Consider the following 576716-nt stretch of genomic DNA (forward strand, 5'->3'; position numbering starts at 1 on the left):
ACACCTGGGGAAGATTTTTTTTTTTCCAACAGTCGCTGCAACTGCTTATAGGATTTGATAATGTAATATCTGCCCTTTTTCAGAGCATGAAAAAAGGTGTACTAACTGAAGGAAAGGGGCCTTCTTCAATAGGCAGGTGGATATGATGCTTTCGACATGTAAGTGGAGCTCTTGTAAGCCTTTGTTTTATATAAAGACAATATAAAGACAAGCTGGAGGGAATAGCTTTATAGCTGGTCAAGCATTTGTGCTCTGTAGTATGTTAACAGATTTCTATTTCATTGGTTTCATTTGTCCTTAAAAACGTCCCATCTTAACATGAGCCTTTGGGGAAAAAATCCAGCAACAAAATTCTGGCATCTTCTTGGCAGCCAGCCGCTCCACTACAGTGTCACATTCACAAATGAAGTGATGGAAAATAGGGAGTTTTATTATGATTTTTGGTTTGAGGAAGCCACAGATTTGGCCACTAAACATGATATTCAAATGAAAGTTTCTGGGAAGTTCCGCAGGGCTTGCCAAAGTAACCTAGAATCTCAATTAACCTTTGAGGTTTTTATAAACAGTGTTCCTGCAGTGGAGGACTTTATTCAGTAACCTGGAGAAAGATTCCCAGATCAGCACCTCAAAGCCCTCATATTGAGACATGGATCATCTCTAGCTCAACATGTCAGAGGAGCGCTGGGCCGACACGTACAGAGGGACTAACCCATCCTGACACTCTGTGGAGATTCACTGTCAGCAAGTGGAAACAGAAGGAAAGATAAAGTGCTTCTGTCCACAATTTATGATGCCCTACAGCCGCCTGTTTACGTATTTTTCCTAATGTTTCTGTATTGCTTAAGGTTCTGCAGATTCTTCCCAGGATGAAGATGGAGAGGGAGCACAAAAGCATGCATCACAAAACACACCCCCAAACCCTGACCCAACAGAGGTCAAGTCATGGGGCTTTGTGAACATAACTCAATACAAGACATGATCTGGATTTCATGAGACACACATAGCAAACTCTACACAATGTGTCTCAGCTTCCTAAAGTAATTCAGAAATCATAGAAAATATCTAAGAGAATTTTTAAAGATGCCTTTTATTGGTTTATTAGGAGGCAAAGCTGTAAGGTGCATGCAGGCCACACAGTCGTTGAAGATAAATTTGCCAACAGGACTCTCACCAAATCCATCAGCCACTGACCACTCACCTGTTGAACAGCCACAATCCGAAGCTGCAGACTTTGAAGACCTCTGTGTTCTCCAAGAGGATGGTATTGAGAGTGCTGCTCTGTGACTCCTCCTGATGGCGTGATGGCGGGTGGAAGTCATTTGGGGCATGATGTTTATTATCATTGATCTAATGACCAGGATTTGAGTTATCAGTTCTTTGAAGAAATAAATGTTGAGGAAGTAGGGAATGAAAAGGGAGGAAAACACATTTATAAAGTGCAATGAAGCTTCTGATTTAAGTACATTATGTTTGAAGTACATTGCTAAAAATCTGTAATGGCTGGTTATGGAAATTACCAGAAAGTGCTAGAAACCATGTGCTCACCTGAAGAGGATTTCAGTGTAAGCTCTGTCTTCATCAAGGGAATGTAAGTCCACTCTAACTGGACATAAGCTTTTTAGCAGATGTGTTGGGAACACTGTTTCACAGGTGAGACAGAACCTGAGTTTGCAGATGCTGATGACAGATTTGTCTGGTTCTGCCTGTTTTTCCTTTGGGTGTTTCTCCATGGCAGTATCTGCTCCCTCATCTTGATTTATATGCATAACCAGGAAAACTGGTCATCTTGCAAAAATAGGAGTTTTGTGGTTTATCTAAGAAGAATACAGAAAATACTGCCTTCTTGTTGGTGAAAACGAACAATTTTGTGGCTAATTTTACTCTAATAAAATGTGGATTTTGTTTGAAAAACAAAACAAAAAAGCAGCACTGTAGAGTAACTGTCTAGAGTACTCAGGTGGGATGAGGTGAGGTAGGTGGGATGCACATGCCAACCAAGAACGTTCACTTTTGGTCATGTAAGTGACTATGTAAATACGAGTACATTATGTTTAAGTTGGTGTTTAACATACCACATGTGTTGTTTTCTAAGTATGCAGATACCAGCTTCACTTCCCTTTCATCCTCAAGGCAAACTGAACTAAAGAATCCTCAAATTTGAACATTCTTTTTGATTTAAATGAATCTGTATTCCAAAAATGACAGAAGGCAATTTACAAAAATGCCCCAAATAAGATAAACATCAAGGAAATGGAGAAAGTAGAAACAAAGTAAAAATTAGTGTAGGTAACATAAGACTATACCAGAGAGAAAGTGAGGACATGAAACTCATGCCTTGGTGTTTGGTTAGGAAGGTCATGTGATTCACAGGAGACAGGAGAATTTATCCTGTGGGGACTCCAAGATGACATCCTATAAGCTAGAAAACATATCCTCAACAATAATCTTTACAGCAATAAGCACTGAGTATCATAGGGCTTTTTCTCATAAGGCCAATTAGAAAAGTTATCTCATACTTGGAAAGTGATAAAAGGTGATTACTTGATTTTTTGGCTATGCCTTCTCTATTACTAGAAAATAATATGGCTGCTTGAGTAAAAGCAGGACCTTGTCAAATGGAACCCTCACTTGATATTCTAGGGGAAGGCAAATTTGTTGGCACAGCTTTTTTTTTTTTTAATTAATAACACAACTGATAAAAAACAGTGATAGCTTATAGCCTGGGAAATGAGAGGTTACCTTGCAGAAACTGATAAAGTATTAGGATTTGATAGCCTAGTAAAAAAGTTACCCCAAAGGTGTTATGGTTTAATCAGCCTGAAGAAAGTTAAACAGGCATATGGTATGGAGGGGGTTCAGAAAAGGCCACCCCAGAAAGTACCACTTTCACGTGCGGATTATTTTGAACTGAAGGCAATCAAGACCCAGCAGACCCAGGAAATGCTTTTTATCTCCTTCTTAACTGCCTAAAAGAAATGAGAAAGGGGGCCTGTACCAGGAAGACAGCTATTACCCGATATCGCTTTTTCTTCTGAAAGACTTACCTGCACGTTCAGCAAACATCTGTTTACCAAACATCTGCTCTTCTCCTCTTCCCATGAATGGCCCTCCTCCATCTGAAGGCCCAGACACCTGTCCCTCTCCTCAGTTGAGAGTGTATATAAGCCTCAGTTGCCTGGCTGCCTTTTGAGTCTCCTATATTTGTGGATCTCCCTTACATAGTAATTAAAATGGTTTGTTTTTCTTTTGTTAATCCATCTTTTGCTAAAAGGGGGTCTCAGCCAAGAACCTAGAAGAGTAGAGGGGAAACTGTTTTTCCTCCCCTACAGTATAAGCTGTTTTACTTAGACAGTCCTCTCCTTTCTGAATGTTAAGATCCCCATTCCTCAAATACACTCTGCACTAGGGCACGTTGCCATCACCGGAGGTTCCCCAGTTCTGAGTTAAAGGAGGGGGAGTTGATTGAGTTGTACAGGAAAACAGACATTCTCATTTGTTTACATATTGTCCATGGCTGCTTTTGTGATATGACAGAGACCCAATGGCCCGCCAAGCATAAAATATTTCCTATTTGAGCGTTTGCAGAAAAAGTTTGTCAACCCCTGAATTAAAATGATACTTTGACCCCTGTTCCTAAACTGGTATGAAAATTTTGCTTTTCAATATCAGCTAATGTTGGTAGATGATGTGATACCAAAAAGAACCTGTGGAAGCAACTCTACAGAGGGCCAAAATACTGCTGCTAAATACTAGTGACTCAGCATTTCCAGGGGTGGGGCCCAGGCATCCAGGTTTTAACATGGTCTCTGCATGACTCTCATGCACACACAAGTTTGAGACTCTCTGGGCCCTCTGGTCTAACCTGGTGGTTCTGTATAGACTCTGCCTCAGTAGGTTTGAAGTGGGGCCAAAGAGTTTGCATTTCCAACAAGCTCCTACGTGATGCTGATGTTGCTGGTCCAAAAGCCTTAGTTCCCTCACCTGTAAAATGGAGATGATGAAAATCTATGAGAAGAAGTCAAAAATTATCCGCACTCTGGTTACATTAAAACTTCTGTTAGCCACACTGTCTTATCAGCGCTTTCCGTTCAAGGCTACTGTGTCCCCAGTCACTGCTCTGCAGGTGTGAACGTGTTCCATCAGTTCATTTGTAACTTCAGTGTGAGCAAAAATGGATGCCCCACTTGTGATTTGCATGAAAGAAGAGCAGCGTGCATTGATTCGTTTTTTGTGGTTTGAGGGTGACCTGGTGCTGTTATTTATCAAAGACTTTGTGCATAGTAATGGAGAAAGCGTTTTATTGAGAAGCAGCGTGTATGAATGGATAGAGAAGTTCATGGAAGGTTGCACAAGTGTTAGCCATCGAAAAGGAGCCGGGTTCACTTCTGATGAAGAAATGAAGACAGCAGTGCATTCGTGGCTCACAGCTCAGCCTAAAACATTTTTTAATGAGGGAATATGAAAGCTTGTTGACAGATGGACAAAGCATATTGAAAAGCAAGGAGATTATGTGAAAATGAGGTATTTGTCTTTTCTAAAAGTTAATTAAAATAAATTCTACAGCCAGAGTGCGGATAATTTTTGACTCACCCTCGTGTATCATAGGGTTGCTGTGAGTATTAAATGAAGAGATGAAGATTTATATCCTTCTCCCAGCCCTCTCAAGCTGTGTTTGCTTGATCAAGGTACTCAATGTCTTGGGTCCTATAAGTAGGGATAATAATAAAAATACCCACTTCATAAGGTTGCTGGAAGGAGTAAACGAGATAATATATGTAAACTAGCCAGAACAGAGCCTGGAACATGGTAAATGCTGAGTAATGTAAGATACCCTTATTATTACTATTATCAGTTACATAAGCTGACGGATGCAAGCAGCTATTCCATCTGCATTAGTTTCCTCTCTATTTCCTCTCTTACCTGTTCTCTCATCCCTACCCCGCCTTCCAGTCCCTTCTGTTGATTTCTAACATGTCTAATTAGAGAACCTCTTCAGGCTGCTGATTCAGAAATGCCCAAACCCAGTCCAGAGGGTGCCACACAATGGGGACCCTGAACCCATTTGGACTGTGGCACCAGACCCCCTGCCTGCCCACTCCCAGGCTGCCTGTGGCAGAGTGCCCCAGGACAGCATGGGAAGCGGGCTTGCCTGTCCTTCCCACCTCGTGGGGCACAGATATTCTTAGGGTGCCTGGACAGTCTTACTTTGCAACACATTAATCTATATGGCATTAAGTTTACTTTTCTGAGGACACCATTAGGGACAATATTGGAAAACATGAGAAGTCATTTTTCCTTGGCAGCACTGCCTTCCATCACAAAGCGAATGTCCCATGAAGGGCATCCAGAGTTTGTTTTGGCTTCTTTTGGCTTCTTTGGGGTTTAAGAGCTGCCTGGAACTGCCTTCCAAGAACTGTTTAGGAAACTTTAATTTCTGGATTCAGGGTGGTGTTTATGGTTACATCTTTGCCTGAAATGATGCAAATTAGGGCCAATCCTTAGTGCACCAGACACCAAGAGTCCTACCAGTCCGTGGCCACCTTATCTCCAGGCATGCAGAAGACATGGTCACCGGTCATGGTGTGCCTTCCACATATGAAAGCAAGACCAAGTGTGAGGTACATTTTTTTCTACAAGCCACATATTCAGTCTCTGCTAAACATCACCAGCATCAACAAACCCAGTCTAGATACTATGTATGGATGGTGAGCTCCATGGGACCTCAGCCTGTTTTGTTGTGAGAGGATTCTGTCTGAATAAACACACTGCTAGGACCAACATCTCCAACCAACAGGACCTAGAATAAAAGGAAAAGATCCAAGTTATCTATAGAAAATAAGCAAATGAAATAAAAAACGGGGAGGGATACTAATTAATGATGCTGAGTACCTATTCTCTGCAGGAGCTGTGCTACTTGGGATCATTTGTAATAAACATATATATCCCTCCCTCCCTGCCTCCATTCCCTCCATCTGTCCCTCCTTCCTTCTCCCCATGACTCTCTGAATAATTCAGTCAAAAAGCCATTTGACAGGACTTCCTGGGTGGTCCAGTGGTTAAGACTCTGCACTACCACTGCAAGGGGCACAGGTTCAGGTTCAATCCCTGGTCAAGGAAGTTCCACATGCCACACAGTGTGGCCCCCCCAAAAAAACAAACAAAAAAAAAACCAGCCATTTGACAGCCTCCCCTCCTTTTCCCTTCCCTTGGAGGCAAAAGAGGCTGTGGAGGCAGCAGCACAGGGGCTGGAAAACCAAGGAGGCAGCCACTGTGCTAGGCAGATTGGTCACATATGGGGAATTGAGGGGGCAAAAAAAGAAAAAAACTATATTGAGAATAATGGGAGCCAGATTTTCTGCTGTTTGGAGAAGAGACTGACAAATATGGCAGGGGAGAAGGCTAGAAAAAACCCTGGTGTGCTAGACTGGAATTGAAGGTATCAGTGTGAACTCTTTTAGATCAATTGAGAGAGATACAGTTATATGAGTATGTGTACATGTGCGAATAATTTTTACACATATACGTATATAGATATGTATGTTTTCCAGATCTAGCCTCTCAGAGGGCCTAGTGGTAATAACATAACAATGAGCACACATACTGCCTAGATCTTAGTTTTTAAATACTAAGGGTGGGGGTGGGATTGGAAACAAGATGGTGGAGTAGAAGGACCTTGAACTCACCTCCTCTCATGACAACACCAAGAACACAATGAACTGCTGAACAACCATCAGTAAAAGAGACTGGAACCTACTAAAAAAGATATTCTACATCCAAAGACATAAAGAAGAAACCCAATGCAAACCTAATGAAACAGTAGGAGGGGCACACATGTGATACAATCAAATCCTTTATGCCCCAGATAAGCAACATACGAACTGAAGAATATATCACAGAAGTCCTCCCATAGGAGGAAGAGTTCTGAGCCCCACGTCAGGCTCCCCAGCCTTAGGGTCTGGCATTGGGAGGACGAGCCCCCAGAGCATTTGGCTTTGAAGGCCAACGGGGCTTGATCACTCCACAGCACTGGGGGAAACAGAGACTCCACTCTTGAAGGGTGCAGACAAGGTCTTGTGCACACTGGGATGCAAGGCAAAAGCAGTGACTTCATAGGAGTCTGGGTCAGACCTACATGCTGGTTTTGCAGGGTCTCCTGGGGAGGTGAGAGGGAGGGTGGCTGTGGCTCTCTCTGGAGTCATAAAACGTGGTGGTAGAAATACTGGGGAGTGTTCATCTACTTGAACTCTTGTTGGAGGGAAATATTTTGCTTGGATAATTAGCACCAAGACCTGGCCCCATCCAGAGCTTGTAGGCTACAGTTCCTCAGGCCAAACAACCAATAAGGTGGGAACATACCCCATCCATCAGCAGACAGGCTGCCTAAAGTCTTCCTGAGCCTATAGCCACATCTAGACATGCTTCTTGTCATGGCCCTGACCATCAGAGGGCCAAGACCCAACTCCACCCACCAGTGGACAGGCACTGGCCTCTCCCACCAGGAAGCCTGCACAAGCATCTAGATCAGGGGGCACACAGCAGAAGCAAGGAAACTATGATCCAGTAGCCTGTGGAACTGAGTCCACAAATGCAAGTCAGAACCAGCTGGTCCCTGGCCCTTAGATGACAAGAGGGGAGTGCACTGCTGAGACATACAGGACAGCCCCTACAGAGGGCCAGTTCTCCAAAGTCAAGAAACATAACTTTCCACAAACATAAAAATACAAACATAAATTGAGACAAAATGAGATGGCAGAGGAATATGTTTCAGATGAAGGAACAAGACAAAACCCCAGAGGAACAACTAAGTGACATGCACATAGGCAATCTACCTGAGAAAGAGTTCAGAGTAATGATCATAAAGATGATCCAAGAACTTGGGTAAAGAATGGATGCACAGAGAGAGAAGTTACAAGAAGTTCTGAACAAAGAGTTAGAAAATATAAAGAGCAAATAAACAGAGTTGAAGAATACAATAACTGAAATGAAAAATACACTAGAAGGAATCAATAGCAGAATAAATGAGGCAGAAGAATGGATAAGTCATCTGGAAGACAGAGTGGTGGAAATCACTGCTGTGGAACAGAATAAAGAAAAAAGAATGAAAAGAAATGAGGATAATCTAAGAGACCTCTGCGACAAGGTCATATGCACCAACATTCGCATTATAGGGCCTCAGAATCAGAAGAGAGAGAGAGGACCTAAGAAAATATTGAAAGAGATAATAGCTGAAAACTTCCCTAACATGGGAAAGGAAACAGCCACCCAAGTCCAGGAAGTGCAGAGTCCCAGGCAGGATAAACTCAAGGAGGAATACTCTGACACACACAATAATCAAATTGACAAAAATTAAAGACAAAGAGAAAATATTAAAGGCAATAAGGGAAAAGCAATGAATAACATACAAGGGAAACCCATAAGGTTACCAGCTGATTTTTCAGCAGGAAGTCTGCAGGCCAGAAAGGAATAGCATGATATATTTAAAGTGATGAAAGGGAAAAACCTACAGCCAGGAATACTCTACCCAGTAAGGCTCTCATTCAGATTTCATGGAGAAATCAAAAGCTTTACAGATAAGCTAAAGCTAAAAGAATCCAGCACCACCAAACCAGTTTTACAGCAAATGCTAAAAGAACTTCTCTAGGTGGAAAAGAAAATGCCACAACAGTAAAGGTAGGAAATCATCCACACACAAATATGATATCTAAACCAGTAATCCTGAGAGGAGAGTACAAATGGATATTTAAAATGCATTTGAAATTAAGAGATCAGCAACTTAAAACAATCACGTATATATTTAGCCTGCTATATCAAAACCTCATGGCAACCACAAACCAAAGAACTGTAATAGATATACATGCAAAAAAGAAAATGGAATCCAAACACAACACTAAAGATAGTCATCAAATCACAAGAGACAAGAAAAAAGGAAGAAAAAAGACCTACAAAAACAAATCCAAAACAATTAACAGAATGGCAATAAGAACATACATATCAATAATTACCTTAAATGTAAACAGATTAAATCCCACCAAAAGACATAGACTGGCTGAATGGATACAAAAACAAGATCCAGATATATGCCCTCTACATGACATCCACTTCAGATCTAGAGACACATACAGACTGAGAGTGAGGGGATGGAAAAGGTATTCTATGCAAGCGGAAATCAAAAGAAAGCTGGAGTAGCAATACTTGTATCAGACAAAACAGGCTTTAAATTAAAGACTGTTACAAGAGACAAAGAAGGACACTATATAATGATCAAGAAATCAATCCAAGAAGAAGATACAACAATTGTAAATGTATATGCACCCAACATAGGAGCATCTCAATATATAAGGCAAATGTTAACAAACATAAAAGGAGAAATTGACAGTAAGACAATAATAGTGGGGGACTTTAACACCCCACTTACATCAACGGACAGATTATCCAGGCAGAAAATCAATAAAGAAACACAGGCCTTAAGTGATACATTAGACCAGATGGACTAAATTGATATTTATAGAGTATTCCATTCAAAAGCAGCAGAGTGTACCTTCTTTTCAAGTGCACATGGAACATTCTCCAGGATAGATTACATGCTGGACTACAAAGCAAGCCTTAGTAAATTTAAGAAAACTGAAATCATATCAAGCATCTTTTCTGACCACAACACTATGAGATTAGAAATCAACTACAAGAAAAAAAATGCAAAAAACACTAACACCTGGAGGCTAAACAATATACTACTAAACAACCAATGGATTGCTGAAGAAATCAAAGAGGAAATAGAAAAATACCTAAAAACAAATGAAAATGAAAACACAACAATCCAAAACCTATGGGATGCAGCAAAAGCAGTTCTATGAGGCAAGTTTATAGCAATACACACTTACCTCAGGAAATAAGAAAAATCTCAAATAAACAACCTAACCTTGTACCTAAAACAACTAGAGAAAGAAGAACAAACAAAACCCAAAGTTAACAGAAGGAAGGAAATCAAACCTTTAGCCAGACTCATCAAGAAAAAAAAGGGAGAGGGCCCAAATCAATAAAATTAGAAATGAAAAAGGAAAAGTTATAAGCAACACCACAAAAATACAAAGGACCATAAGAGACTACCACAGGTAACTATATGCTAGTAAAATGGAAAACCTAGAGAAATGGACAAATTCTTAGAAAGGTACAATCTCCCAAGCCTGAACCAGGAAGAGATAGGAAATATGAACAAACCAATTACAAGTACTAAAATTGAACCTGTGATTTAAAAACTCTCAACAAACAAAAGTCCAGGACCAGAAGGTTTCATAGGTGAATTCTATCAAACATTTAGAGAACAGTTAACACCTATCCTTCTGAAACTATTCCAAAAAACCGCAGAGGAAGGAATACTTCTAAACTCATTCTACAAGGCCATCATCATCCTTATAGCAAAACCAGACAAAGATACCACAAAAAAAGAAAATTATAGGTCAATATCATTGATGAACACAGACACAAAAAACTTAACAAAATACTAGCAAACCAAATCCAATGATACATTAAAAGGATCATACACCATGATCAAGTGGGATTTATCCCAGGGATGAGAGGATTTTTCAATATCTGCAAATCAAGCAGTGGGATACACCACATCAACAAATTGAAGAATAAAAATCATATAATCATCTCAATAGATGTAGAAAAAGCTTCTGATAAAATTCAATATCCATTCATGATAAAGACTCTCCAGAAAGTGAGCGTAGAGGGAACCCATATCAACAAAATAAAGGTCATATATGACAAACTCACAGCTAACACCATACTCAACAGTGAAAAGCTGAAAGCATTCCCTCTAAGATCAGGAACAAGACAAGGATGTCCACTCTCACCACTGCTATTCAACATACTTTTGGAAGTCCTAGCCACAGCAATCAGAGAAGAAAAAGAAATAAGAGGAATCCAAATTGGAAAAGAAGTAAAACTGTCACTGTTTGCAGATGACCTGATACTATACATAGAAAACTCTAAACAAGCTACAAGAAAACTACTTTAGCTCATCAATTAATTTGATAAAATTGCAGGATACAAAATTAATACACAAACCTGTCACATTTCAATACACTAACAATGAAAGATTAGAAAGAGAAATTAAGAAAACAATCACATCTACCATTGTATCAAAAAGAATAAAATACCTAGGAATAAACCTACCTAAGGAGACAAAAGACCTGTACTCCGAAAACTATAAGATGTTGATGAAAGAAATCAAAGATGACACAAAGAGATGGAAAAATATATCATGTTCTTGGATTGGAAGAATCAATATTGTCAAAATCACTATACTACCCAAGGCAATCTACAGATTCAATGCAATCACTATCAAATTACCAATGGCATTTTTCACAGAACTAGAACAAAAACATTTTTTAATTTGTATGGAAACACAAAAGACCCTGAATAGCCAAAGCAATCTTGAGAAAGAAAAATGGATCCAGAGGAATCAGGCTCCTGACTTCACACTACAAAGCTACAGTAATCAAAACAGTGCGGTGCTGGCACACAGCATCTTCTGCAGCATTCCCACCTGAGTCTGGTTGTGAGGAAACCTCAGAATGATCCTGGTTGGCAGAAATCTTACAGAATGAAAAGCCTGTACCCTTTAAAGCTGTTAACATTGTGAAACAGAGGGAAAAAGACTGAGGAAAATGTTCCAGGTTGAAGGAAACGAACGAGATGCAAAACTCAGTGATTCTGGATGGGATGCTGAACCAGAAAGGAAAATGACAGGTTGAAACACTTTGAAATTTGAAAGGGCTTGTGGGTTGAACAGTAGTGTCCAATCGATATTGATTTCTTGTTTTGGATGGTTGAATTAGCATGTATTAGAGTCCTTATTACGGGTGGGGGTGAGAATTGAGTACAGTGTCTGTAATCTGCTCTCACATGATTCAGAAAAAAAATGAGGGGGAGTGGTGTGCAAAGGTAAGAGAGAGAAAGAATAATAAAAGGTAGTGTAAATGTGGTAAAATGTTGAAAACTGCAAATTTGGAGAGAAGAAGATATTGGAGCTCTTCGTACTGACAAGAGGTGAAGTAACAGGCAAAGGATCCATGATTAGTAGGTAATTTACTAATATGTACAAATTCTGAGAAAAATATAAGTTAGCAAAAACTGACCAAGAAGAAATAGAGTCTGAGTAGTCTTTAACCAATAAAGAAGTGGAATTAGTAGTGAAAGATTTTTCCATTTTAGAAAACACTACGCTTAAATGGCTTTTCCAAGAGAATTTTAATAAACATTCAAGGAACAAATAATTCCAATCTTACACAACCTCTTCCTGAGAAAAGAAAAATAGGAAGCACCACCCAATTCATTTATGAGGCTGCCCTAATCAAGACATCAAAACCAAACAAAGAGACCACGGCAAATTACTGAGCTCACTCATGAAAAGAGCTTTGAAAATCTTCAACAGGATATTAGCAATTTAATCCAGTAGTGACTAAAAAAATAACATATAATGACCAAGATGGGTCTACCAAAGAAACACAAGGCTGGTTTAACACTAAGCAACCTTTTAGTATAATTCACCACATTAATTGATGAAGGGACAAAAACTATAGGATGATCTTATTAGATGCAGAGAATGCATTTGATAAAACTCAACATCCATTCATGATAATAATTCTGAGCAAGCCAGTAAAGAAAGGACCTTTCTGAAGCTGATTAGAGGCATCCACCATGAGCATTTAATAAAGTTCAACATCTGGTTAAAAGAAAAAAAAACAGAAATAGAAATGAATTTGCATAATATGAAAAAGGACAGCTATCAAAAGCATACAGCAAAACCATACTTTAAAGTTTAACATTAATTTCCTCTAAAATCAGGAACAAGAAAAGATGCCTGTTGCCTTTACCTCTACTCAATGTTTCGCTAGTGATTTTAGAGTGCAGTAAGACAAGAAAATGATATAAAAGGTTTGAGGATTAGAAAGATACAAATAAAATTTTCATTATTTATAGATAATATAGGTTCAGTCTAGAAAACAAAAGAAACTAAAAATAAGTAGTATTAGAATAAAAAATTTAGCAAGATTTCTCAATATAAGATTAATATATAAAAATTCCTTGCATTTCTATATATTAGCCACAAGTACTTACAAATATAACTTTTAAAAAGATGTTATTTATAATAGCAACAAAAATAAGATTTAATCATAAAATATTTGCAGAATCTTTGTGGAGAAAAATTTTAAAGCCTTTTGAAAAACTTTTGAAAAACCCAATATACAAGTTCACACAGGTACACCATATTCAGGGATAGGAAGCCTCTATATCTCAAACTGATCTGTAAATTCAATGCACTTCCAATCAACTTACCAGAGCAACTTTTTGAGGAATGTGATACTGTGATTCTAAAACTAACATGGAGGGACTTCCCTGGTGGCACAGTGGTTAAAAATCTGTCTGCCAATGCAGGGGACACGGGTTCAATCCCTGTTCCAGGAAGATCCCACATGCCTCGGAGCAACTAAGCCCATGCACCACAACTACTGAGCCTGCTCTCTAGAGCCTGCAAGCCACAACTAGCGAAGATTGTGCACGTAGAACCCATGCACCGCAACAAGAGAAGCCACTGCAATGAGAAGCCCACACACCACAATGAAGAGTAGCCCCTGCTCACCACAACTAGAGAAAGCCCATGTGCAGCAAAAAGATCCAACACAGCCAATAAATAAATAAATAGGTCTTCCTTTAGAAAAACAAAACACAAAACAAAACAAAAATTAAAAATAAAACATGGAGGATTAAAGGGTCAAGAATAACCAAGATATTCCTGAGGAAAATAAGGTGTTTTTGGGGGGCGGGGTGGGGGGATGGGAGGGGCAGCAGAGGTGTAAAAAACCAATGATATACAATATAGAGCCCAGAAACAGACTCACTTGTATATGGACATTTGATACATGACAGAGGTGACACTGCAGATCAAAGATGAAATAGTGCTGGGATAATTGATTATCCAAGTGGAAAAAAGGTGGATCCCTACCTCATATCATAACACAAAAATAAATTCTAGATGAATGAGGATATAAATATGAAAAGAAAAATTTATGGCTTTTAGAGGAAATATAAAAGTTTTTAAAAACTGAGGTATAATTGACATAGGAAAATAAAAGAAATCTTTATAACCTTGGGTAGATGCTTTTTAAAAATATGCAAAGATACAAAATCCATTTAAGAAAATTATCTGTATGTTTAGCACATTAAAATAAAGAATTGTGCAGTGAAAAACATCATTAAGTAAGTGAAAAAGCAAGCAACAAATGGGGAGAAGATATTTACCATACACATAGCACCATCTGAGAATGAATATCCAGGATGTATAAAGAATACTTACAAATGAATAAGAGGACACATATATGGCCAACCAACCTAAGTAGCAATCAGGGGAAATCATAACCACAGATGTCATTTTATGCCAACCGGATTGGTAAACACTAAAAAAAGTCTGACAACACCAAGAATTAGCGGGGATATAGAGCTATGCAAATTGGTCCAATCTCTCTGGAAAACTTTTCAGCATTATGTGGGAAACTTGAAACTTGACAACTCAAGAATTATACTCCTAAGTGTAGTCCCTAAAGGAACTCTTCCATATGAACATAAGGAGACATATACAAAAATGTTTAAAGCAGCATTGCTTGCAACAGCAAAAAGCTGGAGATAGTGCAAATGTCTTTTGACTCAGATATGGATAAATAAATTGTAGTATATAGCTACAAAAATACAAAACCATTCAGCATATAGTATATGCTGAAATACTATACAGCAGTTACAATTAGTGAACCACAGTCATACCCATCAACGCTGAACATTATCTCTTCAGTCCTTTACAAAATAATGTACTTTCACAGTGTTGGCTTTTGCTTTCATAGCCTCGGAGCAGTTTCTGTGTCTCACTGTTTTTAAGTACTTCAGATTGTGCTAACAGCGAAAGTTGTTGACAGAAAACAAGTTCTGAGTCACTGGAGCAGGGAGGAGCTTCATTTTGAGTCATGCCTAGTGTTGCAATGCAAATAGAAGTGATTTTTCTTTTTCCTCTTGAGAGCAAGGAAAACAAAGAGAATGTCAAACAGGCTAGAGGAGAAAGATAAACTGGCCTGAAAGAGTTAATCATTCCTTGTTTTACTTTAGCCGTCACTAATCTGTAGTTACTAGATTTTTACTTCACAAAGCTAACTCCCTGATACTTAACTCTGTGTGAGTTACTTCCTGCCTCTCACTTGCTAACCTTATTTACAACTTGGAAGCTGCATTCCACACGACCATTGTAACAAAATCATTCCTATAGTTTGTTTTGCATTTCAGACAGCAGGTCCCCAGCCAACAAACCATAGACAAACAGACAATCAACAAACTGCTGGACCCCAGTCACCAGGTAGCCTGACGCCAGCTATGACTGTTTTGAAATAATGCAAGGGAAAAAAGAATAATGCAAAGGAAAAAGAATGCAAGACCTCCACCTACTTGATCCTTATCACATACCCCAGACTGTGAGCCCCCATGTATAAAATCTTCCCGGACTCCCAAGGACGGACACAGTTCTTGAGGCGCTAGCCTGCTATGTCTTCCCTTTGCCTGGCAAAGAAAAATAAAGCCATTTCTCTCTTCCTCCAAAATCTCTGTCTCCGTATTCTATTAGACCGCGGTATACAGAGGAGCCGTTATTACAGCACCACTAGGACACATAAAATAATAAAAATAAACTGCCAGAAAGAGAAAAACAAATACCGAATGCTAACTCATATGTATGGTATCTAACAAAAAAATGGTACTGATGAACCCAGTGACAGGGCAGGAAAAAAGATGCAGATGTAGAGAACGGACTTGAGGTCATGGGGTTGGGGAGGGAGGGGAAGTTGGGACGAAGTGAGAGAGCAGCATTGACATATATACACTACCAACTGTAAAACAGATAGCTAGTGGGAAGTTGCTGCATAACACAGAGATCAACGGGATGATGGGTGATGACTTAGGAGGCCAGGACAAGGGAGGGTGGGAGGGAATCCCGGGAGGGGATATGGGGATATATGTGTAAATACAGCTGATTCACTTTGGTGTATCTCAAAAACTGGTACAAGAGTGTAAAGCAATCATATTCCAATAAAGAGCTTTAAAAAAATAAGAGAAATTGCACTGTGCACAAATCCACAATGTCAGGCACTTCTCAGATTTTGCAGGGGCTACTTTCTCCTATCCTCAATTTCACCACAACTACAGTTCTACCTCTCAATGTCTTCATGTGTTTAATAAGCAGAACGTCCCTGTAGTTGCTGGCACTAAGTTCCCCAAGACTGGCCATTCTTAGAGGGTAACAACAATCAGGACCGCCCAGCTCCCATCCCGTTGGCCTCTCAGATTCTCCAAGACCGTGATCACTACACATGGGTGGGGCAGGTTTCCATTTCACTTCTCCTTCCCTCTCTGACCAAACTTTTCTTGTAGGCGAAGCCCTGATCACCCTCTCAGAGTCTGCCCCACTTGGGACTTCGAGCCAACACATCCTCAAGCGACCAGACTTCGGTAAGACCTACGAACACTGTCAAATACAAGGGTCAATTGCACAGTGTTCCCCACTCCCACGGTCGCCAGCGCCACCGCGTCTAGCCTCTCCGTGACGTCACACGGGGCGCCCGGAAATGGCCGCCGGGCTCCTACGTCATTTGGCAGCGCCGAGTTGGCCGTTGCTATACAGTTGCTGGGAGGAGGCGAGAGGTGGGGTTGCTGGGGCAAAGATCATGCAGGACAGCGAGAGGTTTCCTGGGCATCAGAGGCCGCTAGGCTGGGGATGAAAGAAGCAGGGCAGATGCAAAATCTGGAGAGCGCGGGGGCCGGACGGTCAGTCAGCACCCAGACTGGCAGCATGACCGGTGAGTGTCCAGAATCCTGCTCCCGCCAGCCGCCTATCGCTCTCCTCAGTGCGTCTCCCGCCGTTTCCCTCCGAGTTCCCTGCCTCCCTTCTTCGCCTGCGTTTCTGCTCCCGGGTGTCCCATCCCCGCCCTGAGCGCGTCCCCACCCCGGTCACCGGGATCTCTCGGCCGAGCTGCACTGGCTTTTGAAGTTGCGCTCAGTGCTCCCCTTTCCCTCCCAGGACCCTGGAGCTGGGATCTCCGGGTATCGACGAGCCTGCAAATTCGCCAAACTATGTTTTTTATGTGATTTCAAAATTAACCGCACGGGACACTTCCCTGTATTTCAACTGCTTTACCTTCTAAGGTCATCGTATTTTTAGTTCTGTGTTCTAACCACTTGCCCTTGTTACAACGCCTCATCACAGTCCAAAGTAAAGCTTGCTCCACGGTGATCTGAGATGCAAGGACTTTGCTTAACTTTTTTTTTTTTGGATTGTTCCCATAGCTCCGTGCATCAGTTGTACTGTTTTTTTCCTGCTAGGTGAAAGAGGGCCCAACTTTGGAAAGTGCTGGAAGAGGTTGCCCGCAAGGAGGTTGAAACCAGTCTCCTAATAAGAAAGTGCTTTGATTCTCTCGCACATGAATCCTTTTTCTCTGCCTCCTGCTAAAACAGCTGAATGAGCTAAGGCTGCAGCACCCAAATGGCATTGAGCTTAGTTCTCGTTTTCATCATCAGTAAAATTTTAAAGTGTTTGCCCTCTCTTTTGTAGGTGAAATACCAAGGCTTTCTAAAGTCAACCTTTTCACTCTGCTCAGTCTCTGGATGGAGCTCTTCCCAGCAGTCAAAACCCAAAGACAAAAATCTCAGGTATAATTTGTTGCCTTAGGTAGTTTTTCCGCTTAGACAAGCAACGGTCTAAAGTTCGATTTTATTGCTCTAGTTTTGGTCACACTTAAACAAACTCAACAAGCCTTCAAATTTGCAAAATACCTTCATGGTTTAGTATGATACTTGTAATACGTAGCCGTGATAGTTTCACTTTCAAGTCTAAAAATAGAATATGTGGTTACCATCTCATACTGCCATCTGTGTTTCCTTTGGTCAGGTGTCTGTTAAGGTCTTTGGCTCTTTTTTTTTTTAATTTTTTACAATTAAAAATTTTTTTTATATATATAAATTTATTTATTTATTTATTTAATTTATTTATTGGCTGTGTTGGGTCTTCGTTGCTGCACACGGGCTTTCTCTAGTTGCTGAGACGGGGGGCTACTCTTCATTGTGGTGCGCGGGCTCCTCTTTGCCGTGGCTTCTCTTGTTGCGGAACACAGGCTCTAGGTGCGTGGGCTTCAGTAGTTACGGCACATGGGCTCAATAGTTGTGGCTCACAGGCTCTAGAGCTCAGGCTCAAGAGTTGTGGCACACAGGCTTAGTTGCTCCCTGGTATGTGGAATCTTCCCAGAGCGGGGCTGGAACCCGTGTCCCCTGCATTGGCAGGCGGATTCTTAACCACTGCGCCACCTAGGAAGTCCTAATAGTTTTTTTTTTAATTTATTTTTTTAAGTTTTTAGCTGCATTGAGTCTTTGTTGCTGCTTGGGCTTTCTCTAGTTGTGGCAAGCGGGGGCAACTCTTTGTGGTGCACAGGCTTCTCAGTGCGGTGGCTTCTCTTGTTGCGGAGCCCGGGCTGTAGGTGTGCGCATCAGTAGTTGTGACTGCTGGGCCCTAGAGCGCAGGCTCAGTAGTTGTGGTGCACCGGCTTTAGTTGCTCCTCTGCATGTGGGATCTTCCCGGCCCAGGGATTGAACCGGTGTCCCCTACATTGGCAGGCCAGGCGGATTCTTAACCACTGAGCCACCAGGGAAGTCCCTGGCTCATTTTTTTAATCAAGTCATTTGTTTTCTTACTGTTGAGTTTTAAGAGTTCTTTGTATATTTTGGAGAACAGTCTTTTATCAGATGTGTCTTTTATAAATATTTTCTCCTGGTCTGTGACTTGTCATTCTCTTGACATTGTCTTTTGCAGAGCAGTTTTTAATTTTAATGAAGTCCAGCTTATCATTGATTTCTTTCATGCATCATGCCTTTGGTGTTGTACTTAAAAAGTCATCGCCATACTCAAGATCATCTAGGTTTTCTCCTATGGTTATCTCCTAGAAGTGTTATAGTTTTGTATTTTACATTTAGGTGTATGACTCATTTTGAGTTAATTTTTGTGAAGGGTGTAAGGTCTGTGTGTAGATAGGGAATACACTTTTCATGGTAAAATGATATCTCTTGGAGTAGTTTTCTCCCAATACCTATGTGAAATATTTTCTAAATAATAAAGCATTATTTAAAATGTTATGCATTTTTTCCCAATTTTTCAACCACTACCCTAACCCTACCCTTGCTTCACATATTATTAATGGCTTTGAGAAAGTTCTTCATTTTCTTCATGAATTTTGAAGTCCTTTATTCTTTCTAGTTGTTAATAACTTAGTATTATTTTATGAAAGTAGAAGATTTTTAAGCTGTTGGGTTTTTTGGGTTTTTTTTTTTGGTTTGTTTTGATTTTTTGCTGATGAAATTTGTCTTGAAGAGACAGATTAGAAACAAATGTTTAGAGATTTAAGCCTTTTAAAAGTGCATTTAAAAAGCTGGGCTTTACAATGGAGTATTATTCAACCATGAGAAGGAAGGACTTCCTGCCCATTGGAGCACTGTAAATGGACCTTGAGTACATTATGCTAACTTAGATAAGTCAGACAGAGAAAGACAAGTACTGTATGATTTCACTTATATGTAAAATCTAGAAAAGCCAAACTAAGAGTAAAATGGTGGTTACCATGGTCTGGGGTATGGGGGGACAGGACAGATATTGTTTAAGGGTACAAACTTATGAGTAGTAAATAGGCCCTGGAGATCTTATGCACAGTGTAGTGAACGTAGAAAACAATATTGTATTATAATCATCAGACTTGCTAAGAGACTAGGATGTAATTATTCCAGCTATTAAAAAGAAGTGAATAGTTATGTAACATGATAGAGGTGCTAATTATTGCTACAATGGGAATCACATTACAATATATGAATGTATCAAATTAACATGTTATACGCCTTAATTTTGTGCAGTGTTACATGTCAAATATATTTCAATTAAAAATAAATTAATTAAATAAAAGCTGGCCTTTTTACAAATTGAGTAATAATTTTGAAGAACCTTTTCTTAATATCAAGATTTGGTCTCATTTTAATTCATTCACACACACACAAATGCCAAGAATATATCCTGTTCTTTGTCAGCAGACAGGTACATTAAATTAAATAAGTCCACTGTTAAATGCACATGATGTTCATAAGATTAAGATCTTTTTCCTATTAAGAGAGGAAAAACGTTCTTTAGGCTAAAGTGATAAATTTATTTCACTTAAATTCTTTATCCTGCTTTTGCTATACAAAGTAAGTCATGGAAACTCTTAAGATGCAATTTCACATGTACTTGTATTGGAGACATTGCTTTTGACACTTCACAAACCTTTGTCTTTTTAAAAATAAAACATTTTTATATGTTATGAAAGTAATACCTGTTTATTATTTATAAAATGGACAGAAGAAAAAAAATCTCTCATAATTCCACCACCTAGAGACTACTAATATTTTTGTGTTGTTTCTCAATCTTTTTTCTCTATTTCCATTACTCATTTGATATCATTTAATTCTGGATCCTGCCCTTTTCACTTAACATGGGAAAATGTTCATGCTGTAGTACTATTATAATTCTGGAGTGGCAACTTAGTCTAATGCTTTGGGAGTAGCCAGTGGTTTTGCAGTTAGCTTGCCTGGGTCCAAATCCTGGCTCCACCTCTTACTAGTTGTGTAACCTTGGGTGAGTTACTTTATCCCTTTCTGTGTCAACTTCCTAATCTGTGAAATGGAATGTTACTGATAATACTACGTGGAACTTTTGTTGAAAAATGAATGACTTAATATTTGTAGGTCTTAGATAGTGCCTGTCATATACTATGTATTTTATGTGTTTGCTATTTTTATTTAGTTTTATTTTTTCATTCATTTTTTTAAACTAAATTTTTTTTAAAAGTTCACCAATTTCTCCCATTCCCACCCTTGTCTTTGTTAACCACCATTCTGTTCTCTGTGTCTACGAACTCGGGGATTTTTATTTGCTTGCTTTTAAATCTCACATATAAGAGAGATCATATGGAATTTGTCTTTCTCTGTCTGACTTACTTCACTTAGCATAATGCCCTTGAGATCCCTTTGTGTTGTTGCAGATGGCAAGATTTTGTTCTGTTTTATGGGTAAATAATATTCTATTGTGTGTGTATGTATATATATGCCACAATTTCTTTATCTGTTCATCTGTTGATGGACACTTAGATTATTTTCGTATTTTGGCTATTGTAAGTAAATGATGCTACAGTGAACATTGGGAGTGCATATTACTCTTCAAGTTAGTGTTTTCATCTTCTTTGGATAAATACCCAGAAGTGAAATTGCTGGATCATCTTGTAGTTCTGTTAATTTTTAGAGGAACTTCCATACTGTTTTCCATAGTCCCTGAACCAATTTATACCCTCACCCACAGTGCATGAGGCTTCCCTTTTCACCACATCCTCCCCAACACTTGTTACATCTAGGTTTTTTTTCTTAATTAATTAATTAATTTATTGGCTGTGTTGGGTCTTCGTTGCTGCACTCGGGCTTTCTCTAGTTGTGGCAAGCAGGGGCTACCCTTTGTTGTGGCGCGCGGGCTTCTCATTGCAGTGGCTTCTCTTGTTGCAGAGCACGGGCTCTCAGTGCACCAGCTTCAGTAGTTGTGGCATGTGGGCTCAGTAGTTGTGGTACACGTTGCTTAGTTGAGGCATGTGGGATCCTCCCGGACCAGGGATTGAACATGTGTCCCCTGCCTTGGCAGGCAGATTCTCAACCATGCGCCACCAGGGAAGTCCCACTTCTAGTTTTTTTTGATAATAGCCATTCTAACAGGTATGAGATGATATCTCGTGATTTTGATTTGCATTTCCCTGATGTTTAATGATGTAGAGCATCTTTTCGTGTACCTGTTGGCCATCTGTATATCTTCTTTGGAAAAATGTCTATTCAGATCTTCTGTCCATTTTTTTTTTTAATAAATTTATTTATTTTATTGGCTGTGTTGGGTCTTTTTTGCTGTGCGTGGGCTTTCTTTTTTTAGTTGCTGTGAGTGGGGGCTACTCTTCATTGTGGTGCATGGGCTCCTCATTGCTGTGGCTTCTCTTGTTGCAGAGCACAGGCTCTAGGCACGTGGGCTTCAGTAGTTGCAGCACATGGGCTCTAAAGCGCAGACTCAGTAGTTGTGGCGCACGGGCTTAGTTGCTCCGCAGCATGTGGGATCTTCCTGGAGCAGGGATTGAACCCGTGTCCCCTGCGTTGGCAGGCAGATTCTCAACCACTGCGCCACCTAGGAAGCCCTCTTCTGTCCATTTTTTAATTGGATTTGTTGGGTTTTTTGCTATTGAGTTGTATGAATTCTTTATGGGTATTTTGGATATTAGCCTTCTGTCAGACATGTGATTTGCAGATATCTTCTCCCATTCAGTAGGTTGCCTTTTCGTTTTCTTGATGGTTTCTTTTGCTGTGCAGAAGGTTTTTAGTTTATTGTATTCCCAGTTGTTTATTTTTGCTTTCGTTGCTTTTGCTCTTGGTGTCAGATTCAAAAAATTGCCAAAGTCTATGTCAAGCAGCTTACCACCTGTTTTCTTCTAGGAGTTTTATGGGTTTTATTATCATTTTATTGTCCTCTTAATGATTGTGTAAGAGTCCATTGTAGAAATGTAATATGTTTATTCCCTTATTATTGGACATTTAAATGGTCATTTTTACCAGCCTTAGGAAATTATTAACTACAACAACTCTGGAATATAACTGCTATCTGAGTTTTCTATGTTGTCAAATATTTACACTGTACGAGTGTGCCTTGAGGATTGTTCAGCAAGTGATATACATTGAGTATAAAGAGTAAGAATTTTTAATAATCCAGTCTAAAACTAGACAAATGAGTAGGAGAGAAACTAATTATTTATGAGACTTCTGAGGAAAAAACCATAAGTAATTAAAAGTTTTAAAATAGAAATCGAGTACTGTTGAACATGGCTGTCATCTAAAAATAGTTATCTTTCCTACTGGTTCATAGTTTTAAATATCAGTTAAGTAAGACTTATCTAAATTGTCTGAATATTACTTTAGTAAGAATTAGAATAACTGCAATGTTCTCTCCTATTTCTCTACACATCACATATTGTCTTCCTCTCCCAGCTCTTCCCGTTGTGTCCTCTGGTACCTTAGCTTTATGCTAAAAGACCTCATGTACTTTTCCAGAACAGAAGTAATATAGCATAACGGTGAAGACAGTGGATTTGGGGCTCAGATCCTTGCTTACCCATTTATTAGCTATGTAACCATGGTTGAGATATTGAATCTCTATCCACAACTTCTTCATCTGGAAAATGGGAATACTCATAGCTACTTTTGTAAAGTTATGAAGATTACCTGAGGTAATTTAGGGCCGGGTACATGGTATCAGGACCTGATATCATGTCCCAGTAAATGTTAGGTATTATTACAGTTATTATCATACATATAATCAGCATCAGCACTACTACTGTCCACACCCCCATAATTTCACTGCCGTCATTACTTCCTCCACTTCATGTTCTGCTTGGACAGAAACCTCATTCCCAGGACATGGCTTTCCTTGTAAACTTTTTAGAGGTTGCTCCTTTTCTAGCATTCAGTACTTGTTTCAGAAAACTAAGAGGTCAACATACACCAAGTTTGCCATTCCCACTTTCAAACTTTCTTCGATGTATTGCATATCCCACCTACTTTGGGGCTCACAGAATTCTGCTATTTCACCCTGTTATCCACTTACCTCATAGTCACTTTCCTGTGTTCATAAATCATAAACTCTATAAGAGCTGCATCCTGAGCAACTGGGTTTATGGCTGGCACATAGAAAGGGTTCAATAAATATTTGTTGAATTAATAAATGAAAAATAAATCTGCTATGAAAATTTGTGTCCAGAAGCTGGTTGGATAGATGGATAGATGGGTGGATGGATGGATGAGTGAATGAATTTATCCCCTGGTTCAAAACTTTCTACTTCAAATTTTACTTTTAGAGGAGACTTATGGACATTCCTGTATTAGTGTCAGCAAAGCTCATGGCTTAAAATAACACAAATGTATATTCGAAATGGGTCTCACTAGACTAAAATCAGAATGTTGTCAGGGCTGCATTCCTTCTATAGACCTTCAAAGAGACTGTTTCCTTGCCTTTTCCAGCTTCTAGAGACTGCCCACATTCCTTAGCTTGTGAACCTCTTCTTCCATCTTCAATGCCAGCAGTGGTGGGATGAGTGTTTCTCGTGTTGCATCCCTCTAGCACTGACTCTCCTGCCTCCCTCTTTCACTTATAAGGACCCTTGTGATTACTTTGGGCCCACCCAGTTAATCCAGGACAACTCCCCATCTCAAAATGATTAGCAACCTTAATTCCATATGCAACCTTTCCATGTAACATAACATAGCCACAGGCTCCAGGGATTGGGACAGGGAGGTCTTTGGGGGACCATTATTCCGCCTACCACAATCCATAGTTCATAGCTTTGCTGCATAGTTCCTTACCTTCCCAGTGCCAGGTAATTTACCTCTATTCCCCTTTAGTCCTTCTTAGCCATGGCCACTTTAGGACTTTTCCATTACTCAAAACTGCCCCAAATCTGAAACCTTAAACAACAGAATTTTATTTTTAATTCTTCTGTATTTTGGAAAAGTACTCAGGGGCCAGATTATAAAAGCCTTATTTACTAGCTTGAGTAGTCTGAACTTGAACCTGAATGAAGCAGGAAGTCAATATGGAGTTTCATCGGGGACAAAATAAGTGGCCACAGCCAAAGAAACCATCCTTTAAATAGGAACTATTGAATTAATCACATCTTATGTATTAATCTTTTTTTTTTCCTTAATCTGCTTTTAATTAGGAAAGGGAGGAAGGAAAGCATGGACCCTTAGGAGATAATGAAGAGATGGCCAGAGTATCAACTGACAAAAAACAGGTGAATTTTTATGATTAAGAAAAAAGACATATACTCATAATAACAAAGCAAAAGGAATGGTATAAAGTAGAATAAAATCCTTTTTATACTCAAGTTCCCCATTCCCACTTCCAAGAGAGTTTTTGTATACTTTTCGAAAAATCATACAGTTACAAGACTATACACGTCTCTACAAAGGTTGGGGTGGGGGGGAGCAGAGAACAGATGGGATTCTGTATTCTATAATATGTTCCTACATCTTGCTCTTTTTTAGTTTTTCAAATTTAACTCTTGTCACCTTCCCATATTATATAGATGTGTTGAGAAACACTCTTCCATATTCTCTCAAACTCCAACCCATCCTGTTGGTCTCACCAAGAATGCAAGGCCCTCACTGTTCTTTACCGAGGCCATCGCTCAAGAGTTGAGTTTGCAGCAAGCAACCTTGATAATGTCTCCCTCTGGGACATAGAACAGGTTTGCTCACTATTTGTGATAAAATACAACAGAATTCCCAAGCTCAGCATTCCTCTCCTGTAACACAACCGACTTCAAGCCCAGGAATCCATATGGGCCCATCCGCATAACCCTCTTGTGGAACTTGTGGGCAAGGGAACCATCACAGACGTGATGCTCTCACTGCTTGCTGTGCTGTGAACCATAAAGTTCTTTGTTCTGACCCAGGAGTTTCATGTCTCGTGCTAGCATCCATGAAGCAGTACCGGGCTAACTCACTAGCTTGTAAGTAGGGTAAAAATCAAAGCCCAAACCTGACAAGATGAACCTTGTTCTTTTTAATATTGCATAGTATTTCCTTGCTATTTTAATCTTTTGAGTTTTCCAGAGAGATTCTGATTCATTGGGTGTGGAGTGGAGACATGTATATTTTGAAAAAGTTACCTTGATGATTCTGATGTACATTCCTGGAGATTTCCTGATTATTTCTGAGAGTGAGTCTCTAAAATGCCCAACAAGAATATAGAAATAATTTATTTTAGAATATTTAAATGTTTTTAATTATGAGAAAGGCAAAAGGGAAAAAAGTAGTGAATCGCCATTTAAGTAAATTTATTAGTTCTTATACAAATCAGACTGTCCTCTTTTGCCTATGTTTTAACGTAAAACTCTGTGACTAGGATTACATAGACGACTTGCCAAGATGTTAGTGAAGTGAAGCAAAATCAGGATCCAGAACAGTGATTCACTGCAAAGATTCAGTCTTCTGGGAGTTGGAGTAAGTGGAAGTACCGAAATGGAATGCAACTTAGGCTTTTATTGGTTTTGTTTTGTTTTAAGTTTGGGATGGAAAAATCTTAGTCTCAAACTTGATATTTTGGCCTTAGCGAGAAACGAAATGGAAAAAAAAAGGTATTTTCTGAAGTGAAAAGGACTCTAGACAAAAAAGTGATAAATAAACTTGGCCTTAAAGATTGTTCCAATAAAAAAATAAATTGTTGAGTATGCTTCCCATTTTTTTAGGAACAATTTTTTTAGTCTTTTGTGGTAAGGGTTTCTGGCTTTATTTCTGTCTGCTTAACTACTTAGAAAATCGAAAGTTAAAATCATTTAATTGCAGCCATTTCCATTGGTCATAATTGGTTCATTTTAATAAAATGAGCTCTAGTCTACTGAGATCTTTTGATAAGGTCTCATCAGTGATAATTTTTTAAAAACTTGCTGGAGGTATTTAGAAGTAGATATTAATATATACTTTGTGTTTGAAGAACATAAAACTCTAAGAAATTTTGGGATAGAGAGGGGAAAGGATTCAAGGTAAATCTAAGGCTAATTTTAATAGCCAATGTAGACAGGCCTTTCATATTTTAGCTATATTTTTGGATATATATTTTGTAAGGGAAAGATTTTTAAGTATCCAGAATGTTTAGGAGATGGTTGATTACCTCTGAAAGGGAATTCTATAAAATCTCTATTCCTTCTTTTTAGACATTTTGCAAAGTATCATTCTCCATAGTTTCAAAAATTTGTACTCATAATTGAAACTGAAACTTGACTATTGTAGTTAATATGGCTTTGGTCTGATCTTTAATGTGATTTCAAATGTGTCCTGTTGGGAATAACTGTAGAGTAAAATACCTTTGAAAGGGAGTAGGGAGTAATGGACACTCTGTTCTCAGCCCAAGTCCCCTTCATATTGTAAAATCCCTTATGAACCCAAGGATTAGGTTTACATTCCTTACTTCAGGATCTTTTGCTGCGAAAACGACATAGACTATTTTGTGGCTTATGTAGAACTGATTTTTAACCTTAGTCTCTTTTATCTTATATTAATATTGTTACAGCAGCTTTTTTGATTAGTATCTGTATAAGTTAGGACACTTTAGGTTTAAAGTAACCACTCTTTAGAACTCAACCAGTGCTCAGCCTCTGGGGCTTAAAGCAAAGTCAGCCCAGTCCCTTACTGTGGGTGGGAGACTCCTGAGATAGCTGCAGTTTACTGCTCTGGCTTTCAGTTCTCTCTTCCTAACACCTGAGGGTATGTCATCCTTTCTTTTGAGCTTGACTATACATTTAAAAACATTTTAAAAATTATAAGTAATATATATATATTTGTAGGAGGTGGGTCCTACCCACGTTAGTGTAGACTGCTATAGTCCTAAAAATTAGTAGAGTCATTTTTTAGAAAGAAGTTGAGATTTATCTTTATTTTAGGCAGTGTTTAAAATATTTTAAAATTTAGTAGATGTAAGCTTTTATATAGAGGATGGATAAACAACAAGGTCCTACTATAGAGCACAGAGAACTATATTCAACATCCTATGATAGACCATAATGGGAAAGAATATTTAAAAAAAAAGAATGTATATATATGTATAATTGAATCACTTTGCTGTACAGCAATAAGACAACATTGTAAATCAACTATACTTCAATAAAAATCTTTTTTTGAAAATTTAAGATGACCTCTGATTTAGTTCTGCCTTTTACCATCTATGGGTCTTTCATAGAGTCATATAAACTCTCTGGGCTTTGCTTACCCATGTGTAAAACCACAGGGTTTTCCAAGTTTTTCCTTATTACTATCTAGAAGCTTAATACTAAGTAGTCTTAGATTAGGTGCTGTAAGAAACAAGTCAAATTGACTTCATTATTGCCCTTTACTAGGTTAAAATGTATTCATTTTTTACTAGGATAAGTTTATGATAATGAAATGGTTAATTGTTTGGTTAATAAAGCCTAGATTTAGAAAATTTCTGGTATAAAGTCAACATTAAACTTTCAGAAAAATTTTTGGACCTAGTGAGAAATGTGCTTTTGTTCAAACTGTGTTCAGATGAAAAACTAAATAAAACTTTCATTTTATTAATAAGTCAAGTATAATCCATGATATGATCATTAGACATTATAACTAATCACATAAATTATAAAACAAATTATTTTGTATCTTAATGTAGGTGAAGAGAACTGGTCTTGTGGTGGTGAAAAACATGAAAATTGTTGGTCTCCACTGTTCAAGTGAAGATTTACATGCTGGGAAGATCGCTCTGATAAAACATGGGTCGAGACTGAAAAACTGTGACCTTTATTTTTCCAGAAAACCATGTTCTGCTTGTTTGAAAATGATTGTAAATGGTGAGTGCAGATAAGGCTTTGCTGGGGATTAATAGCGTTTATCTGAGAACAAATCAAGTGGGGACAAATTGCCTAAATACCAAAGAGATAATTTAGAAATAGAAATATGTATCTGAAGACAGTGTGATATACTGTAAGAAGGAGTTGGAAAATATGGATTCTGGTCTCAGCTCTGTCACTAACTAATTGGATGACCCACTGTGTATTGGTAGACATTACTAGCTGCTATAACAAATAAACACCAAGATTTCAATGGCTTAATATACTAGACACTTAGTCACCTATGTGATAGTCCAACGCAAGTGTTGCTGAACAGCAGACAGCTGTTCTCCACGTGGTTGATCCATGGGCCTAGGCATCTTTTTTCTGTCTTATTGCTACTGTCATTCCTTCCGGCCTCCTCTGCATCTAGAGACAGAGAGTACAGAATGCACACCTGCTTCTTGAAAACCCTGGCCTGGGAGTCACAGACATCATTTCTGTTCACATCCATTGTGGGAACTGTAGTTCTTGGCTGGGCGGCTGCCTGCCGATGACTACTTTACCCTTTGGAAGGAGGAGCACAAAGTATTACTGTAGAGCTGTCTTTCTCTGCTGCACTGGGCTAGTCACTAATCCTCTTTGTGCTTGTGATTCTGTTTTGCACCCAGGTGAGTATTCAGACCACTTTCCTATTTAAAAAATAGTACGAGGGTGAGTCAAAAATTATCCACACTCTGAATTGCTACAGCCAGAGTGCAGATAATTTTTGACTCACCCTCATATGTTTTTTACATAGGCACTGTGATATTGTGATTTATAGTATGAATTATATACTTAGTCTTCATTCCATTCTGGACACAGAGCAACTAAAATCTTTTGAATTTCCCGAGTGATAAGAGTGAGAAAGCTTTTTTTTTTTGTTATTCATAACAAGTCCCTTTCCACCACTACTGAGTTTATGTGAATGAGGTAACTTTTGGGACTCCCCTATGGATGGGGCCTGGTTGCCAGGGGAAACAACCAGGTGGCTAGAGGGTTGGAACATTCAGCCTCACACCCCCCTCCGCCCCCCCAGACCTCTGGGAGGAGAGAAGGGCTGGAGTTTGAGTTCAAACACCAATAGCTAGTGACCTAATCAATCATGCCTATGTAATAAAGCTTCCTTAGAACCCAAAAGGACAGGGTTCAGATTGCTTCTGGGGAAAAAAAAGGCTAATATAGTTCCTAATTCTTTCCTTCAAGCTGTTATTTGGGGGCAAAAACCGATTTAATGTAACACATCATATAGTACCGAATGAGTAATACAAGCTGTGATATATGAGCTCAGAGGAGACACAGTAATCCCTGCAGGTTGGCATGTTATAAATAGCTGGGGCTTAAGCTGGACCTTCATGGGTAAGATGTAGAGGAGGAGGAACACATTCCTGGTCAGGAGGACAATGCATGCGGGGTCATCAAGTTGTGAGAAGTAGGGTTCCCGGTGGGGGGGGGGGGGTCTGTGTTTGAAGCGGAAAATTATTCTTGAAGAGAATAGTGGCAGATGGATTATAATGATAGGTCGGGGCCTTAATGGAGAACTCTGAAAAACTGTCTGGCCTTTGGGCTTTATCTCATAGAATAGAGTTCCTAAACTTGTTTTGAGGAAGAGCCTTTTTTGTTTATATCAGAGTCTTAAGAGTAAGGATCAGATTGGGGTGAGGGCAGTTCCCTTGAGCTACAAGTGGAAGTACTTCCAGAATAATGGTCCTGTGACTAGAACCTACTGGCCTACAACAAGTATTTCAAGTAGGTATGTAGGTATCTATGAGGAATTAGTAGATTGTGTAGCCTTTCCCCTGCAGTTACGAATAGAGAAGGTAAGTGTGATAGCGGTGGTGCATTTTTTTCCCTCCTTTTCCCAATTAACTGGGCAGATTGGATATTCTTTTCATCACTTATGATAATTGACCTATAATTCCTATTATAGATAATGTGGAGCCATTGAAGATTTTTGAGCAGGTTGTAACATGATTAAGATTATTACTTTCTGTTATTGATTTGGAATATGGAGAGATAAGAGGTTGAGAGCTTGATTAGTAGCCATAGGTAAGGTGTAAAATAGGGTTCAGGTGGTGGCATTGATCTAGAAAGGAAAGAATGTGAAAGAACCAAACATTTGTTGACTGATCTCTTCTAGAGTCAAGAGAGGAGAGTAAATAAAAGTTGTGTTTTGCACTGAGTTGACTTGAGCACTCTTAATAGCCTCAGAGCCAAGAGTTAGAAAAATAGAGTGCAGTCATTCACCACTGCTTGATGTCTTTGAGTTCAGACACTTAAACCTGGCAAGAGATAATGAAATGTGGAAAATCAGGAAGGACATGCAGTGGAAATGCTTTTATATTGGTATTAGAGCTGTATGTAAATAAAATTGCTATGTTTGATTAGGCTTATATATTATTTAGTTATCTTGGGAAAGGGGCATTTTTTAAACCCATGCTATAGCTAACTTACTTCAGTTATAATTACCTTGTTACCTCAGTTACAAAGCAAACATTTCTAAAGCATAGTGGTTTTCAAAGTGTCGTCTGTGACCTCCTCATGGTCCACAAGGTCAAAACTTATTTTCATAATAATACTACATTTATGCTAATACTACTAAAAAAATGTTGAGTAAAACTACTGTTGCCATTGTATGAATCAAGGCGGTAGTAGTCATAGTCATTGTACTTTTCCATAGCCACCTACTTGGAGTTTTAAAAAAAAAAAGGTGGGAGGTGTAGCGTTTCATGTAAGAATGTCATTAATGAAACAGTAAAAAAAAATAATAAAAATTTTATTAAACTCCAGCCCTTGAGTATACACATCTTTTTAAGATTCTGTATGAGAAAATAGGAGGTGGACATAAAACGCTTTTGCTATAAACCTAGGTATGAAGTTTGCCTTAAGGAAAACCGCTTATGCAGTTGTTTGAGTTACGATTTGAATTATCCAGTTTTTTTCATGGAACACCATGAACTGACAAACTATAGTTATTTAGACTCGGCTATTTGGCAGACATTTTCTCAGAAATGAATGAAGTGAATCTGTGACTTTGAGGAAAACAACTGACAGTATTTATTGCCAATGATAAAATTTGAGCCTTCAAGTGAAAATTAGAATTTTGAAAAACTCCTATCTCCATCATGAGCTTACAGCATCCCAATGCTTAAAAACTCTTCTGATGAGATTGGTGGTTATAGTTATGAATGATTTGGTTTTTTTTTAAGTATTGTGAAATCAGTAAACTCCTGTTTTCCAGATGACCAATGCACGATGCTAGAAAATCATGCATGAGTAAAAGAGCCGTTCTAAGTGTAAGACCAGTGAACGTCAACGTAACAGTACAAAAAGTTTGTTGCGTGATTTCAGATTCCACACTGTAACTCACCTCTAAGAAACTATCCCTTCTCAAAGTTTTATGTAGTGTGAAAGAATATTCATAATTTCTGAAATGGCCGTTAAAATACTCCTTTTTTAACTGCATATCATGTGAGGCCAGACACTTTTTGTATACTTCGATGGAAAACTAAGGCAACAGATTAAAAGCAGAAGCAGATTTGAGAACCCAGCTATCTTCTAGAGAGATTTGTATAAACTTTAATGCCATTCTTCTCAACTAGTTTTTGTTGTTGTTTTGGAAAATATAGTTATTTTTTATTGAACTTTGTTATTTATATTAATTTATAATAGGTTCTTTATTGCTATTTAATGAATTAATTAATATTTTAAAATTTTGTTTTAATTTTCTAATGCAGTAAATATCAGTAGATATAGTCCACATAAACAAAAACTCTTGGGTCCTCACTGATTTTTGAGTGTGACAGTCTGAGACCAAAAAAAGTTGAGAACTTTTGTTATAGCTTTTGCTACTAGTACAAGAAAATTCGTTCAAACATTAGTCATCCCCTCTTCTCCTTGAATCAAGGTTACTAGAAGCAACCAGAATGCTGAGATGAAAGATTGACCATTACTGCTGGTTAGGAAATGAATTATGAGAACTCCAACTAAGGGAAAGAAAAACAGCAAAAGGAAACATTCTGATAATAGCTTTGAGGCCTTCAAAATTACTTTACAGCCCAAGCCTCAGTAAGAGTCAGTAGTAGCAGGGAGTAGATAGAAATGTGCATTTGTTCAACTCTAATTTTTTAGTTTATTTCTTCAAAAATAGAAAACCTATGGGCCATCTGTCTGTTCACTGCTGGGCACAATCATAGACAACGTAAACGCCTCTCCTAGCAGAAATTACATGGGACACTAGCAAAGAGGTTTCTTTGTGTAAAATACTAACTGATTAATGAACCTTTATGTGCTTAGTTCTGTATAAGGCATCTCATTGTTCAAACACAAATTTAAAACCTTTTTTCATGTTTGTTATCCAGATTTGTTTTCTCTTTTGTAAATTGTTCATATATTTTGTCTCTCTTGAGGCTTTATTGTTCTTGTCAATTTGTGCTCTTAATGAATTAAAATTTCTATGTATCAAAGATTACTTTCCTCTGTTACATGGATTGAAAAATGTTCCTTCTAGTTTGTTGTTTTGTCTTCAATTTTGTGGACTTAAAAACAATATTGCTTCCTCTTCCCCTGCTTCCCTCACATTATAAATTCTTTGTGGACATTTTGGATAACTGTATATTTTATCATGAGGAAGACTGTAAAGAGTTAAACCATTCCCCTATTTTGGCCATTTAGGTTTTTTCTATGTTTTTAGTGTTTTAAACAATGCTGCACTAAACATATGCATGCATGAATTTTCTTTTGTCTTTATTTCAAATATTTTCTTAGAAGAGTTTCCCAGAGGAAGAGTTTCCCAGAGTATAGGTACATTTTTCATAAGTGGACGAATTGTTTATTTCAGGTACAAAACTCTAGCCAATATCAATTATGCTATGAGATTTCTAAAAGCAGCCATTTAATTACTTGGAAGACTCTGATATATAGTCCCAGCTCTGGGCTTTGGGACCACACTTAGCAAAGGTAAGTATTCCACGAATACATTCCATGGGCTTTGTTGTCGACAAACTTTTCCTATAAAGGGCCAGACAGTAAGTATTTTAGGCTTTGCAAGTGGTATCGTATCCATACAGCTATTCAAGTCTCAACTCAGCTACTCCATTGTAGTACAGAAACAGCCAGAGATGATGTCAATGGTTAGGTTTGTCTGTGTTCCCACAAATCTTTATGGGCACTGAAATTTGGATTTTATATAATTTACATGTCACAAAGTATTTTTCTTTTGTATTTCCCAACTATTTAAAACTGTGAAATCCATTGTTGACCTGCAAGCTGTATAAAAATAGGCAACAGGACAGATTTGGTCTGTGGCCATGGTTTGCCAACACTTGGGCTATATTATTGGTGACTTGGTAACAGACTTTTATTATATTGGGACCTCTGGATCTACTGCAATGATATGGTGGATTTATCAAGAAAATCCTTAATTTCAACATGCATCTGATAACTGCCTTTCATATTTTGTGTTTCAGCTGGAGTTAACCGAATTTCATATTGGCCTGCGGATCCAGAAATAAGTTTGCTTACTGAGGCTTCTAGTTCTGAAGATGCAAAGTTAGATGCCAAAGCAGTGGAAAGATTGAAGTCAAACAGTCGGGCCCATGTGTGTGTCTTACTTCAGCCTTTGGTGTGTTATATGGTGCAGTTTGTAGAGGAGACTTCTTACAAGTGTGACTTTATTCAAAAAATTTCAAAAACATTGCCGGACACTAACATTGACTTTTATTCTGAATGTAAACAAGAAAGAATAAAAGAATATGAAACGATATTTTTGGTTTCCAATGAAGAAATGCATAAGCAAATACTGATGACTATAGGTTTGGAGAACCTGTGTGAAAATCCATACTTTAGCAATCTAAGGCAAAACATGAAAGACCTTATCCTACTTTTGGCCACAGTGGCTTCCAGTGTGCCCAACTTTAAACACTACGGATTTTATTGTAGCAATACTGAACAGATTAATGAAATTCACAATCAGAGTTTGCCACAAGAAATTGCAAGGCACTGCATGATTCAGGCCAGGTTATTGGCATATCGAACTGGTGAGTTATATGCTTAGTTCATAAATTGGGGTTGATTGGGTCATATTTGTCTCAGAAGTAAAGTGTTCATTTCATCTATGGTCGCGTTTATTGACTCTTAGATACTATTGTTTTGCTGGTCATACAAATACAGAAAAGTTAATGAGACCTTTGAGTAGACAGCTCTTTCTTAGAGGAGTTTTAGGATTTCTTGTGGCCCATATTTGGTGCTACATTTATAAATCAGGATCTGATTAGGCCCTTTCTGCTTCTTGCTTTTATCATTTCACAGTTGAATAAGCCCCTCCACTAGAGACAGAACAAAAAGAGAGGGGTGAGAGAACCAGAATTATTCATTATTTTTTAACTCTTCAATATTCTGTATGTGTTCAGTATTCAATAACAACTTTAAAATCTTTAAACTAAAAATATGAATTCAAAATAACCAGTAGAATCAAGGTAAAGGAATTTTGGCAGATTCTTCCAATTTCTGGTATGTGTTCAGTCAGCAAATGGAGAAATCAAACATTTTTACTTTATTAAGTTGTACGTGAGTATGTATGTGAAAAGGGAAAATATTTCTTGAGAATTTTCTCTATCATGATAAAAGATGGTATCTGTATCTCCAGTTATAGAACAGTGTTTTTACATCTTACCAGACATAACATTTTCCAGAGTAGAATCATGATCACTTTTTAAAATGCAACTTTGAAATAAGGAAAAGAAAATGCAGGCAGGAGGAACAGTAGAGTAAGATTTGGTGAGTGGGCTATAGTAGGAATTTTCAAACTTATCCTAAAAAAGAAGAGAGAATCTTCGGAAAGAGTCCATACAAATACCACTGGTCTGCAGCAGATGCTCAACAAAGACCACAGGTTGATGTAATTTCAGTAAAATAGAGATTTTCAAATGGCAGCATGTTGGAATCACCATAGAAACTTTTATTAAAAATCTGAATGCTCAAAGTCTAACCCAGACCTACTAAACTTGTTCCCTAAAGGTGTGTCCTAGGCCTATGAATTTTTAAGTTCTGCAAGGGATTCAGCAGGGTTAATAATCACTTGATTCTTATTAAAAGAATTTGATTCTACTACAGGCACAAACTATATGATGCCAAACAACTGTATTGTGTGTAAAGGTCTTATTTAATATAATTATCTTGTATTATGGGCTATATGTTAGTCTCTGCCAACACCATTCTTTATAAAGAATTTTTCTCCATCCATTCAGTAAGGACAGAACCATAAATGGGAACAGCTGTTTTAGCTATACATTACTAATTCCCATTTACTAACTAGAATTCAGCAGATTCCAGAGTGAGCATAAGATGGGAGGTGTGAGTCCGCTGTTCTTTCACTTGATCTCAGGAGCTCCTCTCATAATGCCTCTTAATACCATGTATGACTCCAGTGTTTAAAGATGCAGTAATGTACAGAAATAAATTTTCTTATTACTCTACTAGTATAGTTATAGTATTGTAAATTTATCTCTATTCTTTATTACTTTACTAGTAATAGTGTATATTCTTTATTACTCTACTAGTATAGTTACAGTATTGTAAATTTATCTGCTGTTACTATGCAGAGTTTTGTACTTATGCACTTGATGGACGACTTAAAAGATTTTTCAAGGTTAATTTTTCATCTGTGTATGACTTTTTTGCCTGGAACCCAAATCCTGAATAGAATGCAACTCTTTGTCATGTACTCCTTTCACTGTGAGCTCTTCCAGGGGAGAGACCATGTCCTCATGCTGCACTAAGAACAGTATATTTAATATACTGCACTAAGCACAGTATATTAAATGGATAAAAGAAATCTTTTTATATCCAAAGATAAATGACCCACAACCCTTTACCCAAAGCCCTTGCAGCCAGATGAAAAGGAATTCAGAATTTTTCAGATGTTAGAAAAATAATCTGTATGTACTATATGTAGGTGTGGCAGGCTGTTTAAAACTCTATATAAGGGGTTGCACATAAGGAATTCTGGACCAGTACTCCTTGTTGATGATAATAACTAACCATTTACTGAGCACCTACTCTGTGTCAGGCACAGAGCTAGTGATCTATATAACTCACGTAACACTGAGGACAATCCAGTAAGGTAGATATCCCCTTGACTTAGTGTGTTTCTAACAACTCACACTTTAAATTTCACACTGTTCAGCTCACTTAACAATGTTATTTCACTCTAATAGGTGAAGAAATCATTCCATTAAACCATTTCGTTTAAAAATATACGTATGATTAAAATGAATGCCCAAACTTCTAACAACAGTTCTAAAACTAATTGAAAGTAGGTAATTAATAATTGATTTTTGAATGATGAGTAAATAGGATCCACAGAGGTGTCATTAAAAGTAAGTTTCTAAGATACTTTGAGGTGGCAAAAAAGTAGCAAAATTTGTTTAGACTCTAGGGGAAGAAACAAATAGGAGGGCATCACATCTTACCTATCTGGTTTAAGTGTGAGTTTTGATTTCATTTTATGTCCTGTTTCCCATTAGACGAGGCATTTTCCAAAGGTGACGGTTATGCCTTCCTCCCGAACCACAATGTTGGTGATGAAAGTAGGCTGGAGTAAGCAAGAAAGTTAACTGTTTCAAACCGTAACTCAGCGGTTCTCAACTTTTAATTGCCTGCAAATCAGAGGAGATGCTCATGAGAAGTACAGGTTCCTGAGTCTGCCACCTCCTTTGGAGAGGCTGATTCAGGGAATTTCCATGGGAGCCAGGAGTCTGCCTTTTTAACAAGCATCCAGTAATTCTGATGCAATTGGTTTGTGGACCACACTTGGACAAACCCTGACATGACCACAGTATTGGAAGCTAAAATAACCACACCTGTGTTCCACAACCATAGGATAAAGAGTCCTCTGACTTTCAATGATCAAAGAGTCTCAGGAATTTGGCTCAGTGACCATAAGTTGATCTTCCCTTCAAGGTATACAGAGAAAATCCTGTAAATGACCAGATCCTGGGGAGCAATTTACAGACATGAAAGTTTTTTGAGAAAGTTTACTTAAATATTACATATATGAAAAGTTTTTTGAGAAATGACCTGTCAGCCAGCCTTGGGAGGCTAGGTGAAGTCTACACCATTGCATATGGATGGAATTTTTTTCTGATTTCAAAAGACTTGTAGTAAAGAATATTCTCTTGGTAAAACCAGCCTTAGCTAAGCAATCAAGTTTAGTTTAAAAATCACATGTTTTTCCTCCTGACAAGACTTAGTCTGTTCCTAGAGTGAAACAGAAAAAGTGGCTCCTGGACTAACAACATAATAGTATGAAAAATACTTAGTGTTAATGGAAGGAAAAGTAAACTCTGTGTGAAGAATTTCTATTTTGAGTTCTTCATTTTTTGTTTCAGATTTATGCATGTATTAAGTACAATTTTACTTAGAGTTCTGTTTATAATATAAATGAAATATAATCTTAGGTTCTTAACTTCTGCTACTTGCCTTAGACATGAGCATAAAGCCATGATTATACTCTTTTCCCCTCATGTTGTATTCTGAAGATCTTGAAAGGAACAAAACTTTGTTTACCCCCCAGGAACAAAACCTTATTTACCCCTAAATCCCTTTCCTGATAGTCTCCACTCTGTAAAATACATGCCTCCCCTACCCTGTTCCTTAGCATCCAGCGCCTTCCTTCATAGCCCAACACAGCACCTGGGTCCTTAGATGTTTCCTTGTTACCGTTTTCCTCCCCCACTGACCATAAGCTTCAGGAATATAATCTTTGTTATGAAATTCTTCATATTGGAGGAGAGCAAGCAGGTTGGGTGGGGAGGGCTAAATTCTCATCACTTAATTTCTTTGTCTGTTTTCTCACTAGAGAAGGAAAATCTGTCTGCTTTACCTTTAGGATAAAAGTGAGATAATGGGTAACAAGTGCTTAAAATAAATTATAAAAACGCTTTGTGGTATAATTTTGAAAACCAAGGCTTGCTTGACCTGAAGATGGGGGATTTCGTTATAGTATCATAACTTTTTTAAGAAATTAACTTTATCAGGCATCCTAGTTTTTCATGCATAGGTGGAATAATGTTTCTTTGTACTTTTACTAGAAATGTAAGTATTTAAACGTTATTAATGGAAGGATTAATTTTTAGGAAATTGTAGGGTGAAGCCACAGTTTCATTTAGCCCTAATCATTATGAAAATGCCTGAGGGCAAGTTCACAGATAATTGTCACTTTCTCTGTGTAAATGTACCTAGTTAACTATATTGGTCTCTTATTAAGATTTTGATAAATACTGTAGTTTTTATAATTTGTATATAATACTTAATATGTAGAATTTCTATTTTGGTTTTGTATTTTCTGTTTAAGGTTAATAGTTTTAAGAGATATAGCCTTACTTGTTGCAAAGTAAATAAGTTGGTTCTGCAGGGAAATTTTAATCATATTATATTTATAACTCATGCCACTTGGTTTAGAAATGAGCATCATGTCACTAACTTGGTATTCTTTTCCCCTCAAGGTAAATGGTGATGGTCAGGGAAAGGACATCATTCTGTTTAAATCAAAATTCCTTTCATGTACCTTCTAGGGAAAAAAAAAATCCATATATATATATTTCATATATATATATATATGAAAGCCCTTAAAGACTTATGCTTGTGTTATGAGTTTGAACTTTTTTCATAGCAAGAACACTTCCATGAAATGTATTTGCCATGATTAGTGTGCAGAAAATGCTAGAAGACAGATTTGATTATTGTGAATGGTTATTACACTAAATCCATTAGTTCAGAAACTTCTTTCTTAATTGATTTTGTCCTCTAATCGAAACAGTCATTTAAAAAGTGACTTGTTGGTAGAAATTCAATAAAGTTACACCCAGTTCTGGTTACAGCTTTGAGGTCACCTGAGTGTGGGCACTGCCATTGTAATGATCTCTGCACATAGATCATGTGAGGCTGGGATGGTAGTGACACTGTCTGTAGTTAGTTCGTACCTAGCTCCCATAGTCTATGCTGGACAGTATTTATTTTCATACTTTTTTCCGTAATTAGTGAGGTTGTCAAGGATTGCTGCTACATTTTATGAAGCATATTTCAATAAATACATTTATTATTTTTGGAAAAATGTATTTCTGAAACTAACAAATCATTGATTTTTACTGAGTTACATGCCATGTATCTTTCAGAGGATCATAAAACAGGAGTTGGAGCAGTCATCTGGGCAGAAGGAAAATCTGTAAGTATGAAAATAATTCTTTATAAACATTTAACCTTAATTTTGTTTAAACGTATTTCGATCTTAAGTGTATGACATTTTGTGGACCCATGGGCATTAATATTTCTTGTTGGTGTATTTATTAAGTTCTATAAATATTAACACATTCTCTCAGCAGTGTTCTAGATAGATTCATTCATTTAGCAGACATTTATTAAACCCCCTTCCACAGGGTGGGCTCTGTGCCACAGTGAACAATGGGAAGTTAAAGACCACATATTCCACCCTTCATGGCCTTATATAGTGTAGTGATGGAGACAGAGGTGAAAAAGAGACTGGTATATAACTAAAATTATAACATGATACTGTGAGCGCATAGGGGAGGCACCTTTACTCTGCTTGGAGAAATGAGTAAAATACTCTTGGAGGAGGTCAGGTGCTATTTCTCTTGAATAATGAGTAGGAGTTCATCAGACAGAGCAAGTTAGTGGGACTAGGAGGGTAACATGCAGAGGCAGGGGGTGAGAATGTGTGGAAATGCAGGTGATCTGGCACGTTGGAGTCCAGAGTCCTATGTCTAGTAGAGGAGCAAAAAATTGGGCTGCACCATGAAAAACTTTATATACCACGTAGAGAGTTGAGACTTTATCCTTTAGACAGTGGGATACCCTAGCACAGCGTTAGCCAACAGAAACAAAAGGCAAGCCACATACGTGATTTAAAAATTTTTAGGAGTCCATTAAAAAAATAAAAAGAAATAGGTGAATTAATTTTAAGAATATATTTTACTTGGGAATTGCCTAGCGGTCCTGTGGTTAAGACTCCACGCTTCCACTGAAGGGGGCGTGGGTTCAATTCCTGGTCGGGAAACTAAGATCCCACGTGCCGAGTGGCACAGCCAAAAAAAAAAAAAAAAAAAAAAGAATATATTTTACTTAATCCTCTGTCCAAAAATATGATCATTTCAACATGTAATATTTTTAATAAAATATTTTGCATTTGGGGGGAGTATTGCATGTTCACAGTCCTGTGTGTATTTTATATTTACAGCACCTCTCAATTTGCACTGACCACATGTGACTAGCGGCTATTGTATTAGTGCAATCCAAGAATAGTTTAAGTGGGAAAATGATTTGATCAGATTTGCATTTAAAAAATGAAGTGGGGCTGGACAGGAAATAGGGAGATTAATAAATAGAGATGATGAGGACTTGGAATTAGGGGAATGGGTTGGGAGGACATGGAACCAAGAGATACTTAGTAACTATGAGGCTGATGAGGAGGGGAGCCTAAGTGTCCTTCAACAGACTTTACAGAAAGTAATGTGACTGTCTGGCTGGATGTGTCATGAGGCCTTCAGGTTCAACCTCGCCAGTACATTCAGTATCTCCCATTAACCTATTCCTTCACGGGTCACCATCCCATTCCCCATTATTCCACTCATACAGTCAATCTCCAAATGCTGTGAATTCTACCTTCAGCTATCTCTTGACTGTATTTATTTCTTCCCAAACTGTTAGCACCTATTAGAATAGGTTCTTGTGCCAGAAACTCCCATGGCATTCTGTACAACTCAGTGGTGACACTTAGCACAGTTAAATTTACGTGTTCGGTTTCTTATCGTCTCCAGATTAGAAGGTTCGTGAAGGCTGAGATTCTCTGTCTCATTTGCCACTGTATTCCCAACACTTAGCACAAGGCCTGGCCTATGGTTAGAACTCTCCCTTGGTTTTATGTAATTGTCCTGCAGCCTTTTGGCTTAACATCTGATTCTCAACTGCTTTGTGGAGAATTTAGGTTTCCAGTTACATTATCTAGAGTGTAGGCAGCATGGTAAAGTGGAAAGACATGGGTTTGGAGTCAAGCAACCCGGGCTTGAATTCTGGCTATGTTGCTTACCAGCTGTGTGACCTTGGATGAGTTATTTAATCTCTCTTGGCCTCAGTTTCCTTATCTGTAAAATGGGAATAGTAACAGTACTACTGCCTAGGCTGTTGTGAGGATTAATTTAAAAAATAAATGAAATAACATATAAAACTCAGCATGTTGTTTAATCTTTACTGAATACTCAAGGATAATTTATTATTAATGAGATTTTATTTGTAAACTTTTCTTGGCTCATCATAACAATGGTTTTTATCAAGCTGCTATAGTAATGAGTTTGTCGATACTATCACATGAGTAATTACAATATATTGAAATTTAGTGAGGATTATAGCATATTCCAAACTACTATTAACAGTTCTGATTTATTACATATTTAACTCTTATAGTTGATAAAGCGTTCATATTACTACCTAATATGTCACTGACCAGGAGAAATAAGAAAGCCACTTATGTAGGAAGTTCTATAATGTATATGTATACACAGTAGAGGCTCAATAAACATGAAGTTAAAGGAAAGTTCATTATTTTCCAGCTGTATTTTATAGCACATTTTAATTGTTCAAAATATTTTTAGAATTTCTGGCTTGCTAACCAGTAGCACAGCACAGAGCATATAATAAATTAACAATAATTTATTGAGTACCTGCTGTAGATGGAACACTGTAATAGGTGTACTTTAAGGGGTAGAAAGGAGGTATAAAACATGGTTTCTATTCTCTAGAATCTTATAACTTATTGAGGGAGAGGTGTCTGAATCAAGCAAAACACTGTGAATTAAACAAGCTAGTATTTAATTAACCGCCAAAGCGAAGGACTGCCTTGAGATTATATACTAGAGATGAAATTTAGCTTTGACAAGAACCACTCTGCCGAAGGAAAAATCTAATATTATATTTTTTTGATATACAGCTCAGTTTATCATGGAAAAGTGAATTCGTTATACAAAGTATGATACTAGGCTTTAAAGATACCTTTTCAGAATGTTGAAAACAGCTTTGTTGGTTTGCTCACTTTTCATAGAGAAGTTGTGATGGAACAGGCGCAATGTACTTCATAGGATGCGGTTATAATGCTTTTCCTGTTGGATCCGAGTATGCTGACTTCCCGCACATGGATGACAAACAGAAAGACAGAGAAATAAGGAAATTCAGATACATTGTACACGCGGAGCAGAATGCCTTGACATTTAGGTATGAAATTTGTTTGTACATATTTTCTAGAAAATGTAGCAAGGGTTAGTTGAAATTAGTTTTCTTTTAGCTGTAATTTATTGCCTTTTTTAAAATTCCAAGAAATATTCTTTTTGGAAGTATAACTTTGGTTGTACTTGGTCTTTGCTACCTGACCTGAGGCCATTGCCAGGGATCCTCCAGGCCTTCAAATTTACTGAGCAAGTCTTCATTTCCTTTCTTCCTTCTCTCTCCAGTATAAAACTGCTTGAAGTTTGTAGGGTCTTGCATATTTCTGCATTATAAGATCACCTTTGTTTTCTAAATGTAGAGTACATATATTTATACTTATGAATATATAGATTTTATTATGAACCAAATTGCTTTAATATAGTTTTTGTTAGAGATTATAACTGGCATTACCTCTTTCTAATGTTAATTTAGATTGTTTCCACAAACACTTCTCAGCATTTACCGTTAAGTGGGTGATCTTAGGGCATTCAAATCTGTGTAAGTCATGGTTTCTGTCCTTGAGGAGTTTATAATGCAGTATGGGATCTAAGACTGTATTCAACCTAACATGGTCAGTGTGTGGAAAAGGCCAACACGAAGTGGATGAAAATTCAGGGGCTGCTATGGATGGAGGGGAGGTGTGAGCTTTGTGGAGAAACTGGCATTTGAGCTGTGCTTTAAAGGTTTGGTAGGATGGTGGCAATTGGAGATACTTACCTGAAGGGAAACCATTCTTGCTTCAGACATAGCAGTGGGCTAGAAGTAGGAAAATGCTTTGGTGTTTAGGAATGTAGATGTTCCAGTTAGGCTGGACCATGGGGCACGTGGGATAGGTTGGGACTGACAAGGGAGGACTTAGAGTTTAGACTTCATTTGGTAGGTGGTGGAGAAATGGAATGGCATTGACAGAGCCACACTAATGACTACTTAGGTTGCAGATACATTGTTTGAACAGACTACATGCATACAATTCTGCTGCCCTAGTACAGGGGAACAGAATGAGAGTCTGAACTAAGAACATGGATGCGGAAAGCTGGTGCTGGAGAATATAAGACTGAGAGCAATGTAAACCACAGAACCCAGAAGTACAACTCCTGTATCCTCAGATGAAGCATTCCTTAGTCCTAAACTGTCCCTGGCATGCAAAATTTCACCAGACTCCTCTGGTGTTTTTCCCTTGTGCTCTCCATTACAGATTTACTTGCTTTGTTTTGTCAAGTCCAAATGTTTGTTAAATAAAATTATCCTGTGTTAGGGAAGCGGGTAAGGGAACTATAACTCAAAGTAGAACTTTAGTATTAATTTATCAATTTAGTAAGCATGTATTAAATATCTGTTAGGTACCAGAGAAGAGGCAGACCTTTTGGCTAGCATGATGACTGCGCGTCTAATCACACACGGTACAGTCTTAGGGAGGCTGTTAGTTCTGGCCCCAAATTCTTGATCATTATTGTGTATAATGTTGTAAATCTGTTTCTAAAGCAGGTCAATTTTAATGTTTAAAGATTTTTCTAAAATATAACTTACCCTTTTAGAAACTACCTTCTTAATATTTTATATGTTTTTTTGTAGGTGTCAAGAAATAAAACCAGAAGAAAGAAGTATGATTTTTGTGACCAAGTGCCCATGTGATGAATGTGTACCTTTAATTAAAGGTGCAGGAATAAAACAAATCTATGCAGGGGATGTAGATGTTGGAAAGAAGAAGGCAGATATCTCTTACATGAGATTTGGGGAACTTGAAGGTGTTAACAAGTTTACAGTAAGTAGATATACCATTTTTCAATGTACAGAAAGTATATGTATGTATGTTGTTAGGTACTCTGTTGCATATTATAAATTAGTGATTCTTACTCTTTTAAAGCGTTTCAACAAAATTATCACTGAGTTTAGTTTTATGTGCAAGCACTTGCCTAATTACAAATGTTCAGTTTAGGATTTGCCTTCGGAATATATATCTCTAGAGAGTTGTCCATTGACCTTACAGATCTTGAATTAGTTGGTCCTTTGGTGCCATCTGGTGGCTAACAAAAGAAAATCCCTGACCCACTTCTTCCCTCACCCCTCTTTCTGGATGGAAATGGTAGATAGAGGGGGAAGTAGTTTAAGATTACCCAAAAGAAGGGGACACACAAACACACACACACACGCACACACACACACGCGCGCACACACACACACATGCATTTATCATGAGAAAAATCAGAGAAAAACTAGAAGAATTTAATATTTGATATTTCCAAAAAAGTGCTGAGGAGGTGTGTGGAAAACTCAGAACTACCTTTTTTACTACTTTGGTTTTATGCTTTTTTACTACTTCAGTTTCTAAAAAAACTTTTGCTTTTTAGAAGTAGTCTCAAGCATACAGAAGAGTTACAAAAATACTACAAAGAATTTTTTTTTTCAGAAACATCTGAGAGTTAAGTTGTTGCCATGATGCCCTATCACTCTCAGATGCTTTCATGTCTATTTCCTCAAACAGTATATTATCCTACCTAACCACAGTACAACCACAAAACTCAGGAAATTATCACTGCTATGTTGCTTCCATTTAATCCACAGAGTCAGATCAGGTTTTACCAGTTGTCCCAATAGAGTTCTATGTAGCAAAAGGATCCTGTCCATAATCACATGTTGCTTTTTAATGATAATTCTGGCATTTAATGTAACATTTATATACTATAGTTTGCAGTGGCACAAAAGGCATATAATAGAACTGCTTATAAATTTCAACTTTACCTTCCTGTTTGAGTCCAGTGTGCCTGGAACATATAAGGCACCTAAAAAATACTTACTAAAACCATATATATATTTAAACATTTAAAAATATAACAACATACTATCTAGTTTCCTAGTTTCTGTGTGTGTATGAAGGATCATAAATTTTTATCCTTTTTATTTTTGTCATATATTTTTGTTTTTTATTTCCAGTTGTCTTATTTAAAAGACATGATTTTTAAAAGAACAAGGGGGCACTGAAAGAAGGGAGAGATGGGACAGGTGCCTCTTTTGTAAAACGAAACAAAAGCTTGTCTCGAACTAGTCAAAAGGGAAATCGCCAGTTCTGTATTTTTGTTTTCTATTTCTTCATTCCTCCTGAAGAGTGGGAAGAAATAGGTTTTTCTTCCCTGACAACCCCACCCCCACCCCCACCTTCATCTTGTGGCATGCAGGATCCTAGTTCCTTTGGAAGCACAGAGTCTTAACTACTGCACCACCAGGGAAGTCCCAGAAATAGGTTATTCTAATTCTCTTCATAAAGTGTAAGTGACCTGGCTCTTCAGGACTGTGACTGCTGGGTTAAGTGAATTATGAAATATCTTGCTTACCAGTGGGTTTCAGTAGCTTTTCCATCTAAGGAGAATGAAGAGAGCAGAAGAATATAAGATAGGGCAAGATAAGCAGGAGGAGACAGGAAGACAAAGGGAGTGAAGGCCCCTCTGGCAGAGATGGGATTCAGAAATACCTGATGGGCCAAGACCCACCCAGGAGCGCCCTCATTCAGGTACACCGAGTTTCTCTCTGTACTCCTTCCAGTGCAGATTAGCTCTCCACCCTCTCATCCTTTCCCTCATCTGGCCTGGCTTGCACTATTATGTAAATAATTTAAAGTACTTGGTTAGCTAAATACCTAGTTTTGTAAATACCAGTAACTAACATGAACTAGTATTCTAAATTTGAATTTTTATAATGATTATATTAATTTCAGACTGTCAAAAGTAGTATAAGTATCAATAAATTTGATTTTTTTTAACATTAAACCAATTGAAATTAATTTTGTTTGAAAACTTTTTTGCTTTTCTCTTTGAGGTGTTACCATATGCTTTGAGATAAGAGGTTCTGTTCTATGCGGTTGTTGCAAACTGGGCTAGGGCTGGGCAACAGTATTTCCAAGAATATATTTCGCCTGTGTAAACCCATGTCCATTTACTGAGAAACTATTTTTTCCTGTTTACTACATGTAGATTTTTCTTTATTAGGTTATATTCCTTTTTTTTAAGCTCTTTATTGGAATATAATTGCTTTACACTGTTGTGCCAGTTTTTGCTATACAACAAAGTGAATCAGCTGTATCCATACATATATCCCCATATCCCCTCCCTCCTGTGACTCCCTCCCACCCTCCCTATCCCAGCCCTCTAAGTCATCACCCATCATCGAGTTGATCTCCCTGTGTTATGCAGCAGCTTCCACTAGCTATCTCTTTTACGTTTGGTAGTGTATATATGTCAATGCTACTCTCTCACTTCATCCCAGCTTCCCCTTCGCAACCCCCCCCTTCTTTCGGAAATAGAAAAAAGAACAGATATATAGAGGAAAGTAAAAATGAACAGATATTATCCCACAGCTCATAGATTCCACTGTTAACATGTTGCTGTATTTTCTGTCATTGAAAATTCTTCAGAAATAATTTTTAATGATTACACAGTATTGCAACCTGTAGACATAACTTAACCATTCCCCTCTCGTTGGACACCTAGCTTCCTTCTAAGTTTTCACAGTTAGACGTAATCTTTTATGATTATCCTGAAATGTAAATTCAAGGTTATTAGTTTTTACTTTGCCCAAATTAATAGATTTTAGTGGTTTGACATGTTTTGAACATGCCTTTTTTTTTTTTTTTTAATTTCACATATATCTTCCCGTTGCTTCTAAGTCCTCATTTTTCATGGTGCTAACCTTAACCATCCCATTTCTGTAGGTGACCAACCAGTTCTAGATGCCTTCCCTTTCCAAGGACTTTTTATACATGGTAAAATGTTTGTCTTATATCTCATTCTCCCTCAAGGCTCATGATATTAATTAGTTCATTTGATGAACTAATTAATGCTTCTGGAAGAGGCTCCCAGGAACTATACACTTAATTGTGTCCTTCTGGAGAGAGTGCCCTAGTGGGGCTTTTTTGGTTAAGTCACTAGTGATTCTGATGATGGGGATTTCTAGGCAAATAAGAAAGGAAGGGTGTGCTTTGAGATATTGATTACACTCAGTTTTTCTTACCTGCGGCTCCAGTCTATGCTGTAATATCTGAGAATCTTCAGGCTTCCCTGTTTCTTTCTGAATGATTGAGATGGAAAACTGTAATCAGAGGAGATGTGATGTGGTATGATACAATACAATAAATGGTAATCTATGGTAGAAATAATAGTATATACTATATAATGATATTAAAAGGCAAGATAATCTTTGTCATATTTTCATTCTTTCTATCTAGGCCTTCTCTAGCTATTATAAGATTCTGTAGGACCTGGAGCTAGAATATGAAGTGGTGGAAATTCTGTACCATTGGGCATGAGCAGACCTAGGTTCTAGTGCTGTTGCTGTCTTTAGTCAGTATGTAACCTTGGGCAAGTCACTACACTTCTGTGGTCTTCTACTTCCTCACCTGAAAAACAAAGGTAAAGGAGGATTTTTACACTTCCTTCCTTCTCTAAGAATATTGATTCTCATTACAGAAGTCGTATCATTCAGGGTCTTTCAGGGTCGTTTATTAGGGCTTGGTTGGTATGACACTAACCCTTTTTTCTTACATTGTTTTAAGCTCTTTTGATATTTGAAAACACAGTGCTGAAATGCTATTTATTAAATCCTTCTTAAACATATAAATAAAATGTTTGTGTCCTTTTACAGTGGCAACTGAATCCATCAAGAACTTGTGTTCTTGAGCAAAATGAGCTTGAAAGCAGAGAGAGTAAGTATTTACAAGTCCTTTGTTGAGGTTGACTTTGTTGCTAAGGAGAAAAAAAACACAATGAATTCTAATGATCCGGTGTTGAAAATTGCTGCGGAGCATATTCTTTTCACAGGTTAGATTTCTGCCATTCCGTTTGTTCACAAACATTTGTGTATCTGCTACGTGCTAGGTGTCATGGAAAGTGCTGATTAATGACTAGTCCTGTGGACTCTGCAGTTTAATACAAATAATCATGTACAAATTGAATTTATAAATTAAATTTATATGAGACAGTAGACAGCCTCTATACCAAAACAAAAGCCTCTTGGGCAGTTAGGAAGGAAAAATACATATAATTAATACAGATGGATCTAGGGCCAAATTATGAGGATATGCACATTCTTATTAGAGTAAAGCCACATTAGCTCAGATTAGTCAGAGAGCGGAAATATTCTTGTTATTTGAATAATCTAATTAGAGTCATCACAGTTACCATAAGTGAGTTAGTAGTCTTCAGAGCTTTATTGTTTGCATATTAACACAGATATCTTTAATGTAATATAATCTTTGGGAGCTCTTGCAACTCCTCAGGCACATAATTTTGAACATTAGTTATTGCTGTACAATATTATTTTGAAATATTAGCTATGTTATCCTTCTGTTTGGATTCAAGGTAAGTGGAAGTTTAGTATAAGTAAAATTTTCTTTATAATAATGATTTGACTACTCTGAAAAATCGGGAAATATAAAAGTCTTTATGGAAATACTTCCTATGTGAATATCTTGATTTTCTGTGTTCTGAGTTAGCTTTATTTTATTCAATTAATAAATTTTTTATTTTTAATCTAGAAAAAAAGTACAGAGCCACCCCATCTTTCTTTTTTCAGATTTATCAGGAAAAAAAATGTTTAAAAAAAAGGAAAGGAAAAAATATGGATCTGATTAAAGAATGTGTATTCAGTAACAGTGTTTGAGGGGATAAGTTAATAATTCCCTGCTGTTAGGGAAAGGACACCAAAAGCACTAACCATAAAAAAATTAATTAATTTATCTATGTTAAAATTAAGAACATCTGTTTGTCAAAAGATACCATTAAAGAGTACAAAGGCAAGCCATGGAAGAGGAGATATTTGCCACGTATAATCAAGATGGGTCTTGTAGCCAGGATTTATCATCCCTAGATCACTAAGGAAGGAGAGGACATGCTGTGGGTGGAAGTCCTGAGATGGGAAGGAGGGATTGAGATGGGGATGGGATGAGAGAAATGCTTTTGCTTTGTTGGCAGTGCTTTATTTCTTGACCTGGGTGATGGTGAAATGTGTGTTTGCTTTATGACTGTTCATCAAACTGCAGATTTATGTTTTATATTTATTTTTTAACAAGTGTTTTATATTAATAAGTAATATCCCTACCTTTTTTTCAATTCTATAAGAGCTTTATTGAGGTATAATTCATATATCATAAATTTGCTCTCTTAAAGTATAGAATTGTGTGGGGTTTTGTAGATTCACAGAGTTGTGCATCCATCACCACAGCCTAATTTCAGAACATTTCCATCATCTCAAAAAGAATCCTCTTCTTTTTTTTTTTAACAAATGAAGCAGTTTTTTTAATAAACCAAAATTGGAAATGTCTCAGATATCTAGAATGGATAAATAAACTGTGGTATATCCATACAATGGAATGCAGATCAGCAATAAAAGAATATACACTACAACATGGATGAATCTTCAAATAAGTATGCTGGATGAAAAGACCCTGAGTAAAACATATGTGTATATACTGCATGGTTCCATTTATACAATTTTATAAAGAAAAGCAAACTCATTTACAGTGGCAAAACATTGATCACTGGTTATCTGTGGATGGGGGTATCTTGGGGAGAACCAGTAAGAAGGACATAAAGAAGCTTCTCAGGGTGATAGGTATGTCATTTTTTTTTTTTCCAAAAAGAATCCTCTTACCCATTTGTAGTCACCCCTATTTCCCCTACCTCCAGCCCCAAGCTACCACCATGTACTTTGGTTTTTTGGATTCGTATATTCTGGCCATTTCAAATAAATGGAGTCATACAGACTTGATTCCTTTCCAATTTTGGATTCAGCTGTGAAACAGCACAGGAATCAAACAGATGAAAATTAAAATACCAGCTTTATTGCTAGACTGGGGCTTGACCTTTGGCCAAGTTAGGCTTTACAGTATTTGTCCTTCCTTACCTCTCCTACCTACCCACCCCTACTCCCAACTAAGTCTAGACCTTGAAAAGAATACGTAAGGGGACAAAATACACAACAACCAATTCCATGTGAATTAAAGACTTAGGTGGAAAAGGTAAAATTTTTGGCATTTTTAATAGTAAGACAGTTTTTCTTAGAGCAGTTTTCAGTTTACAGAAAAATTGAGGGGAAGGTACAGAGAGGTCTCATAAACCCCCTGCCCCCACCCATGCAGAGCCTCCCCCCATTATCAGCATTCCTCACGAGAGTGCTACATCTGTTGTAATTAATGAACCTGCATTCACACATCATGGTCACCCAGAGTTCACAGTTTACCTTATGGTTTGCACTGTTACTGTAGCTTTATGGTAAGTCTTGAAAGTTGAGCAGTGTCAGTTCTTCAAGTTTGTTCTTCTCCTTCAATATTGTACTGGCGATTCTGGGTCTTTGCTTCTCCATATAAACTTTAGAATCAGTCTGTCAATATCTATAAAAATCTTGCTGGGATTTTGATCGGGATTGCATTGAATCGATGGATTCAATGTTGGGAAAACTGATGTCTTGACATTATTGAGACTTCCTAGCCACAGACATAGAATATCTCTCCATTTATTTCTTCTTTGATTTTGTTCATCAGAGTTTTGGAGTTTTCCTTTTATAGATCTTGAACATATTTTGTTAGATTTCTATCGAAGTATTTCATCTTTGGATTCTAATGTAAAATGGTATTATGTTTTTAGTTTCAAATTCCACTGGGTCACAGCTGGTAAATAGGAAAGAGATTGACTTTGCAAATTACCCTTGAATCCTACAGCCTTGATACAGTCACTTATTAGCTCTAGGAGGTTTTTTTTTTGGTTGATTCTTTTTGCTTTTCTACATAGACAATTATGTCATCTGAGAATAAAAACAGTTTTATTTCTTCCTTCTAAACCTGTATACCTTTTATTTCATTTTCTCTTATTACATTAGCTAGAACTAGCAGTGTGATGTTGAGAAGGAGTGATAAGAGGACATCCTTATACCTGATCTTAGTGGAAAAGCTTTGAATGCCTCACTATTAATCATGATGTTAATTGTAGGGTTTTTGTAGATAGTCTTTATCAAGCTGAGGAAGATGCCCTTTACTCCTAGTTGTTTGAGAGTTTTTATCATGCGTGGATGTTGGATTTTGTCAAATGCTTTTTCAGCATCTACTGATACTATCATGTGGTTTTTCTTTTTTAGTCTGTTGGTGTAATAGATTACATTGATTTTTTTAATGCTGCATAGCTGGGATAAATCCGACTTGGTCATGTTGTATAATTCCTTTTATACATTGTTGGATTCAATTTGCTAATATTTTTTGAGGATTTTTGCACCTATGATCATGAGAAATATTGGTCTGTAGTTTTCTTGTAATGTCTGTCTGGTTTTGGTATTAGGGTAATGCTGGCCTCACAGAACAAGTTAGGAAGTATTCCCTCTACTTCTATCTTCTGAAAGAGATTGTGAAGAAATGATATAATTTCTTCCTTAAATGTTTCATAGAATTTATCAGTTAACCCACCTGGGCCTAGTGTTTTATTAATCATTGATTCAATTTCTTTCGTAGATGTAGACCTATTCTGATTGTCTCTTGTGTGAGTTTTAGCAAATTGTGTCTTTCAAGGCATTGGTTCATTTCATCTAGGTTATCAAATTTTTAGGGATAGAATTGTTCACAGTATTATTTTATTATCCTTTTTAATGTCCATGGAATCTGTATTGATATCCCCTTTTTCATTTCTGATATTAATAATTTGTGTCCTCTCTTTTTTTAATTAGGCTGGTTAGTGGCTTATTAATTTTATTGATCTTTACAAAGAAGTAGCTTTTGGTTTCATTGACTTTATTGATTTTCTGTTTTCAATTTCATTGATTTCTGTTCTAATTCTTATCATTTCTTTTATTCTCCTTACCTTGAATTTGTTCTTTTTCTAGTTTCTTAGGGTTGAAACTTAGATTGCTGATTTTAGATCTTTCTTTTCTCATATATGCATTCAATGCTGTAAATTTCTCTCTAGCGTTTCTTTTGCTGCATGTTACAAATTTTGACAAGTTTTTTTTCATATTCATTTAGTTCAAAATATTTTAAAATTTATCTTGAGATTTCTTTTTTGACTTGTATTATTTAGCAGTGTGTTATTTAACCTCCATATGTTTCGCAATTTTCCAGTTATCTCTCTGTTATTGATTTCTAGTTTAATTCTTTCTGGTCTGAGAGCAGACACTGTATGATTTCTATTCTTTTAAATTTACTAAGGTGTGTTTTATGGCCCAGAATTGTGGTCTGTCTTGCTGAACATTCCGTGTGAGGTTAAGAACAATGCGTATTCTGCTGTCGTTGGATGAAGTAGTCTATAAATGTCAATTATATATAGTTGATTGATGGTTGAGTTCAACTGTGCTCCTACTAGTTGAGCCTGTGGATTTTCTGCCTGGGGACCTATCCATTTTTGATAGAATGTTGTTGAAGTCTTTAGCTGTGATAGTAGCTCCATCTGTTTTTCTTTGCAATTCTAGTTTTTTCCTCAGTTTGATGCTGTTGTTATGTTAGGTAGATATGTGTTAAGAATTATTATGTCTTCTTGGAAAATTGATCCTTTTACCTGAAATTAATATAGGTACTCCTGATTTCTTTTGATTAATGTTTACATAGTATATTTTTCTCCTTCCATTTGCTTTTAATCTATGTATGTCTTTATTTTTTTATTTTTTTAAGAACTTTTATTGAGATACAGTTAACAGACAATAAACAGCATATATTTATTTATTTATTTATTTATTTATTTATTATTATTTTTTTTTAACAGCATATATTTAAAGTGTACAATTTGGTATCCCAATCTCCCAATTCATTCCCCCCAACCCTCCCCGCTTTCCCCACTTGGTGTCCATATGCTTGTTCTCTACATCTGAGTCTCTATTTCTGCCTTGCATTTCCTCTTTCGTAGTTGTTAGCATTTGCCTTATGTATTGAGGTGCTCCTATATTGGGTGCATATATATTTATAATTGTTATCTCCTCTTCTTGGATTGATCCCTTGGTATTTATGTAATGTCCTTTCTTATCTCTTATAACATTTCTTATTTTAAAGTCTATTTTATCTGATATGAGTATCAGTACTCCAGCTTTCGTTTGATTTTCATTTGCATGGAATATCTTTTTCCATCCCCTCACTTGCAGTCTGTATGTGTCCCTAGGTCTGAAGTGGGTCTCTTGTAGACAGCACATATATGGGTCTTGTTTTTGTATCCATTCAGCCAGTCTGTGTCTTTTGGTTGGAGCGTTTAGTCCATTTACATTCAAGGTAATTATTGATATGTATGTTCCTATTACCATTTTCTTAATTGTTTTGGTTTTGTTTTTGTAGGTCCTTTTCTTCTCTTATGTTTCCTGCTTAGAGAAGTTCCTTTAGCATTTGTTGTAGGGCTGGTTTGGTGGTGCTGAATTTTCTTAGCTATTGCTTGTCTGTAAAGTTTTTGATTTGTCTGTTGAATCCGAATGAGATCCTTGCTGGGTAGAGTATTCTTGGTTGTAGATTCTTCCCTTTCATCACTTGAAATATATCATGCCACTCCCTTCTGGCTTGCAGAGTTTCTGCTGAGAAATCAGCTGTTAACCTGATGGGAGTTCCCTTGTATGTTATTTGTCGTTTTTCCCTTGTTGCTTTTAATAACTTCTCTCTGTCTTTCATTTTTGTCAGTTTGACTACTATATGTCTTGGCTTGTTTCTCCTTGGGTTTATCCTGCCTGGGACTCTCTGTGCTTCCTGGACTTGGGTCGCTATTTCCTTTCCCACGTTAGGGAATTTTTCAACTAGAATCTCTTCCAGTATTTTCTTGGGTCCTTTCTCTCTTCTCCTTCTGGGACCCCTATAATGTGAATGTTGGTGCGTTTAACATTGTCCCAGAGGTCTCTTAGGCTGTCTTCCGTTCTTTTCATTCTTTTTTCTTTATTCTTTTCCACATCAGTGATTATCACCATTCTGTCTTCCAGGTCACTTATTCGCCCTTCTGCCTCAGTTAATCTGCTATTGGTTCCTTCTCGTGTATTTTTCATTTCAGTTATTGTGTTGCATATCTCTATTTGTTTGCTCTTTACTTCTTCTAAGTCTTTGGTAACCTTTTCAATCTTTGCATCCAGTCTTTTTTCAAAGTCCTGGATCATCTTCACCATGATTATTCTGATTTCTTTTTCTGGAAGGGTGCCTTTCTCCTCTTCATTTAGTTGTTTTTCTGGAGTTTTATCCTGTCCCTTCATCTGCTACAAAGTCCTCTGCTTTTTCATTTTCTCTTTCTGTGGCTGTGGTTTTCAGTTCCACAAGACAAAATACTGCTGATACTGCTTGATACTGCTGTCTGACCTCTTGTGGAGGAAGCTGTCTAGGAGGCTCATGGGTGCTTCCTGATGGGAGGGACTGATGGTGGGTAGGGCTGGGTGGGCAGAGCTCAGTAAGACTTTAATCCGATTTGGTGGGCGGAGCTCAGTAAAACTTTAATCTGCTTGTCTGCTAATGGGTGGGGCTGTGTTCCCACCTTGTTGGTTGTTTGGCCTGAGGCTACTTAGCACTGGAGCTTACAGGCTCTTTGGTGGGGCTAATGGCAGACTCTGGGAGGCCTCACACCAATGAGCACTTCCCAGAACCCCTGCCGCCAGTGCCCCTGTCTCCTGGGTGAGCCACAGCTGCACCCCACCTCTGCAGGCAACCCTCCAACACCAGCAGGTAGGTCTGGTTCAGTCTCCTATGGGGTCACTACTCCTTCCCCCTGGGTCCTGGTGAGCACACTTTTTTGTGTGCCCTCCAAGAGCGGAGTCTTTTTTTCCCTCAGTCCTGCAGAGGTCCTGCAATCAAATCCCACTGGCTTTCAGAGTCTGATTCTCTGAGGTTTCCTCCTCCCGTTGCTGGAATCCCAGGTTGGGAAGCCTGACGTGGGGCTCAGAACCCTGACTTTGGTGGGTGGACTTATGCAGTATAACTGTTCTCCAGTTTGTGAGTCACCCACCCAGCATATATGGGATTTGATTTTAACGCGATTGCGCCCCTCCTACCATCTCATTGTGGCTTCTCCTTTGTCTCTGAATGTGGGGTGTCTTTTTTGGTGAGTTCCAGTGTCTTTCTGTCAATGATTGTTCAGCAGTTAGTTGTAATTTCGGTGCTCTTACAAGAGGGAGTGAGCGCACGTCCTCCTACTCTGCCATCTTGATCCTGTCTCCTAAGTCTTTATATTTAAAGTGGCTTTCTTGTAGACAACATATAGTTGAGGGCCATTTTTTTGATCTGCTCTGTCAATCTGTCTTGTGATTAGTGCATTTTCTATTTGTTGCCCTTGTTCTTTTTTCCTATTTGTATTTTCTACTTTTTTCTACCTTTTATGGTTTTAATTGAACATTTTATATGACTGTTTCCTCTTCTTTCTTAGCATATTGTTTACTTATTTTTAAAATTTTTCTTAGATTTAAAAAAAAGTTTGCATTATACACTTACAGCTAATTCAAGTCAACTTTAAAATAGCACTATCTCACTTCAAGGGTAGTGAGTACCTTATAATAACGAAATAATCCTAATTCCTTTCCCCCATCGCTTGTATCATTGTTTTCATTCATTTCACTTATATCTAGGCATAAGCAAACACATAAACATATACATAAAATATATATACACATAGGCATACATAATCTTACATTGTTGGTATAATTTTGAACAAACTCTTATCTATTAGACTGATTAAGAATAAGACAAATAGAAGTTTTTATTTTACCTTCACTTATTCCTTCTTCAGGATGCTCTTCCTTACTTTATATAGATCCAAGTTTCTGACCTATATAATTTTCTTTAAATAACTTCTTTAGACATTTCTTGCAAAGTGGGTCTATTGGCAATAAATTCCTTCAGTTTTTCTTTGTCTGAGAAAGTCTTTATTTCTCCTTCACTTTTGAAGGAAATTTTGCAGGGTGCATAATTCTAGGTGGTGGGGTTTTTTCTCAACACTTTGTTTCACTCCATTCTCCTCTTGTTTGCGTGGTTTCTGAGACGTCAGATGTAATTCTTATCTTTGTAACCTTTATAAGTAAGGTATTTTTTCCTCCAGCTTCTTTCAGGTTTTTTTCTTCTTCTTTGATTTTCTATAGTTTGAAAATGACATGCCTAGGTATCCGTTTTTTGGACATTTATTCCTACTTGCTGTTCTCTGAGCTTCCTGGATCTGTGGTTCAGTGTCTGACATTAATTTGGGGAAATCCTCAGTCATTATGGTTTCAAATACTTAGTTATGTTCTTTCTCTCTCCCTTCTCCTTCTGGTACCCTTATCATGTGTACACTACACCTTCTGTAGCTGTCCCACAGTCCTCAGATTTGTTCTGTTTTCTTTAGTCTTCGTTTTCCTTGCTTTTCAGTTCTGGAGGATTCTATTGATATATCCTCAAGCTTAGAGATTTTTTCCTCAGCCATGTCCAATCTACCAATAAGCCCATCAAAGGCATTCTTCATTTCTGTTACAGTGCTTTTTACCTCTACCATTTCTCTTTGGTTCTTTCCTAGGACTTGCATCCCTGCTTGTTTGCCCATCTGTTCTTGCATGCTGTCTACTTTAACATATTAATCACGGTTGTTTTAAATTCCCAGTCTGATCATTACGGCATCTGGAATGCCATGTCTGGTTCTGATGCTTGTTCTGTCTCTTCAGATTGTGGTTGTTGTTTTTTTTTTGCCTTCTGGTAGGCTTTGTAATTAGAAGGAACTGCTGTAAATAGGCCTTAGTAGTGTGAGTGAGGTGAGGTGTGGGCAGAGGATGTGTTCTATAGTCCTCTGATCAGGGCTCAGGGTTTTAGTGAGTCTGTGCCTCTGGACTGTGAACTTCACAAGCATTTCTCAGTTTTTCTCTCCCCTCTCAAGTGGGACAAGATGGCTAGAATGGATTGAAGTTGGGTACTTTTCTCCTCCCCAACCAGTTAGGCTCTGATAACACCCCAGCAGAATAGGTTCAGGTTAACCAGTTTTCCCAGAGGATAGGCCTTAGTAAAAAGAACAGAGTGCTGTAGTATATTTCAGAATGGTTCCTTTTCCCCTCCCCCTGCTGGAAGCAAGAGGGGATTTTTCTCCAGTGTTTATGTGAAAACCTGGTCAAGCTCCTGGAGGTAAATCTAGCAATATTGTGTTCCCTCCCCTGCCCGCATGACTGGATCCACACGGAACCTTCAGCAATTGGCCATTTATAGGTCACATTTCCCTACCCCGTCTCTGGACACCTGGGCAGATTCCACTCATGAGTCTCTGCTCCTGTAAGTTGAACTCCCTGTATTTGCTGTCTGTTTCTCCAGTCTTGGGGGCAGGAGTTTGCCGTGTCCTTCCCTTTCTTGTAGATCCAAGAAGAGCTGTTGATTTTCAGTCTGTTCAGCTTTTAACTTGTTGTTAGGACTGTGTGGCAACTTCTAAGCTCCAATATGTGGAACAGAAACCAAAAGTTCAGTGTATTGGATTTTTTTATTTTTTTTATGTTTTAGAAGAAAATATCAGTATTTTCATGATCTGGAGTAGAACGGGCACCTGACACAGGGGACCAGAGGAAACTTTCAGAGGTGATGGATATATTTGTCACCTTGATTGTGGTGGTGGTTTCTCAGATGTATACTTATGTTAAAACCCATTAAATTGCACACTTTAAACACACACAGTTTATGTACCAGGAAAGCCATGAAAATCAAACAATGGGAGGAGGCTGAAGCCAGGCCCTTCTCCCACCTGACCAAGGAGATGAGTCAGTTTTCCCTCCCGTGGGAATGGAGGGGTGTTCCCTCATGCCCTCCCTGCCCCACAGACGGCTCCCTTCTCTCCCTAGAGGATAAGCAGGTACATTTTGTTTCCTCCAGCCTAATAATAATAACTCTCCCCCCCAAAAAAGTGTTATGAATTGTTGGCTATACACTGTCGAATGAACCCAGTTTTTAAAAGGTCAGATATTGCATCACCTGAGTGAGTTATTTATCATCTCTTCTTCAACAGCTGAGAATTATTTTAAGACAAAATCAGTATTCCTTTTTAAGTTAAGCATTATTTTGATCTTACAACCTCTCAGACTTTAACACATAGTCATTTACTTGAAGTGATGTTTTCCTGACATTAAGTTATTCTTGCACGCTAGATGGTGTGTCGGGACCCCTGCCCCAGGATGAACAGCAGCACCAAAACAAGAAGCTGCGTCTTGCAAACCACTAAAAAGTCCTGTCTAACCTGGAGCGAAGGCCTCAAGAATTTTTATTGCACTTATAAAATCCAGCCTTGTTAACTCAGAAAATAAGAATGGATTTTGTGAATAATTGAAAAAAATGTTTTAAAGGAAGCTAATTTATTACTAGCATATGAATGATATTAATGAGAATGTTTTTATTTTAGATTTATTTGTGTGTTTTCCAGAGTATAGTGGTGTGTTCTTTTATTACACTGAGCGAGGTATCAATAATTTAATGAGACCAGTTCACTTGGCCATAGGGATTGACTTCTCCTTGTCTTAGCTTTACATTAGCCAGTTTGAAAGGGGCTGGTTTACTGGAGGTCATATCTCTGCAGAAGATTACATACCTTTTCAGAAACCTTAATTCCTTTGGATTATGAAGGCAGTAATCAGTAAACTACTCCGGAGAAATAAATGGCAGCCTGGCCATTTTGAAGTCAGTGTGTGGCTCACCAAAAGTTCCCATTTATACCCAAAACTTTCTAATAATCAGAATTTACTTAATTAGGATTGAGTCATAAAAATGAAGTTGGTGGACCTGGTCTCCATTACAAAAGTATGTTCCTGTAACAAGGTTATTCATTTTTCTTCAGTCTCGATATGTAGAAATCACGATCGTTTGTTGAGCTAGGGTGTTATATCACTGATTTGGGGGAGCAATAGAAAATACTCTGAGACAGTATTACTATTTGACATCACTGACTCTTGAAACCATGAACAATGAACCTCAAATTTGGTTATGATGTTAACAGAGAAGAAATATTTTAGTCTGGAAAATTGAAACGAGCCATTTTCGAGTTCCATTCATAAACACTGCCCATTATTCCCTCCATATAATTAGCACAGAGTGTCCCATGGCTTTGAACTGAAGGCCTCATAGAAACATTTGCAAATCTTAAGAATACTGAAAATTTTGAAAGTAAACATTATGGTCAGTTCAGTTATTTTCCAAATTGCTCTTCATGAGTCCTCTCATTTCTGTTTGCTGAGAAACTTTCAGGAAATTAGCCCAAAGATGAAGGTACATGTTTTGTACTTTCCTAGAGTTAGAGAGGGAGCTGCATGGCCTGTGGCCAGCAGGCCCGGGGTGTGATGTGCTGAGGAATGACTGCCCTGGTTATGTGCAGGGCATCTGGTTCACCTCTGCTGTTGCCCCCTTTCTTTCCAAGGAATCACATATCCTCACAAAGCCTCCTACCAGTTTCTCAGGATTGTACACGGGACAGTCCACATGCTGACCAATGCCCATGCTTGGAGAGCAGCCTGCTTAGGTCCTCCGGGAGTTTAGTTATCATACCCGGCAGTTGAGAACTGCTATAAACGTTTCACCACAGATGTGGGGCATGGAATAGAGAGGGAGGGGAGGAAAGATGCCTTTAGAGAGAACGAAGGCTAATTTGAAAACCAGTGGTTAAGCTCTTCTTTAACATTGATTGATATTAAAATGTTGAGATTTGCTTCCATTATGCTTAAGTTCATCTTATATGATGTGTTGTTTTCAACAGATAGGTCAACTACATCAACTGTTTTGTAAATCAATCAGCAGGTGTTTTGCCAGCTTTGTGGATTTATGTGTTGGACGTTGTGGGGAATATCAGAAGGAAGAAACATACAAATGAGAAGAGCTATGATTAGGAAATGGAAAACTGGTATTTCTGTAGTGCTATTAAAATGGTCATGGTGATGCCATATTTTCTTCTGTACAGCTGGCCAGATTTCAACATTTATTGAGAATTTACTATGTAGTACCAGAAGAAGAGCTCTTTGAGTGCAGGGGTGTGTGTGTGTGTTTTAAATTGCTAAATCCAGTGCCTACAACAGTGTCTGGCACATAACAGGCATTCAATAAATATTTGTTGATTGACCGAATGACTGCTGGACGCTGGCTAGACCCCGGAGATGGGATGTGTAAGAAATGCCCCGTGACTTCAGGAAGCTCACAGCCTAGCGGAAGATGCAAGCGTGGAATCAAGTAACAGAGTGATTCTCAGAGTGGGGGCCCTGGACCAGCAGCATTCGCCTCACCTGGGGGTTTGTTAGAAGTGCAGGTTCCTAGGCCCACCCAGACCTATTGAATCAGAAACTCTGGGGGTGGGGCCCAGCGTTCCCTCAAGGTGATTCTGACAAACTTCAAGGTTGAGAACCGCCCTGTGGATGTAACTGTAGGAACAGTGGTGGCACAAAAGAGGACAAGCATACACTCTGGTGAGTCGTGGAGAAAGGGTCTTAGAAGTGGAGGTCCTGAAGGGGCTACAGGGTGTTGCCAGGCAAACAGTGGGGGTGAGATGAATTTCTGAGAGAAAGTAAGGGAGATAGATGGTCACACTGGGAAGTAGGAAAGGGAAGTGACTGGGGACTCGCACAAAGATTGCTGAGCCTGTACCAAGAGCTCCCTGGGGTAGCCCCCTGCCTAAAATCTAGTAATTCACAGTCAAGAGGGCTCATCCCTTAGCCTGAGAAATCAAAATTTGCAATTAAAAATACATCGTCCTTAATTTCAAAGATTGGGAGGATAACAGTAAACTCATAATTTGGAAAAAAAAAAAAAAAAGAGCTCTGCGTTTGTTTACTGCCGAGTGACAATAGAATATGCCGACTGGAAGTAGGGTGAGTGAGGGCCTGGCTGGCCCTCCAGCTGTCAGGTAAAGTGCATGCAGGTTTACATGTATTGTTTTGTTGTATCACTGCCAAAGCTGTTTCTTTTATTTGGCTTTTCGATGGGCTTCTCCTCATCAGTTTACTTAAGAGTTTGAAAATATACCTTCTCTCATAAATCTTTCTCATTTTATACATGAACAGTTCAGCTTTAAGATCTGCCACGACAATCTGCTTTTTTTTTTTTTTTTTTTTTTTTGAAGTTCTGGTATTGCCAATAGTGGCCACTTGGCATTTAGCTAGAACTGTTACTGTTGCTTTTTAGGATCAAGCAACAGTTTAGAACCTTCATTTCATGTGTAATATTCTTAAACTGTTTTTGTTTTTTTTTTTCTTTTTTGCTGTCAGTTAAAATTGTAACATATTTTTGACATATAAGACAAGTTAAAAGCCCCATTACTCAGTACCAGTTGAAAATGAGGCCCACTTAAAACAGAATACCCTTTAGAAGCTTGTCCATAAGAGTGTATTTATTCAATGAACTGCATTTAAATAGACTCAGATTTCAAAGGAACTTGGATCTCATCTATTTAGAATACTCCTTTGCAGACCTGGAAACAGGAGCGTCCAGAAGGTGAATAATTCCTTAAAATCTAGTTCAGAATGTCAGAAGGGCCTAAGTCAGTATCAGGGTTTTTTTTGTTGTTTTTTCCATTTTCAGTTTCATTTTTAATGTCAGTGCATATTTGTCCCATACATGTTGATGTGTTGGCTGATTTTAACATGTATGTGACAGTAATAAAAGACTTCCATTATTGTAAATTGAACCATTTTTTTAAGTAAAATTACACCTACACATTTTAAAAGAGCAAAGAGGTCTATAAACTTTACTTTCAAACAGTAAGTCCCACCCTGTTCTCTGTATCACCCCCTCCCCAGAGGCCACCAGGCTCAAGTATTTTAGCCAATTGTTTTGTATTTATCTCCAAATCTCCAAATCACATGTTCCTTACTAGAGTTTCAGTTTTAGGTATTTTCCTCTGAATTTCCATTATGAAAGAGCTTTCTTTCACCTCACTCTTCTCTCCACACACTTCCATCTTTCCATCCTCCCCATAGTCTTTTATGTTGGTTGTATCAATAGTCATTGTTGGTATTATGACTGTGTAAACGCTACAGCTTTGCCATGTTGTGTACTGTGGTTACTTTCCCTTTCCTTATAAAATTTATTTTCCTGAATTTAGTTTGTCTTTTTTTGGAGGTGGGGGGGAGCTTGGTTTTCTATATTTTCTTGCTAACCTGTAGCCAAACTGTTCTCCCAGTCGTGTAACCTTCTCTCAGTATGTTTTAAGCACACTGGGTGTCCTAAAAAGCTCTTCTTATTGAAGAAATCCCTCCCAGAGCCTCTGACCACCTCCAGCCTGGACTGATCCGTCACTAGACCTTCTGCACTGCTGTCTTCCTGGGCTCTCCCTCCACAGCTCTCTTGGAGGGGGTTGGGGGGCATCCTTTACCTTCTCCTTGAATTGGATCCTTTGTTTCCTGGAGTCCAGTCTTTTTCCAGCTTGTGGACATATCTTTCAGAAGGTCCCTGAGAAAGAGTACATGGTGGTGGGATGACTATCCTACAAGACTATTGTTGGGGAACAATTTCAATACTAGGAGTATCTGCAAATGTCTTTATTCTGCCCTCAATTTAACTGATAGTTTGTGGGGTGTAGAATTCTAGATTGGGAAAAACGTCCCCTCAGAATTCTGAAGGCATTGTTTCATGGTCCTAGTACACTACTCGAATGAGTTTCAAGGTGTGGGTTGTCCATCAGACTCAGAAGAGTCAACAAGGGTTACTCAGCAACAGATATTTCAGAACAACATAGAACGCAGCACAGCCTCGTGCACTGCAGCAGCCTCTCGAGACCTCATATTCACAGGCACGGCTTCCAAAATGTCACCATTGAGTCCTCTGTTCCCTTTGTCCTATAAGTTTATGCTTAAAACAAAACTCCTTTACTTTCATTTTATGATCTTGGGGGAGGAAACAGAAGTAAATTAATATGTTCGTTCACTCCATTTCTGTATTTTCTGTAATGTTTTGGCTTTAAGCATGAAATTCCTTTCCCACAGTCATTTTAAACATGTTTATTTTAATATATTTAGTATAAATAGTCACCCCCTAATATCACTATGTATCTTTTCCTTGTGGAAAAGCCCCAAAGGTACTGTGAGAGGAGTATGTGTTCTTCTACTAAGGGCTATTTTTAAGACTTGATGGGGATGAGGAATACCTGAAAAATACAGATTTTCTAAAATGTAACCTTTGAGGCTAAAGACTTAAATCTTGTTGGACATCATGATAGCGTTCGGGTGTCTTTCTATTTGTTATTTCTGGTTGCATATTTTAAAAGGCTTGAAAATATAAACACCTTACCAGGCTAACCATGTATTTTGGTTCGTGTTTTAACTCATCTCTGTTGGAACTGGTCTACTAGGTGGCTTCAGGCTCAAGTTTATTTGCAAACTATATATCTGACAAAGAGTGAATACCCAAAATATACAAAGAACTCATAAAAGTCAACATTAATAGGACAAAGCACCCAATTAAAAAAAGGTGGGCAGAGGATCTGAATAGACAATTTTCCAAAGAAAACATACAGATGATCAACAAGCACATGAAAAGATGCTCAGCATCACTAATCATCAGGAAAACAGAAATCAAAATCATAAGGAGATATCATCTCATAGCTGTCAGAATATTCTATCATCAAAAGACAATAACAAATGTTGACAACGATGTGGAGAAAAGATAACCATTGTGCAGTGTTGGTAGGAAGTAAATTGATGCAGTCACTCTGGAAAAAAATATGGCTATTTCTGAAAAAACAAAAAACAAAAAACAGATCTACCATATGTTCCAGCAATGCCAATTCTGGGTATTTATCTGAAGAAAGCAAAAACACTAATTAGAAAATATATATGCACCCCTACATTCACTGCAGCATTGTTTACAATAGCCAACCCAAGTGCCCATCAATTAATGGATAAAGAAGTTATGTATATGTATGTGTACACAGACACACACACACACACACACAGTGGAATATTAGCCATAGAAAAGAATGAGACCTTGCTATTTGAGACAACATGAATTGACGTAGAGGGTACTATGCTAAGTGAAAATAAGCCAGACTGAGAAAAACAATTAATGTATGATTTCAATTATTTGTATAACCTAAAAACAAAGCAAATAAACATAAAACAGAAACAGATTTGTAAATACAGAGGAAAAAACGGGTAGTTGCCAGAGGAGAGGGAAGTGGGAGGAGGAAAGAAATAGGTGAAGGAGATCAAGAGGTACAAACTTCCAGACCAGATGCAAAGAAAACCAGTCTCAGCTATGAGATTTGGGAAAGACAGCAATAACTATGTAATCTTCATCTGGTGACATAAACAGACTTACGTGATCATTTTGAAATGTATGGAAGTATCAAATCACTGTGTTGGGCAGCAGGTCAATTATAGTTCAAAAAGAAACAAACTCACAGTAAAAGAGATTTATGGTTACCAGAGGCAGGGTATGGGTGGAGGAGGAATTGGATGAAGGCAGCCAGAAGTTACAAACTTCCAGTTATAAGATAAATAAGTAGCAGGGATTTAATGTACAACATGATAAATATAATTATCACTGCTTTATGTTTTATGTGAAAGTTGTTAAGAGAGTGCATCCTAAGAGTTATCACAGAATTTTTTGCTATTTCTTTAATTTTGTGTATATATGAGATGATGAATGTTCATAAACTGATTGGGATAATCATTTCATGATGTATGTAGGCCAAATCGTTATGCTGTACACCTGAAACTTACACAGTGCTATATGGCAACTGTATCTCAAAACTTAAAGACCTATATGAATAATACCTTAATAAACCTAACTTAGGAAAAAACTTTATAGCAAGATTAAGTGAATCCTACACCAGGACTCCAATGTTTTGGTTGTTAGGAAATATATTAATATAACTAATCGGCTTACAAATTTTAGAAAAGGCATGTGATCAACTTGATAGATGCAAACAAAGTAGCATGGTTGAATACTACAGGTAAAAATTATAGAAATAAAGAAGATATTGCCAGGAGGGTTGGGGGGGAATGAATTGGGAGATTGGGATACCAAATTGTACACTCTAAATATATGCAGTTTATTGTATGTTAACTGTATCTCAATATAAGTGCTTTAAAAAATTTAAAGAAAAGAAATAAAGAAGATATTAATGCATATGTACTCAAAGAAATGTCACATACCCACAACATTAGTTCACCTATAGAAAAATAATAGATTAATTTCCTCTAATTGTCAGAAAGATAATTAGGAGACATGAACACCTAACTTAACACTTGGAGGTATTAGTAAAAAAAAATTACCATTGAAAAAGAAGGATTAAAATTATCTCCATTTGCAGAGCATGTGGATATATATCTAGTACACCCAAAGAACGATGGACATTTGTTACAGAAAATAAGACAATAAAATATTTTAAAGACTATAACATAAGCATGTAGCACACAGTTCATATAGACACATTACAAGCAGTTACAAGGTATATTAAAACGGAGCCTGCAATTTTAAAAGTATAAAATAAAAATAAATCTAACAACATGTGAAAAGCCCATATGAATAAAATCATCATGAACTACTTGTATAGATAACACAGATTTGAAGAAAAGGAAAAAATTATTTCCTTAAATATAATAAGAAAATTTATATATAGAGAAAAATATACAATATGCATGTGTATGTATATATTTGTATTTGTATTTGTGTATATATATGTGTATAATTGTGTATACACACATGTGTTTTTCTGGGAATAATTTATTGTTTACATAGAATATTGGGAACATATATATAAAATGTACATAAAATAATGAGTAATTTTATGAAACTAAAGATTAGTTATTAACTTAAATATAATTTTACATACATTTTATATACATCTCATGGAAACTACAAAGAAAAAAATCTATTGTATTACACAAAAGATAAAGAATTAATTCATACCACATCAAAAAAAAAAAAAAAAAACCAAAGGAACTACAACAACAATAAACAGAAAACAATGAAAGTCCTTATCAACAATTAAACATTAACAGATGAAATTCTCCAATTAAATGACACAAAGTAGTTGAATTAATTTAAAAAAAGAAAGTTGTTGTATAACAAAGGGAGTTCAACTCAAGGATGGAAGATGCCTTAGAGGACTGGGACAGGGAGGGTGGGGGGGACTCGAGGGAGGGTGGGGGGGGAGTCGAGGGAGGGAGGGAATACAGGGATACGTGTGTAAAAACAGATGATTGAACTTGGTGTACCCGCCCAAAAAATAATAAATTAATTAATTAAAAAAAAAAAAAAAAAAAAGAATCTACAGGGAGTTTCCTGGCAGTCTAGTGGTTAGGAGCCGGTGCTTTCACTGCTGGGGACCTGGGTTCAATCCCTGGTGGGGGAACAAGGATCCTGCAGGCCATGAGGCATGACCAAAATAAAAACTAAAATAATAATTTAAAAAGGAATCTACAATATGCTGTCCACAAGGGACTCAATCTAACTTTAAGGACATATATAGGTTAAAGTGAGAGGATGTAAAAATATATTCCATGTAAATGGCAAACCAAAAGAGAGCAGGAGTAACTATACTTAGATAATACATATTTTCAGTCAAAATCAGTCACAAGAGACAAAGAACATAACTATACAGTGATAAAGCCATCAAATTTCAAGAGACTATTACAAGTATAAATAAATATGCACCCAACACTGGAACATGTAGATATTTAAAGCTAATATTAACAAAACTACATACAGAAAAAGCAATAAAGTAATAGTAGAGTACTTCAGTACTCCACTCGTAAATGTGGATAGATCATCCAGGCAGAACATTAATGAGAAAACACACTTTAGAAAAGTAAATCTAACAGATATATACAGAACATTCCACACAAGTACACCAGAAAACAGTCTTCTCAAGGGCACAAAAAATATTTCCTAAGATATGTCATTCCTGGGGCTTTTAAGACTAAAACCTTATCTCAAAGCTTTCCAACCACAATGATATGGAATTAGAAATCAGTAGGAAAATCTGGAAAATTTACAAATACATGGAAATTAAATAACACAGTCCTGGGACTTCCCTGGTGGTGCAGTGGTTAAGAATCTGCCTGCCAATGCAGGGGACTCAGGTTCGATCCCTGGTCCAGGAAGATCCCACATGATGAGAGGCAACTAAGCCTGTGTGCCACAACTACTGAGCCTGCACTCTAGAGCCCACATGCCACAACTACTGAAGCCCATGTGCCTAGAGCCTGTGCTCAGCAACATGAGACGCCACAGCAATGAGAATCCCGCACAGCGAAACAAAGAGTAGCCCCTGCTTACCACAACTAGAGAAAGCCCACACGCAGCAACAAAGACCCAACAAAGCCAACAAATAAATGTTTAAAGCAAACAAAAACCCCAACATAGTCCTGAATAACCAATGGGTCAAAGTAGAAATACAAAACAACACAATTTAGGGAATACATCAAAAGTAGTTATTATGTGCCTACATTTAAAATAATGAAAGGTTTCAAAAACAACCTAACTTTACACATCAAGAAAGTAGGAAAATAAAGAATTAAGCACAAAATTAGAAGAAAGCGCAAAGATTAGAGGATAAACAATGGATAAAGAGACTAAGGGAAAAATAAAGAAAAAATCAAGCTAAGAGTTGGTGTTTTAAAAAAATAAAGCAAATTGACAAACTTTAAGCTAGACTGACCAAGGAAAAAAGAGAAATCAAAACTGATAAATGAAAGAGAAGACATCAAAGAAATACACAGGACCATAGGAGTATATTATTAACAATTACACACCAACAAATTAGATAAATTATAATAAATACATTCCCAAAACATGAACCTACCAAGACTGAATCATGAAGAGAAAGTCTGAACAGACCAATAATAAATGTGGACAACAAACACAAACCTCCCGACAAAGAAAAGCCCAACACCAGTTGGTTTCATTGGTGATTTCTACTGAACATTAAAAAATAATTAGGGACTTCCCTGGTAGTCTAGTGGTAAAGAATCTGCCTTCCAACATAGGGGAGGCGGGTTCAATCCCTGGTCAGGGAACTAAGATCCCACATGCTGCAGGACAACTAAGCCCACATGCCACAACTACTGAGCCCGCACACCACAACTACAGAGCCCATGTGCCCTGGAGCCTGCATGCCACACTAGAAGAGAGAAAACCTGCATGCCACAGCTGGAGAGAAGCCTGCATGCTGCAACAAAGATTCTGTGTGCTGCAACTAAGAACCGACACAGGCCCCCCATAGTAAATAATAATAATAATAATATAAAAAATAAAAATGTAATTACATTATTAAATATATAGTAATTAACACCAATCATTTTCAAACTCTTCCAAAACAACTGAGGAGGAGGGAACACTCCCAAACTCGTTTTATAAGGACAGTATTACTCTGACACCAAAGCCAGAATAGGAACAGTACAGGAAAATAAATCTATAGGCTGATACGCCTGATAAATATAAATATAAAATTCTCAGCAAGTCCAAATAAATCAATAAGGTGATACACCATGTTAAAAGAATGAAGAATAAATATATGCTCTTTTCAATAGATGCGGAAAAAGCAATTGACAAAATTCAATACACTTTTATGATAAAAGCTCTCAAAAAATTGGGAACAGGAGAAGCATGCCTCAAAATAAGACCATGTAATACACACCTACAACTAACCCTGTATTGTGTAGCTTGTAACCTTGAATGGTGAAAAATTCAAAGCTTTTCCTGTTAAATCAGGAATAAAATAAGGGCATCCACACTCACTACTCTTATTAAAGACAGTGAAGTCCCAAGCAGAGCAATCTGACCCAAAAATAAATACAAAGGCATCCAAAATGGAGAGGAAAAAGGAAAGCTTCCTCTGTTTTCAGAAAACATGATCTTACATATGACTCCCCGCCTCCCCACAGGGTAGAACTAACAAATTCAATAAAGTTGCAGGATACAGAATCAACATACAAAAGTCAGCTGCATGATATGCAATAGCAACAAAATATTTGAAAGAAAAAAAAATTCCATTTACAATTAACTCTCGTCCTCGACCACCCTAAGAGTCCCCAGGCGTCTGTGATAGCACGGGTCGGACCTCTTCCGTCGCCTGAGGCCAGCGCCTCGGGGGTCCCTCCACTCCCATCCCCCGTTCCCTACCCCCTGGTACTTTAATAGAGGAAGAAGCGCAGATGCACTTGGTTAAATCAAGGGACCTGAGGGCCTGTGGATGAGTTTTAAGCCCGAAAGCGCAAGAGGCAATTAAATATTACTGGAACCTACCCTAAGTGGGGGGAGGGGGGAAGTTAGGAGGCTGGGTAGCCGAGTCCCGCCGCAGCGGGTCCAGCCCGGCGCCCCAGCACAGACCCCGCCCCCCAGCACAGACCCCGCCCCCCCGCCGTCGGGAGGCGGGGCCCTGCGACTCCAGCGGGGACTCTGCGCCTCCTTCCCCCCTGCTCCCCTCAGGACGCGCGGGTCGGCCCCCTCCCCCCCACCCCCCGCGGGGCCCAAGCAAGCCAGGTGGGGGCAGGGGCGAGATGCGGGACCTTAATTCCTCTGGATTAAGGCGCTGCGGGCAGCTCTTCCTGAAGAGCAGCCGCAGCTCCAGAGAACCCCTGCGCCTCACGTTGGCCCCGCCCCGCCCCAGGCGCTAGACGTCGGGCGCCCTGGATTTAGGGCAGGAGGCCGGTTTTAGCCACGTGACCTGGCTCCCCTCCCCCTCAAGCGAGCAACTTCAAAAGGTAGGAACTGCTCCTCGATCCCAGCACCTAACAGAACTTTTGATGTAAAGGCTGGGATCAGCGAGGGTGCGAAAGCTGGATGGGTGAGACCCTTCTGCCGAGGGGAGGGAGGTGGGGACAGAGGGAAGCGGCTCAGAGGGAAGGGAAAGAAGGAAGTTCGGGGAGAACTTTGGAGAGAAGGGGCACAGGGAGGAGCACAGCCCACCCACCCAAATACCACCGCGTTTACAGGCTCCACGTTGAGGACGGCCAGCCCCGTTTTCCAGATGGCAGCACCCACGCTCTCCTACAGCTTGCAAACTGCAAGTCAAGCCAGGTATCTCCGGGTCCAGAGGCCTGCCTCTGGAGATACAAAGGGCGGTCATACCGCAGACAGCCTGTCAGGCTGTCCAGCCACTGGGCCACCCGACCAGGCTGGAGGTGCCCAATCGGATGCTGAAGGTCCGACCTCTGTCCCTTCTGTGAGGCGAGGCAGTTTGGGCCAGAGAGTCAGAGGCGCCTGGGTAACGAACCCCTTCTCTCTGGGCACGTCCTTGGGGTTCCTCCAACCCCATCTCCCAGCCTGGAGGTCTGGCCGGGAGCCGCCGGTGCTCCCGGCGCCCTCTTGGTTGGCTCTAAGGCCCACTCTCAGCCCTTCCTACTGCCTCCCTCCCGAGCCCTGGCGGCTGCATTTGCCTCGCGCACCTGCCTGCCTGACTGTGTTCCTCCGCTCCCTTTAAGCACAAAGAAGCGCCCTAGGATCTCCTGGAGGAGGAAGTTCTTTTTGTCAATATGCCTTGACCCTGAGAAGGTGGTTTTGAGAATGAACCTGAAATACTGTATTTTCTCTGTGTATTTCCAAGGAGAAAGAGCTCTAGTTTTATAAGTCATAAGAAATACGAAGTTATAAGTATGATGTTCTGAGCCAGAGATGGAAAATCAACACTTAGAAAGCTTATTCTTTTTGAACGGACCTTTCATTGAAGACAGAATAAAGGATTCCCCTGTAGATTCCTTGAGCTGTAAACACGTAAAATCCCTCTGTGGACTTGATCGATTCAGTTGTGACATCTAAAAGAAAGCTAAAACTGTGCGTGAGCAATTCTTCTTGACAAAACCGTTCCATCAATCAGCTCCCTTAAATCATGCGACCCTTTTTGATTAAAACAGCCCCCTAAGATCCTGTGACTACTGTTAGATCTATCAGTCCCCTTAAACCCCATGACCTTCTTTGATTCAATCAGCACCCTTAAATCCCGTGACTCCTGTTACGTCAATCAGCAAGATAACGGTTCTGGTTTCACAGGGAAATACCAGGAAGTGTTACCAATGGCACAGTCCTATTTTGGAAAGTTCATGAAAAAAAAAAGCTTTTGAGTTCTGTGTACATATCCTACTATTTAAGACTTGCAGATCATTTATCGCTTTTTCCTCAATTTTAGAATTTCCATTCAGCTCAATACACATTTGAATCTTTTACTCTGGTTGCTTTACACATAATGAGGCTTAAAATATGGCTTCGGCGTCTTTAGCAAAGTTCTTCTGACTGATAAACGATTTGTGATTTTCTTTTGTCCTTGGTTGGAACCGCCTCAGGAACTGCCCTCATTTTCAAGAACTTGAAAGTGAGACTTTCTAATTGGAAGAATTCCAGAAGAGGCTGCATCCTTATAAGGTTAAAACAAACAAACAGTGTCATTTAGTAGTGTACAGACGTGTGAGGGCCAAGATAAAGAATGAAGTTCCAGCTTTATTTATTTTTTCCAGCTTCTGAAAAGTGTGGAGGGAGGAGTCAGCTGTAGGTGATGAAGACATGGGTTAGAATGTTTCATGAGGGTCACTCATCACCACCTGGTCCCCCTCTCTGTCCTGGGGCCACAAGTCAGTTAAAGAAGCCAGTCTCTTTCAAATCCTACACCTGTGTCCCTGAGAGGACCCAGGTGAAAGTACGTGGCTGGATCAGAGTAAAGTGCACATCTAAAAGGATCTAAGTTAATGAGACTGAGGGGCTGGGGCTACTGCCTTCATATACAAAGGACAGTCCTTTATATTTTATGTTTCCAGTTTGTGAAATACCCGTTTTCAAGACTGTACAAAGGTATAGGGGTAGATGTGATGCTTTGTACTTTTAAAACTAATATGTAGAATTTGTAATGCATTCACGTGGTGCAAAAATCAAAAAAATATAAAAAGGAACCCGGTGGGAAGTCTCACAATGACCCCCAGGTAACTGCAGCAGTATCTTCTCATGCAGTCTTGCCGTTGCTTTACGAGTGTGAAAGCAAGTGTGAATATGCTCTGGTTATTTCCCCTTGTGTTACACAGAGGTGGTTACTACTCTCAGGGTGTGTCTTGGAATTATTTCTATATCTGTAAAAAGTTTCTTCCTTTTTTTTTTTTTTTTTTTTACAACTGTGTATTTGGATTTATGGACCTACCATCATTTATTTAATCAGTCTCTATTGATGGAAATGTGATCATTTCCAATCTTGTACTTTTGCAGTCTGCACAAATATCTTGTGCATCAAAATTATTTCACAAGGATATCTGTGGAATAATATCTAGAAGTAAAAATTCTGAGGAAATTTGAAAATTATCAAATACCTTCGAAGAGGTTATACCAATTTTTACTCCCATCAGCAATGCACAAGAGTGTCTTTCTCCCGAGCCTTGACAGCAGTGTGTAGACAATTTTGGGGATATTTGCCAATCTGGAAGTGAAAAATGGTATCACTAGACGCATTCCCTCCAGTATCAGAACCGAGGCAAGGAAACCCAGTGTCATCACGGTTAATAGAACATTGTGCTGCAGTATGTTTCTCTTATGATGAGTGAGCTTTGAATAACTTTATCTAGTTAAATGCCACTTGTATTTCCTGTTCAGTTCATATCTCTTGACTATTTTTCTTTTGGATTACTGGTTTTCTTTTTTGTATAACGTTTTAGGAGCTTTCTCTTTCTGTTTTAACTTTTTTTTTGTTTTCTGGAATATAAATGTCCCTGTTTTGTTTGCCTGTTGACTTCTTTATGATGCTTTTGCCACATGGTTGTAAGTGTGCTGATATATCCATCTATGGTCTGTATATTTGTAGTCATATTTAGAAAAGCCTTCCCCACTCCTGGGTTATAAAGGAAGCCTGCAGTGCTTTCTTCTAATTCTACTATATACTGGATCCATTTACAGTTTATACTAGTGTTAGATGTAAGGTATGCATCCTTATGTTTTTTCTAGAAAATTACTTAATTTCTCTCTCATAATTTATTGACTAGTTCATCTTTTCCCCACTAATTTGAATTGGTATATATTAAAATTCTCATATGTATAAAGTCTATTTCTAGAATTTTTATTATGTAATTATTCTTTCATTTTGTTAGCCAAAACCACACTGTTGTAATTATTAAGAATTATATATGCTCTAATATCTAAAGGGCTGGATGTCCCTCATTCTCTACTTTTTTGAGTTTTCATGGCTCTGTTTTCATTTAACTTTTTATGTGTGTGTGTGTGTATCACATTTTCTTTATCCAGTCATCTTTCGATGGACCATTACATTGTTTCTATGTTACTGAATGTAAGTTCCACAGTGAGGCCAGACTGAAATATGGGAGTTTGGAGTTTGGAGTAAGGAGGACAGGTGGCTTACACCCCCCCAGACCCAGAACTCCCCAAAGGGTTTCAGCAAAGCCTTTTAAAAGGCCAGGTGAGGGAGGGGCGTCCCAGGGTATGTGATCAGCTCGTGCACAATTCTCTGACTGGTTGATGGCCATGTCATAAGGTGGTGTCATAGGGGTTAACATTATCAATCCTTAGGCTCCAGGAAGCCTGGGGACTATGTGCTCAAGCTCATCAAGTGGTTAACATCTTCCATTTGGTGGTGGTTTTTAGTACCTGAAAAACTCAGGACATATGCCTGAGAAAATATTGTCTGGGTACTTCAGAGAGGAGTTACAGCAGAGGATATGGGGAAGGGGTCTGTCCCAGGAAGGCCCATTAGGGTCCTGCTCGGTTACATCCATATCTTGGTTATTGTAAATAATGCTGCCGTGAACATGGGGGTGCAGATGTCTCTTCAACACACTGATTTGATTTCTGTTGGGAGTGGAATTGTTGGATCACGTGGTAGTTCTATTCTTAATTTTTTGAGGAAACTCCACACTGTTTTCCATTGTGACTACGCTGATTTACATTCCCACTAACAGTGCAGAAGTTTCCCTTTTCTCCACATCCTCACCAACATTGTTATCTCTTGTCTATTTGACGATAGCCATCCTCACAGGTGTGACATATCTCATTGTGGTTTTGATTTGCATTCCCCTGATGATAAGGGATGTTGAGCACTTTTCATGTACATGTTGGCCATCTGTATGTCTTTTTTGGAAAAATGTCTATTCAGTTCCTTGGCCTGGTTTTAAATTGGATGCTTGGTTTTTCCCTCTCCAGTTGTAGGAGTTCTTTATATGTTTGAGGTGTTAATCCCTTATCAGATATATGATGTGAAAGTACTTTCTCCCCTTCTGTTTGTTGCCTTGACCTCTGCTTTCTGGGTGACAGGGGTCCAGGCACTCGGGATCCTCCACTTCTCATACTTGTAGTTACATAGCGGTGGGACTGTGTTGTGATGAAACTGCACCGTGGCCGCGGATCACTTAACGGGTCTTCTGGGAGGCAGGCTATGAGGAGTGCGGGGGTGGATGGGCACAATTCCCGCGAAGTCGCAGTCAGATGGTCCCTTGCTTTGGAGGTCACGTCTCCTAGCCCAAAAGTGATGGGGCAATTTGTAAAGGGAGGACCTTGCAGCTGAAATACTGAGCTCTCGTTCCTTGTTGAAAAGGTCTGGAAACCAAGTGGTGTGGAACAGGGAATTTCCTGAAGTCACAGAAGCTCCGTTCAGACTTCCTGGGATGCTGAGACCTGCTCCGAGTCACTGTCACTGAGGAGGGAGCGACCTCAGGCAGGGACGGGAGGCGCTGCTGGATTGCACTTGCGCTGCTTGTCAAGGATGAGCTCTGTGGGGTGTGGCACGTGTGCTTGGCTTTGGGCATGTAAGAGGAGTGCTTTTCTGGGGTGGACTGGCTTTTTCCTCTGGTTGAGGGCCTCCTTGTGCCAAGCACAGCAGTTCTCTGTCATGGTTGGAAGGCCAGGCACAGAGAAGTCCGAGAATGTTTCCAGGTCACACAGCTGGTAGGGGCAGCGCTGTGGTCTGATGCAGACCAGATGCCCAGCCCTCACGCTCTCCATTTTCCCAGGAGCCATCGTGATCCCATATGTCAGCATCCCTCAGAGAGGCCCAGGCATCGGTGCTGGGAGCCTTCCTTGCCTAATAAGCCAGGACGCCGTAAGAAAGGGGACAGTACGTTTCCTGAGCCCACGATGCCCAGAGGCTGCTCTCAGCGAAGGGCCAAGAGCACACACTCTGGGTTGTTTCTCCTTGGAACATCAGGAGAAAAATACAGTATTTCAGGTTCATTCTAGAAACAGTCTTCTCAGGGTTAAAGTGTATTCTCCGAGAGATCCTAAACCTCTCTAGGGCACTTCACTGCACTTAGAGGGGGCGCGGAAAGGAATCAGGCTGGCGGGTGCCGAAGGCCAGTGCAGCCGCGGGAGTGGGAAGGGAGGCAGGAGGAAGGGCTGCGAATTGGACTTAGAGAGAACGGCCGCTAGAGGGCGCCAGGGCACCGGGGCGTTGGCAGAGGCCACCTGGGGCACTTCCGACAGACCACCAGGCCCAGAGATGGGGCTGGAGGAACCCCAAGAAGGTGCCCGGAGAGGTGAGGTTGGTTACCAGGCACTTCTGACTTTCCGGCCCAAATTGCCTCGCTTTGCTATTTAGAAAGAGCTGCGCAGGGTCTTAGTCTGGGGAACTTTTGTCCCTCATCTCACCCCTGCCTTCCTTGGGCCCGCGGGGGTGGGGAGGGAACCCCCACCTGCCCGTCCTGGGGGTATTGGGGAGGGGGAGGCTCAGAGTCCCAGCTGGAATCGCAGCGCCCCTCCTCCTCATGGCGAGGAAGCGACGGGGGAGAGAGGGTCTGTGCGGGGTCCTGGGGCTGGAGCCGCTGTGGTGGGACTCAGCCTTTCAACCTCCTAACCACGGCCTCCCTTACAGTAGGTTCCAGTAATACTTAACACAGATCCATGGGCCCAGAGTTTTTGATTTGGTGGGTCTAGTGTTAAAGGCAAATAATTTGTCTCTGACAATTTCTCAGGTGATGCTGATGTTGCTAGTTTAGGAACCACACTTTGAGAACCAATGCTTTAGCTCTTCACTTTATTTAGACAAAATGCATTTGTCTCCTGTGGGGTGCAACTGAGGACAGCATTGGTGGTGAGGAAAGACATCTGACATTTACTGAGCACCTATGACATTTGCCATGTGCCAGGTACCTCAGCAGCACTTTACACATATTATCCTATTTAATCCTCACACCAGCCCTGCCAGTCAATTCATAATTATTATTGAGACCCTGTCGTGTGTCATGCAATGTGCTGTACTAGGCTCTGGGGATGTGGAACCAACCCCACAGGGAAACATCTTGAGCAGATGATTATAAGAGCAACTAGTCTGATCCATAGAAAGTGGAAGACCAGAGAGGTTAAATAACTTGGCTAAAGTTACACAGCTAGTGGGAGACAGAGGAGACAAAACAAACTTAGAAACCATTTTACTCCAAAATGTGCGGTCCTTCCACTAAACCAGAGGTTCTCAGATTTTTGGTATCAGGGCCTCTTTAAAATCACTCTCAAAAATTATTAAAGACCCAAAAGATTTATTTGAGTTAAATCTATCAACATTTACTATATTAGAAATTAAAACAAAATGGTTCACGCTTTGAGAACCACTGCCCTAAACCAGGCTGCAAATAGTAACTATCTTTCTTAGGTTCTGTACCGTGACTTGTTTTAATGACGTCTGTAGCCATCAAAGATGAGGAACTTCTCCTATTTTTCAAAATATGAGGATCTCTTTTAAGCCTTAGCCTATATTTCTAGTGATGATGGCTTCCTAAAGACAAGGCTGACCTGCTTTGGAATCACCTTTTTAAGTGTGTGTGTGTGTGTTTATGATAAGGAAAAGCAACAGTTAAGCAGTCACAGAACAATCTAAGATGTGGTGGCTGTATTTATACACCGAAGGGTTTCTATTCCAGTCAAAGGCATTTTAAAAGATACAGTTCATAAAAGTTCCTGATGTGCATTGCCTTCAAGGTTCTTCGAGGCAAACACAGTCCCCAGGGAAGCCCAAGGAAGGGCCGAGGGATCCCTCCTGCTCTCATTACAGTAAGAGAAATAGATGGATGATTGGACTCAAGAGCTGGTGACTTTTATATAATGTTGGCAGCCAAATCGTGTTTAATTGTGGGCTAACGACTGAAATACTGCCCTTCCCCATTATTTGTATTATCTAATGGGCATGACAAGGCCTAGTAGATACTTTCCTTTGGTGTGTAATGGTCGGCGGTTGTTCAGATACCGATGCTCTTGCTGACTGAACACTTCATGGCCTCGTTAAGTTTTACTGAGTAAAGTTACCAAATCAGAGCTGACATAACTCCATGTGGTTCTCAGCAGATGATCAGTGAGCTCAGATCTCCTTTTATTTGTATACAAACGAGTGAACTAGGCAGTGCTGTAGCAAGGTCAGTACAGTTATTTAGATATAGCAGACCCTTGGATGAGAAGTGGGAAAGAGAATCTGTCAGTCATCCGACTCTATGGTCTTCTTCTTGACACCAAACATCTGGGTCACTGATTCATGGGGAAACTTTAAAAATGTTTATCCAGATGTTTCGTGTCACACAGGTGCATCACATAGCCAAAACAAAGCAACCAAACGATGTGTGATGCGAGATTATCATTTGTCATCTCCCTAAAAGCTGAGATTTGACACCAAGCATCTCCGTTGGTTGACCTGAGGCATCATGGAATCCTTCACATGGCATCTCTGTGCACAAGGCACATTTTGCCAGGTGACTAACTTTTTAGAAGAAATATTTTTCTGGAAAGAAGCACTTGTAGGAAGGTCTTAGGCATAAGGAATTATACTGGCAAGTTAAATATCTTCTTCACCATCACAGCAAACAGGAGTCTATGATACGTCCCCTGAGGGACCTTCTCCTGGGAATCCTTTTAGCCAAGTTTCTTGTGCTCTTCCTTGCCCTGATCTTTTAAAAGCATTGTGGGGACTTCCCTGGTGGCGCAGTGGTTAAGAATCCGCCAGCCAATGCAGGGGACACAGGTTCGATCCCTGCTCCAGGAAGATCCCACATGCCATGAAGCACCTAAGCCCTTGCGCCACAACTACTGAGCCTGTGCTCTAGAACCTGCGAGCTACAACTACTGAGCCCATGTGCTGCAACTACTGAACCCCATGCACCTAAAGCCCATGCTCTGCAACAAGAGAAGCCACCACACCGAGAAGCCTGCACACCGCAACGAAGAGTAGCCCCCTCTTGCCACAACTAGAGAAAGCCTGCATAAAGCAATGAAGACCCAACACAGCCAAAAATAAATAAAATAATAATAATAATAATAAAAGCAATGTGTCCCCGCTATTGTAAACAGTGCTGCAGTGAACATTGGGGTGCATGTATTGTGGAACTAAGCCCAGTTAATGTTAAGTCCTAAGTATCTCACAGGTTCCAAAGCTCCTGCCTCTGAGCCCAGGGTTTGAATCTTGCCTCGCCATGTGCTCAGTGGACAATCTCGGGCCAGTGACCCTCTCTGCACCTCGGTTTCCGCATTTGTAAAGTCGGGATAATAAGAGCATGTGCATCACAGGTGGTTCTAAGGTTTGAGTTTAGTATTTGAAAAGCACCTAGAACAGGGTCTACTCAGAGCAGGCACTAGATCGGCTATACTGTTCTTAGAGGGTCCTCACTGTCTTGCACCCCCTCACTTAGCACTCCCCATGCCAGGCCACTCTCTCCAGACTGACTTTGCTCTGACAGGCAGGATGCATGTCACTTCCTGCTGAAAGGCCAGTTGCCTCCATGATGGCCTGAGACCCTTTGGGTGGCACTGAAGACTCCCCTCCTGGCTCCCTCCACGTGTCCACACACCCAACACTCAGGGCACACACCAGTCAGTCTCTGGCCACGTGTGCTTCAGCCCCTTCCGCCCGGATTCCACTCTGGAGTGGAATTCCCTCCCCTACTGGCTGCAAGCCCCTCGGAGTAGCTGAGGGAGTCAACATGGGAGCATCTGGGCCCCCACATCACAGACTTTATCTCGTTGATTCCTTGTGAGGCAGCTCTTCTTTTTGCCTCACTTTACAGGTAGGAGACTGAAGATCAGTGATTCTCAAGATCATACACTCGTAGTGGAGCTGGGATTAAGTCCAGGTGTGGCTGTCTCCAATGTCTGCGTGGTTGCAAAGACTCCACACAAACCTCTCATGTCGTTGAAGAGGGAAAAACAGCCAGAGGTCTTCAAGGGGAGAAAGACATTAGGAGGATGTGGAAACACCTCCCCCAGTGCAGCACGTAAGTGGTGGGTTTGGAATGTGTCCATTTAGCTGGAACGCATTTCCAGAGTCTCCCCTCCTGCGTGGAGCCGAATTAGGGTTGGGCTCAAGAGAAAGTCGGCAGCTTTGCAAGTGGAAGTGAGGTGCAGCCACACTTTCCGTGGGAAGGTCAGAGCCATCCCAGCTTAGGATGTTGCTGCGGGCCTGCTGGCTCACTCTGCTGTCGGGGACCCAGCCCCCCTGCATCTCCTCTGTCAGCTGCTCCAAATCTGGACTCAGCTCAGGGAGCTCTGCAGTGAATTGTGCCGTCCCACAGTCAGCCACAGCATCGGAGGTGGAGGCTGGGAGGCCGGGAAGGTGATGTGAGCTCCAGATCATGTCCGTGGATTCCAGCTTTCCTCGTGGGCCCCCACGTCAGTCTGTCTTCCCTTCCCTGCTGACTCAGGCGCAGTGCCAGACGCAGGGGACACGCTTACGAAGGCCCAGACATGCAGCCTAGTTTCCAAAGACATGGACTTTGGGGTCAGATTGGCTCTCAATCCTGGCTCTGCTGACAGCTGTTTGACCTGGAGAAGTTACTCACCCTTTCTGTGATTCAGTGCTCTCCTCCGTAAAGTGGAGAGTGATACAGTGGAGTGTCTGAAGAGGCTCAGTGCTAGCCGCCTGATCATTTTGTTGTATTCTGCTTTAATTACGGTAGTCACATATGCACTTTCTGTATGTCAAAAACAAAAATCACATCCTTGTTCACAACCATCTTCTGTCTTTTCAGTCTTCTTAGGAAGACTAAGTCTAGCTTTTCCAGGTCTCTCCTTGTTTCCAGCCTTTATCTAACGATGGGCCCTCATTTTTTTTTTAAGAACTTTTATTGAGATATAATTGACATACAATAAACTGCATACATTTAAAGTGTAAAATTTGATATTTGTTTCTTATTAGTGATGTATTTATGGCAATCCCAATCTCCCAGTTCATCCCACCCCCCCCAGCCCCCACTTTCCCCAATGGGCCCTCATTAAAATAGCCAAAACCTTCATGAAAGAACATGCAGGAAAAGATGTACATGCCATATGTACAACATTCTTTTGGATAAAACAGAAAGAAGAAGTAAACGGTATAAATCTTATAAATTTCCTCTAATATAGTAGACTAGAAAGATCTGTAAATCTATTTTGAAACAACTATCTTTTCATATTTAAGAAAATCCTAGTGATTTTTGAATTTCATTTTCCTTCACTTTATTACAATCACTTTCAGGTCCTGCGTAGTTTCCAGACGGCACCAAGGCTCAGAGCAGCTGCATCTCACACAGACCAACCAGCGTGGCTGGCGACAGAGGCTTTGGAAAGCCTGCTGCCCCTCCCTAGCATATACTGCTCCCCTGGGCCCTCCACGGACGAGAACCCACAGAGGCTGGCAGGCAGAACAGTTGCTCAAGGGCCGTGTGCCTCTAGGCCTTTTCTCCCAGGGTCCTAATCCCAACATTTGGGCAGATGCCTGGCTTAGCCACAGCCTCGTCCAAGAACATTATGATCTCAATCCATCCTGGCTTTGTTCTAGGACCTTCATCCCCAGAAGCCTCCCAGGCAGCAGTGGGGGAGGACACAACATAATTCCCGACCCCCAGGACCTCCCGTTGTTCACAGCCATGAGGATGAAAAAAAGAGTAAGAGCAGGAGTTTGGCCTTTGGCCACCATGGGTTTGTACCCCAAATCCAGTTCACATTGTCTGGGATAAAATGCTCAGAGCCTCAGTTTCCTCAGATATAAAATGGGTATGACCCTGGCCGTGGTGAAGCATCAATAACGTGACGTGTCTCTCTGCTGCCTGACAGGCGGCCCTCGATCAACGGCAGTGAGCCTCACTGGGGGGATGGGACAGCTGAGGGCAAGGGAAGAGGGCGTGGGGTCTCCAGGCCGCCTGGGGTGCCCTCCGTCTGGGGCTTTCTCTGTTTGGAGCAGTGACAAGAACATAGAGGCGGGACATGCAGAGAGGAATGAAACTGACCAAGGAGTACGTGGCACCTTTTCATTTAGTCAGTCTTTATTTAAGTGTGTGCTTTTGAAATAGCTTATTAAATATGACCTTTTCAAAACTCAATTCTCACAATATTTACAGTGACTTTTATGCAAACATATTTTAACTGTGAGCTTCTTGATCCCTCTTTCACGTTAATAATTTACAAATTTGTAGCACAGCAAAATCTCAGTTACTTCATTTACTGCCTTTTAGACTAGTTTTGTTTGTCAGGTACTAAACTAGGATAAGAGATTGCTAGGAAAGAGCTAATTCAAGCTCAGAGGAAATAAAACATGTTTTATTTATCAGAAAAGAATTCTAACAAGGCCTTGCTTTCCAACTGAAAACGTGCCCATGACGTGTGGAACAGTATTTAAGCAAAGAAATAAATTTTCAATGGTCATTATTGCACCTTCTATTTTTAAAAAAATATTTACACTCATTTCTTTTAAACAAATAAAACCAGAAAAGTCAAATTTGAAGAGACTCTGGACTGTCAGGGAATGTTATAAAAACAATCTGACCTCAGTGACTGAAGAATGAAGGTCATCAGATGGTCTGGCACCGGCCAGAGCTGCTGCAAGAAGGTCCCACAGGCCCCGCAGTATCTGCCTCAGGATTCTATGCTGGGCACAGAAAAACATAGCCAAGAGGGTGAAACTGTGCCAGGTGGCTCTTCAGATGCTAAATCTACAAGGGCACTGATCCTGGAGAGGGATCTTTCCCTCTCTGGGTGGAGAAACATCTGGTTGAAGAACACGGTACCCAATGTTGTAAAAAGTGAAGATTCCTATGGAAGGCAATAACTCATGATTTGGAAACAGAATTATGAAAAAAATACAGATTAACAATTGTATCTTTAATGTCTTGTAAATATAGCTTTAACATTCCATTTTATACACTCGATGTCTGAAAACAAGCCATGGCCTTTTTAAAAAAAAAAAAAACACTAATTCTTTAACCATCCTAGTACACAAGAAAGTATGTGAGACCAATATTTTTATAGTTTTTCTACCTTTTCACTGAAGAATTTGATGTGAAATTAGAAGGACAGCTTATTAGAAAATAAAGTAAAAAAATTGTCAGTCCTTTGAGGATTTTTTTCATGCATTTAATCATTTGCGCTTCCAACGGCAATGTTCCCTTATTTATAAAAGTTGTCTAAAGACCTGTGCAACCCTGTGGACCCATGGTTTTGCACATGCTGGGCATCTCAGTGCAATGATTCCTACTCTAAAATACACTTTCACCACAAAACTTTTTTCCCATAAGAAGTGTGAATGAAATATTCCAAACATTCACTAACCATACAGAAGTCTGTATGAAACAGCAGTGACTGTTGCTAGAGATGAGGTTCTTAACCATCTGCTTCAAGTTCTCAAGTGAGCAGCTCCTACCCCGTGGGTCCTCTATGCCGGTGACCCTTGTTAGTTCATCCTGTTTGATCCTGTTTGTACTTAGTTAGTTCCATGCTAACCTGGTTGGAGCGGGTGTGTGTGTGTGTGCGCGCGCGCGTGCGCGCCATGAGTCAGGCATGCTGAGGAGATCCGTTGGGGTGGAATGTGGGGCAGTGAGCAGAAAGGTGGGTGGGCATCAATTCCCTAGGAAGTTAGGAATGAATGATTACAGTTAGAAGATACGGGCATGGGACAGAATACGTAATGACTGAAAACAATGGACCTTATTTTCTCAGTGCCTTAAGAAATTTGTTTGGCCAAGTGCAGACGGGCAAAACAGTTTTGTGCATCTTGCCCCCATGCCCAGTTCTCCTCTGAGAATTTAATCCTCTTTGAGGACTCACTGACACCCATCCTTTGAGCTCCTACTACTTGGTGGCTCATGGTGACTGAGGGCTCAGGTCTGCAAGCCCATAGCCTTGCTGCCTTTCGTCAAGAAAGGGTTAAAATTGCTTTTATCAGTGTCTAATACAATGGTTCTGATTTCACTTAAATAATCACAGACTCAATTAAGATGAATATATTATTCTAAATTAATTCTTTACATTCAAACGTTTATGTTCCATCCACCCTGAACAATGAATTGAGAAAAAACAGGCACCTCCAAAGCCTTCCCAAAAATGACTACTTTTTTTTTTGAAAGGACACTTTTTGTACAAACTGAACAAATGAGACAGCGACTGTGGCAGGAAACTGGGTGACACTTCAGGGCGCTGTTTTCTTCAAGTCTCGGATCTGTTTCATCAGGTAGTTCTTCTCATCCGTGAACTGCTCGTCATCCGCCCTTTCTTTTTGGAAGCTGCCCAGGAACTCTATGAGTTTGGGTTGGTTTTTGAGTAGAATCTCCACAATAGGCTGTGTTTTGTGAGGACTGGCCACAAACACCTGAAACATGAGAAACAAACACCTAGGACAAGGAATGCACATCAGGGAAAACACAGATCCCACCTGTGTCTCATTTGTTGCGTGTGTTAGTAAAATACAGAAAGCCCCAGATTATACTTCCTTATTGAAGAAAATCAGTAATTCCCCATTCATACTCATTTTCTATATAGAATATACAAATATATTTAATATATTTAAATTATATATTGATCATATATTTTAAATTATCATTATAATTATATATTATGTATTTATATATACCTATATATAAATATATAACCATATATAGAGAATATAAAATATATATATAATATATTGAATATACTTAATATACTCATCTGGCTCAAAATTCAAAAGAGACAAATGTGAAAAGTCCCCCCCCACCTCCTCTCCCTGGAGGTCACCAATGTTATTATTTTCTTATGTATGTGGAGCTTTAACATTTATAACTGCGTAGGCCCCACCTTCCAGAGACTCCAATGCAGCAGATTTAGGGTGGAGGTCTGGCTCTTTATATTTTTATAAAGTTCCACAAAGATTCTTATGTGCATTCCTAGTTGAAACCATGATCCTGGGCTAATCAGTCAGCTGCACGATAAAAGACAGTAACAACTATAACAGGACACAGTAGCTCAAAACTATAATGTTGTGACTTCCCTGGAGGTCCAGTGGTTAAGACACTGTGCTTTCATTGCAGGCAGCACAGGTTCCATTCCTGGTCGGGGAACTAAGATCCTGCATGCCATGAGGCATGGCAAACAAAACAAAACAAACCCCCAAGCATATTAAAAAACTATAATGCTGACTGGTACAATATTTTGCAAAGGACACACTTCCTAGTTAGATGCTATATATATGATGACATGATCAGAATATCCATAAAAGTATTAACTGCTATACAGCTCTCTGGTTTCATGTTCTGCACTCCTCACTCCTCAGAAGGGCTGAGTGCTTCACCACCAGCCCCTCTGCCCACCGCCTCCCCATCCCGGACCTCCAATAGAGTGCACAGCTCTACTCTGAACACACTATGGCCATTGATTGGTTATGGGGAGAGGGGGAGCTACAAGGTTGAACCCTCAAGGTTCCTCCAACCCAGCAAGTATGAGGAAGGAGAAGCTACACCAGGATGGTAAGGACCTATGAGAGGGAAATGAAAAGCTGTGGAGGTTCAAAGGAGGTGGGGATAGCATTAGATTTCTGAGTTTGGAACAGGAAGGGCTCATGGTGTAGGTGACATAGAAGTTAGTCCATGAATCAGATTTTCTCTCTTTTTTAAAAAATTGATCAAAGACCTAAATATAGGAGCTAATAAAACTTTTAGAGGAAAATATAGGGGTACATCTTCATGACCTTGGATTTGGCAATGATTTCTTAGCTATGACATCAAAAGCATGGGCAACAACAAAAGAAGAAATGGATAAACAGAACTTAATCAAAATTTAAAACTTTTGTGTATCAAAGGACACTATCAAGAGAGTGAAAAGACATACAGAATGTAAGAAAATATTTGCAAATCATATATATAATCAGTGTCTAGTATTGAGAATAAAGAACTCTTACAGTGCAAAAACAAAAAGATAAACAACCCTTTTAAAAGAGGGGCAAAGGGGAACTTCCCTGGTGGTCCAGTTGGTAAGACTCCATGCTCCCAATGCAGGGGGCCTGGGTTTGATCCCTGGTTGGGGAACTAGATCCCACATGCATGCTGCAACTAAGAGTTTGCATGTTGCAACTAAAGATCCTGAGTGCCACAACTAACACTGGGAGCAGCCAAAATAAATGAATATTTTTTTTAAAAATTAAAAGGGGCAAAGGACTTAAATGGATATTTCTCCAAAGAAGATACATAAATGGCCAATAAGCATGTGAAAAAATGCTCAACATCATTAGGTCGTTAGGGAAACATAAATCAAAACTACAATGAGACTAGGCCAACTACAATTAAAAAAAAAAACAACCTAACAATAACAAGTGAGGAATGGAGAAACTGGAACCCTGTACATTGCTGGTGGGAATGTAAAATGGAGCAGGCTCTATGGAAAACAGTTTGGCAGTACCTCAGTAAGTTGCACATTGAATTACCATAAGACCAAGCAATTCTGTTCCTAGGGATATACCAAAAGAATTGAAAACATTTGTTCAAACAAAAACTTGTACATGAATATTCACAGCAGCACTATTCACAATGGCCAGAAGTCCTTCAACTGATGAATGAATAACAAATTATGATATATCCTTACAATGGAATATTATTCAGCCATAAAAAGGAATGAAGTCCTATTGATCATGCTACAACATGGATGAACCTTAAAAACATTATGCTAATAGAAGAAACTGGACACAAAAGGCCACACATTGTATCATTCCATTTATATGAAATATCCAGAATAGGCAAGTCCATAAGACTGAAACACTTTAAAATAGTTAACATGGTGAATTTTATGTTATATGAACTTTACTACCATAAATTAAAATTGTTACTTATTAAAAAAAAAAAAAGTACCCCAGGCTCATTTACATTGTTACACAAAATGCCTGATGTTTACAGAACACCTAGTATGTTAGGAAATCACGTACTGCAGCCAAACATGTGGCTCCTCTGATCATCATCTGTTTACAAGTGAGCTGCTGGCAAGTTTTAGCTAGAAACTGTCTGGCATTTGTGGTAATTACAACAATAACCCACAACAGTCTTTATTCCTAAAAAATTTTTTCTAGAAGATTAAATATATAGAACTAAGCTTCTCTGAATCAAAAATAAATGTGAAATGTAGTGGAATTTGCAGACAAGGCATCACTGGATCAACTCCACTGAATCCATACACTGTACAACAGACCTAAAAAAATGGTAAATTTATTTTCAAGTTTATAATTTTCCTTATTTTTTATGGCTTCTTAACTCTGCTGCCTCTAAAGGTAGTTGCTGGTTAGAGGTGACTAATGCCCTAATGCACAATTCCTTTGGGTCACCTGGGACACTGAAATCAAGGCTTGAGATGAACCATTCAATGAGGAATGCACTTCTAAACCAAATCTTTTGAATATCATGTCCAGTATAGAGTTTCTTGGTTTTCTCTCTGCTGTACCCTTTTTAAAAAATACTATTTCAAACCACCCCCAACAAGTTAAACAAATGAAACTACCTGTGACTTCTCTTTTCAGAATGTGGTCTTATTGTCTGTCTCCCTCAATTTATACAACATGTCTTAGAAATGTGATTTATGGAGAAAGGCAAGTATCACCACCACAACTCAAATATTTTTAGCTCAGAAAACCAGGAATATTTTGTTCTCTATTTTAAACCTGAATGCTTTTTATGAAAGATTAAAAAATGCATATCCTACACACATATTCATTCATTTCAGTCAAATTCTATTTTGCCAAGGGAGATTTGTGCTAGACAAACTATTGGAAGACTAGTCTGCTGTTTGCTAACCTAACTGTCTGGGAGGCATGCTGTAAGCCTGGAATGCTTTGTATTTGGCTTTGAAACTGGGGCTTCTGTTACAGTTACATGGAAGTTACTTAAAGCAAAATTCCATTCCGGGGAAGTATAGAATGAGACCTTTTAATTCTAAAGGTTCACTACCTCAAATGAATACAAATCTGAGCAATACAGTATTTAGGATATTTTGACACAAACCATATTGGCACTGATCAGAGACAAGTAATTTGTTTCCTTTAAGGAAGAAGAACCTGATCCCTGCCTCTGTGAGCTGACATCCATGAGCAGCAGTGAGCCCACAGCAGGACTAGACCAGGCCCCACGGCACTGCAGGGAGGAATAAAACCCTGGGCAGGAAGTGAGAGAGGAGGAGAGCAGGCCAGAAGCTCAGAAGGCTCTCAAAATCTCTAGAATCTCCTGAAACCCTCCTCAGCTCACTGTCACCATCTTTATCATCATTTTGATTACAAAAGTGACACATGGGGAAAATTAGGGAAATAGAGAAAAGAAGGCACAAAGAAGAAAGTTAAAGAAAATCACATAATTCCTCCACCCAAAGACAACCATTGTAAATACTTTGTGTATATCCTTCCTGCATTTTTTTCTGTGCATATAACTAAATATAAATATAATTAGACAAAACTGGGCTTGCATTCTACACATAGTGGTTTGTAACCTGCTTTTTCACTTAATAATATGTTTTCAACATTTACAGCTTCTTACATTTAAGATACAGTTGGGACTACAATAACAGACATTGTTGTTATTACAACTGCTTTGGTATTTTGGAATCCAAGTCTTTGCGATCTACAAACTGCACAAAGTTGTGGAAATTATGTAGAAAATTATATATTTATTCCAAAATTACATAGAAAAGTAACTTAAAAATTTTTCTTTCATAGCCAACTCCTAACTTCACTTGGTCAACTGCTTTCTTCATCAGTAGACTCAGATTTCGTACATCATGACTGGAATAGTTGTCCTGCTAAAAAATGGGTGCTTGAGGAAGTGGGTGATTCATGGTTAGGCTTTCACCAAATTAATCTGTAATTCTGCATTCTTTTCAAAAGCATGGAAATTATTCTCAACTAGGATGGTTCTTGTTCTGTATACTTTTTTAGGTGAATTATCAAACTGGCCTTTGGATTTTTGGAATAAGCTAGTGTGGAGCTTCTTGTTTTCATTGAAATGGCTATTGTGGCCAACTGCTAGGATCTGAGTGACAGAGTAGTACACTCAGGATCATTTTCGGCAGTGGCCATCCTCAAGTTCCAGCAGTTCTGAGAAGTGAGCCAAAAGGCACTGACCATCCCCACCCTCTACATGGTTTGGTAGAAAGTGGCAACATGGTCCTTTGCTATTAAGGAGGTTAACAGGGAAAGGAAAGAGAGATTAGCTCATAGCTGGTATCTAAATTCACACTGGGCATATCTCTGGAAGAGGCGGGATCACAGAGACAAAGATCTCCTGAACCTAGTATCTTAAAATTAGAATTTTAATTTTAATTTAACTTTTTTAATTTAACATTTTGCAAGTAAGGAAACAGATCCAGATGGATTTGCCCAAAGTCACTGGTGGCAACCAAGCCACAACAAAGACCGAGGTCTCTTGACCTCCATCCAGTCCTTTCCCATCATACCATCATGTTTGTCAATAGCAGAGAAAACATGAAATGGCATCTCATTCAAGTCCTTGAACTTTTTAAGCAAGCTAATGAAAACTGGCCACTAATAATCTGGCAAAGACATTTTTAGTTATGTGTTCCACATTTTCTGTACCTTATGGAAGGTGCTTGGGGAAAAAGACTATTAGTAAAGAACTGTGAAAAAACTCTAGGACTCTAGAAAAAGCTGTTACTTTTTCTAAATAACAAAATATTATTTTTGGCATGTAAACAATTCACTTTGCACTTCAGTGCAAGGAACATAGTTAGGGTCCAGGGTAAGTCCAGTTTATACACATACAAGTAAACAAGTGGTCAACTATTTTTAAATGCACCTACTCTGTCCAATGATGAGATGATTCAAATTCTGATCTCAGAGGATGGAAGTAGGTTATTTCTATTTTGCCACTCACTGAATACTTCTATAATACTGCATTTTGGAACAAAGTTATATGAAGCATGTTCTCATCTAGGATGATATACTAAAATTCTGTGGAAGCTGGAATGACAAGACACACAGCCTTCTATAATCTCCTCAGTCAAAAGGGAAGGGTCTTAAGAGGATCTATCATTTTATACTCTGCGGGCATTTTCCTGTCCTACAAGAGTCTATTTTTGTTTCATCCAATTTGTTTATTCTTTATGAAATAATTCTAACACAGAGAAGAGCACAGCAATAACATATCACATTTCAAGTTCCCACCATCAGCTCTATCATTTTTGCCAAACTTGCCTTCAGAATTTTAATAAAATAAAACATGACAGATATAATTAAAGGCTATTAGACACTTCTTCATGATATCATTCTCTTTCCTACCCCTCCCCTGAGGTGACTGCTATCCTGAATTTGGTATTTATCATTCCCATACAGGTTTTTAGACTATAACTGCATATATCTGAATCCATACATAGTATCATTTTGCATGTTTTTAAGCTTTAAATAACATCCTCCTAACATCTGCTTATCCCACTCAGTGTTTCTGCTACTTATCTACACTGACCCATATGACGCTATTAATTTTAACCCATTTCTATATGCTATTGTGTGACTGTATCACAACTTATTTTCCCAGTCTCCTGTAGATACTCATTTTTTTTTCCATCTTATAACATGCTAAACAATGTTGCAATAAACATTTTGGTACACAACTCCTTATGCATGTGAGCAAGACTCTCCCTAGGAAATTGCCAGAAAATGAGATTTCAGGACTGAAGAGTATGGACATTTTCAGTACTTTATTTTGCTAAATTGCTCTCCCAAGTGCTTGTACCAATTTACCATGTATGACCTGCTGCTCTCCAATCTTACCAAAAATTTGATATTGTCAGACAAACATTTTTGTCAATGTGAAAAATGTAAAGTGATATCTCATTGATATTTTAATGGCCATTTCCACAGTTACTACTAAGATAAGCATCTTTACCTATTTGCTGGCCAATCAGGTTTCCTCATCTGTAAATCAATTTGTATCCTTTGCCTATTTTTCTATTGAACTGTTTGTCTTTTCTAAATGATCTGTCAGTTATATGTGTCACATTCTGTCCTATTTTTCAGTTTGCTTATGATGTCTTTTCAAAAAGAAGTGTTAAATTTTAATGTAGTCAAACATTTTCTTTTTTCTTTTTTTTTAATTGTATATATATATATATTTTATTTTTAAATTTTTTTATTTTTTTGGGGGTACACCAAGTTCAATCATCTGTTTTTATACACATATCCCCGTATTCCCTCCCTTCCTAGTCAAACATTTTCTATTATGTTTTGTGACTTTAAATTCTTTTTAAAAATTCTTTCTTCTCTAATATCATAAAAAGTCTCCTATTTTCTCTTTTGAAAATTAAAAAATTTTGCTTTTCAAGTGTAGATCTTTACGTAGAATTTATTTCTGAATATAGTGGATAGTAGGGTTTTCTATATGAATAACCCATTACTATAGAACCATTTACAAACAGTAACCCTTTCTTCATTGATTTATAATCCCTCCACTACCAAATATCAAATTTCATATTTGCACAGGCTTACTTCTGGGCCTTTTACTCTGTTTTGCTGTTCCATTTATCTATCTCTATGCCAATACAATATTGTCTCCATTTACTATAAATCCACAATACGTCTTAATATACGGTAGGGTGGGGCTTCCTAGGTGGCACGGTGGGTGGTTAAGAATCTGCCTGCCAATGCAGGGGACACAGGTTTGATCCCTGCTCCAGGAAGATCCCACATGCTGTGGAGCAACTAAGCCCGTGCGCCGCAACTATTGAGCCTGCGCTTTAGACCCCGTGAGCCACAACTATTGAACCCATGTGCTGCAACTACTGAAGCCCACGTGCCTAGAGCCCGTGCTCCACAACAAGAGAAGCCACGGCAATGAGGAGCCGTGCACCACAACGAAGAGTAGCCCCCACTAACTGCAACTAAACAAAGCTCTCGCACAGCAAAAAAGACCTAACACAGCCAATAAAATAGGTAAATAAATAAATAAATTTATTAAAAAAAAATATATATATATGGTAGGGTGGATTTCCCTACCTTGTTTTCCTTGAAAATTGCCACAGATAATCCCAAGCCATCCCAAGTTCCACCTTACAGATTTTAGAGTCAGCTTGTCAAGTTCCAAGAAAAGTCCTGCTGGGATTTTGAATGTAATTAAATGAAATTTATAAATTAATTTGGGATTTGAATTGCTCTAGTGATTTTTTGGACAAGAAAGCTCTGGTGGATGAAAGATGAACTAAAATATTTTTTTACCTTTCAAAGCAACAATTATATACCTCATAAACTGCCGTGTCTCCCATTTATAGACATAAATTCAATCACTGAATATACATTATAAAGGAAAAAAAAAAAAAGCCAGAACTCTCTGAGTCCTTAATTCTACTCTAGAGATCTATCCTAAGCAAATAATCCTAAATATGGAAAAAATTAGCTGGATACATAAAATGCTCATTGTAGCTACAAATTGAAAATAACCAAAACATAAATGACAGAGGAATATTTAAGTAAACTAGAGTAAATATACCCAACGAAAAACTGTGATGCCAATAAAACTACTGGCTTTTTTAAAAAACCATTTATAACAACAGTGAATTAGTGTTCACTTATGGTATAGCATTAAGTGATAAAATTAGTGTATCAATTTTGTGTACAATGTGAATACAACTGCACAAAAAACCTTCAAATATGTGCACAGGAAAATAAAATTTACTAATATTGTTACAATAGTTAAGTTGGCAGTATTGGATTATAGATTAGATTTCTCCCACCTACCTTAACCTTTAAATAAATTCACTGTTTAAAGTTTCTAGGAGATGTTTTTACTATTCTTACATTAAAGAAAAGATATTAGAAAGAAAAAGTAGGTGTTATACAGACTACTTTTCTTCCGAAAAGCATTAAAATATTTTTAAGCAAGTAATAAAAGTGAGTAGTACTCAGTGTTTCTTTAGGTTTCATTTAAAGTTCAAAGAAACACTTAAGGGACTTCCCTGGTGGCGCAGTGGTTAAGAATCCGCCTGCCAATGCAGGGGACACTGGTTAGATCCCTGTTCCGGGAAGATCCCACATGCTGTGGAGCCACAACTACTGCCCGTGGGCCACAACTACTGAAGCCTGTGAACCAACAGCCCGTACTTTGCAACACGAGAAGTCACCCCAATGAGAAGCCCGTGCACCATAAGCAATGAAGAGTAACCCCCTTGCCACAACTAGAGGAAGCCCACATGCAGCAACAACGACCCAGCACAGACAACAAATTAAAAAATTAATTAATGAATTAATTTTTAAAAAAGAAAGAAACAAAAGGAAAAAGCAAATCATTCAAATTCTAATATTCTAGGCTTGGACTTTAACTCAATCACTGATTATTTTAGTAATTTTTGGAAAACAGTTATCTACCTATTTTCTCAGTGAAAAAAAATGAAAATATTTCAAAATATGGATTAGGTAGCAAATCTTTTAGAAACAAATGGGCATTCATTAAAATAACTCTAAAATTTCATCTAAGTCATGCAAAACAGAAAGCCTATTTAATTTTCTCTCGAGTATTAAAGGAGGGTACAAAGTAGGGAGTTTGCCATTTGAGACTGGAAAACAAATGCCCACATTATTTCTGCAGCTTGCACTTTACCTTAAAGACATGAAAGGCTTCAAACTGGATGTTGGGACTTTTATCCCGGAGGAGGTTCATCATCAGTTTGAGGTTCTCTGGCTTGCTGATGTACTTTGTCATGATGGCAAAGTTGTGCCGGTCCAGAATCAGTTCACCTAGCAGCTACAAAAGACACAAAATCAAAGTAGAATCTGTTTGAGAGTCATCTTATTCAAAATCTATCCCACTTCTTCTCAACGGAAAACAAAATATAAATGTGAGTTATAAATGTTGACATGAAAAAAAATTCAGAGTCCTTAAGTGCATCTTAAAGCACAGGCATGGAAGCTGTAGTTATTATTATTCTTAAACTTTTCATACAGTTTTGCTAAAGTCAGTGCTTAATGCATTTCTGATTTTTTTTTAAGCCAGTCATTGCTACAGCTTAAAAAAGCTCTCTCTGCAGCTCTCGTTAAGAGCTAGCCAGAAATGAATTTATTATTTTCACCCCTTACTTTAATGTGCTTCCCAGTAATGTATTGCTCCTTAGGCATTGAGGTAGGATAAGAATAACAAAATTGACTCTACAATTATACCTCCCTTAGCTGAATAAATATACTCTAGTAGCTTACTGGAAAAACAGGTTATATTGTGACTCAACCTTTTCCCTAAATTTTATTACAAAACCTGATATAGAGCCAGAAAAAAAATCACTGATCCTGAATTCATATGAAATTTAATATATGCAGCAAGTTTTTATAAAAAAGTAAAGCAAAACATTTCCTGGTGACAAATTAATAATTCCTAAAATGCAGCACTACTCCATGTTATGAACTGAATGTTTATGTCCCTCTAAATCTGTATGTTGAAATCCTAATCCCCAATGTAATGGTACTAGGAGGTGGGGCCTTTGGAAGGTGAACGGGACATGAGGGTGGAGCCATAATGAATGGGTTTGGTGCTCTTATAAAAGAGACTCCGGAAAGCTCCCTTGCTGCTGGCACCTTGATTTCAGACTTGCCAGTATCCAGAAATGTGAGAAACAAATGTTTGTTGTTTAAGCTACCTAGTCTATGATATTTTTGTTATAGCAGCCCAAACAGACTAAGACACTGCAAAACAAAATAAAAATACCAAAAGTGAGAACAGTTGAAGACCCTCTAGCAGCATATAGCTGAACTTTTATTCTCACTGTAGTGGTAGCAATCCCTAAAGATTCAGCAACCAGGTGGCTGAAATGTACCCTTTACATAATTTTACATATGAAATACTTACCGATGGCCAGTGTTGGATGTTCGTTGGTCACCAGTCTCATACATATGGAATAGTAATTATGTATCTTCATCTTTCTTAATCTCTCCTCAGCATCTAAAGCTAACTGGATACTCTCCTGGAAACTTCCTTTGTTCTTGGTTTCAAGGCCACTGCATTCTTCTCTTTTCTTACCACTTGAAGTGAGTTCCTTTGCTGCCTGTTACTGACTCCCTTTCCCCTTCGGCACTATAAATGCAGGGATTTTCCAGGAAGTATTTTATCTCTTTATCTTCCAACAATCTCATCGATGCCCATGGCTTCAACTATAACATCCAGAAAGATGTATCCCAAATCTGTTTTACATTTCCATTTTACTTTCCTTCCTAAACTCTATACCCACATTTTTAACTCCACCCCACCCTCCACGTAAACCTCGTTGAACACTTAACTGGCCTATCACACTTAACATCTCTACAACCAATTCCCTTTCCTCTCCTTGTTAATGGCATCATGATCTGCTAGTCCTCTAGGGTAGAGAGCTGAAACCTTCAGCTCCTTTCCTTTCCTTGCTCCTCACATCAAATCTACAACTAAGATTTGCCAATTTCCTGTTTTTAAATGTCTCAAACATCCTTCATTCCATGTTTACTCATTCAGACCTTTCTACCTTCCATCTGGACTACTGCAACAGCACATGCAATGGTTTCTTCTTCAGTCTTCACCCAATCCAACCCATTCTGCACACTATGCCAAATGAATCTTCCTGATGATCAGCCCTATTCACGTTACTAATGCCACTTATAACATGAATGAATAACCAAACAAATCTCTAGATTCCTTTGGATTTGGTATAAAAATTAAACTCCTTACTCTGGCATTAAAAGCCCACTGTGACTGCAATGACTACTGCATCCTTTCCACCTCTCCCTCACTTATTTTTGCTCCAAATTTTCCCCAGCTTTACTGAGGTAAATACTTGACAAAATTGTGTACATTTAAAGTGTATATCATGAAGATTTGATATGTGTATACACTGTGAAATATTTACCACAATCAATTTAATTAACACATCTATCACCTCATGTAGTTACCATTTTCTTTTTTGTGGTGAGAATGCTTAAGAACTACTCTCAGCAACTTTCAAGTATACAATACAGTGTTATTAACTATAGTCACCATGCTGTACGTTAGATCTTTAGAATTTATTCATCATATAACTGAAAGCTTGTACCCTTTGCCCAACATCTCCCATCCCTCTGCCCCTTGCCACATAACAACCATTCTACCTTCTGTTTCTATAGTTCAACTTTTCTCCTCAGCTGAATCTCCTCTCCTGCCTCTGTGTTCTTTGTTTTTTCCTAATTGTACTCACTTTGCCTTGCAGTACAGAGTTACTTGTGAGCTTATTTAGAATATAAGCTCCATAAGGGCACATGTCAAATCCTGCTAGTGTTTGTATCTCTTACAACCTAACTGTGTGAGGTGTATGGATATTGTTGGGGAAATAAAGTCCAAGCAATACAGAATCCTCTCCACAAAGTGTAGAAAACAAAGTAGTTTTATCATTGAATAAGCATATCCAGAGCACAATACTGTAGGTAACCTACAAAAAAGGTATCACAAAGGCATAAAATTCTACCTTATTTATACAGCCAAGCAGCTACAATCCAGTACATACATAAACTCTCAAGATGAAAGATAACCGGTTCCCTATAAGAGGACCCGACAGCGCCCTTTGCTGTGCACCCTTTCATAGCTCACCCTGAACTCACCTGGCCACTGAAGTAGCCATTTGTTTTACCTAATTGCCTTTATCCAACTAATGAAGAGAATAATAAAACTCCTCTTATCTCTCTGACAAGCAAATGGTTACAGCTTGGAGAGAAGCACCAAGGTTAAATTCTCCTGTGATGGAGAGGCAGGAGTGCTATCTTCCTAGATGTTTACATTCCAGAAGAATGGCTCCTGGACTCTCAAAAACAAATATTCTGGGTTGTAAAGCTGACAAGAAGCTTCTAAAGATATATATGCAGATTTAGATATAGATATAGATACACATATACACACATGTATATATACAGCTTCTATGTAAATATAGATTATATGTAGATATATATTTATTTAAAATATAACATATATAATATATACATATATATCATACACACATCAAAAGGTCTTTCAGCAACAGAGAAATTTCATTTAAAAAATTTAAAATTTGTACATACATACACATTCAATAAATATTTGTTGAAGTGACATTTATGAGTTAAATTCAGATTGTCACTTCAATTCTTATTACATGGGGATGCCTATATATAAACTCTATCCAATCTATCCTCTGCTTATACAATTTCACTACTTTTTCGAAATAATCAGTTGTGTTAGATCATTTGGCCAACAACATTGACACTTCTAGCCATTAAATATTAATCTATTAATTAATACTGACAGTGAAAAGATGCTGCATTTCATAATAATACAAAGCATTATAAAGCAATACTGTACTAAGCAAATGGAAAAAAATTCGTATTTTTACTTCTTTAAATTTCATGTTATAGGCTTCACAGTACACAGTGAAACCATGTACAATAAGTAGAAATAATGAGTTTTTAAAAAACTTTGTGTTTTAATGGTATTGACCAGAGCCCTCCCCAAAATGAAAATTCCACCAAGCTTCTTTTGAATTATAATTTCTTGCTAGTAATTAAATACCAGGCCTCCGAAGAAGATAAGAAATAAATTCCTAAGCTGTGTCACATGAGTGAAAGGAATTTCTCTGTTAATTATTTTTTGCTGACACCAGGAACCTAAGCACTTCAAGATAGCTCAGAAAAATTTAGAATATGATTAACAAAAGGCAGCAGGTAGCAACTACTTTGGAATCAGAAAATAGCCTAGTTTTCAGACAGTCTCTTACAGAGTACTGTAAGTAAATACACTGTTACAATTATCTAACCTATCTTTTCCAAAATTGTTAAACGTCTATGTGCAAAATATCACAGAATCCAGACCAAACAGAACATACTGCTATCACAGATCTAATTCCACAAAGGAAAACCCAACAGCACACAGCAGAGCTCTCCAGAACAATGTTCTTCTGTTGAAGAAAAGAGCAAACAATGTTTAAGGAGCTCTTTTCTTGAAGAGAGTGATACAAGACCATCTTAGCAACATCTCTGCCTATAATCTAGCATTCAAAAACGGCCAACTCTTCAGTAACGATTTTAGCAATTTTTGCATTCTTAATATGCTTTATTTACCTTTTATTAGAGCCTTTCACTGTCTAAGCAGTGCTAGGTTTTACCACACTGTAAATCAAATATTTGTGAGACAGTCAACTGTAAAGAATTTTAGGCAGGAATAGCAGCTCATGTGGTATGTGTGGGTGGATTAATAAAAAACAAAGAGGCCTTATGAGTGGGCTGGGGCATCTGTAAATAAGTGGGAAACAATCAGTTTGAAAAGGGAGAGTTTAAAGGAGACTTTCTATGCCAAATACTGTACAAAGTCAGATGCTCTTTGCTAGTGTCACTGGGAATAGCACTGAGGTCTCCAGCTGGAGAACTACGTGAAAAGAGGAAGAGAGGCTGGATGGTGGAGAGCTGGGTGGTGGTGGACAGTGGAGAGAAATGAGTCTTTCTCGCTCCCCTTTGCTATCCACCAAATGTGTATTACGTGTTGTACTAATCATATATCTACTGGGTTAACAGGCTTCGATTTTTAAATGCAAATGCATCCTGGCAAGAAAAAGTCTAAGTTATACCCTAGTCCAATTATTTGTTTAGACTAGATCAGTGCCTTCCAGAGACTGAACTCTGGAAGGCTGACGAAGAATATTTATTAATGAAATTTATTTCAATTTTCCTTAGCAAATATATCCAGGTCTCACCATGTGGTAGGCTCTGCTCTAACCATTTTACAAATGTAAACAAGGGAACAGGACCAGGTGGGATTGAAGACATCCTGAGAAGAGAATGAGGGCAATGGGCACATGGGTAGGAGGTGATGACAGGACAGCAGGAAAGAAAAGCAGGAAGAAGGCCAAGGAGGAAGATGTCTGGGTAAAAAACCGTCAGCTTTATAAGTCTGCCTAAAGCCCTAGAGACAGTCAATCACAGGAAAATATCTGTCACAAGTTCTCATCACTGAGGAAAATGGCACAAGGATAAATTCTAAAGTCCGTGATCCTCAGCTTTCTTGATCTCAATTTGGTTCAATCACCTTAGTTCACATCAACCTATCTACTTTGGTCCAGTATCTGACAAATTCCCACTGAAAAGAGAAAGGACATGGAAAATTTATGAGCAATTAGCTATACGTTGGTCCTTCAGAGGACCTCTGTTTACTGTTCCAATTTCCACTCCCTGCCAGGGTGGCTACCTCTGTAACACAGATAAGTTTTCCTGATTTGACTGTCCTTGTGTCTATTCTTCTATAATGTTCTATAATGTCATCATCCTAACATGTAAAAATCAACATATAAAATATTAATATAATAATATAAAATAATATTTAGTAAGCTTAAGCATCATACAAATTGCTTGACAAAAAATAGTGAATTATTATCTGCCAAAAACATTCTTTTGAATATCTGAGTAGCATCTGAAGGGCAGAGATGCAGCTCTAGCCAATGTCCCACTCCCTCAGGAACTGTACCACCTCCTCTTGGCCAAATGGCTACTTCCAGGCACCTTTTCACTGAGGGAGGGAAGGCCACTCACAGCAGATGTGGCCCAACTCTGCCGGGTCTCTATCTGATGAGGGAGAGAGGCGTTTCCACAGTCATTTCATAGAAAATAGAATCTCAAATCACAAATGCCGTTTAGTTACATACACATAAACACATACCCCTCATCCTGTACTTATCCTGTACTTATTACTTATATTGTTATTTCCAAGTTACAAAAAAAAGAGAGTAATTTTTCTGTATTTACTTATCCACACTATTTCTTTCTTTCTTTTTTTTTTTTTTTGGGCTCTGCTGCATGGCTTGTGGAATCCGCGTTTCCCGACCAGGGATGGAACCCGTGCCCCCTGCAGTGGAAGCACAGAGTCCTAACCACTGGACCACCAGGGAAGTCCCTACTTGTCCACCATAAAACCAGTCATTTACTAACAAGAATATCAACTTCTGGAGACTCTAACTTAAAGAAATTTGATAGTACCTTTAAAGATTGTCTCTTAGTCACATAATTCTCGGACTGAAGCAATTTCTCATAGTCTTCAAAAATCTAATGAAAACAAAAGAAATATTAGAGTGTAAACCCAGCAGTGATTTCTCTGCATTAAGTCTGCTTGCTCTCTTTCTTCAGAAGTAAATCCCCAACCTTTTAGTCCAGCCCAGCTCAGCTGCTGTGCTTTGTATCCCTGGACTGATCACCACTGTCCATGGGGAGGTTTCCCCACGTCACCATCCTCATTTACACGGAGAGACACTGGAGGACAAGGAGTCAAGTGGTACCAGAGACATGCTTCTCTTTGTTTTATTTTAGTTCTGCAAATTAGAAACTGAGTAGAAAATGGAGTAATTGAGCCCTCCCAATAAATCACCTTGAATAAAACATCTATTAACTCATCTCATGAGCTGCAGGATTACTCATTTTATGCCACTTTAAAGAAATCTGTTTTATGCAGTCTTGCTGGCAGCTATTAGTCTATGAATAATTTGAGAAAAGATTAAATACACTGAGCAACTCATAAAGAATCAAACTGTCAAATTCACAGCATGAACAGGTAGAGGAATAGGGCTACTTCGGCCACAGGATGGCCATGTTAACCTCAACTAGCCTCTCTGGAGTACTTCCACTCTCCCTAGAAGCTGGGGGACTGGGGCCTGTTTCCTAATGTGATTGGTTGTCAATCGCTGCCCAGGCCCTTGGGTTGAACACAGAGTGCCAACAGCTAGGGAAGCTCCGTGTCAATCTCCCACCACACAAGACACACTCATAGACCACTTAGGTGGGAGGAGCAAGCCTGGCAGAGAACGGAAGGCAAAAGAGTTCAGGGGCTGAGGAGGGCGGAAAGGGTCCTGGTCCTCAGAGTGCCAACTGGCAGGTGCGTGTGCATGTGTGTGGCAAGAGCGAGCTGTGCACACTGATGACAATTCCTGATAGAGAATTAGGAAAGTGAAAAGTAAAAACAAAAGCCTGTATCTCACATTAAAGTTGCAGTAATTATAATTTTACACAAAGGACTTATTATCTATTCTAACTGTCATGGAACACAAGCAGGGCTTTTTACTAAATCTATCAGAAAAACGTTGTGATAAATTTTAATTGTAACTATAAAATGCAAATATGTGCATATAAGGTATTATTGACTCCCCGAGCTACTAGTTTCATTATTTTAGGTCATATATCATGTTCTCCAGCTTCAGGTTTACTGCTAAAGAAATAGGTAACTCAGGAAGTGTGAAATGTTTAGGGAGCGTGAGTTCTCAAAGCTAATGTTCACGTCACGGCAGCAGGCTTGGTGTCTGTGAAACTACTAAGTTACACAAGAAGTGACTATAGATACAGAGACAAATTTAGGTAAATATGGGTCAAAGAGAATGAGTTTATGGTCTCTTAAGTGTTGCTTATTATCCCTGAATGCAAACTGCAGAACATGTTTATCTATAGAAAAGATTAGCAGTCAATACCACAGGTTTTGTTATAAGCTATCTTTGCCCTCTTTATTTTCACTTGTTATAAACTTAACATCTAATGAGTCTTTAACATTCCATCCAGCATCTACAGTTACCGAACAACCAAACTATAATAACAATTCATTTCCTAACTTCAAAAATGTGTGATTTTCCTTTAGTCTTGAAGCTTTTGGATGCCTCTGGCAATAATCTTTTTCTCCCTCCATGTTTTACACTTTGATCAAAGTTCTCCAGTGGATCCCATCAGTATTCTCTTGATAATTTCAGGATATGAAAATCACTTTCGAGTTCACGATTATATTGATAATTCTTAATCTCAAATCAAAGGAAGACCAACAAACAATTTATGAATAAAAAAGCCATAGTTTAATTTCTGTGATTTGGATGTGCTGAAGACAGGATACTGACAGGGTGTTTCATATCTTCCCAGAGTCATCTGTTTCCTTTTATCTTTTTGTGTGGCTAACTAGAAAATTTTAAATTACATAGTGGCTTGCATTATATTTCAACTGGACAGTACTGGTCTAGAGCAGTTAAACTAATACTGGAACAAAACATAAGGTTTTGCTTCTAGGTTCATGCTATGTTCCACTTTAATTATGCTATTTCTATTGCTGATACACTTAGCAAAAGTATAGCAGCTCTTGGGTGGGTCTATTCATTCAATACTCATTTAACACCACCAAATGTATGGCACTGAGTTAGGTATTAGGAATGTAAGTAATAATGATAAAAATTAATTCATGATACTATCCTAAAAACTTCAAATCTTGTCAAATTCCTACAACAACCTTATGAATTGGTATTATTAATATCTTCATTTTTGGTAGGTGCAGCAACTTGTCCAGGATCATATAATTAGTAAGAGGTAGAGCAGGATCCTGAGGCAAAGCAAATGGACACTAAAGTCTATACTGTATTCTGAACCCCTGTGTTCCACAGATAAGGTTCCTGCCTCCAGGGGAGCTTAAGAACCAGCTTAAGATATAAAGATACATAATAATAATACAATGTGGAAAACGTGTGAGAGACAGGGAGCAAGGGAAAAAGGGAGGGAGGAGGCGGAGGGGGGAGAGAGGGAGAGGGGCTGGGTTGGCGGGGAGAAAGGGAAAGCTTCCTAGAAGAGTCAAATTATGAAACCAAGCAGGGCCCTGAGGGGCCTTCCCAGGGACATACCCTCCTGAGTCCTTCACTTCTTGTTTGTAGAAGAGTTTTAGCCTCCTAGGCCCTGCCCGAGCTCCAAGACCAAATTTAATCACAGAAGTGTGAAAATGCAGAAACAAAGAAAAACAGTCAGCAAGACAAAATAATAATAGTTTAGCCATAAAACAAAGTTAAGGATCTTTAGTTCCTCCTCAAGGTCTACAGATAATGTCCTGAGCCATATCCTTGAGTTGTTTTGCAGATACTGAAGCCCCCACCAGACAGAAGAAGTTAACCACATAGTGACCACAAGCACGTAGACCCCACACTGGTTGGAACCGAAAGGTTGCTGATGTTAACCCCTGAAACATCACCCTGTCACCTCACCACCAACCAGTCAGAAGACTGTCCAGGAGCTGACGAGGCACCCTGCAACCCTGACCCCCAGCGTTGCCTTTAAAATTCCTTCCCTGAAAACCCTTAGGGATTTGGATCTTTTGAGCATTAGCTGCCCCACACTTCTTGCTTGGCCTTGCAATAAATGCTGAACTTTCCTTCACCACAACCCTGTATCAGTAGACTGGCTTTGCTGCATGCTGGGTGAGTTTGGTCAGTAACAATTATATCTGATTATGAAAAAGATGAGACAGATTCACCCTTAGAGAAGGGAGCTGGAAGACAGATATGTATTTTGGTAAGTAAGTAAAATTAGTTATCAACCAAGTAAAATGATTTATTTTAGTATGAGTGGGGTGCTCTTCCTTTTGGGGTTACCTACTGCCTCTTAAGGGCAACATGGATGCTCTTAAGTCAAGATCAAAGTGAGCAGGTACTAGTTGTTTCCTGGAGCTCCAGAGCACAACAGAAAGAGATGTGAAAAATGAGAAAGCCCTGATCTCCTGCCAGCCTCTATTTTCCATAGTTTCTTGATGACCTGGCTTCTAGGTAATAAACCAGTCAAGTATATGGTTGGTTTCAACTGTGTATCACAAATAGTAGTAAGTGCTAATAGATCTAAGAAGGAGAGAGAGAGAGAGGAAGAGAGAATGAGGTAAAGACTTAAAAATGACTTCTACTTACAGTGTCATAATTTTGTTCTAAGAATTCTGCTACCAACACTTTATGTCTGGTTAGTAAATCCTAGAAAAAGAACAATCAGGTGAAACAAAATTATTATAGATAATAAATTTCACAAAACTATCATTTCCTTCTAAGATATTCTAAGTCTATCATTAATCTGAAACATAAAAGTTTCAGAATATTTTCACTTACTTCACAAAATTATTTCCACTCTGAGGTGTGAAACACACTGTTTCATGTTAAAAACAACAGAGTGCTTTAAATTCACATCACTGTTAGATTATAGAAATAATTTAACTAGTGAAACAAATGTCACCTAAGAGACAAGTTTACAGTATATTTATTCAAACCACAACTCTGCACTGTGAATATGACATAATAAATATTCAAATAAAGTTTATGATGATCTTTTCAAAACATCATTAATAACCTTTCTTTTTTTAAAAAAAGAACTCTGAATGGACTAAAACCATATCTTACAAGTTAACAGATTTTCAATGATTAACCTTTAGTTTCTTTTCTCAACCACTTTTGAAATGAAGGTGGCTACTTTTCTGAGAAGCACAAGAATGATATTTAACAGAGCCATCTCAGCATGGACCTGCTCTTGGGTTAATGGGCTGTGAAGTGTTGTGCAGTTACTAAGTAGCACAATGCACCCTTTCAAAGTTGAAGACAAGTAGTCTGATCTAATTACAGATATAACTCTCAGAAAACTGAACAAAAGCATAAAGGAACGTTTGACTGTCAATTCACACTTAAATCATAACCTTAATTCACCTTAACTTTGAAAGAAAACAAGCCTCAGCTAATCCCTTTAATATGCTTAAAGGCTAAATATCCTGTCTAGGTACTATGCAGAATTTAATTAAAAACCTAATAAGAATTTTCAAGTTTTCCAAAATAAATTCTTACACTTTAATACATATTTAATTAAAAGTTATTAAAAGCAAATACAAGATACACAACATAACCTCACAGAAAAAAAGAAGGCAGCAGGAGTGGTAAAACTCATTTATTTCTATTCCAATAAAAAGTTAAATATTTAAATCACTTTGCACTACAATTTTCAAGTTCAAAAATAATGAGACTGGCTATTAATTTCATTTCATATTACTTATTGTCACAACTTGATTGACCATTGGGCTTATCAGTGGAGACATGTACTTTTACCACAGGAGAACATGCAGTACAGTTCTAGAATTGGAATTTTAAAACAGGAAAATCCTCTGAGGAATTCATTCCTGGCCCATCCCAGGTCAAAATTCAAACTAGCTCCTATATCAGGGGACCCCTGAGAGAGTAAGGTAGTTCTACAGCATCCTTAGGGGCCCCTAATCTTTCTCTAAGTGGATATTCGGGATGCTCAGTTTTCAGATACTCTCTTCCCCAACCTCTTGAGCAGTATCAGTGATTTTCTGAGCTGCCCCAGGTTAGAAAGTTCTCTCCAGGGGGTGCAGCGGACACTGTGGATGGCTGCACCCCTGGGGTTCTGCATCTATTACGGCAGTCATCAGCCTTGAGTGTGAGGACCGTGACCTCCCGTGGCCTCAGACCTCGCACATGCAGTGATGCCGGCAACAGAAAGAGTACTTTGCAGATGAGCGCTGCCTAGAAAGGTTTCCCATCCACTATACATTAGTGTTACACCAAAGAAAGAGGAATAAGGAGGGAGTTCTATTGGTAGTGGCTCCTTCAAATTCTAAGGGAAAAAATAACTTTAAAATCCAATAATAGAAAATATAATATGGTAGGGTAGAATTTCTCCAGCACAGGTGTATGATGGATACAGCCGATAAGTGATTCAGGCACATACACTCTTATACGTGAGTGTGTACATATTATATATATATATATATATATACCCTCAAATTTATATACATAATAAATGTATGCACAAAACCAGAGGGATTATACCATCTCTCTCTCTATATATATATACACACACACACACAGGCATATTTATACATAATACATAAATAAATATGGTTTTGCATTATTATAGACCAAATAACTGAGTGGGGAAAAAAACTAGCTAGGATTCCACCCAAAAAGGAAAAAGCAGATAATTGCCAAGAAAAATAAAGTTCAAATTTTAAAGAATTTAGAATTTTAAAAAAGTATTTGAAATAGCGTACTCTTTCATTCTACCTCCTAGTAATTCTATTTTGACAGGACTAGGTTCTGCATAGTCTAAGTATTACACTAAAAAATGTTGATATTGATATTTTAGTGAATTCTGCATGGTTTGGGAGAACTCGGGGTGCAATGATAGAGACAGACCCTCAATGGCAGGGACATGATACTACACCAGCCAGCAGCAGCTACATTTATTGAGGGTTTACTGTGTGCTGGAGAGTGTGCCGAGCACCTTACATATGTTATTTCTAATCTTCACAACTCTGTAAAAATGGGGATCATTTTCCTTATCTCACAGATGAAGAAAATGAGACTCAAAGGTTAACTAACTTGCTCAAGGACATACAGCAAGTCAGGTGCAGAGAGAGACAGAATTCAAACCACTTCTTATTGTGTCGATTCTTAGAGGGAGGGGTGAAAAAGATTGTGGTTGTAAGGAATCTTTTTTGGGAAAGGACAATTTACAATATCATGACAAAAACATAAACCAACAATGTTAAAACATTACTGATTAAACTGGGCAACAGTTATCCTGCAGCTCAAAACAAAAAGAGTTAAGCCTAAGAAGTTAAAAACAAAAGCCCAAACCAACCAACCAACCAAGCAAACAAATCCCCTTGAAACCAGCTACTTAAAAAAAAAGTGACTTATGGTCATTATATTATATTAACCACAGCATTTTGGTAAAATATAGAAAATTAGCATTTTCAATATTGGTAGCATACTAGGAAACCTTTTATGGTTATTTAGATTCTCAAGGACTCGACTTAAGTTCAATGGAAAATATGCTCAAATACAAATCATCAAAATTTATTTTTGTGATTCAATATTATGCTGAAAATTAAGTTGAGCTCAACATATGATGCAAGACACTATTATCAAGTATAGTATAGTTCATTCCATTAAATGTTGAAAAATCTTTGGAGAAATTTTCAAAAATAAATGCTCACTTGAATTTGCTTTTCCCTCTCCATTAGAGTTGTTCTATCTTTACAGTTATTTGTGAAGTCTTACATGGTTTTTTAAAAAAGGAACTAACTTGTTTCCATGACAGCAAAGAGTCATCAGATAGAAAAGGGGGAAAAATGGGTCAACAGTATCTGCTAATAGAGAACACGTCCTTAGTTGTTTAGGCACAGATATTTGCTGAAAAGAAATGGAATCATCCTTTGTGTTAAATATCCTTCTTCATATTTGAGGCACCAAGGCCTCTCCTACCATGTGTTCTAGATATACTCTTGGGGGCTTCATCTGTAGCCACTGTACAACTGTTGTTTTGCCAGGTGAGACTTGTTGCTGTGAAACAGAGCAGACTCCTGGGACTTCACAGCACCCCGAGCACATGTCCATGTTTGTCGCCCTCGCTGCTCCTCTTCCCTCCACCCACCACCAACTCTCCTTAGAATCTCTCCCCTGCCCTTTCCTCCTCTTTTCCTTCCTTCCCTCACTCTTTGCTCTTCTCACTAGTTTTCTTCTTCCTTACTCTCTGTCTTTGTCTTCTTCATAAGCCCATATGAGCTTATGACAAGCATTTTGAGTTGCTTTTTTCTCCAATGTAACAGATGGGTCTAAATCCTCTTATGATCCACATCATACACAGTTGGCTATGCTCAGACCTAAGGAATACAATTTTCTGCTTTTTACCTTATTTTTTAAAAAATATTTTATTTATTTATTTGGTTGCACTGGGTCTTGTTGTGCCTGGTGGGCTCCTTAGTTGCAGCAGGCAGCCTCCTTAGTTGTGGGAGGCAGACTCCTCAGTTGCAGCTCACCAGCTCCTTAGTTGTGGCATGTGAACTCAGTTGTGGCATGCATGTGGGATCTAGTTCCCCGACCAGGGATCGAACCCAGACCCCCTGCATTGGGAGCTTGGAATCGTAATCACTGCACAACCAGGGAAGTCCCCAATTTTTTGCTTTTTAAAGTTAAATTGCTTCTTAGAGGCCAAAAGACTAAATGCTGAAACTAAATAACCCAGCTGATTCAGAAAAAAAATTTACCTTAAAAGTAGCAAAGGCGTCCGAAGCAATATCAAATGTTGACAGCTCCACATACTTAAAGAAATCTCTGAATTGATTAGAAAAGAGGATGATTTTGGCAAGCGGTTCATGTCGAATACATTCTCTCAACATAATCCCACAACGTAAGGCGATCTGTGGAGCTTCATATCTAAAGCATAAACAAGAGAGAAACAGAGAACTACGTTGTCCTATTAACAAAATAATATTAATGGTATCAAAAGAACCATTTCAATACTGCTGTTAATGGAAGCATAGATACCATTTGTCACAGTTCATTCAAACACCATTCTTTCAATACCCACTAAATATCTACAATGTGCCTGGCACTATTCCAGATGCTGGGGATATAACAGTAAGCAAAGTCTGCCTTCCTAGCATTCAATTTTAGTAAGAATGTGTCTGGTGGGGGAGGAGGCAGACTATAAACAATGAAAAGATAATTTCATATTCTTCAGTGCTATGAAACTGAAGACAATAAAACAGGTACACTATAGAGTGTGACTACTTAATTTGCTTTACTTTAGATGGAGAGGTCAGGGAAGGGGCAAAGTATTTCAGGCAAAGGGAACTAACAGTGCAAAGGCTCCAAGGAAAGAACCAACAGCTTTGTAAGCCAAGGTAAGGAGTTTGGTTTTTAAGTGTGGTAGGAAGCCTTTGCAGAGTTTAAAGCAAGCAATTAACACAGCCTGGCATATATTTTTAAAAAGATCACTCTGGCTACCTGTGGAGTATCTTGTAAAACAGGGAAGAATGGGCTTGGGAGCTAGAGTGGAAGCAGGGAGACTAGCTAGTAGGAGGAACAGAAGCCCAGCTACAGATGATAGGGGCTTGGGTTGGGGTGACAGTAACAGAAGACTGTGGGAAGGTCATGCATATTGTTCAGAGGAAGAGTCAACAGAACTTGTAGATGTTGTAGTTGGGGTAGGGTGAGGAATAAATTTGGGGTGAGGGAAATCTTGAATTGAGGATTCAAGAATAACAAAATAACATTTATATGAAATTCAGATTCAAGAATAAAATCTCTTTCCCACAATTTACGAAACAGCTTACTTTGCAACATCAAATTTATAAATACAGTAGTGAAAATAACAAAGAAAGGTATTTGAGAGAATTCATTAAACCAGGGTGGTATTTATTCATTTTTGTCCCATTTTCATGTGGCATAATATTCACAAATATCATTTGAATGTTCCCTGAAAAACTCGTATTAACATTAGATGCTAATATATTCAGATAGGCACGATTCTTTGCAGAATACTAAAAAATGCCAACTTATAGCGTTAGCAATTTCTCTTATCGGAAGAATTTGAAAATCAGCCTATTGGCATGCACAGAAGAGTTATAAGGTGGGTTTTACTAAAGATATTATAAAGAGGAGTACGTTTTCTGAAATTTGAAGGAGAAAAACATTGTCATTTATTAACTGAGTACTTAAGAGAGCATAAAATGAAGACTGTTGACCTCAAGAAAGAACATAAGGGTCAGACAATTAAAATCCAGACTATTAGTAAGATATTTATGGACTTTCATAATTTTCTTTAAACTTAATTTTTCAATTTCATCTCCCATTACATCACTTAATTCCTTGCGGTAAGCCATTCTCTCAACCTAGAATGCCCTTCACCTTAAGTTTCTACCTTTAAGATTCTCTCTTATTTTTCAAGACTTAGTTCAAATGCTACCTCCTCCTTGAAGTGTTTCCAATCAGTTACCGTTCAGAATCACTCTCCCCCTCCTTCATACTCCTACAGCAGCTTATCTGTAATTCCACTTTGGCACTTTTCTCATTCTGTACTATGGTACATTGCAATAAATTTGTTATAAATCTGTTTTCTTTACCTCATTACAAACAACTTAATTACTAAGGATATGTTTTACTTATCCTGTTACCTTCTCCTTTCCTCTCCACGAATTTTCTCCATATGGTGTCTATGTTTTATTTACTGTTACTCTCCCCCATCCCTACCCCAGTCTCTGAAGAGTGCCTAGCATAATGCTTTTCACAGACATAAAATAAATTTGATAAACTTTGAACTCTGATTAAAGTTCTTAATACTAGAGGACTCTAATGAGACACAAACTTCATCTTATAAAAAAAGCTGTATGATCTGTAGCAAATGTTTACTCATCTCTTAATTCAATTGTCAAACTGAAACTATAAAAAAGTTTCTACTCCAACTTTTGTGTATAATTAGGTCTCTTTTTTCTTTCATTTGGTGAAGTTTATTGGAACCATGTGTAATGCACTGATTATTTTTGAAAACCAAGAATATTTTTAAAAATGCTACCCTGGGTCAGCACACTTGTCATTCCATCCTAGCAGTTTGTGCCCAACAGTGGAAATGTCATTTACCCGAGATAACAACTTCTTAAAGTTAGGAATATATTGGATATATAAGGAAATTCCTAATTTTCCTCAGTACCCTTTAAGGAATTTATAATTCATATATATCATTTCAACCTGACCGTCCTCTAGGATACTGACTTTTGATAGTTTATTGCCTACTATATAAAGAAGTGCTCCATAAGTTAAGTCTACCTTAAGTTTCAAATCCCAAGAACACCAATACCCTTAGGTTTGGTAAAGAATCAATATTTATCTCATCTATTTTATTCTACTTGTGGATAAGGGTCTCAAGGACAAGGACCATGACAAATCACTATGTTCTCCACAACAACTAATTTAATGGCAGGTCGCTGATAAAGGTTAATCCAATGAATGTTGAATCACTATATTATAGAATTGAATCATATCTTCCTTCTAATTTGTAGTTTGGATCATATAGTCTGGACTATATAATTAACTGTGTCAGTGTGGAGAAGGCACACTACTTTATATGCATGCTTATTCAAATAATAACAGCATGTAAGATGTTTCAAATTTAATAAAAGCCAAAGTATAAGAGCAATCATCTCATCTAGCAGTGAGCTACAATAAACATTACACAGAAAATGGTCAGAAGATCTTGTGCAAGAATATCTCAATTTAAGAACACAGATTATTATGTAAGCAGAAAAATGACTTTTGTTGTTACTGATGGAAAAAACAAGGTCAGCCAGCACTAGGAAAAGTTTTGTAAAATGCCATTCAGCAAACACTTGGCCTCTTCAATATAATCAAAAAGTTTTGCTTCTAATCTAGAAACATTTGCTTACTTTAAAAATGTGCTAAAGCTGTCCACTGAAAAGGCCTAGAAGCAATAACAAACCAATGTCAATGAGTACCCCTAGCATCCAGATTATAGTCTCTAAGAACCATTTCTAACTAAAAGGAGCAAGAGTCCTTGGTTGAAATAGCTAATTCCAGGTTTGTGTTAGGAAATGTACAAAATGTGCCAGAAAGCAAGGAAACTCTCACAAACCAATGGGAGTGATATCAAAAGGACATGGGTCAACTTGAAAAGGCCACAACATCAAAAAGCATCAAAAAGAATGTTTTAAAGTACAATTATAGGGACTTCCCTGGTGGTCCAGTGGGTAAGATTCTGCACTTCCAATTCAGGGGGCCCAGGTTTGATCCCTGGTTAGGGAACTAGATCCCACATGCCACAACTAAGACCCAGAGCAGCCAAAATAAATAAATAAATAAATAAATATTTTAAAAAATAAAGTGCAACTATACAAGATGTATGAAAAAACACTAAGTCCACTAGTTCATAACAACACTACAGGGATACAGGGGTAAGGAGGAGGAGAGAAGAAGAGAGGAAGAAGGGCGAGAGGGAAAAAGACAGGAGAAAAGAGAGAGAAACAAAACTCACTGGACAACAATAGAAGTTTCTAGGTTAACAACTTATTACTTTCTAAACTGATAATCGAAGGAAAAGAATTAGGCATTTATTCTTCTTCCTCTCTGGTATGGACTGTACTTCAGACTAATTAAATTGTGGTGGAAGAGGGAAAGTTATTCTCTTAGAAACTACTCCAGTCAATAAATACAGAAGGAATAATAAAGTTAGAAAATCACCTTTTTGTAACCCCTAATGAAATAACTGAATCAGGCAATGTTCATCAATGGATGATAAAACAATTAAGTGTAGTTGATGGGGAACTTGTTAAGGGATTAGGCTGCCATCATCTGAAGCATTACTAAATGTAGGTCTCCTGATGTTATGAAACACAAAGTATATAGCACCAGTTACAAAATATGACTGCCAAAATAAAATTGAATCTGAATGTAATCAAGCCTTCAAGCATAACCTCCAGTCTAGAAATACAGGGTGGGTAATGGCACAAGGTAAATGATATCATTTGAAAGCAATCTGACAAGTCAAGAATAAAGGAAATTCTGTAGGATAACTGATTCAGTTCAACAAGTCAATGGCATAAACATGGGAAAAGGTACTGTTATAAATGAAAAGGGACTGAAAAAAGACTTAAGTGGCATTACAAGCAACTACAACAAGTGGACCTTATAGGATTCTTATTTGAACAAACCAACTATGAAATTGCGGGGGCGGCAGGGGGGCAAGCAAGGAAATTTGACTACAGACTGCTTATTAGTTATTAATGAATTACTGTTAATTTTTAAGTGGAAAAATTACATTGTAGTTATATAAAAATTATCTTATTTTTGAGATGCATATTGATGTGTTTAGGGTTGTTATGATGATATTACATGAGGTTTAAGATTTGCTTTAAAATACTGCAGTCAAAAAAAAAAAGAAAATAAAGAACAAGGGAGGGGGTGTTGGGAAGGTAGATGAAATAAACACAGCAAAATATTGATGGTTGTTAAGGCTGGGTGATGGGTACATGGGATTTCTTTGTACTGTCTTTCTTTTGTATATGGTTGAAAAGTTTTGCAACAACACATTTTTAAATACGGTTATTGGGGGAAATGTATTATTTTAGTATCGGACTTCTGGAACATCTTCCACTGGCAGTGGTTCTTTATGGATCACTGAGAGCAGTGTAGTGACCTCATGCTCAAGCTCTCTCAGTACCCTGGAATGCCATTTGCATGCGCCAGGAGAAAAGTTCGTTTGAAATGAAAAGGTCCTCTTTAATAATCTTTTTTTTTAATTAAAAAAATTTTTTTAAGCTCTTTATTGGAATATAATTGCTTTACACTCTTATAGCAGCTTATGAGGTACACCAAGGTGAATCAGCTGTATTTATACACATATCCTCATATCCCCTCCCTCCCGTGGCTCCCCCTTCCCGCCATCCTGGCCCTCCACGGCATCACCCATCATCGAGTTGATCTCCCTTTTTTATACCGCAACTTCCCACTAGCTATCTATTTTACAGTTGGCAGTATATGTATATCTATGCTACTCTCTCACTTCGTCCCAGCTCCCCCCTCGCCCCCCCGCTCCCCCAACCTCATGTCCTCCAGTCCATTCTCTGCATCTGTATCCTTATTCTACTCCTGTCACTGGGTTCATCAGTGACATATTGTTTTTTTTTTTTTTTTTTAGATTCCATATATATGAGTTAGCATACAATATTTGTTTTTCTCCTTCTGGCTTACTTCACTCTGTATGACAGACTCTAGGTCAATCCACCTCATTACATACAGCTCCATTTCATTCCTTTTTATAGCTGAGTAATAATTCATTGTATATATATATATATATGCGCCACATCTTCTTTACCCATTCATTTGTTGATGGGCATTTAGGTTGCTTCCATGTCCTGGCTATTGTAAATAGTGCTGCAATGAACATTACGGTACATGTTTCTTTTTGGATTATGGTTTTCTCTGGGTATATGCCCAGTAGTGGGATTACTGGATCATATGGTAGTTCTATTTGTAGTTTTTTAAGAAACCTCCAAACTGTTTTCCATAGTGGCTGTATCAACTTACATTCCCACGAACAGTTCAGGAGAGTTCCCTTTTCTCCACACCCTCTCAAACATTTATTGTTTCCAGATTTTTTGATGATAGCCATGCTGACCGGTGTGAGGTGATACCTCATTGTGGCTTTGACTTGCATTTCTTTAATGATTAGTGATGTTGAGCATCTTTTCATGTGTTTGTTGGCCATCTGTGTGTCTTCTTTGGAGAACTGTCTGTTTAGGTCCTCCGCCCATTTGTGGATTGGGTTATTTGCTGCTTTGGTATTAAGCTGCATGAGCTGCTTGTATATTTTGGAGATTAATCCTTTGTCAGTTGCTTCGCTGGCAAGTATTTTCTCCCATTCTGAGGGTTGTCTTCTTGTCTCGTCTATGGTTTCTTTCACCGTGCAAAAGCTTTTAAGTTTCATGAGGTCCCATTTGTTTATTCTTGATTTTATTTCCATGGTTCTAGGAGGTGGGTCAAAAAGGATCTTGCTTTGATGGATGTCATAGAGTGTTCTGCCTATGTTTTCCTCTAGGAGTTTTATCATGTGTGGCCTTACATTTAGGTCTTTAATCCTTTTTGAGTTTATTTTTGTGTATGGTGTTAGGAAGTGTTCTAATTTCATTCTTTTACATGTAGCTGTCCAATTTTCCCAGCAGCACTTATTGAAGAGGCTATCTTTTTTCCATTGGATATTCGTGCCTCCTTTGTCAAAGATAAGGTGCCCATATGTGTGTGGGTTTACCTCTGAGTTCTCTATTCTGTTCCATTGATCTTCCTTTCTGTTTTTGTGCCAGTACCATACTGTCTTGATCACTGTAGCCTTGTAGTATAGTTTGAAGTCAGGAAGCCTAATTCCACCAACTCCGTCTTTCTGTCTCAGGATTGCTTGGCTATTCAGGGTCTTTTGCATTTCCATACAAATCGTAAGATTTCCTGTTCTAGTTCTGTGAAAAATGCTGTTGGTAATTTGATAGGGGTTGCACTGAATCTGTAAATTGCTTTGGGTAGGATAGTCATTTTAACAGTGTTGATTCTTCCAATCCAAGAATATGGTATGTCTCTCCATCTGTTTGTATAATCTTTGATTTCTTTCATACAGGTCTTTTGCCTCCTTAGGCAGGTTTATTCCTAGGTATTTTATTATTTTTGTTGCAGTGGTAAATGGGAGACTTTCCTTAATTTCTCTTTCTGCTTTTTCGTTGTTAGTGTATGGGAATGCAAGAGATTTCTGCGCATTAATTTTGTATCATGCTACTTTGCTAAATTCATCAATTAGTGCTAGCAGTTTTCTGGTAGAGTCTTTAGGGTTTCCTATGTATACTATCATGCCATATGCAAAGAGTGACAATTTTACTTCTTTTCCAATTTGGATTCCTTTTATTTCATTTTCTTCTCTGATTGCTGTGGCTAAAACTTCCAAAACTGTTGAATAATAATGGTGAGAGTGGGCACCCTTGTCTTGTTCATGTTCTTGTTTCAGTTTTTCCCCATTGAGAACGATGTTGGCTGTTGGTTTCTCATATATGGCTTTTATTATGTTGAGATAATTTCCTTCTATGCCCATTTTCTGGAGAGTTTTTATCATAAATTGATGTTGAATTTTGTCAAAAGCTTTTTCCACATCTATTGAGATTATCATATGGTTTTTATCCTTCAATTTGTTGGTATGATGTATCACATTGATTGATTTGCGTATATTGAAGAATCCTTGCATTCCAGGCATAAACCCCACTTGATCATGGTGTATGATTTTTTTAATGTGCTGTTGGATTCTGTTAGCTAGTATTTTGTTGAGGATTTCTGCATCCATATTCATCAGTGATATTGGTCTGTAATTTTCTTTTTGTGTGACATCTTTGCCTGGTTTTGGTATCAGGATGATGGTAGCCTTGTAGAATGAGTTTGGGAGTGTTCCTCCTTCTGCTATACTTTGGAAGAGTTTGAGAAGGATAGCTGTTAGCTCTCCTCTAAATGTTTGATAGAATTCGCCTGTGAATCCATCTGGTCCTGGGCTTTTGTTTGTTGGGAGATTTTTAATCACAGTCTCAATTTCTGTACTTGTGATTAGTCTGTTCATATTTTCTATTTCTTCCTGGTTCAGTCTTGGAAGATTGTATTTTTCTAAGAATGTATCCATTTCTTCCAGGTTATCCAATTTATTGGCATATAGTTGCTTGTAGTCGTCTCTCATGATCTTTTGTATTTCTGTGGTGTCAGTTGTTACTTCTCCTTTTTCATTTCCAATTCTGTTGATTTGAGTCTTCTCCCTTTTTTTCCCTGATGAGTCTGGCTAATGGTTTATCAATTTTATCTTCTCAAAGAACCAGCTTTTAGTTTCATTGATCTTTGCTATTGTTTCCTTCCTTTTTCATTTATTTCTGATCTGATCTTTATGATTTCTTCTGCTCACTTTGGGGTTCCTTTGTTCTTTCTCTAATTGTTTTAGGTGTAAGGTTAGGTTGTTTATTCGATATTTTTCTTGTTTCTTAAGGTAGGACTGTATTGCTATAAACTTCCCTCTTAGAACTGCTTTTGCTGCATCCCTTAGGTTTTGGGTTGTTGTGTTTTCATTGTCATTTGTTTCTAGATATTTTTTGACTTCCTCTTTGATTTCTTTAGTGATTTCTTGGTTGTTTAATATTGTATTGTTTAGCCTCCATGTGTTTGTATTTTTTACACTTTTTTTCCTGTAATTGATATTTAGTCTCATGGCGTTGTGGTCAGAGAAGATGCCTGATATGATTTCAACTTTCTTGAATTTACCAAGGCTTGATTTGTGACCCAAGATGTGATCTATCCTGGAAAATATTCTGTGTGCACTTGAGAAGAATGTGTAGTCTGTCGTTTTTGGATGGAATGTCCTATAAATATCAGTTAAGTCACCATGGTCTCATGTGTCATTTAAAGCTTGTGTGTCCTTATTTATTTTCTGTTTGGATGATCTGTCCATTGATGTAAGTGGGGTGTTAAGGCTCCTGCTATTATTGTATTACTGTCGATTTCCCCTTTTATGGCTGTTAGCATCTGCCTTATGTATTGAGGTGCTCCTATGTTGGGGGCATAGATATTTACAATTGTTATATCTTCTTGGATTGATCCCTTGATCATTATGTAGTGTCCTTCCTTGTCTCTTGTAATAGTCTTTACTTGAAGTCTAATTTGTCTGATATGCGTATTGCTATTCCAGCTTTCTTTTGACTTCCATTTGCATGGAATATCTTTTTCCATCCCCTTACTTTCAGTTTATATGTATCCCTTGGTCTGAAGTGGGTTTCTTGTAGGCAGCATATAGAAGGGTCTTGTTTTTGTATCCATTCAGCCAGTCTGTGTCTTTTGGTTGGAGCATTTAATCCATTTATATTTAAGGTGATTATTGACATGTGTGTTCCTATTACCATTTTCTTATTTGTTTTGGGTTTGTTTTTGTAGGTCTTTTCCTTCTCTTGTGTTTCCTGCTTAGAAAAGTTCCTTTAGCAATTGTTGTAAGGCTGCTTTGGTGGTGCTGAATTCTCTTAACTTTTGCTTGTCTGTGAAGCTTTTGATTTCTCCCTCAAATCTGAATGAGATTCTTGCTGGGTGGAGTATTCTTGGCTGTAGGTTTTTCTCTTTCAGGACTTTCAGTATATCCTGCCACTCCCTTCTGGCCTGCAGAGTTTCTGCAGAAAAATCAGCTGTTATCCTTATGGGTTTTCCCTTATATGTTATTTGTTGCTTTTCTCTTGCTGCTTTTAATATTTTTTCTTTGTGTTTAATTTTCGTTAGTTTGATTAATATGTGCTTCAGTGCATTTCTCCTTGGGTTTATTCTGTATGGGACTCTCTGTGCTTCTTGGACTTGATTAGTTATTTCCTTTCCCATGTTGGGGAAGTTTTCCACTATAACCTCTTCAAATATTTTCTCAGATCCTTTCTTTTCTTCTTCTTCTGGGATGCCCATGATTTGAATGTTGGTGTGCTTAATGTTGTCACCAAGGTCTCTGAGACTGTCTTCCATTCTTTTTCTTCTTTTTTCTTTTTCTTGCTCTGTGGCAGTTATTTCCCCCATTCTATCTTCCAACTCACTTATTTGTTCTTCTGCCTCAGTTATTCTGCTGTTTATACCATCTAGAGTATTTTTAATTTAATTTAATTTTATTTTATTTTATTTTGTTGTCCATTACTGTTTGTTTGCTCTTTAGTTCTTCCGAATCATTAACTGTTTCTTGTTTTTTCTGTATTCTGTTTTTGAGATTTTGGATCATCTTTACTCTCATTACTGTGAATTCTTTTTCAGGCAATTTTCCTATTTCCTCTTCATTTATTTGGTGTTGTGGGTTTTTTCCCTGCTCTTTTGTCTGCATGGTGTTTCTTTGTTTTCTCATTTTGTCTAATTTATAGGATTTGCTGTCTCCTTTCCCTATGCTGCCTAGTAGTAATTCCTCTTGTTTCTGCCCTCTGCCCCCTATGGTGGGGTTTGTCCAGTGTCTTGAGTAGGCTTCCTGGTGGGGGGGGGGGGGTTGGTGTCTGCTTTCCGGTGTGTGGCTCTGTGTCTTTTCTCTCTGATGAGCAGGGCTGTGTCAGGAGGTGTGTTTTAGGGTATCTGGGAAGTTAATATGGCTTTAGGTAGTCTGTATGCTGATGGGAGGGTTTGTGTTCCTGTCTTGTTTGTAGTTTGGTGTGATGTGTCCAGCACTGGCAGTTGCAGACAGTCGGATGAAGCCTAGGCTTAGACTCTGATACGAGGCTCTGTGAGAGTTCTCTGCAGTTAATCTTCCCTGTGTCTGAGGACTCCCTAGTAGTCTAGCATCCTGGATTCAGTGCTCCCTCCCCAGAGCCTCCTCCTTGACTTCTGATGGAGTAGTCCAAACTTCAGAGGTTGCTTGTCCCAGCAATAGGGGTTTAAAGAAGATTGTCCAAGCCCCACACTAATGTGAAAGTGTTGAGTCAAACAAATACTAAGTCAAGGAAACACATACATGTATAAGACACACAAATACTGAATCCAATAGAACATAAGGCACTAGAAAGACCCGATAGAAGAACCCCAGTATGCTAACAGACAATCAAAGAGAAAACCAACAGAAATTCAAAACCAAAGCAGAACAAAACAAAAACAAAAACAAAAACAAAATCCCCCAAAAAACAAACAACAACAACAAAAAAACACCACACACACACAAACACAAATCCAGGGAGATTTTGAAAGCTAGGATCAGCTATAATAAAGAGCAAGAGTACCACCAGACAGGACAGACTGAAGAGTCTCAGAATGAAATCAGACAATTATACTTAGAACTAAGATAAAGACAAAACTTAATAATAAACACCAAAGCAGTGTATCATCTAGAGAATAAAGCAAGGAAACAGAGCAGACTGATAATATTGCCTGTAAGTATCTTAAGATAAAATAAACTAAAAAAGGATAGAAGACAGGGCAACAGAAGAGCGTAGTGTGACTGGAAATATGCAAAGAAAAGAAAGAAATAGAAATGTATAAAAGATAGAGATGAAAAGAAGATAGGAGAGATACAGTCAGCACTACAAAAAACTTAGCTAGAAATAGAAATATATAAAAAGGCTAAAAATAAAAACAGAATAAAAAATAGAATAAAAAATATGTTATAAAATGTGTAGATCCCTTAGGACTAAGATCATAATTTAAAAACAAAAAACAAACACCAAAAAACTAGAACTGACCGAAGAATGGACCAGTTCCATAGAATTAATACTAATATTTCTGTTTCCTTGGGGTCTCAGCTGTAAGTGTCCTTCTACCCGCCTTGGGCTTTTTGTATTATTCTGTGACCAGCAGAGCTTCTTTTATTGTTCGTCTGTAAGCACTGGTGTGTGGGGAGAGAGAGGGTACAATAGTGGCTCCTTCCCCTGGGAGTGAGTGAACAGTGACACCCTGCCTGGGTTGTGGCGGCTTGGGCGGCTCACGCCAAGAGAGCGACTCCAACTCCATTGGGGCACCCTGCCTGGGTCACAGCGGCTCAGTCGGCTGTGGCAGTGCCTGTTGCAGAGGGACACTGGTGGCTCAGGTGTAAACCGAATGTCTCCAGAGCTGGGCCACTCTGCGGACTTTTGGCTCTTGGTTGCAGACACTCTAGGCCAGCCCCGCCCGGGGGCCTTTGTTATCCCTGAGTGCGTTAGCTAGGCCCACAGGGGCCCTTCCTTTGTCCATCGCAGGCGCCGAGAGAGAGGCTACACCTGCGGCTCCTCCCCCCTGCTTGTGAGTAAGCAGTATCAAGCCGCCACTATGCCTGCACAGCTTTCCGCGGTAGGCACTCTCCGCTGTGGATTTCTTCCTTCCTGTCCTCTTGGTCTGTCTCCCCACTGCCAACAATGTTTCTCACCCTGAACCAGTTCTCTTGTTCCCATGTTACAGCTCCCAGACCCCCTCTTCAGCTGTGAATCGACGTCTCAGTCCGGACACACTGAGCCATGGTGCAGACCCTCCGTGTGTTTCTCACTCTTTCCCGTCTGCCACAGCTCAGCCGCTTCACCGTCTTTGAACAGTCCGAAATGTCTCCCTTCTGACCCAGGGAAATTCCCTGTTGGAGAAGGGGTTTCCCCATCAAATAACGGATGTTTCCCCAAATTTGGCAATCTCCCCTCTGTTTCAGATCCCCCTGCCCTAGGGCGTGGGACCCATTCCTTTCCTTTCTTCTCCTCCTCTTTCTGCTTTTTTTTCCCCCTCTGTCCTACCCAGTTATGTCGGGATCTTTGCAGTCCTTTCTGGTGTCCGAGGTCGTTTGCTGGTGTTCAGCTGGTTCTCTGTGGGAATTATTGCATCTTTTGGTGTATTCCTGATGCATCTGTGGAGAGGGATGCATTCCACGTCCTTCTACTTCACCGCCATCTTTCTTCTCCTGGCTTGGTAATTTAAAAAATCTGCTTCCATGCGGTTTCCTTCTCATTTGTCCAATGCGAAGGGGTCGCTCTGCCAGTTTTAAAGTTTTTTTCCAGAGGAAATCATTCCAAACATCGAATATGGCACGGCTGTGGCAAGTTCAGGTCCTCCAGCTTCGCCATCTTAAACCCAACCCCTATTTAATAATCTTTTCATAAAATTTGGGCTCCAAATCCTTTTACCATGTTCTGTATCCTATATCCAAATGATTCTCCTTGATGGCCCAGAATCAATTTCTTTCTGCCTTACATTCTTTATGGTTAGACTTAGGTCCAGTATAGCATGTTACTATCATATCCCTAAATAACATCATTGTTGTTGTTTTTTTTTTAAACATCATTGTTTGATGTATGAATGCACCACTCAAGTTATGTTGTAAGTTTTCAAGCACCTTTACAACAGATAATTCAGTAAAAATGCTGACCTTTAACAAAGGGCTAAACATCTGGCATTTCAAGATAATCTAGAAAATGGCAATGGGTAAAGTTGATTCAGGTGCAATGGTTCCATTTAGGGCTTCTTGTTGTCTTCTCTGTCCTCAGGGTCTTCTATAATTCCCTCTTCCTTCCTATGTGGAGGGCTTCAAATCTTATCAAGGATGTATTTATGGTGAAGAAGATGGGGTTCAGAATCAGATTTGGATTGAAAAATTGGCTCTGTCACTTATTAGCTGTATAACCTTGAACAACAGCCTTACTCTAAGTTTCAATTTCCTCATGTGTAAAATGGTAAGGATAATACCTAGTCCTCATAGTATTGTTAGAAGGATTAAATAAAATAACATAAGTAAAGACATTGAATGTAATAACTGACACATAGCAAACACTCAATAAATGGTATCTACAAAACAGGATGTGAGGAATGAGTTTAAAATTCAGGTTAAAAAATAAAAGAAGAATCATTTCAATACAGAATAAAAACCACAGGAGTTATCACCAAATTGTTGATAATGGTTTCTTTGGGAGGGATTAGATTTCCAACATTGGATTTCTAAAATGTTTGAATTTTTTAAATTGATTTTTTATTGAAGTATAGTTAAATCACAATGTTGTATTAAAATGTCTGCATTTTAAAATAACAAACATGTATTACTTTGAATGAGGAAAAAATAAAATGTTTTAAAAATATCTACTCCTTTTCAACCCCAATATCACCACTAAAGTTTTGGCCCTAATTATCTCTTGCTTGGACTCGTTCAAGCTAGAATCTCAGACCCTGAGTTCTCCAGTTCATTTTCTATACTGCCACCAGGACTCATCATGTCTAGTCCCTGAAAGGTTCCATGTTGCCTAACATTGAGACTCCTTGGTAGGACATGAATGACTCTTCATAATCTGGTCACAGCCTTTCCAGCTTTTTCCCCATCCCTACTTTCCATTCACATCAAGCTCCAATTGCATCAGAATTCTTGTCATTCTCCAAACACATCGTACATTTTGATGCCTCTGTGCCTTTGCATGGGAGGTACTCAATCCTTCTACTCTCTGTGCCTATTTGGCAATTTTCTACTTTAAGACCTACTTCATTTCTGACATCCCAAGCAGAGATCATGGATTCTTCATCTGTGCTCCCATAGAATATGCTGGTAAAGAAACAACAATGAGTTGTAATGAGTTATCTCTTCTCACTGTAGACTGTAACTGCTTGAAGATTGGAAAGATGGATATTGTTCTGAGAGCACAGATTCTGGAACCAGACTACTAGAGTTTAAAGCATACTAGCTATGTGACTTTGGATAAGTTATTTAACCTCTCTGGGCTGCAGTATCCTCTTCTATAAAATGAGTATAAATATAACAACAACACAACCATAATAATAACTACCCAAAGAACTATTATATAAATACAAAGCAGGGCCTGACATGTAGTAAGTACTATGTTAACTATTACCATTACTTACTATTATTAGTGCTATTATTACTATTATTATTGTAGACCCCTAATAAATGAACTAATAAGCAGTTTTAGCCTTACAAACTAGACTATTAACTTTTCAGAAGAAATGGAAAGACATTTTATAAAACTTTCCTGATGAATCGGATTTAAGAAAGTTATGCTTAAATAAACAATTTCTATTTTTCTATTGTGTGCTATAGTTACATGAAAATGGAGTCTTAAAAATCTGTATATTAAGAAAGTGGCTTTTAAATTAAACGAGTCAATATCATTTTTTTCCACAAATTAGAAAATAAATGAAAGCTAAGTTTTTTCTTAAATTCAGAAAAAAGGACATAATTGTTATAAATTATGTATTAAAATGGGATTACTGGTAAATATAGGTGATTAATGAATAGAAGAGTTCATATTAAAAATATAAGGAAAATTTCTACTTACATCAGTTTAATAGTTTGTTCAGAAACTGAAAGATCTTTTGCATCAAATAATTTGTAAAAGAATAGTAGTCATTTGAATTCATCATAAAATTCACCACCAAATAGGACAGAGACACATTTTCAAATAATTAAAGATATAATAAAGATATATAAAGATATACTGCTTATTCACACTCAGTAAACTTTATATGTAATCATAATTTTTAAAATGCCAAGGCCCCACACGTTTTACAGAATCACATACAAATAAACATAACTTAGCAATAAAAAGTTATTAAGAGATTCCAATCTTCATCCTGTGTCTCTCAAAAATTATCAATTTATAATGTATAGCATCACTTCTCAAACTTCCTTCCCCTCCTCTAATTCACTCTGCAGCTACTTTGGAGCTTCCTACTAGTAAACCTCCAAAGCAATCTCCTGATATTAGTGGGTTTTCTCCCTCTGATTTCTTCCTCCTCATCTTTAAGTCTTGTTTGTGCAAGTGGACATAACCTTCTAGCTTAGTCTAGTTCCCCTGCCCGGCTTCCAATCACTAGGTTTTTTTTTCAACTCTCTCTATTGAAAGAGGGGGAGGGGTGGGAGAAACATAGGGGACAATTACACATTAAGGAATCCTGTGCACATCACAAATAAGGCTCGCTACAGATTTGTAATATGTTCCTGCAGATAATAATTAATGAATAAAAATTAGAATTAGTTGTTTATCTTCTGTCTCATTTCTAGAAAGGGAAAATAAAGTTTTCTTCAATATAAGTTGTAATTCTTCGCCAACTTAATTTTAAAAATTATGCTAAATTTCCACATCTTCCACAAAGCCTATATAGTGTACCAATGTATAAAATGTATATACATTCTACCATATACAAAATGAATGAAAAAAATTATCCTACAACCATACTTTATAATTTACTGAATTGCTTTTCCTCTTCATTAATCTGAATTCTTAAAGCTTAACATTAAGAATTTTCACGTGTTTATAATTTTCCTTGGTGAGAAGACACTAAATCCATGTCTTTAGCAGAGCCACTTGTATCTGGTTGCAGCTCTTTGACAAAATAAATTCAAGGCAGTTGCCATCACTTGACTGCTATTCAGAGACAGCAGCTACAGGAAGAAGATCCTCCAAACAATTCCCACTCTAGGAATGAAGTTCATGGAGTTGCGTGTATCCCTTCACATAATGACAGTGGAAGTTACTGTTTTAGACCATCCACACCACCTCTCTTCCATATCAGCTGACATGATCTCCAATATATTTTTAGGACAACACATTTCAGCATTCTCAAGGGATCATTTATTTTACAAGCTAACTTAAAATGACTATTAATTTATCTTCACTTCCTAAAATACATTTCTGATATTCTTCTCCCTAAACTCTCCAGTGGCTCCCCATTTCCTATAGGATAATGTCACATGCTTTAGTTTAACATTTTAGAATCTCCAGAAGAGGGTACAAATTGATCATTCTGGCCTAAACCACCAATGACCAGCAGTGCAGATCATATCCCATTAAATCTTGTAGATCTATCTGAGCCAGAAACAAACACTTCCTTTATAATGTTATTCTGACACTTATGTATGGTCTTAATTATATTTGTTTAAAATTGTACATATATATGGGACTTCCCTGGTGGTCCAGTGGTTAAGACTCTGCACTCCCAATGCAGTGGGCCCGGGTTTGGTACATGGTCAGAGAATTAGATCCCGCATGCCGCAACTAAAGATGCTGTGTGCCCAACTAAGATCCAGAACAGCCAAATAAATAAATAAATATATATATATAAAATAAAATTGTACATATATATAAGTGTGAACTGCAGCTCTTAAGAGGGATAAGGATAATAATTTTTTCAACTAGTAGCTACTGAGTCCCATGTGCTTGGTGCTATGCTCTACAAGAACTATCTCACTGAGTCAGAAAGAGAAAAACAAATATCGTATATTAATACATATATGCGGAATATAGAAAAATGGTACAAATCAACTGGTTTGCAAGGCAGAAATAGGGACACAGATGTAGAGAACAAACATATGGACACCAAGTGGGGAAAGTGGGGGTGGTTGGGGGGGGGAATGAATTGGGAGATTGGAATTGCCATATATACATTACTAATAAGAAAAAAAATACCAATTGTACACTCTAAATATATGCAGTTTATTGTATGTCAACTGTATCTCAATAAAAGTTCTTAAAAAAAAAAGAACTATCTCACTAAAGACTCATAATGACCTACTGAAGAGGTATTATTATGTCTTCATATTGCAAAGAGGAAATCAAGACTTAAGGAAGTTAGGTACCTTGCCCAAGGTCTTAGCAAGTAAACAGCAGAAACCTGACTGAACACACAGGTCTGTCTGACAACACATAGTCAAAGGCATATAATGCAAATTTTACTCTTATTTTACAGATAAGGAATCTGAGGCTTGGAAAGGTGCAGTGACTTGCCCAAGATCTCAAAGTCAAGAAGTGCAAGAGACTAGAAAAAGAAATAATCAGAGAACAAAAAAGAGTTCTTATAAATTAAAAATAGGGTAACTGAAAGGAAAATTCAGTAGAGCTTATCCTCAATGGAAGATACAATGAAGAACAACTTCTGACAAGTAAAACAAAAAGACAAAAAAACAGAAAACAGAAGAGACACAAAATCAATCGCAGAGATTGATTTTTTTAACTTTGACTAACAGGAGATCTAGAAAGTGAGAAGAGAGAATGTATTAGAAGGGAATAAATTTTCAAAGAAACAATATATGGCAGAGAATGTTAGCTGTCCACAGAAATCCTTTCTCCTCTTCTTCCTGAGCACTGACTACATTTCTCAGGTTCCCTTAAAAATTAAGAGGCCAAGTGACTAAGTGCTCTCAAATGGAATGTGGGTAGGAGTAACTCGAGCCATTTCCAGGCCTGGCTCATAAATTTTCCCATGTACTTATACCTTCCTTTGGGCTGAAATGACAATCAACAAAGTGATCTTAGGAACCACATGTTGAAGGAACCCCTGCTGACCTAGAACATCTGTTCTTCTCTACTATGTGAGAAATAAATTCATCCTGTAGTGGGGCCACTCCATTTGGGGTCTATTTGTTATAAAGCTTAAGGTCTGTTATAAGTTTAGCCTATCCTAACTAATACAAGTTTATTTCCCTTTCCAGAACTGGACTTAATTCTCCAGTAAAAACAAAATTTTGTACTAAAAAAAGCAAAGTAATCATGGTACACTACTTTATTCAACAATAATAATTACATAGCTATAATAATATAAATGTGACTTTTTAATAGAATAAAAAATTGTGATCAAGTATACTGGGAAGGTTAGGGGAAGGAAAATAGAGTAAAAGTGGTGGTGGAAATACTAAATTGTCATCTAGTCTATGAGAAAGTTAAAAGATATTTTTTAAAATTGGTAAATCAGAAGTTAATAAAATCCCATTATTCATAATATAGAGGTAAACACCAGATGAACAAATAAAAAAGATGAAAGTGGTTGTCTTTGGGCAATGGGACTGAGCAATGTTGAAGGAAGAGGCAAAGAGCTGCTGTTTGTTGATATATCTGGTTTTTAAACTATGTGGTATGTATTGTTTTGATGTAATTAAATGTTTTAAAATGTACAAGAAAGGATTTGGGAATTGAACATAGATGAGATGGACTAGGTATGGAACAGCATGCTAGGTTTAAGATGGTAAAGTAGAAAGATAGAAAAGGGGAGACAAAAGTTAGTCTGCTATCCCCAAGCCTTGCTACATCCATATTTCTGGTCTTAGCAGTTAGAGTAGCCTGAAAATGCCCAAGAAACATTTGCAAATGAGTATACATGAAAAGTAATAATCAGGGATTCTATTACCTGACTAGACTTTAGTTTTTCAGCTGCCCTGTGGTCCCACATACATACAGTGATATTTATTCTGTCCCCAAGTGGAAGCCTGTCACCTTAGTAGATGCTAGCCATTGAAAGGATATTGTGTTTGTGTGCATGTGCGTGTATGTGTGTGTGTGATGAGGGGATTAAGTCTTATACTGATTGGGCAGATAAAAAAGGGCAGACTGGGGAGCAAAAGCAATAATGTAATAGGAAGAGATAACAGGAAAGTGAAGGAAAGAAAGGCAGTAAATGGAAGGAACTTTATTTGGAAAGGATTCTGTCGTAGCCTGAGGAATCACAAAGACATAGACTTGGAGGGATGACTTCGAGCATGGCAAATATGAATCCAAAAGGGAACTGATCATATGTCAAATGAGGCTAATGCTATATATTTTTAACAACTTTTCTAAACTCAAACCTACTTTAAAGGAAAGCATACACCTACCCTTTGAGGAGCATAAATAGGATATGAGGATGAGCGCTAATGTACTCCACAGTAGGACTCCGAGTGCCTATCTGTCTTCTCAGAATGTTGTTAAATATCTGGGTCACATCTTTTTTTCCCTGTTAAAGAAACAAACAACCATTAAGTTGTATACTTTAAATGGGTGAAATGGGTGAACTGCATGGCATGTGAATTATTTCAAAAGCTGTTTACAAACACACACACACACACACATTCCATTTAATATGATATAGTATTTTCCCATCTGAGATTGTGAATTCTTTGACTTAATTTGTCTAATGATAGGTACAAAAACAACCAAACAGAATCAAGATAAAATAAAATCAATGCCCTACACACACTGTAAGCATTTCAAATTGTTAAATGCATGAAGCACAGTCAAAGCTTGTGTCTGAAGGCTTTATGATTTCTCATTTTTATAGTAATAAGACCAAAGGTTAAGGACCACTTTTTAATCAGGGCCAGGGAACAGAAAAGGATCTCTAGGAGATGGAAATTTTCAAAAACTTAGGACCATAAAATGACTTATTGAGAACCTGGTCCTGGAGTGCTTATTTTGCTTATTTTTTAAAAAATGTAGCAAGAAATAATCATTAGAGATTAAATTATCACAGTAGGAAGTTTTCTGCTTCTTTGAGCTGCTTTCTAATTCAACCTGAACAGTTGACTTTGCATCCATCTTATTTTCTCAAGGCATACCTGCCTTTAAAATGAATGCATCAACTCTTACATGCAATACATTTTCATCCTTTGATCTCATCACATTGTGTTTCAAAACATCAGAGTCTAAAGCTGTGTCTTGAATAGCAGCCAAACCTCAAAAAAACACAGCTCTGAGTTTGATCCTGAGCCCACGAATCAGAAACCTTGCAATCTCAGCCATAACTCTTTTTTTTTAACCTCATAAGAATATGCTGAAGTATTTTTTGCCTGTCAGCAATTTTAAGGCTTACAGGATTAGACAAAAATTTATGGCTATAAAGTAATGAGATTTTTTTTTTTAAACAACTTTAACCCAAAGGTCTGTCTTCTAACTAGCCCTTATTCACATAACAGCAGGATCCTCCATTACTTTCCTCACGCCACTGGACCACTTTCCTCCTGATTCCTGAAGAAAAAAATGGCTTTGCCACACAGATTCCTGAATCAGTCTCTGCTACCCAATCTAAGCCAACGCCTTGGGCCACGATCACTGTTGTCAGCTCTGGATTTCAAATCCCTGCTCCTAGCTGCTCCCAACCCTGCTCATCGTCTTACCTTCTACAACTAGCTATTTTCTCAACTAGTTATTTTAAATACTGTTTACTCAAGTGTAGAAAACCACCTCTTCTCCTTCATTTGACATATGCCATTAGTACGTAGTTCTTTTATCAAGGGTTTAAGGGTAGCAAAGGGTAATTATAGCACAGTGCAGAAACAACTTCAAATTGAATCCTGCACATCACTATTATTAAAGATTCCTCAGCATTCCTGATCACCTTTTGCCTTAAGCCCCTTCTTCTGTCATGGTTCTGGAGCCTCCTCTCTCCCTACTCCAAACCCTTCTCCTATCTCTCTTCTATTTCCTACTCCTATCGAATTCAGCCAAAGATACAGCATTTCTCAAATTTCTGTTATTTTACTCTGTAAAGGGAATCTAAGCTCTTTTCTTTCAGTCTTTTACATCCAAGAAATTGCCTAGAGACCTCACCTTTCACAACTAACAAAAAAGCCCATGTAGGTGTCTTTTAAACAGAAGTTCTTTTTTTCTCTGTAAGGAATACTCCATCCTTTTAGGTAACCTGGCAAAAGCTGCAGCCCAGCCCTAAAGTAATAATTTTCCTTTCCTGTTATAAAAAGATACCAAAGATTTTACAGTCAAATGACTGTTATACTCTTCAAAGAAGCCCCAGGAGAGGCTATCCACTTACTGAAATATTATCATTATTCTTGAATTATCCTCTACATACTTACTAATTCTTTAAGAAAAGTGGCTTACTGCTGTGCTTCAGGACATCTTCTTTTGGTCCAATTCCCTTACCTCTATTTCTATTTCTCATTCTTATTCCTACATTGATTCATTCATCCAACCAATGGATATGGCGCTAGGTGTGGGAAGTGTACTCCTAGTACTCAAGATACTCTCAATCCAGAAGTAGCTGTACCAAGGCTACCTATGAACCAAAAGATGAAGAGGGTGGGGTTCTGCGTGATTAGACTGAGTTTTGAAATTACAGGGAGTTTTATCAAGTGGTCACTAGTTCATATGCATACTTTAAGCTTGAGAAGGAAAGTTGCTGGCTGTGGGGCTGGTCATTCATGCTTCCAGTCCACAGAAATACATAGCACATTTCTGCAAGTAGGCTAATAATGCTAGTAATGGTGCATCTTTCCTGAAAATACTATGAGTATATAGTTGGTGGAATGCTTAAAACTGAACTGTTTGGGGGCTTCCCTGGTGGCACAGTGGTTGAGAGTCCACCTGCCAATGCAGGAGACATGAGTTCAATCCCTGGTCCAGGAGGATCCCACATGCCGTGGAGTAGCTGAGCCCGTGCGCCACAAATACTAAGCCTGTGCTCTAGAGCCCGTGAGCCACAACTATTGAGCCCACGTGCTGCAACTATTGAGCCCATGTGCTGCAACTACTAAGGTCTGCGTGCCTAGAGCCTGTGCTCCGAAATGGGAGAGGCCACTGCAATGAGAAGCCCGCACGTCATGACGAAGACACAGTGCAGCCAACAAATAAATAAATAAATAAATAAATTTAAAAACTTTTAATAAAACAAAAACCTGAACTGCTTTCAATTTTAACTGTTTTTCATTCATTCATTCAACTAAGAAGTATTCATAAGTATTTATTATCCATGAGCTTGATTGAGGAGGACAGCTTCACCTAGTCAATATCACGTTCATTTATAACTATGTTCCAGGCATCAGTTGAATGAACAAAGTCAAGAACTGCCTGGTCAATTACACCTCAGTAAAGCAAAAAGAACTGTCTGATCACCATGATAACAGGCGTTGAGTCATCAGTAAAAAGTTATTACATCTTGTATACGATTTTGGAGGAGAGGCAAGTATACAACGCATTTTATAAAGAAAACATAAAGTAATCCACGAAAGCAATCTACTTAACTCTCTTCATTTGAAGAGTTAATCTTCAAATGGAAAATTCAAATATTAAGAAAGATATTTTTCCCCCAAAGATTCCAGAGAATAAAAGTTTACTCTACTTGATAATGTATAAGTCAATTTTAGGCAACTGAATGTCTTAACCCCCAGATAATTTTTAAGTAAACTTCTATTTTCCGTATACCATGTAAAATAAGGGAAATTTGCATCACTGTTTCTTACTGTTCCTCTTCTGTTATCTAAGCCAAAGCTGCACAAAGTTGTGAGGCACCCAAAGTTTTTCTTTGCTCTGCTCCCATCTCCCCAGTTCCTAGAGAGCACTTTGAATCTATGCTATTCTGTGGCTGCTCAAGGCTTTGATGGGAATATGATAAGCTTAAGCAGAAAAAACACCCAGTTAGAAAAATTTATTGGCCCAGTTGTATACATTTCATATGTCTTGGAATTTATGACCCTTTCTCCTAATTAAATAAACAGAACCAGAGTAATGGCTAACAGGTGCAGGGAGGCATTCACTGGACTGTTAAGCTCTTTGGTGATTATCTGGATGTTTGTGAACTTGCAAGGAGAAATTCTGAATCTTGTGAGCTAATTAACTCCTAGAAGAAAGCTATATAATCATGTGACTTATAGCCTGTTTTCCGGTTTCTCTTTACCCCCTCTGGTGCCTGTGCCAGAAGCTGTTTGTACTCTCTTCTTAATAAACTGTTATTCTGTTACTTATACCTGAGCCACGGCTTGTTATTGATCCCAAGGAGAAATTCTTTTCCTTCAGAGATCAGGGATCCACTCCCTAGGCTGAGTGATGACAACAGCTTCTCCAGGTCACTGGACCTGACAATTCTTATCCCTGACTCATTCTTCAAAACATAACTGGCCTTGGTCATGTTCCTTCCAGCATCCCATTGCAAATTAAGCTAATCTCATAAACTAACTCAGGCTAACATATTAATTAATGATGATAATAGCGTCATACATTGCTGCTTTCAGGGAAATGTGCAAAACAATGGGAGATTTACAGAAATATAATACTGCATTCCAAGATCAGGGAGTTTCCCAGTTACTGTCACTCACCAACTAAATTTAAAACTAAAATAATAAACAAAGAGACAAACATCAAAGGTTATAACAAAAATAAACCAGTTTACATTTAACTTAAGTTTGAGAAACAGAGAAGATGAGAATATACTATCTGACATTGTGTATATTTGTACATGTGTTTAGTATTCTTCCGTAACATATATATGTATGTATATTTTACTTAGCTTAATATGTAAAAACTATGGTGAAAGTTCATATTATTCCTTTCTTATAGATAAGAAAGTTTAGTCTCAAAGAGGTTATGTTACTAACTATCAAATGGCAGAACAGGAACTCTATAAACAATTCTAAATCCAAGTCAAGTGTTTTTCCACTATGCACAGCTCCTATAAATGTCCATAATGCTTCATTTTAAACTAAATTTTAAAAACATAAAAGTATATAAACACAATGATAAAGCTACACTTTAATTCCATGTATGCCTGGTTTAAGAAGGAAATGGGGAGTAAGATGGGGAGGGACAGTGATAAGCCAGGGAAGAGGCAAAAGTAGGAAAGGAGATTACTGAGCAGAAAATGTCAAACAGAAACAAATAAGAGAGGGAAGAAAAGAAAAAAAAACAGGTGTTTCTGAAAGGAAGCCTGAGTTGAAGCCTGGGCCCTGCAGGGCCCTCAGTCAGTGTTGTTTCTAGTCAACACATCTGACTTCACATCTCCAGAGCAGTCTTGCCCTGCTTTCCTCCTCCTCAGCTCCAGCTGGTCAAAATCTTCCCCATCTAAGCTGTCCAGAGAGCTGTGGACTAGTATTTCCACAGATCCCCAGAGCCCTGACTTATCTTGGTCTAATCATTGTAATGAGTTTCCTTTTACTTCCTTGGTGACAAAACTAAAAGCAATTTACTTCAGAGATCTCCATTCTCTTCTATCTCTGAGAATTAATGGAGATCCAAGCACTTACCTGATAGCATCAAAAGCCTGATAGCAGTAACAAAACAACAAACAAATCAAAACCAAGACTTCCATCATTGAAATGTGCCTTTCGTACATATATTTCATTGAAAAACTACTGTTCTAAGTTAGATAAACCATAGATAATAAAATGCTTACACATATTCACCACTTATAATGTTTCTAGGTTGTTGTTTTACTTATTATTTAGGTAATTAGGTATAATTGCTTTCAAAATGAGATAAGTATCGTATGTCAGCAGCATTTAACAAACTTCTTAAATCATTGGTATAAATATTTTAATTAAAGAAACAGGAGACAATAAGTTTGAATCTCAGCTTAGGCTCTTAGTAACTGAGTGACTTTGGGGAAATTACTTAATACCTTTGAACTTTAGGGTCTTCATCTATAAAACAAGGCTAATAATATAGTACTGATCATATATAGGTTGCTTTAAGAATTTAATGAGTGCTTGAAAACTGTACTATATGCAATAAGCACTCAACAGATGTTATCTATTTTATTATTTTTACAGACCACTAAATTTGCTACTTTGCTGCATAAAACTTAACTACGGTATACCTTTTGCTTTTTAAAAAAAGATTAAGGAGATTTTAGAACTTTTAGGGGGAAATGGGATTTTAAATGGTATATAAACAGTAATAATAAAAAATTACAGTCAAATATTGGTAGTCACATATATAAAAATTGAAAAGCAGAATTGTCAACCTTTTTGCAGATAGTTTACCTCAAAGTCTATCAGCTGTAGGTCAGCTATCAGCGTCACCAGCAGCCCACTACTGTAGAGTTCTTGTGCTAGCTGAGCCACAGCTTCTGTTGGAGGTTCCTTGTCACCTGTCCCACACAGAATTTCTTTCATTGCTTGCAGTGATTTCGACACTTCTTCTGAAGCCTAGTGACCAAAAAGTATGCTAATAGTTGAGTAATAAAAAATTTCAGGTTATAAACAAACAAAAACCACTTCTTGAGCCCTGCTGATTTAAGATTAAAGAACTCTGAAAAAAAAAAAAAAAAAAGAACTCTGTACAGTTACAAACAAAAACCATTTAGAAGGCACTGTTTTTTATTTCGGAAAATGTTACTAAAATTAATTTATAAAAGAGATTTTCAGTATTTCTACTTAGTTAACGTAATTGAAATCATCTTCCTTTATTTATTTTTTAATCTTTTCAACTTTTTTTACTTTTTGGCTGCACTGCACAGCATGTGGGATCTTAGTTCCCAGACCAGGGACTGAACCTGCGCCCCCTGCAGCAGAAGTGCGGAATCTTAACCAATGGACCGCCAGGGAAGTCCTCATGAACTTCCTTAAATCATACTCATAGTGAACTTTGCCTGTAATTAATTATAAATTCAACCCCATTATATTAAATTCAGTCATTCTGAAGATTTATCAGTAGCTAGTAGCCTTTATTTAAAGCATTTGTTAATATTTTTCAACAAATCCCTATTATTCTGATTTTTTTAAATGGAGTAGGTACAAATCATATATTGTCAAAAACCATAACCCTTGTCAATCCACTGATCCCTTACACATAACCATTATCTTTTTGTTATCTATAAAACTTAAAAGAAAAAAACCAAAAAAAAATCTCACTACATTTTGAAGAATAATAGAAGAACACACAGAGGTAGAAAGTACATTAGTAAGTATTAGGGCCTGGGGTCGGGGGAGAATGAGGTGCTGAAAATGTTCTGAAATTAGATAGTGGTAATGGTTACACAACCTTGTGAATAAACTAATAACCCCTGAATTGTACAGTTTAAAATGGTGGATTATATGGTCTCAATTATATTCAATAGAAAATTTTCAAAAAAACAGGTGAGAAAAACAAAATCAGGCCAATTAGTTACCAATTTGCTGAATTTTTTTTGCTGAATATTTCTAAAGAAATATATTTTTATTACTTTCAAGTATTAGACTCTAATCATTATAATTGAGGAAGGAAATGAGGTGAATAAGGCAAGATAACAAAAATAACTCATAGTAGCATGATATTACTTAAAAAATTAATTTCCAGATACATTTTATGACTGAAGCAATCCTTAATTTATTAAAGGTTGGAAGTTTCTTAAATTGTGATATATACCCACAGAAGATTACTTTAAATATATACAGAGTTAAGAATAATTATAAAGCAAATACCTGTGTGACCATAAGAGAGGTCAAGAAATAGAACATTTTTAGCATCCCAGAAGTCACTTGAATGCCCCTTTTTCAACCAGGAAGTAAATCTTTTTGTCTTTGATGACAATCACTTATTTACTTTTCTTTATAGTTTTCTTACCTATGTTTGTATCCCAAAACAACATAGTTTAGTTCTGCTGATTTGGAATAGTACTTGTACCCTCTTATGATTTGCTTCTTTCACTCAACACTGTATTTGTGAGTTTCATCCTTGCTGCTGCGTGTAGCAGCAGTTCTTTAACATTCATTGCTCTACAGTATTCCATTGATGGCTGGACCACAACTTGTCACTTCTGCTGTCTATGGACATCAGGGTTGTTTCCACTGAAAGGTTACTATATTTTGCTATTTTTTTTATTGGAATATAATTGCTTTACACTGTTGTGCCAGTTTTTGCTGTACAACAAAGTGAATCAGCTGTATTTATACATATATACCCTGGGGGGTTACTATGGAACACAATGCTATGAACATTCTTGTACACACCTCCTAGTGCACATGTGCAAGAACATCTCTAGAGTTTATACTAGGAGGGAACTGCAGGGTCTTAGAACATGTATGCCTCCATATTTAACATATAACAAATAAACTCGTTTCCAAACACCAATTTATACCTTATCATTCATACTGAATGAAAGTTCTTATTGCTCTCCACACTTGTCAACATTTAATACCATCAGACATTTTTCACAAGATAGTAGGTATGTAATATGAATTTACTGTGGTTCTAACTGTCCTTTTCCTGATTACTAACGAATATTAGTATCTTTTTATGTTTTTCTCTTTTTTCTCTCTTTTGTCATTTAGATTTACTCTTATATAAAGGTCATTTCTTCATTCTATTGGCCCAATATTTGGCTCTATATTATTATACAAAGTACAGTAGAATTAAAAATATATTTCTACATTCATTACAAGATGTAGGATAAAAAATAAATTTTACATCCTTACAAGAATATAATATGTATCATTCACTGGGACAGAAAGATACTATTAACTCAAGGGTATTTATTTTATAGATATCTTGAATCTTGCCATAAACTAGTCACTTTAGAGACAAATTGAATATGTAGGATTCAATGTCCCTTTGAAGGAATAATTAAAATACTAAAAATCCCTTCCTCTGAGGAAGCCCTCTTGGTAGGGACTTTAAAACAATGTTAAAACATTGAGCCTGCACTGTAGTAAAAACTAACAGTTGATCTTTAAATATAAATTTTTAACCCTTCATGTCAGTATAACATTATACACCAATATAACCCCTTAGATATTTTTTCATTCTGAGTTTTTTTCTTCTAGTTTTGTTGAAATAAAATTGACATACAGCACTATATGTTTCACGTGTACAGCATAATGATATAACTTACGTACATCATGAAACGATTATCATAAGTTAAGTGAACATCCATCATTTCATATAGATACAAAATTAAAGAAACAGAGAAGGAAAAAACAAATACTTTTCCTTGTGATAAGAACTCTTAGGATTTACTCTCTTAACAACTTCCATATATAACATACAGCAGTGTTAATTACATTTATCACGTTGTGCCTTACATCCTTAGTACTTACTTATAACTGGAAGTTTGTACCTCTTGACTGCCTATATCCAATCCCCTCTCCCCAGTACCCCCAACTCTGGTAACCACAAATCTGAGCTCTTTTTCTGAGTTTGTTTTTGAAGAGTAATTGATCTACAACACTATTCTAGTTTCTGTTATACAAAGAGTGATTCAACATTTCTATACATTTCAAAGTGATCACCACAATAAGTCTAGTTACGATGTCATCATAATGATATTACAAAGTTATTAACTATATTCTCCACACTGTACCTTTCATACCCGTGCAACTGGAAGTTTGTACCTCTTAATCTCCCTCACCAATTTCTTCCCCCCACCCCAACCCATCTCCCTTCTGGCAACCACCTGTTTGTTTTCTGTATCTATAACTCTGTTTCTGTTTTATATTTATTCATTTGTTTTGTTTTGTTTTATAGATTCCACATACAAGTGAAATCATACAGTATTTGTATTTCTCTGACTTATTTCACTTAGCATAATGGACTTCTAGGTCCATCCACGTTGTTGCAAATGGCAAGATTTCATCCTTTTTTTTATGACTAATATTCCATTACCCCTTAGTTTAAGTCTAGAGAGAATCAAGATTAGTCAGAGGCTCCAGAAAATCAACTAAGAGTTCAAGACAATAGACTAAACAACTATCACTTGCATAAAACCTGGAATCAATTTGAATGTATTTACAGCATGTGCATCACAGACCATATTTAGGATTCTTCATTAAACTTTTAATGTTGGCTTTTGGTCTAATTTGTGTATTTTAATAATAATGTCCTTGTTCTAGCTCATACCTTATCTGTCTTTTTGTCTTGCTTTTCCAAAATGGCCATGTTGTCTTTCAGAATTTTCACAATTTCTGCTGGATTTTTGTGTGATTTACTAAACAAAGGCATTTTTTTCATCTATAGAAATCTCTTCTTCCAAAATGGAATGCTAAAAATAAACAAATAAATAAAAATTATGATTTTAATTCTTAACATAATTAAATTGTTATACCAAAATGTCTTATAAGTTTTCAATAACCAATTCAGTAATATGAAATATCAGAATTGACCCAACTAAAACAAGTTTCATCAAGTTTTATGCCAAATTTAAATTAATATAAAATATTTTAAGAAAGATATTATTTAAACTTTACTTAAAAGTTTTTACTCAAAGTTTAAAATCCTTCCTACATTAGAAATTCAAGAAGACATATGCAAGAATGGGAAAAGGAGTACTGTTAGAGAATAAGCTGATATTTAAAACTAGGTATTTTGATTAAAGAGAGTGATGATGATGGTGATGGTGATAATAGATAAAATAAAACAAAAGTGGGATTAGAATCCATAAACTTTGGTAAAGCGATATTTTAAAACATGCTACTTCATAGCAATCACAAAATTACAATGTAAAATTATTTAGAATCTGTTTTATATTTACTCTTCAAATATTTAGCTAGCCACACTCACTGATGAGATGAGGACTATGATGATGGGGGGGTGAAGTGGGAGGGGAAAAGGGAAATCAGTTCTTCTTTTTGAGAACATCTATTTACACAGAGCAGAAGAAGCCAAATATAGCTATCATCTCCCTATTTATACTAAAAATGTAAGTATCAGGGAAAAAATCTAAAATTAAAGGCTCCAGTTAGTAGAGGCGTATTCAAACATTACAGAAATATGATGTAGGAAACAAAGGCTCCCATTAACAACCATCCAGAGATAACAACTATTCTCAGTTTTGACACATATTCCTCACGAAATTTTTCTAAATATATGAAAATATATTTTAAAGCCAAAACAGAATGATACTAAGTTGGTATTTTTCAACGTTTCCCCAATTTTTATGTCTTGAATATCATTCTATGAGTGTATGTTTAGATGTACTACAATATTTTTATAGCAGTGTCCATTATACAGACATATTATGTAATTACTACTATTTGGAAATTTCTTATTAAATTAATATATAATTTATTTTACCAATACCTCATTGATAGACTTTTGGCTAAATTCCATTTTCCGTCATATTTTTCTTATTAACAGTGATGCAATTAATCAATGAAGACTATCACACACAAATGTACACAGCAGTTGACTGCAGTACTCTAACCAGCTTTTCCTCTAGCATAACCTCGGCTATGGTTCTAAATCCCTCATCCCCCAGAGTCCTACTTTCCAAATCCGGCTCCCTAGGATTTCTGTCAAATCTCTGAGCTACCTTATATCCTTCCAAAAATTTTCTTCAGTATTTGTCATTTGTGATCAAGAATTATAATACTAACTGGCACTCAACATACCTGATAAACGAACACGAGGTACTTAAACCCCCATCTAGTTCTGAGTTGGTAACTGATCCACTATGATTCAGAAGTTATCACCCTTGTCTGCGTGTCATTTGCTCTATCTGTAAAATGAGGTTTTTTTCCCCTAACTGTGAATTCATCTAGTCATATCATTTAACTCATATTTTTTTTTCCACCTCATTCACAAAGGTATAAAGAAAAATTTTACCAAATGCTCTGGGAAAGCCCAGATACATCACATTTATTTAGTAGGACCAGTTTAGTTACCTTACTTCATTTTTCAATATATCCCCATGACTTATTTTATAACTGGCAGTTTGTACCTTTTAACTCCCTTCATCCATTTCATCCACACCCCCCCCCCCACCTCTGGCAGCCACCAATTTCTTCTGTGTATCTACAAGCTTGGTTTTTGTTTTTTGGTTTTTTAGATTCTACATATAAGTGAGATCATACTGTATTTGTCTTTTTCTGATTTACTTCACTTAGCATAATGCCCTCAAAGGCCCATCCATGTTGTCACAAATGGCAAGATTTCATTTTTTTATGGTTGCATAATTTTCCATTATATATCTGTGTATATACACACACACACACATACACAGAACATTTTTTTTTTATCTATTCATCCATCAATGGGCATTTAGGTTGTTTCCATATCTTGGCTATTGTAAATAACGCTACAGGTAAACATAGGGAGTGCATATTTCTTTATGAATTAGTGTTTTCAAGTTCTTCAGATAAGTACCCAGAAGTGGAATTGCTACATCATATGGTGGTTTTATTTTTAATTTTTTTGAGGACTCTTTATACTGTAACGGGGATTCTTAAAGAAAAATAGAGCATCATATTTTGAAATTAGGCCAAATACAGTGAACTCTAGCATATTCATCACTGGTCCATACCCATTCTGAGTCTAACTCCTAATATCCATCACAGCCAAAGATAAAGTGCGTAAGGTGGAGTCCTAAAAATGCTGCCTCCTTGGGATAAAGCAGTAGTAGTAATTTTTCCATAAATTCTACCTCAGAGTTTTTAGAACACACATTTTATTTCAACAACACAAGAACCAGGAACAGAAGAAGATGCCATGTTAAGTCCAACAGACTGACACTGGGTGAATGCCTCCTGGGCACTGAAAACTGTGTTGAGGTCACACACGTCAACCTGCCTTCCAGCCTTAGTGCTGACAGTGCAGCATACAAATATCAGAGGACTGACACAGGCCCTACTGTACTTTTCCACTTTCCAAAGTAAGTAAACAGAATAAACAACAAATAACATAAGTTCTACTTAAAAGAAAAAAAGCACAAGAAAAGGGGAGAAATGCCCTGTGGACTTTGACAGAAAAGGTTACTTCCAAAAGTAATTCTCTGTAGGAGATAGAAGAGATATAATTGAAGGAAGGAAGGAAGGAAGAAAGAAAGAGAGAGAAAGAAAGAAAAGGACGTAGACAAAAAGAGAGCTGGTCAAAATAAAAGATCAAAAACACAATATACACACATATACAGAAACACCCCCAAATGCAGCATGGCAATCCAAATCTGCATAGAGCAGAAATGACCCCACAGAAAAATGACTGAGGACAACCGAAAGGTACACAATTAGTCAGTCTGTATTTATTTATTCAAAAGATATTTACTAAGAACCTGTAAGGTGTGAGGTGTTGCACTAGTAAATGCAAAATGAATAAGCCTCAGTGGGTTCACAATGTAGTGGAAGGCACGGCCTCACAGTTTTGCCAGAATGCCAGAAAAGGTCAAACAAACTAAAATAATGGAGAAAAGATACTCTGTGTGTGCCCATGTTCGTGTGTGTAGTATATATTACAGAAATATGGAGAAGATAGAGTGTTATATCCTATAAAAACAGGTGTTACAACAAGGAAGTCAAGTGCAAAAGGAACTAAAAAATGGAGTAGAAGCAACAAAGATATAACAAGTTTAACAGAAACAAAAAATCTAAAAGTGGTCATTTAAAGGATTTTTCTAGTTGAGATTAATGATGAGACCCTAAATTCAGTATCTTGTGGCTTTTAGAAGAAAGCAATATTCTTCTCTCAAAGCTCATTCCTACAAAATGACTGTAGCAACAAAAAGGATAAAAATTGTCTTTGGACTTCCATAAAACTAAATATCATAAAACCATGGAGAGAATCTACAGAGTTCTGAAAGGGAAAGTCTATAACCTCATAATTAAGTCTGTAGCCAACAGATTTATGTGTGACTAGACTGTGTACACTGATTAAAATTTTTACAAAAAGATGAGATGGAGTCAAACCCACAAGCGTTCAACAAAATAAATGCTAAAAACAAGAAATAGTTCTTGCGAGGGAGCCTTGATATTGCTGGCAGAACATGTGGGAGGGTGCGAATTCATTCATGTGGGAATAAAATTCATTCATGTGGGAATAAAAATAAATAAGGATTCAACTAAATAAGTTAAAAAGGAAACTGTCTCAAAAATCTCAAAGAATAGAAGGATGGAAATAACAATAGAATTAGACATAATTGAATCAGAAAAGTAAAAGAAGAAAATCTCTGGAACTTTTTGGTGCCTGTTTTTTCTGGTGCTAGACCTGTCTGCTCTCCTTCCCACCCCACCCTACCAAAAGGGTAGGAACAGGACCAGGGCGGGGCCAAAGTATTCCTTCCACTGCCCTGGCTACAGCAACTGGCTCACAAATGGATTGTGACACCATCAAGCTAATCAAAATGCTTCAACAGGACTTTTTCCCCTAGGTATTTTAATTTAGTTTAAATAAACTATCTGGTGCATCTAAAAGAAGAAACAGAGAACAATGTAACAAATTCCTATATATTTACCACCTAGCTTAAAAAATAAAACTGAAGCAACACCCTTGGTACAATTCTTTGATCCCATTTCCCTCTGGCTCATACTGTACCTATTTATCATGTTTTCATACTTTTACTAATATTACAGACAATATGTGATATTGTTGTGTATGCTTTAAAACATTATAGAAATGTTATTACATGGCCAGTTTCTTTTTTTCTCCCTCAACCCTATGTTTATGAGATTTATTTGTGTTAATACACAAATCCCACGTTTATCCTACATGCTATATAGCATCCCACTGTGTGACTATACCACAATTTATTTATCACTTCTCTGAGTTCTAATTGTCTTCAACTGTTTATTATTACACACATAATCATAACACAGATTCTTTTGCATTTGTATTTGTATTTGTACAGATTCTCATACATTTCTATGAGAATTTGTCTAGAGCAGTGGTTTCAACTTTTGAAATAGTGACTTGTAGTAAGAAATGCATTTATATTGTGATCCAGAGCAAAGGAACATATAAATGATTGTATAATTGTTTCATGAAACAATACCTGATCTCTGGATAGATTCCATTCTATTCTATCTGTTCTACATCATTTTTTTAAAGTGCCAATCATTATCCATTAAATCAATTGACTACCTCTTAATTAGTATGCAAGATGACATTATATAGGGGGAAACTAGATGAAGGGTACACAGGACGTCTCTGTACTTTTCTTACAAGTGCATGTGAATCTATAGTTATCTCAAAATAAAAATTTAAAAATGAATCTATCGCTATGGAAAACTGACAGTGATAATCCAACATAAGAATAATTACTGTTCCTGAAGTAGAAAACTAACAAATGAAAGATGTATTTAAAGATGATACAAGATATGTCTATTCACCTACTCAATCCTTCAGCAAGCCAGCCTTTTAACTGTATACAGCCACAGAACCATTTCCGGAATGTGGCTCAGCTAATGTTAATGTTATTATCTGAATGAGATTTGTGATACACCGAAAATTTTTTCATTTTGATGTTTTTCTGTATTATCTATAATGAGCACATTTCTTCTTTCCTGAAATAATAAATAGGTTTGTGGGGGAAAAACCCATATAACAAAGAAAAGAATCAAATAGAAAAACCTACCTTGTTTTTTAATAGAAAAATTGAGTATTATTAAAATGTCAATTATTCCTAAAGTCCATAATTTGATACAATTCCAGTCACAAGTCCAAAAAAGTTTTTAGTAACTAAATTAAGTCAAGAATACCAAAAACACAAGGATAACGAGTTTTAAAAAGGAAGATTTCTTATGAGGGAATGAAATTAAAAGTGTTATAAAGTGCTATAAGTAAAACAGTGACATAAGAAAAACAGACCAATGGAACAAAAGAGGCCAGATACAGATGTTATTATAGGTGACTTTCAAACTTCTGGATGTAAAATAACTTCTCTAATTTTAGAAGTGATGAAGTAAATCTCAAAAAAAAAAAAAAAAGACTGACAAATCAGTGAATATAAATATGCTACAAATCTAATAAATTTTTTGAATTTTTATGGATAAAATAATAACATTGTAGGCAAACAACAAATAAGAGAATTCTGTGACGTGAATACGAAAGACAGAGGAGCTATTATCATTATCAAAGGAGATCTAAGACAAATAAGAAAATCATTAAGAAATAATGTATAGATATTACCACAAAGGATGAAAAATAGTTAAACACATAGTAAATGTTTATTCTCTATAATGGAAAAATGCAAACTTAAAGCAAAAGACTCTTTTGCCCAAACTTAAAGCAAAAGACTCTTTTAACAAAGTTTTCTGTTGTTGTTTCGAGAAAATTCAATTATATTGATGGTAAGAAGCAACAGGCCCCTCTCTTTTCTTACTGGTGAGTATAAATTGGACAGTAATTTGGCAATCTGGATCTACAGCCTTTAAATATTCACAACCTCTGACTTAGTAATTCCACTTCTATCAATCTGTCCTAAGAAAATAAACTAATAAAGGTTATCTTTATAACTTTATTTTTCACATTTTAACATCTCTAAAATGTGCATGTGTCTTACAATTGATGGGACCTTATACTACCCAGCAGTTTTTTTTTTTTTTCCCTTCTTTCTTAGTGGTACATAAAGTATATGCTTTAATGGCTTCTTAGATTTGATGAAATATAGTATATGGCTATGAAAATGTTTACCAAAAATGTGAAATAAAATGTGCATGTTGTTAAAAACACATCCCATAATATAGAGCATAACTACAACTATGTAAAATCAAATAAAACCACAAATACACAAAACTTATGCATAGACAAAATAATTTTAAAAAGTTAACAGTGACTGACTCTGGGTAGTTGGCTTATAAGTACTTAATTTTCTTCTTCCTTCAAATTTTCTATTTTTTCCCCAAACTTTGTTGAATAGATCATGCAAATACTTTTACAATGGAAACACCTTCTCATAAATGATACTTTTAATGACTAAATAACCGTTTTTTAAAGTTCAAACTGTGGAATATCTGATCATCATGTCTCTTCAAAGCATTAGTCAAACAAATATGATTTCTGTTACTTTGGCTATGAAATTTCATAAAGAGTAGTACTTGGCTCAGATTCTGGAGAGAAAGCCAAAAAAAATTATTCAGCTCTCCTCCCAAGGAACTCAGGCCCTGCAGATTTTTAGTAGATTTTGGCAGCATTCCCTTTCCTAGACACAGTAAAATATTTCATATTCCTAACTTATGTGTGAGTGCCTCTAAAGATGGTCCAAAGTCAATCACTCAAATGACTCATCTGAACATGTTCAATGACGTAAGTGGAGAGGAGTGTGTTTGAAGGCGGACGGGGAAGGGGAAGCTAGGAGAAGAAGTCATTTGCGGCATTAATATGCCCTCACTGTTATCCCTTAAAGTATGTTAAAAGGAAATAAATGTCTATCTGTAGGTGGCTAATGAGTATTTCTAGGCCTTTATGGCTAATCTCCAACTATGCTATTCAATAATAGTTCTAACTTCAAAGATTTCCCACAAAAGCATAAGGGAGTGGGAAATTCATCTCTGAAGACAAGAAAACTCTCAAGATTTCCATAGATAAAACCATAAAAAGTATAACCAAACTGCTAACTCACTGTAAGAAAGTCAACTCAAAAATGAGCCTTCTTGGGACTTCTTTGGTGGTCCAGTGGTTAAGACTTCACGCTCCCAATGCAGGGGGCCTGGGTTCAATCCCTGGTCAAGGAACTAGATCCTGAATGCTGCAAAGAAGATCCTGTGTGCTGCAGCTAAGACCCGGTGCAGCCAAATAAATAAATAAACATCAAAAAAAAAAAAAAAAAAAAAGCAGTTCTGTGCTCAGAACTGCTAATAAAAATTGAGCCTTCTTTTCCTTCACATAGGTTTATTTTACAGTAAACAATAAGTAAGAGAGAACATTTTTAAAAATCTTTCATAGAACTTGCTAATTTAAACTTAAGTCACAGGTACCCTCTTTCAAAAAAAATTAAACCACCACATTAAATTTCAGGAAAGTTCAGGAATTACCATTCTTTAATCTTTTATTCTAAATAGGACTCAGAGGTAGAAATTTGCAGTCAAACAGTACATTTATGGCAAATAATTGGGCCAATAAGATTCATTCTTAAAAATCAATGGGATGGAGATTATGTGAGTTCTGCCATGTATTTGTCATGTATTTGTCAATATTCAGTGAGCTATTTTCTTAAAATAGGTACACTTGACTGAATATAAATTTTAAAATAAAAAGCACACCTAAAAGTTTTACTGTATTTGCTGTACCCCAAACAGGCCTCTTCCCACTGCAAAATCATAATTTAGAATTGCCTTCAAAGATATAATAAATTACAAAGCATATCATTGTTATATAGGTTATGATATCAAATCCATTATAAAGCATATTATATATGTCAAAGTACCTACCAATCAATGCCCACTATCCCTCAACCATTCCATTTTAAAATATACTGCCTAGATGTAATTTGAAGACACCACAATGGAATTTTGTATTTAAAAACCTCAAATGAGTGAAAATCAGTAGACAAAGTATAAATAAGAACATTCACTGATTATCCTTTTTCTCAGTTCAAAATAACTAAGAATGAACCTGTTTTTATAAGTTTTATTAACAGAGTTTGAGGGAGCGCCATTTTCTAAAAATAGACAACTTACATAGAACTGAAAAACCTGTAAGAAGTTTTTTATGCACCTTTACTCATTTGGAAGCCTTGGTCAGACTTAATCAGAATAAAAACTCTTTTATAAGAAGAAGAAAACCCATGTCCTTGAGAATTACTCCTTAATTCTAATGTATCGTAACCACTGTAATAATTTAAAAATAGAATTAGTATATGAAGTTAGGAAGACATACAACTACCAATTTATTTATTATTATAAATATTAACCTACTAGACTACTGTCCTAGAAAAAAACAACCAGAAACTTCATTTACAGTAATGTTTCTGTTGATAGCTCCAGCCATTTGTTGGAATTAAAATTTTCTATGTCTATTAGCTAATATTGTCAATTGATAATATTATATTTGAATTTCATAATCTCAATTTATAGCATTGATCTGAAGCTAGGTCAGTATTCTCAAAAGCTAGTAAATATAATCAAAGCATCAGAGTTCACTGAAATTCACAAATGGCTATTTTTCACAACAGAATTATCCAAGGGAAATTTGTAACTTTTTTTTCTTATAAGCACATACATATACAAAATAATCATCAAATTTTGGTTAGATACTGTTACTGGTATTAGGCAAAATTTATAGCTATAGTGTGAAATACAACCATTTCATAGCTTCAGTAAGCCCTGTGCCTATCTATGAACTCTTAACGTATAAAACATTAACATGGGAGAGTAAAGATGAATGTGATTTAGCTGAAGTTATCTCTCATCCTATAGACTTCCAGGATTGTACAATTCTTCTGGATGGGTAGGTTAATATGACCTCTCATCTCCCACAGCTGGAAGAGACTAGATGAGTTTCTGCTAAAAATTTAAGACATATAAGTCACAAAACTAAAATATCAGTTCATTTACAAGCAGTAAATATTTCATCTTAAACCAACTATTTTAATTACCAGTGGAACATTAAGTATGTCCATAATGAAAAAGCATGCTAATATATTTATAGAGTTTTTTCCTCGTTGAAAGAATCTCAGCTAAATACTATCTCTAAGCTGCATTATAAATACATATGTACATCCATATCTCAGAAATGGAAAACTGTCCAAACTATTCCACATTATTCCACTCAATCATTCAACAAATATTTATTAAGCACTTATTACATGCCACTTAGGACTACTCAAAATCATTACTTTTTTTAAAAAATAAATTTATTTATTTATTTACTTATTTATTGGCTGTGTTGGGTCTTTGTTGCTGCACACGGGCTTTCTCTAGTTGAGGCAAGAGGGGGCTACTCTTCATTGCGGTGCATGGGCTTCTCATTGCAGTGGCTTCTCTTGTTGTGGAGCACAGGCTCTAGCTGCATGGGCTTCAGTAGTTGCAGCACACAGGCTCAATAGTTATGGCACACGGGCTGAGTTGCTCTGTGGCATGTGGGATCTTCCTGGAGCAGGAATCAAACCCGTGTCCCCTGCATTGGGAGGTGGATTCTTAACCACTGTGCCACCGAGGGAGTCCCCATTACTTTTAAAATATGATTTGAAACAACACAGAAAGTATTTATTGATCAAGTGGAAAGGTTTTTCTGCAACTAAAAATCATCTAAGGGTAATGTGCATTCATTGTATTGTTAATTTCATTATTATTTCATTACATATGTTTATTGTAGTACTCACTTTAACACTTTATATCTTGGTCTTTTAGAGAAACTTAAAAAAAAAATTGAAGTAGGGGACTTCCCTGGTGGCACAGTGGTTAAGAATCACCTGCCAATGCAGGGGACACGGGTTTCAGCTCTGTCCGGGAAGATTCCCAAATGCCATGGAGCAACTAAGCCCACGTGCCACAACTACTGAAGCCTGGACACCTAGAGCCCATGCTCTGCAACAAGAGAAGCCACCACAATGAGAAGGAAGAGTAGGCCCCCTGCTCACTGCAACTAAAGAAACCCTGTGCCCAACAACAAAGACCCAACACAACCATAAATAAATAAATAAATAAATTTTAAAAATTGAAGTATAGTTGATTTACAACATTATGTTGGTTTCAGGTATACAACAAAGTGATTCAGTTATACCAATATTTTTTTCCAGATTATTTTCCATTACTGTAGAGAAACTTTTAGGGCCAGTGTAACTAAACTTAATTTGGACAGACCTAATTTGAGTTTTCCAAATAGGCCACATTTCTTCATATGGGTCCTAATACACATATGCAAATACATAATTCTTCTAAGTTAAAGTTGACAACTTACTTCAGAATGTTCCGCATACTCAAGATAACAAGTTTGTAAATTGCCTCCTCTCATCACCATCCCTACTCATTCAGAACCAAGTTACACCATGGTCTTTTCTTCTTCTCTTAACAGTTAGGCCTATTCTGTACTACCATTGCTTTGTTCGCTTCTTAAAATTCAATTCTTGACAGGCCATCTCTTTTTCATAATGAAAACTGTGTGCCCCTAAAACCCCTTTCCTTGTTGGGGTACCCTGGAAAAACTACTCAGTTCCATTTTTTAAACCAAAGAAAGAGTTTCAGTCCCCATCTGGTAACTATTTATTAGATACCTACTTATGTGACAGACACTGGGCTAGATCTCATAAATGGCTGATAAGCATAAAAGCAATGGCTAGAATTATTCCTGTAGCAAGGAAAAGAAAATTCACTGCTTTTAATGTAAGATTAGATCTCATAAACAGTGCAATCAATCTTGGAAGCTCTTAACAGTACCTAGAAATGCTGTTTATAAACATACTGCTTTCCTTCAAGTATTCATATTTAGGAAAAATAAAAATAATGTCATTGTTTTTATATTTAGTTCCATCACTGTAATTGGTTTTCTAATATTTCTCAGGGTGGCGATGGCTTTTCTATAGCATAAGTAAAATATAATCTTAGGTTATAATAAACACCAAGCAATCATTTGTTAAATTGTTTCCCAGAGAAGATGGTTCCCAAATTCCTAACAACCCTCTTACAAATAAACTTCTAAGATACAAAACACTTGGAAATTGGGGATGACATTCTTTATTTCTATGTTTACAATCTTCTGGGCTTAAGAAATGGTGGCACTACTAAGATAATATCAATGAGTTACTAGTTTAAAATAAAAATTTGTTCTGAAGATTGTGCAGCTATGTGCAAATCTTCCATCAGTCTAAGCACCGAGTGTGGGAAATTCTGTAAAGAAGTAAAAGTTGATTTGTGACATAATCTCTATTGTATTTACTTTTGACTTTAAGCTCAAGATATTGGTCCAGAAAAGGTTTCCACAGACCAGCTGAGTTTTTTCTTATACACAGGTCAATAGGTTAAAAAAAAAAAATCCCACAAAACAAAACCTGTTCTACAGGCTTCTGCACACATACAGGAAATATTAGAGAAAGTACAGTCACTTGGTATTATATCTAGAGTACAAACTCTTTTAATATGTTCATTGACACTCTGCTTACGTCTTCATTTCTGCTAAGTTGTTCTGCCTTAAAGGACTCAACTGAATCAATAACTAAGGACGTCTTTTTTGGAAGGCAGCTATGCTCACCACTATACCACCAACGCTGCACTAAGGACGTCTTTTTTGAGGCTGACAGAGTAGATTAGAAACTTTGCTTAAAGTGATGCATCTTTTGAACCCAGTGACAGGGCAAGAATAAGGATGCAGATGCAGAGAATGGACTGGAGGACAACAGGGTTTGGCGGGGGGCGGGGCGGGGATGGTGAAGGGGAAGCTGGGACGAAGTGAGAGAGTAGTATGGACATATTTACACTACCAACTGTAAAACAGATAGCTAGTGGGAAGTTGCTGTATAACAAAGGGAGATCAACTCGATGATGGGTGATGCCTTAGAGGGCCAGGACAGGTAGGGTAGGAGGGAGCTGCGGGAGGGAGGGGATATGGGGATATATGTATAAATATAGCTGATTCACTTTGGTGTACCTCAAAAGCTGGTACAAGAGTGTAAGGCAATTATATTCCAATAAAGATCTTAAAAAAAATGATGCATCTTTAAGCAATGACTCACTTTAGTAGCTAACAATATATACTTCCTTCTTCCCACAGAAGAACGATTACATGCCTTCCATCGATGCCTTTAAAAAGACATATATAAAATTAGTATACAATCTCCCATGTTAAGATTGTACAAATGAAGTTTTTATTGGAATGTGAATACATATTTTAAGAGTTTATTCTTTTTCCTCTGCGCTATTGCTTACATACATATATGCATCTGGTTAAAATAGTTCTTCAGCAGAACAATATTATATGAGAGTTTGGTACCAGCTATAAGAACAAAATAACTGCCTTATTTCTTAATTTGAAATGTGCATTCATTTTGTATCAAATGGTAAATTTGATATGTAAATTGTCTAATTTTTATTTCCACTACAGATTTTTCAAAAAATCATGTGTCACTTATTGGCTCTAACAGAAGCATTCAACATTCAAATTACATATCCCCTTAATTAATGGCATCATTAACATTTCTAACTGAATTATGAGGGAATGTTGTAATTTATAATAATTGATAATATCAAACATCATAATGATCATTTTAAATTTACTGACAATAGAGATAACTTTTGAGTTTTTATTTAGTTAAAAGAGAAACATGAAAAATGGTATCCTGCCACAATTTTATTTTTGGAAACTCTTTGTAAATAAAAACCCATTTCCAAAATAAGATATTCCATGGACACAAAATAGTTGGTAATGATTCAAGTGCCTTAGGCAACAGAGAAGTATTGTTTTGTAGTTGTTTTTTTAAACCTCTCCTAGTAACAGCAGTTCACCACGTACAAAGAAACAAGGTAACAGCCCAGTTTAAAATGAATATATAAGCAATAACCATCAAGCCTCAACTAAACTAAAGGTTATCATATTAGTTCCATTTCTGTGAATCAGTATAAGAAACCTGGTTGATACTCACCAAATGTTATAGAAAAGCCCAGGCTTGTCTAAGCAATGAAAAGTAGACACATGGTGAGGTGCTGAAGACAGCTCTCTCTGGGGCTCAAAGCACTTCAGATGAAGTAGCCTTTATCTTCCATTTAACAGAGGGTGCCTCCTATTTCCAAAGCATGGCAGAGAAGAGTTTCCACAATCTTGACTTTCTGTCTCTCTCTCTGAAGAGTAACAGTTACGACAGGAAAAGGTTAGCAGAAAATGATCACTGAACACACTCACACAGGGCAGCTGTAAATTTCCACTCTCTTTGCTTGCTCTCAGATTCCAAGCCTTGCTTGTCTCTTAATCTGTCACAGGCAGTTCTGTTTCTGGTCAAACTAGCTTGCTTATGCGTTCTCCTCTCCCTCTCTAGCGCACTCTTTTAGATACATACCACACAGTCACAGCTCCCTCTTTTTTCTTCCTGCCTCCCAGTCATGCAATGTCACAAGAATGTGTGTAAAGCAATTAAGCTGAGGCAAATTTAATCCTTGGCCAAAAAAAAGAAAAAAAAAGAATCTAGGGATAAACAAAATTTTTTTCTCATCACATTTGTTTCCCTTTAAGTCCTATACTTGTTCACGCGTGGAGTTTGGTCAACAGATTAAACTGGCCTGACCATCTTGTTTAAAAATGTAAATAAAGATTTCTAACAAAGGCTTGTCGATAGTGATAATAACAAATTCATCTGCTAATATGTTAGTCCTCAGGAAAGATGCTATTCCCAATCATAATAAGCTAGAGTAGCAAGTAAATACACAAATATTTTTAATTTAATCTTGAGATTTAAAAAGCAAGGGAGGTGGAGGGCCAGTGGCGCAATGGATAACACATCTAACTACAGATCAGAAGATTCTAAAAAGCAAGGGAGGTGTCAGAATGAGTATTCATAATTTAATTTCAGTGTAATTTTGTGAAAGTTTATTTTTTCTAAAATATGGTATATTTTGAAACTGAGAATCAATATTAGTTATAAAAAGGAAATTATAAAGAATATAGAGAACTATTAACAGCAAAACTATTAAATGGAGCAGCTTATAGCACTATGGGCAAACCAAATGTAATTATTTGGTTTAGAGTGTCTCCCCCTCCCTCCCCACCCACCCCATCACACATAAGCATTATCGGTCAGGATACCTAATACCTCTTCAATGAGAAATTTAAAAGCGAAGGGTTACAAAACATTTTTTCATTATTATACATCTATAATTATAAATTATCTTAAAATTATGAATCTCTGCAAGGTTTAGGGATGAGGAATTAGGTAGAAAGCTGAGTGTGATGGTTGGTGACAAGCTTAGATGGTCTTTGTTGGATTCTTTGGAGTTAACAGGTAAGGTACTCAGTGTGGAATACATGCTAGCTCTGTGAGGATGCTAGTCAGAGCCTGCTTTGGGGTTTTCTGTTCCAGTGCTTTAGCCCCAAACACTTTTAGGTTTTCTGTCTCCCACTATGTTTCCAATCAAAATTCTTGTGCTTTTCTAACAGATCTCCCAATTACAGAGCTGACACATAGTTATCAGAACTATTATCACATTAATCTTACTCTCTGAAGAACTAAACTATCTTTAAGAATAGTTAAAGCTTAATAATAGTTGAGCTTAAAAAAACTGAAAGGTAATTATTTGTACTTAGCTTTTTATCCTTAAGAAAAATAAGTTAAGTGAATAAATCTTGGGTTTATTTCTTAATCTATATTTCATATAGATTAAATATTTCTTAACCTATATTTATTTATTTTAAATTTTTATATTTCTTTATCTGGCTCATTTAAAGTACACTGTAAAAATTTAAATATATTATAAGGAAATTTTAACACCTAAAAACTAGGTATCAAGAAGACTAGAGATTAGTCTGCTGATTATTATTTCAAATTAGTAGTTCTGTAAATCTGGAATCTTACTTTCTATTTTTATAGAAATGTTAAATGGAAATTATCCCAAAACCCTAAAGGGTATTAAGAGCCTATTATCTTTTTAAGATTATACTCAAAGAGTTCTGGTATAACTGAAGAAGTTCAGAATTTGTAATGGCAGCACTTAGAATAACTATAAGGCTGATTTTTTAAAAGTCACTTTAAAATTAGGAGACTTTATCTACTGTATCCAATCTACAATGGAGTCTAAGGCACAAAATAAAGACAAGGCATTTAATATATAATTAATCAGATTGTCTACGTATGAATGTGTATGTTTATATTTGAGTCTTACTAATTATCCTTTTTAAAGATACATACGAAGGAATCACAAAAAGTGACCTTATATTAGGCCACAAAGACATCCATAAATTTTCAAAGGAGAAATAGTGCAAACTTCATTCACTGAATAAAACATCATAAAACTAGAAATTATTTTTAAATTTTTCAGAAGATAAGCAAATGTTCTTTAAAAAAAATGATTAATACCTGAAAATTTAAAAAGAACATTCTTTCAAAAATTACTTGGACAGAGAATTAAAAATATAATTATAGGGACTTCTGTTTCAGGCCATGATGGAGTAACAGGGACTAGATTTACCCTTCTATCTTACATAATTAAAAAACTGGATGAAATAAATAAAACAATGGTTTTCAGACACTAGACACCAGGCAGCTCAGCCCAGTAATCACTGAGAGAAAAGAAACAAACAAAGGTAAGCTTTACATTTGCCCCAGGCTGCAGAGCAGGAAGGGGAACCCAAAGAGAGCATGGCAGTCTCCCTAAGTTGAAAAGACAGAGTTGACAATTCAAGAAGGCCAACGTGGCTAAAATTCACAGGGCAAAATACCAGAGAGGGAGAGCTACAAAGTGAGCCCCAAAGATCTGCAAAAAGTCCCCCTCAAATCTTCACTGAGAACTGATCAATGCACATCCATGAGAAAATTCTCCAAGGCCAAGGAAAGAAACACTGGAAAGAAGCAGGCTGAAGAATCCCTACTACACACACAGGGCTAAGAATAAATATTTCATGTTCCCAACAGCCAGAGTAAAGAAATCTCATAATAAATGGAAGACTGGGTTGAGTACTCAGAAAAATGTTGTGGCAGTAGTAGGACCAACTTAGCCCTAGATGAAAGGTTGTTCTGGTCCCCTCTAATAGAGCTTACGAGTAAGCTTGAAAGGATCAAATAATTTCCAAATAACTTAAGTATATCCTAGAGTGGAATTTAAAATCTTTACAGAAGTTTTTAGAAATCTAGCACACAACATAGAATCCACAACGTTTAGCATCCAGTCGAAAATTACCAGGCATGCAAAAAGCAGGAAAATGCAATGCATAATAAGGAGAAAAATTTAATCAGTAAAAAATAATTCAGAAATGATACAAGAAATAGAATTAGTACACAAAGACATTAAAACAACAATCACAGATATACTCCATAGGTTTGAGAAAGTATAAAAAAGCATAAATATGTTAAGGAGAAACATGGAATATATTAGAAAAACCTAAATCAAATTTCTAAAGACTAAAACTATAATTTCTGAGATAAAAATTACACCAAATAGGATGAACAGATTCGACACTGCAGAAAAAATAATTAGTAAACTTGAAGACATAACTGAAGTTATCAAAATGAAACACTGAGGGGAGAAAAGGACCAAAAAAAAGAAAAAAGAAAGAAAGAAATTAACAGAGCATCCCTAAGTATGGGAAAACTTCAAACAGCCTAAAACATGTATTGTTTAAGTTCCAAAAGAAGAGGTGGAAAAGGGGAAACAGAAAACAATGTTTGAAGAAAAAATGACTAAAAGCTTTCCAAATTTGATGAAAATTATAAACCCAGAGATCTAAGACAAGCAACAAACCCCAAACACAAGAAACATAAAGAAAACTACACCAAAGCACAATATAAACAAACTGCTTAAAAATTAGTGGTAAAGAATATCTTAAAAGGAGTTTGAGAAAAAAGACATATATATACAGAAAAAAAGAAAGAAATGAGAGCAGATTTCTCATAAAAAAAACTAGGCAAGGCAGAAGTGGAACAACATCTTCAAAATACTGAGAGAAAATAATTGTCAGTATCTTTCAGAAATGAAGACACAGAAAAGCTGAACTAATCACCAGCATATCAGGACTATACAAAATGTTAACAGAGGTCCTTTATTCAAGCAGAAAAAATATACTAAATGGAAATATTCACAAAGGCATGACTAACATCAGAAATCATAAATATGTAGGTAAATATAAAAGATTTTTTTCTTTTTTAAAAAATTCCTTTAAAAGAGAATATACTTTTAAATCAAAAACAGTAACAATAGGGACTTCCCTGGTGGCGCAATGGTTAAGAATCTGCCTTCTGGCTTCCTAGGTGGCGCATTGGTTAAGAATCTGCCTGCCAATGCAGGGGACACAGGTTCGATCCCTGCTCCAGGAAGGTCCCACATGCCACGGAGTAACTAAGCCCATGCACCACAACTATTGAGCCTGCGCTTTAGAGCCTGTGAGCTACAGCTATTGAGCCCATGTGCTGCAACTACTGAAGCCCACGCACCTAGAGCCCATGCTTCGCAACAAGAGAAGCCACGGCAATGAGGAGCTGGCGCACCACAACAAAGAGCAGCCCCCACTGACTGCAACTAAAGAAAGCCCGCACACAGCAAAAAAGACCCAACACAGCCAATAAAATAAATAAATTAATTAAAAAAAAAAAAAAAGAATGCGCCTGCCAATGCAGGGGACATGGGTTCAGTCCCTGATCTGGGAAGATCCCACATGCCATGGAGCAACTAAGCCCATGAGCCACAACTATTAAGCCTGTGCTCTAGAGCCCATGAGCCACAACTACTGAGCCTACGTGCCACAACTACTGAAGCTTGTGTGCCTAGAGTCTGTGCTCTGCAACAAGAGAAACCACTGCAATGAGAAGCCCATGCACTGCAATGAGGAGTAGCCCCCACTCGCCACAACTAGAGAAAGCCTGCGCATAGCAAGGAAGACCCAATGTAGCCAATAAATAAAATGGTAACAATATATTCTAGGATTTGTGATATATGCAGAAATGAAATGTATTATATCAACAGCACAAAGGCCAGAAAAAGAAAAATGAAAATATATGCTTGAAGGTAGACTATCACACATTAAACAAACATAAAATAAAATCAAAAGCAGACTAAACAAATAAATAAAAAGACCCAAAGGGCATATTAATATGCCAATAAATAAGATGAAATAATAAAAAATAATTAATACAAAAGAAGGCAGAAAAAGGAGGAAAAAGGACACAAAGTGCAGAAGGGAAAAATAAAAAACAAATAGTAAGATGGTAATTTATCCAAACTTATCAATAACCACACGAAATGTAAAGGGTCAAAATATTCCATTTAAAAATCAGATTTGTCAGCTTGGACAAAAAAGGCAAGACCCAAGCACATGTTGCTTACAGGAAACCAACTTTAAATATGAAGACACAAATAGGTTAAAAGTGAAATAAAAAAATGTACCATGCTCACACTACTCAAACAAAAACTGAGGTGACTAAAAATACTTTCAAAGTAGATTTCAGAGCAAAGAATATTATTAGAGAGAAAGAGGGTCATATCAAAATATTTTATAAAGAGGTCAATTCATCAAGAGGCCATAATAATTTTAAGCATTTATGCATCTAATAACAAAGCTGAAAAATACGTGAAGAAAAAACTGAGAGAAATGAAAGAAGAAAAATACAATCTACTACTATAGTCCAAGATATAAATACTATTCTTTCAATAATTCATAGAAAAAGTAGATAGAAAATCAGTAAGTATATGAAAGATTTGAATAGCACCAAAACCAATTTGATCTGATATATATCAAATCTACAAACATACAAAATATATCCTCTGATCATATTAACTTAGAAATCAATAATGAAAGATATCAGAAATTCCCAAATATTTGGAAACTAAAAGCACACTACTAAATAATCTATTGGTCAAAGAAGAAATAAATTAGAAATTATTTTGAACTGAATGAAAAGGAAAACAGAACATCAGATTCTGTGGGATGCAGGTAAAGAAGTATTTAGAGAGATGTGTTTCACATTAAGCAACTTACATTAGAAAAGAAAGGATGCATCAAGCTAATGACCTCAGCTTCCACCTGAAGAAACTAGAGGACTAAGTTAAACCCAAAACAAGCAGAACCAAGAAAATAATGAGCAGAAATCAATAAAGAAACAGAAAAACAATGAAAAAATCAATGAAACAAAACCTGATTATTTGAAAAGATCAATAAAATTGCTCAACATCTTACAAGACTGACAAAGAAAAAAAGACAAAAACATCAATATAAGGAATGAAACATTAAACCACACAAAAGCTATGAGAAAATACAGGTAAGTATTTATTTGATCTCTGAGTAAGATAGTTTTTTCAGACCAGATATATTTAAAAAATAATGCTTTATGATTCTGGTGTTTTTAAAAAACCAAGACAATTCTGTTACAGAAACTTTTGAGAATGTGTTTTGTGGTGCCATGTAACTTGTTCTTCTAGCCCCTGTATTTCCTATACACAGGAAATGAGCTCTAAAAGCATAATAAAACATAAAAATTTTTGACAAGATAATTTCATAAGTTCATTATATATCACACCAAGAGGCAACAGTCTCATTGTCCTGCTATTAGTGATCTATGTTTGATGACTCAGTTAGCGTAATAGTAGCAAATTTTTTTATTGAAAAGACATATTCTTTTTTGACTAGCTAGTAGGACATAGACTGATATTTTTTCAACATGCAAACAGGCAATTCTCTATCAATGCTTCCTCCAATGATTTTAGTATTCATTGGTGATCCTTGCCGAAATCAGTTATTTCACCAGGGTTGCAAACTGGTGATTTTAAAAATTCTATTCTTTCTACATATATCGGGTGGCACTGTTTTGGAGAGAAGAGCTTCTCCTCAACTATACCTCTAATTGCTTAATTCTATTTATTTAATTACCAACTTTCATTCCTTTCCCCCCGCCCTTGGCCGCACCATGTGGCATGCGGAACTTCCCCAACCAGGGATCAAACCCATGCCCCCTGCAGTGGAAGCACAGAGTGTTAACCACTGGACCACAAGGGAAATCCTAATTACCAATTTTGAGAGTAGGAAGCTAGTAATATTCACTTCCAGAGGTGGCAAAGGAGAGACTGGTTTTTTGTTTGCTTGTTTGTTTGTTTTTGGTGGGGGAAGTCTTTCTCTTCTTTTGAACATTATTACAGATTCACAAATTTTTATATATTCAATATGTTTCAATCAATTACAGGCATTATTCTTTTTGGTGCTGTCCTCCTAGCCTAGGTTCCCCCAAAAGCAGGGTCTGAAGCAAAAGGCTCATGCAATATTATTTTAATTAAAAAATCTAACCACAATGAGCAGGAATGAAGGAATAGGGGAATAAAGCAAAGAAGGAGGGAGAGCCAATATGACAATGCATCATCAAGGTGGTCACCTATTAAATCTATCAGACTGAACTTCTTAGAAGCCATATAAACTGCATTTCAGAATCATCCCTGGGGTTCGGCAGTGGGAGGGGAGGAAAGGAAGAAAAAGAATTTACTGGTTCTCATCTTATATTGATCAAAGGCTTTCCCAAAAGGGCACTAACTCCCCTACACTTGAGTTTAATTCCTCTGTTCTCTCAGGCTACACATGTGTGGGTCTGGGCACTGAGTGGACCCCATAGCAGTGGCCACAGGGAAGCCCTGTTGCAAGTAGCAAAGCGCTTGCAGAATGACAGGAGATGAAGCTATTAGGTTACGCCTGCATGAGGGTTTGCTTAGAGCTGAAATGAGACAAGTGGGTCCTAGAGGATCTGCAATGGTATGTAAGAAGTATCTAGGACTTCCTAGGTGGCGCAGTGGTAAGGAATCCACCTGCCAACGCAGGGGACATGGGTTCGAGCCCTGCTCTGGGAAGATTCCACATGCCACGGAGCAACTAAGCCTATGCGCCGCAACTATTGAGCCTGTGCTCTAGAGCCCGTGAGCCACAACTATTGAGCCCATGTGCCACAACTACTGAAGCCCACACACCTAGGGCCCATGCTCCACAACAAGAAAAGCCACTACAATGAGGAGCCCATGCACCCACAATGAAGAGTAGCCCCTGCTCGCAGCAACTAGAGAAAGCCCGTGTGCAGCAACAGAGACCCAACACAGCCAATAAATAAATTAAATAAATAAATTTATTAAAAAAAAAAAGAAGTATCTAAAACAACTGCTCATTGTTATATGAGAGTCCAACTCGATGATGGAAGATGCCTTAGAGGACTGGGGCAGGGAGGGTGGGGGGGTCTCGAGGGGGGGGCGTCAAGGAAGGGAGGGAATACAGGGATATGTGCATAAAAACAGTTGATTGAACCTGGTGTACCCCCAAAAAAATAAAAAAATAAAAAAATAAATAAAAATAATAATAAAATAAAACAACTGCTCAAACTTCCGCAAATTTGGCCATCAGGAATCCCTTCAAGATAGCTCCTTCATCCTTTTGATACAATTTCAATAATCTTTGAACTTTCATTGCTTTCTTGTTCAACACGATGTTGCAAGCTCACCTTGTATTTACTTTGTGCCAGATCTGGGCCATTTCTCCAGGGAGTTTTCCAAATGTGAGGAACAGTGCACTTACCCTTGCTCAAAAGTGTTTACCTACTGCATCCAGCGCTAAGATCTCTCTGTTGGTTTCATGCTTTTTAATCAAATTTGAAGTAGCTCCTTATGGTCTAGCATTATAAATGTACCAATTATAAATGTACCAGCCCCTTTAAAACATCTAATACACAAGCAAAAGGAAAACAGGGCACCAGGAATAAATACTCCCACGTGAAAAAGGGGAAGTGAAGAAACATCAGTCTATAATACATATGATGTTTCGCTAGACAGAAAGAGCTAGCTTCCCTGCCTGGGAATGAGTTCCTTAGCTACCAAACTGATTCCCCCTGATTCTAATCTCTTTAATCCCTGGGGGAATCCTCCCTATCAACTGTCCTCCAAAGTCACATCTGAGAGGGTATTGTGAATGACTCATGACAGAGCTTTCCTGCTGAAGCCAGTCTACCTGTTTGGGGGTCAGATCTAGGGGTCTGGGAGTTGCCAAGGGATGACAGAACTTTATTTCTCAGGCTTGAATTTCTTTGACAATACAACTGCCTTAGATTATCACTTGGCTTTTAATCACTTTGCCTTTTGTCTTCTACTCATCAAAGCCAGAAACTGTTGAATCTGTTGTGATTTTTATCACTAAACAGCTTCCTTGTCCTGCCAATTACTCAAGGGGCCCTGGGAATGAGTTCCTTAGCTTCCTTCTTGGCCTCTTCAAAAAAAAAAAAAAAAAATTAGGCAAACCTCCCCTTACACCCAGGCTGCACATCCCATTGGATTGCTCTGTATTCCAGGTTTGACTGCCCCACAAGGCAGAAGTAGAAAAAAGATGCTTGGGTTTTCAGGTTTCTCCTAGATTCTAATCATAACTTTCTCACACTTCGTGCCTCCCTACTTTTGCTAAAAGTAATTTAGCTCATGGCTCTAGTCACAGCGGAGAGACAAACAGGCAGGCACAATGCTTAGTAGTTCTTAAGGTCTCAGATTCTACATATGCCTTTTTAGTTATCCTTTCCCATATGAGCTCATTATCTTTTACTCAAAATCCTTTGGCTCAAATTCTACCCAGGTGGAGCTTTGCAAAATCATATATTGCTCTACTTAATGATTATGATTCATTTCATTAACCTGTGACTTTGCTTATTTACAATATCATTATCATGAGGAGAGTGGCTTAAAATCCGGCAATTCGAAGTGATATCTGGAAGGTCTTAAATAAAACTTTCTCCCCCCCGTCCCCTTTTTTTTCTACTTTACTCATATCATTGGGTCATTCAGCATTTTTTATTGCAAGAAGGCAGAAATTTTACAGCCTCCTTTCACCCTTACCTTGCATGCATTTTCTAAGAGATCTCCTAGCCTAGTACATTCATTTATTACTTAAATTCCTATTTATCAGTTCTATCCATCACCCCACTCCCATGGTCCATATCCTTCTGTAGTTAACTCCCTATAGAAAGGTGTCAGCCTCTATTTTCCCCACATTCTTCTCTCCTGATCAATAACACTGTAGTTACCTAATGAGATAATAAAGTTCATTTTTGTGTTTGTTTTAATTATACTTCTAAAGTTGGTGAGAGTAAAATAAACCAAGAACTCTAGTACTTTAACATAGAGTGTAAGTTAACATAACTTTTTCCTGTAGAGATATTAACAATAAGTTGCAAAAGGCTTAAAATATTCATATTCCTTTTTATTTAGTAATTCAATGTCTATAAATTCATTCTAAGAATAGTAAGTATGCAAGAAAGCATATACAGGGATGTTTATTACACTACTACTTATACCAAAAAACCCTGAAACTAAAGACTAAAACTATGTGATTGTTTATATTCAATCATTGGGTTGCATGTGGCATGGGCATTACCAATCAAAGCAGATGTCCAAACAACCAGCAAAGTCACAGGCCATTCAGCATATCTGCTGAATACTGAGTGGAGTTCATTCATCCATACAGAACATCATGGTCAAGCTGTTTAAGAATATTTAAAGAAATGGGGATATATTTATTGTATAATATCAAGTTTAAAAAATCCAAGCTGCTACACTTAGTAAAGAATATGAGCCCCCAATTTCTGTCCTACTTTTTATATAAACATTTCCATCTATATGGACATGGAACAAATACCAAATGTTAACACTAGTTAGAACACTGGCGATTATATTCATGTATTCTTGTGTTTTCCAAAAGTTCTGCAATTAACATGTACAATCAGTTTTGCTACAAAACGAGGCACGTATTCCTAAAAATCACCATGCTACAACAATATCATGCAGTAAGAACCACAAGAATTAGGGGGGAAATAGGGTTGGAGCTCAATACTTAAAAATTTCATCAGAGACATATTTTTTTCTTAAAATAGGAACCTAATAAAAATAGTAGCACTCTTTTACATGTTAAGTAGTTTAAAAAATACATAAATACCAGATAAATATGGCACTTTTCTTTGAAAAAGACCTGACATTTGCTTGTGGAGGTGGATGTTAGAAGATTTATAGCTTGTGAACTATTTCAAAATTGTGGAAATAGGATTATGTTGTCTACAGCCATATCACCCTGAGCATGGCCAATCTTGTCTGATCTTAGAAGCTAAGCAAGGTCGGGTCTGGTTAGTACTTGAATGGGAGGATTATCTGAAATCAGCTGGAAAGTTGTAACACCAAATGTGGATGAATGTGACTCAGATAACATGTGGTACACAGAGATAGCTGGTACATGTTTGAGGTGTGTGCATGTCTGTGTTTTGTGTATTTCTCCATGGCTTGGTTCAGCGGGGTGGTTTTCTGCATTCCTGAAACTGTATAAGCAAACAAGAAATCTGCATTATGCTCAAATGTTTCCTAATATATCAATCTTATTGGAAGAAATTTGTGTTTTCAAAACAAGTGTTAAAGGAGAAATGACTATTACTTGCACCACCATAATATATACATATATGTATATGCTGACTATGCTAACAAGTATTGTGAACATATTATTGTAATTTGGCCAATTTGGGTACAGATCTTTTTTTTAAGTGGTATTTACCTCTCTCTTACTCCCACTTTTTTCCCCCTCACTTGTCATTTATGCTTTTGTTTCTCTATTTTTCTCTCTTCTTAAAGACTACAGTGTAGATACAAAATAGCACAGCTACACCTTCAGGTAACCCAGAAATAACATTTTACTTATTCTTCAATAGCCTTACACCAAAAAGGGAGCCCCAAAGCAAATAATTTATTTACTATCTTAGGAGTTTTTCATGTTATCCACATACCATAGATATCTCTAGTGCTTCTCACAATCTCCCTTTCAGACAGAATTAGCATAGTGGCCCTGGAACTTGCTTAAAGATATTCCAATTGTTTTCATAAAAGCAGAATATAGAAGAAATGCCAGAGGAGAAATGATTTAGAGGTGTCCAAGTTGCACTGAAATGGTGGTTAATTGTCATAGAATAAAACACTTCCAATTGTCCACTAATTGTTAATCTTTGGTCAAATTTGGAAATCTTTAAAAGTTCTTAACTTCAGCAAGATAACAAAGCTTCATTAGTCTGTTTTCTCTCTAATACTAACTCTGCTTCCATCTCTTCCTTCTGCTTTTTTTTTTAGGAAGGAGGAAGCTTGAATTACAAAATTTAGGTGACATCCCTGACCACTGGCTATATTTCCAAAATGTCAGAACAACCTCTCAAGGCTGAGACCACCAATTCTTTTCTCACTTTCTAGCACTACTCTGGCCCCTGCTGGTACTGTGCTGCAGTGGCAGCTGCAATATTTAGCCCTCAGCAACAAGATCTACTATGCCAGTCCAAGGAATGACTGCTCTGTTTCCCTAACGCCAAGATAAAATATATCTCTATACATATTTATTTATATATATAAATAAATATAGATATTTAGCCTCTGAAAGCCTTTATGTCAGGGGTCCCTAACCCCCAGGGTTCCTGTTAGGAACCAGGCCGCACAGCAGCAGGCAAGCAGCAGGCGCTTCATCTGCCGTTCCCCATCGCCACCCCCACCCTGGTCCATGGAAAAATTGCCTTCCATGAAACCAGTTCCTGGTGCCAAAAAAGGTTGGGGACCGCTGCTGTGTGATAAACTATTCTGAACATTCTTCTCATATCAAGTGGCTAGTTCATAGACCATAGAATCTTTGGAATTAGGCAAACCCAGATTTGAATGAAAACAGATTGTACATAAGTAACATATCTTTAAATTGGAGATAACAGTATACACTCCAGGACTAGTTATGAGCATCAAGTGAAATAATATACATACATGCCTGGCACTTAGTTAACCGTTAAATGTTAGACACTGCTCCACTCATAAAACAAAACAAAACAAAACACCCAAAAAACTCTAGCATATGTTAAAAGTACATTATCCAACTTGCAGTTGCTCTGTCACTACTCTAGAATGGGGCAGATCCACTGGAGGAGTCACAAGCAGTTTGTAGTCATCCTCATTTATGAAATACTTAGTAGATACACAGTGCTATATAGTAGACGCTCCAGAGATACATATAACCCACACACCAGCACATCACCAACTACGTGTTTAAGGACTTTTAAATTTGTGTTATATACTAACCAGACCAAAATAATTCCATTAAAAGGATTCTAGATGAAGCTTTTTTTTTTTTTGGACACATCACACGGCCTGTGGGATCTTAACTCCCTGATTAGGGACTGAACCTAGGCCCCTGGCAGTGAAATCACAGAGTCCTAACCACTGGACTGCCAAGGAATTCCCTGGACACAGCATTTTCAAAAACCATAGGATAGGAGTACAGAAACCCTGGAGTTTAGTCTAATTTATTCTAACCAAAAGATAGAGTTGAAGTGGGGGCAAGGGAAATGGGACTCAGCCATCTGATCTAAGTAAAAAATTACAAGAAATCTCAAAGGTTCTAGAAGTGGCACAGGGGTTCCAGAATATTTGTGAATTTGAGATTAATGGCAAATTATCAAGGAGATGGTCTATAAAATGCTTTCTTTTACACTCGATTAATCCATATCTTTCATTCCAACAAACAATTTTGGGGTATTTTCTATGTGACACAAAGTAATTTTCATAATGAACTGTTGATACTTTCAGGGTTGCTACTAGCTTATATGGTACTTTGGTAAAAGCCGGAAAAAGGGACAGGCGCAGTCAAGCAGATGCATAGATAGATACCAGCAGATAGCACCTTCATGAAAAGAACAAGTACCCTTTTCTTCAGGCAGATGCAGCCCTGCACCAGCCTGGCACATAGTTTGATGTGACGGAAGTGCGGGATATGAGCTGCATCTCTCGCCCACTCACTTCCCTGGCCTGAAGCCTTTGGACAGTGGACAAACCATACAACTAAATGTAATGGACCTGAACACTTGACAGTGGCAAGGCTCTGTTACATCTTTCTTATTACTTCAATGTATAGGATTCATTCATCCAACCATCTGAGGGAAATCTGCTCTTCGGGGGTTCAGAGTAAAATAAGGAATTCATATTTTATTAGAGGATATAATACATGGACACAAATAACTATACTATAAGGCAAAAAGTTATGAACCACAAATGAAAAGACTAATGAAATACCAAAAAATTCAGAAGAGCCAAAAAAACCCTTATATCTTGAGGAATCACAGAAGGCTTCATAGAAAAGGTGCACTGAACTCAGTTTTGAATGATGGGTATGATTCGGTCACATGGAGACTGGAACAGAGAAATAGGAGGTGTAAGATGTAAATAACAATAATTTAGTTTATCAGAAGCAAGTGCTATGTGAATGACAGCAAAAAAAAAAAAAGCAGCTTGGGATCAGATTATGAAGAACTTTTAATACTAGGCTAATGAGTTTAACTTTGTGGGCAAAAGGGAGACATGATATGATCAGACTTTCATGAATGAATTTGGCAGGGTATGAGAAGAATCAAAAAGTCAGAGAAACAGGAGGAGATGACATGAAAGGCAACTGCACTAGTCTAGGATGACAATGAAAGTAGGCAGTGGGAACGAGAGGACTATGTGAGTATCAGAGACAACAGGTTTGGCAACTGAATAAATGTAGATGGTAATTGAGAGAAGAGATACAATGACAAGTTTCCATGCCTATGTGAAAGAGTACATGGGTAATATCTTCAAAATAAATAAGGGCCAAAGAAGGAAAAACAAATTTTTACAATATAACCAGTTGCTTGATATGTAACATGTTTGAGGTGCCGGCAAGACTTCTGGATATAGAAGCCTACAGAGGCAGTTGAACACACAGAACTAGAACTTGGAGAGAAAACAGAGCCAGAGATATATATCTGGGAGTCACCCATTCTGCCAATGCAATATGAGAGACCAAAAAGAAAGCCAAGAACAAACCCTTAAGGAATGCCAACAAGTGATGGTAGAAAAAACAGCGACAAAAGAAACAGTAGTTAGAGAAGGACAAGAGAACCAGAAAAGTATACTACTACTATGAGCAAAAAAGAGAGCATCAAGAATATGAAATGTGCAACAATACTAAATACTGTTGAGCAGTGTTGAACATCCTGCCTAAACCCGTAATCTAATTTCTAAGGCCCTCTTTCAATTCTTATAAAGCAAAGGTATTAGGGGAAATAGGGATATTCAGAGAACTACTTAGGACAAGGAAAGGGACCTTTAAGAATTCATATTCCCCTAAAATCCTAAAGACATAGGCTGATAGAGAAGCCGAAGCCAAATCCAGGCTGGGATCACCAGAGCAAACCACACTATATCAAAGCATAAAGCAAGCAGGAAACTCCAAGCTAGTCCTTCTGGGAAACTGGTAGCATTAGTTCTGATCCAGGTAGCATGGCTCAACTGCCTTGCCTAGAACACTGGATGAGAGGTTGGAGTCTTAGCAGTATCTGTTAAGACTGTAAGAGGTTAAGGATGAGGTAATGGAGGAACAAGCAGATATTACTGTTTCCAAGTGTGGATAAGGAATGGAAGGAGAGCTTGAAGGACAAATGAAAGGGGCTTTTGTTGCCTTTTTTTTTTTTTTAATACTTTGAACTCCCAGTAGATTGAGTGGCTGGAACAGATATCAGAAAGATGCAAGATAAGAAGAGGATAATTAATGAGGCAAAAGTCAAGCCCACAACAGAAGATGGGATCAAGAACATAAATGGAAAGCTTAACCCACAGGAAAAGTGATACATATTTTTGTAAAATGAAAAAGGAAGAGAAAGTGAGTAAAAAAACTGTCCAGGTAAAGAGGAATGAAGTTAGCAAGCACATGATTGCTTCCCATTTCTTAGAAAAGAAGGACTCAAGGTCACCTGAACAGAATGAGAGTAGAGTAACAGAATGTGCATTTGAGCAAAGTGAAAATTGATGTTAGAGAAAATCATACAAATGGAGTAAGAAGAAAAGCTAACGGCTATAACTTATATAATCAAATTCTAAGTTCAACAGTTACGATTCCACTTACAATTGCACCACAAACAATAACCAGGTGAAATACATGCTATGGTATTCCTCCAACTTCCCAATACAATGAATAACAAAGAATAAGGTAAAGAAAGAAGTGATGGAATCCTGAGATACAACATATTGGGTTGGCCAAAAAGTTCGTTCAGGCTTTTCCATAACGAACTTTTTGGCCAACCCTGTACAATAGCATGATAACCAACAAAAATGGGCTTTGTGCTATAACCATAGTCAGACGGTGATGATTCTCATATTTCCCTGCCCTTCTTCGCTGGATCTATTTTCTGCTTTTTCCACAGTTGATACTTATATGGAAAAGTTCTTGCTTGAATCCATTAAGAATATAACATAGCTTTTAATGAAAGAACAACTCTCTTCCTGTTGAGAACTGATGTATGTTTGTTCTCTTTTTATAAAGTATGTCACCTTCCAATTTTCTAAGTTTCTTCCAAATTTACACTCTGCTACAAATTACTGAAATCAGAGCTACACAAAAAATTTTGTTGGAAAATCATATTATTTCTGTTATAAACCTTTAAAAGTACAATTTGTAAGCTGGTGCTCTAGAGACAAGAAGAAAAACAGGATCTAAAAAGAACACAGAAAGGACAAAGAAAGAATTACACTGAGGAAAGGGAAAGAAAACCTTGAGTTATAAATTACTCAGTTTAAAATGTCAAGGGAAGTGTAAAGCAATTATATTCCAATAAAGAACTAAAAAAAAAAATGTCAAGGGAAACTAGTCTCAAAGTATCTCTTTCTACGTTTTGAAGATCGTTAATAATGGAAAGTACTTTTGGACCAGGTGTTTAATTTTTAGATTCAAACAAAGCCACTGACAGCAAACACAGAATTTATAATAAAACATATTCACTGAATGGAAAAATCTCTATGGAATTAGTTCAGTAACTATAGTTGGATTCCATTATCTTCATAAAACACATTTTACCATAACTCTGAAGACTTACAAAACATGATCTATAATAGGAGAAATGATTACAATCTATTAATAACTGCTGACCACAGAAAAATACCTTTAATGAATGCAAACAGAATGGTATCTTGTTTTACAAATAAAATAACGAAAGTGTACTTTTCTTGCTATATTCTTTTTTTAATTTTCTTTTATTTCTTTAAAAATATATCTTTTAGCCTTTTGATTTCAAAATACTCACTGTAAAAAAAAACTTTTTATTTTATATGCTTCTCTATTGCTTGAAAATCCCCCCCCCTTCCTCTTCTCTAATTACACTCCCCAAAGTTAACTACTATTAATAGTTTAGTTTTATTCTTCCTGGCATTTTTTTCCAGGCAAACACAGACATATGTGTTGTAAGGGATCACACCACACATAATGCTTTATAAGTTATTTGTGTTTCTTAATAGGAGATCTTGGAATTCTTTACACGCCAGATTTGATAGATCGACTTCATTCTTTACAAAGAGCCACACAGTGTTCCTTAATATTGCTGTACCAATTTTGTTAACCACTTCTCTACATACATATATTAAAGTAGCTGCTGCTCCCCCTGTGCTTTTCACTTTTTCCTTCCCATTATTTCTATTTCAGCTTCTACTTTCAAATCTGTGTACATAACCGATCCGGAACCTTAGCAAAACGGGCCCTTCTAACCGACATGACACATCTCTTTAAAAGGCAATTTAACAATCATCTTCTGATACTTAAATAAGCCCCTGTAGACGCAATATTCATCACAAATGAATTATCAAGGCATTTCTTCCAAACAATTTAGCATTTTCTACAAAAACAAAAGTTCTTGTGACAACTACTAAAAGATTGACAATTTCTCAGTTTCAATACAGAATCAAAAATATAGACGAAAGTTTTCACCTTAGTAAAAGAAGCATAACTGTTATAAGAAACAGAACCAATCCCTCCTAAGACACAGAAGAAAGATTTTTTAAAACATAAACTACCACTGGCAAGAATGTGGTGAGACAAAATCTCACATGGTGCTGTGTAAAATAAAACCACTAAGAATATGTCTAGAAAACAATTTACCAGAATATTCATGGTCTTTAACATACTATTTCTACTAACAGAAAGCTATCCTGAGAAAATAATCAGAGACATGGCCATATAGTCAATGATGTTACTGTAATGTTATTTATAATAGGAAAGCCTGGAATATCTACAAAAAAGAAATGGTTGAATAAATAATGCTATGCTACCATCTTAGAATTAAATAGAGGTGTCAAAATAATATTTTAATAGGTCATATATTCATATAAGAAAAATGTTAAATAAAAATAAAAAAATAGAATATGAGTACTTCAAATTCATTTTTAAATTATACATATACACACAATTTGTGTGTTCATATACAAACACAATTTTATGCAGATAAAATTAGAAGGAAATACAATGACATTTTAAAAGTAGTTTCCTTTGAGTGTTAGGATTGATTACTTTTTCTTTATTCTGTTCTGTAATAATCAGAAGCGAGATAAAGAAGGGAATGTCGTCAGCTGGAAAGCATGGCAGTAAGACACACATGTCGTGCTGCTGTTGTGGCTCTAAGGCCTACCACTGATATAAGTCAAGCTGTGATAAATGTGGCTACGTTCCCAAGTGCAAGAGAAAGTATAAGTGGAGTGCCAAGGCTAAAAGAACTGCCACCATCACTGATTGAATAAGGTACCTAAAAATTGTATACAGCAGATTCAGGCATGAATTCCCTGAAGAACATCACCTAATCCCAAAAGAGTAGCTGTTGTAGCATCCAGTTCACCTTTAAGGGTTTCAGTAATTAGTCACTCTCATATACACACTACCAAATGTAAAATAGCTAGCTAGTGGGAAGCTACTACAGAGCACAGGGAGATCAGCTTGATGCTTTGTGAAGACCTAAAGGGGTAGGATAGGGACGTTGTGAGGGAGGCTCTAGAGGGAGGGGATATGGGGATATATGTATACATATGGCTGATTCACTTTGCTGTACAGCAGAAACTGACACAATACTGTAAAGCAATTATACTCCAATAAAGAAAAAAAAACAAACAAAAAAATCAGTCACTCAATAAGTGTTCTAATTTAAAAAGAAAAAAACTGAGTTTTCTACCATAGCATTTGTAAGTGGAAAAAAAATGTTTCCTTTTTAAAAGCAGCAGCTATGTTTCTCTATAAATAGGCATTTTTTTAAATGTAGGTGCTGATGTATATAATGTACACATTCTACACTACTGTATCCTGTGAATACAGTGAAGTCTGCAAACTCCTGAGTTTCCATCATAACACTATGTTGAAGAAAGTTATGAGTGAAAAAGGAATGTTTGCTGTTGTCCTGATTTTTACTTCCTAACCGAAAACTTTAATGACAGTAGAACATAAGCTAATGTGAGGGAAGGGAACTTGTGTGTTTGGTTCACTGCTTTATCCTCAGCAGATATCTGTTAATAAATCTCCAATTGATTTTTATAAATTTTGAATCACTTTTTTGTTCTACTATATTCTATGTCTTGAATCAAAAAGTAAGACGAGAAAGTGCTGACTTTTAAGTGATGAGTTAGGGAACTCATTAAAAACAAAATTAGTACCAACTGTAAAATAGTCAGTGGGAAGTTGTTGTATAACAAAGGGAGTCCAACTCGAGGATGGAAGATGCCTTAGAGGACTGGGGCAGGGAGGGTGGGGGGGACTCGAGGTGGGGGAGCAAAGGAAGGGAGGGAATACGGGGATATGTGTATAAAAACAGATGATTGAACCTGGTGTACCCCCGAAAAAAAATAAATTAAAAAAAAAAAACAAAAAAAAACAGATGATTGAACCTGGTGTACCCCCCCCTAAAAAAAAAGAAAACAAACAAACAAACAAAATTAGTTCTGTTTTTTGTCTCTTTTTCTGTCCCTACAAAGGGGATAATGCTTTCTTTCTAGAGAAGCTCACCACAGGCTTACTCTGAAGTGTTCTACTTTAGTACTAAATTTCTTCATAAATTGTATCCTGCTACTGATTAAATCATCTCGCAATCTCTTATTTTTCCTGTATCTTTTTTCTCTGTGTATGGCCTTCTATGCACAGTTGACTCTTGAACAACTCGAGCGTTAGGGGTACCAACCACCATGCAGTCAAAAAATCTATGCTTAACTTTTCAATTAGTTCTCCGTAACTGCATTACCACATCTGCGGACTCAACCAATCACAGATCATGTGGTACTGCAGTATGTATTTATTGAAAAAAATTCACATGTAAGCGGACCTATGCAGTTCAAGCCTGTGTTGTTCAAGGGTCAACTGTAGTTTCCTTCTCTTTTTAATTGTGCCTTATATGCTGGTTTAACATATTATTTAATTTTTAAGTTCTATTATGGTTTTTTTCATTTCTGATATTCTAATTCTGTCTTAATGTGCTTGGTCATTTTTACAGTCTATTACTCTTTATGTTTTAGAATCCCTCTTTTATCTATTAAATATATTTATCTTATGTTTTGGATATTTCTAATAGCTGAAATATCTGTAAATGTTTCAGTTGTGGTTTCTACTGACTCTTGCTCATAGTGTTTGATTTTTTTTCCCCTTGTTATGTTTTCTGATGTTAAAAAAAATGTGTATGAGCTTACTTTTTAGAATTTTAACTATGATTATTTGATACCTATGTTGATAATTCCCTCCATGGAGTATCTGTGATTGTTTCTGGCAGGTACTGAAGGGCATCACAGACCCAAGTCTATTTTAAATTAGACTCCATTTGCAGAGTTTAGGGACCACGAAAATAGTATAAAATAAGGTCTCAAATCCAAGTGAATGTGAACTGGTAACCAGGAATTATTTGGGGAGATTTTAACTCCACCCAGAGCTGTACGTCTCTCCAGGATGGTCTCTGATAGGCCCCCTATACTTTGCAGAATGCACGGAATTTTCCAGTCTCCATTCTTCTCCAAGCACAAGCTTCTATGCCAATAGAAACTGACTGATGCCCCTAAAGTATTCAGTGATTTCATCACTTGTTTACCTCACAGAATTTGCTTGTTTGATTTCTAGTCCCAGAAAGTTTCCCTTATTTTCTTATAGGTTCATCCTTTCATTTTAAAGGAATTTTTATACTGAAGCTAGAATTTTACATTTTGGTAGATGTCTTATCTATCATATTGCCAGAAATGGACATCTATTTAATGCTTCTACAATTGCTTTGTAACATTTAAATCAAAATATTATAATTACTCCTGATAAATTTTACTTTAGTGTGTTACTGTAGTCCACAAGTCTGTCAAGGGTACTTATAATCTTGGTTGAGTTATTATATTAGCTTACCTTGTAAGTTGTGTATCATCTGCAACTTTGCTTCAACTTTCTTGCCTTCACCAAAGTCACTGATCAACACTGCTTCTGACAAAAAGAAAAGATTAAGCGTTAATTTAAGATATCCTTATAGAAATTTCAACATACTTTCTTACTGTTATCAGGTATTCAGATTTATAAATTGTATTTCCATCATAATCATATACAAATAAATCAAATCAAAATTGGAAAATCTCCCTAACCCCGATAACTTCAAGTGTTAGACTTTTTAAAAAGTAGTACTGAGCCAAATAAAAATATTTCATCATTAATGGAAACCAGTAGAAATGCAAAGGGGTGACTTGGGTGAGGGGAACTCTAGCACCACCGAAATCTCTATCAGCCCTCATCTTCCACAGGAGGGAACCACCTTACCTAAACTAGTATCTTAAAGGCCAATGTGTACAAAAAGGTTGTGCAAAGCTTAGAAGAGCTTTGAAGTGTCAAAAAGGGAAGCTTTAAAAGGTTTTTTTGCTTTTAATAGCATCATGAAAACCCACTAGATTCTTTTCTTTTGTGCTCTGCCATAGTTTTAGTTCACATCTTTGACTAATTTCAATCATCAATGGCAACTTTTATAAAATTTTTATATCCAACATCATTGTGAGGGTGTATATGCGTGCATGTGTGTATGTTTACATTTTCCCATTAGAAATAAGAGAAAACTTACACTCTCTCCTTTAGTACAATGCTCCTGCATGAAGAATGTGTAAAAACCACAGATTTTGAGACTGCATCTTTATTTTCTGATCAGCAACTACAGGTTTAAACAGAACATTTAGCTCTTGATGTTCTTTCTTCTCAATATTTGATGTATATCCTGCAATAATGTAGTAGAAAAAACATAGGCTTTGGAATAGCACAGATCTGGGTTTAAATGTCAACATTTCTGACCCTCTTAGGAAAATATCACAAGTTTCAATGCGTAGCTGCAAGAGCCAAATTATATAGCATACATATAGTGCCTAGCACAAAGCCTGCTATGTAATGTGTACTCTTTTATGTTAGCTGTCCTTCTGTGTAGTTTTGTACTTGATTTCCACTTTGCTCAATCAAAGGACTTTCCAGACTAAATTTTCTAAGTCATAGCCCTGATAAACTACTGTGGTTTTGTTCAACAATTAACATTTTGCAACACTTATTTTATTCAACAATAGACAAAAAATACTTTAATACAACATCAATTATACTACTGAATATACCCCCACTAAGAAGGTACAGTCACACCTTGGTATCCATGGAGGGATTAGTTCCAGCCCCATTCCCCCGTGGATACCAAAATCCATGGATGCCTAAGTCCCTTCTATAAAATGGCATAGTGTTTGCTATGCCATTACACATATACTTTAAATCATCTCTAGATTACTTATAATATCTAATACAATATATATACTATGTAAATAGTTGCTGGCATAGGGCAAATTCAAGTTCTGCTTTTTGGAACTTTCTGGAATTTTTTTCCCCTGAATATTCTTAATCTATGGTTGGTTCAATCTACAGATGCAGAACCTGCAGATTCAGAGGGCCAATGTACAGTTCAAAATCTATGTTCTAAAGTCACTAAAGGGACTTCTCTGGTGATCCAGTGGTTAAGACTCCACGTTCCCAATGCAGGGAGCCCAGGTTCGATCCCTGGTCAGGGAACTAGATCCTGCATGCCACAACTAAAGATCCCACAAGCTGCAAATAAAAAGAAGATCTCACGTAATGCAATGAAGATCCCTCATGCCACAACTAAGACCCAGCACAGCCTAATTAATTAATTTAAAAAAATAATGTCACGAATACCATTCCTCTTCCTGTGCAGCTATGTCACCAAAATTCTAGTTATGTAATTGTATTTCCTTTTTAGATATTTCTTCTCTTTTGAACTTTGTATTTAATTTTATTTTTGAATATGTAAACACACATGGTTCTAAGAATGAAACTATATAAACAAGTCATAATTAGAGACATCTCCATCATTGGCACCTTTCCCATCCTTTCCTTCTACATATATTGGGTGGGCCCAAAAGTTTGTTTGGATTTTCCCATAACATCTTATGGAAGAACCCGAACGAACTTTTGGGCCAGCCCAAATAGATTACTCTATATACTCTTCTGCGCCTTTTTTTTCCCACTTCGTAATATATTCTGCAGATCACCCTATATTTCATTCAGATAGGATTATTTAATTCAGGTAGTTTTCTTTTGCTCTGTAGTTGAGTAAGCTTTGGGAGAGACTTTTCATCAGCTGAAATATTTGGACTCATTTTATATTTTCTATTTATAGTAACTTTATATGGATGTTGTCTGCCATTTTCCATTCATTTTAAAGCATTTAAATTTTCCTAAACCAGTTAACAACGGTACGTAGCAATGAGGGATTTGGAAGAAACACTGGATTTTTTTTTAGATCAATAGCACCTTCTGTTAGTTTAATAAGGTACAGATTTTCAAAATCAATGACCCCTTTTTTGGGTGAAAAAGGGGTTCATCTATCTTCTACTTTGTTTCACCAAGATCCTTAATTTAATCCTACCTCTTCTTTCTCTTTACCACCAAGTCTCCAGGTAAGTGGTGACCCTTCCAAGTCATCCTCTTCCCAGAAGCAGTACCTTTCTGAGATGGCCTCTTTGATCCCATGTACTTTCTAGTCCCTTCATGTTGTCTAAGGAGTCTCAAACCTTAGTATTTCCCTCCTGAGGATGGAGTTTTTCCTCTCTTTTTGGAGTTATTTTACCTGCATTCTACTGATCCCAGGTCCTGCTTCCCTTTCCTCTGTTCTGAAGTCTCAACCTCACTTGTCACCTCAGCATGGGTTCCAGAGCTGACTCTGCTGCATTTCAGTGTTTATTTGCCTGCATAACCATAATTTGAAATTATGTTAGTTAGGTAAGGGTGGTGGTGGTTTACTTTGCTCTCCATGTGTAGATCTGTATGGTTTTTTAAAAGGATGTATGGAGAGATTTGGATTTAGACAGTTGCCATCATCCTACCGAAACCTTGAACCGGTTTTATTTTTTAATTTTTGAATTATTTTCTAGTCTTATTCCATGTGGTCAAAATTTTAACTTTTTATATTTTGGAACTGAGATATTCTTTGTGGTCTAATATATGACAGATTTTTATAACTGTCCCATGTGCACATGAGAAGATACATTCTCTACTAATGAATTCAGACTTTGATACAAATCTATAAGATCTACCTTACTGATTATATACGACTAATTTTTTTTAGTTCACTTAACCTGACTTATTTTGAGACAGGTGTGTTAAAGTCTTCTATTATTAGCAGAAATCTATTTCTTCTTACATCTCTAATAGTTTTTATTTCATGAAAGCTATTGATGTGTCATTTGGTAAATAGATTTTTTTAAAATCTTCTTTGTAAATATAGCTTTATAAGGACTATTTTATACTATCCTTCATCTTAATGCTTTTTGAACTAAATTCTGCCTTGTCTGATACCAAGATGATGAACCCTGCTTCTTAAAAAAATCTGCATTTATCTGATATGTCTTTACCCTTCCCTTTATTATTTTTAAATTATTCATTATTAACTCCTTTTATTATTCATACTTTTACAACTGTATCTTTTGTATACAGCAATAATTAAGTTGAGCCCATATACATTTACTAATACACCTGAGATTTTGGTGCTGTGATGTTTCATGTTCTATTCATTTTATGTGTGTACACATAAGTACATACAGAAAATGTATGCATATCATTACATGGTCTATTCTCTTTGCTCTTTTTAGGGTAGATATTTCTTTTAGTATTTAGGAAAGTTTTTATGTATTTTGTTATTAGGGTTAACACTATAGAATTATCTTTATACAATACTCTTCATTCCCCTCCCCTCCTTTAAAGATACTGTTAGTTTCCTGCTACTAGCAGTAACAAAATCTGTAACGACCTCTTCTCCCATAGCATCTAGTTTTGATCACTGGTATCATTTTCATTACTGTTTTATCTGATACATCGCAGTATGTATATTTATTTATAGTATGTTTATGTTCATCAGTCAGCTTCAAGTGCTATTCTTTTCCTTATAGCTAATTCCTATGAGGCAAATAACCACTATTCTACTTTTTACTTGCACTCCCCTACCCCTTCCCTTTTCCTGTGGGTTATATTATTTCTATATCATCAGGTTATATAACATTTATATACCATTCTATTACCATTATTTCCATTTTTCAATCTTTGTGCTACAAAAGATATATTCAGTGCTTAGCACCTGACCTTACGTCAAAGATTCTTCAGTCATTTCTTGGTTGTCTGAAATTTGTTCTCAGGTATATTCTTCAAGAAGGATTCATAGGAACAATATTCACTGAGGTTTTTTTTCATGTTTATAAATACTTCCTGATGTCCTGAATTCTTGAAGTATAGTTTGGTGAGATATGGAACATTTATTTCCTTGAATATTTAAAAAAGGTTGCTTTGTCATTATCTGGCATAAAATGTTGCTGGTAAAAAAATCTAATCCAATCTGATTTTCTTTCCAAGTTGACTTGGTCTTTTTTCCATGGGTGCAGAAAGGAATATTTTATTTTTAAAATCCAACAATTCTACAAGAACACATCTGTGTTAACTGACTGCTCTGGGTTGAATTCCCTAGATACATGGTGTGCCCTTCAACATATATAGATTAAACCTTCTTTAAAGTTAAGTGTTCCTGAATTACAGTTCTAATAGTTGTTCTGTTCCATTGCGTTGGTTTACATTTTTTTTTATCGTGGTAAAATAAACAACATAAAATATACCACTTTAACCATTTTAAAGTATGCAGTGCAGTGGCATTAAGTATATTCACAATGTTACAAAACCATCACTTCTATGCTCTGGTTTAACATTTAGGGAACTCCTAATACACATATTTTGGCTCTCTTTATCTTGTCACTTTCTCTTGGCCCCTTTTCAAAAATCTTTATCTGTTTGATTTTCTCCAATTTTTTCCGATCTATTTTTTATTTCTCTTATTGTGCTTTCTATGATGTATATTTACTCTTTTCTTTCTAATTTAATCATCATTAAAAATGTTCTTTTTTTCCTAATTCTTTCCAGAGTTCTGCCAGCTTTCATTTTACATTCTTCTATATATAGCCTATTCACCTCATTTCTGAGCTCCTTTTATTTCTGATTTGTATGGTTCTTTCAAAGGTTTCATCTTTCCCTTAATTTCTCTTCACTTTATTTTGAAATATTTAATTACCATTTTTATCTGCTTTTTTGGCCACATTTTTTTTCTAGTGTGTTTTCATTATATGATGCAATGCTTTATGGCTCATTTTTGGTTCTTTTTCTTATGATAACTTAGTATGTAGTTATATCATAGTCCTTTTCCTAACATATTTAAATGTTATCCTAGACTAAGAAGAGGTTCGTTCCTGTGTCACACTGTATGGACATACTTCAGTTTTTAAAACTCCATTTCCCAGTTGAGATATTTGAGTTGTTTCCAGGCTTTGGTGATTATAAATACAACTGCTGTAAATATTTGTAGAGAGGAGACTACAGGTTTTCATTTCACTTTTCATGAGAAAAGCATACAACAGTTGTTGAGGAAATACAAATTAAAATCACAATAAGATGCCACTTCATATCTCATTATAATGGCTAAAATTAAAAAAAAAAAACAACTGAAAATGCCAAATGCTGGCGAGAAAGCAAAGCTAATGGAGCTCTCATACCTTGCTGGTAAATTTCAATCCAGGAGTGGGATTGCTAGGTCATATAATAAAAGTATGTTTGATTTTATAAGAAACTGCCAAAGTCTTCCATATGGCTATATTATTTGCATTCCCACCAGCAAGATTTGAGTCCTGTTGCTTTTCATTCTTGCCAGCACTTATGTATTCTTTTTCTTTTTTGTTTTTCGCCATTCTAAGAGGTTGTATAGTGGTATCTCACTGCACTTCCTCAATTACTTTTCTATACTTTTTTCGTGTAACACAAAATAGTGACTATTTTCCTATATCATTAAGTAGCCTAATATCACTAAATACCCTTCAAAAATAATCCTTTTAAAAAGTTGAAATATAGCCTATCATTATGGGTGTGCCATATAATTTATAAAATCATTCTTTTACCGCTAGATAATTTTTATTTTCAATTGTTCACAAGTATCAAATTACACTGTGATCATAAAGCTTTGATTCCATCTCCATTTCCACAAAAGCTTCCTAGAAAGAGTCAAAAGAGTATATATATTTTTGTCTCGATGCATTCCAACAAGTTGCCTTAAATATTTATTTATTTAATTGCAAGCTAAATACGTCTCATGGAAGCCATCTGTGCTTGTTCTTTTGTCATCATGAATTCATGTTCTTTGCTCATTTCCTGTCAGGGTACTGATGTTTTTATTTGTTGATTTGTAAGAGATGAATACACTCGCCAAAAGTATAGACCACATTTTACATGTAAAGTAATGTAGGCCTACCTCTGACCTCTTCACTCTATTCTATTTGAAATATGAAACATACTTCAAAGTAACAAACATTTATCCAATATCAACTACATACACACATGTGTTCACTAGACTCAGGAAGGAGTTTTGTCTTCCAGGGAGTTATTCCGTTTCTCACAAGCTTGTAAGAAACAAAATTATATATCAATAAAATATGCAGAAATGAAGAATTTGAGTATAGGGTGGTTAGAAGAGATTGTGATTGAATGAAAGCTGTTAATACTTTTAAGAGGCAGAAAGTTGAGCTAGGCATTGATTACTTTCAAAAGAAAGTAATTTTGGACAGTGGAAATCATTTTTACACAGAGAAAATGAAAGTACACAGTAGTCTCTAGGTCTGCAAGTGATAGGCCACAAGCACAGTATTTGAGACGCACAAGCACAGTATTTGAGACGCACAAGCACAGTATTTGAGACGCACAAGCAACCCACCTTAGTCCTCCCAAATAAAACTGTAGGAAGCTAACACGATCATCAAAGTTCATGAAATTGTAACAGAAATGATGAAATTGTTACTTTAAAAATTGTGTAACAAAATAAAAATAGCTTTTTAAAACCTAAGGTTGAGAATAAAATCCTACTCCTACTACCACTTGCAAATATTCTGCCCCCTCCTCTATCCCATAAATTTTAGTCATTAAGTTAAACCTGTGGCATATAATGACAGAAAGTGAAGCAGCCATCTTGGTTCACAAGATGAAGCTGCATAAGGATGGCAGAGCAACAAGTTAGAAAGACCCTGGGCCCCTGACAACTTTTTCTAGCAAAGCTACCTGGTCAGTTCATACTTTTACACATAGGAAAGAAATAAACTTTTTATTTTATTAAAAAAAACTTAGGTCACAATTATTTTTTAGTTTCTCTGTCACAGAAGCAAACCTGTATCTTAAATAATATAAATTTCAAATTAAGGTGTATAGGCTTTGTCAATAATACAATGGCATATAAAATGTTTTTAAGAAAAAGAAAAGGAAGGCCTAAATTAGGGCAGTGGCAGTGAGAGTAGAAAATGAAGAAAACCACTTCAGAGGCTGAAGCTACAGATTATACAATTGGGCAAAGGGAGAGGTAAACAAATCAACCGGTTTGCAAGGCAGAAATAGAGACACAGATGTAGAGAACAAACATATGGACACCAAAGGGGAAAGCGGGGAGGGTTGATGGGGGAACGAATTGGGAGACTGGGATACCAAATTGTACACTCTAAATATATGCAGTTTATTGTAAAAAATAAACAAATAAAAAGAAAAAGAAAAAAAAAGTCAACATTATATTGCAAACCAAAAAAAAAAAAAGGTGGGAGAGGTAAGAATTTGAAGTTTTACATCTGAGCCACTCAGATGATGATTATCCCATTAATCAAGATAGGAAACATGAAAGAGGGAGAGTAGTATATAAATTGAGTAGACTCAACTATCCAAAAGGCTCTGAGAAATGTGTGTTAAGTGCTTAAGAGAGCAGAAATTGACTACAGAATTAGGGCTCCTCTGCACAAAAATGATAGTTTAAACAGCAGGAACAAATGAGATTTCAAAGGGAGAAGTCATAGTAAAGGCAAAATTTTAGTGTTTCAATTCCCCTATCTTTTTTTAAAAATCCAAATATATAAACATTTAAATGTTTTCTCCTTTAAGTGAAATATGAATGTCCCATGTGTTTACCTCACAAGCATTTTCAGTAGTTAATGGACATTCTCATGATTCAGGCATCCGGTCAATTTCATTGATTAGCTGAACACCACAAACTGCAGTAGTCATTTTTATCTTTATATACATTTTTGGTTTGATTTTCTTTTTTGTTTTTAATTGAAGTATAGTTGATTTACAATGTTGTGTTAATTTCTGCAGTATAACAAAGTGATTCAGATACTTATATATCTATATCTACATATACTTTTTTAAATGTTTTTTTCCATTATTGTTTATCTCAGGATATTGAATATAGTTCCCTGTGCTATACAGTACAATGATCTTTATATAGTTTTAAATCATGTTTTATTTTTAGTCACATTGTTTAATCTATTCTCATGATGGACCTTATTGGTAAAATATCAACAAAGTAATGGTGAGACACACCAGATTAATGAGGAATCTAGAAATACTTCTGAAAATCTCAAAATGTTCCCCCAAAGTGACACGTATATGGTTAAAATTACTTACAAAGCCCAGCAAGGTATTTCTGGTACTCCAAAAACAAATTTAAAAAGAGAAATGATTACTCTATGCAATTTACTTACTGAGGGGAAAAGCTATCACATTTTAATGTTTTTTCTTAAAGAAGTGTTTGTATTTTCACTTATATGTGTAACCTAAAAAATAAAATGAACAAATGTAACAAAGCTGAAACAGATTCACAGATACAAATAACAAACTAGTGGTTACCAGAGGAGAGAGGCATGGGGGAAGGGGCAAAATAGACAAAGGGAATTAAGAGGTACAAGCTACTAGGTATAAAATAAAAAAGTTACAAGAATGTAATGTACAACACAGGAAACATGAAACTAAGTCCCACTAAAACTAAGATCCTCTGCTAAGTTTATGATTAACCTCTTTATCCAAAACTTTATTCCCTTTCTTGTCCTGTACCTGTTCCCCTCAAGAGTGAGGAGTATCAAACAAAAGGGAGTATTGAAACCAAGTAGGGAGGCCCTGGGGGGCCCTCCTGGGTACAAAAGCCCCTTTGTGTCCCCCAGTTCTTGTTTGCAGAAAAAGGCTTTAGTCTCCCACGCTTTCCCTGAGTTCCAAAGAGCAGGCACAGGCAGCTACTAATTAGGGAAATGAGGGAATGCAGAAACAAAAGAAAAGCAGTTAAACGAGAAAAGTAATGACAATCCAGCAATAAAGCAGAGTCCTAGTTCCTCCTCAAGGGATGTACATAACAATCTCACAGATATCTTTCTCAGGAACTAAGCCCCCCCCCCCCAATTTACCCAGGTAGAAGATGGTGACTGCATACATCTTCAAGTACTAGACCCCAGACTGAATGGGACCAGAAGGTTAATGATTGAGATTCCTGAAACATCATCCTGTCACCTTACCACCAACTAATCAGAAAAAAGTCATGAATCCTGCAGCCCTCGCCTGCAAATGTTGCCTTTAAAACTTATCCCCTGTGTGTATAAAAACAGATGATTGAACCTGGTGTACCCCCCAAAAAAATTAAAAAAATAAAAAAATAAAAAAAAACTTATCCCCTGAAAACCATCAAGGAATTCAGGTCTTCTGAGCATAAGCTGCCCATACTCCTTGCTAGGTCCTGCAATAAACACTGTACTTTCCTTCACCATACCTGGTGTCAATAAATTGGCTTTGCTGCATGGCAGGTGAGCAGACTAAAGTGTGCTTCATTAACAAATACAGTCAATATTTTATAATAACTTTGTATGAAGTCTAATCTATAAAAATATTGGATTACTATGGTATACACCTGTAACTAATATAATATTGTAAGTCAACTATACTTTAATAATAAAAAAGTGCTTATAATCACTCTAAAACCTCTAAAACTCAAAATCATTTGGATTTTTTAAGTACCAAATGCAAGAATTCCAAACAGGTGCTCAGAGCAGTTTTTGTTTTTGTTTTTTTTAATTATTTTTATTTATTATTTTGGGGGGGGTACACCAAGTTCAATCATCTGTTTTTATACACATATCCCCGTATTCCCTCCCTCCCTTGACTCCCCCCCCATCCTCCCGTGAGTCCCCCCCACCCTCCCCGTCCCAGTCCTCTAAGGCATCTTCCATCCTCGAGTTGAACGCCCTTTGTTATACAACAACTTCCCACTGGCTATCTACTTTACAGTTGGTAGTATATATATGTCTGTGCTACTCTCTCGCTTCGTCTCAGCTTCCCCTTCAGCCCCCGCCCCCTCCCAAACCTCGAGTTCTCCAGTCCATTCTCTGCACCTGCATCCTTGCTCTTGTCTGAGAGCAGTTTTTATGATTTTTTTATGCTGTATTAGATAAATAGATTCTAATCTAAATTGTCACAAAACATTCATTTAAAAGGTGTTATCAATTCTTTCTTTTATAATTAAACTGTGCATCATCACCTGATAATGAGAAAAAATCTAAATTTGTACATATGAAATTGCAATAAAAAATAATCTCAGACTTCCTAGGTGGCACAGTGGTTAAGAATCTGCCTGCCAATGCAGCGGACATGGGCTGGATCCCTGAAGATTCCACATGCTGCAGAGCAACTAAGCCTGTGCGCCACAACTACTGAGCCTGCGCTTTAGAGCCCATGAGCCTCAACTATTGAGCCTGTGTGCTGCAACTCCAGGCCCACATGCCTGGAGCCCATGCTCCACAACAAGAGAAGCCATGGCAATGAGGAGCCTGTGCACCACAACGAAGGGTAGCCTCTGCTTGTCGCAACTAGACAAAGCCCATGTGCAGTAATGAAGACCCAATACAGCCAATAAATAAAAAAATAAAATAAAATAAAATAACCTCTAGGCCTTCCCTGGTGGTTAAGAATCTGCCTGCCAATGCAGGGGATACGGGTTCGAGCCCTGGTCTGGGAAGATTCCACATGGTGCGGAGCAACTAAGCCCGTGCACCACAACTACTGAGCCCATGTGCCACAACTAGTGAAGTCCATGTGCCACAACTAGTGAAGTCCATGTGCCTAGAGCCTGTGCTCTGCAACAAGAGAAGCCACCACAATGAGAAGCCCAAGCATCACAACGAAGAGTAGCCTCCCGTTCGCCACACCTAGAGAAAGCCTTGTGCAGCAACCAAGACCCAACACAGCCAAAAATAAATAAAATAAATAAATTTATAAAGAAAAAACTCTAACATATGAATCTACATTAATCACTTTTACTTAAAGTCACTTAACATTGTTCATGCAAAAGTGATAGTTTTAAAAATTTCTGTGGACCCTCAGAATATATACTATGAAATCTAGAGAACTGTATTCTTCAAAGAAAAGTGCAAAGATACTTACCTGATTTTTTATTTTAAAATTACTTATATACAGAACATACTTATGCAATATAATAAGTGTAAATGCACTATTTCAACTTTGTGTTAGAAAACTGAAAAGCAATAAATTTTCTTCAGCAGAAGAGATCGAAGGCACTAAAAATTTGGCATCATTTACTGAGATTGCATACTTTCAAGAAAAAAATGGCAAATAGAGTATTACTACTCAAGGGCTCATCTTCATTATCTAAATTTCTCTATAGTAGGATCTCATAAACAGACGTCACAAAAAAGGATTATGAACCTGTCCTTAGTATGTTACTCATATATATAAATTGGGAGCAACAAATAAATTTAGTTCAAACAAACTGAAGTCAGGTTTTCCAAAAAGCATATTTAAAAAATTATGTTTCAGTTAGGCTAAAAAAATGTATATCCATACCTCCCAATTATTGTATTTTTTAAGTTTATTCATTCAACAATTACACTTCTGAACTGAATATATGCCAGGCACTATTACACGTGAATGCCATCCAAAAGTTTTCATAAACATTTACTGAGCAGCTACTTTGTGTTACTGGTGTTTGTTAGCCACCAATCTCTTACTTTCACAAGCCTACACAGTCGTCTCTGGAAATCTGCCCAGGACTGGTTCCAAAACTCCTCACAGACACCAAAATCCCTTACCTACATAGTTCCTTAGCCATCAACTCAACACAAAATTACTGGTACCTGAACTCGTGCAATTTAAGTTTTCACAACTCATGGATGAAAAGTAAAATTTAAAAAGAAAATTAACTTTCAATTATTCAGATGCAATTCTCTTTGGTATTCCTGCCACAAAATACATGGTACTGTTGATTTGGTTGAGTTACCAGTTAACCTTGGATAAATGAAAATGGGACAAACTGGGAGACTGGTATTGACATACACACACCATATAAAATAGATAACTAATGAGAACCTACTGTTTAGCACAGGGAACCCTACTCAATGATCTGTGGTGACCTAAATGGGAGGGAAGTCTAAACAAGGGTGGATATATGTATAGGGATAACTGATTGACTTTGCTGTACAGCAGAAACTAACCCAACATTGTAAAGCAACTATACTACGATACAAAATTAATAAAAATAAATAATTTCTTCTCATCAGTGTCACAACTGCTAAAGTTAATCACAAAATGTTAGCCTTTTAGCTAGGTTTTTGGATTCGATAAAATTTCCCCTCAAATGAATGCTTTCTACTTCAATTTTTTAAAATAATGAGGAGGAAAACGAAGTAATTCCTGTCTCCTTCTTCCCATCCCAAAAAGAGCTCAGAAGTTAAGATGCTGTCTTTTACAAAAACCTCTCCCTAGCCATGAGGAATCAACCAAGCATGCCAAGGCAAACCCAGAGACTCCTAAATCTTCAGTAGATCGTAAACAGGAAAACCAAGATTTAACAAAAGTCTTCCTTCACTTCCACTGTTTTTGCAAAGACCACAACCACTTTCTGGCTTTTAAAAAAGACCACTGCAGGAATGCTGGCTGTACACTAGTGAATAAAACTGCCCTAAAGCAGAACCTGACGCTCACTACTACCAAAGATTGGCCTTAGTCAGAGATTAACTACCGAGCAGAGCAAACTAGCAGTCACTCCCTCGCAAACGACAGAAAACGAAGACGTTTCTTTCGAATCTAAAGACAGTCGTGAGGTTATCTCCCTCTCTCCCCTTCTATTATCAGCCTTGGTCCTTTCTGAATCAGGCAGTCCTTCAGCCAAGCTCCTTTGTCAGCAAAGGGGCTTGAGGATCAGAATCTTTCTCAGACAATGATTATCGGAATAGCTTCCTGGCGCCCAAGGGATCACTGTTAAGGCATCGGAGTCCCCGCCAAGCCCAGACAATAACAAATAGACCAAAACCTGCGATCCCCATCACCGCCACCATTTATCACTCTTCCTAGCCAGGGCTGAGACAGACCAGGAAAACCTTTCCCTTTCAGGTAAGTAAGAAGGCGCTACTAGGTCGGTTTCCTTAGGCCCCGCCTCTCCTCCACTGCTCCCTCAGGACACCTCTACATCTTGAGCCCCTAAGTAAGCTTTCAACCGCCAAGCGGCCCACTCCCAGCCACACACAATATGGCAGCCAAACACCTACCCGAGGAAACAGCTGAGCCACCACTCCAGCGATGCCGGCCTCTCGACTGCGGATATCCCCATTGGTCCAGCAAGAGAGCGCGAGACAACCCGAGATCTCTGACAGCCAATCGAGAGACAGCGCGCTCCAGCGCCGCCGCGTTGCCGACGGTACGCGCGCGGAGGCTCTGAGGCGTGGACTCAGTGGGGTGTGCGACCAATGGGCTCTGGGCCGGGTGGTGGAAGGGTTTGGTGTCCGACTCCTCCCATTTAGGGTTCGCGTTAGGCAGGCCTGGACCTTAGGAATTGGGCCGTCTTCCCTCCCCGGCTGAGGCGAGGCGGGACTGTTGTTGCCGAGGTGAGGTCTAGTAAATGGTGAAGTACTTCCTGGCCAGGGGGCACCTGGCGCCGTGGGGTCTCGGTGGCGTAGAGTGGGAGAGGAGCCCGACCCGCGAGGGAACCCAGCCTCGCCACCGGAGCGGGCAGAGCGCAGCCCTCAGCTCTGGCGGGCGGCGTGGAAAGCGCAGTCAAGCCAGTGTAACCAAGGCACGGCCGTGGGTGACCCTCCCGACGGCTTTTTCGGCCCAGCACCCGGGAACGCTTGCGGAGCTCTCGGCCGCGTGGAGGGGACCGCTGGTGCCCTGAGCTCTCAACCCCCATTTCAGTCTCCCGTCAGCCGGTGCACACCTTCCTGTGCGGTGATTCCTAAGCAGCTGGGAACCCGAGGCTGTAAGGGGGCTGCGGGAAATGGACTGCAGTCCAAAATCCAGAAGCAGAACTTGAAGGTTTAACCACTGACCCATTTCACAGGTAAGACTACACAAACCCTTAATAAGTAAAATCATTTACCGAAGATCACGGAGTTAAGATCCTAAGAGCTCCTGACTCTCATTAACCACAACCCAATAAGTAATTATCCCCAGTAGGTAGCTGAATAAAATAAGGAACAGTATGTAATTGTGCTCTTCGGCAGGTTGAAGCCTGCGGTGAGTTCTGTGTGTATTAGGATGAGGCGGTAGATTGGAATAATCAAAAAACGGACTCAGAAACCAGGCTGCTGAGTTCCTTAGTTTTTCTCTGCCACTTACAGTATGACATGCTTTAGCTTCCTTTTGGGAAAAAGCATGCTAATTTATCCCACATGATTGTTATGTAGATTCATAAGAACACGTGAAGTATTTAGAAGACTGCCTGACACGTGGTTTGTACTCAATAAGTGTTCATTACTGTCATCACAAAACAGAGGAAATGGTCACAGTTTCATAAGAGCCTATTTCAAAAAACGAAATGAACCATAAATTGAAACGAAACAGACTGTTTCTGCCAAAATGAAAACGTGAGAAGGGGACAAAATATGAACGAATTTTAAAATCCTGTTACACTCTAAAATAACATTGGTTGTCTCTGGATGATGAGATTATGAATGATTTAAATTTTCTTCTCTATGCTTTGCTATATTTTGCAAATTTTCTTCAGTAAACATGTTTTATTTTTGTAAGTTCAGTTACTTTTACATTTTCAGAAGGTATGAACAACATTTGTGAGAGCTTTCTTTCAAAAGAAGCTATTGCAGAGTGTGCTAATATGCTACAGGTGGAAGTATAAATTGGTAGAATATTTCTGGAAGGCAGTTTGGCAGTATGCTTCAGAAGCTTTAAAATGGACAATCCTCTTTGAAAAGTATGTACTTAATTTTTAAATTGGTACATTTTTACATTCTCCTTTTACGAAATTAGAACCTTACAGACAAAGAGCACAATCCCTGAATTTCCCCCTTCTCTCCCCATACCACACTCAAGACTTTGGTGCAGAGCCTTCAAATCCTTTTTTACACTTACATATTCTCTATAGGTGTATATATGCATTTGTAATACTTAAAAATTGGAGATGGTATCATACTATGTAACTTTATTCACTTGACATTGTTTCTGCAGTGTAAATGTGTTATTTTATTTACAGCTCATTTCTTTTACCTGCTTGTTAGTGTTCCAGTGTATGACTGAATTGTTCTGTTAATGTAAAATATTTCTTTGTCTTTTATCAGTTTTCATATTAAATTATATCTTGCTTGCTATATACTGTATAGCACATTTTATTTACCATTCTCCTCTTGATGGGCATTACATTGTTCAGTTTTTCACCCTACAAACAGTGCTGCAGGGACATCCTTGTATTTGTTTTGTTGTGCACATGTGCTGTTTCTCCAGAACATATACCTAAAAGTGGAATTGCTTGACTTTAAGTTGTGAACATTTTTAATTTTAATAGGTTTTGCCTCCAAAATACTCCTACTAATTTACACATCCCATAAAGAAGCCTATGACAGTTCAATTTCCCTACAGTCTAGATCAACATGAGATACTATCTTCTTATTTTTTGCCTATCTGATGGGTGAAAATTATAGTCATTTAAAATTTTTTTCATTCTCTGATTACTAGTAAGATTGCAGTATCCATGTTTATTGACCTATAATGTATATAAATTTCTATAATTTCTTTTTAAAAATTGTCCATTTTTCTATTGTATTATCTATTTCTTAATGATTTAAGGACTTCTTTATGCATCCTGGTTACTGTGTATCCTGTATAATTTTTAAAAATTTCTTTAGTGTCTGTGGTTATGTCCACTTTTTGTTATTATTGTTAAGATATGTTACAAGCATTTTCTCCCAGTTCTTTTGGTTGGCTTTTAACTTTAAGTTAAAACTTTGTTAGTTTTTGCTTATTTATTCTTACAGATAGATTTTTCTCTTCTTTACAATGTTCAGGTCTCTTTATTTTACTGTTTTTCTCTAAGACTTTCTGTACAAAATTTCCAGTGGTGGCACATGTCCCCATCCAGTGCCTGAGTTTAATGAAAATGCTTCTAATGTTTCCTCATTGAGCATATTTGCTTCTTAGTTTTGGTAGATAGACTTTATCAGGTTAAGAAGTTCTCTTTTATTACTAGTTTGCAAGAGCCCCTCCTCTTCCCCCACCCACCTGTGAATAGTTGTTGACTTTTATTGCATTTTTTTCCTTTCTGTATTTAAGATGATAGTTTTCCTCTATTTACCTGTTAATGTAGAAATTTACATTGATTAACTTTCCAATGTTAAACTTTTTGGATATTCCTGGTATAAACCATACTTCGGTAACATACTTTTACTCTACTGCTGCATGTTTTTACTTACTATTTTTGCTTCTATACCAAGAAGTGCTTTTGACCTTGAGTTTCTTTTCTTACGTGTCAAGGTTACACTAACCTCAAAAAAATGTTGAGTGGCTTCCCATACTTTTCTCCTGCTCTTGAACGGTTTGTATAGCATAGAAATTATCCATTCCTTGAAAGCTTTGTAGAATTCATCTATAAAACTTTTTTGACCTGGTATACTGGGAGTGAGAGATGGGGATGTGTGGCGTGCAGCACTGGTAAGATCTTTAACTGTTGTTTTAATTTCTTTTTTGTACTTATCCCTCTAATTGTTGTTTTTTTTTCTTGAGCTTATTTGGTATTTAGTCAATAATTTCAATTAGATATTCATGGTAAATTGTTCTGTCAGTGTAAAATATTTCTCGTCTCTTTTACTGGTTTTTGTATTAACATCTATGTTTAATATGAATGTTTCTTGTATTTGCTGGTATGTCTTTTTTTCACATCCCTTCATTTCAACCTTTTGATGACATTTTGTGTGACTTAAGTGAGTCTCTTATTTTAAAATATCATAGCTAGGTTTTGCTCACAATTTAAGCTGAGTCTGTCCTTTAATAGGTAAGACAACACACTCACTTTTTTGTAATTATTAATATAATTGGCTTTTTCTTGTCCTCTTACTTACCATGCTTCTCTTTGTATCTTTTATATTTTATATTTTTCCATTTCTCTTTTTAATTGAGGTTAGCTCCAAGTTTTCTTTGTTCTCTTTTCGGTTTCATAGATTATTTTTACATTTTTAACACAATTCTTAAATTTATATTTTCCTAACAAAGTCTACATTTAGTTCGTATTGATATCCTCCCTACAAAGAACCTTGGACCCTTTGTGGGCTAATGTGTTTTCCAGTTCTGAGAATTTTTTGGCCATTACTGACTCTTCTTCATTCTAGTTATCCCTCCTTTTGTTATTTCTTTGCTCTGTGTTCTGAGTGAATTACTCAACTCCGTCTCCCAGCTTACCAACTGGCTCTTCATCTGTCTGTGCTATTATGTCTATCTATTGACTTTATTCAGTAACTGCTTTTATATCCAAGATAGCCAATTGGTTATTTTTCAGAATTGTATGTTATTTCATAGATGAAATTTTCTTTAGCTCTTTGATATTAAATACAATAATATTTGTTTTAAAATTATTTTCAGGTTGCTCTGTTAATTCTCCTCTTGAATAGAAGTTCATCAGTTTGGTGGGCTTGTTAAGTCTCTTTCATGGTATAGCTTTCTTCAGATGTTTAATGACTCTTGGTTGTAAACTCATCCCCTCCGAGAGGATTTGCTCTTCCTTTTGCCGTGATGTGTTTGTGGTTGGCATTATCTCTGCAACTTCCCATCTGTTTCCTTTCCCCAGAGAGGTCCCACAGACTCAGTCTGTAGAGAATTCCCTTTTTGTTTTCAGCATTACTTTATATTTTAATTTTAAAAACATTACCATTTCTGTGGATTTGGTGTGGCAGTGGGAGAAGAATTTACCATGTGTTGACTAATATCTTAAGACTAAAGTTGCTGATCTCTTTTTGACCTTTTAGTTCTACCTCTAGATGTATATCTTAAGGAAGTAATCAGATATGCATGATACATTCCAGCCTTATTTATTATCCTGGGAAAATAGAAATAATCTGTCCAATATAGAGGTTTATTTATAGTACTAATTAATAACTTAATAAATTTTAATTATTAAAATCTTTAGTGTAATTTAATATATGGATTATTGACCAAAGTACATTATACAGCCACTTAAAAGTCATAGGAAAACATTAATGATGAGATAAAGTGCAGGATATTATCAAGGAAAGATTATAAAAAATTATACTAAAATTCAAATTTTGTTTTAAAAGTATATATACTGAAAGAATAATAATTGCCAGTATTTATTGAATCCTTTATAACGTGCCAGGTGTTATTCTAAGTGATTAAGTCTTAGCCTCATAACAAGTCTTTTGAGATATTTAGCATTATTATCCACATTTAAAAAGTTTTTAAAAGTTTTATAAAGTGGATATAGTTTATATTAACTAACATACATATTAAATAGGTGATTCTTAATTTTTCTGTGATTTTTCTAATATTGATATTTTACATGTTTTTCCAGCTAATATGTATTCTTTTTTCATAGTAGTTCATGCTGTTTTAAAAGAGCTATTGTTATAACAATCTCTTATATATATTATTATTTACAAATATGCACCATTCCTTATTGTTTTCCTTGCAGAATGTTGCGTGCATTCATGGACCAAAAGATGGAGTTGGTTTTTATTTTTAAAAAGATATTGTCAATGATCTGATACGACTATAAGTATTCGCTTGATGAAGATGCATGGACTTGTCATTAAGTTGGACTAGTGATCATTTCTGAAAGTTTCTTCAACCACAATTTCTATTTGAAAATTCAAGTATCAAAGAATTTTTGGTTTAGAATCATATAATGATGTATTTTCTCTGAGTACTGACAATTTCATAGAGACCACAGTTGGATTCCAGTTATATTCTACAATCAAAGTGATTCAGTTCTTTGATAAAGTTTATTTTGAAGAATTTTATGTTTGTAAACGACACCAAAAGATGGGAGAAAAAAATGGTAGGTTGAAAAACCATTGTTAAACTTTATGTTTAAAACTGTATGGACTATGTAATGAAGCTGAGTTGTGGAATGTTCAAGATTTTTCATTGCAAGTGACTTTTCTGAATTAGAAAAATTAAGGATTTATAGGATTTATTGTTACATAGCAACAGTTTTGACTGTCTTTATAATTAATTGTGTATCTGTAATGCTAAGTCAGTACTTTACTTTTTAAAAATATACTTTATTTTTTAGAAAACTTTCAGCTTTACAGAAGAATTGAGAGAATAGTACAGAGAGTTCCCATACTCCCTGCACCCAGTTCTGCCTATGATTAAAATCTTACATTCAGCTGGTACATATGTTACAATTAATGAACCATTATTGACACATCATTATTAACTAAAATCCATAGTTTATTCTTATTTCCTTACTTGATGTCTTTTTCTATTCCAGGATCCCATCCGGGATACCACATTACATTTACTTGCCATGTCTCCTTAGGGTCCTCTTGGATATGACAGTTTCTCAGACTTTCCTTTTTTTTTGTAAGATTTTGTATCCAAGTGTTTTTGTAAGATGCCTCTCTATTGGAATTATTGACTGATTTATTTTTTCTCATGATTAGACTGGGGTTGTGGATTTTGGGGAAGAAGACCATAGAGGTAAAGTGTCATTTTTACCAAATGATATCAAGAGTACATGTTATCAGCATGATTTCTCACCTATTGATAATGAGTTTGATCACCTGGCTGACATAGTGTTCAGTGGTTTCTCCACTGTAAATTACTGCTGGTTTTTTTCCTCCCTTTCACTGCTGTACTCTTTGACAGGAAATCGCTATGTGCAGCCCATACTTAAGGAGTGGGAATTTATGCTCCTCCTCTTTGAGAACAGAATATTTGCATTAATTATTTGGAATTCTTCTGCAAGGGAGATTTGTCTCCTTTCTCCAGTATATGTATTTATTCAGTCATTTATTTATATCAGTATGGATTCATAGATACTTATTTTATTCTTTGGCTTATAATCCAGTACTGTTTTATTTTGTTACTCACATTGTCCCAGCTTTGGGCATTTGGAGCTCTTTCAGCCAGCTTCCTGTCCCTTTGACATACCCCCATCAGTGTAGGTGGTTTTTGTTTTGTTCTTTGTTTTTGGTTTTTAGCATTTCCTTATTATCTGGTACTAGATGAGGCTCCAGGCTCATCTTGTATATTTCCTACCATAGTCCTAGAATGAACTGTTTCTTGAATGAGCCTTTCTGGTTCCTTTTATTGAAGAATGGTATTACAAACCAAGATCTGGGCAGTAGGGTGTTCCTTGTTATTGGGGTATCTTGCTTATAGGCCCTCTCAGCTGACAGAGCAAGGTATATATAAATATAATTGTATATACACATACCTATATATATTTCTATATGTAACCATCTCTATATTAAGCTAAACATGAGTTTATACTGATGTTTCTCGCTCTAATCCATTACCACATGGATTATTCTAGCTTACTCTTCTTGCTTATCTATAAATTCCCACTATCTTTTACCCATTTATTTAATTGCTTAAATATTCCAGTATATATGTATAGCAGTATCAGAAGTATGAACTTATTCCCAAGTGGGACACCTCAGTGCTCGTGCAAGTTCCTTTTGCCTGTAGTTTTACAGAGTCAACTTATTTCCAAAGTTATTTAGGTCAGCACCTTTTCTACCCAGCCCTTCAGCGAGGTTGTGTACACATTCCTTCCTGGGATCCCTGATCTCTTAAATGATATTTTAAAATTTGCATATATTAAGCTTTACTCTTGTGCTTTAAAGTTCTACGAGTTTTGACAAATGCATAATGTCATGTGTACGCCATTACAGTATCATACAGAATAGTTTCACCACCGTTTAACATACTTGTAATATGTGGATTGTTATACAGATTGCAGTACTGATTTCACTGGACAGTTATCTTGGCCAGCGATTTTCAAACTTTCTTTTGGTCTCAGGACTACTTTATACTCTTAAAAGTATTTAAAACCCCTAACAGCTTTTGTTTATTTACTGTATTAGAAACAGAAGCTTCAAAAATGGTAATTAGCTTATTTTTAAAAAAATAATAAACCCAACATGTTAACATAAAGTACATTTTTGTGAGAAATAACTGTTTTCTGGAACAAAGAAAATTAGAGGGAAAACTGTTTTATATTTTTACAAATCTCTTTAATAGTTGGCTTAATAGAAGAGAGATTCTCGTATCTGCTTCTGCATTCAGTCTGTTGTGATATGTTGCTTTGGTGTAAATGTATAAAGAATGAAGCCTCACACAGATGAGAAGTTGGAAAAAGGAAGACTATTTTAATAGCCTCTCAGATAATTGTGGATATTTTTCTTTGATACAACTGCAAAACTCAACAAGTAGTCATTCCTTCAAGGTTAGTTACAGTGTGGAATCTGAATTCGTATCAGTGAGCTTTTTTTATACTCTGTTACATTAAAATCCATTGGTTTGTCTTGCATTTTGAATGGGTCTTTTACATATGTATGATTTTATAACATCATGCATTGGCTACTTGGAAAACATTGATTCAATAAATTATGCAGATTTTTCCAAATGTTTACACATTTAATCATACAATATTTAGAAATTACTTTTGTTACTATTGCTACCAATCTCATCAAAAAGTGATTATTGAGAAGCTCTCAAGCTCACCATGGCAGATGCAAGTTTTCTAAATTTTCAGTTTTAACTTGGTAGCTTGAATTTTATCATTAGCAACGAATGCTGTTAGTTTTGTCCTTCAAGTGATAGGCTCCCTTTGTTCATGTTTGAGAAAATGTGTTCCAAACACCCAAGTTAGAAAAACCATAATTTTTATTAATTTTTTTTTTTAAGGGAAAATGGTTTTCCATGGGAAAACAAGAAAACCCAGCTAGTTTAGCGTACAACTCAAACAATCTCACTAATGCTTTTCCTTGAAACAGCCATCATACTGTGGTGATCATTTATGTTGCTTTATCAAGGACCTTCTTAAGTAAAATTGATGATAAATAATAATACAATGACTTACTGGTAGTTTGGTGCAACTGCCTTGATTCACACTAAGGGTCCAACACTTTTACTCACCAATGCTTTTGAACCATCAGGTAATGTCAGTATAGGGAAGAAAAAGGCAAATTATGTCTTGATATTACTATTAAAATAGTTTGACATAGTGTATTTACTGAAAGGATTTGGGAACCCCCCCAAGAGTTCATAGACTACACTTTGCTGATAACAGGCTCGAAGGTGTCTTAGAGATTCTTTGGACCAATGCCCTGAAAGCTCTTCAAGGGATGGATGGAGAAATATAGATAGATACATATACACATACCTAGGTCATCTATCGATGTATTTAGTAAGCACTCCATAAATATTCATCTAGTAAATGAACTTAAATCAGTATGATTCATGAGTATTGCCTGTTTACAAAGATTTTCTATCTCAAGTGAGATTGGAAGACATATAACTATACAGTTTACGTCCTTCTTTACAAAGCTGTCATACCTCTTCCTTCATGATTATGTTCTTGCAGTAAACAGTCATATCTAGCTAAGTAGTGGAGCAAGCTTGGATAGAGAGGAGAGTTATCAGATGGCAGTCTTCATTTCTGGAAGCAAGTAGTGGCAATATTAGTGTGCTGATTTGACTTTCAGTTCAAGTACCTGCTGCTGTTTTCCTTCTCAGTCTCCATGGTTCCTTTTTCTTGTACTCATCACTTACATGCTGATGTTCTACAGAAGACCTTCCTCTCATTCTACACATTCTCTAATCACATCCACTCTGTAGCTTCAGCAAGAATTTGTGTGCTGTTGACTCCAAAATTTGTATATCTGGACCAGATCTTACTCTGAAGCCTGTGTATCCAGTTTACTCACCCTGCTTGAATTTCTCTGTGTCTCTCTACCTTTATTCCCTATCCCAATGAATACCATTACTATACATATGGTTGCCTGAGTCAGAAACGTAGAAGTCATTCTTCACTGCTCACTCTTCCCACTGCCACTTGAGTGATGTTTTTAAGAAACAAATCTAATGATATAATAAGATGCTTACTCCCCATAGCCTTCCATGTAAAAATAAAGTTGCTTAGCATGGCACACAAAGCCCTCCGTGTCATAGCCCCTACCTGTCTCTAAAACATCATTTCTTATCCCTTTTGTCCTTTCACATGCAGCTTTTCAAATGTGGAAACCTTTGTCTGCACTGTGCTTTGGGGAATTAAAAGTAGGCTTAGTCTTGTGTAGTATGCAACAGGCCAGAGAGTTAAGGGAAACAACGCCCATCCTGAGGCTGCTATGGTAGTAGCAGCCCTAGTTAGCCAGAGGCCCCCTTCGGGTAAGGTGACTGCCAGGGAGAGTTGGGACTGTGAGGCCTAAGCCTCTTGAAGAATCTCACTTCATTACCAACTTGGAGGTTCTGGGTTTAACTTTTATTAAGGAAAATGTATTTCTTTACAAATTTACTGTGCTGTCTGCTCATTAATCCTCTCAGTGACTTCTCAAGTGACCTTTCTACAGTGCAGTTATTATTATGTTCCTCCTTTGCTTAAGGCCCTATTCATTTTAAACATTTTATACATGAATTTTATATATTTTATAAATTATGTTTAACATTTTAGGTATCTCTTTTACTTTTAAACATGGTGTAAGATTTGACTTTTGCCAGTTTATTTTAATTGCATTTCTCATATTTCTCTTTTCAGTTTTGAAAGGATGATTTCTCTAGGAAATTTTTGATTAAGGTGTTAGCTTGCTGGGCATCTGAAATCTTGGTTATCTATATAACTGTATAAAAGCTTTAAAGATTATTTTGCCTCATCTGCTTGTGAACAAAAAATGTTGCCTGCCACTTCAGCAAACAATGAATGTTGCCTGCCATTTCAGTAGACAGTGAGTGTTGCCTGCCATCAAGCCATCAACCACTACATCCTCCCCCAACAGCATGCCCTGAGGGGAATTCAGAATGTGGAAAAACTGGATACAGGCAGTAGATAGTTAAGATGCATATCTGAGGAATAATTTCAATGAGTCCAGACTCTTGAATCTCCCCAAAAATAGAAAAGCACTAAAATTGTTAAATTGAGATGTCTGTTTTTTGTGATAAACAGTAATCTTTTGGTGTTTGACTACGTTTTATTCTTCCCTCCATCAAAAAACTCCTGTATACCCTGGCTTCTCCCTTACCTCTTCAGAGCAGTTCCTCAGAGCTGTCTGAGAGGCTCTCTTCCAGACTGTAGTCCTCAGTAGGTCCCCAAATAAAACATAATTCACAACTTTTAGGTTGTGGATTTTCCTTCAGTCAACATAATTATTAAAAAGTTCATATCAAAGATATTTTTTAAAGCATTATTGTTAGACATTTAGTTATTTCAACAATTGTTGAGATGTTTCATTCTGAAACCATCCACTTCCATACTCAGTGGAGGTTATGTCTTTAAAAATTTTTAAATGCATATGTGTCTGTAAATATGCCCACTCCCACCCCTGCAATGAAGTCATTCCTTCTATTTTCAAGTCAAGAAATAGTGTCACTAAAGTTTTCAGCATGTTTTTTTTTTAATTAGCAGAAATAAGTGAGATACCTGGATCATCTTTGTTTTTAGTTCTTTGTAAAGAAACAGTGACCTAGGGTCTCTTGCTTCTTGCCTTCTGAGATGGCCCACATTCTGCCTGTGGAGTGTGTTTCTCTCTAAATAAATCTGATTCTTACCTTAAAAAAAAAAGAAAAAAAGAGACAGTGACTAGGGAATTCCCTGGTGGTCCAGTGGTTAGGACTCCATGCTTCCACTGCTGGGGTCCCTGGTTCAATCCTTGGTCAGGAAACTAAGATCACGTGGCCAAAAAAAAAAAAAAAAAAGTGTGACCAAAATCTTTTTCCTTAAGGAAAGTAGTAGAACAATTAAATCTTGATTTTTTTAAGAAACCAAGTGGATTTTTAATAATATGTGCCTTAGGAAAATTATAGTCTATGTCTATTGACTAGGCTATTCACCTATTTTTTCTTTAGGTGATGCAAAATCTTTCTGGATGGAGCTAGAAGATGATGGGAAAGTGGATTTCATATTTGAACAAGTGCAAAATGTGCTGCAGTCACTGAAACAGAAGATCAAAGATGGGTCTGCCACAAATAAAGGTATGAAGCAATAAAAACTTTTAATACATTTAATGCTAAATATTACGCACTTGCAATACAGTATAATTCTGTTTCCAGTATTGCTGTTCATTATAAAAGTCAGATAATTTCTTTTGTGTTCTAAGGACCTAACATCAGTTCTATTTGCTTTTTGAATAATAGCTTCTGAATTTATCTCTTTTTATCTCAGGCTACCTTCTTCTCCATTTTAGCTTTTCTTTGAGGGAGGAGGTGTATTGTAAAACTAGTATCTGCTCATCGTAGAACATTTGGTACATATAGAAAAATATAACAGAAACTATCCATTACTCAATCATTCAGAGACAACTTTTTTTTTAAGTGGAAAAGTACATATATAAATATATCTTGCCTGCTTTAAACAGAACTTGCCTTAGTAGTCTTTGGAAAGCAAACCTTGCGCTCTACATAGGCAGTTAGTTGTCATCCAAGTTTTTATTCTTTCAATTTCTTTGTCTTCAACCCAGATGGTTGTAGAGCATAGACTTTTATATGGAAACTTCCTGCATTCCCTCAGAACATAAGATTTTCAAACAAAATTTCCCCCTGACTATTCTTTATTTTTCCCCAAGATATTCTTAATACTTTCTGGATGTTCTTATGACATTAATCTATTAAGTGGTTGTCCACAAAATTAATACTATCTTTCGTTTTAATATTTCTTCTCATTCCTTCATGAATCAGATATATCTAGGCTTGAATCGAATTCTGCCACTTCCTAGCTGATTGACCAGGAATATATAGCTTAACTGCTAGGCCTCGATTTCTTTGTCTGTAATGTAGATAATCATAAGAACCTCTCAGAGGAGTTGTGAAGGTTGAATGAGATAAACTGTGTAAATTGCTTAGCACAGTAGCTGACATCTTGAATAAAGGTGATGGTGCTGCTGATTGTTTTCATTCTTTTTTTCCTTCCTTAACAGAATACATCCAAGCAATGATTCTAGTGAATGAAGCAACTGTAAATAACAGTTCAACATTGATAAAGGGTACGTACATTTCTAATCCCAATCTAGAATACTCTCTGATGTTTTCTTGCTTTAAGGCAAACCAGCCTTAATTATGTCAAGTTAACTAAAGACAATTAAATAACACTGTAAGATCCATACAGGTAAGTTATGAAAATCACTTTCCCTAGTAAATGGAAAGTCCTACCCATCCAGAGATAGGAAACGCACACCCTACTAAACCGCTCAGGGGTGGAATAAACAAATATATGTCTTCAAAACAGCTTCTCCTATAAGAAGGGCAAATAGAATTCCAAGACTCCAAACCACTATAAACCTGCTTTATGTAAAGAAAAATACTAGAAAGATACATTCTGGTGTAAACTGATGGAAAATTTTTTTTGATTTCTAGATTATTATTAAACTGTCAGTGCAACAAATTTATTTTAGAAGAAATTGAACAAAGAAAATATATCAGAATTAGAAAAAGAAAAATTGAGAAGTTATTTTAGATAAGCAACAAGGTCCACTGTATAACATAGGGAACTTGTATATTCAATATCCTATAATAACAAACCATAATGGAAAAGAATATGAAAAAGAATATGTATATGTATGTGTTTGTGTATGTATGTGTATAACTGAATCACTTTGCTATACACCAGAAACTAACACAACATTGTAGGTCAACTATACTTTAATTAAAAGTTTTTTTAATTAAAAAAAGCTATTTTGTCAGAATCACTATCCTATAAGTCTTAGACTATCAGTAATTTGCTAAAGTGTTGAGGAAGTACATTTACTAAATTTTAATTAATGCTGCTAAAAATTTTCCACAAATTGTAATTATTTTAACTGTCATAATTTGGAGCCTTAAGGTTTTAAATCTCTGAAAATATGGCTTAACATCATCAGTTTACTTTAAAGAAAGCTTTTGTTATTCAAAAGTATTTTCAATTTCAGTCACTAATGTACAGTTTTAGAGGAGTAGATTCTTTAAGAAAACAGTCTTTCTCACAGTATCCTTCAGTAGCACTTGGAATCAACACACCCTTAAGGATTGCATTAGTTCTGCAAGAGAGAAGCTTTTATTTTATTTTTTTATAAATTTATTTATTTATTTATTTTTGGCTGTGTTGGTTCTTCGTTGCTATGCATGGGCTTTTTCTAGTTGTGGTGAGCGGGGACTACTGTTCGTTGCAGTGTGTGGGCTTCTCATTGCAGTGGCTTCTTGTTGCAGAGCATGGGCTCTAGGTGCACGGGCTTCAGTAGTTGTGGCACACAGGCACAATAGTTGTGGCTCATGGGCTCTAGAGCGCAGGCTTAGTAGTTGTGGCCCACAGGCTTAGTTGCTCCATGGCATGTGGAAATCTTCCCAGACCAGGGATCGAACCCATGTCCCCTGCATTGGCAGGTGAATTCTTAACCACTGTGCCACCAGGGAAGACCCAAGAGAGAAGCTTTTAAATGCAGGAGGTGGTAATAGGAACTAATTCTAGACAACTTTTTTTTTTCTTTCTGAAATAATCTTTCCCACTAAAAGAAAGTTGGGTTTTGTTTTGGTTCTTTTAAAGTAATGATTTAATCAGTAGAAATGCTGAGTGTTATAGTTTCATATTTATATATACGAGGGTGAGTCAAAAATTATCTGCACTCTGGCTATACAATTTATAGAAGTTTTAATATAACCGGAGTGCGGATAATTTTTGACTCATCCTCGTAGTTCATCTGAAATGTAATAAATTTATCCAAATAAAAGTATACGTTTGCATAACAAAGGGAGTTCAACTCGAGATTGAAAGATGCCTTAGAGGACTGGGACAGGGAGGGTGGGGGGGACTCGAGGGTGGGAGGGGAGTTGAGGGAGGGAGGGAATATGGGGATATGTGTATAAAAACAGATGATTGAACTTGGTGTACCCCCCAAAAAATAATAAATAAATAAATTTAAAAAAAAGAAAGTGTATGTTTGCTAGTGGTAGAGCAGCATTTGTAAAGTAATTGGGGAGTTATGTAATTGACATTGCTATCAGGTATAGGGATTAAACACTTTCTAGTAATAAAGATTGACGTTAGTATTTATTTTAAAAGGAATATTGGGGGAACAAAAGGATTTGGTGTTGAGGTCAAAACAAGACATCCCAGATCCAGCCTGAATTCCCCAAACCACTAATTACCTTTATTTTTCTATGATTGTGTATAATTCTGTAAATATCTGCTATATCCCCATACAAAGAATTGGATACTGTTTTCTTGAAAGAAATTATTTCTCCTTTCTTCCCTTTTCTAATGGGTAATATAAAATCTCCGTGTTTTTTTGTAAATCTTATTTCTAACTATGCTTGCATATTTGTTTAATTTGTATTTGTTAATATGGCTTTATATAGCTCATTCAAAGAAATTAGCTGCGAAAAATCAAATTCTTACTTTGTAAAGCTTGTTTAATTTTTAATCAGTTATTATACCTTTATTCAACTATCAGATTTTAAAGCTTCTTTCTTTATCTACATAACTAAAGAGGGATATTTGTTTTCCAATTAGCCAAGGATGACCTTGGATTATAACTTAAACTATTATTTACTTAAACTTTTTTTTCTTTTTAATAAGACTGTTCTGCACTGAAGCACCAATGCAAATTAATAACCTAAGAAAGGATGAAAATCACTTTTTTTCTTAAGATTCACTGCTGCATAGGAAAAAGCACAATCTATTTATTGTAGGAACTTTTACTGAGATACAGTTAACGTACAATAAACTACATATATTTAGAGTGTGCTGTTTGATATCCCAATCTCGTAATTCATTCCCCCCCAACCCTCCCCACTTTCCCCACTTGGTGTCTATATGTTTGTTCTCTATATCTGTGTCTCTTTTTCTGCCTTGCAAACCGGTTGATTTGTACCATTTTTCTATATTCCACATATATGTGTTAATATATGATATTTGTTTATCTCTTTCTGGAAAAAGCACATTTTAAAGCAATTTTTTTTAAATCAAACATACAATATTCTACATATTCATTTTTTTCAAAATAGCAGGAAATCTATAACTTTTTTCTGTAAATACATAGCTTATTTTTTTTTTTACGTCTGCATCTTTTTCCCCCTCCTTTTAAAAATATAACATTTATTGCTTAGATGGTTTGATACAGAACAGCTTTTCTTCTCATTTTGAATTTGGAAGGACTATACAACCAAATACAAAGAGGAACGAAAAGTACCAAAACCGAACTTGTGATTCTCTGCTCATGTGGCATAAACAAATTTTGTACATAACATATAGCAGCAGTTTTTTTTTTCTTTTTAACTTTTTTTATTTTTTACAATAAACTGCATATATTTAGAGTGTACAATTTGGTATCCCAATCTCCCAATTCGCTCCCCCCCCCCCAATCCCTCCCCGCTTTCCCCACTTGGTGTCCATATGTTTGTTCTCTACATCTGTGTCTCTATTTCTGCCTTGCAAACCGGTTGATTTGTACCATTTTTCTATAGTCCACATATATATGTTAATATACAATATTTGTTTTTCTTTTTCTGACTCACTTCACTCTGTATGACAGTCTCTAGGTCCATCCACCTCTCTAAAAATGTCCCAGTTTCCTTGCTTTTTATAGCTGAGTAATATTCCATCGTATGTATGTACCACATCTTTATCCATTCATCTGTTTATGGACATTTAGGTTGCTTCCATGTCCTGGCTATTATAAATAGTGCTGCAGTGAACATTGGAGTGCATGTGTCTTTTTGAATGATGGTGTTCTCTGGGTATATGCCCAGTAGTGGGATTGCTGGGTCATATGGTAGTTCTATTTTTAGTTTTTCAAGGAACCTCCATACTTTTTTCCATAGTGGCTGTATCAATTTACATTCCCACCAGGAATGCAAGAGTGTTCCTTTTTCTCCACACCCTCTCCAGCATTTACTGTTTGTAGATTTTCTGATGATGCCCATTCTAACCGGTATGAGGTGATACCTCATTGTCGTTTTGATTTGCATTTCTCTAACAATTAGTGATGTTGAGCAGCTTTTCATGTGCTTCTTGACCATCCATATGTCTTCTTTGGAGAAATGCCTATTTAGGTCTTCTGCCCATTTTTGGATTGGGTTGCTTATTTTTTTGATATTGAGCTGGATGAACTGTTTATATATTTTGGAGATTAATCCTTTGTCTGTTGATTCATTTGCAAATATTTTTTCCCATTCTGAGGGTTGGCTTTTCGTCTTGCTTATAGTTTCCTTTGCTGTGCAGAAGCTTTGAAGTTTCATTAGGTCCCACTTATTTATTTTTGTTTTTATTTCCATTACTCTAGGGGGTGGATTAAAAAAGATCTTGCTGTTATTTACGTCGAAGAGTGTTCTTCCTATGTTTTCCTCCAGGAGTTTTATGGTGTCTGGCCTTACGTTTAGGTCTTTTATCCATTTTGAGTTTATTTTTGTGTATGGTGTTAGGAAGTGTTCTAATTTCATTCTTTTCCATGTAGCTGTCCAGTTTTCCCAGCACCACTTATTGAAGAGGCTGCCTTGTCTCCATTGTATATCCTTGCCTCCTTTGTCATAGATTAGTTGACCATAGTTTATCTCTGGGCTTTCTGTCCTGTTCCATTGATCTCTATTTCTGTTTTTGTGCCAGTACCATACTGTCTTGATCACTGTAGCCTTGTAGTATAGCCTGAGGTCAGAAAGCCCGATTCCACCAACTCCGTCTTTCCTTCTCAAGACTGCTTTGGCTATTCAGGGTCTTTTGCGTTTCCATACAAATCGTAAAATTTCTTGTTCTAGTTCTGTGAAAAATGCCATTGGTAATTTGATGGGGATTGCATTGAATCTGTAAATTGCTTTCAGTAGTATAGTCATTTTCACAATGTTGATTCTTCCAATCCAAGAACATGGTATGTCCCTCCATCTGTTTGTGTCTTCTTTGATTTCTTTCATTAGTGTCTTATAGTTTTCTGAGTAGAGGTCTTTTACCTCCTTGGTTAGGTTTATTCCTAGGTATTTTATTCTTTTGGTTGCAGTGGTGAATGGGATTGTTTCCTTAATTTCTCTTTCTGATCTTTCATTGTTGGTGTATAGAAATGCAAGAGATTTCTGTGTGTTAATTTTGTATCCTGCAACTTTCCCAAATTCATTGATTAGCTCAAGTAGTTTTCTGGTGGCATGTTTAGGATTTTCTATGTATAATATCATGTCATCTGCAAACAGTGACAGTTTTACTTCTTCTTTTCCAATTTGGATTCCTTTCATTTCTTTTTCTTCTCTGATTGCTGTGGCAAGGACTTCCAAAACTATGTTGAATAGTAGTGGCGAGAGTGGACATCCTTGTGTTCTTCCTGGTCTTAAAGGGAATGCTTCCAGTTTTTCACCATTGAGAATGATGTTTGCTGTGGGTTTGTCATATATGGCCTTTATTCTGTTGAGGTAGGTTCCCTCTATGCCCACCTTCTGGAGAGTTTTTATCATAAATGGGTGTTGAATTTTGTCAAAAGCTTTTTCTGCATCTATCGAGATGATCATGTGGTTTTTATCCTTCAGTTTGTTAATGTGGTGTATCACATTGATTCATTTGCGTATATTGAAGAATCCTTGCATTCCAGGGATAAACCCCACTTGATCATGGTGGATGATCCTTTTAATGTGTTGTTGGATTCTGTTGGCTAGTATTTTGTTGAGGATTTTTGCATCTAAATTCATCAGTGATATTGGTCTGTAGTTTTTTTTTTTTTGTTTGTTTTTTGTGGTATCTTTGTCTGGTTTTGGTATCAGGGTGATGGTGGCTTCATAAAATGAGTTTGGGAGTGTTCCTTCCTCTGCAATTTTTTGGAAGAGTTTGAGAAGGATGGGTGTTAGCTCTTCTCTAAATGTTTGATAAAATTCACCTGTGAATCCATCTGGTCCTGGACTTTTGTTTGTTGGGAGATTCTTAATCACAGTTTCAATTTCATTACTCGTGATTGGTCTGTTCATATTTTCTATTTCTTCCTGATTCAGTCTTGGAAGGTTATACTTTTCTAAAAATCTGTCCTTTTCATCCAGGTTGTCCATTTTATTGGCATATAGTTGCTTGTAGTAATCTCTTATGGTGCTTTTTATTTCTGCAGTGTCCGCTGTAACTTCTCCTGTTTCATTTCTAATTGTATTGATTTGAGTCCTCTCCCTCTTTTTCTTGATGAGTCTTGCTAGAGGTTTATCGATTTTATTTATCTTCTCAAAGAACCAGCTTTTAGTTTTATTGATTTTTGCTATTGTTTTCTTTGTCTCTATTTCATTTATTTCTGCTCTGATCTTTATGATTTCTCTCCATCTACTAACTTGGGGTTTTGTTTGCTCTTCTTTCTCTAGTTTCTTTAGGTGTAGGGTTAGATTGTTTATTTGGGATTTTTCTTGTTTCTTGAGGTAGGATTGTATTGCTATAAACTTCCCTCTTAGAACTGCCTTTGCTGCATCCCATAGGTTTTGGATCGTTGTGTTTTCATTGTCATTTGTCTCTAGGTATTTTTTTATTTCCTCTTTGATTTCTTCAGTGATCTGTTGGTTATTTAGTAGTGTATTGTTTACCCTCCATGTGTTTGTGTTTTTTACAGCTTTTTTCCTGGAATTGATTTCTAATCTCATAGCATTGTGGTCAGAAAAGATGCTTGATACAATTTCAATTTTCTTGAATATACCAGCGCTTAATTTATGACCCAAAATGTGATCTATCCTGGAGAATGTCCCATGTGCACTTGAGAAGAATGTGTAATCTGCTGGTTTTGGATGTAATGTCCTATAGATATCTATTAAATCAAGCTGGTTTATTGTGTCATTTAAAGCTTGTGTTTCCTGATTAATTTTCTGTGTGGATGATCTGTCCATTGGTGTAAGTGGGGTGTTAAAGTCCCCCACTAGGACTGTGTTACTGTTGATTTCCTCTTTCATAGTTGTTAGCATTTGCCTTATGTATTGAGGTGCTCCTATATTGGGTGCATATATATTTATAATTGTTATCTCTTCTTCTTGGATTGATCCCTTGATCTTTATGTAGTGTCCTTTCTTGTCTCTTGTGACATTTTTTATTTTAAAGTCTGTTTTATCTGATATGAGAATCGCTACTCCAGCTTTCTTTTGATTTCCATTTGCATGAAATATCTTTTTCCATCCCCTCACTTGCAGTCTGTATGTGTCCCTAGGGCTGAAGTGGTGTCTTGTAGACAGCATATATAAGGGTCTTGTTTTTGTATCCATTCAGCCAGTCTGTGTCTTTTGGTTGGTGCATTTAGTCCATTTACATTCAAGGTGATTATTGATATGTATGTTCCTATTACCATTTTCTTAATTGTTTTGTGTTTGTTTTTGTAGGTCCTTTTCTTCTCTTATGTTTCCCACTTAGAGAAGTTCCTTTAGCATTTGTTGTAGGGCTGGTTTGGTGGTGCTGAATTCTCTTAGCTGTTGCTTGTCTGTAAAGCTTTTGATTTCTCCGTCGAATCTGAATGAGATCCTTGTTGGGTAGAGTATTCTCGGTTGTAGGTTCTTCTCGGTCATCACTTGAAATATATCATGCCACTCCCTTCTGGCTTGTAGAGTTTCTGTTGAGAAATCAGCTGTTAACCTGATGGGAGTTCCCTTGTATGCTATTTGTCATTTTTCCCTTGTTGCTTTTAATAACTTTTCTCTGTGTTTAATTTTTGTCAGTTTGACTACTATATGTCTTGGTGCGTTTCTCCTTGGGTTTATCCTGCCTGGGACTCTCTGCACTTCCTGGACTTGGGTCGCTATTTCCTTTCCCACCTTAGGGAAGTTTTCAACTAGAATCTCTTCCAGTATTTTCTTGGGTCCTTTCTCTCTCTCTTCTCCTTCTGGGACCCCTATAATGTGAATGTTGGTGCGTTTAACATTGTCCCAGAGGTCTCTTAGGCTGTCTTCCGTTCTTTTCATTCTTTTTTCTTTATTCTTTTCCGCATCAGTGATTATCACCATTCTGTCCTCCAACTCACTTATTCGTCCTTCTGCCTCAGTTAATCTGCCATTGGTTCCTTCCAGTGTATTTTTCATTTCAGTTATTGTGTTGCATATCTCTGTTTGTTTGTTCTTTAATTCTTCTAGATCTTTGGTAAGCTTTTCTTGCAACTTTTCAATCTCTGCATCCAATCTTTTTTCAAAGTCCTGGATCATCTTCACCATCATTATTCTGAATTCTTTTTCTGGAAGAGTGCCTGTCTCCTCTTCATTTAGTTGTTTTTCTGGTGTTTTATCTTGTCCCTTCATCTGGTACAAAGTCTTTTGCCTTTTCATTTTCTCTGTCTTTCTGTGGCTGTGATTTTCAGTTCCGCAAGATGAAATAGTGCTGATACTGCTTGATTCTGCTGTCTGCCCTCTTGTGGAGGAAGCTTACATAGCTTATTTCTATAGTGGAGTCATGTTAGAAAGAATAGATGAAGTTGAAAAACAAGAGACAAGAAATGAGATGGAATTAAGTGTGGAAAGATACAGGAGAAACTGAGAAAAATATGAAAATACAAAAGAAAAGACAAAAAGAGGTACCCAAATACCTCCCTCTCCTCCCCAAAAAATAGATAGCAATAGAATAATGAGAGAACAAAAGATAAACTCTCCATTTTGTGACCTTACTAGAGCCTTTAAGGGTCATGCTATTTTTCTGTAAAATATAAGCAGAAATAGTGATACCTGATGTTCACTTTAAAGGCTGATTAAAATTCAGATAAAGTTCGGGCCAAACTAGAATTTCTTCAGTAGAAATCTCTTCTATCCTAAGTCTTATTTTATCCTCTTTTATTTTCTTAATTTTTTAAGCTCTTTATTGGAATATAATTGCTTTACACTCTTGTAGTTTTTGAGGTATACCAAAGCGAATCAGCTGTATTTATCCATATATCCCCAATCCCCTCCCTCCTGCAACTCCCTCCCACCCTCCCAGTCCTGGCCCTCTCAGTCATCACCCATCATCGAGTTAATCTCCCTTTGTTATACAGCAACTTCCCACTAGCCATCTATTTTACATTTGGTAGTATATATATGTCCATGCTGCTCTATCACTTCATCCCAGATTCCCCTTCACTCCCCACCCCCCAACGCCAAGTCCTCAAGTCCATTCTCTACATCTGCATCTTTATTCTTGCCCTGTCACTGGGTTCATCAGTACCATTTTTTTAGATTCCATGTATATGCGTTACCATACGGTATTTGTTTTTCTCTTTCTGCCTTATTTCACTCTGTATGACAGTCTCTAGGTCTATCCACCTCATTACATATAGTTCAATTTCATTCCTTCTTATGGCTGAGTAATTTGCCATTGTGTATATGTGCCACGTCTTCTTATCCATTCATCTGTTGATGGGCATTTAGGTTGTTTCCATGTCCTGGCTATTGTAAATAGTGCTGCAGTGAACATTATGCTACATGTTCCTTTTTGCATTATGGTTTTCTCTGGGTATGTGCCCAGTAGTGGGATTGCTGGGTCATATGGTACTTCCATTTTTAGTTTTTTAAGGAACCTCCAAACTGTTTTCCATAGTGGCTGTACCAATTTACATTCCCACCAACAGTGCAGGAGGATTCCCTTTTCTCCACACCCTCTCCAACATTTACTGTTTCTAGATGTTTTGATGATGGCCATTCTGACCCGTGTGAGGTGATACCTCATTTTGGCTTTGACTTGCATTTCTCTAATGATTAGTGATGTTGAGCATCTTTTCATGTGTTTGTTGGCCATCTGCATGTCTTCTTTGGAGAAATGTCTCTTTAGATCTTCCACCCATTTTTGGATAGGGTTATTTGCTTTTTTGGTATTAAGCTGCATGATCTGCTTACATATTTTGGAGATTAATCCTCTGTCCATTGCTTCATTGGCAAGTATTTTCTCCCATTCTGAGAGTTGTCGTCTTGTCTTGTTTATGGTTTCTTTTGCTGTGCAAAAGCTTTTAAGTTTCATGAGGTCCCATTTGTTTATTCTTGATTTTATTTCCATTATTTTGGAGGTGTGTCAAAAAGGATCTTGCTTTGATGTATGTCATAGAGTGTTCTGCCTATGTTTTCCTCTAAGAGTTTTATAGTGTCTGGCCTTACATTTAAGTCTTTAATCCATTTTGAGTTTGTTTTTGTGTATGGTGTTAGGAAGTGTTCTAATTTCATTCTTTTACATGTAGCTGTCCAATTTTCCCAGCAGCACTTATTGAAGGGCTGTCTTTTTTCCATTGGATATTTGTGCCTCCTTTGTCAAAGATAAGATGCCTATATGTGTGTGGGTTTACCTCTGGGTTCTCTATTCTGTTCCATTGACCTACCTTTCCCTTTTTGTGCCAGTACCATACTGTCTTGATCACTGTAGCCTTGTAGTATAGTTTGAAGTCAGGAAGCCTAATTCCACCAACTCTGTCTTTCCTTCTCAAGATTGCTTTGGCTCTCAGAGTGTTTTGTGTTTCCACACACATCATAAGATTTCTTATTCTAGTTCTGTGAAAAATGCTGTTGGTAATTTGATAGGGATTGCATTGAATCTGTAAATTGCTTTGGGTAGGATAGTCATTTTAACAGTGTTGATTCTTCCAATCCAAGAATATGGTATGTCTCTCCATCTGTTTGTTTTGTCTTTGATTTCTTTCATTAGTGTCTTATAGTTTTCTGTATACAGATCTTTTGCCTCCCTAGGCAGGTTTATTCCTAGGTATTTTATTCTTTTTGTTGCAATGGTAAATGGGAGAGTTTCCTTAATTTCTCTTTCTGCTCTTTCATTTTTAGTGTATAAGAATGCAAGAGATTTCTGTGCATTAATTTTGTATCCTGCTACTTTGCTAAATTCATCAATGAGTGCTAGCAGTTTTCTGGTAGAGTCTTTAGGGTTTCCTATGTAGAATATCATGTCATCTGCAAAGAGTGACAATTTTACTTCTTCTTTTCCAATTTGGATTCCTTTTATTTCATTTTCTTCTCTGATTGCTGTGGATAAAACTTCCAAAACTATGTTGACTAATAATGGTGAGAGTGGACACCGTTGTCTTGTTCCTGTTCTTAGAGGGAACTGAAAAGTTTTTCCCCATTTAGAACGATGTTGGCTTTTGGTTTCTCATATATGGCTTTTATTATGATGAGGTAATTTCCTTCTGTGCCCATTTTCTGGAGAGCTTTTATCATAAATGGATGTTGAATTTTGTCAAAAGCTTTTTCTGCATCTATCGAGATGATCATATGGTTTTTATCCTTCAGTTTGTTAGTATGATGTATCACATTGATTGATTTGCGTGTATTGAAGAATCCTTGCATCCCAGGGATAAATCCCACTTGGTAATGATGTGTGATCTTTTTAATGTGCTGTTGGATTCTGTTAGCTAGTATTTTGTTGAGAATTTTTGCATCTATATTCATCAGTGATATTGGTCTGTAATTTTCTTTTTGTGTGACATATTTGCCTGCTTTTGGTATCAGGGTGATGGTGTCCTCATAGAATGAGTTTGGGAGTGTTCCTTGTGCTATATTTTGGAAAAGTTTGAGAAGGGTAAGTGTTAGCTCTTCTCTAAATGTTTGGTAGTATTCGCCCGTGAATCCATCTGGCCCTGGGCTTTTGCTTGTTGGGAGATTTTTAATCACAGTCTCAATTTCTGTACTTGTGATTGGTCTGTTCATATTTTCTATTTCTTCCTGGTTCAGTCTTGGAAGATTGTATTTTTCTAAGAATGTATCCATTTCTTCCAGGTTATTCAATGTATTGGCATATAGTTGCTTGTAGTCGTCTCTCATGATCTTTTGTATTTCTGTGGTGTCAGTTGTTAATTCTTTTTCATTTCTAATTCTGTTGATTTGAGTCTTCTCCCTTTTTTTCCCTGATGAGTCTGGCTAATGGTTTATCAATTTTATCTTCTCAAAGAACCAGCTTTTAGTTTCATTGATCTTTGCTATTGTTTCCTTCCTTTTTCATTTATTTCTGATCTGATCTTTATGATTTCTTCTGCTCACTTTGGGGTTTCTTTGTTCTTTCTCTAATTGTTTTAGGTGTAAGGTTAGGTTGTTTATTCGATATTTTTCTTGTTTCTTAAGGTAGGACTGTATTGCTATAAACTTCCCTCTTAGAACTGCTTTTGCTGCATCCCTTAGGTTTTGGGTTGTTGTGTTTTCATTGTCATTTGTTTCTAGATATTTTTTGACTTCCTCTTTGATTTCTTTAGTGATTTCTTGGTTGTTTAATATTGTATTGTTTAGCCTCCATGTGTTTGTATTTTTTACACTTTTTTTCCTGTAATTGATATTTAGTCTCATGGCGTTGTGGTCTGAGAAGATGCCTGATATGATTTCAACTTTCTTGAATTTACCAAGGCTTGATTTGTGACCCAAGATGTGATCTATCCTGGAAAATGTTCTGTGTGCACTTGAGAAGAACGTGTAGTCTGTCGTTTTTGGATGGAATGTCCTATAAATATCAGTTAAGTCACCATGGTCTCATGTGTCATTTAAAGCTTGTGTGTCCTTATTTATTTTCTGTTTGGATGATCTGTCCATTGATGTAAGTGGATTGTTCAGATCTCCTCCTATTATTGTGTTGCTGTCGATGTCCCCTTTTATGGCTGTTAGCATCTGCCTTATGTATTGAGATGCTCCTATGTTGGGTACATAGATATTTACAATTGTTATATCTTCTTCTTGGATGGATCCCTTGATCATTATGTAGTGTCCTTCCTTGTCTTTTGTAATAGTCTTTACTTGAAGTCTAATTTGTCTGATATGCGTATTGCTATTCCAGCTTTCTTTTGACTTCCATTTGCATGGAATATCTTTTTCCATCCCCTTACTTTCAGTCTATATGTGTCCCTTGGTCTGAGATGGGTTTCTTGCAGGCAGTATATAGAATGGTCTTGTTTTTGTATCCATTCAACCAGTCTGCGTCTTTTGGTTGGAGCGTTTAATCCATTTACACTTAAGATGATTACTGACATGTGTGTTCCTATTACCATTTTCTTAATTGTTTTGGGTTTGTTTTTGTAGGTCTTTTCCTTCTCTTGTGTTTCCTACTTAGAAAAGTTCCTTTAGCAATTGTTATAAGGCTGGTTTGGTGGTACTGAATTCTCATCACTTTTGCTTGTCTGTGAAGCTTTTGATTTCTCTGTTGAATCTGAATGAGATTCTTTCTGGGTAGGGTATTCTTGGCTGTAGGTTTTTCTCTTTCAGGACTTTCAGTATATCCTGCCACTCCCTTCTAGCCTTCAGAGTTTCTGCAGAAAGGTCAGCTGTTATCCTTATGGGTTTTCCCTTATATATTATTTGTTGCTTTTCTCTTGCTGCTTTTAATATTTTTTCTTTGTGTTTAATTTTCGTTAGTTTGATTAATATATGCCTTGGAGTATTTCTCCTTGGGTTTATTCTGTATGGGACTCTCTGTGCTTCTTGGACTTGATTAATTATTTCCTTTCCCATGTTGGGGAAGTTTTCTGCTATAACCTCTTCAATATTTTCTCAGACACTTTCTCTTTTTCTTCTTCTGGGATGCCTTTTTTTTTTTTTTTTTTTTTTTTTAATAGTTGTGGCTCATGGGCTCTAGAATGCAGACTCAGTAGTTGCAGCGCACAGGCTTAGTTGCTCCATGGCATGTGGGATCTTCCCAGAGCAGGGCTTGAACCCATGTCCCCTGCATTGGCAGGCAGGTTCTCAACCACTACACCACCTAGGAAGTCCTGGGATACCTATTTTTGAATGTTGGTGTGCTTGATGTTGTCACCAAGGTCTCTGAGACTGTCTTCCATTCTTTTTCTTCTTTTTTCTCTTTCCTGTTCTGTGGCAGTTATTTCCCCCATTCTATCTTCCAACTCACTTACTCATTCTTCTGCCTCAGTTATTCTGCTGTTTATACATCTAGAGTATTTTTAATTTCAGTTATTTTGTTGTCTATTACTGTTTGCTCTTTAGTTCTGAGTCCTTATTAACTGTTTCTTGTGTTTTCTGTATTTTGTTATCGAGATTTTGTATCATCTTTACTCTCATTACTCTGAATTCTTTTTCAGGCAGTTTTCCTATTTCCTCTTTATTTATTTGGTCTTGTGTGTTTTTACCTTGTTGCTTCATCTGTGGCATATTTTTTGGTTGTCTTATTCCCTCCCCCTTTGGATGGGTGGGGTTGTATTCCTGTCCCACTGGATGTTTGGTCTGAGGTTTCAAGCACTGGAGTTTGTGGGCTATAGAGTATAGCTTGGTCTTGGTGTTGAGGTGAGAACCTCTCGGAGACCTCACTCTGATGAATATTCCCTGGAAACTGGGTTTCCCTGTTAGTCCAGTGTTTTGGACTCAGATCTCCCACCTCAGGAGCTCAGACTTGACCCCCGGGCTTGTGAATCAAGTTCCCACAAGCTGTGTGGAGCTGGAAAATGGAAAAAAAAAAAAAAATAGAACAGCAGAACAATAGCAAGATAAAAAATACGATAAGAATAGGAAACTAACAGATGTGTTAGAAAAAATTTTTTGAAAAATAGATGGAGTAGACTTCCTAGGTGGTGCAGTGATAAAGAATCCACCTGCCAATGCAGGGGACATGGGTTCGAGCCCTGCTCTGGGAAGATTCCACATGCCACAGAGCAGCTAGGCCCATGCACCACAACTATTGAGCCTGTGCTCTAGAGCCCATGAGCCACAACTGCTGAGCCCACGTGCCGCAAATTTTGAAGCCCACGCGCCTAGGGCCCGTGCTCTACAACAAGAGAAGCCACTACAATGAGGAGCCTGCGCACCACAATGAAGAGTAGCCCCCACTCGCAACAACTTGAGAAAGCCCACGTGCAACAAAGACCCAGTGCAGCCAATAAATAAATTAAATAAATAAATAAATTTATAAAAAAAAAATAGATGGAGCAACAACTGGAAGGTTAAACAGCTACAGTAACCAAAATGAGTTGGTGGGAAAAAGAAAACAGGAATAAAGAAGAAAAGGGGGGAGGGGGGCCAGTAAAGGCCTTGGCTGTGGGGGCAGGGCTTAGACAGTGGTGGGGCGGGGGCGGGTTAGGCAGTGGGCAGGGCCTATGCTTAGAAAAGGCCCTGTGGGTGGTGGGGAATGGGGCTTAGGCCCAGTGAGGCAGAGGGGCCCAGGAATGCCTCTGGTCCTGGGAGGCAAAGGACCAGGTCCAGGTACCCAGAGGCTCCCTGGGCCCGAGTTGGTGGGAGAAATGCTAGGCACCTCCCCCAGTCCTCCTATCTCAGAGGGTCCCTCCCCCTTGGCCTCTCTTCTTCCCCACCCCCTCCCACCTATTCCCCTAGGACCCTCACAGCTGGAGGGAGCACTGGAAGGCAGGAGACAAGACTCTGCCTGGTCTCCTGCCTTCCCCTGCCCACACCCAGCAGGTTTCCTAGGGACAACTGGGCTAGGGAAACGCCTGCGGCACTTCCCCAGATCTCCCAGTCTCTTAGGGTCCCTGTCCACCTCTCTTCCTCTCCCCCCCACCCCCACTCTCCTAGGTCCCAAGCAGCTAGAGGGGGACCTGGAGTGTGAAGGACCAGGTCCGTGAGTCTAGCAGGCTTCCCAGGGCTAGTGGGCAGGGGCAATACCTTTCCCATCTCCCTCGATCCTCCAGTCCCAGAAGGCCCCCTCCCCTGCCCACCTCTCCTCTTCTCCCCTGCTTTCCTCCTACACCCTTAGGAGCAGTGAGACCTAGATGGGCCTTGGAGAACCGAAGACCAGGCCTGGAGGCACAACAGGCCTCCCAGTGCCAAGTGGGTAGGGAGATTTCCTGCAGCGTCTCCCCTTATCCTCAGGTCCTGCATGATGCCCCCACCACTGTCTGCCTCTCTTCCTCTTCCCCTCTCCTCCCTCCTTCCCATGCCTGTAGGACCCGTGCAGCCAGAGAGGGCCTCAGGGACCGAAGGACTAGACTCGTGAGCCCAGTAGGCCCACCGGGCCCAAGTGGGCAGGGGAAAGTCCTTTCGCACCTCCCCTGGTCCTCCGATCCTGGAACGTCCCACCTCCGGTCTGCCTCTCTATCTCTTCCCCTACCACGCTCCTATGCCCCCAGGACCAACGCGTCTGGGAGGGGACCCTGGAGATTTGGAGACCAGGCCCAGAAGCCCAGCAGGCTTCTCGGGGCAGTGGGCAGCGGACATGCCTTCCACTCCTCTTCCGATCCTCTGATCCCAGAGGATCCCTCCCCCATTCCGCCTCTCTTCTTTTCCCCCCACTGCTTCCCTCCTACACCCCTAGGACCAATGGCCCGGAGGGGCCCTTGGAAGGTGGAGGACCTTCCCAGAAGAAAGACCCATTGGTGCTGCCCCTATTCCAATCTTGAGAAATCCCTTCCCACCCCCACTGTTTGCCTCTCTTCCTCTTCGCCCGCCCCCTCCCCCCCACGCCCCTAGGACCCACGTGCTGGAGTGGGGCCCAGAGAGTGAAGGACCAGGCCTTGGAGCCCAGTCGGCTTCCCTGGCCAAGAGGGCAGGCCAAGTGCCCTCTCGCCTCCCCGTCCCCTGATCTCAAAGCCTGCCTCCCCACCAGTCTGCCTTTCCACCTCTTCACCCCTCCTCCCTCCCTCCTACAGCCCTAGGACCCAGGCAGCCCAGAGGGGGCCTTGGAGGGTGGAGGACCCCACTGGGGAGCCTAGCAGGCTCCCAGGCCCAGGAGCTCAGCAGGCCTGGGCGTGAGAAACCCAGATGCGGTCTCCCGATCCCCCTAGACCCCAAGGGTCTCTCTAGGTGGGGACCTCCCCCCTCACCCAGCCACGCCCCAGTGGCTCTGGTCCTGTCTGGCTTCCCCTTCTCTACCCCCTTGACCTCCCCTAGGTCCTGACTGGTTGCTCCAGGGTTCCTCTGGTCTCCTTGGGTCTCAGGTACCCCACCAGCCTCCGGCAACTGATGTAGTTGTGGGGAGACGCGATCTCTGCGTCTTCCCATGCCGCCAAATTGACTCCGCCCCCCCTTAATGCTTTTGAAAATGTTGACACCAATAGTTTTTTGACTCAATCTTGAAATCTTAATATGTTTTCAAATTTAAGGGCTCCGTGTATGTCTAGTCAATAAAAATACTGTGTAGATATTACAGTGAGTGATTTTTAACTTGGTGTATTTGTTATGTTTGTAATTTTTTCATGTAGATCATTTGTCTGTGATCCAGAATGCACAGGAAAACAAATCAAGTTCGCTGCCCTCTACATCATATGAAGACCCCTTTCCAGAAGACTGTACCTCTCTGTATGTATATGTTAAATTTATTTATGTTGTTAATCCTTTTGCTCCCAGAAAGGGATTTACTTTTGCTAATCATTTGACATAAGAGTAGGTAAAATATATAAAAAAGGATTCTTTCCCATCAGAAGTTTTAAAAGTTGTGTATTTTATGTAGGTTCATGATTCCTTAAGTAGGTTATTCATTTGTTAAATCCCTAGGTAATCAAGTCTCTTAATAAAATTTAGCTTAAGATGTCTTTGTGTTTATTATTAATATACTGAAATCTACTGTTTGATTTTTTTTTAACTAGAAAATTATTTTTCCTGGATTATTAATTTTAAAGAGGAATACTGAAAAGGACCAAAAGTATTTCTTTGAGTATCAATTCAATTTTTAAAATGCATAACAGCTCTAAATTATAGTATTAGAAAGTCTATGAGAATAGACTAAATTTTTCTGATCTTTTTCCTTTACACTAATTTCATTAAAGGTTTCTTAGCATAAAGCAGAATTGTGTAAGAAGAATCTGACAGTCTGATTCTTAGTCTTTATTTCCAGTAGGTAATGCCTCTACTAATAGTTTCAGGTATTAGTGAAAGGGAAGTTTCTAAAAGTGTCTTGTGCTACGGCAGGGATCAGAATTTTGGAAAACAGAAAAGTGTCTTTAGAAAGAAAGTTCTTAAGTTTATTGCTTTATTTTATTTGTCCTTTCAGCTACATGTTAAATTAACAAAAAAGTTCTCAATGTAGAATTTTTTTTTCTTTTTTATATTCCATAAATTTGCATTTACAAATATTAGATATGTCTTTGAATCTAAAAGACTCATAAAACTTTAGGACAGACTTTGGTTTTTTAGGAACACCTACCTACGGAAGCCAGCTTAAGTAGTGGAATTTGTAAGAGACCTACCAGGTATGTGGCTGTGGCTAACATACATGGTGAAAGTGGGCTTGCCCCATTGCTGAAGGACACAAGTGTGAATTTAAGCCATGTGGCTTTTCATATGTCATGCGTACAAACACGAAAAGTGATTATTTTTTAAAATACACACAACATACACATACATCTACCTAACCCACATGTACATACATACACACACACACACATATATAAAATAAGTATTCAGGAACAGAAAATATAACACAGCAGGCCATATAGGGACTAGAAATGGAACTGGAAAGTCAGTGCCTGAGGTCAGGGTCCTCATGGTTTAGCTCTACTTCTCTCCATATGTTATCAGTTGGGTCTTCTGTCCCCACATAGTCTGACATAGCTGCCCCAGCTAAACAAATGATCTTCTAGTGTGTCACCTTATGATATGTTTTTTAATATTTTAATATAAATTCTTGAGAAAGACATAAATATCCCAGTATGAATACATGATCCAGCAGCTTTGAGTACAGTGAAATTAAAATGACCACCTTCAGAAGAGGGTGATCAAAGAAGGGACTGAGCAGAAAACACACGTCTACAAGTCTTTAAGATAAATATAGTTTACATTCATTTTTTTAAGATATGCCCCTTCAAAGATCATAAAGGATAGAATGACTTTATGTCTGATTTGTCAAGAGCTGGGAAGTCAGTTGGCATTCTATGAAGCCATGTTCTGCCTTGTAGTTCAAGGTGTCTAATGACAAAACAGTTCTCAAGCCAAATGCAAACTGAGAAGCCTATACCCAGAGGCTGGCAAAAAGATACAGATAATACCAAATAACCCTGCTTACCTGCTTATCCTTTGTTTACCTCCAGCATCTTTATATTTTTGGAAGGTCAGTAACTAGGTCTATAGCACTGTGCATAGGATTGGTTCTTTTTATTTTTGTTTTTGTTTTTTTCTAGTAATATATCCTCATACATGTAAGAAAGTTGATCTTCCTCCCCACAAAATGGGATCAAAATTAGGTTACTTAACTCCTGAGACTTGTAGTAAGTTGGTTTTCTTTCATTTGTCTTAGGAAATGAAGCACAGATAAGAAAAGAATCATTTCTGAGGTTCATATCAGTGTTTCATTTTCATGTTTCTCTTCTTCTTTTCTAACTTTTCTTTATAAATGTAAAAAGATTTTTCTTCCTTTGTTAATTGCCTGACAACTTGAGCTTTATACCTCTTAATTTTTATTAAATTATTCATCGGAAGAGTACTGGTAAGCCAGGTTAACTGTCTTGAAATGCTAAATTTCAAATTACAGAGTTTACCAGCATGTTTACTATTACATTTTAGTCCTAAGTAGTTCTAACTCTATATTGTTCCAGTAATGACTAACATGGAGCTGGACTTATTAACTGTCACATGAGGAAATTACATAAAGATACACTGTAAATTGTAACCTATTATACAAATTTTAGTTACTATTTAACAACTAATGATAGTCCAGATACAGTTTTCTCTCTCCCATATACCCTGAGGTAATCTCTTCCTATTCAGAGAACTTTTTGAATCATCAGATTAGTGTTTCATATTCCCCTTCCCCCAAAATAGGGGAAATTAAATGATGACATTTGGAGAAAAGAATGCCATAGAAACCAGTTTGAAACATAATTTATTTGGTTAAGTCAAGTTAAAAAGGGAAATGAAACATTCAATTTACTGGTTATAAACACTGTAGCTATATAAATCACTTGAGAGTAAATTAGGCTATATCAAAACAAAGAACAAAGCTATGAGAGCCTAAGAGAATTTGTTACAGTGAATACTGAATGAAACCAAACAAAGGGATATATATCTCAGGTAGACAAATAGTAGTGCTCATAGTTCAGAATATACTATAATGCTTTATAAGAAAAAGTGATAGGAAGGAACTTGACACTTAAAAATAGGGCAAAAGCAATTCCAGGCACAGGCTTTAAAAAACAAGGAAATAGTGGATACATATGTATATATACATATGCACACACATAAACCAAAAGCTTATTAAAGTGGACTAGGCTAAAGAAGAAGTTAAATGGAAGAACAAAACAAGTGCATTATAGAATATATTTCTTACTATGGAATGTACCCCCAGCATTATTCAAAAATAGTAAAACAGATTGAAGTTATTTAAGGGGAAATATAACTTTACCTCATTTTTGTGTTTTTTTCCCTCATTTTTAATGTATTAGGTTCCACTGCATTGTAGTCCATAGGTGGTGATAGATTTGCATTGATCTTTTAGCTGCATTCTTATCCAGTGTTTTTTCTGTCTTTTCAAGAAATTTTAAAGATTGAAAACATATAAAGGGATAGCAAAAACCCATACTCACAGAAACCAGAATTAACAGTTATTAACATTTCATTGTATTTGCTTCCAGTCTCTTTTTTAAAAAGAAAACAAAACACTATAGTCTCTTTGAGCCATGCCTAACTTCTCTCTCTGCCTTTCTAGGAGCAGTCACTATCATCAGTTATTTTTATGGTTCATTTTTTAATATTTATATAGCCCTAAGTAATACACAGTGCTATTACCTATAGGTTTTAAATTTTACATAAATATTCATATATGTACCTTCTTACTTGTTTTACTCAGCATTAGTTTTGAGATCTAATCATGTTGCTTGCTGTACTATACATCTGTTTCATTCCCTTTAACTCTTGTCTGGATTTCCATAATGTGAGAATACATTTTATTTATCCATTCCTTTAAGGGTAGGTAATTAGATTGTTCCAAATATTTCCTATTATAAATGGTAGTGCAGTGATCAGTTTTGTCCCAGCATTTCTTTTAAGAAAGTATTCATTGTGAAAGTCACCTATTAAAGAAATTAAAGGTATAATCTGGGATCTATAAGATTACCCAAAATGTAGAAGAAAAGGGCAAATGGATGAGAAAAAGAAGAGAATGATGAAAAAAAAAAAAAGAAGAGAATGATGAATAGTGTTCTTAAAAAAGAAGCTATTAACAGAAAACCAACAATTTTAGTGAACACTAGAGAAATATTTTCAGGATCATCCATATGTTATAATGTTCTTTAGAAAACATTACAAATTTCAAGCTAAGGTAATAGAGTTAGGGCCAGTGTGCTGCTGCTCACAGCTCCAGTGCAGGAAATCACAATGTGTAAACAAGGATTCAGATTTGTTCCAGCAACTAGGAAATAAAAATTACATATATTTTCCATCAAAACATTTGGTGCTTAAATAAATATGAAATATAGATACTTTCAATGTATTAAAAAATAATGTAAATTTGCCCGACAGAAGCATTGCTTCTGGAAAACTCTGCTATATTTTTTCTGAACTAAAACAAACAAATGAACAAAACACCAGAAGCTAGAATAAGTGAAACAGAAGCAATAATCAAAGAAGATAATTTCTGAGTATAGGAGAATATGAAGTCTGGAAGCAAAAGGTTTTATCAAGTACTGCAGCCAAGAAAATTACTTATAGATAAATATCAATTTTTTGAAAAGTTTTAGTATCAGTCTTAAAGTGTAAATATCTTACAAGTATCAAAACCAGCAAGCAAAAAAGCCTACAAAACAACAAAAATCAGGCTTAGCACCAGATTTAACCTCTGCACAAGCTCAGAAAACATCTATCTACGTAACCTTCTGGAAAACTTTCTCAACAATCCTCTTGTTGACCAAAAGAGGAGTCAAAATGTATAAGACATAGTGTTTAAAAAATGGCAGTGGCATGGAAACCATCTAAATATAGACTTAATTATAATAAAAAAGAGTCCTTAAACTAGGGACTATGGAGGTCCCGTGTGGTATGCAAAATTTTATGTTTACAGTGTATTTTTAGAGAGAGTTCATAGCTTTCTTCAGACTGTCAAAGGGTTTAGGGCCCTAAAAAGCTTAAAATATTATTATTGTGGATATAGAGATTCTGAGTAAAATTTTTAGTGATTCTAATCCAGAGAAATATTAAAAAAGTGAGATAACTAAGTAGAATTTATACTAGTCAAGCAAGAATGATTTAGTATTAGGAAATACTTTACAGAAGTAAACCACAGGAAAAAAGCTTATCTTAGCAGATGCCAAAAGGTTTTTAAAAGTCAATATGAAGCATTAGGAATAGAAGAACTCTTTCTTAACATAGTAGAGAATATGTTTCTTAAACCAACATCCACATGCTATGTATTGATGAAACTTAGAGGCATTTCCTTTAAATAAAGATTAAGACAGGAATACCTGCTATCATAATTGTTATTCAGTATTTTTATGGAAATTTTAGCCAGTATAATAGAATATAAAAGAAAATATTCTTAAAATATAGAAACTAAAATTATTTATACATGATCTTATCCTTCTAGAAAAGATTCAAGTGTAAAATTATTCAGCTAAAAAGAGGGTTTAGTGACATAGTCACATAAAATAAAAATATGAAACTCTATACCATTTGGAAATAGGAAATAAAGTCCCCACTCACAATACCAAAAAGTCAAATAAATGAAACTAATCATAAGAAGTATATACCTGAGGAAAATTAATACTGAAGATTTTAATGAACAGATAAACTTACCCTGTTCCTGGATGGGAAAACTGCATATTATAAAAATACTAATTCTTCCCAAATTAATTTCTAGATTTAATTTCACATGAAATCCAGGCACTTGGATTTTTTTAACTTGGCAAGTCTTTATAAATGTAATCTCAAAAAACAAAATAAATCGGAGGGCTTCCCTGGTGGTGCAGTGGTTAAGAATCTGCCTGCCAGTGCAGGGGACACGGCTTTGATCCCTGGGTCAGGAGGATCCCACACGCCACGCAGCAACTAAGCCCGTGCGCCGCAACTATTGAGCCTGCGCTCTAGAGTCCGTGAGCGACAACTACTGAAGTCTGCATGCCAAGAGCCCGTGGTCCGCAACGAGAAGCCACCGCACCAAGAAGCCTGGGCTCCACAACGAAGAGTAGCCCCTGCTCTCCACAACTAGAGAAAGCCCAAGCGCAGCAACGAAGACCCAACACAGCCAATAAATAAATAAATAAATACATTTTTTTAAAAATTAAAAAACTCCTAGAACATGTTTAAAAGAAGAAAATAGTGAGAAAGGGCTTGCCCTGAGAAATACCAACATGTTCCATCAACCTGTGGAAAACAATGCTGTATTGGTATAATAATTTTCAGTAACAGTTAGGGCAAAAGGCAGAATGAGCCTAGAAAATAAGAGAACATTTTTATGTATTTATAAGAATTTGAGATATAGATTAAGCAAGTAAGTCAAAGTCAGGAGGTGAAAGAAGGACTCATTACAGTATTCACTAAAAGACTCTGAAACAGTTGGATGTTAGATCTTCATGTTACATCCAAATAAGTTCCAGATGAAGTTGGACTCCCAAACCATAGAAAAATTAATTATAAAATTAAAACCCTAAAAAACCAGAAAAATAATAAAGAATAGATGTCTTTCTATAACATTATGTATAACATTATTTATAACATTATGTATAACATTATTTATACTTTATTATAAGTACTTACTTCTCTGCCTGAAATGAAGCTCCTTGAGATCACAGAGCTCTCATCTTTGTTTCCATAGCACCTGGCATGTAGCAGGCACTCAAGAAATCTTTAATGGAAAAGTGAATGAACGAATAAATGAACAAATGAATGAACAAGCCCTCAATAGGAAAATGGACAAAGCAAATGAATAGACAGTTAACCAAAGAAAAAAAACCCAATAAAATGAAATTATGTTCAAATTTCATATTATTTAGAGAAAAATTAAGGTAATAAAATATTTTTCATCTATCCAGTTGATGAAAAATTTTTAAATAATATTCAAGTAGATCAGCAGTCATACATGCTATGAGAATGTAAACTGGTCCAGCCTTTTTGGAAAGCAGTTTGGCAGTCTATATTGATTAAAATGTGTGTACCTCCTAGTACCATGATTGTGTCTCTAAATGTCATTTCTCATTAAATGGAACCATAGTCCCTTAGAGAAATGGCTGATTCCAAACCTGAGACATCCTGTGACAGAAAGCAAAAAAGCTATCAAAGACTACCTGTTGTGTTAGAAAGATTCAGGAGCAAGCTTGATGGAGCTCTCACTGGCCAAACATGGCACCGTTTGAACATCAAAAGGAATGATCACTGTGATTGATTTAAACATGTTAAAGATACAAAAATCCATGGGTTCATAATAACATTTAAAAAACCTGTCACTTTGGTAGTTGCTAGGATACAATGTATTCTGAACACTAGTAGTTAAAGAGACAGAATCAAGCATTTATCTGACTTGCTCATACTAACTGTATCTCAGGATAACCCAAGAACTGATGAGGAAAATTTCCTCTTTATAAAAGAACTCTAGCCAGAAGAGGCAGTAGGAATGGTAGAATTTGAAGATTGTCATCTTTACAACCACCTACCTCCTTCCCCAAAGAAACAGTGGACCTTATGAGAAAAGTATACTCTTAAGTGTATGTTTGAAAGTTTTTGTTAATAAAAAGTTATTTTTAATGTATATTCCTCTTGACCTAGTAATTCCTCTTAAAGGAATATATCTTAAGGTAGTAATCAGAAATTTGGTCGAGGACTTATGTACAAGGATATTCATCAAAGTAGTAACAGAGAGAAAAATTGGAAACAAATGTTTTCAGCATTAAAAGATTATATATCTATATATATTATAAAACATCCTTTCACTGTCAGATTATCAGGAATCCAGAAGTATCAAGATCCGTTGATTGATGAGGCTCTGTGAAGACAGGCACTCTCATAAATTACTGGAGAGGCTCACCCCATGGAGAGCAATTAAGCAGTCTTTACAAAATTACTAATGCATTTACTCTGTGACCTGGCACTCCCTTTTCTGGGATATCTTTACACATATGAAATTATTATGTACAAGGTTATTCATTACATCGTGATTTGTAATAGCAAGAGATTGAAAATAATAGAAGACTAGATTTATAAATTGTGGAATTTGTGCAGAGGATTACTATCCAGCTGAAAAAAAGATGAGGAACCTCTTAACTGTGCATTCACTATGGTAGCAACTAGCTACATGTGGTTATTAAAATTTGAATTAATTAAAATGAAATTTAAAATTCAGTTCTTTGGTTGCAGTAGCCACATTGAAAGGTGTTCGGTGCCCACATGTGGCTAGTGGCTAACCCATTGGACAGCACAGATATAGAAATTTCCATCGATGCAGAAAGTTCTGTTGGACACTGCTGCTTTATATAGTGAGTATAAAAAATTTTCTAAAATACCTGTGTTACTTTTATAATAAATAACAGATACCTAGAGGTAGATAGAAAATATTATGCAAAACAAAACTTAGGGGCTTTTTTATGGAAGTGTAAAACCTGAGTTCAAAACACGTGGAATCCTAACAGATTTTTTTTCTTAAAGTCAATAACCTCTCCATTTTCTCCTGTAGTTTACCATTTTCAGATTTGTTGATATGAGACCGGGTGGGTTATATATTATGGGGAAAGTTCAGTTGGTACAATTGTTGAAGGCAAAAAAAAAAAAAACAGCATAAATAATTCTTAATGAATTAGCTATTTTTTTGGCTAGCCCTTACTGTTTGTTGCTTGAACCAAGCTTGTCTGAAGACATAACCTTCCTCAGGTCTTTATTGAACTCATGTCCTAAATGAACTCTAAATTTGCTAGGTGCTATTGGTGTAGATGTAGCAAAAACTTACAGCTATAATCACAGCTTTCTGGAATATTTTGAAATTAGATTGTGGTATAGTAAGAAAGATACTTGCTTTGTCTGGGTCCCTAGCACATGGCTTCTAAAACCTTTGTAATCTCCTGAGCGGCAGGAATGTCTTTGGTGTGCTAATGAAATGACTTGGTAAGGGTCTCCTAGTTAACTTCAGGATGGGGGACTGGATGCCAGAAAGGCTAAACCTTGGTTAGAAGCCTAAAACTTTCAGCCCTACCTTCCAGCCTCTAGGGAGGGGGCAGTCTTATGGGACTGAGCCCTTTAACTTCTGAAATCTGATGCTGACTCCAGGTAGATAGTGTCAGAAGTGAACTGAATTATTGGACACCCAGTTGAAGAAGTGGTCCTGGAAAAAAATACCACGTGTCCAGAAGAAAAAAACCCCTTCAGGTATAATTTTATATGGCTGCAGAACATAGATGTTTATTTCAGAATCTGGCTAATTTTAGTGTTGTCTCAGAAGAAGCTAATAGGAATTAAATACCACCTTAGTGTGCAGTGTTTTTTAAAAATGGGGATTGTGATATAAATTTGAGGTACTAATACATAATTAATTTTAAACAGATCTACAGTAAATAAAGAAATTCCCCCTCTGGAAAATAAAGTTGGAGACTTCAGAGAAAAAGAATCATCATCAAATTTATCCTACCAAAAGCATGACTGCTCTGGTGCCTGTCTGATGAAAATGCCACTTACCTTCAAGGGAGAAAACCCTCTGCAGCTACCAATCAAATGCCACTTCCAAAGACGACATGCGAAGACAAACTCTCATTCTTCAGCACTCCACGTGAGTTATAAAACCCCTTGTGGAAGGAGTCTACGAAACATGGAGGAAGTTTTTCGTTACCTGCTTGAGACAGAGTGTAACTTTCTATTTACAGATAACTTTTCTTTCAATACCTATGTTCAGTTGACTCGGAATTACCCACAGCAAGAAGAAATTGTTTCTGATGTGGATATTAGCAATGGAGTGGAATCGGTGCCCATTTCTTTCTGTAATGAAATTGACAATAGAAAGCTTCCACAGTTTAAGTACAGAAAGACTATGTGGCCACGAGCATATTATCTAAACAGCTTTTCCAACATGTTTACTGATTCATGTGACTGTTCTGAGGGCTGCATAGACATGTGAGTAGAAAAATACGGCATTTCAAAAAAACCTTCTGAATGTAGGGGTACTTGTCAAGAAGTCCTGCTGTGTATCAGTTTTGTCTATGTGTCTGTCTATCTAAAACCAGTTCATGAAGAATCTGAAATAGAAAGATGCACTCTCTCATTAGCAATAGGAAAAAAAACTCTTCACCAGTTATTTTAGTAATTTGGGAATATTTCTTCCAAGGATAAGTATTCCCTTTTATCTAGTACCATACTGTTAATAGCAACAGTTATAGCTAATGCCATGTAACTGTGCCAAACACTGTGACAAGTGCTTTACATATATTTTCTTGTTTGGTTCTCACAAAATCCCATGGGGTAGGCAATATTATTTCCATGTTACAAATGAGGAAGTTGAGAAGCCAAGTATAAGGTCAACAAATTTAAGAACCAGGATTTGAACTCATGCTCCTAACCATTATGTTATATGTTGTATTTTACTTTTGCAAATCATTTCCTTGATACTTTTTTTTTTCTTCATGAACCAGCAAATTTATTAATTTCTTTAAATCTCATCCTCTGATTACATATGTTTTTAATGACATAGGAAGTTTGCACTTAGAACTTCTACTGCATATTAAAGAACATTGCCTGTCTGGGGGAAAAGCATTTGTTTGAGCTGTGAGCTGAATTAGTCTTTCTTTGGTGGGGAAAAAAACTTTTTACTTTAAAGAAAAATGGACAAAGTATGGTTATTCAGACTAGGGAATTTACCAGATATTTTCTCATGAAAAGAATGCAGTTAGCCTGTTCTTTCAAAGAAAACAACCGACAGCAATAATCTATGAACATAGAATTCAAGCTTTTAAGCAAAAATGAGAATTTTGAAAATTATTTATCCGTTACCAGGACCTTAATAGCCACCTAGTATTTAAAGACATTTTAAATGAGATTCTGGGGTTATATTAGCATGTGATTTTTTGAAACTATATGATGAAAACTGCCAACATTTGAAAGTTCTGTATAACTTTAAGCTGATATTTTCAAAATGAACACTGTATGAAGTTACATAATCATGTGTGTGCAAAAGGTCTGGTTGAAGAGCAGGACAGAATGATGGATTTTAATGAAATTGATTACAAAATTTTACGCATATGATTTTCTTATACCACACTGAAAGCAACTTTAAAAAAATTACCACTTGTCATATTTTGTTGTAGCCTCAAAGAATACCCACAACTATCTGAAAACTACTTCTTCAAACTTTCTTCATATACTTTAGCAAAAACAACATACTGCAACAGAAGCAGATGTATCATCTATTAAAACAAAAGAGATTTGCACACTTAAAAGCAATGACACTCTTCTCAGTAAATATTTTTAAAAAATATTTTTCATAAAAAATGTTATTTGAGTTACTGTGTACTGATTTTTTATGGTTTTTTTTAAAGCTCTTTATTGGAATATAATTGCTTTACACTCTTGTACCAGCTTATGAGGTACACCAAAGTGAATCAACTGTGAATCAGCTGTATTTATACTTTTTTAAAAAAAATATTTATTTTTTTATTTGGTTGCACTGGGTCTTAGTTGTGGGACCTTTAGCTGTGGCCTGCAAACTGTTAGTTGTGACACGTGTGATCTAGTTCCCCGACCAGGAATCGAACCCGGGCCCCCTGCATGGGGAGTGCAGAGTCTTAGCCACTGGACCACCAGGGAGGTCCCTCCTTGCTACTTTTTAGGAAGTTAATGGTGCCTCTCCTGATCATAAAATCAACATTCCATTAAAAAAATGAAAATATGTTCTAATATATTAAGACTTTAACAACCATTTTGTTTTAAGTGTGTGTAATTTACTGGTATTTGTAGGTTTGCATATGTAGAGTGGAGTTGCGTTCTGTGTACATTTAATTTAGTGCAAATTTAGCTGCCTGTACTAGGAGAAAGAAAAAGTGTGAGAGAGAGAAAGAGAAATAATTTAAATTACATAGATAGTAATTTTCACCATCCTCTCAGGAGTATGAGATGAGATATAAATCTGCTGTTACCTCAGTTTGGCTCAGTTCCTTTAGGTCTGTCATAGAGGAAAGCTCTCACTGTGCTAAGTTTTTTGTTTTGTTTTGTTTTTTTCATCTTTTTCTGTGCTAAGTTTTATTCTGTTTACATTTAAGTTGTTGTTGTTTAAGCATTGCCTCTAAATGTAACCCATGTACATCTGTCCAAGCCCAATCTCTTTCAGTGCTGGAGGGAAAAAACTGTTGGACAGTGTTTACTGTACTTTATGGTCAGTTTAACGGGGTTTTTTGAAGAATAATTTTGACTTATATGATTCGTATTCTTATGTGATTCTCACTTATTCGTATGTGATTTTTGCCTTAGGCTGTGTGAACTAACCCCCATGTAACATGCACCACCAGCATACATATTTTCATCTATTGATCAGAAATTACAAGAGAAGTCACCAAATAGGCAGAAGCTGAAGCCCACTGGGATCTGGAATTGGACATGAGCACTATAGCCAGGGATTCTAATCCTGACAGGAATGGGAATTAAACATGTCCCATGCATGGCAGAGAATGGGCACTGAGCTCTCTGGAGGGATGGAAATGGGGAGCTGCACAAGGCGGGAAAGTAGGCTAATAACTCACCAGGCCTGGAATTGTATTAATAACTGGGTTTAGAGCTGTGAAACCCATAGGTTGGAGCCAGAGCAATGAGGAAAGCAGCCAGTGTAGAGGAGCACCCAGGAGTAAACTCCATATAAAGTATGATTTCAAACAGTCAAAGCACACAAAGACATTTAGGACCATGAAGGAAGCATAAGTCCCAACAAATGGCACAATTCACACCTGAAGAATCAGAGATAATTGTAGAATCTGACTGAAAGAGACTTTAGGTATGTTTAAAATGTCCAGAGAGATAAATATTAGCATCCATGAAACAAGAAAAGATTATTTTTTTTAAGTATATTGTATATGTTAAAGAATCATTTGGAAATATGGGAAATAAAATATATGGTCATTGGGATAAAAAACTAAATAGATGGGCTAAATGGTAGCATTGGTATAGTTGGAGAAGGAATTAGGGAATTTCAAGGGAAAACTAAAGAGATTCCCCCAGAATGCAAAGAGATAAAGATATGGGGAAAATAAATTTACAGGTTAAAAACTATGGAGGGTAAATGAAAAGTTCTAACATACATCTCAGAAGAAAAGAGCATCATTGAAGGAGCTAATAGCTGAGAATTTTCCAGAATTGAAGAAAGACAGGAGCCTTCAGAGTGAAAAAGTCTACTGTGTCGTAGGAATGGAAAATAAGAACTGTATATCTAAATATATCATGATGCAACTTAAAAAGTATCTAGGACAAAGAGTAAATCTCACACTATCAGACAGAAAAGAAGAAAAATAGATTGATAACACACTTGTCATCAGAAATAATAGAAGACAGAAAGGAGGCATATTAGCTTAAAATGCTGAAGGAAAATAAATGTAAAACTAGAATTCTGTACCAAGCCAGACAGTCATTTGGGGGGAGGGAGGAGGGTGTTCACACAATTACACAACAGTCGAAGACATGCATACCTTGCCAGCAGCAGTACTTTTAAGTCTATCTAGGGCATTGTTTTTCAGGCTACAGGTTTAATAGGATGTAAAATCACTTGTAACTAGCATTTTAAAAATTAAATAGTACAGAAAGTACCCACGTGTATCACACATGAAAAGGTACGTAGTTTCATGCCACTGTTATTTCTGCTTATACACGTACACACACATATAAATATGCATGCCTCTGTATGATCATGAAGAAAACACATTTCTTACTGTGAGTCATAGTCACAAATATTTGAAAGCTACTACTCTAGAGATGCTTACACATGTGCATAGGAATAAGGATATTGCAGCCTTGTTTGTTGTATTGAAAACTAGAAGCAACTTAATTGTATACCAAGCAACTTAATTGTATGTCTAAATGCTGTGGAAAACTTAAAAGGAACCAGCTAGATTTGTATATAACACAAATGGGTCTCAAAAACATTATATTGAATGAAAAAACAAGTTGTAGGGTAAAAACTGTAGTACTTTTTTTCAAACAATACATTCTATGTAAAAGTATAAAGGATGCCTCACCAAACCTCTTGAGAGTTTGGTTTTATCTGTAATTTTTTTTTTAAAAGGAAGATCATATGTACAGTATATATGTTTTAAATTACAGTTGACCCTTGAATGATGCAGGGGTTAGGGGTACTGACCTAACATGTAACGTATATCGGTCAAAAATGTAACATATAACGTACTTGGCCCTCCATATAAGTGGTTCCATACCTGTAGTTCCACATCCGAGCATTCAACCAACCGTGGATCGTGTAGTATTGTGGTATTTACTCTTGAGGAAAAAAATCCACGTATAAGTGACCCACGCATTTCAAACTCATGTTGTTCGAGGGTCAACTGTAAATGCACAGATAAAAGGAGTAGACAAAATGATGACAGCAAATTCTATATGGTCAAAATATGAGTGTTTATTATATATTGTTTGTATTTTTCTGTACTTTTTAAACTTTGCAAACAAACTCATACTGAAAAAAGCAACATTCGGTTTCTGTACCTGTAAATAGAATTCAAATTAATGAATTTATTGCTTTTTTTTCTGTTTCAAACAGTAGTTACCACTCTGACATGTGTATATAGAAAAATACAGAAGCGAATCATAGAAGAAAAGATCTTAAAGTCACTTACAATTCAACATAGGAGACATAGGATTCAGGGGTTTTTAACCAGCTTACCAGTGGTCACATATCTGGTTTATAGCTGAGATAATCAGGTTCCTTACTCCCTATCCAGTTATAAGTCCCTGTCATGTTAGATAGTCATCTAAATAGTTAGAGGGAAAATTTTTTTGTGGTTGCATGTTTACTGGTTAGCAATGTTATGAAAAATAGATTGCGGTAGCCAGATAACGCAACATGTCTCCCCAATCTATTTGCATGCCATTGGAGGGAGAGAGAATATAAGACATTTACAAAACCATATATGCCCTTTTGAGTTTGACACACATAAGTTTATCCATTGTGAGAGAGCAGACAAAATTTTCACAAAGAAGCTTTTGCTGAGTAGGAAATGAAAGGAATTTTTGAAAAGTTAAAATTCGAACTCGTAAGGTTTTTATTTCATGAGCAAACAGGTACAGGGCAATCTATAATTATTTATAAACATTTGGTAGATGTTATCTTTCAAAGAGGTCTTTTTTATTTAGGAAAGAAGTCTAACAGTCCATGAGCCAAACAAATGTTCTAAATACAATTACATTCTTTACACTTTTGCCAAGACAGCGTCTTTAGTTAACTTGGTGCTTTTTTATTCTGACTTCTCCATCCATTGCCTTCCTTTTAGAACAAAATGTGCATGTCTTCAACTGACAGCAAAGAATGCTAAGACTTGCCCCTTGTCGAGTAATAAAATAACCACTGGATATAAATATAAAAGACTGCAGAGACAGATACCTACTGGGTAAGATACCTTGGGGATTTGTTGCAGGGTGTTTATATCTTTGAAGGAGGGTACTTTATTATTGTGGCCTATAGTCTTGTAAATGTTGTTAAATCTTAATTTCGTATACCAAAAATCTAAATTAAGAAATTAAAAAACCTGTATATTTGCTCTTGGAAATGGAACTCAGAGAGCATGCATGTAACATACAGACTATACTTGACACTCATCTGCTTTGAGGCTGACTCTTACCCCGCTAGGGTTAGCTTACTTTGGGTAGATGTTTCCCCATTAAGAAATATACTATGCAAAGCCCGTCTGAGAATTGGGAATTTTCAACCTTTCACGGTTGTTACTAATAAAAATAAACAGAAAATTTTCCTTCCTAGACTTTCCCTTCCCAGACAATTTCTTTGTAGACATTGCCAGACATTTTTAAAGAGCTAACTTTTACTATGTGCCAGGCGTTGTCTCAAGCACCTTGTAAATACCAACTCATTTAATCTTCACAAAACAACCGTATGAAGTAGGCAGTATCATATAATCCCCATTTTAAAAATGGAAAATTGAAGTACAGAGGGTTAATCCAAGGTCACGCAGCTAGTAAATGCTGGAGCTATGATGGGAACCAGGCAGTCTAGCTCTAGGAGCCTTCACACTTAGTCTGTCTCCCTCGGTAATTATCGGTGAGGTAACAATATAAAGTGCTTTTGCTTTTAATTTAAGATGTCTGATTGATTTTTCTGTTGTGTATTTTATTGCCAGCATTTATGAATGTAGCCTGTTGTGCAAGTGTAATCGACGAATGTGTCAAAACCGAGTTGTCCAGCATGGACCTCAAGTGAGGCTACAAGTGTTCAAAACTGAGAAGAAGGGATGGGGAGTACGCTGCCTAGATGACATTGACAGAGGGACGTTTGTTTGCATTTATTCAGGTAAGGCAAAGATTTACTTTCACATTACTCTATAGTAAGATCTACGTTTCTGAATCTCAGGGCCACTGAGATCTTATAGCAGGGACAAGAACAATAATATATAGGAGGAGCATCAGAGAAGACAAGTGACTGGGAAACTGAGCACTAAAGGGATGAAATACCTTAGGGGAGGTATCAGGTGTTCCAAGAGAGAAAGGCTAAGGGATAAAACTTGGGTTATCACATTTTTTGTGATAACTGTGGCTGCAGGTGCTTTGGGATTAGGTAAAAAAGCTTTTTAAATTGGAAATCTAAATGACTGATTTGTTAATGTAAAGATTATTAATCAAAGACTGTCTTGTTCAATGTCTTGAGCTATTAGAATTTAACAAGTTAACGTTGTAATAAATACCTTCAGGTGATGATTCAGGCAAAGCAGTGCACTGCATTTCAGGGACTTGAGAGTTACCCACGTTCTGAACAAAACTTGCCAACCAGCGTGTTACAGTTTTGCAATTACTGATTCTTTCAGACCATATCCCACAGGCCAGACACGTTGGTCTCTAGCAGTCTCTTCCTTTTACCCCAGAGTGTCAGGCAAAAATCCTTACTTTCTGTGTGTACCATGAAATGAGAAAGGTTGGAGAAACACAGCTCTCGAGGCAGTCTGAAGGAAATGTGCTAGGCAGCAGGGACTAGAGCAACCCTCCTAGTCTGAAATTCCAGGTTCACTTCAGTGAGGGCAAGAATTATCAGAGTTCAGAATAGTCACACCTGGATCCCTGCCACACAGCACTTACAGAGACACATATTACACAACTTGCCTAGACATTCATCTTTCATATTTCTCAAAATAACCCTTTGGTGAAAGTCAGCTGCCCGTAAAATGCCAAATGATATCCAGGAAGTATCATTCATTGGCTTTATCTGCATTGCTAGAAAATGCACCTAAGGTATCTCTCTGATCTAGCTGCTGATTTTGACTTATTAATTATAATTTTGAGTTCCTTGAAAGAAAATGTGTAAACTTCAGACTAAGATTTTAATTACACTAAGGCTTAATATGAGAATAGGCACATATCACCACAGATTTAAATAGGTCACTTTATAAAAAGTAAAGGTTTTAAATGATAAAGCATTTATAACTAGACACAAAAGCTGCAATTTTAAGACTAGATTTCACCTCTCTAATTTTCTAGAATGCTTTCTGATCTGTATTTTTGTTTTATATTATTGTAGCTAAATCTCTTCTCTTTCATGTTATACCACAACAGACACTTTTAGATGCCCTATATTTTTTGATATACTGGAAGATATGAAATCTCTTCTTGCTCTTTTATATATTATTTCTTGCAGTGGTTTTCTAGGATGAGTTAGTGTTTATCTTCATTCTAGAAATAAGGTGTACCTTACAGGGTGGTTTAGTAATAGAGTAGAAGAGATGCCCTTTTGTTGTTAGTAATTGTGTTATTTTTTGTCGTTTTAAGCTCTTTTACTTTTTTCTTCTAGGAAGATTACTAAGCAGATCTAACACTGAGAAACCTGATGCTATTGATGAAAATGGAAAAGAAGAGAATATTATGAAAAATATGTTTTCAAAAAAGAGGAAAATAGAAGTTGCAGATTGTGAGGTTGAAGTTATCCCATTAGAACTGGAGACACATCCTAGAAGTGCTGTGACTGAGGAATGTCCACCTAAGCTCAATAATAATTCCAAAGAGCCTATTATGTGAGTAAGATCTTATGAACCCAATCAAGAGTGATCTATACTATATATTATTTTTTAAGCTCTTTATTGGGATATAATTGCTTTACACTGTTGTGCCAGTTTTTGCTGTACAACAAAGTGAATCAGCTGTATTTATACATATATCCCCATATCCCCTCCCTCCCACGACTCCTTCCCACCTTCCCACCTTCCCTATACCAGCCCTCTAAGTCATCACCCATCAGATGAGTTGATCTCCCTGTGTTATGCAGCAGCTTCCCACTAGCCATCTATTTTACATTTGGTAGTGTATATATGTCAGTGCTACTCTCTCACTTCATCCCAGCTTCACCTTCAGGCCCCTCCCCCTCCCCACCCCCCACACACCATGTCCTCATGTCCATTCTCTACATCTGCATCTTTATTCTTGCCCTGTCACTGGGTTCATCAGTACCATTTTTTTAGATCCCGTATGTATGAGTTCACAGATGGTATTTGTTTTTCTCTTTCTGGCTTACTTTGCTCTGTATGACAGACTCTCGGGCCATCCACCTCAGTACAGATAACTCCATTTCATTCCTTTTTATGGCTGAGTGATATTCCATTGTATATATGTACCACATCTTCTTTATCCATTCATCTGTTGATGGGCATTTAGGTTGCTTCCACATCCTGGCGATTGTAAATAGTGCTGCAGTGAATGTTGTGGTACATGTGTCTTTTTGAATTATGGTTTTCTATGGGTATGTGCCCAGGAGTGGAATTGCTGGGTCATATGGTAGTTCTATTTTTAGTTTTTTAAGGAACCTCCATACTCTTTTCCATAGTGGCTGTACCAATTTACATTCCCACCAACAGTGCAGGAGAGTTCCCTTTTCTCCACACCCTCTCCAGCATTTACTGTTTCTAGATTTTTTGATGATGGCCATTCTGACCCGTGTGAGGTGATACCTCACTGTGGCTTTGACTTGCATTTCTCTAATGGTTAGTGATGTTGAGCAGCTTTTCATGTGCTTCTTGACCATCCATATGTCTTCTTTGGAGAAATGTCTATATAGGTCTTCCACCCATTTTTGGATTGGGTTATTTGCTCTTTTGGTATTAAGCTTCATGAGCTGCTTGTATATTTTTGAGATTAATCCTTTGTCAGTTGCTTCATTGGCAAGTATTTTCTCCCATTCTGAGGGTTGTCTTGTCTTGTTTATGGTTTCTTTTGCTGTGCAAAAGCTTTTAAGTTTCATGAGGTCCCATTTGTTTATTCTTGATTTTATTTCCATTATTCTAGGAAGTGGGTCAAAAAGGATCTTGCTTTGATGTATGTCATAGAGCGTTCTGCCTATGTTTTCCTCTAAGAGTTTTATAGTGTCTGGCCTTACATTTAGGTCTTTAATCCATTTTGAGTTTGTTTTTGTGTATGGTGTTAGGAAGTGTTCTAATTTCATTCTTTTACATGTAGCTGTCCAATTTTCCCAGCAGCACTTATTGAAGAGGCTGTCTTTTTTCCATTGTATATTCTTGCCTCCTTTGTCAAAGATAAGGTGCCCACATGTGCGTGAGTTTATCTCTGGGCTCTCTATTTTGTTCCATTGATCTGTATTTCTGTTTTTGTGCCTATACTGTGTACTATTGATCAGGAGTAGTTCTTTCTCATTCCTCTTTCTTTCTTACTTTCCACCCCCACTCCGATATATCTCCTATATATTAACTTGCTTCACAGTTGTAAGTTTAACACTGTGAGCAATCTAGGGCACTTAGATTTAAAAATCTAGCCAACATACTTTATTTCCTCATTTTCCATTTGTGGAGTTTTACCTTTGAAAACTTTGACTCTAATCAGGTTCTTTATGGGTGTCATAACTTTTGTAGTTCTTTTTATTTTCTGTCACCATTTTATTTGTGAAGCTTTTCTTAGATTTTCTTCATTTTTATAATATACTTCAAAAATGATTGACTTTTTTTTTTTAACTGGGGTATAGTTGTTTCACAATGTTGTGTTAGTTTCTACTGTACAGCGAAGTGGAATTCCCTGTGCTATACAGCATGTTCTCATTAGTTATCTATTTTATACATATTAGTATGTATATGTCAATCCCAATCTCCCAGTTCATCCCACCCCCTCCTTTAACACGCTTGGTGTCCAAATGTTTTCCCTCTACCTCTGTCTCTATTTCTGCCTTGCAAATCGGCTCATCTGTACCGCAAAAATGATTGACTTCAAAATATGATAATACTTTCTTCTTCTAGTGAGGGGTAAGCGTAGATGTTGTAACTTAGATTAATTTCTAATGGGTGTTTATGTAACAGTGATGCTATCTATATTTCAGGGCTCAGTGCAAGAGCATTTTTAGTGATACACAGAATAACTTTTTTTTCCTTTTCAGAGAAATGAAATATAACAGTATTTCAAGAATTCAGTATCATTCAGTCATTAGAAGTCCTAAAACCAAGACGGCCATTATTGAACACAATGGGAAAAAGATGGTAAAAACTGCAAAATGTAGATGGTGCCCCTGTGAGAATATTAACAATTACTTAGTTCAGATTGTTTGTGTTACTTAATAATGTGTAGGATTATTATTATTTTGTAATATGGTGCTGTTAAAGTGTTAGGACTATGTTTTATTTACTTAGTATCCTCCATGGTGGTTGGCATATTCCCAGCTTAGGTATATAAGGAGAATATTGGTCATGATCTAACAGTGGATTCTACTTAGACTGAGAGCTATCTAGTCTAAGAATTTGTAGAAGAAACTAAAGTGTTCAAAAGTTGATACATAATAAGAAAAAAGGATGGAGTAATTTAGGTTAAGGAGATATGGTTGTGAGATGTAGGAGAAAGAAGAGAAGCAGCCTAATGAAAGAATCATCCAGAAAGCAACATTTTACATGAGAGTCTCTGAAGGTACACTTTTCAGTCTTTGCTGAGAAGAGTAACTACAGTCAGAGAGAGACTGTAACTTTGAAACAGAACGATGTAGGAAAAAGAACAGGCAGGCATAATGGTAGTTCATGGTAAGGCTTATTGATGAAAAATAAAAACTCTGCCCTAGGTGTTGTGTAAATATTTGCCCTCTGCCTGGTAACATACAGTACATACCTCCTCAGTACTACATGATTATGAAAAGATTGGTCCAAGGGATCACATAGACTTGGGTTTGCCCTCCAACACTGCAGCTTACGAGCTGGTTGATATCTCTCTGTCTGCATTTCTTTATCTGTAAAATGAGAATAATAGTATCTATCTCAGAGTTAAGAGGATTAAATGAGATAAACATTGGAAACTTTGTGTAACACAGTGCTTGACACCCAACTAAGTGTTCAACACATGTTGACCATTGACATACATGAATAGTACTAATAATGGTCAACATGTATTGAGCATTTAGCTGAATGCCAAGCGTTGTGCTAAGCGTATACCCCTTTTTAAAAGTTACCATCATCATTTAAGATGACTGCAATGTCTGCAACACAGGGAGATAGGCAGTTCCTTTAACCTTTTCTTTGAAGTAACTAGCCAAAGAGTGTTTTTAATCTTTGCCTGTCTTATAGTTGAAGCCAAATTTATAATCTGGCATTAGAATTGAGGGGTACAAAGAGGTGTATTTGAATTTTATTTTGAATTTATAATGCCTAAAGAATGTCTTGACAGTCCCTATAATTTTCATAGCTGTTGCTCACTGAAGTGCCTAGGATTAGAATACAGCCAAAAGGGCTCCATCACTTCAAAGATTCCTTAGAATATCAACTTTGAGGCTTTCAAAACTAATCTAGTAGCTATAGCCTGTGAAGATTGACACTTGATGAAAGAGGCCTTACTGCTAAATTAAATTCTTTTTCCTGACCTAGAAAGTAAAGACATCTTCCTTGTTTTCTTTTAAGGGATTTACTTCCTCAGAGTCTATCACATCAGAAGATAATGGTGGATTTAAACCAACTCAAGTACATCTGAACTCTAAAGCCAAGGAAATGAGAAGTAGGCTTTGTTTCACTCTGTGGTTGCCTGCGTCTTCTGCCTTTTTGTCTCTCTTGCTCAGTACTTGTGGTTCATTTTCTCAGACTCCATAACAGAAATGCTAGATTTGTTAGAAGAGTTTCTACTTGTCTAGATCAGAGGTTGGCAAACTGTGATTGGTGGGCCAAATCCAGTCTAATGCTTGTTTATGCATAGCCTGTGAGCTAAGATAATTTTTACCTTTTAAATAATAACTGAGAGAAAATGAGAAGATAAATAATACTTTTGTGACACTTGAAAATTATCCTAAATAAAGTTGTATTGGAACAGAGCCACACTCTTTCATTTACATAGTGTCTCTGTCTACTTTCACACTATAGCAGCAGAGCTGAATAGTCACAGCAGAGACCATGTGGCCCACAAAGTCTACAGTATTTACTATTTGGCCCCTTACAGAAGTTTGCTGACCCCTGGTCTAGGTGCCCGCCATGACCTGATGCATGGCAGGAGAATGGGGTGGACAGCTCTGAGTCTGCATAGTCCATCTGTGGCTTTGGAAGCATTGTCCGACACAGTTATTTCCTCTTTTTGTTTAGGCCCCTTTAAAAATAAAGACATATCATTCTCCTGCAGTATTTCAGCCAGTGCTGCTGCTGGAATGCTTAGCAAAAAGTGGAAACATTGCTACCCTGGGTGCTTATCTTTCAGTGTTACTAGACCTGCCATGGTTAATATCACAACCTGACAAGCCTGCATTTTGGTTCATTTGTCAGTGGAGAGACATTGCTGAGACATGACCCTTTGTGGGGAACTGACCAAACCATTGCCTCTTCTCCCTTTGGGCTTCCTCACATCTGCACCCCCAACTCCCCATGTGGTCTTAAAGGATGGAGATTGGGGGAGGCAAGGCAGCTCCTTGACAGAAAAGATGTATCAAGAAAAGGCGCTTAGAATAATTTCACCTGTAGAGGAGGAAAATCTCTTCCTGCCTATCTTAAGTTGTCTAGGGCCCTATAAATTAGACTGACAAAAGACAGATTAACAAGAGAAAAACAAAAGTTTATTAGTATGTGTCTTATACACATAACACATGTGAGTACTCAGAGATAAGTAACTCAAAGAGGTGGCTTAGAACTCTGGCTTATCTAGCATCTTCGTCAAAGAACAATAACTTTCTAGAGGAGCAACAAAACAACGGAAAAAAGGAGTTTGAATCTCTCGGGGTGGGAATGCAGATGTATGTGAAACCAGTGGTAGATAAAGGGTAATTAGTCAAGTTTGTTATGCAGATTGTTCTGGTTCAGTCTCCAAGCTGATAAAGGTCTAAAGTTGTCTCTGGTAATTAACTTTTGTCCTTCCTAGTATTATAGAAGGAGGGACACCTTTGTAAATTTATATCCTGATTTTAGACAGGTGGGGGAGGGCTGAGAGCTTTTCCTTTATTGCTGCTTAATTGCCCTTAACTCAAAATAGTCCTTATGTCAAAGATGCATATTTTGGGATGACATTCTGATATATCACCATTTAACGCATGTGAGCCATACAGTACTGTTGCTTTTGGTTCTTTTGTCATTTTCACTGACTGCTACAATGTATATAGCAGACACTACAAAAATTAGTTATGTCCTATTATGGCTTACACGCAACCCATGATTAAAATATGAGTACATGTAGGAATGGCAGCCAGCAACAGTGATGATTACATCAAAAACATTAATTTTAGAGAAGTATAATTTCTTCGTGCTACTGAATTAGGCAGCACAAATGACTTTTTTTTTTAAAGCTTTTTATTGGAAAATAATTGCTTTACACTCTTGTACCAGCTTTTGAGTTACACCAAAGTGAATCAGCTGTATTTATACATATATCCCCTCCCTCCCATGACTCCCTCCCGCTGTCCCTGTCCTGGCCCTCTAAGGCATCACCCATCATCGAGTTGATCTCCCTTTGTTATACAGCAACTTCCCACTAGCTATCTATTTTACAGTTGGTAGTGTATCTATGTCTGTGCTGCTCTCTCGCTTCGTCCCAGCTTCCCCTTGGCCCCCCGCCCCCTCAACCCCATGTCCTCCAGTCCATTCTCTGCGTCTGCATCCTTATTCTTGCCCTGTCACTGGGTTCATCAGTACCATTTTTTTTTTAGATTCCGTATATATGAGTTAGCATACAGTATTTGTTTTTCTCTTTCTGTCTTATTTCGCTCTGTATGACAGACTCTAGGTCTATCCACCTCATGACATATAGCTCCATTTCATTCCTTTTTATGGCTGAGTAATATTCCAACAAGAGACTTTTTAAAAATAAATCTAAAAATAAACCATTTTACTTATTCCATTTGACATGTATTCATACTTTTGAATATTTTCAAAAAATTATTTTCATTATTGGATGAGAAAAATAAGCAGTTCATCTTCTAAAGTACTGTTGTTTGTAAAAGTGTAATTATTGAATGATCATCTAGCAAAAACACCAAACACTAACATATACAAAACCTATAGCAATAGTTAAAGCTATTGGGATTTATAGAGGGACACCCCATCAGGGTCTCCTCAGGCCTTTCATTGGTATCTTAAAGGCCGAAAGTGCTCCCTAAGTACCCTGTCTGTTATTGCTGTTTAGAATATACTTAAATGCATATTCCAAAATTGAAGAGAGGTAAGTCAGTTTCTAAGGAGTAGAAATTAAATATAGTAAGAGGATTAAATATAGTAACAGGAAGCAACATGTATACAGATTCATAAAACGGCATTGTTGTGTAGTAGAAAGAAGGAAGACTTTGGAGTCAGATATTTCTGCATTTCTTACCCCACTTCTCATTATTATTGCTAGTTAGGTGAATCCCTTAAGCCTTCAGAGGTTCGAAGTTTTCATTTGTAAAATAGGAGTACTGTCTACCTTAATATATTGTAAGGATTAGCAGTAATTAACACAGCTCAGCTTGCATTTAATTAGTATTGTTGCTCTCAACACTATTGCTCAGCCAATTATATTTCCTGACAATTCCTTCCAAAATGTTTGTTAGAGGACTCAAGCTCTAACCAAGTTGAAGATTCTGAAGACAACCCTGTGATTGATTTAGATGTGATCGATATAACTAAATGTAGAGAAGAAACTCCGTCAGGAGGCAGATGTCACCAAGCAGTCACACTGGATGTTCAGAATGAGGTTGAGATACAAAAGCCCCAAGAGGGAAAATCTCCAGCATGTCGAAACCAGCAGGTCTTTTGTGATAAAGAATTACCAAGTGAAACCAAGAGTGCTTTATGTGATTCTCTAAAGAAGTTCAATAAAGGGAATGTGTTTTTATTGGATGCCACAAAAGAAGGAAATGTGGGCCGCTTCCTTAATGTGAGTACATGGGCTGAGATTCCTGTATCTAAACCCTTTCTTTCTAGGCCTCTTAACAAAATCATAAGGAAAATATGATTAACAGATTCCAAAGCCAGACTACCTGGATTAGAATGCCAGTCCTAATCAACTGTACTTCAATTTAAAAAAAAAGAATGCCAGTCCTCCACTTATATGACCTTGTTATTTGACCTCTCTATGCTGTATTTCCCACCTCTATAATATGGAGATAATAATAATAACTGTCTAGGATGTTATAAAGATTAAATGTATTATATATAAAGTGCTTAAAGGGTACTAGCACACAGTAAACAATTGCTTAAGAAAGCTATAAGAAATGGTATGTAAGAAAATCATATATATTTATTGAAAGGTTTTCAAGATTGGTTACTTCAAAAAAAAAATCACAATGGGACACGTAGAATAAGCTGCTCTTTTGTGTCTTACATAATATGGTATGTCTTATTCAGAAATGCCTCTAACTATTCAAAAAAAAAAGCAGTTGGGAGTACTTATGTCTTACTCCAAGTTTTGAGTGATTTAGTGCCTTAGTACAGAAAAGCAGTGCATGTATCAGAATATTGCATTTTACTGTCCTACTCCTTTTTTTATTCCTACACCATAGTCGTTTTCTGTGTATGTTTGGGATATATATAATGAGATTTATTTTCATTTATACAGAGAAGTATTTATGATTTCTCTGATTTTAAGGTTCATTGACACTTAAGGCTCCTGACCTCTTCATGATAAGAGGGATAATTTGTATTATTGGCCATAACTACTGTGTAGGGTGGAATTGCAGTTACCTTGTAGCTTTCCCATCAGACTGCTGTTCTGTCCTGACTCCTACCATCATACATGCTTATCAAAGAAGGTATGGTCCCAGGAATCCTCCAGGGAAAAAAAATCCCTTTCAACCTCTAGTGCCAGTGTGTATATAGGCTCTCCTGTCTTTGGCCAACTGGACCATGTGAAAGCCACCTCCATGCCCTCTACTCTCTGGGCTCCACTTTATCCTTGCTTATCCTGTCCAGGAGAGTGAAGAGGAGTCGTGGAAGGAGTATGGGAATTTTGATACCCTCCGCACATCCTTTGGAAAGGTCCGCTCTAGTACACTGGCCCCTGGATATGGCCTTAATTTTTCTCTTTGATCTGTATCAGAGCTCTTCTTCCTCTCTGTGGGATGGGCAGCTTTGACTTTTCCTTTAAAGTAATGGGAAGCATGCATGGCCCATGATTCTTCTATGCATTCCCTTTGCTAGGCTCAACACCTCTTTTTTTGTTGTTGTTGGCCACACCACACGGCTTGTGGGATCTTAGTTCCCCAACCAGGGATCGAACCTCTGCCCTCAGCAGCGAAAGTAGAATCCTAACCACTGGCCCACCAGAGAATTCCTTCAACACCTCTTTAAAATGTGACTTTTGAATGGTTTGAAGTTGATGTTCAGTGATAATTTTATATGTAATTCTGGTCCCATCAGAAGATCAGAAAAATCTTTAAAACCAAAGAGCTTTTGTCCTTGCTAGATAAACTGTTTATTTGGCTTTTTTCTCTCTCCTAGTTAGGAGGATACTTGGTTAACAGGGAATAGAATCCTCTCCTCCCTTCCTCTTTCCTACAACTGCTTTCACTACTTCTACACTATTGCCAAACATGCTAGGAGCTATGAAATATGCCAGGAGAGCCAGGAGATCATTAAAGAATGATCCCTAGCAAAGGACTGTTGTGGATTTCTTTCCAGTAGGTTATGTGGAATGGTGGCTGCACTAGAATGATATGGTTGGTTTCACCAGCTGGATCCCTCCCTTGTTTATAGGAGGAAAAAACAGGGCTTTTCTTTCTTTCTTTTTTAATTTAATTTTCTATGTATACAATACATTCACATGATTTAAAAGTTTAAATAAAGTAAAAAGCCTTAGAGAATACATACATACATACAGCCAAATAGAATTCTGTTTCAAGGTCCCTCTGACCCTGCCAAGTAGGCACCATGAGTAAAGCTCACCAGGCCCAAACTGAAAAAAAATGTATGGACAGGAAGTTATCATTGAAATTTAATGGTGGCAAACACGTCTGAGGAATATTGCTGGGATGTGATCCCTTTATGAATCTGGTGATAGATAAATGTGCAGAGATGGCGGCCAGTGGGCAACAGAACGATATTGGAATGGTGGTAATGGGAGGAAGTAGTATTATCATGTTAGAAGCCTTGGAAAAAGGATAAGGTCGTGTTCAGCAGAGAAATCGATTACTTACACAGGTACCCTTTCCAAAGAGTCTGTTTGACTTATGATGTAAAACTCAGGTCTTACACATTCTTCATATTAAACTTTTTGTTTTGTTTAAAAAAAATGTACTCTGCCCCCATTCACCCTGCGCACTCCACCCTCTGTAGTAAGATCATTTTTATTACTTTTTTGTGTATTCTTATGGTGTTTCTTTATGCAAATACAAGTAAATATAAATATGTATTCTTATTCCTACCCCTTACACAAAAGATAGCATATTATATTCACTACACCTTGTTTTTTAAATTAACAGTACACACTGGAGATCTTTCTATATCTGTACACAGAGCTCTTTCTTCTTTTTGTTTATATTAATAGCTGCATAGAATTCCATTGTGTGGATATCCCAGAGTTTATGTAACCAATCCTCTTTAGATAGATACTTGGATTGTTTCCATATCTCTACTGTTGAAAACAGTGTTCAATGAATGATCTTATGCATGGATACATGTGCAGATATATCTGTGAAATACACTCCCAGATATTGAATTGCTGAATCAAAAGATAAATGCATTTATAATACTAATAAATATTGATAGATTATCTTCTGTAGGGATCTGTACCATTTTGCATTTCTGTTGGCAAGGTGTAAGAGTGTCAAAACAGGGCTTTTCTGAATGGATTCCTACCATCAACAAAATTGTAATGAGCTATGATATTTTATACACTAGTCAGAAATAAAAAGGAAATAAACAAAAATAAGTGAGATGTGTTGGAAACACTATGGTATTCTAATGCTTTAAAGAACAAGGTATCAAACTTTATGTTATATCTAACCTCTGTGTGTGTTTATTTTTTTTAACAGCATAGTTGTTGCCCAAATCTTTTGGTACAGAATGTTTTTGTAGAAACACATGACAGGAATTTTCCATTGGTGGCGTTCTTCACCAACAGGTTTGAAAAACTTTTTATATGATTTAATTTTGAATTGTGACTTTAACAATAGAAAGATAGTAAAAGAAGTTATGTGCTATAGCCCCAAATATCTGGTACCCTAGAATATTCAGTTATCCCAAACTGTTTGTAGTCAATAAAATCTTAAATAGCTGAAATTTTAATTCTTATTTTCTCTTAGACTTAATGCCTGAAAAGGCAAAGAATGTCAGGTCTCAGCCAGTTCAATTCAGAGGATAAATGATGCTGAATGCTACATCTTTAAGTCCAGACTACCCCCAACTACCATACCACAGGCCTTATCACATTACTGGGTTCCACTGTTTGCAAAACACACTTCCTTCCTTGTGGATATTAACAAGTTTCTTCTTATTTACAGTTTTAGTAGATTTGAAATATAACTCAAATGATTATTCTTAATAAAAGAGCATTTCTAATTGGTGGGTGGTAGAGAGAAAGAGAAAACCATATTTTCGAGGATGGTTAATGATGTTAATATGAAAATTGATACACTCAAATTTGGTTCATTTTGTAGTTATTCAGGGTAATTTATGATTATTTTTAAAATTTCTACTTTCTAGGTATGTGAAAGCAAGAACAGAACTAACATGGGATTATGGTTATGAAGCTGGGACTATGCCTGAGAAAGAAATCCTCTGCCAATGTGGGGTTAATAAGTGTAGGAAAAAAATATTATAAACCTGTAGCTAATGCCTGTTCATGAAATTAGCTGATCTAGCTGAAATTCGAGCCATGCAGAAGAAAGCCCAGTGGTCAGTAGAATTAATTTAGATGATGATCCAGCAAGAGACTCCCCCTCAGTTTACCCTTGTTGGGAGATCATTTGCATTACTTCAGAATGCTAGGAACAAAATAAGGACCTTTCCATATGCATAGCGTATCTCTTTGTTCTTACTGCTGTTCAACTGTACATGAGTAGGATGGAAGTGTATATTTTATATGAAATACCACTATATAATTTGTAACTTATTTGTAAAATTATATATTAAGAAAAACAAATGTCATAATTGATTTCTGCACTTCTTACTGCTTTTGTAATTATCTTCTTTGACTTTCATGGTCCCAGAGGGCCAAATCTCACATCTTTACCTACAAAACTTATTTATGTTTAATTCCTGGCAAATAATTTACCATTGTGAGCCATAAGGTGGACAACAGAGCCTGAAGAATACGTTGAAATTAACTTCATGCATATTACTTCCAAGTATTTTAATGCTATTTGGAGAAGCTGTATCTGGCTCCATGAAACAGTGTCCCATCAGTCCATTTGAATGAGAAGGGGGAGAAGCTCTCCTGTGGGGAAGGTTTTGGCACACTCTTTGAGATGAAACTTCTTTTCCACAGATTCTCTTCACTCCTTCCATACAAACACTGACAGGAAAAGAGGGAATAGAAACTTGGAGGAATTGGAATATATTTGGTCTAGATAGAATAGAATCATAAGAAAAGGAAACTTAGAAAATAGTCAGACGTGGCTTATTTAGGCCAGAAGAGATTGTGCTGGGCAAGAATTTCACCTAACAAAACAAAACAGTTCCACTGAGCTGCAAAGTCTGAAACAGACCCTTGGATGCATGATGTGTCAATTATTTTCCTAGAGAAAAAGGGAAAGAGTTACTTTGCTATAAGCTACCTAGCCATGATAGTCTAGTGGAAAGGGGATGAGAATCTCCAAGAGTTAAAACTAATTTTATCTATAACAAAGATGTACATTTGGCTGCCAGGAACTCCCCCTTTGGAACCAGGATGGGACTACTAGCTCAAAAAGGAGTAATCAAAAGTAGTTCTGGTTTTTGAGGGTTTTTTTCTTTTTTCTGAACTTGATTCTGGGTTTAGTTTGGTTACCTTTCAAACACAAATCTATTCTAAGTTTGGACCTGATTTAATTTCTTAAAAATACTGAACTAAATAAAAGTTTAACTTGAAATTGGTTTAGAGAGTGGGAAACCAAAGAGCTAGGAAAGGGAGCAAAAAATTATATAACCCAACAGCCTGTAGACAGATGAAGAAAGTTGAGAAGTGCATTTATTCACAGTAAAGATGCAAGAATTTTAGGTAGTGTGCTAAAATAAGGTGAAGACACTTGATAACATGGAAAATATTTTTGTGCAGAAATCTGACATCCTGATCTGCTTCATTCTGTACTGGTTCACAGCTGTCATCTCCCATCAGCATCCTAGAGATTCCCTTTGTCTCTCTACATCAGGTCTGTTTCTAGTTAAATCCCGTTTTTTCCCCTTTCCTTGATTTACTCCCACATATTGGTGAAGTACATCCTCCAGTAGCTTTTGAAAGGGAAAAAAATGAGAGGTAGATATTTTGAGACCTTGTATGTTTGAACATGTTATTTTACCCTTACACTTGATTGCTATTTTGGCAGAGTGTAGTTGTGACTAGCTTCCATACCCAATTTTGAACACATCTGCTACATTCCAGTGTTGCTGCTTTGAAGTCTGAAAATGTTCTCACCTCTGGCCTTTAGGGTGACTGTTGGAAATCAGATGCCATTCATCTGTTGTATATGTGACCAGTTTTTATCTCTCTTCAAGCTTAGCATTCTCTTTGTCCCAATGTTCCGTTCCCAGTAAGTGCCCATTTTTATACCTCATACCAGGTGCTTGGAGGGATCTTTCAATCTGAAAACTTTGTTCTTCAGTTCAGAGAAATTTTCTTGAACTATTTCTTTAACGATTCCATATCTGTGTGTTTTTTCTTTCTAGAATTAGACCTACAGGATTGGTTCTCTAATTTTATTATCTTTTCTCTTAATTTCCAGCTTTGAATTCTTGCTCTACTTTCTGGGACATTTCCTCAACTTAATCTTCCAGTTTGTCTACCGTGGTGGGTTTATGGTTTGGGTTTGTTTGTTTTTGTTTTTTTTTTGAGGGTTGTTTTGTTTTAATACTTTAAATTTCTAGAGCTCTCTTCTCTGTTTTTTTCTTCAGTAGCATCCTATTTTTTGTTCATGGTTGCCGTATCTTATCTCTTTGAAAATACTATTTATATAGTATAACACACAGACATTCATATCTATATTTTCTTCTTCCTGAATATTCTGTGACCTGCAAGGTTTGTTTCTCTGTTTTCCCTGTATGTTTCCTTTGGTCTTTGTCTTTCATGTTTTAGGCTTTCCTCAGTTAGTGTTCTTGGCAGTCTGCTCATTCCTTAAGAGTAGAACACTGAAAAGCTGAAATTACAAACTGAGAATGGGGGAAGGGGCTCTTCAACTGCTTCAGCTGACCTCGCTGAGCTATTCAGTCTCTTATTCAGTTTCTTTAGGACTTTCTTTTCAGCCTGGCAAGGCGTACTCTTCCATCTTACTGCTTGAGGCCAAAAAACTTTGCCGCCAGGGCCTGCTTTTTTCTCTCGTTTTGCAGCTCCACACTTTTGCTTCTGTAATCCATTTGTTTGTCAAGACTATCCAAGTTATCCTTCTTAATACTGCTTATCTTTTCTGTCCCCAATTTGCCTCTTTTCCTCTCTTTAAAACCTCAGAAAGCAAGACCTCCAGTTTGCCTTTGATTAGTTCCTCAGCAAACCACCAGCTATTACATGCTTCTTGTACAGAGCAGCTTATTTTTTAACCGTAATTTAATTATATGTGTTTATGTTCTCAGTATGTGTATTTGTTCCATGCACCGGAAACCTCATCTTGTATGGTGCTGTGTACCCTCTGGGTGCTAAATAAAGGCTTGTGACTGGCAACTGGAATGACGCTCAGTTAATTCTGCGTCCGTTTATGATAAACGTATTTAGCCCAAACTTGGTGGTACAGTTTTTGGAATATAACGGGTAAACCCTCAGAAGAGCAATCATCTCTCCAGCTGATTCCAGGGGCTTCGGCCACCTTTACTCCGCCCATCGGATAAGTGGGTGCGGGGTGGGGAGCGGCTTGGCGTGATTTTTTTAAAAAAGCAATTCAAATCCCGACTCAGATCTGGAGAAGCTGCGAGAGTTTCTGTTTGAGAACCCCATCTACAAAACCGAGGGGCCTCTTCCTGCTAGGGACGTCTCCCCGAGCAGGGGAAATCAATCAGCACGATTTCATCAAAACGGACTTCCGGCGGGCGCGGGCACAGGGCGCAGCTATGGAGCCGGCAGGGCCTTCCGCGCCCGAGTCTGTCCGCGGCGCCGGCTGGTCCGAGGCCCGGGCCGCGCGGGACGCGGTCCCCCTCCCCACCGGTGAGTACCGCGCGGGGGGCGGGCAGGGGTCCGGCGGCGGCAGACGACCGGGGCCGCTCCCCGGTCGCAGCCGCATGGGGTCCTGAGGACCCGCCTCCCGAGCCAGCGCTGAGGTCTGGGTTCGGCAGCCCCTCGGCCCTTGGGCGTCCACCGCCAGCGGCCCTGATCCCGGAACGCCGCCCAGGGCTTCTCGTGAGGGGCGGGTTTGCCTGCCGTTTACCGTTTACCTCACCCACTGCTGATGGGCCAGCCCATTGCTACCGTCCTACAACGCTAGGGATCCAGCCAGCGAGGAAAACCGAAGGAAATGCCTGTGGGTTTCCTCTCCCAGCGCAGCTCCACCCAGCCCTGAAACAATGCAGTGGGAGAAGTGCCCTGGGGAGGTGGGCTGGAGGGGGACCCCTCTTGAAGGGAAGTGGTCAGCTGGGTGTCAGGAAGCCGTTTGGAAAGTTTACACAGAGAATGTAAGGTTTTGGAACCATCCCCTCCTCTTCCTTTAGTAATTTAAGTCTGGGCCTCCCCGTAGGTGAGGCAACTGCCTTCTGAGTGGGCTCCTTCCCTGCACTTCAGCAGGTGTAGAGCTCCTGCCGTGTGCAGGCTCAGGGCCAGGTGCCGGGGATGCAGAGATGAGTTAGGCAGACCCTGTCCTAGAGAATCTAATAGGCAACTCATGTGTGACCTGCTAAGAACCACAGAGGCACAAATGAGGGGCTCCTCCAACTCAGCCTGGTGTTCAAGGAACACCCTATCGTAGTTTTAAAGGGCAAGAATCACCCAGAGACAGAGGTTGAAAGGGTGGTGCAGATATGAAGACTCAAAGCCATCAGACGCAAAACATCAGATGTGGCAACCACAAACCAAACAGTTGACTATTTCATTTAGCTAGTGTGTATACAGAATGCAAGATGAGGAGTTGCTGGAGATGAGGTTCCATCCTGACCTTTTCCCCAAACTCCAGACTCGTATAACCAACTTCATCAATGCCTGGAACAATCTCAAACTGAATATGTCCGGAAGAAAACTGTTTGCCTGCACAGCCACATGCTCAAAACCTGCTCAACCACCCGATTGCTCAGACCAAAACCCTAGTGCCACCCTCAGTTCCTCTCTTTCCTCCTTACCTCCCATCTCATGCATTAGTCAGACCAGTCAGTTCTCTCATCAATATATCTCGAGCATGACCTCACCACTTCCATCACTACCATCCAAGCCTCCATCATCTCAGGCCTGGACTATTGGTCTCCTGGCTTCCACTCTATAGACTTACACTCAACAGGCTTCTCATACAGACTGGCCGGCACAGTAGCCAAAATGATCTTTAAAAAACAAAAAGCAAATATGATTCTCCTACTCAAAGCCCTCCAATATTCTCTCATTACTTTCAGAATAATCTTACTGTGGCTACAGTGTACCCCATGTCCTAATCTGATCCAACCCCTTCCCATCTTGATAACTCTGCCACCCCTCACTGCATTGTGAATCCTCTAAGCCCCCACCATATTCAAATCTCTGCTCAAATGTACCCTCCACGGCCTTATCTGCCCATCCTGTTTAGAAGAGCCCTCCACCTACCCTCATTCATCTCTGCCTGCTTCCCCTGCTCTATTTTTCTTCATAGCACTTACCACTGCCTGAAAATAATACTTGTTTGATGTCTGTCTCTACTACTAGAATGTAAGTTCCATGAGAGTTGAAATTCACATCTTATTCCCTGCTTTATTTCTAGTGTCTAAAATGATACATAGTAGGTTCTCATTAAGTATTTGTTGAAGGAACGAATGTGGCTTGTATGTACCACTAACGTGGCTTGTATGTACCACTAATGTGGCTTGTATGTACCACTAACGAGCTTGGCTACTATTCTTTAGGTGATGGAGAAAGATTTTTAGCAAGAGAGAAACACAGGCAAGTGTACCTTTTAGATAAATCACTCTGGCAGCAACATGAAGAATGAAGTGGAGTCATGATAGGGAAAGCAGGAGGGAAATGAGATTATCAAAATGGACCATGTAGAAGACAGTGAGGGCAGGGCAGTCCACTTTCCACACTGCTGCCAGAACTCACTCTCAAGTGCACATGTGTGCGCCTGCACACACTCACACACACACACACACACATACATACACATGTGCCTACACACAGATCAGGTCATGGTACTTCCAGTGTTAAGTAGGACTTGTTGGCTACAAATAGTACAAAATCAACTTGGTGTCATTTGTTACTGAAAGCAGGGAGCTCACACTCACAGACCTCAGGAGCATGCATGCTATAGCATTTATCAGAAAGAGCCAGGAACTAGGGCCTGAGAGCCATCATAAACTTTGACAGCACTCAGAATATCTGCTTTGTTCTTCTCTTTCTTTGGTCCAGTTTTCCTGATAATGGGATAGAAGATGGCTACCCTCACAGCTTCTCAGTTTTTACATCTCCTTCTTCAAGAAACCAGCCCAATCTGAACTAAAATCTTCTATTCTGAATTCTGTATATCTGGGAGATGGGCAGGTAGGTCCTATGGGACTGTCAGCTGCGCCTAGGGAAAGAGTCACGTAGTATAAACATGCCTGCTGGGGGTCGTCATCCCTGTGCATGATTGTGAGCCAGATGGGTACCTTAAAGAAGGCCACTGAACATCTTATTCCCTGGCTGCCTGCCACCTCGCACCTACAACACACACATCCTTATTCCTCTTTTCACATTCTGAAGCTGTCCCCAGTAATGCATTCTGGCCATCCCAAATATATATCCTGCCAAACTTCTCCGAACATTATATCCAGTCACACCATCCAGAGACAATGTGATGAAGCCATTCATTTTTGCCATGCATTTTCCAAGTCCATTACCGAGACTCTAGGTAATAGCTACTCCTCTTCCATTTTGGTCTTCATCCAGTTCAGATATGCAGTTACTGGACTCAGTAGTAATGTCTACACATCTGATATACCGTGGCAGAACTAAAATAGTAAACTGCAATGAAAACTATTGATCAAAGGAGAAAAGGGGAAGGAATTTCCAAGCTAGTACCATAAATTGGTTGTCAGTCCAGAACATAGACCATACCCTACTGGAAGGGGATTGTAAATGGAAGTATAGGGTTAGTGAATCTCATTTTGTCAGTTTCACTCATTTCTTTAGCAGTGGAATGTGTTCCTTGGCCATCCAATCTGACTACCCCAGATTCTACCCTCTGGGTGGATTGCCCTTGTCTGGTGAGCTTTAAGGCCGTCTCTGGGAAGAGAAGCATTGGGAAGACACCCCTGCAGAGGATGTGGCCTTAGCAATCTCTTCCCGGTGGAGCTGGGCCTGGAGATTGCTGGTGGGACTGCCACTGTTGGTTTGAGTTAGTCATAGTTCATGTATTCTTGGCTTATTATTTTTCTTTGGTTTTGTTCTGTGGCCTTCCTGGTTACCAGTTTCCTTTTTGAGAATTTTTGTTGTCAGTCTCTGTGAGTCCTCAGGCCTGCTAGACTCAGTAGAAGGACCTTGGGGAGCCCTACATATACATATCTTCATTGTTCTTGGTCTCAACTACTGATGGAGACCAATGGACTCCTCCGTAAAATGTCCTAGCCCCAGTGATACACCTATCCCTCACTATCTGAATCTGTACAGTTCCTGAGTTCAGATAGTGAGGAATATCAAGTTATCCAAATGTATTTGGTTCATGAGTTTCAGATAATGTGTAGCAAATGTTCAGATGTGAGGGATGCCTGTCTGTGTCAAAGCCTCTAATGTTACTCTCCCAACTACAGAGAGTTCTATATAATCCCCCAGCCTAGAAGCATAGCCAAGATCTTTTAGGAAATTGTGATGAAAGGAAATTAGCAGGAAAAAGCTCTTAGGGGGAGCCTATGTGTCCACCTTGGGTTTCTGTCCATCAGCACTGGAAACTCCAGGTCAGAGCACAGCAGTGTTGCTACTACCTCTGTATTTCCAGGTGCAGGGACCCTGCAGACTTGGAAGTGTAGCTCAGACAGGCAGAGTCCCCAGAACAAGTGCAGCGGGCCACACTCAGGTATCAGCAGCCTGACAGCTCAGCCCGATGCAGCTCACCTGTCTGCAGGTGCAGCTTTGCACAGGAAAGGGTGACACTGCAGAGATGCCTAGCTCTTACACAAGGGGTGCTGCATATGCTAGAAAACATTATCATATTTTTTTATTAGGTAATTTTAGCACTAGTAATTTAACTGCCTGAAATGTTTTTTTAGCCTATGCTTTACAAGTTTTAATGTCCAGTTTGAGTGTTCTTTTAGATAAGAACGCAGTAATCGAAGTAGATTTTGGGTCCAAGGTAAATAAAACTTTGGGATATTTTTTCCTCATTTTCACCCTAGGATGGAGGCTTTAGGTGGTCAAATATTAAAATATATTCTAAAGCTTTGAAAATTGTAAAGTGTTGTATGGGTAGGGGAAGTGACAGGTCAGTGGGACAAATAGAAGTATGTAGAACAAATCTAAATATATGTAGTAATTAAATATATGAAAAAAGATTTAAAAGTGGCTAGCCGTTATGACAATGTTAGATCACCAGCTCATACTTTACAATAAAATAAATTCCATGTTAATATTCTAATGTAAAAAATAAAATTCTAGAGGAAAATGAGGTGTCTACCGAGTTATGTTCCCCTTACCCAGGAGGGAGAAGCAGTAAAATAAAAGATTTATATAATTTCATCAAACAAAACCTTTAAACATTCTGTATATCAGAGAACATTATAAACAAAGTTAAAAGGTCACATGTATGACTAACAGAGAGTTAATATCCTGGATACGTCACAAGCTCTTATGAATCAGTAAGGAAATAGTGAATAACTGAATGGAAAAATGGACCAAGAACATCAGTGCCAAGAAGAAATGCAAATGCCACCTTAAGCTAACTTAAATTCCTAATTAGAGATTATGATCCACTTCTCTCTGCATTTTGTATTCTTTCTTTTGACGTGGTCGTCTAACCTTCTGTTGTAGCTGTACCTTTATAGTATGTTTTTAAATCAGATAGGTAGACACCCTCTCATTTTTTTTTGAAAGTTTTCTTCACTGCCCATGCCCATTTATTCTTTCAAAGAATATATTTTTTTCAAGTTCTTTAAAATAACCTTCTTGGAATTTAAGTTGAAATGGCGTTAAATCTAAAACTTATGTCAACTGAAGAAAAATACACAACGTAAAAATTGCAAGTTATGTTTTATTTGAGGAACTTACTGAGGACTGTAGCCTGGGAGACAGCCTCTCAGCTCTGAGGAACTGCTCTGAAGAGGTAAGGGATGAGCCGGGATATATAGGAGTTTTTGCTGAAAACAAACATGTAGTCAAACATCAAAAAATTACTGCTAATAACAAAAAACAGACATCTCTAATTATTTTAGTGCTTTTCTAAGTATGGGAAGATGCAGGAGTCTGGGCTCACTGAAATTATTCCTTAGAAATGCATCGTAATTATCTAGGGCCAGTATCCTGTTTTTCTCCATCCTGAATTCCTCTCAGGGCACACTACTGATGGGGTGGGGTTGGGGGGCTTGCCGCAGTGGCTGATGGCTTGATGGAAAAAAGGCAACGTTTTTTTGTCCGCACTTATTTGAGATAGAATTGACAACATTATAATGGCCAGCCTTCCTATCCAGGTGCACCATATTTCTCTCCATGTATTGAAATGGGGCTTAAAACAACTCTTTCATCATGTTATTGCCCTGCTCAAAAATCCTTCCTGGCAGCCTTTCACCATCTGTTTCTCAAATTCTTTTCCAGCTTCCTTTGCACGAACTCTCCTCTTCAGCCCATCTGGTTTTCTGTCTCCCAGTCAGACCTCTTGGCCTCTTCCCACAACTCTGCTTCTGTCTGCAACGTTCCTCCCACCCTGACCCTCCTCCTCTCCATCTCCAGGTTGTACCAGCTCAACGACGTGTCCTTGACAGCACTCCATCCCACAAGGAGCATGTCCTCCTCTGTCCATAACTTGTATTTCCTACTCAGCACGTTATATTACTTTGTGCCAGGTGTTCTGTTATTTTATTTTCCTAATTGCTATTTGGTCTCCTTGTTTATTTTGTAAGCTTCTTGCAGGCAACAATTCTGTCTCGTGTTTTTTTATATCCTCTGCTGTGTCCTTCCATACAGTAGCCACTCTCCACATATGGCTCTTGAGCATGGAAAAGGTGGCTTGTCCGGTTGAGATGTGCTATAAGCGTAAAATACACTGCGCTTCAAAGACTCAGTACAAAAGGATGAATTGTTTCATTAATCAAATGTTGAGAGGATAGTATTTTGGATATATTTAGCTGAATAAAGCTTATGAAAATTAATTTCAGCCATTTTCTTTTGCTTTTTTAAATGAGGCTCCTGGAAATTCTTCATCTGCTCCTGTGGCCCACATTATGTTTCTGTGGACAGCGCTGGTCTAGAGCTCTCAGTGCAGTGACTCTTGTACAAGAGGTGCTCCCAACTCAGTGGTGATTTGAGATGAATGAAAAGCAGCAGTTGGCCCATTTCACTTCACCTGAGGAGTTTTAGTCTCAGTCTCTCCCCTTTTGCTTGGTTGATGAGGAGCAGGAGGATTACTAATCCGTAGCCCTACTAAGTAGGACCCAAATCCAGGAAACAGATGTTAATTAAGGAAGAAACTCATCTGGATGTCAGATAAACGCTGGCTTCAAAGTGAGGTCTTTTGACATTGTGAGATGCAAGATGTAATTTAAGAGAGACACCAAGAGATCTTACACTTTTAAGTAACAAAAAAGACTTTTAGGAAGTGCTTAAGCAGTTAACCTCATCTAAATTGAAACCTTTCGCCATCAAATGGTTAAATGAATTTTTGTTTCAAAACTAAAATTTGAAGATAAAACTGAAAGTGCTTTCTGCTACAGAAAACCAAACGAATAAGAGGGTGAACATTGGGAAAGGCAAAGAAATGTTAAATGGATGCTTGCAGGCAAATTAATAGCAAACTAATAGGTTAGAGAAGGTTGCCTCTCACTGATGCGTCCGGTGGGATATTGGGAATAGCTGGCTTTTTTCTCCTTCTCTGTCTCTTCCCTGTTCTTCCTAGCTCTCCTCTTAAGTTTCCTTTCTTCATTCCTGTCTTTTTTAAAAAAAACAAAAAACACAAAAACTGCTTCCTACCTTCATGTATCTTTCTCTCCTAACTTATTCTAATGCTAGATTACAGCACATTTAAAGTACATTGCTCATTTACTTCTTTAATTCACCCCAAATTTATTTTTGAATATAGTATGATATAGGGATCTAAATTCTTTTTTACAGGTAGTTAATCAGAACATTATTTCTTGAATACATCATTATTTTCTTGTTGATTTATAATGTCAGTAATTATTATTGAGAGCTTACTATGGGCAAGGCAGTGTTTTGAGAACTTTGTATTTAAATTCCTACTTATGTTTCTTAAGCAAAGGTTTCTGTCATGTTTAGACATTTTAAATGAAACTTTTTTTTTCTTTTCTTTCATTAAGGCATTAAAAACGTACGAAGTTGCTTTTCTACTTGGGTCCCAATTTTTTTTGCTTCCTGGGAGTTGAGACTGTCTCATAAAAACAAGTGCTCTGCCCTCTACTGTAAGACACGTGGAGGAGTTACAGAGACCAAGAAATTCCAATTTTCCATTTCTCATCAGGGATGTTACTTTATAGGTGTCTTTCAGGTTGCAGAAAGGTTGCAAAAAAGGATATGCGCGCTCTGTCCCAAAGGCCTCGAGTGTAGTGTCCTGTACTTTGCACAGTCAGAGAATATAGCTGCTCATGAAAACTGTTTGGTAAGTTACTTGAAAATACATGAGTCCTTTTAAGGAAGGATGTACCAAAATAGATAAATGTACTTTGGGTACAACAAAGAATAACACGTTGGCTGCCCATGGTTTGGGCTTTTAAGTGGGGATTTGGGAAGCATGTTTTTCCCTTTTTAAAGTTTCAGATCTTAACACCTTATGATTAGTTTTAGTTTTATTTGTAACTGATCAAACACACAGAGAATTATGATGAAGAAGCTTCCTTAAAGATATTTTAATTAAATATTTCAAATATAACAGATACCTATAGACGTTTCACCTAGATTTATAAAATCATGATATTATATGATATTTGCTTCAGCTCGATTTTATTTTTTAAGAGAAAAAAACATAGGTAGTTAAGGACTCTCTTCTCTTTGTTCCCTTCTCTCCATCCCTTGCCAGAGGTAATCGCAATCACAAGTTTGGTGTTTCTTATTATCTTGTGTTTTTAATGTTATGCTCCCCCCACATGTTTAAGTATTTATAAGCAAATATGATATTGTTTTACATGTTCTTGGACTTTATAGAATTTCTGTCAGGTCCTGTGGGTTATTGAGATTTATCCGTGTTGGTAAGCGTAGCTCTAACCTTTAATTTTAAATCTTCTAGTATTCTATTTAATCGCCATTAAAGTATTCTGTGAATGAGCATTTAGGGTTTTCCAGTTTTTTTATGTGACTGACTAGCTGTTGTGAAAATCCGTGTAGAGGTCCTAATTCACGGGAGAATTTTTCTGGTCTAAGGCGCTTAGCTAAAAGCAGAACTGCCGGGCACAGAAAGGAAGCGTTGTGCACCTCACTAAATGTGCCACATTACTCTCCAAATGGGTTGTACCAAGTTTGACTTCCAGTATTTCAGAGTTTCTCTTCTTCCTAGTCAACACTTGATTCTGTGAAATTTATTTATTTATTTATTTTTGGTATGGTAAAAGTATGTTTAATTTTGTAAGAAATTGCTGCACTGTCCTCCAGTGTGGCTGTACCATTTTACATTCCCACCTGCAATGAATGAGAGTTCATGTTGTTCATGTTTTAATTTGTAATTCCCTGAGGACATATGATGACATGTGTTGAGCATCTTTTCATACACTTATTTGCCATTTGTAATATCTTCTTTGGTGTTGCCTGTGCAGATCTTTTGTCCTATTTTTAATTGGGTTGTTATCATTTAATTAGGTTTCATAGGGTTGTCTTATCGTAAAGTTTTAAAAGCTCTTTATGTCTTGACTACAAGTCCTTTATCAGATATATTTTACCAATATTTTCTCCCAATGTGTGGCTTTTCTTTTCATTCTCTCTTTATAGTGCCTCTCTGGGTCTATGGTTTGGTGTTTGTCATGATACTATGAGATTTTAATGTTTTCCTCTCTGATGCGTGTGAGATGGTCTCTTGTTATTTGCATTTTCAGTTCCTAGATTACTTAGTGGGCTTGCACCTCGTTTGCTGTGCTTCAGTGCAGCTCTGTTTTTTGATTCTATGACTTGTGTTCAGAGACTACACTTTGAGATCTTAGTTTTGCTTATATGTATTTATTCACATATAAATAAATTCTAATGATTTATTATATATATTTGCTTTTAATTTTATTTATGGTGTTTCCTGTCATATAGAAGCTTGTTATGTAATTAACATTCATCATTATTTTCCTTTATAATTTTGCTTTTCTCATTTAGCTTCTTGATGCAACTGGAATTTATTTGGTTTACTGTGTAAAGGAGGGATCTACTTTTAGTGTAGTTTTTTTTTTTAATGTGATTAACCACTTCCCCCAGCACTATTATTGAAAAATCTAAAGTTTCCTCACTGATCTGTAGTGATAATAATGATACCTGTTGTTATTATTTGGTGTTCACTGCATGTTAAAGGTAATGTTCTGGGAGCTTAACTATATTTAACTGTTAATCCTCACAACTACCCTAAGAGGTAGGTATTGTAATTATGCCCAAACTAAAGGTGGAACAACTGAGGCACACAGAAATTAAGTCACTTGCCCAAGGTCACAGGGCTGTAAGTGACTGAACCAGGACTCTCACCCAGCTGTCTAGTTCTCAAACCCTTGTGCTTATCCGTTGCTCTAACAGTATTGTCAAATGTGCACAGATCTCTTTCTGGCTCTCCGTTCTCTTCCATTGGTCACTTGTGTATCCCTGAGCCGGTATAACAGTCTTAATTACTATGATTTTATGATAAACCTTGGCTGTTTTTTTGACACTTTGAATTTGGGATCAGCTTATCAGGTTTCACAAAAAATTTCTATTGGAATTTTAACTGGAATTCCACTGAATTTATAGATGAATTTGAGGAAAAAATAGACATCCTCATAATATATGAGTCTCTCTATCCGTTAACAGGGTCTGTCTCTCCAATTATCCAGATCTTCTTTTATGAATTTCAAAAATGTCCAACAATTTTTTTTTTTCCTATAGAGGTCTAGAACTTTGGGTTAGGCCTGTTCCTGGGTAGGTTTGTTTGTTTTGTTTTGTTAATACATTTTTTAAATGAGCTATTATTGGTATACACAAACACTGTTGATTTTTTTTTTTTTAATCTCGTCCAACAATCTTGCCAAACTCTCAAATCTAAAAGTCAGATTCACCTGGATATTTTATTTGGACAATCCTCATCTTTAAATAAAGATGATTTTTTTTTCCTAAATTTAAAAATTTTGGGGCCTCTTAATTTCTTTTTCTTGTTTTACTGAATTTTTCTAGACTATTGTGTTATAGTAGTGATTAAAAGCATTTTAGTGAGCCTTGTCTTGTTTCTTACATTACTGGGATGCTTCTAGATTTTATCATTAAATTTGTGTATACTTTAGGTTTTTAATACTTTTACTTTATTAAAATTAGGAAGTTCCCTTTTATTTCTAGATCGCTACAAGTTAAAGTATTGAATATTATGAAATGCTTTTTTCTGCATCTATTGTATTGATCTTCTGGCTTCTTTCCTTCTCTTTCTCTGGCCATGCATAATGCTAGATGCTTTATTTTGTATATACACGACTTGATTTTTTTTTAATCTCAAACTTACAGAAAAGTTGCAGTATAAAGAACCTTTTTGTTGGAACTGATAAAAGAAATATTCACATATTGAGATATAGGAAGGTCATTCTGGCTTGAGTTAACTTGAGTTAACTTGAATTTTATTCTAACTAAAGTAGCCTGTTTGTGGTCTATCAAGTATACATTGTACATCTGCTTTAATTATTAGAGAAAAGGACACGTTGACCAGAAGTAAAGAATGTCCATGTTAAAAATAAAGATTAAATGCCCCTCTTCCTGGGATGCCAATGCTGGTCCTCCTTTGATGATAAGACTCCCTTCCCAGGTGCCAAGGCCATACTGATTCACTGTGTACATGCTGGTCTGTTCTCTTTTTTTTCAAATCTTGAAGAAATGTAACGCTGACTTGTTTAATGTTCTTTGTTCTGACAAGATATAAACTGTGCTGGAAACAGTGCTTCTCCAGAGCAGTTTCTCAGAGTAATCTGGGAAGTGGGCTTCCAGGCTAGTCCTTAATTCAGCTCAAATAAAACTCTTTTCTATTCGTATTATAGATCGTGTATTGATTATTTTTGTTGACAGAACCATTTAAAATTAAATTGAGGCACGATGTGTTTCCTTTCCTGAATACTTTAGTATGTATTTTCTAGAAACAGCTACATTCACACAATCACAATGTTACCATCAAAATCAGGAATTTAACAATATATTACTACCACCTAATCCTCAGACCACCCAGGTTTCAGGTTCAAGTGTCCTAATGACTTTTTTTATAACAAAAGATTCCGATTCAGAGGTTACATTTGGTTTTCATGTCTCAAATTTTCTCCTTTTAATCTGTTAGTAATAAGTTATGTTCTTGTTTATTTTCTGCTGTTAAACCACTCTGAGGGTAACACTATTTGATTGTGATGTTTTGTTCTAATATATGTTAATGTTAATTTGCTATTTTTAGTTAACTTTTGTCAGTATAATTTACATTTAAAAAAGCACTCATTTTAAATGTATAGTTCGAAGAGTATTAAGACATGTATTTACCAATGTAACCACCACCGCCACCAAGATGTAGAACATTTCCATTACCCCAGAAGGTTCCCTCATGCCTCCTTACAACGTCTTCCTCCCCACCCCAGCTGCTATAGATTGAGCCTGTCTTTCTCATCTCATGTGAAATGAGATGGCTTCTTTTGCTGATTACAGTATTTGGAGACTCTTCCATGCTGTTTCTTTTTCTTTTTTTAAATAATTTTATGTATTATTTTGGCTGTATCAGGTCTTTGTTGCTGCACATGGGCTTTCTCTAGTTGTGGCAAGCAGGGGCTACTCTTTGTTGTGGTGCTTGGGCTTCTCATTTTGGTGGCTTCTCTTGTTGCGGAGCATGGGCTCTAGGCGCATGGGCTTCAGTAGTGCACCGTGTGGGCTCAGTAGTTGTGGCATGTGGGCTTAGTTGCTCGGCAGCACATGGGATCTTCCTGGACCAGGGATCGAACCCATGTCCCCTGCATTGGCAGGCAGATTCTTAACCAGTGCACCACCAGGGAAGTCCCCCACGTGTTTCTTATATTGCTGTTTTGTTCCTTTTTATTTCCACATTATATTTCATTGTAAGGGTCTGTCACAATTTGTTGCTCCATTTGCCTGTTGATAGACATATTTGTTAATTCCAATTTGAAGATATTAAGATAAGTCTGCTGTGAACATCTGAATATGTGTCTTCATGTGGACATATTTTTTGTGTGTGTTACAGTCACTAGTTACTTTTTTTAGATTCCACATATAAGAGATAACATGCAGTATCTGTCTTTTTCTGACTTATTTCACTAATAATAACTTCCACATCCATCCTTGTTGTTGCAAATGGCAAAATTTCATTCTTTTTTATGGCTGAATAGTATTCCATTGTATATATGTACCACATCTTCTTTATCAATTCATCTGTTGATGGACACTTAGGTTGCTTCTGTACCTTGGCTATTGTAAATAATGCTACTATGAACACTGAGGTGTGTATATCTTTTTGAATTAGTGTTTTCATTTTCTTTGGATGTATACCCAGGTGTGGAATTGCTGGATCATATGATAGTTCTCTTTTTAGTTTTTTGAAGAACCTCCATGTTGTTTTACACAGTGGCTGTACCAATTTACATTCCCACCATCAGTGTACAAGAATTCCCTTTTCTGCACATCCTCACTAACATTTGTTTGTGGTCTTTTTGATGATAGCCGTTCTGACAGGTGTGAGGTGATAGCTCTTTATGGTTTTCATTTGCATTTCTCTGATGATTAGTGATGTTGAGCATCTTTTCATGTGCCTGTTGGCCATCTGTATGTTGTCTTCGGAAAAATCCATTCAGGTCTTCTGCCCATTTTTTAATCTGGTTGTTTTGTGATGTTGAGTTGTATGAGCTGTTTGTATGAGGGTGAGTCAAAAATTATCTGCTGTAAGCCAGCATGCGGATAATTTTTGACTCACCCCCATATATTTTGGGTAGTAACCCCTTACCAGTCATATCATTTGCAAATATTTTCTCCTATTCAGTAGGTTGTCTTTTTGTTTTGTTGATGGTTTGTTGATGCAAAAGGTTTTAAGTTTAATTAGCTCCCATTTGTTTATGTTTGCTTATGTTTTCCTTGCGTTTGGAGATAAATGCAAAAAAATATTGCTATGATTTATGTCAAAGAGTGTTCTGCCTATGTTTTCTTCTAGGAGTTTTATGGTGTCCAGTCTTTAATCCATTTTGAGTTTATTTTTGTATATGATTTGAGAAGATGTTCTAATTTCATTTTTTAACATGTGGCTCTCCAGTACTACTTATTGAAGAGACTGCCTTTTCTTCACTGTATATTCTTGCCTTCTTTAAATGTGGACATATGCTTTTATTTCTTGGGTGAATACCTACAAGAGGAATGCTGGGTCATAAAGTAAGTGTATGTTTAAAGGTGATTGCATCATTTTACATTTCTACCAACAATGTGTAAGAGTTTCATTTCCTCCATACCCTCATGGACACTTGGTATTTTCAGTCTTTTAATTCTAAGCAGTCTAGTGAGTGTGTATTGGTATCTCATTGTGGCTTTAATTTGTCTGAGGGTTAATGATTTTGAGCATCTTTTCATATGCTTATTCACTATTTGTAACTCTCCTCTGAAGTGTCTGTCCAGATTTTTTGCCCATTTTTAATTGAATTGTTTGTCTTATTGAGTGGCAAGAGTTTTTCCTGTATTCTGGATATATGTTTTTTGTCAGATATGTGAATTGTGAATATTTTCTCCCAGTTTCTGGCTTGCCTTTTTGTTTTCTTAGCAATGTCTTTCAAAGAGCAAAAAGTTTTAATTTTGATGAATTCCAACTTAATCACTTCTTCATAGTTTCTGCTTTTTGTAAGAAATCTTTGTCTATGCCAGTGTCAGAAATTTTTTATCTTGTGTTTTTCATGCCCTTATTATTTAAATATATGTATAATGTTGATCTTTCATTCAGAGTGGTTTGGATTCTTTTGGTTTCAAGAAGATCTTGGAAACTCAAGCCAACCTAAGTATAAAAGGGGCTTTGCAATACTTTGCAGGGGCATTTTGTGGCTTCTGAAGGCAGGCACACAGGTGGGTCCAAGAAACAGGAGCTGGGAAGCCATCAGGAACCCAGGACGTCCTCTCTAGCCCTCGTTTTTGTTGTCCTCTCTTTGTAGAGTGACTTGTTCTGACCATGTGGCTCAGAGCCTGTTCCACTCTCCTAGAACAGGGACTTTGACTGGCCTAGCTTGGGATCAGGGTCCCGACCAGGTCCCGTTAGCCATTGGAGGTCAGGGTTATGCAGTATAAAACATGCCTGGGGATCAAGACCACTCCCAAAGAAAAGCAGGGTGACTTGAGATCTGCTCCCATTCCCCCAAAGGTGGTCACTGTTCTACCCCCAATCCATCTTCCAATCCTGGTGAGGACTTTTTGGTACCATTTTCTGACTTGTAGGTTTCAACATTACTCTGTGCACACTCTGGGCTTTTTTCTTTTCCCGATCTGCAGCTGTATTCCTCAGCACTTGTGGAATGTGAGGATCATGACCCGTGTAATCATGATAGAAATTTTGATGTGGAATCAGTAAAGAAAGAAATCAGGAGAGGAAGGCAGTTGGTAAGTATCAATGATTTTATTACTCACAAAGACAAACAGACCCTTGGTGATGCCTTCAACAGAAAGTCTATTTGATTGATAAACCAGGGATAGAGATGCATCTTGGAGAGCTGAAAGAAGTAGGACCTGTGTTGGAAACTTAGATTCAACTGAATATTTTAATATTCTAAAAGAAACTACAGTATGCTTCATCAGCAAAGTAGATATGAGTAGAATGCTTTGGCACTAAGTAGAAGGAACTCCAAGTCAAGCTGGTTTAAAAAAAAAAAAAGATGCTTATTTTCTCACTTAGCCAGAGGAAAAACTGGCTTCAGGGTTGGTTGATTTGGTGGCTCAAGGATGTCATCAAGCGCCCATCATCCTTTCAGCTGGTCCCTTTGTGATCATAGGGTAGCCACAGGCAGCAGCTGAAGCATCAGGCTTTCTTGTTCCTATCGAAAGTTCATCCCCATGCATGGAATAAGAGCCCTTCTGAAAGTTTAGGCCACACCCCTCTCACTGCATCAGTTGCTAGACACGACCATAACTAATCAGGATCTACCCTTGGAGCTGGGGTCAGCTGCCCCTGGGAAGGAAGAATGCTGAGTAGTTACCCTACTGGGTCTGCTGCAGTAGACTCCTTCTGTGACAGGCCCTTCACAGCTTAATCAGCAGTATAGCAACCGTGAGCACTAATACCCTTACCACCACCACAATCCACAATCAGGTTAGTGATGTGGAGCAAACATTCGTTTTAGTCCTTGCAAGATGTCAGCACATACGTGGGCAGTTTCCACATTGCATGATGTGCTTTGAGAAGCGTCAGCACAGGGTGCTCAGTGAGCAGGCAGCTCAGCACAGGTGGTGCTCAGGAAGCCTTCCTAGTTGGGGATGGGGGAGGGCGGGAATGAAGATGGGGAAGAGGGAATTCCAGAGAGAGGGAACTGGGTGCGCAAAAGTGTGGAAGGCAAGAAAGAAGATGTGGCACATTCATAGAACTGTAAGCATAGGACTCTCCCTGGCATTCTCTCTACTGACCCTATGTAACTCCATAGGATGTACTGGAAGGTGTGAAACCATTCCCCGCCATTAGGTAATGAGTTGACATTGGTTTTCACTCTTAACAGTGAACGCTGCAGAAAACATCTTTGTTTATCATCCTTGTGTGCTGGTTTGAGCAGGGCTGTACAGCATATTCCTAGAAGTGGAACAGCTGAGTCAAAGAGAATGCCCTTTAAAATCTTTGAAATGTGCTGACAAACTATTCCCCAGCAAGACTGTACCACTTTATACTTCTGTACATAGTAGATGAAAGAGCACTTCTCCCAGCCCTTGACAAAAATCAATGTCACAGACCTTGTTGATTTTTGCCAGTCTCTCAGAGTTTTACCTTGCCTTTCCCTGATCACTGGAGAGGTTGAACATTACCCCTCTTTAGGAATCATCCTCGTTCTCCCGGCTCACCCAGCGCCAGTAGTTCTTCAGTGTTCCCTGGCCGCTGTCCAGCGCAGCAGTCACTCCCTCGCAAACCCCCTGGACGCCCTCCTTACTCACAGAGCAAAGCCCCGGCCTGGGGAAGTGCGTCTGTCTGATGTCTGCAGGAGCTGAGTAGCACTGGCAGTTGAGAAGTTAACCAGAGAAAAACCCACAAATTTTTTGACTGATCTTAGATTCATGGCCATAAACCTCAAATAGACCATCAACACTTTACCCTCCAACCCTCCACATTTACTATTTCATATCCTTTCATCTCTCTTTAAAACCACCCCAACTTCCCATTCCCAAGTTGATGACTTTTTTTTTTTTTTGGATGTATTTTATTTTTTAGAGCAGTTTTAGATTCACAGGAAAACTGAGGGGATGGTACAGAGTTCCTGTATTCCCCCTGCCCCCACACGTTCACAGTCTCCCCTTTGTCAGCATCCTCCACTAGAGCGGACATTTGTTAGAACGGAGGAACAGCACTGACACATCAGAAACACCCAAAGGCCACAGTTTACATTAGGGTTCACTCCGGGTATCATACATTTCTTTGCCTGATTCTTACCGAGAAAATGGAAATGATTAGACAGGAACTCCTGCTGTCCAAACCACCACACACCAGCCTGTCCCCAGACTCTCAGACCTCCCTCTTGTCAAAGCCAGTCCTGCACTTGGGCTTTGGAGCCATCCCCCCACCCCTCCTTAAGGACTAGGCGCTTGCATTTTCCTCCACCCCTCACATCAGTATCCCTTCTTTCTACTAGATTTTTCTCGCCGGCATAGAAACATGATCAAACGATCATGTCATCTTTAAAAAAAAAAAAACTCTCTCTTATACACAAAAAGCTGGTCAATTACAGTGTTGCTTGCCCGACCCTAGTTGGCCTGTCAGTAGTATCATCATACAGGGGTCCCTGCCTTGCATCTTAAAGCACTTCCTTCTTTTGACTTCCTGGACACACTCTGCTAGTATGTCTCTTCCCGTTCTGGCTGCTTCTTCCCAGGTGCCTTGGCTGTTTTTCCTCCTCTGCTCAACCTTTACAGTTTGGAGTGCCCAAGGCTCTGTCCTGGGCTCCTTCCTCAGTCTGAACATCCTTCCTGCATGACCTCATCCAGTTCCCGTGGCGTCAATACCATACGTATGCCGGGACTCTGTCTCCAGCCCTGACGACCAACCTGACATACCTGACGTACCTGGATATCTAATAGCATCTCATGTTAAACTGGCCAGAAAAGAATAGTTCCATCCCCTGCACACACATACCCACGATTCACCCAAACCTGTTCACTTCTCACATCATGTATGCACCATCATCTCCCCCTCAACCCCAGCCCAGCAGCGAGCCCAGCAGCATCACCTTACAGACCTCGCATCCTCCTCTTCTCACTGCCACTCACCCACCGTGGTGAAGGCTGATCTCACTCTCTCGGACGGTTGCTGAACACCACGGATACGTGTCCTGCTTTCTCTCCCGCCCATCCCTCCCCAGACCATTCTCCACACAGCCGCCAGAACAGTGTCTCTAAACTGTGAATCGGTTTACCCTCCTCTTGCACAAAGATAAAACCCCAACTCAACACTGTGGCTCGTAAGCCCTACATGACCCAGCCCTCACGTACCTTTTGGATCTTAGCTCAGACTCTCTCCCTTGCCTCTTCTCTGCTCCAGCAACACTACCGGTCCCTCTTGTCCTTCCTGTAAGCTTGCCAGTGGGGAAACTCATTCTTGCCACAAGAACATAAGGCCTTCTGCTTACGACATCCTTCCCCCTGTTTTAATGCAGACTAGGAGCTCTTTATTATTAAGATCTAATCTTCTATGTCGCCTCCTCAGGGAAGCCCTCTATATCACTGGCCGCCCAGTCTGAAGTAGGGACCCGGAGACACTTTGTCACTTTGCCTTAATTCTCTACACAGGTTTGCTTTCCTTGATCATTGTCTGTCTCCACTAGAAGGTTCACTACTTCATGCAGGCAGGTACCTTATCCACCACTGTTTCCCCCTTCCTAGAACGGGGCCTGCCAGGCCACAGCTTCTCTGTAGTCTTTCAGTGAGTCAGTGTTCTTCTGTGATTTGCCTCTTCCCATTTTTCTGTGGGTTATCAGAGTCTTAACCCTTTACCAGCTATGCAGCAAACAGTCTTCCTTTTTTTTTTTTTTTTTTTAATGGTATCTATCACCTTAAACGTGGAGCTTAAGTTTTTTATATAGTCAGATCTGTCAGTCTTTTTCTTTGTGGCTTCTGTGTTTCCTGCCTTGCTTAGAAAGCCTTCCTCACCTCAATACCGTACTTTTTTTCTTTCTCTTATGTTTTCTCATTTTTTGTAGGTTTTTTAAGATACTTATTTTTAATACAGAGCTTTAATCCATGTGGAATTTATTTGGGAATATATTGTGAGGTAGGGGTCTAACTTTCTTTCCTATACATATAGTCAGATGGCCCCCCAACATTAAAGGATCATTCTTTGCTCTCTGACTTCAAATTCTGCCCTTGGCACAACCTAATTTCTCAGCCATGTTGGAATTTTATGTACTTGCTTGCGCTCACCTAGGGGTACGGTGTGAGCTATCACCTCCAGTTCTGCTAGGTGGTTTCATTGTGCTTCCACTTCAGCCAGCCAGAGCGTGATGTAAACCAGCCATGGTCACGGCTCAGATTCCCCCAAACAGTCAGGTTTCCGTGGCCACGTACCGTCCTCCTAGCCATCTACCCCACCTTCCTGTCAGACCGATAGACTGATATGTAAAAGCAAGAGATCAAATGAATTGAACAAAGAAAAAAGCTGCTTCCTCAGGGGCTTGTTTTCGCTTTGTTTTTTGGACATTTTTGGCCTTTCTGTATAGATGCCAAAGACTTCCTTTCTCTCACGTCTCCTCAGTAGTGCCTCTGTGAGACTGTCACCCCCAGGGAGGAATCCGGGTCTGAGAGAGGGAAAGGGACTGGCTCAAGGTCACACAGCTGTTAGTAGCACTGCCGGGAGCTGCCCTTCGCCACAGGCTCCGTGTCCCCAGCAGAACCTCTTGCCTAGAGCTGGACAGTGTTGCCAACCCTGCTTTTTAGAAATCTCTTTTAAAAAGAGAGGAGAGGGGTTTGGGGAAGAAAAGGGTTTTCTGTTTTGAATCGGATCGTTACAAAACATTCCAGTTAGTTGAGGTTTTGCTGAAATTTCAAAATGAGCAGCTAAATGGCAGGACCCAGTATTTGCAGCTGAGGACATTAGGGCTGCCAACTTAAAAATAATATTTGATGGCATCTTTAACTTTAAATTTTAACAAAGCTTCTGAAAAAAAAAAAACAGGTGCTTACTCAGTAAAATCTGTTCTTCTGTAGAAATGCACATTTTGTGGGGAAAAAGGAGCCACCGTGGGATGTGATTTAAAATGCTGTCACAAGAGTTACCACTTTTTCTGTGCCAAGAATGACCACGCAGTTCTACAAGCTGACGGATCTGAAGGAACTTATAAGTATATAATAAAGCAGTTTTAAAGCCACATTTGGGGGATTGGAGTAAGAAAGGGTTAGATTAAGACATGGAGATGTTTTTTAAGCTAATTTTATGCAAATGGTTTCCAAGTAAAAATGTGGTTTGGGAGATGCCCAGGTGGGAACCTAACTTTAAAACACCTTCCCTAAGTGTCATAGGAAGAAAACAAACAAGGTTGGTTTTGTTTCGGGTTTTACTGTCCCTGCGTCCTTTCTCTCCTCGTAGAAAGCACTGGTTGTCATAGTGGCACAAGTGACCTAACAGGTGGCCACAAGGCTGGGAACCAGTTCACACGTGCTCTTTTTTGCAAACAGAAAAGGAGCCTGGCTTGTTAGTCACAGGTCCATGCTTTACCCATCTTGGCTCCAAATGAATGTATTTTCCCACCTCTGTCACCACCCTCTTAACTATAAATAGCCTCTAAAATTGATAAAGAAACTATGCAGCAAATAGTTATCAGTCGTTAAGTCCTTAAATAAACTTACCTTGTTTGTGTTGCCTTTGGCTTTGAAATCTTGTTCCTTGTTTTTCAATAATTCTTTGATGTTACCTTTGACCCAGTAAGGCATATTTCAAGTCCAATACAAGTATATTTGTTTTATCCAGGAAGAAACTTGACCTTCCTTCTGATGAAAGAAGTCAGTTCAGTTAAGTCATTATACAATTTAGTCAGAAGAAATCAGTAAGCCAGTTTTTAACTGATTCAGGTCATGTTCGGCGAACTCTTTTTTTGTATGTAGATGCAGTCTAGAATATGTCACATAAAGGTGAAGGAAATAACGGTCAAGAGGTTAGTTTTGACCTTTTTTAAAGTTATGAGATGGAGTTAAACAGAGAACAGTGGTCTAATGTTGATGGGCCAGGCAGATACTTCTCACTTCTTTGGGGCGTGTGAATAGATTCTGATTGAACTGGACTTTTTAAATTTCAGTGAAATATATACTTTTTTTTCACTCATAGTATCTGAATAATAGGATTAGTGTTATGAGAGAGTTATTTTTATTTTTAATTGAAATATAGTTGATGTAGTGTTGTGTTAGTTTCAGGTGTATAGCAAAGTGATTCAATTATACATATACACATATATATATTCTTTTCCCTTTATAGGTTATTAGAAAATATTGAGTATAGTTCCCTGTACTATACAGTAGGTCCTTGTTATCTATTTCACTGATATATATAGTAGTATGTATGCCTTAATCCCAAACTTCTAATTTATCCCTCCTGGAGGATTATTTTTCATATGATTTTTGTAAGATCTGTTATATTCCTAAAGGATATTTTAAAATTCCATATAGAGGGTAGATTTTTTTCCCTCTGTGGACATACATATATCCCCAGTTTTATCAAAGTGCTGGAACACTTTTATTACTTTATCTATTAACCACTTACTTTATGCCAGAATGCCTCAAAGTACTTTACAAATGTTATTTCGTTTAATACTCATAATAGCCTGCAAGGTAGATACTATTATCCCCATTTTAAAGATGAGGAAACTGAGGCCCTTAGAGGCAGTAATTTGTATGCAGTCCACACATTTGGTAAGTGGCAGAGCTGGGCTTCAGGGCTCCAGAGTCTTTGCTCTTCCACACCATATCCTCTTTAAGCTTAGGGGCCGTAGATCCTAAAATAGGGGCAAGCCTAACATTCAAAGAAGTTTGTTAAATAATTTAAAATCTGATTTTACACATTCCATAGGTATTTTCTTGCTTGAGACTAGACAGGAAATGTGTAAATATGTTAATTTTATATTCTTTTTTATATTTGATTTGCTGAGAAACTCGTGGATTTTAGTATTCTGTTTCACTTTTATTATTTACCTTCCCAAAGAGCTTGTTCTATTATGACTTCTCCAAAGACTTAAGTCACCCACTAGAAAGACTATTATTAGCAGAGCTACAAGGTCAAACAAAAGGGAGTCAAGTTCTTGCTATACCTTAAAATCTGAAAAAATACTGATCATATATTAGAAGAACCAATAGAAACTCCATAAAATAATCTTGTCATAGTTTTATCAAGTATTAGGTGAACTTTTATTCATTTTAAAATTGAATTTAAACATTCGGAGTGGCTGTCATGCACAAGACCCCTTGTTAGGTGCAGTGAGAATATAAAGAGAAACAAAACATGAACTAAAACTCATCACCTCATGGGAGGACCAGAAGGTCAAAACTAGTAGGAGCACATGGTATGATGGGAGCAGGAGGGGATTTATGTGACGCTGGCCTGGCCCTCAGCTGATAATTGTTGAAAATGGGTGATGGGTGGGGGCACAGGAGTTCATCAGATCTCCTCCACTTTTATATATGTTTGAAATTTTCCATAAAAAAAAATAAGTAGCTGGCAAACAAAAGTGCTCCGAGATACCAGAATCCAAAGGGTGAGGAGATTAATATTAATTGGGGGGGGTGGGGGCAGGTGGGGTTTCTGGGAAGACTGCATGGAGGAGGCGGGACTGGTATAAGACGGGCAGAATTCATACAGTCCCCCGAGGCAAGGGGGACCCTGCATCCTGAGGGTCCGCACCATAAGGAAGGGAACTGGGGGCTGAGGAGGAAGAAAGCCTGGAGAGAAAACGGGGCCTGAGCAGCTCCTTCAGGTTCACTCACCGCACTTCTTTGCTGTAGCTGCTCTGCTTCTTCCTTCTGTTCTAGGGCACTGATCAATTGTAGGCTCATGCAGTGCAAGTCTAAGATCTGGGGGAAATGCCTGTTGAGTTAAAAAACTACTTTCCCCCCAAATTAAGGCATGCAGTTTTGTGCTTATTGTTGAAAATCAGCAGAACTTTGTGTAGTCCGATGAAAATTTGTCTTAGCTGTTGGTCTCTAGGTATTTTCTTTATACAGTAAAATCCCACTGACCACTATATATGAACAAGTATTATTCAAAATATGTAGTCAGCACTCACCCCTGCAGAGAGCACACTGACCTGTCTGAGGTTCAGGGGCACAGGGGACACTGGCACAGGCTCCAGTAACTACGCAGGCTTGAACTGCAGTTTTGTTTTTAACAAATATTTAGGGTTAAGCCTGCATGAAAAACAGATTAGTTCCCTTTTAAATTACAAGGCAATAGGCGTAATATTTGAAAAGTGTTAACTACCATTATTTGACTCTTTGAAATTTCATGTTTTCAGAGTGTTGTGCCAACAACATGCGGACACTCAAAATGGTAAGTCTCTAAAATTGAGTGTTGTGGGTTTAAAGAAGGGCAAACATTTACGTAAGACATGGAATAATCTGATTTACTGGCCTAAGTTAAAATACAAATATTTGAGTGAAAATCTTATATACTTTTAAAATTGTTGTCCGTCCCCGTGTGGTGTGCAACATAATGGACTAAACTTTTCTTCTTCATGAACTAGACCTACTCTCAGTGAAGCCTTTGTCCGGTGCCTTCCATTCTCACTGCAGTCAGCAGCCCAAACCAAGATACGGTAAAAAGCTTTGATTTTTGTGACTATTTGTCTTCTAAAAAGACTATCAGGATTTTCAGTAGATAAAACTGATAAAGTGCTGTATGTTCCCTGAATGCAGTTTTCCTAAGAATGCATGGTTAGCATGTCCGTTCTGAAGAAGATTGGGTCCTGGCTACCTGGAGTTCCACGGCCTTTGTGTACAGCGGGAAGTGCTGTCTTGCCAATACTAGATCTGGAATGCTCTCTGTAGACAGCTGTTGTTCCTCTTTGGAAAAGGCTTAGTTCTCTGTCATGCCAGCTGCATCCTGTGGTATAAACAATGCTCTCTAAATGACAGTGTTACCCTAATTCTTCAGCCATTACCCTTTCAACTTATCAGAAATACTATAAAAAATATTGTTGTCAATCAGTATTTACTGACAGGGAAAGATGAAAATAATGTGTTCATTTTAAAAAGCAGATTATAACACTGTTTGTAATGAACCCTTTCTGACCCTTTATATTAGAAAGACATCCTGTAAGTAGATTGCTGGGTCAGAGAGTATGAACAGTGAAATTCTGGGTAACTCTTGGCTAATTATCTTCTGAAGAGGCCGCACCAGCAGTACACAGTGACTCAAATCCTTGCAGACATTACATATTAAACATCTTAATCTGATCAATGAAAAATTCTACCTATTTTACTTTGTGTGTCTTTACTTATGGGTGAAATTGAGCGTATTCCCTATCTTTTGATCAATTATATTTGTTTTCCTGTGACCCAATTTGTTTTTCTATTTAATGAACCGTCTCTCCAGAGTTCCCCATTTGCCCATTTTTCTACCCAGTTGCCTTTCTCGTATCTTTATAAGGTCTTTTTATATTTTAAAAGTTGGCCTTTTGTCATTTGTTTTGCAAACATTTAGTCTAAGTTTGACATATCTTTTGACTTTGTAATAACCTTTGGCGTATAAGAGTTGTACATTTTACGTAGTCCAGCCTCAGTCTTTTCCTTTATGGATTCCAGTATCTACATAAATTATATTTTTCTGCTTCCTTTTCAGGAAAAAGCAAAAGGGGAAGGAAAAAACGTCTCTCCACGAGCAATTATGTACAGGTAATTTGACTTTATTATAGCTTTAAGTTTCTCCATACAATGTCTTTTTTTAACCACTCTGAATTTCAGGTGACACAATAATAGATAAGATGAATATTAAAGAGAAGCTGGATGTGTCTTGGGTATCCAAGCACATAATCTCCAGGAGGTGACCCTCGCATGGCTCCTGTAACACATCCCCTGGTACCAAATCAGACAGAGGATCTGAGCCCACAGGGTATTTATGTTCTTAACACAGGCATAGATGCAGTGGAACATCCTTACCTAGCCAAGTATTTCCCAGCTGCAGGATCCACATTTGACCTAATTTGTAACTGATAATTTTCTGGATTCCTATTATGTGTAAAGCATATGAAAATGTTTGGGGGATTTGCAACAGCTAATATAAGCTAAATTAATATGAGCCAGCAACCTTCACCTCTCACCTTTCATACAAGAGGTGCCTGTCACACCTCTTAATGTTTTGTTAGACAAGACAAAAACACATTTGATGTTTACATCTACAGATGAACATGGAACATGATTTTCACCATAGGCATATCACTGAATTTGGTTTTCATTTTATGCGATACAGTAAGTCCCCTACATACGAACCTTCAAGTTGCAAACTTTCAAAGATGTGAACATGTGTTCGCATGTCCAGTCATGTTGTTAGTTCACGTGTCTGGAGTACATTGTCACATGCGTGCATCCTCTACAAGTGGTTGTGCTTTTGTATACTTTATTGTACAGTACTGTATAGAGTACAGCAGTGCAGTATCTTTATTTCAAGCACAGGACCCGAACGTAGAACAGTACACGAAGGCTGCAGCAGCCGCTGAGAATGCAATCCAGTGCTACCATGTCATCTATGACAAGAAAAAAAAAGCTACTATCCAGACATCACTGGATCGTTTTTTCAAGAGGGTAGATAGAATTGAATCCAGCAAGGAACCAGAACCTGTGTCATCAACCTCAGGCGTGAGTGACATTGCAGCTTGCCCTCCATTGCTGACAATCCTTCAGCTCTACCATCTCCCGCCTCCTCTCCCTCCTCCAGTCAGTAACTCTTCTTGCCTGCTCACTCCATGCCAGCCCCTGTGTGCCAGCTGTTGTACTGTACTACTGTACTTTTCAAGGTACTGTACTGTAAGATTAAACGTTTTATTTTTTGTATGTTTTTAATGTATTATTTGTGTGAAGAGTATTATAAACCTATTACAGTAGCTGATTGTGTTAGTTGGGTACCTACACTAACTTTGTTGGACTTACGAACAAATTGGACTTCTGAATGCGCTCTCAGAATGGAACTTGTTCGTATGTAGGAGACTTACTATATTAAAATGTCAACAGTAAATAATCAGTGTAAAGTAATCTTGATCTTTCTTTCCTTCTAGCCACCTGGAATCAGAATGGCACTGGATAGGAAGGAAAAGGATGTCAGACACACAGGTTTGTCTGTAACAAACATGGCTTACAGTACTTAGTACCATGAATTTCAGAGTTGGCATCACACTTTATTCTTCTAGACTTCTAGTAATGAATTATAAGAGTAGAAATCTTTAATCGTAACTATTCACTCCATCATAACCTGAACAGATCGAAATAACTTAGGCTGGGGTGGTCCACTGCTCTTCAGTATTAAGAAAGGATACAGTTCTTGGTATAGAAGCCAGGGTTGCCTGAGTTCAGAATCCAATGACACACCAGCCCTCACACTGTGGACCATGCGCCCCCCCCCCGCCAAGAAGCTGAAGCCAATGATTGTAACTTTCTGTTAAGGAAACAGACATTCCATAATGACAGTCAACTGTGACAGAAAAAAATGAGGGAGGCTGTTATCTCAAAGATTTGAAGTTAAGTTTTAGAAAATTCTCTTTATTTATATAATCGAAGCAGAGAAATTTTTTTCACTATTTATAACATTTCATTCATTGCTTCAGCTTGGAAAAAAATGAGATATGATGAAATTACAATTAATAGAAGAGAGAAAGGTGCTGTATGTATTATGTAATAACGCTCATTCACCATTAGGCAAAGTCTGAAGTGACCGTAGAGTGATGTATGATAGCTGCCCTGAGACAGACCATTCCTTCTAAAATGTTTTTCCTACTCTTAGATGCAATTGTGAAAGTTGCTTTTCTTAAGAAATGTAAAGAAGCGGGTCTCCTTAATACTTTATTTGAAGAAATATTAGACAAACTTCATTTGATTCAGGAAAGACTCACGGATGAGAGCACTTCAGATTCAGGTACTGAAATAACAGTATTTCTACATATAGAGACTTCTCACAGACCTACATGTTAAACAAAACAAACCCCCAAAAGGACACATCTTCTTTCTTTTCTCTTTTCATTCTTTATCTCATTCTTTAATACAATTTATTGTTCCAGATCTGTCCTTTTATAAATCAACAGGATGTGGGTAATTCACAGACTCATTAATTTAGTAAAAAGTACCCTGATGCCCTAACAGTTTAACGTGTTTTCCAGAGGCTCATAACTGAGAGTGACCCCCAAGAGAACGGGCAAGTTCAGAACCACATTCAGTCACACACCTACGCCGCCCCCACCCCTCAACTGAGCACACTCGTGCTAAGATCTGAGACTGGCATTCATGATGTTAGTTTTGATTTGACTCTAATTCTGTTCCTTCAGAAAGCAAGTGTCTTTTTTTCTACTGTAAAGTACAGAAGAAAGAAGTAATTTTAATGTTTTGGTTGATGTTTGGTTTAGTTAAATGTGGCCTTTCGGAATGCGCTCTTTGGGACGCTGAAGTTCCATTTGTACATGCAGGTATATAGCCACTTAGCCTTCTCACAACCTGTGTTAGGAGCTTAAAAACTTTATTATAAATACAGCTGACACTTAAATAACATGGGTTTGTACTGTTTACTGAAAAAAAAACCCTGAATTTTTTTCAATAAATACAACACAATAAAATAAAATACTACACAACCTGTGGATGCAGAACCACAGATACAGAGGAACCACATATTTGGGGGGCTGACTAGAAGGTTATGCTTGGGTCTTTGACTGCACAGGGGGTCAGCACCCCAACCCCCACATTGTTTAAGGGTCAACTGTATAGCTATCTTAAGAGCAAAAGCTCCACAATCTATACTTTAGGCAACAATGTAAAATATATGATGATTTGAAAGGGATTTTTTCCTACATGACAAAACCAAAAGGTATAGTTAAGAGCACACATCTCCCAAAGCTCATTCATCACATTCTTTTGTTTGTTCATTCTTGTCTCTAGACCTAGCACATCTCGAACTTGAGCGTGCCCCTCAGAACCACCTGGGGGGCTTGTTAAAACAGGTAGCTGGGCCCTGTCCCTGGAGGTTCTGATCCAGTGAAGGTGCTAAGAATCTGCATTTCTAGCAGGTTCCCTGGCGAGGCTGCTGCTACTGCAGGGGCTGCCTGCTCTGTGTGCTTTTCCTTATTTGGGGTTATTCTGTGAGGTGTTTCTGCCTATATAAATTATTTAAATTAAAACTGAAAATGTTTTTCTTCCAGACTATGAAGAAATTGGGACTTCACTTTTTGACTGTAGATTGTTTGAAGACACATTTGTAAATTTTCAAGCAGGTATGAGTCATAACTGAACAGCAAAGTTTATGAATATCATATATATTGAAATACTATTCATGTGACAAAAATTCTATTTTAGAAGAATGTTCACTGTTTCATTGAATGAAAAAGCCCATTACAAAACAATATGAACCCTCACACACAGAAGAAAAAACACATATATACACAGTCTCACATGCACACAGAAAAACTGCATGTAAATGGAAACAGTAGTTATCTGTAGGTGGCTGGATTATAGTAATTTACTTTGCCTTAGTGCTCACTGTACTCATATTTCTACATTTTATACATACACAATACTTTTGTAATCAGAAAAAAAACTCATTTAAAAAAGTAGGAAAAAAAAAAGGTAGAAACAACAAAAAATTGATTGCCACATGAAAGTATTTGGGCACCATGTTTGGAAATCAGCAGGAACTGGTGAGGCTGTGATAAACCACAATACGACTGTCTCCCTCTCACTTGGTAAGATGTGTATAAATTTCAATTCTCCCAATATTAATCTTCACATCTTCAACATGGGGGAGAGGGAAGGTTGTGACTGATTGATTCTAAAGTTCATCATCAAAAAACAACAAAAAAATAGCCAAGAAATTTTTGAAAAAGAAAACCTAGTGGAAAGAGACTTATTAACCTTTCCATAAAACATCAAACAGTGGTCCTTTCACTATTTGATGTGGAGGGCACAGATTGACAGAGTTTGGGGCAAATGGCTCCCTCTGAAGTTGTACACAAACAGTGCCCTACACTCTGTTCTCTTCTAGAGATATATCTTCTTTCCAGCAAATGTGTTAGGAAAATAGATCTTCCCTGTGGAGAAAATATTAGTTCATCTTCCTGTTTCAGTATATACAAGCATTTCTCGGTTTTGTTTCCATATTACACATTTCTATTTGAATTTTATATTACATTTATAATCAGCAGAAAAGTATTGTTTTTAATCTACCAATAATAGTCTGTTTTTTACTAGTCTCTTGAGAATGTCTGCATACTTCTAATGGAAGTACCTTTTTTTTTTAAAGCAGCCTTTAAATTTTTTTCTAAAAACATTTTGTAGGTTACTTTCATACATGTTTTTCTTTCATATAAAAGTAACATGTTTGGAACACACCATATGTCACTACCTCGGTAAGTTCGTTGGGAATACGTACAGTATAGTGTAGTATTTGGGGGGTGTGAGCACCAGGAAGAGACACTTTGAATCACGTGAGATCAAACTTAAGACTTAACTTCTGACACCCCAACTAATAGACTCTCTCGCTTAATTCAGCCTTTCCGGTGTTCCAGAAAGTTAACTACAAGTATACAGATATTCTAAGAAAAGATTATGTATGTGTGTTTTAATATTCTTCAATTTTGAGGTTTTTAAAAAACGATATTGCCACTGAGTAATAATCTATAAAGCCTAACTAAAGTAGCTTCTAAGTTTCCACAATAAAAGCATTCGTGTTCCTAAGTACAACCAAAAGCTTTTATGTAACATTAAAAACTGGATGCATTTCTTTGAAAGATTTGCCCTTACCCTTGATAGTCTAACCGCATCCTCTCTTAATAAATGGATATCGTGTAGCATGAAGGTTATATAGTCGCTGCTTTCAAGTCCTCAAAGATATACAGAAGGTACTTTTTCTGCTACAAATGTATACAAAATTTTAAAGATTTAGGGACCAGCTTTATGTGTGATAAATACTAGAATTCTATGCTGAACTAGAAGAGGAAGCAAAGGCATAAAAGCATCATCTCCTGCTCACAGGACCTTAGATCCTTTTCATTTGGGGCATAGCACTGTGTATTATGCACTTTCAAAAGGAGCCAGAAATAGTACATTATGTATAAAATTACTGAATAACCTGAAGTAATTTTCTTATAGCAATAGAGAATAAAATTCATCAATCTGAAGAAAGGCAGCGGCAGCTGAAGGAAGAGATTGAGCTACTTCAGGACTTGAAACAAACCTTGTGCTCTGAGCTTCAGTCAAGTTCTACTTCAGATTCTTCTCTGTCTTCTTAAGAATGACCATTTTCTAAGCCAGGAATCAAGCACAGCTGCAAACAGGCTGAGAGCTGGAGACAGGCCTGTGAAAGCCACACATCTTCAGCACTAGGCCCCTCATGTCCCTCTGGTCCTCAAACTTCGATCCTCACCAGCTCTTACCTGTTCTTGCTGATTGGCATCTTATGCTTTTTACTGCCTCCTCCTCCTCATCTCACTTCTACCTCTCCCCTCCAATAAAGTATTTCTCAGATTCTACTTAAGTAAACTGGACCATGCCTCCCATCGCTCTAAAATCCTTTGATGGCCTCCAACCCCCCCCCCCCAAACCAGTGAGCTAAGTGGATTCCAGGTGCTCCTGCCCCAGGGCCTTTGCACATCCTGCTCTGAAGTCTTCACTGCTCCTCCTGCAGCTCTCCTCCTACCTATGCCATCTGAGAGTACTTTCTCTTCATATCCCTTCTTGGTGTAAGCCATCAAATCATACATCAAACCACTGGAGTGTAAGCAGTCTGAGGGCAGATACTATTCCTGTGTTTTCCTCCCTGTCACATCCCCAGCAGCTAGCATGTTCAATAAATGTTGAATAAGTGTATAAACTGTTTTTGAGACTAGTTCCAGCCCACAATGCTTCTTTGATAAAATAAATTTGAATATTATACCTGTACCAAACGTACCTGTCTGCTTTTTAAATTTCTCTTCAGCCATAGTCACCACAAGGGCGTAACATCATCTTCAAAATAAACATTTAAAACTGGATGGACTCTTTGAAGGTTTTTCTCAACCTAACAACATACAATTCAGATTTGTATGCCCTACTACCATGTCTGACCTCTGAAAACTTCACATTCACATTTCTACTTTTTTACCACGTTCCTCTGATCCACAACAGTGCTACATTTCAACATGTGTTTCGTCTGAATCTCCAACATGGTGTCTGGCACATAATACGCTCAAAAAATATCTGAGGAACATGATAAAAATGAAAACACGTCCATTCCTTGGGCAACCCCAGCCCAAGTCATTAATACCTGAGGGGCAAAATCTCAGTGGCTTTTCAATTTTGGCTACTAATCAGAATCACCTGAGGCACTTAAAAAACTATAGAAGCAAAAAAAAAACCTTTTAGAAGATGGCAGAGTAGAAAGACTCTGAGCTCACCTCATCTCACAGGCGTACCAAAATTACAGCTCTTTATAGAACAACTATGGATCAGGAAAACTGAACCTAACAGGAAAGAACTTCTACCAACTAAAAATACACAGAACCATGACCAGATGGGTGGGGGTGCAGAAACGCAATATAGTCAAGACCCACACCCCTGGGTGGGGGGTCCACAAATAGAATAATTACAACTGCAGAAGTTCTTCCCAAGGAACAGTGAGTCTCAGCCCCACATCAGGATCCCCAAACCCAAGGGTCTTGTGCCAAGAAGATAAGCCCCTAGAACATCTGGCTTTGAAGGCCAGTGCAGCTTACCTTCGGGAGTCCCAGAGGGCAGGGGGAGATAGAGACCCCACTCTTAAAGGGTGCACACAAAAACTCATGCTCCAGGACCCGGGGGCAGAAGCAGTCATTTGAAAAGAGGCTGAGAGAGACCTACCTGCTGATCGTGGAGACTCTCCCAGAGAAGCAGAAGGCAACTGGAGCTCACCCTGGGGACACCGAGACTAGCAGCAGCCATTTCTGGGAGCTCATTCTATCACGTGGACACTGGTGCTGGCAGGCGCCATTCTGGAATCCTCCCTCTAGGTCCAGCTGTGCCTCTGCTCACTAGCCTATAGGTGCCAGTACTGGGCTACTTCAGGCAGAACAATTGGGTGGAGGATACATGCCTCCTTAAGACCCCCTGAGCCCACAGCCACCCTTGGACACAGCCCTGCCCACCAGAGAGCCCAGAACCCAACTCCACACACCAGTGCATAGGCACCAGACCCAGATACCCTGGGGACAGCTCTGTCCACCAGGGGCCAGGCATCAGCCCTAGAATCCCCTAGGCCCCAGCCCCACCCACCAGCAAGCCTGCTCAAGCCCTAGGAAAAGCCTCACCCCTACAGGACAACCACAGCCCTGCAGCCTGCCATGGCAGGCCTCAGCTCACCCACCAGCAGGCCAGCACCAGTCCTGGAACCAGCTGGGCCCAAGCCCTGCCCACCAGGAGGTAAACACAAGCTTCAAGACAGCCCAGACACTGCAGCCAGCTGTGTTAGGAACTGACCCCACCCACCAGCTATCCAGCTCAGGGACCCCTGGGCCCTGCAGTGAGACCCCAGGATCTCTTGGACCTGACTCCTGGCTCCAGTGAGCTAGCACTAGCCCCTGGGCCAGTCTCTCACAGTTCCATAGTCAGCCACCTCATGGTCCACCCTGCCAACCAGCGGCTGGCTCTATACAAGACAGGGCCTGGCAACCAATTCCGACCAGAAGCCAGCCACACCTACCAGACTGCCCACAGTAGTCAGCCCACTGCAACAGAAGAACCCATGCAGCCTGTATGGAGGGCACCCCTAGAGCACACAGCTCTGGTGACGAGAGGAGGGGTGCATTGCTGGGACATAAGACATCTCCTACAAAAGCCACTTTTCTAAAGTCAGGAAACATAACCAACCTACCTGATACACAGAAATAAATACAGTAGGTTAGGCAAAATGAGGTAACAGAGGAACATACCCCAAATGGAAGGACAAGATAAAATCTCAGAAGAAGAACTACGTGGAGACAGAGTTCAAGGTAATGATCATAAAGATGACCAAAGAACTCAGAATAAGGATGAAGGAACAGAGCATGAAGTCAGAAGTTTTTAGAGAAGAGTTAGAAAACATCAAGAACAAACAAATGAAGACAATAACTGCAATGAAAAATACACTAGACAGAATCAACTGTAGAGTAAATGACACTGATGAACAGATGAGTGAGCTAGAAGACAGCAGTGAAAATCACTGATGCCAAACAGAAAAAAAAGAGAAAAAAATAAAGAGAAATAAGGACAATTTAAGACACCTCTGAGATAATAACAAGCATACTAACATTCACATTATAGGGAATCCCAGAAGAAACAGAGAGAAAGAGCCTGAGAACATATCTGAAGACACAGTAGCTAAAGACTTCCCTAACCCAGGAAAGGAAAGTCACCCAAGTCCAGGAAGCAGAGTTCCAAACAGGATCAACCCAAAGAGGACCACACCAAGACACATAATTAAAATGGCAAAAATTGAAAATAAAGATAGGATATTAAAAGCAACAAGGGAAAAGCAACAAGTTATCAATTCTTATAACAAAACTCCCATAAGGATATCAGCTGATTTTTCAGCAGAAACTCTGCAGACCAGAAGGGAGTGGCACAGTATATTTAAAGTGATGAAAGGAAAAAACCTACAACTAAGGCTCTCATTCAGATCTGATGGAGATCAAAAGTTTCACAGACAAGCAAAAGCTAAAAAGGTTCAGTGCCACCAAACCAGCTTTATAAGAAATGTTAAAGGAAACTTTTTAGTGAAAAAGAAAAGGCCACAACTAGAAACATAAAAATTATGAAAGGAAAAAGCTCACTGATAAAGGCAAACATACAGTAAAGATAGGAAATCATCCATGAACAAAGCTAGTAGGAAGGTTAAGAGACAAAAGTAATAAAATCATCCACAATTAGCAGTTAAGGGATACACAAAACAAATAGATTTAAAATATGATGTCAAAAACAGTAATCATGAGGGGAAGTGAGTACAAATGTAGGGCTGTTAAAATGCATTTGAAATTAAGAGATCAGCAACTTAAAATAATCACATACATATACAGATTGCTATACAAAAACCTCATGGTAACTGCAAACCAAAAATCCATGATAGATAAGCAGAGAAAAACCAGAAAGGAATCCAAGCACGACACTAAAGATAGTCACCAAATCACAAGGGAAGAGAACAAAAGAAGAACAAAAAAGAACTACAAAAACAACCTCAAAACAATTAACAAATGGCATTAACTATACACACATCAATAATTAAATGTAAATGGACTAAATGCTCCAATCAAAAGACACAGACTGGCTGAATGGATACAAAAACAAGACCTGTATACATGCTTCCCACAAGAGACTCACTTCAGATCTAAAGACACATGTAGACTGAAAGTGAAGAGATGGAAAAAGGCATTCCATGCAAATAGAAATCAAAAGAAACCTGGGGTAGCAATATTGTACGAGACAAAACCACCTTTAAAACAAAGACTGTTACAAGAGGCAAAGAAGGACATTACATAATAATCAAGGGATCAATCCAAGAAGATATAACAATTGTAAATATATATGCACCCAACATAGGACCACCTAAATATTTAAAGCAAATATTAATAGACATAAAGGGAGAAATTGAGAGTAATACAATAATAGTAGAGGACTTACCCCAATTACAGCAATGGACAGACCATCCAGACAGAAAATCAATAAGGAAACACTCGCCTTAAATGACACATTAACCACCAACAAAACAGAAAGACAACCTATTGAATGGATTAAAATATTTGCAAATGATACAACTGATAAAGGGTTAATATCCAAAATATATAAACAGCTCATACAAATCAATGTCAAAAAAACAAACAACCAGATTAAAAAATGGGCAGAAGACCTGAATGGACATTCTCCAAAGAGGACATACAAATAGATGACCAACAGGCACATAAAAAGGTGCCAACACTGCTAATCATCAGGGAAATGCAAATCAAAACTGCAATGAGATATCATCTCACACCTGTCAAAATGGCTATCATCAGAAAGACCACAAATAGGGCAGTTCCCTGGTGGTCTAGTGATTAGGATTCAGCGCTTTTACTGCTGTGATCCAGGTTCAATCCCTGGTTGGGGAGCTGAGATCCACAAGTTGCACAAAGTAGCCAAAAATAAAAAATAAAAAAGACCACAAATAACAAAAGTTGGCAAGGATGTGGAGAAAAGGGAACCTTTGTATCCTAATGGCAGGAATGTAAATTGGTACAGCCACTGTGGAAAACAGTATGGAGGTCCTCAAAAAACTAAAAACAGAACTATCATATGACCCAGCAATTCTACTCTTGGGTATATATCCAAAGAAAATGAAAACACTAATTCGAAAAGATATATGCAACCCAATGTTCAGAGCAGCATTATTTACAATAGCCATGATATGGAAGCAACCATGTGTCCATCAACAGATGAATGGACAAAGATGTGATGTGTGTGTGTGTTATCCATCAAAAAGAATGAAATTCTGACATTTGCAGCAACAATGATGGACCTGGAGGGTATTCGGCTTAGTGAAATAAGTCAGAGAGAGAAAGACAAATACTGTATGTTATCACTTATATATGGGATTTAAAAATAAAACAAACTAATGAATATAACAGGAAATAAACAGACTCACAGATACAGAGAGCAAACCTAGTGGTTACAAGTGGGGTGAGGGAAGCGGGGAAGGGCAAGATAGGGGTAAGGAATTAAGAGGTACAAACTACTATGTATAAAAGAAATAAACTATAAGGATATATTGTATAGCACAGGCAACAGAGCCAATATTTTATAATAACTATAAATGGAGTATAATCTATAAAAATTTTGAATCACTATGTTGTATATCTAAAACTAAGATAATACCGCAAATCAACTATACTTCAATTAAAAAAAAAAGCCAAGACTCCATCCTAGACCCACTAAATAAAGATTTCCCCTGGTCTAGATGATGCTTTAACTTCAGCTTCCCTCCCTGATGTTACACCCTACAGCAAAGCTTATCTGAGCAACAGTTCTGATGTCATGATGTTTATTTCTTAAAAAAACCCTCTGTCCTCCACTCTACTTCAAATTTCACCAGTCATTCACAGTGGTAACTCAGCACAAAGTAGCAACATCAAGTGGCAAATACTGGGCAAATTAAAATAGACCAGGGTTTGTACTTGAGCAATGTCACTGCTGAAAAAAATTATTTAATATGAGCCTAATTCTGCCTACTTTATGGTACAAAATGTGGGCACTAAAAAAGAAAATGCATGTGAAGCACAGGGCACAGTGCTTGGCATTGTGGGAAATAAATGTTCTCATCCACACACACACACCACACACAAACACATGCCTTCCCCTCGCCAACACTTCTGCCTGAGGGGCCCTGGTTTATTTTCCCCATTCTAACCAAACTTGCTTTTGGTAAAGTTCTGGAAGGCTCATGAGTCCCCACCTCTAGGCCTTTGCTTGGGCCACTTACTGCTGTTTTGGAAGTGAGCTAGAAGGACACGTGTGTTTCCCTCTATGCTGCACAAACATGATCTTCAGAACAACTGCTTCTCATACTAACCCTACTGGGTTTCCTCTCAATGACTCACAAAAAGCTGTTTATAAATGTTATTGTTGTTAATTCCTAAACCTCTCACCTCTCTCCTAATCATTTTTACATTCCTTGAGGATAGGGACTATCCTTTCCCTTCATTTGTAAGTCCCCACAAGGATCCAGATACAGTTTTCTGCTGTGACAGTTCAATTGTAGTATCTTTCAGCAAGAGTAAAACCAAAGCATATCTTCTGGGGTTGGGGGGCGGATAGCTGAGAAACAGCATGTTCATGGTGGCACCTGTTTTTAGCCTGATACTCAAGAATCACAGTACTGTTTTTTTTTAATGTGGCAAAATACACATGACCATGTTAACCATGTTTAAGTGTACAGTTCAGTGACGTTAAAGTCCATTCACAATGCTGTGAACCATCCAGGCACAGAATTCTTTCCATCTTGCAAAACTGGAACTCTGAACCTATTAAACCATAACCCCTCACAGCCCTTCCTCCGGGCCATGGTAACCACCATTCTACTTTCTATGAATTTGACGACTCCAGGGACCTCATGTAAATGAAATCACACGGTACTTGTTCTTTTGCGACTGGCTTATTTCACAGCATAATGTCCTCAAGGTTCATCCAAGTTGCAGCATGTGTCAGAATTTCCTTCCCTTTTAAGGCTGCATATTATTGATTTTTGAGAGGGAAAAAATAACTCTACATGCCTATTTTAACAGATTGCTTTATTTATTAATATGTCACTCTAAACATTACATAAATACAACCTATATAACTAGAGTATCAAACCTGGTTCCAGTAAGAAGTTCAAGAGTACATTTTAGGGCTATTTTAAGAAATATGAATACTTTGGCTTTCATTATTATGTCAGATGAAAAGAACAATTCAAAGAATAGTTTTCATCTCCTGTTATGATTAACAACCAAACCAAGTAGAAAAATGAGAGCATATTTAAAAAAAAAAACAAAAAAACAACACAGACACTCAAGTACTTTCTAAAGGACCTTTTCCTGTTCTCTTCACTGAACACATACTCATACAAATTACTCAGTCATCTGAGAAGTGGTTCTTCACCTATTAGGAACTCAGTAAATATTTGTTGAGTGAATGACCTATCTATGGAAATGGACCTATTATGTTAATTTGTGCTTTTTTAAAGTTTTTTTTCAAGTAAGAGCAACAGTAAACATACTGAAATTCTTGTTTTGTCCAGATCACGAGCCTATAGACAGTGATTACTACAAACACTACCCATCATAGCTAATAATCAAATTAACGTAATTTACCAACCTAGTAAGAAAATTCTATCATGTTGCAGAACTAATTCTAACCTAATAATTCATTGGGCTTCGATCGCTTGCAATATGGTGAAGAAAGGGTGCTGGGACTTCTGGGTTTGTTTTTATTTCACCTATCGATGAATTTCCATCTTTGGGCCCTCACTGACAAACAAACACTTAGAAACATTGCTAAAAACAGTAGCTGCAGCATCTCTTCACCCTCTTGTTAATCTAGGGTCTGAGAATGGATTCAGTTTCTAAATTCAGATGGGGGAACCTTTCAAATAGGAAACAGTTCACTAAAGGAGCTCCCACAAATGGAAATGTGTCCGTGGGCCAGAGAGCAGAACAAGGCTTTTTCTTGACGCAACCTCAACGGACACACAAGATAAAAACTCAGGGTTGAACAGTCTTACCTCACAAAGTCACATTTCATAAGCAGACCAACCCTGTCCCCCATAATTTAGATCCTTCTTCAAAGTTAAATTGTGCTAAATACTATACCTAACACAATTGAAAGGAAAATCAAATGTGAAAGCTGGTGAAATTTCAAATAAACAAAATGTGTGATGGTATTTGGCATCAACAAAAATCAATAAAAACAAATTCTATTAAGTCTTATAAGAAACTTGGTTTTAAGAACCACTTACTTGAGTCAGACGTAGCAGATCTGATGATTCAGCAACCACAATTTAGGAAGGCAAAAGTATATTGAATATATCACTATTTTCCTCGTATATGATTAGCATTTATAGGAGAAAAGGTGACGGGACTGGATTTGGGGTTCTCAAATCTAATCTTAATAAAACAGTTAGTAGTGGAGACTCTGATTTATAAAATATTCACCTTCACTCAAATGAAGTTTTTCATTATCAACTTTTCACAGATAGTTCTACCTTACTACTCTTCATGTACTTAAGTCTTGAGAGAAACCCTAACCTAAAAATTTATCTTCACATAATTATCATTTCAATAGGTTTATATTAAGTAAAATATTATTTTGAAGTTAAAAAAGTCACCAACAATGCAAATACACAAACAAAAGCCTCAAACGATCTTAACTATTCCTTCACAGTGCGGCTACTGAACTAGCAACTAATGCAGCCCTTCAACAAGCCCCCAAGTCAGCATCTTTCATTCCTGTCTCTCACAATTCGAACCCTATCCCAACTCCTGGCGTCAAAGGGGTTGTTGATATGCAGGCCAGGAGAGGTGCCACAAAGTTCCCCTTTCCAACTTCAGAAGGTCCTCTAATCAAACACACACAAAACAAAAAACAAGTAAACCACCAGCTAAACGTTCACCCTTTTACAATGTCCCAGCCAAATGTTTACGGTCACATTTAAAATATACATATCTGAAAATAAGGATTGTTTAAAATAGGTTCAAGAAAGGCCGTACACCCTTCACGTACCCCTACACAGAGAACTATATCTCCACGTGAGCAAAACAACCTGATAGGATTTTTTTTACCCGCAGAAATACATCACCCATAGAGCACAAACGACACACCATCACCAGCCCCAGAGCACTCACACAAAACCCAGCAGTCTTGGGCTTCAGTTCTTAAAGGCTCCACATTTACTGGCTTTAGCAATGAATTCCTTTAGCAGAGGGCCATCCATTTGCCAAAATGCTGCAGTCTGCGTAACTTCTGTCAAATGATTGACGCAAAACTTAAAGCAGAATTCTTCTAAATCCTGGACACACATAACAAAAATAAAAACAAGAAGAGGCCTTTTTAAATTAACTTTGATTGAATCACTTCTCTCCAGATCCCTCACCCCAAACCTCTCGCCCTCCCCCAAGAAGAGATTTGAGGCCAGAAACCTCAAACTAGGCAAACAAGTGACCACAGGTACATGTCAGAAAAATACAAACTATGTACTCACCGCACAGTAAAAGCAATGGTTCCCCTGCTCAAGTCTGACTCTTTCACACACACACACACACACACACACACACACACACACACACACACACACACACACACACGCAGTCGGGGTGGGGGGATATCCTCACGGTTATCACATGGTCTAGTCACTCAAAGACATGATTTTAAAAAGCTGAAAGCAACTTTAGTCCGTATCATGTGTTTTACCACATTCAAGAAGTAAGAGAAAAGAATTAAGATGTGGGTCATTTGGTTCAGGGAAGAGAAGAAACAGAAAAGCGATGAAGAGAAATGGTCAACCGAAGGTGGCACACTAAAAATAAAAATTCCAGAGACCTGGAATTCACTTTCATGCTCTCCTCTATAAAAATGCCTTCATTTTTAAAGCCACAAAGAATAATATACTACAACTTCCACCACACTAGTTTCTCAGATGATCAGTCCCGAGGAGAACAGTCAGAGAGACTTGATTTTTCAGTTAGATAAATGGAAGTCACCAACTACCAACATTCAGAGGGAAAGTAACACATACAAGTGGCAAACCAGAATCATTTAAAAATCTATTTCTAGCTATGCTAAGACAGGCTTTCATCCCAGCAAAACTCTACTATAATGTTGTTTGTTCCTTCAAATGTTGGAACACATAATTATTAAATCAATTAGGTACCTGGAATGTACACAGAGATGAAGTCTAATAGCTCGATTTCTGTAACTTGGCCAGCAATACTGAAGGTCGATATTCAGGATTCTACCAAACCAGGATCTCAACAACAGTTAAACTGTAGGGTCTTGGCTTCGTGTTTCCCAGCCACCACCAAATGAGAACTTTAGGCAGGGTGGGGAAGGGCCACTTCCCCATACAGAAATACCTCTTTCAGACCCCTGCAAACAGAAAGTTCCTTATTCTAAGAGTCTCTCTGTCCCTTGCTGAAAGATGCCCCCCATCAGTCATATAACCAGTAAGAGATGAACCACATCTAATGTCTCTCAGCCAGATGCTGCCAGAGCTTTATTCTCCAGATAATTGAAAATGCATTTAAAAGGTTAGCATAATCTCTGGATCCATGTTTTTTAATAAGAGATTCCCAGTGTGCTGAATGGACAGCTCTGAGTATTACAATAAACTAAAATGTTAAACAATAGAAAACATTCTCTCTCACATTATTATTAAAGAAAAAGCCCAAAGCCTGGTATTATAACCCAATGGTTAATAAATAGCTCTAGGGACCAAATTACATTCCACAGAAAGATGAAAGTCATATTTTAATCTTAATTACCAAAAATAGAAAACTGATTTATCTACCTATAACTTAGGATGAAGGAGCCAGTCATAGCACAAAAAGTTCTTCAAACCATGTAATGTATCAGATGAGGATCTTTAAACATCAAGTTTTAATTATATAATTTTAAATTCAAAGGAGAAAGTGCACAAAATTCTGACATTGCAAAACCTTATCACCTCTATATCTGCTAATTTGGAATTAATGATCTTTGTAGTATAATGAAAAAGTGAGTTTATTCAGTTTACTAATTGTATAGATTACCTTGAGTATAAACTTTAAGAATTTTTTTTATATAGTACAGGTATAAAAATGGTGCTTCTAATTACAAATCAGTTCACATACCTATGAAAACAGTTTTATCAAACGGCTTTCCCTTCCCCTCCAATTAGTATGAGATTCCTCAGTACAGCTGATACTTGAACAGCATGGACATTAATCCAAGTATAATTTACAGCTGGCCCTGCACATTCGCAGGTTCAACCAACTGTGTGGATCATGTAGTACTGTAGTATTCACTATTGAAAAATATCCACATATAAGTGGATCTGTGCAGTTCAAACCCGTGTTAAGGGTCAAATGTATTCAACAAATGTTTAACAGTTTCAAGAATACTGAAAATAACCTAAATCTGGGTTGTTTAAATAACTAATTAAACCTCGGTTAAGGCAGAACTTAGGAAAAGGAAGCATTGCATGCACTTGAGAGAAACTAGAATTTGCACGTTTTGCATAAACCAGAGAAGAGCACAGCCAAGCAGATTCTAAACTTAGCAACCTGAGCCAACCTGCTATTGATGCTGACGTGGATTAGATAAACACTCTTCTGATAATTCTTAAATACTATAAGAACCTACATGATCTGTTCACCTCAATCTGCAAATGATCAGATCTTCAATTACCTAGAAGAAAATGCAACCCTTAGCCAGGTAATAAGTCAACTATAACAGGACTCCTGGGCTTTAAAAAAAAAAAAAAAAATTTCTAAGAAGGACAAAAAGGAGCACTGGACCAGTAGATGAAAAAAGTTCCTAAGTGTCTTCTCAAGGCTATGGAATAAGAAAGTGGGGAAGGGTGTAAAATCAAGAAGTCTAATATGGTATTCTTGCTGTTTTAGAAACCAAAGTCCATGTTTATGACATTCTGTGGTGAAATTATTATAAAGTGGTTCTGAGGCAAATCAGATGAAATAGATTTGTTGTAATTAACAAGGAAGATCAAAATAAAATATTGCTATTTTAAATTTACAAATTCATTCCCAAATCTTTAAACATTTAAATTATTCTATTCACTATATGCACACTGCACATTAGTTGTTTTTCCTTTCCATAGATTTTCTTCAGTAATATGGCAGAGCATTGATGTCTTAATATCCACACTTTTAAAATGCTGATGCAACCTTCAATGGAATTCCTATCCAGTCTTAAAATCCCAAGGCTAAAATACATGAGTGCTAAGACTTCCTGTGGAAGGCTACTTGGCCAGGGTGAGACCTCTGTGTCACAGGCCACACCTGAGACACATTCCAGACGGCACATACTGCGAACCACACCTGACTGTCCAAACTTGTTAAAATATTTAGATAACAAAACCTGAACACTTTGAGTCTCAAATTCACTTGACAGTACAGCTGAGCCTTGAATAACGCAGCTTTGAGCTGTGAGGGTCCACTTACCCAGAATATTCTTCAATAGTACATACGATAGCACTACAAGATCAGAGGTTGGTTGAATCCACGGCTGCAGATGAACTGGGATATGGAGGGTGGACTGTAAGTTATACATGTTTAACCCCTGCATTGTTCAAGGGTCAACTGTATATCAAGTACAAAATATTCCACATCAAAGTGGGCTTTGATTTTGTTTCTTAGAATGTATTTGTGTCTCACTGTATTGGAAAAAAATTTTTAGAGCTGCCTTCTCTCACTACCCAAGAAATATTTTAGTCTACCAATCACAAAAAACTTTTAATTTAACCTCCCAAGAAAAATAAATGCTGACCATCTGGCTTTAGCACAAAGTTTTCCAATACTCAGATCCCAAATCAATTTTGGAATCAGATTCCTGGCTCATATTTATTGCTTCCCACCAAAAGCAAAATTTTAAGACATAGTTGCTCAGAAAGTAGGATTTTCTGGAAAGTTCTCTACCCTGATTAAACAAAAACAAATTTCCAGGGGTGGAGTCAAGATGGCACCATGGGAAGACGCAGAGTTCACATCTCCCCACAACTAGATCAGCTGCTGGAAGCTGGTGGGGGACCCGAGGCCCAAGGAGACCAGAGGAACCCCTGAGCAACTGGGTAGGATGTAGGGGAAGTCAGGGCAGGGCGGAGAAGTGGAAGCCAGACAGGACCAGTGCCGCTGGGGGTGGCCAGGTGAGGGCGGAGGTTCTCACCTGGAGAGACCCTTGGGGTTTGGGGGATCGGGCAACCACATCGGGGGTTCTCCTGCGCGGTTGGCCAGGAGGCCTGCTGGGCTGCCCAGCAGGGTCCTCCGCCCTGTCAGGTCCCCTCCGGGCTGCCTGGGTCCTAGGGGTGTAGGAGGGAGGGAGGAGGGGTGAAGAGGTAGAGAGGCAGACGGCGGGGGGGCCTTTGAGATCTCAGGACAGGGAGGCGAGAGGGCGTTTCCCCTGCCCTCAGCCAGGAAAGCCGACTGGGCTCCTGGGCCTGTTCCTTCACTCTCTGGGGCCCCCTCCGGCGTGCAGGTCCTAGGGGCGTGGGAGGGAGGGGGATGGGGGAAGAGGAAGAGAGGCAGACAGTGGGGGTGGGAAGAGATTTCTCAAGACCAGAAGAATAGGGGAGGCGCCACTGGGTAGAATTTCCGGGCAGGTCCTCCACCTTCCAAGAGCCCCTCCAGGCCATTGGTCCTAGGGGTGTAGGAGGGAAGCAGTGGGGAAGAGGAAGAGAAGCGGTCCCTCCCTCTGGGATCAGAGGATCGGGGGAGGAGCAGAAGGCATTTCCGCTGCTCACTGGCCTGGGAAGCCTGCTGGACTCCCAGGCCTAGTCTCCAACTCTCCAGGGCCCCCTCTGAGACGCATCGCTCCTGGGGGCGTAGAAGTGTGGCAGGGGAAGAGGGAGAGAGGTAGACCGGTGGTGGGACATTCCGGGATCAGAGGACCAGGGGAGGTGCAGAGGGCCTTTCCCCTGCTCATTTATGCCCAGGGGGCCTGCTGGGTTCCGAGTCTGGTCCCTCACTCTCTGGGGCCCACTCTGGCTGCGTGGGTCCTACAGGCATGGGAGGGAGGAGAGGATAAGAGGAAGAGAGGCAGACAGTGGTGGGGGGGACCTTACAGGACCAGAGGATCAGGGGAGATGCTGCAGGAAATATCCCTACCCACTTGGCACCGGGAAGCCTGTTGTGCTCCCAGGCCTGATCTTTGGTCCTCCAAGGCCCCTCTAGGTCTCACTGGTCCTAGGGGTGTAGGAGGAAAGCAGGCGAGAAGAGGAGAGGCGGGCAGGGGAAGGGGCCCTCTGGGACTGGAGGATTGAGGGAGGCAAGGAAGGTATTTTCCCTGCCCACTAGCCCTGGGAAGCCTGCTAGGCTCACAGACCTGGTCCTTCACACTCCAGGGCCCCTTCCAGCCGCTTGGGACCTAGGCGAGTGGGGGGTGGGGGGGAGAGGAAGAGAGGCGGACAGGGACTCTCCGAGACTGGGAGATCTGGGCAAGTGCCACAAGCGCTTCCCTAGCCCAGTTGGCCCTGGGAAGCCTGCTGGGCATCACAGAGTCTGGTCTCATGCCTTCCAGTGCTCCCTCCAGCTGTGAGGGTCCTAGCGGAATAGGAGGGAGGGGGTGGGGAAGAAGAGAGGTCAAGGGGGAAGGACCCTCTGAGATCAGAGGACTGGGGGAGGTGCCTAGCATTTCTCCCACCAACTTGGGCTCAGGAAGCCTGCTGGGTACCTGGACCTGGTCCTTTGTCCCCAGGACCAGAGGCATTCCTAGGCCCCTCTGCCTCACTGGGCTTAAGCCCCATTCCCTGCAACCCCCAGGGCCTTTTCTAAGCATAGGCCCCGCCCACTGCCTAACCCCCTGCCCTTGCCTAAGCCCCACCCCCACAGCCAAGGTCTTTTCTGGCTTTTTTTTCTTTTTTCTTTCTTCCTTTTTTCTTTTTCCCACCTCCTTACTTCAACTATTACAGTTGTTTTACCTTCCAGCTGTTGCTCCATTTTAAAAAATTTTTTCTAACACATCTGTTAGTTTCCTATTCTTAGTGTATTTTTTATCTTACTATTGTTCTACTGTTCTGCTAATTTTTCCCCCCTTTCCTGCTCCACACAGCTTGTGGGATCTTGATTCATAAGCCCAGGGTCAGTCCTGAGCTCCTGAGGTTGGAGCTCTGAGTCCAAAACATTAGACTAACAGGGAACTCCAGACCCCAGAGAAATTTCAACAGAGTAAGGTCTCCCAGAGGTTCTCACCTCAGCACCAAGACCCAGCTCTACTCAACAGCCTACAAACTCCAGGGCTTGAAACCTCAGGCCAAACACTCAGTGGGACAGGAATACAATCTCACCCATCCAAAGAAGAGGAAAAAATGAGATGACAAAAAAATACGTCACAGATGAAGGAACAAGATAAAAACACACAAGACCAAATAAATGAAGAGGAAATAGGCAACCTAGCTGAAAAAGAATTCAGAGTAATGATAGTAAAGATGATCCAGAATCTCAGAAATAGAATCGAGAAAATACAAGAAATGTTTAACAAAGATCTAGAAGAACTAAAGAATAAACAATCAGATAAACAATACAATAACTGAAATGAAAAATACACTGGAAAGTATCAGTAACAGGATAACTGAGGCAGAAGAATGAATAAGTGAGATGGAAGATAGAATGGTGGAAATAAATGCCAAGGAAGAAGATAAAAAGAATGAATTGAGGACAGTTTTAGAGACCTCTAGGACAACACTAAACGCACTAACATTCGAATTATAGGGGTCCCAGAAGAAGAGAAAAAGGGTCTGAGAAAATATTCAAAGAGATTATGGTGGAAAACTTCCCTAACAGGAAAACAAATAGACTCCCAAGTCCAGAAAGCACAGAGTCCCATACAGGATCAATGCTAGAAGAAACACACCAAGACACATATTAGTCAAATTAACAAAAATTAAATTCAAAGAAAAAAATATTAAAAGCAGCAAGGGAAAAGCAAAAAATAACATACAAAGGAAACCCTATAATCAGGCTATCAGCTGATTTTTCTGCAGAAACTCTGCAGGGCAGAAGGGATTGACAGGATATAAAGTGACAAAAGAGAAAAACCTACAACCAAGATTACTCTACCCAGCAAGGATCTCATTCAGATTTGAGGGAGAAATCAAAAGCTTTATAGACAAGCAAAGCTAAGAGAATTCAGCACCACCAAACCAGCTTTACAATAAACGCTAAAGGAAATTCTCTAGGAGGGAAACACAAGAGAAGAAAAAGACCCATAAAAACAAACCCAACACAATTAAGAAAATGGTGATAGGAACATACATATTGATAGTAACATTGAATGTAAATGGATTAAATGCTCCAACCAAAAGACACAGATTGGCTGAATGGATACAAAAACAAGACCCACACATATATTGTCTACAAGAGACCCATTTCAGACCTAGGAACACATACAGACTGAAAGTGAAGGGAGGGAAAAAGATATTACATGCAAATGGAAATCAAAAGAAAGCTGGAGTAGCAATACTCAGATAAAATAGACTTTAAAATAAATACTGTTACAAGAGAGAAAGAATGACACTACACAGTGATCAAACAATCAATCCAAGAAGAAGATATAACACTTGTAAATATTTATGCACCCAACATAGGAATACCTCAATACATAAGGCAAATGTTAACAACCAAAGAAGCAGAAATCAACAGTAACACAATAATAGTAGGGGACTTTAACACCCCACTTACACCAATGGACAGATCATCCAAACAGAAAATAAACAAAGAAACACAAGCTTTAAATGACACAATAGACCACATAGATTTAATTGAAACTTATAGGATATTCCACCCAAAAGTGGCAGAATACACTTTCTTCTCAAGTGCACATGGAACATTCTCCAGGATAGATCACATCTTGGGTCACAAATCAAGCCTTGGAAAATTCAAGAAAATTGAAATCATATCAAGCATCTTTTCTGATGACAACGCTATGAGATTAGAAAATCAACTACAGGAAAAAAACTGTAAAAAACACAAATACATGGAGACTAAACAATGCACTACTAAATAACCAAATGATCACTAAAGAAATCAAGGAAGAAATTAAAAAATACATAGAAATAAATGACAATGAAAACACGATGACCCAAAACCTATGGGATGCAGCAAAAGCAGTTCTAAGAGGGAAGTTTATAGCAATTCAATCTCACCTCAAGAAACAAGAAAAACCTCAAGTAAACAATCTAGCCATACACCTGAAACAACCAGAGAAAGAAGAACAAAGAAAACCTAAAATCAGTAGAAGGAAAGAAATCATAAAGATCAGAGCAGAAATAAATGAAATAGAAACGAAGAAAATAATAGCAAAGATCAATAAAACTAAAAGTTGGTTCTTTGAGAAGATAAACAAAATTGATAAACCTTTAGCCAGACTCATCAAGAAAAAAAGGGAGAGGACACAAATCAATAAAATTAGAAATGAAAAAAGAGAAATCACAACTGACACCGCAGAAATACAAAGACTTATAAGAGACTACTATAAACAACTATATGCCAATAAAATGGACAACCTTGAAGAAAGGGACAAATTCTTGGAAAGGTACAATATTTCAAGACTGAATCAGGAAGAATTAGAAAATATAAACAGACCTATCACAAGTAATGAAACTGACACTAACAATCAATCTTTCAACAAACAAAAGTCCAGGACCAGATGGCTTCACAGGTGAATTTTATCAAACATTTAGAGAAGAGCTAACACTTATTCTTCTCAAACTTTTCCAAATAATTGCAGAGGGAGGAACACTCCCAAATTCGTTCTGCGAGGCCATCAACACCCTGATACCAAAACCAGACTACAAAAAAGATACTACAAAAAAAAAAATTACAGACCAATATCACTGATGAACATAGATGCAAAAATCCTCAACAAAATACTAGCAAACAGAATCCAACAACACATTAAAAGGATCATACACCATGATCGAGTGGGGTTTATCCCTGGAATACAAGGATTCTTCAATATATGCAAATCAATCAATGTGAAACACCATATTAACAAATTGAAGGATAAAAACCACATGATTATCTCAATAGATGCAGAAAAAGCTTTCAGCAAAATTCAACACTCATTTATGACAAAAACTCTCCAGAAAATGGGCATAGAGGGAACCTACCTCAATATAATAAAGGCCATATGTGATAAACCCACAGCAAACATTATTCTCAATGGTGAAAAACTGAAAGCATTTCCGCTAAGGTCAGGAAAAAGACAAGGATGTCCACTCTCGCCACTCTTATTCTACATAGTTTTGGAAGTCCTAGCCACGACAATCAGAGAACAAAAAGAAATAAAAGGGATACAAATTGGAAAAGAAGAAGTAAAACTGTCACTGTCTGCAGATGATGTGATACTATGCACAGAAAATCCTAAAGATGCCACCAGAAAACTATTAGAACTAATCAATGAATTTGGAAAAGTTGCAGAATACAAAATTAATGCACAGAAATCTCTTGCATTCCTATATACTAACAATGAAAAATCAGAAAGAGAAATTAAGGAAACAATCCCCTTTACCACTGCAACAAAAAGAATAAAATACTTAGGCATAAACCTACCTAAGGATACAAAAGACTTGTATTCAGAAAACTAAAAAACACTGATGAAAGAAATCAAAGATGACATGAACAGATGGAGGAATATACCATGGTCTTGGGTTGAAAGAATCAACATTGTGAAAATGACTGTACTACCCAAAGCAATCTACAGATTCAATGCAATCCCTATCAAATTACCAATGGCATTCTTCACAGAATTAGAACAAAAAATTTTATAATTTGTATGGAAACACAAAAGACCCTGAATAGCCAAAGCAATATTGAGAAAGAAAAACCGAGCCAGGGGAATCAGCGGCCCCGATTTCAGACTATACTACAAAGCTACAGTAATCAAGACAGTATGTTACTGGTAAAAAAACAGAAATATAGATCAATGGGATAGGATAGAAAGCCCAGAGATAAACCCACACACATATGGTCACCTAACCTATGACAAAGGAGGCAAGAACATGCAATGAGAAAAGACAGCCTCTTCAATAAGTGGTGCTGGGAAAACTGAATGCTAAGTGTAAAAGAATGAAACTAGAACACTACCTAACAGCATACACAAAAATAAACTCAAAATGGATTAAAGACCTAAATGTAAGACCGGACGCTATAAAACTCTTAGAGGAAAATATAGGCAGAACACTCTATGACATAAATCATAGCAAGATTCTTCTTGACCCACCTCCCAGAATAAAGGAAATAACAAAAATGAACATATGGGACCTAATGGAACTTAAAAGCTTTTGCAAAGCAAAGGGAACCATAAACAAGACAAAAAGACAACCCTCAGAATGGGAGAAAATATTTGTAAATGAAGCAACTGACAAAGGATTAATATCCAAAATACACAAGCAGTTCATGTAGCTCAATATTAAAAAAAACAAACAACCCAATCCAAAAATGGGCAGAAGACCTAAACAGACATTTCCCCAAGGAAGACATCTCCAGATGGCCAACAGACACATGAAAAGATGCTCAATATCACTAATCATTAGAGAAATGCAAATCAAAACCACAGTAAGATATCACCTCATACCAGTCAGAATGGCCATCATCAAAAAATCTAGAAACAATAAATACTGGAGAGGGTGTGGAGAAAAGGGAACCCTTCTGCAGTTGGTGGGAATGCAAATTGATACAGCCATTATGGAAAACAGTATGTACCTTCCTTAAAAAACTAAAAATAGAACTACCACATGATCCAGTAATCCCACTACTGGGCATATACCCAGAGAAAACCATAATTCAAAAAGATACATGTATCACAATGTTCATGCAGCATTATTAAAAATAGCCAGGACATGGAAGCAACCTAAATGTCCATCGACAGAGGAATGGGTAAAGAAGATGTGGCACATATATACAATGGAATATTACTCAGCCATAAAAAGGGATGAAATTGAGGTATTCATAGTGAGGTGGATGGACCTAGAGTCTGTCATACAGAGTGAAGTAAGCCAGAAAGAGAAAAACAAATACTGTAAGCTAACACATATTGATGGAATCTAGAAAAATGGTACTGATGAACCTAGTGGCAGGGTAGGAATAGAGATGCAGACGTAGAGAACGGACTTGAGGACACCGGGGGGAGGGGAAGCTGGGATGTAGTGAGGGAGTAACACTGACATATACACACTACCAAATGTAAAATAGATGGCTAGGGGGAAGCCACTACAGAGCACAGGGAGACCAGCTTGATGCTCTGTGAAGACTTAAAGGGGTGGGATAGGGAGGGTGGAAGGGAGGCTCAAGGGGGAGAGGATATGGAGATATACGTATACATGTGGCTCTTTCACTTTGTTGTACAGCAGAAACTGACACAATACTGTAAAGCAATTATACTCCAATAAAGATTTAAAAAAAAATTCCCCAACTGTTTCTTCTAATGCTCAAATAGACACTGAGAACAAAAATTTCCTGAAAAGAAACAGTATAAATAGAAGCATTTCAAAATGTTTATATTTATAATGTGATCAGAACTATTATGAGACAATGTTTTATTTGCATTTTCTCCCTTGATGTCAATACTTATTCAGGTTTGTACTAGAAGAATATTTAAGTGCTCCTTCTCCAAGTCCTCCTTTACTTTATAAAAATGTGCAGAAAGTCTGACAATGCATTTATAATGCAAGGGTTCCACAACAATTAGCTTACTTTTTAAAATCTCCACAACTACTGAGTCAACACGTTTTTGTTCTTTTTATGTAAGTACATTTGCTTCATAATTCTCTTGTTGGAAGGCGGCATGGAGGAACCACAGTAATTTTTATAGGAAACAGAAGAAACGTGAGAGGCAGCTAGTCTCCATCCTCCCAGCATTTCAACCCACAAAATGAAGGAAAAGTCATCTAGGATCCCCAAGTTCAGTGTCTGAAAATAACAGTTTTTGCGGCTGATTTCCAATCTGCCTTAGTAGCAGCTTACCATCAACTAACAGATATAGTAAGTGGGTTTTATTTTTACATTCCAGAGACTTCACTTATATACTTCCTACATTCTAAGTAGTAAGGAAATAAAATGTAAAGGTACATTAGTCAATTATATAACTCCCAACAGAATCAAAGACAATACAACCCAGAAAGAAGGCTTTTTGTCTTCTACTTCTAAATTTTCTACATTGAATGTGTAATATTTGTGGGGTGGTGAGGTGTTTTTTTTGTTTCTATATATATTTTTTTTGAAAAGCACAACTTCATATTTCAAATATTATACATTCATTTGTTCATTTAACTCAACATATATTTCTGAGTGCTAACTATATGCCCACACCTGTGACAGACTTTGGGGAAGCACATGCATTTGTCGTCTCAAATACGGGACAGCTTTTAATGTATTTACACTTGATGTCAGAAAAGTGAAAACTAGTGAAGGAAATGATCAACCGGCCTGGGTAGAATTGGAATAATTTCTGTAAACTTTCTGGGGGGTAGATTTTAGCTGAAAGTGAGAAAGAATTTTCCAGCAACCAGAGCTGAAATATTTGCCTCTGCCCAGTTGGTTCTGACTGGTTTTGGTCAGCAAGATCCTAATCCCAAGAATATGGAACTCATCAGCACTGAGGAGGAGTATGGAGAGAGACAGAAGATTCTAAAGTCAATCTCCAAATGGAGAGAAAAGCCATGGACCAATTTAAAATTATATCCCTGGGCAGAAATAAAATCTAAAGAAATAGCATTTCTAATAAAGATGCTCATGGTGACAAAGAAAGGGTAGGAAAAAACTATATTCCATTTCCTATTAGAAATGATTTACTTTGATCACCATTCCAACTGTTGAAAAAGCCACAGAGAAAATCAGCTACATCTGACCTTATCAAATATTTATAATCATAATATAACCTGAAATAAAAATAGGATATATTTTCAAAATGCAAGGCATAATGGTCCATTTCGATCCCCAAATGTGACAAAAATGAAGTCTGTTCTCCACCACATCTCCAAAGCCACAGCTGCAGATCTTTGCAGGTGTCTGGTAAATTCCCTGATACCGCGTAATCTGCTTCATCATATGACAAAATATCTATAAGAAAGACTGTGCCATTTAGGGTGTATACCTTAGCCAGACACCTTGAACTCTAAAGCTACTGCTCTTTGACTTTTATTCTCCATGAATATATATAGCCAAACGTACCAGCCTTTAGTTCACTAATTATCTTTAACGCATCCTTCACGTGGTACGATCTTCATTCAGGTCAACAAACATTTGTCATCCAGTGCCTCCCATGTGCCAGACACAAGGCACACAGATGCACAAGATACAGTTCCTGCTCAGAGGGAGCTTACAATCTGGTATCGTGGCTCTTAACTTCAAGAAAATGCACATAAACATGAAATTCCAGACTCCCAAAGCCCATTCACTCAAAGACTCTCTAGAGATCCACGAACCAATCCAGTATGAAAAGCAAACAAAAAGGAGTCCAGGGCAAGCTCTTCACCCATGAATACATGTGAGTGATAATTAGACGATGACAGGATTTCAGAGCATATACAGGTATAAATCATAGGGCAGCCTTGACTTATGACAGGTCTGGGGAGACAGCAAAGTGGGTCTTGAGAAAAATCTATTAAGCTGACCTGGAGAAATACCTGAAACTAAAATATCCTGTTTGTTAGTCCCATTAGGTGTGGCACTTTGTATCCCAACCTGCAGTACAGCTGCTGGGACTTCAGTTGGTCTCCTATCTTAGGTAAAAACATGAGTACAGAAACAACCATTTTTGAAACTGTGAACAGAGAATAAAGCCAGCCAGACTTCACTGTTTAGGCCTCAGTCAGTTCAACGATTCCCTAAGTACAAGTGAAGTTACTCATCACGCTTCTTGTCTCATACATGAAAAAGAGGGGAAATGTGCCCACAGGGAGTTAAGGGCGGTTTAGGTCTCTGATGGTTGTTTTATGTTACCTCTGCATCATATCGGACAGCAGCAGAGAACAACGAAAAGGCGTTCTCCACAGTGATTCCTCGCTTGATAATGTGCTGACAAAGTTTCTTCAGTCTGTTTTCACAGTAAGACGTCGCCAAATCCAAAAGACCTGAAAGTAACGTGTGGAAGGCTTAACTGAATTTACAATAATTTCCAATAACTTACAAATATATATTTCATTTTGGTGAAGAGAGTTATGTAGATAAGTCAGGAGAAGCTTCTTAGGGAATAATACTCTGAATTTTATTAAATAAATTCTCTTTTTCAGTCCAGCCCTTCCCTACCTCCCAGACATACCTCCCCTATACTCACTTTATACAGTTTCTTCTATAGTTCAAAGGAAGGGGAAAAAATTGAATCTTCCCCCTCATTTTTGTTTCTAAAATAATATGCTAAATCCATTAGCAACTTATACTTCAGGATTAAAAAAGTAAAAGAAGACCACAGTCATAAAAAGTGTCCATAATTATTAATTATGATATTTATACTATTTTTAATTTCTTTTTTATTGAAGTATAGTTGATTTACAATGTTGTGTTAATTTCTGCTGTACAGCAAAGTGACTCAGTTATACATATATATATATATATACTTTCTTTTTTATATTTTGTTCCATTATAGCTAATCCCAGGATACTGAATATAGTCCCCTGTGCTACACAGTAGGACCCTGCTGTTTACCCATTCTACACATAATAGTTTGCATCTACTAACCCCAAATTCCCAGTTGCCCCCTCCCCCAAATACAGTACTATTTTTAAAGGCATTTACTTTAAGTCTTTCTTCAAAACCATGTAAAACCCAATAAACCTGAAACTTTTTACATTTCAATACTATAAGAATATGAGGAGAGGAACTTCCCTGGTGGCGCAGTGGTTAAGAATCCATCTGCCAATGCAGGGGACACAGGATCAATCCCTGGTCCGGGAAGATCCCACATGCTTCAGAGTAACTGAGCCTGTGTGCCACAACTACTGAGCCCGCATGCTGCAACTGCTGAAGCCCACGTGCCTAGAGCACATGCTCCACAAGAGAAGCCACAGCAATGAGAAGAGCAGCCCCCGCTCACAACCAGAGAAAGCCTGCACACAGCAACGAAGACCCAAGACAACCAATAAATAAATTAATTAAATATAAAAAAAAAAAGAATATGAGAAGATATATTTTTGACCCTGTGGTCTGGCCAATCCCAACATGCCTGGTACCTATAGCATCTTCAGGCGGCAGATCCACTGTATCTGTGTAGAGGTACTGGAGAAAGGCACGGTACACTGGGTAGGAAAACTGGTCTATTTCTATCACCTCCTTCATGTCCTCATTCCAATAAGACTGGAACATGGATCGAAAGTGCTCACACCTAAAACAGAAAAGCAAACGTTACCTAATTAAGTTGATGAAATCAAGGATAAATATTACAGGTATGCTTAACTACTATATTTGAGTAGTACATTCATTCCACGTACAAGAACCCAAACATATTCTGCAGGCAAGGACTTTCACATTCACCTTTTACAAATACTCACTTTCATTTTTTATGGCACTGCCTATTAAATAGTCAGAATTAAATGTACAGCCTAGAAGTACCTAGCACTTCAACAGCACCACTGTTTCCATTTGACAGATCCCATTCAAGTTTTTTTGCTTGCTTGTTTTGTTTAAAAGATGTTGTATAGCAGGGCATTTTAAACAGTGAAATTTAAAACAATTCAAAAATGAGTGTTTAAACTTTTGATACATATTAACATCATTTAAATGATTCGTTTTTTTGTGTCATGGAATCAGCATATTCTTAAAGCTGTTTTAAATTTTAACTGAACTATATTTAAGAGGATTTTTGTTCCATTACTTTACATGACAATTTTCCTTCTTTTCTGGCTCATCTTCAAAACGGCCACCACCCCTATTTTGTTCCTTTGCTCTGACCTGCTCTCCTCCCTCTCCTCCTAAGCCTGTTACCAATTTATTTATAAAACACATTCGCTAGCATAGTCATATATTTCAAGAAAACCTAGACAGGTCTTCTTGTATTTTATTTCATGTACAAATCCTCCTATATGAGGAACTGATTTCTGAATATCTGATTTTCTTTAAGTATAACATGCTTTATAATTTTTTAAAAATTACCTTTTCAAATCCTTTTAAAATGAGTTATAGTATAAATACAAAAATATTTTCAATATCCATTCAAAATACTAAAAGAATAGCTCCACTTACAAAGTAACATACTTCATCTGGGAAGTAAAAAGATATAGTTGTCTAAGCAAAAACTAACAGATGAAATCAGTCAGAAAAGTATACAGGAAAGGAACAGACTGGCTGGCCACAAGTTCACAGAAACCTTTCCCGTTCACCTTTTCAACTAACACTTTGGTGCAGATACTTACTCCCTTAAAGTAATGAATGACATAGTTTTTTGGTTCCCTTAAAACATGTGATTTTGTAAATAAATGTTTAACTAAATTTTCAAAAAAGTCTTGTAAGTGGCCAGTTTAATTCTCGGTCTGCTTTTATGCGCCTCTTTCTCTGTAATGGCAGCCTCAGTGAGCCATGGTCCAGTTACTAATAAATGCAAAGTTCCCTCACACTTATACAAAGAACTCCTGCCATTTACTATATTTAAAAACATTTCTTTTATGGGGAAATAGATGTATCTCAATGCAAGAAAATCCAGTATTCCGAAGAGTCTTCTGCTTGTGGACAATGGATCTTTAAGACTAACAGCAGATACACAGACTTTTCACTGATAATCTTTTGTATTTTCTGAAATCTTAGGTGCAAATCTTTTGATCAAAATAAGGATTCACAAGCTCCTTCATTTAAAAAACAATACATCAAAAACTGGTACATGAGTGTAAAGCAAATATATTCCAATAAAGAGCTTAAGAAAAAATAAATAAATAAATAAATAAAAAGCAATACAGAAAAATACTACCACATTACACTTTTTCTAAAAGGCACATGAGTGCGTGTGCACACACACACAAAATCTTCAATAATGAGTTCACGAATACCATCTGCAAAATCATTAAGTTGTGCCATTTCTCTCTACTGGCAAGATTATCTCTTATCAGTCCCCATTTTGTGAAATAACAAAGAAATGGATACTGCACAAGAGAGTAAGGTTATTGATGACTCTGAATTCATGCAAAAATACCTGATTTTCAAAACAGCTTTATGGACATGGATATATTTCCCATCAATTCGAAACTTCAGATCAGCAGTTTCTGGACTGTCAAATTCTTTCTTCAGTGACTCTGCAACTGTTAAAAAGTCTTCATGCTCTAATAAATGAAACAGAAACAAAGAAAACAATAGCAAAAATCAATAAAACTAAAAGCTGGTTCTTTGAGAAGGTAAATAAAATTGATAAACCTCTAGCGAGACTCATCAAGAAAAAGAGGAAGAGGACTCAAATCAATAAAATCAGAAGTGAAACAGGAGAAGTTACAACAGACAGCGCAAAAATAAAAAGCACCATAAGAGACTACTACAAGCAACTATATGCCAATAAAAAGGACAACATGGATGAAATGGACAGATTCTTAGAAAGGTATAACCTTTCAAGACTGAATCAGGAAGAAATAGAAAATATGAACAGACCAATCACAAGTAATGAAATTGAAACTGTGATTATAAATCTTATGATAAACAGAAGTCCAGGACCAGACGGCTTCACAGGTGAATTTTATCAAAACATTTAGAGAAGAGCTAACACCCATCCTTCTCAAACTCTTCCAAAAAATTCCAGAGGAAGGAACACTCCCAAACTCATTCTGTGAGGCCACCATCACCCTGATACCAAAACCAAAGATATCACATAAAAAGAAAATTACAGATGAATATCACTGATGAATATAGATACAAAATTCTTCAACAAAATACTAGCAAACAGAATCCAACAACACATTAAAAGGATCATCCACCATGATCAAGTGGGGTTTATCCCTGGAATACAAGGATTCTTTAATATATGCAAATCAATCAATGTGATACACCATATTAACAAATCGAAGGATAAAAACCACATGATTATCTCAAAAGATGCAGAAAAAGCTTTTGGCAAAATTCAACACCCATTTATGATAAAAAAAAACTCTCCAGAAAATGGGCATGGAGGGAACCTACCTCAACATAATAAAGGCCATATACGACAAACCCACAGCAAACAACATTCTCAATGGTGAAAAGCTAAAAGCATTCCCTCTAAGATCAGGAACAAGACAAGGATGTCCACTCTCACCACTACTATTCAACATAGTTTTGGAAGTCCTTGCCACAGCAATCAGAGAAGAAAAAGAAATAAAAGGAATCCAAATTGGAAAAGAAGAAGTAAAACTGTCACTGTTTGCAGATGGCATGATACTAATACATAGAAAATCCTAAAGATGCCACCAGAAAACTACTTGAGCTAATCAATGAATTTGGTAAAGTTGCAGGATACAAAATTAACACACAGAAATCTCTTGCATTTCTATACAATGAAAGATCAGAAAGAGAAATTAAGGAAACAATCCCATTCACCATTGCAACAAAAAGAATAAAATACCTAGGAATAAACCTAACCAAGGAAGTAAAAGACCTGTACTCAGAGAACTATAAGAGACTAATGAAAGAAATCAAAGACGACACAAACAGCTGCAGAGATATACCATGTTCTTGGACTGGAAGATCAACATTGTGAAAATGACTATACTACTGAAAGCAATCTACAGATTCAATGCAATCCCGATCAAATTACCAATGGCATTGCTTACAGAATTAGAACAAAAAATCCTAAAATCTGTATGGAGACACAAGAGACCCCGAATAGCCAAAGCAATCTTGAGGGAAAAAACTGGAGCTGAAGGAATCAGACTCCCTATCTTCAGACTATCTACAAAGCTACAGTAATCAAGACAATATGATACTGGCACAAAAACAGAAATATAGATCAATGGAACAGGATAGAAAGCCCAGAGATAAACTATGGTCAACTAATCTATGACAAAGGAGGCAAGGATATACAATGAAGAAAAGACAGTCTCTTCAATAAGTGGTGCTGGGAAAACTGGACAGCTACATGGAAAAGAATGAAATTAGAACACTCGCTAACACCATACACAAAAATAAACTCAAAATGGATTAAAGACCTAAATGTAAGACTGGACACTAAAAAACTCCTAGAGGAAAACATAGAAAGAACACTCTTCGACATAAAAAACAGCAAGATCTTTTCTGATCCACCCTCTAGAATAACGCAAATAAAAACAAAAATAAATAAGTAGGACCTAATGAAACTTCAAAGCTTCTGCACAGCAAAGGAAACTATAAGCAAGACGAAAAGACAACCCTCAGAATGGGAGAAAATATTTGCAAACGAATCAACAAAGGATTAATCTCCAAAAATACATAAACAGTTCATCCAGCTCAACATCAAAAAAATAAACAACCCAATCAAAAAATGGGCAGAAGACCTAAATAGGCATTTCTCCAAAGGAGACATACGGATGGCCAAGAGGCATGTGAAAAGCTGCTCAACATCACTAATTATTAGAGAAATGCAAATCAAAACGACAATGAGGTATCACCTCACACCAGTTAGAATGGGCATTATCAGAAAATCTACAAACAGTAAATGCTGGGAGGGTGTGAAGAAAAGGGAACACTCTTGAACTGCTGGTGGGAATGTAAATTGATATAGCAACTATGGAGAACAGCATGGAGGTTCCTTGAAAAACTAAAAATAGAGTTACCATATGACCCAGCAATCCCACTACTGGGCATATACCCAGAGAACACCATCATTCAAAAAGACACATGCATTCCAATGTTCACTGCAGCACTATTTACAACAGCCAGGACACGGAAGCAACCTAAATGTCCATCAACAGAGGAATGGATAAAGAAGATGTGGTACATACATACAATGGAACAAAGCTGAAACATCTGTAGAGACATGGATGGACCTAGAGACTGTTATACAGAGTGAAGTGAGTCAGAAAAAGAAAAACAAATATCATATATTAACACATATATGTGGAATATAGAAAAATGGTACAAGTCAACCGGTTTGCAAGGCAAAAACAGAGACACAGAAGTGGAGAACAAACATGTGGACACCAAGTGGGGAAGGTGGGGGACTGGGGGGGATGAACTGGGAGACTGGGATTGCCATATATACATTACTAATAAGAAAAAAAATATCAAATTGTACACTCTGGATATATGCAGTTTATTGTTTGTCAATTGTATGTCAAAAGTTCTTAAAGAAAAAAAAAAGCCAACAGAGACATGCTTTTGAAAACCTCCCTTTGGGACACTGTCCCCACTAGTACTCAGAAAAACAAATATATAAAACAAAAAAAAAGTTTTCATGCTCTGAAGGAAACAAGCACAGTAATACAGGAAGCTCAGGAAACATGCTCAAGCTCTGCAAGACTTCAGAAAGATAATGATTAGCATGATAGACAATTCCATTAGACTGTTTTTTCAGAAGAGTTCAGACCTTACTCAACAAATCAATTTCACAGTATTAAATTAAAATCAATGTCACAGAAATTAAATCTCACAGGCTAACGGGGAAATAAAAAATTCCAGGGACCCTCACTGGCACTGAATGAAGGTACTGCAGACACAGGAGACAGTTTTTGACATCTCCCGAGATAAGAAGGTGATTGTCAGCAGCTGCTGTTACCTAAGTATCTTAAGTATATAAACTACAGGAAAAAAATACATATTTGGAAAGGCCAAATATCAGTCTTACATGCTAAGTCAGACATTAAAAATGTGTATTTAAAAAAAAAGTTATAGATTGTCATGATTATGTAATTACTCTCTCAAAAGTTGAGTGTTGCTCTTCTAAGGCTAAAAATTTATCAATTTACCTCGACAGAAACACTAAGGATGCCTTTGCTCTACTTTGGAGTAATTTCAAGGAGTTGGTAAATTCAACTCAAGGAGTCCTAAGAAACAAAGTCACCCCTTAAGTGGTTACACTAAGGGTCATGCTCTTTTGCAGGGTGACCCTGTTTCCTCAGTGTCTGGAATCTAAACATCCCTCTTAACCCTAAAACTTAATGCACTACAAACAATAATCCTTACACGCTATCTAAAAGCAGAGCAAATTTACTTAGTAGGAATGTACACTTAAAGGAACAGCTTTACAACGCTGTGATCACACTGACTGATAGGAGGGTGAAAGTACATATAATTGTTATATGTAAGTACAATTGTGTTATCATGAAGAAAAATAAAGGCACTTATACAAACTCACGCAACACGTTCTTGTGCTTTATATGTATGAAGAAAGAAAAACAGGTAGAAGGCGGCTAACAGGGAAATTTTAAAATTCCAGAGACCCCCCCACTGGCACTGAATGAAGGTCCTATCGATGCAGGAGACAGGTTTCCACGTCCCCTGAGACGAGAAGGTGACGCTCAGCAGCTGCTGGTACCAGGGCAAGTCTCAGAGGAGGGACAACTGCTAACAGCTGGGCTGAAACTTAACAAACGAGCTTTCCAAGAGTTTTATCGTCAGAACGTCTCAAAGAAATACCATTTGCCTAAGCCCTGTTCCCTTAACCTATAGCCTCCCCCTACCCGGAACACGGGCTTTCCCTGACCCTGGAACCTGAATCCCCAGTGAATGAAAGAAAGGAAATAACTAGAATGGGCAAAGAATCCAAGAGTCTAGATTGCTACCCACCCTCCACACCCCAAAAAATAGCTTATCAGGGCCTCAACTCCTGCATCTAGTCCTAAGGGTTGGACCATCTTGGTTTCTGGCAACTGGTATCTCCCTTCAGAGCAGAAGCGTTCTTCAGAGGTACAAATTCATCCTCTGACTTTCTTCCCAACACTCAGTTGAGATCAGAACCAGAGAGGAAGCAAACACTTCTGACTTCTGGTGGGTGGAAAGGAGTCACCTGGGAGATATACTCAGCGACCACACTTTTTCCAAACTTAATTATATATTTGGACGTTTGGTCTGAAAAGAATGTCTTTTCAGGATTAGGATTTTAAAATGCAAGAACCTGAGGGAAGTCTTTTATAAACAGGTCCGGATTAAGCAGTATATGAGACTCTGAAGATGTGTACAGGGTCTACACATAGGTGTGATTATGGCCAAACAGTCCCATTCTACGAACTAAATTTTCTCTAGTCACAATATTCACTGCAGAAAAAAAAAATACTGTATTATAAAGAACCTGGAAATGTTCCATTTGTTCCATTTATTTCACTGTAAGGTGAGCAGCAGCTTCACTTTTCCTAAACGTACTCTTGCCCCTATGACCATAAAGACTGATCACCTGATGATGGGACAGCTGCCTGACACACCCGAGCGTGATGTGTATTACAAGCCCTTCAATAGTAATTGCTCAGCAACCCAAACCCCGTGTTGTCAACAGCTATGTTAGGTGTCAAGCACAGGGTATCATGACACTTATTTCCTCTGTATTACAAACAAAAGAACAATTTAGAAGAAATACATTGGCAAAAAGGTAGAAATAAACAAGAAATAAAAGAAAAAGAGATTAAAATCATCTTGTTAATGGCTACTCAGCTTGAGGATACTTTTAACATTTTCAGTCAACAACGGACCCCTGAAGAAGACAATATTCAGAAAAGGGACAGACTGTGTAACCAAAGATCACCCTGAATTCCACTGTCCTTTTTTTTTAAAAGGCCACACCGTGTGGCGTGTGGGATCTTAGTTCCCCAGCCAGTGATCGAACCCGGGCTCCCTGCATTGGGAGTATGGAGTCTTAACCACTGGACCACCAGGGAAGTCCCCCACTTCCCTTTACAATACCTCTGTTTTGATCCCTTCCAAAAAAACAAGTATTTGATATTGGTTGAAAGAAAAAAAGGAAAAGAAAGTGGAATTAACTCCACAAAGTTAACAAAACCACAAGTTCTTCATTTTTTTTTAAGTCCATTTTTGGTTCATGTTAAATTGTATAATAAAATTAGCATAACAAAAGCACTTTAGAACAGGCTCCTCAAATAAACATTCGTACATGAATGTTCATAACAGCACTATTCACAAGAGCCGAAAGGTGGAAACCACCCAAATGTTCATCAATAGATAAACGGACAAACAAAATGTGATCTATACACATAACCGAATACTACTCGGCCATAAAGGGAAAAGAAGTACCAAAACATACCACTACCCGGATGGGTCTCAGAAGCATTAAGTAAAAAAAGCCAGACACAAAGGTTGTGCAGTGTGTGACTCCACTTATGTGAAACATCCAGGCAGGTAACTCCATAGAAACAGAAAGCAAATTGGTAGTTGCCAGTGACTGGGGGAAAGAAAGAATGGGGGGTGACTACTTAATGGCTACAGGGTTTTCTTTAAGGGTGATGAAGTGTTTTAGAACCTGATATAAATGGTGGTTGCGCAATGTGGTGAATGTACTAAATGCCGCTGAACTGTACACTTTAAAATGGTTAGTTTGGAGACTTCCCTGTGGTCCACTGGTTAAGACCCCGTGCTTCCACTGCAGGTGTGGGTTCGATTCCTGGTTGGGGAACCAAGATCCTGCTGCTCGGCATAGCCAAAAACTTTTAAAAATAAAATAAAATCATTAATTTTATGTAGGTGAATTTCACCTCAATTAAACTGAAACCACTGAAGCGGGGAAAATAATAAATCCATATAATATTCCATAACATTCTAATAAACTGTATTATGCAAATGTAATTTGGGGAAAGGTATTAAAGCTAACGGAGGATAGAACATTTTGAACATAAAAGAGCCCACAGCCAGCAAATGTGCAAGGACCCTGGTCAGCTGACGATACCTTTCATCCAGGAGCAGCAGCCCTGAGCTTTCTTACCTACAGACAGGAGGCGCCACGTGACGGCAGGTGTGGCAAAGCAGGCGAACACGTCGTCGGTGGAAGAGAAGTGGGTGAGGTGGGGCAGGGTCACCGACTGGCCCCGGCACTGGCCCCACATGTACACGTGCCCTCCCTGCGTCTTGGCAGCAGACGTGTGCGCAGAGTGGCAGGCTGCAATCTCTATCACCCTGGAAAGTTTTAAGAAAAATGCACGTCACTTCTTTTCCACAGAAGCCCAAGCACACCACACAAGGTAAATAAAAAGTTCGTGCTCAGAATGTCTCAGAAAAGCCCCCCCCAACCCCCCCCCCAAAAAAGCCCAAGATCCAGGGACGTTACCTGCCAAGTCATACTGACAAAACCAAAAGACCAGAGCAAGAGCACTGTGTTTCTCCTTCCCGGTTGCCCCACTTCTCACCCTGACCTCATTCTGAGTTAGGATGAATAATACTCGTACATACTATTTAGGAAAACCTGGAAAAAGGGACTAGAAACCAAAGTAAATGAGGAAAGTGGACACTGAAAAAGATGTCCTGACAGTTCTTGGGGCTTAGACACTAGCAAAAAATACTGTATTCAATATATCATTTCCTTACAAATACAACTTTCTCTCTCACCCCCTACCAGGGCTCAGAACACTCATTAGGCTTGATAAGCACTGGTCCAGGGGTCATGGACTCTGAATATCCCAATCCAAACGGACAACAAGCCAAACTTACTACATTCTCAGTATGCTTCCTGGGCAGGGTCCTGGAATCAGAAGTCAACATTCTAACACTCAGTGGCAAGACCTTACAATGTGGCTGAACAAACATTAAGCATCTATTCCAGTAACATACACCAAATCAAATCAATACTTAAACAGATAATGCCCTTTCCAGGGCAGATTTTATTTGTTTAAAAGTTGTTCTGGTTGGCTCAAAGGAAAAGTTTACATTATGCTTTAAATGTCAACATGGTGGCACATCCTACTTTACTTCCCTGGGAAGCAGGCCATACGACGTCTGCAGGGATTATACCAAGATGCATTAACGCCTACCCATCTCAGGTGGTTGTATCTGAGAACGCTGCGTAGGAATCACATCGACTCCACGTTCATTCTGACTGGTACAACACTCTTTCATTCAAAATGAGAATGTTAATGAACAGAAGAGCTACAAAGCCAAACACCACAGCTCCAGCACGCACAGTCCCACGACACGGTACTGCCGAGTTACCTTTCCTTCTCCACCATGACGTGTGCTGGGCTTAGCAGGTTATTTTTATTGCCAGTTCCCAGCTGCCCATACGTGTTAGCTCCCCAGGCATAGAGCAAGCCCTCGTCGGTTAGTGCTAGAGTATGTGCGTAGCCGCAGACAATCTGCAAGTAAATTTAAACGGTTACCATAAACAGAACAGGAAGGGCAGGGAAAACATCTACTTAAAGATGACAGCCAGCGTCTGCAGAATGCCAGTTCATCATCAGGTGTGGACTGACATTCTCTGGAACATTAAAAAAGCATTAGAAGAGCCTACACCTGAGATGACCCGATTTTTTCCATTCGCTTTTTTTTTTTAATTTATCAAGACCCATGTGCCAACACCATGGTCTTGCGTCTCATCACGGGAATTTAGGGAGGATATAATATTAAATGTGGAAGATGAAGGCACAGGGTACTGTTTGAAAACAGTTATTAAAGAGTAAATATCTGGGAATTCCCTGGCGGTCAGGTTAGGACTCCACGCTTCCACTGCAGGAGGCATGGGTTCGACCTCTGGCGGGGGAGCTAAGATCCCGCAAACATTCCACCAGGTCTGAGCAGGGAAGGTAGATGGGGCCCAGCAGCTAAGAGTCCGCCACACATACCTGGTTCACACACACGCTGTGCAAAGCTGCCACTCTCACGGGGGTCAGCTGATTGCCATTGTTTCCCAAGCCTAGCTGACCATTGCCATTGTAACCCCAGCCATAGACCTTAGAGAGAGAAAGGGGGAGGACAGGCTTTTAAAACTGCTAGCAAGAGGGAAGAGGTAAAAATGCAGTCCATGTAAACAAATCAGTCACTCTTTTCACTTCCAACACTCCTATTCTTCTACACGTGATCCTACAATTGATCTCCAAACAGAAAATGTTTTAGGAGTGGAGATGACAATCTGGCAGTTTCTACTCCACAGCTTACTAGTTGTATAGCCTTGGGGAAGTCATTGATTCTTGTTTCATACATGAGGAAACTGAGGCTCGTTAAGAATTATTAAGCGCCTACTGTATTTCAGGACATTGTTAAAGGTACTAGGGATAAGTCTTTGGAAACAGTTTAACAGGGAAGACCGACATATGCAATTTTTTTTGCAGCCAGGTTGCAAGTGCTATAATAGAGATATAATCACGGCACTGTAGGCAGAGAGGAGAAAGGATTTAGCCACAGGAAGAAAGTTTAGGAAAGATTTTTCAGAAAGTAGAAATCTGAGCAGGGCTGAAAGATGAATGGGGGTGAGAGCACTCCAGAAAGAGGACACAGGATATGCTGGAGGCAGGTTCAGGAGACACAGGCCTGGGGTGGTGGCTGGGGAGAGACTAGAAGGGAAAGTAAGGGCAGAGGATAAAGTGCCAAAACACAAACCAAGGGAAGTGAAATGTAGCCATGGCTCTCCCACTGAAATACTCCCCAAAACAGAGACTGACATGATTAAATTTGTATTCTGGAAAGATCACACTGGCAGCAACAGGAAGGGTGACTGCAGCATGTAAGACCAGAGGCAGGAAGACCTCAACACATAAATGTGTCTCCCGTCAGCAAATAGGTGAGCTCTGATGCGGGTCCAACCAAAGGCAGTGACAGCGGGACGACAAGAGAGGGAACAGAGGAAAGAGGTTAAAGAAGGCGATGTAAGAGAACCTGGAGCAAGAGGGGGTCATCAGCTGAGAGCAGCAGAGCTGGGCGCAGATGTGACAGCAAGTGTGAAAGGCTTAGAAGAGCCAGTGTGGGACATGGGTAAAGTACTGGCCAGGAACAGACCAAAGGCCTGGCTAAAATCAGAAACACGAGATGTGGGTGGCAACATGTCCCACGGCAACACAGGGCAAATGGGCATGGTGAGGGCCTTTCAGGCCAGTGTGACAGAGGCAAAAAAGGGACGTGGAGTTTAGGGTACTAGCAAGAGATGATTAAAAGCACTTTCAATGTCAGAAGTCTAATAATAGGTTTGAACTTCCTGGGGAGAAATTCGGTAACAGCGATCAAAAATGTTAATGGCAAAAAAAAAAAAACAAACAAAAAAATGTTAATGGCGTACTCCCTGACCCAGAAATCCTATTTCTGGGAAATTATTCTATAGAAATACTTGCATGCGTGTACAAAGATACACACACTCACAAACAGTAACAGAGGAAATCAGTGCAACAATGTTTATAACAGATGAATATAAAAAACAATTGAAATGCCCATCAGGAGAGCTCTGGACGTGGGTCACGTACACAAGGAAAACCAACATCCCTACAAAGAAAACTAAGCAGCTGTTATTAACGGAAAGCAACTACAAGTAGTATAATAGATTCAGGTACACACACGTTTTACCTTAACAACATATATGTTAAGCAGAAAAGTTGCAGATTGGCAGAAAAAAGCAGTAGGTATAACAATCCCATTGCTTAGAAAAGGTAGTTAGGGGACTTCCCTGGTGGCACAGTGGTTAAGAATCTGCCTGCCAACACAGGGGACACGGGTTCCATCCCTGATCTGGGAAGATCCCACACGCCACGGAGCAACTAAGCCCACGAGCCACATCTACTGAGCCCACGTGCTGCAACTACTGAAGCCCGCGTGCCTAGAACCCGTGCTCTGCAACGAGAAGCCACCTCAATGAGAAGCCCACGCACCACAAGGAAGAGTAGTCCCCACTCGCCACAACTAGAGAAAGCCCGCGTGCAGCAATGAGGACCCGACGCAGCCAAAAATAAATAAATAAATAAGTAAATAAATAAATAAATCTTAAAAAGTAATTATACTTACCCATACATAACTATTTATAGAGAAAAGTCCAAAAGGACATACATCAGACTATTAACAAAATTGAGGGAAAGGTATTCACTTTTCACTTTTATGCTTCATTTGTTTTCCTTTGTTGAAATAATCAAATAATAATTTTAAATTAAATTTATTTTTTAAAAAAAGAAGTGGAAAATACTGGAATGGAGGATGTTACATGACTATCGCAAGGAATTCTGAAGTTTTCCAGCATGATATCAGGATTGATTCAAAAAGTGAGTTAACATAGCTGAGTATTCAGTAAACTTTAAAGCACCCTCGCACCCCAATGCAGAATGCCATACATCTGCACCCAAAGAAGCATCTTTGAATAATTCCTGTGCACTGAGACATGCATAGGTGGTAACAGGTCCATTTAAGTAGAAGCTGCAACCACAATAATTTTACAGAAATAACCATCCACTCAAAGGTGACCATGGTGGAGAGTCACTGAAACATGGGTTTTTAAAAGCAGCTAATAACATTCAGGACGAAAAATTCTGCTTTTGCAAATTGTTTCTTCCTGCGGACAAACATTCCAGATGGAGGTAGGCACAGGGTCTCCACGCCCATTACAGTCGCTGCTTATAAACATCATCAGCTAACTTTACAGAGTGCACAGCACCTCCCGCCTTCTGAGGCGGCCCACACTCTGTCTGTGGAGTGTGTTTCTCCCAGGGCCACTCTCGCTTTCTGAGACAGGCTGCATTCTGTCTATGGAATGTGTATCTCTCTAAATAAATCTTTCACTTAAAAAAAAAAAAAGAGTGCACAGTTCACTTTTTCATTGGAAGAAAGAGGCAGTATCAAATTCTTTCACCTATTAGATTAAATCACAAACAAATACCTACAAGTATTGGGCAATTTGGATCTGGCAAAAAGACATTAGAACCTTTACTTGCAGATAAATCTTGGAATTTAAAAATTCATAATGAGGAGCAAACATCCTGTGGTTACACCTCAATCAGTTAACTATGCATGGAGCTATCAAAACAAAGCACTCTTCCTTTCATGAACTAATACACGCACCTCAAGAAGAAAAGGATGAAAGAGGAGGTGGGAGGAGAAAAGGGGGACACAGGGATCGCTCACCTCACCATTGTCCAGAACAGCCATGGACGAGGTCTGACCGCAGGCAATGCCAACCACCCTCTTAATATGCAAACAGTTTGTAACTTTCCGAGGAGTTGGCTGATTTGCTGTAGATCCTGACCCCACCTGGCCACAGTTGTTATAGCCCCAAGCAAATACCTACACAACAGAAAGGGGAAAGAAAAAGAAAAAAAAGTTAAGAGTGAAAATTCTACCTGTAACACAATAATAACCATAAAATAAAAATGAACCCACTTAATGAGTACTTGCAGTGTGCTAAATGGTCCTAAGTGCTTTACATGCATTAACTCATCTAATCCTCATAGTAATCCTATATGGTGACCCTGGGGTAGGTACTATTAGCATCCCCATTTTATACATGGAAATGGAAGCACAGAGAGGTTAAGTGACTTGCTCGAGATTCCACAGCTAGTAAGCAGTTACTATTAATTTGAACCCAAGCAGTCTAACAGTCTAACCACTACGTTATACTGCCACTATAATTATGGCAGCTATATATGTTTTTAAATCTGGCATCAATAGGAAATGAGGAATATGCTACATACGTATCAGTGATATGAAAAAAATCAGCCTAACTCTTTGGGCACAGTCTTTTTTTTTCTCATGGAAACCTTTCAAAACCATACTATGCCTTTCCCCATCTCACTGATCACCAACAGGAGACATTACATAACCTTTTCTGATGACACAAGCCTACCATCATCATAATTATCGATCACAGTTCCACGTCCTGACACAGTCATGCTCGCAAGTACTAAGAAGATGCTGTCCCTACAGGAATGATATGGGGTTGTTAGGCCATTCTTGATAATGTTTTCTGAGTTCTCGTTTGCTGTCAACTTCAAGCAGCTCCCTTCCTCTAACTGCATCCTGCTTACTTTTGGCCTGTGATCTGCCATAGCCTGAAAACAAGATTTCTAAGGGAAAGACACACAAATAGATCTCTAAGTTAAAGATGAAAAACAAAACATCACTTCAAATTAATTATCAACTGAGCCTATCAAACAAGAGTATGATCAGAGAGAATCAGGGGAGGTGGGGAAGCTGGCAGCAGAGGAGATAACTTCCTCCATCACTAGGAGAATTTGTAAGCACCCCCCTCACCCCCTTCACTTGCCTGCGGGAAGTGGTCCTCACACATCCCGAGTTCTGGCTTCCACAATTCTATTTCCTCTGTCAGCACTTTCTATCTAAGTTCACATGTCTGAGGCTGCCCACGTCTTAAAACCCACGGCTGATGTCTTAAAAAGAATATGTGCTACAGGTTCATTTCACAGGCACAAAAGAAATAACCTGCGATACTTCCTGAAAGTGGTTTAACAGGAATAGCTAGTATAATAATGCAAATATTTATCACAGTTATCCAAAGTAGCATATGCTTAAGGTTAAAATAAACCAGGAATCCAGGCTGCACAAATTAGTGAGTTCTAATTTCTACAATCATTCTTCAGCACTTCTTTTCAAATATCCCAAGTTCCCTTCCAATGCAATTGCCTTTTATTTTAAAAATGGGGACTACGGTTCCACTAACTAAGAAACACACTAGGAACAGCAGACTCTGCACATAAGGCCTGTGTGCTAGGCCAGGTTGCAGCGCATCCCAGCCATGAAACCTTGATCTCCCTGAGCTGCTTTGCTCACCCACAACCTGCCCTACTTAGTAAAAGCACTGTAACACCACTGAAGGACTTTAAACAGGGAACGATATGATCTGGTTTGTATTTCAGAAATCACAGAGGGCAGAGAAGTAATACTGCAGAGGTAGACCAACTAAAGCTATGGAATAAAAGAGCCCATGGCAATAGTCCAGGAGATGACACGGTCTTACGTAAGGTTACAGAGATGGAGAGGAACAAGATGACACAAGAGACTGGGAGGAAGAACCAACAGGATGAGTAACATTTAAGATAAGCATAGAATTTGGGGGATGAACAAGTTGTACAGAACCTACTGGAATGTTCGTCAAGTTATTTTCTATGACATCATTACATTTACCGAAAAATAAAATAGACCTTAGGGGATGGGGGTCATTAAAAAAAACACAAGTACAGAACACTGTCATACCTTCTGATGTGTAATCCTTGCAAAAAGCATGAGACTCAGCTGCCTTAAGAATTAAGTCTACTATCTTCAAAAGACTAGTCCTGATCTCACAATATAAGTTGTATTAGGAAAAGAGTTCATTCCCACAGTGTTTTTAGCTATGCACACAGCGCTGCTATGTTCACACCATATCCAAGTACAAATATGGTCATTTTTGCTAAAAAAAGCAAGACACTTTCACATTAGCCAAAGGTAGAAATGACCCAAATATTCATCGACAGATGAATGGATAAGCAAAACAGACAATGAAATATTATTCGGCTTTAAAAAGGAATGAAATTCTGCCACATGCTGCCACATGGATGAACCTTGAGGACATGACGCTGAGTGAAATACAGGCGGTCTCAACGGACAAAAACTGTTTGATTCTACTCATGTGAGGTCCTAGAGTAGTCAAATTCTTAGAGACAGAAAGTTGAATGGTGGTTGCCAGAGGCTGGGAGTAAGAGAGGGAAGAGAGTTAATGTTTGATGGGTACAGAGTTTTAGTTCTGCAAGATGAAAAGAGTTCTGCGGATGGATGGTGCTGATGGCAGCATAACTGTGAATATGCTTAAAGTCACTGAACTGTACACTTAAAACTGGTTACGATGGTAAATTTTATATTATGCGTATTTTACCACAATTAAAAAATAAAGAAGAAAAGCAGGGTACTTACCTCTCCATCAGCTGCCAGAGCCATTGAATGATGTGAGCCACAAGCTACTTCGACTACTTGCTTGATCAAGAGGTTGGTGCAGACTTGGATGGGAGCAATGCCTTGGTTGGTCGTCCCGTTCCCGAGCTGGCTATATCCATTGTGGCCCCAGGCATACACAACTCCGTCTATACAGGATGGCCCCACGCAGAGAATCAGCTCAGAGAAGAAACAGGAACCCCCGTACTTTCCTCCCCAGACTTTGCACAACTCATCTTCCAACCATAGTTTCTTTTTGTGACATTGTGATTTATAAAAAATACATATTTGGTCCAGATTACAAAAATACATTTCTCTCGTGTATTTGGTCTTCACCCATGGTTCCTGGCTCACGGCTCCCCAAACCCATGGAATCTCCTGAGTGCTGAGAATGATAAGGGTGTCCTTTGCTATGTGAATGAGGTGACTTCTGGAAGCGCCTAAGGATGATGGGTCTGTTGCCAGGAGAACCAACCACAAGATTAGATGGCTGAGGGGAGAGGGGCTGGAGGCTGAATCAACTGCCACGGCCAATGACTTAGCCAATCATGACTACATAATGAAGCCTCCATAAAAACCAAGAGGACAGCGAATTGTGGCCCCTTTTCAGAGTCTCCATGTCGGGGAACCAGAACACTTACATGCGCCACTGTGCCAGGTACCAAGCTCTACGAGGATGGAATTTCCTCTATCTGGGCTGTTGATGCATATGCATTAATGTCCTTTGATAATAATCAGTAATCTAGTGAGTAAATGGATTTCCCGGACTTCCATGAGCCATTCTAGCAAATTAATCAAACCCAAGGAGGGACTTTCCTGGCGGCCCAGTGGTTAGGACTCTGCACGTCCACTGAGGGCCCAGGTTCGATCCCTGGTCAGGAAACTAAGATCCCATGTGCCAGTAGCATGACCAAAAAAAAAACAAAACACCCAAGGAGAGGGTCGTGAGAACCTCTGATGTGTAGCCGGTTAATCAGAAGCACAGGTAACAACCTGGGCTTGCGACCAGCAACTGCAGTTGAGTGTTCTCATGGGACTGAGTTCTTTACAGGTGGAATCCAGCTCTGTCTCTGGATAGACAGTATCAGAATTGTGATGAATTCCTGGACACCCTGCTGCATCCAATAGTTACTTCTTGGTGTGAGAATGCCCCCCCGCCCCACGCACACACAGGAACTGGGTCCAGGGACTCTCTATTTAGTTTACATCAGAAACTGGATTTGCAAGAACAGCCCTGGCTCACAGACACATGGTTTTTGAAGACAAAGGATAAAAGGGCGAGGAATAGGGAACCTTTGCTTCCTGGATGGCTACCTTAGTCACCATGGTATGAAACTGCAGCTGTGCTGTGATCAGTTACTAAAGGTAAAAGTTACCAATGCAATTTAGAAATGCGAGTAGACCCAACTCCTAAGGCCGTTGGCTCAATGGATATTTAAGGAAATGCAAAATAAGAAGAAGCACGCTCAATAAACAATTCCCTGCTTATTTCATACGTAAGAGACAAAATGAAAATAAAGTGCTGCATTGGGCCTTGATGCTGATTCAAGCCCAGATCTGGGGCAATCTGAGCTTCAGCCATTAGCCCCAAAGCTGCCTAGAAAGGGAAAAATTATGCAGGGTCAACAGAAAGTACCTCTAATACCTCTGGGTCAACCAAGAGAACAGTTAATGTAGGGGAGGGGCAAAACCAAGCAACGACTGAAAGCAGGCGGCACGGTGTGGAGGGACGGGTGCCTTCCGAGGATGGCTATCATCAGCTTCCTGAGGAACCTTCACTGAAATGGACTGTGAGGGGAACTCATTTAAGGGCTGTGCCTTTGGCTGTGAAGGCTGCAGGGGGGAAGAGAGGATCTGCCACCCGCACTCTGCAACGGGAGCTTATGGCAAACCCGGGAGCATCTCCCAGCAGCGACAACTGGGATTTCAGACTAGAGAATTCCCAGATGCTGCAGCTGTCTGGTGCACACCATCTGAGAGACAATTAGTAGCCTGGGCTTTGAGACTGCCTCAATGATTGAAGGACATAAAATAATCATGAGACTTGAGAGGCCCACAGTGTCTTGGGTGCTGTCGGAGCAGCACTCTAATAAGGAAGGCAGGGCACAGCAGACTTTCATAATAAGAGAGAAGTGGCTCACACAGGAGCGTGCTGCTGGGGGAACGCAGGGAGGCACCCACCGAATCATGAGCAGGGGGCCAATCTTCATCTAGGACCAACTTTGGAGCCGCCTGAGGAGCGACTGGAACCCACTGCCTCGTGGACGTGCCCCGTGAACAGCTTTAACTGAACAACAAAGAGCTGCTTGCTTTACAGACGCGGTTATTGTCCGATATCCCACTTGGAAAGCAGCCATATTAAGGCCAGCGGATGGCAAGACTGACTGAAGGAGGCAAGAATAAACTGGCTCAGTGGGCTGAACTGCAGGCTGTTTTCCTGGCAGTGGTGGAAGAACTGAGCAATGGTAAAAGACCCTATGTCTGGGTCTTTACCAACTCATGGGCTACAGCCAATAGCCTGGCCGTGCGGTCAGGCAGATGAGCAACGGAAACCGGACTGTTAACGGGATGCCCACATGCGGCACCGCTCTATGGAATCACTCTGGGCATTTAAGAGGTGCCTTAAAGTAGGACGTGTTGATGCCCATCACAAGAAGATGACTGGAACCGCCAAGTGGACCGTTTGGTGCACTCCCTTGAGGCGGCCACCTGGGTCCATGAAATGAATGGGCATGGTAGGGCTGCAGCAATGCAGAGATGGGCTGAATCTAGACATACTCTTCTTATACCCTAACAGGCACAAGATGCCAAGAAGAACCATCTGTCAACAAGAGAGCCAGGGACTGCGGATGGCTATGGGGAAAACTCCCCGGGGGGAAGGCCCCACACAGAGCTGGCAGGGGGATTATACCGGTGCAATGCCAGTACCTCCAGGGCTATAAATGGGTCCTAACAGGAAGAGATCCTCTACTCTGGACTGAGCTCTGCATACCAGGTAGTAGAGGCAAATGCTCAAAATACTATTAAAGGATTGGAACACAACATACCATACCTTTTATTTTTTGCTCAGACAAATCACTGATCAATTGCATGGGTAAAATAAAGGCATTTTAAGACAGTGTCCCAAAGATTTCTCTCACACCCCCTTCCTTGGGAAGCTACTAGAGATGTGTTTCACCCAAATAAAGGTATGATCCAAGGAAGAAGACTCAGGACACAAAAAATAGGGAATCCAGAAAGGACAAAGGTGAAGGGATGTCCGAGGATGACGGTGACATGAAGTTCTCGGCCGACAGCTGTGCAATAGTCTAGTGACCAGTCCAGGCTGGAGCAGAGGGACAGAGCACTCTGGAGATGGACTGATGTGCTCAGAGATGCCCAGAAGCAATACTGCACTACAGAGGAGCTCCAGCATACATTAATGACAGACACGTAAGCCCAGCAGAACAAACAGTTGTATAAGAAAGGAAATGGCTCAGCTATAAATAATACTTATCAAGTCTTAATAATGTGAACACTGAATACTGATTTAACCAAAATGGTGATATCACTATATCGACGGGATAAAGGGAGGGAAGGTAGGAGAAAGAGAGCTAAGTTCTATCTGCTGTTACAAAAAGTCAAAGGATAATGTTTAAAATTAAAAATTCAGAAATAGCAGCATAAGCATGTTAATTTAAAAATCTGAGACTAAAGATCAGAAAAAAAAAAACACCTAAAGGAGTTAAAAAGCAGTTCCAAATGAAGAGAATTTTCTAAGAGTAAGGAGGGGTGGGGCACAGTCCTGTTTTCTACTAAAAGCCAAGCACTATTTGATGGTTTAAAGTGTTAAATTGGTTTTAAACTATGTGACTATTTGTTATACATACAAGATACACACAAATATAAGTATCATACACAAACACCCTATACATCATGCATCATATATATGTTGTATAAAATGTATTCTGATAATCAAAACTGATTAAAAACAAAAAGACTATTCCCAAAAGAAAACCAGTTATTTATATTTATGTGTTTTACGTTTATTTATATCTTAACTGTAACATTCGAGATAGTTAAAACTGCAGGATCTGGACTGTGAAAATAATTCCAAATTTATAGTTTCCCAAGGCCACCACTTTGAAGAAAACCAAGAATTCAAATGCATATGTCTGCTCTCAAAAAACCGCTTCGGTATTTTACGGTCAGAAATCAATGCCTTGTTAAAATTAATACGTGTGAGGAAAACATTAAATCATCAGGTCACAATGGATGACAAGCTGAACCAGTCAGCAAAGAAGCAACTGCTTGAAAGAGTGCATGTGATGCCAGGAGGCACGATTACACAACACGGAGGCGAGATAATCACCTCGTCGTGCCCCACGCCAGCTATACCCTTACTACACAATCACGCTCACATCTGGGCCTCGCAGCTTGAGAAAGATGCAGAGAACCTGCAATGGATTCGGATCTGAGTTAAAGGCAATCAAAACGCTCAATACTAAAACCCAAGGTAACATCCAAGGAAGCCTGTGATTCCCCAGGCTAGAGACAGAAAAGCAGAGACGCAAACACTCGCACACGCACCCCACAGTTTACCCAACAAAAAGCTAGAGAGCGAGAACTAATGCGCCTAAAACACGAAGGGAAGAAGCTGGGTTATATATGACAATTTTCAGAGAGTTCCAGGTGCCCAGAGTGCAGATAAATCTCCAAGGAAGAATGCAGAGGCTCCCCTGGTGATCTTGGGAAGGCAGCGAGGAAAAGAAGCATCTACCCCACATTCTTTCCACGTGGCACCCACACGAATGCCAGGGACGAACTGAGATTTCCTGAATTCAAGATGCACACAAGGAAAACCAGTATTACCTGTGTTTTCAAAAATGTACCAAATAAAACCTGGACATGGCCTTGCTGTAACAAATTCACTGAAAAATTAGGCTGAAGGACCACTCTGTCTGCTACAGTTCATCTTCTACAACTTTACGTAAGTTGTCTAAAACCTCAGAAGTTTGCTTAAATTGCAAGTCATCCTATGGCTGTTCCAGAGGGAGTCTGAAGCCTTAACTTTTACCCGCTTTGTGTACTTCCGCTCAGAAATTAAGAAACGAATCATTCAAAATTCAGTATGTGATACAGCCCTACTGCCCCTTAGCTTAGAATTAACTGCTCAATTTCCCACAAACAGAAACTGGACTTGTCCCCACTTTACCTTCAGTGCTGAGAAGAACATGTGGTCCACTCCCATAACTAAGGCTCTTAATCTTCTTTCCACATAAGGCTTCCAGCTTTTTGGGTACAAGTGTACTCTGGTTATCTCCAGTTCCTAGACAGTTACTGTAGTTCAGTCCAAATACAAAGACCTGGGAAACAAATAGTTCCTTCTGAGTCACTTGGCCTACAGTTACACAAAGGGTCCCTTCTCCACTCTGAAAATAAGACACACTTAAACTCAGTTCGACAGCTCAGTACACAGGAAGAGACTGATATGGTTGTCAAGAAACATTCAACCTCTGCTGGGAATTCCCTGGTGGTCCAGTGGTTAAGAATCTGCTTCCAATGAAGACGACGTGGGTTTGATCCCTGGTTGGGGAACTACGATTCCACATGCCATGGGGCAACTAAGCCTGCACGTCGCAACTACTGAGCCTGCCCGCTCTGGAGCCAACATGCCACAACTAGAGAGCCTGCTGACTGCAAAGAAAGACCCCACAGGCCACAACGAAGATCCCATGTGCTGCAAGGCAGATCCCACTTGCCACTGTGAAGATCCCGCCTGCCGGAATGAAGACCAGACGCAGCCAAATAAATAAATAAATAAAAGAAACATTCAACCTTGGTTGACTAAAGTTTTAGAATATTTGGCTATACTATGAAACTCAAAGAGTGGTAGGGGTAAGGGGTATTAAATCAAGAAACTGAAAGAAAAGACAAATTATATCAAAGACAACCATCTTTTTGGATTTTAGGTTTTCTCTATGCCCCACTTTTTCTCAGTCTTCACACTGCACACTTTAAAGCTCAACCCCCAAAATAAGCCCTAAAACTAAGCTGTGGGGTTTGAGAGAGGCCTACCTCATCGTCGTCAGTAACGTACAGTGCTTCGTTGGCTGAGGTGCCGAAGACACAAGCTTTCCGAATAGATGCAATTTCTTGAGGTGAGAGCAGAGTGAAGATTGGCCACTTGCCTACATCCACCATGACTCTGGCTTCAAGGAATTCCTATAAACAAGCCGACATCTCTGCTGTAACAAACAAAAAAAAAGTCCAAAAAAATAATTAGATAACCACTAAACTAAAACAAAAAAGGACAACGTTAACAAAAGGAAACAAAAGCTACCTTCAGAACAAACCACCTACTTCTGGTTAAATGGATTGCTCACTTCCCCCAGCAATGTGCCCAATGCTTCCTCCACCTCCAAACCTGCACCTTTTCCTGTCACGGGAGGAATCACCTGCTAGAACCAGGTGTCTATCTTGTCCCCTTACAAGTCATTGTTCATCTGCCACGTACAAGCTTATGTGCAACTTGACAGCAGGCAATGGAGAGAAGACATGCCAACTAGATGAAACCAAGGTCTTGTCAGGTATTTTTCCCTGCAGAGTACTGAGATAAAGTTAAAGGTGACAATATTCATTTGTCTAAGTTAATTCTCAACTAGGGGGGAGAGAGAGTATGTGTGTGTGTGTTATAAAAATCAGAATCATCATCTCCACCTCCACACTCTCCCACTACCACTCCCAGGATGCCCTGGAAGACCCTCATTCCTTGTAGAAAATCACTGCCCCACTAAGCCACTGTTTAATGATAGAAATGGGACATCCCTCAGATAACATGCAGTGACAAAAATATTAAGAAGCAGTAGCCTAAGACTTACTGGATAAAAACATAAAAGAAAGTATTATATTCTATTCCAAACTTATATGACCACATTTTCTACATATATGCAGACCACTTTTCATTTCACAGAGAAAAGTTGTGTGAACAAGGGTGAGACAAATTCACCCTTATCTTGGTGTCAGAGCTGATGACTACAGCCTTCATGCAAGTGGCAATTAGCTTAAAGAGCACCCTATAAAAAGTAGAGATATGTATAAATTTCCATAAAACTCTAAATTTGATCTGTTTAAGTTTTACACAAGGAATCCTGGTCACAGCTCCAATTCTTCAAGAGCTAAAAAGTATTTCTAAAAATTCCAAGGGGGCTGCACAAAGCACAAAACCTATCATGCCAGGTGAGTCTCCATCCTGGCTCTCACCTCTGGAAAATGAAATAGAACCAAATGGTTGATAAATACAACCAGTGTTTCCTAATGAGGAACAGAACTCTCGATGTTCCTTCCTACCCACCCTCTTCTCAGATCTCTAAAAATAGCCAAGCGAGCCAAGGTCTTTCTGGCCCCAACACCTCCGACGGCACCTATATAAGGGAGCCCTGGGGCTTGGGCTTACTTAGCCAGGGCCTCAGTTTCCACCACCTAGGGAGGTTTTTCCCATCAGCACCAACTTGGAAGACAAGGATCAGATGCCTGAAATGCTCCAAGGATCACAGCACATATTCAATAAACATTCAACACCATCAGGACAGATTAGTCTCTATCACTGCATAGCCAGACTCCCAGACTAACATTTGAATGTTCTGAAAAGTGTGTGTGTGTGTGTGTGTGTGTGTGTGTGTGTGTGTGTTGGTGGGAACAGATAAAGGACTTCGGGGAGGGTAAAAACTAATATATAAACGTTAAAAAATTTTGTTTCAAATGGTACAAAAGGATATAGGAGAGTAAGTCTCCCTACCATCCCTCCCCGACCCTCTCCGGAAAGGCAGCCACTGCCACGGTTGATTCTAATTCCTGCCAGAGACAGTGCAGACTCACATAACATTATATGTGTGAGTGTGTGGAAGCATTTCCCCCCACTTAACAGTACATCTTTGAAATCACTCTTATTAGCACACGTAAGAGTTACTTCGTTTCTTTTCAATGGTTCTACAGAGCATTTCATTACATCTATTTAACAACTTACCCTGTTTCTACTGGGAGACATTTAAGTCACTTCCAGTCTGTTGCTAACATGAACAATACTGAAACTACTGTTTGCACATATTATATACGTCTTTTTAATCTATATGTTTCTAAGATAAATTCTTAAAAATGGAATTGCAAGGTCAAATTCTAACAACTGTTCTACCTTTAACAGCTATTTCAACTACAGAGCCTGCTCTCTAGAGCCCACAAGCCACAAGTACTGAACCCTTGTGCCACAACTTCTGAAGACCACGCACCTAGAGCCCGTGCTCCAAAACGAGAGAAGCCACTGCAATGAGAAGCCCGCACACCGCAACGATGACTAGCCCCGGCTCGCCACAACTAGAGAAAGCCCACATGCAATAACGAAGGCCCAACACAGCCAATAAAAAAAATAAATTTTTAAAAAATAGCTATTTCATATTGTTCTCTACTAAATTAGTACCAATATGTAAAAGAACCAACCATGTATCACAGCTCCTTTCACCTGCACCCTTGCTCACTGTGTATTATCACAGTGTCTCAGTTTTGTTTAAACTTGAGTTCTTTTATGATGAGTGAGGTTGGAATAACTTTTAAAAAATAATCACAATCATAGCAACAACAACAACTAAAACTTATTGAGTATTATGTGCCGAGCACTGTTCCAAGTACTTTACACTTATTAATTCATTTAATCCTCACTTTACAGGCAAGGAAATGGAGGCATAGAGATTTTAAGAGTTTGCTCAAACTAGTAAGTGTTAGATTCGGGGCCTGAAGCCATGCCACCCAGAGGCCACACCCTTCACCTCTCAGTCTCATGTGATTAAGAGCCCAGGTGTCATTCTTTTACATAAAGTCCCTATTTTTCCTACTGGACTGTCATTCTTTTCTTTATTCTTGAGTTATACGTGTTCTTTGTATGGTAAGAAGATTGCCTTAAATGCTTTTAGAATAGAAGAGATGCCCCCCAAATAATCTGCCTTGTGCCTCCTACAAAACAGAGAAGAAAAAAACACAAGAAAGGGAACAGTGTGGATATCTATAAGCAGGTAGATAAAGTCCAAGAAAACCCAGATGCCTATTTTCCTAAAATATGAACTGTATCAAACTATCAAAATTTAAGATTTTCTGCTACTATACGGTTACATTTTAAATCGGGGGGGCGGGGGGCGGGATAATTACATCAGCCAGAAATATGATTCACCACCTTTAAAATTACAACACAAAACGATATTACCATTCAAAGTTACACAATTTCCTGACGCAGTACAATTATTCTGAAGTCATTAATCGATTTACAAGGCAACTCTGCCCTAAGGGTTTGGTAATCTGCTGAAAAATCAAGCTACCTTACCATAATGATGGTTTCTTCTAGGAACTGAGTTCACCCACTGCTGAATTACTTAAAACATTTTAGGAGATATTTCTCCAAATACGTGTAACTTGAGAGTCGATGTAAAAGCCAAGTCATATATCTTCCATGTCCACGCTCATCATAAAAGCAGAAAGCATCACCAATAGCCCTGGCCTGCTGGAAAGGACTGAGTCTCCTGAGGCCTGGGTTTTAGTCCTAGGTTTACTTTTTAACATTTATTTATTAATTTATTTATTTATTGTTAAGTTTTGGGGTTTTTTTGTTTGTTTCGTTGTTTTGTTTTTTGATGCGAACCACTTTTAAAGTCTTTATTGAACTTGTTACAATATGGTTTCTGTTTTATATTTTGGTTGTTTGGTTATGAGACATATGGGACCTTAGCTCCCCAACCAGAGATCGAACCCGCACCCCCTGCATTGAAAGGCGAAGTCTTAACCACTGGACCACCAGGGAAGTCCCCAGGTTTACTTTCAATCAATTAGTGGAATGTGATAAGCTTCCTGAGCCTGGGTTTCAAAAAAAGCTGTTCTGTAAAAATCTACAATTTCATGTTCAAGACGTAAGGAAGACGCTCTGGGATTTCTGAAAGCATGAGAACAAAGGCAGTAAGCAAGTAACTTACTCCTAGCAACGAAATTCTTCGAAATTCGGCAAGAGCAGGAAGTCAGAAGTATTCAGCAGTGATTACCAAGTACCTTAAGGAAGACAAGCCAATGCTTTTCTTTCTCACGTTACTGTGCAACACAAGAGAAGATGCTAACAAAAAGCTAAACTATGTGCTTATTCCCAAGTAGAAAACAAAAACAAACCAAAAACCCCACAAAAACCAAAGGTACTTTGTAAGACTTATGTTATAAAACAATATGTACTATGTGAATACAATTTTTTAAGTATAATGTATACAGAAAAAGGATATATACACACCAAAATGTACTTCTCTGGAGAGATGAGACGTGGTATTTTCTTTGCTGTTTAGATATATTCCAAATTTCTGTAACACACACTTTGTAATCAAAATATTTTAAATGAAAATAAAACCTTAGTTATTTTAATTATGTTTACCCCCTAAGGAGTTAAAAGTTTTAAGAGGTATTCTTGTCTTAAATTCAGAACCTAGGGTGGCAGAATGTTTCGGGCAAATCCGTAAAATGAATTTTTAATATAAACTTAAATGTAGAAGGTGTGAATGTAAAATGGTACAGCCAACTTGGGAAACATTATAGAAGTTCCTCAAAAAATTAAACACAGAATTACCATATGATCTAGCAACTCTACTTCTAGTGTATATCCAAAAGATTTTAAAGCAGGGACTCACATAGCTGTACACCAATGTTCAAAGCAACACTATTCACAATAGCCAAAAGATGGAAAATCCAAATATTTATCAACAGATGAATGGAAAATCAAAAATGTGGTATCTACCTACAATGGAATATTATTCAGCCTTGAAATGATATACTGACACATGATACAATAGGGATGAACCTTCAAGACATTATGCTAAGTGAAATATGCCAGACACAAAAGAATAAGTACTGTACAAGTCCACTTACATGAGGTACCTAGAGTAGTCAAATTCACAGAGACAGAAGGTAGAATGACATTGCCAGGGCCGGGGAGTATGGATTTGGGGAGTTATTATTTAATAGATACAGAGTTTCAGTCAGGATAAGAAAGTTCTGGAGATTGAGAGGGATGACATTGGCCTAACAGTGTGAATGGACTTGATGTCATTAAAATGACACTCAGAAATGGTTAAAATGGTAAATGTAATGTTATGCATATTTTACCACAATTTTTAAAGATCAAATAATGATCCCATGGGCTTTTATCAAGCCTGTATTAATAGACTCAAAGATTTATTTTTAAAAGTTAAATGTAGAAGAGTTTCAGACCTAAAAAATAATTCTGGAAAAGTATAATCATAATTCTGTCTTGCGAAGGCAAGCTCAGATTAGGGAAATTCTGAATGGAACATTTCTCAAAGAAATAGAATCTTTAATGAGAACCTACTGGATAACTCAAGGAACTCTACTCAGTGCTCTGTGCTGACCTAAAGGGGAACGAAATCCAAAAAAGAGGAGATATATGTATAGGTATAGTTGATTCACTTTGCTGTACAGTAGAAACTAACACAACATTGTAAACAGGTATACTCCAATAAAAATTATTAAAAAAAAAGAAATATAACTTTCTTAGAACATTCCAGCACACACAACAATTCAAACTGGCCCAAACTAACTGCTATGATGAACAGGTCCTTCCAGGCCTTGATTGACAACCATAAACATGCGTTGTAATTAGCATGGCAGTTACGTTAGTTACTTGTGAAGTTCAATGAGATAGTGATTTTTATGCAACACTATTTTTATCCATTATTTTATTTAGGAAATACTTTCTCATAAATAGCACTGACATGCTCAGACTGACGTATCACTCATTGTGCATTAATAGATGAATCAATGATTTTTTTTGCTACATGGAGATAAAGCAAGGACAGAAGAAGCAGAGACTGGAAAGGAGTTTAACGCTCTCAAAGGATAATATGCCAACCCACTTGGATCTCCGTATTTTCTCTGGCACTTGAAAATACATCCCGTGTTCCCACAGACTGGCTCTGTGTCCATTAGTACTACAGATCTATTTCCCATTCCCTGGGATGGCTTTTCCTAGCGACTGGCACTGTCCCTCAGAGAGCTGGTGGCACACGGAAGAAAGGTTACTTCATTTTACACTCTGAAAGCAAATTCAATCAAGAGGACAGTCACAGACCTTCCAATTTTAGAAACCTACATTTAGAACCGGAAGACTGAAAGAGTAATGCAGCAACCAGTCTTTTGATCCCTCTAAGGGCACATTTGTTTCCCCTTCCCCTAAGAACCAAGTATTAAGGGAGGGTGCGGGGAAGGCTTTGTTTTACTGATCTAGCAAAAATATATTTAAATATGTTTAGAGAATTTAAAAAAAAAACAATAGGAAATGGAAAAAATAATACAGGAAAACTTTGTTTTTGATGAAATAATGGTCTCAATACTAAACAATACCAGGAACGTAGGGTTGCCTTGTAAGTCAGCACGTGACTTCCACAAACACCTCAACCCCAAAATTCTAACCACATGTATTTGGCACAAAGGAGACTGATGTCACCGATGGAACTTTACACCTCCCAATCCGTCTTCTGCTGACCTAAAAGCTTGCTAAGGAAAAGAGGTCAAAACAGAGTGAGCAGCCCAGCAGAACTGGTTAGCACCAAGATTCTGACTCTTCTGGTGTCATCCTTCAGGCACGAAGGGAGCTTGTATCATTCTTTATCGTGCAAGCTGATATCCTCAGAGGAAACAGGAAGGACTCTGAGTGTTGGAAAAATCCATTTACAGTGGCCTACATGTTCCTCAGCACACAAGCCACAGCCAGGTTTAGACTATTTCAAATAGCAATGTCAACTATGAAAAATGATTTTTTAATTGCAAAAAACTTAAGTTACATTAAAGCACTTACACATAAACTGAAGATCCCTAATAGAGGTTTCCGTATTTTCATAAACTGGATGGGTGATGATTTCAGTTATCGGTTTAGTTGCTAACCCACCTTACAATAGGAATTTATTTAGTTAATGAGCTATTGATAAAGTCTAAGATGCCTTACAAAAAAAGCACTACCATATGATAATGTGAAGAAAATATAGTATATATATTATACTATACATAAAATATATATTATATATATAATAGTATATATTAATTCTTTTGACAATGACCCCATATCCAATAATGCTGGGGGAAATCATAAAGCAATACAATCATGGCCCCTGCCTCTGAGGAACTTCAGGACTAACAGAAAGTCAGTCCTAGTAAGTGGAAACCTAGAATTCAAATACAAGTGGAATAACTAAGCAAGCAATGAGATACAACATGCAAACACATAGCCCACGTGATACATGTGATACATGTAAATGGAAAAAAAAATTATGTGCACAACAGTTACAACTATATAAAAATTACATCTCCCAGAAAACTGTTACATGAAATCCCAGAAGTCAAATTCTCAGTATTCTAGCATGTGACAAAACGTAAGCATTTCCTCAGTGAAGATCATCCAGGTTTCCTGCAGGAACAAATGTTTTTTCATAGCCTTCTTCCTTTTTCACCAATAGAAGTTCCCATTTGAACACAAAAGATTTAAGGGCATGGCCAGCTTTCCCTATTTTTGAGTACACTATATTTCAATTCTAAGATGACTTTCAAATAGAGGAAATAGGAATAGGGTCTGGAAAATTCTGGGGCACAATTTTACAACTTATTATGTCATATATCCATGCTACATCAAATGCAATTCAAAAAACCTCTCACGTTACAGAAGAGCCACGTTAATCACATCATTTTCTTCCTTATTTATTCTGATGCGCTTTTTGAGACTGAGCAGATGCTACAATTCTGATTTAAACACCAAATGTATTTCCCGGGTCCAGACAAGCCTCTAAGAGAATCAGCCTAAAAATCTTTTAAATAAAAGTACACTTTAAAACTGTTTCACCTATGCTCTAGTATAAGTACATCAAAGAATCAGTTTCAGAGATTTGCTGAGACACTGATGCTGGTACAGCTAGAAGAGCTGTCATCCACTTCTCTTTTCTGCAATATTACTGTACTGCAAGAATGAAAAAGAAAAGATGTCCTGAATACTTGACAAATTCCACAAAGACTAAGGGACTTTAAAAATGCAGCATCGTCTAAAGGAGTTTCTGCCGTCCTTCATAAAGATGCAGCTGTGCAGGTGACAAGGTAATCCTCCTACCTTCATTTAAAGACCACATGACTGCTGTCGTAGAATTTCCTAACACTCACTGTGATTCCCCTTTGCCTCATCAATTTCCTTCAAATTCATCACTCATTTAAGAAGACAACTGTCACTTCCCAACCACCAACAGGTTACTTAACTTGAAGCACAATTTGCAATAATGGCCTTAGGAAGCAATTCTTAAGTCGGATCATGCAAGAGGCTGCTTTTCATTTCATTGCACAGAAGCTTTAGGCAATTGTAGGAAGTTGGGAATCTGACAGCTCACTCTAAGCTACAAAGTAATTTTACTGAAGCCATGTGTTCAGGTTAGCAAAGCAAACAACCCAAGTGGCAATAGCATTAACAACAAAAAAGAATAACATTCAGGGCTGTGAAGCTGACTATGTTGCTTTTACAAAACTTCTGTTTTCAAAAGGAAACCAGAAAAGAAACCTCCATGATTACAAATAATTTTATTCTAGGGGTCTGTTCTTTGTTGCATCAAACATGTAAGACTTTGCAAAATAGACACATAAAAATAGATGGGTCAACAATTAGAGGAATGGATGTAACACAACAATAGCTCGTTTGATTTTCCTAATGAGTCCAAGGCTGGAATGGAGGGGCCCAAGTTCAAATCTATTTATGGTATCATGAACCTCTCCTATGGAGACATCTTTGAAGTGATTTCATCTGCCAGTCTCTGCTGCATGAAAAGTATCAACTGTGCCCTGTGATGGCCTAAGGCCAAACTAAAATTCCAGCAAAAGACAGGCAGAATCACACTATATTCACTCAGTGAATGTTCACTGAAAGTCCTCCAGGTAAACATGACACAGAGCCAACATCACCCTCTCATCCCCAGCAGAACTTCCATGTTAAGGCCGGGGGGGGGGGGGGGGGGGGGGGGGTTAGGCACATGAACAGATACCCACCACAGTGTGGCCATGCTCTGACTGGGAGGCTCGGATGCTATGGAATCGCCAGAATTGGGACGTGTCAAGTACCTGAAGAGAAGGCAGGCACCTGGGACAGTGAACACTTACACCAGATAAAAGTCTGGCAGAAGAACTGAAAGAAATTCAGTATGGCTGTGGTTCAAAAGCTTAGACTATCCAAAGAGTAACACATAAGCACTGAAAGATCTTAAGCAGGGAAGGTGATCAGATGTGTGTCTGTGAAAGATACTCTGGCAGCATGTAGGGACCAGATGGGGGTGATGGAGGAGAAACGCTCAGAGACGAAGGTGGCTGCGGTAACCAGGAAAGAAAGAAAGGGAAACCCCAGTGGAGAAAACCACCAGAGGCAGACTCAAATGCACTCCGTAACTGACTGAATGGGAGGAGGGAGCTGGATAAGGGGAAGGTAGAGCCAGGGCTTGCAGTCAGAGGCTCGGCGTAGGCGATGAGTGATTTCTAATGCCACTCACGATGGTAGAGAACACAGGTAGCTTCAAGCGGGAAATGAGGAACTCCACTCTGGACATTTTACGTTTAGCTACCTGTGGGATATCAAAGTGGGTATGTCCAACAGACACATAAATCTGAAGATATGTATATAAACGAATCACTTTGCTATTCACCTGCAACTAACACAATATTGTAAATCAACCATACTTCAATAAAAAGAATAATAATTTTAAAAAGAAAGAGAGCAGGGTTGGAGGTTTGGAAATTTGGCATGAGATCACTCAAGAAAAAGTGTGTGGAGTAAGAAGAGAAGAGGATCTTGGACAGAACTCAAAGGAACTCCAACCGCAAAGGGACAAGGCGTGCTGAAGGCACAGTCAGAGGAGGAAGATACAGGAGAACAGTGTCACAGACGCCTAGGGGCATGAACATCACACAAAGGAGGCAGTGTCAGTGTCAAATGCTGCTGAGAGGCCAAAGAAGGTAAGGACTGAGAAAGGTCCATTGGATTTAACGAAGATTACTGGCGACCTTAAGAAGAGTTTCAGGGAGGCTGTGGGTGGACAAGGCCAGGCTGCAGCAGGTTGAGAGCATGTGAAACGTGAAGAGGAGGAAACAAAGAATGTAAGGAACTTATTCAAGAAATTTGACTGTTAAGGAACAAGGAGAAAGAGGGTAGTAACTGTAAAATGGGCTGGAGCTGAAGGACATATCTTGGATCATCTTTTTATTTCAAACATGTTAGAGACCTGAAAATGTTTAAGTGCTATTGGGAAGGAGCCAGAAGAAAGACAGAGGACATAACAACTAAATGAGCTCTCTGAGAAAGACCAGGGAATGGGATCTGACGCAGAGGTGTACATAATTGTACGTAAGCTGTAGAAAGGGGGGACTCTCCCATACAATGGAAGAGAAGAACAGATATGATGAAAGGGAGTTTAAAGGTTGGGGAACCAGGGGTCGGAGGTAATTTCTTTCTTTATGGGTCTCTCTCCGCTATTGAGAGTCTGCTAAAAGAGTCTGCATTTTTCAGTTCCACCAGCAATTTCTGAGGGTTCCGATTTCTCCATATCCTCACCCAACTACTGTCTGTCTTTGTCACTGTGATCACTGTGCGTTTGATGTGCATGCGCGGGCGTTCTCTTCTGAGGTCACCAATTCTCCCAGTGAAGGAAGAGGGAAAGGCTTTGAGAGTCAGAGGCGAGGGAGCAACAGAAAACGGGGGGAAGCAATAAAAACGAGGGTAGAAAAGTCTGAAGCAGCCACAAGGGAGGATGGGAAAGAGCACTGACCAGGGAAACCTAAAAAGATGCTAAGACAGAGCCCAGTGGGAGTTGAAGACCGTAAGTCCATAAAGGCACGCATTTGATCTTCTGTGAGATTTTCGTCTCCAGAAAAGAGGTTTTTTTGGTTTTTTGGTTTTTCTTAAACCAAACTCACCAGAATTGGAATGAAAAGTTGCTCAGAACACTTTTTCATTTAAAGGCAATAAGAAGTGCCCCTGAAAAATCCACCAGTTGTTTTTTGAAGTCCTATAACATATCCGTTAGAAATGACAGTTTGCATAAGATTCACTCTCCTTGACCCCAGAGAGCAAAGCACCTCTCAGACATGTATTCACTGCAGCAGATCTTGCATCTGTACTGTCAGAACTCACAATCATGGCGCTAAATTCATCAAAAGGCAAACTGCAAGGAACACATACATCTGTCATCTCAACAACGGGCAATTCCTTTAAAACATGCGAGATAATCCTACCACCAAGTTAACTTAACACTGATAATAACCACCATATGTACAAACAATAACCAATTACACAGAAGAGAATGACTTTTGACTTAACCCGTTACCTAGTAGAGTACGAGACATAGCCAAAGTCTTTGGTTTGATCAATTCAGTAAGTACATCCCTATGTAATATGAAGTAAAGGTTTAACTAGAGGATTATGGTTAAAGCATGCCACTGCACACACTGACCACAACTCTGTGCTCAGGGATCCCATCTTGGGACTGACTGACATGTGAACCAGATTCATACCCAGGGTTTTATGGCACAAGGTCCTATGTTGTTGCAGTTATCTTTTGCTGAGTAACCAGCCATTTCCAAAACTCAGTGGCTTAAAACAACAGCAGTTTGCTATTTCTCTCACTTCTGTGTTTTAACTGGGCTCAGCTGGGGTCGCAGGCATTGGGCGCTTGACTAGGGCTGAATCAGGCCTTGCTCCCATCTCTCTCTCAGGTGGGCTCTCTTTCTCCACCTCGCCTAGCCCAAGCCTCTTCACGTGCTGTTGGCCTCCAACAGGGTAAATGCTAAAGCTGCCAGACCTCTTAAGGACTATGTCCAGAACTGGCACACGTCGCTTCCACTACATTCTACTGGTCAAAGCAAGTCACAAGGCCAGCCTAGATTCAGAGGGAGCAGAGACAGACTCCATCTCTTGATGGGAGGAGTGGCAGTAGTGAAGGGTTGGGAGGAGTTGCTGGCAGTCATCTTTGGAAGCACCTCTGCCACAGCTGTAAACAATATTACTGAATGATTCCATGATACCACTTGAGTTCAGGATTGAAGCACTACAGAGGGGATAGACTTTGTCTATTTCCAAAACTAGAACTTTTTCTTAAGCATCAAAAAGAATACCTGGGCAAAAATATTTTTCCCCCCATGGAATGCTAAGCTCAGAAAAGCCATGTTATCTTCTTTTCTAGGGTTGTGGGATGGATACAGACCTTCCTTCAGGAATGGTCTCTGAGTATAACCTTCCCCAGATGGGATTCATCTTTTTCTGAAGTCATTTCACACCTTATAATATATTATGTATGCATGAGCATGATCTCATTTTTTAAAGTGTGTCTAATACTAAAAAACATAGAGGTTTCCCTAGCTATTTGAACTCTTGCTATCCAAACTCTATCTAAATTTAAGATTTGGCTAAGTTCTTCAACACAAACTTTTGCTACTGGCTCTCCTAGGCTCAGGAACGAACTAGATTTGAATATCACAGCATCCCTTACAATCTGAAATCTCACTATCTGGACAAAGCAACCCAGTAAATGCGTTTCATAAAAAGGACTTATACCCCAAAATATTAACTTGTTATCTTTAGATGATACAAATTACAGGTGATGCACATTTTTCTTTATGCTTCTGCCTGGACTCCAGATTCCTTGAGGGCCCAAACCTTGTTTCCCATGCCTGTTTAATGTAGTAAACACAGAATGAACAGCATAATAATTATAATCATATTAAAGGTCTTTGACTTCCCTTCAGTTTCATCTTACCCACTGTGACTTTCAGATAAAGGGGGACACGCTCAGACTTCTCAGCTTGAGCTCATTATTAAGAAGAAGCCAAGCTCCTGTTGGAGCACAGAGCCAACTCTAAAAAGTTTAAAGAATTTTTAAAGCTGCAAACTTGATAGCATTGGTTTTCATGGCTACTTGCTTTCTGAAGTTCTCAGACCCTAATCATTTGGATCACACATTTAAAAAATCACTGTGGAAGAAATCTCTTCAAAGATTAATATCCTTCCTCTTCAAGAGGAACGCTAGAGGGTAGAAGAAAAGGACCTATCTAGAAGTATTAATAAATGACTGGTATTTGCACAATGGATTTAAAGATATTCACAGAACAAATGCTATATTAATAAAATCTAAATATACAGTTACACATTCAACCCTGAAAAGAGTTCAAAGAGGTGAAATTCACCAGTGCTCACTTCAAATAGATACTTTCCATAACTGAAAGCACACTATAAACTGTCGTCAGGGATAAATCGTTTTTCCATTCCTTTCAGCATTATATACCTGGATATTTTCATGTTACTAGCTCACAATGCACACCAGCTTCAGAAACTCATAGTTTTTGCCTCCAAGGACTATAATCCTCCCCCCACGAAGAACAGGCCAAAGAAATAAGACTATGAATCTGGGTGGTTTTTCTTTTTTTAAGAGTTAAAATATTGCTTTATAAAATTGTAATCCCCAGGTGCAGAGTTCTGCAGCAGAAGACTTCGGAGAGTCTCACGTGCAAATAAATATAAACAAAAAGCTACTTACGAAAGCAGAACGGAGCGTGCCTAGATGTTCACCTTAAATAAAACAGTGCAGGTAGTCTACCCGAGGCAAGACAAGAAATGTCTTTTCATTCGGTTCATCGCACTCCTGGACAAAAGTCCCTATTAAGTGAAACCCCTTGGTGGACTCCGTGTTGTGGGGGAAAGGGAAACAGTGTAGAGTACGGTCTGTGACATTCGGAGGCGAAGGAGGAGATGCTGCGATCTTGGGAAGGGCCGAGGAAGCACCGCGAGAGTCGGAGGGGAGGTCTACTCTCACCCAAGCAGCGCCGAGAGCAGAGACAGACTTTAGCTACCAGCAAAACCGCGTCCCTGCAGCTCAAAAAAGAGAGGGAGCGGGGAAAACTTTCCCGAGCTGCTCCCCACCCTGTGCCCCCTCCTCCTAGGAAGAAACGCTAGCAGAGGGGCTAACGGTGCAGAGCCGGCCGCCCCATCACCCGCCCGGACGCCGCGCGCCGAGGACCGGGGGCCGGGAGCCGGGAGCCGGAGGGAGGGCACGAGGGAGGGAGGGAGGGAGGGAACGGGAGCACCGGGGCGCGCCGACCCGGCCCGCGGGGAAGGGGGAGCGAGGAGAAGGCAGGGGCGGAAGGGGCCTCCGCGGGGTCGGGCCCGAGCCGCCCCGCTCCGCGGCTACCTGGGAGGCCGGCCGCGGCCGCGCGCGGTCCTTCCAGGCCCCGCCGCCGGGAGCGCCGAGAGGAGCACCTCGGAAGCGTCGCGGGCCGGAGAATCGCCGGCGGAGGGGCGGAGCTGGAGGGGGCGCCGGGGGCCGGGCCGCAGGGTCACGTGGTCGAGCCGGCTCACGTGACGCCGACGCCCCGCGCGCGCCGCCAGCCCCGGGCAGATCCGCCCGCTGGGCCGCCTGGCATCGCGTGGGCCCCCGGGCGCGGGACTCCTCAAGAAGCGGATTGGCCGTCCGAGTCCGGCCCCGGGCTCTACGGAGTGTGCCGGTCGCGCTCGGCGGCTGCTGAGACTCAGGCTTTTGTCTCTCAGGGAACCAGGGAGGCGCGAGGGCGGGCTCCTGCCGCCCTCCCTGGATGATTGGCCGTGGGGAGAGCCGTCCCGCCGCCCCAAAGGGACCTAGGACCGACATGTAACTGGGAACTCCTCTCCCTGCCCCCGTGGGCATTAGTCAGGTGGTGCTGCAAGGGGACAGAGGGCCTCGGAGGAGAGACTCCTTTTACTCCAGAGACGCCCCCCACCCCACCCCCAATCTCCCATTGACCTACCGGTCGAAAAGCACCTAAGGCCCCGGGATAGAGAAGGTAGCAACTGGACCAAGATCAGAAGGAAGGAGGGAGTGAGGCACAGGGCCCAGGTAATGGAAGGAAGGCAGTGGTACCTCGCAAGCGAGCTGTCAAGATTGGAAGGGGCCTAAGACAGCAAAAGACCCAGTTTTTTCTTGTTATAAATGAGTAAACTGAGGCCGGGAGTGGAGATGCTTCCTGCTGCCCCATCCGGCCTATCATCTATTGAACCACAGTCATCTTATAAAGTACTGCACAGCTTTCTGGAAACTCCCTGGTTCTACAGTATAAAGTCTCAACTTCTTGGCATAACTTTCGAAGCAGTTTTGTTTAAATTTACTTTTCCCATTTAAATAGGAAAACATCCCCTTTTCTAAGCATCACCAAACACCTCAGCTAATCTACTAAAAGAAGCCTACTTTTCCTCATCTTCCAGCGCTTGTGCAACACTACTCGAGACTGGCTGCAGAGAATTTCTGTTTTCTTTGACTGCTCAATTTTCTTTAGATTACTTTTTTTTCCCTGAGTTGCTTTACTCCTCTTTATGTTTGTTCATTCTTTTGCCTCAGTCTGAAATGCCTTGAAACACCACCCTTTCCTCCCATAAAGAAAACCAGAGCCAGACAGTAGTTAAAGTGGTAAAAACAGATTTTAATCAGAAACTATTGCAGTAGGGGAATTGAGCCCAGTTCTATACTGAGGTTTCTTTTCCCCTATTGCAGTGGTTCCTGAATAAACTCTGTTCTTACTGCTTTAACCACTGTTGAGCTCTTGTTATCTTTAACAACATGCCAAGGTACACATCGGTCTCCTACTCATCTTTCAGAATCCAGGTCAAATACCACCTCCTCTTGTCTTCCTTCCCTACATCCTCCTCCTGATTCAACAGCATTAGCAACTGAAGTTCATTCAGATGGTGTCAGATGTAGCTTCTTCCCTGATTTCCAGGACCCTGTACGTATTCTGATACACAAATTTCACATTGCTCAGAAATTTACTGTTCACTTCCAGTAAGAACTAAATTACCTACCCCTTTCTTCTTCCCTAGATTATAAACTCTTCAAAATAAGACTTCTGGGCTTATTTCTCAGTATCCATTGAATGAGGGTCCATGAGATAGGTCCTCAATATCCACTGAGTGAAGGTCCATGTGATAGACCCTCAATATCCACTGAACTAAGTGGCTTGACCAAGGTACTAGCCATTCAGTGAATTTACTAAAAAAGGCCTACTTTTCTTAAAGACACTGAAGTCAGTTTCTTAGGCTCCAACCTGATCAAAATTACTTCTATAAAACATGTTTGAGAAAAAATGGGGGTTTGAGTCATCAAATATTTCCTGAGCACTCATTGCTTATCATGGGCCAGATGCTGTATTTGGAGCATCTTAGAGGATGAAAAGTTGAATGAGACATGGTTGCTGACCCCAGGGAAGGTGTAGTCTGGTTATTTCAGTCCAAGGTGAAAAGTATGATACAGAATGCTAAGTGAACACAACTGTGGGACCACAGATTATACAGGGGGTTAGGAAAAAGCTTCCCGGGAAGGTGAATTTGGTGGACAAGTGGTAGTTAAAAAAGGAGGGAAGGCCCTTCCAGAAGATACAGCAGTGCGTTCAGAGATAGGGAGGTATGAAACAGTGTTATTTATTTAGAAAAAGCAAGTAACCCTGACTGGCTGGACTTGATGACCTCATTTATATCTGGAACAAAGGAAACCTAATTAGGTTAACAGTTATTGTACTTGAAGGAGTTAGCTGTTTATTAGTATTAGTATTATTTATTAGATTGAGTAACTTTATAGGCTCTTCACCTAAAATTGGCCTGCACACTAGTGCTGGGTGATATATTTTTTTTTTTTTTACTTTTTTTTTTCCTGGCTCCAAAAGCTCTCTATAACTGTTATCTACAAACAGCAAAATTAGTTGTTTCAGAGAAGATTATTTTAGAGCCTTCTAAGCTTTGTCTACAGGGCAAAAGAACTCAGTTTACAAGGAGTACTTTAAGAAGAAACTGAGCTCTATCTACAGAGGTGGGGGAGGGGAAGGAACTTTCCAGTGACCTATGAAATCTTCTGAAAGTCCCCCAGGCAAGCAAAATTAGAAGGGATTTCAGTTACTTCCTCAAAGACTTGAATATTCTCTCTCCTGAGAGAATGAAAACAGCTGGCAACACTCAGATTATCTCCACCTTTTCTTCTCTGCCCCTCCTTCCTCTCATGGTTGGGCAAGATTGAGAGAAATAAGCCAGAGAACCACCAACTCTTATAATGGCTAAATAGGGAGCATTTAGGTCACTATATAAGATTGCTTACCTGTTTATGTAATACATAGGAAATCTGACAGTCTCAAAAACAACGTCATCATTTTTGAGAATTGAGAATGGCATAACTTCTAGGATTTTGCAAATGTAATAAAATGTAGAATCTATCTGGAGGGAGACTCCACTGTGGTTTTCTATTAGCTTAACCAAACAGGTAAACATGATCCGTCACAATACGTTTTGCAACCTCAATCCTTACTGATCAAACCACTTTGAGGATAATTTCTGCTCTTATAGCTGGGATAAATAAACATGGCATAAAACATGGGGGGGAAGCTTGAGAGAAGTGGTAATAGAGACTTGGAAAAGAATTTTAATTCTAATTCCTTTTCTTTTCTCACCCCCAAGAACCAGATGAATTCCCTTTGCTCACCATGCAAACACATTAAATAAACAAACAACAAGCACCTTAGCCCCAGCTAACGTACACTACTCTGCTGATTCATACCCCCACCTGCACCTCGGCAGATGCTATGCTGAGCAGGTGGCATAAAAAGATAAACCTACTTTGCTCCTTGGACCAGGCATGAGACTGCTCCTCTTGTAGTATCAATATCACTCCCACGTAAGATCACCTTTATGTGTAAAAGTGATCCAATATACTCTGTTTACAATTGCTTCCTTGTCCTTTGTCAGATGAATGAGCTTCTTAAATATGGAATCCAACCAAGGAACCCACTTTATAGCAAAGGGGATGTAGCAGTTGGCATATAGCCATGGAATCCTTTGGACCTATCCCATGGCATAACACCCAGAAGCTACTGGACTACTAAGCAATAGAACAGCCTGTTGAAAGCTTGGCTGAATTGCCAGCTTTCAACAGGAGATGATACCCTATAAGGATAAAGTGCTACCCGCCAGGATGCAGTAATGCTCTAAATCAGTTTGCATTATATGGTGCCGTATCCCTAATAGGAGAATACCTGGAAATGAGATCCAAGTGTGGAAGCACGAGTGTCCCTATTTACCATCAATTCCAGTTACCCACTTGGGGAATTTCTGCTTTTTCATCCTCACAACTGTAACCACAGGTTTAAAGATCTTGGTTCTCAGAGGGGGAACGTTTCTAGCAGAGAACACAGGAGCCGTCTTCATTGACCTTTAGGCTACACCACCACCAGGCACTTTGGGCCCCTGGTGTCAAGGACCTGCAGGCAAGAATAAGATCCTGGTGGGCGTAAATGACTCATCATCAAGAGGCAGCAGAGCTACTGTTACACAATGGAGGCAGGGAGGCATGTGTTTGGGGCACCCAGATAGTCAACTTGGACGTCTTTTACTCCTCTCTTGCGCAATTTTGATGACAAATGGACAAAAGCAGCAGGTGCAGCCTGAGAAGGGCGTAGTGAACCGTAATTGGAACGCACAGGTTTTGAGAGCCTGAGTCACTCCACTGGGTAAGTCCCCTAAACCTTCAGAGGTGCTAATCCACAGTGAGGAGGCAGAGGATGGGTATATGTTGCAGCCTCAAGACCAACTGCGGAAGCAGCGGGGGTTGCAGTGCATCTTACTAACCCTCCTTTTTATAAGTTTCCCAGGAAAAATGGAACCCAGCGTCCTGAAGGAACTGCTCCTCAGATTCGTGTTAAGAAAGTAGCTCTGATTGGCACAAGGCATGGACCATCCCGGATGCGATACAGCCCTGCCCGGACCACAGCTGCATCCCTCTTAGGAACTGCTTCAGCTGAAGAGAGCTGGTTTGCTCAATGTCAGCCCCACTTCTGGGACGCCAGCCTCCGCTGACTCATTGCTGCTCAATCCCACTTTCTTTTGCTCAGTAGGTGTGGATTAGAGTCCTCCCTCATAAACGTCCTATGTGCTAATCATCTCAGGGTCAACTTCCCAGGAAATCTTATCTTTGACAGTCTCTCTGGTGTAGGTTGCAGTTTGAAGAAGACACTAATCGCGTAAAATAAATTTGTGATTTGTACTCTGAAGGAATTGAGCAAGATGCAGTGATAGCAAAGAGAGGGAAGGTGTACTTGGAGAGGAGGTGACATTTAAGCCAAGAATTATACAGTAGATAGAGGTCAGCCATGGGAAGAGCCGATAGGAGAGTGTGTTTCAGGAAGAGAAACATCTTGGTTATAAAGGCTCTTCCAAAGAGTTCAGCATATTGGAGTACCACCCAGAGATCTGTAGTCCTTTTAAAGGATTTTGTTTCAAATGTATGGGAGGCCTTTAAAGGGTTTTTAAGCAAAGACAGTAAAATGCTGTGATTTGCATTAAAAAAAAAAATTCTCCCTGATAGTGTGGAAAACAGACTGGATAGGAAAAAACATTAAGGAGGTTACTGCAATGTCAAGAAACATGCCCACCCAAAGTTTGCCCCTTCCCTCCAAACCATGTTCCAGGTGACTAAGACCCTGGAATTCCCAGTCCGCTACTAGGACCTGCATGGACCTCTTCCCTATGTCCATCCCCACTAGGACAGACTGCATACCCTTAGGGCCATGGGGTGGTCAGGGAGGGATTGTTGTAGGGCTCGGAAGTGGAGGGTCCCCAAGCATGTGTGTAAAGCTCCTTACAATGTGGGATGAAGCCAGGATTGGAAAAGATGGGGGATGAACACTGGGACAGGGACCAGGATGATACTCCTTCCCTGCCGTGCCAAGTTCCAATGTAGAACTCCAAAGATTCCGAGAATCATAAATTCAAGGCTTCGCCATCCAGGTTATTATGAAGCTGTATTTGTCAAGACACAATAGAATATATTTTATTCAACAAGTTGTTAGCTTGATTTTTAACTCATAAGTTTTTAGACATATTGGGGCAGGAGACAGATGGGCCCCCAAGGGCAAACGGTCTGAGTTTATTCCCTGTGGCCCGATACTCTGAGACAGGAATAACAGGACAGTCGGGAGAGGAGGCGGGCCCTGCCCAGATAGAAGACAGGAGACCACACATTCCTCATTCTCGAAGTCAGGAGACCTCCCCCAACTACACATGCACAGAAAGCCTCCTTGGAGGTTAAAAGAGGAGTGATGCCAAGCGCCCAAACCTACCCCTAGGCCTCTTTGGTGGAATCCATCTTGGCTAAGAGATGCGCACGCACACGTGGGAAAGTCCTAAGATACACCAAATGTGGACTCTGAAGCAGGCAAATCAAAATGACTGGTCAAAGGAAACACGGAAGAAATGCCCCATGAACGTGATTCAAACTGCCACGAGGGCGTGACTCTCTCTCTGAGTCCACCCGTGTGTCTATCCACACATATTCTGCTCTTTTTCCTAATAAATACTTGTTTCACTGCTTTCCGTCTTTGTGGGAATTCTTTTCTCCAAAGCCAGGGCCTAGTGGCTAGGATTGGGTGCTCTCACCACTGTGACCTGACCTCAATCACTGGCCAGGAACGGAAACCTTGCTTCAAGCCGCTGCAGGCCGAGGCCACCGGAGATCATATTTGGTGTCGAAACCCAGGAATTCAGGAAGTCAAGGTAAACTGCGGCTTCGCCCAGCTGCGGCCTGAGGCCCCGTCTTTTGGTCGTGCTTTCTCTCTCTCCCTCTCCCTCTCTCACTGTCCCATGTGGAAGCCTCCACTACACCTTTCTTTCCCACCTTACTTGCACAACAAGGTCTCTTTCTCACTTCATATCTCTGCGCCCTTTTAGGGAAGGACTTCCTGGATATCATTCCTAAGCTACATCCCTGCCACTGCCAAACCCAGTGCTGCCTGTGTCAGACAAAATCGTCAGGTGATTCCCAGTTCTATCTTAGCTGCCAGACAGATAGGGCAAAGGATTTGGGGTTTTTCTCTCACCTCATTCAACGCCAGAGATTTACTATGAGGATTTTTCCGCCTCCCGGCCCTCAAGCCTTGAACCCTGTGCCATTTTCCACAGTGCCCAATTCCAATTTCTCCAAGGGTCTGTCTTTACATCTATCGGACCCCCCTTCACTCCAGGTCTTAGCAGCCTACACGCTGCTACAGACAGCCCATCGGGCTGGCCACTACCCAGAAGCCCGAATTAGGAACTTTGTAGATGCTCAGTTGTGAGGAATACACCCCAGCATAGGAAGACTTATCACAGGACATAAGCTCTAAAGATGAGGGATCCCTCCTAAGGAAAGCCCTGGCAACCAGTCTGCCCTGGTCCAAAACCCCTTCTCTGGCCAGCTGTGCTGGGGGGACTGCCCTGCACAGAGCACAAAGGAAGGCCAGACACGTCTGGTCAAAAATCGTTGGGGGAGTAGCACATGCCTAAAACCCCAACAGGTTCAAAGAATTTGGGAGATGCCCTGAACCCCTTATGGTTAAAACCTCCTGGTAAATATTTCTGAGATGTCGGGATTCCGTTCTAGAAGCGCTGTCTTGTTCTCAGGTTACTCAGCATGGGAGGATCCCCCTTCAAGCCAGAAGAGACACCTCTGGAGTGTATCCTTAAGAATTGGAAACTTTTTAAAATAGAAGGGCTAAGGAAGGAAAAACATCAATTCTACTGCAGCAGTGCCTGGCCTTTGTTAGGAAATGGAAAAACATGGCTGGAAAATGGGTCTCTAAATTACAATACCATTCTGCAATTGGATCTTTATCGCCACAGGATGGGGGAGTTGAGTGAGGTTCCCTATATTCAGGTTTTTATGGTCCTTTACCAAAATCCCACCCTATATGGCTCTTGGAATTCAAAACTTGGGGAACCAGTAGATTCTCCCAACATTTTCAATGATCCCCTTCTCAGCTCTCCAGTCTCTCGGGGGGAAACTTAGCTTCTCCTACTCCTGACAGTGTCCCGACTTCTCCAGAGCCATCTACTCCTCCCGGTCCCTCTGACCGATCTCAAACTCCACCTCCCTATGTCCCTCCATACCCTCCATTATCCCAAGAAAGAGAGGCTAGTCTCTCTGGGGTAACTTGCAGTGGAGCTTCCTATCACCCAGGATCAGGGAGAGTATGCCCTCTTAGGGAAGTGGCAAATGGTGAAGGGACAATCAGAGTACACGTGCCCTTCTCTTTAATCGACTTAGCCCAATGCAAACAGAAACTGGGCTGATATTCTGAAGACCCTAGTAAGTTTGTTGAAGGGTTTCATGCCCTAACTCTGGTCTATGACTTCCCTTGGAAGGATGTTCAAGTGGTGTTATCTACCTGCTGCACCCCTGAGGAAAAACAGAGAATCTGGGCAGCAGCCCAGGGGCACGCTGACCAGCTTGCCAGAGACCAACCCGAACATTATGCTGTGGGTGGAGACGCAGTCCCGAATCAGGAACCCCCTTGGAATTATAACTCCCAGGCAGGAACAGAAGCCAGGAAGCACATGATCCAACGTGTTTTAGAAGGGATGAGAAAGAGTATCAAAAAGTTAGTGACCCAAGAAGAAGAAGAAAATCCAGCCCTCTCTCATGGGCGGCTTGTGGAGGCATTTAGGAAGTATACCAACATAGATCCCTCCACTTCTGAAGGTCAGTCCCTGCTGGGACAGCACTTCATCAGCCAATCCGCCCCTGATATCAGGCGGAAACTCCAAACATTACAATTTGGCCCACAAACCCCCATGACCCAACTCCTAGATGTGGCCTTTGGGGTATTTAACCATCGAGATCAAGCTGAGGAGGAAGAGGGAACCCAAGGTGAGAAAAGACAGGCCAGGGCTCATGCAAACCTGATAGCCGTTGCTGTCAGCCACGCCTTGCAACCTGAGGACAGCCCAAGGGGCCCAAGGAAGTCAAAGTATCCGTCTGGAGGAGAGACCAACAAGGGGGAGTGCTACCAATGCAAGTCAACTGGCCACTGGGCCCGAGAATGCCAGAAAGAGCCCCCCGGGCCATGCCCAGCCTGCAAACAAATCGGTCATTGGAAGAGGGACCGCCCTCTGTCCCGAAGAGGAGGGGGGTCTCCGCTCCCAAGATGGCCCTGCTGGACGACGGAGGCGGCCCGGGGATGCTGGCGGCTCCCCCCAGTGAGATGTGGATCTCCATAAAGCAGCCCCAGGTAGTCCTTGACGTAGCAGGTAAGAAAATCGATTTTTTAATTGATACGGGAGCCACTTACTCACAACATCTGGTTGATTTCTCACGTGGGACCTCTTTCCTCCAAAAGCTGTACTGTGACTGGTTCGACGGAAAGCCTCACACCCATTACTGTACTGGGCCTCTCACTTGCCAATTTGAGCCGCGGCTGATTTCGCGTGCCTCTTTAGCTGTGCCTGAGTGCCCCACCCCATCTGGGGAGAGACAACTGTTTTCCAACTTTTTACAGGGAAAGGGCTCCTGGAGACAATTAAAAGAGTTCCTCGAGCCTGTGCCCTTTGCGCCCCCCATAATCCAGGAGGCAACCTCAAGCCTCCCCATCTCGTTAGCCCAGTCCAGTGACTTGGGACTTCCCCAGGCGAGGACTGGCAAAGAGATTTCACTCAGATGCCCTCTTTCCAGGGCTTCACATACTTACTAGTCTTTATGGATATTTTTACTGGATGGATAGAGGCCTTCCCCACTAGAACAGAGAAGGCGACTGAAGTGGCTAAGATGCTCCTAAAGGAAATTATTCCTAGATTTGGGTCACCTTCAGAGCAACAGTGGACCTTTGTTTGTAGCAAAGGTCACGCAACAGCTTTCACAAGCTTTAGGAATTAAATACCACCTCCATTTGTCCTGGAGACCTCAGTGCTCAGGAAAAGTAGAACAGGCTAATCATACTCTAAAGAAAACCCTGGGCAAACTCTGTCAGGAAACGTCAGAGTCGTGGTATCGCCTGTTGCCAACAGCCCTCTTAAGGATCAGAGCAGCCCCTCAAGCAACCACTAAGTTAAGCCCTTTCGAAATGACATACAGAAGGCCATTCCTTACTCTGGACATGCTAATTGATCCAGAAACCCAGGCTTATCTTAGATACATTATAAACCAGAAGGCTATACACGAGCATGGCAACAGAGTACACCCTCTCCAGATGGAAGTCCCAGTCACCCTGTTGTAAACCCTGCAGACTGGGTAATGTAAAGACCTGGAAAAATGAGTCCCCTGGCGACCAGCTACTCCCAAAACGGAAGGGTCCTTACCAAGTCCTGCTGAGTACTCCTACGGCAGTTAAACTTCAGGGAGTCACCAGCCAGGTTCACCTGTCCAGGATTAAACCTGTCTCCACCGATATGTTACAGGAACCTAAAGAAACACATTCCAGCCATCCCTGTGAATCCACCCCTTCCTCCGAGTCTCCACAGGATCCGGAGGACCCAGAACAGACTCTCCAAGACCTGAAGCTCTTATTCAAAAAGGACAAAAGGATTTCTTAGACCCTAGGCTAAGTACCCATAGCCACTATCCTCCTTTTGCCTTCTGGCACTCCAATCCACTTACAGAATAACTGATATGCTCTCGTAGATTTAGAAAACTACTCTCTGCTCTCACCCCTGATTTCAGAATTCACTCAACTTCTCTGCCCATGCTGGGTGGTTTAAATGTGACCCTGGGGCTTCCCTGGTGGCACATTGGTTAAGAATCTGTCTGCCAATGCAGGGAACATGGGTTCACGCCCTGGTCTGGGAAGATCCCACATGCGGCGGAGCAACTAAGCCCGTGTGCCACAACTACTGAGCCTAAGCTCTAGAGCCCTCGAGCCACAACTATTGAGCCCACGCGTTGCAACTACAGAAGCCCACTCACTGCAACTAGAGAAGCCTGCGTGCCTAGGGTCCATACTCTGCAACAAGAGAAGCCACTGCAACAAGAGAAGCCACTGCAACAAGAAGCCCACTACAGAAGCCCACGCACTGCAATGAAGAGTAGCCCCTGCTCTCTGCAACTACAGAAAGCATGTGTGCAGCAACAAAGACCCAATGCAGCCAATAAGTAAAAAATAAAAATAAAAAATTTCACTATTAAAAAAAAATATGACCCTGACTGGTACTTCTCTGAAGCTACTAATTGCCTTAGTTTTTCTATGACTATTTCCCTTACCCACAGGGTGGACAGATAACTCTCTGGTTCGCATTGCACAAACTCTTGCTTCCTCCACTTGGTTGACAGAATGCTGGATTTGTTTACCCTGAGCTAAGTCCATCATGGACCATGGCGATCCCTTTGTCCATTCTGTAAGGAATTTTAGCCAATTTCCTAATGGAGAATGGTCTACCAAAGACCCAAGGGTCAGAACAGTAATGTACAGAGTCAGACTTGTTCATTTTCCTACTGAAGAAAATTCTAATGTCTCTTGCCTAACCCTCCCCTTAGCAACAGAAGGAGAATATGAAAAACTGGCAGGACAAAGATTTGGCATTTAAGCAACCCAGCACTTTATAATGGTCCCTCCTGAGCCAGAACTCCAATTATCTATCTGTGCTCAAACCCAAACTAGCTACCCAAAGGAAAAAGGAGCCACATTAAAGGAAAGTTATCAGGATGGACATGGATGGAACACATTGGATATATGGTTGGAGACCATTTCCATAACAATAGAATTGGACAGCTAGGTTTTGAAACCTTGGATGAGTTAGTCTGTTGTGCCCCGCCAGGATATGTTTTTGTGTGCCAGGTAGATAGGAAACCATAGTCCACTAATTGCCTGTACAGTAACTCCATGTCTACACAGTGTATGCTGGGAACCTTGATTACTCCTTTCTCAGTCCACTCCTTAAATGAATCCAAACACTGGGCGAGTTCATTAAAGCTATTTACTCAATTAACTCGAGATTTACCTGGTGGCATCCCAGACGGAGATGCCTATTTCTTTGGGTGCACCCTGTTACCATGGTGGGGAGCAGCTGCCCACCAACATGTCCTTCGAAATTTGTTTCATACTCTTATTGCCATAGCTAACAGTACCACTAACTTTCTTACTAATTTACAGAAGTCTCTAGATTCGCTGGCCAAGGTGGTACTTGACAACCGTCTGGCCCTGGATTATCTGTTGGCAGAACAAGGAGGAGTATGTGCAATTGCCAACACTTCTTGTTGCACATATATTAATACCTCTTCCCAGGTAGAGACCGACATTGAGAAAATTCGACCACAGGCCACCTGGCTTCAGCAGACAATTAACCACCAATTCTCGCTATTCAATATGGGTGGGGAAATTGAAAACTGGTTTTCTAACTTGTTCTCCTGGATCCACAAGGTATCAAAGGCTTTCTGATGGGACGTTTCCATTTTCTTATAACCTTCCTCATTTCAGCCATGCTGATTTATGTTATATTTCGCCTAGTGCTCTGTTGTCTTCCATACTGTTGCAAATCTGCAACTAAGACCTTTCAGTCCAAGAAGGAGCCCTGGGACCAACAAGTTCAGACCTTCCATTTTAGAAACAGAAATATACTAAATTTTAAGCCTGACATTAACAAAAATACACTTACCTTGTATAACCAGATTCCTACCCTTGCTTGAGTCTCTCATTATAACAGTCTTTAGCCCCTGCTTTTCTAATCTAATTATGTAGCCTATTTTCTCTAGGGCATCACAGGACAATGGTGAGGCAGGGACTCCAGCCACTCCCCACAGCAGGTCCTGCCAAAATAACAACAGAAGTCACCCTGGGGCCCCTCAATGAGACAGGGCAAGAGCTCCGTGACTCCCCAGAGAGGTAGGGCCTACAAGCCCCTTGCCAGCTGGAAGAAGCTACAGAAGACAGACCTTCACCCTTCATCTTCCCAGTGAAGATTTTTTGGGGTTTACATCTCTCGGGGGGATTTGAGACACGAGACAGATGGGCCCTCGGGGCAAATGGTCTGAGTTCATTCCCTGTGGCCCGATACTCTGAGACAGGAATAACAGGACAATCGGGAGAGGAGGCGGGCCCTGCCCAGATAGAAGACAGGAGACCACACATTCCTCATTCTCGAAGTCAGGAGACCTCCCCCAACTACACATGCACAGAAAGCCTCTTTGGAGGTCAAAAGAGGAGTGATGCCAAGAGCCCAAACCTACCCCTAGGCCTCTTTGGTGGAATCCATCTTGGCTAAGAGATGCGCACGCACACGTGGGAAAGTCCTAAGATACACCAAATGTGGACTCTGAAGCAGGCAAATCAAAATGACTGGTCAAAGGAAACATGGAAGAAATGCCCCATGAACGTGATTCAAACTGCCACGAGGGCGCGACTCTCTCTCTGAGTCCACCCGTGTGTCTATCCACACGTATTCTGCTTTTTCCTAATAAATACTTAACTTGTTTCACTGGTTTCCGCCTTTGTGGGAATTCTTTTCTGCAAAGCCGTAGGGCCAGGGTCTTGTCACTGACCACTGGTCTAGTGGCTAGGATTCGGTGCTCTCACCACCGCGACCCGACCTCAATCCCTGGCCAGGAACCGAAACCCTGCTTCAAGCTGCTGCAGGCCGAGGCCATCCGAGGTCAATGTGATATGTGGGCCTCCATTAGTAATTTTGCCCTGGGTTCTACAGATGTTAAGGATGGGCCTAAAAGCCACCTTACCTACAAAGAAACAATACACATACAAAGCTGGCTTCTTATTACAAACAACAGATGCCAGAAGATAATGAAATACTGGGTCGGCCAAAAAGTTCGTTTGGGTTTTCCCTGCGATGTTACAGAAAAACCCAAATGAACTTTTTGGCCAACCCAATAATATCTTCAAAATGATGGGGGAAAATACCTGTTAACCTAGTACTTCCTATCCAGTTAAACTAACATTCAAAGGTGAGGATAAAATAAGGACATTTTCAAACCAAGACTAAGAGAATTTCCCGCTCACAGACCCTTGCAGAAAGAAGAAAAACAAACCAAGAAGGAAGGATTCAAATGTATGAATCAATAATGAGCAAAAATATTAGCAGACACATTGGTAAATCTAAGTAAACACTGACTATAAAAATTTACTAATTTGTAGAGGATAAATACAGGGTGAAACCAGGATATTACATAGCAATCAAACTGAAGATGAAAGGCAAGATTCAGAGTTTCTAAGCTCCTTAAGATGTTGCATATACAATGTTAAAAAATTTACCCATAACTTTTAATATTTTTAAGGAAAACATCTTAAGCAAATATGCAAAAAAAGAAAGAAAAAAATGAATAGTTAGGATGAAGGACTGAAAAAAAGCAAAATACGTTTAACTGGTAGTACATATAAAATCCTCCTTGTTTCAAAATGGAAAATCAGACACCAATTTTTCTTTGTAAGTTTCCTCTAACCAAAACCACTGACCATAAAATACCACCTCTGCCACCACTGCCCCCCAATTATAAATTATTGTTCAGCTGTTATTCTTTATCCTTATAAAACTCCATGAAAGATAGATACTGGTTAGGGGGAATCTCAAATACTTGGGGCTTTTATACCAATGAGTCAAGTATCGATACCTATTTGCACAAAACTCTACTCTTTTCTGTGGGCAATACAAAAAAATTAAAAAACAGTCTCTCTCACCAGGCAGTTTACAATCTGTTAAGGAAAAGCAAGCTATATGAACCCACCTGAAAGTAAACCCTACTATAGAAGACAGCAAAGGGTTAAGAGGCTTGGATTGTATAAATGTTACAGTTCAGGGTAAGTAGGATCCTTTCCAACCAGGATGTCTCGGCACTCTTTGAATATGCGAAATTTGATCTGGGCTTTAAGAGAACCGGGAGTAGGCATGAGCAAAAGCGTTAAAATATCAGAAAGCCTCGAAGCCAAGAAAAGACATTTTCAAGAAAGATAAGCATTGTGTGAAACACCGAGAGAAATTATTGAATGTCATAACACTGACTGAAGTCATCACAAGGGAGAAATAATTTAAAATATTATTTTATACAGAAACAGAGAACAAATTAGGAGTTACCTGTGGGGAGAGGGAAAGGGGGTGGGGGCAAAATAGAGTAAGGGATTAAGACGTACAAACTATGTATAAAATATACTATGTATAAAATACATAACCTACAGGGATATATAGTACAACCCAGGGAATACAGCCAATATGTTATAATAACTATAAATGGAATATAACCTTTAAAAATTGTGAATCACTATGTTGCACACCTGAAACATAATATAGTACAGTCTAGACTTCAATTAAAATATATATATATTATTTTAAAGATAGCACCAACTTAAATTTTTTATTCAATTTTCCTTCTTTTATATTCTGTTAAAATTTTCCCCAAAATGTATATAGCAAATATAAATACAAAATACTGACTTTCTATAAGTTACATACGTGAATTGCTCTGATTTTTCCTGCTTCTACACACAACTTTATTTCCTAGACGTTCTTTAGTTTTTTTTTTTTTAAAAGGTGGGGAGGCAAATCTTGCTTACTGCAGAAGGGATTTCCATACTATTGCTTGTGTTTTAAGTTCAGAGTTTTTAAGCACTTGGTCTGTATTATTAAGAGTCACGATATTCATAACATCTAATATTTATTAAGCAAGTATTGTGCTAAGTGCTTTCCATGCTAATGCTAGCTGCCATAACAGATAAATCCCAGAATCTCAGTGGCTTAACAAAATCAAAGTTTGTTTCTCACTCACGTCAAGTCCAAAAGGAGTGTCCCTAATAGGCATAAAGCTCTCCTCCACGCTGTATTTCGGGACCAAGTTTCCTTCCATTTCCTAAAGATGGTGGTTCTGCCATCGTTCACAAGCAGCTTCCGGGGAAACTGCAGAAGTTGAAAGAACAAGGAGGATCACCATGCGAGATTTCTGTGAGCTGAGCCTAGACGTAGCGTGAATCTCTCCCTCTTACATTCCATTGGCCACAATTACCTGCAGGTGATGTGTGAAATGTGGTTTAGCTGATTGCCCAGGAAGAAAAAGAAATGATTTGGTGAACAGTTTGCATTTTTCCCCATTTAATCCTAACAACCCCATTGGGTATGCAGTATAGTTTATAGCACTTTACAAATGAGGAAACTGGAATTTTGATAGGTGAAGTCTCTTATCTCACGGGTAATAAATGACAGAACTCAAATTCAAATCTAGGCAATCTACTGAAAAACTATATTCCCTATCAGGTCAACTGCAACATGACTGAAATTCTTGTTGCTGAAGAGGAATGTTTAGGCTTTCTTTTAGTTAGAAGAGATGTATGACGATTTTGGAACTGTAAGTAGTCCAAACCTGTCATTTTAGTGAAATTGAGATCCAGAGATAGAATGTCCTGTTGAAGGTTCAAATCACTGCTACTCAGGTATTATACAATGTCAAGAACATTTTATAAGAAAATATAATCTTAACAAACTAAACTTATGTCATCCTTTCTAAAGTTAACTTCCTAAAAGATGTGGTTTAATGTAGTTAAATCCAAGCATTTAGATTTGCTTCTTGAAGAGGAAGCACAGCACAGAGTAAGCCTGCCATCGTGTGGTGTGAGCCAAAGCTTAACGACTGTTAAATGTTTTATTCCCATTTATTGTTTGCTTCTAGTTCATTTATTAACCAACCTAGATTTGATAATGCCTTTGATACGAAATTCACACCCAGCTATGGTAAATGTTGTAGGTTTAAGTACTTTTTTAATTTCAAGATACATTTCTTCATCCAATTCTAAAAATTATTGCAATATTTCCGATCCTACTACAGGGATGACCAACTTTTAAAATGTGGCCCAGGTACTTTCACAAGAGGATTATTTACTTCAGTGCTTCACAAACAAGGAAACAAATTCAACAATTAGTAGGATTTATCTCAGACCACCCAGAAGTGAATTAATGAGCCAGATTAGAAGGCAGAATTCCCAATCATGCAATAGGGATCACCAAGGACTCTTCAAATATAGATAAAACACCCCTAAGAAGGAGAGTCAGAATTTATACAGGATTTACCATTTCCTAGAGTTTTAGCAATAGATAAGCTTAATGTGTTGTTGTAACATGCCAGGCAGACATTTCCCTGCCCTCTCCCTGCATTTATCAAAAAAAATATCTAAAGTTGTTTAGGGACTTCCTAGGTGGTGCACTGGTTAAGAATCCACCTGCCAATGCAGGGGACACAGGTTCATTCCCTGGTCTGGGAAGATCCCACATGCCACGGAGCAACTAAGCCTGTGCACCACAACTACTGAGCCTGTGCTCTAGAGTCTGTGAGCCACAACTATTGAGCCCATGTGCTACAACTACTGAAGCCTGCGCGCCTAGAGCCCACGTTCAGCAACGAAGAGTAGCCCCCGCTCTCTGCAACCACAGAAAGGCTGCGAGCAGCAACGAAGACCCAACTCAGCCAATTTATTTATTTATTTATTAAAAACAAATATATGCATATGTAAAATTGTTTAAAAGGCAATAGATCTAGCAGGAGACTACATGGAAGTCTGGTACTCATGCTGCCTCTAGCACTTGTTTCAGATGATTGGGGGTGGGGCACTGGTACTCATATCCTGATAAAGTTTTTACATGTTCCTCTTTCTTCTTTTTTAAGTCTTATTACGACTTCCTCCTTTTTCTACCATGGCAAACTCTGAAATATCAACTTCACACATAATTCACCTGATATGACGGGGGAAAGCAGTTAAAGAGAAGAAGAATTTTCAGCGTTTGAGGGTTTAAAAAAAACCCACATCCTCCTTTGTTCTTTTCTTTTTTTCCTTTTTTGGATAGAGGGTTCGTGCGAATAAGCCCACGCAATGGTAGGTAGACTTGTCATTCCTGAGATGGGAGCATCAACGTAATCCAGTGCCTGTGGGTCAGCATCACTCTAGGGGAAGAAAAGGGTGTCGATGGGAATCCAGGCTTCTCTACACTCCAGATTTCTCCCCTCCTCCTCCCCTCCCCCAGCCTCCACATCTTTCCCAAGTGTAGGTATGTACCAAGCTCAAGAACACTACGTGGGCAATGTGTGCTAGGAGCCAAAAGTATATGAGCAGCCCTATATTGTGTAGACACACATTTCTGGGGGGAAATGCTCTGCCTTCCCTCCAGAGCAGCCACTGATCTCCCATCTTATGGACACCTGTGCAGCCAGGTAAGCTTGGACTGGGGAAGCTGCAGCACTCCCTGTTCTAGAAAGATCTCCTGCAGACTCTGCTAATCTCTAGAATCACATAATTTCACCTGTATTTTAGTATTATACGTCTTATGGCCTTCTCAGTATTTCATGTTATTTTTAAAAATAATAAAAGATAACTAGGTAGACTTAATATGTACTCACATGGAGAAATCACAGAAACATTGTTAAATGAAATAACTTACAGACCTCACAGTTATGTTAAAAAAATACCCAACCAGAAATAAATAATAAAATATATATGTGCTACAAAATATGAGTACATTATAGAAAGATAACTGTAAAAATGTATATCAAACTGTGGATCCTGACCATCTCTGAGGAGGGGAGTAGTGATTTGGAGGGTGAACTTAGGAATTTCACCCTATAGACTTTTATATCGTTTGACTCTCATACAGAAAAATACATTCACCATAACTTATGTAATGATTTTTAATAAAAAGAAGAGAATTGAAGTAAATACTTTGCTGCTTCTTGCCCAGAGTGACAGTAACTCCTCTGGGAAACGCAGAAAAGTCTCAAGTGCTGATTTGAGTTTCTAACTGAGATGTGACCTTCCACACTCCTTCCTAATCAAGTGGTTTTTTCCCTGCCAACTAAAAATACACTATCCAGTTCAGGAAATGTGGCTGATTGAATAGCAGCTGCCTCTGAGGACCTACTTTGCATATTAAAACAACCTTGGGAGAAAAATAGCAAAACCTCCCTGTCATCAGTTCCTGCTTTGAGGCGCGGCTGGAGCTCATCACGTCACACACGTCTGTCTTGGCCTCCACCTTATCCTTCCTGTATCTTTTCAGGAGGCGGTCTCTGGCCAGTGTTTCTTTTCCCCCTTCGTGTCAGGAAACTTCCTGCAAATATAGTAAAAGCAGAAGCTGAAGGAGCTTCAGTGCAAAGCTAATATGCTTCAGATCTTTCTCACACTGTTTCAGAAAGCAGATCATCCACTGCTGTTTCCTTTTCCTGTGTGTGTGTGTTTTTTTAAGCAACAAATATCCACTGCCAAGATACTATTTCTGTTCAGAGTGAGAGAGAGGAAGAGAGAGAGAGAGGCACAGAAATCTCCCCCAGCCCTGCTATGTTCGTTACTTGGTCATAAAGAGGTGGTGTTTCCGATAAAACGGAAACTAGAAACAGCAGAAAGTTCTGGAAGATGAGCTGTGCTGTAAATATAAAACACAAGCCAGTTAAAGTGATAATAACTCAAAGTACAATTTGTAATGCAAAATAAAGACATTTAAAAAGAGTGTATAATAATATTTCTATATCTAACTCTGTTATGTGATGTCCTAGTCTCCATATACACGAATAATGTGGACCTCTCCCATGCGTGTAGCATGTGGATGCATTTGGAAGGTTTTTTAAGAAAAATAATGTGATAGGCTGCACAGAGCACTGCTCATAGCTGCTCAGGAAAAACTGCATTGTATCTATAGGATATTAGAGCTGAACAAAATTTAGAGATGACCTAGTCCAACCTTCTTGCTTCACGGATTAGAAAACCGAGGTTCAGAGAAATTAAATAACTTACCCGAGGTAACACAGATAGAAAGTAGCAGATCTGGGGCTACAATCCAGATGTCCTAGTTCTTCAACCAGCCTTCTTCCTAATATATGAAGGTGCCTCACTAATCTAGTCTCACTCTCCTGCCCTGCCTCTCATCTGCAAGATAGCAGCAAGAATTACTGCAGCATTTCCTCTGATTTCTGATCTTGGGACTTGGTGACCAGGCTACACAGCAACAATGTGTGAGCACCTGGGACACGCCTTCCCACCTACACACACACACACACACACACACACACACACACACACACACACACACAGAGTTAACTCATGTTAAAGACGATCCTGGAAGAGAGCGTGTGCTGTAAGAAGACGACCTTCTACCATGAACTGCTGGGGAAACGCAGCAGGCACTGTTGCCCACCCAATACTATTCTCACTTTCTTCTTGCTAAGAACAGTGCAACTTTGTTCAGCTATCAAGAGATACATCACGCTCAGAGGTGAACCCTGCCTGGCCAAACCAAGTCATTTCATTCTCTCAGACAATGAGATATGAGAGAAAATTGACTGGGAGGCTTTGAGGAAATATTTCCTTCCTGAGAAAATACACACACACACGTGCACACAAACACGTCAGAAGACTGCCACCTTTCCCTTCTTCCTGCTGTTGAATTCAGCTGTGTGAGGATGAGAAGCTTGGCGTTGCTGCACCGAGGAAAGGAAACATCACCCAAAAGCTGATGCCAAAGCAAGAAAGGCGGAAAGAGACTGGCTCCTTGATGACACTGCTGAGCGGCCAAACCGACCTGGAACCACCCCTCCTTCCCTCCAGTTGTGTGAGAGCAGAGGAAACCTAGTTTCAGCCACTTGCCGCTGAAAGCATAGTTACTTTGCCTCTCGGAAGCTCAGCTTTTTCTTAATAAAATGGTGATAACGTTACCTACCTGGCAGGGTGGTTGAGAGGAGGAAATGAGATCATTAAATGCCTAACGTAAAGGAACTCAGTAAATGGTGCCTACCAATATCACGATCATCGTAATCATCACATCAAAATCCTCCAGGGTTGGGATGTTTCCTCTATTCCCCAGTCTCCGTGGCACCTGGAAGCTTTTTCCTACAACAGTGGTCTGGGGAGAGGACCTCCAGCTACCACCTCCTCTCTGGAGGCTGAGGGTGCTTTGGGCCTCGGAGCTGGGCAGCCTATAAAAGAAAAAAGAAAAAGAAAAATCCAGCTTGTAAAATCAAGGCATAACTCGTAGTGCAACATGATGACGTATTGTAAGATCTGAGCAAGCCATTAAGCGTTCATTTCTTCTGCCCTAGAAATACCAATTCTGAAAATTTAGCCACTGGAAATAACCCAAATGAAGAGAAAAACTTTATTCACAAAATCTTTAATTCAGCATTATTTTAGAAGTAAATCAATATTGCTCTTTTATGTAACATTATTATGAAGCCAACACAAAAGTGTTGACTGAAGACTATGTAGGGGAAAGGCAGTGCAATTTTCCATATAGACGTAAATGAAATGAATCGGAATACAGAAGTGTATGTACACTCTGGTTACAACCACATGGAACTGCTATAATTAGGCCAGACTATAATTGGAAAACCAATTATTAAGTGCAACGGAACACAGGAAATAACGGGGCTGCGGATTGTTGAAGAAACTCTGGCCAGAAAAGGGAGGAAAGATGAGAAAGATGACAGTGATAATAGTGGGGCACACAAAGGGCATTGTTTTCTCTCCACTGAGGCCATTAGATGGATTTCAAAGCAATCCAGGCAGCTGAGGCCAGAGCTGAAGCCCCAGGCAGCAAAGATGCAGACGTGGGCCCGCAGCTGTGCTCTGGGAAGCCTCCCATCAGGAGCGCCAGGCCCAGGACGCTCCTCACAGGCACTGGGGAAGATGTACCAGGAAGACATCCCAGCTCTTCAGATGCTGTGAGGGAGGCACAGAGCATCCCAAACCCAGGATTTAGGGAACACGGGGAAAGCAGCTTCCACATGCCATTTGCAAAATAAATATTTCTTGTAGAATGTTTCCTATTGATTCATCCTGTTAGGAGAGCCTTATTTGTAGTTAAAGTACTAGGAAAGCACAGGCAGACAGATTTCTGTGGTCTGGGGAGATCTGTGGAGGGCAATATATCAGCAATATTCCATGAAACCAATTGCCTAGGAAAAGCATGGAAAGGCACAGAGCTATCATAGATATATCTGTTTAAAAGGCATATGAAGGGACTTCCTAGGTGGCGCAGTGGTAAAGAATCTGCCTGCCAAGGCAGGAGACATGGGTTCGAGCCCTGCTCTCGGAAGATTCCACATGCCACGGAGCAACTAAGCCCGTGCGCCATAAAAATAAAAAAAATAAAAAAAAAAAGAACCCATCTGCCAATGGAGGAGACAAGGGTTTGAGCCCTGCTCCAGGAAGATCCCACATGCTGAGGAGCAACTAAGCCCCTGCGCCACAACTACTGAACCTGTGCTCTAGAGCCCATGAGCCACAACTGTTGAGCCCACGTGCCGCAACTACTGAAGCCCACACGCCTAGAGCCTGTGCTCCGCTCCTCCACCACAATGAGGAGCCTGTGCACTGCAATGAAGAGTGGCCCCTGCTTGCTGCAACTAGGGAAAGCCCGTGTGCAGCAACAAAGACTCAATGTAGCCAAAAATAAAAATAATAAATAAATAATAAAATAAATCTTTAAAAAAAAAAAAAAAGGCATATGAAAAAATAAAATAAAAATAAGTATATTTATATTATAAATACTATAAATACAAATAAAATATCTTTGCAATTAGTGTCTACTGTATCTTATGCCTGATTTAAATCTTCATACACAAAAACTACCCCCCATGATGAATGTGGAGTCTGGGGTGGTTGACTTGCTCCTGCATCTGTCTCCTGTGCAATCACTGCGCATGTGGTAGGACAATGTTCTGCTCCAAGGCGGTCCACAGGACACAGTAGAAGCCAGGACCCATGAGGGTGAGACGCACACTACCTTGAAGGAACAGACCTCACTAATCAGACAGCAAGAAGCTGTACCCTCTGGCTATCACCATGTATGACTTCCAATTTGGGATCCCCCATTGTCATTCCACTGGCTCCCCCCACGACTGGTCCCCACTCATCCTTTCCTCTATCCAACTATCTCCTCCTCTGGGAGGGGCCCCAAACAGCAACTCACCTCATGTTTTACATAACACATATTTTACAATGTCCAATATTTAAAATCAAGAAATGAAAGTGAGAAATAATAGAATCTAACATACCACGTAGTCCTGAAAGTCAATGTAATACTGTAACTAAAAGATAAGGAACAAATAAAAGGAAGGTAAATGTAGTAAGAGAATCTTTATTTCCATTGTAAGTGCTCAGGCACAATCGCAGCATCTAAATGTAGGAATAATGTGGCCTCAGTGGTACCTGATACTGCATTTTCCTGTGTCTTATTGGCAACTTAAATGCCACAGGCATTGCTGCTGCAAGAGATGTGATTTTTTTTTTTAATGGTGAAGAGTTCATGCTAAAACTCCAAACAAAACAAAGTGCAAGCTTTCCTCAATTCACAGAGCAGTGACATTTCTGGAAAACGTAATGTACGTGAAACTATGCAGAATATTGTCTGGGTTTACATATGAAACAAAATTAGGCTCTAGGATCAGATAATTTTTAAATAGTGGGCTTTTAAAAATGACAAATATCTCGGGCATTCAAAAGCTGAATTCAAATTCAAGAAACAGTCTTTCTTGTGCAGAATTATCCTGGGCACTGTAGCACATCTAGCATCTCTGGTCCCCACTCACCGAATGCCAGCAGTGTGCCCTTACCAAACTTTCCATGTGCTGCCACTGAGAGGCACTGGTCTCAGCTTATGAGTCGACCCTGTGCTCTCTGCCCGCTTTCTCTGAGCCTGGGGAACCTGGGGAAAGCCTATGCATGGCTATATTTACCTGTAACCAGGCTCCCATAAACACACTGCACCTATGGCAACCACCCTAAATTCAGATACACTGCTTAGGGCTCCACGGTGTTGCCTAATAAAGGACAGTCATAGATGGAGTTAAACGTCTCAGAGAATTTCCACTTTTAGCATGGCTGGAGTGTTGATCCCCGCCACAGTACCCCCCAAAGACAACTTTCACATGCCCCTCACATCACTCACGGGGTGAGGGGTGGGGTGCGGCTGCTGGCTGCAACCCCTCCCTTCCTCTCCCACTGGTCCTTCACCAAGCTGACCACTAAGAAACTGATTAAGAGAAGGTTTACTCAAGAGAGTAAATGCCTCAAAGTATGTTATCGTTTGGGGGGGAAAAAAACCATGAAAAACTAATACATCATACTTGCTCACATATACACAGACTATCTCTAGGAAAATATCTAAGAAGCCGAAGATGTGGGGATATTTTCCCCAGGAAAGGATCTGCATGGCTGGAGGACAGGGGTGAGAGCAAAACTTCCTTGATACTCGTCCCGTGTGTACCTTTTGAATTTTGCATGGAGAGCTTGAAAATATAAACAAATAATATCTGATCTTTGAAAGATGCCGTCCTTGGAAACCAGTTATTTACTTGTGCAAAGCTTTAATTCTAGCACTTTCTCCCTTTGAACCTACCTGTAGAGAGGAGAAAAGTCACCAGGCTCTGTTTCATGATAAACATTCCCTTAAAACCCACCAACTTTCCACTGTTTCCAAACAGCCTGTTTGGACACGGCTTCCACGGTGAGGTACGCACCTGTGCATCCGCTCGTGCCTCCCCCTCCCCCGCCTTCTCCAGGTGGCTGCACAGAAACTGGTCCCTGATCATGGGCTGAATCCATCCCATTGGAAATGTAAGAAGTAGCGTTCTGGCTTATGTCATTTCTTTGTGAGTGCAAGAGAGTATGCCTCGATCTTTCGGGCCTGAATACCTGCACGAGAATTGGCAAAAATATATTTCTAAACGTATTCCCTGAACCATGGGACGCTACCCCACTGGCCCTCATGGGAAGCCTTAAGTTCTAGGGACAGCAGAGGTGCGGCCCAAGACCCTTGTCTCTCCTGGGATCAGTGAGTCCAGCAGAGCCCCTCTTCTTTATTACAGCTCTGGAAGCTGCAGTCACAGGCTTACACAGCTGCATGTCCCTCTCCAGCCACACCTCTGCTTCTGATGGCTCCGCTTTCCTTATTTCACGGTACTAACCTGGGACCAGGTACCCGATGCGGGGCTGAGTACCTGATGTGCGTTGACCTCCCAATAACTCTTCAAGTTAGGTACCACAGTATTATCATCGTCTCCATTTTACAGACAAAGAAACTGAGGCACAGAGAAATTCAGGAACATGCATGAGGTGACACAGCACATAAGCAGTGGAGGCCAAGTGTGCCCCTAGATGGTCCCAAACCAAAGCCCACTCTTAAACCTGCTCTTCATTGCCTCCCCGGTCAGCAGCCCTTCCAAAGCTCCCCACACGAGGGCGTCCGACGAAAAGCTTTCCTCCTTGCTGAGCCGAAGGGATGAGGCTGGAGTGTACAGAGGTAATTCAGGCCACATGGCCTTTGGGGAGAACCAGAGCCCCATTCAACGTAATTGCTGTTTCCCTGGTTCTCATCTTCTCCAGCTGATACGGAACCTTAGCCCTCAGGAAAGCCTCCTTTGTTTCCGGGAGAGACTGGGCAGTGCTCAGGGGGCCTCCCCCGAATGCTTGTCTAGACCCTAGAGGGTGATGTCTCTCTAAGAGCCCAAGGTTGGTACTGCAGACAGGCCTCCGGATGGCCTGCATGCTGGCCCCGGGGCCCCAGGCTACCCTGAATCCGCAGGGCAGGAGGCTAGTGTCCCTCCCCTCACTGTTACCTGGTGCCCTCAGCACCCAAGCAGCCTGGTATGGTGCCTCTGAGCCCAAGTCAATGACTTCTTCCATCTCTGCCTGCCCCCCTTCTCTCCCCTGGGCTCAGACAAGGGGAACCAGGGCCAGAGTAGCCTCCCTGGGCTCCCAGCCCCCAAGCACACCTTATCCTCAGCCCCATGTGTCCTTATCCTCTGTCAGCCCCAATCCTCCTGCAAAGTCCTGGCAGATTTCTGGCAGGATTCCCACTGATTCGTCAGCCAGGCCTGGACAGGGCTGGGTCCCGTCTTCCTCTGACCACTCAGCACACGGATAAAATGGACAAGCCCCCGCTCCAGACAGTCCTTTATTGCTTTGAGACTGTGCACTTCCTTATAAAATCCAGTTTTAGCAAGAGCCTGGCTAAGTCCATTTCATCAGAATCTCTGTCCTTAATATCTGACCAGGTCCCTCATCCTCGCCTTCCCCCAAGTGATGTCTGACCACCCTGGCCTGTCTTTAGTGAAGACTCTGTTAGGTCAGCTTAGCCGGACCCCCCTCTCCCCTCGTGTTTCTTCTTAGTAGTTTTCCATCCACTGACACCCCACCCCTCGGCTTCTTGGCTATAAATCCTCACTTGCCCACGCGGTATTGGGAATGCAGCCCAGTTCTGTAGGAAGTTCTCTTTTCCCCTATTGCAATAGTCCCAAATAAAATCTTTTTTTGACGACTTTAAGCATTGTCCAGCTCTGGTTTTTCTTTGACAATAATTCCACCTCCAAACCCCTTCCATCATGCTTCTGTCTCTCGCCACACATACCTCGGCCCTTGCAAAACGACTGCAGCCACAACCACAGGCACACAAAAGAACAGAACAACAGTAACATCAACAACAGGACACAGTGGTGCCTGTTTATGATCTTCTCCAATCGTTCCCTCCTATTAAAACAGAGCAGCCTAACAACAACGACTGTTACAACGACGTGCTTGCCATCTGCAAAGCACTTTCTTGGTGAGTAACACGACATGGTGAAAGAGATGAACTATAAATCTCAGCAAGGTCATGAGCAAATACTTTATCCTGTCTGAGCCTGTTTCTTCGTTGGTAAGAGGAGAGAATCACAACCCCCAACTTGGTTCTTGACATTTTAATGAAAGAATGTGCTGGGAAGCAGAATTGTCACTGGTTACGAGAGCCAAATCAGTGGAGCTTCAGATCCACATCAGAGGAATCTGCTACGGAAGCAAGGGCTTCTGACTGGCCAACTTTTAGAAAATTCTACTTTCCGGAGGTATCGTTTTTACTGGGAAAAATGTAATGACACTTCAAGAAAAAAAAATTAAGCAATGAGCTTAATCACCTATAGTTCCACCACATGAACACAACTTTTTAATTTTTATGGTTATATATATATACCTATTTTGGTTTACCTTCAACTTTTAAACCTATTTTTTTTTAAGTGTTTTAATCCTACTTAGGCAGTTTTTAAGCACATATGGTTCCAACCAAATGAAAGAATCTCTAGACGCCAGAAACACACAGAGGCATGAGCTGAAGGAGAAGGTCTGAGTCTCGGATTTCTCCGCCAAGGGGATCCCAGGGTTTTGAGGGGAAGAGCACGAGAAACAGCTGAACAAGGGAGGGCTCTGGGCTGGGAGCCCTCTGTCCCGCACAGGGCGTCTGAGCTGCTGAGCACCCAGGGCTGGCGCCGGGCCTGGCCGGGGGCATCTTTGTGGCACAGCCCCAGCAGGACCGTTTTGCTCAGGGAGCCCCAGGGCCGAGGGAGGGGCTGAGGAGCCCGAGCCCCACCCCCAACCACCTGGAAAAAGGAAGCAGAAAAAGGAGAACTGGCCACAGCCACTATACTTGTTTCACATCTCACCATCTGGACGGAAAGCAGCTGCAGGGGGAGGACTGCCACAGAGAGGGCGCTTTCGGCCGCAGCCTAATAACACTGAGGTAATTTTAATTTTCACTCTTCTACCCCTGGCATGAGACATGAATAGAGGCTGTCTTATTTTCCTCCAGGGGTGGCTGAAATACACTCCTGGGCGTGAGATGTCCCTTCACCTGTTTCAGCCAAGGTTGCCCCCGACTAAAGCGGGAACAAGTCTCAGTCTTAAAATGTGAGATTCTTGAAAAACGTGTGTCACGTTCTGGAGGTAATTTACCTTGGTAAGACCCGGGAAGAATCCGCTTTGCTCTGACCTGTGCATTTGTCCGCGGTCAGCAGTATTTATAAATAGCCCCTGTTGACAGGATGTGCCCTGGTCCGGTGGGGGATTCCAAAGGCTGCAGAAGTTGCCATGAGCCGGCTGCCCCCTTCCCTCAGGGCACTGACCCCAAGATAACTTCCCCTTCAGGGTTCAGGCTCACAGGAGGACGACAGAGGCTGGAAGCCACAGACCAGCAAGAATCGAAGGCATCTTTCAGTCACTTCTGCTGAACGGGGTTTGTCTACCTGGAACGTCGCAGGGCCTCCTTGCTCTAACTACCAAGGAATGTGAGCGCACATTCCGTGTCTTTCACGGGGAGGCCCTAGCCTCGTCTCTGCCGCAGGCACCCCTCGGAGACAGGTCAGCTGATGCTGACTGACACAACCCCAGTCCGGGCCCTTTCCAAGCCCAGGCCTGTGTTTGAAATATGACACTGTAAAGATACTTTCCTATTTGGGGTGGAGAAGCACTTATTCCATGTGCCTGCATGGATTTGTGTTCCTTCAGGAAAGCAGGGCTGACGTGTGCACCTGGCCTTTCTCCCCTAGGGTCTGGCAGTGGCCCCCATGGGGTCTGTGAATTCCCGAGGTCACAAGGCAGAAGCTCAGGTGGTGATGATGGGCCTGGACTCGGCCGGCAAGACCACGCTCCTGTATAAACTGAAGGGCCACCAGCTGGTGGAGACCCTGCCCACCGTGGGTTTCAACGTGGAGCCCCTCGAAGCCCCTGGGCACGTGTCTCTGACTCTCTGGGATGTCGGGGGGCAGAGCCAGCTCAGGGCCAGCTGGAAGGACCACCTGGAGGGCACGGATGTCCTCGTGTACGTGCTGGACAGCACAGACAGCACCCGCTTGCCCGAGGCGGTGGCCGAGCTCACGGAGGTGCTGGACGACCCCCACTTGGCCAGCGTCCCCCTCCTGGTGCTGGCCAACAAGCAGGAGGCGCCCCACGCCCTGCCGCTGCCTGAGATCAGAGCCAGGCTGGGCCTGCACAGGTTCCAGGGGCTCTGCTGGGAGCTGCGGGGCTGCAGCGCCCTCACCGGAGACGGGCTGCCCGAGGCCCTGGGGAGCTTGAGGCGCCTCCTGAAATCCCGCAGCCACTGTGTCTCCAGGTGAGCGCAGGGGCAGGCCGTGGGGAGAGCCGGAAGCCTCGACCCGGGCAGAGCAGCCTGTCTTCTTTGCTGACGTGGACCAGAAGACCAGCTAATCCTGGAGAACCTCAAGTTCAGTTTATCAAACAAGGAATCCCCCTGCGCTCGGGCAGAATATTTTCATCTTGGGACTTATTGTACCCGGTGTTTATGTTGAAAATCAACTATTATTTGAATAATAATACTCTAAGGGGAAAAAGAAACGTACCTCAACGTACTTCGTTTAGTAACTCATTACCACGTGTGAACTAAGCAATTACAATAATAGAACAAAAGGTTACAGAATAATTAAGACCTAAATTCACAGAGGGAAAGAGGTTTCAAAATGGGATCAGAATATCACCTGGATATGGTCACGACCTTATGAGTGATTTTCCCTGGTAGCCCCTGGGTATACACCACCATCACTCTGAGGCAAGCAGTCAGGACCAGTAGGATCGCGTCTGCTTCTGCAGGATCTTGGGTTTAGAAGTTCGCTGGGGCGCTCAGCCCAGGCAGAGGCCGGGAGTTCAGGCCTTCCAAAATTGATCCTCTTCTTTGATCCTGATAAACACTTCCCCAACTTTTTGTTATCCTGTGCTGGTCTTTTTCTAAAACCATTGTTTTCTTTCTGTTCTCCTTCTCTTTTCCTTATAGCACATAGGTTTCCTTGAAGATCAGATTAATCAATGATTTCATTCATTTATTCATTCACTTAATCAAAAAATACGTCGAGTATTGAATTTGTGGCAAAAGGCAATGAGCTTTAGATGTGAAGCTGGACCTCCAGGCGGGAAGTGTGAATTTTGAAGATATGTACAACAGCAATGAACCTCTTACTATTAATAGTGAAAATAAACTTGAATACAGCATCCTAGAAGGGTTTTCGGGTGATCTTTACCTAAGATCCATGAAGCTCCTGAAATTATTTGCACAATGTTATGCTTTGGGCCATTATTCATTCTTTTTTAAAAAGATTAATTAATTAATTGGCTGCTTTGGGTCTTTGTTGCTACGTGCAGGCTTTCTCTAGTTGCGGCAAGCAGGGGCTACTCTTCATTGCAGTGCGTGGGCTCCGCATTGTGGTGGGTTCTCTTGTTGCTGAGTACAGGTTCTAGGCACGTGAGCTTCTGTAGTTGCAGCATGCAGGCTCAATAGTTGTGGCTCAGCAGCTGTGGCGCACGGACTTTGTTGCTCTGAGGCATGTGGGATCTTCCCGGACCAGGGATTGGACCCGTGTCCACTGCATTGGCAGGCAGATTCTTAACCACTGTGCCACCAGGGAAGTCCTTGGACCATTTTTCTAGGGAAGAAGATCCATAACTTTTATCACACTTTCAAAGGCACCTGTGACTCCCTAAGATAAGAATCACTGATCTGGTCTCATCCCTCATGCAACCCAGGAATATTTTCTGTAATCTGAGTTTTTAAGGCAAGCAGCTTCCATTTGGTACCTGCTCTCATGTTAAAAATGTTGGATATTCCTTCCCATCCCAGGCTACCATCAGCCTCCTTAAAGCTCTTTATTTATTTATTTATTTTATTGGCTGTGTTGGGTCTTCGTTGCTGCACACGGGCTTTCTCTAGTTGCGTCAAGCGGGAGCTACTTTTCATTGTGGTGCGCAGGCTTCTCATTGCTGTGGCCTCTCATTGCAGAGCACGGGCTCTAGGTACGTGGGCTTCAGTAGTTGCAGCACATGGGTTCAGTAGTTGTGGCTCACAGGCTCTAGAGCGCAGGCTCAATAGTTGTGGCGCACGGGCTTAGTTGCTCCACGGCATGCGGTATCTTCCTGGGGCAGGGATCGAACCCGTGTCCCCTACATTGGCAGGCAGATTCTTACCCACTGCGCCACCTAGGAAGTCCTCCTTAAAGCTCTTGATGGTGGTTCTGCACTCTCTGGAGTGACACAATCACTCCAACATCTGAGAGGCCTCTCTATCCAAAGTCTCTCCTTCTAACATCAGGTTAGGCATGCCTAGTTCTTTCCAACACTTGCCAATCAATGTGTTTCAAGATAGCCTATGTTAGACACAGGAAAGTGCCAAGATGCAAAGACAAAGTTGATGAGGCCTCTAGCCTCATGGAGCTCTGGATGGGGAAGCAGGAGGACATGACTCCCATAAAAACGAGAGGTTGAGAGTTTACTGAGTTTACTGAGCATGTACTGGGGCCAGTTACATGCTCAGTGCTTTACAGAGATTCTCTCTAATTCTCCCAACGCTGTGAAGTAGGTATCAGTCCCATTTTATATAATTAGACACTGAGGCTCAGAGAGGTGGTGACTTGCTTGAAGCATGCCTCTGAAGGGACATTTCTAGAATTCAAAACCAGATAGTCTAGCCCTGATGATGCCTGCATTCTTCCGCGACATCATGCTTCTAGAAGGCTTAAGCCAAGCTTGACCTTCGGTTGGCAGATGAGATGGGGAAGCAGTCTAGTCAGTGGAAAGAGACTGCTTGGAGGCATGAGAGAGAGTGTAGGAAGGACGATTAAGCCAGAAAGACCGAAACAGGAGGTTGGGGTGAAGGGTGGGATGTATTACAACAGGAAACAAAACTGGAAAGTTTAGCTCCAAATTGAGGAAGGCTTAGACTTTCATAATCAGGAGTTTGTCTCGGAGAAGTGAAATCATCTGGCTTCCATTTAAGAGGCTAATTTAGCCACAGTGTGGAGATGAATAAAGAGAAGAGGGGACACTGGGAACGGAAAGGCGGGGAGCCCAGCTGGATGCCCATCGCAGTTACGGAGGAGAGGAGAGGAAGACAGGAACATCAGGAGCCGTTTTTAAGAGAAAAGGCTGAGAGAGGAAGCACCTGGAGGTGCTCAAGATGTTGAGTCTGCGTGGCAGGCGGGATTGGAGTGAACTGAGGAGGTGGACAGCAGGAGCAGGTTGGGAAGGAGCCGGAGCTGCTGGGCTCTGCTTTTGAAATGCTGAGTCTGAATGTGTTTATAGCTCTTTTCAGATTGTCGTGTCATCTGCAGACCTTAAGGCAGCAAGGACCCTCTGGAGGCATCTGCTGGTTTCTGCCTGTGGAGGCTCATTTCCTCACATGATTCGTCATTTTTTATTGTGAGTTCATCTTCAGTAGGATTTGTTTTTCCTGTGTGCCTCTCATGTGCTCTTGGCTGCGACAGTGTCTCTACATGGAGTGCTTTCACATTAGCGTCTACTAGGATTCTGGAGGTTTCAATTGTTTTAGATCAAACATTATGTTAGTTTCTCTGCTTGGGGCTCAGGGACCTCACAGGAAGTAGGAATCGGAACTCTGCACTCATTCACCGCACAGGCCCCAGGGATGCGCTTGACGGGCGACTATTTTTCTTTGCAGTCATATCCCAAGGTAGACCGTTTGCCTCTGCACGCCTTGCCGAACTGGTGGGCGGAATTTTCCAATCCCCTTTTAAGAAAGGGACACCGCTTCAATGCTCTTGCTATTCCGCTGAGCTTAGATCAAAATTTTCTCTCCTTCAAGCAAGAGTGAGCCCACATCTCCTGTTTCCACAAAGGACTACAGCCCGGTCCCTAGAGCCTATATTTGGCTCCTCTCAGATTCCCCTGGACTCCGGGCTTCACTTAACTGCTTCAGCTATGGTTTCTCTCTTCATTTCTACCTCTTGAGGATTTCTCTCTCTCTCTTTTTTTTTTGTTCAAGAACAGCCTACATTAAAACAATTTTTTTTGATTATAGTTTACCCAACACTTATGACTCCATACTGGAATAGGGTCCATCTGCCAGGTCGCTAGGTGTCTGCCAGGGTCCCCAGGAAAGGCTGAGCCCCCAGAAGTGGCCAGTGAGAGCAGACGTAGGGCCCAGAGCCAGTGCTGGGGAGGAGGCGAGGATGCCCCACCGCACACAGGCAGTGGTCTGGCTTTGCCCTCTCCAGGCCTCCCATCCTTCCTCCTGCTCCCACTCCAGCAAGGGTGGCTCTGGAGGGAGCGTGGAACTTTTAGAACTTTCCCGAAGACCTTGGGGTAGGTAGCTGGCCTTGCCCGCCAGGAGCGAGAGTGGCAACAGATCAACGCTGGCCCATAGGACTGGGAATTCCACTCCTAGCCACTGCCAACTGAAGGGCAGGGCAGTCAGTGGTCAGTAGGGTAGCCTCAGCCCTTACCGCCCCACTCAAGGCAGGCCAAAGCCCCCCAGGGATGTGGTGGGGGCACATGGAAGGGCTTTTCCCTCCTGCTCTTCTGCTGAGAGGTACACATACACATGTGTATGTATACAGGTACTTACATCACAGAGCTACAGCACAGGGAAACTTAGGAAAGAACAAATCATGCCTTCTGTTTATTTTGTTTTTTAAAAGGTGCACTCCTTATGGGAGAGGTATCTTGTGTGCTCCAATTCACCCACACCTTTCAGATCCATCAGCCTCCCATGAATCCACGAGCGGGAGTGAGGAGGTGCATGAGCAGACGTGGCTGAAAAGCGTGTGTCTATTTCCTTCTTACACGTGAATGAATCCGTGCTGGTTTTCTTTCTGCAAACACTGTACACAGCGAGATTTGTTCCACGTTGGAGAGCTGATTACCCCTTCGAACACGGGTCCAGCTTCTCCCTTTCTGACTCATTGATTCTGAAGATGTTTCTCTTTCCCCTCTTGGATAGAAGCAACCCTTTGGTGAAAGTAAGAACTGCAAGAGTTGGGTTCTGGTTTGGTCCTGCTGAGTTCTGGGTCTCGCCTGTCTGTCCTCACAGATGTCCACACTTGCCTCCTCCACTAGGTCTGCGGGAAGCTGTATCCTTTAAAGTGGGCCAGGCCTCCATCCCCAGCACGTGGGTGAGCCAGGACCTTGCCTTCCTTCTCATCCTCCAGGTTTTAGAAAGCACGACACTGCAAGTGTCAAGTGGTGCGGTGAGGTCACCCCACAAAAGACTTGTGCTTTCCTCAGAACCCACCTGATGCAACGCAACGCAACGCTGGTGGGGCGTCGCTCCCTTCCAGAAGCCCCAGTCCCGCAGACAGACAGATGCAAGTCAGTCAAGCAGGAATGAGGAGATTGTTCAGGCTGTGTCTCTCGCCACAGAGCCTGGGTCAAGGTGGGAGAGTCCCCAAGTGAGCGGGAGGTGGAGATTCCGACCTTTCCTGCCAACTCTTGGGCCTGAAAGTGCAAAAGCAAATTAAAAATATGGGGCTTAGCTCTCCCTGTTGAAAAAAAGGGAAGAGGTTTCTCCTTCCTCCCTCTTTTTAGAGCACTTTAGAAAACTTGTAACTCAAGTTCTTTTCTCTGTCTTTTTGAAGTGTATGTAAATTCTTTAAAAAGCTAAATCAGACTTTTGCCAGCTTTAGGACTTTCTCAAGCACCAGGGAGCCATCCCTTTGAAATGCCATCATCAAGAGAGATAGGGCCCTTCTCCTATCTCTGTGGGAGGGTAGGAGCCTTGCTCCATGTTGCAAAGCTACCTCCTGTCATAGATTTTTTTTTAAAGGTTAAAGCCAATGAGCTAACGCAGATGGTGGCCCCAATTACCAGGTGAATGCAGGGTGAACCTGGTGTGACAAATGGCACCTTCAAGGCCTCCAACGTGAGGACTGTTTATAATCGTGTAGGTAAGGGGCTGTGCCTGCCTGGCTGTACAAAAAGCTGAGATTCCGCTCTGCCTTTGCAGTCTCTTAGCCGGTTGCCTGGGATACACATCACATTCTGGTTTGATGCTTATTCAATAATAAAACTGTTCTCTTTCTCTCCTACCTTTGTGGAGAAGGTTTGCTGGGTTGGCAGATTTGTTTTATTATTTTTTAAAAAAATATTTATCTTATTTATTTTTAATTTTTGGCTGTGTCAGGTCCTCACTTGGCACTCAGGATCTTCGTTGCGGCACGTGGGATCTTTTGTTGCAGAGCTCGGGCTCCAGGACATGTGGGCTCAGTAGCTGTGCTCACGCGGGCTTAGTTGTCCTGGGGCATGTGGGATCTTAGTTCCTTGACCAGGGATCAAACCCACGTTCCCTGCATTGCAGGACGGATTCTTTACCACTGGACCCCCAGGGAAGTCCCTGGCAGATTTGTCTTTAATTCTATTTCCCCAACAGATCCCACTGGCCTGGCTCTGTGAACTCCTGGTTGCACCCATGATTAGTAAGACATGGTGAAGGGTAATCCACCTGAATGCCTCCCAGAAGGTTCTGGAGGGCACTTCATTAGGAATGATAACCCGTAGCACTCCCCTCCTGCAGGATTACAGAAACCTGTGATTGCCTCTGAACTCACTGAGAGACGTATTTCTCGGTGTGCTGAAGTGTGACTCCTGCGTTCCCTTCCCACATGGCTCGTAAAAGCAGCAGCTCAGGAAAAACAAAACAATTTTAGAAAGGAAAAAGGAGTCTTTTATTTTTACCTTATTGTCTTGATTTCCACTCCTCTGATATATTCACCCCCCAAGGAAATTTGGCTACAGATCAAAAGTATTTAAAAATGTTCCATGAGAAATGGCATTGTTCTGCCTCAAGATTTCCAGCTAAAAAAACCTAATAATGAATCCTTCTCCCTCGCCCTGGTTCACCGCAGCAATCTGGGACATGTGGGTATTTTTGCAGCCTACTTCAAGCATGAAATTACAAACCTAAACTAATTAATCCTCATAAAAGCACTTCCAATTCTTCCAATAAAAGGAGGCATAATGATTATAAATTACCTCCAGATTCTGAACATGACACCATATCATTTTGCAATTTTTATTCTACCTTTTTTTTGGCATTCCACAAACTTCAATTTCGTATGGCACTAAGTGTTGGCTTCGCCTGGCAGGGAAATATAAAGGATTCAAGGGAACATATATAAAGACTTTCAGGGTTATGAAAATTCTTCCGTGAGAGAATCGCTACCAAGATGGAGATGCAATCCCGTCCTTTGCTCAAGTTGGTGCCGTCTCAATGCGCTTTGGCTTGTGCGCACTGGCTTCCAGTCTGGCCTTGAAGTCTGTCAGAACAGACTAGAACATGAGCTCTATTCCTCACCAACTGGACAAATTATTTAATCCAACTATGCCCCAGCCGCCTCATCTACAGAATGGGAGTGTTCATAGGAGGTACCTCGCAAAGTTCTTATGAGAATTCAGTGAGATCATGTGTTCATCAAGGCAACTGGTATTTCCTGAGCACCTACAATGTGCAAAGCTACAAGGATGGAGAAGATACAGACACTGTCCCTGCCCTGCGGCTAGTCTAGCTTTCAATACGGGACAGCAGTTAATATTAAGTCACGCTGAAATGCAAATGAAGCAGAGTTCTAGGAGCCCAGGCTTTTCTTACAGATCACTGTCCAACCCTCAGAATTCTCCAGACCCAGACTTGTTCTGGAGTGAAGAGGGGGCCAGAGCTGGTGGAAGGGTAGAGGGGGTGGGGGTGCAGAGCCCCAGACTGCTCCTCCGGCATCTGAACTCTGGACACGTAGCCTCTGCCCTCCTCCCTGCCACTTCTATTAGCATCTGTGTTCTAGAGCTTCGCCCCGCCCTTCCCAAGCCAAAGCATGTTCAATTCCAGTAACCAAAGCCCAGAATTAGTACCTTCTCCATGCACTTTAAATGCACCCTCCCCTTGCAAAGGAGGGTGGGACTGAATAGATAGGAGAGATTTGAGAAGATGGGGGGTTGAAGCCCACCCTCAATTCTATTCCTCTCTGAAATTCAACAGTTACAGATTCAAGCCCTGGACTTCAGTTTTTCAAAGAAAATATCCCTAGACGAAGGGCAGTAGGGATAGTTATTTGCACTGGAATGTGAATGAATTGTCAAGGTCTTTTCAGAAGAGGTTTTGTAAAGGAAGCAAAGCTAAACATTGAGAACAGCTGAAAGATGTATAGAGGCGGCGGGAATCTCCCTAGTGGTCGGTTGTTAAGACGCTGAGCTCCCAACGCAGGGGGCACGGGTTCTACCCCTGGTCGGGGAACTAAGATCCCACAGGCCATGTCACCGTGCGGCCAACAACAAACAAACAGACAAACAACCCCACAAGTGTGTGTGTGGGGGGAGTACTGCCCCAAAGGAATGACCCACACTTTCCAGATTGCCTGAGCCTGGGATGAACACAGCCACGCCCCTCTCATTGTACACACAGTGAGGACCCACTGTGTGCAGAAAGGAGGCCCAGGACGGAGGGTCTAGGTGTGTGGACCGCCACCCTCTCAGGCACCTGGAAAATGTGGCCTCGAGACAGGGCGTGCAGAACTAGCTGGCAGGCTGGGCCAGGAGCACCCCTTTAGGCTGGGAGTGGGCCGAGACTAACCTGGCCTCTTCTTCCTCCCACCCTCTAATCTCAGTCCAGGGTCTCCATCCGCAGTTGCCTTCCTAGGGCACAGAATAGAACAGGCAGATTTGGGGAATGGATCCGGGGTTGGGTGAACAATGGAAAATGGAAACAGGCAGCCCAGGCGCTTCATCACCATTCAGCAGAAAGCACTAACGTCCAAGGGACGACCAGCCAGAGGTAGCTTCAGATTTAATTGGAAATGCCACCTTTTCCTCAATTGTATCCTACACTTGGGGGCTTCCGAGTGTAAAAGGACAACGTCAAGACCCAGGCAGGAAAAGAAGATCACAAAATTCCGTGGGCCTGCTGCTACCTGGGGAGGAATTCTTTCTTCTAAACCAGCATTCCAAACTCTTCAAGCAGGTCACTTGCAAAGATGCCCCCTTCTACCACTTTGAAGACAGGATAGAGTTCTCTAGGTCAATCAGGTGCTTTCCAGGAATCAAGAGTTCTGGGTGGGGGTGCCGAGAAGCCTGCTGGCTGTCTGGTTCTGACACAGCCGTGGGTCACAAGGTTCTCACACAAGCTTCAGGGTGGCTCCACCACAAGCACTTCCTTCCCCTCAGCCAGTGATGGGGACTCAAGAGATTTCAGAAAGGAGCTCATGGGACACTCAGCCAACAGGTTTATCCTGAGGCGCTTCTCAGCATTTTCTAGACAGAACATTAGGAGCTGGTTCCAGACCTGCCTGAAAAGCCCTGGCATTCACTTCCCTGGCTCTGCCTGCAACACTCCCCGAGTTCAGGCTAGAATATGCTGAATGTACTACCTAAAGGGGGCCTTAAGGAGAGACAAAGAAAGAAAAAAAGTTGTTGAGACCTGTGGTTTAATGTTGTGAAATGCACACACACATGCAACTCTATTATCTCCCCAAACCTGACTGGAGGGACAGTAGGGAGATTTTTTTAAAAAAGGCCAAACCCCACAAAGAAAAAGAAAGCAGAAGTGAATACAGCAGGCTTGAGATAGCATTAAAATTACAGAAGATACAAAGAGACCTCACAGACCAGTGAAAGTGGAAACCTAAGTTGGTGGGGGTTGGGGTGTGTGTGTGTGTGTGTGTGTGTGTGTGTGTGTGTGTTTAGTCAAAGGACTTACTCTTTACTGGGCACTGGTCTAAGTGTTGAAGGTGTATTAATTTACATAATCCCCCAACAATGTGAGAGTTTGTAACCTGATTTTGGGGATCAGGCTCAGAGAAGTTAAATAACTTGTCCCAGGTCACACAGCAGAATTTGAATCTCTGCAGACGTGTGGCCCAGAAACCATGCTCTACACAGCCTCACAGTGATTAGCAAGCCCTTCTGATCCAAACCCCAGGAGATCTCAGGACTTGGGATATCAAAGCAGCAACAAAGTAGGGTAGGAAACAGAATTGGTGGAAAGTCTGTATGAAGAGACACACCCTCAGACTCTTTCGCTATTTTACTCAGTCCAGGCAACTGCCCCTCTGCGCTCTCGCAGGGTCCCTTCAGTTCACTCTCTGGAGGCGTTACCCAGTTGAGGACGGGGTGATCTACGAAAAAATTCCTTGAAAGTTTGTGAACGGACTAGAGAGGCTGCCCGGACTCCTTCCCTACTCAGTTCCCAGCGTCTGGCAGTGAGGTTTACACAGCGAGGCAGGGACTGGGAGCCCCTCTCTAGGAACTGGCTGGCGGGAGAGAAGACACACACACTGACATTTGAAGTTCCCTGGAGGAAACAGTTGGCGCGCCAGCTGATGAGCCCTGCCTGCCCATGTACCAGGACGCACACAAGCTTCCAGCAGCTTTTTGGAATCTTCCTCTTTCTTCCACCTACATTTTTATTATGGAAAAATGTAAACATACAGAAAATTAAAAAAAAATACTATAATGAACACCTATACACCCACCCCTTAAGTTCTACAATTGTTAACATCTTAGCATATTTGCTTTATCTTTAGATATACGTGTGTACATGTAGTATTTTTCTGAACCATTTGAAAATGATTATAGACGTTATATTTCAACTCTACATATTTCAGGATCTGTATTAAAAGAATAAGGATCTTACTATGTATAACCCAAATGCACTACCACACCTAAGAAAATTTAAAATAGTTCCCAAATACATTATAATATTCAATCCATATTCAAATTTCCCCCATCATCCCTAGATTGTCATTGCATTTGGTTATTATGTCTCTTTATTCTCCTTCCTAGAATAGTCCTCATTCCTTCTGTTTGCCCCACGATGTTGACTTTTTTTTTAAACCTCCGTTTTACATTTTTTTTGGCTGTGCCGCACAGCTTGCAGGATCTTACTTCCCCAATGACCAGGGATCGAACACATGCCCTCTGCAATGCAAGTGTGCAGTCCTAACCACTGGACCGCCAGGGAATTCCTGATGTTGACTTTTTGAAGGGACCAGGTCATTAACTGAAGAAGTGTCTCATGGCTGATTTGTCTGATTGGGTCTAGTGTCATTCAACTTGCCCCTGTATCTCTTGTAAATCCTGTCAACTGGAAGTTAGATCTAAAGGTGCGATTAGATTCAGATCAGATGTTCTGGTAAGACATGTAGGTGACATTCTCTACTTTATGCTGCATCTCATCAGGAAACAATGTCTGCTTATCTCACTAGTGGGGAAGCAAAGCTCCATCTCTTGGTAAAGGCAGAGACTGCTGGATCACTCCACTGTGAAGGGACCTTGGGTGATACCTTACACAGTGTGAATATCCTGCTCAATGCCTTACTCAAATAGGAACAGACAATAAAGGGTGACAGGACATCTGAGAAAAAGTCTCCAACATGAGAGAGAGAGAAACAAAAACAAACAGGGAAAAAAAAAAAAAAAACAGGAAAAAAACAACTCAGAGCAGAGAGATCATTTCAGGAAGCAGAAGAAAACTTCTCCCAAATGATATATCTCCTTAGAAATAAAAGATGATATCACATCCACGAAGTAAGATGGCTATAAAAAAATATTTACAAAACAAGAAAGAGCTCTTGGAAATCTACACTGAAAAATCCAGTATGAAGTCGGAAGATCAATTAGAAACAAAAATCTCCTAAAAAGTAGAACACAAAGATAAAAGGATGAAAAACTGGAAACTAAAACGTAAGAAAACTAGAGGATTAGTCCAAAAGTTTGGCATCAGAGTAGTGGGTGTCCCAGGAAAAAAAAAGAGAAAGAGTAGAGGGTGAATTATCAGATAAATAAATAAAACATCAATATTTCTCAGAACACATGAGTTTCCAGCTTTGAAAGGGTCTGTGGAGTGCCCAATACAAATGCCTGTTACAAAGATTAACACAGAAGCACAATATTGTGAAACTTCAGAACATCCTCAAAAAGAGAAAACAGGTCACTATGAAAGGTCAAGAATCAGAATACCATTAAACTTCTTAATAGCAATACTGAAATATAAAGCATATGGAGCAAAGGCTTCAAAATTCACAGGGCAATTTGAACAATAAAATTGTACTATAACCTCTAGAATAAAATAAACATCTATGAGTCCACATTGATACAAGAAAATAAATGAATGACTAAATACATGGAGGAGAAGGGACAGCTCTATCTTAAAGAAGAATTTTATTAATAAATGTAAAAGGAATAAGGGAAACAGAAAATTACCATTAAGAGCATTACCATTAATAACTGTAGGCAAAATTCACCAATGTATGCTAAAATTTGTAGATGCTAAAATTTGAGGATAAATAAAATATTTGCATAGTCTTAAAGTATGTCCATCAATATATTTATTAATTATAAAAGGAAAAATAGTAACTAGAGAGTGAGAAGCCTGGCATAAACTACTTAGCCACGTGATGAAGGTGAACATCCTGAGTAGTGAGTCACAGCACCATCACGTACCCCGACAGGATGCACTCAGAAGGGCCCATCACCTCTGTCGTATTCTTGTCCCAAATCCACAACCTCAATCGAATCATGAGAAAACACCAGACAAATCCAAATTGAGGGACGTTCTACAACATAATTGACCAGTATTCTTCAAAATTGTTAAGATCGTGAAAGACAAAGACAGACTGAGGACCTGTTCTAGATGGAGGAGACTAAGAAGATTCAGCAACTAAATATAATGTGGGATACTGGATTGGATCCTGGAAAAGTAAAACGACATTATGAAAAAACTGGTGACAGACCTCCCTGGTGGTGCAGGGGTTGAGAATCTGTCTGCCAATGCAGGGGACACGGGTTCGATCCCTGGTCTGGGAAGATCCCACACGCCACGGAGCAACAAAGCCCGTGCGCCACAACTACGGAGCCCGAGCTCTAGAGCCCGAGAGCCACAACTACTGAAGCCCACACGCCTAGAGCCCGTGCTCCGCAAAAAGAGAAGCCACCGCAATGAGAAGCTCATGTACCGCAACGAAGAGTAGCCTCTCTCGCCACAACTAGAGAAAGCCCACGCGCAGCAATGAAGACCCAACGTAGCCAAAAATTAAATAAATTAATTAAATTAAAAAAAACCTGGTGAGATCCAAAGTCTGTCACTTTGTTAGCAGTAGTGTACCAACGTTAATCATTTACTTACTTTTTTTTTTTGATGTTGTGCCCTTCTCAGTACATCATTATTAATCTATTTTCTTTCTTTTTTAAAGTTAATTGCTATGTTAGATGTTAGCACTAGGGGAAGCTGGGTACAGGCATTGGATAGAACTCTGTAATGTTTCCAGAACTTTTCCGTAAGTCTAAAATTATTTCAAAATGAAGAGTTAAAAGAAAACACTCTGAGAGAAAATTATTTCTAACCCAGAATTTTACACCCAATCAAGCTATCAATCAAGTATGAGGATAGAATAATGACATTTTCAAACAAGAATGCGTGCATCTTTTATTAGAAAGCTACTGGTAGTCATGCTCCCTCAAGAAAATAAACCGAAGTGAAGACCTGGGGTGCAGGCAACGTGGAATTCACCACCAGAGGGAAGCAGTTTTCAGAACAGCAGCTACGTGAAGGCCCCCAGAGCAATCGGTGAAGATGGGAGCAGGACAGGTGGTTCCAAGAAGGATGTCTCAAATAGACCAAAAAACCCAGTAGTTTACCTCATCTATTTGATTGTGTCAGTGAAATTTTCAGTTTTGACAGTTTAAGGTTTTATCATTAATAAGTACTTAGAAAACCAAGCAAACAGACAAAAAAAAAAAAAAGCTCCTGGGGAAACAAAACGATGCACTAAAAGGAAATGTAATCAAAGCATAGTATTAAATGGCTGAGTTGTGAAAATTTTTTACATAAGTCATAATAATGTAAATACTAAAATATTCATTTAATCAAAATATCTATACTGGGAAGATGGGAGAAGGGAAATATATATATGTGGGTAGAGCATGGGGGGAGAGTGTGAAAGAGTTAAATTCTCGTCTTCCAAGGTAGGAAGAGAATAGATTATGTCTAAGGTTGAAAAATCAAGAAACAGCAACACAAACTTGGGGGAAAAAATGTAGGGAAAATATGAGAAGACACAGCTAACACAGTTGCTTCTGGGGAGACGTGATTAGGGCTTAGTAGGGATGAGGCAGGAGACTGCTATTCTCCATTATAAGCCTCTGTTTTTATTTCACCTCTTGAACTAGACACCTGTATTATTTTTATAAACATAAAAACTACATTTTAAGTAATAAATAAGGCAAGAGCTACCAGAACATCATGGATAACCTTGCTCACCCAATGGTTCATTTAAGCATATAAACCCAACTAATTGCAGGCTTGAGTCAGGGTCTCAACCCTGCCTATTTGGTATTCCTTCCTGCCCTGATTTTGGGTAAAGCTGGTCTTCACCGGGCTGGTCCCAGGGGCTCTGACCTCCTCAGTGCTTTCCTTGGCATCTGTATGTCAGAGCATAAAGGGTTGCACCCTTAGCCATGGAACAGTTCTTTGGTTGCTGCACTGCTCTCTGCACTTTCACTGCCAGCTCCCTCTTTCCTTGGGCTCCTGGGCGACCCACCCTCACCAGACCCTGACTTGGATTGAGCAGGGTGGTCACCTGGTTCTCTGGCCACAAGGAGGCTGTGAGCTGCTTAACCTTCAGAAGTTTCCCACGACTGCGGGGCTCCCTGTAGCGTCTTTGCAACAAATGCTGCTAGCTGCCATTGGCAGAAGAAATGCTTTATCCCTTTCCTGTACGCCACAGGTGAGCATGGCATTACTGGCCCCAATTCTTCACTCCTTTCTCCATTCACACACTTGCTATGGCTTCATCATGGATGGAGTGCCCTAGTTTGTCAATACTGGGCTCGGCCATGTGATTTTCTTTGGCCAATGGGATGTTAGTAGATGGATATAAGCAGGGGTTTGAAAAGTGCTTGCACAGTGGGGTTTACCCTCTTTTGCCTCTGACATCAGAAGAACAAGTTTCAGCTAACCTGCTGCCTGAGCAGGATAGGATGAGAGGCATGTAGAGGAAAACCACCAAGCGGTCCATAGACCTGAAGTGAGAAGCCACTGAGCCACTGCAGCCTGAGCAGTTGGCCCAACCTGGACCAGCCAAATCCCAGATGACCCACAGAGCTCCAAGGACAAATGTTTACTGCTGCATGCCACTGAGAAGATTTTTGTGGGTTTTTTTCCCCCTTGGTGCTGGGTGACTAACACAGACACTAAATGTTGGAAACCAAGTATCCATACTTTTACACCAAGATTTCACAGGTTTATAAAATAATGCTCAGGGGTGGTATCCCAAGGTCAAATCATAAAAAGAGCTTGAGTCTTTAGTCATTTATGAGTTAACAAAGAGAACTTCTAACCTCAGGCAGGTGTGGTGGATGGCAGAGATGTCCTACTTACTTAGCATAGACTTTGACATTTTTTTACTGAAGACAGTCCAACACAAACGTGGTCATGACAGGGGGATGTGCACCGCAGGATGTTGAGGGGGAGGATGTGGTGAGAATGGCTACTTCTCAGTTTTAAGCTGCGTGAAATTACATATTAGAATTCTTAGATTCCTTGGTTTCCCAATTTCACGTGCTCCCAGGAGGAGTCCCTGGCCATAAAACTCTCTCCCATCTTGGGGGTGTCTGTGAGATTCAAACTTCATGTGAATGTCCAGATTAGATGCTATGCTGAGAGCAGGTTTTAGTAAAGAATGAAGAGCAGGCAATGGGTGCTAGAAGCCTGAGGTTCCGGAACGGACTTAAAGCAAAGACTGCTGTAGGATGTTAAAGCAGAGAGGAGGAAAACATCATGAAGGGGAGGTGGACACGCGTCTTAGCTGGGCAGGACCCCCGGAGTTTAACTCCACCCAGTCCCGTAACAAATCACCCTCGTCCTTTCTGCAGTGTCTGCTCTGCTTGGAATGGGGCTGCCAGGTGGGAGAGACTCGACCGAAACTTGGGGGTCTGGGGATGCGAAGAGGAGGGAAACCAGGGATGAAGGACAGGTGGATTCAAGGACTGTGGTTCACATCTTGCTTGGATTTAAGAAGCAAACAGGATAATACATTCTCAGAATGGCCAGGGAAACCAAGGCTGAAGTCTTCCAAATCAGGAAGGCTGTGTGGCACTGGTTCACTTAATGAAAGGCTCCTCCCAGGCCCAGGGCATTCCAAGCAGATATCGGGGAGCACAGGATGAGGAACCGGAAGGGAGGCAGGCAGGGAAAAGCAAAGTGATTCCTGTCCAAGGGGCTCCCGGCCTCGAAGTGAGCGGTACCTCTGGGCGTTCACCTGGGTGGGCACAGGGAAGACAGCTGTGGCAGATTTGGAGACACGGGGGAATCCTCTCTCCCCTCCTGCGTTCTGCTGGCTCAGCTACCAGGCGAACTGGGAGGCTGTAGAAAGCCAGGGCTGAGCAGGATTAGGACTGCGGAGATGGGCCAGGCGGGGCTGACTCATGATGGGATGAGCTCAGGTTCGCTTTCGGGAGGGATCAGCGTCCAAGGAAATGCCATCGGGGGTGGATGCAGCCACGAGTCATGGCAGCTGACAGCTCTCACGAGGTGGCTGTGGCATGATTTGTGCCTGTGCTTCCCAAGGTGGGATCTGTGAAACACCAGCTCTGAAGGTTGTGAAGCGCTGTCGGCCTGAAAAGAGGGTTCTATGGTCCCACAAGCCTGGGAAGTGCTGCGTTTAATGGAATTACACAGGTTCCTCCACTGTAGGACATCTCAGAGCCCTTACTATGATGACAGGAACAGCTAATCTCTAAAGCAAGGCAGGCAGGGGTATGGTATATAGCTCTTGATCACGACCAAGGACTTCTACACAGAACGTAACTTGGGACTAGTGAACCCCTGACGCTTTCCAGAGTCTGTGGTGAGGCATCAGTGAGAGCTGGTGCCAGCAGGAAAAGGATCCGGTTCCTTATGTGTCACCTTCACCACCACCGCCAAGCCCCTCTCCACGGGCAAGGTCTGTGAGAGTTTCAGGGCCGGCAGGCAAATAAACTGAGGTCCGAGACAGACTCTGTCCCCATGGCAAACTAAAGTACTAACTAAACAAAGCCACGCAGGCAGAGGTCCAGTTCTAAGGTACCGAGGCACCCAGTCGGGAGGCCATGACCCAGTGGACCACAGATCCATGGCAGCCCCGCCGGAAAACTAAGATCAGCCCAACAGCCCTATTCCCCGGCTGGAGACCTCGAGGCTCAGGCCTTGTGAGGCGTGGCTCTGGATGCGGTAGGGGCAGCCTCGGGGAGGACAACCCCAGGGGGTTCCAGCTCAGCTGGTCTGGGTGAAATGCGGGAGTCGACAACTCACAAACGTAGGTGTTTCCAGCTCCCTCACTGCAGGAGGCTCAGTCACTCATTCTCCCGGTTTCTTCAGGTCTCTCCTGGTGCTGATGAAAACCCATCTTCCCGGAAGCACAAGCAGAATGTTTCCTTAGAAAGGATACAAAAAGATGCCGAGGACAAGGGATCACAAAAGCCCTGATGCCACCCAGCAGCAGCAGCGTGAAAGCGTCAGATGGTCAGCCGGACGAAGCTACCCAGCGCAAAGGCTTCTCATGCTCTCTGACGTGCCTGCTCAGAGCCCCAGGTTTCGGCTGGTTGTTCTGCTCCGGGCCTGAGCGCCTGGCACGTTTCATTGTTGCTTCTGAGACTGTCTCTTACACAGAGGCAGCGGCGATGTCATATGTTCGGAACGTGGACAACAGACCCAGTCAAAGCGAAATAAACGTGTAAGCTTTTATTTGGATAAAAACAGCGGATGGAGGGTTCAACACGCGCTCATCCTCACAACTGTGTGTGCCAAGTACCACAGTTCTGTTTCTGGATAAGGACACAGAGGAGTTAAGCATCCTGCCCCAAACCCCACAGCATGTGAGCAGGGGAAGTGGGTTCTAACTCAGCACCACTTAGCGGCAAACCTGGCGCAGCTGGGCTCCGAGTTCTGTCCCACGTGCTCCCTGCGGCATGGGACAGATACTCACCTTTCTGGGCCCGGTTCTTCTTCTGTAGAAGGAAGGTGATAACCCCTGTCCATGGAGTGCAAGGGATCACTGTGAGGATCAGATAATGCAATGAACAGAAAAGCGCTTTGAAGTGGAATGAATACAGGTGCAGGGTGTTAACAGCACCCAGTCGTTTTCCTAGATACCAAACAGCTTGGCATCCCAAAAGTTTTACTTTCTCTAGTTCTTGCTTACAAATTGACCAAGCAAAGGGAAAAAGGCAGACAGATTCGAGAAGACGTACCAAGAACCTGAAAGCCCACAGGAGGTTAGGAAACAGATACCACAACTGGGAGGCTTTGAACTTGAACCTTGGAAGGGCCAACTCCCCCAGACCTCACCACTGCCTCCCACCCCTACCCAACCCTTCTCCTAAAGGCTCCAGACACTAAAAATACCCCAGCCACCTGCTGCCCAGGCAGGCAGTAAATCTCTGGCCCTTGAGCACCAGAATCCAGGCCAGGCCTGGCCTAACGTGGCCACTGGCGGCTGATGTGCCAGATGGGGCAAGTCCACTTCTTCCCACCCAGGGGGCTGGGAGCAGAGTGCCTCCAGGAAGCAGGGGTGCTGCTGCAGGTGCTTCTTAGGTGTAGGGTGATTGCAGGGCATGTCATGGGAGGAAACGGGGCTCCCTGGGAAAGGGCAGTGGCTCCTACAGTGATAGGCAACTGCTTTACTGTATAGAATAAGGTCATTTCATTGAAATCCACACATCAGCCACTCAATTGCTATCCTATTACCCCAGGGCCACCAGATGTCACTGTTGCAGGAAGCATGAATATTTGTGGTCCCATCTCTGGACAGGCACTGACTTTATGGAGATAGTTCAAACTGTGGGTGCTCAGGGGCACATCAGTGAGATCCATTTCCTGCTTCCAGTTCTTAGTGATTAGATCCCATCTCTTCCACCTCCAACATCCCCAACCCCTGCGCCCAGGACCAAAATCAGTCCGGCTCCCAAAACGTAACAAAGAAATGCCAAAAACCTGTTCACAGTTACTTTCAGCACAATACAGTGAATCAGAAATGAGAGGCCAAGACAGAATATTTATTTTTTAACTAAAATGTTGCCGCCTGACCACTTGGTCCAACCAGTGAAAAATACCTACAGGACAATACAAAACACAAAATCAAAACAACGAAATTGAGAGGCTACTCAAGTTATAATGAATAGACCTAGAAGATCAGAAATGTGCTGAGGTTAAAATCTTTTTTTTAATCATTAAAAAATCCACAAACTTGGATAATTTTCATATCTGGGAACATGTCTAACACTGTTGGACTAGAAAGAGTACTTTTAGGTTCTAGCTCACTGAAAAGCTCTGTGGCCTTGGGCAGATTCTCTAACCCCTCTGAACCTCAGTCTCTTTGCATATGAACTGGACCCGTCCAAGGCCCCTTTAAATAATACATCATTCTAGGATTCTAAGCGTGGCCTTGAGGGGCTCCTGTGCAATTGGGAAGATGGATGTCAAAAATAACAAAACAATACAGGGCCACTTAAGTGACGCAGACAAGGGCTACAAGAATTCAGAGTCCTCCCCTTCTGACTCCGAGGGGACTGAGGGAAGGCTTCTCGAGGGGAAGGAATTAAACACCTAAAACATAACACTGCAGCACGCTCAGCACACTTGATCCCTCCCTTGGAGAGTTGGGAGGTGGCCCATCCAATATTTTAAGATGTCAACTTGATCTGTGTGGACATAAACATCTAGAGTTTCCAAAAATAAAAGATAACTGCTACCTATCGACCTCTGTAGGTGCGTGAATTTCTCAAGAATGGGGGCCTGTGCCGTAATACTATCCAGCCGGTTTTGTGTGTACATGTAGAACCGCTACTTCTTGGATGATAAATCTGGGGCAAGAGAGAGAGAGAGGAAGGAAGGGGGGAGGTTAAAGTCCTTCAAATGGTAAAAGCCTCCCCCAAATGTTAACACAAGCACAGGCAAGAGCTTGAGAAATGGAAACCAAATTTGTAATAGTGGTTCCTTCTGATGTTACTGGGGGTAATTATTATTTTCTTTTTTTGCTTATCTGGATTTTCCATTTTTCAACCATGGACATGAATCAATTGTATACTTTTTTTTTTAAACGCTGGATTTTATTAAATCTTTTTTTTTTTTTGGGCACATGGGCTTAGTTGCTCTGTGGCATGTGGGATCTCCTGGAGCAGGGATTGAACCTATGTCCCCTGCATTGGCAGGCAGATTCTTAACCACTGTGCCACCTAGGAAGCCCAATTGTACACTTTTTTAATACAAATACATTCAGGAAGGATAATACATCAAACCACTATCAGCTACTGGCATCTTAATGTGAATTAAGGGATGTGATTTGCTTCTTACAGTGAAGTGGTGGTGAGATATGGGTTTTGTTAGGCCGGGTCTGCCACGGTGTCAAGGCACTGGAAAGGGAGAGAAGATGTAGAGTCTCTAAAAGGGCAGTAGGTGGAGGAGGACTGCCAGGCCCTCCCTAGTCCCTTGAGGGCATTTTATTAAAAATAAGAACAGCAACAGTCAACCTTTGTCATTCAAGGTTTTGCCCAATTATTCTCATCATAAATTATTTTTAGATCCCAACTCCAGCTTTCATAACAAACGAACAAAAAAGGGTTCACGGATTTCATGGATTTTAAGAATAGTTTGAAAAGAAAGAAAACAAAGGATTATTCTCCAAACTTTGTGCATTTTGGTTTCCATCAAGCCTTTTTTGGACAAAGTTTTATTTTACTATTTCGTATTGCAGCCTGTAGACTCTTCCTGGAGCCTCAGTGCTAGAGCTCCAGGAGTTGTAGAGCTGACATAATTAAATACAAGAAAACTTCATCATTTAGACTCTGATTTTAGATGGGTTATGCTGATATCTGCCTCAACATCACCTGGAAAGGAGGAGTGTGCAGAGGAAATTTATAGTGTAAACAATACCGGGGAGGGATGGATGGTTTGTAGGAATCTGGTTACTGTCAACATAAGCAATTTATAACAACTGCAAATCAATTGATACATTCATCCAAATATGTCTTCAAGGCCAGCTCCTAGGAAACAAATGTGATGAAGGGGGGTGTGGGGGGACGGGCGGATACGGAAGTAAATGATTCCTAAGGTCCCAAGCAAAACGCAGACTTAAAATATATTTGAACTGTCACCTCCAAGCAGTTGGAGATATCGAGGCTTGAAGAGAGGAACAATACTGAAGGTGGTGACATATTTAATTGAATCTAAGATGCCATCAATTATAAGATGCATTATATTTTTGAAAGAAAAAACACTGCCAACTCAATTATGACACACCAACTGTAAAACGCATTCTGATTTTTAAAATGTTACAATGTGGGTGGAAAATATCAATCTGAGAGTTAATGAAATACAGTACTACCTATGTCGCCTTGCCTCCACCTTCCTGACACAGGGAGATGGGCCTCTACTCTCAGCGACCTGCTGGAATTCACACGTGGACAACAATCCTTCTTCCAACTCACTTAAGGGTTAAAACATTTAGATCGGTTCTTACTTGGCCGCAGAATGCATCTGTCCTCCAAGTTCCTGTCAATAATCTCAATTTCTCTCCCATCCAATACTCAGCAAAAGCTCAGTTGAGAAAAATCATGTTTTCAGGACTGCCTGCAGGATGTGCAGCCCATCCATTTTTCTCTACTGTTTACCCTTGGATTGAGCCAGATCAGCAGAGAGCAAAGTTCTGGAAACAACCAGGTAATCCCTCACAGAAAGGCTTTTACAGACTCTCTCTGGCGTCCTGCCTTCAGTCCACACGGGGGAGGGGCGCTGCTGCAAACAGCCTGCGTTGTACTAAATCTGTTGTCAAGGACACAGCATCCTCTTCAAGAGGACTCACTGGAGATGTTTTTCAGGTCTTTATACTAGGAATCTTTAAAAATAAACTTTTTAAATGGAAGTATAACACTATATATAGAGAAAAGCACATCATTCATAAAGGTACGGCTAAATGAATTACCACAAATTACAACTACTGCTCAAATGAAAAAAGTAAAACATTACCAGAACCTCAGAAACCCCTTCATTCCTTCTCTCCATCACTGTATACACTCTCTTCCCCAGAGGCCGCCAGGCCGCCTCTGTCCAGATTTCTACCACCACAGTTTTATCTGGTTTTGAACCTTACATAAGTGGAATCATACAATATCTATCCTTTGAGTCTGGCTTCTTTCACTTATCACTGTTCTATGAAATTCATCCATGTTGTTATGAGAAGTTGATTGTCATTCCTGTAATTTTCACTGTACAGCAGTCCACTGTATGTATATACCACAATGTATTCATTTAGGTCGTTTCTGCCTTGGGGTTATTACGCATAAGGCTGCCATCCTGGTGCACACAGGAAGCACTTCTGTGAAGTACACCTAAGAGTCAGATCGCTGAGTTTTAGGGCTTGCACACATTCAGGTTAACTTCAAAAGTTTTCCACTTTACATTTCACCAGCAGCATATGAGAGTTCCAGCAGCTCCAACGCTTCACCACCACTCATCATTGTTAGGCTCTTTATTTTCAATCATTTTGATAGGTGTGTAGCAACACCTTATTGTGGGCTTAACTATTATTTTGCAAATTTCTGTCTCTTTTGTATTTATTCAAATATCTCGTCAACTTTTCTATTAGACTGCATGTCTTTTTTTCTAACTGATTTACCTATTGGGATAGGTCTTTTGTCAGCTTTATGTACTACAAATGTCTTCTACCTTCTGGCTTCCTTTTTTATTCTCTTTTTTAAAAATTAATTAAATAATTAATTGGTTGCATTGGGTCTTCGTTGCTGCACATGGGCTTTCTCTAGTTGCTGCGAGCGGGGGCTACTCTTCATTGTGGTGTGCGGGCTCCTCATTGCGGTGACTTCTCTTGTTGCAAAGCACAGGCTCTAGGCATGTGGGCTTCAGTAGTTACGGTTCACGGGCTTTAGAGCACAGGCTCAATAGTTGTGGCGCATGGGCTTAGTTGCTCCGTGGCATGAGGTAGCTTCCTGGGGCATTTGAATAAATACTTCACAAAAGAGACAGGAATTTGCGAGATAATAGTTAAGCCCACAATAAGGTGTTGCTACACACCTATCAAAATGGTTGAAAATAAAAAGCCTGACAATGATGAGTGCTGGTGAAGAGGCAGAACTGCTGGAACTCTCATATACTGCTGGTGGAATGCCTCCCCTGCATTGGCAGGTGGCTTCTTAACCACTGCACCACCTAGGAAGTCCCCTTTTTTATTCTCTTAATGGTGAATTTTGATGAGCAGAAATACATGATTTTCATGTAGTCAAACTTACTGCAGCTTTCTATATCCTTTTTTTTTTCTATATCATTTTTAGGAATATATTCTATTTTGTTTTCTCCTTGAGGCTCTATTGTTTGCCTTTCAAATTACAATCAACAATTCACCTGGAGCTGATATTGTGCATGGTACGCGGTAAGGAGCAATATTCATTTTTCCCATATGGACGTGCAACTGACCCAGCACCATTTATTGAAAGGACCAGTCTTTCCCCCATCGCTCTGCAGTGGCACCTTTGCCCTAAATCCAGTGTCCATATATGGGAAGGTCTGTTTCTGGACTCTCCAGTCAGCTCCATTGGTCTATCTATCCATTGGCTTTCCTGTACCCCAATACTGCACTGCCTTAATTACCATAGCTTTATATTAAGATGATGCCTGGTGGAGTAAGTCCTCCAGCTTTGTGCTTCTGCAATGGTGTCTTAGCCTTCTTGGCCCCTTGCATTGTCATAAAATATCTCAAAATCAACTTGCTTTCATTTTAAAAATGATAAATAGATAAATCTGTTGGGGTTTTGATTGGGATTACATTGAATCTATAGATCAATTTATGGAGAATTGACTCCTTCACAATATTGAGCCTTCTGATCACAAACATGACATATTTCTCTGCTTCTTCAGGTCTTATTTAACTCCTCTGTTTTAGAGTTATTCTTATTTTCTGTGTAGGCCTTGAATATCTTTCAATTTTCCCATAAATATTAGAATGTTTTTGATGCTATAGTAAATGGTATTTTTAAAAATTCGATTTTAATTGTTTATTGGCAATTGGTTCGTTTTCAATCTCATGAAAACTGAACTCTGTTACTGCTTCCCTACCTGATGCTCCATGAAACACCACCCAACTTGTTAAAGTGGTCTGGTAAACACGCTGGGAAAAGCTGGGTTAAACAAGTTAATCTAGTTTCTTTATTGTAGGACTTCTAAAGTTTTAATGCTAATATAATATTCCTTACACTAACTTGGCCATACTCATTCAATATTCAACAAACATCACAGTCAAGTATCACTCAGGATAAAAGCATGGAAAACAGCAATTGCTCTAGGTGTTTTAAGCAGGAGGATTTAATAGAGGAAATTAGCTGCTTACAGAAATCACTAGAGGACTACAAGAGCAGGTGCTTGACTAAGCTTCTAGGAATGACTCCCAGATGACCACAGGATGGACCCCCTCAAGGGAGGCACTACCACTGAGGCCAGCACTGGACCTACTCAGCCCACAAACCCATTATTCCTGCTGCCTCTCAGTACCCACGAAGTTGAACACCTGATGTTCAGCTAATGCCCCAAACCCTTAAATTTCCATAGTCATAGACATTACTTGTTACCACAAAACAGAAAAACAAAAACAAAAACAAAAACGAAACAGTTGAAAATGGTCTCCACGCTTTCACCCTCCAAACCTCTCACAAATACCTCTGAAAGGCGAAACCAACTTTGCATCCAGGACCATAACCTGCAGCTCTCTACAGGATAAGAGGAAACCTAGAAGGAGGGCGAACGCAGACTGAGTTAAGTGACAGCATCCACCACAAGCAAGTGCCCGGTGTATGTGCCAGGCACCCTTCCAGGCAGAGAATACATCTGTGAGCTGAGAGGCTAGTAAGAAAGGCAGGTGTTAAACAAGTTAATGTGAGTACCTGCTCCCCACCTCCGACAGAACTGCTACAATCACCTGCCAAAGCAAGTGTTTTCTGAAACACAGTGTGATCATGTTTTCCTCTTGGTACTGAAGGTAAGTGTCAAATTTATGCTTCACTTTATCAATCACATTCGACATCATGGCATGCATTTGCATATTAATTTTACCTTCATCTTATTATTTCTTACTCTTATTTTCCCTGTGTTCCTATTTCCTAATTTACTTTTTATTGTATTTTCGTAAGGTATCTCAAATCTTCCTCCCTGAAAAAGGACAGAGTTAAATCAGTCATCTGTGTGAAACCCCGATGTTCACCCATGGGGAGTTACCCAACTCACAAATTCCTTCTACTATCACTTTTTTTCTGTTGGCTTCACAAATTTGATAAAGTACAAATGCAAAACAGAAGCACTCATTGCATTTCTGGTTTCACTTTGGTAACCAAAAGACTGGTGGGAAGAGCAAAAGTGGAAGTCACAACATGTTCTTTGACATAAAAAATTAATATAACGTGCTCTACGGCATTTCATGATAATTGGCTTTATTAATGCAGAACAATTAATGCTAGCCATAAAAGTGTATAATTAAATGTGTTATTATTACAAGTTAAAATTTAGTCTCTGTTCCCTGTACTGCCATTTACCTGGAAAAAACAACAGCAAAAACTTGTCAACCTTACAGTCCATTTGAAACGGATTCCATTGAAATCAATAAGGGGGTTCAACAACGACAATATAAAAGTGTAGACTGCAACGTATTACATTTTGGCCCAACAAAAAGGTTTGATTCATTCTGGCTCAAAAAGTAAGCTGATAGTGTTAATGATTTTGAAAATTCACTGAAACTTTTTGCCTGAACTGGATCCTTCGTGATACATCTTCTTGAGTTCTACCCATGACTGCCACAGTAACAGTCCTGGGATCAGAACCCAAACACCATTGAAAAATACCAAATAGACCCAAAAGTAGAGCCAATTGTTGGTGTTGAGGTTGGGGCTTCCCAGAAGCCAGTCTGGGCAGAAGGTCATCCACCCGCCATACAATTCACAGACGCACAGGGTAATCTGTATGAAATGCCTGTTAGAGAGAAAGAGACAAGGGATGAAACTGCCAGCAGCATCGACGTAGTCTTCCACGGCACAAAACCTCCCTGCAGCTGGACCTCAGGTTCTGCGTGCGTAGAGCTCCTTTGATGGGGCAAGTTGATAATTAATGAAGACCCATGCTTTCCTCAGAGAAGCAATAGTGCCCTTTCTAGAAGATTCTTCTCAGAGTTAAATAAGGTCTCTTGGATATCCTGTCCTATTCTTCAGAAGATTTAGTGAGGTCATACCTGACTCACTCTCTACCTACCCACCCAGTAGAGAGAGACCTAGACGTGAATCTCTCTATGAGCCACAATTTCACCTCTTGTAAAAGGGATAATAATAGTCCCTTCCTCGAATAATAGTGTGGAGATTAAATGAGATATGTAGATAAAAGCACTGTGCCCAGCAAAAATTCAACAATGCATGGGTGTTAAATGTTTGAAATAATAAACAAATGGGTGCACATAGTATATCTACAACCACAATCATGGAGTCAAAGACACGTAAGGCACCCAGGAGAAATTTAATTCTTCCTGCCAACTCTCTATGTAAACCTGGGTGGGGAAAGTGGATTAAATGACCTTTGAGGTCTCTTTCAAATCTGAAATTTTATGATGAAGCTTTACATAAGACTTCTTCTTTGACACAAGATGGTGGAAAATGGAATGCCATTGTGCCTACTTGACACTGTTTTAGGGAATCATCCCCAGGATAGCAATCTGTTTGTCCCAGGTCACTCTGTCCCTAAGGAGGAGAGGAAGGAAAGGGAAGGAGGAAGCAGACTGCAAAGTTTCAGGGTCTGACTGATGGATGGATAATGTACCATCTTTCTCCTTCGTCTCCTCACTCTTCTGCGTTCCTCATACCCTCCACAACCTGCTTCTGAAAAGACCTCTTATTTCTCTTGCATGTCCACCTCAGAATTACATAAGAGATTTTTCTTTGTGTCAAGTGGAATAGGAGTTTTATAGAATGATTTGGGGAGAAAAGGCTGGAAATATTACCCTTTGATTCTCCACAATACTGGTGGCAAATCATCCAGTGCTGTTACCACCGTGCTTGTCTATGCAGCATCTAGGCTGTCACTACAATCATATTTCTCACATTTTTTTTTATTTTGAACGGTCTGAAATTATCCTGGTGGCACCGTGATCCTTATCTAATACCAAACAATTTTCATTTCTACTCTACTTTTCATCTAACAAAGAACTGTGGTCTTTATCCACTCCAAATGTCACTTTGGCACTGGGACAGCAATTGTTTCTCCTCTTGTCAGCAGATCAGGAGAAGAGCACTTACCGATAATGTTTCTCTTTGACGATGGCATAAATGAGAACCAATGCCAGACACCCACCCAGGACGACAGTCAGAATTTCCACAGACACAATGGCTGGATCAAAATAAAGCCACCTTGCATCAGCTTTGCCATATTCTTTCCCTAAAAACAAAATACATTTTGTTACTCATATGGCAATTATTTTTATGACAGCTAAAGGAAATGACCTTTTTTTTTTTCCCCATTAGGAGGAGATAAAAAGAGTAATGGCCACTCTCTCTACAGTCTTCATAATGCCTTAGCGGAAGGCAAGAGAGGCCCTGTGACGAAAATGCATTTGCCACTGGATACAAGTAATAATAACAACAATATCATGTTATATTTGTAAAATGATCTGCAGTTCCCAAAGTGTTTTCACACGTGTGCCCTCTTCACCCCCTCTTTTTTCATTGTAAGTAGCAGAATTCTACATTAATTTGACACAATCAGACTTTGCAAAGATAATCTTTAGTAGCTATCTTGGAAAATACATTTACTATAATTCCTTACTTAAAAATTTCAATATAAAGTCTGTATGAGATGTGGGAAAATTATTATTAGGGAAATGTTTATAAAAAACACATTTATTAATGACTGAAGAGGAACTGAGTGCTGAGGGGGCAGCAAGGCGGGGAAGGGAATAATACATCCTAGATTACAGAATGAATCCGAAACAGACAAAGAGGGCATTTCCGACTGCTACAGGGACAGAAGTCACTAACAACAGCCACCATGAAAGCCTCAACTGTGCTGACGGGGAGCAGGCGTGCCCTAAGAAATCTTTCTAGACCCCATTATCAGAATGGTTTCTAGGAAGCACCATGAGGTCAGATACTCATTTTAGTGCCCTTCCGAAGGCCGTGCACTAGGTGAAGTCATATTCCCTTCCCTCCCTCTTTCTCTCTTCTTTCCTCCTGCTCCCTCCACCCCCGCCCCCATCTCTTTCGTTTTTAATTTATCAAAGCAAAATATGCTGGTCCTAAGATCTCAAATAAGCAGAGGGAAAAAACCCCAACGTCCCCACCTCCTCTCTCTGTTTAACTACTGTTCTCACATTACTTAGAAAAGGTATGAATGGTCAAAAATTAGCTACGCGATCTGATTGGTCCAAGCAGCACAAAGCAATAGTCTCTTAATGGTTAGAGTTAGAATCCCTCCAGGGCCAGGGACAAAGCTTTCTGATGAAAAGCTGTCCCCAGAGAAAGGACAGGGCAGTAAACAGGATTAGCTATTTAATGAGATAACACACAGACACACGCTGAGGGGAGATTCTGTGAAAGGCCAGACACAACTGGCAGGCCAAGCATAGCCGTCCAGCCTGTCCTTAGCCGACTGCCTGCCATGACCTAACTGGAAAACATCCTCATAGTGAAAGTAAGACTTTTCCCTCTAAATTTGAACATAGATACAATAGGTAAAATATACTATCTAGTGCAGCCAAAATCTAAGAAAATATCACAAGTAAAAGGTCAGTGCATTAGGAGCTAAGAGATTAGCGGGTATTTACACATTCACAAAAATAACCCCATTTATTCACCTTTTTTTTTTTTTTGATTGATTGATTGATTTTTTTGGCCATGCGGCCTGTGGGATCTTAGTTCCCCAACCAGGGATGGGACCCACACCCCCTGCACTGGAAACACAAGAGTCTTAACCACTGGACCACCAGGGAAGTCCCCTTCATTCATTCTTTAATTCAACAATTTTTTTGTAGCATATAGACGCCTCTATGCTAGGCCTCAAGAATGCAGTAGCGACCAGGACACAAAGTCTGCTGCTGGTGGTTCATATTGTAGCAAGATCAAACCATGCAATAAGTGACAGGGACAGAGAACAGGGACATGGAGAAAAGGCACTGCACAGACTAGGAGATGAGGTGTTTCGATCACTTCCTCTTCACCCTATAGGTGAGGGAGGGATTCCTGCCCTGGCCTTCTGGGGGAGCTCAACACACAACAGGTGACACCGGACAGATGACGCTGATGATCATGCCTTGGTGATGTAACACTCGGGGGCTTGGGGAGGAGGACACTGTGCCATGTGGGGCCGCGTGGGGCTGCACTAGGAAATGGAGCGAACAAGGAGGGGTTGTGGGAGGCGGGCTCTGCAGTAACACGAGGATGGGTGACCCCTGGTTCCCACGGCAGGATGTGATAGGCTTGTGTGAATAATTCTGAGGGCTGGCAGGGAACTGAAGCCGGCTTCTCAGGGATACACAGGCACCGTGCTGGTCCTCGAGACCACGGGGGCTGCCTGTCTAGGGACCCTATGTGGGGAAGCAGGGTGGGGAGGGGCCTTGCAGTTAGGACATTTGAGGCCCTCTGGATTTTACCAGACATCAAGGCACATGTAATCTTGGATCTTAATCTCAGGCCCTTCTCTTCGTCCCAAATTTTCCATAGTGTCAGAAATCAAGGCTTTGGATTGGGATGAAGATGAGGATGACCACCAGACAAGACCAGTGGCCAGCCCATCATTCATTGGTGTCCTGAAAGGTACCCAGTCCAGTCTCAAGGGCCAGTTGGATGAGGGCATCATATAACAGCCCCCTGTGTGAACCCCCATGTGGCATGTCAATGGCCTCCCCCTTGGGGAAGTGAGTGATGACATGTATGAACTGAAACACAGCTCCCACTCCCTAAATCAGAAGTTTTCTTTTAAATTAAAGAAATAAAGCACACTTGCATGAAAAAAAAAATCTTAGGCCTTACATCACAAGAGGTGAGCCTTGAACTGGGGGAGGGAGAGGGCGTTTCAGGGAGGAGTTTGAGCAAAAGCCTGGGGCTGGGCGTGCTCAGTGTGTCTGACGCTACTGGTAATTCAGCAAAGCTGAAAGAGACTCTGTGTGTGTGTGTGTGTGTGTGTGTGTGTGTGTGTGGGAAAGTGGGGGTGGGGAGGAGGGTGGGGGGACTGGAAGCAGGCCCTGCTATCTGCCAGTCCCAGTGTATCAAACCTCTGGCATCTCCTCATCTACTGCTTAACTGTGACCATCTCTTTGCAGGTTAAACAGCTGTAACAGCAACAAGGCAAACAGAGCATTAATAAACCTAACCTTTATTCTGTGACTGACTGCCAGGCTTAGGCAGTGGTTTAGAGGGAAAGGTGCACACAAAGGGCAGGAGGAGGTTTCCAGTAGCCAAGCCATGACTGTGCCCTTGGCCACAGAGCAGAGATTAGGAGATCAGGGGCACAACTCTTCTTGACCAAACTCAGGTCAGCCTCCTCTTAGCCCTCTTCTCCAAGGGGCCCTGACCGTGGGCTCTGTGCTTGGCCCGCTTAGCCCAGTTTCAGCAAGAATCCTGCAGTGTAAGTTGAGTGAAAATCCTTCATTCTTGGTATCTGATCACGGCCCCCAATTCTATTGAGATATTACGGACACACAGCACTGTAAGTTTAAGGTGTACAGCATAACAACTTGACTTACATATATTGTGAAATGATTACCAGCAATAAGTGTAATGACATCCATCATCTCATGAAGATACTTAAAAAAAAAAGAAATGTTCTTTTTCCTTGCGAGGAGAACTCTTGGGATTTAGTCTCTTAACAGCTTTCAAATACGCCATACAGTAGTGTTAACTATATTGACTGTGTTGTACAGTACATCCCTAGTACTTACTTATCACGTAACTAGAAGTTTGTACCTTTTGAACATCTTCATCCAATTCCCCCACTCCCCAGCCCCTGCCTCTGGTAACCACAAATCTGATCTCTTTTTCTGTGACTCTGGGTTTGTTTGTTTGTTTGTTTGTTTTTTAGGTTCCACATTTAAGTGAGATATTACAGTTTTTGTTTTTCTCTGTCTTATTTCACTTAGCCTAAGCTCTTCGAGGTCCACCCATGTTGTCACAAACGGCAGGATCTCCTTCTTCTTATGGCTGAATAATACCCCATTGTACACATACACCGCAACTTGTCCATCCACTCCTCTGTCAATGGACACTTCGGCTGTTTCCATATCTTATCCACTGCAGATAACATGGGAGTGCAGATAATCCTGATATCTGATCAAATTCCTCATCCTCCACCCTCTATATCATAATACCCTGGGCTGCCTTCAGCAAGGGTCCTCTTGAGTCAGTCTATCAAGAGTCCCCAGCCTTGATGTTTCTCAGAAATCTTCCATCCACTGACCCCAACCCTGCTCCTTGCTTGTGAATCCCCACCTGTCCTTACATTTAGAGTTGAGCCCAATCTCTCTCCCACAGCCGTGATCCCTCTTGAATAAAGTCCTCCTTACCATCTTTAACAAGTCCTACATCCTGGTGAATCTAAGGACAGTCCACAGATCAATATCTAGGAGACCTTACCCCAGACCCTCTGGATCAGAATCTGCATTTTTCAAAAATCTTCAACAAAATACTAGCACATCGAATCCAAAAATACATTAAAAGGAGCATGTACCATGATCAAGTGGGTATGATCAAGTGGGATCTATCCCAGGGATTCAAGGATTCTTCAATATCCGCAAATCAGTGTGATACACATTAAGAAATTGAGGAATAAAAACCATATGATCATTATGCAGTAAAAACTTTTGACAAAATTCAACACCCATTTATGATAAAAAAATCTCCAGAACGTAGGAGTAGAGGAAACCTACCACAACATAATAAAGGCCATATATGACAAACCCACAGCTAACACCATACTCAATGGTGAAAAGCTGAAAGCATTTCCTCCAAGATAAGGAACAAGACAAGGATGTCCATTCTTGCCACCGTTATTCAGCATAGTTTTGGAAGTCCTAGCTGCAGCAATCAGAGACGATTTCAGAAAAGACTCCAAATTGGAAAAGAAGAAGTAAAATTGTCACTGTTTGCAAATGACATGATACTATACATAGAAAATCCTGAAGATGCTACCAGAAAACTATTAGAGCTCATCAATGAATTTGGTAAAATTGCAGGATACAGGATTAACACACAGAAATCTCTTGCATTTTCTACATAATAACAATGAAAGATCAGAAAGAGAGATTAAAGAAACAATCCCATTTACTATCACATCAAAAAAAAAAAAAAAAAGAAATCTGGATTTTAACAAGAACCCCAAGCAATCTGTGTACTCTAAAGTCCAAGAGGCACTACCTGACATCATCTACTGGATTTTCGCTTTCACACTAATAAAGGGTGTCTCCATTAAATGAGCTTCCACTTTTTCAAAGGTGAAAACGTAGACTGAAGATGACTGACAAAGATCGAATATGGGGATATGTGTATAAAAACAGATGATTGAACCTGGCGTACCCCCAAAAAAAATAAAATTAAAAAAAAATAAATATGCAGATGAGCCTGTGCCAAACAGCCAAAAAAAAAAAAAAAGATCGAATTAGATATTTGCATTTCATAGGACTGAGCCAAATCTGGGCTGTTTGCTTCCTCTGAGGCAGAGCAGGGCAGCCGGGGTGGCAGGACTTGAGCTGAAGTCCTCAACCCTGGACTTCCCCAGCAATTCTCAAGCACAGTTTAATCTGGCAGACTCACCAAAAAGGTGCACAGGTGCACTTCCCTCAGCCCGTGGAACTGAGCAGGTGGACTCAAGATGTGGGACTCAGGTGCCTTGAGCTACCATGGCTAGGACCTGACAGGTACCAAAGATAACACACATTCTGCTTTGAGAAGCACTAATTGTGGCTGACTCAATTCTCTAGAAGAGTTTCATCACACTAGTGGCGACCAGGAGTCCAGATCCTGGCTGGAGGACACGGTTTCAGAATTGTGGAAAATATGAGATAAATAATCCAGATTTTCAGATACAAAATCTGAAAGATGTTAACCTGTGCAAGGCAGTTCTATAAGAGTGGCAAAGAACCCAGTTGCTGCATGGCTTATTTGTTTGGCAATACTGACATAGCACATTGGGGGTAGTCAATACTGATTGATTGAATGTTGATTTATTTACAGCAATGTGATGAAGTTAGAGAAAATTAGTTAATATCTCTGCAGAGCATGAAGATTTCTGGAAATTATCTACAAGACATATATATCTATGAAAGTTAATATTAAAAATATGGAAAACACCCAGTTTAAATACTGCAAACTCCTCAATCTGTACTCACTATAAACATTTTAAAATATAGCTTTATTGAAACATAATTCATGCACCAGACCTGTTTTTTAAAATCTGTTTAAAGTGTATAATTCAACAAGTTTTAGTATATTCTCAGATTTGAATCACCACCAATTATAAAATCTAATTTTATAATGTTTCTATGCCCAAAAAGAAACCTGTACCCATTATCAGTCACTCCCCATTTCTGGCCTATATCCTGCCCGCCCCCCACATACCCAGGCAACCACTAGACAGCCATACTTGCCATTAATCCCTAAACATGGCAAATGAAAATGTTTTAAATACTTACACAGAGATTTCCCTGGTGGTGTAGTGGTTAAGAATCTGCCTGCCAATGCAGGGGACACAGGTTCGATCCTTGGTCCAAGAAGATCCCGCATGCTTCGGAGCAACTAAGCCTGTGCACCACAACTACTGAGCCTGTGCTCTAGAGTCCATGAGCCACAACTACTGAGCCCATGTGCCACAACTACTGAAGCCCGCGTGCCTAGAGCCTGTGCTCTGGGACAAGAGAAGACACCGCAATGAGAAGCCCGTGTATTCAGCAAAGACTAGTCCTCGCTCCCACAACTAGAGAAAGCCCACACGCAGCAGCAAAGACCCAACGCAGCCAATAAATAAATAAATTTATTAAAAAAAATACTTACACAATGACGCAATCAAGGCATCAGAATCTGTGATGTTTCCTACCAAAGACAAGTAGACATAAGGGCCTTCCTAGAGAGAAGAAAATGAAAACATGCTCTAATTTAGCATCGCAACCACAGGATGGCACCGCAGAGACACCGCAGCGTGGGCCAGCATCCCCTGCCCCACCCACTGGAGCGCACATCCCAGTGGGCACCCTCAGCCCTGCACCACACCATCCCCATGTGTGTGGGGCAGATCAAGGAGCCTGGCTCCCTGACCTTGGAAATGGATACATCCAAAGTGAATGTTTATATAATAAATGCTAGTTTTCAATGACTGGCATTATAAAATCAGAGGTGTGCTCTGATGGGAAAAAAATAAGTTGAAAATCTGCACAAGAAAAGAGTTTAAATGCTACATTAAATAAGCTAAATTCTGGATTAATACAGGGATTTTACACCTTTGAGAAGTACCTCACAGTACTTCATTTTGTCTGATTTGTTAAGATCTCTCTTAACAAAAGTGGCATTCAATGATTTACATCAGAGCTGAACTAGTTCTTTTTCCTGCATAAGGGCAAATTTAGGAACATTAAAAATGCTTACAGCCATATTTAAAATTTTAGGTAATAAAATAGCTGCAATTATACTTAGCATTTCCCCATCAATGAAATGTTTCTTTGCCTAAAATTTCAGAAACCAAATAACTAGGATTCACTGGGATATCTGACTACTATGTTGCTCCTTTGAACAAATTTTGTTGCTGGTCAACTTCTTTTTCTCTTTTCTTTTTACCAAAACAATCACTTATGTGACATCAAAACTGTATCTCTGCCTAATCCCTAAGCTCACTTCTAGTACAGCTTCCCAGAGGCTACCACTTTTAACCACTTCTGCCTGTAATTCTGGCAACTATCTTTGTAACACATAATATACTTACATTACTATTTCTTTAGACATTATCGATTAACTACCCATCCTTGAAAATTACAATATAATTTACACTGTTTCCTCTCCCCCTCCTTCCTTCCAATTTTTGATAGCGTAGGGGAGGAAAAACTTTCTTCTTTCCTCTTAGGTTCTGTAGCTCGTCTAAGAATTAACTGACATAAACAGATTAAAAAGAAAAGCATACACATTTTATTTAATATTTTTACATGTACATGGGAGTCTTTGAAAGGCAAATGAAGACCTGAAAAAAGCTGTTAGGCCCTCAAACTTGTACACCTTTTTACACAAACAACAATAAACTGCAGGAATGTGACAAGACCAGGGGCTAGGGCTGAGGATAGTAAATTGTGGGAAAGTGACTAGGAAACACATGGGGAGAAAGTAATGGAAGACAAGGGTTATTTCAGTAGGCTTGTTTGTATAGGACCACTTCAGCATTGACTCCCAGTCCCCAGTGATAAAAATGTTCTTTTCTTCCTGATGAAGGGAGGGCACCTTTCTCATGGGTAATTCAGAGACCTGATATTAGATAGAAAGAAGGAGGTCAGAGAGCCCTTCCTGCATCTACTGCTTCTCAACTGCCTTCAGTTCAAAATAACCAATATGCAAAAGTGGCGTGTTTTGGAGTGGCATGTTCTGAATCCCTTTAACAGCTATATGAATTCTCTCCTTTTTAAAAAATATTTTTTCTGGCTGCGCAAGGTCTTAGTTGCAGCATGCGGGATCGTTAGTTGCAGCATGCGGATTTCTTAGTTGAAGCATGTAAACTCTTAGTTGCGGCATGCATGTGGGATCTAGCTCCCTGACCAGCGATCCAACCTGGGTCCCCTGCATTGGGAGTGCAGAGTTTTACCCACTGGACCACCAGGGAAGTCTCTATATGAATTCTCCTTAATTCTTCTGTTAGTTACCCAAATTTGTACCTTAAATAGTAAACTTTGGGGAATTCCTTGACGGTCCAGTGGTCAGGACTCCACACTTGCACTGCCGAGGACGAGGACGTGGGTTCAATCCCTGGTCAGGGAACTAAGATCCCGCAAGGCGCTTGGTTAGCTCCCCACCCCTCCCCCCAAAAAAGTAAAACTTGAAACCTCAGCTTACTCATTCATCAATGTTGTGTAGTATTTGAATTTCCTACGATATCAGGCAAGCATAAGAGCCCCCACCATGCTCTCTCCCTCTCTCCCTCTGTCCACTTTGCTTATATGTTGTTGAAACCGACTGCATGTCCACTCTCATTCTGTAAATGTATTTGTCCTCCCTGCTTTATCTGTAAGTAGATTCTAAAAGCTGAAAAGCCAAACAACAGCATGTACGATATGGTGATTATACAAACAGCGCTCACTGCAATGGGCCACAACTTCCTCCTCTACAAATCCAATATTTTTGTCACTTAAGAAGAATGAGACAAATGGAATATTCTTTCTTACACTCTTACATTTCTCAAAATCATGCTACATTTTAATTTGCTTCTTATTTGGGCCACGACTTTCTTATATTTTTGTTCGTGCTACAAGATTTGTAATTGCCTTTCTTTTCCTCTAATTGAGAGAAGAAACCTTTCTCCTAATCTCATTAGTATATCTTCCAGCTTCTTATCCATTCCAACCTTTGCTGAACAGAGGCTTTGAAGCTGGTTTACTTTCTCTTTTCTTGACATTCTGTAAGTTACTTAGTTGGTAAGTGTGGTTTATTTTAGAGCATATGTAAAAATTATATTCCTTAAAGGAGATCCTAAAAAACTACATGTGAGACAAACAATGTTGTTAAACAAGAAGTACTCCCCATCCACTCTGCAAGTCCGTACTTTCACCAATTGATTTATTTTTAGCAGAGCCATAGGAAATCCACATCACTTCCCTGGCATGGCCTGGGGACTTTCTAGACAAAACACATCCACTGAACTGGCCAGTAGGGGCAACGAGACTGAGCTGAATTTGACCCTCTCTAGGCCTCAGTACACTGATCCATGAGATGAAGGACTTCCCAAAATTAGATTGTCGATCTCATCCTAAAACTAGACGTAACTTCCACTAACAACATCTTCAGCTGGAGCCATCAGCAAACGTGGACTCAGACATCCAGTCCAGAATCTCTCCTCAGGAGCAATGCCATGGGTAAGAGCAAGATGGCAACCTGGAATCTGTAACACGCAGGGACCCAGGAGTGTATACCACGTTTGTTCCCTTTTCTATCTACCTGTTGGAGTTCTACTCCTTTTTCAAATCCCAGCTCAAACTCTCCTTCTTCCAAGAAAACTTTCCAAACTTACCTGTAAAAATTAATGCCTCACTCTCCCTTGTTACTAAATTTGTGTTTCTGTAAGCAACTCTCTGCTGGTTGTGGATCTCTAGTCCCCATGAGATCATACATCTTGGGGGCCTGGGATGCTGTCTTCTCTATCTCAGAATCCTCAAGAACCCAGGGCGATATTTAGTGTTCAGTGTTCGCTAACTTTGAATTAATGATAAGTCCACATAATGAATTGCTTAGAAAGAAAGGTGCCTAGTGGGGCTTTTAGAAGGCACTATAAATCTTATCATGTTACTATTCTAAGTGTAAAGGCAGTACAGTATATATAAAGTATAATGAACATATTCATGTCTCCGAATGCAGATCAGATGTTATTTCCTCCAGAAAATAAGCCTTCACCGTTTCTCTTAATAGGAGGTAGATGTCTCTCCTACACAGAACCCTGCTTATTTGTCTCTTCCTCAAAACTGCCAGTTCTTTAGGGTAAGTCTTTGCCTTTGTCTCTGTATTCCAAATGCCTGATAGATGGGGCATGCTAAAAAATGCTAAAAGAATAAGAAATAAGAGGAAGGGTGGAGGGAATGAGAGAGTTAAAACAAAACACAAACCCAAACAATTTAATTAGAAAATGGGCAAAAGAAATGAAGAGACATCTCACCAAAGAGAATAAACAGGTAGCAAATAAACATATGAAAAGATGTTCAACATTGTTAGCCATCAGGGAAATGCCAATTAAAACCACAATGAGATACTATCTATCTGTCAGAATGTCTAAAATAAAAAAATAGTGACAATATCAACTGCTGATGAGGATGTGGAGAAACAGGATCACTCTTACATTTCTGGTGGGACGAAAATGGGACAGTCTCCCTGAAAAACTAGAGTTTAGCAGGTTCTTAAAACTAAACATGCAATTACCATATGATCCAGCAATTGCACTTGGGCATCTATCCCAGAAAAATAAAAACTTATGTTCACACAAAAACATGTACACAAATATTGATAGCAGCTTTTTGGGTAGCAGCTAAAAACTGAATGTCCATCAACAGGTAAATGGTTAAACAGACCACGTGGTACATTCATACCTTGGACTACTCCCCACATATAAGAAAGAACAAGCTACTGACACACTCAGCACCTTGGATGCATCTCCAGGGAATCATGCTGAGAGAAAAAGTCAACCCCAAAAGGTTATGTATTCTATGATTCCATTTATATAACACTTTTCAAAATGATAAATTTTAGAAACAAAAGACATATTAGTGGTTTCCAGCACTAAGAGGTGGAGAGAGAGGAAGTGCAAGTAGTTACAAAAGAAAACACTAGGGATCTTCCCGGTGTTGGAACTGTTCAGTATCGGCTGTGATTGCATACACGAGCCTACCCAGTCAGTGCAATAGTGCAGAACTTAACACGCATGTGTGCAAGCAAGCAAAACTAGGGATATCTGATTAAGGTCAGTAGATTGTCAATGTCAGTGTCTTGGTTGTGATATTATACTATAGTTTTGACAAACATTACCATTGGAGGAAACTGGACAAAGTGCACAAGGGATCTCTCTATATTATTATTGTTTTGTCTGTTCTGCCAATCTCTGCCTTTTGATTGAAGAGTTAAATCCATCTACATTTTAAGTAATGACTAAAAAGAGACTTCTGCCTTTTAGCTGTTTATTTTCTGTATGTCTTACATGTTTCTGTTCTCTATATTATTTTTTACAACTGTATGTCAATCTCTAAACTGACCATAAAGTCAATGATTTCTGAAAAAATTTATTAAAAAAAAACCCAGACAGGTAGAAAGAGAGAGATGGAAGAAGAGTAACATTATTAATTAAATAACATTAAACAAAATCATCAGGACTTTTTTTTTAGAGTAAGCTGTGCCCTGACCTCAGAGAGCTTATTATCTAGTATGTTACACTGACATTCTACTCAATAAAGATTGGAGGAAGATGAGGGTGCAGTGGCTGGGTCAGTCAGGCAAGACTTCCAGGAGGGGGCGGGCCTCTAGGCCTGTGTAAAAGCTGCTTTTCTACCTAGAGTAGACATGCCAGGCTTCCCTCCCCCCGCCCCAAAAAAGTATGTAAATATTTTGGATTTTTAAAATCATGGTAAAATATACATAACATAAAATTTACCATTTTACCCAACTTAAGTGTACAGTTCAGTGATATTAAGTATATTCACACTACTGTGCAACCATCACCACCTCCCACCTCCAGAACTTTTTCATCTTCCCAAACTGAAACTCTGTACCCATTAAAAAATAACCCCCCATTCCCTCTTCTCCCCAGACCCTGGCAGCCACCATTCTATTTCTGCCTCTAGGAGTCTGACTACTCTAGGTACCTCATTTGTCTTTTGTGTCTGACTTATTTCACTTAGGATAATATCCTCAACGTACATCCATGTTGTATGTGTGTCACAATTTCATGTCTTTTTTAAGACTGAATAATATGCTATTGTATTATTGTATTGTATTGCATACACCACATTTTATCTGTTCATCTACTGATGAACATGAAGTTTGTTTCTACCTTTTGGCTGCCAGGAATAACGCTGCTATCAATACTGGTGTGCAGGTATGTGAGTCCCCGGTTTCAATTTCTTTGGGTATTTAGGTAGAAGTGGAATTTCTGGATCATATGGTAATTTTATGTTTTACTCTTTTAAAAAAAATTTGATCTTTTTTAAAAATTAAAAAGTTTTTAATTTATTTAATTTATTTTTTGGCTGCGCAGCATGTGGAATCTTCATTTTCTGACCAGGGATTGAACCAACACCCCCTGCATGGGAAGTACAGAGTTGTTTTCCTTTTTCCTAAGTTTTTAAGAGAGCTTTGTCTTTTATTATTATTATTATATTATATTATTATTATTTTGGCTGTGTTGGGTCTTCATTGCTGCACGTGGGCTTTCTCTAGTTGTGGCGAGCAGGGGCTACTCTTCATTGTGAGCGGGCTCCTCACTGCAGTGGCTTCTCTTGTTGCAGAGCATGCGCTCTAGGAGCACGGGCTTCAGTAGTTGTGGCACATGGGCTCAACAGTTGTGGCTCTCCGGCTCTAGAGCACAGGCTCAGTAGTTGTGGCACACGGGCTTAGTTGCTTCGAGGCATGTGGGATCTTCCCAAACCATGGCTCGAACCTGTGTGCCTTGCATTGGCAGGAGGATTCTTAACTACTGCACCACCAGGGAAGTCCTAGAAGTTCACAGTCTTAACCACAGGACTGCCAGGGAAGTCCCTGTTTTGCTTCTTGAGGAACCCTCGCACCATCTTCCACAGCAACTGTACCATTTTGCACTCGCAACAGCAATACACCAGAGTTCCAAATTTCTTCACATCCTTGCCAACACTTGTTATTTTCCTTTGCTGTTGTTTCTTTTTATAATAGACATCCTAATGGGTGTAAAGTGGTATCTCATTATGGTTTTGATCTGCATTTCCCTAATGACTACTGATCTTTCCATGTGCTTATTAGCCATTTGTATATCTTCTTTGGAGAAATGTCTGTTTACACCTTTTGCCCATTTTTTAATTGTTTATTTGTTAAAAATAAAAATGATTTTCAGTGGCAAGATCACCACTTGGTACTTGAACTTGATGAGCTAGACTGCCCTATGGGCATGATTAACCAATTATTCTGCTAAACTCAAAGCATTTGATAGAGCAGAACAGAGGCCACCATCCAAGGGCAAGATCTGCCAACCCATCATGGGAGCAAGGGGTCTGCAGCGAGTCTTGTCTCTGATAAACTCCTTGTCACCTTTACTCTCTTGTCACCTGATAAACTCCTCTGCAGTCTTTAAAACCCCAGTGACTCCCCTCCTCTGTGCTCCCTCTTGACCTGGACACAATTTTACCACTCACTTAACAGACTGCACAATAATGGTTTGTTTTTCTGTCTGTTTCTCCCACTAGCAAGGCTCAACTGCAGGACCAGGTGTTGATTAATGCAATTTATCTGGAATACATGGATGGCGAGCTTTAACAGACAATTCTAGGCTGAACCTCCAAATTGTGTATAGCTATCCTTCAATCATGCAGTATTGGCTGGGTTCCTAATTTCTTTGTCTGCAGTTTTTTTCTTCGCTATAACAGATGAAATGGATCCCGACACATGGTTTGCAAAGGTCTTTGGGTAAAGCATTCGCTACATGGAGAAAATGCTCTTGCGTGAAAGGAGGAATAGGACCGACGCAGACTTGGGAATTAGACCAGCTCTTATGGCCTAAAGATTCTTTGAGGGCTTCTGAACCAGATCTGTTCTAACCAAACAGGCCTAAAATCAAAGTCAGTGGAAACATCAGTTGCTATTTGCCAAGGGCCAAAATTATCTGTAGAATTCTAGAGAATGGAAAGAGATTTTATTCCTCCCGTGAATTCACATTTTATATCAAATGAACCATTAAGCATTTTTTCTTCCCCCTTAAAATTATTTCGAGGCTCTGGAACACAAAATTTATATTAACTTGCAAAATAAACTTGGAAGGTTATCAGCTCCAAAAGTCTTTAATCATAATGTATGGTTAAGAAGTAGCCATCCAGAACTAAAATTCACGTTTGAGCTCAACAACTGTGAGATTTTAAGGATCAGACGAAAGGCGCTTGTTAAACAGCAAAGGCCATTGGTAGAGTGCTGCTATAACTTGGAAGGAGGGCTTGAACCGTTGCGCGGCTAAGAGCCCTGTGCTGCATGCTGGAGATCTGGGTGACCTTGAGCAAAAACAAGTACAGTAGATTTTATTTCTTACAGTCCCAGCTACCTTGACCTCACTGAGCTTCAGTTCCTTAATCAATATAAAGCAGCAGAGTAAAGCTCTCCACAGATGTTTGATGAATGAATGAAAGAGTCATGAGCAGAGTTAGACGAGATATTCAGCTTCACCTTTTCACAGAGTGTATCTTACTGACTGGAAGCCTTGAGTGTAGCACTTGCTCCACTGACCTCACTGGTGAGGTCCATGAGCAGTGGCATGCCTGCCACGTGTGGAGGGAGGAGGCCCCACGGAGGACTGTGAGGTCAGCTCCTGTTCAGGCCCCAGCCTTTCCAGTGGGAATCGGCTGTGCGTCCTACACCTGCCAGTGCTCATCTGCCACGGGAAGGCCAAGCTTGGGGCAACCACCAGGGTAGAAGCTCTGACTGGCTCGCGGGCCATGAGGATGTCTTCCAGAATTCCCGTGCTACTGCAGTAATTCCTACCATGTCTGAGAGGCAGACACCTGTCCCCTAAGAAGCACAACCTGAATTTTTAGAGAGAGACCCAGGATGTAGGGGCAAAATGATAGAAGGTCTGGATTCCCTTTAAAATACTTCAGCAAAAACAAAAGAAAAAGGAAGGGAGAGAAAGGGGGAGAAAAGGGGAGGGAGGGAGAAAAAGAAAAAAGCGACCAATGAAGCCAGTGCAGCAAAATTTGAAAATGCAGAACCTGTCCATTACACTATTCTCTCCACATTTGTGAATGTTTGAAATTTTTCACAGTAAAAGAATTTAAAAAGATGTGAAAAGATTTCTAACATCGTGTCAAAAACAAGCTGCGGCCCCTCGCATTTCTGGACTGCTAGCTCAGGACCCCTTGGTCCCAGAGGTCCTTTGCCTTCATGCTTCTAACACACAAGCAGGGGCCCCGGACCACGGTCGGGAGCACCTGGGACTCCACGGTGCGAGGCTCAGCTCTCCCAGGAGCCCCTCTAGACCCCAAGCAGCCTGGGTGTCTGGTCTGGGTCAGCTGGGGCGAGCACAGCGGAGGTGAAACCAGACGAGGGCTGCAGCACACCACGCACAGAGCAAGCACAGCACAGAAGCCGTTTTCTATCCTTTTCCCCCTCGGATACACTTTAATATCAAACCAATCGGTGTTTAAACAGTCATTGCTATGAGTCTCCAGATTACTCGAGCCTCAGTAAACCACAGGGCAAATCTGCAAACCTTCTGCCAGCCCCACAGTGTCCCACACACACACGGTCATACATACACGTGGACACTTGCACAAAAAGGATAAAAACTAAGAAGAGCCAATGGTCATGACCAAAAAAAGAAAGGTAAAAAGCTCTCATTACTCACACTCCCTTTTCAAATTACCTATGCCCTTCTGGTGAATGACCAGCCACCAAGATGCCAGCCCTGGTGTCCTGGCTCTGGGTGACAGGCTGAGCAAATTCTCTCTTGTTGTCAGTTAAGTCTGCAGAGAAGCTGCAAAGAGCGGGCTTTTGCTCACCCTTATCAGGGCTCTTTTCCTGTCACAGTTCACTTGTCCTACCCAACATCAGTGCTGCCAACACCCAAGGTGTGCTGACTTCCCATCAGATTTTTCTTTACTCTCTGACATCCCTTCTGGTGGTGTACCTTTGCTATTTTCACTATTAAAAATTATTAGGAGGTTCCTTGGTGGCGCAATGGTTGAGAATATGCCTGCCAAGGCAGGGAACATGGGTTGGAGCCCTGATTCGGGAAGATCCCACATGCCTTGGAGCAACTAAGCCTGTGAGTGACAACTATCGAGCTTGTGCTCTAGAGCCTGAGAGCCACGATGACTGAGCCTGCATGCTGCTACTACTGAAGCCCACGTGCCTAGAGCCCGTGCTCCACAACAAGAGAAGTCACGGCAATGAGGAGCCCACACACCACAACGAAGAGTAGCCCCGCTCGCCACAACTAGAGAAAGCCTGCGTGCAGCAACAAAGACCCAACACAGCAGATAATTAATTAACTAATTAATTGAAAATTATTAAAGGGATACATGTTGAAAGTTAAAAAAATTTTACCAAAAGCTACAAAGTGAAAGATAAAAGTTTCTTTCTCTCCTGAATCCCAGTCTCACCTCCCTGAGATACCACTATTGAGTTCCATAGTAGCCTTCAAGAAATTTTGAATGTATATGTTATTATGTAGCTATAAACATTTAAAATACCGTCTCCCTGCCATTAGTTTTTCTACTATTAACCTAGAGAGTGACGAGAGAAATTCCACAAGGTTCATTGACTTAAAAATTTTTTAAGTTCCGTGTATCATAAATTTTGGTTTAAAAAACATAGGAAAGTTCTTATTAGATGCTCTAAAATGTGACTGAACTACACCTAACTGAGTCACTAACAAAATCAGCTTAAGAGCTAAAATGGATCATAGCAAATAAATTAAGTAACAAAGCCCAGTCTCATTTTTCACTTAAGGTATTCTAGATATGTAATTCTAACAAAGGATTTTATAGACTTTAAGACAGCTACAAGTCAAAGCTCAGATTTTAAAAAAAATGCTTGAGCTGGGCAAGTTTCTGCTATCTATAACTCAATGACCATCTTGTAGAGAATACTCAATTTACTCATTTCACCTTTAGAGAAAAATTTAGGAGCAAAACATCTTTATAGAAATAAAAGAGAACACACGTTTTCGTTTTTGCAATTTGTGTTTGTACTTGTAAAGGCTGAATTTATACTCAATATATTTGCAAATTTTTTTGTTTTTTTTTTTAAAGTGTGTTTGGATGAAGAACTAGAAAAACAGTGCAACATGCGTTAAGAGTGGGAGTATAAACTGGAGTAAGGATAGAATCAGTACATAAATCCTGTCAAAATTTATTAGCATTTTCTGATCTGACTCACAAAATCTCAGCCTAATAGGACTTGATATTTCCGTGTCATCGCAACAGCATACATTGTTTCTGGAAGGATCAGCTGCTTCAGCCTCCTACAGCACCTCAGTGACAAGGCTTTAGTGACTTCATAAATATATGCTGCTCAGCTGTCGGCCACCTAATGAGGAGACGACTTCCATTTGATGGAACCTGTCCTAGCAGACAGGCTGTCACCTGATATTAACAACGGACCACGCTGGCCCTTCCAGAACTTCAGGGATCATACAGCCACACAAGTTCTACTGTTCCTACAACACAGCAGTTCAGTATTTGATTTAAGACTTAAAAAATATTTCTCCCCTTTTAAGAATATACCCTTCTCTAGAGAAATGTAAATCCAAACTACAATGAGGTATCACCTCACACTGGTTAGAATGGACATCATCAGAAAATCTACAAACAGTAAATGCTGGAGAGGGTGTGAAGAAAAGGGAACGCTCTTGCACTGTTGGTGGGAATGTAAGTTGATGCAGCCACTATGGAGAACAGTATGGAGCTTCCTTGCAAAACTGAAAACAGAGTTACCATATGACCCAGCAATCCCACTCCTGGGCATATACCCAGAGAACACCATCATTCAAAAAGACACATGCACTCCAGTGTTCATTGCCTCACTATTTACAATAGCCAGGACATGGAAGCAACCTAAATGTCCATCAACAGATGAATGGATAAAGAGGATGTGGTACATATATACAATGGAATATTAGCTGTAAAAAGGAACAAAATTGGGACATCTGTAGAGACATGGATGGACCTAGAGACTGTCATACAGAGTGAAGTAAGCCAGAAAGAGAAAAACAAATATCGTATATTAACACACATATGCGGAATATAGAAAAATGATACAAATCAACTGGTTTGCAAGGCAGAAACAGGGACACAGATGTAGAGAACAAACATAGAGAGAACAAACACTAAGTGGGGAAACCGGGGTGGGTGGGGTAGGGTGGGGATGAATTGGGAGATTGGGATTGCCATATATACATCACTAATAAGAAAAAAACATTAAATCATACACTTTAAATATATGCAGTTTATTGTATGTCAATTGTATCTCAATAAAAGTTCTTAAAGAAAAAAAAAGAATATACCCTTCTCTCCTGAGGCAGTTGTTACTTCTTAGAGATTTAAAACCTTCCAAGGCTCATCTTAATTGGACATGTGTATTATCACATTATTACATAGGGGTGGGATGAAAATTAAAAGTTAATCCAAGTAAGGGGTACAGTGAGGAGGGGTCACAAAAGGGACAGAGGAAGAATGAACATTTACTGAACTCTGCTAAATGCCAGGCACCATGCCCAGTGTCCTACATCCATGCTAAACAAGTGTGGTCCACAAACCACAGCATGGGCACCACCTGGGAGCTTGTGGCAAATGCAGAGTCCCAGACCCTACTGCAGACGTATGGCGTCAGAGTCTACATTACAAAAAAATCCCCAGGTGACTTCTACATACAGTCAAGTTTGAGAAACACGGCCCTAAATTACAAAGCTTTATTTAATCCTCTAACAACCATCTGAAGAAAATATTATTTCCATACTTTACACACATGGCCCCCAAATTCATGTTGAAATCCTACCCCTGAAAGATAACGGTACTGGAGGTGCTTAAGTCTTGAGGGTGGAGCCTCATGAATGGGATCAGTGTCTTTATATAAAAGAGGCTCCTTCCAAAATACATAAACAGTTCATGCAGCTCAATATCAAAAAAACAAACAACCCAATCAAAAAATGCGCACAAGACCTAAACAGGCATTTCTCTAAAGAAGACACACAGATGGCCAACAAACACATGAAAAGATGCTCAACATCACTAATTACTAGAGAAATGCAAATCAAAACGACAATGAGGTATCACCTCACATTGGTCAGAATGGGCATCATCAGAAAATCTACAAACAATAAATGCTGAAGAAGCTGTGGAGGAAAGAGAACCCTCTTACACTGTTGGTAGGAATGTAAATTGATACAGCCACTACGGAGAACAGTATGGAGCTTCCTTAAAAAACTAAAAATAGAATTACCATATGACCCAACAATCCCACTACTGGGCATACACCCAGAGAAAACTATAATTCAAAAAGACACATGTACCCCAATGTTCACTGCAGCACTATTTACAACAGCCAGGTCATGGAAGCAACCTAAATGTCCATCAACAGATGAATGGATGAAGAAGATGTGGTACATATATACAATGGAATATTACTCAGCCATAAAAAAAGGAATGAAATTGGGTCATCTATAGAGGTGTGGCTGGACCTAGAGGCTGTCATACAGAGTGAAGTAAGCCAGAAACAGAAAAACAAATATCATATATTAACACATATATGAGGAATCTAGAAAAATGGGACAAATCAACTGGCTTGCAAGGCAGAAACAGAGACACAGATGTAGAGAACAAACATATGGACAACCAGGCAGGAAGTGGGGGTGGGGGGTGTTTGGGGTGGGATGAATTGGGAGATTGGGATTGCCATATACACATTAATATGTATAAAATAGATGATTCATACAAAGAAAAGGTACATTGGATCTCTCTGTATTATTTGTTCCAACTGCATGTGACTCTCCAATTATTTCAAAACAGAAGTTTTTTTGTTTTGTTTTGTTTTATTTAAAGAAAACATTTTTAAAAACAGATCATTTTTGTCCAGGATTTCTCCACCTTGGTACTGCTGACATTTTGGTGCAACTAATTCTTCATTGTAGGGGGCTGTCCTGGGCATTGTAAGGTGTTTAACAACATCCCTGGCCTCTGCCTACTAAACACCAGTAGCATGCCCCAGCTGAGATAGCGCCAAACACTGCCAAATGTTCCCCAGTGGGCAAACTGTCCCATTTGAGAACCAGTGCTCTAGTCACAAAAGCAAAGAACTGTGGAAATATTCTCAACTGAAGGAAAATAAAGAGACCTGACAACTAAATGCAATACCTGGTTCTGGGCTGGATCCTATACTAGAGAGGAAAGAACGCTATAAAAAAAACATTACTGGGTCAATTAACAAAAGTAGAATACCAATGGTAGATTAAATAAAAGTACTGTATCATATTAAAAGTAAGTTGATTACTGTAATGTAGTTATGTAAAGAATATCCCTATGCTTAGGAAATATACAATGAAGTACTTAGGGGTAAAGAACCATGATATATTCAATGCACCCCAAAATGATTCAGTAAGAATACTGATATATAAAAAAAATAAAATAAAATAAAATAGGCTCCTGAGAGACCCCTAGTCTAGTCCACCCAGGTGCCACCTATGAACCAGGACGCTGGTTCTCACCTGACCATGCTGGCATCCTGATTTCAGACTTCCAGCTTCGAGAACTGTGAGAAATAAATTTCTGTGTTTTATAAGCCACCCAGTCTGTGGTATTTTGTTATAGCAGGATGAACACAATAAGGAAAGCAAGACAGGAAAATGTTTCCTTTCTTCCTTTTTTTTTTTAAACATACATTTTACTTTTTATTTCTCTTTGCTGCCAAAAGGGTCTAATGCAAAATACAAGTCTTAGCAAACATCAGCAAACAAGGAAATAAACAGTTGTAGATTTTTACTACGCAATAAAAGGGGAAACCACTGTAGTGAGAATTGACTTTTCTGTACATGCTCTGCAAAGAGTCCTCAGCCTGTATTTCTCACACACATTTAATGCACATATACTCCATAACGCCCATATATTCCTTCCATCCCCTCCACATTACAGAAAGGATTTTAATCAGCAGAGAAAGGGGTGCTGCCCAAGGTTTCACAGGTGGGAAATGGCTGGGCCAGCTGCACTAGCACATCGTTGGACCCCAAAGCCCATACTCCTCACCTGCCCACTCTGCCCCAGGCTTCTTGAATAACAGTCAGACCTCCTCTGTAACAGCACCGAGTAACCAGCACTGCCCTTGAAAGGCAGCCTGTGGCGTGCGTGAGGATGAGTGACAGGACAGAAAAGTGCCAGGAAACCACACCATGAGAAATGATGGAGCTGTTGTGTGGATATGGGATTCAAATTCCCTTTGGGTTACACGTGAGGGCACAAGTAGGACCCTAGAAGTAGAAGTCATAAGTAGGCTAATTTTAGCTCAACATAAGGAAACATTTTCTTGTAACTAGAGCTGTTCTATTTTGGAAAGATGGCACCGACTGAAAGTTTTCAAGCAAAGGGTGGATGGACTTACTAACAGTCCATCTGTCGGACTATTAGGAAAATTCCTATCTCAAGGAGGAGACTGGGCTACTTGGCTCCTAAAGGCCCTTCCTAGACTATGGTGGCTTTCTCACTTTCCACACACAGTACTGGGCCTTCCTTTATTTATTTATTTTTTAATTTTTAAAAAATCTTTTTGGCTGCGCAGCATGTGGGATCTTAGTTCCTTGATTAGGGATCAAACAGCCCCCCGCCCCCCATTACCAGCGTGGACTCTTACCCACTGGACCACCAGGGAAGTCCCTGTAAGACAATTCTTAAGAATACTAACAATAATTATCTCTAGATAATTTTATCTTTTTCTTCCTTTTACATATATAAATGTTATGTTTTGCAACAATTGTAGGAATATAGAATTTAAACAAATTTTGTTTTAAAAGACTGCCTGACAGAGAAAAAGAACGGCCATTTTAGCTATCAGAATAAATTGAGCCTTACTTAAAATGTAAATGACTGATACTGCTATAAATTAAAAGGATAGAATCATTCTTCCATGCATTCAATATTAACAAATATTCCAGAATAGCTCCTACAACCCAGGTAACATGCCAGGTAGTAGAGACAGAGGAAGACAAAACAGTTACAAATTGTGCTTCGTGTTATAAAGGAAAAAGATATTTCCCTAGAATATCTTTTCCATTTCAAAGGAAATAAATTTTAGTTGCATTAAAATTTTTTGAAGTATTTACATACTTCCTCCCTATACAAAAGATTTTAGGTCAATTACAACAAAAACATTCATTAAACGGTGAAATATACATAAGAATTTGGATCAAGACGTCAATAAGAACGTCTATATGCAGACCATCTTTTGTTGTTATTATAGACCTTAATGTGATTCTGAGCTTCCAAGCAGCCAAAGTGAAAAGGAGAAACATTTATATTGTTCTTCTTGTCAGAGAGAAACAGACCAATTTTTTTTAGGAGAAATTAAGCTTCTCTCAGTACTTATCTGTGAAAGAAATTTCTCATATGGGTTTCACATGGCATAGTAACTATTATTCTCCATATCAAACAATAAGAGAAAAACTCTGCTCTTCCATGAGTTCTGCGAGGACAAGGGCCATCCATTTTGCTTGCGTCTAGCACAGCAAGACACGAGCAGCCCAAAAGGCACTCAAATTTTGTGGAAATGGGGAACAATAGAAAAATATGTCATTCTGAGAAGTGGTTACAAAGACAGCCATCCCTATTGCTAAGGAAGATTCTTCTTCATGATGTTAGAAAACAGACTGAAATTTGGTGTGCAGAAGTACAAGGGCTGTCTACCCACACACTAAGTAATGGACAGTGGGTCACTATGGGTACTACTCCTTAGGCTTCTAACTTGGCACCATTTCTAAGTTTGTACCAAGGTTCTCCCGAGAAACAGAACCACTGGGAGATTATATTTATATCTAAATCTATGTGTATATATACATCTATCTATCTATCTAGACCTATGTATCTATCTGTCTATCTAAAAAGATTTATCATAGGGACTGGCTTATGCAATTATGAAGGCCGATAAGTCTCACCATCTGCAGGATGAGTCAGCAAGCTAGAGACCTAAGAAAGCTAAGGTAGTTCTAATCCAAGTCTGAAGGCCTGAGAACAGGGAGAACCAATGGTGGAGATCTAGTCTGAAGGCCAGCAGGCTTGAGGCCCAGGAAAAGCCATTGTTTCAGCTCAAGTCTGAAGGCAGTAAAAAGCCAATGTACCAGTAGGAAGGCAGTCAGGCAGAAGGATTTCTCGCCGACTTGAGGGAAGGCCAGTCTTTCTGCTCTAGTCAGGCCTTCAACTGATGGAATGAGGCCCACCCATGTTAGGAAGGGCACCCTGCTTTACTCTACCAGTTTAAACACCAACTGCATCCAAAACAGCCTCACAGAAACACCCAGAATAACGTTTGTCAAAATACCTGGGTTCCCTATGGTCAGGTCGAGCTGACACATAAAATTAGCCATCATAAACCTTGACCATTGGGGCTTCCCTGGTGGCGCAGTGGTTGGAAGTCCACCTGCCAATGCAGGGGACGCGGGTTCGAGCCCTGGTCCGGGAAGATCCCACACACTGTGGAGCAACTGATCCTGCGCACCACAACTTCTGAGCCTGCACTCTAGAGCCCACGAGCCACAACTACTGAGACCTGCACGCCTGGAGCCTGTGCTCCGCAACAAGAGAAGCCACTGCACTGAGAAGCCCGCGCACGGCAATGAAGAGCAGCCCCTGCTCATCGCAACTAGAGAAAGCCCGGGCGCAGCAAGGAAAACCCAAAGCAGCCAAAAATAAATAAATAAATAAAATTAATTAATTAGTTAAAAGAGCACAAATTCCTCCCCGCCCCCAGCGGGGGAAAAAAATTCCGTTACCATTAATATACAGCTAAACCAAGTGTGATTCACCAGGCTTACCAAACAGCACAAGAACTATAAATTCATTTAACCAGAGAGCAAAACTGATGAAGGTGACGATACCAGAAAAGGAAAGGAAAACAGGCGAGAGTAACAGACGGTGAATTAAAAGGCAACTTCAGACCTCATGATAAAGTAGGAGGAGGAAGACATTTTTAGAAAGTCCCAAGATCGGAGGCTGAAATTACTGTTGCGGAAGGCAAAGAACAGATGGTGACGTTAAACGGAAAAGGGTCATGTCCAAAATATGCAAATTAACAGGGACTTGAGCAGCCTCAGCATTTCTTGAAGAAAGACTACCCGGGGGTGTTAAGGCAGAATGAATGGAGAGACTACCCAGCCCAGATTTTCCGTGACAACGGCCCTGCACTCTGACAGATGCCGTGCGCCACAGCGATGAAAAGGTGGGAGTCACTAGTCAGGGGGTTTGAGCAGAGGACAAGCGGTAGATCCAGGCAGATTCAGCTCTGCGGCAGATCAGTGCACACGGCCGTGCAGACACCACGTGCTGCCCGCACACGGCGGCCCTTCACTCTCCCCTTGACCGGGCTCTTGTTCACAAACACACTCAGACCTTCCCATCGTAAACCCCAAGTCTCTCGCCTGCCCCCTGCCGTGTAAACAAAGAAGAAAAAAGGGTGTTGTTCCGCTCCCAGCTCTACAAGAATTAAGTCAATAGCCACTGCAGGTGGTGATGGACAGCACACCAAGAGGCACTTGGGATGAAAGACAGGATGACACACTCCGTGCCTCAGAAGAGCAGGCCCCCTAAATAGTTAGATGCATATCTCAGGAAGAATTTTTATTAGCCCAGATGCTTGCATCTTCCCATACGTGGAAAAGCCCTGATATCGTTAACTTGAGATATCTGTTCTTTGTGACCAGCAGCGATCTTTTACTGAAATGTATGCTGACTGCACGTATTCCAGAGCCAAAAACCATATATAAGCTGGTTTCTCCCCTATCTTTCGGGAGTAGTTTCCTCAGAGCTCCTGAGAGGTTATCTCCAGGGCCACAGTCTTCAGTAAGGTCTCTGAATAAAACTTAAACTCAAAACCCTTAGGTTGTCCATTTTTCTTTGGGCGGGCACCTTCCTCCACTGTCTTTCCTCCCACCATCAAATCTCCTGAAGGTCTTGCATATGTTGCCTCCATTTCTTCTCTATCCCACCTGCTAAGCCCCTGCCTTTGGCTCCTGGTGCCTCCATTCAAACAATACCACTCTACCATCAACTTCCTGATGGGTGGTCCCAGAGGCCCTGGCTCAGCCTTCACCTTTTCTTAAATTTTAAATTTTAATTCTTTTAATGGTGCTGAGCATTTAACGGTGACCTTGAAATTCCCTTCCTTGGGTCCCGGGACCCAGCACTATCCGGTGCTTGGTCTTACCCACTTTCTCCCCTTCCTGATCTTCCTCTTCCTGACTGTTCAGTGCAGACATTTTAAAGGACTCTGTTGTCATCCCTCAGCCTTTTCACTTTTCTGTTTTCTCTTACTCAGAGTCACTCATCCCCAGGGCTTCCTGCTATCTCCTCCAATGCAGTGAAGAACTTCCAACTCTCTATTCTGCCCTGACTCGGTCTCTCCAACGTGTCTCACATTTCAGCGCCTTCTGGCCATTCCCCCTCAACCACAGCCGGGAGCCCCAGGCCCGTAGTTCTAAACTCTGACTTTCCTGTCTGCGCTAACATTATCAACACCATCCCGGTCAGCCAGATTCTAAACACCAAGATCGCCTCCTCCCCCCAGGGTAAAAGTGGTCCCTTTGACTTACAAAACTCTCCCCTGCAAAGTCTCTCCTTTTAAGCTTTCCTATCCACTTCCACCACCACCTTAGCTCAGCTCTTTCCCTTACTCCTAAAATACTCAATTGCTTTTAGCCCCTGAGCTGTCCTTTCCAATCTACCCTGCACCTGCTGGGAGACAATTCTTGAACATCTCCTAGTCCTGCACTGTCTGGGGTGTCTGAGCACAGGCATTTACAGATAACTTAAGAATATTTATATAAGCAGACATTCCAGGGTAGTAGAGCTTAAAGACATCTCCCTCCTAAGATAAAGACCTTGCCTCCTCTTCCCCAGAAAAGATTTGTTTTCATGCCTGAGTAAAGATATGGTCTCTCTCCAGAGAGAAGTAAGAGCAGGTCACCAGCAGCTCCATACAATATGGGAGCCTAATTTGGGGGTTCTCTCCTGGAATGCACCCCCAGCATGTGCAGTTACTATCTGGCCCTCACTGCATTGCCTTATGGAGCTTGGGGAATCAACGAGGCTAACTTGTTTAACTTGTAAGAAGGGTAAAATCTCTCAGACCCCTTACAGTTTGACTTCACACACCACCACCAAACTATCCTTTGAAAGATCTGCTTTGGCCATGCTACTTCCTTGCTTGAAACTCTTCAATGGCCTCCTACCACAGAATAAAACTCAAAGTCTTACCTGTCATTCGAGCTCCCTTTCCTGCCTGTCCCCCCACTTTATATAAGGGACTTGAGATTTTGCAGATTTTGCAGATGGCAGATTTCCATCCCCAGGGGTCATGGAAGCAACCCACCACGGATACCAAAGAAAGACTATAGTATTGAGAAACTAAGAGAAAGCAAAGTTTTCGATAATCATCTAGGTCTGTAGATGTTTAACAGTTGGACGGACGTTGCTGGATTCTTACCCTATGTAAATCTTGTACTCTAGTCAGTCTGGATTTCCAGATGTTTCCTAAACATGAAGCACCAGGGCAAGAAACACCCATTGCAATTTCTGAGGAATGGTGAGTCAAGCCACTGATTTCCTCATGTATGACACCCTGGCTCCCACCAGACAGGAAACCAACCAGCCCTTCATCTTGGCCATAATCGACTGAACTGAAGGTCAGTGCTGCAGGCCCAGGTAATGACAGTCTAGTTGGACATCAGGGAGATGAACTACCTCTGGGGATGCTTGGCTTGAAACTCTGTCCGATAGGGGAGCTCTGCTTTGATGGCAGTCAACAGACCCAAACATCTCCTCTATTTGAGAAGTCAAAAGGGATGAAGAGAGGCAGCTCAGATTCTAGTGGGAACAAGTGAGTTGTGGTTTTAGATCTCCTCCGGGCTCTATATTCCAGTCTTAGCTTGTGCCACATTTCTGGGTATTCTTGCAACTGAATTATCCCAAAGATAATATGAACATGCATTTGTCTTGCAGGCCTCAACCACTTAAATCAAGTGCCCTTCTCAGCAATCTCTAAGATATGTGTACCAAGATCCTGGTTGAAGCATTGTGTGTAAATAGCAAATTTAACCAGCCAATATTAATGGGCATGTTTTCTTCATCAATTTTAAGATATATTCCAATCTCAGAGACATAAAATATCAATAAAAAGACCCACAGTAACTATGTCATTGATTGTTGCAACATGCAAAAAAAATGTGCATTTTAGAATTCAAGAAACAAGGAATGGTACATTCAAACTGTAGGATGTTTTGCACCTGGGAGAGGTAAATGGCACAAGATGGGGCCGTGGGGGGGGGGGGGGAGAGTGGAGCAATGATTCCACGCATGGGGCTATACCTCAAGGTGCCGCAAATGGAGATGTGCGTAGCATTACCTGTCACACTCTGTGCTTGAAAAGTGGAACTAATTTCAGACCAGGTGGTGGGCATATGTGTGTATGTTTTAGTGTTTTTATACCTTTTTTGTGTGTCTATAATATAATACACTTCTTTAAGTAGGCCTACCAAACTGTTTTACTGCCCCTGTTCTTTGGGACATTTTGTATTCGGTGACAGTTTAAAAATCAATGTTGTAAATAACAGAGTTAAGGGAAATATTTACTGTCTATTAATTCCACAAGTTGACTATTTGGAAAGAAGGAATTTCATCACTGTAGCAACATCTGGTATGTGCACATATCCAACTGAAAACATCTACAGCCCTAGGTGATTATCCAAAACTTTGCTTTCTCCTTCTTTCTCATAAGCGCAGTTCTCCCTCAGTGTCTTTGGTGGATGGCTTTCAGGACCCCTGGGGGTACCAAAATCCACAAATGCGCAAGTCCCTTATGTAGAAATGGTGTAGTATTTGTGTATAACCTGACATCCTCCCCTATATTTTAAATCACCTCTCGTTTACCTTTCATACAATGTAAATGCTATGTAAGTAGTTGTAAATACAATGTAAACGCTATGCAGATAGCTGAGGGGAGGCGGGTTGGGGCGGCTGGTGGCAAATTCAAGTGTTGCTTTTTGGAAATTTCTAGAATTTTTTTCCTAGTCTTTTCTATTCTCCGTTGGTTGAATCCGAGGATACCGAGGAGGATCTATTGTATAGACTCTGGCTTCACATTAGCTATAAGTTTGCCTAGATTTAAGCAAGGCCAAATTTGCAAAAAAGATATTGTGGCATAGTCTTCAAAAAAAAACCAGTGTGTGCACCGGGAGTGGGGCATTTTCAATAGAATCCCTTAAATACAACCGCCTTGGCCATTTATAAAGTGAGCTGAACTTTTAAGGAAACGTTTCCTAAAGCCTGGCGTGAAATAAAGTGCAAGCTTTGGAGCCAGACTAAAACTGACTGAATCACGCCAGCTGTGTGGCATTATAAAGTCACCTAACTTTGGAGGGCCTGTTTTCTCCTCTGGAAAATGGGGACAATAATAAGTGGCTTATGGGGTGTTCACAGGTCAGAAATTTTAAACGGTACTGTGCCTGCGTACAATCTTCACTCAATAAATGGTGATTACTATGGGGGGACGTGGTTTTGGTCCAGGCCCCAGCACGCCTCATCACCTCTCTCTGCGCCCTCCGGGGTATTCAAAAACTCTCAACTATGTTCAACATTTACGTGCAGGATACGAAGTTAAGTAAGCCAAGGCCTTTCGGTAGCTTACAATCCGACTTAACAGCACCGTACAGGAATAACAATTTTCAGGGTTTTCTGGTTTTTCTTGTTGGTGGTGCTGGGTTTTTTTGTTTTGTTTTGTTTTTTTATAGAGGAATTGGCACCACTAGAGAGGCTGCGCTCTCTTTTTACCCCGAAGAGGTGCAGCACCGCGGCCTCCAGGTGCTTCCCGGGTCTCCCGCCCCAGGGGACGCGTCGGCCGAGCCGTGCCGGTCCCTTCTAGAAACTCCCGGGACGAGGGAGGGAAGGGTCCCAAGGGAGGCGGCGTCCGCCAGCGTTTTCGGGGCCGAGGCGACGACACTTACCAGCGCGCAGTGCACCAGGGCGTCGAAGCAGAGCCAGGCAAGCGCCCCACGGTCCGCCGCCCCCCGCCCGCGGCCCAGGCGCAGGCCCAGCGCGCAGCCCACGGCCAGCAGCGCGGCGCACATCAGCAGCGAGCCGCCCGCCGCGGGGCCCACCTCCCAGCCGGCGCGCATGCTTCCCGCCTCCGGCTCCCGACGCCGACAGCGGGCACAGAGAGCGCGGATCGCTCGGCACGCAGTAGAGAGTGGGCGGGGAGGGGCGGGGCTACTCTGCCGGGGCGGGGCGGGGCTACTCTGCCGGGGCGGGGCGAGCGGAGGGAGCCCAGTTGCCAGCCCAGCAGAGCGCTGAGGTTTTCTCAACCCAGGGACGTGCTCACCTACTCGCTTTACTGCCGGAACAGAACCTATTCCCAGATCACGCCCAAAAGACTGGTAATAGAGCCACACCTTTTGACGCAGTGTGACTTTTAACAAGGTTCAAAGCCTTAAGCCACAGATGTGAAGTCCAGATGGCGGAAATTTTGCCAGGAGAGAAGGGAGAATTTTAGGGGCAAAAGGTTCTAATTAGGCTCGTACAAGCAACCACCACTAGGCATTTTAAAGCCCTTGTGTGTTACTCTGACCCTATATCTTAAAAATCCGAAAAGCAGCAAAAGTATGGGGGGTGAGGAGCAATAGGCAGCTTTTACCTGCGGTACCTTAACTTTCACAACAATCCTGGGAGTTCAGTGTTTTCTTATTTTACAAATGGGAAAACAGGCTCAGACATTAAATAATTTGTCTAAGGACTCTCAGTGACTGGGTGTCCCCAAGGCCTTTGTTTATTGACCCTGCAGTCTGAGCAGATATTTAATAGACAAATAGTCAGCCCTCCATATTCACGGGATTCGCATCCACTGATAGGAAGGGCCAACTAATGGGACTTGAACGTGCACGGATTTGGGTACACATTGGGGCTTCTGGAAACAATGGATACCGAGGGACGACTGTATAGCTCTCCTCGAGTGCCGTCCCCCTTTGTCCTGATCACCATGTTAACCTTTTCTCCCCTTTTTCCTCATCTTTTTGTTTGCTTTTAACCTTTTCCCTCTACCTTCCATAGGCCTCTGTTACATAGAGACTTGGCAGTGGAGAAAGAAGTCAGAGTTAAAAAAGACTATAACCCTTACTGATCAAGCCTGTGTTTTCAATTTGGGGTAGCCAGGTAAAATACAGAATGCCCAGATAAATTTGAATTTCAGATTTAAAAAACCGAATTTTAAAATATATATTTATATTAGCATATCACTAGGGTACTTATGCTAAAAAATCATTTGTTGTTTTAAAATGTGGTTGGTACATATAACAGATTATTCAGCCATAAAAAGGGAATCCTGATATGCTACAGCATGGATGAAACTTTAGGACATTAATGCTATGTGAAATAAGCCAGTCACAAAAAGACATATACTACATGATTCCCCTTAAATGAAAGTACCTGAAGTAGGCATATTCCTAGAGACAGAAAACAAAATGGTATTTGCCAGGGGCTGGGGGCAGGGAGAAAAGGCGAGTTGTTTCATGGCTACAGAGTTTCAATTTTGCAAGATGAAAAAGGTCTGGAGTGTGGTTGCACAACAGTATAAATACACTTAACACTACTGAACTGTACACTTACAAATGTTTAAGATGGTAAATTTTCTGTGTATTTCACACAGTTAAAAAATGATTTCTGGCACTGAACACAAGTTCGAAAACTTTCTCCCCTAGTCACTCCCTATATCCTTTTTTGCATAGCAGTTAACACCAGATGAAGTTATTTATTTATACATGTATTGTTAGTCTGTTGCCACTAGAGTATAAGCTCCACAAGGCCAGGTGTCTGGCTTTGTTACTGCTGTATCTCTGGCACATATTACAGAGTTTGACATATATTAGTTGCTCAATTAAATAACTGCTGACTGAAGGAGTATGGCCAATCCTGCGACCTATGCCTTGGATTCTCTCCTGTAACTTGGAAAACTAATGATCCCTCTTCTCTTGTATGTTCAATGTCTTTCTCAACTGGATTTCCCCCATCAATTTTCCCACATCACTCTTTAGTGACTATCCTGCCCTGTTTCCCTTCTGAGCAAAAAAAAACCTAAAAAACTGATTAGATTCACTGTCTTCATATTCTGCCCATTCCTCAGTCCTTCCTACTCTAGTTTCCACCCTCATTACTGCAGTGATACAGCTCTCACTAAGGTGACCAGTGACCTCCACATTACTAACCAAAGGACATTTCCTGTCCTTACTTGACCTCTCAACAGCATCCTTGGGCACTGAAATCTCTTGTCCCTCAAGTTTTCTGGGAAAACACACAGGTTTTCTTCCCACCTCCCTAACCATAGCTTCCATTTCCTTTGCAAGCTCATCCTCCTCTACATGCCCATTGAATATTGGAACCTCACAACACTCAGTCTTAAGCCCGGTTCTCACTCACTGAACCCAGGCAGTCACCCTCACTTCCTGCTTTAATAATCACCCAAATAGAGGATTCAAATCTCTAGCCCGCCCTCTCCTCTGAGTCCCAGACCAGTATTTCCAGCTGCCCTACGTGACCATCATTCAGATGTCTGCCCTCAACATAACCCAAAATGGACTCAGCACTCTCTACTCCCTAAGTCTGAGTCTCCCTCAGTGTTGCTTATCTTTTTTCTTTTTCTTTTTTGGTTGCGCCTCAAGGCTTGTGGGATTTTAGTTCCCCAACCGGGTGTTGAACCTGGGCCATGGCAGTGAAAGCACTGAGTCCTAACCACTGGATCACCAGGGAACTCCCCCTCAGTGTTGCTTACCTTATACTACGTACATTTTCAGTCACAGCAATCCCAAAACACAGAAATAAATCATTCTTGATACTTTCCTCTTCCCAGACTCCAGATCTAAGCATCGCCTGCTCCTATCTGTTTTAGCTGCCGAGTATCTCTTTATCCCACCCACTTCATGGACCAAGCTGTTCAACATCTCTTATTTCAGGGCTTCACACTATTTCGACATCACTAAACTCAAAGTACATTTCCTGTCCTGACCTTACCAGCCAATGATTATTATTAAACACAATTCTATCATCACTCCTGCTTAATGATGATTTACCATTGCTCTTAGAATGCCAGATTTTCTTTATATGACTTGCATGGGGTCCAGCTCCTGACTGTCTTTTCAGCCCTTCCCCTGCCCCTGGTAATATTCTTCCTCACTATCATCTTGGCTCCAGCTGTACTTTCTTTCACTCCCTGGACTCCCATGCTGCTTCCTACTTTGTATGTACTGTTTCTTCTGCCAGAAAAGCTTTTCCATTTAATCTGCCCAATTAACTCCTGCCTTTCCTTCACCACTATCACCTGTGTAATTTTTGGAGCCCTTCCCTCTGCCTAATAATAGATCTTCATCACAGAGTTGCTGAGGGCTGAATTGGTACTTCTCAAGCGCTTGTGCCAGTGGCTGGCACTGAGAACTCACTGCCAGCCTGATTATCACCTTCCTAACGAGGCCAATTCCCTCTATTATGTATCATTGTACATCTCTTTTTTCTAACACTTGTCGTAACTTTTACTTTTATGCGTGTGTGTGGACCCTGCGCCTTAGCACAGTACCTGGCTGGGGATAGGATGCTCAAGAAGTATTTGAATGTTCCTAAGGGCTTAGTCAAAATTCTTACTTATAAAAGACTGAAAACACAGAAAGGATACACATAGATATGGAATCTTTCCTTATTATGAAGAAAACTGGGCTGAAATCAATAAAATGAAACATAAATTCTTCTCTTTAGGTTTGAAAAGTATAAATGCCTAACTACTGGGTCGAAGAGAGCTGAAGACAAAGGGAACGGAGGCTGTTACTTGATCACAAATCTAATTATGATGAAGCTGGTAAAATAATTGAAACAATCTCCTTCACATTAACAGAATTGAATGGCCAGATAATGGAATGTTCCTGTTTCAGTGTACCCAGAAACTAGCCACACCACTCTATTTGTGGGGGTCCTTGGAATGCACGAAGCCAACAGGAACCAGGTCCAGGAAGGACTTTATAAGCAGGATGGCTAAAACGCATGGAGTGTTCAGGTTGAGGAAGGAAGCTTATAAAAACAGACCTGTCTCTTCTGCTATCTGGAAACAACTAAAAGTCTACTTGGAATTGAGAACAGTCAACTTATAAGGATGGTCATTTAAGAGTGGTGACTTCTATTCAATATTAAGAAAAGACTCGGTCACAACTGAAGCTACTCCACAAGTACAGCAGGCCCACCTGGAGTGAGTGCCTCACCATTTGCTTCTCAAACTCTTCTGAGTCCTCGTCCTGCAGGAATGTGTCCATAAAATAGCCTGCCTCAAGAATTTTTGATTTTATCTTTAAAACATTACACAAAATGTGTCCTTTACTCTCTAACACTTAGGCTTGTGGTAGAACAAAACTGTCTTACTATCAAGTAAAACGGCTGTCCTGTGAAGATGGCCGGTTTCTCTTGCAGCTTTACACAATACTTGGCACAAGGCCCCAGTTTTCTTTGAGGACCACAGTTTTAAAAAAGAGAATTACTCAAGAAAGTGGGTGGCAGGCAGTTCTTCAGAGTTGGGAAGAGGGATGTTGTAGAAGAAATTCCCTGCAGGGAACACATCCTCTATAGCTCTGCTGAGCCATAGGTCCTCTGCTTTTAATCATTTTTAATAAACTTGTAAGTTTCCTGATGAGGCCAATCTCTCATAATGCTTCAAAGAAGTGTTTTTCAAACTACGCTGTGATTTTTCTGCTCCAACCCCAGCTTTCCCAGAGAACTTCAAGATCTTCAACTAAAAATATTTGAAAGGGACTTCCCTGGTGGCTTGGTGGTTAAGAATCTGCCTGCCAATCCAGGGTGCACGGGTTTGATCCCTGGTCTGGGAAGATCCCACATGCCTCAGAGCAATTAAGCCCATGAGCCACAACTACTGAAACCCTCGGGCCTAGAGCCCGTGCGCTGCAACGAGAAGCCAACACAATGAAAAGCCCACGCACCCCATCGAAGAGTAGCCCCTGCTCGCTGCAATTAGAGAAAACCCGTGCGCAGCAATCAAGACCCAACACAGCCAAAAATAAAAATTAAAAAAAAAAAAAAATCACATAAAAATGTTTGAAAAACACTGCTATAGGGCAGTGCTGAGAAGGGCAATTAACACAGAAGTTCACACATCTTTTAGCCACAGGATACATTTACCAGGGTAACTAGTTACTCCACACTCCCATTTCTAACCTAAGTCCTTCGCAGTAGATCAGCTCAGTACCACCCATAGGGGATCTGGGAAATGTGGTTAGGTCTAGCTCTGATTTCTCCTAAAACTGAGAATGAAGACAAGACACATTTTTGTCTCCTTCAACATATGTATCTGAAAAAAAGCCTGGCACTGTTCATAGAACAAAAAGGCATGATTTAGGCTGTCTTGTCTGAGTGGAGAAGTTTTCTACCTGAATTGATTCAGGCCAACGGTTCACACCTTGGGGCAGTTCAGGCCCCCAGGAAATATCTGGCAGTATCTTGAGATACTTTTGGTTGTCCTGACTGGGGAGTGGAGAGGTGCGACCCACATGTAGTGGGCAGAGCCTGATGATGCAGCTGAACCCCCTACAATACACAGGACAGCCTTCTACAACACAGAATTATCCAGCCTAAAATGTCAATTTTTTTTTTTTTTTTTGCCACACAGTGCAGCTTGCAGTATCTTAGTTCGGCGACCAGGGATTGAACCCCGGGCCACAGCAGTGAAAGCAGAGTCCTGACCACTGGCCTGCCAGGGAATTCCCTAAAATGTCAACATCGAAGGGTCTGAGAAGCCCTGATTTATGTTAAATTTAGTTGAGGAATTTCATGGGCAAATAAAGAGGCTAAGGATGTGAATGGGCTGCATTCCCACATCCTTTTTCCTAAACACTTTCTCTTGATAAGAGTACTGAGCCCACCTATATACAGCTGACCCTTGAACAATGCAGGGGTTAGTGGCACTGATCCTCTACGTATTCGAAAATCCACCTATAATTTATCATCAGCCCTCCACGTACGCAGTTTCTCCACACAGCAGCTCCTTTGTGTAAGTGGTTCCACATCCAAGGATTCAACCAACTGCAGATCGTGAGTACTACAGTATTTACTATTGAAAAAAATCCACATATATGTGGACCCATGCAGCTCAGTTATTTAACAAAGTACAACATTTATATGAAGAGTTCCTCTTACTCTTTAGACAAGTGAGTGGTGGGTTAAAGAGAGCACTCCTTGGCCTATATGCCTTAACACTTACAGCTTAATGTACAGAAATTATACTCCCTTTCTCCAAAAAGATTTAATTAAAACCCCCAGTTCAACTTGGGTTAAGAAAATTCATAGCCATCAGTGTAAGACAACTAACATTCAAAAACTTTTACTTGCAATAATTAATTTCCTCAAAAGGACAACCCTTCTGAAGTAAATTATGGCAAGATTAAATAGGATTAAATATTTACTTGTATACTGAATTCTTTCAAAAATTCTTTGAAGTGTCATACAAAAGTAAAAATATCTGTGTACTAAAATGTCTGGCTGCTCCTTTGTTCTTTTAATTAATCCAAGGTTTCAATTAGAGCCACAACTTCTATCTAACAGGTTAAAACTGTTAGGTTTACTGCAATTAGTATCTTCCAAAGTTCTTGTTTTCAAGGGTTAGACAGGCCTTAAACAAGTCTGAATTTTTGTTTCATGAAAGTCATAATTACACTATCGTCTCAAATGGCCTTTCTACAAGTTATGATATTTAAACCTGAGATACAAGGAGAGAACACCACGTGATGACGAAGGCTGAGACTGGAGTGATGCAGCTACCAGCCAAGGGATGCCAAGGTTTGCTGGCAACCACCAGAAGCAGGGAAACACAAGGAAGGATCCTCCCCTAGAGAGAGCACGTCCCAGCCATCACCCTGACTTCGGGCCTCCAGACTGTGCAATCATAAGTTTCTATTGTTTAAAGCCACCTGTTTTGTGTACTCTGTTATGGCAGCTTAGGAAATTAGTATAGATTTTGGTACTTCTTATTGTTACAAGATGTTTTTAAATCTAGCATCGGTCATCTTAGTTTATTATAGTGAAAAGGAGATATTAAAATACAGTGAAAGAATAATTCATGATTCACCTCCACTGTGGTTGATGTTTGGAAAATAATTCCAAATTTAAACTTAGCCACACAGAAAACAAAACTAGGAAATTAAGATACTTTCAAAAATAAGTTCTTCAATGTTTTATCATATTTGATAGCAGCTTTTTTATTGGTTACAAAACCTAAGCCCATATACAAAATTAGGAACACATTTAGATGCCTCTTTTGAAAGAACGTTTTAGTCTTTTTTAACTGAGTTTAAAAAAAATAAAAACAATGCAATTTTTCAACACTGTTTTGAAAACTTAAAAGTGCAGCAATATACTTAGCTTCCTTTACCTATGAAATTTTGCATTTCCATTTCCAAACTGATAAGGTCACAACAAATTGGATCAAGCCAATGCACACATACGTCTGCACTACTTGATGCTCATGTTCACTTATGTTAGTTTGCACTTAAACACAAGAGGAAATAGGAATCGGCACAGTAGAGGCCCAATTTTATCTCAATGTGTGCAAAATTTAAAAGGTAACTGTCAGTAAGTATGTAGAGCCCAGAAGAAAGTAAACTGGAAGGGGTACAAATCACAATATCGAGAAGATTTGGACTTTAAGGGTTTCACCGAAGTTTGTGACCTTGATTAGCTCTGACTTTGTTATTCCTACTTTTAGTGAACACCACACAGTTTCAAAAATTTAGACTACAGTGTCTGAACAGGATGCAGTTACCATATGAAGCTTTAACTCAAAATTTGGATAAAGAAAAAAAGGCACAATGAACTTCAACTCAATTTTATGTGCACAAGAGTTGAAAAATCTGAGCCACCTTAAAGAGAAATTGATTCTAAAATTTATAAAACCTATAAATAATCAGAGGCCAAACCACTATATTAAAACAGATTTTCTAGCAAGTAAAAATCTTGCAGTTTAAACATACGCTTGTATCCCCTTTAGATACAAGACAAAACTCACTCTTTAAAGTGGCTCCACCTTGGCAGATACATATATTTGTAATGAATGCACACCTGCTATGTGTTGTTTATCAGTGAAAACACCCCCGCTGATTCACAAAGCTCTGATGGCATCTGTCTCATCTTCATCACAGTAAATACACCCCCCCCCCCCATTGGATAACTAAATTAGTTTAGATTTTCTATCTCTTCACATCAATGCATTGGGAAATTATACCCAGTAAACAATAGCAACAAAACCATTCCTGTGACAGCACAAATTATTCAGTTTAAAAAATTTCAAATCCATATTCTTTCATTAATAACTGGGTCAGACAATTTACCAAAAGCAATGACTTTACAAAGTAATGCCAGATTTTGCAGAACTACTTAAAGATCACTGCAAATCAGGTTTATGTTAAATAACTGCAGATTATTCCTCTATGCAGATCCTGGTCTGAATCTTTTTATATGTGAATATGCTTTTAGAGTAGGATCTGAATGAACTTTCCAATAATCAAAGAATGAAGTTTTATGACACTTCTAAATAGTTGCTGGTTTGTTGCCAACCACATTATCAAAAGCACTGGTTACTAAGTAAAAAATATTTTAAGACTAAATTACAGTAAACATGAAAGCTCCACAGTTTAAACCCAATATAAATCAACCATATCCAATTATCAATTTAAAACGAAAAATATTAACTCCTGAAAGCTGAAAGCAAGATTTTCTTTTTTAATATCACCAATGGGTACTTTAGACTTTCGTGTTTTTTGCTCTTATTTATTTATTTTTCTTTATAGTCAGGGACTCTTGCTTTCAACTTAAACAGAAGTTCAAGTTCGTAACGGTTGCAGCTCAGGTAAAATACCATGCACAGCATTTGATTACTTCAAAACAGCAGGAACACACAGGCTGAAGTGAGTGGTCAAATAGGGCTTGCTGTTCTCAAAAATTAGGTATAATGGCGAAAGCATTACCATCCATAGCTAAAGTTCTTCCTCCAACCCTGGCTTCTGAGGCAGATAATAAACACATCAATTACTGGTAGATGAAGTACAGTTTTCTTAAAACTTATCTGTTTAATCAATAACCAAGTTTCTTTTTTTTTTTTAAGTTACTTTTTGTTTGTGTCAGTTCCACCAATGAAAATCATTTGGCTTGTACTTTAAAATCTATTCTTCCACATAAAGAGTATGAAAATATGTTTGTGGAGGACAATGACGGAGGCTCAGATCGGACTGCACCTCTTTAAAGTCTTCCAGCGTGTGTATGTGTCATACCAAAGTGTCTTGATCCACAGCGCACCATTTTCCAAAGGAATATCAAGTGGGCAGCTGACATGCCACCACTACAGAATATTCTAAACTGGAGACTGCAGTTGTCAGCGTGTGGCACCAGGGAACAGGGAAAAATAGGGTAGTTGAGATTGGTAAGGAGAATTCTAAAACAGTTTAGGAAATCATGCATATGCATTTACAGTCCATGTGGATAGTGACTTTTGGCAACTGCAAAGTGACTGAGACATGGCTTGCTTTAGAAGCATCAAAACGAAGAGGCATGTATGTTTTGAAGCCTTTTGTAGTTGCTGTTGTTCTTGTCATTTGGTAGCCATCTGGTGGTGCTTCATATTGAATGTGGGAAAGATGCTGCACTCAACTGAACTTAAAAATTAAATTCTTTTGTTTGAAGGTTGGCTGTTGGGTCAAAGTTGTAAGTACCTCCTTGTGTTGCTTCAGGAATGAGGCTAGGATCTTCATCAATCTACAAAAAGCAAGGAAAAAATCTTTATTATGTTAAGATACTACACATTACAGTGTAAGCAGAACTGATTTACTTCTTAGGAGAGAATTCTGTATGAATGTTTTTATTACCTAAAAACATTTTAAGTAAATCAATAATATTATTAATAAATTCAACAATTTAAAATTGAACACACATTTAAAAATTGCCCCATGCTTAAGTTTCTGTATCTGTGGATTTACTTTACCAATCTGAACATACATCATTTCTATAATCACTATTTCTTCCCATTTAACAAATTACAAAAGCAACAAGGTGGTAGAAATACAGTATAAATTTAGTTATGGAAAATTCTTAGTAAACTTATGTACAGATTTTAATTACATGCAGACACATCATATTTTAATATATACTTACATCATCACCAGAGAAATACTGATCTATGATTTCAAATGCTAATTTATATATGTCTTCATTTTCATGCTGCTGTAAAACTTCAATTTTCTCCAAACCTGATAAAAATAAAATAATCGAAATAATTAAGCACATACTAATAAAAACTGTGCTCACTGTAATCATGGGAAATCCTAAAGAACTCAGAACACCCTCCCACCACCCTCCAAAGATGATAGTTCATCTAAAGTACAGATAAAACCCTGAGCTGCTCTGGTTGGAGGACCAGCATCCCACTAATTTCTTCCTCCTTAGAGAAGCCCTTGAGGTATCCTGGTCACCGAGGCAGGCAGCTTAAAAATACCTAAACACTCCATTTGACAGATGAGAAAGCTGTGGCACAGAGATGTAGGTTACGTGGCAAGTTAGTGACAGAACTAGAACCACGATCTGCCCCCTCAAGCCCCCCCACTCCTTTAATATAATCACACTGTTGCATATACAGTAACTTTTATCCTTCTCTTTGTTTTCTAAATGTTACTTAATGACTGATATAAACAGAAGATAAAAACTTTAAATTTTGAAGCAATTTCTTTTTCTTTTTTTCGCCACACCATGTGGCATGTGGAACTTCCCTGACCAGGGATTGAACCTGGGCCCCCTGCAGTGGAAGTACAGAGTTTTAACCACTGGACCACCAAGGAAGTCCCTGAAGTAATTTCTTAAAAAAAAAAAAGAATAAGGTGCATACATCCTATAGCCACAATGAGTCTAGGAGATATTTTTTCAGAAAAGTAACTGTAGAATGCCTTTATTTATATTCCCAATATATTTACTCCATGTATCAGATGCATAAATCTATTAAATCCTTAATAACAAATATTCTTCCTTGAAATGTCTCTTTAGCTAAGTTATTTGGAAATAGTTTCATTTTTTTTTATATAGTAATACACAAATCAGAAAAATGGGAAAATAGGTGTCAAAGATAATGGATGTAAAGTGCTTTATAAAATCATAAAATGCTAAATAAATATGTATCCTAATTATAAGTATTTATCTCATAGACAGAAGCAACTATATTGATAAAAAGCTGAAGAGTAACAAGCTTACAGCTCAAACTTTCTGGGTTAAGTTGTTCTGAACCAGACTACAGTGCTCATTTCAAATTATTTAAAAAGTAAAACATCTCAAAAACAAAATGAACAGTGAATTACTAGTAGTACAGTACAAAGATCTGACTTTTAATTATGCTTCTATCACTAACTACTTCTCTGACCATGGACAAGACTCCTTAACACCTCTAGGATATTTTCTTCTTGTTATTAAGAAAATACTTCCAGTCTGAATATTCTATGATGCTATGACATTTGTTTTCTCTTACAAAAATAAACTGAGTAGTGTAATCAAACAAATTAGTCAACACAACATAAAATAAAACATGACATTAAGTTAACTTAAGGTTTGGGCAATTTAGTACACATTTAACAAGGCACCTTTAAAAAAACAGAACTTTAAAATATATGCTTCATTTGTCATTACCAGAGAAAATAATGATATAGTATTTCAAATCACAGTTCTTTCTCATTAAAATTTCAAAGTAATTCCTGTAGTAATAACCCTAGCATGAAGCTCTAGCTAGCAATCATAAAACTGGAAGAAAATATCTAGATGACTGTGAAATCATTAACCTTTTCCATAACCTATTCCAATACGTGGAATAATATTTCACAAAGTGAGGTCCACAGAATCACATGATAGTAATAGGTCTAACATGAAAATAAGTGTTTTACTGTCAAGGAGTTTGAGAAATGCTGAATTAAACAAAGCTTGTAAGTTTCTCTACTTTAGTGATTTTCAGAGCATTTAATTCACTCTTATGCAATATGACTTTAAGAGGAGTATTTGTGTTTCCTAAAAAGCATTGTGAATCTCTAGGAAGGTTATGGAGTGGCTTTCACGACCCATTGTTTTCTGGAAAATCTTCTTAGACTACTAATATAGCAAACAAAGAATGGCAACATCCTCAGGTGATGTTAATAGCCATGTATCTTAAGTTTTCTTTCTAATTAGCTGTCTTTCAAGGAACAGAGTTCCAGTGCTCGATTACCTTTCTTGAATCAACCCTCTTACCTCCACATTCTTCTATTATTTCGGCTATTGTGCTTGCTTCATCACCAGCCATTATCAGAATGTTTTTCAGACCATCTAGAACCACCTGAACAACTTGAGAATCTTTTACTGATAGTAAATTACAGAATGGTGGTATTACATTCTGCTGTACAAGGTACTCAACCTACACAACAAAAGAGAAGAGATACTCTTATTTATATAACTACATTTTCCCCCAAAAGAACACAGTACAGGGCTCATAAACAATCAACAACTCCTAAACCTAAGAGAGTAGTATAGTTTCCAATATTAACCACCATTAACAATTTTTTTCCAAACTCACTTGATCTTTTCTGCCACTTATTGTTAAGTTGCTAATCGCCCAAGCAGCTTCTTTTTGTGTTCCAAAGTCCCCCTGTAGGTTAAAAAAAGAAATGTTAAAATGAATTTTTTGGTCAAAAAGTCTTGGTTATAATATATTAACAGACATGATACACTCATAACAATGACTGACCTTAGCAAGTTGATGAATAATCATGGGGATTAATCCAGCATCTATTACAGCTTGAACTTGTTGCTGGTTGCCTGCTGTAATGTTGGAAAGGAACCACACTGCTTCCTATAATTGAACAAAATAAAGGGCAACTTTATTTGAAAAACTGTATCTTTAATGTGTTTATATTTTTATTTTAATGTAGTTTATATATACAAGAACAAATCAAATCACCTCAGTTGCATTAAGGGAAATGCATCTAAAGTGATTAAGTTACACAGAATCTACCATTTTAAACATATAAGGAAACTTCTATCCATAGTATCTGGGCCCATTAACCTAGCATAACCTTCAGTAATATAGAGGCCTAGGACTATACCACAGGCACTATTTTAGACAATGGTGATATGGCAGTGAACAAAACAGACAAAAAGTCTTTACTTACGGACCTTAAATTTTTGGCGCATGAGCTCCCTCTAAAAGACAGATGACAGAAATAAATAGAAGACTGAATTTCCTAAAACTTTGTTAAAACTACTTCTAAGAAAGGTGAATTGCTTTATTATAAAAATATTTACTTGTAAGATATATTTAGAACTTAAGCTTCTAACTAGTCTAGGATGGTCTATATAACAAATTTTATTGTAACCTTAAATAATTTATGTCACGAACAAGTAGTGTCAAATGTGTATCTTCTTCCTCCTCTACAATTAAAAGACTGTAGGAGAGTTCCCCAGTGGTCTAGTGATTAGGATTCGGCGCTTTCAATGCTGTGGACTGGGTTCAATCCCTGGTCAGGGAACTTAGATCCCGCAAACTGTGCAGCGCGGCCAAAATAATACTGTAAATTTATTTTTGCCATCCAATTGTGGTAGGATGTTAATAATTGGTTAATTTATGTTTAGAGTATAGGGGTGTTCACAACACTATTTTTGCAAACTTCTTGCAGGTTTGAAAAATTTCAAACTAAAAGGTTGAGGGAAAAACACTGAGTTGCTAACTTATACCTCCAAAGAACCATGATGTAACCAAGATGCAAATAACACAAATGCTCAAGGTGAAAAACTCCTGCGGCAACTACCTGCTTGCTGAAGCTGAGGAGGTATCTCTATGAACCCTTTTCCTTTCCCCCATGATAGAGTCTACATGACGGTATCAGATCCCAGGCCAGAACTTCTCTCTACCCTCCTGTCCAGTTTCCTCACTTCTCAGCTCTGCTTCCAATTACAGAATATATTTAGCCGCAAAAATCTCCTATATTATGGGAATTTCAGTAAAAATAACTTGCTTAGAGTCTAAAACACTCTGGCTTCTTTCCCTTCATCGGAACAAAAGTACTTATAAAATGTGATTTCTGACAACATACTTTTCTATAAGAATCCAACTGTCAAATTATAGCCAAAAAACTATATAAATATAGTTATGGTGAAGAAATGATCAGTTCTGCTGATTGGGGGATGGTGGCATTTCAGGCAAATAAAAGTGTATTAAACCAAATGCAAATCAAAACTACGAGACACCACTTCACAGTACTAGGGTGGCTATAATAATAATTAAAAAAAGGAATTGGAACCCTCATAACATTGCTTGTAGGAATGTAAAGTGGTGCAGCTGCTATGGAAAAGAGCTTGGCATCTCCTCAAAAAGCTAAACATGCAATAACCATATGATGACAATTCTACTCATAGGTATATACCCAAAGGAACTGAAAGCAAGGACTCAAACCAATGTTCATAGAAGCATTATTATTCACAACAACCAAAAGGTAGAAACAATCCAAGTTTCCATCAACAAATGGATGAATAAACAAAATATGGTATACAGGAATATTTATTCAGCCATAAGAAGGAATGAAGTTCTGATCCACACTCCAACATGGATGAACCTTGAAAACATGCAATGTGAAATAAGCCAGGCATGAAGACTAAAGTACTTAAGTACACATTTAACAATGAGTTTGTATCTGAAGCTTAAAATCTTTTTTTTTTTAAAAAGCAATTTTAATGATCCTTTTAGGCACTGCAGTTTTACATTCAATCTAATTTCATAGGGAGACTAAATTATAATCTATTTGTTTATTTAAAAAAGAGAGATACCAGCCACTCAATGGAAGATTTCAGATGTACTCTCACCTAGTGGCTACTAATTTACTGATTTTTGCTACTGCTCAATCTATCGGAATAAAAACATTGGTTAATATAAAAATAATTTTATTCTGTGATGATCACGGCAGCACTTACAGCAAGCAATTAAAAACTGAAACAAAGTAACTGCAGAGGTGATTTGAAATAATTCTCATCTTAACTAGAATGGTTTTGAAGAGAATCACAAACAAATAGCAACAGAAACAAGAAGGCAGTTAAAAATAAAATATACAAAGAGAAGGAAATGCACTGATGAGGCTGTTAAATGCCTTACCTTATTTATCTTCTCTTTTGGGTGTGATAAGAGATTTGGGAAGTGTGACAGGACATCGCAGTTGAGAACAACCTGGGTCTGCTCGTCAGTACCTGTCACTATGTTGCCAACCGCTCTGAGTGCTGCTGTCTGAGGTGGGGATAAAATGTTTTCTATAAATGTACTTATGATGAAACTGATTCTATATTTTTTATAATCCTGAGAAAATGTAAAAATGCAAGGGGTGAATGATTAAAACTTACTGCATTCTTACACAAATCATTTTGCAGAACTGGGAAGCAATTGTGAACTCGAAACAATTGTCTTGTGAAAATTGGAACTATATAGAAAAATTATGTGGAAAATAGTTGGAAAAAGATTAAAATAAGAAATGTAAAGATTTGTTCTTAATAGCTGTTTTAATCTATTAGTAAACTGGCACCACAGAAAGATTTTAATAAAGGCCTGGAATGGGCACACATTTCTATCTAAAAAGTCACTTTGGCAGAAGTAGGACGAAAAGATCTATCAGCCACGTAACCCTAAGTAGAGTAGGAAAAACTAGAGAGAGAGGAGAAAATGCAGTTAGGAAGGTGTTGCAATTACCAGAGGAAACAAAATAAATCTTGAACTAAATCAGTGGCTCTAGATACAAGAAGACAGACTGGAAAGCTATATAATAAGGGTTGACAGGGTTTTGTAATGGAGAGGAGATAAGAGGAAGAATATCAAAGTTTCTAGCTTGGACTATTCTGTCCACTGAAAGGGGATGTAGGAAGAGGAGCAGGTTTGTGGGAGGAGATGGTATGGTCATTTTTGTCTGGTTGAAATGACAATGGAGTTCTTAGAAGATATGTCGAAGGACTCAAGGACAATTGGCTATATGAGTCTGAAACTCAGCAAAGAATTTGGGTGAGATAAAGATTTAGAAACCAACAATTCAGTTGGTTCAGTAAAAAAAGCACAAGAAATACTGAAGATTCAGTAAAAAAAAGCACAAGAAATACTGAAGAAATGTGCATATAGACAGAACTGAAGCCTGGTTGTATAAGTTAACTAGTTAATAGCAAATATAAGTTTTATACAAGTAAGAAAAAAATGTTTAAATACTTACTTGAACTTTCACTTCCTGGTGGCTCAGAAGGGGCACAAGAAATGGCACAACCCCTGAATCAATAACCATCTGTATCTGCTCATTACCTCCATCTGTCAGGTATGACAGTGCCCAAACAGTATCCACAAGAATCTGCAGGAAATAAAAAAGAATTACCACTTAATATATTTGTTTGAATGTTTAAGATACATAACACACTTATGGGATGGTGACACGAAAAGTATTTAAATTTTGTTTGAGCTTGATGGGAAAAATATCTGTTGAGCTGATACATCTATTAAGTAGTAGATAAAACTCTCTCAATGGCTACCTCAGGTCACTCTTCACAAAAATAAGACACAGAAGTCTGGGACAAATTCTATCCCAACTTCCATATCTATATATAGGCAGATAAATTTATATATAGGCAGAAAAAAAAGTAATTCTCCCTGCCCCCATAAATTGAATACCCAATAATCACAAGGAAACACTTTATATACAGAATGAGACCAATATATCATGCTGCTTCAAGTCTAGAAGAGCCCAAAGAGATCATTTATTCATGTCAGTAGTTTTCAAACATGTTTAGCAATGTAATCTTTCAGACTATTAAACAGATTTTTAAAAAATGACTTGGCATTTTAACTTTGGGGGAAAAATTACTTGTAAATCACTTCAAAAATGTCCCAACTGAAGAGCATATAGTATAAGCCATGCCCTGTGCCCACCTAATTTTGCAAATAACAAAAACCAAAAAACAGTCTCAGGTTTGTTGACTCATTCAAAGTCAAAGAGCTTGCAGGTAGTTTTCCTCGGTGTCTTCACACCAAGCAATGTAAGCACAGGTCTAATCTCATGTGAAATCTGGAGGTGTTTCCTATTAGAGTATTCAAATTAAAAAAGACACTTGTTCCTCTAAAATAATAGTAGCCACCTGAATTCAAATCTCTCCATGTAACCTTCAAAGAAATATACAGATTAAGAAGAGCAAATAAAACCACACATAGCCCACACCTTCAACATTACTAGCAGTCTGAGAAGGCTACAAATTTCAAATTACCTATAAGAAAAGAAAAAATTAAATTCTAACTTTTGTCTGGACCTCCTGCTCTAAGCCTATGTAAGACTTTAGAGGAGAGGGGAATGAAGAGTTTAAAGGTAACATATTCTAGTAAAACTACTCCCCATTAGTGGGACAGAGGCCATGTGGCTCAAAAAACCTATGAGATTTACTATCTGTCCTCTACAGAAAAATCTGCTGACACCTGTACCAGAGAATGAGCTTCACTCAACTAAGAGATAACTGAAGAAACATTTCACTGTAGATCAAAGACTAACACAAATGTGAAGATAAGAGAAAAATTTAAATGTTATATGTTCCAGAAAAATAGAAATACTGCAAACTCAAAAACAGGAGGACAAGAAGGTATGCCTGAGAATTGCACCCATCTACCATCCTACCCCCTCACAAGGAAGGCCTCCTTGCTGAAGCGTGTCTACTGATGCTGTGTCTGTGAGCAAAGCTTGTCTACTACACAGTCTGGCAGTAATAGGCAATGAGATTTAAACAGAAATCAGAGTAAATGCAGGCTACGGCTGAAAATAAATCATCATGTCAAGAACCAGGATCACTTCAACTGAAAAGGGAAAAAATAGTCAACAGATACCAACACTGAGATGACACAGATATTGGAATTATCTGACAAGGATTTTAAAGTAACTGTCATAAAAATACTTCAGCAAGCAATTATGAACACATATGAAACAAATGAAACATAATAAGTCTCAGCAAAGAAAGAGGAGAAATAAAGAAGAACCAAATGGATTTTTAAAACTAACAAACTCAGTAACCAAAATTAAAACTCACTGGAAGGGCACAATAGTACAAGGGAGAGAGGGAAAAAAAATCAGCTAACTCAAAGATAGATCAATACAAATTGTCCAATTGGGGGGGGAAAGATTGCAAAGAATGAACAGAGCTTTAGGAATCTGTAGGATAATAAAAGATATAATAACATTCATGTCAGTAGAGTCTCAGAAAGAGAAGTGAAGCTGAAAAAATATCTGAAGACATAATGACAGAAAACTTCCCAAATTGGGCAAAAGACACAAACCTAGATTCAAAAATGGAAGAATGAGGTGAGAGAAAAGAGAACATTAAATCTGTCAAACCAGACAGTAAAAAAACAAAAGGCATTATAAAAGGTATAAGTATAAAGGTAACATTAGAACAAAAACAAAACATTCCTCTAAATACCAAAAGAAATTTTTAAAAGAGAGAGGAAAGAACACTAAGTAGAAAATAAAACACAGAAATTATAACACAAAATAACAGGACAGAGTTGAAACCAAACATATCAAACAATATGAACAGGCTTAACTCATCTATAACAAGAAAAAAGATTTTCAAGTTGGCTCCTAAAACAAAACCCAATTCTATATTGAGTACAAGAGATACACCTAAAACAAAGCCATTCAGAAAGGCTAAAAGTAAAGGGACAAGCAAAGGTACACCAAGTAAATGATAAGAAAGCAGACACTGCAATCCTGTTAGCAGACCAGGAGAATTCATTCCACAAAGTATTACAAAGAATAATAAAGAAGGCTACTTTGTAAAGCTAAATCCCACAATTTACAATGAATATATAACTATTAAAAACATCTATTCACCAAGTAACCCTGTAAATACCACTACAAAGGAGAAACTAAAAAGATGCAAGAAAAAAAAACTTACTGACAGAAGATTTTTCATACACTATTATCAGTATGGGAGGTCAAGTAGACAAAAAATGAGGATATAGATTTTATAAATATACACTGAAATTTAAACCTTGATAACAGGTAATTTAACTTGCATATGGAGCACAAAAATATTATTAGGTCCAAAGAAAATATTAATTACATAAAGCAGAAACATTATAAAACTATTACAAGGCAATAAAATTAGATATTAATAAATACCAAAATACCATATGGAAATTTAAGAGCCTTATATCAAACAACTCTTGGGTAAAAGAAAAATACAGAAATTTTCTAGAAAATTATAATGAAAATACCGCATATCAGAATCTATGGGATTTACCTAAAGCAGTGTTCAAAGGTAAGTACATAGCCTTAAAAATATACACAAGAGAACTTAAAAGAATGAAAATAGATCCCCAATAAAAAGCTAGAAAAAGAATAGAGCAAACCAAAATAAAGCAAAAATAAAAAATAAATACAAAAGTAGAAAGTAAAGAGGTAGAAGAACAGAAAACCACATATCTAATTAATAAACTGGAATCCTAGTTCTTTGTGTTGGGTCTTTTTTGTTTTTTTTTGTTTTTTTTTCCGCTGTGTGCGGGCTTTCTTTTTAGTTGCGGTGAATGGGGGCTACTCTTCATTGCGGTGCGCAGGCTCCTCAATGCTGTGGCTTCTCTTGTTGCGGAGCACGGGCTCCAGGCGCGTGGGCTTCAGTAGTTGCAGCACGTGGGCTCAATAGCTGTGGCTCATGGGCTCCAAAACACAGGCTCAGTAGTTGTGGTGCACGGGCTTAGTTGCTCCACGGCATGTGGGATCTTCCTGGAGCAGGGATCGAATCCGTTTCCCCTGCACTGGAAGGCGGATTCTCAACCACTGTGCCACCTAGGAAGCCCGGAATCCTGGTTCTTTGAAAAAAAAAGTCCTAGCTAACTTAATTAGAGAAAGTGGTAGGGGGAGCACAAATGTACAAAATAAGAAATGATGAAGAAAATAACTCCTGAAACAGTAAATTAAAACAAAATAAATCATAAAGAGATTACTTTGCACACTTATGAGCAAGCAAAGTTGAAAACCTAGATGAAATGAATAATTTCCTAGGACAATAGTTTACAAAAAACTGACCTCAGTAGAGATGAGAGCTTAAACAAGCTCTCTCTCTTAAAAGCAAAATAGAGAAAATTATCAGGGAAATAATCCCACAAGTTACAAGACCCAAAAGGTTTCAAGGGGGAAACTACCAAATCTTCAAAGATCAGACAGATCCCCAGGCTATATAAATTCATCCAGAGTACAGAAAATAAGTGAAGCATAACGTTAGTACCTAAACTTTTAAAATGCAACAAAAATACAATATTAATACCTAATAAAGATAGCATTAAAAAACTGTAGACCAATATCACTTATGTGAATAGTGATGTAAAAATTCTGGATAAATATTAGTGAACAGGATCCCATAATACATTAAGAAAATAATATGATAATCAAGTGGGATTACTCAAAAAATGCAAGGATTGTTCAATTTTAGAAATATCAATATATAGCTCATGTAATAACCTCCACAGATACTGAAAAATTCCAACACTCATTCTTTTGTTTTTTAAACAAATGTTAATAGTGATTTTTTTTAAAAGAAACTTTATTTTATTTACTTTTAATTTTTTGGCTGTATTGGGTCTTCATTGCTGCACTCGGCTTTCTCTAGCTGCAGTGAGCGGGGGCTACTCTTTGTTGCGGTGCTCGAGCTTCTCATTGTGGTGGTTTCTCTTGTTGTAGAGCACAGGCTCTAGGCATGCAGGATTCAGCAGTTGCAGCACACAGCTCAGTAGTTGTGGCACAAGGGCTTAGCTGCTTGGTGGCAAATGGGATCTTCCCAGAGCAGTGATCGAATCCATGTTCCCTGCATTGGCAGGCAGACTCCCAACCAGTGTGCCACCAGGGAAATCCCTCAACACTCATTCTTTTTTTTTTTTTTTCCAAACATTATTTTTAATTGTGGTAAAACACATAAAATTTACTACCTTAACCATTTTGAAGTGTAAGTGGTAAGAAGTACTTTCACACTGTTGTGCAACCATCACCACCATCCATCTCCAGAACTCATTTTGTTTTGCAAAACTGGAACTCTGTGCCAATGAAGCAATAACTTCCCACCGCGCCCCTCCACAGTCCCAGCAACCACCTGTCTACTTTCTTTCTCGATGAATTTGACTTCTAAGTATCTCATATAAATGCAGTATCTCGCCTTTTGTGACTGGCTGATTTCACTTAGAATAATGTCTTCAGGGTTCATCCATGTCGAAGCATGTGTCAGAGTTTCCCTCCTTCTTAAGGCTGAATAGTATCCCATCGTATGTGTACATTACATTCATCTGTTGATGGACACTTGAGTTGCTCCCAGCTTTGGGAGACTGTGAATGATGCTGCTATGAACGTGGGTGTAAAGAATATCTGTTTGAGTCCTTGCTTTCAGTCCTTCTGTGTGGGCTTACTGGATCATATGGTAATTCTACGTTTAATATTTTGAGGAACTGCTGTACTGTTTCCCGTAGCATCTGTACCATTTTACATTTCCACCTGCAGTTTCATTTTCTCCACTTCCTCTTCAGCGCTTGTTATTTTGTTATTATTGTTGTTATTATCTTAGCCATCCTAATGGGTTTGAGGTGACAAACTGGGTTTTGAAACATGGAAAGGAATGAGAAGGGGGCAGGAACAAATTTAATTTGCACTGCTTCACCCCATCCCTTTGTTCCTGGGCATCAGCTGTAATCGTGGGTGCAAGAGAGCTGAGTAAACTCTGCATTGCTGTGCAGACACAAGGATGGGAACTCTAGGAGGGAGAAGGAGGGAGGACAACAGAGTCAAGATCTGAGTCAAGGTGGTTAGTAGAGTCGGGTGTTCTGACTTTTTGGTCTCTTCTTAAAGACACGTGGACCCACCGCACTACTGGAACTACATCCGGAAATGTACCAGGATCAGGCACTGAACCCTGTTCCTGTCCTTTTGTGGCTGCTTGCCTGACACCACCCAGAGTGCAGCTGTGACTAGTTAACCTACTGAGAGTCACATCCTGAAGGAAGCAAAGGGCCCAGCCAGGTCACGGCCAGGGCCAACATGGGCACACCCTTGGCACCCAGAAGCAGAGGCTGGGGACATTCCAGCACAAGATGTCAGAAGACCCAGGAACACGCCCTAAGCCTATTGCCTTGCATTTAGACTCTGGGTTAGGAGCCAGGATGCAAGGTGAACAAGTACAGACTGCGCTGTACTGTGTTGCTGTCTGGCCACATAAACACACAATTATAGGCACACAGTTACTTACCATGCAGTGAGTACCACTGGCAGGCAGGGGAGGGGAGGTGCTCTACACAGCCCAGGGATGGGGGTCAAGGAAAGCAGAGGATGGATAGATGGATGCATGCATGTGTGCATGTGAGTGGGAGTCAACACTCACTCTTGATGTCAACACTCAAAATGGGATTTTATGGATATTTCCTTAACATAATAAAACATCTATAACTCAGGAAAAAATCTAGATTCGACAAAAGAAACTACTGATAAATCTGATTACATAAAAAGGAAAAATCTGCATGGCAAAATATATCAAAGCCAAAGGACAAATTAGGAAAATACTTGACATATATATATATAAAACATACCACAAATAAAGGGTTAATATCCTTAATACATAAAGAGTTCCTAAAAGCCAAGAAAAAGAGACCAAAAATCTGACAGAAAATGAGCAATAAAGATGAACCGGCTCTTTGCAAAGATGTAAAAATGATTTTTCAACATACGATATCAAGTTCAACTTCACTCACAAAAAGTGAAATACATATTAAAAATGAGATACAGTTTTTCATTGACTGACAAAAATTTAAAACATGACAACGCATGGGCAAGGCCATGAAGAAAGTCACTTCTGTATGTTGCTGCTGGGAATGCAAATGACACAGCCCCTAAGGCAGGGAATTTGGTAGTGTGTAACAAAAATTACAGTGCATTCACTCTGTGACTTAGCAATCCTGCTTCTAGGAATTTACCCTGAAGTATATCTCCAGTAATATGAAAATACACAAGATTACCCCCTACTACGTTATTCATATTTGCAAAACTTAAGAACTGGCCTAAATGCCTACCCAAAATAGTGTGCTCTGAATAAACCACAGCCACAAAATGTAATACTGTACAGAACAATACTGGCTGCCTTGGCCAGTTTTAGGAAGCTTCTAAATGAAATTTAACTCTTTTCCCATTATAGCCCCCTACTATTAGCAGAAAACCACTCTTTTCTGACTAAAATACAGTAGCCTAGAAAAATGAAATATTTACGGTTTCTAAGCTGAGATCAATTAATGGTTTTTGGTGGGATCTCCATGACACCACCTCCAAGGTTGGGGGGAAAAGCAAGCTACTGCTAGGTCTCGGGCCCCCTGAAACTGTAAAGGTACTTCTGGTCTCTCTTTAATTTTGTTTTATAATATACTGGGGCTTCATTGAAAATCTCATTTTAAAAATGCTTTAAAACTTTGAAATTCACAGCACAAGATTATTAGGCTATTCTAGTTTCCTCTGTTTTCCTCAGTTTGCTTTCCTCATCTCCATAAGCAGGCTCACAGCTGCTCAATGTCTTTTGATATTTGTTACTTTACCTTTCGCTTGCCGTTTCCCATCTGAGCTGCTTCTGCTATTTTACATCTCTTTCCTCTAAGATTCTTTTTTCTTGGTTTTCCCTTTTTCTGGATTTCTATGGTCAAATGCCTGGCTTTTACAGTCACTAATAGTCAATGGGTGCACTCTTTTCCTTCCAGCTAATAATCAGATTAATCACATGCCAATGAAGTCTTGAGCAATCCTGAGCTACTTTAATTATTGTTCACTGTTTTTCTGTGCTAGAAACATTTACAATTTCTTACTTCAGCAATATTTCATGTACTTGAAGACTGCTAGAAAGCTAACCTCTAGACACAAAGGAGGAAACGCACATACACACATGGAAAAGACAGATGACTCAAAGGGTCAATATAGTAAACTAACACACTTCTTGTAAGCTGGTATCATATGAACCAAAGGAAAATCTCTAGCAATCCAAACTCGTCAAACAATAACATACTCACCTCAAAGACCTTTACTGATTTTCACCACCTCTGGTAAATGTGTTAACAAATAACGTCCTGTTAGGCACCCTTACTGAAAACTGCTATTAACATGTACAGCATTTCCTATAAGATTAGATGTCTGTAGAATGTCTATGGAATGTGAATATCACACATGCTTTAGAGACAACTAGAGCTGAACCAAGTTAAAACTTTATACTTACATTTAATCCTTATATACAGTAAAGGGTAACTGAGCAAGCTCACGGTGCTCCAATCCTACACATTCCAAAGAAAGGACTGGTCCTTGATCAGCTCCTTCAAGATAACCCCTGAGCCCTGGTATTATCCTGTCATAATACTGCATTCCTGAGATGCTGGGCCACACTAAATGAGTCTGACTTCTGGGAGGGGACAGAGACTGAGTAGTTAAGGTCAGTCAGCCTATGTGACTGACTCCCCAATAAAAACCCTGGACATAAAAGTTCAGGAGGTTCCTGGTTGGTAATACTTGATGTGTGTTGCCACACATGGTTGCTGGGAGAATAAAGCACTGTCCTCACCAATCTACTGGGAAAGGACAACTGGAAACTTACACCTGGTATCTCCTAAACTCTGCCCTATGTACCTTTAGCCTTTGTTGATTTTAATCTTGTGAAATGATAAGAAATATTCTGGTCTCTGCCCCCAGTTTCCAGCACAGGGCTCTAAAACCTTATAAATTCCTAAGTGATAAAAACACTAAGAACACCTCTTGTTCCAATATTTGGTCTTTGACCTCATCCTTGACTCAGGGCTCCTAAAACCCTTGTAATGTCCTAAGTGATAAGAGCACGAGAAGCATCTTTTGCTCTAATGAGGCAACTCTGGATGGCCTCCTGGATGGTTCCTAGATGATGGCAAGTCATCAGAAAGACTGAGCCATGATTAGAAGTTTGGGAATTGCAGCCCTGCCCCTCATTCCCCAGAGAGTGGAGAGGGGCTAGAAGCAGAGTTAACATAAAATCCCAGCAGTCGGGGGTTTGAAAAGCTTCCAGGCTGGCAAACACACCCACACGAGAAGGCTGACATAACCCAACTTCATGGGAATAGGACCCTCTCAGATTTTGCCCTATGTGTCTCTTATCTGGCTGTTCATCTGTATCTTTTATCATATCCTTTAATAAACAAGTAAATGTACTTGTTTCCCTGAGTTCTTTGAGCTGCTTTAGCAAATTTACAGAATCCAAAGAGGGGGTCTTTGAAGCCTCTAATCTAAAGATCAGAGGGCTTGGGACTTTACGACTGGCATCTGAAGTGTGGGTTGGGGGAAGAGGTGACCATCACATGGGACTGAGTCCTTAACCTGTGGGATCTGACACTATCTCTGGGTAGTACTGGAAGTGAATTATATTGTAGGGTACCCAGTGGGTCACAGAGACTTGCTTGTTGTTGTGGGGGACCCTCCCCCCCCAACACATTTGGTGACCAGAAGTATGAGAAGTGAAGTGTTCTGTGTGAGTAGTAAAGGAGACATACAGGAGAGATACATACAGTAGCAAAGAACTGGGTTTTTCCCTATACAGGAAGGAAAAGACTGAGTTTTCCCTAAACAAATCGGTATCCTTTTGCTATAAATTATAAGCATGAGTGTAAAAGCTTCTCGGTGATTCCTTCTAGCAAATCACTCACTGAATCTGAAGGTGATCTCGGGGACCCCTGACATATCATCAAGTGTCACTAACCATCAAGTTGCAGCACATAACCAATCTGCAACAACTGATTAACTTCATTTGTAGCAAAATAAGGTAGATTTGTATTAACATTATCTGGGCTTGTCAAGCCATGGATGAACAACGTCACAAAGGAGAGGAAAACCAAATGCTACAGATCGCTGCAACTGCACCCTAACTTTAAGAAGCACAGTAACTAGAAAGCAAATGAACACAGACTGACCTAAATCAGTCCAGATTTCTTCTCTACTCCTCAGGGTCAATATTCAGTTCTTCTCCTAATGTCACAAGGGCATTATTAACATCCATAAACCACCTAATCCTCTCCACAGCCCAACATAGCTTCTCCAGCAGTCTCATTAGTGACTGTCCCTAAATGAAGTCTTTCCTGCTGTTACATCTCCCCTTGCTGCTACTCTTCTTTTCTGTTGTGTCCTACCCTAAGACCCAAGTTAGAAAGGTGGGTATTATCCCTGATTCCTCTCTTCTCTCACCACCCATATCAAAATCAGCAAATTTATCATCTAAAGATTTCTATAGTCCTCCCTTATCTTTTTATTCCTAATGTCTAAGCTCTGGTACTGGTCCTAATTTTCTCTCATCTATACCACAAAATCACCACCGATCTGTCATCTCAACTCTACTTTTCTCCTAAAATCTATACTCTACTCGTAATTGGTATGAATTATCAATCCATAATACAAATTAGATTATTCTTTGGCTCCCTATCAGCTACAGCAAGAGGATACACGGAACCTAAGGTGGTACATGATATACAAGACTCTATGATCTAGAACCTGCTAAATCTCTACCTTGTTTTTTTTTCCTGCTCTTTGCTTCCTCATTTATGCTTCCATCTCTCTACTTTAAAAAACTCCCTGGCTGGTTCCCTCTTCCTTGTTACCACCGCTCAAATGCAGAGAATTCCTTAGAATTCAATTCTTAGCCCTTTTTCTGAATCTTACTCAATGTCCATATTTTCATGACTCTCTTAAATGCTGATAGATCTCCAAGATGTATTGTCTTTTCCTTCCTGGAAACATTACTATGGAATAACAACAAGTAAATCAGAATCAATGTGGCTGTCTTACAATAAACTCATCTTCCTCCACCAGTCTCATCTTTCTGCTTGACTCCTGATGGTTCATGGCATTATTATGCATTTAGATTGACAAATTAGAAACCAAAGGAATTTTTACTTCTTCTCTTTGATCCTTTCCTCTTGAAGTTCTACTCACTTTATCTTTCCTAGCCATTACCGCTTTGGGTTCATACCTTCATCAACTTGCTTAAACTTACTATATGATAGCAGAATAGGCCAGCCTACATTCAAACTTTCCCCATTCCAGACTGTCCTTGCCTCTTCCAAATTATCTGACTACAATGGACATGAGCACATCACTCCTCTATCTGAAAATCTTCAATGATTCTGCAACGATTACAAGATAAACCCAAACTCCTTAAAACAGGATTCTTAAAACAGGATCCTGAAACTTAAGTCCCCAGCAAATGAGTTGGTTTATTAACCACCTGTATTCTCCACACCCTCTTGAGTCCTTAATATTGTTCCTCATGTACCTGAAATGACCTTTTCAACTTGACAAAATCCTCTCATCCTGGCTATATGACTTTAGACAAATTACTTAACTATCTGTCTTTTTTACCTTATTTGTAAGATGGAGATAATTACAGTTACCAATTGCATAGGATTTTTGTAAGGAATGAAAGAGTCAACATATGAAAAGCGCTCAAAACAGTGCCTGGCACACTTAAACCCTTAATAAATGCTAACTATTAACATAATTATCTTTTTCACTTCTATCATCCCTTCCACCACCATCTCCTTATAATGCTTATTTCAAATGTTGCTTTCTCAATGAAGCTTTCTGGTTGCCAGAGAGGATGTGCTTTCATAATTCCAGAATTTTGGTCATTCCTTTGTTTTACTTTTCTTGTTTGCACACATATTGTGTGCTTATGTGATTGCAGTATGAAAGAGCACAGGGTTTGGACTTGGCTTCAATTCTCAGCCATGGCTTTTATTCACTGTATGATCTTAGTTTGATTAATTTTACTGAGTTTCAATCTCCTTAATTGTAAAATAAGAGAACAAAACTTATCTCATAAGGGTGCTGGTAAGATAAAAGGATATTACAGAAATAGATTTAGTATAGCAAGTAACTGACAAAAGTTCATTCCGTTCACTCTTTACCTGCTACTAATGTTGAGGTTTTAGAGGGCAGGACCTCTATGTCTTCTTCATCTCTGTGCCTACAATTCTCTGCGCAATTCTGGCTTACGTGGAACAATCTGTGTTTGTTTAACTTGATAAATATAACTACAGTACTTCATCACTTTAATACCTCTAACTTTCAAATAAACAAGACCAATAGGTGGTGAAAGCCTTTATTCGCCAATAATCGACTCCATAATGTCCTAGGGGAAAAGTCTGGATGGAAATATCAGATATTTTTTGCTTATTTCCCTTTTAATTTTGGCTTTCAGAAAGCTTAGGACTAAATTTAGCATTCAGTAACAACAAATACATTTTTAAAAAGAATTTTACCTCCTTTTTTTAAAAGATATTTATTATCTTAGGTCTATTGCAAAGTCACTTTTATATCCATTTTGAAAACAGGACAGTATATAACTAAACAGGTTTCACTTAATTTTTATGACAGTTCAAGCTAACACTTGACAAATAAAAAGTTACTTTAGTTACCTTTAAAAGATTCCTTCCTAAGAATTTACAGTGCTAAAATTAAGTAGGGAAATGTAAGGGTCAATACTTATATAGGAACTGTAAATCACTGCCTCTTGAGAAATGTTAGCAACGATGCATTTTCTTCATCCCAATGATAAATCACACATAATTCTGACACCCACACACATACATAATATGTGTGTGTGCAAACAATGGTAGGATCATAAAAACACAAACATTCAACAAATCAGAGATATTAGCTGGAACATTAGAAGCCAAATTAATGCTAGATCAATGCTAGAATCAGTTCTAAATTCACTGAAATCTAGCCATTGTTTCACTTTGTGGAAGAATTAACATTTAGCCTTGCTACATTGAGGAGAATTTTTAGACTGCTTGATACAAATATTTGCCAGAATACATATAGTAAATACTTAACTAAATCTCATGTAATGAACAAATCATGTAAAGATGCTTTTGCATTTAAAATTATACTTGGGACTTCCCTGGTGGCACTATGGTTACGAAGCCGTCTGCCAATGCAAGGGATGTGGGTTCAATCCCTGGTCTGGGAAGATCCCACATGCCACAAAGCAACTAAGCCTGTGTGCCCCAACTACTGAGCCTGTGTGCTGTAGCTACTGAAGCCCAAGAGCCTAGAGCCAGTGCTCTGCACAAGAGAAGCCACTGCAATGAGAAGCCTGTACACCACAATGAAGAGTAGCCCTCACTCACCACAACTAGAGAAAGCCTGCAGAGCAACGAAGACCCAATGCAGCTCAAAATAAAAATAAATAAATAAATTCAAATTTAAAAAATAAAACTATATCCTTCAATACTGTATCTCAAAAAGTTGTAGCCTTGGAGTTAGCGTGGTTTCACAGAGAGTAAACAAGATCTGTCATCAGAAGATCTGTTTTAAATACCGACTGTGACCCTTACAAGCTTTGCAACTTTGGATAAGTCACTTAATCTTTTCCTGAGGCTTTCTTTAAAATGGGGACAATAATATCTAGCCTACCTATTATAAGAATCAAATGAAATTTTAAAAAAATATGACAGAACTTTATAAAGCTTATACCACTTTATAAATATTAATACTTTAAAACACTACTATTATGATATAAATAACTAAACTAATTACATATGTGATAATTTCTCTAAAGTTAGCATTTTTGCTATCTGAGTGATTTAAGATATAAACTTAATTTAACTTTAATCCTATTTCTGAAAACCACATACACTGTGGAAGCTGGACAAGTTAATATGCTGACACTTATTAAAAGCATAAGAATAAATAACTCTTTAAAAAATTAAAACAAAACAAAACAAAAACCTTTCAGTCCCATCCAGAGCAAAATCCCAAATCTGAGCTTCTGCTTTACTTACATTTATGTCCGTATGGTATATGAGGACACATAATGCTGGCAAAATCTGTGGAAAGAAGACAAACAATAAATAACACTAGAGTGGATGAAGAGGTCTTTGTAAAAATGAATAACTTTGATAAAAAAAAAAAGCAGTAAATACTATTTGCAGGGCAAGAAAAACAACATTAAGTTTGTTTGAATCTCTATTAGGAAAAAAAAAATATGATAAATTCAATCTGAAAAACCAAAAAAATATTTCAGATATCTAATTAAAATATTCAACTAAGTCTGGCAGAGATTAATGTACCTTAAAGGAAAAGCATTTGTTTTCAAAAACCTTCTTTATGACATATGTCAACTGGAAAGAATGGAGATTCATGTATATAGTATAGCTATTTTAAAAAAGCTATTCTTAAAACTGCTGTCATCTCACTTACCTGCTTAAAGTAAAAATAAGATTTTATTTGATAAGCTACTTGAGTCAAATTAAAGTTTTTGATCTCAGATTTAGTCAAGAAAATTATGACTAGTATAAAGTATAAAGTTTGTTGAATTCAGGCATTACAGACCTTTTTTTAAATCTGGGGCGGGGGGTGGGGGCACCCAGAAGTGGGGGGAATCAGTAAGTACCCGTTCCACGAGGGCAAGAGGTGGCAGAAGATGGTGAACAACGTCAATTATAAACATTAAAGATTCACAGTCAATATTTCTCTACACAACCAAGTGATTAAAGGTTACAAAGGATTTTTTAAAACTTAAAATACTCAGGGACTTCCCTGGTAGTGCAGTGGATAAGACTCCACGTTCCTAATGCAGGGGGTCCGGGTTCAATCCCTGGTCAGGGAACTAGATCTCACATGCATGCTGCAGCTGGGAGTTCATATGCTGCAACTAAGGAGCCCTCGTGCTGCTAAGACCTGGTGCAACCAAATAAATAAATAAATATTAAAAACAAAAACAAAAACAAAAAAACCCAAACTTAAAATGCTCAGATCCATTTACAAATTAGATGTGAACAGCAAAGATTCTACTTTGCTTTTAATTAGCAAATTTAACACAAAGCATGTCACACATTAAGAGTACCAATTTTGTCAGGAATCAAGGGAAATTTCAACTGGACTTAATGCAAATTCATTCAAGAACATTTGCATATAAGTACACCAGTTTTATCTGTAGCAATCCCTTATTTTTTCAGTGTTAAACCAACAATGCAGTGTAGTAATAAAACCAAGATTTTATGCTCTTCTTTTGTATTTTTCTGCTTGAATTTATGGTTTCCTGAATTAGGGTGGACTGACATTCACTCAGGTGCCATAAGAGTCTCAACTTTTATTTCATAGGATTCAAAATTAAGTATGATACGTTTCTTAAATATCTCATACCTGCAATGAAATCAGTCTATGCATTATTTTATTCCCTGTGCATGAAAATCTAAAGCATAAACATAGGGAAAATATACCATCTGGCCTTTGCAATTCTTCATTTACCTCCTGAACTGTCTCCATAGGCGGTGGGGGGTCCTTATTCCTGCAGAGATTGACAATGACCCATGTGACGTTCCGAAGGAAGGTGATGGGAATGGAGGGATTGATGAAGGACAGAAGAGGTTTGACAACTCCCAGTGATATGACATAATCTCTACATTGAGGACCATCACCTACAGAAATGAAAATTGTATTTAAAAAAAAATTACATTCAGGATGAGAAAGTCTGAAATGTATGCAATGGCTCATGTTGGGACACTGATGTTCTATGTTTCCTCACCATTAGTCAAGGGCATCAAGTGTTGCTATTTCTCCAGATTTTGATTGGGGAACAAAAATTTAACCTACCAATCCTGATAGCAAATTGCATACCCATTTCAAAGAGGTACAATCTTAAGTTAGTATTTATGAAGCAAGAAGACAGTCAACCCACATTAAAATTAGAGGAAACATAGTGTGTAATGGCTATGCCAATGTAGGAAAAAAGTTAATTAAAATACTTAATTGGAATTTTTTCAAACCTAAATTCAACTTACCTATAATGTTTCCCAAAGCCCAGACTGCTTGTTCACAAACATTCTGATGTGGTGAATGGAGAAGTCTTAGAAAAAGAGGTACGGCATCTATAATAAAGAAAAACTAATATTTACACTGCAAAATGTTAGAGTTCATAGATTTCAGCCTTTACAAATAAGTTGATAAAATATAGAGTTTGGCACACTATAGTCGCCCAATTATAATTTACTGAATGAATAAATGTGGCAAATACCTTTACCCTAAATATAATGAATTTTAGTGTTTTCCACTACTAATATTCAAGTAACAAACCTACTGACAGTGTCTAGAAGTTGCTATTATATTATAAAACGAAAACAGCAGCATGAAATTTTTCCTATAATTTATTAAAAGTTTCTACCCTGAACACGTAACCTTAGAATATAATACTTTAGTCAGTATGATCTCAATTGATGATATAGGATTAACTAAGGAACTGATTATCCCCATATCAGGCCTACCTTATATTTCAAGATAATTTGTCAGCATAAGCCTTACTCTTTATATAACTTATGTGTTAATTCAAATTCCAAAACATAGCATCATATTCATTATAGGCAGAAACTAAGCATAAGCTAGATCACTTTTTCTTAAATTTAAGTCAATTGTATATTATCTCTAGGATTTTTAGCTGTATCTCTGCACTACCTGTATCATTATTTTTTCTTCAGATCTTTATTGGAGTAAAATTGCTTTACAATGTTACGCTAGTTTCCACTGTACAACAAAGTGAATCAGCTGTATTTATACATATATCCCTATATCCACTCCCTCTTAAGCCTCCCTCCCATCCTCCCTATCCCACCCCTCTAGGTGATCACCAATCATCGAGTTGCTCTCCCTGTGCTATGTAGCAACTTCCCACTAGCCATCAATTTTACATTTGGTAGTGTATATATGTCAATGCTACTCCCTCACTTCATCCCAGCTTCCCCTTCCCTGCTGTGTTCTCAAGTCCGTTCTCTGCATCTGTGTCTTTATTCTTGCCCTGCCACTGGTTTCAACAGTACCGTATTTTTTTAGATTCTGTATATATGCATTAGCATATGGTATTTGTTTTTCTCTTTCTGACTTAACTTCATTCTGTATAACAGACTCTAGGTCCATCCACCTCACTACAAATAACTCAATTTTATTCCTTTTTAAGGCTGAGTAATAATCCATTGTATACCTGTATTATTTATTTAATGTTCAAATTAAAATTGACTCACACTTTTAATAGTTTTATTGAGATATAATTTACATGCAATATGATTTATCTGTTTAAGTGTACAATTCAGTGGTTTTTACTACTTTATACAGAGTTGTGTAGTCATCACCACAATCTAATTTTACATTTCTATACCCCCAAAAGAAATCTGATACCCAGAAAAGTCTACTACCCTCTGCCCCAGCCCCAGGCAACCATTTACTCTGTTTTCTGTCTCTACAGACTTTCCTATTCTAGACATTTCATATAAATGAAATTGTATGATATGAAGTTTTCTGTTTGGATTCTTTCACTCAGAATAATGTTTTTGAGGCTTATGCATGTTATAGCATGTATCAGTATTGCATTTTCTTTTTTTATTTTGCTGAATAGTATTCAATGGTATACCACATTTTGTTTATCTGCTCATCAGCTAATGGATACTGGGGTTATTTCCATTTGGGGGCTATTATGAATAATATGAGTAATGCTGCTACAAATACTTCTGTACAAGTCTTTCTGTGGACGTGTTTTCATATCTCTTGGTTCCACGTAGTAGGTGAACTCCTAGGTCATATGGTAACTCTATGATTTAATAAACTGGTTTCCAAAGAGGCTACACTATTTTCCATTCCCACCAGCAATGTATGAAGGTTTAAACTGACTCACATTTGTATTTTAACTAATTTTATTCATGACTTCTGTAAATAGAATACCAGTACCAATCACCACACATAAAAGATAACCAAAAAATTAAAAATGAAAACAAAACACTGCTAATTAATTGTACGTACTAGTCTCTAATGAAAGCCCTAGTCTAAAATCTGTTCTCTTTTTGTTACAACTAACATCTACCTGGAATTCTTCTCTTTGACATAACTGAAATATCTAAAACAAAAGTGAACGAGAATAGTATTCTCACTACCTGATTCAATGCAACGTATTGCTGTATCATTTACAGCAATCATCTTGAGTACCACCTGATGTCAGTTGAGTGTCCCACACTTTAAGACTACTTGGTAACATCCAGTTTTTTTCAAAGAGCTTTTGACAGTTTGGGTCAACACACTAATAACAGCCCATCTTGAGGCAGGCAAAATTCTAAAAATATATGTTATGAGTTAAAAGACATAAGTAAATCAGCACCTTGGAGGCATTAGAAATAGAAAATTTAAATCCTATTATTAGGAAACAGTCTTGACCCCAAAAGATAAAACTTTTATTAACTTTTTAGTCACCACAATTAAAATTATTCAATGATAGCTATAGGAAAGATATTAACTATCATAAGTAACTTATAATACTCACAATTTTTAAAATGTTACAAGATAAAACTGTCTTTACAATAAAACACCACTTCCTTCCCTTTATTAAAAAAAAAAGGTTCAGCAAGTAAGGAAGTTAATTTACTTACTAGACTGTACAACAGCTTGAGTCTGCGCAGAAGTTCCTGATGCTATATTAGTTAATGCCCACGCAGCTTCAAACTGTAATGAAGGACTGTAAAAAACAATAAAAAAATCTTTAGACAGAAAAATACCATTTACATTTATGACCTGCAGATTATATGCTTATCCCTCACCTTGTCCTTAAATTTCACCTTATTATGTCCAACTGCCTGTTGGATATCTCTACCTGAATGTCTCATTTGCTCTCAAAGTCAGTCAATATAAACTTACTTCTTGTCCACTGGTAGTTGCAACATTTAGCCAGTCATTATTTTCCTTGACTCCTTCCCCTCCCACAGACATCTAATCAATAGGTCATATCAATTTACCTCTTAAGTGTTTCTTATATTTATAGCACCATCCTTAATATCACTGTGCCAGCTGAGGTCCTCATCATCTCATCTGAATCACTGCCACAACCTCTAGACAGGTCTTAAAGCTCTGACTCCACTACACAATCTGCTTTACATACTGGAGATATTACAAGGCTACACAATTTTGCTGAAAGTATGAGATCATTATAATTCAGAATTGTGAGGGAAGACCTCATAAAGAAAGGGAAAACTGAGCTAGCTTTTCAAAGATGGGTAAAGAAAGAAAGGCACTGACAACTGGATAAACAAATAAAAGTATCATGGGTGGGATGATCATGATGTGTACAGATGACTACAAAGAGATCAAGAGAGCTGAAGCCACGAAGGTATACAAAAATTTAACATGGGGTGAAACCGGAAGGGTAGGTTACCTAAGTTTGTGTGTGTGGTATGGGAAGTAGGACTCAAATCTCAGGCTTCAGAACTTGGAATTTATTTATAGACACACTAAGTAGGAAGTGTTACTGAAAAGTGAAATAAAGAAAATATTGCTGGAGTCCATGCAGAATAGATAAAAAAAGGTTAAAGGCTGATGTAGGAAAAATCTTGTAAGAAATTATCTACATTGGGACTTCGCTGGTGGCGCAGTAGTGAAGAATCCACCTGCCAACGCAGGGGACATGGGTTCAAGCCCTGGTCCGGGAAGACCCCACATGCCGCAGAGCAACTAAACCCATGCAGCACAACTACTGAGCTTGTGCTCTAGAGCCCTCCAGCCACAACTACTGAAGCCTACAAGCCTAGAGTCCGTGCACCACAACGATTTCCCCGCTCTCCTCAACTAGAGAAAGCCTGCGAGCAGCAATGAAGACCCAATGCAGCCAAAAATAAATAAATAAATTTATTTTTTTTTTAAAAAAGAAATTATCTACATTAAGTTAGGATAGACAGATGAAAAACATAAATTCTTTTAAAAAGAATACTAAGGTAGGAGGGGACGGTAGTGAGCAAAAACCAAGGAGAGCCAAAGGTTAGGGACATAGAAGAAACTCTATAAATACCAAAGAAAGAGAGTGAAGTTGTTAATACCAAAAGGTTAGAGAGATCAGAGAAGGAAAAGGTTTTTAAGGAGAATAAATGTCAGCGATACAGTAAGTCATGAGGTTAAAAAGATGGAACAGATGAGAATATGAAGTAGCAGACAAGAACTGCATGATGAACTTTGGCAAAAGGCAAGTGATAAGAGACTACCGAGGCTAAGGAGAAATAAAGGGATGATAAGATCAAAGATGATGAGAGTTTATGTTGTCCCAGACTAGAAGAAAGGGTTATTAAACTAGGCTAGGTGGTTTGTCAAAATACTGACAACGAGGGCCTTAAATGAGAAAACAGAAAGATGTAAAAAATACAATTACAAAGCCAGAGAAAGTCTTCTAAGATGTCATTTGAAAAAAGAGAAGATAGAGAAAAAATGAATACAATAAGTAAACAATAAATGAACATTTATTATAAGCTTGATGTTGTGTAGTGTTTTGTATATATTATTTTCATTCCTCACAACCACCTAACTTTTATAGATGAGGCAGCTGAGGCTCAAAATGCTACTTGGGTTTTGGTCAGCAACAAACCTTGGATTTAAACCAACGTCACTTGGCTCCAAAGCCTATGGGTCTTTTATATTATGACACAATTTCCCATGACAAATCCATCAAGTCAAGTCAGATCAAAACCACTGACAATTTTCTATTTTTACTTTGGGTGATAGTTACATAGGTCTGCATATATTTTAGCAAACTCTTCTGTACATACACTATATTTCACAGATACACCTACATAAACAGGCCCATGTCAAAGACCAAAATGTAAAAAAAAGGGAGAGGAAGAAAAGGAGAAGGAGAAGAAGGAGGAAAGAAAAGCAGATCAAGGACAAAATGAGGGCTTTAAAAAAGTAGAGGTAAATAGAAATTTTTTTAAACAACTGAAATAAAACTTATTTTTACTTAAATCTTGTCATGGAAAATATATACGATAGTATTAAAAAAGTGTTAAGGGCTTTTGCAGGGATTGTTGTGGCACATAATGGAAGCAGAAGGAAATATTTTTAAGTAATAAAAAGCATTAGTGGAAACATTTATATACCACTATTTTAATCTAGTCTCCTGAAAATCTCAGACAATATTTAGCAAAAGTATCCCATGTCTAAATGCCCCTTAAATGTAAAATTAGCATTTGTTTCAATGTATGGTGGAGTTGAAACTTAACATTCTCCCCAGTTAACTCAAAGTGATGAGGTTTAAGATATAGCACACCAAGAAATGGGGCCAGTACCTCAAAAGATACCAAGTGGTGTTTTTCCCTTCCTATTCTGGAAAATTACAATCTGCTCTCTTATCTTTACCACAAATAAAAACCATGAGGATAGACAACTAATCATGGCTGGAGTTCTGTTAAAGACTTCTCAGAGTATCAGTGGATCAGCTGGAATATTCCCAGGGTAAGAAAGAGCTACTGAGTTCTGGAAACCATTCATGTTGACTCAAGTCATGAGGTTAATCTATATATAGACTCATAAGCAAAGAGTGACTCAAACTCTATTTGGGTTGTTTTAAAATATTACTTTAAAAAGACCAACTAACAAAGACTATAAATATTTGAGATAAGTTAGAACAGACAATAAACAGAAGCTAAAATTTTCCTAGAAAATACACACACTTCAAAAACTAAAAAGAGAAGCACTTTAGGTCTGCTGAATGTGATCACAGAATAAGAAAATTACATTAAAATACATGACAAATGAAAAATGTGATAAATGCAAAACCACATGGAACCCATTGGTGAAATAATAATCACAAATTTTCAGTTAGCTGAAAAAAGTGAACAGGGAGTCAAATCCATACTTACTTATCATCCCTTTCTAGACATTTCACTAGAATTGGTAAAATCCCAGATTTTATCAGGTCATCAATTGGTGGATTTCTGTCACTGGATAATAGCTTTCTAGAAATAGAAATATAAGAAATTAACTGCTATATTTTCAAACTATTAATAGAAATAACAATGTACTACTCCTAGACTATCAGCTAGGACACCCTAGGTGTTACATAATTCTCTTTCTAGACAAATTAGTACTTACCTTGCAGCCTGGACAGCACTCAACTGGACCACTGGGTTATCACTTGTGGCATTCTGCAATACCAAATGTAAATTTCAGAAATTAAAAAGAAATTCAATTTCAAAATACTTCAAAATGAGAATATTAAATTAATAACATACCTGCAATATAGCTTCTAGTGTTACATTTTGCTTAAAAAGAAAAAAAGATAGTTCAGCAAAGAGTTTAATAGCAAAATTACTTTTATTAAGTAATCTATTTACTAAAGTTAAGAGTTAATATACCTTAATTATCATTGTAAAACTGGTCTTAGATTGAGAATGCAGTTCTCTGGTTATTATAAAAATTATTTTTCAAACACCTTATAAGAATAACTTACTGCTTTAAAATCAGCATCAACATCTGAATCTTCTAAACTTTCTTCTTGGGGAACATTTCTTTTTTTCAGTAAGTGTTCATCTCTTTTGTTCTGAAAGACAACCAATAAATAGCTAAGAAGTCATGAAGGCTGCTGTTAATGAAAAATCCATTAAAATTATTTCAACTTTATCAGGCAACTGTGAAACAAACACTAAATCTCCAATAGGATAATATCAATTAAATGTGTATACTGCAAACCCATGACAGGCCACATTCTGGATCTGGTAACAAAATTAACTTGTTTAAAGGCCAGCATTCATACACACACACACACACACACACACACATACACACACACACTTTATTAAGCACCAACTGTTTTGACCAATACTATGCCTCCTAATCTGCAGTGAAGATTTACATTTTAAAATTTACATTATTATTATTATTATAAAAGTCTAGCAAATATATTTCAACTGGTATGCTAGCTTTCATCAACTTACTACTAATGGTTGCCTGAAGCAATTTATTAAGAAGTCAGCTTAATGAGAAAGAGTTTATTGCTCAATGTTAAGGGTGGTATGTTTGTTGGGAGTGGGGGGAAGAGGAATTCATTAGCATAAATGCCATCTAATTGCTATCATCTCAGATTTAAACTCTTGCTATCTGGCTTTTCTTTTCTTTTTCTTTCTCTTTTTTTAAAATCATCTTCACTTTTATTTTTCTTTTCCTTTTCTTGGCCACGCCACTCAGCATGTGGGATCTTAGTTCCCCAATCAGGGACTAAACCCATACCGCCTGCAATGGAAGCGCAAAGTCTTAACTACTGGGCCACCAGGGAAGTCCCCTATCTGGCTTTTATAACAGAAATTCTCTACTAGCAAAAATATTTCTACATTTTATGGGATTTCAATTATTTGTAATGGCAACCTGTGCCATTTTACATAATATATAACTTTGGTTAAACTACAATTTTCTCTAAGTTTTTAGTTTGTCTACAGAATTAAGTCAAACTAAATTAAATGACTAAATGATATCTGAGATTCTTTTCAATTTAAAATTTCAAGGCTTTACCTTCTAGTCTTCAATATTTACAGAAGTGTTTGATTACAGCAGAAAGCTATTGATGAGGCATTGATATTGATGCTGAAATTCAGATCAAATATAAAATTAAAACTAAAAACAGACATCTGAAGCTTACTGGCTTGTCTGCATGGTATCTACTTTCGTGCTATGTATAAGTAAGCATGTTTAAACAGATGCTTATGTATATGCTAATCCTTAAGAGATTACCAACTTCAAATTATATCACAGCATACTTCTTTAGTAACTACTCAAAAAATTAATTCTACATTATTGTAAAATTAATGCAACTCACAAATATGAAAATACATGCATTGATATTTTATAGTCCCAAGTGGCCCCCCACAAAATACTTATTAATTTATAGAGGAAAAATTTCACAGACAGCATCTCGACCAAGTGGCAAAGGTTTCCATCAAGAGTAAAGGAAAAATTTGTATAGTACAGGGAACTCTACTCAGTACTCTGTAATAGCCTATACAGGAAAATAATCTAGAAGAGAATGGATATATGTATATGTACAGTTGATTCACTTTGTTGTACACCTGAAACTAACACAACGTTGTAAATCAACTACACGCCTATAAAATTTTTTTTAATTCAAATATAACTGGATAAAGGTATAGGAAAAATCAACATGGTGCGCCTTCTGGTCTGACATACTGAGAAAACAGTATCACCTTGGTGGTAGTCCTGACCAAAATAATAATAATAGTAGTAACAGTAGTAACAGTAGCAGTAACAACCACCCGGGAAAAGTCAGACAAACCCAAATCTGCCATTCTACTAAGAAACCAGTCTATACTCTTCAAATACACAGCCATGAAAGATAAAAGACTGAAGAACTACTGGATCTAAGGAGACTTAAGAAACATGACAACTAAGTGCAATGTCTAATTCTAGACTGGATCTTGGGTTTATAAAGGACTATCGGGAAAAACTAGCAAACTATGAGTGGGGGTCTAAGGATTAGATAGTAGAAATTTATCTATGTGAACTTGACAAACACATTGTGGTTATACTGGAAAGTGTATGAACTGATGTATTAAGGGTATAAGGGGGCACCATGCCACTATATACATATCAGAGAGAAAGTGAGAATAAGGCACATATGGGAAAATGCTAAGAATCAAGGAAGCTGGGTGCTAACTGAAAGGTGTACTTTTTTGGTACTATTCTTACAACTCTGAATTTCAAACTGCAAGTTTGAAATTGTTTCCAAATTTTAAAAAAAATCTATGCTTTATACTTTGTGATTTATAACAATCTTAAACTCTATTATATGGTAATTTTTAACATCTCAATTTAATCCATTTATAAAGTTTCAACAAAGTTGATCTCTCAAGAGATAAACAAGACAAAAATTATTCTAACCCTGATTCCATTCTGTTTTCATTCTCTGCATCCTTTAACTTTTCCAGAGCCTGAATAATTAAGCTTCTAAAGGCCTTTTAGGGATCTTACTCCCCCCCCCCCATTCCTCTTACTCTCCCAGGTATTTCAGGCATAAAAGCAATACAAAGCATAAATACAACTAAAGCCTCCTCTATACAAAGATGCCCAATCTGAGGACAGCATTTTATCATTATATATTATGTTTGCTATAAGGAAGCTCCTTTCTAATCCTAATTTGCTAATTATTTTTATCTTTTTAAGCTACAAACAGGTGCTTGATTTTATAAGCTTTGCTTTTTTTGTACCTATTGAAATGGACATATAATTTTCCCCTTTCATCTATAAATGTGGTAAACTAATTGATTTCCTAATGTTAAACTTAGAACCTTGTACTGCTTAACTTATAACATTGTAAATCCTGATAAACCTTTCTTAGAATTAAAAAATATGTGTGTGTCTGTGTGTGTGTGGTGTGTGTGTGTGTGTGTGTATGGATTCAGTACTGGATTCAGTACTGGATTCAATTTACTAATATTTTAGGACTTTTTTCACCTATGTTCATAAGTGAAACTGGCTTACATGCATCTTTTCTCATGCTGTCTTGGTCTGGTTCTTGGTGTCATGGTTTGTTAGCCTAATTAAATGAGTTGGGAAAAGTTCCCTCTACTTTCTCTGAAATCACTGAATAAGGCTGAAACTGTCTATTCCTTGCATGTTTGCTGGAGTTCTATCTGTAAGTACCTTTTCTTTTCCGGGGGGTAAGAGGTTAAGTTTTTAGCTACTGATCTAATTTTTAAAAATTTTTAAAAAATCTATTCACGTCTTTAATTTTTTTCCACTAGGAAACTGTCCATTTCACCTAAGTTTTCAAATTAACTGGCATATAATTGCTCATATTCAAATTGTGGTTATTTAAAAAAAATGGTTATAATTTCCCTTCCCTTATCTATGCCTCTGGATAATCTGGTCCTGTACTTATTCCAGGTGTGGCTATGTGACTTGTTTTGGCAACGGACTTGAATTAGGTAAATGGACTTGAAAAGTTCCTACACATCCAAGCATGTCCGCTGCTTTTACAATTCTAGAACCACCACGTGAACAACTCTGAGCTAGCCTGTTGGGGGATGAGGGCTATGTGGAAGACAGCCAAGGTCTCAGCCAACAGCCAGAAACTTGTGTGAGACCATCTTAGGTCATCTAGTCACCAGCTAATCTACCAGCTGACCAGTGGTGAGTGAAGGAGCCCAGCAGAGATCAGGTGAACTGGCCCAGATCAGAACAATCACTCTGCCAACCCACCGAATTGTTAGCTGAATAAAATGGCTATTGTGTTAAGCCACTTAGTTTTGGAGTGGTTTATCATGCAGTAAAAACTGAGCGATGTACTAATATTCTTAAAAATAATGCTACATATGTTTAACATGCCTTTTAAATTCCTTTTTTTCTCTACTTGCTTTAATTGCTCTTGTAAACTAACACTTCAACTGTACTCCACAGGTTCTGACATGTAGCACTTTCCTATTGTTCATACCTTGGTATTAACTAATTTCCAGTAGGATTTCCTGATGCCCAAGGTATTTAAAAGTGCTTACTTTTCCCCCACAATTATGAGGTTTTTGCAATTATCTCATTCACTGATTTCTCATTTAATTGTATTGTGATCAGAGGACAAAGTTTGTACAAAGGCTGTACTGAAATTAGCTGACATTTGCTTTATACCAGAATTTCCCAAACTTTCTCAGTCCACTGTGTAGGCCAAAGGAAGTACCCAACAGTTTCCTTTATGAGGTAGTTAGGTCCAAAGAACTTAAACAGTAATTTGCAGGGGGGGGGGGACGACACAGAAGTTAACATAATTTTATTTCACTCAGACAAAATATGTGATTGAAAAAACATAGTGCATGGACTTCCCTGGTGGCACAGTGGTTGAGAACCTGCCTGCCAATGCAGGGGACAAAGGTCGATCCCTGGTCCAGGAAGATCCCACGTGCCTCGGAGCAACTAAGCCCGTTCGCCACAGCTACTGAGCCTGTGCTCTAGAGCCCTCAAGCCACAACTACTGAGCCCAAACACCACAACTACTGAAGCCCACGCACTTAGAGCCCACGCTCTGCAACAAGAGAAGCCACTGCAATGAGAAGCCTGTGCACTGCAACAATGAATAGCCCCCTCTTGCTGCAGCTAGAGAAAAGCCCACACACAGCAATGAAGACCCAATGCAGCCAAAAAAACAAAAAAAAAGCACAACGCAATCTAATGTTTACACTGTGAACTATTTCAAGATCTAATGATTCTGTGGTATCTGAAATGTTAGGTGTCACTGTGTTTCCCACAAAAATTTAGAATATCCCAAGGAGTTTCTTGGATTCACTATGGGGGCCCACGGTACCTTACTGCACAGTGTAGCAACTATGGCTTTATACTATCACAAAACCAATTTTCAAATAAGCATGGGATTTTATATGTGTTTATGAGATAATACTTGCAAATTATTTACCTTTCTATCTCCTATTAATCAGTATGTTTATTGTTGACAGAAGTTCCCCCACAATTATTATGTCTCTGACAAATTTCTCCTTGAAATTTTGTTCATTCTGGCTTATATATATTTGGGCATACACAAATTTAGTATTATTATGGCTTCTTAGTAAGTTGTTTCTTTTATCAAAAATTAAGTAACAACCTTCGTATTTGAGTTGAAAACATCCTAACATAGTCCATTTTGGGCATCCTAGGGCATGAAAGTCACACTTCACTCTTAACAAAAAATATGTATGACCCAAGTTAAGATAATCAATCTCAGGGCAGGTTTCTGGTGATGTGATTAATCATTAAAGGAATCATCACCAAAACCAATCACTTAAACTGTCCTTTTGCTTGTCACCTAGAGATTTTTACCCTCTTACAGACTGTACTATAGTAAGTGCATCATCTATAAAAGATACGTTCTCTTTTGTCAAGTGGGAAGGGAGCTCAGAGGATATGGAAACTGGCCTAGTTTCTACACTTTATCTCCAAACACATACACAGAGATTAGATCCATTTCAAAGTTCCTTTAGAAATCCATTATTAATCTATTATCCCATGTATGTATTTAATACTTTTTTAATCTTCTGTTTTCTGACATTTGGTTGAACCACATGGAATTGCCACTTTGTAGATCAAAAAGATTAATTATGGGCAATTTCTTATGACTCAACCTAATATTTTTTGAGTTAACAAATTCTATGTTATTAATCTCTATATAAATTCTTTTTCATTCCATCTTGAAAAAGTGGCTTGCAATTACTATACCTAAATATGTGGAACAAGTCAACAGTCACTTCTTATACATGTTATGAAAAGGATAGATAATTTACCAGCCACACTTCAAACTTGAATAAGTAATTAAATTTGTTTTAACCCAGCAATACCATCACTGTTTTAAAACTTTATCTAGTGATAGTTCCAGTAAAACTTAAATCTTTATTTTACAGATGAATAAAAGGAGACAGAGAATCTGGCTAAATTAAGTCGTATACTTGGGAAATATCAGTTAACATTTGAACTCGCAGACTACAGAGCTAGAGACTGTCGTCGCTACAGAGACTGTTTCTTAAATATATTCTACTGCTTGCCTTTTTAAAGATGTAGTCCAACTCTGGTTGCATCTAAATGCTTCTAAAGATGTAGAAAAAAATGCTCACAAGATAGATCTTCCCCTCAATATTAACATTTATGAAATGACACTACTGCTGGGTGGTTACATGAATTTTCACCCATGAGTTTTATATGTTATGTTTACATTTTGGGCACTCTGCTCAGTGTGTTATACTTCAACTGAAAATTGGAAAAACAAAAACATTACCTGTTCATCAATCAGGTAAAAATCTGACCACCTAACGCAAATTGTTTTTCCTGCAGAATCACTTAACTGATCTTATGAAATGACTGCTTTTCTTCTTTTCAAATGGATTTTAATTTACCAATTCAGGGGTTTTTTTAATTAAAACTTTTGTTGAGTTGATTGTAAATCTGCATGCACTTGTAAGAAATAATGCAGAAATCCCTCCTACACTTTACCCAGGTTTCCCCAATGGTAACATTTTGCAGAACTATAGTAAAACATCACAACCAGGATATTGACATTGATACAATCCACTGATTTTATTCAGAATTTGTCTTACTCGCATTCATTGTATTTGTGTTTATGTGTATTTAGTCCTATACAATTTTATCACCTGTGTGTGTTCTTGTATCCACCATTATAGTCAAGATACTGAATAATTCCAAAACCAGAAAATGCCCCCCTGTTGCTTTTTCATAGGCAAACCACCTCCCTCTCACTTCCCTGCCCCCACTAATCCCCAATAACCACTTATATGTCCTCCATTTCCAAAATTTCATCATTTAAAAAATATTCTGTAAATGGAATCATATAGTATATAATCTTTCTGTGATGGGTGTTTTGTTTTGTTTTTTTTGCCCACCATAATTCCCTGGAAATTCATACAAGCTGTTGCTTCTATCAGTAGTTTGCATGTGTTCCAGAGTGACTGTACCACTTTACAGTCCCACCAGCAATGTTGTATGAGTGATCCAGTTTCTCTGTATCCTCACCAGAATCTGATGTTATCACTATTTTTTTACTCTAGCCATTCTGATACATGCTTTTAGTTGGTTTTAATCCATATTTCCTTGACGGCTAATGAGGCATTAATCATCACCATCACCATGATTGCCGTTGGTATATCGCCTTCAATGAAATGTCTCTTCACATCTTTTGCCCATTTTCTAACTGGATTGTTCCGGGTTTTTTTTTTTACTGTTGAGCTTTAAGAGTTCATTATATGCTATATACCAGGCCTGCAATGGATATGTGGTTTTCTTCCAGTCTCTAACTTGTATTTGCAACCTATTCACATGGGCTTTCACAGAGCAAAAATTTTTAATTAGTTAAAAGTCCAAATTTCCTTTTACGGATTATGATTTTGTGGTGAAGTACAAGAACTCTTTGCCTGGTTCTGGATCCTGATGATTTTCCTCCATTTTCTCCCCCTAAAAGTTTTATGCTTTTGGGACTTCCCTGGTGGTCCAGTGATCAAAGCAGGGGCCCTGGGTTTGATCCCTGGTTGGGGAACTAAGATCCCATATACCACACAATGAAGCCTGCGTGCCACAACTAGAGATGCACATGAGCCACAACTAGAGAAGCCTACGTGCCACAAAGAAGATCCAGTGTAGCCAAAATTAATTAACTGACTGACTGATTAAAGATCATGTCATTGGTGGACAGAGATAATTTTAAAAAAGTTTTATGCTTTACATTTACATCTAGGATACATTTTGTGTTGCATAAAGTGTGAGATTTAAGTTGAGGTTCTTTTTTTTTCCTTTCTTCTCTTTCTTTTCTTTATTTTTTTTGCCTATAGATGTCCAGTTGTTCTAGTTCTGTACCATTTGTTAAAAAGGCTATCCTTCCTCCATTAAATTAGTTTTGCACTTCTGCCAGGTATTTTGCATGGGTTTATCTTCTGGGTTCTATCTTCTGTTCCATTGATTTGTATGTCTATCCTTCTGCCAATACCACAGTGTCCACTACTGTGCCTATTCCATTAGCTTTACTACTGGGTAGAGCAACTGCTCCTGCTTTATTCTTTATCAGGATTATTTTAGCTCCTCTGGAGCCTATGCGTTCCCATGTACATTTTACATTAAAGTTTGATTATGTCTACAAAAAACCTTGGAGAGATTTTGATAACAACCGATAAATCTGAGAATAAGCATCTTTACTCAGTCAATGACCACAGTATATGCCTCTCCATTTACTTAAGTCTCATTTGATTTCTTTCATCAGCATTTTATAATATTCAGCATACAGATCCTATACATGTTTTGTTAATGTATATCAAGATATTTTATGTTTTTTGGAGTGATTATAAATGGTATTGTGCTTTTCATTTCGGCTTCTGCAAGCTCGTTGTTAGCATATATAAGTGACTGACTTTTATGTGTGATCCTGTGTTCTGTGACACTGCTAAACTCACTTGTTAGTTCTAGAAACTATTTTGTAGATTCTTCTGCATTTTTTACATAGATAATCATGTCATCTAGAAATAGGGACAGTTTTATTTCTGCTATTACAAATTATGTCTTTTCTTTTTCTTGACTTACAGCACTTGCAAGGAACTTCCAGCACTACATTAAACAAGACTGGTGAGGACGAACATCCTTGTGTTGTTCCCAGATCTTAGGGGAAAACATTTAGTCTCTCACCATTAAGTATGATGTTAGCTATGGGGTTTTTTGTAGATGCTGTTTATCAAGTCCAGGTAATTCCCTTCTATGTCTAATTGGTTAAGTTTTATCAGGAATGGGTGTCAAATGCTTTTCAGCATCAACTGATATGATCATATGATTTTTCTTCTTTAGCTTGTGAATATGGGAAATTTAAGCTACTTTTAAAAAGAGATACTTCACTTAAAAAGTCAAACAACTGGAGAAAAGGGAACTCTCCTGCACTGTTGGTGGGACTGTAAGTTGGTACAGCCACTATGGAAAACAATTTGGAGGTTCCTTAAAAAACTACAAATAGAACTACCATATGATCCAGTCATCCCACTACTGGGCATATACTCGAAGAAAACCATAATCCCAAAAGAAACTTGTACCATAATGTTTATTGCAGCACTATTTACAATAGCCAGGACATGGAAGCAACCAAAATGCCCATCAACAAATGAATGGATACAGAAGATGTGGCATATATATACAATGGAATATTACTCAGCTATAAAAAGGGATGAGATGGAGCTATATGTAATGAGGTGGATAGAACTACAATCTGTCATACACAGTGAAGTAAGTCAGAAAGAGAAGGACAAATATTGTATGCTAACTCACATATACGGAATCTAAAAATGGTACTGATGAACTCAGTGACAAGAATAAGGATGCAGATACAGAGAATGGACTGGAGAACTCGAGGTATGGGAGGGGGCGGGGGGTGAAGGGGAAACTGAGACGAAGCGCGAGAGTAGCACAGACATATATATACTACCAACTGTAAAATAGTCAGTGGGAAGTTGTTGTATAACAAAGGGAGTTCAACTCGAGGATGGAAGATGCCTTGGAGGACTGGGGCAGGGAGGGTGGGGGGGACTCGAGAGGGGGGGTCGGGGAAAGGAGGGAGTATGGGGATGTGTGTATGGAAACAGATGATTGAACCTGGTGTACCCCCCCCCAAAAAAAAAAAAAAAAAAGTCAAACAACTAAATCAAGTACTGGGGGGGACTTCCTAGTGGCACTGTGGTTAAGAATCTGCCTGCCAATGCAGGGGACATGGGTTCAATCCCTGGTTCAGGAAGATCCCACATGCTGCAGAGCAACTAAGCCCACGTACCACAACTACTGAAGCCCAAGTGCCTAGAGCCCGTGCTCCACAACAAGAGAAGCCACTGCAACAAGAAGCCTGTGCACCACAATGAAGAGTAGCCCCCGTTCTCCACAACTAGAGAAAACCCATGTGCAGCAACAAAGACACAATGCAGCCAATAAATAAATAATAAATTTTTTTAAAAAAAAATACATAAAACAAGTACTGGATCTGATCAATTCCAAGGAGCATTTTGGTGGTATTTTTCTTTATGTAAGAACTTAATCTACCCCGATCACAGACCTAATGACAGTAAAGTACTATGGCATATCAGAGTGACCAATAACCAAGAGAAGATTATATCAAGTTAATACAATGTGCCAAAGTTATAAATACCAGTGACGGGTTTTGGATTGATTTTCACTTTATAAGGAATTATTCACTTAAACATTTACATTGAGAGGCATTATAGCATAATGGTTAAAAGCTCAGCTCTGCCATTTTGTGTGACTTCAGGCAAGTTATTTAATTCCTATGTAACTCTGTTTACAACATGATATAAAACAGAAATAAAGACTTCTCTGTAAATGTTGATGCATAAGGACCTAATTAAATAAGAAAGCAAGAGATCAAAGATGTAAAAGAAAACCAAAGAGTTCAAACAAAAAGAGTGTGATGCCAGTAAAACACTACATATTAATAACTAGCTCTCACCCTCGATTTTTATAGATCAGTATCAGTGTTATTCAAAATATGGTCATTGGCTAAAAGTCCTTGAACCATTTGTTGCATGTTTGCTACAAGATAAGGAGCTTGGGCTAGTAATCAATTGTGAAAATAAATACACCATTTAGTTCCATTATTTATTTATTTAGGCAGAAAGTTTTTTGTGGTAAAGGAAGCAGTGTCTTATTTAATATTTTGACACAAGCTCCCTGACTTGTCACAGATCAGGTCTTCTGAGTAGCACTGCTCTATATCTAAAGTGTTTTCCTCAAAACTTCAATAAATGATTTAAATTTAAGTAAAAATTTAAGATATAATTCCATTAAATTCTTGAGTATTAGCATTTAATGAGTACCAACTACATGTCCCGAATTTTTTTTTAATTGGAATATAATTGCTTTACACTCTTGTACCAGTTTTTGAGGTACACCAAAGTCAATCAGCTGTATTTATACACATATCCCCATATTCCCTCCCTCCCTCGACTCCCCCCCACCCTCCCTGTCCCGGCCCTCTAAGGCATCATCCATCATCAAGTTGATCTCCCTTTGTTATACAGCAACTTCCCACTGGCTATCTATTTTACAGTTGGTAGTATATATGTGTCTATGCTTACTCTCTCACTTTGTCCCAGCCTCCCCTTCACCCCCCGCACCCCCCAACCTCATGTCCTCCAGTCCATTCTCTGCATCTGCACATGTCCGGAATTGACTAGGCATTTTGGGATGGGCTGGGAGAGAGACCTAGGAGTACTGGGGTGGGGAGATTGGGAATGTATCAGGGGAGTGTGGTTACTGCCTTCACTTTAGAAGCTTACCATTTAATAGAAATGTGTAGAGCTCATCTAAGAAAAAGAAACTGGAAACTAGCTCTCTTTCTCGTATTTTCAAGAATCTCAATGTCAGTAATTACAATGCTGTGATTTTCTCCCCATTAGAGCAAGAGAGATAGCAAGGCTGACATCAGAGACAGACACTCTGACCGTAAAGAGTGGAGGAATCTTCTTTTGAAGGGCTCTACACACCTCTGGAGAATTATATCAAAATCAATTCAACTTTGAAGTTTAGGCTGTGTTTCACGAAGGGATCACTTTCTGCTGCTTATTCAGGGAATTCTGAAATGTGAAATAAGGAATTGCTTGCGATTTCTTCAGTTAATTTCATTTTGATCATCTTACAATGATTTTTCAGGAATTAATCATAGTAATTGGAAAGGAAATAATGTTATCCAGAAAGAAAAAAAAGAAGAGATAAGAAAGAGGTCTCTAAAGAAACAAAGGTGGGTATTAAAAAAGATGTAATCTGACAAGCAAGAAATTATCAGAAGGGTTAAAAAGTTTAAAACAGAAGAGAATTCTGAACCATACCATGACCAATACAAAAGTTTCAGAATTGTATTCCAAGCATGAAAAGTTAAGGGAAAGTGAAGGTTTATATCTGAGGAGAGCTGGTGTAACATTAAGGGATAACAATAAGTGAATAATTACTTAATTCCAATTTTATTCCTAGCAGCTCTATTAGAGAACGACCTTCACATGATGAATGAAAAACCAGATACAAAAGGACACACACCATTCTATTTACATAAAGTTCAAAATATGCAAAATTGGCAAAAGCATCTATAATGTTAGAAATCAGGATAATGGTTACCTTTGGGGGAAAGTAATAACTGTGAAGGGGCCTTGGGATACAGGTAGTGTTTTCTTTCTTGATCTAGGAGCTGATTACACAGATGTGTCCATTTTGTGAAAATTCATCAAGCTGTACACTTAAGCTGTGTTGATTTTTTTGTATGTATGTTATATGTCAATAAAAAGTTTAAAAGAAAAGGAAGCTATACTCAGCTATAAAAAGGGATGAGATGGAGCTATATGTAATGAGGTGGATAGAACTACAATCTGTCATACACAGTGAAGTAAGTCAGAAAGAGAAGGACAAATATTGTATGCTAACTCACATATACGGAATCTAAAAATGGTACTGATGAACTCAGTGACAAGAACAAGGAAGCAGATACAGATAATGGACTGGAGAACTCGAGGTATGGGAGGGGGCAGGGGGTGAAGGGGAAACTGAGAAGAAGCGAGAGAGTAGCACAGACATATATATACTACCAACTGTAAAACAGTCAGTGGGAAGTTGTATAACAAAGGGAGTCCAACTCGAGGATGGAAGATGCCTTAGAGGACTGGGGCAGGGAGGGTGGGGGGGACTCAAGGGGGGGGCGTCAAGGAAGGGAGGGAATATGCGGATATGTGTATAAAAACAGTTGATTGAACCTGGTGTACCCCCAAAAAAATAAAAAAATAAATAAAAAAAAAAAAAAAAAGAAAAGGAAGCTAAATCCAAAGTATTAAGATTGGCAAGGAGCTCACCTTACTCATTTTATTAAGCTAAGGCCTAGTTCACTCCTCTGGTCCAAATGACCCAAGGATCTGAAAAAACCTGAAAATATGACTGCCAAATCAATGATGTTAATTTGTAAGTATCCATGAAGTTAAGGAGTTGAAATAACATGGGATTAACAATTATTTTTCAAATTTAATAAAAACTGGGGTAGAGGGGGTATAGGAGAATGGATCTCAGGAACTATATACTATAGCAAGGAGTGTAACATGATGCTGAGCAAAAATTCACGACATAAAGTGGGTATTAAACAAATACTTATTGAGTAAATACATGCACAGGTCCATTTAATTCCAGTGACTCACTGAGAGAGTGTCAGAATCAAGACCTTCTTTCTCTCTAAAACTGAAGTTTCAAGATGACAATTTAATATGTGAGTTTTAGGGGTGAATTAGATCAAAATATAATCAAAGACAAAGATTTAGAAATAAGTTTCAAATCTATTTTTTAAATGTACATGTATGTAGACAGAACTTATTATGTGTACTTTCTTAATTGGTAATTAAAATTTGCTTAAAATGTGCTTGCATGAAAACACAATTTAACAAAGGTAATTCAAAAAATGTTAACAGTATTTGCAATTCAATTGAAAAGATAAAGGTTATTCTATTTATTTTTCTAAAGTGTCTTTAACAAGGATATATAACTTTTACATAAGGAAGGTGGAGGAATTCTGTCTAGCACATAGCCCACAGAAAGAGGATATTAAGAAAAAACGAGAGTATCTAATTTCATCAGATGTTGTGAGAATTTCAATGACAGTGGTAAAGTACTTCACACAGTACCTAGTATCTCAATAGATGGAAACTACTACAAATGTATACCATTAAAAATTATTTAGTGAAATATTTTTATGCTGTGTAGTTTTATGGATGCCTATTAATTTACCATAGTATTTTCATTATTCAAGTTATACAAAATTTTAATATCAGAAAAAAATCTAACTTTTTTATTAAGCACAAATCACTCTTACCTTTCGCAGTTCAACTGTCACTTCATTTCTGTGTCTTCGCATTGTCTGAAAAGAAAAACAAAAATTTCTTAAGTATCTAAATATTGATACTGCTAGTATAAAATTGAGGTCTCTGGCATTTAAGATTGAAATTTTTTGAAGATTTTATTCTTAAAGATTAAGGATTAATGTTTTAGACTTTGAATGATGAACTACGGGAGGTTACAATGCCAAAACTCCTGTCTATCTTACTGGCCATCTGTTGGTTAGTTCTGTGGGGAGGGAGAGATAGAGCTTGACTGCCTAGGATCCACTCCCCTTTCCTAACTGCACCAGGTTTCTATGGGGAATTATATACTCCCCATTGTGTACAGTCTTGATGGAACCACCTATGAAAGCATCTCACTCTCTTCTAGCAAATATAGGGCATGAACTCAAACTCTGCCAACAGAACTCTCAATAACTCTAAACCTAGAGCTAAATGGAAAGAAACACACACACACACACACACACACACACACACACACACACACACACATTAATTTCCAAAGGAAGTGTCTGACAAGGTAGTGAGCCATGCCTACATCCTGAACGTGCTGTATTCCTGGTTATCTGGTGTCCCTACTCATTCTATGAACTACCTCATATTCTTCCAATAAATTATGGTTTTGCTCTCAAGTCAGCCAGAGTTGATTTTTGATGCTTGCAACTAATGTATGCTATCTCAAATGATTCATGTTTAAAAAAAGTAAATGACTCATCCGTCACCGCCTTAAAATCACATTAAAATGAAAATAAACTTGGGATAGATATTTTGTATCAAAAGATAAAGGAGTACCCTTCTAAGTTTACTAAGAGGCTCTATCAGGAATGTCAACAGGAATTACTGAAATGACTAGATATCTCTTCTTCCCTTGACATAGTGATATAATGGATTACTTTATTACACATACAAATATGGTAAATGGTTACATTTTTGGAATAAAGGCTAATGTCATGGTATATTATTTTAATATACTGCTAGGTGCAGTATGCTATTGTTTTATTTAATGATTCTTTTGTTATGGTATCTCTGTCAAGTTTTCTTAAACTGCAGTGATAAATTAATCTCTTTGTATGAAAAAAAAATCCCACGGAACCCAAATTAAAAACTTAGTTAAATATATTGAAATATTACTCTAGATATAAACTCATGCTTAAATATGGATGTATATTAAATGTAAACAAAACTGCCAAACAAAATTCAAATTAGTAACATTTATTTAATGTGATGGAATGATGTACTCATAAAACTATCACTAATAGGGTCAACAGCACAAAGAAAGAGCCCTGAATCTAATTTTATATTTACTACGTTTCTGCATTTAGGCTTCAACACTATTAATACAGAGAATGCTTTATGTATAAAATTAATCATACAAACTATAATAAATATTGAGCAATTAGATACCAATATTAATGAAGTGTTACTTGATCACTCTGTAAAGAAAGCTGTCTTTATTCATCTGAAGATTAGAACTGTACCAATTGTCAAAATTTGCCTGTATAAACATCTAATCCGGGACTTCCCTGGTGGCGCAGCGGTTAGGACTCTGAGCTCCCAATGCAGGGGGCCCTGGTTCGATCCCTGGTCATGGAACTAGATACCACATGCATGTTGCAACTAACAGTTTACAGGTCACAACTAAGGAGCCAGTGAGCTGCAACTAAGAAGCCCACCTACCACAACTAAGACCTGGTGAAACCAAATAAATTAAAAAACAAAACCAAACAAAACAAACAAAAAAACTCCATCTAATCCAATTGTTACTAGAACTGAGAAGAAAAGTATTTTCACTGCAATAACTACTACAGCTAACTGTTCATAAATTGTTATAAGATAGTACACAACAAAAAAGACCCAGGCAGCCTCTCCCTTCCAAAATATGATCAAGTTACTGCTACACTGCAATTTCCATTAAAGTACTACTTTAGTATGGATAGAAGTGGTGAGTTAACTTCTGAAGTACTCTAAATTAGGAATCCACACTTCAGAAGGGGTTAGTTAGCATGTGAAGTACCCAAATCAGGAGTTAGTTTCCAATTAGTAAGTGTTTTGAATATCAACATCTGGATTTAGACACGTGTTTGTTAATTAGCATAAGAGATGTTGGAAATAATTTTTTATTGCTGAACTGGAATTGTTCAAGATATACGGATTAACTAGAAATACTGTACAAGTGTCTTGATTCTTACCTATTTGCGGTTTAAAAATCTGACAAGCCCTGCAATCTGTCTTCAGAGAAGTTTCTGAGTCTAAGCTTCCTTTTCATCCTGTGTTCCGTCCCACCCCATCTTGGAGGATTCTGTCCCCTAATCCTAGTCAGATCTTTCTGGTATCTGCTTAGGGTTGAAGCTTTATTGCAAGGTGGTATTTTAGAGTCTAAAAGAGCTAAACCCATAAAACAAGCTATATGACTTTTTGTGGCTGCTTGCTAACACATGTTTGTATAAGTAGCAGATTCTGTTTAAGGCTTGTTTTATTATTTTATTATAATATAACTCACTGGGAATTCCCTGGTGGTCCAGTGGTTAGGACTTGGTGTTTTCTCTGCAGAGGGCCTGGGTTCAATCCCCGTTCAGGGAACTAAGATCTGTGCAGCCAAAAAGAAAAAGAAAGAAAGAAAGAGAGAGAGAGGGAGAGAGAGAAAGAGAGAGAGAGAGAGAACGAAAGAAAGAAAGAACGAAAGAAAGAAAGAAAGGGAAAGGAAGGAAGGAAGGAAGGAAGGAAGGAAGGAAGGAAGGAAGGAAGGAAAAAGGGGACTTCCCTGGTGGCACAGTGGTTAAGAATCCGCCTGCCAATGCAGGGGACAGGGGTTCGAGCCCTGGCCTGGGAAGATCCCACATGCTGCGGAGCAACTAAGCCCATGCGCGTGCCACAACTATTGAGCCCACGTGCCTCAACTACTGAATCCCATGCACCTAGAGCCTGTGCTCCGCAACAAGAGAAGCCATCGCAATAAGAAGCCTGCACAGCACAATGAAGAGTAGCCCTCGCCTGCCACAACTAGAGAAAGCCCATGCACAGTAACAAAGACCCAATGCAGCCAATAAATAAATTAATTTTTTTAAAAAAGAAAAAGAAAAAAGAAAAGGAAAAAATAATACAACTCACTGGTAGTAAAATTTCTAAGGAAAACTACCAATTACCCTCACCAATCTACATAGTTAAAGGCCTCCTATTCATCCAAAAGAACCTATGAGTGTAAATGGCCAAATGGCTTAGGTCAGTTAGCAACAGGTACTGATTACCACCTATAATACAAGTACCTTTGAGTCAGTCATCACTTACTCTCCTCTCTGCTTAAGTTATAGAAAAAGCCTTCATCTTAGGGCCTCTCCTCTCTTACATTCTTCTCATGTGATCTCATCTACTCTCATGTCTTCAACTACTGTTTGAAGACCACTCCCAACTATCTATCTTTATTCAGCTCTCTTGCCTGGGCTTCAAATCTGTAAGTACAATATTCACTCATTCGACAAAGATTTGCTAAATTCAACCAACATGCTCCAGGCAATATGCCTGGAACTAGGAGGCAAGCATAGCAATTACAATCTAGTACAGTGGTCAGCAAACTGCAGCCTGTGGGCCAGTTCTGTCAAGCTGTCCATTTTTTGCAGGGCTCCATAGGAATTGTTTGTACATTTTTAGGTGGTTACATTATAAATGACATTAAGTGTCTACATAATACCTTCATTTTTGTCTCTTGCCCCAGAAAGCCTACAATATTTACTAGTCTGTCCTTTTAAGAAAAAGTTTTCCAGCAGCTGGTCTAGGGGAAAAGATGGTAATAATAAGCAGTAATACAAATGTGTTAAATGTTAAGATAGGAAAGTAAATAATAAAGTTCTGTATCAGAGGGAGACATGATCAGAGAGTCAGGAAAAGGCTTGCTGAAGAATAAAAATATGTGTGCACGTGTGTATATTGATGGGTAGAGGACAGATCACTGCAAGACCTCAAACTCAGCTGCTTATAAATATCACACCTGCTCCCCCATCTCCCTCCCACCCCAAACACCACCTATGCTGCCATGAATATTCGCAATATTAGGAAACCGTGCAACCATCCAAACAGCTGCAGGAAGATCCTGGGAGATCATCCATGTCTACTCACTCAATTCTTTGACATCCAACAAGTCACCAAAACAGGACCAAAACCTTCTAGATTTATTGCCACTATCCTAGATTAAGCCACCATCATGTTACCTGCATCACTACTAGTCGCCTAACTAGTCTCCTTCTATGCACTGAATCAGTTTTCCACAATGCACCAGAGCATTCTTTTTTTTTTTTTTTTTAATGCAAACCTGTGTTACCATTCTCTTGAATAAAACCTCTCAGACGGGACTTCCCCGGCAGTCTAGTGGTTAAGACTCTGTGCTTCCAATGCAGGGAGTGTGGGTTCAATCCCTGGTCGGGGATAAGATCCCACATGGCCAAAAAACAAAACAGCAATAACAACAACAACAACAAACCCCCCCCAAAACCAAAACCAAACCAAAACAAAAAAACCTCTCAATGAACTTTTTAATCTCCTAGAACCTTCCACCCCACCAAAAAAAAAATTACCAGGACAGCCAAACCAAAATCCCAGGGACAAAATCTACCAAACTGGGTGCCAAGGTAACCCCATGAATTATCAAATACAAGAAGGATATCTGGTTAAATCACCAACTATATATAGGACTCATATGGTCTCAGCATATCTGCAGAAGGAAACAGAAGGTCAGAAGTAACTGGGTAACTGAAGCACTTGAGGGGAGGAGAACCCCAAGTCATGAATTCAGCTAGAGTTTAGAAAGGCAATTTGAGAATGGCTGCAAATGGAAGGGATCTTTTGCACATGCTAACATTGTAAGATATGATGAGAGTAGACTTAAAAGCAAGGGGCTGAAGTCCTCCCTCTTGGAAAAAGCCCTGTAACTGAAAAAAAATTTCTGGGAGAATTCCAAGTGATTCAAGACAGGTGCAACTGTGGCAAAGTAAAGAGAGGATCCAGATGAAACTGGATTAGTGAAACAGAGCCAGATCTCAGAAAAGAAGATGTCATATATATATATTCATATATATATTTAATCACTTTAAAAAAACAGGGAAAAACAAACAAAAACAGGGACTTCCTAGGTGGTGCGGTGGTTAAGAATTTGCCTGCCAATGCAGGGGACATGGATTTGATCCCTGCTCCAGGAAGATCCCACATGCCACAGAGCAACTAAGCCTGTGTGCCACCACTACTGAGCCTGTGCTCTAGAGCCCATGAGCCACAACTATTGAGCCTGTGTGCTGCAATTACTGAAGCTTGCATACCTAAAGCCTGTGCTCTGCAATAAGAGAAGCAACAGCAATGAGGAGCCCATGCACCAATGAACAGCAGCTCCTGCTCGCTGCAACTAGAGAAAGCCCGTGTGCCGCAACTAGAGAAAGCCCATGTGCAGCAACGAAGACCCAACACAGCCAATCAATCAATCAACTTATTAAAAAATAACAACAACCAGAAACAGGGGGTCTAGAGTGGCAAAACTAGAAAAGCTATCCTGACCCACCCCTCACGCATAAAAGTTCAGGAAAATCTATTATAAAATGAACAACATAAAAGGACTGGGGTCAAATTCTATGCCATAAGACATAATGCGCAGAATGATGCGTTAAAAGACTACCAAAAAGCCACACCAACAGAACAGGTAAAAATTATATCCTAGAGGATGAAAGAAAATGTGAAAGAACATTATAAATCAGAACTAGAAAAACTCAGTAATGAGGTGTTAGAAGTCAGGAAAGAATTCTGAAATAAAATTTTAAAATATTTCAGAAAGGAAACCTAACCAAGAACAATCACATGACACAACAGATAATGCTTAAGAGATACAGAAAGTGCAAAGAACTAAAATTTCAATCAAAAAGAAACGGAGGTGAAAATTATTAGAATTAAAGTGACAATAGAGATAATAATTAAAGGGAAAAAAGTCCTGAAACTAAAAGACTTAAAATAATGAAAGAGCACACAAAGTACCTGGGAAATCAACCCAGAAAAACCAATACCAAGATATATTAGAAAGACTAATGGATTTCAAAAAAAGAAAAAGAAAAAGAAAAAGAAGAGAAGAGAAGAGAGAAGAGAAGAGAGGAGAAGAGAGGAGAGGAGAGGAGAGGAGAAAAAACAAAGATGCCTCTGGATATCACATACACACACACACACACACAAACACAGAGTAGATCTGATAAGTGAGTTCAACAAGGTCACAAGATACAAGATAAAAAAAATCAATTTGGAGATCAACTCGATGATGGGTGATGCCAGTGATGCCTTAGAGGGCCAGGACAGGGAGGGTGGGAGGGAGTTCTGTGGGATGGAGGGGATATGGGGATATATGTATAAATACAGCTGATTCACTTTGGTGTACCTCAAAAACTGGTACAAGAGTTTAAAGCAATTATATTCCAATAAAGAGCTTAAAAATATCAATTTGTATATCTATATACTAGCAATGAACACATGGGGATCAAAATTAAAAATACAGAGTATGTTCTAATTTCATTCTTTTACATGTAGCTGTTCAGTTTCCCCAGCACCACTTATTGAAGAGACTGTCTTCTCTCCATAGAAGAGACTTGCCTCCTCTGTCATAGATTAATTGATCATGGGTGTATGGGTTCATTTCTGGGCTTTCTATCCTATTCCATTGATCTATGTTTCTGTTTCTGTGCCAGTACCACATTATTTTGATTACTTTAGCTTTGTAGTATAGTCTGAAGTCAGGAAGCCTGATTCCTCCAGCAATATACTAGCAATGAATACATGGGTATCAAAATTAAACAATATCATTAATAATTTCTCAAAAAAATAGTTAGGTATGAACCTAACAATACGTGTACAGGATATAGACATTGAAAATGAAGGAACTGAAGAATCTAAAAAAAAAACTGGAAGAAACATACTGTGTTCGTGGATTGGTAGACTCAACTTGATGTCAATTCTCCTCAAAATGATATACAGACTTAGCACAATTCCTTTCAAATCCCAATAATACTATTCTAAAGTTTACATAGAAAGCCAAATTAGAATAGCTAAAACAATTTTTGAGAAAAAAAAGTGGAAGGAATCAGTCTATCTAACTTTAAGATTTATTATATAGCTACAGTAATAAACACTTGTGTAATATTGGTGAAGAAATACATACACTGATCAATGGAACAGAATAGGGAACCCAAAACAGATCTACACAAATATGTTCAATTGACTTTTTTTTTTTTTTTTTTGGGGGGGTACACCAGGTTCAATCAACTGTTTTTAGACACATATCCCCATATTCCCTCCCTTCCTTGACGCCCCCCCCTCGAGTCCCCCCCACCCTCCCTGCCCCAGTCCTCTAAGGCATCTTCCATCCTCGAGTTGGACTCCCTTTGTTGACTTTTGACAAAGGTATGAAAGCAATCCAATGGAGGAAAGTTAGACTCTTCAATAAATGATGCTGTTCAGGTAGATAGTGAGTGTATGAACCTCAACTTAAGACTCATACTTTACACAAAAAATAACACAAAATGAATCATGTTTAAATGTAAAACTATAAAACTTTTAGAAAAAAATTAAGAAAGAAACCTTTAGGATCTGAAACTAGGCAAAGAATTCTTAGACTTGACCCTAAAAGCATGATCCATAAAAGAAATAACTGGTAAACTGCACCTCAACAAAATCTTAAAATTTTGCTCTGAGAAAGCTTCCATGTGGAGAGGATGAAAAGACAAGCCAGAGACTGAAAAAAAAATTGCAAACCACACATATACAATAAAGGACTGGTATCTGGAATATACAGAGAACTCAGTATTAGAATAAACAATCAATTAAATTAGAAAATAGGCAAAAGAAATGAAGAGACATTTCATCAGAGGATATACAGATGGCAAATAAGTATATGAAAAGATGTTCAATATTATTAGCCATTAGGGAAATGCAAATTAAAACCACAATGAGATACTACTAAACACCTACCAGAACAGCTAAATTAAATAACTGAGACAACACCAAATGCAGGGGAAGATGTGGAGAAACTCATACATTGCTGGTGGGAATGTAAAATGATATCTGGAAAATCATTTCTTAAAAAAACAAAACATGCAAATTACACTGGACTTAGCAACTATACTTCTGAACATTTATCCCAGAGAAACTTATGTTCACAAGAAACCTGTACACAAATGTACAGGTTTATAGCAGCTTTATTCATAATAACCCAAACGTGGAACCCAGACATCCTTCACAGTTTAAAGAAACTGTGGTACATCCCTACCATGGAATGCTACCCAACAATAAAAAGGAATGAACTACTGATACAAGCAACAGTGTGAATCAATCTCCAGGGAATTATGCTGAGAGAAAACAAGCCAATTCTGAAAGGTTATATACCATATGATTCCATTTATATAACATTCTTGAAATAACAAAATTACAGAAACGGAAAAGAGATGAGTGGTTGCCAAGGGGCTGAGGAAAGGCAGGATGGGAGGAAGTGAGCACAGCTACAAAATGACAACATGAGAGATCCATGTGGTGATGGAAATGTTTTATATCTTGACTGTATAAACATATTTTGCTTTAACATTGCAAGATGTTACCTTTTGGGGAACCTGAGTAAAGGGTCTCCGGTATTATGTAATTATCTCAAAATAAAGGTCAATTTTTAAAAACTTTTAAAGGGAATTTCCTAGCAGTCCAGTGGTCAGGACTATGCAATTTCACTGATGAGGGCACAGGTGGCACAGCCACAAAAAAAATAAAATAAAAATAAAAACTTTTTTTTAAAAAAAAAGGATATATTTTACATCAGATGCTGAGGAGGAGGGGAAGAAGGGGTCACAACCAATTTCCAAAATGTACAAAATAGGGAATCAACAGATAATAACTAAAAGAGAAGGGACTAAATATTTGTATAACTGACACTTTATTAAAATTTTACCTTTTTAAAAACACAGGCCCTGCCCTATAGAACATATTGTTTACATATAATTTCATGTGATTTTAGAGCCATCAGAAAGCCTCTGTCAACTCCAGGTTAAGAATCTCTATAATGTAAATAAATAAATAATTTCAGAAAAGGAGAGGAGAAACTTTTTCGGGGTGATGGAAGTATTCTAAAACTGGATTTCGGTGATGGTTGCACAACAGAAAAATCTACTAAAAATCAAACTTTATACGAACACTGTATATAAATTATACCTAAATAAACCTGTATTTATTTATTTTCTTTTAAAACCTGTTTTTAAAATCCTCAGCTACCCAGTCTGTTTTTCTAAGTACACTAATTGAAACAAATGTATAAATTTTATCTAGGGAGAAGGGGGCAGGAGGCTATATAAGGATATAAAATTGGCTTCTTAAGTGGTGATATAGCTAGAAAACAACAGCTCTGGGACAATAAAAACTATATTTGCCATCAACTGGGTCATTCATGTTTCAAGGTATTCACGACAAAGCTGACTTCTGAAAAGCAACGGAAGTCCCAGGGTAGTGAAATGTTATCGTCAATGTGCTGAAGGAACATTAAATTCAAACTCAGAATTCTCATAAAGAAGGAACTGTAGAATTTAAATACTACCACTGTACAACAGTTAACAAATTAATGGATCTAGGCAATGATCATCAATGGTTGCTAATATCACAAAAAAGAAATAACCCAACATTATGTACCACCTAATAAAAATTATATATTATCCATGAAAGTGAAAAGCCAACCCATGGAATGAGAGAAAAGATTTACAAATCATGTATGTGATAGGGACTTGCATCTAAAATATATAAATGGACTCTTACAATCCAATAATACAATTTTTACATGAACAAAGGACCTGAACAGACAGTTCTCCAAAGAAGAGAAACAAATGGTCAATAAGCACATGAAAAGATGTTCAACAAAATTAGCCATGAGAGACATAGAAATCAAAATCACGAGACACCCATTAAAATGGATAAAATAAAGAATACAGATAAGTACTGGTGAGAATGTGGAGAAACTGGAACTCTCATATACTGCTGGTGGGATTGCAAAATGGTGTAGCCATTCTGAAAAACAGTCTGGGAGTTCCTCAAAAGGTTAAACATTGAGTCACCACATGATTTAGCAACTCTACTCCTAATATATAACCAAGAGATATGAAAACATATGTCTGCACAAAAACTTGTACATCAACGTTCATAGCAACTCTACCCACAACAGTCAAAACATGGAACTACCTTAAATGGCCATCAACTGATGAATGGATACATATAATGTGGTATATCCATACAATGGAAAATTACTCAGCAATAAAAGGAATGAAGTACTAACATATACTAACATGTAAGAACCTTGAAAACATTATGCTAAATGAAAGAAGTCAGTCACAAAAGACCACATATTTTATGATTCCATTAACATAAATGTCCTGAATAGGCAAATCTATAGAATAGAAAGTAGATTAGGGAATTCTCAGGCTGTCCAGTGTTTAGGGCTCTGCGCTTCCACTGCAGGGGGCACGGGTTCAATCCCTGGTTGGGTAACTAAGATTCCACATGCCTAGCTGCATGGCCAAAAAAGGGAAAGAAGGAAAGTAGAGTAGTTGGGGGCTGATGAGGGGGAGAGCGGGAATGGGGAATGACTTCTAAAGGACATAACATTTCTTTTTGTGGTAATGAAAATATTCTAAAATTGGAATATGGTGATGGTTGCATAACTCTTATTCTTAGTGTGAATATGCTAAAAAAACCACTGAGCAGATGTGAAAATGTATGCGAATTATATCTCAAAATGTTTGTTTTTTACAGTATATAACACCATATACAAATCAGTCATGGCAAATAAATAAAGCATACCAAGCCTTTACATTTAACAACCAATTTACAGGAAATAAAAAGAACAGAAGGACATACTAAACATCATGAGGTTGTAACCAGCAAAGTTCAGGATAAACAACCCCATTTCTCTAACAACAAGATGCAACAAGGCAAAAGGAGAGGGGGGGAGTAGTTTGGGAAATGGAGTAGGAACCTACAGATTGACAGAGATTTACAGACATATCAACCAATCACAATACATGGACCTTATCTGGATACTGATCCAAATAAACTATAATGTAATTTATACACACATTAGCCCCATGTGCATGTGTGTTACATATAAAAGACAGCTGGGGAAATCCGAACACTGGATATTTAACAGTAAGTTACTACTATTAATTATGTTTAGCTGTAATTTTAAAAATTACTAACTTTTAAAGATATATTATAAAGTATATACAGATTAAAGCAGAAAGCAAATTCACCAATAGAAGAGATCCCTCAAATAAACCCAAACATCCATGGAAACTTGATATGAGAGAGATGGCATCACAGACCACTGGAAAAACGGCAGGCCGTTCAGTAAGTGGTCCTGGGCCAAATCATTATCCATGTAGGGGGAAAAAAAACTGGACACCTACTATATCACCTTATAGAAAAGTCAACTTTAGATGGTTTGAAAATTTATAAAAGCAACAATTTAAGTTTTTTAAGAAAAATATCTTTACAATCCCTGAGTGGAAAAGATTTCTTAAGAAGGACACAAAAATGTTAAAACCAAAAGAAATTTCTGTTTTTTGAAAGATGCCACACAGAAAGTGAAAAGAGAAACCAAACTGGAAGGATACTTGGAGCATGAATAATAAATATCCGGAATATACAAAGTACTCATACATCACTAAGAAAAGACAATAGACAAAACAGAAGACAAGAAAAGGCATTTCATAGAAGATAAAACAATAACAGCCAACATGAAAAGGTGGTCAACCTCATTACTCGGGAAGATACAAATCAAGACCACAATGAGATACCATTTTGCACTTAAGACTGCCAAAACATTAGTAGGTATAACATCACCAAGTGTCATGAAGATGCAGAACAACTGGTGAGATGTCAGTTGGTACAACCATTTTTGGGAGAAAATTTTGGCAAAATATGTAAAGATGAAAACTACCCAAGTACACAACAATTCTACTCCATGGTATAAATCCTACAGAAACTCTTGCATATACTCATCATGAGATATATATAAGTGGTTTCTGGCATCACTGGTTTGTAATAGCAAAAACCAAAAATATTGAAAGCAACTCAAATGTTCAATAAAAGGAAAATAAATGAAATTGTGAGACAATCAGCAATCAGGATTCATCAGCAATGAGGATGAATGAACCACAGCTACACAAACAAATCCAGAAATGTTAAAATTAAAAAAAATTTCTGCCTGTTATAAATACAGTATGAATATTTCATAGTATAAAAAAGCAAGCAAGCAAAATTAAATACTATGTTACTTCAGGATACAGACATATATGATAAATCTAGAAAAGCAAAGTAAGATTTACACACATTTATGACAGCAGATTTTTTTTTCTTTTATATGTGTAATTAAATCATACATGCTCTGGCTCTGGAGTCACACGTGCACTTTCACAACACAAAGGGCCAACCCCCACGGTACACGTTCCCCAGCCCTACCATGGGCAGTACAGCAACGGAAGAATTGGACAAGAATATCACTACATAGACTGTGGATTACTTCTGGTAGGAAGCTAGGGATGGGATCGGAGAGACAGCTTTTGTTCTAGTTCTTAAATTGAGTATTGGATTCATGAATATTTGTTTTATTATTGCTTCAAAACTTATACCTACATTATCTATTTTTGTACATCTATTTTTGTATATCAAATGTTACACAATTTTTTAAATGTTTAGAGGAAAGAAAATAGTACTACTGATACACAACCATGTATTTTGGGTTGTCAATAGTTGTGATCCAATGACATTTTGTCTCCCAACTCACTTGTGACCAGTAGCATCAACATACCAAACTGCAGTCATGCAAAGTGGAAACTAATGCTAATAATAAATTCCCCATCAGATTTCAACCTTCAGAATGTGATCCAGAAAACACTGACAATCTCAGTACCACTCCAGTCCAATTCAAACTCTCATTCACTTTCTCACACCACACTTTCCTCTGGGTTCATTGTTCTCACATTTTTAGCCTGCATCAGACTAACCTGGCTTTGTTAAAACACAGACTGCTGGGCTCCTCCCCACATTTCTCAAGCAGCAGGTCTGGAGCAAGGGTTAAGAATCTGTTTCAAACAAGATCCCAGATGATACTGATGTTGACACTGCTGGTCCAAGGAACCACACTCTTAATTCTTCCATAAAAGATCCAACAAAATTATCACTAAATTAGAAAGCATCCAAAATTATACTGAACAATTTTCCTCTAAGGTTTAATGTAAAATTATTCAACACACACTAAACACATATTGTACAAATTACATTAGCACACTGTCCTATAATGGCACAACACAGTGCTTATAGTGCCCCATAGGATTATTGTGACAAATGAGTCCAATTCATGTTAAATGTTTATAATGGTGACAGTGCCTGGCACAGAAAGCCCTCAAAGAATATTAGCTATCTTCATCACCATTAATGATGCTTCCACATTCCACACGTGTCAGAGTCAAAGTCGCATCTATCTCCATACCACTTCTAGACCGCTGCTTCTACCCAGCTGTGGAAGAGCCTTATACCATTTAACCAGATCACCTTGTGCCCATTCTCATTTCTGTCACCAGTGCCATTATAAGCATCAAAGACCAGCAGCTGGCTTAGTTTTCCTCTCCAAACCAAGTCTTGACCACATCCCTGGTGTCTTCAACAACCCTTCAAACAGCCCAGTTCAAGAGGCAGGCCAGGTACAGACTAATGTTCTTTTTTTCTATGTTTCAAGCAATCCTTTCATCAAGAACCAGCCACAGATCTGCCAGTCCAATTAGGATAAATTTTGGATGCTTTACATTTCATTCAAAAACTCTAGAATAGTCAACATTTTAATATGAAATGGGAAGACTTTCCCTTAAACACTATGTACAGTGTTTTCTAAATTGAAGACTCTCTGACCCTAGTAGGAAAACACTCCCTAGATCCAATTAAGGCATTAAACAATTTCCCATTAATTAGCCATTGGACAGACTGACCTAGATCCACAAAGTGGATCTACTTTAGCTTTCTCCCAATTTATTAACCCCTTCTTGTTTTTGCTTCCTTCTTACACAGTCCTCACACTTCAACACCTCTGACCCCTGTATTTCTATCTTCTTGCCCTGTCAAAAAGCTAACCTTGGGTCACTTCAAGTTTCATTCCAAACACTGGGCTGCTAAGTGTTGCAAGAGAAAAAACAAAAAACAAAACCAAACCTCAACCTCCTATATGGGTATTACCAATTCTAGGTCTCTCATCTCAATAAAACTCTCATTGCTTGCCATTTGGAAATCTTTCCAGCCTTCCCTAGGTAGGTTTTGTAGAGAAAGTTATTGCTCTCAAGCCCCTTTTCCATAGCCTCCTTTCTTCCTGCAGAAAACCAGGCTTGCTTGCTTCCTTGCTCCTTTCCTCCCTCCCTCTCTCCCTTCCTCCCTCCCTCTCTCCCTATCTATTTTTTATTTATTGGAGTATAACTGCTTTACAATGTTGTGTTAGTTTCTGCTGCATAACGAAGTGAATTGGCTATATGTATACATACATCCCCTCCCTCTTGGACCTCCTTTCTACCCCTACCCCCATCCCACCCATCTAGGTCATCACAGAGCACTAAGCTGAGCTCCCTGTGATATACCGCAGGTTCCCACTAGCTATCTATTTTACACTTGGTAGTGTATATTTGTCAATCCTAATCTCGCCATTCGTCCCACTCCCCCTTCCCCCCACTCCCTGTGTCCACATGTCCGTTCTCTACATCTGTGTCTCTATTCGTGCCCTGGAAGCAGGTTCATCTGTACCATTTTTCTAGATTCCACAGAAAAAATGTTAGTGTACAATATTTGTTTTTCTCTTTCTGACTTACTTCACTCTGTGTCACAGACTTTAGGTCCATCCACATCTCTACAAATGACCCAATTTCGTTCTTTTTTATGGCTGAGTAATATTCCATTGTACATATGTGCCACATCTTCTTTATCCATTCCTCTGTCGATGGACATTCAGGTTGCTTCCATGACCTGGCTATCGAAAATAGTGTTGCAATGAACATTGGGGTACATGTGTCATTTTGAATTACAGTTTTTCTCAGGGTATATGTCCAGCAGTGAGACTGCTGGGTCATGTGGTAGTTCTATTTTTAGTTTTTTAGGGAACCTCCACACTGTTCTCCACAGTGGCTGTATCAATTTACATTCCCACCAACAATGCAAGAGGGTTCCCTTTTCTCCACACCCTCTTCAGCATTTTTTGTTTGTAGATTTTTTTGATGATGGCCATTCTGAACAGTGTGAGGTGACACCTCATTGTAGTTTCGATTTGCATTTCTCTAATAATTTGTCTTGCTGAACATCTTTTCATGCACCTCTTGGCCATCATATTATTCTTTGGAGAAATGCCTATTTAGGTCTTCCACCCATTTTCTGATTGGGTTGTTTGTTTTTTTGAAATTGAGCTCAATGAGATGTCTGTATATTTTGGAGATAAATCCTTCGTCTGTTGTTTCATTTGCAAATACTTTCTCCCATTCTGAGGGTTGTCTTTTCGTCCTGTTTATGGTTTCCTTTGCTGTGCAAAAGCTTTTAAGTTTAAATAGGTTCCATTCGTTTATTTTTGTTTCTATTTTCATTACTCTAGAAGGTGGATCAAAAAAGATCTTGCTGTCGTTATGTCAAAGAGTGTTTTTCCTATGTCTTCCTCTAAGAGTTTTATAGTGTCCGGTCTTACATTTAGGTTTTTAATCCATTTTCAATTTGTTTTTGTGTATGATGTTAGGTAGTATTCTAATTTCATTCTTTTACATGTAGCCATCCAGTTTTCCCAGCACCACTTATTGAAGAGACTGTCTTTTTTCCATCGTATATTCTTGCCTCCTTTGTCATAGATTAGGTGACCACAGGTGGGTGCGTTTATCTCTGGGCTTTCTATCCTGTACCACTGATCTATATGTCTGTCTGCCAGGCCTTCTATTTATTTAAGAAAACAGAAACCATTACATAGTAGCAATTCCCTCAGCTTCCTATCATGCACTGCACCTCCAAATCTCCTCCTCAATCCCATCCCCAATAAACTACATCCTCAAACATCCTTCTTTCCTTTCATCCTATCAAAACGACAGGGTCTTTGTTATCAATTATCCCCTCTCCCATTTTTCAACCTCCATTTCTCATCATCATGAGTGAACTGAAGTCTCTCTCATCTTATTTACAAAAAAAAAAAGCTCTTCCTCAACCAACATTTTCTTCTGACTACTGTCTTCCTTAGCCAAAATTCTTTAAAGAATAGTCTACACTGTTTTCCACTTCTTCACTTCCATTCACTTAGCCAACTTCCATAAAAGTCCATTGACACTGCTTTTGCTAACATTATCAGCATCTTCTATTCATGAAACACAATCCTTACGTGGCATCTCTGCAGGAGAACACTGTTAACCACTAATTCTCACCTTGACTTCCATAATACCGTCCTCTTTGGCCTTCTTCCTTCATCCATTCATAATGTTCTTCCCTTATGTTCAGTCTATAGCCTTGTAGGCCATTCATCTACTTACTCTACAAACTCTTTCTAGAATACTGTATTTCCATGGCTTCAATCACCAACTACATACTAATAACTCTGAATCACCTTGGTTTGTTTACTGATAAATTCTGAAACATAATGACGTATAACTTTTCAGTAAGGTTATAAACATATGTATTAGGAAACATCTGGTTAAACTTTAAATATAGGGGAAATTTTTTATCTGGTGTTTAAAACAGTACAGTATATTGTTCTGCCTACCTGTACACAGTCTAGGTTGCAATTAGTCAATATATCACAGTGGAACCACTGCTCCTTTGGTTGTTGTTACAACAGCTTTGAGATATAATTCACAAACCACACAACTGAGCCATTTAAAGTGTACAAATTCAATGATTTTTAGTATACTCACAGAGTTGTGCAACTATCACCAGAATCAATTTTAGAGGTTTTTTGTTTGTTTGTTTGTTTTTTAATTTTTGGCCATGCCACGCAGCCTTCGGGATCTTAGTTTCCCCACCAGGGATTGAACCATGCCCCCTGCAGTGGAAGTGGGGAATCTTAACTACTGGACCACCAGGGAAGTCCCTAGAGTATTTTCATCACTACAAAAAGAAACCTTGTTTCCTTTAGCAGCCACCTCCCATCTCCGTCCTCTACAGCATTAATCTACTTTTTGTCTCTAAAGATTTGCGTCCTCTGGACAGTCATATAAATGGAATCATACCTTATATGTTTTTTGTGACTGGTTTCTCCACTTAACATAATGTTTTCAAGGTTCATTCATGTTGTTTCCTTTTATAAGTACTTCATTCCTTTTGATGCTGAGTAATACTCCATTGTAAGGATATACCACATTTTATTTATCCACTCATTAGCTGATAGACATTTGGATTATTTCTACTTTTTTACTATTATAAATAAGTTTTGTGGAGAAATACGTTTTCATTTCTTTGGGGTATACAACTAGGAATGGAATTGCTGGATCATACTGCAACTCACTGTTTAACCTTTTGAGGCTGTCAAACTGTTTTTCAAAGTAGTTGTACCATTTTACAATCCCACTAACAATGACAAAGGTTTCCATTTCGCCACATTCTCACCAACATTTATTATCTGTTTTTATTATTTTAGCCATCCTAGTGGGTTTCATGAAGTGGCATCTCATTGTGACCAATGATGTTTAGCATCTTTTCATGTGCTCACTGGCCACCTGTATATTTTCTTTGGAGAAATGTCTATTCAAGTCTATTGCCCATTTCTGAATTGGGCTGACCTCTTATTATTGAGTTTTAAGAGTCCTTCATATACTCTAGATATGAGTCACTTTCTTGATGATCTCCCTTGAAGCACAAATATTTATTTTAATGACATAGTTTATTTTTTATGTGGTTTCTTTTCCTTTTGATATTGTCACTAAGAAATTAATGCTCAATCCAAGGTCACAAAGATTTACACCTACTTTTTTTCTCCTAGAGTTTTTCATATGTTAGCTCTTACATTTAGGTCTCTGATCCATTTGAGTTAATAGTGTGAGGTAGAGGCCTAACTTCATTCCTTTACATGAGGATGTTCAGCTCAGTTGTCCCAACACCTTTTGCTGAAAAGACTATTTTTCCCCCCTGTTGAACTGCTTTGGCACCCTTGTTGAAAAATCAATTTACTGTAAATGGAAGTTCACTGCTGGATTCCTGATTATATTCCATTGATCTACATGCCTTTCCTCATACCAGTACCACACAGAGTTGATTAATGAACCATTACTTTTGATTGATAAACTGCTAAAACAGTACTACTAATCACATGTGAAGACCTCATTCAAGGATAATCCCCCAAGAAAATATCAAATTAGTTTAAAATGAAGTTAAAGGAATTATCCTCACCAGTTGATGATAGTTTATATGCACAACGAAATAATTTTTTAAGCTGCTACTCATGAGAAATGAATAAAATGTGTGATGGAGACAGGGAGGGAATATTTGTAAGGAGGTTTAATTTCTGAAAAGGAAAGGCAGCCAACACGGACAGTAAATTTCAGATGTCAGACTTGAATCTTCCCTTCAACTGTAGTCCCCTTTAGCCAGCATCCTTTAAACAAACTGCTGTATTTGTAAATAAACAGATTTTGGTATATTCTGCAAGTCCAGCAACCTTGGGAATTTAAGTAGCTTAAAACTTTAAGCACAGATCTCTCTCCTGAGCTGGAGTGTCTTCTGGATCACTTCCCAAAACACTCCACAAGTTCCTTAATATATTTGAAACTGAGTTCATCATTTTCCACACTGATTTTGCTTCACTTACTGTTTTTACCCTATCTGTAGACAACAGAACTCTTTAAAAAGTGGGATATTAAACAACCTCAAAAAGTGGTTCTGAGAATTAAATAAGATAAATATTAACAAGAGCACTTGGCACAGTTTATATCCAAAGTAAGTATAGTCATCTATGTTCATTTCCCTTTTATACAGGTTATAATTAGCATTTCCAACTTTAATTCCTATCTTTTCTCCTGTCCACTGAGTATTTAATGTCAATGGTTCTATTTTTCATTTCTAGCTATATTAAGTCCTTTTCAAATATGCCAGATCTACTTGGTTTTTTCCCTAATGTTTCTGATTCCTCCTGAAACAATTCAATCATTTTAAAGTCTTTATTTTATAGCCATTCTCTGATACCTCTATTACTGAATTTCTTAGAAGACTTGACTGTATTTTTGGTATCTGCACATTACCATAGATTTATTTTCTCGTGTTTTATAATTCTGGATCATGAGCTTCAGGTAAATGGACTTCCCTGTCCTTTTCCTGTGCTAGAGGGACTGCTCAAAACTTGAAATACTTAGTCTTTCTATAACAGTAATTAAAAAGCGAACGACACAGAATTTAAATACCAGAACATTAAATTATCTCCATGGTAGAAGGCCATTAATAGCTCTTTGCGTATATACTGAGAAGAGAACAACTTCCAAGCTGAATATAGACTGAAAAGGGCTCCCTAGCTGCACAGGAACCATAAATTCTGATACATACTTTATCTCACTAAAAGACATACTCCAGCTTAGAGAAGTGCTGGCTACCGTTTGTTCTTCAATCTTTTCTTATCCTTTAAATGTGGGTTACACTGTGATCACAAGAAGTACCAACTACATAGTTTTGCCTGAGAGCATTAGAGAAACTTCCCAGAGAAGATATTTTTCTGAAGTGATTTTCCCCCTAGAAAAACTCACAGCTTATGAGCTTGAAACTTACCAACCCTGCTCGCTCTCTCTCAAAAAAAAAAGACAGCAAACAACTTAAAATCTAAATACCAGAACATTAAATTACATTAAATTTTTTATTTGAGGGATTTCCCTGGTGGTCCAGTGGTTAAGAATCCACCTTTCAATACAGGGAACACAGGTTCGATCCCTGGTCGGGGAACTAAGATTCTACATGCTGTGGGGCAACTAAACCCACGTGCCACAACTACAGAGCCCATGCACCACAACTAGAGAGAAGCCCACATGCTGTGATGAGGAGCCCAGGCGCTGAAAGGAAAGATCCCATGTACCCCAACTGAGACTCGATGCAGCCATAAATAAATAAATAAATAAATAAATATCTTTAAAAAAATTGCTATTTGAATGGTATCATGTCTGGAAGAGAAGCATCATTTTGATCTAAAAGGTCCTGTCCAGTATGGAAAATTAAGAATGAGCAGGGGGGACTTCCCTGGTGGCGCAGTGGTTAAGAATCTGTCTGCCAGTGCAGGTGACATGGGTTGCAGCCCTGGTCCGAGGAGACCCTATGTGCCACAGAGCAACTAAGCCCATGTGCCACACCTACTGAGCCTGTGCCCTAGAGCCCGTGCACCACAACTACAGAACCCAAGTGCTGCAACTACTGAAGGCCTCAATCCTAGACCCCGCACTCCACAAGAGAAGCCACCCCAATGAGAAGCCCACACACCACAACGAAGAGTAGCCCCCAGTCGCCAGAACTAGAGACAGCCCAAGTGCAGCAGCGAAGACCCAATGCAGCCAATAAATAAATAAATAAATAAAAAATAAAAAAATTGAGGAGTGAGTTTTTTACTTTACAAATAACTCTGCAATGGCATTCCTTTAAAACATAAATTATCCTGATTGGCACAAGAGGGCTGGAAAGATAGGACTAGAAGATAGGTCTTTATGTTTCAAAGAGTTCAAAATTTTAGAGCAATATCATGAAATAATTTAATGCAAGAACGCCACCCAAAATAGAAAAGGAGAATTGTTACACATAATGAATAATTCAATATCTTAATTGTGGTGATGGGTTCATGAGAATATACATGTATCAAAACTTATCAAATATGTACTTCAAATATGTATGGTTTATTGTATGTTAATTACACCTCAACAAAGCTGCTTTTTTTAAAAAAATTTATTTATTATTTTTGGGGGGTACACCAAGTTCAATCATCTGTTTTTACACACATATCCCCGTATTCCCTCCCTCTCTCGACTCCCCCCCCCACCCTCCCTCGAGTCCCCCCCACCCTCCCCGTCCCAGTCCTCTAAGGCATCTTCTATCCTCGAGTTAAAATAAGCCTTAGTGAATACGGTTCAAACTATTAAAAAACTATATTTCTATGTACCGTATTAGGTATTAAAGCTACAAGAGTGATGCAATGGAAAAAGCACCTGAATGCCACCAACTAGTCATGCAATCTTGAACACATTACTTAACCTCTCTGAACTCCAGATTCCTTATTTAAGAAATGAAGATACCATGATCTCCCTGGGAGAGTACAGTGCAAGTACTTGCAATAACAGGTCCTTAATGAATATCTATGAAATACGATTTATTATTTACTATACATAGTAGGTGCACCTATATAAACCATTCATGCAAACTAGAATTTCAATGTGAGTACCAAAAGCAAAGATGTCTACCTTATATATACATCTAAATCAAGGTTCAAAATGTACACACCTCTATTATCATTTTTCATCTTTCTACTTCTAAGCTATTTGTATCTTTATATTTAAAAAGCAGCTATTGTGGGGCTTCTTAGGTGCCGCAGTGGTTAAGAATCCGCCTGCCAATGCAGGGGACACGGGTTTGATCCCTGCTCCAGGAAGATCCCACATGCCACAGAGCAACTATGCCCATGAGGCACAACTGTTGAGCCCGGGCGCCTAGAGCCCGTGTTCCACAACAAGAGAAGCCACGGCAATAAGGAGCCCGTGCACCACAACAAGGAGCAGCCCCCACTCTCCACAACTGGAGAAAGCCGGCACACAGCAAGGAAGACCCAACACAGCCAATAAATAAATAATTAAAAAAAAAAAAAAAACTCTGGGAAGATATTTAAAAAAATAAAATGCAGCTATTGTGGACAGTATACAGTTGGGTCTTGCTCCTTAACCCAGTCTGACAATTTCTGCCTTTTAATTGGAGTACTTTAGTTCACTTGTTAAAAGGATCATACACCATGATCAAGTGGGGTTTATCCCTGGAATGCAAGGATTCTTCAATATATGCAAATCAATCAATGCGATATACCATATTAACAAATTGAAGGATAAAAACCACATGATCATCTCGAAGATGCAGACAAAGCTTTTGACAAAATTCAACACCCATTTATGATAAAAAAAACTCTCCAGAAAATGGGCATGGAGGGAACCTACCTCAACATAATAAAGGCCACGTATGACAAACGCACAGCAAATATCATTCTCAATGCTGAAAAACTGGAAGCATTCCCTCTAAGATCAAGAACAAGACAAGGATGTCCACTCTCACCACTCCTATTCAACATAGTTTTGGAAGTCCTTGCCACAGCAATCAGAGAAGAAAAAGAAGTAAAAGGAATCCAAATTGGAAAAGAAGAAGTAAAACTGTCACTGTTCACAGATGACATGATACTATACATAGAAAATCCTAAAGATGCCACCAGAAAACTACTTGAGCTAATCAATGAATTTGGTAAAGTTGCAGGATACAAAATTAACACACAGAAATCTCTTGCATTTCTATACGATGAAAGATCAGAAAGAGAAATTAAGGAAACAATCCCATTCACCATTGCAACAAAAAGAATAAAATACCTAGGAATAAACCTAACCAAGGAAGTAAAAGACCTCTACTCAGAAAACTATAAGACACTAATGAAAGAAATCAAAGAAGACACAAACAGATGGAGGGACATACCATGTTCTTGGATTGGAAGAATCAACATTGTGAAAATGACTATACTACTGAAAGCAATTTACAGATTCAATGCAATCCCAATCAAATTACCAATGGCATTTTTCACAGAACTAGAACAAGAAATTTTACGATTTGTATGGAAACGCAAAAGACCCCGAAAAGCCAAAGCAACCTTGAGAAGGAAAGATGGAGTTGGTGGAATCAGGCTTCCTGACCTCAGGCTATACTACAAGGCTACAGTGATCAAGACAGTATGGTACTGGCACAAAAACAGAAATATAGATCAATGGAACAAGACAGAAAGCCCAGAGATAAACTACGGTCAACTAATCTATGACAAAGGAGCCAAGGATATACAATGGAGACAAGGCAGCCTCTTCAATAAGTGGTGCTGGGAAAACTGGACAGCTACATGGAAAAGAATGAAATTAGAACACTTCCTAACACCATACACAAAAATAAACTCAAACTGGATTAAAGACTTAAATTTAAGGCCAGACACTGTAAAACTCTTAGAGGAAAACGGGAAGAACACTCTTCGACGTAAATCACAGCAAGATCTTTTCTGATCCACCTCCTAGAATAATGGAAATAAAAACAAATATAAATAAGTGGGACCTAATGAAACTTCAAAGCTTCTGCACAGCAAAGGAAACGATAAGCAAGACGAAAAGACAACCCTCAGAATGGGAGAAAATATTTACAAATGAATCAACAGACAAAGGATTAATCTCCAAAATATATAAACAGTTTATCCAGCTCAATATCAAAAAATCAAACAACCCAATCAAAAAATGGGCAGAAGACCTAAATAGGCATTTCTCCAAAGAAGACATACAGATGGCCAAGAGGCATGTGAAAAGCTGCTCAACATCACTAATTATTAGAGAAATGCAAATCAAAACGACAATGAGGTATCACCTCACACCAGTTAGAATGGGCATCATCAGAAAATCTACAAACAGTAAATGCTGGAGAGGGTGTGGAGAAAAGGGAATGCTCTTGTACTGCTGGTGGGAATGTAAATTGATACAGCCACTATGGAGAACAGTATGGAGGTTGCTTGCAAAACTAAAAATAGAAATACCATATGACCCAGCAATCCCACTGCTGGGCATATACCCAGAGAACACCATCATTCAAAAAGACACATGCACTCCAATGTTCATTGCAGCACTACTTACAATAGCCAGGACATGGAGGCAACCTAAATGTCCATCAACAGATGAATGGATAAAGAAGAAGTGGTACATATATACAATGGACTATTACTCAGCTGTAAAAAGCAATGAAACTGGGACATTTTTAGAGACATGGATGGACCTAGAGACTGTCATACAGAGTGAGGTGAGTCAGAAAGAGAAAAACAAATATTGTATATTAACACATATATGTGGACTACAGAAAAATGGTACAAATCAACCAGTTTGCAAGACAGAAATAGAGACACAGATGTAGAGAACAAACATATGGACACCAAGTGGGGAAAGTGGGGAGGGTTGGGGGGAATGAGTTGGGAGATTGGGATACCAAATTGTACATTCTAAATATATGCAGTTTATTGTTTTTAAAAAAAAAGAAAAAGAAAAAGAAAATGCAGCTATTGTGGACAGTATACAGTTGGGTCTTGCTCCTTAACCCAGTCTGACAATTTCTGCCTTTTAATTGGAGTACTTTAGTTCATGTATATTTAATGCAATTATTGATGTGGCTGAAATTAGGCATTTGTTGTGCTGTTTTTGTTTTCTATTGTCTCATCTATTTTTTGTCTGTTTCTCTATTTCCACTTGCCTGCCTTCTTTAAGGTTAATCAATTTTTTTCAGTATTCTGTTTGGTTGCTCTACTAGCCTTTTAGGTTTGCCTTTTTATTTTTTTATTAGTTTTCTCACTAGGAATTACAATTCGAAACTTTAACTGAAAACAATCTATAGAGAATTAATGTTCTACTACTCAACTTAAACTACATGATCCAGCATTTGCATGTGTGCGCACATGTGCACACCACAAGTACATGCATAGTACAGCAGACTGCCAAGCATTTGGGCAAATTTTCGACTCTCTCTTTATAGCTCCTGATCTTCCAGGGCTTCCCACTAAGTTTCTGGCTGTTTTGTCAGCCTGGAACTCTGTGCTCTTATACTTCAAGCCAATAAGGCTGTAGTATTCTGCTCTAAGAAGAGAGAAAATTATAGTGAACCTCATACTAAAATCCACTAACTAACGAATTTCATCACACAGTTATGTTTTAATAGACTCCCCTCCAGTTTCTGCCTACTTTTGATTACTCTCCAGTACCTTTAAGTGAAATTTTTAATATATTTTGTCCAGAACTTGTAGTTGTTCAATAACTCTAAGGTACTGCAGCATTACTGGAAGACAGAACTCCACGTTACTCTTATTACATAGAGTTTTCCATTCTAAATGCCTTAAGTCAGGTAATGTGTGCTAGTATTAGGCATAATTTGCCTTTTTCTTTAATAACAGCTTTATTCAGATATAATTCACGTCATAAAATTCACTTCTTTGAAATGTAAGTTCAGTGGGTTTCAATATATTTAGACTTGTGCAACCATCACCATTATCTAATTTTAGAACACTTTGCTACCACAAAAAGAAACCACATGCCCTTTATCATTCATTCCCCATACTCCTACTCTATATCCCCTGTGTCTACTCTCTGTATCTATGCATCTACTGCCTGGAATTTCACATAAATCTACTTTCTGTATCTCTGACTGCCTGGACATTTCATATAAATAGAATCATAATATGTGGCCTTTTTTTTGTTTGGCTTCTTTACTCAGCATAATGATTTTGAGATTCACCCACGTTGTAGCATATTTCAGTACTTCTTTTTGTATCTGAATAATATTCCATTGAATGAATATACCATATTTAGTAGAATTCACCAGTGAAGCCTTCAGGTCCTGGGCTTTTCTTTGTGGGAAGTTTTATGATTATGAATTCAATCTCTTTATTCACTACAATGCTATTCAGATTTTCTATTTCCTCTTGAGTCAGTCTGGTAGTTTGTGCCTTTCTAGAAATTTTTCCATTTCATCTAGGTTATGTAATTTTCTGGCTTATAACTGTTCACAGTATTCCCTTATTATCTGTTTTACTTCCATAAGGTAATTTGAGTCTTCTCTCTTTCTTCATCAGTCTAGCTGAAGGTTTGTGAATTCTGCTGATACTTTCAAAGAAATAACTTTTGGTTTCACTGATTTTCTCTACTGTTTTTCTATTCTATTTCACTTATGCCCTCTCTAGTTTTTATTATTCCCTTCCCTTCCTTCCTTTTGCTTGCTTTAAGTTCAGTTGATACTTCTTTTTTTAATGTAAGTATTCGCAGCTATAAATTTCCCTTAGTACTGTTTTAGCTTCATCCAGTAAATTTTGATATGTTGTGTTTTCATTTTTATTCATCTCAAAGTGTTTTCTAATTTCCCTTGTGATTTATTTGACCTGATGGTTATTTAGAAATGTGCTGTTTAATTTCCACATTATTTGTGTATTTTCCAAATTTCTTTGTTATTGATTTCTAATTTTATTCCACTGTGGCCAGACAACATATTTAGTGTGACTCTAATATATTTTTTAAAATTTGAGACTTCTTTTATGGCCTAACATATGATCTCTTCTGCAGAATATTCCATGTGAACTTGAGAAGAATGTGTATTCTGCTGTTGTTGCGTGAATGATCTACAGATGTCTGTTATGTAGCCAAAACAATCTTGAAAGGAGGAACAAGGTTAGAAGATCTACATAAGTTGATTTCAAGACTTACTACAAAGTTACGGCAAAAGACAGTGAGGTAATGTCATAAGGATAGACATACAGATCAATAAAACTGAATGGAGTTCAGAAACAGGTCCATACATATACGATCAATTGATCTGCAACAAAAGTACCAAGGTTATTCAATGAGTGCTGGAAAAACAACAACCCCTATCTAAAAGTATACTCAAATATTAATCCAAAATGAATTATAAAGCTAAATGAAAAAGGTGAAACTAACAAATTGAGAAGGAAACAGAAGAAAAATGCAAAGTAAAACCATAACAAGACACCACTACACACACACTCACTAAAATGACAAAAATTTAAAGCACTGCTAACACTGGTGAGGATGTGGAGCAACTGGAACTCAAAAACCACTGATAGGAATGTAAAATACTACAACCACTCTGGAAAAGAGTTTCAAGTAAGTTTAAAGAGATACTTACCATATAACCCAGCCAGTTTACTCCCAGGTATTTATCCAAAGAAACACACACACATACACACACACACACACACACACACACACACACAGACTTGCAAACAAATATCATAAGTAGTTTTACTCATAAGTGTGCAAAACTGGAAAGAACCCAAATGTCCAATAACAAGTGAATGGATAAACAAATTGCGATATATGCAGACAATGGAACATGGGTCGGCAATTTAAAAGAATGAACTCCAAATAAACAAAACAACATTAATGTTATATTAAACAAACAAAAAAGCCAAACACAAAGGAGTGTGTATTGTGATTACATTACATAAAATTGTCGAAAAGGCAAACTCATCTACAATGACAGAAAGGAAACTAGTATTTGCCTGCAGCTGGGGGAAAGGGAGAGCTGACTGCAAAGGGACATGGGGAACTTTTGAGGGGGACAGAAATATTCTACATCTTGATTGTGATGGTGCTTACAAGGGAGTAATTATTTGTCAAAACTCATCAAGTTAAACACTTAAAATGGATAAACATAACTCAGCAAAGTTCACTAAAAGCAGTTGTTACCTGCAGGAAGAGAGGTGGCAAGTGAGAGTGATATGTCTCATTTTCTCCTTTGAATTTACATGATCAGTATGTATATTACCCCGTAATTTAAAATAAGTTCATTACTGAGAAATACTCAAATTATTTAAAACCCTTCCTAAATTAAATTGCCTCGAAGATTAATTTTGCTATAATATATAATTACCAACAACATTCTAATTTTTTTCTGCTAGTAATACTATATTGTGCACTGGGTCTGTGGTTCTTATCGCCACTGTAGCAGTTAATAAATATTCCCTGTAATTAAAAAAATTTGTAAGCAGTCAATAACTAACCCATAACTGTTATAAATAAATACAACATACAATAATGTTTTATATGATACGTATTTAATGCTGTACTTATTTATTTACATAAACTGACATTTACTAAGCAGCGGAACTGAACAAGAAGAGCAGGGAAGTGCAGAGTCTTTCTTAAGATCCCTGAAATACCAAGACACCAGACATCTTCTACTTCACTAACAAAAACCAAAACCAACAAACAAAAAGTAACCATATTATGAAAGTCCATAGCACAAAAACTATCCCATTGACACCTTCACCTTAGTCCCCTTCACTGACACAAGTAAGTTAGGACTCCAATTTCTCCTCTTCAATACAATTGGCAGGGGTGGGGGCATTTCAAACCACACCAGCCCCCAAAATCTACAACTATATCCTGAACTCAACAGTTGGTGGCAGTCACAACTAGGGCACTCCTCTAACACCTGGGCCTGGGTGTCCAGATGCCTGGTTTCTTCCTTGTTGTAAACTCAGAACTTTAAGTTTCTCTTCTGCTTCTCCCTTTTCTGCCTCTTACTGGAAGTGAGCTTTGGACTTCCTCTCAAGGCTGTCCCTACCATAAGCAAATTTCCCCAACTTCTCTTGTCCCAAGTATCTGTCCTGCTGAGAGGACTATAGTTTTCTCAGAAATACGTCACTACCTACTATGTTTACCAGAAGAAAAGCACACAAAGGAATATTATATTGGTCGCATTATATTTAAAGTGTAGCCATGACCACGAACGTCATATCCTCAATGCCACCATGTTCACAAATACAAATCTGAGAATTAAAAAACCTGGTAGGGCCACCTAATCACTACATGGAGCTAATGTCAAGTTTACTAGAAGAGTCTGTCTGCACTGGTATCTATTACAATTTATCCAGAATGTGTTCTTATTATGAAAGTATTCTAGCTGCTTTTCACAAAAGTTAAACAATATTCTAAAGAACTTATTACCGAAAGAGAAGTATTAAGTAATCTAAAAAAGCACTTTCCAGCCTTTCGCATCATAGCGCCACACACACACACACACACACACACAAAACATTTGTACAGCACACTGAGATTACGGGACAGGACTGCAAGGGCTCCACCACCCAGATTCCCGGCTGGCAATCCCTAGGGCAACACATCAGATGAGAAACATTGATCTAACAGACCCTCGTGCTAATACTCTGAGTCCCCGCAACAAAATAGAGGGAAGGTCATCGAGAAATTAGCTTAAGAGAAAAACTGTTTCTGATATACATTTATCTAATTAAACATCTTGTTCAAACCATGAAACATTCCTAGTTCATGTCATTTCCACTATAAAGCTCTGTCAAATCTTTAAGGCCAGAGATCACTTGTCCCTCCTCTATGTTCCCAAATCACCTTTACTTTTATTAAACAATCACGTCTTATAGTTATCTATAGCTGTATTTATTTGTTAGATTAAAAACCCCCTCCCTTTCTGGGCCATTGCTGAAGCACCAGCAGCCAAAGTGAAGTTCAATTCCTCTGTGACTTCTGACCAAAGCAAGAATTGGAAAAGGCATTTCAATGTACCTTCCGAAATTCGCAGGAAGATTATGTCTTCCACTCTTTCTAAAGATCTGAGACAATGTCCAATCCATGCCTATCCGAAAAGATGATGAAGTTCAGGTTGTACGAGGGCACTACAAAGGGCAGCAAATTGGCAAAGCAGTCCAGGTTTACAGGAAGAAATATATCATCTACACATTGAACCAGTGCAGTGGGAGAAGGCTATTGGCACAACTGTCCATGTGGGCATTCACCCCAGCAAGGTGGTTATCACCAGGCTAAAACTAGACAAAGACCGCAAAAAGATCCTCAAACATAAAGCCAAACCCTGCCAAGGAGGAGAGAAAAAGTGGAAATATAAGGAAGAAACAATAGAGAAGATGCAGGGATAATCTTGTATACAACTCTCATTAAAAACTGTTAAAATAAAAAAAAAAATACCCCTTGAAGGCAGAGATTTTATTTCATTTTTCTTTCCCTCTACTCCACAATATCAAAAAAAGGCAATTTGAACAACTAATGTTAAATTTGAATTTGCGTTGAGTCATATTCACTGACAATGCTGTTTGCACTTTACCGTAATCCGTGTATAGTCTATGTACTTTCTCTCTGTATTCCAAAATTTGATTAATTTAGCTCAACACACTCTCAAATATTCCACTTTCCCAAAGTTTCAAAGGACACACAAAAATGTTAGTCTCCATTAGCCCCACATTCACAAACCTTAGAAAATAAAATAAAATGCCCAGCCATCATAGAACTCTAACATCCAAGTATCAATTCTTTTATCCAATCAAAAGCAACGTTCCTGGGGACTTCTCTGGTGGCGCAATGGTTAAGAATCTGCCTGCCAATGCAGGGGACACAGGTTTGACCCCTGGTCTGGGAAGATCCCACATGCCACGGAACTAAGCCTGTGCACCACAACTACTGAGCCTGAGCGCCACAACTACTGAAGCCCACACAACTAGAGCCCGTGCTCCACAATAGGAGAAGGTACTGCAATAAGAATCCTGCACACTGCAATGAAGAGTTGCCGCTGCTCTCCACAACTACAGAAAGCCCGTGCACAGCAACAAAGACCCAATGCAGCCAATAAATAAAAAACGAATAAAATTTAAAACAAAAAACAAAAAAACAATGTTCTCAGAATTCAGCACAAAACTGAAAACACTGCTGCTACCATGCACAGTCCATAACAGAAACTTTAAATTGTCCAAGGGGATCAAGGAAGCATTTTAAATTATTGTCACGCCTACTGAAAGATTTTAGGCAATGAGAATTTATTCTCATACAAGAATAAATTTGCATTTTATCATTAAATAGTATGAGCGTCTTAACTGGGAATTACCAGTTTATAAACTTTCTCCTTAAAACTTGTGAATGTATCTGAATGTTAACATTTTCTTATCTAGGGACTTCCCTGGTGGTGCAGTGGTTAAGAATCTGCTTACCAGTGCAAGGGACACAGGTTCGAGCCCTGGTCCAGAAAGATCCCACATGCCACGGAGCAACTAAGCCCGAGAGCCACAACTACTGAGCCCGAGTGTGGCAATTACTGAAGCCTGCACACCTACAGCCCATGTTCTGCAACAAGAGAAGCCACCACAATGAGGAGCCCGCACACTGCAACGAAGAGTAGCCCCTACTTGCCGCAACTAGAGAAAGCCCATGTGCAGCAACAAAGACCCAAAGCAGCCAAAATATAAATTTAATTTAAAAATTTTTTCTTATTTAGAATCATGATTTATATTTTCATCTTCTCTTCCCCTTTAAATATATTTAATTTTTAATAGTAAGTAGAATAAATAAAAGTATAAGTGAAGATAATTAACTACTAATGTGAATTAGTACACAAATTAATGTCATGCAGCACCATTCTCAAAATATTCTAACTACTTCTATTTTTTGTTTAAAACACCAGTTGTTAAAGTTATTAAAAATTTATTTTTGCAAAGTTTAAAAACAAAAAAAGCCTCAATAAATGTTCCTAATTCCAAAACCAAGACGCATATATATGGTATTCAAGGAACTAGATTCAAGTTAACTAAATTAGTTCAAACTTACAAAAAGATACTAGCTGTATAGTCCATGGCTCTCTGCTACACAGATTATTATCACAAAATGCCTAGCTTCTAGGTTGTTTTATCATCTATGTATGCACACGAGGAGGTTTATGATCTGCTGACAGAACACAGGCAGGGAGTGGGGAACAGTCCTGTAGGACTGAACCCTTAACCCATGGAATCTGATGCTATCTCCCAGTAGGTGGCATCAAAATTTAGTTGAACTGTAGGACACCCGGGGGTGTGGGAGAATTGCCTAGTGTGGGGAAAAAAACCCACACACTGGAATCGATGTCACCATCAGACTTACTTTTTAGACATACATGTGAAAATATTGACATATAAAACAGGATACCTGAAATTTGCTCCAGAATATTCCAGGGAAGGGCAAAAGTGGGTAGGAATATAAATGAAACAAGACTGGACAAAAATTATACCTGTTTTAAAATGGTATACAGGAGTTCCATATATTATTCTACTATTGTATGTTTCAAAGTTTTCTAAAATATAGCTTTGTTTTTAAGTGTGTTGTGTTACCCAAGTACTGGGATCTGAAAACCTGGTTATCAACTAGGTGAGTGGACAACATTCATTAGTTCTCTACACCGTCAGTTTCCACATCCGTGGGAAAAAGGGTCTGGACTCAGTTCTGCAACTTGCTAGTTCAATTTTTTAATGATTCAAGTGAGTATGATTTCTACACTTTATATTTGGCTTAACTAACAATTCTAACTATAATCCAGGATGCTTTCATAGCTAAATTTGATGCAATCAACTGAAAACTGTTCACAATTCTTACCAAAATAACACTATAGTACTGTCAGTCCACCGAGATTTGAAGGGCCAACTGTATTCATTGTACTACATATGCCATTTTTAAAGGGACTTGAGCATCCAGATTTTGGTATCCGAAGGGGCTCCTGGAGCCAATTCCCCGCCAATACCAAGGGATGACTGCACTTATCTCCGCTAGGCCTTCATTCCTAGATATTCTGCATTCTCCCAAAAACCTTTTCTTCAAGTATTACCCCTCTTAGACTCCATTCTCTGGAGATAACCTTGTCAGAGAAAACAGAGGCCATCAGGCATAATCTGTTCCAGTTTCCCTACCCTACTGCAGCCCATCCTCATTTCTATCTCTAGTTCGCCAAGTCCTTCCCAACTGAGGCCCCTTCAAAACCACACCACATGTATCTCTTACTTCACCTCCCTAACAGCTCCCCAGTACTCCAGGCTAAATCATTTATTCCTTTTCTAGCCAGGTCCTTAAGTCTCTTTTGCTCTGGTTTCTTCGATTTAGCCTACAAACAGTCGTCAATCCCACACTTCTCAACAACTGAGAAACAACAGAAATAATTCTTTTAACCTTACTTCCTCCTCAAGCTAACCTGTGGTGCCTCCTTCCCATGAGTACCAAATTTTTAAACTGAGTTTCTACTGACTGGTTCCATCTGATACCTCAATTCCAATTCACTCCTTACTCTATCATAACCTAGCTCCCAGCCTCCACCACTCTCTGAGTTTTCCACTTAATCAGCAGCCCCCAACCACCATCAACAGCTTATTTCAGGTCCTCATCACACCTCTCCTCTGCAGCATTTAAATGCTGTGACTGTTATCCCTCCTTCAGGAAACTCTTCTCTCCTAAAGTTCTGATGCAACTTTGCTGTAAGCTTCCTACAGACTCATTCTTCAGTGGCACTTTCACTAGTCCTCTAAAATGATGTGGTTCCTGGGGTTCTTTCCTCCTAGTCCTCTTTTCTTCTCATCCCTATCTTACACACCCTAATCATTGTTTGAAGTATTTTCCAAATCTTCACCACTGGCCACATCATCCTAGAACAGGGGTAGGCAAACTAGCGCCTGTGAGCCATTTTCTTAAATCCAGTCCTCCATTTAATTTTGTAAATAAGCTTTGTTTCCCTATTGTCAATGGCTGCTTTCATGCTCATGGCAGAGTTGAATAGTTGTGACATAAATAGTATGGCCATCAAAGCCTAAAATATTTAGGCTTTTAGAAATATTATGGCCCTTCATAGAAAAAGTTCTGTAAAGTTTATCTTCTCTGTTCTGGAAGGTAAAATATACGAAGTAAATAGTCCTGATAACTTCCTACCTTTGGCCCCCCAGTGCCAGTGCTATTACTCAGGCCACTTATCTCTGAGACCCCTGAGAGTTTTCTGTTCCTCCCAAGCTCTCCTCCCATCCTCACCAATCGATCTCCTATGGTACAACCAAAGCAACAGTTCTCAATGCATAAAACCCACTTCCCAATTTAAAATTTTCCCCACAGTAAAGCTTTTTCTCAATCTGGCCCCAGCCCATCTTTTCAAACTTTCTAATCACTCCACCTATAAGAAATACTGCATGAATTTAGTTCCCCAGAGTATATGATGCTGTCTCTTTCTTCCAGGCCTACCCAAGATTTACTACCAAAGAAATAACTACACATTTTTCTAGCTTTAACTTAGGCACAATCATCTCCACAAATTCTTTTCTGACTAACCCACGCTCTTTCCCTATGTGCCGACTGTACTCTCTACATAATTTCATTATAATAATTATTTGTTCACTTTTACATTGTTTGTGTACTCGTCTTCCTTGAGCAGAGACCCTGAGGCGAAGTAGGGGAATGGTTATTAAGGGCACAGGATTTTAACGTAGGAAATCTAGCACTGAATGCCAGTTCTACCTCTTCCTAGTCCTATGTTCTTAACACATTATTGACCAGGGGATTTTTGCAGAAACTAACCCCATGACCTGTGATTTGTTATGTAAGTGAATACTGAAACATCTGTTTGAGTGAATAACAACTTTTTTTGCACTCAGTGTACTTATTTGAAACTTTGTACATGTCTTACTAAAGCATTCTAATATTCCATTAGACTGTGACAGGCAGTATAGCAGGCACCTCTGTGCAGGGGAACAGAACAACTATTATAAATATACCGTGTTTCACTGCGGTTTCCCCTGGAAGAGCAGACTCTACGCTTTCCGGTGGCATTCTTTTTTTTCAGTCCTGTGGGTATTATTTCCTCTAGAATATGTTCTTTTATTTGTTCGAACTTTCTTCTCGTCATGATCTTTGGAAAGATAGGTGTTTCAAGTAAGGGCTCAGTTGACTAGTATTCTTTCTAATGTGACGTTCTTATCTGTCCCATCAAAATTATCAATCCAAGAAACTTCATGTCACTATCGGTTATGTCAGTCCACTTTAAAGCCTTATTATACTTTTTATATGATTTTTCATTCTGTTGGTGATACATGTTTGTTTGAGAAGTGACCAACTTGACCAAGTCGTCACCAAAAATTAATTCTGTTATTTTACTCTTTGTGGGCTATTACATTCAATAGTTAACACCTGACACACCTGTAAAGTCTTCTAATTTTCATGAAATGTTGTCTTCAACCCACTCTTCTGTAGAAGCAAAGGAGCATTCTCCAATACTGTTTCATTTTCATTTTCCATATTAGAATCAATCACCAAGGTTTTTTGGTTTTTTGTTGGTCTAATATCCACATCGTTTGAATCAAAACTATATTCTGAAGAACTATCATCTTCTGAGACACTAGTATATATGCTGCTCGGACAATCAGAGAAAGTATCTGCATAAAATGCACCAAAAAATCCTTCACTCAAAATTTCATGATGCATCATGCTTGAAAACTTTACAGCAATAAACCTGCATTTATAATGCACACAAGGGCGGGACAGAAACCTAAGAGCAGAACATGAATGGAGACGACAACCACAAGCTGTATAATGAGCCCTGATCAGTTTTAAGCTCTGACAGCTTCGTGTGGTGATGGTAATGGGATCACTCTAAAAATGTATTGATAGGTCTCCAGCCAATAATACTCAAGTAACAGAAGATGTATTAATACGTCTCTGGTCAATAAATTGTTAAGCAAATTACTTAACTCATTTTCTTCATCTGTATAATGACAATCTTGTGAGCGTAAGTGCTCAACAATCATTATTTTCATTATTTTATCCCTCACACTTAGTTCAGAATTCAGACAACTGCTGAGTGAAATAACTGAAGCAAGCTAGTTCTGCACACATTTTCAGCTGCGTACTGAATATTTCCATCTGAACAACGTTTGGCTCCCCAAACTCATCCTTACTTCGAACTGCTCCAGTTAGAGTACCCAATCTGTTAAGGTTTGCCCAGGACTTTCCTGGTCTGAACACTGAAAGCCCTGTGTCCTGAGAACTCCCTCAGTCCTAACCAAACCAGGATAGTCATCACCTAAAATTAGAGATATGTTGCAAACTATAAAAAACAGATTTGAGTTAATTTAAGATACAAGGGGAGGGACTTCCCTGGTGGCACAGGGTTAAGACTCCATGCTCCAATTCAGGGGGCCTGGGTTTGATCCCTGGTCAGGGAACTAGATCCCACATGCATGCCACAACTAAGGAGCCCACATGCCATAACTAAGGAGCTCAAGTGCCACAACTAAGGAGCCAGTGAGAGGTAATTAAGGAGCCCTCCTGCCACAACTAAGACCCAGTGCAAGCAAATAAATAAATATTAAAAAAAAAAGATACAACAGGAGGCAGGGAGACTGGAGAATTTACTGGAAAAATACAGAACTATTCAAAGAACCAAAGGAAAAGCTAAAGAATCAAATCTATGAAAAAATTAGGATGAAATCAATTGCAAAGACCTAGGTGGCAGGAATTAATGGAAGATTTCTTCTGACAGGATGAATCACTTAGGTCCCAGTATTAGCTCACTCAAGATTTAAAAGCCAGGGGACAATATACGATTGGCCTATTTTGTGTTATGCAGAAAGAGTGACGCACTTTAATTAACCAAAGGAAGCTGGAGCATTTAGATGAAAAATTTCACCAAGAGGTATCCAATGGAAGAAGAGCAGCTTCCAGAGGCGAAAGCAGAATGTTGTTTCCAAAAGAAGGGGGAATAGATATAAGATCACCATATCAACTGTTGCTTGAACATGCCATGCTTTTAACACTCCGTGATGTAGTCACTGTTACACATGCTATCTTTCCTTCTGTCTTGGCAAACTCCTCCTTCAGGACCTAGCTCAAGGGTAATCTTCTGTGTAACCTTACTCAGTTTCCCCAGATATAGTCACTCCCTTTCTCCATGTTCTCATCACACTTTGCAAATTATGAATCTGTATCACAGAATTTATCATACTGCACATTAAGTATCTGCCTAGATATCGGTCTCTCCCACCAACTGAACTTCCCTAGAGCAAGGAAAGTATTATTCGTATTTACAATCTTTGATTAACAGTGCCTGCCTGGCACATAGCAAATGCTATATAAGCGTTTAATAAATCTGTTTACCCACGTCACTAGGATATAAACTGTGTATGAAGCAACAAATTAAAAGGGAAGAGAGGAGCTACTACAGGTAAATATGCTGATGATATCAAACAGCAACCTGACAGACTAAGCAAGGGAATGACAAGCAAAAAAATTATAAAGAGCAAAAACTCCATAAAATTAGAAATTAAGGCCAAAATTCTGACAAATCTAGTAACTGAAAGGCATCACTTACATAAAAGCAAAAATTAATAGCCATATACATAATGGTGATTTTCAAGAACCAAGAAAACAGCTAAATCATATTCTATTTAAGAAGGCAGAGAAACGCATAGGACATTTTCAGAAACACTGGCATTTCAAAAATAAAAAAAAATTTGGTATATAAACAAACTTATAATCCAGAAAACTCAACAGTTCAGAATGATTAATTCCAAGTAAATACAGTCATGACTTATTTTACCATTTTCCCCTTCCTTCCTTCCCTTCCTTTTGGCTGTGTTGCATCTTCGTTGCGGTGCACAGGCTTCTCACTGTGGTTGCTTCTCTTGTTGCGGAGCACCGGCTCTAGGCACATGGGCTTCAGCAGTTGTGGCGTGTGGGTTCAGTAGCGGTGGCTCACAGGCTCAGGAGCTGTGGCACATGGGCTTAGCTGCTCCATGGCATGTGGGATCTTCGCAGACCAGGGACTGAACCCATGTCCCCTGCATTGGCAGGCAGATTCTTAACCACTGTGCCACCAGAGAAGTCCCTATTTTACTATGTTTTAATTGCTAATGTTGGTTTCCTAAGCTGCGACAATTTTTTTCTTAACAGCAAAACTACAGTATAGCTACATCCTCCTGAATATTTAATAAATTTATAAAAAAAAAGAAAGAAAGAAATTAGATTTTCTAGATACATTTTCTAACTCCTTTACTGGATCCCAAGAAGTCAGGTGACTTTTTCACTTCAAATGTTATTCAAGTCTTTACATTTTTCACCCAAACAACTAAAATTCATTTCATCAAATATGATAACTCTGACATCACAACATTAAACTACTCTTTACCATCTGAACTGCCTGATCAGTCTAACGTCACTATTAGGATATATTCTGAAGCACATAGCAACACCAACTGAAGGTTTTTTTTTATTTTTTTTAAATAAATTTATTTATTTATTTATTTATTTATTTAATTGGCTGTGTTGGGTCTTTTTTGATGTGCGCGGGCTTTCTTTTTAGTTGCGGTGAGTGGAGGCTACTCTTCATTGTGGTGCACAGGCTCCTCATTGCCGTGGCTTCTCTTGTTGTGGAACACGGGCTCTAGGCATGTGGGCTTCAGTAGTTGCAGCACGTGGGCTCAATAGTTGTGGTACACGGGCCTAGTTGCTCTGCGGCATGTGGGATCTTCCTGTAGCAGGGATCGAACCTGTGTCCCCTGCATTGGCAGGCGGATTCTCAACCACTGCACCATCTAGGAAGCCCTGAAGGTTTTTTAAACCAAAAATACTTAAACTAAAGATAATTAAGCCTTTAAAACCAACCTCCAGTTTACAGAAAATTCAGAGGGTGGTAAGAAATAGGAGGAACAAGTTAAGCAACACCACAAAGAAAGACATATCCAGTAATCAGGACAATCTAATAGGTTGAACCACATGAAATTGGTGATATTTGGCTGTTCTGAACCTCAAAAATGGCAATTTCATGTGGTTTGACTTAACATAAGAAAACTGACCTGCTTTCTTTTGCACCAAATTAATGGCATTTTTTAAACGGTGGGGGAAAACTGCAGAAAGGTAGAAGCAACCCAAGGATCCATCAGTGGATAAATGGATAAGCAAAATGCGGTATGTCCATACAATGGAATATTACTGTCATAAAAAGGAAGGAAATTTTGACACATGCTGCAACATGGATGAACCTTGCAGATATCATGCTAAGTGAAATAAGCCAGTCACAAAGGAGAAACACTGTATGATTCTATTTATATGAGGTTCCCAGAAGAGTCAAATTCATAAAGATGGAAAAAAGAGAGGTTGCCAGGGGCTGGGGAGAGAGGAAATGTAATTACTGTTAAATGGGGACAGAGTTTCAGTTGGCAAAGATGAAGAAGTTCTGGAGATGGATAGTGGAAATGGTTACAGAACAATGTGCGTGAACTTAATGCCACAGAACGGTACACTTAAAATGGCTAAAATGGTAAATTTTGTATCATGTATATTTTACCACAATAAAAAACATGGTGGGAGGAGCCTGTTCTAGATTAAAGGAGACTTAAGAAACATAACCAAATGTGATCAGATCTTGTGTAATCACGATTCTAACAATCAAATGTTTTGTTTTGTTTTCATTTTATTTATTTATTTATTTTTTGGAGGCACACCAAGTTCAATCATCTGTATTTATACACATATTCCCGTATTCCCTCCCTCCCTCGACCCCCCCACCCTCCCCCCCTCGACCCCCCCCACCCTCCCCGTCCCAGTCCTCTAAGGCATCATCCATCCTCGAGTTGAACTCCCTTTGCTATACAGCACTAACAACCAAATGTTAAAAAAAAAAAAATTAAAGGACAACTGGGAAATTTTAAATGTGGATTACATTAGCTGCTATTAGAAATGATTAATTATGTCAGGGTGATGTGGTATTTATTTAAGAATGCACTCTTATTTTTCAGAGAAGCAGCCATAAGTCTTCAGGAGTAAACTGCTATGATTGATGTATAAGAAATTTTAAAAAATTATTTCACTATGCATGTGTGTTAATCTCCCAATATTTTACCTATCATAATAAAAAGTTTGGACTTGATTTGGGAAGCAGTTAAAAAGGCACCAAAAGATTAAAAGTTTCAGCTAAGAAACATACTGTAGGAAAATTATTGTGCCGGTGGTACTTACAAAGAACGTACTCATTCAAGAAATATTTTAGTGCTTTATTTTGTTCCAGCCACTGTACTAATAAAAACTAGGCAATGGAAGTATACACAGGAGAAACAGATAAACCACAATAAAGATATATTATCTAACTACAATGAGGGAAGAAAGGTTCTTAATAACCTGGGAGGATGATGGGAGATTCAGAAAGATTTCTCAGAAGAGCTAAATCCAGAGATGAGTACTTAAGAGGGGTAGGAATTAGCCAGGCAACAGGAGACAGGGAAGGATATTCCAGTCAGCAGGATAGCCCTGAGAATAGAAATAGCATTGGCAGGCAGTGGAGGGCAGGATTCCAGGTTATGTATACGTATATAAGAAGTTCAGTGTTGCTAGAGCTTAAGGCATGGGGATGAGGAGTAGGGGACGGACACAGAACCTGGAGAAATAATCAGGATCAGGCTCACTGAAAAATCTCATGAATTGGAGGAAGAACACCACTTTGGAGGCAACTTTTAAACTGCTAGATGATAAGTAATAAGGCTCAAAGCAGGCTGGAGGCAGTGGAATAGAGAGGCAGGGCCTAAATCCAGAGACAGCACAGAGATTCAAGCTACATGACTGGCATCTGAATGTGGAAGATGAGGAAGGAGTCCAAGAAACCTCTCAAATTTCAAGTTCAGGTCACTGTGTGAGTGATGATGCCATAAACAGAAAGAAGAAAAAACAAAGGCTTTAAACACTTTGAGCTTGAGAAGCTGATGTGATGCTCATATGATTAACTTCCAGCAGGTGATTAAAACAGATTTAAGTTCCACACACTGAAATGACAGTTATGAAATGATGCTGATGTGGGCAAGAAAAAGCCTACAGAGAAGTGAGTTGTGGACAGAAGCCCAAGACATGCCTATAGTCAACGGGTAGAAAGAAGAGTTAGCAAAGCCAACCAAAAAAGAGTAATCAATGAGGCAGAAGGACCAGGAGAGATCATATGTCCAAATACTGAATTCAAGAAAAGATAATTATACTGTATCTGCTATATGACATATAGATTCCTGAAAAACTTCATGCTCTGCAAAATTAGGAAGAAAGAGGGAAATACATCAAGATGTTTGGAACAGGAAGCACCTTTAAGATAAAACATATAGTTAACTGGAGCCAAGAGGCACACTCCTGGGCCTGCTATTTGCAACTGTTTCTGTACTTCAACTACTGTGTTCAACTACTGTTACTTGGGAGGGCTAAACAGTTAATGTGCTGGTAAAAATCAAACATCAGCCAACACCAATTTTGCATGAACTAATGTCATTCCTCTTTATCATTCATGTAAGTATTAGCTTATGTTACAGAAATACAGCAGAACAGATTGTCAAAGGAGGGTTAGGCAACAGTATCAATGCCATAGTCAATAACAAAAGAAATTATTGTATCTTAGAAATAACATTATACCTTTCACTCCCAAGTATATTATCTAGTCTCTTTTAAAGAGTATTAAATTTTATATACCAGTCACTAAATGACCCAAGGTCCTTACGACCAGTGGGCTTCTTGACAGAGACCATATACTTTACCAGCTGTGACACACACAGAATTTGCTGTGTATCACAGCAATCTATCCCAAAGAGGTAAAGGAAAACTCACTTAGAAAAAAGCATTAGAGAGAAGTAAAAAAAAAATAGGGACTGATAGTACCAATTATATTATTAGTCAGGAAAGGCCCCATGGAGAATTTTTTTGAGGTTTTTTTGAACTATAATGACATGGTATGGCAGAACTGCAATCTTGGTGTCCAGAGATAAATGAAGGAGTCTGAGTGAAGAAGGTTTGCCAGAGTGAGCCCCACTAAACAGATAACAAAAGAAGGTATACAGGAGAACAGCATATATAAAGGCATGGACAGGAAACGTATTAGTTACTCCACCACCGTAAGTGCTTTATCATGGATGGCAATACAAAGCACATAGGAAATATAATTTTGTGAAATTATGTGGGGCATGCTAAGGACTTTTAATTTTATCCTGAACGCAATGAGATGACGTGCCAGGAAAGTAGCACAGAAAGATTCCAGAAAGATCCATAAGCTACACTGTGGAGGGAAGATACAGCAAAAGCAGGTCCACTATCACGCCTGTATGGGTGACAACGACAGGGGCCTAAACTAGGGCAGGGTGGTAAGGTTCGTAACAGTAAAAATATGAGGGCTCGTCCGATGACTAACACAGAAAAGTAAAGGAAGATATGAAGGGAGTCAAGGGTAAGGTTTTAAGCTTGAACAGCTAGATAGTGTCTCTTACCAACAAAGCTTCTAGAGAGAAAAGCAAGTTTGGTAGTGCTAGATGAATTTGTGGATGAGAAAATATTTATTTATCCTTAGTATTAGAAATTGAAGCCTAAAGTTTAAGTTTTAAGGCCAAGGGTATGGGTTATTATTTTTCAGTGAAACCAATGAACTGGCTTCTTACTAAAAAGGAAACTTTGCAAAAGTGAAGAAATAAAAGGTAAATAAATCAAATGATAAACAGGATGTCAAAAAAATTCTTTTAATTAATTTATTTATTTATTTTTATTTATTGGCTGTGTTGGGTCTTCGTTGTTGTATGCAGGCTTTCTGTAGTTGTGGAGAGCAGGGGTTACTCTTTGTTGCAGTGCCCAGGCTTCTCATTGCGGTGGCTTCTCTTATTGTGGAGCACAGGCTCTAGGCGTGCGGGCTTCAGTAGTTGCAGAGCATGGGCTCATTAGTTGTGGCTCACGGGCTCTAGAGCACAAGCTCAGTAGTTGTGGCGCATGGGCTTAGCTGCTCCGCGCTACGTAGGCTCTTCCCAGATCAGGGCTTGAACCCGTGTCCCCTGCATTGGTAGGCAGATTCTTAACCCCTTTGTCACCAAGGAAGTCCCAGGATGTCAAAAATTTTTATTAGCAAGGTTTTAAAATATCAAAATAGTGATTTCTCTGATATAGTCAAGATGTATTAAGTATTTTCCCCATTAATTAACCTTCAGATGTGCAGCATACAAGTCTTAAGCTCCATTCAGTGAAGAGACAGGAAAGCACAGCGAGCAGGAGTTCTGGCTTTCGCGTCATGCTGCTTCACTGTAAGTCTAGGCTCTGCCATTTAAACCACCCTAGGACTCGGGGCTAGTTACCTAAGAATTGTAGCCTTCAAGTTTCCTTGGCAGTAAATGTGGATAATAATATATACATACTTTATAGGACTGTGAAGACTAGATAAATAATCCATATAAAGTACTTGGTACAGGTTGACTGTAAACATTCAATAAGTATCAAGAATTTAAAAACAATTATTAGTTATTGTCCCTAATGAAAATGTCATATCCTTGAAGTGTATGGGAGCAAGAAAAACTTGACCTGGATGGCAGTTACCTGTGTGTTTGATTTGTAAGTCTTTACTAAATGGAACTCACTATGTATTTCCTAGTTGTAGCTACAAAATCCATTTCCCCTACCCAAGCCTTAAACTGCTCTCTATGATAATTACTCCTTCCCCTACTTCTAACTATAAACCTCAGGACAACCTTTATCCCTTTTCTCTCCTGTCTCAATTTTTTGGAAAATCCCTCCTTACACATGGGATAACAGTACCAGTCCTCCAGAATTAATTCTAGATATTACTGCCAATCACCTTTTTCCATTGCTGTAATCATGTTACACCTCCTAACTCTACTCTGGAATAAATACCCTCAGATCTCTTCATCAAGAAGTTTCCAAGCAACTCTTTGCCACAAAACTATTCTCAGACCACCACAGGCCACCTGGGAGTTTCCTCTCTTCAGTCTTTAATCTAAACTCTTCTTTTCCACTGGGATCGTTACTCACTAATTTCTCATGCGCCCTGTTCAAGTTTAGTATATCTTTCCTATAAAACTCACCAACTTTTCTTCTACGAAGGCATTCTCAACTGAATGACTATGAAACTACTTACTTCCTCAACCCTCTCCTTACAATCCCCTGGTTTAACTCCACACTTTTATTAGAAAATATGTATTTTATCCTTGCACCTGACATCTTGTGTATCAGTGGGTTATACACGCTATATAATTTATAAATATAAACTTATATTTATATTTATATATAAGCATAATTTATATATAAACATATATAAATTATGTTTATAAATATAACTTATGCTTTATCTTTATCTGTCCTATATGTGAAATGGCAGGAATGATACTTCATTAAAGTACATCTCACTGTTTTTGAAACAGCCTGATAATCACTACTACTTAATCACAGAGCTAAGTTGCAAGATAAGTTTCTAGTGTAATACAGTTTTCAAAATGGATGAGACCAAACTAGATACGGTGTCTAGTCTCAATTATACGAAATTCTACAATAAAGGCACTTGATCATCCCCAGTTCATCCTTTAGTCACATTTCTAGCATCCCTCTCTCTCAGCAGTCCTATGACAGCGGTAACTGAAGAGTCCTACATTCTCAGGACTCTTCAATTACCTCTCCCTGACGTCTGGAATGCCCCTTCCTTGCCCTCTCCCTCTCCCAGCCCAATTTTCATTCTACAGGATCAGCTCACTCCCATTCATCCACTAGGAGTCAACCAGAACATCTCCCTTGACTGCTCAGCTCCAAGTCCGGATCTTCTCATGCATTCTCAGAACTTACTGACATACTGTACTGTAATTACCAGTTTACTTTCCTACACTCCTACTGAACTATAAAGGTAAACTCCTTGAGGTACAGAATGAACAGCGTTAGATACCCAGTAGACAATTAATGAATGAATGAATGCTCATACCCACTCCATGACCTCCTGCAGGCTGTACAAGCAGTCTTGAGTTTCCTCATCTAAAGTACTTTCCTCCTGTAAAGTGGGGAAGCTACTCCTAGTTCAAAAAGTTGACATAAGGATTAAAAGAGGTATCATGAAGCTCTTAGTATAGTGTCTGCCACATGTAACTACCATTTGAATGTCTGCTATTTCATGCCTTAGTTACCCTCTTGTACCCTGGGAATTGTAATGTTGTGATCAATATTTTCGCTCTGAAAGGCTTAGCAACCATGCATCTTTTTCATGCATCTGGAAGTCACTGGTTACATTCTGATTATCAGCAGATATTTACTGTGTGCCTATTACGTGCTGGAGTCCTTACTAGGTATCACTGAGCTGCCAGAACACAACAGAGGCAGAAAATAAGACAAAAACCTGTACCAATATCCAAGAGAGAAAAGAATGTTAACCAGTTCTTCTGTACAAACAATACAGATATTTTTCAAACTACATTAAGTTCTGCTTTATAATAGGGGTACGCTTCAAGAACAATTACTGAAGGAAAAGCTCAAAATTAACTCTTACCATCAAGTGGACCAATAACAAGAGGCAGTTCCAAAATTTCTTGTTGCTACTCCTAAAAGTTTCACTTTTGCTTGTAAGTATCAATATTTCTCACAAAAGAAATTTAACCACCAGAACAGAGATAGGTGACCTTTATTTGTCTTAATCAAATGGGAATTCCACGGTATTTCCTAATTAGTATTTAATTTTGTAGGTAAGAAAAACTGCCTGAGTTTTCTGTTTTTCTACAAAACAGAACTGAATGGCATATTTTCCCCCATCACCTTCTCTCCCTAAACAGCACACTTTTTAGTCACACTAGCCCCTTAGCAAGAATGACAAAAACTGCAAATGGTGTCACCTAGTATTAGAAAAGGAGGCTGTGGACTTGAAACACTTTCCCCCTAACAAATCTAGAGGTCAGAGTCCCAGCGAAGTTTGTGCAGTATACTACACTGCTTTTAGCAGCCGCAGAGAGACCTCTAGCGCTGCCTGGATAAGCCGAGTTTGCAAATAGTACCTGCTAATGTCACCTTAATGAGACAATGGCAACATGCTGAGTAGCAACGAACTGAGTGACCACAATGAATGTTTACAGTTTTGCAACCACTTGGAAATTCTACCAGCTTGGAGCAAGAGATATACACAGGCCGTATGAACGTTACGTATCCAATTTATTTCAGTAAAACGTGTTAAAGAAATGGTTATCCTATGCACACCCCCCACTACAAGAAATGGCTAAGAAAACAGGTCCGGTGAGCGGAGGTCGGAGCAACGTCTCTTCCAAAGCCCCCACACAATAGATGGTGAACTATTGTCCACCTTCGGCTTGCTCCAAATGCCAGCAGTAAGCAGAGTACGAGCTGGAAAAGCTCAGCACGACTGCCCCGGAGAACCGCACCGGAATACAAGAAAATGGTCCTGGCGCATCCTACCCTCCCCCATCCACCACCCTCAAACAAGTCAGTTACCCGGCTGGTCCCCACCCCCCTCTGCGGGCCGCCACCGCCCGCCTGGGCCCGGCTCGCAGAAGGTAGGCGCGGGGACCGGCAGAGCCGAGGCTCCATGTGCGGCAGCGCGGGAGGCGCCGAGGGGGCTGCGCCGGGCGGAAGGCTGCATGGCGAGCCGGCGCGAGGCGCGGCCGCCCCCTCGGCGCGGCGGTCGACAGATCCGGGCGGCAGCATCCCCGGCCCGCGAGGCCCCGGCCTGCGGACCCCGCCTCAGCTCCACACCTCTTCCTCGGCGACAGCAGGCCGCGCCCGCGTGACGGGGCCAAAACCCCCGGCATTTCCAGGTCTCCGCGCCGGCAGCTCCGGGGGGCGGCCGCAGCTCGGCCCGCGTCCCGCCGCCCGCTCCGCCCAGCCCCTGGCCGCGGGGACGGGAGGCGGCGGCCAACTCCGACCCACCGCGAGCCGGCGAGAACCAGCCCGGCGCCGGCCCCCCGCCCCTCCCCGCCGCCTCGGGGCCGGCGCGGCCGGGCGAGCCGGGCGGGCCGCAGCCGCGGAAACACACTCACCTCCACATCTCGGCCCTTATTTTTAAAGCTCTTGATGCGGTGGTTCTCCAAGCCGGGATTCTCGGCCATGGCTGCGCGCGGCTCCGGCGGCGGCTACTCCTGCGGCTGCAGCAGCGGCGGCGGCGGCGGCGGCGGCGGCGAGTCTCGGCGCGGGAGGGGGAGGTGGGGGAGGGCGGGAGGGGAAGGGAGGGGGAGGGGGAGAGGAGAGCACGTTCCGTGACGCCTCCGAGCGCGAGGTGGCAGCAGCGCCGGGGGAGGCTCAGGCGGACAGACGGGCGGGGCGGGGCGGGGCGAGGCGGGGCGGGGCGGGGCCGGCGCTGAGGAGCCGCGGGCGCCTGGGGAGCCTGGAGTCACGTGACCGAGGCGGCCTCCGGCCCGGATGCTAACCCGGCTGGATGTGCCCAATGGTTCTCGGGATGACCCCCGCCACCCCCTCCCCCAGCAAGGACTCCCCACAACCCCTCGGAGCTGCAAGTCCTGTGCCAGCAATGGAGCCAGACTTAGCGGCTTTTACTGCCCCCGAGACACGGAGCTGCGGCAGGAAACTACAGTTCCCAGCATGCCATTCTTCGGCGGGGAGTAATTCTCCCGGCCTTGACCGAACCAGGAGAATGCCGGGAACCCTAAGCGCGCGGCTTTCGGCCCGGTGCCTTCAGAGTGCCTGGGCGCGAGGCTCCTCCCCCAAGGCCGCCTCTGGGCGGGGGAGTGGGAGGAGCTTCCCCCGAGATGGCACTTTGCGCCCTATTAGGAGCGAGCGGGCGGGGCTTCCTGGGAGGTTCGCCTCGCTCCCTGCAGCCTAGAAAATTAGAGACTGTTGCATGCTTTGCTCCCTTGCTTCTTTGGCGGGGTCTAAGATAGCAGCCACTCCTGTTCGCTGTTCCCTTGCTCTGCTTTGGTTTTATAATTAGCATGTATTTCCACCTGACATGTACATATGTATGTATGCAGTATATGTGTTTGTGTGTGTGTGTGTGTGTTACCTGGCTTACCGCATCAGAATTAGCTCAATTAAAGTAGGGACCTTGATAGGTCTACTGCGGAAGCCCTCTGTTAATACGGTGCCTGGCACGTCATGAATAATCAATAAATACTTGAACAGATTAGCGCTCTAGTGTCTGCTTCTTCACCATCCTCCCAAGCCCCGTTCTGCAACCTCCACTCTGGCAGTTCCTGCATGTATGTACCCCTAATACCTCTGTTCCACCACCACACATAATCTTCTCAGCCTTTAGGAAGTAGTCAAGCCCTGATCCACAGACTCTCCAGTCTAGAATCTCCCTTTAGGGTCATCGTAGGAACGGTCAACGGCAATTTGGATCCATATCACTAATTGTTGCTTTCTGGAGCAGGTGGGCTTCTTTGAATGCATGTGAAATGATTTAGTTTCAGAATCTCTGGCAGATACAAGCGATGTTATAGTACAATTCAAATGACACTGAAGTCATTCAAAGGTTGGGAGGAATATAACCATGAAGATATTGAAGAAAATATTCTTTCAAAGCAAAGGGGATTTAGAGAGCCGGAGGTCCAAGGGTCATGAATTCAGAGGCCTTTGCTGGCCTGGCTATGTCTGGGCAATTTTTGTGAGTGGTGAGTGGTGGCCTGTTGATAAACACAGGCTCATTTAAAGGCTTCAGACCATTGTTGCCGTATTGGACTGGGGGCCAGTCTTACCAAAGGTCCAATTTGTCAAGGGAAACCAAAAGGCTGGGTTCTTTTTTCTTCATTTTCAAATGTCGATTCATGTTTTTTAATGCACTTTAGGGAATCAGTCTCTTAAGAATTCCAGGCCCTCGCATTGTGTGATCCTGGTCCAAACATTCACTTGATGGGGAGAAAAAAACACCTAGAGCTTAGAATGAATAAATAGATTACCTGAACTCTAGTTCTTAAGGCGATAGAGGTTGCATGTTTGCCACTCCTCCTTACTGACAGAAAAGAAACTTCCAGGCTGTTGCTCAATCTCTATTACAGAAGTTCTCTTTTCAGATTACGCCTTTGTACCTCTTCTCGTCATCCTACTTGCTATCACGCATCGTGTAAGTTATCATTTTAGAGTTTTAGACATATTTAGTGAGCACTTACCATGTGTTAGTCATTGCACTAACACTGGGTTATATTTGTAAACAAGACAGGCTGGTATCCTGCCTCCACACAAGTTCATATCTGAGTAGACAGACAGTAAAACAAGTTATCGCCACAAACGTGTGGTGGGTGTCAAGGCTCACAGCAAGAAGATCCTTATAACCTGCTGATTTCCTAATGTATGAAGGCAAGATCCCAAACAGAGGTCTATGTATCACATATCTAAAATTTAAAAGTTATAAATCAAGCTTACAAACTTAAAATATAGTCTAACCTTTGACATTGACAAATGCACTTCCTTTACAACCTGGAAGTCTGGGTCTGAATTTAAATTTCTTGACTTCTTGGACTTCTGCTTCAGAATGTGGCTGTGCAAAGAAGGACGGAAGCCAGCCCCCAGCCCACTTTTTGTTCCCCTTCTCTTCCCATCCTGGCTCCACCCCACACTGAAATAGACCTTGAGAACATGTATGCATACCTACAATGTTCAAGTTCTGCCACTCACCCCCAAAGCTCTTTTCACATCACCCTACCCACCTCAAGAGATGCCCCTTCGCCATTGCTCAGGCCTAAAGTGTGCAAAGCTGTGGTATCATGTGCCGCTAGGAAAAAAGACCCAGGAAAGAAGCCTGGGAAGACCCTGGAAGTAGGCTTGGCTGTTTGCACAGGAAATCCCAGGGCCCTGGTACACAGAACTGGGTCTAGGGGCACAGGTTCCAGTGAGCATGACCACTTGGCCTCATGGACTTTCCATGGGGAGGAGTGCAGCAGAAGCGAGCCAGAGTCAGGTCCTCTAAAGGGCAGGGTCGGGTATTCTCTGGCGGTCCAGTGGTTAGGACACCAAGCTTTCATTGCCAAGGGCCTGGGTTTAATCCCTGCTTGGGGAACTAAGATCACACAAGCTATGCAGCATGGCAAAGAAAAGAGCAGGGTCCCTTCTTGCCCAAGTCTAACTTTGTCAATTTTACCCTTTGCCATTACTCCTGTTGACTTCAACATCCACACATCTGGTACCCCGGCCCCAGAGTCTCTCCACATTCTTAACTGGATCAGGTTTCTACCACTTGAAACCTTACCAGGCCTTCCGAAATTCTTCATCTCTGGGAAAAGACTATCTCTAGTGACTCAAATTTGGGGCTTCTCACCATTAACGACTATCTCCTCTTCTCCCTCACTCTAGTCTGAACCTTTGTCCCCAAACTTCTGACAACTCTTTATTTTTTTTTTATTAATTAATTTTTTTCCTGTATTGGATCTTCATTGCTGCGCTGGAGCTTTCTCTAGTTGTGGGAGTGGGGGGCACTCTTTGTTGTGGTGCGCTGGCCTCTCAGTGCGGTGGTTTCACTTGTTGCGGAGCACGGGCTCTGGAGAGCACAGGCTTCGGTAGGTTTTTGGTGCTCAGGCTTAATTGCTCCACCACATGAGGGATCTTCCTGGACCAAGGATCAAACCCATGTCCCCTGCACTGGCAGGCAGATTCTCTTTTATTTATTTATTTATTTATTTATTGGCCACGCTGGGTCTTCATTGCTGTGTGTGGACTTTTTCTCTAGTTGTGGTGAGTGGGAGCTACTCTTCATTGCTGTGCACGGGCTTCTTATTGAGGTGGCTTCTCTTGTTGCGGAGCATGGGCTCTAGGCACACGGGCTTCAGTAATTGTGGCCCATGGGCTCAGCAGATGTGGCGCACAGGCTTAGTTGCTCCAGGGCATGTGGGATCTTCCCCACCAAGGATTGAACCCATGTGCCCTGATTGGCAGGCAGATTTTTAACCATTGCGCCACCAGGGAAGTCCCATCAACTCTTCTTTTAAATGAATTTCTTTTCCAAACATACTTTGGGTGTCCACCACCTACCAAACATTTTATTCATCAGGCACTTAGATTAATGGTCAGTGGGGTAGGGAGCAGAGCAGAGACAGGAAGGAAGGGCTCTCTGTCTGGGAAGTCAGTCAAACTTTTCTTCTTCCTCTGACTCACTACCCACCTTCCCAGTGGACAGTCAGGTGACAACACAAACAGTCAGAAGGCAACTCAAACACAACAGACCCAAGAAGGAGCTGATTTTCCCCCTGGGTCAGCTCCTTCTGCAAATCTACCGACTCTGCTCATGGCATAACCACTCTTTCAGGGATTCTACTCAAAGCTAAGAACCCTCTTTACTCTTTGCCTCTCTCAACTCCCTCCCTTAGTCAGTCACGAGGTCAATTCACCTTTCAATGCTGCTTGAATCTGACTCTTCTTCCCATGTCACCAGCAAGTCTACCTTAATGCCTCCTAACCGGTTCCCCTGCCTCCTCACCCTCTCCACAACAGTCTGACTCATTTCTCCAGATCTTCCTGATGTTACTCTTCTCCCAGTATTCAGTATATGCCTCTCCTTCTGCGATTGTCTGTCAAATCATTTCTAAACTCCTCAGTCTACTGGTTAAGATCATGTGTGATTCAGCCACACTGCAGTACACTTTTCTCTTTTCTAACATCCCTACACAGAGCTTATGCTTCAGCTAACATGTTCTACTCATCCCTTCTCAAGTATGTCTTAATCTTTCAAGCTTTCACATCTTTGCTTTTTTATTTACCTAGAAGTCCCTGGCCTAGCTCTAACTGTCAAATTTCTCCCTCTTTAAAGACTCAGCCCAACAGGCCACCTTCTCCACGAAGCTTTCCCAGCATGGTACAGTGGAGAGAACTTCAGAATCTGAAAACTCAGACCCTGGGGTGACTTCCTACCAGAGCAAGCCAAGCAAGTCACTTTACCTTCCCTGAATCATCTTCTCACCTACAAATGAGGATTCTGAATTGTTGGGTTTTTGTGAGAATCAGGTTCTAAAATGCATGAGGAAGTGCTTTGAAATTGCTATGTTCATGTTAGTTGCTCCTCTTTCCAACCAAGACCAATATCCTTCTCTCATCCACAGAAGAACTTACCTACTGCTCCGTGTTGCTGCGACTTGTTGAGTTTTGTCTTTCTCACTCACCTGGAAACCCTTAAAATGGCTTGTACATATTTGTGTTCCCCAGCCAAGAATAACTGGATCTCATGCATGTTTTCCGAATGAATAAATGAATTAACAAGTGAATGGGGCTTCTCTGGTGGCACAGTGGTTAAGAATCCACCTGCTGGCAGAAGACCTAAATAGGCATTTCTCCAAAGGAGACATACGGATGGCCAAGAGGCATGTGAAAAGCTGCTCAACATCACTAATTATTAGAGAAATGCAAATCAAAACGACAATGAGGTATCACCTCACACCAGTTAGAATGGGAATCATCAGAAAATCTACAAACAGTAAATGCTGGAGAGGGTGTGGAGAAAAAGGAACACTCTTACATTGCTGGTGGGAATGTAAATTGATACAGCCACTATGGAGAACAGTATGGAGGTTCCTTGCAAAACTAAAAATAGAACTACCATATGACCCAGCAATCCCACTGCTGGGCATATACCCAGAGAACACCATCATTCAAAAAACACATGCACTCCAATGTTCATTGCAGCACTATTTACAGTAGCCAGGACATGGAAGCAACCTAAATGTCCATCAACAGATGAATGGATAAAGAAGAAGTGGTACATGTATACAATGGACTATTACTCAGCTGTAAAAAGCAATGAAACTGGGACATTCTTAGAGACATGGATGGACCTAGAGACTGTCATACAGAGTGAGGTGAGTCGGAAAAACAAATATTGTATATTAACACATATATGTGGACTACAGAAAAATGGTACAGATCAACCAGTTTGCAAGGCAGAAATAGAGACACAGATGTAGAGAACAAACATATGGACACCAAGTGGGGAAAGCGGGGAGGGTTGGGGGGGAATGAGTTGGGAGACTGGGATACCAAATTGTACGCTCTAATTATATGCAGTTTATTGTATGTTAACTGTATCTCAATAAAGGTTCAAAAAAAAAAAAAAAGAATCCACCTGCCAATGCCGGGGACACGGGTTCGAGCCCTGGCCTGGGAAGATCCCACATGCTGCGGAGCAACTAAGCCCATGCGCCACAGCTACTGAGCCCACGAGCCGCAATTACTGAAACCTGTGCACCTAGAGCCCGTGCTCTGCAACAAGAGAAGCCACTGCAATGAGAAGCTGGTGCACTGCAACAAAGAGGAGCCCACGCTCTCCACAACTAGAGAAAGCCCGTGCTCAGGAACGAAGACCCAACACAGCCAAAAATTTAAATCAATCAATCAATCAATCAATCAATAACAAACAAAGTGAATGAATGGACTCCTTTCCCATGATCAGGTCAAAAAATGTTCAGTAACTCTTATATGGTCATGAGGAAACAGGGTCTAGGTGATTTGATTCCAGGGTCCACATTGTTAATTTGTTTTTCTGAGTGTAGGTACACAGAGTGATGGGGCCAGGAGTAATTCCACAGCCCGGAGCTGGGGCATCTGCAGGGTCTGGCCAGCTTACCTGCCTCCTGTAGGACCCTTGCCTCTGAGAGCCATGTGCCTTGTTCTGGCCCACAACACATGGAGACACAGCCTTCATCTAGTATAAATGAAAGAGTTTCCATAGGACACTGAAGTTATAGTCAATTGTTTAAAAAAAAAAAAAAGTCTAGGTAGACTGGTTACCAAGAAAGGAATTAAAGAAGTGTGAAAAGTTAGTCTCTAGTGAAAAGAGATTTTGCAATCAAGTCAGCAGAGCTGAAACCTATCCAGACAAACCATAAATCCAAAGGTCAGACAAAAAAAGGGGCTACCATGTAGACTTCTATTAAATAGGAATCTATGTTTCATTTGCATATCAATCTTTGTAGGAGACAGTCTGTGTATTAATATTGAGCAGTAAAGTTTCCAGTTTGTAAATATTCAGCTGTAAAACCATCCATGGTAAACAGAATAACCGGAGGCAGGAGACATCTGAAAGTAAAAATCAAAATAGCTTGGTTAGGGCTTCCCTGGTGGCACAGTGGTTAAGAATCTGCCTGCCAACACAGGGGACATGGGTTTGAGCCCTGGTCTGGGAAGATCCTACATGCTGTGGAGCAACTAAGCCTGTGCACCACAACTACTGAGCCTGTGCTCTAGAGCCTGTGAGCCACAACTATTGAGCCCACATGCCACAACTACTGAAGCCCGTGAGTCTAGAGCCTGTGCTCTGCAGCAAGAGAAGTCACCGCAGTGAGAAGACCCCACTTGCCGCAACTAGAGAAAGCCCGTGCGCAGCAATGAAGACCCAAAGCAGCCAATAAATTAATTAATTTTTTAAAAAGCTTGGTTAATTAATTTGATTGTAAAATACTCCTCTGTCCTTGCTATGTGGGTTATTCATGGTTCCCTAGGTTGGAAAACGCCTAGAGAACTGAATCTTGCAGTAAGAATATAGTTCTAGGCACAACTTTTTTCCCTGTTTTCAAGTTGCTGTCTCTTATAGCCAACATTGCCAATATAGTAATAATCCCTAGGCAAAATATACAATAGAAGCTTTCCAAAAGAATTTTTTCCCACCTAAATTGTGTGAGTCTTTTGAGGTCTACCTTCCTTTAAAATCTGCGATTTAAATGACTTTGATTGGGATGAAAGGTTATTTTTTTCTCCAACTACTTGTTCACATTTGCACTCTTCACTGTCCAGATCCACTACGCAAGAAGTCACAGTACCCTGAGTGTTTATAGACCAGACAATGTGATGTCCTACAGCTGTGCAGCCACTAGCCACATGTGGCTGTTAAATTTAAATATAATTTATTTTAATTTAATTTAAATAAAATTAAAAACTGATTTCTTCAGTCACACAAGTGTCATTTCAAGTGCTCAATAGCCACCAATACTGTGGCTACTATAATGGACCACAGAGATACAGAACATTATCACAGAAAGTGCCATGGGACAGCACTGCCTTAGAAAGAACACAGATTTAGAAACAGACAGACCTGTGTTCATTTCCTATCTTCTGCTGGACTTGGGACCACAGGAAGTTCTTAAACTTTCAAAGCTTCAGTTATTTATAAAGTAGAGCTAGAAATACCTACACCTGTCAAGTAGTCAGTTAATGCCCAGCACATTTTAATTACTTAATAAAAATATTATTATTTATGTTTAGGGATCAAAAGTTCAAGCTTTTGAGACTCAAATATTCAACACCAATATTTTCTTCATACCATAAGTACTCAATAAATCTTGCTGGTTACTTAAAAAGATTTTTTTAACTTTTTATTTTTTACAATAAACTGCATATATTTAGAGTGTACTATTTGGTATCCCAATCTCCCAACTCATTCCCCCCCAACCCTCCCCGCTTTCCCCACTTGGTGTCCATATGTTTGTTCTCTACATCTGTGTCTCTATTTCTGCCTTGCAAACTGGTTGATCTGTACCATTTTTCTGTAGTCCACATATATGTGTTAATATACAATATTTGTTTTTCCGACTCACCTCACTCTGTATGACAGTCTCTAGGTCCATCCATGTCTCTAAGAATGTCCCAGTTTCATTGCTTTTTACAGCTGAGTAATAGTCCATTGTATACATGTACCACTTCTTCTTTATCCATTCATCTGTTGATGGACATTTAGGTTGCTTCCATGTCCTGGCTACTGTAAATAGTGCTGCAATGAACATTGGAGTGCATGTGTTTTTTGAATGATGGTGTTCTCTGGGTATATGCCCAGCAGTGGGATTGCTGGGTCATATGGTAGTTCTATTTTTAGTTTTGCAAGGAACCTCCATACTGTTCTCCATAGTGGCTGTATCAATTTACATTCCCACCAGCAATGTAAGAGTGTTCCTTTTTCTCCACACCCTCTCCAGCATTTACTGTTTGTAGATTTTCTGATGATTCCCATTCTAACCGGTGTGAGGTGATACCTCATTGTCGTTTTGATTTGCATTTCTCTAATAATTAGTGATGTTGAGCAGCTTTTCACGTGCCTCTTGGCCATCCGTATGTCTCCTTTGGAGAAATGCCTATTTAGGTCTTCTGCCAGCAGGTGGATTCTTAACCACTGTGCCACCAGAGAAAATTAAAAATTAAAAACATCATAGGACACGCTTTTTTTTTTTTTTTTTAATATTTGGTCGTGCCGCAAGGCATGCCAGTTCTTAGTTTCCTGACCAGGGATCGAACCCATGTCCCCTACAGAGGAAGCTCAGGATGCACGGAGTCTTAACCACTGGGCTGCCATGGAAGCCCTCGACACGCATATTTTTGTTTCTTCATTTATGACATCAAACTTCTATAGGAGGAAAACAAGTTGAATTGCCCTGGAGAAACCTAAGATGTGGGTGGCTGTTTAAACCCATAAATTGACCCAAGAGATTTCTGATTCCCAAACCATCCCTAAAATTTAATTCAGGAACATGTTCAGCAAATGTTTGCATTTGAACAGGATGTCTGTTGGTGATTAAGTCTGACTTGCAGAGCAATGAGGCAAAATTCACACTCCCCCCTCACCACCACCCTTTAGCTTGGAGCTAAAACCCATGCAAGATGCACACTCCAGAACTTTTGAAAGTACTTCAACTTATCTAAGCGTCTCTCCAGCCCCTCCCACTCTCCCCACTTTCAGATCAATACGGAGCCTTGTGTAACAGCATCCAAAACTGAGAGAGCGAGCTGTGGATAATGTGTCCACAGAGCTTAATCCCTGCCACTCTCACAGAGGGACATGTTACAGATAGGAATGCGAGCAGCCAGAGCCCAGATAATTCCAGACTCACAGGACAATTGTTCTATCAATCACAACTACACAAAACAACCCAAACAAAAATAACCAGGAGAAGCTATGAGTAACTTACAGCTCATCACGATATGAACTGCTAACGTCATGCTTATTTGGAAATTCCGGTTTTTCTAAGCTTCATAAAGAAAAAAAAAATGGAGAAGCAAGATTATGCAATGAGATAATAAAAAGATAGAGGACAATACTCTGTCCTTACTATTCAAAGCTGGATTGCAAAATATTCTAATTAAAGAAAGCTTTAGTTTGTTTCTCCTTAGAATTTAGTTGAGCTTTGCTTAGGTTTTCTTTCATATCAAAGGAGCACAATGTAGGGAGTTTTCTCTCTGGGAAGATTATATAGCCCAGTAACTGATGGGAACACGGCTGGGAAGATGAATACATTGAAAATACATAGAAAGGAACTTCCTTGGTGGTCCAGTGGCTAAGACTCTGAACTCCTGATACAGAGGGCCCGGGTTCAATCCCTGGTCAGGGAACTAGATCCCACACGCCTCAACTGAAGATCCCAAGTTCTGCAACTAAGACCCAGTGCAGCCAAATAAATAAATAAATAAATATTTTTTGAAAAATACCATAAGAATGTTTTCTGACCCACAGTATGAGCAGATACAGTTCAAGTCACCCACTGCTAAAGGAAAATCTGAACCAAGCCAAGCCCTGCCATTTGAAATAGCCATAATTCTGAACACCCATCTTCATTAGTAGTCATTTGTTTACTGCAGAAATGACAATAATTAATTGAGCACTTAACATGTTCTAAGCACTGTTCTAAGTGATTCACATGCATTATTAACAACCTTACAAGGTAGGTCAATAATACCATTTCCCATTTTACAGATGGAGCAACTGAGGCACAGAGTAGTTAAAATGACTTGCCCAAGGTCACACAGCTAATCACTGTGAGAGCCAGGATCTAAGCTTGGGCAATCTGGATTCATTTTACACTCTTGCCAGTTGGATTCATTTATACTCTTGGGCAGTTGGAACAATAATGAACTTAAAGAACAATTCCTTACTACACACAAACCTATGATCGTACATCAAGACTAATATCTTACAGCTATGGATGTTTGCAGAAACCAATTAAAAAGAAGAACCCCAAACACTTGGTGGCAACCTGTTATCGTCACCAAACCCACTTCTCCTTGGTTTTCAAAATCCTCAGTAGGAAGAGTATCTCAGCTGGCAGTCATTTTTAAGTCAAGAGGTGAATCTTGGTCACATTCTTTTAGCTCTAAATCAAACTGCACCTGAAGTTGAAATATTTCATGAAATTTTCTCTCTTTTTTTAGTTATATCATTGAATAAATTCTCCTTTCAAAAAACCTGGTTCAGTTCCAACAGAAAGACCCATAACTGGGAATTTGCTGGCAGTCCAGTGGTTAGGATTCTGCACTCTCACTGCTGAAGGCTTGGGTTCAATCCCTGGTTGGGGAACTAAGATCCCACAAGCCCTGTGGTGCGAAAGAAAGAAAGAAAGAAAGAAAGAAAGGAAGGAAGGAAGAAAGGAAGGAAGAAAGAAAGAAAAAGAAAGAAAGCGAGAAAGCGAGAGAGAGAGGGAGGGAGGGAGGGAGGAAGGAAGGAAGGAAGGAAGGAAGGAAGGGAGACTCATAACCAATACACCCTCTCCTGTAGCCACTGCCATCTCCCCCCAGCCATAGGGGTTGTCTCAGGGGTGGCCTATGACCTCAGCCAGTCTATTCAGAGTGAATCTCAGGACTTTTTTAGGCAGGACCAGAAAAGAAGCTCAGTAGAAAACTGAACTTGAACCTGGGAAGACATGAACCTGGAGATGCTGTATCCAAGGTTGCTGGAATCTATAGATCAGAGTCTAGAGTATCAACCCAACCAAGGGAAAGTAGAGTCAAGAGATGGAGAGAAATAACCCTGTGACATCATTTGAGTCCTCAATCCTTTTCAGTGCTTTTAGCCAACAGATTCCATTTTTTGCTTAAGTTCTAATCATTAGGGATTGAAAGAGTTCAAATACACCCTTTCAATATTTCTCAAATTTATCTTTTCTCTTTCTACCCTGTCTGGGATCAAGCTGACATCCCTTCTTTACAGGATGCTCCAAAAGTTATCCATTCTTGCCTTACAAGGACCCTACAATATAATGGCTTAAAACAATATAATGATTTATTGTTTTTCCTGATTCTGTGTGTTGGCAAGAAGGTGATTGTCCAAATGTGTTGGTCAGCTTTACGAAAGTAACGAATGACTCCCTGACTCCCAGTGGCTTGTAACATCCAGCTATCACGTCTACCACCACATCGGTGAAGGCGCTGCTTCTGCTCCATGTGTTTTCACATTCTGGGACCAAGGCTACAGGAGCAGCACCTGTTTGAGACATGCCATTCCTGTGCTAGAATAGAAAAGAGCAAGAAAGTAGGTGGAAACATACACAACTGTCCTTAAAACCTCAGTTCAAATGGTGTCTATGCTATGTCCTTTCACGTCCAGTGACCAAAGCAAGTCCCTAGCTTTGAAGGCTCCCCATGGCTGCCAGGAGAAATTAGGTTGACACCTAAGGCCCTTCTGAGAGGTTGAGTAAGGTAAGGAGATACACGCACACACGACAAGCACAGAGATAAAGAGATTCTATATGAATAGATACACATACACACACACACACACACACACACACACACACGCACACAGTATTATACCACTGTTTATTTTGTATTTTTATTTTTATGTTTTTGGTGCCACGTGGCATGCAAGGGACCTTAGTTCCCCGACCAGGGATTGAACCTGCATCCCTTACAGTGGAAGCGCGGAGTCAAAGTATTACACCACCCCTGAGGCAACTTGACTTCTACATGGCAGGTTGAGGGTAAGCCTCAACTTGAGCTCTAGAACCAGTCCTTTTCTAATCAGGGGACACTCAGGAAGCCTCTCTCCAAACAATTGTCAGGCTTCTGTTCAGCGTGTTCTGATTGTAGGCCTTAGTTCTAGTAACTAGGATCCTCCCCCACCTCACCTTTTTTTTTTTAACTGTAGTAAGAAACACGTAACAAACTTTGCCATCTTAACCATTTTTAAGTGTACAATACAGTAGTGTTACATGCATTTGCTGTGAACAGGTCTCCCAAACTTCTTCATCTTGCATAACTGAAACTGTATACCCATTGAGCAACAACTTCCCATTTCCCTCCCCCTCCAGCCTCTGATCCAGCCTTTTACACCATCTGTAGGGTCATAGGAGCTCTGCTGGCCTTCCCTGCCCCCCTGCCAGGGCTCCTGCCAGTGATACTTGGCTACTTGTTGTCTTTACACGTCTTTGTCACAGAGCTTCTTCTCAAAGCCTACTGCTGGGTCTGCCCCCAAGTACAGCCCCACCCATGAGCATCTAATTTCTGGACACAAATCAGGAGGTGAGATAATAATAGTGGTGGAAATTCCCTGACAGTCCAGTGATTAGGACTCCCACTTTCACTGCCGAGGGCCTGGGTTTGATCCCTGGTCAGGGGACTAAGATCCCACAAGCCACAAGGCATGACCAAAAAATAAAAAAATAAAAATGCTGGTAATATAAGATAATAAGAGCATCTATAACTTATTGCATATGTCCTAAGTTCTAGGCATCATTCTAGATGCTTGACAGATAGGATCTCTAATCCTTACATGACCTAGAAGTACTGCTATTCCCAGGTGCATCTCTGTTTTCATTAAGCACCATTCTTTTTTTTTTTTTGGGGGGGGGGGGTTGGTGCTGTGCCACTAGGCCCGCAGGATCCTAGTTCCCCAACCCAGTTCACTCAAACCCGGGGCCCCAGTAATGAAAGCACTAAGTCCTAAGCACCATTCTTGACGTAGACGTCAACGCTTCTTCAAGTCCCCCATAACAATCCATTAGCACCAAAAGTATTCACAAACAATGTGAAATTCACTGAAACCTCCCCAAAGGAGTGGAACAGAATTCTACACTGTACACCCAATAGAAGTCAAAATCCTCAACAGAAGTGGCTTTTCTCTGATGACCTCTTCTGCTGTGCTACCGTCAGCTCTCCTCCTTTTTCTCCCACCTCTAAGGCTTAGCCGCCTAGCAGAATATATAATATAAATATAGCTTAAACAATAAGGTTTATTATCGCTAGAGGTATCATTTCCAGGTTTGGTTAATTCAGGGGCACAACAATGTCATTGAGCACCCACCCCAGTTGCTTTCTGCCTTTTCCCTTTGCCATCCACAGCATGTAGGTTTTCATCCTCAGAGTTGTCCCTCATGGTCACAAGATGGCTGCCATAGCTCTAGGAATTATATTTGCAGATAACTAAATCTAAAGGTAGAAAGAGAAGCATTTCTCTTCATGTCCCCTGCCTCCCACCCTAAATCAGAACGGAAAACTTTTCCCAGAAATATCTCAGAAGATTTATCTTTAAATTCATCCACCAGGGTTGAGTTACAGGCTTGTATTAACTAATACTGGTGTTTTTAGCCTCTAGAGTTGGAAAGTGGGTTCTGGCAGCAAGAGCAAAGGGTGGGGAGAGAATGGCTGTTGAGAAGTGATCCACCAGTCTTGGCCATACAAAGCAGCTTGGTATCCTGTTCACTTCTGTGCTCTGCAAAGTAAAATGCCCAACTGCTAAAAGGCCATATTCCCTGCAAGTCTAGTTCACAGCCATCTATATTACTCAGGGAGGCTCTTTAGAGTCCCACCTCTGCCCCTAACCCTAGTGGGATTATCAGAGCAGAGCATGTTAAAACTCCTCCCTAAGAGGACTCCTGGAAATTCCTTTACTGCCATCTCCATATACACAGCAATTCTGCAGACAGTTATTACCCCATCGTATAGATCTGGAAACTGAGCAGCAGAGCCTGGAAGTGACTTGCCCAGAGTCAAACTACCACATTGTACATCAGCACTTGAATCCAGGGTTGCCTGGCTTCAATGGTCTTGCTGCCAATGAAAGCAGAACAAAGACCCAAAAAAGACAGAATAGGTTTAAAATTTACCAGAAGGATAAATAACTTCTTGGCCCTACAGTAATTAAAAACCATTACAAGGTTCTAAGGAGGAATGTAATTTCTGTCCTTGGCTATCTTTACAGGATTAAATAGACCAGTGCTTTTAGCACTTGGCTGAGAACATGGAGGCATTTTAAAGTGTCTGAATGAATGAACACGAGCCATGCTTCTGAGCTCCTGACACCCAACCCTTTAAGTGGAGTCTGGGGAGAGCTTCATTCAACAGCAAACATTCACTGAGGACCTGGCCTCTGCCCCAAGAAAGGGGATCTGAGGCCAAAAAGCTGGGTAAACAGATATTTTGGCCTCTGTGTGGTAAGAGCTATTGTGGAAGTATGATCAGAGGACTGAGGGAGTGCTCGTGGGAGAAGAGGTGGGAGGGTGGATGTTAGAAAGACCCAGATCATCATTGCCCTGACTGAGTTCATACCTGTGTTCTAGGACAGTGCAATCATTCATGTTCAAAACAAGGACCCTGAGTCATGAGGAAAGTGCTAAATTGGATTCAGAATACACCATTACACAAGGTAGGGGGTGAGAAATGTTTTAGAAAGATTTCTTTCCAAAATGGTTTACAGGAAAACATTTTAGCAATTCTAAATGTAAATTTCAGGGTTTTGTTTGTTTTGAAACTCAGTTTACGGAACACTTTGCATGGCTTATGTACTTACTTCATGTTGGGTAGTAAGGCATCTGAATACATTATCTTGTTTAAAGCTTACAATAGTCCTGTGAGGTAGACAGTCCTATCTTTCCACTTAAAAAAATGTTCTTTTTAATTTTTTAATCCCTACCCACCCCCCACCCCACCCCGTGATTCTTTTAGGTGCAGAAACTAAGGATCAGAGAGATGAAGCAATTTGTCCAAGGTCTCTCAGTTCCTAATGTGCAGAGCCAGATTCTGACCTTCCCTGCCACACAACCAAGAGGCTGCCTAGGAAATTCATTCTCAAAAAACACATTATTTCATGAGAAAGGTAGTTATAGGTTAGTACACTGGATCCAAATAGAGAATAGATGTCCTGCACTTACACTTCAGTAGAAAATCAACAAAAGTGGCAGTCAAGGTTGAATGATCCATCAGTAGAAAGGAAAGGAGAACCATTTTTTTTAAATGGATAATATATGATGCTCTATTCTCACATGTATTTCTGTAACAAAGTATTTATTAAGGAATTCAGTTTTAAGGAGAACAATTTTGCCACCCTGATTATCCATTTGGGCTGTCATTTTCTAAATCTTGGGCAAGACGAGCTGCAAAATAAGAATGGGAACAACCTTGAATCAAGACCCTTGCCACTCAAAGAGCTGTCCATCCCCTGACTGCTTTTCAGAAATGCAGATTCTCAGGCCCCTCTCCAGACCTACTGAACCAGAATCTGCATTTTTGCAGGATGCCCAAGTGGTTCGTGTGCCCATGAAGCTTGAGGAGTGTGCTGCTCCAGATAGATCTCTTTCCCTGGCATTCTCCCTCCCACCTCGGGTGATATTCTATGAGTCTATGAAAATCAAACACATAGTAGGTCATACTGAGGCCTCTAAAGGACAAATTTTGTATCGAAACAACATTTACTATCTTTTTAACTGGATTCGTTTTTATAATATTTTAGTAACTCCTCTTGAACAGATTTTTAGGGTGATCTATGGCCATACAAGAAAAAGAGGAAAGTAATGAGGAAAAAGAAGTCAGTGGCAAGGAATCGGAGGGCGCTGTGGTTTCCCAACGGCACAGACCCATCATGCAAAAGCCCTGATGTGTTACTGAATTTCTGCACGGGTCAGCCGCAAAGCCCATTACCTGACGTGCCCGCTGGGTGGTCTGGATTTTGAATAATGGGCCCTCCCATCTGGAACCCTTCGCTATTTTGCAAACGTTTCAGTGGCTCTGCTGAAAGCAAGGAAACAACAGCTGGTGAATAATCTCAGTTTATATTAATAGAGCAGTGTTGACCCATCTAGGTCCCTCGGTGCTTTTACAAAACAGAACATCCTTTCTTTCCCAGGACAAGGAACAGAAGTCTCAGCCATACTGCATTACAGCACAAGTAGGAGCCACTGCAGAATCACAAACAGAAAGAGCCCTTTTCCTGCAGACAGAACCCACTGGGCTCTTTCAGACGAAATTCAAGTTAGGTTGAGAAGGATGGGAGAGAACATCTGCGTTAAATCACCAGACTTTACCTATGCTAAGAAATAGCCGCACAGTAAGATGATTCTTGTCCCAAACCTGCCTCAGTTTTCTTTTTGTGAAGCTCTTCCTGTGAAAGCACGTTAGAGATGTCAAAGTTAGGTGATAATCCTGAAAGATAAATCTGGGCTATTTTTAATACCAGAGCGAGCTGGTGGTTCAACATGAGTGGAGTCAAATAAAACAGAACGTGACAACACCACCCATTAATGGGTGTTCCTGCCTGTGCCAGCAGCACTTTCAACACTGTAGAGAACTGCAAAGGAATAAAAAATAATCTGTGATTTTGAGGCATTTCATTTTGCTGGAGGATTTATTCAAACGGCTAGAAGCAGGGGTGTAAGATTCAAGCATTAAAGATATATACCGGGGCTTCCTAGGTGGCGCAGTGGTTAAGAATCCGCCTGCCAATGCAGAGGTCACAGGTTCAATCCCAGCTCCAGGAAGATCCCACATGCCACGGAGCAACCAAGCCCGTGTGCCAAAAAAAAAAAAAAAAGATATATACCGTAGCCAATTATACTATCATTGACATACATAGGGTGGAAAAGTGAAAACGTTTTGCTTTAGCAACATTTCTGGAGGTTCTGTCAAAACTTTTTTTTTCCCCCAGAAAAAAATCTTTAACATTATTTAACATTTACTAAAGCTGAATTGGGAATTCCTGCCCCAATTCTAGAAGGGAGTTGTTAGGTGGATTTTCTACATGCCACCAAAATAAGGAAGCTATTCTAGGGCTGATGAGGAAAAATTTGGAGTTCGTAGCTTTATGCCTGCTCGCCTTTGTTTGAAAACCTTTACATGTAACCCCTAGCAACTCCCGTGCTCTGTAATCACCTGTAACCTATGGAAACTGAATAGCCAATCAATTAATCCAATCAATTAATGCCAATTGTAGCTATGTGTTTTAACCTATATAAGGAGAGAATTCACCTAGAATGGGGCCCAGAATTTTGGAGCGTTAGCTTATCTGGTGCAGCCGGCTCAATAAACTGAGTTCTCCAACCCTCCAAGCGTGGTGCTTGGTTTCTCGTGGGATCGATTTCTGCAACAGAGCCAGGTGCAGAACCTGGAGTGAGCACTGAAGCCTGATCAGAGGGAAGGAAGGAGAATGGTGGAAATTTCTTAGAACCACAGTTCCTGACCTCTACCCTTTGTTTGGGTCAAGGACCCTGTGATGGTTAATTTTATGCCCAAACTTGGCTGAGCCATAGCCCCCAGATATGTGGTCACACATTATTCTGGATGTTTCTATGAGGGTGTTTTTGGATGACATCAACATTTAAGTAAGTGGACTTTGAGTAAAGCAGATTGCTCTCTGTAATGTGGGTGGGCCTCATCCAATCAGCTGAAGGCCTGACTAGAACAAGACTGATCGCCTCTGAACATGAAGGAATTCTCCAGCCCAACAGCCTTTGGATTGAACTGCAGTATCAACTCTTCCTGGGTCTCCTGCCTGCCAGCTCATCCTGAAGATGCTGGGCTTTTATGAGCCAATTCCTTATAATAAATTTCTAAATCTATATCTATATCTATATCTATATCTATATCTATATCTATCTATATCTATACATCCTAGTGGTTCTTTTTCTCTGGAGAACACTGAGTAATACAGACCTCTTTTTTGAGTTTCTAGAAGGAATATTTAACCAATGTCTTCTATGTGCCAAACTTTGGTCCCTTTTCCCAAAAAACTGCAAACACAAACTTTACTTATGGTCTCCAGGGAATCACCAAATCTTGAAGCATTTCATGGATTCCCTCTCTCAAATTAGAACCCCCTGGGCCTCTCGCTAGTAAAAGGGATATAACTGAATACTTCCTCTTCCAAATTTTCCTGTCCCAAAAGCAACTACCACCTGGCAGGCGGCTTAAGGAACTTAGCTACATGAAGTTATAAAAGCACCAGGGAGGCGTCCTACCAGAAATCTCCCTCTCGTTCACCTCTCTGAGGGGCCAGGGACTATACAGTATTCTCCAGTACAAGCTTGCTAATTTAACTGCAGTAAGGCATTGCTACCTCACATGGTGTGGCTCAGACCAGCTGGTTATTCCCAAACATCAGCACTGCCTCCTTGGCACTCTGCTCCTCAACTTGTTCTCGCTGATGGAGTATGAGTGAGGGTTGATGTGTTGCTGCCAGTCAGAGGCCATGCATATAGAGAAGACCTTTCATGCTCTTTCTTCCCTTGCGGCAGACCCACTGAAGGGTCTTTGAAGCACTTTTTGGAGGTCCTAGATGGGTGGAGCTTGAAAGAACAAGAGGCCACATCCCCTTTCTCTCCCACCACTATATTGGACTGTGATGGAAGCAAAAAATAAACCTTAATTTTGTTAAATTACTGAGATCTGGGAGTTGTTTGTCAGCTTATCCTGACTAATACACACAGGAATTTTGTCAATAGAAAAAAAGATTTTTGTAGAAAGACCAGAGAAATACCAATTTTAAAGAGCTAGGACTTCCCTGGTGGCGCAGTGGTTAAGAATCTGCTTGCCAATGCAGGGGACATGGGTTGGATCTCTGGTCCAGGAAGATCCCCTATACCACGGAGCAACTAAGCCTGCAAGCTGCAACTACTGAAGCCCACAAGCCTAGAGCCCGTGCTCTGCAACAAGAGAAGCCACTGCAATGAGAAGCCTGCGCACCACAATGAAGAGCAGCCCCCTCTCGCCATTAAGTAGAGAAAGCCCACACACAGCAACAAAGACCCAACACAGCCAAAAATAAATAAATAAATATTTTTTAAAAAAAGAGCTAATATGATTTACACCATTATTACCCACTGACTTTAGCAGAGACTAAAGGCAGGGTCCTGAGGAAATAGCTCTAGTTAGGACTAAGGAGTCCAAATTCAGAGATGGCATGAGGTGACCAGGCTCCTGCCAGAAGCTGCTGTGCTGCAGAAGTGCAGGGGGCACCATTTACACAGGCTCTGTAGTTCCCTGGAGTTGTGCAGTGCACAGCCTGCCTAGCCTTACAAAGTAGCCTTGCTCCTGGGAGTGGCAGAGTAGTACAAAAGCAGCAGAAGGAATTGAAAGGGGCAGTAGGAAGGTGGTGCAGAGCACTCCATGCCTCTCTGCTGGTTTCATCCTCCAGCCAGGCGCTGGCCTTGTTATTTCTGGGGTACCTGAAAATTCTACCCACACCGCAACTAATCACATTCCAAAACAAAGGGGCTGACTTTTAAGGCCTTTCGTCCACAAAAGGAAGCGTATCTTCTCTGAAATGGTTCTTTGGGGTCTCCTGTAAGTTACTGGTTACTAAACGAGAAACTATACTGAAGGATAACTTGTTTGTTGGCCCCGCAGTCAGAAAATAGGGATTATTATTCCCATTTGTCACGGAAAGTCTTTCTTTATGACTCCTCTGTACATGATCCCCTCCCCCCCTTTTACATTATACTTTGTATTATGGAACATTTCAAACAATACAAAACAGAGAAAATAGTGTAATGGATCATTGCCAAGCCCAACAATTATTAACATGTGGAAATCCTTTTTCCCTCCACCTAACTGAATTATTTTGAAATTTGTCCCAGATTTTGCATCATTTCACCCACACATATTTTAGTATTGTGTCTCTAAAAGATAAGGACTCAAAAAAAATTAACCATAATGTCATTATCATACTTTAAAAAACCTTAATATTATCAAATAGTCAATCAGTGCTCAAACGCTACAAATTTATTTTTTAACAGTTTTTTAAAATTAGTATTTTATGGTCCATACATTGCAGTCAGTTAATATATCTTCTACACTTTTTTTAACTTACAGGGTCCCCTGCTTTTTCTTTTTTCCTTTTAATATATTTGTTGGAGAAACTGGATTATTTGTCCCGTAGGGTTCCTCATATTCTACATTTTGCTGACTGCATCCCTGAGGCATCACTCAACATATTTCCCCAAGCCCTGTATTTCCTGAAAAGTATTGGTTGGATGTTGATTAGTCCAGGTTCCATTTTTTGACAAGGCTATTTCATAGCTGGTGCCGTGAACCTCCTACTGCATCACATCAGCATCACATGATGTCTGATTGTCTCCTCTTTTGTGATGCTAGGATTCATTAGTGAATTCAGGCATTGCCAGCTTGATCCTTTCATTTAAAAGTGCCCCATAAGCTTTTCCCCTGATAGTTTTTAATAGCCACTGACGACCATTGCTTAGATCTATTATTTCATTACGGATTGGAAAAATATGGTATTCTAATTCTACCATTTCTCCTTCATCTAGTAGCTGGAAAGCTTCTGAAACAAGAACTTTTCCTTAACAACAATTCAGCTATCCTGAGATACAGTTCATATAGAAAGACAAGACAAATGCTCAATTCTTTCCCTTTTTAAACCAGTTTTCAGAGTGATGAGTTGGTTCCCTAGCAACCTGTAAAGGTGACCTATGAGAAGGCTTTTTTTTCTGGCGTAATTATAAACTCACACATTTTAATACATCTGATGAATTAAATTGGAGATGCTCAAATTATTCCATCTTTGAACATTGAGAGTGTCTTTACATTGGCTCCTGAGCTAAGTCTTTTGGATACAACCCAGTCATCTCGGAAAGCTTCCTTGCTTTCTAGTGTGACAAAATGCTTGTTTCTTGCCCCAGCTCTGGAACCAGCGATTATCCACAGAAGCCCTGGTTCCCTTTAGTGACCACAGTTGCATCGAGGGACCACGTTCTGGGCACCAGGGGTATTTCTTGCTCCTGGGATTGCCACGTGAGTAAGCCTTTTCAGTGGCCAGAACCAGACTGGCCCCAATTCTACTCTCATCTCCTCCTACTGCTCTCATTCACTTCACTCCAGGCGTGCCCTCCTCCTTGCTCACTGTGCCGCTAAAAGGAACAGAGCAACTCCTGCTGAGGGCCATGTCATTGCCCTTGCTGTTCCCCTCCCTGTCACGCGCTCCTCCAAACACTGCTGCTCACTCTTCATGTCCTTCAGTCCTTTATTCAAACGTCATCTGCTCAGTGAAACCATCCCTGAACACCTCATCCAGCACAGAACACAGAACCCCTTTCCTTCCCAATATTCTCCACCCCTCTTGCCTGCCTGAGATTTCTCCCAGAAGGTACCCTCTAATACTTTGTAACTTACTTGTTGATATTTTGTCTGCCATCTGTTTACTCACTGGAATGTACACTCCAAGCAGGCAGAGACTTGTGTCTATTTTGTTCAGAGCTGTATCCCTGGCATCTAGCACAGGGCCCGGCACAAAGGAGCTGCTTAGTAAATAGCTGTTGAAGAAATGAATCAAGAAGAAGTAAGGCTATTATGACTGACCTAAGCCCATCTAGTCTTTCAATTATAAGATGCTTTTGGTGAATATCTGTAGCTTCCAAAAATTAGAGGTCTGTGGGAATGTAAGCTCACCCTGCCCCATTATTTCACCAAGTCTGGAAACAGGACTAAATTCAGTCATATCATACACACGCTTGTTAGCTCATGGGCCATTGCAGGGATTGTGGGTTTTAGGCTGAGTAAAATGGGACATGCGAAAGACAGGAGTCAAGGATGACTCTTCAGGGTTGTGTTATTTTGCTTTTGTTTGTTTGGGGGGTTTTTTGGCCAAAACCAAAACTTTCAGAGTGGCATTGCCATATACCGAAATGGGGAAGAAAATGAGAGAAGCAGGTTTTGAGGGACAAATCCTGTTGGTTTTGACAGACCTGTGAGATACTGGATCTGTCAAGTGGGCAATTAGTTAGAAGGGTTTCAAGTTCAGAGGAGAGGTCCCGCCTGGGTAGATAAATTTGGGAGTCATGAGTGCAGAGATGGCACTTAAAGCTTTGAGACAACAAGAGAAGAAGAGATAGAATGGAGATGAAGTTTGAGGATTGATCCTTGGGTACTTTAAGGTCCAGGGGAAGAGGAAGAACCAGCAAAAGAGGCTGAGAAAGAGTGTCCTGGAGGGTGGCCAGAAATTGTGGCGAGCCTGTTGTTCTGAAACTGTTCCAAGGAGCACGGAGTGAGCAACTGCCTTAAGTGCTGCTGACGGGTCAAGTGAGATGACCACTGGATTAAAGATAGTAACTAAGCATCCCTAGGGGATAAATCAAAACCAGCACACGCATACACACCCCACTCCCCATGCTGATGTATCTTAAAGTAAATCACGAACAATACAACAAGGTTTTTTCAGGTGCATTTTACTGGATGGGGGGCAACAATATGGCCCCAATCTTACCTGGGCCAGAGTGGGGAGCATGCAGAGCCTGGTGTCTCAGATCTTCAGGGTAACATTCAAGCCATCTCAGACATTACAAAACCAAAGCATCCCCTTAGGCAGGGTTAGAGAACTGTCTTCCATTCCTGGGAAACACCACTTCAGGGGAGGTCCCCTCTCTTGGGTGTTAAGGGGAGGAAGAGCAGCTTCAGAGCTGACAGGTGAGGTTGAATGGGCTGCCTTAAAGTGGGGGTGTGGCAGTACCTTCAGGAGTGGGGCCCTAGCTGCCCTATCTGGATTCTGCCTGTACCTTATATCCACTCCTCCCTACTTTCCCATCCCCCTTCACGTCTGAACTGGCAGCTTTCCTACCTGGGAGCCCTCCCCCTCACATTTTCATTCAATCCCACCTTTCCCCAACCTTTGACTGCCTCAGCTTCTCCACAGGGAACAAAAAAGTCAACAGCGCAAAGGAAATTCATGATAATTGAAAACAAGGATCACTTTGATACAGGTAAGATTGAGACAAATCTCTCCTTTAGTGGAACACATCTAATTCCTCACCTGGTCCTTTCCCTTGGGCATAAGTACCTATGGACTCCAAAACGAAGGAGACGGGGCAGGGGGAAGAGGGGACCCTGACCCTTAGCCTAATGAAGTTTCATGTCAAATGCAAGGAGAGCATATTTCTTCACCAGAGCTATCTCCTTGAGCCTCTTGTAATCAAACAATTGTTTGATTATATGGTTTCTAATCAAATTTTTTGCCCTTAAGGTTTTTGGGTTTTTTTAAATAAATTTATTTGTTTATTTATTGGCTATGTTGGGTCTTTGCTGCTGCACACAAGCTTTCTGGGCTTTCTCTAGTTGCAGCGAGCAAAGGCTACTCTTCATTGTGGTGCGCAGGCTTCTCATTGCAGTGGCTTCTCTTGTTGCATAGCACAGGCTCTAGGTGCATGGACTTCAGTAGTTGTGGCACTCAGGCTCAGTAGTTGTGGCTCAAGGGCTCTAGAACACAGGCTCAGTAGTTGTGGCACACGGGCTTAGCTGCTCTGCTGCATGTGGGATCTTCCTGGACCAGGGCTCGAACCTGTGTCCCCTGCATTGGCAGGCGGATTCTTAACCACTATGCCACCAAGGAAGTCCTGCCCTTAAGGTTTTACCCACAAATCTACCTGAAAACAGTGGGATAAACTATCTGAAGTCAGGTTTGGGAAGGGTCCCTGACCTTGGTTTTCCTGACACCAAACAGGACCCCATGGGGCTCCAGGGTGCAAATCCTGTGTCCCCTGTTTCTTGTTTGTAGGAAATAGACTTCATTCAGCCCCCATGACCTTCCCTGAGTTCCAAAGGACAGATTCAAACAGTTGCTAATCAGGGAAGGGAGGGGATGCAGAAACAAGGGAAGAAGAGTCAAGAAACAATAGTGCAGTCTTGGGGCAGGGTTCTGGTTCCTCCTCAAGGAATATACATAACAATATCTTTGAGTTCTTCTGCAGCAACTAAGGCCCTCACCCAGGTTGAGGATGGTAACTTCATGCTGAGCATGATTCCTGGAGCACTGCCCTGTTATCTCACCACCAGCCAATCAGAAGAAAGCCACACACCCTGCAGCCCTCACCATAAATTCTGCCTACAAACACTTCTCCCACCCAAACCATCAGGGAGTTTGGGGTTTTTGAGCACCAGCCACCCATTCTCCTTGCTTGGCCCTGCAATAAACATTTCTCTGCTCCAGACTCCAACATTTCAGTTTACTTGGCCTCACTGTGCCCCAGATACATGAACTTTGTTTGGTAACAAGTCTGTCCATAATATGCAATGCTTTCCAGCCACAAAAACCTTTAGACAAATCTACCTAAAAAATGTGGACCCATCCCCTAGACATATTAGGTGAGAAAGAGAGTATTTATTACATTACCATTTGTGTAAAAGAAAAAAAGAAAAGAAAAGAAAAAAACAGCACAGAACATTTCTGAATCTGTAACAAATTGGTAGAGAGAGAGAAAGGAGACGTATTTCGCTATATGCCTTTTTGTTGTTTTGCAATTATTAGAATGTATATAAATCATCTATTCAAAAATTAATTTAAAAAAACTAAAGAAAGCACTTAGAAAATCAACACTATCCAATTGATTTTGGCTTTCTGAAGAGGACTTACAGATGAGAATTGAAGAAGGGAGTGCTTTTAGAGGGATGCATTGATCTCCTAGGGAAGGTTTTAAAGCTGGTGGTGGGCTTAGGGTAAGGAGAATGGAAAAGGTGTCAACAGACATCCAGAGACAATTGCACTTGAAAGAACTTGTGAAGTACTTAAGTTCTCTAACACTTAGGAAATTACACCCTAGCTGTGATACCGTTATAGAGGTGAGAATGTGCTGGTTTAGAAAGCCTAGGGCAGTTACCTCTGGTTCTGGAGACTGTCCAAGGAGTCTCCTCTGCAGTCTTGAAGGGTTGTGTCAATGCCATGCACATCTTCAACAAAGGCTGTTTGTCTTTTCCTGGAGGACGATGGGGAGAAGGCACAGAGGTTCGGAGCCCAGGCAAAGTGAGGAGGAGCTGGAGGCTTTGGATGCCCAAATCTACGATCTCATCTCCAGTGCTTGCCATCTTGGTGACAACTGGGAAATAGAGAGGAGCTTGGTTTATTCTCTGGGAAAGGTCGCAGGGCTGACCCACCGTATCAGGTCAGCTGAATTTGGAATTTGATCCAAATAAAATCTTATGCTGGGAAGCAACCTCTCTCTAGTTGTGAAACTGAGTGGGGCCTGTTGATGGACATTTAGGTTGCTTCCATGACCCGGCTATTGTAAATAGTAATCAGCATTTTTTGAGCAACTATCATGTGATAGGAAGAAAGATAAAGCAGTCCTTGTGCTAAAGTGTAAGCAGATAGGTTAGGGGGTCCCCAGAAAAAGAGAAGCAGGAATGGCTTTCTTGACATAAGAGAATCCATTCTAGTCTAAGCCATTTTGTGATCTAAGCCTGGCCACAATGCTTGCCCTTGAACAGGTCTCAGTCATTAATGATCTTAAGGGAGGGGAGGCACAAACAAGGGAGGAGCAGTCCAGAAACAATACTGTAGCCTTGGAACAGGGTCCTGGTTCCTCAGGGAACATACATAACAATAAATCTTTAAGTTCTGCAGGATGTAGACCCTCCCGGCTTCAATCAACTAAAGTTTGGAATCTGTCAACCTTTGCGCAATTCAATGCTGAATTCTCCTCTGCTCAAGCCCCATCATGAATATGCACGTACCCTTAGCTTAAAGCTTCCACAGTTTTGCTGTTGCAGAGACACTGTTTTGGGGAAGTGTTCACCTTCCTTGCTGCAAGTAATAAGTCCTTCCTTCTCCTGCTCTTTGGCTTGGCTGTGTCTATTGGCTCAACACCCATCAAGAGGTAAACCCAGTTTTCCAGTAACAAAAGGACCTCAGTGACAATCTGAGAGGTAAGTGCTGAACTGTGGATTGATGGAGGGAAATAGAAGGGTATAGATTTGCAGAGAATAAATTTTTAAAAAGTCTCTGTTATAGCAGTTAAAGCAGATTCTCCCCACCCCTAGGACTCTCTACCACATTGCTCTAATTTATCGTCTTAGCATTTGTCAGTGTTTTGTTTCTATGCTACAGTCAATCTCCCTCCTCTAGAACACACTCCACTACAGAGCCCTCTGCCTTGTTTCCTGCTAGGTCTCTCAGGCCTATAGTTCTTCTCTTCCTTTCATCCTTCTTTCTCTCTTTTTTTGGGAGGGGTGGTGTGGGGGACGGAAGGGGTTAACATCTCGATTTTAAGATTATGATAACTTCATAAAAAGTTTTAGAGATTTTTAGTTTTTTTCCCTACAGCCTGAACATCAGTCATCCCTGGGTATCCGCTGGAGACTAGGTCCTGGACCAGCGATGCTTAACAAAATCCACGGTTGCTCAAGTCCCACAGTCAGCCCTATGTACTCTCGGTTCCACATCCGCGGATTCAAGCAGCCTTGCGTCATGTAATACTGTATGTATTTTTATAAATCCACCTATAATTCCCCCCCACCCCTCACAGTTCAAACCTGTGTCGTTTAAGTGTTAACCGTAATCTGAACAACACATAAATTATCCTTTTGTTAAAGCAGTGCTACTCAAAACTTGATCTGCAGGCATGAAAATGTAAATCAACTCTGTCACTGAAGTTTAGCTCAGCCTATTTTTAATGTGTGCCAGACAAAATGGTATTATTTATGAAGCCAATTGCAACAGTTCTAGAAGAGATCATGAGGATGGGGTACTGGAATGGACATAATGAATGTTCTCCACTATGCTACTTACAATATTTAAAAACTGAAGACATTCAAGTCATTTATTGACATGAAACTGATTTTTAAGTTATGATACATCCATCCAATGGAATACAATTCAATTATTATAAATAATGTATATCTATAATGGATATGGGAGGTTGTTCTCATTTTTAAGTGAAAAAAGCAGATTGTGAAATAGTTTGCATAGTATTTAATTTGGGGCTGACTAACTCTGCTTCATATCCGCATATGAACATTTACATGCGAAACTTTTCTGAAAGTATACATCCCAAAATACTAATCGTGCTTAATTCTGGGTGTCCAGATGAAAGGAGTTCTTAAAAAACACCCTTTCCCCCCAAACTATGACAACATCAATTCGAAACGAACTGCTGTTACACCAATCTCATCAGTTTAGAATATAACAAGGCCATAACACATTTAATATTCAAATGAATAGGCCTATATTCATCTGAAAATATATATACCCCAATATATGAAACATTCATTTTTCTCCAGAGGTTCCCTTGTCTGCTATTTCCTGGGACCCCCAGTTTGACTTACTAAATTCAAAGGGGTCATTTCAGGACATCATTAATAAAATTGGGGGCGGGGGGGTTGTTTGTTTTTTGTTTATTTTAGCAAGACTTGGCAGAGTAGTATGTTGGTGTATGTTCTGGCTTAAGCTCTTTATTTCTCCGCAGGCTGGTAACAGTTGGCTGGCTACTTGGAGTAATACTGAATTAAAAGGTAAATAGAACCCAGATCTCAGGCGCCCATTGCTTTTTCAAAGGTTAGATTAAAATCACTAATCTCTTCCATGGGTATTGATTGGTGTAGATTTTTTTTTTTTTTTTGGATCCATTTTGGTAAGTTACATTTTACTAGGAAGCCATTGATTTCCTCTGTATTTTCCAATGCACTGCAGGAGTGTTGCACAGGTTTTCTTATAGTTCTCTATATCTCTTCCATATTAGTTCTGATTCCTAATTGAGCAGATGAAGGAGCAGATAGTAAAAGAAATTGAGAAAAAAGGTCAAAAAGATTAGGGTTGAACCAGGAGAGTTGAGTATTATGCCAGGCACTGCAGGTGCAAGGATATGCCAAGCCTCATGGGGCTTCACATTTTGTCTCTTCTTTATCCTGAATTATTTCATTACTAATAGCTACTTGAAGAAGTAGATACTGCTCTCTTTCTTCTGCTTATGGAATAGTATAGATAAAGGCTGGCTAAGGGATTTTCACATGTTTTTGTTTGATTTTTTTAATTAAAAAAAAAATTTAAGAAAGAACACAAGCAAGGAATTTCCCTTTGCATTCAAAGGCTGACCTTAAGATTTATACAACAAAATCAGTACTTATGTATTACTAACTAGTATTGGTAATGTTTAAGTTTACTGACTTTACTTACTTTGGACTTAAAGAAGAATCCATCAATTAGTGAATCAAGACTTTACAAATACTCATAAGATAAATTGGTCCAATTTATATTTATAAACATCTTGTCCGTCTGTTTTTTTTTTAAGGTAAGTTAACATCTATAATTTTATTACAAAACCATTCTTTTGGCATTAGTTTGTTACAGTGATAGCAAGATACTGTGAGTGTGGCAGAACAGCTCTAAGGTAAAAACTGCATTTCCTCCTTTTGGAACCAAAGTGTAAGTTACTCATATCCTTTACATTCAAGTTACCTGCAGTCATTAACGCTGCAAATCCTGACACAGTACCATTTAGGGAGGAGCTGATGCTAAAGGGTTAGAGTGAATGTTGATAAGACTACAAAAGTTCCTTTATGGGACCTTCTGTTTCTTCTCCCTCCCCCCAAATTACTCTGTTTAAAAAGAGTTAAGGAGCTTCCCTGGTGGCACAGTCGTTAGGAATCCGCCTGCCAATGCAGGGGACATAGGTTCCAACCCTGGTCCAAGAAGATCCTACATGCGGCAGAGCAGCTAAGCCCGTGCAGCACAACTACTGAGCCTGCGCTCTAGAGCCTGCGAGTTACAACTACTGAGCCTCTGCGCCTAGAGCCCGTGCTCTAGAAGAGAAGTCACTGCAATGAGAAGCCTGCACACCGCAGCAAAGAGTAGCCCCCGCTCGCCACAACTAGAGAAAGCCCACGCATAGCAATGAAGACCCGACACAGCCAAAAATAAAATAAATAAATTTATTTTTTAAAAATAATAAACAAATAAATAAATAAAAAGAATCAGATTACTTAGAACTAGTCCGAATAGTACCAGTTTGTCAGTCTTTTAAGAGACATTTCAAGTCCCACTGTTTCCATAACATATTCCTTGGCAAGTCTAGCCTGAAGTGATGTCTCTCCCTCCACTGAACTTTCAGAATAACTATAATCCCTATAACCTTATTTGTCAATTAATTGTATATTACACTGAGACATCTCATTCTTTTTTACTTGTTCTGTTTTTCTTCTTAATAAACTTTAAAAATAAACTTTATTTTTAGGCAGTTTTAGATTTACAGAAAAATTACAAACAGAGCAGACTTCCAATATACCTCCTACCTGGTTTGCCCTGTGATTAGCATCTCACATTATATGGTATATTTGTTACACTTAATGAACCAATATTGGTACATTACGATTAACTAAAGTCTATACTTTATTCATATTTCCTTAGTTTTTGCCTAATGTCCTTTTCCTGTTCCAGGATTCTGTCTAGAATACCACATCACATTGAGTCATCCTGTCTCCTCAGGCTCCTCTTGGCCGTAAGTTTCTTAGACTTTCCTGACTTTTGATGACTTTGACAGTATTGAGAAATATTGGTCAGGTGTTTTGTAGACTGGCCTTTTATTGGGATTTGTCCTAAGACAAATTTCAGCAAAGGGTATCCCCCCAAAAAAGACACTTTTCAAAGGAAAGTGAGTTTCTAATATCTAACGTGGAAATTAATGATGAGAAAAATTAGGATGGGGATTTGAATCCATGTAACCCAATAAGTTAAGTATCATATCATCATCATCATCATCATCCTTGTTTTAACTTGGTATTCAGGAAAATAAGTCCTTTAGCCAAATCCCCCAAAGCCTCTGCCTCCGTCTTGTGCTCTTTTGCAATCTGTCCAAGTTATATCCACTAACCACTGATTTTTCTTCTCTTTGGCAGCAGTTAGCAGAACTGAGTTATCTACTGCTTTTGCTTTTGGTTTGTCACTGCCTCTTCATGTCCCTTCCTGCTCCCTTCCTGTACTGTACTTTCACGCTAGGAAAGTCTACTTCTGAAATTCCTTTTCCTTTTTCCTGGGCATCTATAACATCTGGAAGAGTTGTACCACAATAGAAAATTTTGCTGTTGTCACTAGGAAAACATTTATAGAGTAACATTAATTTTCAGGCCCTCAGCTTACCCATCTTCACCTTTTTATTGATAGTACCTCCTAAATGTTTCTCAGACTCTATTTCTCAGTAATCTGGAGCCTCTTCATCTCTTATAAGCTGGCCTCCACAGGACTATTATTATATGACATATTCACCAAGGTGTAAACAGGCACTCTTACAAATTTGTTAACTCAGTAATATTTATTCCATAAGACCGTCTATGTATAAGCAGTTGTGCTAGATAACTATTAGATAAAAACTTCAGTGTATCGTTTCTTCTTGTAAAACTTGCATAAACAGGAGTCAAGACCTTTTGATAAAAAAACATACAGAAGATAGAATTTTAGGTAGCAAACAGTGAATGAGAAAAGATTCTATAGGGTAATAAACAACCTTAGCTTCCCTGAAATTATACTGATCTCTTACTGAACATGCCTGGATGGAGGACCCTGGATGCTACACTTTTATATGTCTGTTGCGCTCCTATTAAGACGGTAGCCCAAGATCAAGACCTGCTCACTAATATAAAGTCAATTAGTTGTTTAGTTTATGAACATTAATATTCAGTATTATGTTCTTGAGTTCACTTGGGCATAAGAAGTACATCACTTTAGGTTCTCACCCTAATTCTGCTTTTGATCAGTGCTTCTGTGTAGGTTACTCCGGCTCTCTGATCCTCACAAGCCACAGCTGCAAAATTGAGGGCTTGCTCTAGATAACAATAGCTCAGATCTATCAAGTGCTTACTATATGTTAAAAACTGACCAAAGTTCTTTTTTTTTTAATTTTTTTTTTATAAATTTATTTATTTGTTGGCTGCTTTGGGTCTTCATTACTGCTCAAGGGCTTTCTCTAGCTGCGGCGAGTGGGGGCTACTCTTTGCTGCGGTGCGCAGGCTTAGTGCAGTGCCTTCTCTTGTTGCGAAGCATGGGTTCTAGGCGCTCGGGCTTCAGTAGTTGTGGCATATGGGCTCAGTATTTTGACTTGCAGGCTCTAGAGCGCAGACTCAGTAGTTGTGGCTCATGGGCTCAGTTGCTCCACGGCATGTGGGATCTTCCTGGACCAGGGCTCAAACCTGTGTCCCCTTCATTGGCAGGCAGATTCTTAAGCACTGCACCACCAGGGAAGTCCTGACCAAAGTGCTTTTTGTGAATTATTTCATTTTATCCCTGTGGGGTAGGTACTATTATTTATTCCATTCTACAGATGAGGAAACTGAGGCCCAGATAAACTATAACTTGCTCAAATTTCCTGTGAAAAACATAGACTCTAAGTCAAGGCCAAGAGCTAATGCTCTTGGAAGGTACAATTCCAGGGCACGAGAGTGGGGGGAAAGAGAAGTGAGGCAGGGAAGGTTGGGAAGCAAATGCCAGGTGATGTGGTACCACACTGGCTACTATTTTACCATGAGCCATGAAGCAACTCAAAGGTCTCTCGGCAGGAGCAGCTGCTTGGCCTTATGGAATACCTCCACATTGGCTGCACGGAAAAACCACAATGCAGAAGGTCCAGTGGAAGGACAAGAGGAGAGCATTTGCTGTCAGCGCTCCCCTTTTTCCTACTGACTAAAGTTTGCCCCATAGGGAGTCAATAACCCCACACTTCTGGGGTGTCACCTGGCCTCTTTGGCAGTCATCGGGGAAGCGAGACCCCAGCCGTGTGGTTTGGTACTTCATCGAAGTCTGGAAATGGTGGGAGAAACCATAGCTCCAGTTATGTAGCAGGTGGTAGACCTGTGTGGGCCACATATGGCAGCTGAAGCAAAGCAGGAGGCTGAAGAGACAGGTGAGGCCAGGAGGTGTGTCTGATACACATGGATGGTATGAGGTGGAGAGATGATCTAAATTCAGACGATTTAACTCAAGGACTAGAGCACCAGAGACCAGTATGCTACAGATCTCCGAGAGGACTAAAGTATATTCATGTGTATGTTCAGGTATATATAGGCCCAATGCTTGTCCTCAGTGTTCAAGTCTCAGATGACAGTATCCCCTCTCATCTTTTTTTTTTTTTTTTTGCCACATTGTGCAGCATGTGGGATCTTAGGTCCCAGACCAGGGATCGAACTTATGTCCCCTGCAGTGGAAGCATGGAGTCTTAACCACTGGACCACCAGCGAAGTCCCTCCTCTCTCTTATCTTTCGAGCAAAATCCTATGCGTTTCTCAAGTCCTATTTGGGTAACAATTTTTCTCCTTCTGATTCAATCACTCCCTCCTCTAAATTGTTTTGTACCTTGTATATAGTTCTATTATTGCGTATTTGGTATTTATTGGTATATACCTGCATCGTACCGGGCCGTATGTTTACTGAGGGCAGGAATTTGTTGTGTTTTCAGATCCTCTAGCCCAGGTCTGCCTAGACAGGGCATTCAACAAATGGCTGTAGAACTGATAGGCAGTTTTACACTTAAGCAGGCCTTATTTTTAATTTTTAAATTTTGGAACTGTTTCAGACTTACAGAAACATTCTAAACATAGTATAAAGAGCTTCCAGATGACTTGCGCCTAGTGTCCTCTATTATTAATATCTAACATTAATATGGTACTTTTGCCACAATTAATGAACCAATAGTGATACATTATCATTAACTAAAGTCCATACTGCATTCCGATTTTTCTTTGTTTTTACCTAATGTCCTTTTTTCCAAGATCCAACATTACATGTAGTTGTCACATATCTTTAGGCTTCTTTTGGCTGTGACAGTTTTTCATACTTTGTACTGAATGACCTTGTCTGTGAAGGAGTGCTGGTCAGCTGTTTTGTATGATGTCCCTCAGCTGTGATTTGTCTGATGTTTTTCTTCTGATTAGACAGGAGTTATGAGTTTCAGGGAAGAAGACTGAGAAATAAAGTGCCATTCTCACTGCACCATATCGAGGGTACAGACTGTTAATGTGATTTATCACTGTTGATGTTGACCTTGATCACCTGGCTGAGGTGGTGTTTGTCAGGTTTCTCCACTCTAAAGGTACTCATCCCCCCACCCGCCACCCTTCTCACACTGTACTCCTTGGAAGAAAGTCAGATGTGCAGCCCACTCTGAAGGAGTGGGAGTTATGTTCCACCTCCTGAAGGGCTCAGTGTCCATGTAAATTGTTTGGAATTCTTCCGCATAGGAGATGTGTCTGTCTACTCCCATGTAATTTATTCAATCAATCATTTATTTATATCAGTATGGACTCCTGGATATTTATTTTATACTTTGGGTTATAATTCAGTACTACTTTATTTTGTTGCCCAAACGTTCCAAATTTGGCCACTGGGGGGTCTTTTATTTGACTCCTTTGTCCCTTTCACATACCTCCATCATTATGCAGTTTGTTTTATTTTGTTGTGTTTGTTTGTTTTAGCCCTTTACTTTCTAGCCCTACAAGATGCGCCAGGCTCATCTTGTATCTCTCTTGCCCTAGTCCTAGGATTTCTCTGGGACTAGGGGTCCATTCCTCTGAGAACCCCAAGTTCCTTTTATTGAAGAATGGTACTGTTAACCAAGATCTGGGCACTCGATGTGCTCACTGCTACTGGAGTGTTGTTGCTTCCAGGCCCCCTCAACTGACAGAGCAAGGAAAGATATGGATGTATACTAATTGGGAAGATTCTCTTAATCTTACAAAGCACATTTTAAAAAATCGGAACAATGTGGATTTCTCTGGCTCTTCAATCTCAATCTCTTATGCCGTCTATCCCCTGCCAGTTCCTCTGTGCCAGTCCAGACCAGTTTGTCCTGCCTCCCTTCCTTGCCTGCCCCTGCTCTAGGCCCTGCTGCCGTGAGCTTAGCCCTGAAGGCTGCGTTTCCTAGGCTCCCACGTCTGCTGGCTTCTGGCTGGGTTCTGCCAGCAGCGGGTAGAGGGCAGCACCTCCAACAGCATATCTCCTCCGTGGCTCCAGTTCCTGCTGGCCAGGGCCACTGTGATGCTTCTGTCCTCTAGGCCCCGCTGACACCACCTCTGTCCTTTGTCCTTCCTGCCCAGAGGCATCAGTGACGTCCGACTGTGGTCTCCCTGTCTCCCCTCTCCACCGCCCCTGCCGGTGGACGTCTCAGCTTCTTCTATCACACATGCAACCAACTCTCTGAATAAATTCTTTATGTTTAAAATACACAGTGCTGGGACTTCTTGGCAGTCCAGTGGTTAAGACTTCCACTGCAGGGGGCATGGGTTTGATCCCTGGTTGGGGAAATAAGATCCCACGTGCTGTGTGGCACCACCAAAAAACAAACAAACAAAAAACCAATTAAAATAAAATAAAATGAAATACACAGTGCTTTCTACTTCATTAGTTGGACCCTGAGACAGAGATGTGTGTAGTTTTTTATAAAGTGGCCCCAAGGAATGGGGTTTGGGAGGGAGAAGGAATCCAAAGCCATATTGTCAAGCCAGTCACTGCTGTAGGCAACTGGGACTTTATCCCACTGAGGATGCCAAGTTGCTAGGGCGAGTGGACCTCAGAATTGTCCGGCTGCCTCCAACTGCTCAAAGGTTGCCTAAAGGTGGGTAACTCCTTGTATCTCCAAGTTTTCACACATATCTGAATGGCTCAGTGGGTCCCCACCTCCACCCCAATAGAAATCTAGAGATTCAATAGGTACCTGAGGGGAGGGGCTGGTGGGATATACATTGCCTAACTGTTTGCTGCAGCAATGAGTAAAGTTTAAAAAGGAAAAAAGGGTGGGCCAGGAGGATGTGAGCCAGGCACAGAGGCGTAGATACACTGGTACACTTTTAACAGCTGCTGTTCCTCGCGCTCTGGTCTAGGCCCTCTTTCCCTCTTATTCTTCACTCTTCCTGAGCAATCTCACACAAACTGTCTGCACAGATGTAGAAGCATCAGAGTTTGATTTGTGCTTTAAAAATAATCTTAGAACCACTGACTTACTTTACCACTCCAAAATTCCCTTTGCAGATAAGAAACATACTTTCAGATACTTCCCCTATCTAATTAAGAAAATGGACAGCTTTCCGTTGAACTTACACTGGTTAAATTATTTGTAAGTAGATCAGTAAGGACGACTCAGCAGGTATTTATGATGAAGCTGGTAAGCAAACTCAACTTTCTGGAAAAAACCACTGGTGATAATTTTAAGTGAACAAGCACATTCTTTACCACAATTATTTTAACAAGTGCAATTTTCTCTAACAAATATGCATAGTTTCAAGATTACAAGTCAACAGTCCTTGGAGGAGAACTATTAAAATTAAACTCTGACTATGACATGAATACTATTTTAAATAATCAGAAACCCAACTACATGGTCAGCTACAGAATGAATACATGTATAACTTAAATATTATGATAAGTAGTACTTGAATATTTGCTAATGTTCTCCCTTATCACTCTAAACAGGGTAATCACTTTGCATTCTCTAAGCAAGTATGTTCTTTTTTTTTTTTTTCACTCAAAGATTCTCATTAAGGGTCAATGAAACCTGTGGCATAAGATTCAAAATTGGGGAGAGGATTCTGGGAAGATGGTGGAGTAGAAATCACCAGGAATCTGTCTTCCCGCCTAGACAACAACTGCACTGGTAGAATCCATGTGATGTAACTATTATAACTCTGGAGTCTATTAAAGGTTTGTGACTTCCAAGGGAAGGCTTGGACAGTAATTGTCGTTACTTGCAGTTAATTTTCGTCAATTTAAACTCTTAGCACAGGAGCAGCTACCCATCTCCCACTACTCAGAACCTTTGAAGATATCTGTGCACATATTCCTGGAGCAATGTGCATACAGCTTGCGGGAGCCAAGATGGGTAAAAAGGACCCTGTTCTCCAAGTACTTAGGATCCATGCTCTGACCACTGATTGCTGCTTCTCATCACAGAGGTGCCAGTAAAGAGAAGGGCTGTCACTGTTGATGACCTCTTCCCACTGTTATAAGCTCCCAGAAATCCCAGCTGAAGTGATTTCTGGGGATTTAAAGGACTGGCACCCTTTCTCACCCCACCCCCCCCTTCAGTTTTCTTTCTCCCTTTGGGAGACAGACATTAAAGACTAGGATTCAGGGGACTTCCCTGGTGGCACAGTGGATAAGACTCCATGCTCCCAATGCAGGGGTACTGGGTTTGATCCCTGGTCAGGGAACTAGATACCGCAACTAGGAGTTCCCATGCTGCAACTAAGGAGCCCACGTGCTGTAACTGAGACCCGGCTCAACCACATAAATAAATTAAAAAAAAAAAAAAAAAGACTAGGACATTCAAAAGCAACTGCATATACAGAGAAAATTAGAAAGTGGCCACACATGCTTGCAAAAGGTACAGGCTCACAAAAGACCTAAAAATACCTCAAGTTTACACCTCAAGCTGATTCCTGGCACCGACACCTTACAACAGCAAAAGGTAAAAATAACCAAAACAGTTAACCCTAAGGAAATGTAAAAATATTTCCAGAGTTACCACGTTTTTGGATTCAAATGTCTAGTTTATGGGGGGGAAAAAGAACAAGGCATACAAAGAAATAGGAAAGTATAACTCTTAAAAAGGAAAAAAAAAACAACAGAAACTATCCCTGAAAAAAGCTTTATGGCACTGATGGCAGATCTCATAGACAGAGACTTTATTTTTTTTTTTTTTAATTTTATTTGTTTATTATTTTTTGGGGGGTACACCAAGTTCAATCTGTTTTTATACACATATCCCCGTATTCCCTCCCTCCCTTGACTCCCCCCCCACCCTCCCTTGAGTCCCCCCCACCTTCCCCATCCCAGTCCTCTAAGGCATCTTCCATCCTTGAGTTGAACTCCCTTTGTTATACAACAACTTCCCACTGGCTATCTATTTTACAGTTGGTAGTATATATATGTCTGTGCTACTCTCTTGCTTTGTCTCAGCTTCCCCTTCACCCCCCGCCCCCCACAGACAGAGACTTTAAACAGCTGCATTTAAGATGCTCAAGGAACTAAAGGAAGACATGGAGAAAGTTGAGATGATTTGTGAACAAAATGGAAATATTAGTAAAGAGAAAACTGAAAAAAAAAAGAAATTATGGAGTTAAAAAGTACAATAACTGAAATAAGAAATTCACTAGAGGGATACAAAGATAGATTCGAGCGTGTGGAAGAATGAATCGATGAACCTGAAAATAAGACAATGGGGATTATTGAGATGAAAAACAAAAAGAAAAATGATAGAAGAACAATGAACAGAGCCTAAGGGACTGTCGCTTACCATGAAGCAGACCAACACACATCCTGGAAGTACCAGAAAGAGAAGAGAGGGAAAAGGGGCAAAGAGAATATTTGAAGAAGTAATGGCTGAAAACTTCCCAAATTTGATGAATGATATGAATATAACCATGGAAGGACCTCAATGAACTCAAAGTAAGATGAACTCAGAGAAACCAACCATACCAACACACATTATATTCAAACTTTTGAAAGACATACAAATTTGAAAACAGCAAGAGAAGCAACTTGTCACATACAGGGACCTTTACTAAGATTATGAGCAGATTTCTTATCAGAAAATTTGGAGGCTAGAAGACAGTAGGCCAACATAGTCAAAGTGCTGGAACAGAAAAAACAAAACAAAACCCCAAACCTGTCAACCAACCAGGAATCCTATATCCAGCAAAACTATCCTTCAAAATAAGGGAGAAATTAAGACATTCCCAGATAAACAAAAAGCTGAGAGAGTTTGTTACCAATAGATTTGCCCTACAAGAAATGCTGAAGGGGATCCTGCAGGGTGAAATGAAAGAGCACTAGATAGTAACTTGAAGCCATATGAAGAAATAAAGACCTCAATATAGGTAAATACACAGACAATTATAAAAGTTAGTATTATTGTAATAATGGTTTTTTAACTCCACTATTTGTATTCTATGTGATTGAAGAGATTGATGCATTTTAATGAAACAATTGTTAGTCTAAAATCTAGTATTATTTTAACTTTGGTTTGTAATTCTACACTTTGTTTTCTATATGATTTAAGAGGCTAAAGCATTTACAATAAATATTAGTTTATGTTTTGGGGCACAGAGTGTATAAAGATGTAATTTTGTGACATCAACAACCAAAAGGGGTCAGCATGAAACTGTAAAGGAACAGTTTTTTTTTTTTTTTTAATGTTATCGAAGCTAAGTTGGCATAAATTCAACTTAGGGTGTTTAGGATCTTAAATGTACTCTCCATGGCAACTACAAAGAATATAGCTGAAGAATATACACAAAGGAAACAAGAAAGGAATTTAAATGTTTCAGTAAAAAAACAAAAAAACCTAAATACAAAAAAGACAGTAATACAGGAAATGAGGGACAAAAAGTTATAAGGCATATAGAAAACAAATAGCAAATAACAGAAGTAAGTCCTCACTTATCAGTAAATGTAAATGGATTGAACTCTTGAATCAAAAGACAGAGATTTGCAGAACGGATAAAAAAGCATGATCCAACTATATGTTATCTACAAGAGACTCACTTTAGATCCAAAGACATAAACATATTGAAAGTGACAAGATGGAAAAAAATATTCCATGCAAATAGCCAAAAGAAAGCAGGGATGGCTATACTAATATCAGACAAAATATACTTTAAAAAGGTTAGAAGAGACAAAGAAGGACATTGTATATTAATAAAGATTTCAATATATCAAGATATGATAATTATAAACATTTACAAACTAATGACTGGCCATCAAAATATATGAAGCCAAAGCTGATATAAGTGAAGGAAGAAATAGACAAGTTCTACAACAGTTGAAGACTTTAGTACCTCACTCTCAATAATGGATAGAACAACCAGACAGAAGATAATTGAGGATATAGAAGACTTAAAAAACAATAAATGAACTAGACCTAACAGACATACAATTTACGCAACAAGAGAACACACATTCCTCTCAAGGGCATGTGGGACATTTTTTCAGAATAGATCATATGTTAGAGCCCCCCACACATAGATTCTAAAAGACAGATATTATACAAAGTATCTTCTTTGATCACAATGGAGTACAGTTAGAAATCAATAACAGAAAGAAAATTGGAAAATTCACAAATTTGTGGAAATTAAACAACACATTTTTAAACACTAAAGAATCAAGAAGAAATCACAAGGGACATTATACTTAGAGACAAATGTAAACTAAAACACAATGTACCAAAACTTATGTGACACAGCAATAGCAGGGATATGGGGGAAATTTATAATTATAAGAGCTTATTTAAAAAAAAGAGCTTATATTAAAAATAAGAATGCTCTCAAAATAACAACCTAACTTTATAACTTAAGGGCATAGAAAAAGAGCAAACTAAACTCAATCATGTTTAATAAGGGATTAATATCCAGAATATATAGAGAACTGAAATTCATTAATAACAACAAAAACCTGATTTTAAAATGAGCAAAGGACATGAATAGTTTTGCCAGATACAAAGAGCTCTGGAGATGGTGGTGATGGTTGCACAACAGTGTGAATGTACTTAACATTACTGAACTGTACACTTTAAAATGGTTAAGATGGTACATTTACGTTAAATGTGATTTTGTGATAAAAAAATTGGAAAAAAAAATGAAAGGGAGAGAACAACAGGGGAAAAAAAAATCAACAATGGTACTAACCCCAATTTGATCAAAACATATGAAAAAGGTTATTTTAGCCTTTCAAAGACTCCAAATCCAGCCTTGTCCCCCAATTCCAAATGCTGACATTGAAGAACTGCCCCCACTGGAGACTGAGGAGAGAAAAGGGTGGCGCCTCACAGAAAGGCATGAGGGTGCCAGCTCTCAGCCCAGGGCCCCGATGGGCATAAACAGTATTTGTTTTTAATCCTAGATAATGGCCTACATGTAAAAGTCAGGAATTTTGCGGACTTCCCTGGTGGTGCAGTGGTTAAGAATCTGCCTGCCAATGCAGGGGACATGGGTTCAATCCCTGGTTTGGGAAGATCCCACATGCCACGGAGCAATTAAACCCATGTGCCACAACTACTGAGCCTGCACTCTAGAGCCCGCGAGCCACAACTACTGAGTCCACATGCTGCAACTACTGAAGCCCGTGTGCCTAGATCCTGTGCTCCACAACAAGAGAAGCCACCACAATGAGAAGCTTACACACCAAAACAAAGAGTAGCCCCCTACTCGCCACAACTAGAGAAAGCCCGTGCACAGTAACAAAGACCCAACGCAGCCAATAAATAAATAAATTTTTTTAAAAAGTCAGGAGTTTCGCAAGCAAAATCAAATTTCTGGCTTCTTCAGGTAAACTGGAAACTTTCAACCCTGGGCCTGCAATCTCATGTGACAATGGCAGACACAGGCCAGTGGTGGCCCCTTAAACTGGACACACACGCACTCCTCTTGGACACAGCCCCTGCTGGTGGATGCCTGGTCATTCACGTGTTCCGCTGGCTTCAGTAGGCACTGGAGGTAAAGAGATGAGAGGGCGTGTTCAAACACCAGGGGCGGCCCCAAGAACAGACCAAAGGAGTCAAGCACTCAGTGTGTGTGTGCGCACACAAACACACACACACACACCCTTGCATCCTAAACTCCAGCCATAATGAAGTCCTTTAGCTCCTCTCACTGTGTCTCCTCTCAGCCTTTGCTCAAATTGTTGTCTTGCCCGAAATGCCCTCCCCACCCGCGCCCATTCACTTGGCCAATTCTTATGCATCCTTCATGACCGTCGCTTCCTTTAGGGAGCCTCCTGGGCCTCCAGTAACTGGGTTTACTTAATAAACATACAGGTTCAGATGGGTGTCAGAGAGACCCCCAATAACTGTAGCTTTTAAAAGGCAGATGTTTATGCTCTTTCCCGGGAGGGTCCTGTCTGGCATGGCCCTTCCCTGCGCCCTGGCTCTTCTGTCTAATTGCTCCACCATCCAGGGCTGACTTAACCCCCTGGGCACAGCAGGCACAGTGCCCAAGTCTTGTGATATTTTTAGGGGTCCAAGAAAATGTTTAATTTTAATTTAGAATCAAGAAAAAAATGAGTATAATAATAATTTAGAAAAATGAATCCAGCCTGGTTATATGTGCCATTATATCAATGCAGTTGTAAAATACAACGTAATACTTTTTTACAGAGGAAGGGGCCCACAAAGGTAAAGATGTTTAAGCCTCCCCAGGGTCACAGTGTGGCCCTGCCGCCATCCTGGGGGCAGTTATGTTTGTTTGTACGTCTGCTCTGTCTCAGCAGTGTGCTGAAGAGAGAGAAGAAGGAGGGAGGGGATGTGACCCCTCTCTTCAAGGGCATATCCTGGGAGTCGCACATGTTATTTTTACAATCACTGTCCAAATCTCAATCCCGTGGCACATCCAGCCTAAATGAGGCTGAAAATGCAGTCTTTATTTTGGGCTGCCTGATGCCTAGATGAAAAGTCTATTGTGAGACAGGAGACCTGCTATTGGGAGAACCAGCTCCCTCTGCTGCAGTGACCTTTCTAGGTGTTTCCCTGGTCCTTATCCAGCACTGTCCACTTATATGCTGTCCACTTCACCACAGCTCCCATCCTGTGGCCACCTCACTCATGTTTGTACCTGACTGGGCCGTTTGCGTTGAGTTTCCCACCCCTGGGCTAAAGAGATAACAGTGTGGCCAAGGGCAGACAAGAAGGTCAGGATGAGCTCTCCGATACAACTCAGTACGCAGCACAGAGTCTGACACATAGGTGACTGAAGAGTATTCAGATCAATGCTTCTTTCCTAACATTTCATCTTAAAACTCGGAAGCCACGCACATTTACAGCACATTTGTAGCAACAGAGTATTCAGCCTCTGATGGCTCAAGAACCAACAGCCTAAGACTTCTGCCCTTTCTTTGCGCCATATTTCCTCTTAGCCTGATTTCTTTGGGTTTTGTTTTCTTTTTTCTTTTTAAGATAATCTAAGTGACTTTTTTTTTTTTAATTTTTATTTTTTAATTTATTTTTGGCTGCATTGGGTCTTTGTTGCCCTGCGCAGGCTTTCTCTAGATGCAGTGCTCGGGCTTCTCATTGCCGTGGCTTCTCTTGTTGCCAAGCGCTCAGGCTCAGGAGTTGACACATGGGCTTAGTTGCTCCTCAGCATGTGCGATCTTCCTAGACCAGGGATCGAACCCGTGTTCCCTGCATTGGCAGGCAGATTCTTAACAACTGCGCCACCAGGGAAGTCCAATTTCTTTGATTATGATTCTAAATGTTTTTATGAGACTAGACATGAAGTCTTCTAATATTCAACATTAAAGTTGAAGTTATACCATACTATATAGGTAATTTTCTACTTGGTTTGCAATATTACAATACTGACTCATTTAAAAAAAAATTTTTATCAGGAAAATTTCAAACATATCCAAAAACTTTTAAATGTTAAAGGGAGAGAGAATAGAGTAGTGAATTCTCCTACATATCTATCACCTAGCTTCAACAATTATTAACTTACAGCCAGTCTTCTTCAAATATACCTCCACCAACTTCTCCCTACCATCAGATTGTTTTTACGTCAGTCCAAGACAATATATCATTTTATCCATAAATATTTCAGTATGTTTGCCTGTATCAGTTATTCATCACCATCATAACAAGCCACCCCAAAACACAGTGGCTTACAACAGCAATGTATTTGCTCATACTTCTGTAATTTAGGCTGGGCTCAGCTGGGTGATTCTTCTAATGGTCTCCCCTGGGTGATTTATGCAACCACAGTCATCTAGTGGCTTGAGTGGTGTGGGCAGGTCTAGGATGGCCTCCCTCACTGTCAGGGGTCTTGGCGCTGGCTGTCAGCTAGGGCTCTCTCTCCATGTCATCTCTCATCATTCAAAAGTCTGGCTTTCTTCCGTGGCAATGGCAGCGTTTTAAGAGGGTGTAAGTGGAAACTACAAGACCCCTTGAGGGCTGGGCTTCAGAACCCACACAGTTTCACTTCCACCTCATTCCATCAGTCTAAACAGATCGCAACGTCAGCCAAGACACCAGAGGTGGGATAGTGAATGGCTTTCCTTGATGGGAGGAACTACAAAGTACTGTGGCCAGGTTTTCAATCTACCACAGTCTCTACAAGACAAAGCCTCTGGTTTTGAAACAGAACCACAATTACACTGTCAATTCTAAAAAAACATTAACAATGCAGTATAATCATTTATTACTGATTTGTAACTTCAAAATTATGAAACGAAAATGGTGTTAATACAAATATAACTGTGTTCTGGGGTATTTTTTTTTTCTGGGTAGATATTAATGCGGATTTGAACCTGAATAGAAAATTGATGATATAAATCTCCAAGATTTAAATTCTCATGTGTCTAACTGGCTCCTTGAAAAGCAACTTAAAAAAACATTTAATGTTTCATTATTAAAAGAATAGGGAGCCTCTTCTAGGAAATTACGTATTTAGTTCACTGTAATTTGCTTTCTAATTTGCTGAAAAATAATGCAAATGGACTATTAAAATGTTTATTCATGTTGCAATTTCTGAGAGTTTAGAGAGACAAAGAGAAACTAACTGGGGCGGAATCCCCAACCTCCCCAACAATGATCCTAAATGTGCCTTTGTGATAAGCCACGGCAGCTGCAGACCACAATGACTGCCAGGCTATAAGTGGCCCACAAATCCCAAATGCCAGGAAGTTGGCCAGGTGCAAGCTCTGTGCCACTAACAGGGCTCCCTCCGATGTCATTTTTAATTGTAGAGTCACTCTATTAACAACTGAGGTCATAATTACATAATTGGTCTCATCAACAGCAAAAAGGATTCAAAACTAATTTATAAAAAAATAGAGAATTTACCCCCCAAAAAGTCTAAGGAGACTATGAGCTCTTCAGAGGGCAAGAATTCTCAAGCAACCTGAAAGGCAGCACTGAAGAGCAGGAGTCGTAAGATTTTGCAGTCAGAGGCAGCTTGGCCCCTTGTTACTGCATGGCCTTAAAGAAGTTACTTAACCGCTCTGAACCTCAATGTCCTCATAGTATTACCTTGAGAGTTATATGGGACAATGTGTATAAAGTACTAAATGGCAAGCCTGGCACATTTAATCATGAGATGTATCATAGCTATTATTGGGAAGCATGCAGCACTCATCTTTACATTCCTAAGATCCTATCATAGTGCTGAGCACAATGTAGATGGTCAGTTATTGTTTGTGCAGTTAACATTAATGAACTGAGTGAATGTGACTGTGCTAAAGATGCACATTATCTCCTGGTGGGCAGCATTTCTTTCCTGGAAGATCTGCCCCTGCTCCTCCCTTAACCCATCAGGTCTCACTGCTATTTGGCCAAAATTGATTCGCCAGCAGTGGAAACCAGCCTCAGACTTAGCCCATCAGATGGTATTGGGCCCTGGAGCTGTGATGTCCTAAAGACCAGAGGTTGGCAAGCCATGACTCTCAGGTCAAATCCACCTCACTGCCTGACTTTGTAAATACAATTTTATTAGCACACGGCCACATGCATTTGGTTAGGTATTCGGTATGGCTGCTTGTGCACTACAAAGGCAGAGTCGAGTTGAATAGTTGCAACAGAAAGCACAGGACCTGCAAAGCCTAATTATTTACTACCTGGCCCTTTGTAGAAAAAGTTGGCCCAAGCGTGGTGTAGACCAACAACTGGCAACCATTTTTTGCCATTTGTATGTTAAAAGGTAAGCAGAAAAGGCCATCTGCAGAGAGAAGTGGGAAAATGGTACAGACAACAGAGCATTTGGCCACAGAAAGCGAGAGAGCAGGGAAAGGAGTGGCAGAGACAAGAGACGCTTGAGGAGGATTGGAGGGTCTACTTCCAAGGGGGCTGCTCTCGAGGTTGGCAAGTGACAGCTGTGGATGGAAGGCCTCGGTTCCTTCCCAAGTGGACCTCGCCTGGGAAGTCCTGAGTGTCCTCAGGAGACGGCAGCTGGCTTCCCCTGGGGCAAGTGACCTAAGACAGTGTCTTTTTATGATCTAACTTCAGAAGCCACATACATACTGTTGTTTCCACAATCCTGTTGGTTACTCACAGGTCAGGCCTATTCAGTGTAGAGAGGCTGTGCACCAGGACAGGAATACAGGGAGGGGAGAATCACTAGAGACCATCTGCTGACCTTCCACCTGCTGAGGCCTCTCTGAGCTGCCCCCTGGGATTCAGTGAGATTCTGCTTATAAGAACTGTCTCCCTCTTTTTCACATGCAATAAGTACATTTCTATAGCCTTGCAACAAATGAACCCTAAGAAAGAGCTAAAAAGACATATTATTTGTCCCATCACCTCTTATCAAATGAAGGGGTGTCTGAGGTCAGACTTCCAGGGCCCTTCTTGGTAGCCTCTGTCCCTTCCTGCCATGTGGCACTCCAGCCTAGACCCTACTCATTTATGCAACAAGAGTGACTGTCAGGCCCTGGGGATACAGCCACGGACAAAAGAGAAAAAGACCCTGCTCTGTGGAGCTTACATTCCAGTGTGGGGAGACCAACACTAAAGAAATAGAGAACATACCAGGTGCAGATAAGCATTATAAAAATAATTACACTGTGTGTGTGTGTGTGTGTGTGTGAGAGAGAGAGAGAGAGAGAGAGATTTTATAAAGGGTGATCAGAGAAGCCCTCTCTGCTGAAGTGACATTTGAGCAAATACCTAACTGAAGAGAGGGAGTGAGACGAGATTACTGGACGAAAGGGGACCTGGAAGATTTGCTGGGAAGCCAAGAAGTGGGCAGTAGGAGTCGGATGTGGGATCAGGGGTGAGTCTTTTAAGATGGGACGAGAACATGTCCAGTCGCCGAGGAGCATCTCATGATTCAGGGATGCAGGAGGGACAGGGATGAAATCCAGAGGCTGATGAAAGGCAACGGCCTCCAATGGAGCTGGGGCCCTTCTCCCATTGTAACAGGAGAGAAGATGGGATGCAGTACAGATGCAAGCAAGTTGAAGATGTGATGGGAACATGATTTCAGTATGACTGCTTCTGGGATTCTTAATAGAGTGTGAGACTGAGTGATGGGCCACAGGGGTTCGGAAGGGTTGAGGAGAAAGAAAGATGACAAATGAATTTCTGGTGATCCAGAAAGCAAACCATCAGGGCAGTGCTTCTGAACATTTAATGTGGAAATGAATCACTTGGGGATTTTGTAAAAATGCAGATCCTGATTCAGTAGGTCTGGTTGGGGCTTGAGCTTTTCATGTGCAAAAACTCCTTGGTGATGTCTGTGCTGTTGGTCCAGGACCACCGCTTAGGTAGGAAGGGAAATATATAGGATTTGTGGGCAGTATGTAGGGACCTTTATGGTCTGTGGTCATGAATTAAAGTGAGAACACTCACACCAGCTGGTGTTCTTTTCTGGCTGCCTGAGTACAAGAATAAACTAGGGGATAGCTGAGAGTTAGTGGTATTTATGAGGAAGTGCTTTTAAAAATATGCCATTTAACCTAAGCTGAGTCGGGAAGGAAGTGAAAAACTAAGCTATGATGGGTAATGAAAAAATGATAAGGCCAATGAGTCATGGGCCTTGATGAGATCAGAGAATTGCTGGCATGCGAGCGCTAGAACCGGTAAGTCAGAAAGAGTGGAAGAGGTGGTCAGGAAGGGAGGGGCTTCAAATTGAGACTTAGAGGTGACGACAAGGTCAAGCATACGCCCCCCAGGGTGGAAAGCTACAGATCACTCGAGGTGAGGAGGTCAGGAACGCAGAGGCCAAAGTGTCAGCTGGATCATTCCCCACATAGTGACGGAAGTGGTTGGTGAAAATGAAGACAGTGAGCTCAGTACTCAAGTCCTTAAGGAACAAGGAGGCTGAAGAGGAAGGCAACTGGAGGGTGGCAGGGTTTTCGTCTGATGGCATGAACTCTGAAGGAGCTTTATGCCAGCACCCGCCCAGAGATACAAGACAGACACACTTCCCTTTCTAAGTGCAACGAGAAGCCATGAAGGGTTTTAGACAAGTGGTATAGACCAAATATTTGTGTCCCCCCAGATTCATACGTGGAAATCCTAATCCTTAATGTGACAGTACTGGGAGGTGGGGTCCCCGGGAGGTGATGAGGCTCTACCCTCGTGAATGGGATTAGTGCCCTTATAGAAGAGCTCCCTTGCCCCTTCCAGCACGTGAGGACAAGAGAAAAGACAGCCATCTGTGAACAAGGATCTGCCAGCACCTTGATGTGGAATTTCACAGCCTTTAGAACTGTGAGAAATAAATTTCTGTTGTTTATAAGCCACCCAGTCTATGGTATTTTGTTATATTAGCCTGAACAGACTAAGACAGCAAGGAATTGACATGATCCAACTGAGATCTTGCAAAGATTTCTCGGACTGCTATGCAGAGAAAGGACTGGAGGGAGGTTCAGTGGCATCTAGAGGCTATTACAGTTATTTGGTTGACAGAGTGTGGACTCCAGCAGCCTCAGCTTCACTAAGAATTTGTCAGAAATGCACATTCTCAGGCCCCACCCCAGACCTGCTGAATCAGAAGCTCTGGGGGTGGGGCCCTGCAATCTGAGTTTTAACAAACGCTCTCCCAGTGATTAGATGCAAGTTGAAGTCAGACAAAAGAAAATGGGGGTTTGGATTAGGGCAGTGGAGAGAGGGACAGGATGGAGCTATATTTCGGTGGAGAAGGACCAGGACGGAGTATAGGATGCGTGGGTGAGGCAGCAGGTTTCTGGGAGAAGGAAAAGGACAGATGGAGTGCTGTGCACCGGAAAGGGGAGGATGGAGGAGGAGCCAACGTGCTGGGCAAGATAAGTTCAGTTCTGTCCATGGTACAGGGCAAATATGTTCTGGAAAAGTTGGCTGGGAAGTAAAGTTGTGGGTAAAAACCACACTAGTTCCCAACAGGGAGTTGGAGATGTGCTCCTGCAGGAAAGCTGCACTGGGGCATGATGTGACATGTCATCCGTGGCTCTGTAACAGTCTGGCTAAATGTCAATATTTCACACTCGTAGTTGGGGGCATGATGGAAAGAGCACTGAGTTTGGAATTCAGGGGAGTCAGGCCCCTGGGTTCAAGTTACCTCTTAGCAAGTCACTTCACCTCCATGAACTCCAACCTCCACACCTCTTCAATGGACATTCTGGTATCTGTCCTAACGGTCTAAAGAGGCACTCTCAGAGTCAAATGAGCCAATTCATTGATAATTCTAAATCATTTTACAAATGTATGGGAGGCAGTATTCTACTCTCATCATTATTAAGAGATTCTAGTGTCAGAATGGGTCTCTGTTTGGGAGCTGCCCCCTTGCTGGGATACGATGACAGTGGAAAGATGACCAGTCCCTCCAAATACATTTTCCTTCCTGCTTATGACCTGCAATTCACTGTACAAGGTCATTCCTTTGACTAGACTTTGTGCCCTGGCAAAATACCTTGGGGAAGGATATACTCTTTACAAAAAAGATGCACCACGTACCATGTGCCGGTGTTTTACACTCATCACCTCGTGTGCGCAGTAGGAATCCTGTGCACTGGACATTTCGATCCTCATTTTATAGACCAGGACAATGGGCCTGGAGACCAGACGACTCACCCAAAGTTACAGAGCTCGTGAGGGGCAGAGCCAGCCCCTGCCTCTTGTCCTGCCTCCTTCTGGATGCTGTCCTCTTCCTGCTCTTGCAGCTTTGGGTGGACAGGTGAGGACGCTGGGGAAGGGCTGGGGAAGGGCTCTCAGCCACACACGAGGAGAAGGAAAGGGTGCCGAGGCCTGAAGATTGGATTCATCGGCTCTACCCAAGGCACCGGAATTGTTCTTTAGACTTTCTGCTCTTCTATTATGACTTTCATTCACAAGCACCTTCCAAATGTCTTTGCTCTCCATGACACCGAGTCACATTTACTTAGATATTGGTGACGGCACGTTTGAACAAGGGCTAGGGAGGGCCTAAGAGGCAAGCGGGCCTCCCTCAGTCCACTAACCTATAGAACAAATGCACAGCAAGGGGTGGGGGGCAACAGGCTGTCTTGGCCTTGGAGTCTTTTTTCCAGAGGTCTCAATACAGTTCACCTTGCACACAGACAGCATTATGTTTGTGAACTTTGGTGTGGGCAGGAGAGATATTAAAGTTGTTCAAGGCTGCAGAACTTGATGACACCAGCTTGTGACATGAGAGACCAGCAGAGTCAGAAAGGAGCCTGTGTTCCTTGTTTTACAAACACAGAAGCCAAGGGCCTTGTCCACAGGCTCATGTTGGGATTGGTTACTGCAACAGAGAGGACCAGAATGCCAGCCTCCCAGCTCCTCCTCTAATCACTCCTATACTCTTAAAAAGAATTTCTACAAGACCAAACAACAAAAAGTCCAGAAAGAATTGGCATCTTTTACATGGGTATGGCCTTCATTAAAGAGTGTTTTCTGAATATGAGCTTGGTGCCAGTTCTCCTGTGGGTGCTGCTCTGCTGGATTACAACTGTCCTGTGGGCAGATACCTAGCAAGGTACACCTCTCCATGGTTTGCAAGTTGTGGGCCCCCAACTGTTGGCAGGATGGGTAGGTGGGTGGGTGGATGGATGCTTGCTGGAAGTAGCTGGAGACTATCACCTGGACAGCCTCAGAGCACAAAATCAGTGATGTAGAACATCAAATTAACATTGGTTATTTTTCTGGCACAGGAGACTATGTCTTGGAGGAAAAACTCTGCCGTTGCCCAGCAGCGTAGACATCAGCAGTCAATTACATGTAGTTACTACTTTTTTTAAAAAAAATGGGTCCTGACTCCTTCGATGGAGAGGCAATAAACAATTAAAACAGTGTCCTAAATACTCCTTTGGAGTGATTGTGAAAATCAACCAGCCTGAGGGATAGAGAATAGGAGAAAAGAAGGAAAAAGAATTAACCCTCAATACCTTCACCTTCAGAATAAGTCAGGGCAGTTTAAAAAAAAAAAAAAAAAAAGCACCAGTGGATGCAAAGAGATCCTTAGGGCTGCAGATGCAGCAGCAGGTTCCAAGGAGAAAAGGAAACTGTTAACAAAAGCTGTTTTGGCTCTCTTGTCCCTGAGGTTTTTTTGCTGGGCCCATGACTAGGTCTGCATGTCCCCCCCCCCCTCCCCCCGGAGAGCTGGACACTTGGGGCATCTTCTGGCCACAAAGGTGTTTTGCTGTTTTTGGAGTCAGGCAGAGCTGGATTCTATTCCACTAGCTGTGTGACTTTTGGCCAGTTACTTAACCTCTCTGAGCCTTAACCTATTTGTGAGAAAGGACAGTCCAGAGTAAGTTACGTAACACACTGGGCATCAGGGCGCACTCAGCGAAGCTCTGGACTGCGAGCAAACTGCCATGGGGAGGAAGGGGAACGGTTGGAGGCGCTCCCTCAGCGCGGCCTCAGCTCCGCTCGCTCTCTTGCCTTCCCTCCTCCCGAGGGGCGAGTCCAGGCTCGAGTCCTGAAGACAGCGCGCCCCCTTGAGGCCGTCCTCGGGAACAAGGGTCGCTTCCTAGACAGGGCTGAATAGAAAGCTTAGGGGCGCCCTAGGCCAACGCACAGGGTGGAAAGGCGCTGCCCAGAGGCGGCTAAGCGGTTCAGCCAGTTTTCTGAGGGCCTAGAGTGGATTCTGTCGGTACCAGGCTGCATTCCGAGGCTGCCGAGCTGACCACAGTCGCGTAAGCTGAAAGAGCTACTTGGTTTGTTCAAGCAGGAAAGACTCAGACTCAACTAACATTTACTGTGTTCCAGTGGGGTGCTGGGTGCTCTTCACTTACCTTATCTCGTTTAAACTTCTCAGCAGCCCTGCGAGGGAGGGTTTATGCTCTGTTTTTCCAATAAGGTAATTGAAGCACCCTAAGAGAAGTTATTTGCACAGTTGAAATATTGCTACTTTGGAATGTGTGTTAACATTTACTAGGGCTGCTATAACAAAGTGCCCAAGACTGGGCGGCTTAAACAACAGAAATGTGTTATCTCACTCGGTTCTGGAGGCTGGAAGTCTGAAGTAAGGTGGTTCCCCCTGAGAGGGCTGTGAGGGAAGGATCTTTTCCAGGCCTTCCTCTTTGGCTTTCAGATAGCTCTCTTCACTCTCTGTATGCATGTCTGTCTCCAAATTTCCTCTTTTTTAAGGACAGCAGTCATATTGGATTAAAGCCCACCCTAGTGATCTTATTTTAACTTGATTACCACTGTAAAGATCCTATCTCCAGATAAAGTCACATTCTAGGGGTTAGAATTTCAACAGGGGTGTTTGGGGGGACACAGTTCAACCTATAATGGAATTTAACCCAGAACTCCTGATTCTAAGCCAGGTGCTAGCCTGTATAGTCAATCAGTGGTTCTCAAACTTGGGTGTATATTGCATTTGCTTGGAGAATTTTTTTAGAAAATAAATTTATTTATTTATTTATTGGCTGTGCTGGGTCTTCGTTGCTGCACACAGGCTTTCTCTAGTTGTGGCGAGAGGGGGTTACTCTTCGTTGTGGTGTGTGGGTTGTTCATTGCTGTGGCTTCTCGTTGCGGAGCATGGGCTCTAGGCACGAGGGCTTCAGTAGTTGCGGCACACAGGCTCAATAGTTGTGGCTCACGGGCTCTAGAGCGCAGGTTCAGTAGTTGTGGTGCACGGGCCTAGTTGCTCCGCGGCATGTGGGATCTTCCTGGAGCAGGGATTGAACCTGTGTCCCCTGCATTGGCAGGCAGACTCCCAACCACTGCACCACCTAGGAAGTCCTACTTGGAGAGTTTTAAAAAATATCCCCAGGTTCCACCCCCACAGATTATGGTTTAATTGGCACTGTGTGAGTCTGGACATTAGGATTTTAAAAAGCTCCCCAGGTGGTTCTAGGAGCAGCCAAGGTTAGAACCACTGGCTTAGAACACCTTTCCATCACCATTTCTAGGCTCCACCTCAGAGGAAGGTGGCACCTCTCTCCTTGCTTTGCTGCCAGGGAAAGGAGGCCAAATTTGTCTTTAATGTTCTAGCCTCGGTCCCACTTCTGTTTCTCCATTTTTTGTTTTTTAATTAATTTATTTATTTTTAAATTTATTAGCTGTGTTGGGTCTTCATTGCTGCACACGGCTTTCTCGTAGTTGTGGCAAGGAGGGACTACTCTTCATTGTGGTGCATGGGCTCCTCATTTAGGTGGCTTCTCTTGTTGTGGGGCATGGGCTCTAGATGCACGGGCTTCAGTAGTTGTGGCACATGGGCTCAATAGTTGTGGCACACGGGCTTAGTTGCTCCAAGGCATATGGGATCTTCCTGAAGCAGGGATCGAACTCGTGTCCCCTGCATTGGCAGGCAGATTCTTAACCACTGCACCACCTAGGAAGTCCCTGTTCCTCCCCTGTTTTTAATTTTTGAAGAACATTTACTCTTCATATCTGTCAGAATCAGGACCTAGCACAGTGTCTGACCTGCAGGAGGCCTTAATAGATGCATGAAGAAGTAAGAGAGGGAAAAGAATCACAGAAGAAGAAGTGCAAAGGGATGGAGTTGGGAAATTCTTGAAAAAGAGATATTTCTGGATAAAACAGATTTTCTGGTACTCACTGAAAGAGAAGGTTAGCACAAGTTGTGCCCAGTGATGGGTAATCTGCCAGGGACTTGCCTCCCAATGATACCCAACAAGGGCATCAAATCAGATTCACAACTTCAGATTTAATAATTGTGCTTGGAACAAGGACTAATTTATCTTGGATTGTTTCCCCTTCCCTTCCAAAACCCCAGGGCCAGCAAATTACAGTCCAAGAGAGTCTCCTTCTAATGCAGAAGATCCCTGGAAGACAAAGAGTGAAGTTCTTTTTTTAAAAAATAAATTTATTTATTTATTTATTTATTGGCTGTGTTGGGTCTTTGTTGCTGCACACTGGCTTTCTCTAGTTGTGGCAAGTGGGGACTACTCTTCATTGCAGTGCGCGGGCTCCTCATTGTGGTTGCTTCTCTTGCTGTGGAGCCCGGGCTCTAGGCGCACGGACTTCAGTAGTTGTGGCACTCAGGCTCAATAGCTGTGGCACACAGGCTTAGTTGCTCCGCGGCATGTGGGATCTTCCTGGCCCAGGGATCAAACACATATCCCCTGCATTGGCAGGCAGATTCCTAACCACTGCATCACCAGGGAAGTCCAAGAGTTAACTTCTGACTTCACTGTTTTGTGAGGTGGGGAACCAATGACCCTGGTTTTCTTGTGCCAGGCTTCTTTCCCCACCTTGGGCCTAAGCCATCCCTCCCTCTGGGCTAATTGGGGCTGCCTGGGAATGACCTAATTAGGTCTGGCCTCCCTCTCTATGCATTACCAGACAGAAAAGCCTATACCTCCAGGGGAAAATGAATTTACATGTCAAAGTCACAAGAGATTTGAGAAGCACAACTATTTGAAATGAAAAATAACATATTAGATTACAGAATCCAAGTATACATATGAAAACAAATAAATCAATAATTAAATTTTGACCTAATAAACATACAACAAGAGATAAAAGAATATATGGCAATATAAACAAATACAAGAAAACAAACTGATAAGAAATCTTAGATGTAAAAAATATAATAGTTGAAAAGAACACATCAGATGGCATAAATAACAGAATGGATAGGGCTGCAGAACAAATTAGCAACTTGGGAGACCAGGTGAAGGAAATCTTTCAGAAGGAAGGAGGAAAGGACAAAGACATATAAAATATTTTTTTAAAGCGAGGTAATTTGGAAGATAGAAGTAGGAGTACTACCATGTAGCTAATAAGAGTCCTACAAAGAGAGGGAAAAATGAAAACGAAGAGGAAGAAATGTCTGAGGAGAAATTGAGATAATTTTCTGTAATTATAAAAGATGAAAGATTGAAAGGGTTATAGAGGAGTAATAATGAAAAAAACCTCACCAGGACATTTTATACTAAAATTAAGAATTTCAAAGAAGCAGAGAGAATTCTAAAATACTGCAAAGGGAAAGAGAAGATCACAAAAAGAGGACAGAAGTCAGGCTGACATCAAATTTTTCAATAGCAACAATTGATTCAATAAAATAGTAGAGTGGTATTTTCAAAATATTGAGGGAACAGAAATTAGAATCAGCCTCTTTCCTATGTCCAGTCTGCCACTCAAAAGCAAGAGCATGATTTAAAAGACTCCTCAGGCATAGAAGTCTCCAGAAAATTTCTCACACAAAGACTACATTGGAAACTGCTTTGGACAAAGGGCTTAAAGAAGGGGAGAGAAAATCTAGTAGATATTGCAAGAGATATGTGAAGTAAAGTTGATCAAGTCCACTGGTAAAACTTGCTTGACTTAAAAGAATAGCTATGACTAAAGAAAAAAAGAACACATATTCCCAACAACCTGGCATTAAAGGGTAGGTAATAACATGATGTAGGTTCGGGGAGTAGAGATGAAGAGATGTATGGTTATAGTGAAACGCTGCTCTTACTAGGGGAATATATACCTATTAAAGAAAGGGTTAACAATAAG

At 39.4% G+C, this 576716-nt stretch overlaps 7 protein-coding genes, 2 non-coding genes and 3 pseudogenes across 39 annotated transcripts; 7 read left to right on the forward strand and 5 right to left on the reverse strand.

Moving 5' to 3' along the window:
* Nucleotides 1–16718: 16718 nt before the first annotated feature.
* CDADC1 (cytidine and dCMP deaminase domain containing 1) lies at nt 16719–61521 on the forward strand. Of its 7 annotated transcripts, none has more exons than XM_057707525.1 (11): nt 16719–16892; nt 17645–17742; nt 24894–24968; nt 28361–28538; nt 34025–34594; nt 39731–39780; nt 42667–42836; nt 44400–44589; nt 48459–48519; nt 58243–58317; nt 58881–58985. In XM_057707525.1, the coding sequence occupies exons 1-10, from the start codon at nt 16811–16813 to the stop codon at nt 58287–58289; spliced, it is 1521 nt and encodes a 506-aa protein (XP_057563508.1). In that variant the 5' UTR covers nt 16719–16810; the 3' UTR covers nt 58290–58317; nt 58881–58985. The 7 variants fall into 7 exon arrangements, with proteins under 7 accessions (XP_057563508.1, XP_057563507.1, XP_057563509.1 ...); XM_057707529.1 differs by lacking the exons at nt 16719–16892; nt 58243–58317 and adding exons at nt 25784–25897; nt 26084–26181 and having other exon boundaries at nt 17679–17742; nt 58881–61521; XM_057707524.1 differs by lacking the exon at nt 58243–58317 and having other exon boundaries at nt 58881–61521.
* Nucleotides 61522–80919: 19398 nt separating this feature from the next.
* CAB39L (calcium binding protein 39 like) lies at nt 80920–184977 on the reverse strand. 12 transcript variants are annotated; one of them, XM_057707322.1, is made up of 13 exons: nt 174106–174223; nt 172054–172203; nt 171357–171431; nt 150103–150298; nt 144151–144303; nt 136725–136866; nt 132893–133057; nt 127022–127140; nt 107679–107847; nt 103540–103599; nt 99836–99901; nt 93456–93599; nt 80921–84217 (listed from the first exon to the last, which is right to left on the reverse strand). In XM_057707322.1, the coding sequence occupies exons 6-13, from the start codon at nt 136833–136835 to the stop codon at nt 84038–84040; spliced, it is 1014 nt and encodes a 337-aa protein (XP_057563305.1). In that variant the 5' UTR covers nt 136836–136866; nt 144151–144303; nt 150103–150298; nt 171357–171431; nt 172054–172203; nt 174106–174223; the 3' UTR covers nt 80921–84037. The 12 variants fall into 12 exon arrangements, with proteins under 12 accessions (XP_057563314.1, XP_057563305.1, XP_057563304.1 ...); XM_057707321.1 differs by lacking the exon at nt 144151–144303 and adding an exon at nt 149197–149263; XM_057707329.1 differs by lacking the exon at nt 144151–144303 and adding an exon at nt 160536–160640 and having other exon boundaries at nt 80922–84217; nt 171357–171428.
* Nucleotides 165545–169407, forward strand: LOC130835595 (60S ribosomal protein L37-like; annotated as a pseudogene).
* A 169-nt stretch (nt 184978–185146) lies between the features above and the next one.
* Nucleotides 185147–278031, forward strand: SETDB2 (SET domain bifurcated histone lysine methyltransferase 2). Its single transcript, XM_057707207.1, has 22 exons — nt 185147–185703; nt 190294–190659; nt 196674–196799; nt 197741–197806; nt 214811–214907; nt 224058–224621; nt 229982–230098; nt 230843–231012; nt 232501–232720; nt 235081–235180; nt 236579–236672; nt 255023–255144; nt 262182–262289; nt 267081–267214; nt 270371–270405; nt 270599–270670; nt 271696–271748; nt 272526–272858; nt 273125–273179; nt 273847–273978; nt 275249–275320; nt 277194–278031. Exons 2-22 carry the CDS (start codon nt 190644–190646, stop codon nt 277331–277333), a joined length of 2826 nt encoding a protein of 941 aa, XP_057563190.1. The 5' UTR covers nt 185147–185703; nt 190294–190643; the 3' UTR covers nt 277334–278031.
* On the forward strand, nt 240371–242831 carry LOC130835520 (small nuclear ribonucleoprotein G-like; annotated as a pseudogene).
* A 6277-nt stretch (nt 278032–284308) lies between the features above and the next one.
* RCBTB1 (RCC1 and BTB domain containing protein 1) lies at nt 284309–388862 on the reverse strand. Of its 12 annotated transcripts, XM_057707118.1 has the most exons (16): nt 384581–388862; nt 383643–384384; nt 358566–358746; nt 355521–356888; nt 353569–353831; nt 324041–324210; nt 323178–323328; nt 317966–318132; nt 315185–315343; nt 311935–312042; nt 311306–311448; nt 310086–310276; nt 303417–303543; nt 301468–301619; nt 300242–300372; nt 284309–286602 (listed from the first exon to the last, which is right to left on the reverse strand). In XM_057707118.1, the coding sequence occupies exons 6-16, from the start codon at nt 324164–324166 to the stop codon at nt 286462–286464; spliced, it is 1596 nt and encodes a 531-aa protein (XP_057563101.1). In that variant the 5' UTR covers nt 324167–324210; nt 353569–353831; nt 355521–356888; nt 358566–358746; nt 383643–384384; nt 384581–388862; the 3' UTR covers nt 284309–286461. The 12 variants fall into 12 exon arrangements, with proteins under 12 accessions (XP_057563101.1, XP_057563099.1, XP_057563106.1 ...); XM_057707116.1 differs by lacking the exons at nt 383643–384384; nt 384581–388862 and adding an exon at nt 365531–365729; XM_057707123.1 differs by lacking the exons at nt 353569–353831; nt 355521–356888; nt 358566–358746; nt 383643–384384; nt 384581–388862 and adding exons at nt 337594–337625; nt 338245–338544.
* On the forward strand, nt 365187–367774 carry ARL11 (ADP ribosylation factor like GTPase 11). 2 transcript variants are annotated; one of them, XM_057707129.1, is made up of 2 exons: nt 365187–365318; nt 366124–367770. In XM_057707129.1, exon 2 carries the CDS (start codon nt 366142–366144, stop codon nt 366688–366690), a length of 549 nt encoding a protein of 182 aa, XP_057563112.1. In that variant the 5' UTR covers nt 365187–365318; nt 366124–366141; the 3' UTR covers nt 366691–367770. The 2 variants fall into 2 exon arrangements, with proteins under 2 accessions (XP_057563112.1, XP_057563113.1); XM_057707130.1 differs by lacking the exon at nt 365187–365318 and adding an exon at nt 365805–365935 and having other exon boundaries at nt 366124–367774.
* A 2937-nt stretch (nt 388863–391799) lies between the features above and the next one.
* Nucleotides 391800–423231, reverse strand: EBPL (EBP like). The gene is made up of 4 exons (XM_057707131.1): nt 422997–423231; nt 400400–400469; nt 393662–393800; nt 391800–392351 (listed from the first exon to the last, which is right to left on the reverse strand). Exons 1-4 carry the CDS (start codon nt 423165–423167, stop codon nt 392111–392113), a joined length of 621 nt encoding a protein of 206 aa, XP_057563114.1. The 5' UTR covers nt 423168–423231; the 3' UTR covers nt 391800–392110.
* Nucleotides 423232–432131: 8900 nt separating this feature from the next.
* On the reverse strand, nt 432132–521915 carry KPNA3 (karyopherin subunit alpha 3). Of its 2 annotated transcripts, none has more exons than XM_057707146.1 (17): nt 521727–521915; nt 475315–475359; nt 461398–461487; nt 461180–461209; nt 461040–461092; nt 460808–460903; nt 457559–457644; nt 454937–455023; nt 454404–454573; nt 452936–452980; nt 439314–439445; nt 438221–438349; nt 435824–435928; nt 435653–435724; nt 435331–435493; nt 433225–433319; nt 432132–432828 (listed from the first exon to the last, which is right to left on the reverse strand). In XM_057707146.1, the coding sequence occupies exons 1-17, from the start codon at nt 521793–521795 to the stop codon at nt 432730–432732; spliced, it is 1566 nt and encodes a 521-aa protein (XP_057563129.1). In that variant the 5' UTR covers nt 521796–521915; the 3' UTR covers nt 432132–432729. The 2 variants fall into 2 exon arrangements, with proteins under 2 accessions (XP_057563129.1, XP_057563128.1); XM_057707145.1 differs by lacking the exon at nt 521727–521915 and adding an exon at nt 490225–490305.
* On the reverse strand, nt 433832–433904 carry TRNAG-UCC (transfer RNA glycine (anticodon UCC)). The gene has a single exon. It is a non-coding gene; the product is annotated as a tRNA-Gly (tRNA).
* On the forward strand, nt 502186–505067 carry LOC130835922 (60S ribosomal protein L26-like; annotated as a pseudogene).
* Nucleotides 521916–531923: 10008 nt separating the features above from the next.
* On the forward strand, nt 531924–531996 carry TRNAR-CCU (transfer RNA arginine (anticodon CCU)). The gene has a single exon. It is a non-coding gene; the product is annotated as a tRNA-Arg (tRNA).
* The last annotated feature ends 44720 nt before the right edge of the window (nt 531997–576716 follow it).

This window comes from Hippopotamus amphibius, chromosome 14 (genome assembly GCF_030028045.1).
Source record: "Hippopotamus amphibius kiboko isolate mHipAmp2 chromosome 14, mHipAmp2.hap2, whole genome shotgun sequence".
Lineage (NCBI taxonomy): Eukaryota > Metazoa > Chordata > Mammalia > Artiodactyla > Hippopotamidae > Hippopotamus > Hippopotamus amphibius.

Coding starts and splice junctions, on each gene's coding strand:
- CDADC1 (XM_057707524.1), top strand. CDS start 16,811: ATGAAAGAAGCAGGGCAGATGCAAAATCTGGAGAGCGCGGGGGCCGGA. Junction 16,893..17,644: donor CCAGACTGGCAGCATGACCG/GTGAGTGTCCAG, acceptor TCTCTTTTGTAG/GTGAAATACCAAGGCTTTCT. Junction 34,595..39,730: donor GTTATTGGCATATCGAACTG/GTGAGTTATATG, acceptor TGTATCTTTCAG/AGGATCATAAAACAGGAGTT.
- CAB39L (XM_057707328.1), bottom strand. CDS start 136,835: ATGAAAAAAATGCCTTTGTTTAGTAAATCACACAAAAATCCAGCAGAA. Junction 133,058..136,724: donor AAGACAAAAAGACAGATAAG/GTATGAGCTAGA, acceptor TTTGGTCACTAG/GCTTCAGAAGAAGTGTCGAA. Junction 107,848..127,021: donor CTATTTATGCTCCTCAAAGG/GTAGGTGTATGC, acceptor TTTATGCTTTAG/ATATGAAGCTCCACAGATCG.
- SETDB2 (XM_057707207.1), top strand. Junction 235,181..236,578: donor AACACAATGGGAAAAAGATG/GTAAAAACTGCA, acceptor TTTTCTTTTAAG/GGATTTACTTCCTCAGAGTC. Junction 270,671..271,695: donor GCAGCCCAAACCAAGATACG/GTAAAAAGCTTT, acceptor CTTCCTTTTCAG/GAAAAAGCAAAAGGGGAAGG.
- RCBTB1 (XM_057707118.1), bottom strand. CDS start 324,166: ATGGTGGATGTAGGCAAGTGGCCAATCTTCACTCTGCTCTCACCTCAA. Junction 301,620..303,416: donor AAAGCTGTTTTGAAAATCAG/GTATTTTTGCAT, acceptor TTTCTGTTTTAG/GTGTGAGCACTTTCGATCCA. Junction 286,603..300,241: donor CTGTCCGATATGATGCAGAG/GTAACATAAAAC, acceptor ATGTGTGTCCAG/GATTTAGAAGAATTCTGCTT.
- ARL11 (XM_057707129.1), top strand. CDS start 366,142: ATGGGGTCTGTGAATTCCCGAGGTCACAAGGCAGAAGCTCAGGTGGTG.
- EBPL (XM_057707131.1), bottom strand. CDS start 423,167: ATGCGCGCCGGCTGGGAGGTGGGCCCCGCGGCGGGCGGCTCGCTGCTG. Junction 393,801..400,399: donor TGCCTTGATTGCGTCATTGT/GTAAGTATTTTT, acceptor TTTTGTTTTTAG/GGAAAGAATATGGCAAAGCT. Junction 392,352..393,661: donor GTCAAAGAGAAACATTATCG/GTAAGTGCTCTT, acceptor TCTCTCTAACAG/GCATTTCATACAGATTACCC.
- KPNA3 (XM_057707146.1), bottom strand. CDS start 521,795: ATGGCCGAGAATCCCGGCTTGGAGAACCACCGCATCAAGAGCTTTAAA. Junction 461,210..461,397: donor TTGATGCTGATTTTAAAGCA/GTAAGTTATTCT, acceptor TTTCTTTTTAAG/CAAAATGTAACACTAGAAGC. Junction 455,024..457,558: donor TCAAGCTGTTGTACAGTCTA/GTAAGTAAATTA, acceptor TCTTTATTATAG/ATGCCGTACCTCTTTTTCTA.